Source organism: Remersonia thermophila, chromosome 1, assembly GCF_042764415.1.
Source record: "Remersonia thermophila strain ATCC 22073 chromosome 1, whole genome shotgun sequence".
Taxonomy (NCBI): Eukaryota; Fungi; Ascomycota; class Sordariomycetes; order Sordariales; family Chaetomiaceae; genus Remersonia; species Remersonia thermophila.
The window spans coordinates 836,672-1,321,918 of record NC_092217.1 but is presented as its reverse complement, the minus strand read 5'-3'; the positions used below and the strand labels follow the sequence as shown (position 1 = coordinate 1,321,918).

At 59.3% G+C, this 485,247-nt stretch overlaps 150 protein-coding genes and 2 non-coding genes across 152 annotated transcripts; 69 read left to right on the top strand and 83 right to left on the bottom strand.

Annotated features, from left to right (window-relative positions):
• Positions 1 to 3,611: 3,611 nt before the first annotated feature.
• On the top strand, positions 3,612 to 5,319 carry VTJ83DRAFT_385 (uncharacterized protein; the record flags this gene model as incomplete). Its single annotated transcript, XM_071010273.1, has 2 exons — positions 3,612 to 3,614; positions 3,808 to 5,319. 2 exons carry the CDS (start codon positions 3,612 to 3,614, stop codon positions 5,317 to 5,319), a joined length of 1,515 nt encoding a protein of 504 aa, XP_070869738.1.
• A 5,031-nt stretch (positions 5,320 to 10,350) lies between these two features.
• On the bottom strand, positions 10,351 to 13,371 carry VTJ83DRAFT_384 (uncharacterized protein; the record flags this gene model as incomplete). The annotated part of the gene is made up of 1 exon (XM_071010262.1): positions 10,351 to 13,371. One exon carries the CDS (start codon positions 13,369 to 13,371, stop codon positions 10,351 to 10,353), a length of 3,021 nt encoding a protein of 1,006 aa, XP_070869737.1.
• Positions 13,372 to 14,203: 832 nt separating this feature from the next.
• Positions 14,204 to 16,809, top strand: VTJ83DRAFT_383 (uncharacterized protein; the record flags this gene model as incomplete). The annotated part of the gene is made up of 2 exons (XM_071010251.1): positions 14,204 to 14,243; positions 14,321 to 16,809. 2 exons carry the CDS (start codon positions 14,204 to 14,206, stop codon positions 16,807 to 16,809), a joined length of 2,529 nt encoding a protein of 842 aa, XP_070869736.1.
• A 528-nt stretch (positions 16,810 to 17,337) lies between these two features.
• On the top strand, positions 17,338 to 19,189 carry VTJ83DRAFT_382 (uncharacterized protein; the record flags this gene model as incomplete). The annotated part of the gene is made up of 2 exons (XM_071010240.1): positions 17,338 to 17,380; positions 17,460 to 19,189. The coding sequence occupies 2 exons, from the start codon at positions 17,338 to 17,340 to the stop codon at positions 19,187 to 19,189; spliced, it is 1,773 nt and encodes a 590-aa protein (XP_070869735.1).
• A 287-nt stretch (positions 19,190 to 19,476) lies between these two features.
• VTJ83DRAFT_381 (uncharacterized protein) lies at positions 19,477 to 21,616 on the bottom strand (the record flags this gene model as incomplete). The annotated part of the gene is made up of 3 exons (XM_071010229.1): positions 19,477 to 20,890; positions 20,971 to 21,408; positions 21,480 to 21,616. The coding sequence occupies 3 exons, from the start codon at positions 21,614 to 21,616 to the stop codon at positions 19,477 to 19,479; spliced, it is 1,989 nt and encodes a 662-aa protein (XP_070869734.1).
• An 851-nt stretch (positions 21,617 to 22,467) lies between these two features.
• Positions 22,468 to 23,221, top strand: VTJ83DRAFT_380 (uncharacterized protein; the record flags this gene model as incomplete). Its single annotated transcript, XM_071010218.1, has 3 exons — positions 22,468 to 22,609; positions 22,680 to 22,697; positions 22,869 to 23,221. The coding sequence occupies 3 exons, from the start codon at positions 22,468 to 22,470 to the stop codon at positions 23,219 to 23,221; spliced, it is 513 nt and encodes a 170-aa protein (XP_070869733.1).
• A 749-nt stretch (positions 23,222 to 23,970) lies between these two features.
• On the bottom strand, positions 23,971 to 25,942 carry VTJ83DRAFT_379 (uncharacterized protein; the record flags this gene model as incomplete). The annotated part of the gene is made up of 5 exons (XM_071010206.1): positions 23,971 to 24,125; positions 24,281 to 24,624; positions 24,725 to 25,012; positions 25,096 to 25,695; positions 25,803 to 25,942. 5 exons carry the CDS (start codon positions 25,940 to 25,942, stop codon positions 23,971 to 23,973), a joined length of 1,527 nt encoding a protein of 508 aa, XP_070869732.1.
• Positions 25,943 to 29,655: 3,713 nt separating this feature from the next.
• Positions 29,656 to 32,130, top strand: VTJ83DRAFT_378 (uncharacterized protein; the record flags this gene model as incomplete). The annotated part of the gene is made up of 3 exons (XM_071010195.1): positions 29,656 to 30,181; positions 30,408 to 31,905; positions 31,968 to 32,130. 3 exons carry the CDS (start codon positions 29,656 to 29,658, stop codon positions 32,128 to 32,130), a joined length of 2,187 nt encoding a protein of 728 aa, XP_070869731.1.
• A 983-nt stretch (positions 32,131 to 33,113) lies between these two features.
• On the bottom strand, positions 33,114 to 35,411 carry VTJ83DRAFT_377 (uncharacterized protein; the record flags this gene model as incomplete). Its single annotated transcript, XM_071010184.1, has 5 exons — positions 33,114 to 33,151; positions 33,211 to 34,816; positions 34,873 to 34,951; positions 35,240 to 35,264; positions 35,402 to 35,411. The coding sequence occupies 5 exons, from the start codon at positions 35,409 to 35,411 to the stop codon at positions 33,114 to 33,116; spliced, it is 1,758 nt and encodes a 585-aa protein (XP_070869730.1).
• Positions 35,412 to 37,001: 1,590 nt separating this feature from the next.
• On the top strand, positions 37,002 to 39,492 carry VTJ83DRAFT_376 (uncharacterized protein; the record flags this gene model as incomplete). Its single annotated transcript, XM_071010173.1, has 2 exons — positions 37,002 to 37,946; positions 38,002 to 39,492. The coding sequence occupies 2 exons, from the start codon at positions 37,002 to 37,004 to the stop codon at positions 39,490 to 39,492; spliced, it is 2,436 nt and encodes an 811-aa protein (XP_070869729.1).
• Positions 39,493 to 39,790: 298 nt separating this feature from the next.
• On the bottom strand, positions 39,791 to 42,232 carry VTJ83DRAFT_375 (uncharacterized protein; the record flags this gene model as incomplete). Its single annotated transcript, XM_071010162.1, has 1 exon — positions 39,791 to 42,232. One exon carries the CDS (start codon positions 42,230 to 42,232, stop codon positions 39,791 to 39,793), a length of 2,442 nt encoding a protein of 813 aa, XP_070869728.1.
• Positions 42,233 to 42,812: 580 nt separating this feature from the next.
• VTJ83DRAFT_374 (uncharacterized protein) lies at positions 42,813 to 43,636 on the top strand (the record flags this gene model as incomplete). The annotated part of the gene is made up of 2 exons (XM_071010151.1): positions 42,813 to 43,133; positions 43,214 to 43,636. 2 exons carry the CDS (start codon positions 42,813 to 42,815, stop codon positions 43,634 to 43,636), a joined length of 744 nt encoding a protein of 247 aa, XP_070869727.1.
• A 52-nt stretch (positions 43,637 to 43,688) lies between these two features.
• Positions 43,689 to 45,254, bottom strand: VTJ83DRAFT_373 (uncharacterized protein; the record flags this gene model as incomplete). Its single annotated transcript, XM_071010140.1, has 1 exon — positions 43,689 to 45,254. The coding sequence occupies one exon, from the start codon at positions 45,252 to 45,254 to the stop codon at positions 43,689 to 43,691; it is 1,566 nt and encodes a 521-aa protein (XP_070869726.1).
• Positions 45,255 to 45,966: 712 nt separating this feature from the next.
• On the top strand, positions 45,967 to 50,472 carry VTJ83DRAFT_372 (uncharacterized protein; the record flags this gene model as incomplete). The annotated part of the gene is made up of 1 exon (XM_071010129.1): positions 45,967 to 50,472. One exon carries the CDS (start codon positions 45,967 to 45,969, stop codon positions 50,470 to 50,472), a length of 4,506 nt encoding a protein of 1,501 aa, XP_070869725.1.
• Positions 50,473 to 51,270: 798 nt separating this feature from the next.
• On the bottom strand, positions 51,271 to 53,263 carry VTJ83DRAFT_371 (uncharacterized protein; the record flags this gene model as incomplete). The annotated part of the gene is made up of 2 exons (XM_071010118.1): positions 51,271 to 53,169; positions 53,231 to 53,263. 2 exons carry the CDS (start codon positions 53,261 to 53,263, stop codon positions 51,271 to 51,273), a joined length of 1,932 nt encoding a protein of 643 aa, XP_070869724.1.
• Positions 53,264 to 54,188: 925 nt separating this feature from the next.
• On the top strand, positions 54,189 to 55,307 carry VTJ83DRAFT_370 (uncharacterized protein; the record flags this gene model as incomplete). Its single annotated transcript, XM_071010107.1, has 2 exons — positions 54,189 to 54,760; positions 54,848 to 55,307. The coding sequence occupies 2 exons, from the start codon at positions 54,189 to 54,191 to the stop codon at positions 55,305 to 55,307; spliced, it is 1,032 nt and encodes a 343-aa protein (XP_070869723.1).
• A 439-nt stretch (positions 55,308 to 55,746) lies between these two features.
• On the bottom strand, positions 55,747 to 56,239 carry VTJ83DRAFT_369 (uncharacterized protein; the record flags this gene model as incomplete). The annotated part of the gene is made up of 2 exons (XM_071010095.1): positions 55,747 to 55,956; positions 56,096 to 56,239. The coding sequence occupies 2 exons, from the start codon at positions 56,237 to 56,239 to the stop codon at positions 55,747 to 55,749; spliced, it is 354 nt and encodes a 117-aa protein (XP_070869722.1).
• A 979-nt stretch (positions 56,240 to 57,218) lies between these two features.
• On the top strand, positions 57,219 to 58,382 carry VTJ83DRAFT_368 (uncharacterized protein; the record flags this gene model as incomplete). The annotated part of the gene is made up of 1 exon (XM_071010084.1): positions 57,219 to 58,382. The coding sequence occupies one exon, from the start codon at positions 57,219 to 57,221 to the stop codon at positions 58,380 to 58,382; it is 1,164 nt and encodes a 387-aa protein (XP_070869721.1).
• A 608-nt stretch (positions 58,383 to 58,990) lies between these two features.
• VTJ83DRAFT_367 (uncharacterized protein) lies at positions 58,991 to 60,330 on the bottom strand (the record flags this gene model as incomplete). Its single annotated transcript, XM_071010073.1, has 2 exons — positions 58,991 to 60,217; positions 60,274 to 60,330. 2 exons carry the CDS (start codon positions 60,328 to 60,330, stop codon positions 58,991 to 58,993), a joined length of 1,284 nt encoding a protein of 427 aa, XP_070869720.1.
• A 2,110-nt stretch (positions 60,331 to 62,440) lies between these two features.
• On the bottom strand, positions 62,441 to 63,249 carry VTJ83DRAFT_366 (uncharacterized protein; the record flags this gene model as incomplete). Its single annotated transcript, XM_071010062.1, has 5 exons — positions 62,441 to 62,570; positions 62,659 to 62,729; positions 62,840 to 62,885; positions 62,978 to 63,010; positions 63,074 to 63,249. 5 exons carry the CDS (start codon positions 63,247 to 63,249, stop codon positions 62,441 to 62,443), a joined length of 456 nt encoding a protein of 151 aa, XP_070869719.1.
• A 1,997-nt stretch (positions 63,250 to 65,246) lies between these two features.
• Positions 65,247 to 66,186, bottom strand: VTJ83DRAFT_365 (uncharacterized protein; the record flags this gene model as incomplete). The annotated part of the gene is made up of 2 exons (XM_071010051.1): positions 65,247 to 65,997; positions 66,056 to 66,186. The coding sequence occupies 2 exons, from the start codon at positions 66,184 to 66,186 to the stop codon at positions 65,247 to 65,249; spliced, it is 882 nt and encodes a 293-aa protein (XP_070869718.1).
• A 579-nt stretch (positions 66,187 to 66,765) lies between these two features.
• VTJ83DRAFT_364 (uncharacterized protein) lies at positions 66,766 to 68,665 on the bottom strand (the record flags this gene model as incomplete). The annotated part of the gene is made up of 4 exons (XM_071010040.1): positions 66,766 to 66,895; positions 66,952 to 67,515; positions 67,598 to 67,932; positions 67,997 to 68,665. 4 exons carry the CDS (start codon positions 68,663 to 68,665, stop codon positions 66,766 to 66,768), a joined length of 1,698 nt encoding a protein of 565 aa, XP_070869717.1.
• A 1,661-nt stretch (positions 68,666 to 70,326) lies between these two features.
• Positions 70,327 to 71,301, bottom strand: VTJ83DRAFT_363 (uncharacterized protein; the record flags this gene model as incomplete). Its single annotated transcript, XM_071010029.1, has 2 exons — positions 70,327 to 70,635; positions 70,705 to 71,301. 2 exons carry the CDS (start codon positions 71,299 to 71,301, stop codon positions 70,327 to 70,329), a joined length of 906 nt encoding a protein of 301 aa, XP_070869716.1.
• An 8,261-nt stretch (positions 71,302 to 79,562) lies between these two features.
• On the bottom strand, positions 79,563 to 80,867 carry VTJ83DRAFT_362 (uncharacterized protein; the record flags this gene model as incomplete). The annotated part of the gene is made up of 3 exons (XM_071010018.1): positions 79,563 to 80,045; positions 80,100 to 80,556; positions 80,803 to 80,867. 3 exons carry the CDS (start codon positions 80,865 to 80,867, stop codon positions 79,563 to 79,565), a joined length of 1,005 nt encoding a protein of 334 aa, XP_070869715.1.
• An 854-nt stretch (positions 80,868 to 81,721) lies between these two features.
• On the bottom strand, positions 81,722 to 83,453 carry VTJ83DRAFT_361 (uncharacterized protein; the record flags this gene model as incomplete). Its single annotated transcript, XM_071010007.1, has 5 exons — positions 81,722 to 81,833; positions 81,901 to 83,084; positions 83,136 to 83,212; positions 83,271 to 83,345; positions 83,405 to 83,453. The coding sequence occupies 5 exons, from the start codon at positions 83,451 to 83,453 to the stop codon at positions 81,722 to 81,724; spliced, it is 1,497 nt and encodes a 498-aa protein (XP_070869714.1).
• A 1,124-nt stretch (positions 83,454 to 84,577) lies between these two features.
• VTJ83DRAFT_360 (uncharacterized protein) lies at positions 84,578 to 90,059 on the top strand (the record flags this gene model as incomplete). Its single annotated transcript, XM_071009996.1, has 2 exons — positions 84,578 to 87,511; positions 87,561 to 90,059. The coding sequence occupies 2 exons, from the start codon at positions 84,578 to 84,580 to the stop codon at positions 90,057 to 90,059; spliced, it is 5,433 nt and encodes a 1,810-aa protein (XP_070869713.1).
• A 1,476-nt stretch (positions 90,060 to 91,535) lies between these two features.
• VTJ83DRAFT_359 (uncharacterized protein) lies at positions 91,536 to 92,718 on the top strand (the record flags this gene model as incomplete). Its single annotated transcript, XM_071009984.1, has 3 exons — positions 91,536 to 91,793; positions 91,888 to 92,214; positions 92,344 to 92,718. 3 exons carry the CDS (start codon positions 91,536 to 91,538, stop codon positions 92,716 to 92,718), a joined length of 960 nt encoding a protein of 319 aa, XP_070869712.1.
• A 627-nt stretch (positions 92,719 to 93,345) lies between these two features.
• On the bottom strand, positions 93,346 to 94,911 carry VTJ83DRAFT_358 (uncharacterized protein; the record flags this gene model as incomplete). The annotated part of the gene is made up of 2 exons (XM_071009973.1): positions 93,346 to 94,267; positions 94,382 to 94,911. 2 exons carry the CDS (start codon positions 94,909 to 94,911, stop codon positions 93,346 to 93,348), a joined length of 1,452 nt encoding a protein of 483 aa, XP_070869711.1.
• Positions 94,912 to 95,925: 1,014 nt separating this feature from the next.
• Positions 95,926 to 96,413, top strand: VTJ83DRAFT_357 (uncharacterized protein; the record flags this gene model as incomplete). The annotated part of the gene is made up of 2 exons (XM_071009962.1): positions 95,926 to 96,222; positions 96,309 to 96,413. The coding sequence occupies 2 exons, from the start codon at positions 95,926 to 95,928 to the stop codon at positions 96,411 to 96,413; spliced, it is 402 nt and encodes a 133-aa protein (XP_070869710.1).
• A 723-nt stretch (positions 96,414 to 97,136) lies between these two features.
• VTJ83DRAFT_356 (uncharacterized protein) lies at positions 97,137 to 100,754 on the bottom strand (the record flags this gene model as incomplete). The annotated part of the gene is made up of 2 exons (XM_071009951.1): positions 97,137 to 100,575; positions 100,654 to 100,754. 2 exons carry the CDS (start codon positions 100,752 to 100,754, stop codon positions 97,137 to 97,139), a joined length of 3,540 nt encoding a protein of 1,179 aa, XP_070869709.1.
• A 1,676-nt stretch (positions 100,755 to 102,430) lies between these two features.
• VTJ83DRAFT_355 (uncharacterized protein) lies at positions 102,431 to 103,497 on the top strand (the record flags this gene model as incomplete). The annotated part of the gene is made up of 3 exons (XM_071009940.1): positions 102,431 to 102,463; positions 102,570 to 103,215; positions 103,403 to 103,497. 3 exons carry the CDS (start codon positions 102,431 to 102,433, stop codon positions 103,495 to 103,497), a joined length of 774 nt encoding a protein of 257 aa, XP_070869708.1.
• A 1,113-nt stretch (positions 103,498 to 104,610) lies between these two features.
• VTJ83DRAFT_354 (uncharacterized protein) lies at positions 104,611 to 105,823 on the bottom strand (the record flags this gene model as incomplete). Its single annotated transcript, XM_071009929.1, has 3 exons — positions 104,611 to 104,847; positions 104,914 to 105,580; positions 105,633 to 105,823. 3 exons carry the CDS (start codon positions 105,821 to 105,823, stop codon positions 104,611 to 104,613), a joined length of 1,095 nt encoding a protein of 364 aa, XP_070869707.1.
• Positions 105,824 to 106,742: 919 nt separating this feature from the next.
• Positions 106,743 to 107,351, top strand: VTJ83DRAFT_353 (60S ribosomal protein eL31; the record flags this gene model as incomplete). The annotated part of the gene is made up of 3 exons (XM_071009918.1): positions 106,743 to 106,832; positions 106,900 to 106,974; positions 107,148 to 107,351. 3 exons carry the CDS (start codon positions 106,743 to 106,745, stop codon positions 107,349 to 107,351), a joined length of 369 nt encoding a protein of 122 aa, XP_070869706.1.
• A 567-nt stretch (positions 107,352 to 107,918) lies between these two features.
• Positions 107,919 to 108,616, bottom strand: VTJ83DRAFT_352 (uncharacterized protein; the record flags this gene model as incomplete). Its single annotated transcript, XM_071009907.1, has 3 exons — positions 107,919 to 108,021; positions 108,085 to 108,417; positions 108,504 to 108,616. 3 exons carry the CDS (start codon positions 108,614 to 108,616, stop codon positions 107,919 to 107,921), a joined length of 549 nt encoding a protein of 182 aa, XP_070869705.1.
• A 916-nt stretch (positions 108,617 to 109,532) lies between these two features.
• VTJ83DRAFT_351 (uncharacterized protein) lies at positions 109,533 to 111,369 on the top strand (the record flags this gene model as incomplete). The annotated part of the gene is made up of 2 exons (XM_071009896.1): positions 109,533 to 109,618; positions 109,710 to 111,369. The coding sequence occupies 2 exons, from the start codon at positions 109,533 to 109,535 to the stop codon at positions 111,367 to 111,369; spliced, it is 1,746 nt and encodes a 581-aa protein (XP_070869704.1).
• An 840-nt stretch (positions 111,370 to 112,209) lies between these two features.
• On the bottom strand, positions 112,210 to 113,953 carry VTJ83DRAFT_350 (uncharacterized protein; the record flags this gene model as incomplete). Its single annotated transcript, XM_071009885.1, has 3 exons — positions 112,210 to 112,716; positions 112,831 to 113,644; positions 113,787 to 113,953. 3 exons carry the CDS (start codon positions 113,951 to 113,953, stop codon positions 112,210 to 112,212), a joined length of 1,488 nt encoding a protein of 495 aa, XP_070869703.1.
• A 1,557-nt stretch (positions 113,954 to 115,510) lies between these two features.
• Positions 115,511 to 117,602, bottom strand: VTJ83DRAFT_349 (uncharacterized protein; the record flags this gene model as incomplete). The annotated part of the gene is made up of 3 exons (XM_071009873.1): positions 115,511 to 116,724; positions 116,809 to 117,468; positions 117,551 to 117,602. The coding sequence occupies 3 exons, from the start codon at positions 117,600 to 117,602 to the stop codon at positions 115,511 to 115,513; spliced, it is 1,926 nt and encodes a 641-aa protein (XP_070869702.1).
• Positions 117,603 to 119,408: 1,806 nt separating this feature from the next.
• VTJ83DRAFT_348 (uncharacterized protein) lies at positions 119,409 to 122,554 on the top strand (the record flags this gene model as incomplete). The annotated part of the gene is made up of 2 exons (XM_071009862.1): positions 119,409 to 121,869; positions 121,947 to 122,554. 2 exons carry the CDS (start codon positions 119,409 to 119,411, stop codon positions 122,552 to 122,554), a joined length of 3,069 nt encoding a protein of 1,022 aa, XP_070869701.1.
• A 768-nt stretch (positions 122,555 to 123,322) lies between these two features.
• Positions 123,323 to 125,028, bottom strand: VTJ83DRAFT_347 (uncharacterized protein; the record flags this gene model as incomplete). The annotated part of the gene is made up of 4 exons (XM_071009851.1): positions 123,323 to 123,515; positions 123,585 to 124,201; positions 124,261 to 124,814; positions 124,926 to 125,028. The coding sequence occupies 4 exons, from the start codon at positions 125,026 to 125,028 to the stop codon at positions 123,323 to 123,325; spliced, it is 1,467 nt and encodes a 488-aa protein (XP_070869700.1).
• A 1,408-nt stretch (positions 125,029 to 126,436) lies between these two features.
• On the top strand, positions 126,437 to 129,538 carry VTJ83DRAFT_346 (uncharacterized protein; the record flags this gene model as incomplete). The annotated part of the gene is made up of 6 exons (XM_071009840.1): positions 126,437 to 126,439; positions 126,540 to 126,644; positions 126,749 to 126,934; positions 127,006 to 127,035; positions 127,112 to 127,627; positions 127,682 to 129,538. 6 exons carry the CDS (start codon positions 126,437 to 126,439, stop codon positions 129,536 to 129,538), a joined length of 2,697 nt encoding a protein of 898 aa, XP_070869699.1.
• A 708-nt stretch (positions 129,539 to 130,246) lies between these two features.
• On the bottom strand, positions 130,247 to 135,114 carry VTJ83DRAFT_345 (uncharacterized protein; the record flags this gene model as incomplete). Its single annotated transcript, XM_071009829.1, has 4 exons — positions 130,247 to 131,155; positions 131,215 to 132,140; positions 132,196 to 134,743; positions 134,803 to 135,114. The coding sequence occupies 4 exons, from the start codon at positions 135,112 to 135,114 to the stop codon at positions 130,247 to 130,249; spliced, it is 4,695 nt and encodes a 1,564-aa protein (XP_070869698.1).
• Positions 135,115 to 137,259: 2,145 nt separating this feature from the next.
• On the top strand, positions 137,260 to 139,770 carry VTJ83DRAFT_344 (uncharacterized protein; the record flags this gene model as incomplete). The annotated part of the gene is made up of 5 exons (XM_071009818.1): positions 137,260 to 137,388; positions 137,441 to 137,546; positions 137,613 to 137,846; positions 137,940 to 139,041; positions 139,098 to 139,770. 5 exons carry the CDS (start codon positions 137,260 to 137,262, stop codon positions 139,768 to 139,770), a joined length of 2,244 nt encoding a protein of 747 aa, XP_070869697.1.
• A 1,165-nt stretch (positions 139,771 to 140,935) lies between these two features.
• VTJ83DRAFT_343 (uncharacterized protein) lies at positions 140,936 to 142,850 on the top strand (the record flags this gene model as incomplete). Its single annotated transcript, XM_071009807.1, has 3 exons — positions 140,936 to 140,973; positions 141,066 to 142,482; positions 142,584 to 142,850. 3 exons carry the CDS (start codon positions 140,936 to 140,938, stop codon positions 142,848 to 142,850), a joined length of 1,722 nt encoding a protein of 573 aa, XP_070869696.1.
• A 414-nt stretch (positions 142,851 to 143,264) lies between these two features.
• Positions 143,265 to 144,464, top strand: VTJ83DRAFT_342 (uncharacterized protein; the record flags this gene model as incomplete). Its single annotated transcript, XM_071009796.1, has 4 exons — positions 143,265 to 143,303; positions 143,406 to 143,508; positions 143,613 to 143,756; positions 143,890 to 144,464. 4 exons carry the CDS (start codon positions 143,265 to 143,267, stop codon positions 144,462 to 144,464), a joined length of 861 nt encoding a protein of 286 aa, XP_070869695.1.
• Positions 144,465 to 145,160: 696 nt separating this feature from the next.
• VTJ83DRAFT_341 (uncharacterized protein) lies at positions 145,161 to 146,852 on the top strand (the record flags this gene model as incomplete). The annotated part of the gene is made up of 3 exons (XM_071009785.1): positions 145,161 to 145,193; positions 145,267 to 145,776; positions 145,854 to 146,852. 3 exons carry the CDS (start codon positions 145,161 to 145,163, stop codon positions 146,850 to 146,852), a joined length of 1,542 nt encoding a protein of 513 aa, XP_070869694.1.
• Positions 146,853 to 147,187: 335 nt separating this feature from the next.
• Positions 147,188 to 148,090, bottom strand: VTJ83DRAFT_340 (uncharacterized protein; the record flags this gene model as incomplete). The annotated part of the gene is made up of 1 exon (XM_071009774.1): positions 147,188 to 148,090. The coding sequence occupies one exon, from the start codon at positions 148,088 to 148,090 to the stop codon at positions 147,188 to 147,190; it is 903 nt and encodes a 300-aa protein (XP_070869693.1).
• A 723-nt stretch (positions 148,091 to 148,813) lies between these two features.
• VTJ83DRAFT_339 (uncharacterized protein) lies at positions 148,814 to 150,046 on the top strand (the record flags this gene model as incomplete). The annotated part of the gene is made up of 4 exons (XM_071009762.1): positions 148,814 to 148,846; positions 148,924 to 149,059; positions 149,128 to 149,439; positions 149,517 to 150,046. 4 exons carry the CDS (start codon positions 148,814 to 148,816, stop codon positions 150,044 to 150,046), a joined length of 1,011 nt encoding a protein of 336 aa, XP_070869692.1.
• Positions 150,047 to 151,172: 1,126 nt separating this feature from the next.
• On the top strand, positions 151,173 to 152,330 carry VTJ83DRAFT_338 (uncharacterized protein; the record flags this gene model as incomplete). The annotated part of the gene is made up of 3 exons (XM_071009751.1): positions 151,173 to 151,254; positions 151,373 to 152,191; positions 152,251 to 152,330. The coding sequence occupies 3 exons, from the start codon at positions 151,173 to 151,175 to the stop codon at positions 152,328 to 152,330; spliced, it is 981 nt and encodes a 326-aa protein (XP_070869691.1).
• Positions 152,331 to 153,083: 753 nt separating this feature from the next.
• Positions 153,084 to 153,727, bottom strand: VTJ83DRAFT_337 (uncharacterized protein; the record flags this gene model as incomplete). Its single annotated transcript, XM_071009740.1, has 2 exons — positions 153,084 to 153,502; positions 153,571 to 153,727. The coding sequence occupies 2 exons, from the start codon at positions 153,725 to 153,727 to the stop codon at positions 153,084 to 153,086; spliced, it is 576 nt and encodes a 191-aa protein (XP_070869690.1).
• Positions 153,728 to 154,484: 757 nt separating this feature from the next.
• VTJ83DRAFT_336 (uncharacterized protein) lies at positions 154,485 to 155,641 on the bottom strand (the record flags this gene model as incomplete). Its single annotated transcript, XM_071009729.1, has 2 exons — positions 154,485 to 154,579; positions 154,657 to 155,641. 2 exons carry the CDS (start codon positions 155,639 to 155,641, stop codon positions 154,485 to 154,487), a joined length of 1,080 nt encoding a protein of 359 aa, XP_070869689.1.
• A 381-nt stretch (positions 155,642 to 156,022) lies between these two features.
• Positions 156,023 to 157,950, bottom strand: VTJ83DRAFT_335 (uncharacterized protein; the record flags this gene model as incomplete). Its single annotated transcript, XM_071009718.1, has 5 exons — positions 156,023 to 156,151; positions 156,234 to 156,630; positions 156,727 to 157,159; positions 157,268 to 157,727; positions 157,795 to 157,950. The coding sequence occupies 5 exons, from the start codon at positions 157,948 to 157,950 to the stop codon at positions 156,023 to 156,025; spliced, it is 1,575 nt and encodes a 524-aa protein (XP_070869688.1).
• Positions 157,951 to 159,074: 1,124 nt separating this feature from the next.
• Positions 159,075 to 161,691, bottom strand: VTJ83DRAFT_334 (uncharacterized protein; the record flags this gene model as incomplete). Its single annotated transcript, XM_071009707.1, has 5 exons — positions 159,075 to 159,603; positions 159,684 to 160,948; positions 161,007 to 161,315; positions 161,373 to 161,540; positions 161,599 to 161,691. 5 exons carry the CDS (start codon positions 161,689 to 161,691, stop codon positions 159,075 to 159,077), a joined length of 2,364 nt encoding a protein of 787 aa, XP_070869687.1.
• Positions 161,692 to 163,204: 1,513 nt separating this feature from the next.
• Positions 163,205 to 165,032, bottom strand: VTJ83DRAFT_333 (uncharacterized protein; the record flags this gene model as incomplete). Its single annotated transcript, XM_071009696.1, has 2 exons — positions 163,205 to 164,631; positions 164,945 to 165,032. The coding sequence occupies 2 exons, from the start codon at positions 165,030 to 165,032 to the stop codon at positions 163,205 to 163,207; spliced, it is 1,515 nt and encodes a 504-aa protein (XP_070869686.1).
• Positions 165,033 to 166,498: 1,466 nt separating this feature from the next.
• VTJ83DRAFT_332 (uncharacterized protein) lies at positions 166,499 to 169,269 on the bottom strand (the record flags this gene model as incomplete). The annotated part of the gene is made up of 7 exons (XM_071009685.1): positions 166,499 to 166,623; positions 166,732 to 167,728; positions 167,786 to 168,125; positions 168,176 to 168,382; positions 168,447 to 168,574; positions 168,624 to 168,789; positions 168,914 to 169,269. 7 exons carry the CDS (start codon positions 169,267 to 169,269, stop codon positions 166,499 to 166,501), a joined length of 2,319 nt encoding a protein of 772 aa, XP_070869685.1.
• A 1,099-nt stretch (positions 169,270 to 170,368) lies between these two features.
• Positions 170,369 to 170,764, top strand: VTJ83DRAFT_331 (uncharacterized protein; the record flags this gene model as incomplete). Its single annotated transcript, XM_071009674.1, has 3 exons — positions 170,369 to 170,373; positions 170,447 to 170,574; positions 170,661 to 170,764. The coding sequence occupies 3 exons, from the start codon at positions 170,369 to 170,371 to the stop codon at positions 170,762 to 170,764; spliced, it is 237 nt and encodes a 78-aa protein (XP_070869684.1).
• Positions 170,765 to 171,552: 788 nt separating this feature from the next.
• Positions 171,553 to 173,809, bottom strand: VTJ83DRAFT_330 (uncharacterized protein; the record flags this gene model as incomplete). The annotated part of the gene is made up of 4 exons (XM_071009663.1): positions 171,553 to 172,044; positions 172,108 to 172,594; positions 172,658 to 172,727; positions 172,783 to 173,809. 4 exons carry the CDS (start codon positions 173,807 to 173,809, stop codon positions 171,553 to 171,555), a joined length of 2,076 nt encoding a protein of 691 aa, XP_070869683.1.
• A 791-nt stretch (positions 173,810 to 174,600) lies between these two features.
• On the top strand, positions 174,601 to 176,650 carry VTJ83DRAFT_329 (uncharacterized protein; the record flags this gene model as incomplete). Its single annotated transcript, XM_071009651.1, has 4 exons — positions 174,601 to 174,611; positions 174,675 to 174,741; positions 174,816 to 176,027; positions 176,090 to 176,650. The coding sequence occupies 4 exons, from the start codon at positions 174,601 to 174,603 to the stop codon at positions 176,648 to 176,650; spliced, it is 1,851 nt and encodes a 616-aa protein (XP_070869682.1).
• Positions 176,651 to 177,417: 767 nt separating this feature from the next.
• VTJ83DRAFT_328 (uncharacterized protein) lies at positions 177,418 to 179,343 on the bottom strand (the record flags this gene model as incomplete). The annotated part of the gene is made up of 5 exons (XM_071009640.1): positions 177,418 to 177,896; positions 177,955 to 178,458; positions 178,518 to 178,828; positions 178,895 to 178,953; positions 179,332 to 179,343. The coding sequence occupies 5 exons, from the start codon at positions 179,341 to 179,343 to the stop codon at positions 177,418 to 177,420; spliced, it is 1,365 nt and encodes a 454-aa protein (XP_070869681.1).
• A 1,564-nt stretch (positions 179,344 to 180,907) lies between these two features.
• VTJ83DRAFT_327 (uncharacterized protein) lies at positions 180,908 to 181,730 on the bottom strand (the record flags this gene model as incomplete). The annotated part of the gene is made up of 2 exons (XM_071009629.1): positions 180,908 to 181,437; positions 181,508 to 181,730. The coding sequence occupies 2 exons, from the start codon at positions 181,728 to 181,730 to the stop codon at positions 180,908 to 180,910; spliced, it is 753 nt and encodes a 250-aa protein (XP_070869680.1).
• Positions 181,731 to 185,376: 3,646 nt separating this feature from the next.
• Positions 185,377 to 186,828, top strand: VTJ83DRAFT_326 (uncharacterized protein; the record flags this gene model as incomplete). The annotated part of the gene is made up of 2 exons (XM_071009618.1): positions 185,377 to 185,454; positions 185,506 to 186,828. 2 exons carry the CDS (start codon positions 185,377 to 185,379, stop codon positions 186,826 to 186,828), a joined length of 1,401 nt encoding a protein of 466 aa, XP_070869679.1.
• Positions 186,829 to 187,626: 798 nt separating this feature from the next.
• On the bottom strand, positions 187,627 to 187,944 carry VTJ83DRAFT_325 (uncharacterized protein; the record flags this gene model as incomplete). Its single annotated transcript, XM_071009607.1, has 2 exons — positions 187,627 to 187,719; positions 187,909 to 187,944. The coding sequence occupies 2 exons, from the start codon at positions 187,942 to 187,944 to the stop codon at positions 187,627 to 187,629; spliced, it is 129 nt and encodes a 42-aa protein (XP_070869678.1).
• A 617-nt stretch (positions 187,945 to 188,561) lies between these two features.
• VTJ83DRAFT_324 (uncharacterized protein) lies at positions 188,562 to 189,899 on the top strand (the record flags this gene model as incomplete). Its single annotated transcript, XM_071009596.1, has 1 exon — positions 188,562 to 189,899. One exon carries the CDS (start codon positions 188,562 to 188,564, stop codon positions 189,897 to 189,899), a length of 1,338 nt encoding a protein of 445 aa, XP_070869677.1.
• A 235-nt stretch (positions 189,900 to 190,134) lies between these two features.
• Positions 190,135 to 191,490, top strand: VTJ83DRAFT_323 (uncharacterized protein; the record flags this gene model as incomplete). Its single annotated transcript, XM_071009585.1, has 1 exon — positions 190,135 to 191,490. One exon carries the CDS (start codon positions 190,135 to 190,137, stop codon positions 191,488 to 191,490), a length of 1,356 nt encoding a protein of 451 aa, XP_070869676.1.
• Positions 191,491 to 192,328: 838 nt separating this feature from the next.
• Positions 192,329 to 194,319, bottom strand: VTJ83DRAFT_322 (uncharacterized protein; the record flags this gene model as incomplete). The annotated part of the gene is made up of 3 exons (XM_071009574.1): positions 192,329 to 193,607; positions 193,700 to 194,096; positions 194,148 to 194,319. The coding sequence occupies 3 exons, from the start codon at positions 194,317 to 194,319 to the stop codon at positions 192,329 to 192,331; spliced, it is 1,848 nt and encodes a 615-aa protein (XP_070869675.1).
• A 414-nt stretch (positions 194,320 to 194,733) lies between these two features.
• On the bottom strand, positions 194,734 to 195,743 carry VTJ83DRAFT_321 (uncharacterized protein; the record flags this gene model as incomplete). The annotated part of the gene is made up of 2 exons (XM_071009563.1): positions 194,734 to 195,491; positions 195,575 to 195,743. The coding sequence occupies 2 exons, from the start codon at positions 195,741 to 195,743 to the stop codon at positions 194,734 to 194,736; spliced, it is 927 nt and encodes a 308-aa protein (XP_070869674.1).
• Positions 195,744 to 196,689: 946 nt separating this feature from the next.
• On the bottom strand, positions 196,690 to 198,273 carry VTJ83DRAFT_320 (uncharacterized protein; the record flags this gene model as incomplete). The annotated part of the gene is made up of 1 exon (XM_071009552.1): positions 196,690 to 198,273. The coding sequence occupies one exon, from the start codon at positions 198,271 to 198,273 to the stop codon at positions 196,690 to 196,692; it is 1,584 nt and encodes a 527-aa protein (XP_070869673.1).
• A 1,670-nt stretch (positions 198,274 to 199,943) lies between these two features.
• VTJ83DRAFT_319 (uncharacterized protein) lies at positions 199,944 to 202,210 on the bottom strand (the record flags this gene model as incomplete). Its single annotated transcript, XM_071009540.1, has 2 exons — positions 199,944 to 202,004; positions 202,103 to 202,210. 2 exons carry the CDS (start codon positions 202,208 to 202,210, stop codon positions 199,944 to 199,946), a joined length of 2,169 nt encoding a protein of 722 aa, XP_070869672.1.
• A 709-nt stretch (positions 202,211 to 202,919) lies between these two features.
• VTJ83DRAFT_318 (uncharacterized protein) lies at positions 202,920 to 203,532 on the top strand (the record flags this gene model as incomplete). The annotated part of the gene is made up of 3 exons (XM_071009529.1): positions 202,920 to 202,952; positions 203,203 to 203,392; positions 203,462 to 203,532. The coding sequence occupies 3 exons, from the start codon at positions 202,920 to 202,922 to the stop codon at positions 203,530 to 203,532; spliced, it is 294 nt and encodes a 97-aa protein (XP_070869671.1).
• Positions 203,533 to 204,833: 1,301 nt separating this feature from the next.
• On the bottom strand, positions 204,834 to 205,796 carry VTJ83DRAFT_317 (uncharacterized protein; the record flags this gene model as incomplete). The annotated part of the gene is made up of 1 exon (XM_071009518.1): positions 204,834 to 205,796. One exon carries the CDS (start codon positions 205,794 to 205,796, stop codon positions 204,834 to 204,836), a length of 963 nt encoding a protein of 320 aa, XP_070869670.1.
• Positions 205,797 to 209,550: 3,754 nt separating this feature from the next.
• VTJ83DRAFT_316 (uncharacterized protein) lies at positions 209,551 to 211,988 on the bottom strand (the record flags this gene model as incomplete). The annotated part of the gene is made up of 3 exons (XM_071009507.1): positions 209,551 to 211,592; positions 211,660 to 211,747; positions 211,848 to 211,988. The coding sequence occupies 3 exons, from the start codon at positions 211,986 to 211,988 to the stop codon at positions 209,551 to 209,553; spliced, it is 2,271 nt and encodes a 756-aa protein (XP_070869669.1).
• Positions 211,989 to 213,158: 1,170 nt separating this feature from the next.
• Positions 213,159 to 214,010, bottom strand: VTJ83DRAFT_315 (uncharacterized protein; the record flags this gene model as incomplete). Its single annotated transcript, XM_071009496.1, has 1 exon — positions 213,159 to 214,010. One exon carries the CDS (start codon positions 214,008 to 214,010, stop codon positions 213,159 to 213,161), a length of 852 nt encoding a protein of 283 aa, XP_070869668.1.
• Positions 214,011 to 214,661: 651 nt separating this feature from the next.
• VTJ83DRAFT_314 (60S ribosomal protein eL20) lies at positions 214,662 to 215,693 on the bottom strand (the record flags this gene model as incomplete). The annotated part of the gene is made up of 4 exons (XM_071009485.1): positions 214,662 to 214,820; positions 214,879 to 215,055; positions 215,129 to 215,313; positions 215,690 to 215,693. 4 exons carry the CDS (start codon positions 215,691 to 215,693, stop codon positions 214,662 to 214,664), a joined length of 525 nt encoding a protein of 174 aa, XP_070869667.1.
• A 576-nt stretch (positions 215,694 to 216,269) lies between these two features.
• On the top strand, positions 216,270 to 218,183 carry VTJ83DRAFT_313 (uncharacterized protein; the record flags this gene model as incomplete). The annotated part of the gene is made up of 6 exons (XM_071009477.1): positions 216,270 to 216,572; positions 216,677 to 216,975; positions 217,035 to 217,260; positions 217,318 to 217,379; positions 217,433 to 217,841; positions 218,100 to 218,183. The coding sequence occupies 6 exons, from the start codon at positions 216,270 to 216,272 to the stop codon at positions 218,181 to 218,183; spliced, it is 1,383 nt and encodes a 460-aa protein (XP_070869666.1).
• Positions 218,184 to 221,104: 2,921 nt separating this feature from the next.
• Positions 221,105 to 222,165, bottom strand: VTJ83DRAFT_312 (uncharacterized protein; the record flags this gene model as incomplete). The annotated part of the gene is made up of 4 exons (XM_071009466.1): positions 221,105 to 221,147; positions 221,210 to 221,444; positions 221,506 to 221,909; positions 221,972 to 222,165. The coding sequence occupies 4 exons, from the start codon at positions 222,163 to 222,165 to the stop codon at positions 221,105 to 221,107; spliced, it is 876 nt and encodes a 291-aa protein (XP_070869665.1).
• Positions 222,166 to 223,865: 1,700 nt separating this feature from the next.
• VTJ83DRAFT_311 (uncharacterized protein) lies at positions 223,866 to 225,335 on the bottom strand (the record flags this gene model as incomplete). The annotated part of the gene is made up of 3 exons (XM_071009455.1): positions 223,866 to 224,629; positions 224,687 to 224,958; positions 225,025 to 225,335. 3 exons carry the CDS (start codon positions 225,333 to 225,335, stop codon positions 223,866 to 223,868), a joined length of 1,347 nt encoding a protein of 448 aa, XP_070869664.1.
• A 976-nt stretch (positions 225,336 to 226,311) lies between these two features.
• VTJ83DRAFT_310 (uncharacterized protein) lies at positions 226,312 to 227,605 on the top strand (the record flags this gene model as incomplete). The annotated part of the gene is made up of 3 exons (XM_071009444.1): positions 226,312 to 226,558; positions 226,637 to 227,515; positions 227,589 to 227,605. The coding sequence occupies 3 exons, from the start codon at positions 226,312 to 226,314 to the stop codon at positions 227,603 to 227,605; spliced, it is 1,143 nt and encodes a 380-aa protein (XP_070869663.1).
• Positions 227,606 to 228,701: 1,096 nt separating this feature from the next.
• Positions 228,702 to 230,246, bottom strand: VTJ83DRAFT_309 (uncharacterized protein; the record flags this gene model as incomplete). Its single annotated transcript, XM_071009432.1, has 3 exons — positions 228,702 to 228,737; positions 228,805 to 229,592; positions 230,105 to 230,246. 3 exons carry the CDS (start codon positions 230,244 to 230,246, stop codon positions 228,702 to 228,704), a joined length of 966 nt encoding a protein of 321 aa, XP_070869662.1.
• Positions 230,247 to 232,574: 2,328 nt separating this feature from the next.
• VTJ83DRAFT_308 (uncharacterized protein) lies at positions 232,575 to 233,245 on the top strand (the record flags this gene model as incomplete). Its single annotated transcript, XM_071009421.1, has 4 exons — positions 232,575 to 232,602; positions 232,677 to 232,736; positions 232,892 to 232,999; positions 233,190 to 233,245. The coding sequence occupies 4 exons, from the start codon at positions 232,575 to 232,577 to the stop codon at positions 233,243 to 233,245; spliced, it is 252 nt and encodes an 83-aa protein (XP_070869661.1).
• A 924-nt stretch (positions 233,246 to 234,169) lies between these two features.
• VTJ83DRAFT_307 (uncharacterized protein) lies at positions 234,170 to 237,032 on the bottom strand (the record flags this gene model as incomplete). The annotated part of the gene is made up of 4 exons (XM_071009410.1): positions 234,170 to 236,492; positions 236,605 to 236,618; positions 236,699 to 236,842; positions 236,994 to 237,032. The coding sequence occupies 4 exons, from the start codon at positions 237,030 to 237,032 to the stop codon at positions 234,170 to 234,172; spliced, it is 2,520 nt and encodes an 839-aa protein (XP_070869660.1).
• Positions 237,033 to 241,118: 4,086 nt separating this feature from the next.
• Positions 241,119 to 241,868, bottom strand: VTJ83DRAFT_306 (uncharacterized protein; the record flags this gene model as incomplete). Its single annotated transcript, XM_071009399.1, has 3 exons — positions 241,119 to 241,153; positions 241,252 to 241,567; positions 241,866 to 241,868. The coding sequence occupies 3 exons, from the start codon at positions 241,866 to 241,868 to the stop codon at positions 241,119 to 241,121; spliced, it is 354 nt and encodes a 117-aa protein (XP_070869659.1).
• Positions 241,869 to 243,921: 2,053 nt separating this feature from the next.
• Positions 243,922 to 245,579, bottom strand: VTJ83DRAFT_305 (uncharacterized protein; the record flags this gene model as incomplete). The annotated part of the gene is made up of 4 exons (XM_071009388.1): positions 243,922 to 244,233; positions 244,300 to 244,449; positions 244,533 to 245,305; positions 245,354 to 245,579. 4 exons carry the CDS (start codon positions 245,577 to 245,579, stop codon positions 243,922 to 243,924), a joined length of 1,461 nt encoding a protein of 486 aa, XP_070869658.1.
• A 3,818-nt stretch (positions 245,580 to 249,397) lies between these two features.
• Positions 249,398 to 252,318, top strand: VTJ83DRAFT_304 (uncharacterized protein; the record flags this gene model as incomplete). The annotated part of the gene is made up of 2 exons (XM_071009377.1): positions 249,398 to 251,543; positions 251,618 to 252,318. The coding sequence occupies 2 exons, from the start codon at positions 249,398 to 249,400 to the stop codon at positions 252,316 to 252,318; spliced, it is 2,847 nt and encodes a 948-aa protein (XP_070869657.1).
• A 1,212-nt stretch (positions 252,319 to 253,530) lies between these two features.
• VTJ83DRAFT_303 (uncharacterized protein) lies at positions 253,531 to 260,690 on the bottom strand (the record flags this gene model as incomplete). Its single annotated transcript, XM_071009366.1, has 4 exons — positions 253,531 to 253,878; positions 253,951 to 259,275; positions 259,481 to 260,213; positions 260,449 to 260,690. The coding sequence occupies 4 exons, from the start codon at positions 260,688 to 260,690 to the stop codon at positions 253,531 to 253,533; spliced, it is 6,648 nt and encodes a 2,215-aa protein (XP_070869656.1).
• Positions 260,691 to 264,213: 3,523 nt separating this feature from the next.
• Positions 264,214 to 266,305, bottom strand: VTJ83DRAFT_302 (uncharacterized protein; the record flags this gene model as incomplete). The annotated part of the gene is made up of 2 exons (XM_071009355.1): positions 264,214 to 266,095; positions 266,190 to 266,305. The coding sequence occupies 2 exons, from the start codon at positions 266,303 to 266,305 to the stop codon at positions 264,214 to 264,216; spliced, it is 1,998 nt and encodes a 665-aa protein (XP_070869655.1).
• Positions 266,306 to 266,708: 403 nt separating this feature from the next.
• On the top strand, positions 266,709 to 268,138 carry VTJ83DRAFT_301 (uncharacterized protein; the record flags this gene model as incomplete). The annotated part of the gene is made up of 3 exons (XM_071009344.1): positions 266,709 to 266,744; positions 266,814 to 266,873; positions 266,933 to 268,138. 3 exons carry the CDS (start codon positions 266,709 to 266,711, stop codon positions 268,136 to 268,138), a joined length of 1,302 nt encoding a protein of 433 aa, XP_070869654.1.
• An 868-nt stretch (positions 268,139 to 269,006) lies between these two features.
• On the top strand, positions 269,007 to 272,337 carry VTJ83DRAFT_300 (uncharacterized protein; the record flags this gene model as incomplete). The annotated part of the gene is made up of 4 exons (XM_071009333.1): positions 269,007 to 269,069; positions 269,130 to 270,327; positions 270,386 to 271,705; positions 271,790 to 272,337. The coding sequence occupies 4 exons, from the start codon at positions 269,007 to 269,009 to the stop codon at positions 272,335 to 272,337; spliced, it is 3,129 nt and encodes a 1,042-aa protein (XP_070869653.1).
• Positions 272,338 to 273,891: 1,554 nt separating this feature from the next.
• On the top strand, positions 273,892 to 276,214 carry VTJ83DRAFT_299 (uncharacterized protein; the record flags this gene model as incomplete). Its single annotated transcript, XM_071009320.1, has 3 exons — positions 273,892 to 274,005; positions 274,068 to 274,331; positions 274,388 to 276,214. The coding sequence occupies 3 exons, from the start codon at positions 273,892 to 273,894 to the stop codon at positions 276,212 to 276,214; spliced, it is 2,205 nt and encodes a 734-aa protein (XP_070869652.1).
• Positions 276,215 to 276,753: 539 nt separating this feature from the next.
• VTJ83DRAFT_298 (uncharacterized protein) lies at positions 276,754 to 279,369 on the top strand (the record flags this gene model as incomplete). The annotated part of the gene is made up of 2 exons (XM_071009309.1): positions 276,754 to 278,073; positions 278,131 to 279,369. The coding sequence occupies 2 exons, from the start codon at positions 276,754 to 276,756 to the stop codon at positions 279,367 to 279,369; spliced, it is 2,559 nt and encodes an 852-aa protein (XP_070869651.1).
• A 263-nt stretch (positions 279,370 to 279,632) lies between these two features.
• On the bottom strand, positions 279,633 to 279,926 carry VTJ83DRAFT_297 (uncharacterized protein; the record flags this gene model as incomplete). The annotated part of the gene is made up of 1 exon (XM_071009298.1): positions 279,633 to 279,926. The coding sequence occupies one exon, from the start codon at positions 279,924 to 279,926 to the stop codon at positions 279,633 to 279,635; it is 294 nt and encodes a 97-aa protein (XP_070869650.1).
• A 1,427-nt stretch (positions 279,927 to 281,353) lies between these two features.
• Positions 281,354 to 281,425, top strand: VTJ83DRAFT_t22. Its single transcript has one exon. It is a non-coding gene; the product is annotated as a tRNA-Glu (tRNA).
• Positions 281,426 to 282,548: 1,123 nt separating this feature from the next.
• VTJ83DRAFT_296 (uncharacterized protein) lies at positions 282,549 to 284,567 on the top strand (the record flags this gene model as incomplete). Its single annotated transcript, XM_071009287.1, has 2 exons — positions 282,549 to 282,812; positions 282,870 to 284,567. 2 exons carry the CDS (start codon positions 282,549 to 282,551, stop codon positions 284,565 to 284,567), a joined length of 1,962 nt encoding a protein of 653 aa, XP_070869649.1.
• Positions 284,568 to 285,237: 670 nt separating this feature from the next.
• On the bottom strand, positions 285,238 to 287,699 carry VTJ83DRAFT_295 (uncharacterized protein; the record flags this gene model as incomplete). The annotated part of the gene is made up of 6 exons (XM_071009276.1): positions 285,238 to 285,336; positions 285,410 to 285,526; positions 285,610 to 285,812; positions 285,887 to 287,283; positions 287,334 to 287,539; positions 287,598 to 287,699. 6 exons carry the CDS (start codon positions 287,697 to 287,699, stop codon positions 285,238 to 285,240), a joined length of 2,124 nt encoding a protein of 707 aa, XP_070869648.1.
• An 811-nt stretch (positions 287,700 to 288,510) lies between these two features.
• Positions 288,511 to 289,859, bottom strand: VTJ83DRAFT_294 (uncharacterized protein; the record flags this gene model as incomplete). Its single annotated transcript, XM_071009265.1, has 5 exons — positions 288,511 to 288,670; positions 288,754 to 288,883; positions 288,949 to 289,454; positions 289,532 to 289,575; positions 289,761 to 289,859. The coding sequence occupies 5 exons, from the start codon at positions 289,857 to 289,859 to the stop codon at positions 288,511 to 288,513; spliced, it is 939 nt and encodes a 312-aa protein (XP_070869647.1).
• Positions 289,860 to 292,677: 2,818 nt separating this feature from the next.
• Positions 292,678 to 294,698, top strand: VTJ83DRAFT_293 (uncharacterized protein; the record flags this gene model as incomplete). The annotated part of the gene is made up of 3 exons (XM_071009254.1): positions 292,678 to 292,698; positions 293,214 to 293,336; positions 293,397 to 294,698. The coding sequence occupies 3 exons, from the start codon at positions 292,678 to 292,680 to the stop codon at positions 294,696 to 294,698; spliced, it is 1,446 nt and encodes a 481-aa protein (XP_070869646.1).
• Positions 294,699 to 295,516: 818 nt separating this feature from the next.
• VTJ83DRAFT_292 (uncharacterized protein) lies at positions 295,517 to 296,839 on the bottom strand (the record flags this gene model as incomplete). Its single annotated transcript, XM_071009243.1, has 1 exon — positions 295,517 to 296,839. The coding sequence occupies one exon, from the start codon at positions 296,837 to 296,839 to the stop codon at positions 295,517 to 295,519; it is 1,323 nt and encodes a 440-aa protein (XP_070869645.1).
• Positions 296,840 to 297,591: 752 nt separating this feature from the next.
• VTJ83DRAFT_291 (uncharacterized protein) lies at positions 297,592 to 298,878 on the top strand (the record flags this gene model as incomplete). Its single annotated transcript, XM_071009232.1, has 2 exons — positions 297,592 to 297,682; positions 297,746 to 298,878. 2 exons carry the CDS (start codon positions 297,592 to 297,594, stop codon positions 298,876 to 298,878), a joined length of 1,224 nt encoding a protein of 407 aa, XP_070869644.1.
• A 597-nt stretch (positions 298,879 to 299,475) lies between these two features.
• VTJ83DRAFT_290 (uncharacterized protein) lies at positions 299,476 to 301,545 on the top strand (the record flags this gene model as incomplete). Its single annotated transcript, XM_071009221.1, has 1 exon — positions 299,476 to 301,545. The coding sequence occupies one exon, from the start codon at positions 299,476 to 299,478 to the stop codon at positions 301,543 to 301,545; it is 2,070 nt and encodes a 689-aa protein (XP_070869643.1).
• Positions 301,546 to 302,248: 703 nt separating this feature from the next.
• On the top strand, positions 302,249 to 304,177 carry VTJ83DRAFT_289 (uncharacterized protein; the record flags this gene model as incomplete). Its single annotated transcript, XM_071009209.1, has 5 exons — positions 302,249 to 302,572; positions 302,725 to 302,890; positions 302,973 to 303,023; positions 303,153 to 303,642; positions 303,739 to 304,177. The coding sequence occupies 5 exons, from the start codon at positions 302,249 to 302,251 to the stop codon at positions 304,175 to 304,177; spliced, it is 1,470 nt and encodes a 489-aa protein (XP_070869642.1).
• Positions 304,178 to 304,325: 148 nt separating this feature from the next.
• Positions 304,326 to 305,251, bottom strand: VTJ83DRAFT_288 (uncharacterized protein; the record flags this gene model as incomplete). Its single annotated transcript, XM_071009198.1, has 4 exons — positions 304,326 to 304,443; positions 304,556 to 304,730; positions 304,867 to 305,050; positions 305,153 to 305,251. 4 exons carry the CDS (start codon positions 305,249 to 305,251, stop codon positions 304,326 to 304,328), a joined length of 576 nt encoding a protein of 191 aa, XP_070869641.1.
• Positions 305,252 to 306,042: 791 nt separating this feature from the next.
• Positions 306,043 to 306,760, top strand: VTJ83DRAFT_287 (uncharacterized protein; the record flags this gene model as incomplete). Its single annotated transcript, XM_071009187.1, has 3 exons — positions 306,043 to 306,074; positions 306,136 to 306,211; positions 306,320 to 306,760. 3 exons carry the CDS (start codon positions 306,043 to 306,045, stop codon positions 306,758 to 306,760), a joined length of 549 nt encoding a protein of 182 aa, XP_070869640.1.
• Positions 306,761 to 307,268: 508 nt separating this feature from the next.
• On the bottom strand, positions 307,269 to 308,158 carry VTJ83DRAFT_286 (uncharacterized protein; the record flags this gene model as incomplete). Its single annotated transcript, XM_071009176.1, has 3 exons — positions 307,269 to 307,696; positions 307,797 to 308,008; positions 308,097 to 308,158. The coding sequence occupies 3 exons, from the start codon at positions 308,156 to 308,158 to the stop codon at positions 307,269 to 307,271; spliced, it is 702 nt and encodes a 233-aa protein (XP_070869639.1).
• Positions 308,159 to 309,481: 1,323 nt separating this feature from the next.
• VTJ83DRAFT_285 (uncharacterized protein) lies at positions 309,482 to 310,142 on the top strand (the record flags this gene model as incomplete). The annotated part of the gene is made up of 3 exons (XM_071009165.1): positions 309,482 to 309,538; positions 309,596 to 309,883; positions 309,942 to 310,142. 3 exons carry the CDS (start codon positions 309,482 to 309,484, stop codon positions 310,140 to 310,142), a joined length of 546 nt encoding a protein of 181 aa, XP_070869638.1.
• A 1,127-nt stretch (positions 310,143 to 311,269) lies between these two features.
• Positions 311,270 to 313,104, top strand: VTJ83DRAFT_284 (uncharacterized protein; the record flags this gene model as incomplete). Its single annotated transcript, XM_071009154.1, has 5 exons — positions 311,270 to 311,373; positions 311,453 to 311,543; positions 311,614 to 311,778; positions 311,835 to 312,911; positions 312,988 to 313,104. The coding sequence occupies 5 exons, from the start codon at positions 311,270 to 311,272 to the stop codon at positions 313,102 to 313,104; spliced, it is 1,554 nt and encodes a 517-aa protein (XP_070869637.1).
• Positions 313,105 to 313,659: 555 nt separating this feature from the next.
• On the top strand, positions 313,660 to 314,626 carry VTJ83DRAFT_283 (uncharacterized protein; the record flags this gene model as incomplete). Its single annotated transcript, XM_071009143.1, has 3 exons — positions 313,660 to 313,797; positions 313,941 to 314,141; positions 314,354 to 314,626. 3 exons carry the CDS (start codon positions 313,660 to 313,662, stop codon positions 314,624 to 314,626), a joined length of 612 nt encoding a protein of 203 aa, XP_070869636.1.
• Positions 314,627 to 315,072: 446 nt separating this feature from the next.
• On the bottom strand, positions 315,073 to 318,769 carry VTJ83DRAFT_282 (uncharacterized protein; the record flags this gene model as incomplete). The annotated part of the gene is made up of 2 exons (XM_071009132.1): positions 315,073 to 318,295; positions 318,354 to 318,769. 2 exons carry the CDS (start codon positions 318,767 to 318,769, stop codon positions 315,073 to 315,075), a joined length of 3,639 nt encoding a protein of 1,212 aa, XP_070869635.1.
• A 2,794-nt stretch (positions 318,770 to 321,563) lies between these two features.
• Positions 321,564 to 322,553, top strand: VTJ83DRAFT_281 (uncharacterized protein; the record flags this gene model as incomplete). The annotated part of the gene is made up of 1 exon (XM_071009121.1): positions 321,564 to 322,553. The coding sequence occupies one exon, from the start codon at positions 321,564 to 321,566 to the stop codon at positions 322,551 to 322,553; it is 990 nt and encodes a 329-aa protein (XP_070869634.1).
• Positions 322,554 to 323,063: 510 nt separating this feature from the next.
• Positions 323,064 to 324,422, bottom strand: VTJ83DRAFT_280 (uncharacterized protein; the record flags this gene model as incomplete). Its single annotated transcript, XM_071009110.1, has 1 exon — positions 323,064 to 324,422. One exon carries the CDS (start codon positions 324,420 to 324,422, stop codon positions 323,064 to 323,066), a length of 1,359 nt encoding a protein of 452 aa, XP_070869633.1.
• Positions 324,423 to 324,769: 347 nt separating this feature from the next.
• On the top strand, positions 324,770 to 325,660 carry VTJ83DRAFT_279 (uncharacterized protein; the record flags this gene model as incomplete). Its single annotated transcript, XM_071009098.1, has 3 exons — positions 324,770 to 324,959; positions 325,033 to 325,190; positions 325,253 to 325,660. The coding sequence occupies 3 exons, from the start codon at positions 324,770 to 324,772 to the stop codon at positions 325,658 to 325,660; spliced, it is 756 nt and encodes a 251-aa protein (XP_070869632.1).
• Positions 325,661 to 328,862: 3,202 nt separating this feature from the next.
• Positions 328,863 to 330,851, top strand: VTJ83DRAFT_278 (uncharacterized protein; the record flags this gene model as incomplete). Its single annotated transcript, XM_071009087.1, has 1 exon — positions 328,863 to 330,851. The coding sequence occupies one exon, from the start codon at positions 328,863 to 328,865 to the stop codon at positions 330,849 to 330,851; it is 1,989 nt and encodes a 662-aa protein (XP_070869631.1).
• Positions 330,852 to 332,260: 1,409 nt separating this feature from the next.
• VTJ83DRAFT_277 (uncharacterized protein) lies at positions 332,261 to 334,447 on the bottom strand (the record flags this gene model as incomplete). The annotated part of the gene is made up of 3 exons (XM_071009076.1): positions 332,261 to 333,952; positions 334,033 to 334,147; positions 334,215 to 334,447. The coding sequence occupies 3 exons, from the start codon at positions 334,445 to 334,447 to the stop codon at positions 332,261 to 332,263; spliced, it is 2,040 nt and encodes a 679-aa protein (XP_070869630.1).
• Positions 334,448 to 335,349: 902 nt separating this feature from the next.
• VTJ83DRAFT_276 (uncharacterized protein) lies at positions 335,350 to 335,973 on the bottom strand (the record flags this gene model as incomplete). Its single annotated transcript, XM_071009065.1, has 1 exon — positions 335,350 to 335,973. One exon carries the CDS (start codon positions 335,971 to 335,973, stop codon positions 335,350 to 335,352), a length of 624 nt encoding a protein of 207 aa, XP_070869629.1.
• A 1,369-nt stretch (positions 335,974 to 337,342) lies between these two features.
• Positions 337,343 to 339,676, bottom strand: VTJ83DRAFT_275 (uncharacterized protein; the record flags this gene model as incomplete). The annotated part of the gene is made up of 1 exon (XM_071009054.1): positions 337,343 to 339,676. One exon carries the CDS (start codon positions 339,674 to 339,676, stop codon positions 337,343 to 337,345), a length of 2,334 nt encoding a protein of 777 aa, XP_070869628.1.
• A 1,152-nt stretch (positions 339,677 to 340,828) lies between these two features.
• VTJ83DRAFT_274 (uncharacterized protein) lies at positions 340,829 to 345,463 on the bottom strand (the record flags this gene model as incomplete). Its single annotated transcript, XM_071009043.1, has 4 exons — positions 340,829 to 342,106; positions 342,179 to 344,835; positions 344,913 to 345,213; positions 345,272 to 345,463. The coding sequence occupies 4 exons, from the start codon at positions 345,461 to 345,463 to the stop codon at positions 340,829 to 340,831; spliced, it is 4,428 nt and encodes a 1,475-aa protein (XP_070869627.1).
• A 2,515-nt stretch (positions 345,464 to 347,978) lies between these two features.
• On the top strand, positions 347,979 to 348,605 carry VTJ83DRAFT_273 (uncharacterized protein; the record flags this gene model as incomplete). Its single annotated transcript, XM_071009032.1, has 1 exon — positions 347,979 to 348,605. One exon carries the CDS (start codon positions 347,979 to 347,981, stop codon positions 348,603 to 348,605), a length of 627 nt encoding a protein of 208 aa, XP_070869626.1.
• A 568-nt stretch (positions 348,606 to 349,173) lies between these two features.
• VTJ83DRAFT_272 (uncharacterized protein) lies at positions 349,174 to 352,701 on the bottom strand (the record flags this gene model as incomplete). The annotated part of the gene is made up of 2 exons (XM_071009021.1): positions 349,174 to 349,235; positions 349,314 to 352,701. The coding sequence occupies 2 exons, from the start codon at positions 352,699 to 352,701 to the stop codon at positions 349,174 to 349,176; spliced, it is 3,450 nt and encodes a 1,149-aa protein (XP_070869625.1).
• A 2,726-nt stretch (positions 352,702 to 355,427) lies between these two features.
• VTJ83DRAFT_271 (uncharacterized protein) lies at positions 355,428 to 357,483 on the top strand (the record flags this gene model as incomplete). The annotated part of the gene is made up of 8 exons (XM_071009010.1): positions 355,428 to 355,473; positions 355,637 to 355,708; positions 355,774 to 355,879; positions 355,949 to 356,059; positions 356,124 to 356,402; positions 356,459 to 356,708; positions 356,765 to 357,078; positions 357,144 to 357,483. The coding sequence occupies 8 exons, from the start codon at positions 355,428 to 355,430 to the stop codon at positions 357,481 to 357,483; spliced, it is 1,518 nt and encodes a 505-aa protein (XP_070869624.1).
• Positions 357,484 to 358,202: 719 nt separating this feature from the next.
• VTJ83DRAFT_270 (uncharacterized protein) lies at positions 358,203 to 359,629 on the bottom strand (the record flags this gene model as incomplete). Its single annotated transcript, XM_071008999.1, has 2 exons — positions 358,203 to 359,309; positions 359,381 to 359,629. 2 exons carry the CDS (start codon positions 359,627 to 359,629, stop codon positions 358,203 to 358,205), a joined length of 1,356 nt encoding a protein of 451 aa, XP_070869623.1.
• Positions 359,630 to 361,511: 1,882 nt separating this feature from the next.
• VTJ83DRAFT_269 (uncharacterized protein) lies at positions 361,512 to 363,245 on the bottom strand (the record flags this gene model as incomplete). The annotated part of the gene is made up of 3 exons (XM_071008987.1): positions 361,512 to 362,660; positions 362,791 to 363,116; positions 363,197 to 363,245. 3 exons carry the CDS (start codon positions 363,243 to 363,245, stop codon positions 361,512 to 361,514), a joined length of 1,524 nt encoding a protein of 507 aa, XP_070869622.1.
• Positions 363,246 to 367,306: 4,061 nt separating this feature from the next.
• Positions 367,307 to 369,842, bottom strand: VTJ83DRAFT_268 (uncharacterized protein; the record flags this gene model as incomplete). The annotated part of the gene is made up of 4 exons (XM_071008976.1): positions 367,307 to 368,408; positions 368,482 to 369,233; positions 369,303 to 369,566; positions 369,738 to 369,842. 4 exons carry the CDS (start codon positions 369,840 to 369,842, stop codon positions 367,307 to 367,309), a joined length of 2,223 nt encoding a protein of 740 aa, XP_070869621.1.
• A 775-nt stretch (positions 369,843 to 370,617) lies between these two features.
• Positions 370,618 to 371,865, bottom strand: VTJ83DRAFT_267 (uncharacterized protein; the record flags this gene model as incomplete). The annotated part of the gene is made up of 1 exon (XM_071008965.1): positions 370,618 to 371,865. One exon carries the CDS (start codon positions 371,863 to 371,865, stop codon positions 370,618 to 370,620), a length of 1,248 nt encoding a protein of 415 aa, XP_070869620.1.
• Positions 371,866 to 374,044: 2,179 nt separating this feature from the next.
• Positions 374,045 to 375,909, bottom strand: VTJ83DRAFT_266 (uncharacterized protein; the record flags this gene model as incomplete). The annotated part of the gene is made up of 5 exons (XM_071008954.1): positions 374,045 to 374,310; positions 374,377 to 374,521; positions 374,619 to 375,389; positions 375,462 to 375,709; positions 375,849 to 375,909. 5 exons carry the CDS (start codon positions 375,907 to 375,909, stop codon positions 374,045 to 374,047), a joined length of 1,491 nt encoding a protein of 496 aa, XP_070869619.1.
• A 12,604-nt stretch (positions 375,910 to 388,513) lies between these two features.
• VTJ83DRAFT_265 (uncharacterized protein) lies at positions 388,514 to 389,906 on the bottom strand (the record flags this gene model as incomplete). Its single annotated transcript, XM_071008943.1, has 5 exons — positions 388,514 to 388,958; positions 389,021 to 389,190; positions 389,258 to 389,325; positions 389,380 to 389,610; positions 389,672 to 389,906. 5 exons carry the CDS (start codon positions 389,904 to 389,906, stop codon positions 388,514 to 388,516), a joined length of 1,149 nt encoding a protein of 382 aa, XP_070869618.1.
• Positions 389,907 to 393,156: 3,250 nt separating this feature from the next.
• VTJ83DRAFT_264 (uncharacterized protein) lies at positions 393,157 to 396,223 on the bottom strand (the record flags this gene model as incomplete). Its single annotated transcript, XM_071008932.1, has 7 exons — positions 393,157 to 393,260; positions 393,318 to 393,473; positions 393,552 to 393,594; positions 393,660 to 394,538; positions 394,607 to 395,256; positions 395,328 to 395,913; positions 396,221 to 396,223. The coding sequence occupies 7 exons, from the start codon at positions 396,221 to 396,223 to the stop codon at positions 393,157 to 393,159; spliced, it is 2,421 nt and encodes an 806-aa protein (XP_070869617.1).
• Positions 396,224 to 401,939: 5,716 nt separating this feature from the next.
• On the top strand, positions 401,940 to 403,706 carry VTJ83DRAFT_263 (uncharacterized protein; the record flags this gene model as incomplete). The annotated part of the gene is made up of 1 exon (XM_071008921.1): positions 401,940 to 403,706. The coding sequence occupies one exon, from the start codon at positions 401,940 to 401,942 to the stop codon at positions 403,704 to 403,706; it is 1,767 nt and encodes a 588-aa protein (XP_070869616.1).
• A 254-nt stretch (positions 403,707 to 403,960) lies between these two features.
• Positions 403,961 to 405,839, bottom strand: VTJ83DRAFT_262 (uncharacterized protein; the record flags this gene model as incomplete). The annotated part of the gene is made up of 2 exons (XM_071008910.1): positions 403,961 to 404,946; positions 405,011 to 405,839. The coding sequence occupies 2 exons, from the start codon at positions 405,837 to 405,839 to the stop codon at positions 403,961 to 403,963; spliced, it is 1,815 nt and encodes a 604-aa protein (XP_070869615.1).
• A 417-nt stretch (positions 405,840 to 406,256) lies between these two features.
• VTJ83DRAFT_261 (uncharacterized protein) lies at positions 406,257 to 408,464 on the top strand (the record flags this gene model as incomplete). The annotated part of the gene is made up of 2 exons (XM_071008899.1): positions 406,257 to 407,755; positions 407,831 to 408,464. The coding sequence occupies 2 exons, from the start codon at positions 406,257 to 406,259 to the stop codon at positions 408,462 to 408,464; spliced, it is 2,133 nt and encodes a 710-aa protein (XP_070869614.1).
• Positions 408,465 to 408,757: 293 nt separating this feature from the next.
• Positions 408,758 to 409,178, bottom strand: VTJ83DRAFT_260 (uncharacterized protein; the record flags this gene model as incomplete). Its single annotated transcript, XM_071008888.1, has 2 exons — positions 408,758 to 409,025; positions 409,141 to 409,178. The coding sequence occupies 2 exons, from the start codon at positions 409,176 to 409,178 to the stop codon at positions 408,758 to 408,760; spliced, it is 306 nt and encodes a 101-aa protein (XP_070869613.1).
• Positions 409,179 to 409,890: 712 nt separating this feature from the next.
• On the top strand, positions 409,891 to 412,073 carry VTJ83DRAFT_259 (uncharacterized protein; the record flags this gene model as incomplete). Its single annotated transcript, XM_071008876.1, has 3 exons — positions 409,891 to 409,948; positions 410,137 to 410,439; positions 410,500 to 412,073. 3 exons carry the CDS (start codon positions 409,891 to 409,893, stop codon positions 412,071 to 412,073), a joined length of 1,935 nt encoding a protein of 644 aa, XP_070869612.1.
• A 3,680-nt stretch (positions 412,074 to 415,753) lies between these two features.
• On the top strand, positions 415,754 to 417,403 carry VTJ83DRAFT_258 (uncharacterized protein; the record flags this gene model as incomplete). The annotated part of the gene is made up of 1 exon (XM_071008865.1): positions 415,754 to 417,403. One exon carries the CDS (start codon positions 415,754 to 415,756, stop codon positions 417,401 to 417,403), a length of 1,650 nt encoding a protein of 549 aa, XP_070869611.1.
• A 753-nt stretch (positions 417,404 to 418,156) lies between these two features.
• On the bottom strand, positions 418,157 to 421,058 carry VTJ83DRAFT_257 (uncharacterized protein; the record flags this gene model as incomplete). The annotated part of the gene is made up of 4 exons (XM_071008854.1): positions 418,157 to 419,868; positions 419,964 to 420,507; positions 420,578 to 420,723; positions 420,785 to 421,058. 4 exons carry the CDS (start codon positions 421,056 to 421,058, stop codon positions 418,157 to 418,159), a joined length of 2,676 nt encoding a protein of 891 aa, XP_070869610.1.
• A 3,112-nt stretch (positions 421,059 to 424,170) lies between these two features.
• Positions 424,171 to 425,844, top strand: VTJ83DRAFT_256 (uncharacterized protein; the record flags this gene model as incomplete). The annotated part of the gene is made up of 3 exons (XM_071008843.1): positions 424,171 to 424,725; positions 424,816 to 425,633; positions 425,721 to 425,844. 3 exons carry the CDS (start codon positions 424,171 to 424,173, stop codon positions 425,842 to 425,844), a joined length of 1,497 nt encoding a protein of 498 aa, XP_070869609.1.
• Positions 425,845 to 428,652: 2,808 nt separating this feature from the next.
• On the top strand, positions 428,653 to 429,184 carry VTJ83DRAFT_255 (uncharacterized protein; the record flags this gene model as incomplete). Its single annotated transcript, XM_071008832.1, has 4 exons — positions 428,653 to 428,832; positions 428,895 to 428,930; positions 428,994 to 429,071; positions 429,128 to 429,184. 4 exons carry the CDS (start codon positions 428,653 to 428,655, stop codon positions 429,182 to 429,184), a joined length of 351 nt encoding a protein of 116 aa, XP_070869608.1.
• Positions 429,185 to 429,617: 433 nt separating this feature from the next.
• Positions 429,618 to 431,117, bottom strand: VTJ83DRAFT_254 (uncharacterized protein; the record flags this gene model as incomplete). The annotated part of the gene is made up of 1 exon (XM_071008821.1): positions 429,618 to 431,117. The coding sequence occupies one exon, from the start codon at positions 431,115 to 431,117 to the stop codon at positions 429,618 to 429,620; it is 1,500 nt and encodes a 499-aa protein (XP_070869607.1).
• Positions 431,118 to 431,982: 865 nt separating this feature from the next.
• Positions 431,983 to 432,755, top strand: VTJ83DRAFT_253 (uncharacterized protein; the record flags this gene model as incomplete). Its single annotated transcript, XM_071008810.1, has 3 exons — positions 431,983 to 432,341; positions 432,411 to 432,654; positions 432,714 to 432,755. 3 exons carry the CDS (start codon positions 431,983 to 431,985, stop codon positions 432,753 to 432,755), a joined length of 645 nt encoding a protein of 214 aa, XP_070869606.1.
• Positions 432,756 to 436,707: 3,952 nt separating this feature from the next.
• VTJ83DRAFT_252 (uncharacterized protein) lies at positions 436,708 to 439,040 on the top strand (the record flags this gene model as incomplete). The annotated part of the gene is made up of 4 exons (XM_071008799.1): positions 436,708 to 437,280; positions 437,497 to 437,722; positions 437,833 to 438,391; positions 438,449 to 439,040. 4 exons carry the CDS (start codon positions 436,708 to 436,710, stop codon positions 439,038 to 439,040), a joined length of 1,950 nt encoding a protein of 649 aa, XP_070869605.1.
• Positions 439,041 to 441,785: 2,745 nt separating this feature from the next.
• VTJ83DRAFT_251 (uncharacterized protein) lies at positions 441,786 to 442,728 on the top strand (the record flags this gene model as incomplete). The annotated part of the gene is made up of 3 exons (XM_071008788.1): positions 441,786 to 441,966; positions 442,028 to 442,405; positions 442,517 to 442,728. 3 exons carry the CDS (start codon positions 441,786 to 441,788, stop codon positions 442,726 to 442,728), a joined length of 771 nt encoding a protein of 256 aa, XP_070869604.1.
• Positions 442,729 to 443,338: 610 nt separating this feature from the next.
• Positions 443,339 to 444,945, top strand: VTJ83DRAFT_250 (uncharacterized protein; the record flags this gene model as incomplete). The annotated part of the gene is made up of 4 exons (XM_071008777.1): positions 443,339 to 443,428; positions 443,490 to 443,927; positions 443,990 to 444,677; positions 444,740 to 444,945. 4 exons carry the CDS (start codon positions 443,339 to 443,341, stop codon positions 444,943 to 444,945), a joined length of 1,422 nt encoding a protein of 473 aa, XP_070869603.1.
• A 1,090-nt stretch (positions 444,946 to 446,035) lies between these two features.
• Positions 446,036 to 449,012, top strand: VTJ83DRAFT_249 (uncharacterized protein; the record flags this gene model as incomplete). The annotated part of the gene is made up of 3 exons (XM_071008765.1): positions 446,036 to 446,958; positions 447,041 to 447,325; positions 447,380 to 449,012. 3 exons carry the CDS (start codon positions 446,036 to 446,038, stop codon positions 449,010 to 449,012), a joined length of 2,841 nt encoding a protein of 946 aa, XP_070869602.1.
• Positions 449,013 to 449,390: 378 nt separating this feature from the next.
• On the bottom strand, positions 449,391 to 450,047 carry VTJ83DRAFT_248 (uncharacterized protein; the record flags this gene model as incomplete). The annotated part of the gene is made up of 1 exon (XM_071008754.1): positions 449,391 to 450,047. The coding sequence occupies one exon, from the start codon at positions 450,045 to 450,047 to the stop codon at positions 449,391 to 449,393; it is 657 nt and encodes a 218-aa protein (XP_070869601.1).
• Positions 450,048 to 450,759: 712 nt separating this feature from the next.
• Positions 450,760 to 450,853, top strand: VTJ83DRAFT_t23. The gene has a single exon. It is a non-coding gene; the product is annotated as a tRNA-Arg (tRNA).
• A 491-nt stretch (positions 450,854 to 451,344) lies between these two features.
• Positions 451,345 to 457,890, bottom strand: VTJ83DRAFT_247 (uncharacterized protein; the record flags this gene model as incomplete). The annotated part of the gene is made up of 2 exons (XM_071008743.1): positions 451,345 to 451,612; positions 451,700 to 457,890. 2 exons carry the CDS (start codon positions 457,888 to 457,890, stop codon positions 451,345 to 451,347), a joined length of 6,459 nt encoding a protein of 2,152 aa, XP_070869600.1.
• A 1,071-nt stretch (positions 457,891 to 458,961) lies between these two features.
• VTJ83DRAFT_246 (uncharacterized protein) lies at positions 458,962 to 459,230 on the bottom strand (the record flags this gene model as incomplete). The annotated part of the gene is made up of 3 exons (XM_071008732.1): positions 458,962 to 459,015; positions 459,079 to 459,127; positions 459,190 to 459,230. The coding sequence occupies 3 exons, from the start codon at positions 459,228 to 459,230 to the stop codon at positions 458,962 to 458,964; spliced, it is 144 nt and encodes a 47-aa protein (XP_070869599.1).
• Positions 459,231 to 459,986: 756 nt separating this feature from the next.
• VTJ83DRAFT_245 (uncharacterized protein) lies at positions 459,987 to 460,610 on the top strand (the record flags this gene model as incomplete). The annotated part of the gene is made up of 1 exon (XM_071008721.1): positions 459,987 to 460,610. The coding sequence occupies one exon, from the start codon at positions 459,987 to 459,989 to the stop codon at positions 460,608 to 460,610; it is 624 nt and encodes a 207-aa protein (XP_070869598.1).
• Positions 460,611 to 461,367: 757 nt separating this feature from the next.
• VTJ83DRAFT_244 (uncharacterized protein) lies at positions 461,368 to 462,897 on the bottom strand (the record flags this gene model as incomplete). Its single annotated transcript, XM_071008710.1, has 1 exon — positions 461,368 to 462,897. The coding sequence occupies one exon, from the start codon at positions 462,895 to 462,897 to the stop codon at positions 461,368 to 461,370; it is 1,530 nt and encodes a 509-aa protein (XP_070869597.1).
• A 523-nt stretch (positions 462,898 to 463,420) lies between these two features.
• On the bottom strand, positions 463,421 to 464,098 carry VTJ83DRAFT_243 (mitochondrial 37S ribosomal protein uS11m; the record flags this gene model as incomplete). The annotated part of the gene is made up of 1 exon (XM_071008699.1): positions 463,421 to 464,098. One exon carries the CDS (start codon positions 464,096 to 464,098, stop codon positions 463,421 to 463,423), a length of 678 nt encoding a protein of 225 aa, XP_070869596.1.
• Positions 464,099 to 464,566: 468 nt separating this feature from the next.
• VTJ83DRAFT_242 (uncharacterized protein) lies at positions 464,567 to 466,198 on the top strand (the record flags this gene model as incomplete). Its single annotated transcript, XM_071008688.1, has 2 exons — positions 464,567 to 465,456; positions 465,523 to 466,198. 2 exons carry the CDS (start codon positions 464,567 to 464,569, stop codon positions 466,196 to 466,198), a joined length of 1,566 nt encoding a protein of 521 aa, XP_070869595.1.
• A 532-nt stretch (positions 466,199 to 466,730) lies between these two features.
• Positions 466,731 to 467,453, bottom strand: VTJ83DRAFT_241 (uncharacterized protein; the record flags this gene model as incomplete). The annotated part of the gene is made up of 2 exons (XM_071008677.1): positions 466,731 to 467,175; positions 467,242 to 467,453. The coding sequence occupies 2 exons, from the start codon at positions 467,451 to 467,453 to the stop codon at positions 466,731 to 466,733; spliced, it is 657 nt and encodes a 218-aa protein (XP_070869594.1).
• Positions 467,454 to 469,791: 2,338 nt separating this feature from the next.
• Positions 469,792 to 470,295, top strand: VTJ83DRAFT_240 (uncharacterized protein; the record flags this gene model as incomplete). The annotated part of the gene is made up of 2 exons (XM_071008666.1): positions 469,792 to 470,059; positions 470,114 to 470,295. The coding sequence occupies 2 exons, from the start codon at positions 469,792 to 469,794 to the stop codon at positions 470,293 to 470,295; spliced, it is 450 nt and encodes a 149-aa protein (XP_070869593.1).
• Positions 470,296 to 470,925: 630 nt separating this feature from the next.
• On the top strand, positions 470,926 to 473,936 carry VTJ83DRAFT_239 (uncharacterized protein; the record flags this gene model as incomplete). Its single annotated transcript, XM_071008654.1, has 5 exons — positions 470,926 to 471,768; positions 471,827 to 473,046; positions 473,100 to 473,260; positions 473,317 to 473,518; positions 473,573 to 473,936. 5 exons carry the CDS (start codon positions 470,926 to 470,928, stop codon positions 473,934 to 473,936), a joined length of 2,790 nt encoding a protein of 929 aa, XP_070869592.1.
• Positions 473,937 to 475,395: 1,459 nt separating this feature from the next.
• Positions 475,396 to 477,614, bottom strand: VTJ83DRAFT_238 (uncharacterized protein; the record flags this gene model as incomplete). The annotated part of the gene is made up of 3 exons (XM_071008643.1): positions 475,396 to 476,644; positions 476,711 to 477,370; positions 477,442 to 477,614. 3 exons carry the CDS (start codon positions 477,612 to 477,614, stop codon positions 475,396 to 475,398), a joined length of 2,082 nt encoding a protein of 693 aa, XP_070869591.1.
• Positions 477,615 to 479,161: 1,547 nt separating this feature from the next.
• VTJ83DRAFT_237 (uncharacterized protein) lies at positions 479,162 to 480,536 on the bottom strand (the record flags this gene model as incomplete). The annotated part of the gene is made up of 3 exons (XM_071008632.1): positions 479,162 to 480,005; positions 480,102 to 480,360; positions 480,431 to 480,536. 3 exons carry the CDS (start codon positions 480,534 to 480,536, stop codon positions 479,162 to 479,164), a joined length of 1,209 nt encoding a protein of 402 aa, XP_070869590.1.
• A 1,194-nt stretch (positions 480,537 to 481,730) lies between these two features.
• On the bottom strand, positions 481,731 to 484,583 carry VTJ83DRAFT_236 (uncharacterized protein; the record flags this gene model as incomplete). The annotated part of the gene is made up of 6 exons (XM_071008621.1): positions 481,731 to 483,321; positions 483,372 to 483,462; positions 483,522 to 483,926; positions 483,977 to 484,236; positions 484,312 to 484,436; positions 484,500 to 484,583. 6 exons carry the CDS (start codon positions 484,581 to 484,583, stop codon positions 481,731 to 481,733), a joined length of 2,556 nt encoding a protein of 851 aa, XP_070869589.1.
• Positions 484,584 to 485,247: the final 664 nt, after the last annotated feature.

Sequence of the window (485,247 nt, the reverse complement as noted above, 5' to 3'; positions counted from 1 at the left end):
AGTACCAAAACGGAAATTGCCGTTCGCATCCGTCATCGTATCTCATGGCGGCCCGCCTTTGATGGCTACAGATTTTCCCAGCTACCAGGTATCAGAGAGGCTTTGACGTCGTAGGCGCCAAGTCTCCCAATCCACTGCCTGTACCCAACCTCCACTTGGGCTGTGGCTGATGCTTAGGTGTTTGGCCAACGGGCTCGCAACCACCACACCTTTGGCAACGCGCTGGGGACCTCGTACAACGCCCAAGAGAGAGGACTGCTCCCTACGGATACAGGAACAGCACCCTGAATCGCCGAGCGCGCGTGGCTTATGCTGGCCCAACGCACATGCGACCGCAGAGGCTGGCGAAATGGGCTGCGGCGTATCCCTTCTCTCCATGCGCTCTTGACAGGATTGAGTAAAGCCTTGCGTGGGTTCTGGAAACGAACGGCACACCCAACGCCCCGTCATCAATCAGTTTGAGCGCGGATTGCAGAATGTGGAGCCTTCTACCACGGTCACCCCGGACAGCAAACATGGGGCCCTGTCGTCTGAACGCGCGTTGATGCTCTTTCGGGAGCGAACAAGGCAAGAATTGGAGAGCGAGGGCTGGCGTCCAGGGTCGAGAAGGAGGTGCCACGTGTTTGCATGGACGGCCCTGGATGGAAGCCATGCGAAGAATCTCTTGTAGAAGGGCCGGTGCCGACCGGGCTCTTGTTTGCTGGCGTAAGGAAGATCAGTCGGTGTGCAACAGCGAGCGCCTCTGTCAGTGCCCTGCATGGTTTGTGCATACGACCGGTCTGGTGTGTGGCTTATGAGCATGTTTGAGAGCTGATTTCTTTTCTCACTTCCCTCGGAGCCAGCGCCGGGAGAGACCCATGAAGGGGATGCACGTGGATAAAGACGGCTAGAGAATTTTATGCCTGGGGCGATCTCTGGGGCCTGCTGGCGCAAGGAACGTGAATCGGGCTGCGGGGGGGTTCGAGTCCAAGGAACGTTAGCAAAGAACAACGGTCGTCGGTCAACATGCCCGAATGGCAGCACCCGTTGAACCACCCCAGGCTGGCTTCTAGTTATCTGCTGCCTCGACAGAGATTTGCATCGCGCTTGTTCTGCAAGGCCCCTGCATGTTTCAGTCACAAACCCGTTCTCCAGCATCTGCCGGCTGCCCATTTGAGAGGCTTGATTGTTAGTCGTTGTCGGCACGGCGGTGGAGACACGGGATGGCGGGGCCGACGCGGCCATGCCTACCCACCCCGGGGCAGCTCTCGTCTCGCGCGGCAGTTTTCCATTATTAGCGCCTACGGCTCGCTCTCATACCTCAGAGATGAAGTGGCCGAAGTGGACGGTCTCATCCCACTCCCTCCCACGCGATAAAAACGCACAGTATGTGCGCTAGACCAGAGCGTTGCGCAGGAAAAACAAAAAAGAAACAGCAAGACGCCCCCCGCGACGTTTCTCGGGAAGGTCCCATCCTTGCCGCGCATCGTCTCCCCGTTCCCTGCTAGCGTGGTTTGGGCGGGGCGGTTGGTTGACGAAGTTCGTCAGCAGCTCCAATGGAGCTCCGGAATCCGACGAGGTTTGATTTCTGACGTGGCGGAAAATCCGGGGCGAACGCCTTGATGTAACTGCTGTGGTCTTGCCGCCGGCCGGGATACGGGCCGAGGCTGAGCCCGAGCTTGGGACCGCCAGCGAGGCTTTGATGGCCCCAGACGAAACTGAAGTGCATGTTCTCAGCTACATCCGCCTTCATGGATGTTTTGATAAACGTAGCGCACACAATGGAACGGGGCTGAGCATCGTCTCTTCGCTCGATATCCGACCTGGAATCAGTCATTTTCCTGGCTCCTGGATGTCTCAGGGACTTTTTCCGTCGTCCAGAGCTGATTGTCGTTTCACTGGAGGGACCGACAAGGGACCCTGGCCTGGAGCGAGTAGTTGTCCAATCATCATCGGTACCAGCCCGTTGGTACCACGCGTGATTGGTTGCGGGTTCCGCCAAGAGGCTGTTGGTCGTTGGGAGGAGCAGCGTGTGGAGCCGGTGCGCAACGTCGATAGGCCAGCCCGCGTGCACCATGCGCAAGACGTTTTATTTGCCTGATCGCGTCCTCCCTCGGAAGCGCGATTTTTCTTGCCAGGGTGTCCAGGGCATCCTGCCGTGGGATTGCTTGAGCTCTTGACAAGCGTTAGAGCGTGAATTCCAGCGTTTTCAAGCGCCGAGATAGGGGTGGAAGAGATGGAGAGTAGGTTGGAGCACGTATCTGAGGTCTGTCGTGCCCAAGGAATGCCTAAGGACGGGAATGGGATGGTGACAGCCCGGACCACGTGCACTGCCAAGATTGTGGAATGCAGCAAGCAGCTCCAATGAGGAGTCGCAGGGCTCCATGGATACGGCAAAGGCTCTGACTGACATGCCTGGCTGGTCCGGTTTGTGAAGGATGCAGCGGGGGGAAGCAGGGGGAGGGGGGGTAAGATGCGGTCGGGCATAAACGTCGCAGGCATGAAGGCCAAGACCGGTATCCTTCCGCTCACCCAGGGACCTTGTCGTTCGTCCTGACCCCTCCCTGCCCGAGTCGAGTAGTCGTCCAAGGGTTCGGCCATGTACGGCTCGGATGCTTGCTCCCAGCCGAGTTATGAAGAGATGGGTGGTCATTTGGATGGAGGAAAGATCCGAAGAATGTCGCCCGAGAGGCCTCGGCATCAATCTCATTTCAATAGCCGAAGTTTGGCAACCTTGGATCTGAACAGAGGGCAATGTAGACTGGATGGTGGACGGGATTGTATCGTTGAAGTGCACAGCCTGAAGCCTTGTGCGGGCAAAAAGACGGCAGGCGACCTGACCGGGAGCGATGCTGGACCGCCTGAACAAAAGGGGCCGGGGTTCCATCGTGGCATTCTCGCTCCTGAATTCACCAATCTATCCATTCTTCAGCGTCCGACCTCCGGCCGTGCTCCATTTGCAGCCCGAATTGAAATCAACGGCATATGAACAGCGTCCTTAAGGCTTCCTAGCCAGCCGCAGCACCTCCGTTTTAGCAGGATACCGTTTGGGCCAACACACGCGGACGGATGGGAGAAGGTACCCAGCTAGCTCCGATCTGTATCTGCAAGCATCGTCTACACACCCCCCCTTTCCAAGGCCACACTCCGCCGTGCATCTCAATACCACCCTGGTTTGTGGAAGGACGGGATGCTGAACCTGGCCAGTTACCCGCATATCCTCTCGGTCAGATGACACAATTGGGCGACCCCCCCTCCCCCCCCCCTCTTCTCCCCGGGACTTGTTGATCTCCTTCAACCTTGACGTCTAACGGAACTCTTGCCCAAGATCTTCGGCCTCCGAATCTCTAATAGGGACCAGTTGATTGCTCCCGTTCATCTCGGGCCGCTCTCGCTCTGTGGACCTGCTGTATTTCCGCATAGCCCATCCATCCCACCTTTTCCTGGCTGGGCCCTCCCTGGCATAGCCTGAGACACGGAAGCGCCGCACCTGATAGACGCTGGCTGGACGGTCAGGTCCACCGCGCTAGTTATCTCGAGGGCGCAGCCAACGCTTGCGCAATATCAACCACGCAGCGTTTTGGTCCCGAGAATCTGGAACCGACGACCAACACAAAACATTCCTTTTTCATATGGTGCGTAGAGTTTGTCTCTCCTCTGTCCAGATGAGGACGGCCCGCGGTATAAGAAGTCACAATTCCCCGCCAGCCCAAGAGGCTATGCATCCCGAGCTTCGCCCCTTCAGATGCGCCAGATAAATACCACAAGCCCGCCACCTTTTTTTTTTTTTTTGGACATCTTATCACTGAAACCCTTTCGTACACAGGCTTTCGTCACAGCATTTTAAGAGCAACCGACCTTCAGAGCTCCTCGAGAGGGAGCCTCACCATGGCCTACAACCACAACCCGTACCATCCCGGGGACTGCTACCCTCCGCCCCCGGCATCTACCAGACAGCTGTCCAACGCGCGCCTGTCTCACTCGACTCCAGCATCCTCGGCACCCTATGCATCCACCTACCCAGCGTACCCGGCCACCCACCATGCCATGTACAGCACCGGTCCGGATCAGCAAGTCCTCATCACCCGCACCCTCTCTCCACCATCCGCCACGTTTGGCTCAGCGTCGACCTCGAGCATGATGTACTCGAAGGGCGACTGCCAAGCGCTGGTTCACGAGCTCTCCTATGCGTCCGTGACCCAACCGCTGTCGCTGCCGTCGCAGCTGCTCCAAGCGCAAGCGCACGTCCTCCCGCCACCGTCTCAAAGCCTGGTCCCATGCCCATCGTTGAGGCCTGTCCCTAGGCCAATGGCGTGCGGAGATTACCAAGCCTCTTTATCACAGCAACCTCTGGAGCTGTCCCACAGCACATACGACAGATCACCGTTCTCTTCATCCACCGTCGCCACGTACCAATCCGCCACGGTCTCGTCGCTGCACAAACCGGCGTCCTCTAAGCAACCCGATCGGGGGGGCAAAAGCCGGCCTCGCACCGCCGAGGAAGGCTGGATGAAAAATCAAAGGTTCAACCAAATGATGAGCCGGTTGCCACCCGAAGTGATTCAGAACATCCGGACCAAGCTCGGGTATCGGTCTTGCTGGCCCCTCGTCCTCGCAAGCCGTTGGTTCAACCAGCACTTCAACCCAGACCACCCCGCAGGATACTTCACCAAAGAGGAGAGGTTCGCCGGCTTGCTCGAGATGGAGAAGTGGGGCGTCTACGGCAACCCGGATCCCAACGCCCCGAGAAAACGAAAGGCCAAGGAAGAAGAGCTGTCCTGGCTTGCCTGCTACCACTGCCTGCGGCCTCGGAGCCTCCAATACTTTGAGCGCTACAAGCACACCAACCTGGCCCGCAGGGCCGACGCCGGCGACGACGGAGCCAAGACCAGACGCCGCTTGCCCCCGGCGGCGGCCACGCGCCGGCAGTCGCCCTACTCCCCTCCGACCTCCCGATCCTCCAGCGCCTCGCCCCCGGCCAACCCCCACTACGACCCGAGCCTCACCCGCAGCAGCCTCCAGGCGGCCCGCCACGCCCGCATGCCCAGCCCCGCGGGCAGCAGCAGCAGCGGCGACTCGGAGCAGGGCGAGACGCGGCTCGAGGTGCGGCAGAAGAAGACGTACAGCCTCCGGCGCTTCTGCATCGACTGCGGGCTGCGGCTGGGCATCTACGAGCCGGGCGACCTGGTCGAGGTGCACCGGCCGCCCGAGGACAAGCCCAACGACGCCATCTGGGTCTGCGGGTGTTACGAGCTGAAGCACCGCGCGGACGAGGCGCAGTGCAGGGCGTGCGGGCATAACTGTCCGTTTTCGACCTCGGTGGTGGCGGTGAGGCGGTGATGGAGAAGATGGTATTGGAATATTAATAATTATCGGAAAGCCTCGGGGCGGTTGGAGCGGAAGCGGGACGGTTCAGCCTGGTTTGTGGTTCTTTTGCTGGAGGGTTTACGGTGTTTCTACGGTCATAAAAATCCGGGGTTGTACGGCACATGGTATATGGATGGGGCCTCTATCGTACCGGCTCCAGCCTGATGGTGATGTCCCGCCATCAACGACCTGAGGTTGGGGGTTCTGAGGTTCTCTATTCCATCTTTTCTGTCCTTTTGTCTTGGATGTCGCCAGTGAGTTGTTCACTAAACGTGTGGCCCTAAGGTGTCTACATATAAAAGGAAGAAAACCAATAGTGCGTTTTCCGCAGAGACCTTCGCAACCGAGGCTGGTTTTATGAAGGCTGGCGGTGTGCGCTTTTGTCATGAGGCAAGCCGTACGTAGCCAAGAGCAAAGGATGGTGGCTTTCAACTCGCCGGCAGGGCAGTTTCCCATTTCCCAACTTGAGCTACGAGGGTCATTGTTAGCATGATTACACCTCTATTCATTCGGTGTCACCCTTGGGGATCTGATGGTTATTCTCATGATACGGCAGATGTTCTTTCGGTTAGGTACCTTTGCACCGTCCAAATATGACTTTCACAACTTTGACACGGACAACTAAATAATTTAGTACCCGCGTCTTTCGGCCTTGCGTCCCAGCATATTCGTTTCCCTGACAGGGAGGGGGGGGGGGGGGGGGGGAGGAGGAGGAGGAGGAGGAGGGAGGTTGGAACGGAATGAAAATCCTCGATAAGCATCAACAACCCGGCAATTGCTCCTAACCAGGTTCCTCACAGTGCATGGTTGCGACGAGATAACGGCATGCAATGAGGAAGCGTTCTGGAGGGATTTTGTTGCGAGGTCGCCGAAGGCGAAGCCTGATGACTGGACTGAACGGACCCGGCGGTTTGGAACCGACGCTGTAGGTCGGCAAACCGCGAGGGGCTGTTGGCTCGAAGTCGAGAGGCTGTGACAACGCGCAGGAGCGCGGCTGAGGGGGCATCGTCACTGGCTCGTTTTCCTTTGCTGGTTTGATTTGATTCTGACACGGTACGGCAGGGAGAAGGGACAGAAAAGTCTGGCTGGGAGAAACGAAGCCGTGCTCTTACGCATAAGTTGTTGCCGTTATGGAGATAAACGGACTGCCGTTTTCAGGGAGCGGGGGCTTTGTTGAGGGGGCGTGTATGGTGGATTGGGGGGGTTGTTTGCTTCTTTCTCGGGACTCAGCATACGGAGGCTCCCCGACCTGCGTAGGGGGTTCGACGGATGGAATGGTCGCTATAATACGCCCGACTTGTCTACATTTCGCTTACCTCGTTTGGTGTTCGTGTTGCTTCCAAAGTGGTATTATCAGCACCGAAGCACTCTGCCACATCCCATCTGGCCATCGGCAGCATCCAGCGAAACAAAGCCACGCTGTGAACCGTGATTCTCAGAATGATTATTCCTTCTGAGCTTTGGCCGGGATCGTGAGGAACTCATGACAGCTGGGGCGTGAACGACGGTTTTCCAGTGCCGGACTGGACTCGAAGATGGAGTTGCCCCGGAGGTGGCATTCCGGTGCGCACTGTGACAAGGGGAGTCCTGGTCGCGCGGTTTCATCTTCTTTTTTTGCAGAAACTGTGCATCGCACAGAGTGTGTTGCGCATTTCTGGTAGTCCTAAGGAAGCAAAACAAGGCCGAAGCTCGAGATTAGGGCACACGCTGGTGTCCTCAACCTCCGTAGACAACAACCAATCAAGACATTACATGAACAAGTGACATTCATGGAAACGGCACGTCCGGGGTATAGTGGTTTTCTGTTTGCGGAGCCAGAAGAACTGAAAGGGCTAGCGCCTTGACTGTGGCGCTGTTGTGTTCATGATCCATCAACACGAGGGACCCTTGATCAATAACCGGCCGGGAGTTATACCCGGCCCTACGCCAGCCCGGTATCATCATCAGCTGGTTGGCAAAAAGTCCCGGGTTTCCAGACTAGGGAAGCTGACCAACCTGGGCATTCAGAATCGATGCTCTGGGCCCCCGGCGTTCCGGAACACGAGCAGGGCAGTGCCGGGGAATCACCCATTCCTACACGCCTTTCTTGGATGGCAGACCAAAGATCACCACCGGCTCTTCGTGGCGGTTAGACCCGGCATTGCACGACCTACCGATCACGAAACGAGAGAGGCAAGAGGTGACCAAGACGAAGGCAAGGAAGAGGGAAAGGTAGGGGGGCTCAGACCTCACAGAGCTATTTTGGTCTCCGGTCGGTCCCGACGGGCAAACTGCTTTCGATCCCCGCTTTTCATGACAAGCAGGCAGAGAGAGGAACGGGGCCAACTGCTTGCGGGTGAGATCCGTCACCGAGACCTCTGGGGCCCAACGAATTCAATCCTGGTAAAGTAGGGTACCTGAATTTCGATTCGGTTCGAGTTGGACCGCCCGAAGCTCAGTAGAGAAGTGGTATCGCGCGGAGGGAGGGCCGGTGGTGATGGCCCGCCTGAGCGACCATGTGCTACTTCTGCAGAATACTCCTATAAGTAGTCCGTCCATTGAGTGCGATCTGGGAGTTTGCAAGATGGCCTCTGGAGAACCTAGAAGAGGCTATGAGAAGCGGTGGATCGATGGAAAGGCATCCATCCAACCAACGGGACGATAGGCATGGCGCCATCACTTTGCTAACCTGGCATCACCATGACGAGACACAGTTGTGGCCTTTTCTTTCTCACAGATACCGAGCCATGGAAATGAAAGTACTGTTTGATATCAGCCCGATATAGTGCCGGGTCCCTGGGATATCAATCAACAGGCGTCACTGTGCGTAATCAAAACAAGGTGTTGGGGCCGATCTCCAGCACCTTCGGGACGAATACCCGGTGGCCGTGGCGCATCCGCTGGACCACAGAGCAGGGAATCATCGTGATGGCCTGGAGATCGCACCGGCAAGGACAATCAGAGAAGCAGTTACCGGGATGAACTTTTCACAGAGAAAGTGTTATCATCTCGATGGACGGCCAGGATGTTGGCCACGGGGTGGCAGTGCTGCCGCGGTTGGGCGGTGCGAGGAAACCTCTTTAACGAGCCAATGTTGTCAGGCCACAGTAGGTCCCCGGATTCATCTTAGCATGGATACTGCCTGTTGGGCATCGTATCATGCGTGTGCCGGTGTTACTTTGCTTCCGCATTGAATTCACCCCCCCGAAGACAGACCGGCATTGGTGAGGTAAGTTGGGGTGAAGGGTTTATCCGTACTGTACTTACAGCACGATGGCCTCGTGAACTGTTAGGTGGCTGTTCTGGAAGCTCTGTTGACCCCAGAAGGTGTCCTACCACCGGGCCGTCTTGAGGTCACGGTTTTGGACCCCGCCCCCCTGTGTCCGTGTAACACGTGAGGCCTGTTTTTGACCGTGGTTGTGTCACAAAGTGCCAGAGGTGATAGATCGAGAAGAGGGCTATATTCGTGCTCGAAGGATTCGGGACCTTCTGGCTGTTCACATGGCTCGAGCCGCATCTCTTTCCTGTCTGATTCACCTTTTCCGCCCCCCCAATCCTGTGAACCATGGATATGCTGCGCCCATTTGTCTTCCTTTGCCGACTGCATGACCAACAAGCAAGCGGCCCTGCGTCTCTCCTCCGTCTTCGGCCTCGTCTAGGCTTACCAATGTGTGACAGAGAAGGGGGAGCGAGGTCCCCGTCAACGTGATACGACGCCAGGATATTGATGGACGTACCATGGGCCAACGCGCCTCCGTTTTTCCAGCTCCTAGCCCCCTACCACCCCACACACTGCCGCTCAGCTTTGCCATCAGCACACACTCTACCAATGCTGCCTGCAATGGCACTATTAACTACGGACCTTCTCCGGGCAAACACCTGTACAGACGCGCATTTAACCGTCGTTGGTTCTCCTGGATAGCCAAGGTCCTATCAGGTGAGCCGCCACGGCAGTCATCATTGACGACAAGACGTTTTTCTCTCCCAGACCGGGGCACTCTCCACCTTGACCGATCATAGCATGCGCAGTCCCCTCCTTTCTCTCCTGGTTTCAACCCTCCCCGCAGAGAGATGCCGGATTGGCGAGTCTGGAATTAATTAGTTAGACGGCAAAAAGGCAAGGGGGAAACGAGGCGTGCCGATATCGACTGCAACAATGACATCTCTTTCGTGACAAGGAGGGTTTCATGCGGTCACCATCAGAACAGAAAACGCCAAATCCAACTGCCGCACCCTTCTCGGGAGCATTAGGGACATCTCTGTCGTACGCCCGAGCAGCTCGTTGCCCGTTGCCCGGTGTCGCTTGGGTGGTCCGGTCCGTGCTCCGTTTGTTTACACCCCCTTTCTTGACATCCATTCACCACAACCATGACTACGTCTCCCCATTGTTGTACTGAGAACGGCAGAACTCCAAACTCACCAACATACATGGCAGGTACAAAGCATGATGGAGACGGAAATCAGGTTCGGACCCTACAGTTCCTCGGTACCCCCCCCCCCCCCCCCTTTCCCCACCCCAATACACACAAGGAGACCTTCTTGCGGGAGACATGTGCTAATGATAGTGAAGAAGCTCGGATGTGCTTGACCACGGCGACGTCGCTCTTGGGCTGTAATTAGAAGGCGGAGGTTGAGCGCCGTATAGCTAATAAGGTAGACCGCTTTCCTATGGATGGACCGAGGCCCAATGAGAGCCTCTCTCTCGGGCGTCTGTGAGATCTCGTGGATTGATTGTGGACAGCAAATGGATAGATTTGGACTTGGTATCTTCAACATCGCAACGGGACAGCATAATGCATTGTTATTTTCACCCTCTCTTTCAGCACCCGATGCTGCCCAACCCATGTCGACCTTCGCAATCCCTTCCATCACCCATTTACTCCTCTGAGCTCACAGGCAACACAAGAAAGCGCCAAAACAGCCCCCTCCTTCCCCTTCCCTCACCTCTTCCCAACTCCCACATTCCTCCCCCCTCGCTCAATCCTCTCGGCCCCAATAAAGTACTCCATCCTCCCACCGCCCCTCCTACGTCGACGGGATGCAAAAGTCGATCCACGTCCCCAGGTAATCCAGCCTATTCCCCCTCGCCTCCGCCGCCTTGTAGATGCGCTCAAATTCCGCGTAGTCCAGCCGTCCCCAACCGCCGCGGGCACGTGCCTCTTGCTCTGCAAGGTCGAGCCGTTTCCATGTGACGAGGGTGGAGTGCGGGATGGGGTTGGTCGCGGAGTACTGGTGCTTCCCCGGCCGTCTCTTCTTCTTCTTGTTGAGTTTCACGTCAAGCGAGGAGGCGTTGGTCTTGTCGTCGTTGGCGTCGGGACCTTCTGTGGAGGGAGCGTTGTCGTTGGATGACCGGGACGAAAGACCCGAGGATGGCGAGGCGGCAGATTCGCTTTGTTGGGTCTCGGCAGATGAGGTGTCGGACGGCGCTCGTTGTTGCCCGTTCGACGCCGACATGTCTTGGTCAGAGTTGGGGCGGAACTGCGGCATGGTCGGGTCGCGGTAGACATCGGGTTCCGCGCTCTGAGGAGCAGCCGGCTCGTCAGGGATCGGCGCAGGCAGAGCATCTTCGCTTTCCGCGCTTGCCTCGTTGGTCTCGCCGGCGCCCGTTCCTTTTTCGGCCTCCGGGTCGATCGAATAGCCAGTCTCCGTCAGCAGCTCCTCCAGGGTCTTGTCTTGGGCCGATGTGCCGTCCGTGGGTGTCGCGCGAGCCTTTGCCGGCGGCTCCTGCTCGTTGGGGTCGATGGACTGGAACAGGTGGCGGTACTTGTCGCGCAGCTCCTTTGTCTGGGCAGCTCGGATGGCGAGGTCCTCCTTCTCCTTGAAGAGGGTGTCAAGGATTTCGTTGAAGGCCTGCTGAGCGACCTGGTAGAAGATTTCCTTGCCGGCATCGCGCTCGGCGTCGCGAATCTCCATGCCGCCCCACCGCTCAGGGACGCTGCGGGATGAGGTGGAGGGGTTGGAGCGGATGTCGTAGTCGTCCGTGTCTTGGGCAAACCGCACCTTGGAGGACGAGCGGGAGCGGGCGGACGGCGGAGGCTGCTCTTCCTTGGACTCTGCGTCCTCAAGGCGGGTGAGGACGTCATCGTCGTCGCTCCAGTCCTCTGGAGGCAACATCCCTTCCTCCTCATCCAGATAGAACTGCCTCCGCTGCCAACGGTCAAACAGCTTTCTCCGGGCGTTCACCCGGGCGCGACGGCCTGATGAGACGACGTACGACGGAGATCGTCGCGGGCTGCGGTCGCTCGGCCTGAGACCTTCGCTCTCCAGAGACGGGTTCTCGTCGCGGGCTCCGTGGACGACAGAGCCTCCCGCCGCCCCGGAGCTCGGGCCTTCTCCGTTGGCCTGCGGGTTCTCGGCGCTTCGCAAGGCATCGTCGGCGGGGTCGCCATCCAGCTCCTGCATGTCCTGGACCGTGCTATCGCGATTGTTGAAGACGAGCAAGAAGTCGTTGCCGTCGCGGGTCTCGCCGAGAAGGAGGGTGGGCAGCTCGCGGATGCTGTTGGGAGGATTCAGCAGGCTGTTCAAGTACTCGATGCCGGACCGCTCGCCGTCCTCGTTCTGCTGCTGGCGGGAGATGGGCACGAAGCGGCTCTCGGCAGCGCGGGATTGACGGTTAAAGAGGCCCATGAGGATGGCCTGGCGGTCGGCGGTGTCCGGTGAGTTCTCATTGACAGCACGGTTGCGGCCGTCGATGATGCGTGCATCGCCCGAGCTGAGTACCGCCTTGCCCTGAGGGAGACGATCGGTGTCGGCCTCGGAGAAGCCGCCCTCGCGGCCGAACAGGCTGCTGAGGGGCTGGCGGCCGGTGATGACCTGGTCCACCTCGACGGCGTTCATGGCTTGCTCTTCGAGGCCCTCGAGGATGCCACGGTGCATGTGCTTGAAGACGGCGTAGTAGGCGCGGAAGAGGCGAAGGCAGTCGCGGCGGCTGATGAAGCCGTCGTCATCGATGTCGTAGCCCCGGAAGATCTTGCGCAGGCGGTCCTTGCGCTTCCGATACGCCGTGCCACGCAGGAACTCGGCGAAGCCGATGAGGCCGTCGCGGTTGTCGTCGTAGAAGGCGAACATGCGGTCGTGCAGGAGATTCGGAGCCATGTGATGATAGCCGCCCGAGGGCACAAGGTACCGCTCAAAGGTCTTGCGATCCATGGCGATGCCGAGCTCGTCGGGATCCTCGCGCCACTCGGTGCAGGCCATGAAGGTCCACTGCTCCCAGAGGGCCTCGAGCTCGGGACGCTCGAAGCCCGTCTCGCGGGTCAGCTTGGGCATGAGGTGCTTGGGCAGCAGGCGAAGGCAGTTCTCCGGGTCTCCTGGGTACCACACGGGCTGAAGGGGCCGGGAGCCGAGACGAGGGATGGGCACGCGGATCTTGTAGAAGATGTGGGTCTTTGTGTGCATGCCCTGGGCCTCGCACGTCTCGCAGAGGTCGAAATCCGTGCAGTTGGCGCAGCGGTAGCGGATCCCGCGGATCGGGGTGACGCCGCAGCCGTTGCAGAGGCAGCCCCGATGGACGAATGCATTGCGGCGGGCGTTGTCCTCGGAGACTCGGAAGAGCAAGCTGACGATGTTTTGACCGGCACGCTGGGCAGGGCCGGAGCCGAAGTGGTGGTCGTCATGGTCTTCATGGTCGTACCAGTTGTCATCGCGGACATGGCGCTCCGCTACAGCGTCTCCTGAGGCCGACTCGGCGTCGTGCGGGTCGTGGTGGTGGTGGTCATGGTGGTCGTCGGGGTTATCGTCGTGAAGGTGCAAGTTCTCATCGTGGGACTCGACGGACGTGTACGAAGCCTCGGAGGGCTCGCGGGAATGGCCGCGGTCGCCATTGTTTTGCACGACTTCGGGAAGCGAATGACGGCGGTGGCGGATGGCGTTGCTGCGATGCAGACGGCGGGCGGGCTCGGCGGGGAGAGCGAAGCTGGGGTCCTCGGGGCTGTCGTTGTAGGCGCGGTAGCAGTAGTAGCCCAGCGTCACCGTCGCCGCAAGAGAGGCGGCGGCGACGAGTATTCGCGGGCGCGTCAGCGTCGAGGCCGCGACAGAAGAGTCCATGACGACGCGTATGGCATCGTGGATTACGTCAAACGGAAGTTCCCCCAAGAGTTCCAGCAGTGGAAATCCGGAATCCAACTGGGCCTGGAGAAGATGTCGGAGGTAAAGGGTCCAGAAAGCCAGGGTGATTTCGATGCAACCGCTTCCATCGATGTCGCAGGTTGGCGTTGGCCGTTGGCGTTGGCGTGGATGGTTGGGGAACCCGGACCGAAGTTGAAGCGTGCAAGTTCAGGTCGAAGTGCGCTGATGCTGATGAATTGAGCTTCAGGCGGGAACCCACTTACGGCGCCGTCCCCTCCTCCCCCCTGCCCTGTCTCGCTATCTTATCGGAGCTGCAGGGGCTGGCCGATCGGCGAACCATGTGCTCATGCGCTGAAAGCGCTGCCGACGCTGACGGGGAGCTCTGCGCCAAGCCCGTGGGGAAAGTCAATGTGGGGCCCGGATTCGTATGTAGACCTTACGTCGTCCAGTCCACCTGAAGCTCATCCATCTCCAAAGTCATCCACCACCACCAAAACACACCATCCAACACGGAAATTCGTCCTGAAGAGCAACATCGATGGAGTAAAGTCCCATCTCAAGTACCGCACTTGGGCTCTGTATCTGCATGGTGGAAAGGCTCGGGACAGCCACGTAGGCTGAGTGAGACGCATCCCCCCAAGCTCCACAGGGTCCAGGGATGGACCATCTGTCCGACATCACCACCCCCATCCTCAACAACGGCGCCAACCCCAATGTGACAGCCAGCTCACGGTAAACCCAACACCAACCGACACACCCCTTTCGACACGTTTCCTCCCTGGAGCTTCTGCATGGACGCCGGCAAGACACCATGAACGTCGCATCGGCAGACCCCATGTCGCTCGACTCGGGTACGTGGCCTCTCACCAAGGCTGATGGGATTCTTCGTCTTCGTTCCTCTAACCGTGCCTGCCTGTCCCTCCTTCAGTCGACTACGACCCCGTCGCCCACCTCAACCTTCTCTTCTCCCACCCGTCCACCGTCTCCTCCGTCTCCCGCGTCTCCTCCACCATCCAGAGCCACAAGCATGGCCTCTCCCGTTCCATATCCGCCCAGGAGGCCGCCCAGGCCTACGGCCCCGACTCCTCGCTCGAACGCATGCAGTCCGCCCAAGCCGAGCTGGCCGATCTCTTCCGCCGCATCGAGAGCGTGCGCGCCCGCGCCCTGCAGACCGAGCGCGACATCACGACCATGACCGCCGACATCAAGCGCCTCGACGCCACCAAGCGCAACCTGACCCACAGCATGACGGCCCTCAAGCGCCTGCAGATGCTCACCACCGCCTACGAGCAGCTGCGCGGCCTCGCCCGCTCCCGCCAGTACCGCGAGTGCGCCGGCCTCTTGCAGGCCGTCCTGCAGCTCATGCGCCACTTTCACAGCTACCGCAGCATCGACCAGATCGCCGTCCTCAGCCGCAACGTGAGCGAGCTGCAGCGCGAGCTGCTCGAACAGGTCTGCGAGGACTTTGAGCTGGCCTTTGCCAAGGGCGACGTGGCCGCCCGCCGTCCCGTCCTCGTCGAGGCCTGCCTTGTCATGGACGCCCTAGGGGATCACGCCCGGACCCGCCTCATCACCTGGTACGTCAACACGGAGCTGCGAGAGTACCGCCAGGTCTTTCGCGGCAACGACGAGGCCGCCAGCCTCGACAACATCGGCCGCCGCTACGCCTGGTTCCGCCGCACCCTCAAGGCCCACGAGGAGGACCATGCTGCCATCTTTCCCCCCCACTGGCGCGTCGCCGAGGCCCTCGCCACCGCCTTTTGCGACGGCACCCGCGACGACTTCAAGGGCATCCTCGAGAAGAGCATGCGCCGCGTCGACGGCGCCAAGCTCGACGTCAACCTGCTGCTGAGCTGCCTGCAGGAGACCATGGACTTTGAGCAGTCCCTGGAGCGCCGGTTCGCCACCGAGCCCCGCGCCAGCATAGACACGCTCTCCTCCGCCGACGACCGCATCCAAAACTTCAACGGCTCCATCTCGGTCGCCTTCGAGCCCTACCTGAGCCTGTGGGTCGAGTCCCAAGACCGCGCCCTGGCGGGCATGATCCCCAGGTACAGGACGCAGCCCCTGCTGCCCTCCGACGAGGAATTCTCGCCGCAGGCCGTCATCCCTTCGGCCATCGAGCTCTTCCACTTTTACAAGCTCACCCTCTCGCAATGCGCCAAGCTCTCCACGGGCGATCGCCTCCTCGAGCTCACCCGCACCTTTGCCAAGTACCTCGACGAGTACGCCCAGCTGGTGCTCGTCCACTTCCTGCAACGCGGCGGCGCCGCCCAGGGCCCTCCCCTGGAGCAGATCATCCTCGTCCTCAACACGGCCGACTTCTGGCACACCAACACCAACCAGCTGGAGGAAAGCATCAAGAAGCGCATCGACCCGGACATGGCCGCCAAGGTCGACCTCTCCTCCCAAGCCGACGCCTTCATGGGCGTCGCCTCCGCCGCCGTCATGGCCCTGGTCGCCAAGGTCGAGCTGAGCTGCGACGGCGCCTGGCGCGAGATGCGCAACACCAACTGGGGCCGCATGGAGAGCGTCAGCGACCAGAGCTCCTACGTCGGCGAGCTCCTCCGCCACGTCAACGGCAAGGCCCAAGAGATCCTCCCGCTGGTCGTCAAGCCTCAGTACGCCCGCGCCTTTTGCGACAACGTGGTCGAGCACCTGTCCTCCGCCTTCCTGCACAACGTCGTCCAGTGCCGCCCGGTCGGCGAGGTCGGGGCGGAGCAGATGCTGCTCGACAAGTACGTCCTGACCAAGGCTCTCGAGAACCTCATGTCCTACCACAACCCCTCCTCCTCTTCCTCCTCCTCCTCCGGCCCCCCGCCCGCCGGCTTCGTCAAACGTGTCCACCTCGCCATGGCGCGCGTCGACCCCCTGCTCAAAACCCTCCAGGTCCGCCCTTCGCCTCCCGAAGGGCTCGTCCAGGCCTATCTCATCCACATCGCCGACCGGTCGGACACCAACTTCCGCAAGATCCTGGACCTGAAGGGCGTCAGGAAGCAGGACCAGCCCCACCTGCTCGAGCTGTTCGCCATCCACCGCGAGGGCGCCGCCGCCTCGTCGCTGCAGCTGGTGGCGAGCTCGCCGCTGCTGACCCCGCTCATGGCCGGCGGCACGTCGCTGGTGTCGGCGTCGCCGAGCGGGGGGCTGGGAGGTGCCTCCTCGGCCGCGGCCGGCGCGGGGCTGCAGGGGCGGTTTGACGCCGCCAGCTTGGGGGAGAAGCTGCTGAACGCGGCGAGGGACGGGGTGGAGAGAATGGAAGGGCTGGGAGGGGTGGTCGGGGCCGCCGCGACCGCCGCCGGGGAGGCTGGTGGGGACAAGGCGACGATTAATGAGAATTTGAAGAACATTGGGAAGTTCTTGCGGAGGGATATTGGTGGGTTGGGGGCGAGGTTTGGGAGGGGAGGTGGGGAGGGGTGACATGACGGGGAGGAGGAGGAGGAGGTGATGGTGGTGATGGTGGTGGTGGTGATGAGGGCAGTGGGGGTCGTTTGTGTGCATTGTGAGAATACTAGCCTATGCCATTTTCCTTGCGGTAACGAACTGGTCTGTCAAATCTCTCGATCCTAGAGGATTCCATGGTTGTATATAGAACTGGAACTGGGTAGAGTCTACCGAGGTAGGGTACGCAGCTGGATATTATTATAGAACAACCGTCTTGGAAGTTCCGTGTCGTACAGGGTTAGGGTTGAGAGTAGTCGGCGTCTTCAGTCTTCATGCCAATCTCATCCGCTGAACCTCACCACCTCCTCCCTCACCTTCAACACATTTCACATTGCGCTGTCCTCAACCACGGCCACACCATTACGATGCATACCAGGCTTTAAGACGGCGTGTGTATGAATCGATACGTTGCCTTCAAGAATCCCCTCTCGTCTTCATTTTTCCCTTCCTGTTCTCCTCTCGAGGCGGTAGATAGAATGTGAACACCATTGCTCGGCTCTCACAATGATCCAGGGCATCTTCTACGCCCGCTTCTTCACCGGGCAAGGTTGGATCTCCTCGTCTCGTTTCTTGTCGCATTCAATCTCCCGTCTCAACACCATACTTACATTTTTTCTTTTAAACAGAGGGCACTAGGATAGTGGCCCAGAGCCCGCCGGGCTGCATCGTTCCCGAGCCCGGCTGCTCCAAGGAACCCCTCGTCGACTTCAAACGCTTACAAAACTACATCATCCCAAGCCAAGTCTTTCGCAACCGCTACATCACCGTCACCGATCCGGACGGCAAGTATTGCGTGCTCTGCTTCCCCGTCGAGATCAAAAACGAGGAGCGCTACTTTCGCAACGAGTTCATCTTCAACTTTGGCCTCGTCGTTGAGACGGATGCCGACCAGGTCCCTTACGAACAAGTCGTCCGCCGGCTCGCGGCGACGTTTGCGGAAATGGAGAAGCAAAGCGGGTACCTGAGCAGCCAGGATTCGTACCTACGCAACTTGCTCAAGACGGTGGACGAGAACGAGCAGGGCGGCGGGGATGACACCACGGCCGCTGCTCCTCCTGCTTCTCCTGCTCCTCCTCCTCCCAACATCAAACCCGTCGCCAACACCACCACCACCACTATCACCACCACCGCTGCTGCCGCCGCCGCTACCAGCGGCACCGGCACCGGCACCGGCAGCAATGGAAACGACAGCCACCTTACCCGCCGTCCCATCGCCTCCCTCCTCGAGATCATCCGCGAGGACCTCAACAACTACGGCGAGTGCATGATCCCCGTCGACGACGCCAACGCCATCAACATGAAGCTCTTCCCCCACCACCCGACGCCGCCTCCCGAGGTCAAGGGCTGGCACGTCCCCGTCGCCAAGATGAAGTTCGCCGACGTCGTCGACCCGACCTGGGACCTGACGCTGCAGCGCGTCATCGCCCACATCGACGGCGTCTCGGACGTGCGGCGGATCGCGGCCCGCGCGGACGTGTCGCTCGAGCTCTGCCAGCTCGCCCTCCGACACCTGCTCTACTACGACACCATCCTGCTGCTCGACATGTTCTTCTTCGGCGCGTGCTACGCGCCGCGGCCGGGGATCCACGACTTCGTGGCCAACGTGGGCGGCATGGTGGACGAATGCGCAAACTACGTTTGCATCGGGCCCGGGCCGGGGCGAAGGAGGAGACGAGGCGGCGGTGGTGGTGGTGGCGGCGGGGAGTATGGCCCCGGCGGGGGCGAAAGGGGTCGCGGCTCTGGGAAGTCGGAGTCGGAGTCGGACTCAAACTCGAACTCGAACTCGGACTCGGACGAAGATGACGACGACGACGACGATGATGATGATGATAACGACGACAACAGCACCGATGGCAGCTCCACGCTGCGGCACCACGGCCGACGCAGCGGCGAACACGGCCACCGCGACGCCGGCGCCGAGGACGAACACGGCCCGCACCAGCACCACCAGCACCACCACCACCGCCACCCCCGCGTCTCCAACTACACCCTCATCAAGCTCATGACCACCTTTTGCTACGGCAAGTCGGTGGCCGAGTGGCTGCGGGGCCACATGGAGTCCGGCCTCGACGTGCTGCGCCTGATCGACGTGCGCCGCTTCGTCCAGTTCGGCGTCATCAAGGGATGCCTGTACCGCGTGCACAAGCACGTTGTGTCCAAGCAGTACCTGGCCGCGTTGGCGACCGGCCAGGCGAGGCCGCTCAAGGAGGGCGGCGATCCGCTGCAAAAGTACACCGACGGGATCGCGTCGTTTGATCAGATCATTACGGAGCAGGACCTGACGGACGGGGAGATCATGGAGCGGTTGAAGAGCTTCAAGGCGCCGGCGGGGGATTTGACGGTTTTGTATCGCTAACGTGGCAGGGAGAAAGAGAGAGAGAGAGAAGACAAGGACGATGCGAGGGAGGGCAAAGGGCGGGGTTACTTTGACTTTTTCTTTTTTTTAATTGAAACATGATAGGGAGGTATCTACTGCGTCACGGCGAGATCTATGGGGGAATTTTATTGTACAGCAAGCGGCCTGCGGCAGCTCAAGGGAAAGCCAAAGCGGCGGCCATTGCGTGGTTATACAGTACAAGCACCGGCATCGGACGCGGCATCTTGGCCACCTGGGGTGAGTGAGGACGGTGGTCTCAATCCCCATCAAAACGAAGCCTCTCCCTCCTCCTTGTTCTTGTCCTCCTTGTCCTTGTCCTCCTTGTCCTTGTCCTCCTTGTCCTTGTCCTCCTGGTCCTTGTCCTCCTGGTCCTCGGCCTCCTGGTCCTTGTCCTCCTGGTCCTTGGCCTCCTGGTCCTTGGCCTCCTTCTCGGCCCGGCTCAGCAGCTTCTTGAGCTGCTTCTCCAGCGACGTCACCTCCGGGGACTTCTCCTTGGGGAACAAGATAAAGCCCCCGTTGCGGGACGCCTTCTTCCTCTCCTCCTCTTCCTCCTTCTTCTCCTTTTCCTCCTCCTCCGCCAGGATGCGCTTCACCTCGTCTGGCTTGGTCTTGCCAGACTTGAGCGCCTTGAGCATCTCGCGGAGGACGCGCAGGCGGCCGGTGCCGGGCTGGCCCGGGTACGTGAGCCCGAGCCACGCGTACTCCTCGTCCGAGACCACCTCGATGATGCGCACGTTGTGCTTGCCCCTGCGCAGCAGGAGCAGCCTGTCGTCGATGAGATAGCGCTGCGTCTCCTGCGGGAACCACAGCTTGATGGGCGTCCAGGTGACCTGGGCCGCGTTCATGGACGAGCCGTGCCCGTCGCTGTACACCCCGCCGATGTAGGCCCCCTTCTGGACGGCGATCCGGTGGCCCGCCGTGGCGCTCTCGCACAGCCCCGCCGCGTAGAGGATGCGCCCGATCGACTTCCCAAAGATGAGCGAGCGCGGGAGCTTGATGTCGGGCTTCGGCGCGTTCTGGTGGGTGATCACCGCCGAGACCGGGGTGACGGGCACGTCCGTCTCCGCCGTCGTGGTCTGGGTCGGCGGCGGGATGACGACGGTGGAGTCCTTGTTGTACATCATCTGGTGCTGCTGCTGGGCGTCTTTGGCATCCTTCTCGCTGTGCACCAGGGTCACCACCTCGTAGGCGAGGCGGTGGTGGGCGACGCGCTTGCCAGGATCCTCGGCCTGCTTGGCCATGATGTCGGCGATTTCGGACAACGGGAGGAACGTGAAGAGCTTGAGCAGCTGCTCGACGTCGGCGTCGGGCCGGCGCACAAAGTAGCCGTACAGGTCAAAGCTGGACGTCAAGAACTTGTCGAGCCACACCGCGTTGCCGGCACTCTTGCCGAACTTGGCGCCGGACGAGTCGGTCAACAGCGGCACGGTGAAGCCGACCGGGTCGTCCAGCAGGTTCCTCGGGCCGCGCCGTTTCCTTTCTGCGGGGTCCGGCTCGCTGTCAATGATGGCCTTGATGATGTCGACGCCGGTGACGATGTTGCCGTACTGGTCCGAGCCGCCGATTTGCATCTGGACCTGGCGCTGTCTGAGGAGCTCCCACCAGTCCCAGCCCTGCAGAATGGGGTAGCTAAACTCGGCAAACGACACGCCGTTTCCTTCCGTCATCTTTCGCTTGACGCTGCAAGCGGGACGTCAAGAGTCAGCCGAAGCCGGCGTGAGGGAGCCAAGGGGGGAAAGGGAGGGGGGGATGGTGCTCACGTGTCGCGGGTCATCATTTCGGCGACGCGCAAGCTGCCGGCGCGCTTCAGCACCTCTAGCATGGGCATCTTGTTCCACCACGCATTGTTGTTCACGACGCCTCGCTTCCAGGCCCATTCCTTTTCGTAGCCGAAGCGCCTGGCCTGCTCTTCAACGTTGAGCCAAAGGTTCTTCATCTGGTAATGGATCTTGGTGACGTTCATGGCCAGGTCGGCCTTGTCGATGGGGTCGCGGTCCTTGATGCGGTCCGTGGGGTCCCCGATCTTGACCGTCGAGCCGCCGAGGAGGGTGTAGGCCCCGTAGCCGTGCATGTACATCCAGAACAGGGCCATGAGCGGGAGGAGGTGGCCGACGTGCATCGAGGGAGCGGTAGGGTCCACGCCGACATAGGCGCCGATGCGCCTGGTGCGCAGGATTTCGCGTATGATGTCTCTCGAACTGGCAGCAGTCGTGTCAGAGGTGTCTCCATGGCTCTCTCTGCGCGTGTGGCTCCCCGTGCAGCGACGTACCCCGCCGTGTCCTTGACAAAGCCTCGTTCTTCGAGCAGGTCCCATAGGTTATACCGCTTCCCCTGCAGGATCTCTTCTGCGCGCCTCTCCCACGATGACCTGGCCAATATCTGCTTCGCGACCGACTTTTGCGGCATGCGGCGTTTCTGGGCCAGCTTGACGAGCGTTCTCGGTGATATTTCGTTGAATACATCCGGCGGTATGTTCTTGGCTACGACGACAGACCGTCGTGGAGGCCCCCTCGCGAGGTAATGGTGTGCCATCGCGGCGACCCTGCAGCTTCGGCAGACGGGTCCCCCCCGTCCGACAAGGAGCGCCATGGAGGACGCCATGACGCCTGGGAAATCCTGACGAAGCTATGCTAGGGATGTTGGTTCCCTCGCTGGCATCCTCACATGCAAGTGCAGCCGTGGGCGTTTGGCGGGCTGCCTCTTCGTCGACGTCGTTGCGGTCGTCTTTGTCGAATTGACCCGGTGTTCGCCCGATGTCGGGGCAGGGAGAGGAGCGAGAGGGAGAGGGAGAGGGGGGGGAGGGGGTTCGTCTACGTCGCGGGGATATAATTCGAGATATTAGAGGTTCGGCTTGGTATGGTTTCCAAATTTTCGGGAAACGTTGGAATGCCAAGACACAACCCTGGTCGCAACTAGAACACATGCGCTCCAGCAACAGAAACCCTAACCCTGGGGCATCGGGTTGCCCATGTGGGGGGAGCTCCCCGGAATGGGCTTCTGGCTGACATCCGCTCAACGGTCATTGGCCAGAACCAGCTCCCGATTGCCGAGGAACTCCGTCGCGCCGCTCCGGCACCATTTTCGCCGCCCTCTCCGTTGTGCCATCCTCCGTCCTCCGTCCTTGGTTCGTTGTCCGTTGTCGTTGTCGTAGCCGTCGTTGCCGCCATACGAGCTGTTCCTCCGGAAAGAGAAAAAACAAGGACAACCTTACGCAGCAACCCGAAGCCCGGCCGAACCAATTGACCCCGACCACCGCCATGGCCTCGATTGCCCGTTCCTCCCTGCTGCGCCAGGTCGCCGCGGCCCGGCCGGCGTCCTCCCCGAGCCTCATCGCCAACGCCGCCCGCGCCGCCGCTTTCCACACCACCGCGAAGCGGAGCCTCCTCCCTCCTCTTCCTCGTGCGTCACCCCGTCCCGCTCCCTGGCCGTCGTGCTTGCAGTGCTCGGAAAACTAACCAGCTGTCTACAGAGAAGATTGAGGGCACAGGTACGATGAGCCCTTTTCCAGCGACCTTCGCACCCCTCGCTCGACCCCCCTTCTGCTTCCCTCTCACGCCCGGCTTAGCTCCCACCCCCGTCACCTTTGGCACCCTATGCATAGCCATGCCCTCCAGCAGCACCATGATGCGCTAACCAACCCCCTCTACCCCGCCCGCAGTCAACGACGCCGCCCGCGTGCCTCCTCCCTCGCCGTCCCACGGGTCCTACCACTGGACCTTCGACCGCCTCGTGGCCGCCTCCCTGGTTCCCCTGACCGTCGCCCCCTTCGCGGCCGGCTCGCTCAACCCGACCCTCGACGCGCTGCTGTGCGCCACCATCCTGATCCACTCGCACACGGGCTTCCAGAACATCATTGTCGACTACGTCCCGCAGTACCGCACCCCTCGCGCGCGCAAGGCCTTGATCTGGGGCCTCAACGCCGCCACCGCCATCGTCGGCCTGGCGCTGTACGAGTTTGAGACCAACGACGTGGGCGTTACCGAGGCGATCAAGAGGGTCTGGAAGGCGTGAGCTTGACGCGGAGAGGGGGAAGGAGATGGAGCGAGGAGAGACGGGAAGGGAGGTGAAAAAGACTGTGAGAATAGGCCAAGGCCGTGTCTGTCTACCTAGACGATAAGCTCGTTTTGGGTGTAGGTTGGATGGTTTGCGGGGCGGATTGCATGTGTCGGCTGTCTTGTCTCTTAAGGCTCGAAAAGGGGGGCTAACCCCAGGCACCAAGCACTACACAAAGGGTTTCCGTGTTTTGTGGGATATGAAATGTTGAACTCGGTTTCTGGTGTCTCTCTGCGGGTTGTACTTGACGAATCATGGATGGCTCGGGTCGATGGAGATGGGCCGTTCAACGGCAGTGTTTCATTATTAGCGGTCTTCTTATCCGCAGTTATCGACCAAGGGCCAATGCCCCCCCTTTTTCTCCTCTCCTTGGACCCTCTGCCCCTAACTTGGAGGATCCCCCAAGGTATCAATGCAGAAGAGAGTGGAAAGTGCGTAAAGTCGGAAAAGAAAACCACGTCGCCGTCTCGACATCCATGGGACAGAAACCCACCAACATATCCAAAGAAAAACTGACTGCGTTTTGAGAGCCCTATCTCCCCCCCCCCGAAACGCCATACGTTCCTCGTTCCTCCTGATGCAACGAAAAAAAGAAAAAAGCCCCCTGCCAAACGCCGGTGGTGATTCGTCACCCCCCATATAACACATCAATTCGCAGGCGATTTACCGTGGTGTACACGGCCTGCTATCGTGGTGCCATCGCGACTTCAGGCGCTCGTCCGCCGTGCAAAAGGGTAATTCACCGGGGGGTCAAAGGGGAGCGAAGCCTGGGGCGAGACGGCCGCCGACGACGAAGTAGCCGGCCTCGCGACCTCGCCGTGCTTGTTATCAAGCGCCGTCTGGACGGTTGCGCAGTATCGTTCTGATGTTTCATTACAAAACGTCAGCCTTTTCCATTCTCCCTGCTCCTTGCTCTCTGGGTCCCCAGATCCCATCTCCCATCTCCGATACGGGTACTAAAAGAAAGAAAAAAGACCAAGAAAAAAAGAGAGAGAGAGAGAAAGACGCAAAACGTACCTGCAATCCTCCACCTCTTGGAGACCTTCTCCAGCGCCGCACGCATGCTCGTGACCTTGGCGAGCCACATCGGGTCGAGCAGCGCGCCGTCGGCGTGCGAGAGCAGCAGCTGCGAGGCGTAGCACATGGCGAAGCCCCAGCACGGCTCGAGGGCGCCGCGCTCGAGAAGCAGCCGGGCCTCCGGGCGCTCGATCATCTCGGACGCCTTGGCGTGGACGCGGGCGATGGCGGACGCGATGACGTGCGCGGCGTGGGCCTGGGTGTGGTGGGCGTCCAGGGACCAAGCCGGGGAGCTGAGGTGGATGCTGCCGAGGAGGTCGGCCGAGTTGAGCTTCAGGAGGGCGCTAGAGAGGGGCGAGCGGAAGGGTGCGTTAGGACGCGGAGGAGAACAGGTCGTTCCAAGAGGCCGGGGGCAGGGAGGTGGCGACGGGGTTGGAGACCTACATGATGGCCCCGGCGCCGCCGCTCGGCTGCTGCGCGTGAGGCAGGATCTGCTCCGAGAGAGCTCTCGGGTCGTGCCCGGACAGGGCGGGGTTGGAAAGATACTGGAGCGCGTTGATCAGGGAGAGCGCGGAGCTCGCCTCGGGGAAGGAGACGGCGCCGGCGGGATCTTGGACCCCGTATCGAGACAGATAGTCGTCAAAGGTGGCCGGAAGGGGCACCGCCGGGAAGATGGCGAGGCCCATGGTGTGCATCGGGAGCGTCTGGTCTTGGTATCCAACGTTTAGGAGGCTGCATGGTGAGAAGTCAGCCACCGCGGTGGTCGAGTCAAAAAAAGAAAAAAAAAACAGATTGGGCGTTTTCTTTCTCCGTACCAGTCAACGTATACCAGAGCCCACCAAAGAAGAGAGCAACGCTTCAGCTCTTTGGCCTTGGCAATATCGCCGCCGAGGCACCAGAAGGCTTGCTCGTGCCACCCGAGCACCCTCGTCATGTGGAGGCACCGGCCCACGGACAGGTAGGCGTGCAGCGGCTTGTTCTGGGCAAACTCGTACAGGGCGAGGAGGAGCTCGCTCTGGAGCAGCGGGATCGACAGGGCGACGGTGCTCTGGACGGTGCTGAGCACGCCCTTGACGGTGTGGTACACGGCATCGTGGATGCCCTTGTTCGACTGCGGCGCGGGCGGGCGAGCGATGAGGGTCATGCAGAGAACCAGCACGCTGGTTTCCGCCGGCAGGTTGCCCCAGGATTCTTCGAGCTCCTGTTCCACCCGGGAACGGTCAACGATGGGGAACCAGGCGTGGACGCCAGCAAAGTACTCGGCGACAGCCTCGAGAACGCGCCGGCGGTTGGCGAAGATGTCCAGGAGGGTCCCGATGGCCACCGAGTTGATGTCCTTGGCTCGGAAGACGGGCTCGTACAGGCCGGCGTCGGTGGGGTCCCCCGGGTCTCTATACTTGCAGTGCTTGCCGAATCTGCAACGGAACGAGCAAGGCGGGATAGGTTAGCCCCTTTGGCGCGGTGGCAGGCCGGGCCGAGGTGGAACCAAGCCCCGAGACGGGGAAGACGGAGAGTGACATACTGGACGCATGAACCGCAAGGAAACTTTCTGTCGCATCCTCGCTTGCGACGCTTGCACTCGAGACAGACCCTCGGCTTGGGGGCCTCCTGCTGAGGGGATGCGGGCGGAGACGAGGCTGTTGATGAAGAGAGCCTGCGCATGCTCTTCGCCGGGGAGGGGCCGAGGATGCGGCCCGAAGCTGGAGGTGACCTGGCTGTGAGGGGCCGAGCAGGGTCCGTGGGTAGATCAGGAGCGCTCTGGGCCGCCGAAAGGATGCAAGATAGGTAGAGATCGGGAGGTCAGGCACGGTATCGAGGACAGTGGAGGATAGGTAGCAGCATCCACATAGCCCACCGTCAACCCAGTCCCGCGATGCAATAGCAGGATCACAAATACGCTACCCGATAATAATTACGAGAAACCTTGGCTTCCATAGCGCGACCGGTGGTGGCCTGCATCTTGCGTTTATACTCTGCCCATGGCTCACGCACCCAAGTGAGGGAGCCCTCCGAACATGTCAAACACATGCGTGCATGTCCTGAGTAACCCCGAGGTGCCTGGCAAAAGCATCGCCTCAGGCCTCTGGGGATGGCAGCAGGGGTCAGGGGAGGGAGGGAGGCTTACGGGCTAAACCCATTTCAGCGGGCGGCAGCCCACGCATCCTTGCAGCCCTACGGATCAGCCCGTTGGCCGACGCGCTTGCTGCGCCTATCGTGCTCCTTGATTGGCTGAGCTGCCGCCCTCCCGCTGCATCGCAGCCGACCACGGGTCTTGCGGGAAGAAAGAGGTTCGCGACGGGAACTTGTTGCTTGATGGATCCTGGTCAGCCCAGAACTTTGCAGATCCCCGTGAAACACCTAACAAAACGATGCTCTTTCTTGGGTCCAACAAAGGGTCGCTTGCTATGCGGGGGATGTCTTGTGCTGGCAGGCCGCTGGCTACCCAAGTCCTACGTAGCGCGTCCAGCGTCCTGCCGCGGTGATGGCATGTGGGGCGCGTCTGCTTCCCAAAGCCGTGTCAGGGATCACCAAGCCAATAGGTCATCAAGATCGGACCGGTCGAGCCAACGTACGTACCCTGGGCCAACCAATCAGCCGCGCTCCGTCCAGCCTCCCAAGCCACAACGGTTCCCTCGGCTGGCGGGGCGACCCTCCTGCCTTTGGCCGCCCAGCCCTCCTGAACACGCATGCGGAAGGACAGTTTAGGACCACCCTCGGCGGCCCGACGGGCGGATCCAGTCAGGGCTTGTGTGCGACCCCAAGAGCGTGGCCCTAGCTGCGGCGGTGCGGACCAGGGGCGGAGCGGGGGGGGGGGGGACAGGGAACGGGGAATATGCACCAGCTGAAGGATTTTGAAAAGTCCGGTTGAGGACTCCCATGGGAGGGAGAGCGTCTGACGTCGACTCGTTAGTCGCATCCTGTGCGTGCGGGCAGCAGGCGGGAACCCGGGCCGGGTTTCACATCAGCTTTCGTCGGCTCGTTTCAGCGTCGCCGTCCACCCACCCCCGGCGTGGGAGCCGTCCGGACCGTTCCGTGCGGGTCTCGGAATCCCCCAGCCATCGCTGTGCGCGCCCGCCGTGATGGAGACGAATGAGAAACCAAGCCGGGCATGTAGAGGTGCTGCATCAGAGGATAGGCAGGCACGCACGCACATGCGTTGTCCTTGTCGGCATCTCTTGGATCCCCTTTCCCCTGGCAGGTTGCCAGGTCTGGTCGAGGGCGTGGCCCGCATTCAGGTGCTGTGGTGAGCAGGCTCGATTCCCAATGGTCAACGCTCGCCCGCCGTATGGGCCCTACAGCCTTGTCGACGTGAAACGACAATTCCACGAGGCAGTTGATACGAAGCTGAAAGCCAAATGAATGTCTCAGTCAACGTGACGGAGACCCTCCAGTCGACGAGAGCCAAAAATGCAGGTCAACGTTACAGTCCATGCAAGGGGTGCATGCTACCGTATCTCTGGAAAGGATCGGTCACCTCGAGCCACCGCATGGTGTAGGTAGGCGAGCAACGGTCTGAGACGAACCACAACACGCTCCCGCGCCCGGGAGCGCCGCTCTTCTCCCCGAGTAGGCAGGTTGCTTTCCCCCCCCCCCCCCCCCAAAACCATCGATTTATGTGCTTGTGCGACGTTCCCAGGAGATGCTTGAAACACAGCGACGGGCCTGGGACGGGACGGGATACCGAAGCAAGTTTCGGGCTGGTCGTTGCCAACCCAAAGTCGCGGATCGGGTGACGAACGACGGCGAGGCGGTGAGTTCGACTCTCACTTGTAACACCTACTTGGGGGGGGGGGGGGGGTGGACAGACGTTGACCGTTGCGCTGAGAAATCGCCTTCCCCCCCACCCCCCGACCTTCCCCAACTCAAGGTAGGATAATTTCTCTCCTTTTCGTTTCTTGTTTTCCTTTTTTTCTTTCATTTGTCCGTTAGATGCCCTGTGATTTGTCAAAGATCAAGGACGGTTGCAACCCCTTGGCCAAAGAAGACACCGAGAGAATCTCCAGCCTCTTTCTTGACGTCGACAGCAGTCTCCATCGATATTTCATTCCTGCCAGGCAGAGAAGTTGCTTAACCCTGCGGAACCGATCATCTTGGCCGCCGATAACGGAGCTCAACGGGTGTCTCCGTGTGGAAGCGAGCGGCCGCAGATCGTCGGGCAGAGGGCTCCGGCGCTCTCGGGAGAACACCGTGTTGGAGCAAAGGCAGAAGCAGTAGAGCAGTGGAGCCTCACGAGGTGGGCCGAAATGGGGGCCATTCAGGTCTAGGCCTTGTGGAGGACTGTCTGGCAATGCTGGTCAGGGTGCAGAGGCGGGCGGACCCGTCAAGAGCCAACGGGCGTCATGTCGGGAGGGGGGCGAGCCGGGCAGGACTCCGGTCAGTGAAGGGCGAAACCCGAGATAATAACGTTAGCGCTGTCGTAGTTGGTTGGAGGAGCCAACAAGCTCTGACGCTCCTCAGAGACTGTCGTCATGAGGCCGCTGGCTATTGCTTGAGCAGGGGGCCAACCAGATTGGCTTGGACGGGTCCCCCCTACGGGACACACAGCACGTATGACGCGAGAAGCAACGCTACAGGTGCTCAAGGCACCTACTAGTACTCGACGAGCATAGGAGGGAAGCTCTCGTCAAAAGTAGCCGCTTGATGGGGGCGGCGGAGAGGGCGGAGTTGGTCCTGAGGGTGACCTCGCTGTAAGGTCATTCCATATGACACGAGGTCATACAGAGAGAGAGCCGTGTCGTTTCTCCGCTCGGGAGCTCTATTCTCCTTGTCCCTCTCTTGTCCCCGTCCAACCTCGGGCTTCCTCTGGTCCCCTCTAGCTTGAAGGATTACCATTCTTTCCGTTCCAGAACCTCGAAAACACCAAAAGATGTCCGGAAGCTGGAAGTCATAGGGACACCTCGTGGACGGGCTCCTACCACGAACGCCAAGACCGGCAACCCAATCCGGTTTAGCGGGCTCCCATCCCCGCCATCCCCCGGGCGGGCCCCCGAGGACCTGTTTGTTACACAGTATAGTTTACGCAGTACTGCGTAGTTAGTTAGTATAATACGCAGTAGTAGTGTGGCACGAGGCGGATGCCAAGCCGGACAGGGGGGCGGCCAGTTCTTGGATGTGACCTGACCTGACGTTGATCCACGAGCGGGAAACGGGGCGGCTTGGCTTGGACGATCCAAACTCAACCTCTCAGCTTGGTTCCAACCATCACGCGTCGCATACCAACCAGCGCGCACCAACCCCCGACAGCGAGGACGCGGACACACCCCCTCAGGCATCGCCCGCCGTCGTCGCCGACTCTCGTACCCGCGCGGTTGATCACTCGCGACAACGCGGCGGGGGAGCTGATCCAAGCTCCGTCCCAGGACCGAGCCCCCACGATGGCCCCCGGGTCGAGTCAAAAGGGCACCGGGAAGAAGGGGGGCGCCGCATCCGTTCGCCAGCACGCCCAGCACTCGCTGTCGCCCCAGACGCAGATGCAGCAGCAGCCGTCGCGCAGCCGCAACAACACGCCCGCTCCCGCCGCCCCCTCGGCCAGCCTGCCCCCCTTCGAGACGGTCGAGACGGAGACGGTCGAGCTGCGCTTTGACGTCTTCCGCGACATCGCCTTCGAGGACGTGGTCGACCCGCCCGCCGCCAGCTCCCTGATCCCCGACGCCAAGAGCCTCGACGGCCTGCTCTCCCGCCTGCAGCGTCTCGCCGATGTCATCGACAAGCGAGGCACCTGCTGCGACCGCGGCATGCGCCTGCTCGCCCAGACCCGCCGCCAGCGCCTGGACGAGCTGGCCCTCGAGCGCGGACGCGACGAGGAGCGGAGGCAGCGCGAGGCCGATGACGGCGACAGGAAGGCCAACAAGAAGAAGCGAAAGGGCACAGACTCGCTGGCGCCTCAAGCCGGGAGCACAGGTGAGTCAGCGAGGCGGTCGCGTGGCGCATCGTTGGCGTCGGGGTTCTGTCTTGCTTTGTTGTTTCCGTCGGGCGTGCGCTGGTCGTTGCATCTTGTGCGCTTGACGCGCACCTGGGAACGACCTTGTGCGGCGCCAATCAGCCCGTCGCCGAGAGGCTTCCTTTGGATCAAAGCCGCCCCCCGCTGCGTGCTGACGGCTAACCCCAATCTCTGCTGCACCTCCAGAACGCTCGTCGCCTCTCCGCGACGCCAAATCAAGAAAGCTAGCGCGCGACAACGACACGGCGAGCTCGTCGCTATCCCCCGTCGAACCCCGCTCGCCAAACAACATGGACGCCGACGACAAGGCCAAGGTCGAGGCCAAGGACGAGGACTCGAGCTCCGACGACGACGGCGCCCCGCCGCCGCCCGCCCGCCCGCAGGCCAACACCTTCGGCGACGACCCATCCACCTTCCCCGATCCCACCGTCTACGAGATCCGGCCGGTGACGCCGGGTATGACCGAGGACGAAATCAAAGAGATCTACTCGGTCGCCTGCTACCCAAAGAGCGATCTGGCGCACCTCATCGCCGGCGACCCCCCGGACAAGGACTTCAGCAACTCCAAACCCAACAACCAAATCAGCTTCTCCACCTTTAGCTCTTACATCGAGCCGTATTTCCGCCCGTTCACCGAGGAGGACCTGGCCTTCCTGCGCGAGCGCGGCGATCGCGTGACGCCCTTTGTGATTCCCAGGCGCGGCAAGAAGCACTACACGGAAATCTGGGCCGAGGAGGACGGCGCCATGGCCATCGACTCGTCGCCGCCCGGCCGCGACCGTCTGCCGCCGAACCAGCCGCGCGGCAGCATCGAGAACATGGACGACGAAGTCGCCGAGACCGATAAGCTCTCGGTCGGCCCGCTGCTCTCGCGTCTCCTCCAGGCCATGAGGCCAGAGCACCGCGCTCCCCCCGCCGAAGACGCCAAGTCCGGCGCCAACGGCGCCGCGGGCGACAACGAGGCCGCCGCCTTCGACTTCAGCTTCGGCGACCACCCGCCCTCCCAAACGAACGGCGTGAACGGCACCCACCACGGCACCCCGTCCAACGCGGACCAGCCCGGCTCCGCCCCGCAATCCCTCCCGCCCGCCACCTTTATGCCCGAGTCTAACACCGAAGCCTGGAAAAAGGCCACCCACCCCAAGCTCGACTACCACCAGGTCGACGAGCGCATCAAGCAGGAGCTCCGCCACATCGGCTTCCTGCCTCTCCTCCCGCACCAGGACGCCTCGGCCAACGGAGCCGCCGCCGCCGCCGCCGCCGCCAACGGCGCCGCCACCGCCAACGGGACCGGGCCCTCCTCGGGCAGCTCGCAGGCCAACCCCTCGGCCGCCGCCGCCGCCGCCGCCGCGCCCGCCCTCGGCCCGGACCCCGCCGACTACGACGCCCACGAAGACGACGAGGTCGCCGCCCGCCTCCGCCTCCTCCAGGCCCGCCTGCGCGAGCAGGTCCTCATCAACGGCGCCCGCAAGGCCCGCCTCACGGAGCTCGTCAAGGAGCGCATGGCCTTCCAGGAGTACCAGACCATCCTCGAGGACCTCGACTCCCAGGTCAACGCCGCCTACCTCAAGCGGACCCGCACCATGGGCAAGAAGCCCAAGAAGTCCCGCCCCGGACAAAGCGCCGCCGCGGCCGCCGCAGCCGCCGCCGCCGCGGCCGCCGTGGCCGCGCGGGCGCGGGCGGCGTCGGCCTGGCGAGGCCGGGCATCGGGGACCTGACGAGGACGCTCATGGAGAGGCGGCGCAGGTGGATCGATAGCATCGGCACCGTGTTTGACGATGAAGGCCTGACCAAGTGCCCCCGGGCGAGCGACGAGGGGAGCAGCATCTTTCAGCCGGCCGAGATGGCCGAGCTGATCAAGAAGGAGAAGGAAGCGTGGGAGGAGGAAGAGGTGGAGGAGGAATTGTAAGCTTTTCTTTTTATTATTATTATTATTTCGTCTTTTTTTTTCCAACCCTTCCCTTGGTCTTGAGAAGAGGGAGGGGGGAAACGGTGGTGGATGGTGTGTGTGCGGAGGGGAAGCGAGCGGCCTCGGGCCGGCCAAGGGGGGGGGGGGGGGGGGCAGGAAAGGAGAATCTCTTTCTTTTCGACTTGCTGTTCGTTGTTGTCGCTATTTGGCTCTGTTCGGGTGGTCAGGGAGGGGGGTAGGCTTTGCTCTCCTCTTCTCCTTGCTGGAAGCGGGTGGGGTTGGGGTGGGGGGTTGCTCCTCACGCACAGGGTATGGGACATTCTCGGGAGAGGGGGCCGGGAAGAGGGAGACGGGTTGCTGTTGTGTAATATCACATGGGCTCGGAGGGGACCTTATCGAGGCGTTGGTGGTGTTCTGGCCGTAAAGGGGGCGGGCAAGCCCATGCTTAGCTGGAATGATGATGGCTTCTTCTCAAATGTCCATGTTTCTGAGTCGAGCCGGGCGTGATTTCTTTTTTTTTTTTTTCTTTGTCTTCCTCTCTGCCCTTTTTTCGAGGTTTGCAGTTGAATGATGGGTGCTCGGTTGCGGTTTGGTGAACTTACGCAGTCTTGAGACGGCGGTTGACCAAGGCCACCAGGGCACCTTTCCTCGGGCGTGATGAGGCGTTCAGATGGCTGTAGGCTTCATGAAGTTCCGAGGACTTAGCCGAACGATGTTTGGAGCAGGTGGACAATAATATCGTCAAGTGCTTGGTTTCGACGCCTCTCGTGAGAACCATTATCATTTTTGATTACCTTCGCCGGATATCCCATGCAACCCAATGTCCTAACATCCCAGAATCCAAAGCCTTCGGTAGGGGTATCGTTTGCATTCATAAACGCCAAAGATCCAAAACCCAGCAGCCCCAAACAAGATCTTCCCGGTCCAAATGTGTTGTTCTATCGAAGCAGCGAGGTTCCTGCCGAGACACTCAAGGAGGAAGTTTAAAAGCCTGGAAATACCCTCATTCGTATCCTTTTCCCTAGACATGTTATCAGTCCCTGTGGCTTATTGCTCGAATCAAGGCAAGGCCTGACTTACATCGACTCGTGCCTCCCCGCTCAGATGGAGCGGGCTCAGGTCCGGCGAGCTCAAGCATGCGTTCTCGACGCAGCGCACCTCTCTGTTCTCCGCCTTCTCCATCTTCTCCTTGGATGCCGGATTCTAGGGTCCGTGTCTGGTGGCCTGCAGCTTCAGGTTGCGTTTCTTTCGACTCCGTCAAGGGTGCTGATGGTGGTGGTGACGGCGGCGGCGGCGGCGGCGGCTGTTGGTGTGAATCATGTTTTCTGAAACCACCAAACAGCGCGCTTCTGGCTTGAGGAATCCACCAGGTAAGGGGGGGTTGGGCGTCGCGGCTGTCATTTCCGGGGTTCTTCCCGGTGATTTCATGTCTTCCGTTATTCGTTTCTTCATCATCCGTAATATAGCCAGCCTCCTCATCGTCGACCCTCCCACGGAGCCGGCGAATGGCACGCTCCCGGCGCACCATATCGTTGGTGATCCGCGGGCAGTACCCCGGCGGGAGCATGCTGGCTTTGCAGACGGGGCAGAGCGAGCTGGCCTCGCTGAGGAACGAGTCGATGCACTCTGGGTGGAAGATGTGGCCGCATGGCAGCTCGCGAATGATGGTCTCGCGGTTCACAAAAAGCTCGAGGCAGATCTCGCAGGCTGGTTGGAAGCTGGTGGCGCTGTTGCTGCTGGCCGGGACCGGGTGCGGCTCGGAGAAAGAGGGCCGGCTGTGTAAGGTGTCGCGGCTAGCATTGGCTTCATTCGCCCCGGTGGGTGCGCGGCTGATGCTGTGCCGGCTGGTCCTGGTGGATCGGGGGGACCTTGGTGGCCGTGGCGATCGTGTCAAGCCGCCAGTTTCGGGTTCGTAACAATAGGTAAATAAAGGGAAGGTTCCGATATGGACCATGGGAATGGTGAGGCGTCGGATGCCCATGGCTTCCAGGTTCACGTCGCCGGCGATGACGCGACGGCGCAGGCTGGCACGGCGCCAGGCCTGGACGAGATGCATCAGCCCCGAGGTGGAGGCGACTACGGCGAGAAGCAGGCCTAGGATGATGAGGACGTAAGCCCAGGTGGCGAAGCCGGTGGGTATCGTCCCGATGGTCAGCTCGGTCCATATGCGGACATAGTCCTCCGGGTCGCCAGTCAGCTGCGAGATGATGTTGTCGCCGTAGGGCACGTCGGTAAGGTTCCCCGAGTACAGGCTGGAGTGCTGCATCATGACCTCGCCGACCGCCGCCGAAACGGCAAAGACGGGGAAGGCGGTGCGGGTCATCCAAGCGTTGCTGTCCTGGATATGCCATTGCTCCGAGTGCGCAGGGGGCGGTGCGTTTGCCCGAGTTCCTGGCTGGTAGAACAGAAAGGCGCGCACCGGAGCCGTGCGAGCGGCGTCTAAATAGGCGTTGGAGCATCGGCCGTTCACCCAGGGGGCGAGGGCTATCAGATGGTAGTTGGTGGGGGGCAGGTTGGACTGGCGGGTCACGGTGTGCGGGATGTACGATGCTGTCTCCACGGTGCACGAGTGGCCGTCCGGGAGGTCGGGAACGTAGAGCAGGCCGCTGATGATGCCCTGCGCTGCGTAGCTCGACGATAGCACCGTGGTATTGCTGGAAAACCTTGCCGAGTAGGCCACGTCGCCCTGTCGGCGGTCAGCAGACAAGTCGATGACGGAAGAGTACCGAGCGTGTGGCCTACCGAAAGGGCCGTGATGTTCCTGACGACGGTGCTGGCGACGGTACCCACGCCTTTCCACGATGGGTTGCTGAACAAAAGACTGGGCGCACGATTAGTCGCGGGCACTGAGAATGAAACAATTCATTAAGCCATGGTGGTACAAGTTACGAAAAAGCAGGGAATGAATGCCTGCATGACAAGGGGCAGAGAGGGTTAGAGGGGAAGCTGGATGAGGGGGATTTTGGGGGGAGGGAGAGAGGGGGGTTCGTGGGGTGATCGGCGAGGCACATCACCGTCGACGGAAATCCCCCTTCTCTCAGCGAATCGGGCCAGCAACGGCAGCAGGCAGAAGATGGGAGAAAGCCAGCGGACAATCTTTGGTACATACATGACATTGCGGATCTCATCCAGATCTGTGAGTCGTCAGCGGGGGGTTCAGTCGACCGCGTTTCCCCGGGCTTGGCGCGGAGCTTGGCTCGAGACATCGGGCGGGAACCACGCGACGGGCCGAGAGTTGGCCCCCGGGAGACGGGAGAGCGGGCGGACTCACACAAGGACATTGTCGATGGAGCATACGCCGACCGAGGCCCGTCTAGCGATAGCCCAGGGGCATGGCGCTGGCAGGTGTCACGTCGGGATCCGGCAAGCCGCGAGGGGCCGAAAGGGATTGCGAGATCAAGAGACCTAAGGATGGTGGTGACGGTGCAGAGTGCAGGGTGCAGGGTGGTTGCAGGGGCGCCCGCTAACTTTAACGTTGAGGGACTCGGAGACAGTGGGAACAGAGGCGTGGGGCCTTGTTGGGGGAGGAACTCGGTCTCCGTGCGCCAAGAGGACAGTTCCCGCGAGCTTGGGAGTTGCTCGCGTTGCGTCGTGAAGCTGAAGAAACCGGGCGGGCCACACTGTATCTCTCCATGAAACAGGGCGTCGCGGACGCAACGCCAACATCCCCCGAGGGCGTGCAAGACGGGAAGGGCGTGGTCTCTGCGCAACGGCCCGTCGATGGTGTACGAGGCAAGGCCTTTGATTCTGGTACGCGTCGTGGTAGGACGGCATGGAACATTGGCTTTGTTCCGGGGATGGAAATGGCGAGGACAGTGTAGCACGGTGAAGGAGTATGTGTTCGGATTTGTTCAGCTGAACCTCGCTAAGGCACGGTGGGTGGGTGAGGTACTGAATGGACGGTACCAGGGATTTCATACACGGGCCAGACGGGAAGGCAACCATGACGTTGAACAAGCCTTCCGGTTCCTACCACTTACCGGTAGGTAGGCAGGCACCTGGGGCGGGAATCGTCAAGAGTGCTAGGTCATGGAAGTTACGCTAACATCTGCGTGTCTGCCCAATGGTCAACCTAGAACCCAGTACTGCAGCAACCCGGACCATTGGGGACTAATTAACGTTGAATTGCAGGTGCGATGAAGCGCTCATGACACCAACGATTCCCAAACTGTGGCAAGCTACTTCCATGACCTAATACGCTACCCGCTCTACTGGAAGGTCCGCTGGGTACCTACCAGATGGTATTTCATCCGAGCCGCCCGCATGTGGGGTGAAGAGATCAACCAAAAAGCCTCCCGGCCCAGGTCCTCCAAACACATGGAAACCCGCTCACGGACCTCGGACTCTGTTGCTTCCTTCCTTTAGTTTCAACCCGGAAGAACCTAACCCTCTTACCAGGCAACCACCAAGACATCAACCGCGAGGGAAGGACCTCGCCGAGAAGCCAGGGGAACGTTGATCCAGGAACTGGGCCGCCTGGCTGCAAGTTCTCTGAAAAAGCCCAACACGCTCCCGTCGAAATCTGTTAGTCGGTCCGCTAGGTTGTCTCTCCGCTCCCGCTGTCACCAAGAACTCCTATCCCATCTCTCCACTTGGCGTGCATGTGCATGTGCCTTGGGGTGGTACCTGAGTACAGCCTCATTCTCTTACCAGGTACATTGCCCGCCTTCCAGGTTCTGGCGCTTGCAGTTGCTGCCAACGTACTTCACGATGGAGAAGCCCCCCAATCCATGGTCCCTTGACATTGATAAAAACCCGACCCAGCAGACAGCTCCCGCCATAGACCACCTAAGCGGCACCCGCCATAACCACCAGTACCTAGGTACCTAGCCACCTCCACCTAGCCATCCTCTCAGGCGGCTACCACAACCATGGCGCCCCTCGCGAGTGAACCTCGCCAGGTGCTCGCCGTGCTCAACCCTGCCCGCCGCAGAGCCCTGTACACCCTGCTGGTTGACATCGCCTCCCACATGCGCTCTCGTCTCGAGCTTCACGAGCCCGAAACGACATCGCCTGCTGCTAAATCAGCCCTCTTCATCGACCCCTCCGCCGAAAACAGCATCGTCGTCACCGAGCCAGACATGCTTCTCCAGTCGGACCCGGCCAGAAGGAAGCTCCGTGCTGCCGCCCTCGCCTATTTTGACGCCTGGAGTACCGATGTCCTCGCCAAGTTCAAGGATCTCCTGGCTACTCTTGACAATGTCATGATCGTCGAGGAGCGTCGCAGGCGGACCGCGCGGGTGGCCCAAGCTCAGGGTCGTGACGGTGGCAGCGACAGCGACGAGGCCCGCGAGGCCGTTGCCCTCTTCCAGTCATACTGGCCTCCTGTCCCTACGCGACTCGCAGGCATCCCCGAGCTCGATCGTCGGGAGACCCTGAGCTGCGTTCTTCTGATGCTTCTGTCGACGGGCCACTACTCGGCCCATTCGCGCGCCATGGCTGCGTATCTTGCCTCATCCCTAGAGCTGCCCTTGGCCGTGCTGAACGGCGAGGAGGCCGAGATCGCCGTGTCGCTCATCGAGCGCTCCTCCCAAGCCGCGAGCCAGCAGCAGGCCACCATGTCGGCCGAGGCCGAGGCTCAGAGGCGGAGACAACAAAACCAGGCGAACCGGTTATGGAAGGTCGGCCTGGCCTCGGTGGCAGGCGCCGCTATCATCGGGGTCACGGGGGGTTTGGCCGCCCCCGTCGTGGCCGGTGCCATTGGCGGTCTCATGGGGTCGGTGGGTTTAGGAGGCGTTGCGTCGTTTCTAGGTATCTTCTGGATGAATGGCGCTCTCGTGGGCACCTTGTTTGGTGCCTTGGGCGCCAAGATGACGGTACGCTCTCCATCTCCAGCCCGGCCTAGGCCTTGTTGGCTAACAAAGCATCCAGGGAGAGGTGATCGACCAATACGCCAGGGAGGTGGAGGACTTTGCCTTCATCCCCCTGAAGGATGAATCGGGAACTAGACCGTCCAGAGCCAGCGACAGACGCCTTCGCATCACCATTGGCATCAACGGCTGGCTAGACACCAAAGACGACGTCGCCAAGCCATGGCGCTCTCTGGCTGACGACTCCGAGGTCTTTGCCCTTCAATATGAGACGGACAGCCTCCTGGGCCTTGGCAAGTCGCTGCGAGCCTTGGTCTCGTCGTACGCTTGGAACACCGTCAAAGTGGAAATCCTCAAGCGGACCGTGCTGGCCACGCTTTGGTCCGCCCTCTGGCCCGCCTACCTCCTGTCGATAGCGTCCGTTGTCGACAATCCCTTCAGCCTGGCCAAGAACCGCTCCGAAAAGGCCGGCGAGATCCTCGCCGACGCGCTCATCAACAAGGTCCAGGGCGAGCGCCCGGTAACCCTCGTCGGGTATTCGCTCGGCGCCCGCGTCGTCTACTCATGCCTCCGCTCGCTCGCCGAGCGCCGCGCCTTCGGCTTGGTGGACAATGTCGTCTTCGTCGGCGCTCCCGTGCCGTCCAACCGCCAGCATTGGGAAACCATGCGCGCTGTGGTCTCGGGCAACCTGGTCAACGTCTACTCCGAAAACGACTACCTGCTCGCCTTCCTCTACCGCGCCACCTCGGTCCAGCTCGGCGTTGCTGGGTTGCAGGAAATCCGTGACGTCGACGGCGTCTTCAATCTCAACCTCAGCGACAAAGTTCAGGGCCATATGCGCTACGCCGAGGTGCTGCCGCAGATTCTCGCTCAGTGCGGCATTCCTGTCGCGAAGGGTGCTGATGGGCCGATCCGGCCTGGCGAAGATGGTGAAGACGGTCTTTGCCTGGAAGACTTGGATAACGACAATGGCAGCCTGATTGACTTGGCTGGCCCGGACGTCTCGGGACCGCCGATCGGCGACCGCTCGCAGGCGCTCAAGCAGCCCAAGTCTCAGGTTGGCGGACAGCAGCTGCCAGAACCAGCACTTTCTGCGAAACCCCCCACGACATCGGCCATGCGCTCTCGTCAAGAGGACCTTTTGGGCCTCGACTTGGACATGTCCGCCCTCTCCGTGTCCGAGCCGATCCCGCCATCTTCTTCCCAACCCCAACTCCAACCTCATCGCACAACCCTCGACCAACCACCCAAAGCCGCGCCTGGAGCAAACTCTTGCACAATCCTTCCCATCCCGGCCGACCGGCCCACCGACCCGGCTCGGGACGCAATCCCCTCGGTGACAACACCGGATACATCCAATCCCGTTGCGCCGCAGTCCTTGCGCAACACGGGTGGGTTTGACGATGAATGGGGCCTCTACGACAGCGATGAAGACGCCGTTGGGATCCGGATGGTGGATAACGAGGACGGCGGTGACCTGACGTTCTGTGATCCGACACCAATCGATGAAGATAACGACGACAAGGGGGACAGGCACAGGTATGGATGGTGAGCAGGCAAAGGGTGAAATCAAAGGAAGGGGGGGGGGGGGGGCTATGGTACTATGCTGATAGTTGTCATCCTGTACATGTGCATGCACATGTTGCAGATCACCAAGCGGATGGTTACGGGACAAGTGCATAGAATGATACCCCTGTTTGTTTGTCCTACACAAACCGCGAAGAATGTCCTAAACTCCAAGATGGTCTGTCAACCATGTCTCTGAATTAACAGACGTGGAAACAACCAGGGGATAATACATGAAGCCTGGCAACAAAAGAAAATCCAGACAAAAAAAAGAAGGAGCCTCTCTATTCGCTCTCCTCCTCTTCTTCATCCTCCTCCTCTTCCTCTTCCTCTTCTTCCTCGTCATCCGAGTTGTCGACCCCATCAGCCATCTCCTCGTCCTCATCATCGTCGTCGTCCTCCTCCCCGCTCTCCCCATCATCCTCGCCGTTTTGCAAAGCCTCCTTCTCCTCCTCGCGCCGCTTCCTCTCCTCCTCCCTCCTCGCCTCCTCCACCTGCTTCTTCCTCTCCTCCCGAATCGCGCGCTGCGACACGACGTACGCGCCCAGCGGCGTCTTCTCCCACTCAAAGTCCTTGAGGAACGCGTCGACCTGCGCGCGGTCCTTGGGCGCAAAGTCGACGCGGGCGCGCCGCTCCTCGACGAAGCGCGCGTTGGCCTCGAGCTTCTGGACCAGCAGCGCCAGCGCGGCCGCGAGCTTGCCGTTGCGGCTGCCGCCGTGGGGCCCGCGGCCCTTGGGGTGCTTGCCGTGGGGCTTGTGGCCCTGGCGGGCCTGCTGCTTGCGGCCCTCCTTGAGCCAGCGCTTGATGCGGACGATGGAGGGGAGGGCGAACTCCGGGAAGGCGATGCTGCGCGCCCAGAGGACGAAGAACTCGGAGAGCAGCTCGACGAGCTGTTCTCCGACGCCGTCCTGGTACACGCGCGTGCGCAGGTACGTTTTCGGGGCCTTGTAGGCGACGGCAAAGTCGAGGGGCTTGAGGGTGGACGACTTGGGAGCCTTCTTCATCTCGGCCGAGTCGAGGACCTCCAGCAGCGGGGCGGCGAGCGGGATGTACGTGTCGGTGGCGCGCGAGAGGCGCAGGAGGGAGCGGACGAGGTGGAAGCGGAGAGGGAAGTACAGGGCTGTGGGGATGAGGCGCATGGCGCCTAGCGTGACCTGGACGAGCGGGTAGATGAGGGGCTTCAGGGGGGATTCTTTGCCGGCCTCGGCCTGCTTGAGCGGGCTGCAGTGCTCGGCGAGGACGCACGACCAAAAGTCGAGCGAGTGCACGTATTGCCAGTTGTAGATGGCGCGGAAGGCGTCGTTCTTGTTGTTGACGATGCTGTTGCGCAGGTGGATGGCGAGCTGGCGGATCGAGGTGAAGGCGGTCGTGTAGCCCAGGTTCTGATCCAGACCCCACAGCTCGGCGGCCGAGTTCTTCATGAGGTGGATGCCTTGGATGGTGTTGGCGTTGGTGAGGCGGCTGCCCTGGACGAGGCCCTGGTACGCCGCCTTGAGCACCACCTCGCGCACGCCCTTATCGCCGACCACCACGAGGCGCCGGATGACCAGGAAGGCCGTTATCCTGGTCGAGTCGCTGCTCGCCGACTGGGACCAGAAGGCGACGACCGTCTTGATGAGCATCTTGAGCAGCTTGCGGAAGGACAGGAGGTAGGGGAGGAGCGGCTGAAGCGACGAGAGGGTGAGCTTGAGGGTCGCATCGTCCGACAAGGTGCTGAGCAGGCGGATGACGGACGCGGCGAAGCTCTTGATGAGCATGGACAAGACCTTGAACTTCTTGCCCTCGGTCTGCACGTACACCTTGCCGGCGGCCGACTCCTTGACGGGGACGTGGTGCTGCAGGACCGCGGGGATGCCCTTGAGCGCGGTGACAACGATGTCGTTGAACACCTCGGGGCTCGTGATGGCGTAGCGCTGGGGATTTTCGTCATCGGCCTCGCTGAGGTGGGCGGCGCACCGGAACGCGATGGCGACCTGCCGGGCCGCCCGGAGAGAGTGCGTCTGCTCTATGGACGCCCTCCACCGGGATACCATGGCCTGCGTGAGCTCCCTGTCGTCCGCCTTCTCCTCCTCTTCCTCCTTGGCCGCCTTCTTGTCCTTCTTCTGCTTCTTCTTCTTGGGCTGCTCCTCGTCCTCCTCCTCATCGCTGCCGGCGCTGAGCTCATCCAGCTCGGCAAGATCGGCGTTCTCGTCGAAGTCGAGCGCCTCCGGATCGTTCTCCTTGAGGAACTTGTAGAACTCGGGGTCCTTCTCGGCGAGGGCCTCCATGGCGCTCTTGGACATGCCCAGATCCTCCTCGTCGCTGCTGGCGTCGCCGGCGTCGGGTTCGCTGTCGTCAACAGGCTCATCATTGTCCGAGATGTCAAGGTCGCTGTCGCTCTCTTCCGAGGCTTCGTCCTCGCGTGGCTTGGCCTCGTCCCGCTTGCGCTTCCCCAGCTTCGGGGCCGTCTTGCTGGCCTTGCCGTCGAGGATCTCGAAGCCGCCCTTGAAGAAGTCGTCGACGCTCATCTCGCTGGCCTTGGCGCCAGGCTTCTTCTTGTCATCGTTGCCGTCTCCGGCCGGGCCCTTGTAGAACTCGTCATCTTGGGCGCGCTTGGTCTTTTTCTTCTCCTTGAGCTGCTGGCGCTGCTTGATCTTGGCCACGGATTTTCTCCTTTCGAGGACACCCTTGAGGTGCTTCTTTTCGAATTTCTTGGTCGCCTTGAGGTTCTTCTTTGCGGACCCCATGGTGGCGGTGGTGAGTTGTCGGCCTTTGGTAAGGCAATTGGGGGGTGTGGGGGGGGAGAGGGAGGACCTTGGCTGTTGTTCGAGGACAACCAAGAGGAAGAAGAGCCGCTGGATGTTGACTTTGCTCTGTCCCAAACTTTTTTCCCAGATTTCCTGGGCTTGGATTTCCTTATCGGCCATCTTATCGAACAGGCGCTAATCCGCGTACGGAAGGGTGGGTCCTGGCCCCACGGGCCCCACGGGACCCCTCCAAACGTCACCAAAGCCAAGAACCGGAGGCAGCTCACCATCACCACGTCGTTATCCAGAGCTTGAGCTTGAGTTGAATGTGGGAAGTTTCCTTGGTGCTTGAAGATGCTGTTATCCTCTCCACCACCATGAGATTGATCTTGTTTCGCGTCCGTGGTCCTTGAAGATTTTCTTTCGTTCGTTCACCCGTCTCATCCCATCTTCCGTCTTTCTTGTAAGGGGTTCTGGAGCACAAGAGTCATCGCCTGCTGTTCCCCTTGCTTCATCACCAAGTACAAGTAAAGTAAACAACCCGGAGTACATAAGATACACAAAACGAGCTTCCTCGAAAATGCTCCCCCGCCAGCCCTACGCGCCAACCCCGCACAGCTACGTGCCCGCCTCCAACCTCTCCGCCACCATCAACCTCGATGAGGAGGTCAAGCTTGCCGACACCCGCGCCGAGCGGGACCTGCAGGACTCGCTGGCCGAGATCTTCAGCATCCTGGTCACGCTCGACGAGCTCGAAAAGGCCTTCCTGAAGGATGCCATCCCCGAGGCCGACTACACCGAGATCTGCGAGCGCGCGCTCAAGCAGTACAAGTCGCTGCTGGCCGACGAGACGGTGGCCAAGGCGTTTGGCGGGTTGGAGGAATTCAAGGCCGAGTGGGGGGTACGTTGGCTTGTTCTGTTTGCTTGCTGTTGTTGTTTGTTTGACCAGAACGCTAATCACACAACCGCCCCTCTCCTCAGCTCGAGGTCCCCCGTGCAACAGAGCGCATCCGCGTCGGTATGCCCTCCACAACCATCACCGCCAGCTCCGGCGGCGGCGGCGGCGGCGGCGGCGGTTCCGGGCCTGGATCCGGGGCCGGCGGAGGGTCCGGAGCCCCCAGCGGGGCGCTCATCCTGGAAGCCACCCAAGACTTCATCACGTTCCTGGACGCGCTACGGCTGGGCCTGCTGGCCAAGGACCAGCTGCACCCGCTCCTGACCGATGTGATTCAGAGCGTCAACAAGGTGACGGATCGGGACTTTGAGAACCGGGGCAAGATCGTGCAGTGGTTGATAACGCTGAATCAGATGAAGGCGACGGAGGAGCTGAGCGAGGAGCAAGCGAGAGAGCTCGAGCTGGATATTAACTCGGCGTATCAGGGGTTTAAGGCTACTTTGTCGTAATCGGTACAAATGAATGACCTCTGCCATCCGTTGACAGCCTCGGGTCATGTGCCTAGACCAAAAACGTCCAGAAGCTCGGGTATACAAACTCCTCCTCAAAGATCCTCCGCACCTGCTCCAGCACAAACCTCTCCACCTTGCCGACGTTCTTCAGGCTCTGCTTGCCGCTCTCCCGCTGCCCGATCTCGCTCTCGACCCGAATCTCCTGCAGCAACCCGCCAAACTTTGCCGTGCCCCCGCCCCCTCCCAACGGCCCCTGCCGGCTCGACACGCTCCGTCGATGCCGACTGCCCCCCGTGCCTCTCCCCGTAGCACCGCCGCCCGCCTCATCCCCGCTGCTCCCGTCGCTCTCGTCATCCCCCCCCACGGCCGCCACCGCGTCCTCAGGGCTCAAGAAGCAAAAGTGAACCCGCCGGCGAATCTTGGCCAGCACGCCGACCCCGTCAAACGTCAGGCCCGTGATGCTGAGCTTCACGGGGATCCCGACGAAGCTCGGCATGGGGTAGTCGAGCAGGATGTCGGCCGTGAGCAGCAGCTTGACGTCGCCGGCGTAGCGGATGCGGAACACGGCTTGTATGTCCTCGACCCGGGGCTCGCGGAGGCGCGGGGAGCGGCGGGAGTGGCGGGCTTGGTCATCCTGGGGAGGTTGCGATGGCTGTTGCTTGGATTGTGGCTGTTGATCGGAGGAGGAGGAGGCGGTGGTGGTGGCGGTAGCGGTGCTGTTAGGGTTGGGGCTGGGGCTTGTGTTGGGCTTTTCGGCGGACCAATTCAGGGTTGGTGCCGCGCTGTCACGGTCGCGGGTGGGCGGTCGGGACGGGTCGGCCGAGGTTGGGGCGAGAGTGGAGACGCTGTGTTTCTCTCTCAGAAGGGGGATGGTCAGGCTGTTGGCGGCCTGCTGCGGCGCGGAGAGGTTGGGGTTGGAGCTGCTGGCATCGGGGAGGGAGACTGAGCTCCCCGAGGGGGTGCGGCTGTGTCGCCGCCCTGGTGGGAACCGTCGTGTAGGGCTGTCGTCAAGACCTCCGTCGGCGTCGAAATGGCGCAGGTTGGACATGGACGAGCTATGGCCGTGTCCGTCGAGCCAAGGCACGTTGCCGAGGTGCTGGGCGCCTGCTACAGCTGCGAGGGGTGTCTGAGTCCCTGACAAGCCGCTCGCCAGGTGAGGGTGGAAGTAGTGCAGATTGGAGGTGCCTCCGGGGATTCCTGGCGTTGACACGCGCAGAAAGGGGCTGCTCAGGTCCCCGCTTCGTGCACCAGGGCTGCCGAACACCGAATATGGCGGACCATGGCCAGCATGGCGAGGCTCTCCTGTGCCGCGCCCGCGTCGGTCTGGTGTCTGAGGGGTGCTCTGGCGGACGTTGTCGTCGTCACTGTCCGAGTCGGAGGCGAGGTCGGAATCGACGTTGTCCTCGTAGAAATCGGGCAACGGATCCGTAATGTCCTTGAGTTCTATCTCGGGCGGAATGGTGCCGAACTGAAAGTCATGGACTTTGACGGATTTGATAAAGCGCGGTAACGGCACCGCCTGGAACTTTGTGTGAATGAAGTCTCGGATCTTGTTGGCCAAGGCCTGCCCGTCGGGACCGCCGGTGACGGTCTCCCAGTTGAGGTCGATGGACATGATGAAATCCTAATGAGAAATCATAAAGAGGGTCCAGGTCATGTTGAGAAATGTACCGAGAGTTGGGTTAGAGTTGCGAAGCGAAGGTTGAGTTGAGACCAACCAGCCGATTCTTGAGGCTCGGGGGAAGAGGCTTTTGTATTCACAGCTTGTATGGATTCGGAGGATTGTCACTCAGAGTTGAAGGCACCCAGGTCTATCTTCTGAAAGCTGTAAATCCGTCAATTATGAACGGGGAGATGATTTGGAGTTGTGGTTATTTTTTGATATATCGATGCTCTTTCAATGAGTTCCATTTCCATGATGAAATGTTGCCGCATTGAGGTGCAGGTCGTCAGAGACCCTAACCCTCATCAGTTGGCGCAGACCCACCCTCAACCCACCCTCCACCCGACTCCACATCCGCTGCCAAGGCGGGCCCGTGTCTCCACCCGTCTCCCAGGCAACCGACACGCTGTTTTCCGCGACCAGGGAAATCAACAGCCAATGCTGGTTCCGTAACAAGCGGCATTGACACCGCAATTTCACCCAACCTCCAACCGTTGCAGCGCAAAGAGCGTTTTGTGGATCACACACCGCTCGCTGCACTCTGCATTGAGGAGTTTAGCGATAGCCCTTTCCGTCTTCTCTGTTTGTCTTTTTTTGTTTTCATCCTCTATCTTCCCTTTTCTAATACCTCGCCAAATCGCGCTTGCTCACCAATCCGATTGCAATGGACTCACCGCCGAAAAGGATGACGCGCGCCCGCGCCGCTACCAAGCCGTCGGCTGCTCCCGCCGTCAAGCGCGCGCACATGGCCACGGCTGCGTCCAAGGCGAAGTCGACTAGCCGCACCACCACCGCTGCCACCACCCCCGCGACCGCGGCTACCACTACCTCAAGGACGTCCGTCAAGCGGAAGAGTCCCGCGGACGACGATGAAGAACACGAGATGCAACCGGCCAAGAAGATGACGGCCGTCGAGACAAAGTCCGTCCGCGGCCGTGGCCGCCCGAGAAAGGTTCCCGTCGAGTCACCCGCTCCCGAGCCCGTCACCGAGCCTGCGCCGGCGCCAGCCCCCCGCCCTCGCGGAAGACCCAAGAAGAATGCCGACTCGGCGTCTGCGCCCGCGGAACCTCCGAAGCCCGTCAAGGCAGCCCGCACGACGAAGAAGACGACGGTTCAGGAGACCGCGACGACCGAGGCGGCCCCCGAGCCCGTCAAGAGGCCGCGCGGTCGCCCACCCCTCACCGCCAGTTCGACGACATCGGCTCCGATTGCCAGCGCTCTTGCCAAAAAGCCTGCCGTCAAGAAGACGGTCAAGTTTGAGGAGCCCGAGAAGGAGAACGTTGAGGCCGCTGCCGAGGCGCCCGTGAAGAAGACCACCAAGACAACCACGGCGAGCGGACTGCGCGGAAAGCCTGTTCGCGGCGGAGCATCGACCACCAAGACCCGCCCGCGCACCGCTAAAACGACCACCCATGCGAGCAACGGTTCCGGCAAGCCCATGCCGCTCAGCCCCAAGAAGGTCAACCAGCTCATCCTCAAGTGCGTCGACTCGGACGACGAGCTGGGCATGGACGAGAAGTCCCCTGTCCGCGTCGGACCTGGGCTCAAGAAGCTCCCGATCAAAGCCGCCCTAGTCGGCGCCAAGGCAGCAGCCACGGCCACCACCGCCAAACCCGTCATGCTTGCACCGGCTGTCGGCGAGAACGACGAGAACGCCGCGGTGGCCATCATTCGGCCCGAGCCTACGACCGCCGACGTCAGCATCAACCAACAGCACATGCTCGCCACCCCCGCTAAACGCGTCCCGGCCTCGCCTTGGAAAGGCAGCATCGCGTCGCCCGCGAAGAAGATTGAGGGGACATTGCTCTTCGGTTCTACCCCCGCCGCAGCGCTGAAGCAAGCTGATGACGACCTCGCGACTCAGGCAGCGGCGCCTAGGATGAGCCTGTTGCAATCCCCCGCCAAGAGACAGGTTCGCACGCTGGTCCCGGTCGCAGAGGATAGCACCACTCTCCAGGAAGACCACTCCGCCACCACAAGGTCCTCGCACAGGATGAGCTTGCTCCAGACGCCGGCAAAGAGGAACCCGCGCGTCGCCCTGGCCCCGCTGCCCGAGGATAACACGCTCGCCACCATAAACCTCTCGCCGGTTAAGCTGTCCTTCCTCTCGTCGCCGGCGAAGCGCAGCGTCGTTTCGCCTGTCAAGATGACGATGCCTTCGACGGTGCAAGAGGAGCAGGAGGAGAGCGGGGAGAGGAGTCCGACGCCCAAGGCTACCTTGTTTGCTATCTCGCCGAAGGTCGAGAAGGTCGTCGAGGAGCCTGCCGTGGAGGAGCAGCCTGCTGAAGAGGCTGTTGCGGAGGAGCCTGAGGAGCTGGTGGATGAGGAGATTGCCCTCTCGGGCGAGGAGGGTCCGGCGGAGGCGGCGGCTGCCGAGCAGGAGGAGCCTGCGGTCTGCAAGGAGCAGCACGAAACCGTTGAGGATGCTGAAAAGACCACTCCGGAGCCCGAAGACTCCAAGCCCCTTCAGGAGGAGGTCGAAGAGGTCGTTGATGAGACCGCGGAGCCCGCCGTTCCTGAGCCGCACCCGGAGGTCGTTGACGACCGTGTGGAGGGGGCTGAGGAGATTCAGGAGACGCCTGAGACTGAAGAGAAGGCCGAGGAGATTGAGGTGGCTCTAAAGACTGGAGACAAGACGGAGGAGATTGAGACGGCTCAAGACACCGAAGAGAAGGTTGAGATGCCAGAGTCTCAGCAGATGGCCGCGGAGATTGAAGAGGCCCAAGAGACCGAGGAAATGGTTGAGGTGGCTGAAGAGACCCAAGACGCCGAGGAGAAGGTTGAAGCGACCGAAGAGGAGACTCTGGATGCTGAAGAGAAGGTTGAGGTGGTTGAAGAGAAGACTCCGCATGCCGAAGAGACGATCGAGCAACATGAAGAGGCCGAGCCCATGGAGGTTGATGACAAGGTCGAGGAGAGCGAAAAGACAATGGAGGAGCCTGAACAGTCTCTTCTCGACGCTGCCGATGCTGGCGATACGACCATCGAGGCCGATGATGAGGAATCGACGGTCCCCAAGGCGGTGGAAAACGCATCGACCGAGCCTGCCACCGAGAGCCCTTCCGTCGTCACGAAGCCCGAGTCCCCGCGAAAGCCGGTCAACCCCATGTTTGGACTCCGCCAGAAGGACCTTGCTCCCTACGACCTTAGCGACTCCGACTCCGAAGACGAGTCGCCCACAAAGCCGAAGCCGTTTGCTTCCACGTTCAACACCCTTCCTGCCACGCCTCGGAATGCCGGCCCTCGCCGTTCCAGCATCATGCCGTCGACGGGCCGGAGCACCACGAGGCGCCTGCGGTCCAGCGACAAGATGGGGTTCACGCCTCTTGCTGAGCAGCTCAGCGGGTGGACTGCCGGCCCGAGCCCGGTCAGGCAGAACACCACCCCGGCGTCGCCTATTGCCGAGGCTGCTGTGCCGGATGCCGATGGGCTGCCCGCCATGACCGAAGCCGAAGTGGATTTGACCGCTGCGAAACTGGCCCAGAATGCCTTCTTCGACAACGATACCCCGGCCCAAACCGAGGCCATGGACATTGATGAGGCTGACGAGGACGCCGTGACCGAAATGGGAGACGATGACTACGACCCGGACCGCACCATCGAGGAGGAAGATCTCCAACTTGTTGCCGAGGCCGACAACATGTCACGCATGGAGCAAGACGATGCGCCCGTCGAACATGACGACTCGACCTCCGACGCTAGCCAAGAGTACGGCGATGAGAATAGCATCCCCATCGACCCTACCCTGCTGGCGCTTAGCGCTCCCAACACTCCTGCTCAGGGTCCGCACACCCCTCGCCGCTTTGTGCACCAGCAACGCGAAGTCCACACCGTGTCCAAGGTGCCGCTCAAGCCCGCCGACGAATCGACTCCGCGCCCCAAGACGGCCAGCCGCTGCTATAGCGCCTCTCGCGTCCCTGGAACCCGGTCTTCGGAGCGCATCAGGAACAGGAACGCGGCGGCTGCCGCCTTGGCGCAGTCTCCCAGCACCAGCAGGGGTGCGCCGGCTGCTTCCGCGGAGGAAGAGACGGCTGAGCCTGAGCAGCCTGCTGAGCAGAAGCTCGCGCCCGTCACGCCGCAGAAGACGGACCTCTGGACTGCCGTGGGCACGCCGGCGCGCACGCCGCGCCGCGACCTCAACCCGGCCCTGCTGAAGGGCGCTGTGGTGTTTGTGGATGTGCACACCAGCGAGGGCGCCGATGCGAGCAGCATCTTTGTGGAGCTGTTGACGCAGATGGGCGCGCGGTGCGTGAAGCAATGGGCGTGGAATCCCAACAACGGCGAATCCGGCGCCGACACCCGCGTGGGGATCACCCACGTCGTCTACAAGGACGGCGGCAAGCGCACGCTGGAAAAGGTGCGTCAGGCGGGGGGTCTGGTGCAGTGCGTGGGTGTGAGCTGGGTGCTGGACTGCGAGCGCGAGAACCAATGGCTCGACGAATCCCCGTATCAGATTGACACTTCCATCATCCCCCGGGGCGGAGCTCGTCGGCGCAAGAGCATGGAGCCTCGCGCCGTCGCCAAGAAGAACGGCACTCGGGTGTCGAGCGGAACCTCCCGTGCCTCTCAACCCGCTCCCAGCACGCCTCCCAACAACAGTTCCTCCTCCCGCAGCCGTCGCCGCGAGAGCTCCCTCTGGATGTGGTCCCCGGGCAAGAGCCCCGAAGAAGAAGAAGACGACGGCAGCGGAAACGACCCCGAGTCGCCCTCCAACCACAAGAACGGCAGCAACCACGACGCTGACACCGACATCGACTCCCGCTGGGCCACCTTGACGCCCGTGCCCAAGACTCCCGCCACCCAGGCCGTCGCGCGCTTCGTCGCGGCCATCACGCCGGGATCGCTCACGCCGTCCAGCGTGGGCAGCGACGACGACTCGTACCAGGCCGAGCACGACGACTACGAGCAGCACGAGCAGGGCCTGCGCACCTGCCCGCCGCCGAAGCGGACGGCGTTCATGGAGCCCGGGCTGGATAGCGGGCTGAGGCTGTTCCCGAGCGGGAGCACGTACCAGAGTTACAGCAGCAGCGGCGGGAACGGGGCCCGTGGGAGCGGCGCGACGAGCGCGAATGAGCAGGCCATCATGCTGCGGCTGATGGCGGCGAGGAGGAAGAGCTTGCAGTTTGCGCCCAAGGTGGGGAGTCCGTTGAGCAAGGCTTGGAGGGCCTGAGTCTGTGTTGTTGTTATGGGGTATCCCTTGGAGGATCCGTTTGGGACTCGCTGTTTTAGCGGGGGACTTTTGCTATCCCGTATCACGATTGTAATTGGGTCCCCCGGGTTTGGGATATTATATGCATTCTTTAGATGATGGGATGGACGCATCGGAGTTGGGTTGCGGTAGTATTACATTCATTCTCTCTCGGTCGACACTGGATCACAGCACGTGGAGGGCCCGAAGCGAGTTTACCTATCTGGGGAAGAGAACCGGCTTGGTTGGAGACTGGCGTTGTCGGTTGCATGGCTGCTGTTTGGTTTATGACTATTGCTGTTGTATACATGTCAACAAGCCATGCTGATCATTCAACCTTTTGCGTTCACGCGTGCCTGGTTCCTTGTCAACCAAATAGTTATGACCTGAGAGGTTGTCTCTCTCCGTCCTTCGGTCAGGAGGCCAAACAGACGTTGGCATGACCGATGGAGACGCACGCCTTTATTCCATATCATATTCTGGCACAGCCTGATTCAACACAACAAGATGGCATGCCTGGGCAAACACGGGGAATGGGAACCCAGAAGCGATGCTTCTTTCGATATGCATTACTACTACTACACGAGTAAATCTACTGCCTGCGCTTGTTTTTCGCCAGCCCAGAATCCAAAAACGCCGCGCTACCCAACAAGATGATGACTGTACGTTCCCAGCCGGCCCTAAGCCCGAAGATTTTCGCCATCGTCCTGGTAATCCATGATAGTACAAAAGAATACCGTCACCCGCCCCAACGCCGTTCGTGCAACCCATGTCCAGGCCTCACACCCCGGCGAACGTCTCCCCGACAACCTCGCCCCCGCAGACGGCCGCCCTCTCGCTCTCGCTCAGCGCCCTGCTCCACAGCCTCAGCTCCTCCAGCGTGACGTTCCTCTCCCTGAGGATCAACCGCAGATCCGACGGACGAGGGTCGCTAGGGCGGCCCTCGAGCCTGTCCTTGTCCCTCGACAGCATCGCGAACCGCAGCCCCACCTCGGAGACGGTCACGACGATGCTGATGACGATGAGGATGATGATGATCCAGGTGATGCTGCTCATCTTGGCGTCGGCGTCGCTGTCGGCCAGGATGTCGGCGAGGTCCAAGAACACGCGGCAGCGCTCGTTGAGCACCTTGATGCGCGGGTCGATCTCGAGGTACTCGCGGCTCGCCTCGTAGAGGGGATGCAGCGTGGGCTCCGAGTCCCAGAAGAAGTTGGGCACGTCGAGGATGTTGGAGGAGAGGTTGATGTCGACGCGGCTCTTGAACAGGCGGCCGAGCATCTTGACGATCTCGGTGCGCGTCATGTTCAGCTCGCCCGTCAGCGCCAGGCGCTTGGGGATGTGCTGAGCTTCGAGCATGGTCTGGGACATGCGCTCCTCGAAGAAGCAGAGCTTGGTGCTCTGGGCGATGGCGTGGCTGATGGTGAGCTTGACCATGTGGTCGGAGCGAGGGAGCAGGGTGATCATGTCGTTGAAGATGCGGGGGCGTTTGGCGTCGGCCGAGTACTCAAAGTGGAACTCTTCTGTCTCGAACTCGTCCTCGTTGAGGGGGCGGAAGACGAGCGGGATCCCGGTTTCGTTTTCCGAAAAGGTCAGGTCCGCCAGGATGTCCTTTTCTTGGTACTCGGTGAAGTTCCAAAACACCACGACGCCGTAGGAGAAGACAAACACCTCGCCAAAGTTTTTGGCGTCGGGGACGAGGCGGTTGATGGGCATGACCGTCATGGCGTTGCGGCCGGCGTCGCCGTCGCCGTCCGCGCCGCCGCCGCCGCCGCCGCCGCTGCCGGAAGCATGCACGACGCCTAGCGGGCCGGGGGCACCCGCCTCTGCCGGTTGTAGGAGCGTCGCGGCACCGTCGTGGCTGTTGCCAAACCTCGGCGGGTACGAGTACTCCTCCCAGAAACCCTCGTGCTCGTCCCTGCGCTCGTTGCGCTCGATCTCCAGATCCAGCACCGTCTTCCCCGTGCCGGGCGTCTTCAACACCGGCCGGCTCCGCAGCCGATACCCGTCATGGCCGGGCAGCAGCGGCAAGTGGTACACGACATACAAGCAGTCGTCGTACAGCTTCGTCTTGGCCTCGTGGGTCTTTTTCAAGAACTCGGCCGTCGCCTTGAGCTTGTACGACTGTGCCGTGCAATAAGCCGTCAGCCTCGCCACCTTTTCCCCTCTCTGCACCTTCGGAAGACGCTCGGCGTAGCTCTTGCCGCGAATGCCGCCGCGCTTCTTTAGGACGTCCAGCTCTTCGTCGCGAAGCGGCCTCTCCTCGTCGTCGGCTCTCCGCAGCAGCGAGGCGCGGCGGGCCAGCTCCTCATCGCTCTCGAGCCCTTCCTCGTCCCCCTCGTCGGGCGCCTCGGGGATCAGCACGAGCTTCTCGCTGACCTTTGTCGTTCGGGACGGCACGTTCTGGTGGCCGGTGCGAGCCGAGGCGAGCGTGGGCAGGCCGACGCCGCCTTGCAGGGCGGCACGGCGCATGCCGGCGGCGGCGGCAGCGGTGGCGACGGAGCGCATGGAGCGGAGAAGAGCAGGGTTGCCCCGGGGCTGGCCAGAGGGTATGTCGGACGCGTATTGGAGAACGTTGTCAACGGAGACACGCCGGGGATTCGGTCGCGCGCTGGGCCCGGCGATGGCGGATCGCTGGAGGCCGGGGCCCCGGTGAGGGGGCCGCTCGCGGGCGTCGGTGACCTGTACGGTTGGGAGGTTGTGTCAGCGGCGTCATGGGATGGATGGAACATGAAAGGCGTACCAGGACGGCCGGGCTTCGTTTTGAAGACGCCATGATGGCGACGGGATCAAAAGCGGGCTGCTGAAGCCAAGAAAAGCGCAACTGAAATGAACCAATTGGACAAACAAAAATGCCAATTGCTGTCAGAGGCGCGGTTCCTGGGTGGCTGCCCGGGGTCCAGGGTGCCGTGTGTGGTGTGCAGATGGCTATCGGGATGGCGGTGATCGGGGGGCGGTGGTGGTGTTGCTGTTGATGTGATGGATGGAGGATGTTGGTAGAAAAGCCATCCATCCGCCTTCTGTCCGCTCAAGCCGCTGCATGCGCCAGCTTCCTCAATGGCCCAGACTCGACGTCATCTTGCCGTGGGGCCCACAGTGGAGACCCACGGTAAGAAACGGCCGGGATGGATGCACGGTGAATTACCTACGGTACCGTGGCGTACTATACAGTACGATAACTACCAACCGCGAGGCGATCAAGGGTATTTTTCACATGTCTCGGGCCTTTGAACAACAGCCACAACAGCAACACCTCCCTCCTCCTTCATGGATTTCTCGATTTCTCCAACCAAGAACACACCTCCCATGCCCAAGCTCAAGCTGGAACCTCAGGATGATGTAAGCCAAACGAGCTGGAAGGAAGCTAGGATGCGTACATATAGTATGCACGCTATTACCGAAAGGCACCACCATGCCGTTGGCTCAGGTCGTGGGCTCAGCTGCCCAATCAAGCAATTCCGCACCCCCCGATCCGGATCCACAGGTAGGTCTCCGTCGCTGCAGCCAGCCGACGCAAACGGCGACCCCGCTGAAGAAGGGGAGCATATATGTCCAAGATTTTCTCTCCACCTCGGCGGGCACTCGCTGGAGGGCTGGGTTCACACTCCTTTCAACCGTCTCACTAGACTCCGCTGAAAGACCGCAGCGGTCAAACACCCCTCATCCAGCCTTTGAAGCCCAGGGAGGAAGACGCAGATCCAATGTCCAGCGAGGATCACCATCAACAGCCGGACCCAACCGACGCCCTCTCCGAGGGCCGTCGCATCTACGTCGGCAACCTCCTCTATTCGCTCGGGCCGGGCGACATCGAAAAGGTCCTCCGCGACTCTGGCTTCCCGCACTATGAAAAAATCCACATCTCCATCGACCCCGTGTCCGGCCGGAACCCGGGCTACTGCTTCGTCGAGTTCCACTCCAGCCAGGACGCCGAGGAGGCCCTGAGCCGGCTGGGCGGCGTGCTGGTCCAGGACCGGCCCCTCAAGGTCGGCCCTTGCCATCCCAAGTCCACCCCGCGCTCGGCGCGCCGTCCCTGGGCCGACCGCGGCCAGCTGGCCTTTGACCGCTGGGGCGACTGGACGCCCGAGAAGCGGAGGCCCGCCGAGCCCGAGGAGCAAGGCCCGTACGGCGCCCTCCAGCACCATGCCGTCGAGACGGCCGCTCTGCACGCCGACGGCAGGCACACCCGCCGGCTGTACATCGGTGGCATGGGCAAGATGTACGACCAGGCGCATAACCAGGCCGAGATGAAGGAGATTCTGCGGGGCTTTAACTAGTAACGTGGCCCGTCACCTTTTCCCACCCGTTTTGATAACGCTAATCCCCACTCCTTTTTCCCTTTTCTTGTTGCTCCTGTCTAAAGCGTGGCCATCGGCAAGAGAATCACCCCCAAGCATGGAGGACACCACTACTGCTTCGTCGATTTCCCCACCGCCGAGGAGGCGGAGCGCGTGATACGCGCCTTGAACGGGGTCGAGTGGCAGGGCTGGCCGCTGGTGGTGCAGCACGCCAAGGGTCTGCAGCCGCCCAGGAATGGGCAGCAGGACTCGCAGGATTCCAAGCCAGAGGGCGGCGAGCCGTGGGGTGCCTCCTCGCGAGGCTACGACGACCGCAGGGGCCGGGACCGGGACCAAGGGCAATGGTCGGAGGGCCGGGCTCAAGGCGCGTGGTCATCCAGCCGCAACCAGGGAGACTGGTCGTCTGGCAGGAATGGGCAAGGCGGACGTGGCGGCGCGAAACGCGAGGACCGAGAAGAGCGCGAGGCCAGGCAGCGCGCCATTCTTGCCGCCAACAGCTGGCGTTCGCCGGCTCCCGCTCAGTAGTTTCCAGCGGCGGGTATGTGATGCGGAGTCGGAAACGAAAGAGGACAAAAAAAAAAAAAAACAAGGGCTGGAAGACCGGCCTACCGGCGCGGCGGACCATCGACACAGGAGCATGGTTTGGGGGTTCTGAACCCGCTCCCCCGAGATGCCCTCTTCAAGAGCATCGCCCGAGGCGCAAGCTGCAAAACATTGCATTTCATCGTTTCCGGACTTGTTCTCCTTGATTCTGCCACAGAATAACACAAGTACCGACCCGTCCAAAGATTTCCCAAGAAAAGAAAGAGATTCTCAACGCCAACCAGCGCCGCCCAACCCATTCCTTGTCTGCTTCCCCCGTACCGCAAACCAGCAAACCCCAAATGGCCAAACCAAATCACAAGGAGCGTCCCAAGCAAAAAACACAGATCACCACCGTACCTCCTCCATTCCGTCTCTTCCATTAACCATACCGCATTGGCGCATTCGGCTTCGGCCCTCCCCATCCTGGAGGCGGCGCCCCTGGCGGTCCCCCGGGGGGCGGCACCATAGGCATCTGCCCTGCCTGTCCTCGCAAGGCCTGAACGTCGGGCCGGTGTGTAAGCGGCTGCTGGAAGTTGCAAACGCGACACGTGACTTCTTCGTAGCCCTTGACGGAGAGGGGGACGACGGGCTGCGATGCGACAAAAGAGGTAGGAGGTTAGCAAGCAGGAAGTATGGGTTCTGGAGATCCATGGTGTATGCATATCGATGCATGTAGGAGAAGATGGCATGTCTGGCAAGGCCGGGAGAAGGGAAAAAAAAACACGTACGATGAAGCAAAAGGTGAACCACGGGTTCGATTTGATGACCGAGGCGGAATAGTTGCCACAGTTGTAGCAGCGGCAGACGAGGCCTTGGTAGCCTTCGACCTCGCGGCGGAAGGTGTGCTCACCGCAGGTGAAGACGATGCACATGGTGGGTGGCGGCGGCGGCGGCGGCGGCGGCGGCGGCGGCGATAATAGCAGGAGTCAAGCGGTCGGTTACAGGATGCGCATGCGAGCAGGAAGCCGTTGTCTGGTCTGAATGCCTTGGTCTGCTACGTGTGCGATGCGCCGGGAGATGGCGAGAAGCTGGCTTGGTTCAATGGGTGTCGATGGCGGGGAAGGAAATGGCGTGAAGGGGAAGACAGGGAGCTGGAAGGAAATGGTGGGATACGCAATCCTGCGGCAGACGAGGGAGCCGGCGTTCTTGAACTTCCCGAAGGCCACGGAGCCTTGTCCATGCGACAAACGCATGCCCGCCAAGCGCCCAGGTGAAGCAAAACCAACCGAAGCTCTTCTCCCCCCGCCCGAGATTGGCTTGGCTATGTACCTACTCGGATCTTTTTGTTTGTACAGAGGTCCTTCAAGGCTTGGATTCTTGTCCGAGCCTGGCTTTGGTTGATGCGTACGACAAAAACCCATGCATGCATCGCCACCCGCCGTGACGAAAACACGCGGCGTCAAGGGAACGGGGCAGCATGTAAGAGACCCTAACCCTCGGTCATTACGTCTGACATGTACTGCGTATGTACTGTGTAAGACAGCATGACTAGCAGGAGAGCGGGGCTGCGGTCTGGGACGGATGCTGGACGCTAAGGCACGTTCCTTTTTCTTGGCGATCCCACCAGAGCTCGAGCCGCGATGGGGCCATGCGCGACGATGCAGGAAAAATGTTGGATGCATCTCCGAAAGAGCAGAGGACTCGACCCTCATCACGGAAGAGCAACCACCACCACACCTCACTTTGTCACCTTGTTGATACCCATTTCCTCACAACGCTATTTTGTCTGCCCTGCAAGAAATCAAGGAAGCCCATTGAGACCACCACCGCTTCTCCAAATCCACCAAAAAAAACCTCCCGATTCATCCTCCTCTCCGGCCTGAGAGTTGCGGGCCGCAAACCAAACCTCCAATGCTGTACGACCTCAATCTGGCCTGGTCTCCAGGCACACCTCCCGCCGAGCTCGAGCGCACCCTCCGCTTTGCCAAACACCTAGGCTACGACGTCGTCGCCCTCAACCACATCATCTCCGGCCCGATCCCGACCCAACCGACACCCATTACCAACCCAATTCCTTGCCTCACCCCACCGCACCCCTCCTACCCCGGCGGCAGCAGCAGCAGCAGTAGCAGCAGCAGCATCTCCAAGGCGCCATCATCCACCAAGCCCTCAACATCGGCGACCCCCTCCACAGCCACCCAGCCAACAACAGCCCCGCCGCCGCCGCCATCAACCTCCTCCCCCTCGACCAACCCCCTCCCCACCACCCTCCGCCGCGCCACCCTCGTCATCACCGACCCGAGCACCACCAACTACCGCCTCCCCGACTTCGCCCGCGCCTACGACCTCCTCGCCCTCCGTCCCACCTCGGACAAGTCCTTCGCCTGGGCCTGCACCTCGGCCGCCGCCACCTCGGCCGGCGACCCGCCCGCCATCATCTCCCTCGACCTCGCCTCCCACCTGGGCTGGCACGTGCACCACCGCACCGCCATGGCGGCGGTCGCGCGCGGCATCCGGTTCGAGGTGTGCTACGCCCAAGCCCTCGGGTCCGGACCCGGCGCCGGCGGCGCGGCGGAGAAGCAGCGCGCCCGGGCCAACTTCATCGGCAACGTGCAGTCGCTGGTGCGGGCGACCAAGGGGCGGGGGGTCATCCTCTCGAGCGAGGCGCGCTCGGCGCTCGGGCTCCGGGCCCCCGCGGACGTCGTCAACCTGCTGGCGGTGTGGGGGCTGGGGCCCGAGAAGGGGTTCGCCGCGCTGGGCGAGGCCCCGAGGAGCGTGGTGGTGAACGAGGGGCTCAAGAGGAGAGGGTTTCGCGGCGTGGTGGATATCGTAAAGACGGCGGAGGGCGGGAAGCGGAAGCAGGATGGCGACGAGGAGGGGAAGGAGGGGAAGCAGCAGCAAAAGAAGCAGCAGCAGCAGCAACAACAACAACAACAACAAGGGCAGAAGAGGAAGAATGGAGATGGCGGCGGCGGCGGTGGTACCAGCGGTGCTGGAGGAGGGCAGCAGGGAGAAGGGTTGAGCAAACGGCAGATGAAGAAGATGAAGAAGGAGGCGCAGCAAAAGAAGGCGTGACGGATGGGAGACAGGCCTGACCTGGGCTTCTCTCTCGGAGATGATTTCATAAATCTCTCGTGTCTTCCTGGCATACTAGATTGGAACGGCGCACTCATGATACCCTGGATTAGACTCACCGCGCCAGTCGGTACATATCTACCATACCTTACATAAACACTCTCGAGACATGCTGCTCCGAGCAAAACAAAAAAACAAAAACAATGGGCAGCCATACGGTTTCATGATACGGTCCTTTTTTTTTTCGATTGACAAACAAAAATGTATGCCGCCCGGTTCTACCTGGGTCAACGCCGCATACGCACTATGCTATTTACAATTAGAAGCGAGGTGGAGAAAAAAGAACAGCCAAAAGGAAATCAGAACCTGCCGTCTGACATCGACATGGCCACGCAACACTCAGCGAAGAAAAAAAAAAAAAAAAGAAGGCGCAATCCAAAAGAAAGGGTATAATAAGAGTCTCTCTGTTTCATCCCCTCATCTATCCCATCCATCCATCCCTCCATCCATCTATTCGTTGATCGCCATCCGTTCAACCGCTTAGTTCGCCGCGGCCGGCACGGCGGTCGGCGCCACCAGGTTGCCCAGTTTCAGCTGGCTCGCCAGCGTCAGCGTCGAGAGGTCAATCGACGGGCCGGCCGCGCCGTTGGCGATGGCGGGCGTGGTCGGGGTGGCGATGGCGGCGGCGGCGCGGTCGGGGTCACGTCGGCGGACTCGATGGGGATCAGGCTGACGACGCCGCCGATGGGCCCGACGTCAGCGCCGCTGCCGCTGCCGCTGCCGCTGCCGGGGTTGTTGAGGATGGGCTGGGCGACGGGGGCGCCCGTGTCGGCGGGGGGCAGGACGATGACGCTGGTCAGGGAGCTGGCCAGGCCGGGCAGCTCGGCGAGGGTGGAGGTGGGGGCCTCGGTGGCGGAGGGCTCGCCGGCCGGGTCGGTCGCGCTCGCGGAGTCGGTCGTCGAGGAGGCCTCGTCGGCGGTCGACGAAGTCTCGAGGCCGGGGAGCGGGGCGAGGGAGCTCGCGTCCGGAGCGTCGGTCAGGCCAGGAAGGGGCGCCAGAGACGTCTCGCTCGGGGTATCGGTGAGCCCGGGCAGCTCGGCGAGCGTCGAGGAAGCCGAGTCCGAGGAGGTGACGTCCGGAAGGGGCTCAAGAGGGCTCGCTTCGGGGATGTCGGTGAGCTCGGGGAGGGGGGCGAGGGAGCTCGCGTCGGGGATGTCGGTGAGCTCGGGAAGAGGGGCGAGGGAGCTCGCGTCCGGAGTGTCGGTAAGCCCGGGAAGAGGGGCGAGGGAGCTCGCATCCGGAGTGTCGGTAAGCCCGGGAAGGGGAGCGAGGGAGCTCGCGTCCGGAGTGTCGGTAAGCCCGGGAAGGGGAGCGAGCGTGGAGGAAGCGTCCTCGCTGGAGGTGGCTGACTCGGTGGCCGTCGGCTCGATCGTCGATTCGCTGCTGCTGGAATCGGTCGTGATCGCAGGCGGGTTGGCGACGATGCTGGTCTGCTTCGCCGCCTCCGGGACGGGAATGAGCGTGACGCCAACGCCTCCCGTGCCAATGACCTCCCCGGTCGCTTCGATGGCCCCGTTTGCATTGCCCACAGAGACGGTCACGGTGGACGCGGGCATCGTAACCGTCACCGTGACAGCTCCTGTGCCGTTGACGAAAGCAGCGCCGTCTCCGCCCACGGTAATCGTCTGCCGCACCGTCTCGGTGACGGTGGCGGTGGCACCAACAGCGCCGCCGCCGCCACCGCCCAGCCGGCCGACGAGGCTCATGAGCCCATCGACGAGGTTGACGGGCGGGAGCGAGGTCGCGACTTCCTGGCGCCGGTCGTACGCCGCGGCCTGAGAGATTGTGAGCCTTATGTCTTTTCGCGTTCCATGAGCTGGAGATTTCTTACCTGAGCCATCGAGACCGACCCCAGGAGAACCGCAAGAGACTGAATATTGCGCCTCATCTTGTCCACTTTGACTGAATCCTCTCTCGCACCGTCTGTTCTTTTTTTTTTTTTTCAACTACGGACGAAAAGCCTCCTCCAAAAGAAAACCAGGCTCGCCGTCAACAATGCTGTGGGCTCAGCCCAAATTACTCGTCCAAGACAGTTGCTAAAATCGATGGTCGACCTTCGGGGAGACTGGATAACCGGGTCGGGGGGTTTAGGGTCGAAAAAGGTCGTAAGGACAGACGAAGCTCGTGACGCCGCGGCGATGAACGAGGAGACTGGGAAAAACAAAAGCAGCACTGCTGTCTAGGTATTGAAGCGAAAAGTCACTTGGGGTATCGACGTCGCGACGGCCACCAAGCAGAAGAGAAACGAAAGGCACACCTGGCAAATGAACGTGTGGGTTGGCAAAGCAGAAGAAAGAGGCAAAGAAACGACGGGATCACGGCATTTTGGAGGACGAGATAACCTGACGGGGGGGGACACCTAGAACCCCCCCATCCCTTCTCGGCAACGACTGCTCAAAATGAGAGAACGGCTTGGCTAGAGCGTTTCAAACTATGGAACCTCTCCTTGAGCTCCGACCCTGGCTCGTCGGTTGATCCAGGACATGGGCTGAGAGGTCTAGACGTTTACGCGGCAGTCGACGACGCTAACGTTACCGTCCAGGAGACGGCCTCATGCGGGACGCGGGTAAGGAGGTTCTGGGCTGATTCTTTGCCGAGACCTCGCGGCGGTCCAATGCCGGCGGTGGGTTTCTTTGCTGTGACATCGCCGAAAGTGACGTTGTAGCAAGGTTGAGGCTCTATGGTGGGGCTTGGCAGGGGCTATGAGACGCGACCCCAGACGGCTCTGTGTCAGAACCGTCGAGGCGAAACCCGCCAGCGCCTGAGCGTCACAGGGGCTGCTTGGTTTCTTCCTCCTGAACAAAACCCCACCGGGCCCCGCGATTGGAGAAATCGGCATCAACGTTCGGCTCTCGTTCCGAGGACATGAAGTTGGTGGGTGATACCGTACGTACTATGTACGTGTACGGGCAAGATGGATGTATTATCGCGCTGAAGCTGGCTAGAGACACCTACTGCATATGGTTGGATGGGTATGTTCAGAGCTGCATGTAGACTATGTAGACTCTGAACCCCAAAAATTGCCCATTGTCTCTGCACTGACAGGGACTATCCTAACATAACAAAAAGGCTGGCCAAGGTGGACCTATGAAACGGCGTTCCGGGGGCAAAAGTTGGCGGAGAGCGACCTCTGTGGTGTCTCATCACCCGCTGAACTCCCATCACAGGCCGTCCCACTGCGGCCACCCGGCATGTGATACAGAAGGGAAGAATCACAACGAAAAACAAAACACAAGCATGGGCTTGAAAAACGTGCTTTTGGGATTGGTGAATTTGGGCGCCTGCTGAGGAGCAGACGTCAGGTGCTGGCGTGGACTTTTGAGATTCTTGTCTGGCAGAGCGACCGCTTCAGCAGAGGAGATGCGACCAAGAGTTGCAAAGACACAGCCGTCCATCTGGGCTACTGCCACCGCATGTGAAACATTGTTGATGTCTTGGCACACCGGATTACATAAGAAATGTAACATTACAGGATCTTACCATACGGACTTGTCGGGCTCAACTCCCGTCTTCGTCGGTCTTCGAGGGTGAATCTTTTTTTGGATTTCCAAGCAACGAACCAACTACCGAATCTCCAGGGTTGAACATGGGCGCAGGGTTTCCCCGGGAGAAACATGCCGAAAACATGGAAACTTTTCCTTCTCGATTCGCCTACCCAAGACCTTCCATGCCTCGTGTAAGAAGATGTGAAGCTTGACATGATGATGTTTCTCAGAGGCCTGAGAGACCCCGACGCCTTCCTGGCTTTTCCCCCACCTCCAGCTAAACTATCATGTTCCCGATCCCCCATTGGTTTCAAAAGAATTAGAGAAAAAAAAGAGGAAAAAACACAGGGCCTGACAACTCACCTCTTAGCCTCACCCCCCCAACCGAACCCTCTACCCGTCGGGTATTCCAACAAGATGATAGACCATTGCGCCCAAAGCCTCTCTCCTTCAGATTCATCCCAACACCCCAAGCTTGCCCTTCCTTCTCGATCGTGTGAAGTGAATTCCAAATCACCCAGCCAGTTCTCCAGGCTGATCCAGGGCCTCTCCCTGCGAGTCCTTTTCGGCGTAATCCGTCCGCTCCGAGTACTCGGAGTGCGACTCGGAGCCCTCGGGGATCGGAACCATGGCCGACTTTGTCCTGTTGTTGCGAGACGAGATCTCAGCACCCGCCTCGAGAAACACGACATCGTGAGTTGAAACATTGGCTTGTTTTACTGCGCACGTACCAGAGGTGGATGGCCGTCCTCCAGTCTAGACCCTCAATGCAGCCGCCCTTGACGGAGACGACGTTTTTGCTCTGTCGCAAAGGAGTTAGCTTCGGGAGGGAGCGCTCGCTAGATGGCCGGGCTGAGTGGGCCGAGGGAATGGGGCCCGGGTTCGGGTTGGGGCTCGCGTTCTAGAACTTACAGGTGAGGTGTGAATGAGTCGAGTGCCGCACCGCTTGCAAAAGTAGCTGTCCCGAGTGTCAGCCCCGGACCACGGTACGAGAAGCCAAAGTCCTGCTCTTTTCGGCATGGGACCGGCCCCCCCTTCATTCTCGCTCACCAGTACAGCGTGTCTCCCAGCGAGGTCTGCCTCCTACATCAACCCCATGTCAGCACCATGGCCAATGCACGCAGGAGGTCTGGCGAAAGAACACACGTGTAACAGCTCAGCAATGTAGCATCGGGCAGCTTGAAGCGCGGGAAGATGGCCGACGTCCCAAACGCCGAGCTCGCCTGGCGCTGGCAGTCCTGGCAGTGGCAGATGTACAAGGCCAACGGCTTGGGGGTTGGCGTCTTGAACTTCACGGCGCCGCACTGGCAACTGGCATCCATGGTGGCTGGCCGGAAAGGGAGATGCTCTGAAGCTTGGCGCGGGTCATCCGGTTGCTTGTCAGCAGCACATATCAATGAGCCAGCCGAGATCATGTCGTCTACCTAGGTGATCTTCTTGAAGCTTCTCGTTCTGAAGCCCAGGCCGAGAAGATTCGGGTCAAGGCGGCTTCCGCCGGCAGTCGAATATAGCCTTGAACGTGGGTTGTTTATTGTCTTGGTACGGTGGCTTGTCTCTTGCCCCGACTCCGGAGGTGTGATATTCGAGTCAGACGTACGAGAAGGCGTCGTGGACCAATCGCTTGGTTCGGCCGATGCAAGAGGTCCCGAGAGATTCGGGGTCTTCTGGGCACATCTCTTGATGGACGAAACGAGTTCCTAAGGCTTCAAGACCACAAAGCGTGGAAGCAGTCTTGAAAATATAGCCCCGTACCACCCCTGGCTCGTTGATGACGTTGACTCACATCTCTGAGTTGCCGGGGCATCGTATATGTGTCACTCATCCAACTTGGGAAGTTGATGATTCACACATTCAGTAGGTGACTCCAACCCGTGGAAGCCACATGACCTCTATCCAGAAAAGACCACAAACCGGGTCGTGATGAGTCTGAACGCATCGCTAGTAGATGCATTAGCTATACATCTCTTGAGGTTTCCTTCCATGGGTTCAGCATCCGATCCGATGTTGCACCGACACCTGGCATCGGCCCCGCTCCGGCGCCGGAGACCGGCACTCCCGCCGGAACCCGAGCATGTAAGTCAACAGCCGAGACAAGCCGGCGATACCTGTAAGATATTTTTCTACAATGCATGAATTCATCCGAAGCTCATCCTCAAAGGAAGTATTCTTATCAAATAATGTCCTAGCTTCTCTTCACAGATGCATTTCAGGAAATAATGTCCCGAGGTGCTTATCATCCTTGACAACCACCCTTCCGCGCTGGACCCTTTTCCTGCGAGCTCCAAAGTCCAAAATACGGCATGTCGTTGCTAATAGACATACAAGCAAGAGCTCTCCCTGATCACTAATCACCTGGTTACATTTGTTACATTTCTGCCACCGTATACAAACGCAATATTGGATCTCTACCCCCCTCACCAGACTACAATTGACTATTCACCCCCGTCCAAACCGAGTTTTGTGAGTACGTCTCAAGCAGATTCATAAAATTCAAGATGATTGGGAAAGGGTCCTGCCAACCCCAGGGAAAAAGGAAACAACGTCAAGACGCCCATCAGACAGACGGCCTTGTAATGTAGTCTCTATTTACAAGTTGAGCTGCTGTCATGGCCGAGGTGGCTATCGCCTGCCAAGTAAAACACCGCGTTCTCTCTAGATCGTATGATCACGGTGAGGTCTTGGTCTGAAAGCCCCGTCTAAACCCGCCTTGATGGGCATTTTAACAACATCAGCGTCGCCCTTCTTCTGCCCATACTACTAGCGATGTAGCAGAGCCTGAGCCCAGTAGTTGGACCACCCTGAGCGGGCCGGGGGTCTTTGATCCATCGTCTACCACCCCCTCCATGCGTTCTAGTTTCCCAAATCGTCCCATGTAGGTGTTGAATCCGGCCCCAGCTCCAATGCGCCGTGGGGATGGCCATCTGCGACAAGCTGAGAAGCCAACTTCCCAGGGCCAACATGGCTTCTTCCTTTGAGCCATAACTTCTCATGGTAGCGAGACACCTGAGAACTGACCGACGGACCTTGAGAGGGATAGCTAGGGCACTATGATGATTGCGAACCTGGAACAGTCGTGGAAGTTAGCAGGCTTAATGGAAACCAGGATGTGCTGGGCGAGAAAAGCACCGAATGGCTTACCAGCGGGCACCGATTCTCACGCACAGATGTCAATCGGGCGTCCTTCAGCGACGGACGCTGTTTCGCGTAGACCGCTCAATGAATCACCAGGCCGTACCTGAAAGTCTCACGCCACGGCCAGAGCAGCGGAACGCGACACACACACAAGACTCAAAACAGCACTGCGCACAACCATTGATCATCACCGATGCGGCATAACCTGCCTCGCCGTCACTGCCGCCCTTCCTTTCGCCCAAAACGGAAAGTCGTTGGGCAAGTTCATATCGCCCCTCGCCTCGAGCAGGAGGATATGTTCGGGCTGCAACGCAGGTCTTTGGGCCGCCGCACCCGTGCCGTCGGCGCCGACGCCCTGGCCCGCCTGTGCGGCCGTCTCCTCTTCCTCTTCGTCCTCTTCGTCTTCGTCGTCCTCCTCGTCGCTTTCCTCCAACGTCTGTCTCAGCCCGGTCCGCACGTTCTCGACCCCCATCGCCTGCTCCTCGACTGTGTACTTCTTCTTGCTCTGCACCGTGACGTAGTGCTCCAGATCCCGGTTGAACGCATCCAGCATGTCCCCCCACTGGTCATTAAACGGGTCCGACGGCACCTCGTCGTCGTCGGCGCCGTACGGATCCTCATCTTCATCCTCGTCATCTTCCGGGTCGCCGTAGTCATGCTCCCCCCGCGCGCGGCGGCCACCGCCGTTGGCGGCGAGTTTGGTCGCGTCCAGCCCCGCGGCGCGCGCGGTCTCGCGCGCCTCCTCAACCCATGTTTCGACGTCGGGCTCGAGCTTCTTGCGCAGGAGCTGGAGGAGGATGTGTTCTTGCGTGCGGCCGGGAAAGTTGGTGGACGGGTGGACAGCGAGGCGCTGGAATATGCCGGCGTTTTCGGAGAGGAGCTCTTGGATGGAGCGGATGTTTTGCTGGAGGATGCTGGCGGAGGCTTGGAGGGATTCGCTGGTATGGTGTGAGCGGCAAGGAGTCATCGAACCGGGCAGTTCACGGTGTGGTTTACCGGCTGGGCAAAGGGTTGGAGTTGATCACTTGTCCTCGGAGGCTCGTCAGGCTGCTCGTCAACTGGGCGAAGCGGTTGCGCAGCAGCTCGAGCTGCTTGAGCTCGTCTGGCGTCAGGTTGAGTGACGCCATGGCGATGACTGGTCAGTGCGGGACTGCGATGCAAATAGCTGGGTTCTAAAACGCCAATGAATCGGCTAATCAAGGCGTCAGGACAATGTGCGACGTCGCGGCATGCGGTGGTGGGACAAAGGAGTGGTTCAAGAGAGCGAGAGCTCAAGCTAATGAGAGGTAGGCATTGTTTTGTTGATGGAGGGGCGATTGGAGCTGTCGCCAGGAACACGCCAATCCAACCGCTTCAAACCCTAACCCTCTTTGCATTGGAGCATCTCCGGGGCAGAGGCTCCTCTGCGTTGCATTGGCCTCAATTCCCTCGAACACATCATGTAACTAACGCACGGAGTGTGCCGCTATGCAACATCTCATAGAAGAACCCACTTGGGATTCTACTTGAACACAATCTGCTAAACTTCATAAAATCCTATTAACTAAAAAAATGTGTGACGGCAATGCGTCAATCCTCTGCGCCTCGCTCGCGATGTCCAAGATATCCAAAACCATGTCCCAAGATATAACAATAAAAGAAGCATGAGCCATCAACGAAGAAACCACCAAGATCCGGGACTGCCTGGTTGCACTCAAGCTCTCCAGCTACTCTCCGTGAGAGCCAGCCTGATCAACTAGGATAGCTCCTGACTTGACCTCCCGCCCGAATTCGTCCACCGGAGGATACCGGGCCCTCCGCTCGAGGTCGTCCAGCGGGATGTGCGACCGAATATACCTGGACCAGCGTGTCAGAAATCATCACCCAGCACAAGGAAGGGAATGGAAACTCACTTCTCCCGCCCATCATCCACCGGATCGTAATCCCAGCTCGTAAACTTGCCCTTCGTCAACGCCGCCCACACCAGCCTCCTCTTGCGCTGCGAATGCAGCACTTGGCGCGTAATCTCGTCAAAGTCCCACTTCTCTTGAGCCTCCTTCTCAAAGGCCTCCAGAACCCGTCGGATCTTTTCGTTCTCCTTCGCTCGCCCGCTCCGTACCAGGTCCTCCAGCTCCAGCGGGTCCGCCTCCAGGTCATACAGCTGCGACCCGTCGGCCGGGCAGGTAATGAACTTCCATTTGCCGCGGCGGATCATCATGAGAGGGCGAATCGTGCCCTCGCCCGTGTACTCGGCAAAGACCTCGTCGTGGCCTCCCGGGCGGCCTTCGAGGTGGGGGAGCAGGGATATGCCGTCCATGGGGAGGAGCGGGGAGGGTTGGGTGCCAACCAGGTCGCAGAGGGTTGGGAGGAGGTCGAGGGTTGATACGTTGGCCGTTACGCGGTGCGGAGTGAAGCGTTGCGGGTACGAGACGAGCAAGGGGACTCGGGCGGAGGATTCGAAGTAGTTCATCTTGTACCTGCGCCGGTGTCAGACTCGCTGGTACTGAGAGAGAGAGAAAGAGAGAGGGGAGGGGGACACAAAAGCGACGAAGCACCTACCACAGCCCTCGCTCACCCAGCATATCTCCATGGTCACCGCTAAAGATAACAATCGTATCCTGGTCCAGCTTGAGGCGCTTGAGCGTGTCGAGCAGCTTGCCGACGCAGTCATCCACGTAGCTGACGGCGCCATAGTAGGCACGTCGCGCACGCTTGACCTGCTCGTCGCTGAAGTCCTGGTCCCAAAGGTCGCACACCTTGAGCAGCCGCTTCGAGTGCGGGTCCTGCTCTTCTTTGGGAATCTTCACTTTGGGCAGCTCGATATCCACTCCCTCGTACAGGTCCCAGTACTTCTCCTCGATCGTGTAGGGGTCGTGGGGGTGGGTGAGGGAGACCTGTCGCGCCGTCAGCCTTCGAAAGCCAAAGATCCCAGCTTCCCCGTTGCTCGAGCTCACTCACCGTCAAAGCAAACGGCCTCCTCCCCGGCCCCTCCCTGACATGATCGTACAGAAACTGCGTCGACCGATACATCACCTCCTCGTCGTAATCCAGCTGGTTGCTCCTGACGCACACCCCGGCCTGCAAGATGGAGCTGGCATTGTGATACCACTCCAGCCTCGTATCGGGCTCGTCCCAGTTCACCACCCACCCGAAATCCCCGGGGTAAATATCCGTCGTCAACCGCGTCTCGTATCCATGCAGCTGGTCGCCCACAAAGTGCATCTTGCCCGCCAGCACCGTATGGTACCCCTTGAGCCGCAAGTAGTGGGCATACGTCGGCACGTCGCTGCTGATCTGGGTCGCGTTGTCGAAGGCGCCGATCTTCATGGGCAGCAGGCCCGTGATCATGCTCATGCGCGAAGGAGCGCAGAGCGGAGAGGGGCAGTAGGCCGAGTCGAACTGGACGGAGCGGGCGGCGAGGGCGTCGAGGTTGGGGGTGAGGATTTGAGAGCAAGGGTTGTACATCCTAAGGAGCGGTGCCGCGAGCTGGTCGGCGATGATATAGAGGATGTTGGGCTGCTTCCCAGAGCCAGGAGGTGGGACGGCCGCCGCCGCGCTGCTGCGGGTGAGGTTGGCGGGCTTTCCCGGCGCGGAGGACACGGGGAGAGAGTTGAGATCCGGCGCCATGGTAACGGTTGTGTTGATTCTGGCTCCCACCCCTGGATCTGGCTCGGATGCAGGATCTCCCGCTGCACAACGGTTGTGGCGTTTGATCTAGGCCCGACAGAGGCTGGAGAACGGGAGAGATCTGCAAGATGGGCGCCCTCCCCACGATGATTACACAGTAGATGTGTATGCCAAGAAATGGCAAGTTACCGAGTTAGGAAAAAGTGAGGTGTGTAAGTCGCAAGGCCGAATGCGTAGGCGGATGGTCAAAGGCGCCGAGGCGCTCGCCGGCGAAGAAAACAAAAAGGGGGGGCGTGGAACGAGATGAGTTGGAGACAAAAGAGAAGACACCAGAATCGGACCGCAGCAAAACACCGAGAAAGGGTATATAGGTATCTCGTCCAGCAATCCTGAGAAGCAACTCTGAGAATCAGATAAGATAGCCGCCGACTCCGAGACGTAGGGCCGATCGTCGAAGACGCAACGCTGGGTGAGATCGCGAGGATGGCGCCATCGACAGACGGGATGAGCAACACACCGCTTAAAAGAAAGACGCTTGTGCCGTGGAGAAGTGTCAGGAACATGGTTAATTACTGGGCCGTTTGGCCGCAATGTTACGGAGGTTGGAGCCGGGCACATCCCGGCGAGAAACGCATTCTGCGTGCGGTACCGTCAGGGGCACAACCGTTCGGCAAAGCCACAGGAGGCCAGCAGACACGTGTACTGTGTACAAGCACATGCCAGACGCCCATGCTTCTTCATCCGGCATGGCACAAGGACCGAGAGGCCTCGGAGGGGGTTCCTACGGTGTAGGCGATTCCTCCGCCAAGTTCCCTTCCGCTCCCTCCCTCGGCCACCATGTTGTGTTCCATCACAATACTGAAAAAACGACACCCAACTGGGCTCCATGGTGTGGCCCACGTAGATGCGCATGTTCAGGGAGGAAACCATCCCATCCACCAAAACCGACCAACTGGACCCTGACGGTAACTCTAGCGGGCGGGCTTGTCAGCCTATCTGGGATGGGAACCCTGCTTCTCCGGTTGACATACCGAAGGATCCCGAGCTACTTTGACCATCTCGTTTCGGCCGCCATTGTGGCGAACTGGCATACCCATGGTCCAAGATCTTGGGGTTAAGTGGGGGAGCTCCTTCTCGGATGGAATCCATGAACCCCGCAGCGATGGGGAATCGGACGAGTTGGGGTTGATATGTCGACATTCTCACAGTTGATGACGGGCTTCATTTCACAAATCATGGAGGCGGAAGAGGCAGGCCGGCCGATGTTTTCTTTAGGTAGCTCTGATATCTCGGAAGATGACGTCGGCTGCTAGGATGAGGGCGAGATGTTGTTCGGGGGACCTGGGCAAAAAGATTGAAGTTTGGTGGTCAAGACGATCTAGCGCGCATTCGAGCATCTTCTGTGGATATCGAGCGCCATGATTGATTACGGGCAAAACATTCTGGAAGGGCCTGGAGCAAAGACCATCGCCGAAGGGAACGCCACAACGGCAACAGCGCAGGAAGCCGAGGGCCCCGGTGCGTCAAGCAGTCGCTAAAAAAGAGGCCATCAGACATCACACAACGGACACAGAAAGGCAACCATCTCGCATTAATCAAACAATTAAACAAAATATCGCGGCCTGCGCCTCTTCCAAGTCGGGATATTCCCCCGTCCATCTTTAACCCCGCCGACGCGTCGTCGGCCCCTTGCTCTTCGGGGTCGACGCGCCGCTGCCCGCCGCGGTGCTGCTCGTGACCGCGGCCGAGCTCGTCGTCGCCGACGCCTGGGCCGCCGCAGGAACAGACACCTTCTCCTTCTGCTTGCCCTTGACCTTGGCGCTCGGCGCGTTCCAGTAGTAGACCATCTGCAGCGCCAACACCGCGTTGAGCGTGAACCCGGCGATGAAGCTGTACAGGATGAGCTTGTCGTCCACCTCTTGCAGGGTCGTGAAGATGCGCGTCAGGGAGCCGAGGAGGTAGTTGAAGACCTGCGAGGACAGCAAGTTAGCCAGAGATCATTGGAAACGGCCGGGCTTGGTGGGAATCATCAAGCGTACCGTAAACGCGCTCAGCTGTCCGGTCCCGCCCTCCTGCCAGATCGCCAGGATCTGGGGCACCTTGCTCGCCACGCTGAGCGCACCGGCGCCGGCCTGCAGGTATTGCAGCTTCTGCATGTCGAGGAGCGACTCGCTGAACAGCGTGACGATGCTGACGGCCAGAGCGGCAACGAACAAGGCGGCCACGCTCGCGCGGCCCGAGTAGTTGAGGACGAGGACCGTGATGACGACATTCTGCCCCAGCACGAGCGCCGTCTCGCCGTACGTGCTAAACGGGAAGGCGTTGCGGACGTTGTAGGCCAGCGAGATGAGGTAGCCGCTCGTCTCGAGCAGGTAGGCCAGGAACGAAACGCCGCTGGAGGAGCGCGAGTTGACGAGCTTGAGGATCTGGGGGACCTTGACGATGGATGAGGCGGCAACGATGCCGATGCCGAGGGCCTTGCTGATGGCTAGCTTGAGGCAGGCCGTGTTTTCGAGGTCCACGTCGAGGAGGATAGCCTTGTAGCAGGTGTCGCCGATGATGGCCTCGCCGAGGTCGCGGATCGGGCCCGGCAGGTTGTGCGTGATGGGCGTGATGACGGAGCGGAGGGTGTCCATCTTGCCAATGTCTTGTGCGAAGATTCCCGGACGATGATGGATGGCTAATTGAAGCCCGTCTTGTTTGGGCGATTGGCTCTTTGTTGTGGTTTTGTTGAGCTGTCAACACTGGAAATGTCAATCGCATCAGGTGTCTGGACCCAAAAAAACCACGACCAGGGTGTCATCAAATGGATCCGGGGCCCTGGGATGCCCCACTTCGTTTCCAAGCCACACAGCCAACGTTGCACCGTCTACTCTACTGTTGTGATGGCCCGGACCTGTGAGAGTGTATACGGCGGAAAGGAGTGGTTGGAAGCTGTTGTTTAAAAGAAGAAAACAACTATCTAATATACCTCTCCTAGAGGCTCCTTATATACACGATGGATGCCCAGAATAGCGGTCTAAACAGGCAGAATGCCTACTAGGGTTCAGGACCAGGGCATAAGTCCCTATAGATCCTATTACACACCCCCCAGTTATTCGTGATCAGCGAGCAACTGCTATAACAGGATCCTAAAAATCAAAGAAAAGAGAGAAATACCGTCGTAGCTCTCGCGCCCTTTTTAACAGGGTAGTTAGGAGTTGAATCCCTTTGTAATATACTATAGGCTGTTTTAGACTTCGGGACGGGCCGTATCCGGCAATCCAAAGTCTTTATAATTAATCGACTTTCTAGGCCTTCGAAAGGTCGACTTAAAGGTTAATAAAGGAAATCATTCTTCTTCCGGAAATATTAATAATAATCCGGTCGACTATAATATTTTAAAACTATAATAATAAAAGCGATCTTTCCGATTATTATAACTATAGAAATAGCTTCCCTAAGTATTATATCGATTTCCAGCTCTATTAGTTTTTTTAATACTAAAAGTATATCGTTAAACAGTTTAACGAACTAGGTCGCTAGTTCTCGTCGTTTAAAGTATATTTTCAATCGTTTAAAACTACTCTTCTTACCCCCTAATTATAAAGGAGTAACCGACTAGTTTTCGTTACAATTATCTATAGTTTTCTAATATATTATAACAGTCGTCTAACTTCCTATACCGTTAGGGGCAGTAGAAAACCTATTAATATAGATAATAATACTAGTTTGCTTATAAAGTTACCTTCTAACAGCGCTATAATATCCTTTAACGATAATTAAAATACTATAGTTATACTATATAAAAGTAAAGTCAACCCCGTTAAACTTCTGCTCCTTAAGCTTCTATAAAGGTTTAAAAATAGCTGTAAGGTTCTCGGTTAACGGATTAAGCCCTATATAAATTGTTTTAAATTAGCTTTAAAGTATAGTAACGGCTTATATTTATCGGTTATAGGTTAAACCTACTACTATTATTATAAGACGGCAACGTTTTATAGACTCGGGTAAAACTTCCTTTTTATTATTTTAAAGTTTTAGATAGCTATTATAGTAACTAGTATTATATTCTTAGCTAATCCTTTTAATCGTATATTAAACCCTTTTTACTAGCGTTTATTACTATTTAATATATATAATACAAATAAGCCGGCGCCCTTAAAAACGTAAATTTATTATTTCGGAAACCCGATCTACAGGTTCTAATAAATATATAAATTATCGATCGTACCCGTTACGCGTATAAGGACCTAAAGGCTAGCATCGTTAAAGGTCGGTAGCCGGAGTCTCTTCCGGCTTTAAAGAAAAGTCTAAAGACTCTACTCTTCTATATTACTAATAGCGTTTTAACGCTGCCTACCCTAGCTTAGTCCGGTCCCTCTATACTATCCGATACCTATAAACGTTTTTTAATAATAACTTCCGTTCCTCCTAGCCCGACTAGTAAGAAGAAAAAGAAGGATAAGTCTCCCTTTACTAAAAAGACTAAGGATAAAGGTAAAGGCAAAACGGTAAAGGAAGATAATAATAAAGATAAAGAGGAAAAGCTTTTAAAATATCTTCTAGCTAACGTAAAGGCTAAGGAGGATACTAAAGCGAAAGAGAAGGAGGCGGAGGCTCGGAAAGCGTATTTATACGCTAAGCTAAAGAAATATAGGTTAGATATTTAGGTTATCGGTTTATTATATTGGTTTCTAGTACTCCGCGCTTTTATTATAAAATCTTTAGGAGTAAATCCTATTAATTAACCCTTTGTTTTAAATTACCTTCTAGATCCTGTACCAGCTTAATAGTATTTTAAAGGTTAAGAAGCTTCTGAAAATACTTAAAACGCTATCGTAACAGATTCTTCGTTAATCCGTTAGCTAGTATCTATACCGTTTAAAAGTATTCAATACTAAAAGTACCTTTTTCAACCTATTCTTTTACCTATATATTATAGATATCGACGTACTTTAAAGAGGTATTTATCCGTATTCTATCTTTAACTACTAGTCTAATTATATTAATATTATTATAGTAGATTACTTACGGCTCTCCGAAGTCTAAAGTAATATCCTTAAAAAGGCGTTATAATACTATAGTTTCCTTAGTAATATTTATAAACGCTGTTAGTTCAGCTTCTATAAATAAAGTAGTAACTGTTAACTACTTTACAGCCTTCTATACGATTATACTCCTAAAGAGTATTATTATATAGCCTTAGGTAGACCTTTAAGTATTAAAGTAATCGGTAAATAATACGTCCCTTATAATAAAGAGTATTTATAACTCGGTTTCCTTACTAATATATATAATCTTTAGATACTTTATTCTATACAGGTAATAAACTACCTAATACGCTGTAAAGACGTACTAGCGTAACGGATTTATTAAGAAATAAAATAGCTTTAACGTAGTAAAAGCTACGTTTAAACGAATTATAATAGCTATATAAAATATCGAACTAACAAGCTTTTAGAAAAACTTAATTTCATTGTTTAAAGCGGTCCCTTTATATTTAATAAAATTACCGGAGGGAAGTAGAATATAGGGTACGTAAACCGTAAGGTTAATATTAAACCTTTTAACTACCTTCTCGATATATTAGTTGTAGACTAAGAATACTTAGCGCTTTAGACGGTCCCTAATAATTCTTACGCCTAGAAACCATTTCGCTTCTCCCTTCTTATAAAGCTTGTACTTAACCTTAAAAGCATTTATAATACAGTTTGCTTTATCCGTATAGTCTCGATAGAAGAAGATAAAATAGTTATCGACGTAGAATACAATAGTAACCTTATATTAGTTATTATAGAAAAGGTAAAGCTCTTCTTTAAAGGCTTTAAAGCCTAGTTTATATAAAGTAGAGGAGAACTTTCGGTACTAGAGGAAAGGTAACTTTCGGAGTCTATAAAGGGCCTACAAAAATTAAATATATTTCTCTAGCTACTTATATCCTTCCGGGAGCTTACAATACACCGGCGCTTCCAGAAGAACATTTAAAAATACCTGTTTAACATCGAACTAATAGACTTTAAAGTTAAAGTATATAGCGATCGCTATTATAAAGCGAAATATATAAGCGGCGAGGGTAGTAGTATAAGTCGTTTCAAGGGTACTCTAACGTTATAGATCGCCTTTAATATAAATATATACCTTTGCTTTCTTAATATAACTATATTTATTAAACTTATATATAAATACCTACTTAAGAGGCAAAGGATGTCCTTTAGCCTTTACGCGGCAGATAATACGCTAAGTCTTCCGGTTAACGAGATTCCTAATCTCCTTATTGTAAGCTTCCAGGAACAGGTATTTAAATTTATAGTTCTCGATATCTCGAAAGCACTAAGGTACTTTAGTATTAGCTAGTTCTGAGAAATATATTTTTAGTATTTTAGGAGCAGTACCTAAGCGTTTTATAGACCTTTAGTTTACGGCCGCTACTACTACGTAGTAAATAATACGAGTTTAAAGGCTATTACCTTTATAAATAGAATTATCTAGGAAAAAGGTTATATAAAAGCTTTTCTAATATCTTTAATTCAGTAAATATATATTATCGTCTCGATATATCCCGAGTACGAATCCGATAAGTCTATACTTATCGTTATCGTCTTTACCTTTAAGCCCTTAACCTCTTTACTGTCTACTTTAACGTATAGCAGGCCTATATACCTTCCTAACGTATTTACGTTTAATACGGGCTGGATTAGGGTTTTATCTTTCTATAGTCTATTGTTTTATTATAGTATTTATAGTATAATAAACGCTTTGCAACGGTTTATAAATACCGTTTACTGGTTGTAAAAGCTCCTCTTTAACTATAAAGAGTCCTATAGTATTATTATTATAGGGGCTTAACAGAAGCGTACTAAGCTTTATAATTCTATTAGTAGGATACTAGTCTTTAGCTATTATATTTTTACGATAGGTATCGCTAGTATAAAGTTTAATATTTATAACCCTGCTAAGTCCTATATAAAGCGATAGAGGACTAATAAACGGCTTTAGGGTTAAGAGTTTAGTTATAAGCGATCCTGCTTTTAATAGCTTAATAGAGGTATTTACGAAAAGTATATTCTTTACTTATACTCCTACCCCCGAATTCTAACCCTTTAGCCGGTTAGAACTTATCTCTAGCCTTTTAGAAGATACTAAATATTCTAGACTCTTAGGGTTAACATCGTCGGGCTCTTTTACTATACTAGCGTCCCAATACTTTGTATCGGATTTAAACAGCTCTACAATATCCTTTATAATTTAGAACGGTTATAGGAATATATATTCCTTACTAGGTTTGTAGAAGAGCTTCTTATCGAAGATTATATTCCGCGTAATAATAACCCTTTTAAGCTAAAGAACCTAAATCCGATAGATATTAGTTGCCTAATACCTAACCAGATAACCGATATAGGCTTTCTTAGTTATCTTAAGCAGCTTCCGGTAAATATTCGCTTCTTATCGTTTATCGAATAGATATACCCAGTATCCGTATATATATAGGTTACTAAGGTAAGGCTTTAGATTTTACGTACGATTATCTATAAACTTAGGTTAATACTAACGGAAATATTACTAAAACTACGAATATAGTTTCTCGTTTAATAATTTCCAGTCGTTACGTTATAAAGGTGTAATGTTAATTAGCTAAGCAGCCGCTTTCGTAGCTTCTAGCTATAGATCGTGAAGCAGGCGGGCTCCGAAAAGTATAATAAGCCCTCTTTTAATAATCTTACGTCCTATATACTTAGATCCTCCATTAGCTTCCGAGGTATAGGTTAAAGTAAGTTTAAAATTAATCCCTAGGTTCTAAATCCAAACCTTATAATCCGTATACTCTTTATTACCGATAATACTAGTATCGTTATCCTACCGAATCTTACAGACTTTAAAGCTAAACTATATATTAACCTATAATACAGTATCTTTAATCTGTTTAGCTACGGTATACAGCGACTTAGTTATTAGAGTTTTTATAATTACTTTTCTACTCTACTCGTCTCTGATTATAAGCAGCTATTTTAAACCGTTAAACTTAGGATTAAACTTAAAGAGGTCCTAAATAATCCTCCAGAAGAGTCTTATAATACGGTTTTCAAAGGGTTGGTGTAAAATAACTCGAGTAGTGTATACCCGTATACAACTTTTACACTCCTTTCTTAGAATACTATCTACTTTATACCGAACTCCTTTAGCTACAGAAACGAGTCTTCGCATTACTTCGGGCCCTACGTATCCTATATACAAATACTATAAGCGCTTTATATCCTCTTTCTTAGGAAATAGCTTTTTCGATCGGGCGGCTAAACAAATTTTAATAGCAGCGAAAGATATAATTACAGTATACTTAGGCAAAGGAACCCTTAAGTAAACAGAACGAATATTATATTTAAGGAATACTAAATTATACTTACAGACCAACTATCTTATTACTAGACTACGCTCTATAGGGCTATAACGAAGGGTTCTATCCTACCCGTAATACTAAAGGCCTGCCCGCTTAAAAGCTACCTCTAATATAATATTAACGTAGAACCCGTTAATAAAGACCGTATCTTTCAGAATTAAATCCTTAGTATTAAAACCTCTATTACCGTTCAGTATATTCTTAAGCCTTTATCGCCTACAGGCTTATATTTAGAAAAAGGTTGTACCCGCCCCTATATAGTCGTCTAGGTTATCGACTTTATACTAAGATCCAGGCTTAAATTATAACTTATCGTTAACGATATAGACTGCTTTATAGTTATCTAGAAGAATAGAATTATAAAACGGGTAATAGTTAGTAATAAATATAGTATAGATACCGGAGGGAAGCTGAATTCTTACCTATAAGTCGTAGAGGATTACCGCTTTAACGAGAGGCCCCAAAAGTCTTTATTATTATTAAGTTTTAACTTAACTCCGACCGAACTAGGAAAGGGTTCTTTACTACCCAGTCCTAGTAGTAAGCACAGTACTCCGGGACCAGAGAGTCTTATCCCTTAAACTTATAACTCGTCTCTAAGGTCCGTCTATTAAAGCTTTATAAAGTCGTCGAAGATATATTAGCGTAGGCCCTAGGATATTACACTACCTCTCTCGCTTTTACTAGTTATAATAGCTTTAAAATTAAAACATTTAATCGGTATCTAATAATATTATTCGAGGATTCTGTATAAGCAGTTATAGTAAACCTTTAACGTTCGGTTTACTTTCCTATTTTAATTATTAGACTAGTTATAGCCTCGGTTACTGCCTTTTCTACTATTATTCCCGCTTTTTCCTCGTCTATAGCTACCCCTTAACCTAAAAAGCTTACCTTTACTGTTACCGCCATTTTTCTTATTAAACCCTTATTTTAATAGGTCTTACTAGTCAGATAACTGTCTACGTCCTCCGAAAGTAGCGTAAATATATAGTAAGATACGTACCCCGGCTCCGTTCTAAAAGAGAAATCGGTATAGCTAATCTATATATACTTCTATAGTTTCCTTAGGGTTGCCTTAGATAACTCTGTCGGCTAGGAATATATATTTAGTATAGGCCTATCCTAGAGTAATACGCTTCTAAACAATAGTTAAAAAGCTGTAATAGTTAGAAGATTAATTATATTAGTAACTCCGTTTATAAGTATATCGTAATACTCGTAGCGGAAGTCTATAATCTATTCGAAAGGGTCTATAGCTGTTTCGGCTCTGTTAAGAATGTTAAGGAAGGCTTTACAAAACGCCTCTATCCTTACCGCCTAAATAAGAATAATTTAGGCTTCCAGAATATACAAAACGTTATAATAGATCTATAGCTGTTTTATTAATATAAAAAGGTTAAAAGCGTTTTTAAACAGATCCTTCTAAACGGTATTAAGGATAAAATAATATACTGCGTTATAAACCTTCCTCCAGTTATTCGAGTCGTCTTACAGGGTCTTCAAGAAGTACTAGAGAAGGTTCTGCTCGTATACGTAGTCTATATCGGATTTAAAGGGTTCTCCTGGTTTTTCCGGTTTAAAGCCCCTTTCCTTTAGATTAGTATTCTACTAATCCTAAAGCTCTTACTAGTATTAAATCCTAAGCTACTGCTAGACCTTTAAGTAAACGTTTGTATAAGACGGCTCTTAATTATTATTAAGGATCTTCAGAACCGTCTTAACGTTTACTTCTAATCTATAGATCTGCTATATACCGTAGGTATAAGCTTCGTTTCAGACGTAATCGAACCATCGTCCCTAGTTACGGAAGGTCTCCAACCGTATAACGCTAAAAGTATAATCCTTAAGGACTAAGTCTATCTTACTAAGGAAGGTACTTTAATAGTTAGCAACGGGTTTTAAGAGAGAGAGGAGAAAATAAATAAGCTAAGCGCCTTGAAGATTGATTTAAGGGCTTATAATAAGAAGGGGAGGTTCTCTTTCTACGTAGCAGGAAAGCACCGGGCTTATAACTGTAATAGCCCGGACCTGTAAGAGTATATACGGCGGAAAGAAGTGGTTGGAAGCTGTTGTTCAAAAAAAAAAAACAACTATCTAATATGCCTCTCCTAAAGGCTCCTTATATACACGATAGATGCCCAGAATAGCGGTCTGAACAGGCAGAATGCCTGCTGGGGTTCAGGACCAGGGCATAAGTCCCCATAGATCCTGTCACAACTGTGTATTAGTTACTGAGTACGGTAACTACCAAGACAATTAATTGAGCCAAGGGGTCGGAGAGGAAGGTTGCCCACATGCTTTGGATTACAACGTGCCACTATGTTTGGCAGCATGGTACACCGTACAGCAACGTCAGAACACAGCGATAACCCATCCATCCGTCAACTCCCTCTGCCCTCACTCGATGAGATGAACCACCGACAGATGCCTCGCTAAAACGACCGATAATTAGAGGTGCCGGACCTCCGCAAGCGAAATGCCTAGGACCAAATAAACAACAGGACGAAAGAAACGACGTGATCAAGCCCGACCGGGTCTCCGGCATCCAATGCGCGCGACAGTCTTCCTCGGTGATTTGACGGGCTTGACAACCTTGGCAGCCCCCGGCTTCCTCCCGCGCTTCTTCGGCTCGCCGTTGCCGTTGGTCGTGGTAGAAGCGGCCGCCGCCTTCCGAACCGACACCCTCTTCGCAGCAGCCTCCTTGGCCTCCTTGGCTTCCCTGGCCTTCTTGGCCGCCTCCGCGTCCTCGGCCTTCTTCTTCTCGATATCAAACTTGCGGACCAACTCGAGGGCGCCCGTGAGGTTCTCCTTGGGCTCCCACGTATTGTCGCTCTCCGGGTAGTTCTTCCACTTGACCAGATACATATGCTTCATTGTATCCGCATCAATGGCGGAATCCACGATCGCCTCGACCTCGTACTCGCCTTCTGGGGTCTCTTCCTCGGATTCAGCTTCTTCGGACTTCGGAGAGCGACCGCGCCGGCCTGGGGTCTTCGCAGGAACCTGATAGTCTGCGTTAGAAGAATGTTGGTAATTCACGACATCCGTAGAACTCACAGCGGCGGCACCGCGGCGACGACGGGTCTTGTTCTCGCTCGCAGCAATGCGCTCGCCAGTAACGATAGCAGCTGAACGAGCGGGACGACCACGCTTACGCACCGGCGTGTCCCCTGCCTCCTTATCCTCTTCCCCTTCGGCCGCTAAAGACTTGCGCCTGGCGGAGCCTCTCCCAATGCTCTTTGCTGAGGCTGGCGTCTTTGCACGAGCCTCAGATGCGTTACCGAGCGATGGGCGCCCACGTTTCTTAGCGGAACTAGCAGTGGCGGTGGGGGTGGCGGCAGCAGCAGCGGCGGCGGCCTCTGCAGACTTGATGTCGGCTTCAATTTCCGCTTGGAGATCCATGTCCGCTTCTGGAATGTCGCTTTGGATCTGGTCACCCAGCACGACAACGCTCAGACCCTGCTGGTCTTCAGCGATTTGGTAGTCATCGTCGCCATGGTCCTCCTCCACGCTGCTGTCGGGATTGTGTCAGCCGCTCGCCCCGTCCGAACGATCAAGAGACACAACTCGCGCGCCGAGCAAAAGCAACGCACAAGATGAGCCGTCCGTTGTGATTTCTTCCGTCGCCTCCATGGCCCAGGGCTTCCAGGAAAATAAAGGCAAAGGATCGCATCAAAAAGAAGGCGCAGTGCTCCAGGAAACAGAGCCGTAATGAAAAGAACGAAGTCCATCGGGACGACTGTGACGGGACAAGACTTACTACAAGAGATCGGACTGAATGAGGGGCAGATCGCCCTCAGCAAGAAAATCCTCGGCGAACGGCATACCGAATGCTTGCTGCGTGGTCTTCCAGAGATACTGTATGAACTGTTGCGACGCAAGGGGTCGTGAGTCGCGCCGAGAGGCGCGTGGAGTGAAATGTTGCGACGCCACGGTAAGATTGTTACGAATCTGTCGACGCTGACGATCTGCGCTGCGTTGTTGGAATAGAAAATGATTCGAAGAATACCATAAAAAATGAGAAGGGTATTATGCAGCCTTGCCTTGCGCAACAAACCGAGGTGAGTCGCAGGTTCAGCGACTGGCGCACGTCTGGTGATAAACAATGGCAGGTTGCGTAAAGCCGAAACACCTAACTGGTACACAATGATGTAAGCATCCAGTTTCGTTGCAATGGCCAAAGTTGCGGGTTAAGCTGCGAGGTCAAGAAGGCAGAACATATTGATAGGGTTAGGGTTATATGCCCGTTGGTGAAAACCAGGCACTACCAGACGATGGAGCCGCACTCTGCTGGTCTGGAACACTCGGGTAGTTGCTAAATGTATCACATCAGTCAAGTTCTGGATCCGAGAGATACCTTCCAGTAATACAAGACGTCATCAATCGCAGTGGTCTGGAAACTGGAGCGAGTGCTCACCCTCAATATCGCATCGCACGACATTACATAGAAAGGAGGATCCCAATCATAAAGAACTCGGGTTTTTCGTTGGTGTTAGTAACCTACCGCTGATGAGATGCTACAATTTGACATGAGGATTTAAAACACTCAAGGCTGGCATAGTGGCACTCATAGCATGGGTATATGACACTCAATTCTCATTAGCGGCCATTCACATGCCATGGTATCCCTGACGAAAGCCCAGAGTTCGCAAGTCTTCTGAGTCCCTCCCTCCCCCGGGTTAATCCAAGTCATCGCTGTCACTAGCATCGTCGGGCAACTCCTGAATCCGACCCTCCCGATATGCCTGCGCTACGGGGTTCTCAACATTCACCACGCCGGTCGACCTCAGCCTGGACCATCTCTCGTTAGCAACTTTGCCACCAGACACGCTCACTTCTCGGGCAGGGTGGGACGTACCGTTCAAACAAAACAAACAGCCTCTCCGCCTCCCTCTCCTTCTCCTCGTCCGTCATGTTCGGCAGCTCGGGGAACTTCTCCTCGTCCAAAAACTGACCCGTGATCGGATTGATGGGCCGGCTTGGGCCTTCTGCCGTCGACGAGCCCTCGCCCGCCTTCCGTACCACCTCCTCAGGCATGGCGATGCCTTTATCGAAGAGGAATCCCGAGGCATAGCCGTACCCGACGTTCTCAACAAACTTGCCAGCATCGCCGCCCGACAGGTCGAAGTATAAGTTGCCAACGGCGTTTCGGAACTGAGGCGCCAAGGCATTGGTCCAGTTGCGCAGCAGACGCGAAGGGAGGGTCTCGGTTTTGCCCAGGACCAGCTTGCGGTCCTCGTCGGTAGGGAGGAGTTGGGAGCGGATGGAAGCGCCGACGTCGTTGTCATCGGTGCTCTTCTCGCTGTCGCTGGCATTGTTGTTGGGCGATGGGGCGTTTTTGTAGAGGTTGGACAACGCGCAGAGCAGCGGGCTGACGTTCTGGTCGAGTTGGTCGTCGGTGTAGATCTTCATGGCGAGATCAAGCAGCTGGATGAGGCGGTCTGTGACGCGGGAGGGCGCGGTGGTCGGGTAAAGAGCGGCCTGGGCGGACGGGCGGGATAGGTCCAGGTTCAGGAGGGGGTTGATGAGAAGGTTGAAAGGAGGGTCCAGCGGGGAGCTTGCTGGGGCGGGCGGGTGGTCGAGGAGGATGGCGGCGATATGCGAGAGTGCGCCGTCAAAGGAGGCGAGGTGGGACTTGGCAAAGTTGGTGACATTGAAGACGAGCTTGAGCGTCTCGGCCAGAGCCATGGCCGGCATGGGGTCGGCGGCTGTGGCATTGGCATTTGGCCCTCCGGCTAACCTCTTGGCATGTCGAGATAGGTTCTGAATGATGGAGGCGGCCAGGTCGTGGTTGTCGATGAGTTTCGGTAGGTCCACGGTGGTGCCGTAAGTGGTCAGCAACAGGAGCCTGGAAGCTAGGAATTCATCCTCCGGGCTCTCGCTCTTGAGCTTGGTGCATGCCTTGAGCTCGCATCCGAGGTCGACAAATATCTGCCGAGTCTCGGCTTTGAGGAACAGGGCATTGCAGAGAACGCGCAGGGCGTTCCTCGATGTGGTCTCTGATGGGCTGTCAAAGGCAAACTTGGTGAGTGTCTCAATGCCCTGCGAATGTGTCAGAACTAAACATTTAGAAAGGTGAATATGGGAGCATGCCTCTTTGGTGAAGATGGGATCGGCGAAGCTGGGGTCACGCCCGTAGATCTTGAGTTCCTCAAGAGCAGCATCCCGTTCTGTGTCGACTTAGCCGCCGTGTCCCTCGTCCAACGAACTGCTCGGCTGAGGACGAACCTTGGGACTGAAGGGAGTTGGTTTTGAGATCTTGGTTGAGCTTCTCAAAGAGGGCCTTCACTGCGTCTCGCTTGGCTTGCCAGAGAGTCAGTCATGTCACCAGCCTGGGTATCCGAAACGTGATGCGAGCCTACCTGGCCCCGTGAGGGTTCCGACCAAGGCGAATGAAGGATTGTGGGCCATGGCAACAGCCGGCAATGAAGAATTACAGAGGCCTTTGGAGGTTCCAGATGACGCTTTCTGATTCGGCTGCCTCGATTCTCGCTCTCCGGTGTTCTGGAGGAATGCGATTCAGGGGAAATCTGGTTGATGATGGGAGATGCTTGCGTCAGGTTGATACAAGCCAGCCCCACCAGCCTTCAAGGTGCAACCTCCCAAGACGAGCGGGGTCCGCTGAAGACAGAAGACGGCAGAACAATGCCAGTATGCTTCCCAAGCAGGTATTTAGCACACCCAATACCGAATGGCTGACTATCAAGTTGGACGAAGGCTTGATGCTCCCATAGGTAGGTACAGTGAACTTGGATTTCCCTCATGTCAGGGTCCAAGGGCGACCTTGAGTCTTGTCTTCCATCACGTTGTTTTCGTTCCAACCCCCGTTAATTACTGCATCCATCTCCAGCAAGAGATGAAATGCGGAAATCGATGGCTTCTCCATGGAACTTCCAGCAGAAAGCCCTGTTGAGCGACCGACTTCTCCAGCGGCCGTGCCTCCCCTGGGAGCCTTTCGCTGGCCTCGACCAAACGGGTCGCCTGCCTGGGGCCGGGACCAGGGGTAGGCAAAAGCGGGAGGCTGAAGTGTGGAGCCAACATGTGGGGCTTTGGGCTGCCGATGAAAGGGCAAAGTGGTTGCGCGCGATGCAGACGCGCGTTCCGCGAATTTAAGGTTACGCGACCGCGTCAAAGTGCCTACCGTCGGTAGAGCTTTGACCGCCCCAATAACTGCCTGGGCATCCCAGCAACTTTGCACACCTTGCTGAATCTTCCTCCCCTTCAAGGCTGCCCGCCCCGTTCGCTCGTCCATCGTGGCATCGCACCACGACGGCTAGTTAGAAAGTCAACTCGTCGCTCTCTTGTCTCTGTCGCCTTTCCGTGTTGCGGTGTTGACATACGGCGCTTGGGGTGCCTTCGATCCTTTGTTTTTTCTTGTTCCTTGCCATCCGTTTGTCCTTGCACCCTTCTCGAGCCTCTCGAGATATCCGACCTCGATGCACCTGCGGCCCGACCAACACGTCTGAGACGCGTTCCTTGCTCGAGGGACGCAGCAAGCCTGTGTCTTCTCTCGCCGAATCCATCAGCGCGACAGCATGTCGTCTCCCGTAGTGCTGTCGTGTTTCTTGAGTTCGCTGCCCGAGAGACCACCGACTCCGCCCCGCGAAGCCCAGCATGACGGCACATCCACCACGAGGCCTCCACTCGCTTGCGTCGACGCCGGACTGAACATTCACACCCCTCCCGGATTCCAGTCACCATCCTCCTCCGTCGCCGCATCGACATCCAAACGTCGGAAGAAGGTCGGCTTTTCGGCCCAGGCCGAGTACAAGGAGCCCCCAGTCTACGCCGACGGCGTCCAGCACCCGACCCCAGTGTCTCTTCCCCGGAGCGCATCGAAACCCGTCAAGTCGATCCTCAAACCCACCGTCCACTCCCCCAACATCCTCGCACCGACCGCCGCCAACGGAGATCTCGCCGATTCCCCGGTCAACCTGGCCACCATGTTGGAGTCTACCCTCCAGCAGCTCGCCGGCGGTGACCGCGACTCGAAACTCGATGCGTACCTGATGATGACGAGGGCATGGAAGGCATCCAATAACCTCCCGGACCGCGTCGCTTTGCAAGAGAAGATGAGCCTCTTCACCCAGTTCATGCAGCGGGATATCTTGGCCAAGACGCCCGAAGGCAATGTCGACAGCTCTCTCGTCAACCACGCCCTCACCCTGCTCAACACCTTCCTGCACTTTCCCGCCATCGCCTCAACCATCTCCAACGACTTCGCCGTCTTCATCATCGAGCACTGCATACGCTGTTTTGGGGACCCCACCACCCCCAAGGACACCGCTCGTCGTCTCATGCAGGTCATCTCGCTTCAGAACTTCTCGGCCAAGGTGATGACGTCGGATCGGGTGGGGAGGCTGGTCTCATCGCTGCGCAGCATCGAGGAGCACATCCAGGGCAAGAGCATCGTCCTGTCGCGGGTCCTCATCTACCGCAAGCTCGTCCAGCAATCGAAGCAGCTCATGATCATCCACTCGGACTGGCTCGTCGATCTGTTTACCGACATGCTCAGCCACCTAAAGGACATCCGATCCGCCGCCGTTGCCCTGGGTTTGGAGGCCGCCTACAGCATCGGTCACGAGAAGCAGCTCGCGCGCAAGGTCATGGAGCTTCTCAATACCTCCCACGAGGACCGCCGATACCTGCAATACTACGAAGAGAGGCTCGCGTTCATGACCAAGGACAAGCACGAATCAGCCGTCGTGCCCCAAATCTGGAGCGTCATCACCCTCCTGCTCCGCATTCGCCTCGACAAGTGGGAGCACGCCAGGCCTTGGCTCCAGATCATTCAGAACTGCTTCAACAGCCCCGACTTCCCAACCAAGATCGCCGCCAACCAGGCCTGGGGCCGCCTGGTCTATCTCATGCACTTTGAGGAGCAGGGGTTCCTAAAGAACCTGGCCACGCTGTCGGCGCCTCTCGTCAGTCAGCTTCGGCGGAAAGGCTCCGGCAAGACGTCGGAGGAGCTTCGGCGCGCCGTCCTGGGTGGTATCTGTAACTTCTTCTACTACTCCTTCCGGCCCAATGCTCCTTCAACGCACCTCGACACGTACTGGGATGCCAGCGTTAGGCCGGTCTTTGCGAAGCTGCTGGACCCGGCGGCCGAGACGGCTGAGGACAACCTCCGTCAGGCGAGCACCATCCTGGCAGGCTTGTTGGACTGCACGACCCCTCGGATGTGGAAGGTTGATCGCATCGTGGATCCCGCGTTTGTCAAGCCCGAAGAGCTCCCTGCCGTCGACTCCAAATGGGTCAGGCGCAACGCGGGCCGCGTCTTCAGCGTGATGGAGCCCATCCTCTCACGAGAGTTCGTCGCCCTCTCCCGGCCCGACAGCACAGCTCGTCGCCTCTGGCAATCCTTGGTTTCGAGCGTAGCTTCGGCCGCAGCCAAGGAGATCAAGGTCTCCCGGGATACGACAGTCTTCGTCACGGAGGCTCTCGCCGTTTTGGACAAGCTCTGGAAGCGCGGGTTGGCGGGCGAGGGCAAAGGCGGCGCGACCGACTTCCTTCTCGCGACGCAGGCCTACGTGGACACAATGGTCACCCTGCTCGGCCTTCTACCCTTCACCGAGAAGACTGGCAAACACCAACCCTCAACCAAGGTTCCCCTTTCCACCCTCTTTTCGCTCTTGTCGAATGCTCCACCAGGTGTTCCCGATGACAAGGAGTTTGCCGACTTCTTCGCCCGTGTTTTTGCCCCATTCTTCGCGTCCAAGGGAGCGAAAGCGAAAATAGACCTCGCGCTGGAGCTCATGTCCACCATCCCGATGGAGATTTCGAGGCCCTATGGAATGTGGCTCTTGGTGGCTCAGAACATCTCCGGCTGGCTCGAGCCCGACCAGCATAGCCACCGCTCGACGAGCACGGGAGGCGAAACCCCTATCGGGCATGAGTACCGTGACATCGTCAAGGTCCTTGAGCGCGGCATCAGGTCGACGCCGAATCTCCCGCCGAAGCACTGGGAATCCCTGTTCTATGCGACGTTTGAACGCGTTCGCGAAGAGACGGGAGACGCGGGGGTGGCGATTGTCATCATCGAGCCCCTGGCCAAGGTGTTGGCTGACCTGTTCGCGGCTTCAGGGTCCGTGGAGGCATCCGCGGCCTGCGTCAAGTATGTGACGGAACTCGTTTCGGTAGCAACGCAGCCGCGCGACCGGCAAGCCGTGGACGCGGCTCGGAAGCGGCTCTGGGGTACCAGCCTGGCCGGCTCCCGTTCTGCCTCGTTTGACACGTTCGACAATCTTTACAAGGCCGTTAACGAGGTTCTGGCGCATCTCTACGCTCACTCGGACCCGATCGACTCCGACTCGGCGGTTCAGCTGTTCAAGGAGATCGGGGGCTTCTTCGATCGATGCAACCGCCAGCTCTTTTTGAGGGCCATGATGTCTCTCCAAGATGGACTTTTGGTTTGGTTCCAAGACGGCAATCGCTTGCTTGGTGGCCAGACGCCCTCCGTCCTCGCGGCTGTAAGTGGATCGTGTTCCCCTCTCGCCCTACCGATGCTAACAAGAGCAGATGAAACTCGTCTGGGATAAGCTCTCCAACCTTGTTTCCGACATGGAGCACCCCGAACAGCAGCTACAGAGCCTCGAACGCTTCTTCTGCGCCTCCCTCGCCTCGTGCCACCGGAGCATCGTTAACTCGGCCATCTCTCTGTGGAACAGGCTTGCTGCGAGCGTCGATCATCTGGAGTACCCAGAGGAGCTTAAGGCTGCTCTGATGCAGATGCAGGCTCATGCAGACATCATGCTCCCAGGTCTGGACGCGTCCAGCGTTGAGTGTGCTGGGCAGCAGCTGTCATTCGTGGACTCCTTTGACGACCTGAGCTTGCCAATGCCGCCCTTGCACTCCAGCAGCCGGAGAGCAACCCCCGTGCCGGCCCTTGCGAGCCGGCCGGGAACTGGACATGGGGAGAAACCGTCGGGAGACCAGATCGTCTCATTCAACCAGCGAAGCACACGTTCTCGTGCCAGGCATGACGACTCCCAGATCCAGTTTCAGCCCATCGAACCGTCGGTCCCGAGCAGCCCTCTCGAGTCACAGGTCTTGACGGAGCACCAAAAGGAAGTCCGGGATCGCCAGCGCGAAAACTCTCTTCTCTTTCCTGAGATCGGCTCAAGCCCTGGGCCGAAGGGAACTCGGCAGAACGCCCCCGTGGGCCCTCGAACCAGACAGGCCACGACACCTGAACGACAAAGACGGTTTGACGACTACATCTCATCGACGCCAACCCCTCGCCGCGGCCAGGTGACGGTTATGACGGAGAACGACCTGACGGATCCTCCTTCATCGCCGCCGGAGGTCCGGGGGAACCCGCTCGCAGCCGAGATAAGGTCGAGGTCTGTTAGTCATAGCATCCTCGATGAGTGGCAGTTTTCGTCGTCGCCAGTCTCTGGCTCGCCCAATCCGAGTCGCCAACAGGCTGTCGTTCCAGACCCGACGAGCCGCCGCGGCTGGATCAGCGTCGTCCACTTGCCAGAAGTTGTGGATGAGGCTGAAGTACCCAGCAGTCCTATGAACGCAGGAGAGACGACCCTGCCAGAGCCGGCCGTGGATGAGGTGATTGAGGATAGCATGATCCTTGGTGCTGCTCAAGAGCCGCAACCCGCAGCCATCATGGCGCCTCGGCAGCAGCCTGCCAGATCCGTTGCTCCGGGACCAACCACGCCTCGGCGCTCGGCGCGGATTTCGCAGATGCAGGCCCAAGAGACCCCGACTTCAAAGTCCGACGGCGAAGAGTTTGTGGATGCCCCGACGAGCCCGTTGCCCAAGACGCCGACGCGGCAGAACGAGGCGGCCCGAAACTCGACGACCCTGGCGGATCCTCCGCTAGCTCAACCGCCTGCGTACCCGATTCCGACGGACAGTACGACATCGTTTGATGGGGGCATCAACGACTCGGCGCTCCTGGAGCTTATGGGCGAGATGGACGCCAACGGACCCGAGGGCGCCGACCATCCCCCGGTCTCGGCCTCCGCATCTCCCGAAAAACGCGAGGTATCACCCGTTGCGGAATGCATTGTTGTCAAGGAAAGCCCGTCGAAAAAGAAGAAGCAGCCTGCTCCTGTCCTGTCGCGCAAGACCAGGAGCAGCTCGGCGGCTGCATCCCCGGTGAAGTCTCCAGTCAAGCTCGCTGCCGAACCGGTGGTGCCGTTCCGCGTAACCAGGAGCAGCTCGATGGCGTCTCCGTTGAAGGCCATCGCCGAGCCGCCCGCGGAGGAGCTGCCGTCGGCACCGAGCTCTCAACGAAGGACTCGAGGAGGACGGGGTCAGAAGCGCAAGCGAACCACGTCCAAGGCCCAGGAGAGCAGCCCGAAGAGACTGTGCCGCAACGACAGTCAAATCAGCAACGCGACAGCAGACCGTCAAGAGCTGCCGTCACAGACTGGGGATGTCGAAGTGGCCGATTCAGGCGAGATGAAGTTCGCGTTCGCCCCGGAGAATCTCGACGGGGAGTCGCCCGAGGAGCGGATCCCCAGCTCGTCGGCAGAGCTGGCTGCGCCGCAGAGCACCGGGGAGGGTGCGTCCCAAGAAGTTGCAGCCGCCGGTGATGACACAGCGATGGAGGTGGAAAGCGACCACGACGTGCAGTCGCAGATTGCGCTCGAGTTCAGCCACAGCTGCCGTCAGGATATTACCGGGGAGGATCCAGCATCGCAATCCTCTGTTGAAGAGGCCATGGCGGTGGATCTTCCGGCAGATGTTGCTCAAACCACCACCAATGATCCCGAGGACAAGGAGCAGTCCCAGCCCGCTCTTGTCACCGCAGACGTGGTGGGTGAGATGACGACCACAATTGTTGAAGACACGACGACGACGACGCCGTCGCCGCCGCCGCCGGCATCGGCCGAGGCGAGCCAGGCGCAAAAGATTCTGGACCTGTTCCGGAGCGGCCTGGACGAGCTCCGAACGGCACGGTTGTCAAGGGAGGACGTGTACAAGATTGAAGATGTGTTTATGGACTTGAGGAAGGAGTTGATTGAAGCGGAGCGGCGCGCAAGGGCGTCGATGTAACGCGGGGGTTGGCTTGTACTATTGAGTGAGCACTTGGTTGATTGTGGGAGTTTAACATTGCATGCTCGTCATGTTAATCATGGTCATTGTTGGTGGCGTTCAGGTTGGGTTGGGTTGGTTGTACAGGGAGTAACCATTGGTCGTAGACTCACGGATGGTATGGAGTTTGGGCTTGGTATTTTTTGAGAGCACAGCAAACAACAAAACATGGGCATTTGGAGATTTTGTTAGACGGAATACCTGCACCGAGGGCACCCAGAGAAGACTCAGGTTATAATGATAATAGTACAACGAATGATGGCGGCCGAACAAAAGCTACTTGAGACGCGGCACGACGATCTGTTCCGGCGAGGCTGGGTGCGAAGAGGATGAGAGGCTCTGGCTCCCGTGGAACGGTCAAAACCAATTTGAGCGTTCCAGGTGAACAGCGACCTGAAGCAGACGGTGACGCATCCAGCTGAGATGCTAGGTAACTACCTAGGTAGCTGAGGTAGAGCGTCGTGTTTCAGGTGATGGTTGTTTCTGCACGTGTAGGTATGGTTCTTGTCCCCGCTGCCTACCGACCTACGGTGCCACCCTTTCTTCGCTTATAGCGGTAGTACTGTGTAGGCACCTGGGTACCTTGACGTTGTACTCTGTACCACCTCGGAGACAAGGAGGGGCGGGGGCGGGGAATGGAAGCCTCGGAATGTTCCATGCCTTGCGATGGAAGCTCAGCCCCGCTCTGAACCTGTATCTTCATCCTTGGGCTGTGACTGGACTTCTGCGACGCCCAGACTACGCAGTAGAAGCTAATGTGCCTAGGGATCCAGTAGCGCCCGACTTCTTCCACCTGAAGCTGATGGATGGTTTGGTCTGCTTTCGCAGAGACAACCTTCATGTTGCTTGCTGCCTCTCCCGGGTTGGAGAAAAAGCCTTACGTGTGTAGACGTCAACAGATGCTACCCTCCTTTTTCTTTTGTTGTTGTACTCTTTGGAACAACCCCCCCCCTCCCCTTCCCCCTCCCCACCCCCCAAGCCTAAGCCTAAGCTCCTCCCCTCCACACTCCTGAAAGTGAAACACACTACCCCGCAGTGGCCGACGACCTTCAACCATCCCTGCGTCAAGTCCCGCACTTGATGACTTGATGACCCCCCCCCCCCCCCCCTTTTCTCGCACTGACGTGACACTCTACCAACCAAACCACCACCACAGCACAATACACCTAGCCTGGAGCCTCACTTGGATCGCTGTCGCCTGGAGGAAGCGACCCGCATATATATTCTCCTTTTGTGCTCTGTCCACCTGCTAGAAAACCTTGTATCAAATCACCGCTCCCCCTCGGTGAATTCTCCCCCGCACCTCGTCCTTGACCACGAACCCCTGAAGATCAGAGCACCGGCTCTCCAAGCAACCCCAACCGCTGCGCACACCAAGCCATCCGCAGCGGCACAACCACCACAGGATCCTCCAGACTCCTCAAGCTCCCCCCAAAAATGGTTGAACGCGCCAACAAGCCCAAGACCCTAGTCTCGACGCCGGGGTTCGCGCCCCAGGCCACCGTCACCTTCTCCGAGGACAACTCGCGCGTGCGCGCCGAGCTCCCTACGGGCGAGAGCGTCGAGGTGCTGCTCCACGGCGCGACCGTCATCAGCTGGAAGGACGCGGCGGGCGACGAGAAGCTGTGGCTTAGCGACGCGGCCAAGCTGGACGGGAGCAAGGCCGTGAGGGGAGGCATTCCGCTCGTTTTCCCCGTACGTTTCCTCCCCGCCCCCCTCCCTGGATGCCCTCGATGGGGGTTGAGCTCCGTTCCGTGCTGACCACCAACCCCCGTTGTGTGCTCGCCAGGTCTTTGGCACCGCCCCCGACCACGAACAGACCAAGACGCTCCCGCAGCACGGCTTCGCGCGCACGTCTCGCTGGGAGTTCCTCGGCAAGTCGACGTCGGAGGACTCGTTCTCCCTGTCGTCGGCCTCGGTCAAGCTCGACTTTGGCCTCAGCTCGGCCGCCGCGGGGCTGGACCCGCTGGCCCGCGAGCGCTGGCCGTACGCCTTCAACCTCATCTACAGCGTCACGCTCACCCGCGACAGCCTGAGCACGGGCCTCGTGGTGACCAACGACGGGGAGAAGCCGTTTGACTGCCAGGTGCTCTTCCACACCTATCTCCGCGTCAAGGTTCGTACGAGGGAAACAGAGACACGCCGGTTTCCTCCCCCCCCCCCCCCCCTGGCCCGAGGTCGATCGCTTGCGCCGGGGCGCTCGCTCACATCAAGGCTTTTTTTTTTTTTTTTTTTTTTTGGACAGGACATCAACGAGGTGGCCATCGCCGGCCTCGCCTCGACCCCGTACGTCGACAAGGTCTCCCCCGCCGCCTCGGCCCCGCACGACGACCCCCTCGCCATCGCCGCCGAGACGGACCGCGTCTACACGCCGGCCTCGGCCTCGGCCGCCGTCACCGTCTCCGAGTCGGGCGAGCCCAAGTTCCGCATCACCCGCGACAACCTCAGCGACGTGGTCGTCTGGAACCCGTGGACCGACAAGGCCGCCGGCATGGCCGACTTTGAGCCCAAGGACGGGTTCCGCCAGATGCTGTGCATCGAGCCGGGCAGCGTGAGCGGCTGGCAGGTGCTGGAGCAAGGGGATGCGTTTGAGGGCGCGCAGACCATTACCCTGGCGTAGCTCGCCGCCGTGAGGAGGAGCGACGAGAAAGGGGGAGGAGGAGGAGGAAAGGAAAGGAGCGTTTTGTGAAATGGGAAGGGAGAGAGAGAGAGAGAGAGAGAGGTGCGAAGAGAGGATGGGAAGACGGGGTTTTTTGAAGGAGCCTGGAGTTTGAACTTTATACCATCATTATCATCATCATCATCATCATCATACCATGGATGGTTAGTAGAACCGAACGTCTGTTGAAATCCGACGCATCGCGGCAATGTTGATCGACAGACTGAAATTGGTTTGATTGGAATAATGCCAACGACTCAAGAAATCACTTATGCAAACCGTGGTTGAATCAGAGACAGCCCCTCCCCTCCAAAAAACAAAAAAAGACTAAAAAATTGCTTTGTTGTTTACCACCATGACGTCGAGTTTTTCCGTGGCGCTGTGCTGCTAGTGAAGCCTTCTCTAAGGTGCCTATACATGATACATGTATCCAAAAACGAGATGATCCAAGCCATCAAGATAACATCAAACCAAGCGAAAGGAGCCAACATTGGCGGGAAAAAAAAAAAAAAAAAAACCAAAGCAACCCCCCAACTCCAGCCACCCAAAGGCGCCCTTCCCCCCCTTTAACCCCCCGGCCGCCGCCGCTCAGTCGCAGCAGCAGTCTTCCCGCTCGCTCCGGTAGTGATCCGCAATCAAAAAGGCCAGCTCGAGGGCCTGCTTCTCGTTGAGGCGGGGGTCGCAGAAGCTGGTGTAGTTGGTGGACAGGTCGTCCTCGGCCAGGCCTTCGCTGCCGCCGAGGCACTCGGTGACGGCGTCGCCCGTCAGCTCGAGGTGGACGCCGCCGAGGTAGCTGCCCTGCTCCTTGTGGATGCGCAGCGTCTGCTGCAGCTCGCTAAAGATGTCGCTGAACTGGCGCGTCTTGATGCCCGAGCCGACGGATTTGGTGTTGCCGTGCATGGGGTCGCACTGCCAGACGACCGTGTGGGCGTACTCGGAGTCCTCGACGGCGCGGATGTGGGCGGGCAGCAGCGACGCCACCTTGTCGGCGCCGTAGCGGGTGATGAGCGTCACCTTGCCCGGCTCGCGGGCCGGGTTGAGGGTGCGCAGCAGGCCCAGCAGGTCGCCGGGCGGGGTGGTGGGGCCGATCTTGACGCCCAGCGGGTTGGCGATGCCGCGAAAGTACTCGACGTGGGCGTGGTCGAGCTGGCGGGTGCGGTCGCCGATCCAGAGGAAGTGGGCCGACGTGTTGTACCACTCCTTGCGGGGGTGGGCGGGCGGGGAGCGAGGATCGTCAAGGAGGCGAGTCAGGGCCTCCTCGTACTCGAGCAGCAGGCCCTCGTGGCTGGTGAAGAGGTCGACCGTGTGGAACTTTTCGTTCTCGGCGCCGATGGTGTGCATAAAGTTGCGCATGTCCTTGAGAAAGCTCACGGCCTTTTCGTACTTGGCCTTGAGCTCGGGGTCGCGCACGTGGCCGAGGCCCCAGTCCAGGGGGCGGTTCAGGTCGGCGATGCCGTTGGAGATGGCGGCGCGGACGTAGTTGAGGGTGGCCGAAGAGTGGTGGTAGGCTCTGGTGGGATGGGGAAGAGAGGAGGGGGTGTGTCAGCCATGCGCGCGCGCGGTCCTCGCTCCCCTCGCGGGGCTTTCCCAACGTTTCGTCGGTCCGTCCTGGAAGCATGCTCACCTGACCATCCTGTCCGGGTCGAGCTCGCGCTCGTCGAGGGCGAAGCCGTTGAGGATGTCGCCGCGGAACGACGGCACCTGGCGGCCATCGACCGTCTCGTGCGGGCTCGACCGCGGCTTGGCGTACTGGCCGGCCAGGCGGCCGATGCGGACGACGCGCTTGTTGGCGCCCCAGAGCAGGACCAAGCTCATCTGCAGCAGCAGCTTGATCTTGGACTCGATGGCGTCCTGGCGGCAGTAGTCAAACAGCTCGGCGCAGTCGCCGCCCTGCAGCAGGAAGGCCTTGCCCTGGGCGACATCGCGGAGGTGCTGGCGCAGCTGGACAATCTCGCGCGGGTGCACGATGGGGGGCAGCTGGCGCAGGGTGGCCGTGGCCTTGGTCAGGGCCGCCTTGTCCGGGTACTCGGGGCACTGCTTGATGGGCTTGGAGCGCCACGAGTCCGGAGCCCAGTCGCGGGCCTGCCAGGGGTAGTTTCCGGTGCCTGAAATCGCCTCGCCCATCTTGACGACTTCGATTTTTGTCTGGAACATGGCGGGCTTCCTCGTGGCGGGCGGCGCCGGGAACGCAGGGCAGTTATAGGACGGACGACGACGGGCGAGACGGGGGTGACGGAGTCGGGATCCAGCAAGGCAGGGCCGGAACACGGTGAGCATACGGGGATGCACGCCGTAGATGCAGTGAGAGCAGCGGTGCAATGTCGGCCAGTTAATTGTTCACCCGGTCTTACGGCGAGAGAGTGGTTCAAGCTCAGACTCAGCCTGCTTCATGGTGGTGCGCAGAACGGGCGGGCTCCTTTGTGAGTCAAACCAAACCGCCTTGCATGTCGAGGCGGAGGGAACCTGGGCCAAAACGGCCCCAAAACGGCCTTGACTCTGTGTGACCCATGGGCCCGCGGATTGGCCAATGGCTTTGCTTACCCGCTCGGTGCCTTGCCCGCTTACTAAAAGGGGATCTTCCAGACCCCGCCCACGCCGGGCGTACGCAGTACGCAGTACATACTATACACAGTAGGCAGGTATACTGCGTAGTACGTACCTCCCCTAGCGCTCACCGAGCCCCACACCTCTCGAGCCCCACCTTTTTTTTCCTCTTCGGACCCTTTCCCACTTGCCTCAGAGGATTGGCCTGCCGCGGGGCAGCAGCCGCCGCCTTGCGCGCATCAGCGATCCCCATTGCATTTGCATTGCATCCCGTTGGGTCAGGTTCTCGTCGACTGCGCCCCCAGGCTCGACATCGAATCCCTCTTGACAATTCCCCCCCCCTGCAGAGTAATCCCAGGTACGACATGCGTCCTTGACCTGCATCTCCGAACCCCTCCCCCCCCGGCGCCGTCGACAGTCTGACGCTCCAGACCGCCGCGATGCTGACCACCTACCACGCATTCCTCCTTCCAGGTTCTCCCGCCTCGACAGCCCCCGCCCCGGCCGAGAACACCGAGCATTCTTTGGTGCAACGGAGCGCAGATCGCCATCAGCGGACAGAATACCACCTCAGCGCCTCTCCCTCCCCGCGGAACCCTCCAAGAAGAAAAAAGAAGAAGCAACATGGCTGCCGAAGATCGCCAACCCACCACCACCACCACCGCCGCCGCCGCCGACCTCGAGGATGAGGCTGCCGCTACCACGGCCAAGTCGGCCGAGGACCGCAAGGCTGCCGCCGCGCTGTCCAAGCTTGACGCCCGCGGGGACGACGACGAGGCTGCCACCAATGTCGACCAGGAGGCTGTCAAGAACGCCATGAGCGCTTTGAGCAGCGGCGGTGCTGCCGGCGCCGCCGCAGGTGGGGCGGCGAAGAAGGAGGTGAAGAATGTGAAGGTGGATGCGGCCGATGTGAAGCTGCTGGTGAGTACCTTTTTTTTCTTTCTTTCTCTGTTTCTTCATGACATGGAGCCGGTGTTCTGACGTTTCGTGCTCAAAAAAATCCCTAGGCCGACGAGCTCGAGCTCTCCAAGCCCAAGGCCACCGAGCTGCTCAAGGCGCACGACGGTGACGCCATCAAGGCCATCAAGGCTTACCTGCAACCTGCCTTTTAGATGCAACCGTCGGCCCTCAGGACGAGGAGGAAAAGGAGGAGGGTACACCCCTGTCTGGGGAGCCTCGTGCTTACTATGACGGAACCAAGGCACCAACCCGACATCCCCGCCGCCATGGGCCATGGTCCCGAGTGAGAAAGGACGAACGAAGCGGAAGCCTCCCGCTCAGAGATGAGACGCGGAGGATTCACGCTGCATCGAGGAGACGAAGGCTCGTTCATACCAACGAAGCCGGATGGCACCATACAACGTGATGTACCTACGACGAAAGAGGTGCTATTGGTTAGACAAAAAAAAAGGAAGCGAGAAGATACCCTCATTGACATCATTCGAACAACCTGCCATCATGACCTAAGCATGACAACACGCCGGGGGGGAACCAAGATCTTGTTCATCATCCTGGACGACAACAACAACCACAATGACCAACACTAAGACGCCCAGTAAGATACACCACATGATGGGATGATAGTCAGATGGTGAGACGATCATAAGCGTTCCCAGTAACGTCATGCAAAGAGATACAATATGGAGAGGTAGGTATATGCGCTAGTCAACCAAACAAAGCATCCACCAACAACAAGATGCCCAACAAAAGTCCGCTATTCCAACCGGAAAGCAAACTAACCACCCCCTCCCCCCCCCCCCCCCCCCTCCCCCCCTCTCTTAGAAAAAAAAAAAGAAAAAAAAAGGAAAAAAACTCCATGGTGGCGCTCGTCTTCGTTACACCCCTTGCTCCCCCTCCAACGTCGCCAACGGCACATACCCTTCGCCCTTCTTCCTCCTGTCGCCAAACACCTCCCTGACCGCATCCAAAACCCACCCCACCCCCCACCAGGACGCCCTCCTGGCCACCGCCTGGCCCGTCGCCTGGGCCTCGAGCTCGTCCATCCACGCCGGCCTCTTCCACAGCTTCAGGAACAGGCTGCTCGTCACCACGCTTACGCTGCTCGCCGCCATGGCCGCGCCCGCCATCATGGGGTGCATGTGCCACCCCAGGGGCAAGAAGAGGCCCATGGCGAAGGGCAGGCCCACCGCGTTGTAGACGCACGCCCAGAGGAGGTTGAGCTTGATGCGCCGGAAGATGCACCGGGCGAGGTCGAGCGCGGCGGCCACGTCCATGAGGTGGTTGGGGCGCATGAGGACCACGTCCGCCGCCTCCATGGCCACGTCGGTGCCCGAGCTCATGGCGATGCCCACGTTGGCGGTGGCGAGGGCGGGGGAGTCGTTGATGCCGTCGCCCACCATGGCCACCACGGCCCGGCGCCCCCGGCTGTTGCCGTCTTCCTGCATCTGGCGGATGATGGCCTGCTTCTGATCGGGCGACACGCCGGCGTACACGTCGTCGTGGTGGATGCCGACGGCCGAGGCCACGGCCAGGGCGGTGCTGCGCTGGTCGCCCGTCACCATGGCGGTGTGGACGCCCATGCGGTGCAGGGCCTGGATGGCCGCCGCCGCGCCCTCCTTGATGGTGTCGGAAAGGCAGAGGTGGCCGGCGTAGGCCGAGTTGATGGCGATGAAGATGTTGGTGGTGCCGGCGGCGGCGGATTTGGTGGCCGTGGCGGCGGTGGAGTGGGCCGCGTTGACCCGCTCCGAGGCCTCGATGGCCGAAGGCGGCACGGCGACGCCGTTTTGCTCGAGGAAGGCGACGTTGCCGACCAGCACCGTGTAGCGCACCCGCTCCGCCGAGGTGGCGGGCTCGACGCGGGCGCTGATGCCCTTGCCCACGGCGGCCGAGAAGTCGCCCACGCTGCCCTCCAGCGTGGCCTCGGGTGGGAGACCGACCTCGGCCTTGGCCGCGCCGAGGATGGCCTTGCCGATGGGATGCTCGCTGCCCATCTCGGCCAAGCCCACGATCGTCCACCACAGGCGGCGGCGCCAGTCGGTGTCCTGCCAGGGCGAGGCCAGGGTCGCCTTGGCGACGCTCATCTTGCCGTACGTCAGCGTGCCCGTCTTGTCCAGCACCACGTGCGTGATCTTGGTCGTCGCCTCGAGCGCTGCGCCGCCCTTGACCAGGATGCCGTTCTCGGCGCCGACGCCGGTGCCCACCATGACGGCGGTCGGGGTGGCCAGGCCGAGGGCGCACGGGCACGCAAAGACGATGACGGAGATGCACAGCTTGACGCACACCATGATCTTGCCGCCGCTGGTGTCCTCGAGAAAGATCTGGGGAGGGTGGGGGAGCACGTGGCTGAGGATCATCCACACCAGGAAGGTCAAAAGGCCGAGGCACAGGATCACCGGGACGAAGTACCCCGCCAAAAGATCCGCCAGGCGCTGGATCGGGGCGCGGTTCGTCTGGGCCTCCTGGACGAGCTTGACGATCTGGCTGAGCTGCGTGTCGCGGCCGGCGCGGGTGACGCGGAAGTCAACGCGGCCGTGGCCGTTGACGGTGCCGCCGATCAGGAAGCTGCCCTTGGTCTTTTGCACCGGCATGGCCTCGCCCGTCACCATGCTCTCGTCGACGTACGTCTCTCCTCGCACTAGCACGCCGTCGGCCGGGATCTTGTCTCCCGGGCGGATGATGACAATGTCTCCGACCTGGATGAGCTCCGTCGGGATGACCCGCTCCTCGGCTGCGTTGCCCTCCACCGCCTGCTTTTGCTCGTCCACGGCGGCGCCGCTCTCCCACCCCTCGGCCGCCTTCTCCGCCGCGATGGGATCGGCGTAGATGGTCGCCATCGACGGGGCAAGCGACATGAGCCGCGACAGCGCCTTCGATGTCTGGCCCTTGGCGCGGTTCTCGAGGAAGCGGCCGAGGGAGATGAAGCCGATGAGCATGGAGCTCGTGTCGAAGATGGTGCTCGGACGCGTGTGCGGCGGGAACAGGACGGAGACGCCCATGGCCATGAAGCTGAAGAAGAAGGCGCACGAGGTGCCCAGGACCACGAGCACGTCCATGGTCGGGGAGCCATGCTTCAGCGACTTCCAGGCCGACACGTAGAAGCGCTTTCCGATGCCAAACTGGACCGGGATCGTAAGGGCCAAGCAGATCACGTCGCCGACGTACAGGCCGGGGATGAGTCGGATCGCGCCGAAGTCGAGCGCCGGGAAGCACATGGGGATGAGCATGCTGATGACAAAGACGGGCACGGCAAAGGCGGCCGTAATTTGGAAGGCCCGCCGCCACTCGTTGATCTCGCGCGTCTTGGCCAGGGACTCGATCTGGGCCGTGTTGTCGTCGCCGTCGGCCACAAGAGCGTTGACACCCTCGGCCTCGACGGCCTCGACGATGCCTCGCAGCCCTGTGACGTGAGGCAAGTGCACCACGGTGAGCCGCGACGTGCTGAGCGAGAGCCTGGCGCTCTTGACGCCCGGGAGCGAGGTCAGCATGTCCTCGAGCTTCTTCGCGCCGGCGGCGTCGAGCACTCCGTAGATCTTGAACTGCGCTGTCGAAGTGCCTGTGGCGTGATCGAGAGAGTCAAACACCGTGGACAGAACCTTGGCATCGAAGCCCCGGTCCTCGATGATCTCGGCGATCTTCTCGGCCGAGAGCTTTGCTGGATCGTGGGTGATGACGGCCCGCTCCGCCAGCAGGCTGATGTTGAAGCGGAGAACTCCGTCGACGTTCTTGAATCCTTGTTCCACGGCCGAGGTGCAAGCGCCGCATGTCATGCCGTCGATGGCTACGGTGGTCGTCGCGGTCGAGGCGGCCTTGGCTTTGTCCGTCGCGAAGCCAGGCTCCGCAGCCTTCTCGCTGCTCTCGATCACCTCGGCGTCGAACCCCCTGTCCTCGATGATCTCGCAGATGGCCGCAGCGGTCAAGAGCGCGGGGTCGTGCTCGATGACGGCGCGCTCCGACAGCAGCGATATGCTAAAATGCTTCACCCCCGCCACGTCCTTGAACCCGCCCTCGACCGCCGAGGTGCATGCGCCGCATGTCATACCCTGGATCCCCACCGTGGTCACCATCGTCCGGGGGCCGTCGTCGGTGGGGAAGGAGCCGAAGGATTTCCGGGGCGCCACGGGCGAGGGCAGGTCTGTTGACAAGACTTCGGCATCGAACCCGCGATCCTCGATGATTTCTCGTATCCTGTCGGCGGATATCCGCTGGGGGTCGTGCATGACCACGGCGCGCTCCATGACCAAGCTGACGGACACGCTGCCGACGCCATCGACGCCCTTGAAGCCTGCTTCAACGGCCGAGGTGCATGCGCCGCAACTGCGAGACAGAAAGAGAGCCAGAGAGTCAGAGGACAAACCGTACGGTGCGCGACAGGAGTCCCCTCGAGCGACTTACGTCATTCCCTCCACCTTGAGCGTCGTGGTCGCCATGTGCGCGGTCGGCGCGGCGAGCGATGCTTTGTCCCGCGGCGAGACTGAGATGCTTGGAGGAGCCATCTTGGGTTTTCTTTCCCCCAACGAAACTCTACCGATGCTTTGCTTCCCCTATCCGGCGTTCTTGGACCCTGGCGCGAACCCCAGCACAGCGGGCGCACGAGAGCAGGGCGGAACACTCGACTTGGCTCGGTCGTGGTAAAGCTGTTGCTATAACATTGGGCGAAGCGTGTCTGTTTGTGTGTTTTAAGAGCAACGGTCGAAGAGAAAAAAAGAAGAGAAGAAGCCACCTCCCAGCGATGGCGGTCAGTCCTGCTGTGTACACGTACGTGGGCAACAGGACAATTTGGGGTTAAGGGAAAACGCCTAGAGGCACTAGCGCAATTGCAAAAGAAGGGAAGCCGGGCCAGCTTGATTTCTGGGGACGATGCGAAACACAAGACCTTGGCACGCGGGAGCCACTCAACTACTACATAGGTTTGTCATCAGCCCCTTTCGGCAAGCGGATGACCCGGAGGCGTCGTGTCCACCGTAGGTGCTGAAGACCCCCGTGGACCAGAGAACCTGAAAGTGGATTGGCTTACACCGTGCGTGTACGGTGGTCTCACTTGATTCAAGCGACCTACCGCTTACACTTCTGCCACACGATAACTAACCTAGCCACGGCTCTCGCAACTCCCGTGGGTTGTCCTCTTTGCGCCAGGCGCCTTGGGAAAAAAAGGGGGGGGGGAGTTTACGGTTTTCATGTTGAGCTTGTTTTTTTTTTCTCTTTTCTTTCTTTCAACCCCCTCCCGTATGTAGGTATCTCTCTTGGTAGGCGTGATCCTCCTGCAGTGTTTTAACCCGCCCATTAGCGCTCTCTCACTGCCGAAGTGCCCTCTGCTAGCAATCTATTTCGGAAGATCCCAATCGCCGTGTGCCCGCCCGGAGTGTGGAGGGTTGCACGAATTCAATAGTGACTTCGCTGCGTGTCCTTCCGTCTTGGCCAGTCGCCTTCTCGCAGCAATAATGACGCACAATCTGGGTGTTCTCCCAAATGGAGACGGCTGCGACTTCATGAACGACTCCACGACCAGCCCGGAATCCATGTCGGCCCAGAGGGGTCCTGGGTCATTTCAGAGTCTGTGCGACATTCGAGCGTCGTTTCTCTTCGGCACCCCCGGCCACGAAACATGGCGGCCGCTGTCGAGGACCTGTAGCCGGCCAAAAATTGAAGCGACCCCAAACGTTTCTGAATCATTTCCGTCTTGGGAGACATCAGATGAAATCATCAATGCGATGGCAATGTATGTGGGCGTCTTTGACTGCGGGGCGGAGGGGCGCAGCCCGAACCTGAACGGATTTAGAAGCCTTCTTCCCGTGACTCCCCAGCCACGGGGCAAACTACTGCGTACAGTTTCTAGCCGATGAGCCGCACTGTATGTACAATACCGTATCTTACCTACTTACGTACAAGTATCCCTTGCGTGCAAGCCAAGGTGCTTGGCCTGCTGGAATGTCTACCGCAACCAATCCGACGCGTCCTTGTCGTTTGGGCTTCAGCCTTGCCCCAGCTTCCAAAGCTCCCGCCTCTTGTCTCTTGCCCCACCACTCCACGCAAGGCTGCACCTAGCAATCCAGAACATCACCCAACATAGGTACGCTCTACAACTAGACGGTCGAGCTCGACGACGGGAGTAAGGCACAGAACTCCAGTGCGCCGACCCTCTTCCATAGACAACCCGATAAGCCCTGCAAAGATGGAAGAGATTAAAGCTCTAAATGCTCTCGAGGTGCGTCCAACAACCAACCCCCCCCCTTATGGCTTGCCCCGCCGTTGTTGAGCTCCGCTCTAGCGCTCCGACTCTGGGAACATTCGATCTCTAATACCTCCCTCAGCCGTTTCTGGCCCTCACCAAGTCGGCTACCTCGCCTCGGGCCGCCGCTGACCTAGTCACCCGCGCGACCTCGGCCCCCAATACCTACATCTTCACCGAGCTTCTCCAGGCGCCCCAGATCCAGGCTCTCGCCTCGTCCGAGTTCGCCCCGTACCTGACCCTCCTCGAGATCTTCAGCCATGGCACCTACTCGACCTACACCTCGACGTCCGGCCTCCCCGAGCTCAACGACGCCCAGCGCCTCAAGCTCCGCCAGCTCTCCCTGTTAACCCTGGCCAAGACCTCGAGCGACAACGCCGCCCCGGCCCTGGACTACGCCTCCCTCCAAACCGCCCTCGACCTACCCACCCCCCAGGCCCTCGAGGAGCTGGTCATCGGCGCCGTCTATGCGGGCCTGCTCAAGGCGCAGCTCGATCCCAAGGCGTCGCGCGTGCGCGTTAACAGCGTCGCCCCGCTGCGGGACGTGGCTCCCCACGCCATCGGCAGCCTCCTCTCGAGCCTGCAGGCCTGGGCGGGGCGCTGCGAGGCCACGCTGGCGTCGCTCTCGTGCCAGATGACGCAGCTCCGCGCCGATGCCGACCGTCGCGCCGCCCGCGCGGCGGCAAGAGCGCAGGAGACGCACAGGCTGATGGAGGAGGAGAAGAAGGGTGGGAAGCCCCTTGCGAATCACGGCAAGACCGTCGTTGCTGCCGGTGCTGCTGCTCGTGACAAGGCCGCCGGCGCGGCCGCATGCTCGAGCGCCTCCCTCTCCACCACCACCACCACCACCACCATTACTACTACCACCACCAACCCGAACGAGATAAGCAGCATGCTGATGGTTGGCGTCGGCAGCAGTTCCCTCGTCGCACCACCACCCGTCGGTGATATTAACCGCGACAGCATCGCCGACGCAGGGCCCTCCACAGGGGCGGCGGACCTCCAAGTAAAGCACCCAGGAACCACGACCGTCGACGGAGAGGACATGGACATGGACGTAGACCCGGATGGGGTGGGGGATCGAGCAACCGACGGGACGCAGCCGCGGTCAAATAAACGCAAGCTGGATCCTTAGGCGGCGGGGTTACGAGGGTTGTTTGCTTGGGCCTGTGACAAACGCCTGTGGGAGGATGTTTCATGCTGCGTACGGATGTAGAGCAGAGGGGGAGAACGGATGCTCGGGACATACCGCATGGCATGGATACATAGCATAGAGAGCCGCGGGGTGAATCATGAGTTTGATGATGAATGACACATTGCCCACCAGTTTCCTTGTATCGCTTCCAGTGCGAGTGGTGACTAACGTACCTCGACATCATCAAGGCGGGTGAGACGCACGGAGGCAAAATCACTCTCCTAAGTCACACCACCTTTCGCAACAGAAAAGCGCAAAGCTGCTGGGCATTGAGTATCACAATTGTACATACATACAAAAGAAAAAGGAGAAGGGGGATAAACAGGAAAACCACAAGATAAACCATGCTATCCGCAAAACAGGCCCTGTAGGCTAAGGCACCTATAAGGTACCTAGGTAAAGTATGTGTCCTGGGACTGGTTCCCTCAACATACTTTGCAAGCTCAACAGAATCGACCTGGTTTCTCGGGCTGCTACAACCCCCTATCCACAACAAAAAAAAAATAAAAAAATTAGAGCTTGGAGTTGCCCACCAACTGACCGAGAAGAAGAAACGCAATGAGAAATCCAGCCTGCCGTTACCTCAAACACCCAACGCGCCCTGCCCCTCTATCCTATTCCCTGCCCGTAGAAATACCCGATGCGAAGCCCCTCAGCCACCCTCGCGAGTTGGCAAAGAAAAGAAAAAAGTTATGACAATTGCCTTTCTCTTGGTCGTGACGGTCGTGATTAATTATCCCTTTTTCAGTCGCTTGATGCTCTCCTCCTGACGTGCTTTTTGATCCTCGCTGAACATTGATAAGTCTGGAGGAACCGATCCCACCGATGACAACCCCGGAAGAGCAACGCCCGCTGACCAACGGTCATCGGGCCAAGGAAGAACGCCGCATGGCCCAGAATCACCAGGCCGGGCGGCTTTCCCACCCCATCAGAGCCGTTTTCCGGGCACAAGGATAAAAAGCACGCAGAGAGCAGCGTCGACAAGGACCGTCACGGCCAGGACCACGAACGCGCGGCGGATAAGGAGCTTGCGCACATAGGGTTCGCGGACGCGAAGAAAGTTGAAGGGCGTGTACTCGCTCAACCCGACAAGGGCGAGGACCGGGTCGAGGCAGTACTGGTAGGACGCAAGACAGTAGACGCCAACCGTGAAGGGGAGAATGAGCTGCAAACCAGGTTAGATGGTGCTTTCGGGGGGGAAAGATCAAGGGGAGAACGGTGGGAAACATACCCAAAGCCTGGTCATCCTGTCCTCGTTGAGGAAAATCAAGACAAACGCGGCCCAAAACCCGCCAAACATGGCCACCAGCCCCACGATGAGGCGGAGCACCATCGTGGGCGGGATGAGGTTCCCAAACGCCTTCATCCGCAGGAACCCAGGGAAGGCGTCGCGCTCCATGGCCTGAAAGACGTAGTCCTTAGCCACGTCAAACACCTCCGGATCGTCGCGGCCAAGCTCCTCGATCGCCGTCGTTACGTCTTGGGTGATGGACCCCGGCAGCGTGATCTCGCGCTCGGCGCCCGGAAGAAGGAAGGTGTACAGAATCTTCTCGGCCGAAGCCCGGATGTCCTGGCGCGCGACCGTGTGGGGAGGAGAGATGGAATCGGCGTTGGCGCCGCGCGGGGTGCCGAGGTTCGGGGTGCGGCGGCCGGACGAGCTGACAAGCTCGCCCCGGTCCTCGCGCAAAAAGGCCGACATCTGGGCGTCCTGGTCTCGTTCCTTTTCGGTCTGGTACATCGACGGGCCGGCCACGGGGTGAGTCATGTCGCCCAGGGCTTCGAGGATGCCGGACGAATGCCTCGAGCTGCGCTCGGCGTCGGGGGTGCCAATGAGGACGGACCGCCGAAGCTCGCGGACGTAGTGCCGGCAGAGGGACATGTGCTGGGCAACATCGAGCCTAGATTGGGTTAGCCATGCGCACGGGACGGAGCTCGAGCTCGGAGACTGACCAGAAATCAAGGTAGTCGACCGATCGTTGCTGGTCGCGCATGTAAATGTAGAAGGAAAACAGGTCGACGGGCGGCAGCGTTCGCCGGCTGAGAACCTCGAAGAGCGTCGGCAGGCGATTGCGAGTGTAGTCGGGCTGGGGTGTCGGGCTCGACGTTGGCGGCGTCGCCACCCTCGGTGCTGAGGCGGCCATGTTTGACGGTGGATTGGAGAAGATAACCCAAGCTTCAATGGAGAAAAGTCGATGGAAAATTCAGCGATTGAATATCGATGGCTGGTAGGGAATGACTGTTGAATGTCCCCGGAGCAGCCGGAGCAGCCGGAGCAGCGATCGGCGTATTCGGTCGGTCAATGAACCGCGGTCGGTATCACGGAGAGGCTGTGAAACGATCGGTGTCGCTTCTGGGAGGCTGGCGGTGTGTTGTTGTCGAAGGAAGGGAATGTCGATGGGCGCGCAGCGCACAAAAAAAAAAAAGAACGTTATCTCGGAAAGGCTGGCGGTTATTGAAGTCTTGGTGGTGGTCAGCTTGGAGGAGCTTGATTGAACCCGGGTCAAAGGTGAGAAAGATCCCCGGCGAGAGAGCGCGGTCGCTCCCCCCTGCTGCGAGACAAACGTGTGATGAGCAACCAAGCAGCGGGTGGGTCTGGAGGTTTCCCCGAAATTGGATCGGGTCACTGCCTGGCTGCTTGAGCGTTTGCATGACGCGCCAAATTAGGACAGTTGCCGAGGTGGGGGTTGACAGTTGGCTGCCAGTGCTTGCCCCGCCACAGGCTCACCAGCCACAGCCCGCCCTCCAAAAGGCAGGCCAAGCCCACACCGCCATACCGCTTTAGGGCAGTTACGCGAGGCTTGCAAGCCCAGGCCCGCACTTTCGCAGAAATCGCGGAAAAACCAAGCAAAATTGCTGGGAGGAGGTTGACAAACCCCAGAGCAAATCCGACGACTCCCTCGACAACCACTCAGCCGACTCCGAGTGTACGAGATCCAGACGTCGCCAAAGTACGTACTTGCGCCCTTCCGTCTTTCGAATTCGATCCATCTCGAACCCTTCACGGCCTACTGTCCGATCCAACGGCTTCGAGAACAACGCCGGCTAACGGAGCTCATCAGAATGTCGTCCACCAAGAAGTCCGGGAAGGCCCAGCGCTCGGCCATTGCCGACGTTGTGGCCCGCGAGTACACCATCCACCTGCACAAGCGCGTATGTTTTCCGGAGGAGCAGCTGGCGGGGAGGAGAAGGACGCTGGAATGCTGATTCGGGTTGGCAGCTGCACGGTGTTACCTTCAAGAAGAGGGCGCCGCGCGCGATCAAGGAGATCAAGGCGTTCGCTACCAAGGCCATGGTATGTTCGACTGCACGCACGCACGCACGCACACACACACACGCACGCTCCCTCCCCCTCCGAGCCCGACGGACGCCGACCGACGAAAGGCCACGGAACCTTCTCAGATGACCAAGAGCGCTCTGGAGACATTGAGGATCTTGAGATGAGGTACTAACGCTGGACGTTCGCAGGGCACGACCGACGTCCGCCTCGACCCCCAGCTGAACAAGAAGGTCTGGGAGCAGGGTGTCAAGGGCGTCCCTTACAGGCTCCGCATCCGCATCTCGCGGAGGCGTAACGACGAGGAGGGTGCCAAGGAGAAGCTGTACAGCTACGTTCAGGCCGTCAACGTCAAGAACCCCAAGGGCCTGCACACCGTCGTTGTTGAGGAGTAAAGGGTGCGGATGGAAAAACAAACTTGGGTCGTGGAGTCGATACGGGCCGTGGTTCGGGTTCAGGGCGGCATTGGGCTTTATACCGGAGTTACGCATGGCATCTAGCTTCCAACTACGAATACAGGGGTTCGTAAAGGCAACGGCACCTTTTTTCGGCATTCCTCGGCCCGTCGTCCCTCGAACGCGAAGCAATCACGGCGCAGGCAGTGCTGAGGGCTAGTTGATCGGTGGGAAAGCTAGCAAAAGTGAAGACAACGCTGGGATTCTCTCTCTCGGTGTGCGGTGCGCTCGTGGACACGCAAGCAGCATGTCCATTGGGAGGGGAGCCAATGCTCGAAATGTACATCGACCCTGCACCACTAGTACATAAGGAAGGGGATATCCATGACAACCAAATCCATCCGCCCCGGCAATGCAAATCCCAACCAGGCACAGTTACTCCGGAAACAAACTCCATGCCCCGTGACACCCAGGAAAAAAAATTCATCCGTGAAGTCCAGACATCCCAACACACATCATCCGTGCCCACTCAATTCGCTCACTCGCTCACACAGACACGCATGCCGTTCAGTCGTCCTCGATGTCCTTGTGACGGTCCAGAACCTTGGTCTTAAACAGCGCAGGGTCCTTGTCCCACAGCTCGGCGGCTTCGCCGTTTAACGGAGATGAGCTGAAATAGCGTTAGCCCAAGCCCGACAACGTAGGGAGAGCAAGAAGCAACAGGAGGACGTACTTGTTCGGCTCGCCCAACAGCGACTGCAAACTCAGCAGGACCGTCTGAGTATTGTACGCGGCGGTCCACTTGTCCTTGAGAATATCAAGGCAGATGCGGCCCGAGAAGTCGACATTCGGGTGGTAGATTGGGGTGCGGAAGAGCACGGTCGGCGGGGCATACGGGTAGTTGGATGGGAACTCGAAGCTGAGCTTAAAGGTGAGGCCCGCATACGGGGTGTCGACGGGACCCTCGATGGTCGCACGCCACGAGAGAAGGTTGCCGTCGGCGGAAGGGAACGCAGACACGCCCGGCGCAGGGGACGTCATGAGCTGCATAAGCTCAGTCTGCAGCCTGTGGTGTTGGGAGGGGGACGTAGTTAGCTCTCATTGCACGGCTCCATTGGCATTGTGTGAGGCCCATCGAGCCCAGAAACTCACCTCTTGACAGCATTCTGGCCCGGTTCGACGGGTTTCCGGGTCCCGCCCAGCTTGTTGTTGTTGGATTGCAGGCTTCCGGAAGCGGTGCCTTGGCTGCCCTCAGCGAAAGACATGGTGTGGGTGGGCTGTACGTTGATCGTGGTTGACCGCGGGCGCAAGGAGCAAAATGGAGTCGAGACGCAATCAAGAGAATGTCTAAAAGCAAGATGCTTTTTGACGGATACTGATTCAGGAAGAAGCGAGGTCAATATCAATTCCAAGACCTTTTAGGTTTCGACAAAGACTTGAGAGAAGAGATTGTGGGTTGCCGGCGGAAAGATGACTGACTCACGTACCTGGAACAAAAGTCCGCACCCTAAGTTGGTCGGTTCTTTCTACGTATGCAGTAATGAAACCGATGCCTTTTGTGAGACACTCTCTGGCAAGAGGAGCAGATAGGTAACCGAACGTAGACTTTGGCTCTGGAAAGAAGATTCGGGCGGCGATTGTTTACAGCAACACCCAACTTGGGCGGCCCCACACGGTCACTGGGTGACAGCTGGAGCCCCTCCTGGAGGTAGAAGGCGCCGAGCCAGCCAATAAGCGTCGAGGTTGCCTGCTGCCTGTTGCGTCTTTGTTTGTGCCCCTGGCGCAGCGCCAAAACCTCGGATTTTCGCGCGGAGCCGGAGGCGATTGGGAAATTGGAACGCGGTTTAAACGCGTCTCACCCACCACTCGCGTCAGTCCATCATGGCAAACGCTTGGTTCTTTCGCATGCACCCATTGTTCTGGCTGCAAGGCTGCAACGAATTGGTCTCTTCATAGCCGTAAAGGCAATTCTTTTTTTTTTTTTTTGGCCAATTTATTTTGGCCGTTTTTTGGTTCTTTCTCAACTACTATAACCACAAAGGACCAAGTCCAATTCGCTGCCACACTCGGGCTGGATCATCGCCCTGGACAACCTCGTCGATGTGTTTACTTTGCGCCCCACGTCTTCGCCATCCCTGTTGAAGCTAGCGACGGCGCAGGACGCCTCAGAGCCCTGGAAAGATGCAACAATCGCAACTTGATCCTCTGCCTAAAGATCTCCCCTTTCGAATAATCTCCAACACCATCGGGAGAGGCGCATATGCATCGTGAGAAGCCCCGAGCCGTCCCGGTCACCCTCATCCCATCGGGCCGCATATAAGTCGTCAAGCAAAACGCCCCACACTGACACATCTCCAGCATTAAGAAGGCCATTCCCTTGCACGAGTCGTCCCCTGTCTTTGCTGTCAAGCTCATCCACAAGAACTATGCCGTGCGACAGGGACGCATATCGGCAAAGCAGATCGCCATGGAGGTCTCGCTCCACGCCCACGTAGGCCAGCACCCACATATCATCGAGTGGTTTGCCACGGGCGAGGACGACGTCTGGCGATGGATTGCCATGGAGTTCGCCGAGGGCGGCGACCTCTTCGACAAGATTGAGGCCGACGTCGGCGTCCAGGAGGACATCGCCCATCTCTACTTCTTGCAGCTGATCGCCGGCGTCAGCTTCATGCACTCCAAAGGCGTCGCCCACCGCGACCTCAAGCCCGAGAACATCCTGCTCTCCGAGAGCGGCAATCTCAAGATCGCCGACTTTGGCATGGCCACCATGTTCGAGTACAAAGGCGCCCGCAAGCAGAGCAGCACCATGTGCGGCAGCCCGCCCTACATCGCCCCGGAGGTGCTGCGGTGCGCACGCCAGGATAGGAAACCGTCCGAGGTGTCCAAGTACTCGGCAGATCTCGTCGACATCTGGTCGTGTGGCGTCATCCTGTTCGTGCTCCTGGTCGGCAACACCCCCTGGGACGAGCCCACCGAAGGCAGCTGGGAGTTCCAGGAATACGTCCGCACCAACGGCCGAAGCACCGACTCGCTCTGGTCCCGCATTCCTCCGGATGCCCTGTCGCTTCTCCGGGGCATGATGAATATCGAAGCCAGCAAGCGCTTCACCTTTGCCCAGATCCGCCAACACCCCTGGTACACGCGCCGCAACCCCCTCCTCACCAACGACGGCAAGGTTTCCGACCCCATCGCCCTCGCCACCAAGATGCTCGAGAACCTGCGCATCGACCTCAACGCCGCAGCGCCCATCGCGTCCCCCCAGCGCCAGTCCCAGCCCGATGCTATGGACCTCGACCCCCAATTCCAACCGGACTTCGCCGCCCGCCTCTCGGCCACCCAGCCCGAAGCGCCGATCAGCGATGCCCTCTTCGACTGGGAGCACCCCGTGCGACGCAACGTGCAAGACATCGACAGCCTCGGGGCGTCCTTCTCTGGCGTCTCGGCGACGCAGCCCGTTGCGCGCTCCCCCGCCCGGGCCGGCCACCCGGGGCATGGGTTCTCAGCCGCGGCGCTCGAGGCGCTTGCGGACGACCCCACGATGAGCCAGTTCTCGCAGACCCCCGGCGTGCCGCTCTCTCTGACGCAGCATGCCCGCCAGTTCCGCGACATCGTCCCGGGCTACTCGCTCACGCGCTTCTTCTCGCGCGTGCCGCCGGCGCTGCTGGTGCAGATGCTCAGCGACGCGCTGCACCAGCTCAACGTGCCGCTGCCCGTGGCGAGGCCCGGCCCGGCCGGCGCGGGCGCCAGCGGCGTCGACGGGGAGGGCGCCGGCGCGGGGGAGCACATCGCTACGCTGAAGGTTCGCGCGCTGGATGGGAGGAGGCAGGCGCTCCACGGCGAGGTGCTGGTGGGGAGGTATCCCGTGCCGGAGCTGAGCGACGTGTTGGAGGTGAGGTTTGTCAAGGTGAAGGGGGATCCGTTGGAGTGGAGAAGGTTTTTCAAAAAGGTTGCGTTGCTGTGTAGGGATGCTGTGTATAGTCCGGATAGTGGAGGGGATGGCGTTTCGGCGGCATAGGATGCCGCGAGGGACATACGAGGCGATGGAAGAGAGACGAAGGCGAATGATGATGGCGGTGAACGAATGATCTGATGTTTGTGGTCTTTTTTTATTTTCCTGTCTTTCCCTTTTTTTCCACGAGCTCAGAAGGGATGCGATGTGTGGCTGGGACCACGGGTCATGTTGGATGATGGCTGGCAGGCGTAATGCATGGGACTGGGTGTAATGGAATGGGCTGGCGGGTGGCTTGTGTGTTGGATTGATGTTCTTAGTTTAGAGATAATAACGAGGCCGTGGGTCGAGGGAGGATTGCCGTGATAGAGAGTACATCCTGCGTTTCCCTAGACCTTGCGTTCCCCGCGGCCCATCGTTGCCCGGATTCTAACAAACGTCAAGGAACCTTGTGAAATCAGAACTCCGGATATCGGGATTAAAAAACTCGGGTACAGAGAGCTCCTTCGCCACCAGAAGGGGAGACAGGTTGTTGAATTGTACCACAATTCAACATTTGGGCCAACCTTGCTAAGGTGGCGGCCCTCGCTGATATTGTACCTTCCAGGACTGGGTTCATCTGTTCCCAACGCCGGCACTTATATCTCCCCCCGTTTCTTTTTAATTTTTTTCTTTTTTTGACTGCACAGTCACAACACCAAGAATTACTATGGCAGAAGTGCCTCTTTCATATTTTTCTCCAAAACTCCGTGCGTCTAGAAGCCTGATGCTCTTTAACATCGTCGATACCAAATTCTATGCGCCTGAGAGAAGCCAAGCGAAAAGGGAAAAAAAAAAAAAAAGGGAACAAAAAGCCGCCGCCACCAGCACCTCCACCACCAGTATGCTCGCATTATGCTTTCTTCATTACGGCCTCTGGCCGAGATACACGTACGGCTGAACAGCTGCTCTCTGGGCGCCCTGGTAGACGGATGACAGGGGAGATGACGGGGGTGGGAATGGGGAGTAAACAGATGAAAAGGGGGAGGGCGCAGACAAGGCTGGCGGTTGTGGCGGCGGCCGGACGACCGGGCGGCGGTAGTGGGATTTCACGCGCCAGGCGGGGCTGCGGCTCCGGCTGCGGCTGCGGCTCCGGCTCCGGCTCCGGAGGGGACCGCCGCTCTTGGTCCGGACCACGGGATCGCTGGGGTAAGCGTGAGCGCGGTGGTTCTGGCCAGGGTGGTGTTTGTAGTACGACTGCGCCGCGGCAGCGTCGTGGAGGTTGTTGTCGCCGGCCGGCACAGCGCCAAGACCGGGGATGGGGCCGGGCCCGGGAGGCAATATCTCGGAGCCGGCGCCGGGGTCCAAGCCGGGCCGTCCGCTGTAGGCCGAATCCGGGTTGAAGAGGCGTACCTGATGGGTAGGGTAGAGGTTCTGAGCGGGATGAAGAGGAGGGTTTGGATGGTCACGATACTCGTCGTGTTCGTGCCCGGCATTCCCGGAGCAGGTGTAACAAGAGGCTGGCGCGCTCTCACCACCAACACCTACGCCGCCAACGCCAACGCCGCGGCGCCCCCTCCAACTCCAGGGCTCCTCCTTCACCGTCCATGCTTTTCGTGGTTGTTGCTTTTGCGGTGGTTCCTCGACCATCCGTCCTTCCCTCCCGCGATCCACCAGAAACAGCTCCAAATCGGCCTCGACCCTCGTCAGATGCAACCCCCCTCCCCCCTCCCCGATCCACCCATCAATGACCGCCGCAATGTCCCTGAACCCGGGCGTATGGCCCCCGCATCCTCTTGCCCGAAACCCGCAGCAGATGAACAGATAACAATGAATCAGCTCGTGCAAGAAGGTGCTGATGAGCAACCGCCGGCTGTACCTCGGATCCCGCAGGATCGGCGACGACAGCACGATCAGCGTCTCAAACCCCCTCGTCTTGGCCGCCGCGAGGCGCAGGGCCGTCGTGCCGATGACGCGGCGGTCGAACCGCTCCGCCGACGCGTGCGACCAGTCCCAGGCGACGCGCTGGCTCAGGCGGCCGTTGAAGAAGATCTCGTTGGCGGCCGAGAAGATGGACTCGAGCGCGGCGTTGTCGACGGGGTAGGCCGCCTCGTCGTCCTCGCGCGCCGACCGCCGCGGGAAGATGATGTTGCGCAGGATGCGCTCGTGCTTGGAGTCGGGGTTGCGGCGGAGGAAGTGGGCGAGGTGGTCTCGCACGCGCTGGGCCGCCTCGTGGTCTTCCAGCAGCTCGGTCGAGGCGCACATCTCGGTGGCGTCCGGGAGGATGGAGTGGCCCGAGGCGGTGCGCTCCATGACCGGGGCGGGGCCGGGGCGGGGCCGGGGCCATGGCGGATGCGGTGGGCTCCGGGGGCGGAAGAGCCGGCAGCGGCGGGGGAAAGGGGCGGTGGTGTTTCAGGGGGGGGATCGGGTGATGAGAAAAGACCGGCGGGGACTGGACCCGCAAGGGTGAGGTGACGGCTCGGAAGGCAACGGGGCCGTCATACCGCGACCGTTTCTGCGGGAAGCCGTGGTAGTCGTTGCCGATGTCGTCGCCGCCGGCGTGGATGGCCTCGGCCGGACGCCGCTTGATCTGCTCATGGTACGTAGGGGCGGCGCTCCAGGGCCGAAAGGGCGGGTAGTTGTGGCACCCGCCGGTCATCGGCTGTGCCATTGGACATGCTCGGAAGATGGCGGCGGCGTTGTGGGTAGGTACGATGTCCCATGTACGCAGCGAGCTCGGCGGGGGGAATGCCGTCTCTTGTCGACGGCAACAGAGAACGTCGGCAAGAGGAGGAGAGACTCATGGGCTTCTGGGAGGAGGAGGAGGATGTTGTTGCTGGGAGGGGAACGGGCGCGTAGGCATGCCGTATCGTATCCGCCGCCAGGGAAGAGCCTCGAGATGCTGTTGGACGATTATGGCCCAAACAGACTTGAGAGTAAAAGCAACCAAGGTCCCGGGAAGGATCCTAGTGGAACGTTTCTCAATCCGCCTCGCCAACACGGGTCAATCGTCAATGTGTGGCCCTGTTGGACTGGCTAGGCACCCGACACGTAGATCCAAACCCAATCAAGGAGAGTGTTATGCGGGAAAGAGAGTGGCTGTACGCAGCAAGGGAGGACGTTGGGTTCAACAACGCCGTTGGGGGGGGGGGCTCAAATCGGTTTTTGTGTGTCGAGCACCTCAGCTTCTCAGCGGAAAAAGCGTGCTCCGGGAGTTGGCCACAAGCCACTGAATGATATGACGGGCCTGCCACATCCCACCCTGCTTCGATGGGCTTCTTGTCTCAGAGATATCGCCTCTGCCATACAAAGCACCGCTTACTGACCTGGGAACAGGCGGTCTGGAGGAGCCCGAGACGAGACGTCTCAGGGGGGGAGGACGGCCAAGGACTGGGAAAGCCGGGGTCTGCCAAGACGAACCTAATAGAGGCATGGGCTAGGCGGTGAGTTGTCGCCTTGAGCAAAGTTCTCAGCATGCACAGAGGGTTGAGCGCGAGCTAATAGAGTGGATAGACGCCTGCCGCTATGCAGCATTGCAGCGTTGTGTGCGCCATTGAATTTTGGGATGGTTGGGTCAGGCGGTTGGGGTCGGGTCGTATGTAATGAGTGTTTGGCTGGCTAACTACCTACCTAGGTACCTATCTACACCAAGGTACCTAACTATTACTGCGTAACATCAGCCCGTACGAGGCACATACAGTACGTATGGATGCCCAGTGGACGGCCGCGGTTGGAATGTTGGGGCGGGCTTGAGTGGATTTTGGGATGGCCCACGTGCTCCACCTCCCATGGCTTTGCTGTGGCGTGGTTCAGGTACCTGTTCTGGAAGTTCTCTTGCAGAGAAAAAAAAAAAAAAAAACAGGGCCTGTCACGGGAGCATTGGAAGAGCTGCAAACAAATTCATTTTGCCGTTCGTGTTGTACAAAAGTGCAGAAACCGGTTCGTGTGTTGTTGGCCTCTTACGCAGTCGCCGACTTGCATGCAAAAGAGCCTGAGGCGCCCTATTTCAAGCTGCCAGCCCAGCCTCGTGGCGATTGGCGCTGGATGGTTTGGGACTCGCTCCCATTGGCCGCCTCAAAAAGCACTTCCGGAGAAGGTTCCGAAAAAAAGCAAAACCCCACGTTCCCGTCGGTGGGTGGGTGATTATCTTGACCCTGCATGCGAGGAGCAGAACGACTCTCTCGAGGCTGGAGCTGGACGGCAGGCAAGGAGTTGAAGAAGCCTCGGTTTACATGTCCAACCCCAGGCTCCCCATGAACCGCACCTCGTCAGCCTGCCTCTCAAGCGCCCGCCGCATCCGGTCGCTGTATTCGCGGCGCTCGCGCTCTTGGGCCCGTTTGTGCTCATCCTCCTCGTCTTCCTCAAAGTCTTCGGAGTGGAACCCCGGCCGCGCCGAAAAGGTCACAAGCCCAAGCCTCTCGCCTGTCCAGAACACCAAGTCGTTATTGGCGGCGCGGTGTTGCCCGCCATCGCGATCGCCACCCGCTGTTGCGGCCGCGCCAGCGGCCGGCCGGGTGGGAAGCAGCTTGCGTGCCAGCTCGTGGGAATCATCGGGCGTGGAGGCGAAGACGAACGTTCCCTCCTCCTGCTCATTCTCCCCCTGGCTAGCGTTGCGACGGTTGCTGCTCCCGATTTGGCAGCGCCGCACCTCCGTAAACCCATCCCGCTCAAACCAGCGGATGTACCCGGATCCATCCGAAAGAGCAATGCGCGCGCCGTGGCACGCCACCGACAGGACCTTGGATGGCGAGCAGGTCTGGCGGTTCTTCAGCGTTGACTTTTGGAGCCTCCCCCGTATGTCCCACGCATCGCTGTCCGATTCGCCGGCCAGGCCGTACAGCTCCAGCGAGCCCTTGGTGTTGTACTCGCCGCCCGCGATGAGGGTGCGTCCCTCGCCAAGCTTGGATGTCTCAACCTCCTCCAGGGAAAGCTCGCCGCGGCGGCGCAGCTCGCTGTCCACCGTCGAAAAGGGATACGGGAGTGACGTCATGGTGCACAGGCGCGCCCCCGAGTGGATCGACCCTCGCGGCGCGGGGAACTTGCGGCGGTCGTAGTGCAGGATGCTGGAGAAGCGGCCTGCAACGTAAATGTCGTCCGACAGGTCCGCCTCGCAGCCTGCTTGTTGTAGATGCACGATGCTCAGCGGGACGTCTCCCGACAGGCGAGCGCACTGCTTCAGCTTTCCAACGTTCATGTCGCGGTTGCTTCGGCGGAGACGATGCTTCTCGAAGTCCTTGGTCCTCGTAGAATCATAGGTTTCCACCACCTCGCGGCTGTCGTCTCTGGGCGGTGCGGACGACCGGGGGTCGTAAAGGTGGATGCCATATCGTTCCCCGACGGTGAGCGGAACGGCCGGGCTCGCGGGCGAGATGACCGTGAGGGTCATCGGAAACGACGCGTCACCCACGACGGCCAGGCGCCGTAGGTCGACCTCGACGAGGACTGTGCAGAGAGTTAGTTTGCTCGCCCGCAGATTCCACGCACGAAAGCTGCCTCTCTTTGAGAAGCATCGTTGCAAGCACTTACATCGTTCCACCGCGAAGTACGCCCGATGCAGCTGGCTGTCAACGCTGACGCACTCCACCGCTTCGGTCTCAATCCACCTGGGATGGCTGCCATCAAACCCCATGGTCCCCTCCACATCCAATAACCCCGGCTTGCTGCGCGCGACAATGGCGCCCCTCTTGCCCCAGGTGCCGGCCACATCCCACAAACACACGCTCCCATCAAGCAGCGGCGCCACGGCCAACACAGATCCCCCTAGCTCACCATCTGGGTAGTACAAAGCGAGACCGCACACCTCCGTGGGGACAGCGTCGGGCGTCTTCCGTCGGTTCGTCCCGTCGCCATCGCCGTCGCCATCGCCGCCGTCGTTGCCGTCGTCGTGATGCGGATAGGGCAGCTGGAACCAGCTCACCGCTATGGGACCATGTCGCTGCACGTACTCCTCATACCACGGCACGCGTTCCCCGGGGAAGCTGGGGTCCCAGTTGGCCATGATGCGGATGCGCTCCCGCTCGGTGGGCCGCGGCGGTCCATCTCCCAGGATGCCGCGGCGGCGGTCGAGGGTTGCCAAGAAGGAGGACTCCTCCAGGCAGCGAAAGCGCCAGAGGTTGTCATCGCGTACAAGATTGAGGAGGCGTCGAGAGACGAGCTGGAGGGCAGTGAGGGAGGGGGGATCAAGGTCTGGGAAGGGAGGAGAAAAGGGAGTTAGCAGGGCCCTTTTTTTTTTCCCACGGCGGTGGGGTGAAGGAGGGCGTGTTCTTACATGAAAAGATATAGAGCAAGATCTCCTGCGGGAGAGCAAACAAGCCGGTCATCGCAGCGACCTAGGGACTGCTCTTTGGGGATGAAGCTGGTGTTGGGGTTGGTGTGGGTGCTAAGGGGGCTGAGTGTTTGATGGGTCTTCTGTCACTCCTTGATGGCGTTCCAAAAAAAAAAAAGAAAGAAAGAAAAAAGAAGTGCTTCTCAAAGGGAACTCGTCCTTGTGTCACCGCATCCTAGGTCCTTTCACCCTCCTTGCTTTCAGTAACAGTAGATGGGGGATAGGGGCCTGAGCAAGGCACTACGGGCGGCCACACAGCGGGTTGGTTCCCCCGATAATCTCACGGTTCCTTTGGGTTCTTGGTGGGTAACTATAAGGTAGCCAGATCTTGATGCACAGCATCAGTACCTAACAACCTGGCCCAGAAGCGTGATGCGGCACAGTCACTGAGCTTCTTCTCTTCGACCCTGGTGCCTGTTTCCAGGGGGAACCTGCTCGAACCTCGCTGATTGTCCTACCGTCCGTTCCCCTCACGCACCAGCCTTCTGCCAGCGGGGCTAGCGCGGTTCTGGCAGGGACACGCACGATAGCAGGCCGACTGGGGGGTCCCGCAGAAGTGGGTCTATATGACTTATCGATAAGCTTCTTGTGACGACGTCCCATCACACCCTTGACCGAGGCGGGGAGCGACTTACACATGAATAGCGACTTAACTACGAATGATGCACGAATGCTTTCGATCGCAGATGTGAGCATGCGTTGTGTAGGGGGCAGGCAAGGGAAATTTACACTACTATTCTTGCTCTGAGCGATCAGGCATCGGGAAACACCTGAACCGCTGGCCGAACCGAAGCCCGCTCTCCCCGCCACTTTTGACTGGTAATCCGGGCCCTGGAGGAGGCCTGGCGTAGCCTTGAAAATTCACGTGCGTTTGGCAAAGAGGCATTGTTGGAATGACGGAAATTTCCCAATCCTTCCATTTCGCAAGGTTCTGGTTATGACAGCAGTAAGAGGAGCCAAAGTGGGCTTCGTTCCATCCATCCTTGGGGACATGGATTGCTTCAAGACTCCAAACCATCATACCCTCTGACCTCCTCAACGAGCCAGAAAACACCGAGACTTATACCTCAGACTCGTGCCTCATAGATTGGTCCTGATGGCTGCACAGCTGTGGTAACGGGAAAGAGAAAGGTAAGATCCAGCTGGGCAGGTGACAAGAAGCATCTCCAGTTTCAACATCATTCCACGTTATCTTTAATGCAGTGGAAACCTTGTCAACGTGATATAGCCAGCGTGTTCGACTTTCTGCATATCACAGGCTGCATTTCAGACCAAATGCGCTGGATAGGTGCCTGGGGCTTGAGGCGCTCGTTCCCAGAAGTCAGCTGCCTCTGAAGATGCCTCCGAAGTAAACAAGCCGCCTCAGTACCTGCCTCTCTGCTCTTCACCAAAATTGCCATCCCACACTCCTTCTTTTTCTTCCTTTTCCTAAACCCTCTCGTTCTTTACAAAATCACGATACCATTCCCCTTCCATTCTCGTATTGCATTTCACCAGTCACCCTCGTTTCTGAAAGTGTTCTTCAAATCCAATCCCAACGGCATTCTACCATCCAAGAAGGCCCACGTGGGACTTGCTTCGACTTCTGTTTTCAACAACTACTGCGCTGGTGCTTTTCTTCTTCCAAGTTGTCGCCTCCATGCCAACCCCGCGATGAGCAGAAAGCTCTTCATCGCCTGAAAAGAACCATCTCAGACCCAGACCATTCGTCACGGTGGCTCGAACGAGAGACCTTTGAAGCAATATCAACTTGCGTTCAAGACCTTCAAGGTATGTTATTCCATCGATAAACAAATAAAAAATGTCTCTGGCTAGACGGCGTCGCGAGCACGGCTCTGGATCGGTTGAGTTAGCTTTTAACTTAATTGTTAACGATCGTTTGAGACAGCCAGCAGCCATGGCCGGCCACAGCGATAGAGAGGCTGAGTTCCTTCAAGGGGCTGCAAGAAATACAGAGGGCAAGGACAAGAATCCTACCGCCAGCATCAGGTCTCCGCGGTGCTTTACCCACAAGACCCTCTTCACGAACCTGGATGAGGCTCATCAAGCCATCACATCCAAGACGGCCCCGCCTTCAACTGGCGATCAACATCACGATGCCTCCACTGCTCCTTCTTCATCACTTCCTTCGTCGCTTCATGTCTGTGGCCTGAGCGACCAGGTCGAAACTTCGACCGACAGCCTGAGTCGGGATGTTCAGATTTCAGCCTCAGAGAGACTCCAGTCTGCGTTGCGTCATGGGCAAGGCTCCGATACGCTGGCCGGCACCCATACGGCAAATGCTGTGATGGTCCGGCGACAGCCTACTTCCCCGATTCATTGCGCTGTATCGAGCCCTCAACTCTACAGTTCTCAGAACGCCAATCCTATCGAAGGCAGCTTTGAACTTCGCTATCCCGACGAGGTGCGACTCCAGTCTAGGCCATCGGCGGCGAACAAAAACCCCCAGTCCCTCCAGCCCTCTACAACTACCCAACATCTGAATGACGCCTACGATGAGAGTCTTGTCAACTTCAGTTACCCTACGCACTCAAGCCGCTCGGTCAGGAGCTCTCGGGAGCCATCGGCCTCGAGCCAGCATGACAACAGCCAATCTGACCATGGCCGACATGGAAGTACAGTGTGCTCCCCCGCCTACAACTCGGGGTCCGCCTCTGCCACCTACGGATACAATTCCTTGACCACCTCTGCCACCTGCACCAATCCCACTGAGTCGGCTAATGATAGCACAACCTCCGAAGTTGTTGCCTCTGGTCAGCCGACCCCCCCACTGGAAAGCAAAGTTCCTGCAGACCGCGCATTCAAGGGCAGTCCGATCAGCTGCACGAACATATATGTGGTGGACAACGCGTCCGACTCGGACGAAGACCCCTTCTACTACGACCGCAGCCCAGTCTCTGGCTATCCCCTGCCTGCGAGAGAGAGAGAGGTCAGCGCGGCCCTCCACTCGTTTTGCGTTGACAGCACGTCTTCCCCAGCTCCCTCTCTTCACCAGCTGCAGGGCACGACGAGCCCTCGTCGTATTATTCCAGGTGATGGTTCCTTCAGCTCAGACCTTTACCACCTCCCCGAGAGGGTGAACCCTCCCTGTGCCGATGACGATTGGGACGAGCAAGAAGATGGAAGGGGCATCAGGATTACGGTGGTACGCCCGCTGGCCGCTACCGTTCCGTCTTCAGAGATAAGAAAGGAGAACCTCGGCATTGGTGACCGTCGCAATGAGCAGAACCAACGCCTCAGAGACCAGACCATTACTCTTACGAGCGACTGGGAGACGGTCAACAGCATTCCCAACTTTGACAGCACACAGGCCATTGCCTCCTCCTCGAGACTGAGCGACAGCCAGCAGATCAATTACGCTGGAAGCAGCATCGCTGACGTCTCGGACACCAGCAGCTTCCACGTTCCTCGGTTTGAAGAGGCAACATCCAAGGACCGCATCATCCCTGGTTTCTCGACAACTTGTAACCAGACTTACCCTCGTCATCCGGCTACGCTGAAGCGCACCGACGGCCCGGTGTTTCTGCCCAAGCCGCGCATACATCGTGTCAATGGATATCTGCAGAACTCGAACCGCTTGTTTACCGACACGAGCAACTCCAGCAGCCACCAGTCATTCCGGAGCACCTTTGTTGATAAGATCACCAGCAGCATCCGGGAGCGGTTTGCAAAGAAGCGTGCTCAGCGCCAGGGCGAGTTCTCTGGCGAGCAGACCTGGCGCGGGTCGAAACTTGGGTCGGTGGATTCCTTTATTCATTCTCCCAATACGAAGGAAGTGAGGGTGGTTCAAACCAACAACGGGCATGGCGGTCATTACATTGCTCCGCTCAGTCAAAACGACCACGAGCCGGCAGACTCTGATGATGGTGGTCGCGATCGCCAGCAAAGCTACATGTCCGGGCCAGGACCTCGGATATCGCTGACGCTGCGGGCACCACCTCCTGCGCACTTGAAGGAGAATACGCAGCTCACAGGTCCCGTTTCCATGGTCTCTGGCACCGCTGCATCCCCGACCCTGTTCAGCTTTCCTCTCATCAGCCTGGAAGAGGCAAAAAAGCGCGAGGCCCTGAGGAAGCAGCTGGATAGCGACTACCCGAACATCCACACCAGCCGGACCCGCAACAACTCAACGGTGAAGGCCCCCATGCCGGTCGCTCAGGGATACTGCCCTCCAACTCCCATGAGTGCGGTCCGCCGCAGCTCGCTCAGCATCTTTGGCATCCCCTGCAGCGACCAGGCTGATCATGAAGAGCCCGTGAACGGTACGAACGCATCCCCGCTTACAATTCCAGTCATTCTGCCTGGAAGCATGCACTAATAACCTTTGAAAAACCTTTAGCCTATCCAACCGGTCGGTCCCGTGGCATCTCGTCCACCACATCTCGCTGGCCCGGCGAGACGCAGTCCATACTTTCCCGCTCTTTCTGCACCCCGATGCGTGTCAGCACCACCGGCCACGCCTCCATGAGGACAACCGTCTTCTCTACCCCACCCCGCCTCGTCCCGCGTGACGACATGCGCCGGCGCCGGATGATTCACCCCTCTGTTGCCGGTGGCATCCCCATTCACTCCGTCCGCAACACGTCCTTTCTCCGTGACGGACTCACCGTTGCCGAACCCTTCACCATTACTGCCCCACTAACCAGCACCACTGCCCCTGCCAATGCTCACCTCTCCTGGCAAGCCCGCCGTCGTCGGGACATGTGCCTCCGCATGATCTACCTGGCGGCGATCGTGCCGTTTTGCTCCCTCGCGGCGTACTGCGGGGGGTGTGATTGGGCCCTCGACAAGGCTACACATGGCGAGGTGAGCCGATTGAGCCGCACGCAGCGGCGGCGGGCGGGGATCATTGGGTTGGTGAGCTGTCTTGTGGTGGTGTTCGTGGGGACGGTGCTGGTGGTGGCGTGGGCGGTGGCCAATGGACGGGCCAAGGGCCTTGGGATGTGAGCGGCCTCTGGCGGCGTTGGGTTTGCCGTTGTGCATGAGTTTGGAGGAGCTTTGCGAGGTGGCCTTTGCCGTGCAGGCCTATGTTGGAGTTTCCCGTACCTGGGTGCATTCTTTCCTCCCCTTGTCCTGTTTTCTTTCTCCTTTTTCCACGCGTTTTCTATGCTGACGTTGCTTCTCGGCTGCACCTTGATATCCTCGCCGCAGGATCCCGAAGGGAGTGTCACCCATGGAAGGAAGCATGAACGATGGCGATATGGAATGTAGGGATACTTTTTCTCACGGTGGTTTTCATATGGTTCTTTGTTTATGTTTGCTCGGATGGGACCATGACGAGTTGCTGGGGCGTAAACTGGCACTCCATCTCCAGAAGTTGACGTACTGGGCATTCGATTCCCCGGTTAAATTGTGTCGATGCCTAGGAACCTATCTCAACTTTGTATCGCTGACTATTTTTGTGTTGCCGTGTGTCACCGGACTCGCGATCTCTTATATATGACCTTCCGACCCCTTAAAATGCCTGGAGCGTCCTACCTTGGCAGCCAGATCCTCCTCTGTCCACACCCCGCTGGATGAGCCTCTCCGTCTGGCGAAGGCATGATGGGGGGTTGCGTCTCGGGTACTCTGGAGAGGGGTGTCGTCAGCACCGCTCACCTACCGCCGCCGCCGCCGCCACCACCACCACCGCCATTACCACCATTCGAAGCCAGACGATGGCTTGGGGGAGCAGATCAATTCCGTGCCATTCTTCAGCGACGGCGACGACTACCTTTATGCCCGCTGCTGCCCAGGCACACACTGCTGCTTTGCTTTCGACCGCAGCCATGCTTCCTTGACCATGTGCGGAATCTGACCCGGCGCTGGCCGGCCCGCCTCGACCCACTTCCGGAACCCAAACGCGACGAGTGCGACGGCGAACGTGATGGGGAGGGCAACCTGCCAAAGCGTTTGATAGAGCGGGCTCCTGTAAACGGTGGTCTCCACTCCTGCGTCGTCGGGGAGGGGGTCGTACTCGGTCTGGTATATCTGCGACCCGATCACGGTTGCCACGCTGACCGTCGGGAGGAAGATGACGGTGACGAAGGAGATGACCGTCATGGAGGCGGAGTCGCGGATCATGAGGCGCGAGTCTTGCTGGGTCACCAGGTTGAAGGCGAGCTGGGTGATGTTGGCGACGCGCTGCTGGAGGCTGCTGAGGCGCAGGCGGATGGAGCAGAAGAGGCTGCGGCGGTAGAGGAGGGATTCGCGGACCTGCCGGTGAGGGGTGACGGAGCTTGTAGGGCCGGGAATGGCCCGGGCTTGCTGTTGGTAGTCGCGTTGTTGTTGTTGTTGTTGTTGTTGTTGTTGTTGCTGTCGCCCCTTCTCGTCCTTGTCCTCGATTTCTTTCTGTGTCACCCCCTGGGCCTCCGGCTTCTTCTTCCTCTTCCTCTTCTTCGGCTGCTGTCGTCGCTCCTGGATCTTTCTTCGCGCCTCTCTGTCCTTTTCCTGCCGGTCTATGGTAGCCAACACACCGTCCACCAACAAAAGGCATGAGTCGGTCACCTCTCCCAGGTTGATGAGTTGCTTGGTCCACTCATGAAACGTGGAAAAGTCAATGCGCTCTGCCACCCGTTGGTGGTTTCGCGCGCCGCTGGGGGCTTGAAGAACTCGCTGGCAGCAGGCTGTCAGAAAGGGTCCCTCCAGTATCCACCGTGTGCTCAAACACGCACCTCTTCGAGCTTGTTGATGACCTCAAGCATGTGCCACACCACCTCATCCGTCTGTCCAAACAGGCCGTCAAGAACAAGGTCGAACAAGGCGAGCGGCTCCACGAGCACATCGCTCCAGCACCTTTTCTCGGCGAAGGCCTTGATGCGATCCGTCACAGGTTTCAACCCCCCGAATATGACCAGCGTAACGCCGCCGCCCTCCTCCTCGGCGTGTTGCCGCAGGAAGAAGCCGCACTTGTACCATCCAGAGCGGGTGGCGACGTTGGGGTTCACGTTCTTGCAGAGGTAGTGGAACCAGGCGGCGAACCCGCCGCTGCGGCCGTCGTCGCCGTCCGGTTCGGTGCGCGTGCCGAAGCTGTGGGAGACGCTCCGAGCGCGCTCGGCGAGGAACTCGTGCGGGATGTTGAGCGCCTTGCACAGCATAATCTGACCCGGCATAAAGTCTGGGTCGTACACGGTGTCTACCGGTGCGGTGATGATACGCAGCTTTGCGGGTTGCTCAAGATGGCTCTCCTCCAAACCTATGTTCTCCATGTTGCGCCCGTCGGGATGTTCTGGCGTTGAGAAGAACAAAGAGTCCCGGGTCAGCATGGAGCTCGTTTCTTCGCAGCGGAGCCCTGTGCCGACTGCTACCGGCGTGCCTCAAGAGAACCAGGGTCGCCTACCTTTCGTCACCTCCCATATGGTGACGGGGTAATGGGGACGTAGAGGAGGTGGCCGGGTGCCGCGCAGGGCGAGTGCTTCGAATTGCGGCCAAGGGTCCAGCATCTGTGTCCACGACATTTTCCCCTCTACGGTTTCGGCGCACAGAAACGCAAACAGAGCGACAGGCGGGTACAAGAGGTTTGGGAGAGCGAGCGAGGCTCAGGCTTCCTTCTTTCTGTCCACGAGTCACCAGCTCAGCGTCCCGTCTGCGCCCCGAAAGGAGTCCAAACTGACGGGCGGGCTCACAAGGCTCCCGGGACGGCCGTGCATGGGGCTAGGGGTCCAGCGCTGGATGGCATGCGGCTGCGCCCAGGTACACACGCAGCTGAGCAAGCCATGTTTTGCCGCCCCTCTGTTACACAGTACTCTCTGTACTCTGTACTCGGTACTCTGTACTCCGAGTACATACTTCGTACACTACCTGTTGTCCACAAGCACCACCAAGATGGCCCTTCTTCTGAGATGCGACATGGAGCATCGGGCACCAAGAACGAAACTTCTCCGTCCCTTTGGGGCAGTCGGGTCTGGACCCTTGATAGCCAAAGTTCAGCTTGTGTTAACGTTGCATCGCCGGGACCGGGCAGACGATAAAGTCTTTTTTTACCGTGATATTGGTTCCACTTTATTTTGGGTAGCTGAGGGCCTGGCGCAACGCCATCGCCGGGTTACAACCAATGGGACCGGGGCTTCGCTGATGCGTGAGGCTCGATGCGTATGTACATGCACGCCGAGCATCATGCTGCATACCCCGCCGCGCAGGGCTGAATGTTTCAACGAGGGGTTTTTCCGAATCCTTGTATGCTCGTCATTAGTCACATAGTCACAAGGCGTGTGTACATAGAGCCTTGCGGGGACCGAGCAACAACACGAGTCGCCCCCCTTGTTCTGCGCCATGCGCGGCTTCTCCCGAGATTACCAGGCTCTACCCGTGAACCGGATAAGCGTCCTTGATAGTTCAATTGGCCCGCCATGCCATGCAGTGTCACCCACCTGAGACCTCACCCAGCCCTCCTCCAGCGGCCCAAATAGGTCTAGCCGTGATGCTGCGCAGCGATAGTCTACCAGGCCCCGCGGGCATGCGGTTCTGCCTCTCCCCGGCCCGCCGCGGGGAGGGCGGGGGGCCAAGGGTGTTCCAGTCGACGGTGTGAGATGCGAGAGCCCGCAGCGCTGCCGTGGATGGCCAGATAGAGGCGTAGCGTACCGTGTACGGTACTTTGTGATGTGCATGGGTGCATGGGGCGGGTCCCGTTCTGCTGGAACCGACGGAGCACATACCAGCATGTATAGTACATAGGTACATAGATACTTGTACCGGGCGCTACCGTGGGATTCACATTGTACGATTGTTCTTAGAGAAGTAGAAAAGACAAGCCCCCTAGACTGTGCCCCGAGGCACTGGACTTTCTGTCTTGCCGTTCCCATTCCCCAAGCGATTCTCGAGAACCAGACCGAGTTACCCTCGAAGCTAGGCATGGTAAACAAGTCCTCATCACACACCACGCACCACGCACCACACCAGCGGGGGTGAAGCATCCTTTCAGCAGCAGCAATCTAACTTGTGCCTCGGTGGCTAGCCCTACTACAGTTCTCAGGGCAACTCGCATCGGGAGCCTCACGCCAGCGCCATTGACCCGGCGACCGGCCAGCCTCTGGCTCCCAACGCTACCGGACCCCTTCCGGTCGGTGATCCCTAGAGCTTCCTGGACACCGTCGCAAGCCTCCCGTCACACCTGGGCCCTTCTTTCCAACGTCAGAGCTCTGACTTGTTGTGCTCGGTATCCAGTCCTGCTACAACCGACAGCCTCACGCGTGCCCCGTCGAGCCAGCGACGGGTCAGCCGACTGCTTCGAGCGCTCAGGCCCCCCTGGAGAACCGCGAACCGCACGCTCCCTGGCAGCCATCGCAGGGCTACCAGCCTCCCGCCCCGCCGCAGGCCACATCTCAGGCGACGCCGCCCTGGGCGCCCCAGGTAAGAAACCGCCCGACCCTTACGTCTAGAGGCTCCTCGGCACACCTCGGGATGCTAACACGACGGAACAGCCCGCGGCCAACGTCCAGCCCAAGACCAGGGTAAGGATCCTCAAGTGTCTCTGCTGTGCGGGCGATTAAAGCCGAAACCATGGCCGAGGTCCAACCCGCTTCGCAGACCCCGGCGGGCGTCCAGCATGTCATGGTTGCCGGCGGAACCGGGCAGCAGGAGAGGATGGAGAAGGAAAGCGACAAAGCCGCTGCCAAGGCCGCCGCGAGCGCCAACAAGGAGCTCCCCATCCACCTCACCGCATGGCTGCACATCTTCAAGCAGCCATTGTCGTTCCGGTGGACGTACGTCCACTATTACAAGAAACCAGGCTGGGTGTACGAGGACCCGTACATCTACCGGCACCGCGACTATGCCGGCCGCGTCGTCAAGAAGCCCAAAAGCGACCGCTACCTGCATCACCAGGATGGCCGCCTCCGCAACCTCATCGTCCAATGCACCGACGAGATCTTCGAGGCCCCGCACAACGCGACGTGGCAGCGCACCTACATCCGCACCGTGTCTCCGCTCAAGAGCCGCATCGCCACCTGGGTCGTGGACTTCACCTACGACCCGGATGGCTGGGGCGACTGGGGCATCATGGTCCTGCGGGCCGTCCCCGCCACCTTGGCCATGTCTTTCTTGGTGCGTCCGTCTCCTTCCGCCCGCAAGACAACCTGCAGCTAACGCGCCGCCCAGTTTATGAGCTTCACCAGCGGCCGGACAGAGAACCAAGGCTACTATGCGCCCGTCCCCTACGCGTTCCACGGCGACGCCAAGGTCTGGGGCAACCCGATCGAGAACGTTCACAACCAGGGGCTCCGCCCTACCCTGGCCACCAACAACCACGTGTACCGGCTGCTCAAGCCGCGGCACCTGTGCTTCCTGGTCAACCCCTACGACAGCGAGATGTACGGCATGCGGGTGCGCGCCGTCAGCGAGTGGGAGCAAGAGGCGGCCGCGCGGGGCAAGGCCAACCTCGACTACCTCTTCGTCGCCTGGTCGACGCGCCAGTTCAACATCCAGTCGCCCGGGGACATGGCCGCCCTGCTGCACCTGGCCGAGCGCGCGTGCCGCGACGCCAAGCTGCCGGCCTTTTGGATCAGCTCCCACTGCATGGCCGACCCCAACGAGCTCGAGGCGGACGTGTACCGCATCTCGGACGTTCTGCGCGGCGCGCAAAAGATGGTCATCGTCGTCGGGCCGCCGTCGGCCGCCGGCGATCCGACCGTGCCCCCCACCGCCGACACCGACGAGCTCCTCAGGCAGTGGGGGAATCGCCTGTGGACGTTCCCCGAGATCCTCCTCAGCCCCGGCAACAGCGTCGCCGTGTACAACCGCGCCTCGGACCCCTCCGCGCCCCTGGTCATCACCAAGAATCAATTCGCCGGCCGCGTCTGGGCCGACCACGACGCCACCGTCTCGGGCCAGCTCCTCGACCACTACGCCGGCACCCTGGAGATGTCGCGCCTGGAGCTCTCGGTGACGCTCCTCAAATGCCTCTTCTCGCGCCACACCCAAACGTGGCTCCCCGGCGACCAGTCCTACGCCCTGATGGGCCTCTTGCACCTCCGCCCCAAGATCGACGCCACCGACTCGGCCTTCCAAGCCTTCGCGCGCATCTCCCTCAGCAACGACTCGGACCAGCTCCTCGAGCGCGCCATCTCCCTCCTCCCCGCCAACGGCCCCGCCCAGCCCTGGCACGACTTCGCCGACGCCTACGGCTCCCAGCTCTGGGACATCGCCCCCAGCTGCCAGGTGGCCGGCATCTGCGGCGACGACACGGTCATCATCGACGGCGCCCACGGCGCCAGCATCCGCTGGAAGTCCTTCTACCACGTCGCCTCCTCGACCAACGAGTCCTGGAAGCGCCTCGGCGCCCGCCTGCTCGTCGAGTACCAGTTCCTCTTGTTCGTCGCCGCCGTGACCACCTTTGGCGTCGGCGTCTGGCCCCTCGGCCTCCTCTTCCTGGCCGTCTGGATCTACGCGTGGCTCATGACGCCCAACCTCGTCCGCATCTGCCTCGGCGGCAAGCTCGTCGACGTGCAGGCCGCCCTGTTCGGGTTCGAGGGCTACATCAACGCCCCGACCGTCGAGCGCGCCATCTTTGGCGGCAACTTCAGCCGCCTGGGGTGGTCCGTCAACGGCTCGCCCCTGAGCCGGAGCTACGTCAACGAGTTTGGCGAGCGCGTCGCCGTCGACCCGACCCGCGACGTCGCCGTCCGCGAGAGGGTCGAGCGCGCCAAGCGCGCCGCCGCGCCCGGCGAGACGCGCATCTTCACCCTCGTCGACACGTACAACATGCAGATGACGCTCTTCGAGGCCGAGCGGCCGCCCGTCTGCGTCTTCCTGTGCGGCGCCGAGGGCGGCATGCAGCGCGCCGTCGCGTGCTCGTACGACTTCACCACGCAGACGTTCCACCGCGAGACGGTGCTGAGGATGCCCACCTCGAGCCTGAACCGCATGGATAGGACGCCCCGGTTCAGGTTCGGCATGAGGAGGCCGCCGGAGCGGTTCACCGCGAGGCCCCGGGGTGGCGATGCTGCTGCTGTGTAGTGTCTGCTTCGTGTGCCTCCCTTGCCTAGGTGCGCCGGGCTGGACGTCGTTGACTTGACGACTGATCCGACGTTTGGTGGTTCTCTCGGCTCTTTCTGTTTCGTTTCCTTTTGTGAATGGATTACAATGGCTTGCTTTTCTTCGTTCTTCCGGGGTTTGTTTTTTTTTTTTTTCCTTTGAATATTTCAACGGCTCCAGACCAGACCTCTGGGATGTTTGTTGTCACGGAGTGGAGATGTAGTTTAATGACAGGACATGCGGGCTGACGCTGCTCGCATCATGAGGCATGAGGGAACTTGGATGGCTGGTTTATGCTCGGGCAGATCTGCAATTCATCTAGCTTATCTACCTTACATTTCCATTGAAGCCATTTCTCTGTCAGATTTCAACTCTCTCTTCCGCCTCTGTTGTGGCGACGGCAACAAGCCGGCCATGGAGCGGACACCAACTCCGATTCGCCGGCTTGGCTCAGACCCACATGCTGTATTTGGAAGCCAAGACCGGCCCCATCCCGGAACTCGCCGGAGCTCTGCCGGATGTGGATCGCAGCCGGTCTCCCCGGGGGGGAGGGGGCGTCTCGGTAACTCTCCGCGGCTCACAGTTTTGCTCCGATTTTGGTGTCCTAGTGTCTATAATGAAGTCACTCCTATCCATCCTCCTGGCTTTCTTCTTGCCAATCGCCCGAACCGAGAATCAACTCTCCCCCACTTAGTGCCCCTCACCAAAAATAACCCCCCTCAACTTCTCCCTCTCGCCGCTCTCCTCGCACATCCCCCTGAAAATACCCCCCTCGCCCATCTCCCACAGCTCCCTCGGCGTGCCAAACTCCGCCACCTGCCCATCCAGCAGCACCAGCACCCTGTCAAAGTCCGCGATGGTACTCAGCCGGTGCGCGATCACAATCAGCGTCGAGTCGGTGAACTCCTCGCGGATGCTCCTCTGAATGAGCGCGTCCGTGTGCATGTCCACAGCCGACGTCGCCTCATCGAGCACCATGACGCGGGGCCGCGAGACAATCGCCCGAGCCAGGCACAGCAGCTGGCGCTGGCCCTGCGACAGGTTAAGCCCGCCCTCGGAGACGGGCGACTGCAGATCGCGGAAAGGGTTCGCGTTTCTCTTAACCGCCGTCGCCGCCGTGGAGTCCGAGCCGGCGGGCGTGGCGGTGCCGGAGGATTCTTCTGCCGATTCATCGCCGGTGATGAGGTGGACGCGCTCAAGGCAGTCGCGCAGCTCCGCGTCCGTGTGGTGATCGAAAGGGTCGAGGTTGGAGCGGATGGTGCCCGAAAAGAGGACGGGGTCCTGAGGGATGATGGCGAGGCGCGAGCGCAGGTCGTGGAGCTTGATGGTGGAGATGTCGATGCCGTCGATGTGAATGCTGCCGGAACGCGCTTCCAGGAAGCGGAAGAGAGCGAGGGTGAGGGATGACTTGCCCGCGCCGGTGCGGCCGACAACGCCGATTCGTTCCCTGCTGTTGACGCTGAACGTGAGACCCTTCAGGACCGGTGGCAGGTCGGGAGCGTAGCTAACCACCAGGTCGTGCACCTCGATCCGGCCGGCGGTAGGCCACGCGGCGGGCGGGCTTCTTCCGCCGAGATCCTCGGTGGGCAGCTCGGTGTACTGGTGATGAGTTAGCTCCAGGTGCATCGGCACGGAGAGAATGTCGTGGGAGCACGAACCTCAATGATACGTTCAGCCGAGTTCATGTTAAGCTCCATGTTTGCATAGTAGCGAATCGTCCACATGACCGAGCTCGAAAACTCCAATGCAAACGACAGCGCGAAACCCGCAAGGGCCGAGTCGATGCCGGGAATGAGCAAAATCACGATCGACGCGAAGCTCGAAAAGAAGGACCCAACGAGCGACATGCGCCAACCCATCCAGCGGTTAAACAACCACAAATGCCACGTCGCGGCCGAGTAGTCGTCAATCTTGCGGTGCATGCGCTCCACATAGACCTGCGACTTTCCAAACCCACGAATGGTCGTGACGCCGGTGAGCGCCGACCCGAACTGCTCAAACACGGGCGACTTGGTCGTGCTCTCCAGGCGCTTGACAGGCCGGGCGCCGTTGAGGTACCGAATGGCGTAATAGAGGCAGATGACGAGGAGCACAACAGCCATGAGGACAATATACGGCGACACGAAGAGGCCAGACACCACCACCCCCATCAAGCCGAGGAACGAATTCACCCCAAAGCCCACCGAGTACGCCATCTGCGTGTCGATCGTGTTGAAGTCTGCCGTGTAGCGGTTCAGGATGCGGCCGACCGGAACTGTGTCGAGCCACCGGATGGGCGTTCGGAGAATGGTAAAGTTTAGCTTGGCAAAGAGCTTGCGGCTGGCACGGATCGAGCCGAAGTAGATGTACAGGTACTTGAGAGTGCCGATGAGGGATGAAATGATGGAAAGGGCGACATAGATGCCGAGGTAGAAGGCGAGCGTGCCGTGGACGGCGGTTGCGGGAGCAGAAAAGACATGTATCGACGACTGGCGGACGCCTTCGGAATAGGTGTAGCCGAATCCTCCAGAAACATTGGGCAAGCCTTGAGGCATGATTTCCTGCTCGCGGTCGCTCGTCCAGATCTTCAGCCACCATGACTGACCTACAAAACCCGTTAGTTGATTCAAAATGAAGCGACAGAATGGGCCGCCACTCACCAATCGTGAAACCCTGCCTGACCACGTAAATGACGACGGCGATGGACCAGAACAGGAACCCGCCGCTGTCCCTGAGATACGTGAGATAGATGTGCTTCCTCACGGCGCCCTGCTCACGAGCCTCTTCCTCAACAAACTTGCGGGGTGCCTGCGTTTTGGAGGGGACCTTTTGAAGAGCGGCATCCCCGTTGGCCCCGCCGCCACCGAGCTGCTCCTCAGCCGAAGAATGGTCCGAGTTCACCGCAGTAGCCAGCTCATCCGCCTCGATCTCTTCGAGGATCTGCTCATGCGTCTTGATCCTCTCGAGCGCACCCTCCTCTCGCAGCTCCGACAGGAGGCCGGCGTGAAGGACGCCGCCGTCACCAAGCTCCACGAGGTACTTGGTCTTGGGCTCGCAGAGCGCGACGTGATGGGTGACGAGGATCCTCGTCCTGCCAGCCGCCAGCTCGCCGTTGAGACACTTCTCAAAGATGTGGCGGCCGACGTGGGCATCGACGGCGCTGAAGATGTCGTCGAGAACAAGGATGCCGGCTCGGGAGTAGATGGCGCGGGCGAGGGTGATGCGCCACTTCTGGCCGCCGCTGAGGTTAATTCCGTTGGCGCCGATCTCGGTATCCTCGCCATCGCTAAGCATCTCCAGGTCCTTCTTCAAAGCGCACACCTCGAGGGTCTTCTTGTAGCGCTCCTCGTCGTGCGGCAGCCCGAAGAGGATGTTGTCCTTGATGCTGGCGTTCTCGATCCAGGGGATCTGAGCAACATACGCGATCGCCTTGGGGATGATCCAGTTGCTCTTGGTGGCCTTATCATCGTGGCGCTCCGCGAGAGGCGGCGCCCTGGGCACATACAGAGTCCCGCCCAGAAGATCCACTTCGCCGAGAATCGCGGCAAGCATCAAGCTCTTGCCGGTGCCCGTCTTGCCGGATATGACGGAGAGCTCTCCCCTGGGGAAGGTGACGTTAATGCTGCGGAGGACGAACCTCTCGGCCTCGTCGGTCGCCTCGTCCGCAGGCCAAGCAATGGAGGCGTTGTCGAATGAAACCTCGTCCGAATCCTTGCAGATGTCTTCCACCTCGGGAGACTTTAGGTATTGCTCGATTCTCTCGACCGACACCCAGGCATCCAGGAGATCTGTAGTGAGCTCCGGGACCACGGACAGGGTCACCTCGAGTGATTTGAAGACCCCAAGACTGACAAATGCCACCGATGGGGCAAGCGACCCGTGGATCGCAGCATAGACGGCCAAAGATATGGTGGCGAGCATGATGGGGCTGGTCACCCAGCAGCCGATCAGCATGGTGTCGTTCAAGAAGACACTCCAGACGGCGCCGAGCTCGCGCTCCCGGACCGCGCCGATCTTGGCCTCCCACTCGGGCTCCAGAGCGGAAAATTTGATCTGCCGGATGCCCTGCAGGGCTTCGTTGACAACCTCCATTTTCTGGTCTCGGACCTTCATCAGGCGGTCTTGCGCATCGGAATACCTCTTGGAGAAGTAGATGTTGACGGGCATGATGGCTACCATGGCCGAGAAGCCGCCGAGGAGAGGCTTCCAGCCCAGGAGCTTGATCAGGAAGGCGAGCGACACGACAAGCTTAAACAAGCTCCCCGGGAACAGAGTCTGGAAGGCGAAAAAATCGGACACCCGCTTGCCATCCACGCCAATCAGATTGACCGTGCTCTGCTTGCTCTTTTTGAGCTCCTCCGAGTCATCCTCATCGGCGTCGGCGCGTTGAGGGGATGCAGGTTCCGCAGAACCCGCTTCGCCAGCCTTTTTGGACTTGCCGGTGCCCTTGGCATCCTTCTTGCGCATCGACTTCTCAAAGATGAGAGCAGACAGCTGAGCGCGAACAGGGATGCTGAGGTCGGAATAGGCTTGCCACCAGAGCATGGCTTCGAACCACGACTGGGCGATGATGACAATGGCTAGCCAAACCACCCACATCCAAGCCTCCAGAGACTGATCTCCGGGCTGGCGTCGCTCGAAGAATCTCAAGAGCTGCAAGATCACCCACTGCGGGGCGAAGTTCAAGATAGAGGCGCATAGGGTGAGGAACCAGTTCACGGCGAAGGCCGTCTTGTGCGCCAGAAACAAGCCCAGCCAGAGCGGGACGTCGGCGGTCGGTTTCGCCTTCCAGTCTGCCGACACCGATGCGGCGCGGACGGACCCGCCAGGCCGGGGCAAGTCATCCAGGTCAAGATTTCGCTTCTTGGTGGCCAACTTGAGCAGGCCGGACGCCCAGCGCCAGGTGAAGCGGCTGAGTGCTGATACGGTGTACATGCGGTCCACTGGCTCGCCGTCGAAAAAGACATCGGGCCTCCGGGGGATGCAGAGAGAGGATACGGCAAGCGAGATGCCGCACGCGATCTCCGCCACGCGGAGCGCAAATGCCACAGGAGATCGGTGGAGGAGCGGCTCGGCAATCGTTGTGCCTCGGGCGAGGAGCACGCCAGCATGGGCGGCTGCCGACAGAAAGGCGTAGATGCCGAGATGGGAAGCACGCACCGAGCTCCTGTTCGACGCGATGGCGACAGCCTGGAACAGCAGCAGCCCCTGCTATCGTGTCAGCCGATCCAGGAGGCGTTGGAAGCGTCGGGATACGCCAAACATACCCAGGCCGCGGTGTCCAAGCTGTCCGTCCAGAGCCCGTGCCGGCCGAGCGGTTCGATGACCAACAGGCAAATGGAGACAGCAAGGCCGGCGGCCGCCGAAATCAAGATCAAGGACTTTGGCGCTCCGGCCGAGTAGGCCTTGACAGACTCGGGCGTCGCCTTGCCGTCGCCATCCTCGTACGTGTCTGACTTTGCATCTCGTTTCCGAAGGCGGGTGACGAAGTCACTCGAAGCTGGTACAGAGCAGAGTCCTATGAAAGCGGTCCCGGCCCCAATGGCGTTCAACATGAATTCCGAGTCATCCACAAGCATGGTATGCCCCGTTGAGAGTCGCGCCTCTGGCTAGGCAAACGGTCTCGAGGCTCGTCGGCGTTGTGATGGTTATCTCCGAGGCGCGCGGCTTGGCAACCGCTATGAAGAAAACGGTTGGGGATGCTAGCAAGGTAGACGATGGCCAAGTTGAATCCAAGGTCGTGGGGCGTGATCAATTGGAAGGATGAGGCAAGAAAAGAAAACCCACCAGGCCGCTTCCTGCTAGGCCGTTTTGTTTGTTTGCCGGTTGTTTTCGTGGTGGACCCCGTGGCAGGGGATAAAAGGTGGTGACGGAGGCACGACAAGGCAGCGCGTTTCGGCGTCTGTGCCTTGTCCGTGCAGTTTGATTCCGAGGAAGATCTTCTCGTTCTCTTTCTCTCCTGCAGCGCCAGGGTGATCCGGATGGTGTGCTACGGCATCTTGAGTCCGGACCAAACTCAAGAATGGCCAAGAAATGCAGGACGGATGCAGATGCCGAGCAGAACATCTCCCCATGCACGCAGGGTGTCGAAACGGACTTTGACTCATACGGTGAAGAGGCGCCTTTTCACGGGGCGCTGTGTAAGTGAGACAGCACTTGCAGAGAGAGAAAAAACTGCAGGGCCACCTGCTAAGCTGTGTGGGGAACGTCAAGAAGAAGGGAAGTGTGGGTGTGTGGCGGTCGTTTATTAGCACCTTCCCAACCTGGCATTCGCGGGGAAGAAGTCTGACATGGAGGAAGGAGCCCATGGAGCGGCGATAGTGTAGCGTAGAACACGGAAAACGATAGAGACAAGTTCGATGGCATGGATTCGTTTGGTTGGTAAAGTAGGGTACGGTACGTGCGCTAATGAGTGATTTGCTGGTAGAAACCTCAACATTTCTGCCGTGGTCAGGCTCCAGTACAGAGAGGCGGAGGCGGACTGGCGAGGTGGCTTGGATTCCGTCTGTGAGATGCAAGTCATATCAAAGTCATCACAATGATAGGGCTGCATGAGGCCCGTCAACTACCGGGTCCTGGCCTGTCCGTCAGCAACGGCGAGTGCCAGTCCCGAAGGCCCCGTCGTGAGCTTGACCTGGCGGCCTTTGGGCTACGTGTACTGTGGTAGATAGAGGAGCTGCACCGCGAGGCACCTAGGTAGGTAGGTCAGATAGTATGACAAATGGCAGCGAGGCTAGAATGTTCCTCGATCTCAAGGCCCATCATGGGGTGAACAGGAAACACAAGATGCCTCGGTATCAAGCGATGGGCTTGTCGAGGCTCGGATAGGGCCCTGATGCTTGTGCTGTGATAGGTGAGAAGCCCGCATGGAACAAGACGCGAAGACAACGCGAAGAATTCGACATCGGGATGATGAACCCTCACTGGGCTCGCGCGTGGTTGGCTCCAACGCCGGGGGCGGGCGCGAATGTGGGGCACGAGATGTGGAGCGGTGGGGATGAAAGCTTCCGTTGTGCTGCGTGCTGCGTGCTGGACGCGCAGACAGGCAGACAAGACAGCAGCCAGGCCAGAGCGGTGACTTTGACAAAGCCGTCGTTTCGTAGGTAGAGGATAGCAATGTCTTGGGCAATTCATGTCAAACTGCGCTGCAGATTTCAGATTCCGGGTTTCAGACCTGCTCTTCCGCGAACATTGAAGCCATTGGTTGTGATTTGTGCAACTTCCGGTCTCTTGCATGCCTGCCAAAACCGCCAGCGATGAAGTAGCCAGCCGATCCTCGCCCACCGAAAGAGAGCCGGGAGCCCTGGTCTCGTCCCGTCCGTGTGTGACCGCGTCCTGGGCGAGTTTCACAAGCCGACGCCTGCTGCCAGCTTTGGAACTGAAGGGCTGTTGGCCGCAACCTCCAACCACCAGATTACCTTAGGTTGTTTGATTCCGCACAACGACAACCTCTCTTCTTCCAAACCCACTTCTTCCAATTCGCCTCTGCTGCGTTGTCATTTCCTCCGACCTTAATAGAGATCTCCTCCAAACACGCTCATCAAACGCCGGCCGACATTTCCCTTCGCCCTCGTCCGCCATTATCAACATTCATTGCGGAAACCCCTCGATCTCTCCAACGTCAAGCTGCGATTGCCCACGAGACGCATCCCCCTCTCGCACCGCCGGCCACGCACAGCAGCTCAGAGAGCTCTATGGCATCTCTGTGATTGCCCATCTTCAAGATGAAGGCGACCCCGTTGATCATTAATTGGCATCACGACAACAACAACCCATACCCCATCTACTCGGCGCATTTCGAGCCGGGCGGAAAGGGTCGTCTGGCCACGGGCGCAGGTGACAACAATGTCCGGGTACGTCGCGTGTCTGCTTGCTTTCCGGTAACCTGCGTCTAATAGCAGCCAGCTATGGAAGTTGGAGGACGACGGCGATGGCGGCCAGAGGGTCGACTACCTAGCCACCTTGGCAAAGCACACGCAGGCCGTCAATGTTGTTCGCTGGGCCCCCAAAGGTACGTCCATGGGCGAAACGCCTCATCTGGCCGTTGCGCCGCTGGATGCTGATTCAGGCTGTGCAGGTGAGGTCCTTGCCTCCGCTGGCGACGACGGAAACGTGATCCTCTGGGTGCGGTCCGAGACGCACCATCCCACGTTCGGTTCCGAGGGTTTGGACGACAAGGAGACGTGGCGGCCAAAACATATGTGTCGGTCCCTGGGGACCGAGATCTACGACCTTGCCTGGTCCCCGGATGCGTCCTTCTTTATCATCGGCAGCATGGACAACGTCGCCCGCATTTATAACGCCGGCACCGGTAAGCTATGCCCTCTCCTTGTCTTTCGCTCTCTCTCTCTCTCTCCACGGTTCGGTCCGTGTCCGTCAGCTAACCAAATCGATGCGCATCCAGGCACCCTCGTCCGCCAGATCGCAGAGCACAGCCATTACGTCCAGGGCGTGGCTTGGGACCCAATGAACGAGTATATCGCAACGCAGTCATCCGACCGGTCCGTCCACATCTACTCGCTCAAGACCAAGGATGGCCACTACGTCCTCCACGGCCCCGATGACAAGCCGCCCAAGCTGGCCAGCCACACAAAGGCAGATCTCCCGCCGCGCCGGATATCCTCGAGCAGCCCGGCACCGCCAGAGATGGGATATCGCTCGGTGCTAGCTGCCGTGGACTCTGTGCTCGGGGCGACCGCAGGCTCGCCTGTTCCCTCGGCACCGGGAACGCCTACGTCGTTTGCGCTGCCAATGAACCCCCCCAGCATCATCGCTCACAGTCGGAGATCCTCCTTTTCGTCCTCCAGGCGGTCGGTGTCGCCGGCGCCCTCGATGCCCCTGCCCGCCGTGATGCCCATCGAAGCGTCCCCGAAACCCTACATCAACAGCTCGAGCCTTGGCATGAAGAACGCCAATCTATACGCCAACGAGACGCTGACCTCGTTCTTCCGGAGGTTGACGTTCACGCCCGATGGGAGCCTCCTTCTGACGCCGGCGGGGCAGTATCAGACCCAGCACCTGGGGGAGGGTGGCAAAACCACGTACGAGGTGACCAACACGGTCTACATTTACACGCGGGGCGGCATCAACAAGCCGCCGATTGCGCACCTGCCCGGCCACAAGAAGCCTTCCGTGGCTGTGCGGTGTTCGCCGATCGTCTACACTCTGCGGCAGTCCCCTCCGACGACCAAGCACATCACGATCGACACGTCGTCGGCCGAAGAGCCTATCCCGTCGCTGCCAGAGCCGCTGTCAAAACCGTACTCGGCACCAGCGGCCATGGATCCTCCGCCGCCGCCGAATCAGGCGGACGGGTCCGCGGTGACGATGGACAATGCGGAGAACAACGTACAAGGTCAGGGGCCAAAGTCCGTGTTCGCGTTGCCGTACCGGATGATCTACGCCGTGGCAACCCAGGATTCGGTCCTGCTGTACGACACGCAACAACACACCCCCATCTGCATCGTCAGCAACCTGCATTGCGCAACCTTTACGGACCTGACTTGGTAAGCTCTTAGGACGCTGCTCGGCCCGGTGGCGTTGCAAAACTAACACAGCACAGGTCGAGCGACGGTCAAACCCTGTTGATCTCGTCATCGGACGGGTTCTGCTCTACCCTGACCTTCGCCCCCGGCGAGCTCGGAACCGTGTACACAGGCGAGCTCGGCCCGCCAAAGCTAGGCGCGGCTGCTGCCGCGGCGGCGGCGGCAGCTTCATCTACCCAAAACACCCCCATACCGACGCCCACATCCCTCTTCGCGCCGCCATCCCCGTTTCCCAACGGACACCGGCACCGCGACTCGCAGAGCTCCCTCGCCGCCCCGTCGCCGCCGACCGCTCCCGCTTCGTTCGTCTCTAGCGTTCCGCAAGCGGCATCGCCGGCGCGGTCGAACTCCAACTCGTCGGCATCGCAGGCCGCCGTGCTCAGCAACCCCCCGCTTATTGCAGGGCAAGTGCCCAGCATTACCGCCACCAACTCGGGAGTGGTCGCGGGCGTGCCCATCACGACGCCGCCTGAGACACCGAGGGGTTCGTTCACAGCGCCGCCGCCTGTCACGGGCAACAAGCGGGAGACAGCCGAGGGCGAGACGGCCGAGACCGAGGCGAACAGCCAGCCGAAGCGCCGGAGGCTGGCGCCGACGTTGGTGAGCGGACCGACGAGCGTGACGGGGAGCGGGGCGACAAACGGGACCGGGCCGTCCGGTAGCAGCGCGGGAGACGCTTCAAAACCCTAAACATGGCTGTCCGCGAGCCAATGTGTTGCAAGGGTGAGGTCGGAAAGCGGGAAGCGCATAAGGGCTCATCACCGGAGAGAGAAAACAGCGGTACAGTGGGCACTTTGGCCCCGTTCAGCGGATGGATGCGGTGGGATGGTTTTGTTTTCGCGAGAGTTAATGTGTCCCACAAGCAATGCTCAGGGACGGTGCTTGGGATGGGCTTCGGCATGGATGGAAAAGCGGAGCTTGGCATGAATCTCGGAATGGAGGTTGGCGCGAGACGGACGCTGCTTTGGGCTTGTTCCTGGGACGAGATCTCTTGACGCCTGGCTCTGTATGATGATGTAGACTCGAAGAGAGTCCAAAGGCGAGCTCCGAGATGCACAGAAATTCGTTGTAATGTCGGTCTAGCATCCATGTACTTCAGTACATAACCACCTAGCCCGAGGTCAGTACCATGCCCGACGAAGTCAACGACGGCTTGGCTCGGGGCATGCGGCGCTAAGAGTTCGGCTCCCGGCGGCTCAAGGACCGCTCCAACCAGCAGGTCAGGGAGGTCAGCAAAGCTTCCCTCTCAGAACTGGTCAAGGGCGGCGGAGCCGTCCAGGCCAACACGCCATTCAGCATGCGGGGAAGTGCTGTGCTGCCGGCCGACTCCGCCCCCCCCCCACAGATCACCTGCCCTTGGCCCTCCCCTCCTATCTTATCACTTACACGGCCCGACCCGAGAGATATGTACGGCCCAAACAAGACCCGAACCGAAATCCATCTCACCGCGACGTCCCTCTTCATCTTGATTTCTTTGCGCAGTTGTTGACACACGAGACTTTGGGAACCAGGGACGGACGGTATACAGCCCGTTCCTGCGTCGAGCTTGGGCAACTCTTGGTTCTTCCCCAACCTTTCCCCCCGCCTTGAACCTGGCGCGAGCCATCGTCGGGTGCTAAAGTGGAGGCCACGGCCTCTCAGGTCCGCATCGTTGAGACTACATACTCCGCACTCGCTCTGCTTTGTTCCTGGGCCTTCAACCTCGAGAACCGCCGGTCATTCTATAAGGATCCGAAAATTGCCTTTCTTTGTAGAAGTCTGACAAGTCACCTTGACCTTCGGAACTTTTCCTTCTTTTTTTTTTTCTGTCCTCATCAGCCGCCGCCTTGACCAAGAGCACCTGCCCTCGAGCATCATGTTCCTCCTCGACTATCTACAACACCGGCGCGATTGGTAAACACGGCCCGCTATTCTCTCGTTACCTCCCCCTGGAATGGAACGCAAAGGCGTTCAAGAAAGTCATGTTAACCGCCCGCCCTCTCCAGCCGCCTCAAACAAGCCGAGCGTGCTCGCCTCGTCGGCTCGCTCACCGACTACCACGGCCCCCTGACCGCCGCCGACAAGGCGATCCTCACCGAGCCTATCGAGTCGCTTGTCGCCTCGGTCCACGCCGGCACCACGGCGCCGCTCTCGATCCTCCGCACCTACGGCAAGGTCGCGCTCAAAGCCCACGCCCGCACCAACTGCCTCACCGAGATCCTCCTGCCCTCGGCCGAGGAATGGCTCGCCCGCTCCGGTCCCGAGGGCGGCGAGATCAACCTGCGCGGACCCCTGGCCGGCATCCCCGTGTCGCTCAAGGACACCATCGTCGTGGGCGGGTACGACGCGACGGTCGGCTACTCGTCCCTGTCGCACCGGCCGGCGGCCGAGGACGGGCCCATGGTCCGGCTCCTCAAGGACGCCGGCGCGGTCCCCTACGTCAAGACCAACGTGCCCATCACGCTGCTCAGCTTCGAGAGCGCCAACGACGTGTGGGGGCGGTGCGCCAACCCTCACCACGGGGCCTACTCGCCCGGCGGCAGCACGGGCGGGGAGTCGGCGCTGCTGGCCCTGGGCGGGCGGATCGGCGTCGGCAGCGACGTGGCCGGCAGCGTGCGCGTGCCGGCGCACTTTGCCGGGTGCTACGCCCTGCGCTGCTCGACGGGGCGGTGGCCCAAGGCGGGCATCGCGACGAGCATGCCGGGCCAGGAGGGGGTGCCGAGCGTCTACAGCCCGATGGCGCGGACGCTCGGCGACCTGGCCTACTTTCTGCGGGCCGTCCTGGGCGACATGAGGCCCTGGGAGTACGACCACTCGGTGCACCCGATCCCGTGGCGGCGCGAGGCGGAGGAGGCGTGGTCCGGCCGGCCGCGGGCGGACGCGGTCCGCGTCGGCGTGCTGCGGACGGACGGCGTCGTGGACCCCAGCCCGGCGTGCCTGCGGGCGCTCGACGCGGCGGCCGACGCGCTGCGCGCGCAGGGCTGCGAGGTGGTGGACGTGACGGGCACCGCGCCGGACCTGTACGAGGCCCTGCGGCTGGCGGCGCTGCTGCTCAACTCGGACGGGTGCCAGATGTACGAGTCGTTCCGGCGGCCCGGCGAGCGGCTCGACGCGGGCGCCGCGCAGATGCGGAGGCTCGCGGGGCTGTGGGCGCCCTTGCGGTACCTGTACTACCTCTGGGTGCGGTACGTGCGCCGGGACCCCGTCTGGGCCGGGCTCGTGAGGAGCTGGGGGCCCCAGTCGGCGTTTGAGCAGTGGAAGCTGGTCGCCCAGCGCGAGGCGTACCGCGCCCGGTGGTTCGCGTGGTGGAAGGAGCAGGGCGTCGACGTGATCCTGACGCCGCCGAACGCGACGCCCGCGGTGCCGCACGACGGCATGCGGGATGCCGTGAGCAGCTGCGGGTATACGTTCTTGTTCAACCTGGTGAGTCCCCGAGCCCAGCGTGGCCCCTCCGCCCCCTCCCTCCCTCCCTCTCCGCTGGGATGACAGGGCCGGCTGACATGGGCGATGCGCCCGAACAACAGCTGGACTACTCGGCCGGCGTCCTGCCCGTCACCAAGGTCGACAAGGAGCTGGACAAGCTCCCTTCCACCTTCAACATCAAGAAGCTCAACGGAGTGGCCCGCGGGGCCTACAAGCACTACGATGCCGAAAAGATGCATGGCCTCCCTGTCGGCGTGCAGGTCGTGGGCCGGCGGCTGGAGGAGGAGAAGGTGATGGGGATCATGAGGCGGATAGACGAGGGGCTCAAGGACAAGTACCAGCATCTGAGCCTGGATGATTTGGACTGAAGCAATAGCCATGGCGCCGAGGGCCTGTCTGTCTGTCTGTCTGAAGCGATGCTGAGGTTAGAGCGGGGCTCCTAGGAGCACGACGGAAGTCGGACCACGAAATAGGCGCCCAGCGCCGATGTACGGGCCTACAAGCCATCCGACGATACCATTGTTGCTGTGCCGTCATTGGAACGGCGGTTTGTCAAAACCCATTGCATCTGTCATGGCTGTTGGAGGGAGGGAGGCTGAGGCTGATGCGCCGACATCGGCCTCTGGAAGACATACACGCCCTATGGGCCTTTGGCGTCAGAGCAGCCCATATAAGACATGACTTTTGTCGTTGATTGACGTTGATTGACTCTGTTGTACCCTCTGGCAAGACGCAGGACGTGATTGCTCGTCTCTACCAACGACAATACGAACGCTGACTAGATGGCGACGGAGCCAACGGGTGATCATTGGACCTCCGAGGTGTGTTCATCAGGCCCGCCCTCCCCCCTTCCTGCATGCCATCTTGGATGGATCGATCACATTGTGATGCATGTGCAAAACGGCTCATTGCCTCCCAACCAGGCCTACCAAAACGCGGCTGCGTTCGTGCCCAAGCTGGCCAGCAAGGTCCTGCAGTGGCTGGACGTGCAAAAGGATGATGTGATCCTCGACGTGGGCTGCGGTGGTACGTGTCGCTCCCTGGCATTCCTACGCCCGTCTAGGACGGTTTCCATGGTTTCCGTTGAAGCTTACCGGGGGCGGTTTCACAACGGCCAATGCCTACTCTAGACGGCGTCCTCGACGTAGAGATGGCCAAGGTGCTCGCCCGGGGCGCCGGCCGCGTCCACGGCATCGACAGCTCCGCGGCCATGATCTCCGCCGCGCAGGAAGCCGCCCGCAAGGCCGGCCTCGCAGACCGGTGCAGCTTTCAAGGTACGCACCACCGGCGTCCCCTCTCTCCACTTCCTCCCTGCCTGTCCCAATCCACCTCCGACGCGTCTCTCCAGGCCTCCCTCTCCCCAACCCGGAGCCAGCAGGCCATCCGATCCCAGCTGACAAGGCACAGTCCTCGACGCCGCCCGCCTCCCTCGAGCGTCCGCTCTTCAGAGCGGCGCATTCACCAAGGCCTTCTCCAACGCGGCGCTCCACTGGATCCTGCGGCCGCCTCCCGACCCGGCCGGGTCCTGGGCGGCCGTCTTCGACGGGGTGCGCGGCGCCCTCGCCCCCGGCGGGACCTTCGTCTTCGAGATGGGCGGGCTGGGCAACATCGCCGAGATCCGGGCGGCCCTCCTCGCGGCCGTGGCCCGGCGGCTGCCGGGGGGCGTGGCGCAGGCCCGGGAGGCCGACCCGTGGTTCTTCCCCGACGAGAGGTGGGTGCGGGAGACGATGGAGGAGAGGGTGGGCGGGTGGAAGGTGGAGAGGGTGGAGAGGGAGTGGAGGCCTACCGAGGCGGAGAGGGCGGGAGGGGTGGAAGGATGGGTGAGGCTGATGGGGAAGAAGTGGTTTGAGGCGTTGCCCGAAGAGGAACAGGAGGCGTGCGTGAAAGAGGTGGTGGAGGTGCTGGAGGAGGTTTGTCGACAGCCCGGGGGTGGGTGGATGTTGGGCTATGTGAGGTTGAGGGCTGTGGCGAGGAAGATTTGAGAGAGACGTGGAACGTACCACGGTACCTACCTGGGTAGGTACCTACCTCCTGGGATAGGCACCTGGGATAGGCACCTAGGAGAGGTACCTGGGTACCTACGCAGTAATAACCGAGGTGCATCAATGCTGTGTAGGTAGGTTGGGCTTCAATCATGGATGCTACGATAGGTAATACCAGGTGATTATGCTCGGGTTCATGTTCCGATGTGGGCGGTTTTGGAGGGGACGAGCCGTCCACCACCAACCTATGGTAGGTAGAGGCGGATGGCCAGGACGCCAAGGTGCCAAGTTCTGCAGCCATGGCCAATCGCCCCCGGGGCCCCCCCTGGACCTCGCTGGACCTCGTCCACTGACGTGCATGACGTTTTGTTGCCCGGCCCTGCTTAGGTCGTTTTGGCAGGTGGGCGTCCCACCGATAAGCTGCAGCAGCGACCCAGCGACCCAGCGACCCAGCGACCCAGCGACCCAGCGGCCCTAGGGAGAAAATCAGAGCCCGAGGCCCGATAAAGACTTCTTACATGGAACGTTCCACATCTCGGGTTTCCCACCCATCCTCATTGTCTGCACCGTCCAACACTGAACAAGACAAGAACAAAAATAAAGAGACAGCATTTCAAACCCACGGCTCTGCACGCACGTCACGTTGGATCGTTCAATGTGTGAAACCCCCAGGATTCCGCCTCCATCGTCGTCATAATGTCCGCCGACGACCAGGCCTTTCTCGACGTGGTATGGCGTGCTGCCCCGCGTCCGTCTTGACGCAAAAGCCAGGACCCCCTCACTGACGGCCGTTGATGCCCAGCTCTCGTCGCTCCCCGTCAGCCTCCAAAGGTACTCCAACGACATCGCCGACTATGTCGACAAGCACGTCGAGCAGCTAGCAGAGACGCTCCGGGACACCCTGGCCAACGCATCGTGGGTGCCGGAGCAGTTCCGCCCGCAGCCGCCCCCGCCGCCCCCCATCCTCGCCGTCCCCGCGTCGGCCCTCGACAAGCTTCAGAGCTGGCTCTCGAGGAACAAGTATCTGATCGGCTTCGTCGTCGTCACGGGCGGCTACGCGGCCTACAAGACGTACCAGAGCACGGCGCGATGGCGTAAGCCCCGCCGCGCGAGGCGTGCCCGCAACGGCGGCCGCGTCGACGTGGTCGTCATCGCCGGCTCCCCGGCCCTGCCCCTGACGCGGTCGCTCTCCCTCGACCTCGAGAGGAAGGGCTTCATCGTGTTCATCGTTGCCAACAGCCACGAGGATGAGATCATGGTGCAGAACCTGGCCCGGCCCGACATTCGGCCCCTGGGCATGGACATCACCGACGTAGGCTCGCTCCTCCGCCCCTCGTGATCCCTGGCCGTTGCCTTGTTGCGCAGTCGCTGACGACATGTCGTGCTCAGGCCGTCAACGCCGGCAACTCGATCGACGCCTTCGCGCGCTACCTTCAGTCCCCGCACGCCTCCGTGCCCAACGGCCGGCGGCACCACCTCTCCCTCCAAGCCGTCATCCTCATCCCCTCTCTGAACTACCAGACGTCTCCCATCGCCACCATTCCTCCGTCCAGCTTCGCCGACCTCTTCAACACCCACCTCCTCCGGCCCATCCTCACCATCCAGGCCTTCCTTCCGCTGCTGACGGCCCGCCTTGGCCCGCCGTCGGCCGAAAGGAGCCGGCCGTCCTTGCTGTCGTCGAGCCCCAACGCTTCCCCCAAGGTCCTCGTCTTCACCCCGTCCATCATCTCCTCCATCAACCCTCCCTTCCACGCTCCCGAAGCCACCGTCTGCTCCGCCCTGTCGGCCTTCACCGAGGTCCTCGCCGCCGAGCTTCGCCCGCTCGGCATCCCCGTGACGCACATGCAGCTCGGCACGTTCGACTTTGCGGGCTTCACCCCCGCGGCGCGGTCGCGGCTGGTTCACCAGCCGGGGCTAGGCGACAACGGCGCCGATGCGCAGTCCTGGCCCGACGCGGCGCGGAGGGCCTACGGCCGCAACTTTGCCACGCAGTCCGCCTCGCCCATCAGCACGGGCCGCATCATGCCCGGCCTGCGGGGCAGCTCGCTCAAGGAGCTGCACAACGCCGTGTTCGACGTGATCGACGGGTCCGTCACGAGCGGCACCGTGCGGGTCGGCCTCGGAGCGAGCGTGTATGGGTTCGTCGGCCGCTGGTTCCCCCGCGGGCTGGTCTCGTGGATGATGGGCATTCGCAAGGTCGACGACCTGGCGACCTGGCAGGGGAACAAGGGAAGCTCGGCGTACGGGAGCCCCAGGAGCCCCAGGAGCCCCAGGGACCACCTGTCGCCGGCCGGCAGCGACAAGGAAAAGGAGGCGGGGTCGGACTCGTTCGTGGCGGTCCCGCCGCTGGAGCAGGTGCAGGACTCGGACGTTTGGAAGGAGCATTAGCGTGGGAAACGATAGAAAGGGGAAAACGGCCATGTAGGGAGATGAGGAGGACGGGTTGGGTTTGGATGGAAAAAGAAACCATGAACCGCCGTGCGGACAGACTGTTCCCAGTCAGGACAATCACACGCAGATGCCCTCAAGAGGATGAATAGACTTGCCACGTTCACATGATGGCTGACCAGGAACTGAGAATGAACATGTGGGCGCATCCGGCCACGATGGTATGACGGACCATTCGATCAAGATTGCCACGGGAAACACAAACGGCCCGCAAAGCCATTCGTCGAGCCATGCTTCCGATCCATCGTCTTCCTCTCCCCTTCCCCTTCCCTTTCTCAATGCCTCCCTCGGAACCGGCCGCCCTTCCCCCTCCACCGGCCTCCTTTCCCCCACCCGCCGCGATCCTTGTGCCTCCCGCCGCCCTCGTGGCCTCGATCCCTATCTCTGTCCCCGTCCCTCTCGCGATCCCGCCCGCGCAGCTCCAGCTCCCGCTCCCTCGGCTGCTGCTGAGCCGGCTGCCCGCCCTCGTCCGCCTTCTCCGCCTCGGCCTCGTCCTTGGCGCGGGGCTTCTCGAGGTCCTTGTCGGGCACCCACCGCGGGTGCGCGCCCTCGCGGCACAGCCTGCCGTCCGGGCAGAACCCGGCCAGGTAGTAGGGGCACATGCGCCGGCGGACGTGGCGCTTGTCGCAGCGGGGGCCGAGGGGGCAGAACCCCCGCTCGTAGTGCGGGCAGGGGGGCAGGCGCGACGACGGGTCGACGTGCAGGTACAGGCACTCGTCGCCGTTGCTGCAGTAGCCGTTGCGCACGAAAAAGTTGCACTCGGGCATCTTGCGCAGGTTGTACTCGTGCAGGAACTCGCACGTCTCGCCCTTCTTGCAGAGGCCGCGCAGCCAGTGCTTGCAGACGAGGGAGCCGAAGCCGGAGCCCGAGCCGGAGCCTTGGTTGGGGTTGGACGGGTCGTTGCCGGCGTTGTTGTTGTTGTTGTTGCTGGCGGAGGAGGAAAAAAAGGAGAAGGCGTTGGCGGTGCCGTTTTTGGCGGCGTTGTTCGCGCTGCTGCCATTGCTGTTGTCGTCGCCGCCGGGTCGGTCCGAGGCGAGGCTGTGGCGGTAGGTGCGCTGGAGGAAGGGCGTGAAGGAAAAGGTGTAGCGTGGGGAGGCGTGGGTGAGGAGGCGGGAAGCAAGGTGGGCGGTTGGGTCGGAAGGCCCAGCGGGCTGGGCGGGCGCCGTAACGGTCGCCATGATGGCGGTGGTGGTGGTGGCAGCGGCGGTGGTGTTTGCCTTTCGATCGGGTCTCTTGATGGTTTGTGGTGTTCGCTGACGCTGGCCGGGGGGGATCTTGATGGCTTGGGCTTGATAGCTTGGGCCTGATAGCTTGGGAGCTTTGGGGAGCTTGCAACGGTTCGGTGGTCGAGAGGTCGATCAGAGATGCCAGCAAACGAGATTTGCCTTCAGGATAGGTGGGGTGAATGAAAAGCACCAGGGATGGATGGGGAGAGAGATGGCTGGTGGGTGAGTGGGCAAGCGTAGAGCTTGGACGGCGAGAACAAAGATGGCGACTTGGTTTCTTTCTGGCCGGTCGCGTTCTGTCGTTCTGTCGGTCGGGTGGATTGTGCAAGATCGCGTCGCCCCGCCAAGACCCGGGGAAAACGATCGTCGCTCGGCTGGGGCTCCGCGAGTGGGTCCCACGCATCCCCGGTCTGCCACCAATCAGCCCGATGCCTCGGCTCGGGAAACCTCCCCCGCCATCTCGGCCCTCTTACACAGGGTCATGGCGTATAAGACGAACCCTCCCGCTGGACATCTCGTGCGTTCTTGATCCGTTTCTTGTTGTCGTACCATTCTAGTGACTTCTCCTGCGGCGGACAACCTCATCGGGCTTGTCGGGTTCTTTGTTCAGTCGCATCCTCATCCTCATCCTCGGTGTCTTCCTTCCCATCCTGTTCAGAGTAATACGCCGTCATCATGAGAGGTATCCAGCTCGCCGAATACGTCAAGGTAAATCAATGCAGCTTGCCATACCCCCACGCGCCGCCGAATGCGCCGCCAGCTCACCTCCATTGACGCTCATCTAGGGCCCCCATGAGCTCAAAGTGACGGACCTGCCGGATCCCGTCCCGGCTCCCGATGAGTATCTCATCGAGGTCCACGCTGCCGCCACCAACTTCTTTGATATCCTGCAGATCCAGGGCAAATACCAGCACCAGCCGCGTACGTCCTCGCCGGCCTGGCATTGAAGAGAGAACAACGGGCCATGGCTCGGCTAACACTCCTCGCAGCGTTCCCCTGGGTCTCGGGCGCCGAGTTCGCCGGCATCGTGCTGGCCACGCCTGCCAGCTCCAAGAACCCCAAGTTCCCCGTCGGCTCGCGCGTGTTTGGCGCCACCCAGGGCGCCTATGCCACCAAGGCGGTGGCCAAGGAGGTCAGCATGCTGGCCGTCCCTGAGGGCTGGAGCTTCAAGGAGGCCGCGGGCCTCTTCGTGACGGCGCCCACGAGCTACGGCGCTCTGGTCGTCCGCGCCGGCATCAAGGCCGGCGACTACGTCCTGGTGCATGCCGCGGCGGGCGGCGTGGGTCTTGCTGCCGTTCAGAGTTCGTTTTTTTCCCCTCCCCCCGACCTTCATCTTGCTCTCCTCGAGCACGACGGGGCTAACCTAGGGCCTCTGCAGTTGCCAAGGCGTTCGGCGCCACCGTCATCGCCACGGCGGGCACCAAGCGCAAGCTCGAGGTCGCCAAGGCGTTCGGGGCGGACCACGTCATCGACTACCGCGACGAGAAGTGGCCCGAGCTGGTCAAGAAGCTGACGCCCAAGAACCGGGGCGTCGACATTGTCTACGACCCCGTCGGCCTCGTCGACAAGAGCACCAAGTGCACGGCATGGAACGGGCGCATCCTCGTCATCGGCTTCGCGGGGGGCACCATCGAAAAGGTGGCCATGAACAAGGTGCTGCTCAAGAACATCAGCCTCGTGGGCACGCACTGGGGCCAGTACGCCAACTTTGAGAAGGAGACGGTGGTGACGGTGTGGGAGGGCATCATGAAGCTGGTCAAGGAGGGCAAGTTCCGGGGCACCGAGTTCACCGACCAGGAGTTTGTCGGCCTCGAGAAGGTGCCCGATGCCCTGGCGGCGCTCGGGGGCAGGGAAACGTGGGGCAAGGTCGTGGTGACGGTTCCGCAAGAGGGACGGAGCAAGATTTGATTGGCGGCTTGGTCCCAAAGATGTTGGGAGAGCTACTCTACCGTATTACCTATGGGAAGGGGAGGGTGAGGGGTGGCAACGAGAACCGCTAGTCCCGCGGGGATGCATGGCGCGGCATCACCCAAGGCATGCACGTCGGGAGGAGGTGGATGGGTGGGTGTCTGCAAGGTGGAAGTTTGACGGTGCCAGGCCAGGTTCCATACAAGAAAGGTTGACACACATACTGTATACTACTATACACCCACACCCGTGGACACCCCCGACACACACACACACAAAGAGAGAGAGAGAAGGCAGCGGGGGATGACTTCTAGGTTGAGGATTCCCACCCACCCTTCTTCCAGGTCCCCATAGAGCGCAACCAACCCTAACCCTGACCGGCCCCTGCCGATCGTGCATGCGATGTATCCGCAGTAACATTTGTGTAGTACGCAGTAGTTACAGCGTAACTAGCTGGTAGTTACCCCTCGATGAAATGTCCCCTCCGTCGTCCCCGGAAATTTTGATTTTTCTTTGGGAATCTCGAACATGGAAACCCATTGAAACCCCACCACCCACGCTTCGCCCCGCCGCATGCACCCAGCGCATCCATTCATTCACTTGGGTTTAGTCAAAACCACGTTCTTCGCCTTGGGGGAAAACCGAGTGCCACCACGCGATCGCAGCATTCCGATATCTAAGCAACCCCAACCAATCTTCCCCGGTTGACATACACAGTAGACAATACAACAACAAAAAAAAAGACATAAGGAGCCGAAAAGAACGGACTGGAACCCCCCCCCCCCCGGCCCCCGATCTCGCTCCACCTGGCCCGTCTCGCCGCCCCGCGCATTCTTCTTCACACACCCCACCCCTCGCCAAATCAATAGCCTCTCTACTCATACCGGACCGGTCACCCACCCTCAACCCATACAACCTTCTCCCCCCTTTCCCGCGTTCCCCGAGCCGAATACCCCTCTCTTCCCACGGGTCCCCCTCGTGAGCTCTCAAGCTGTTTTCGTCGTACTTGAGGCGCTCCCTCCGCTCCAGCGCTACCGGTCTCTCCGTAGCGGCTGCCGCGACGCTCTCCAGGAAAACGGCTTCGCCGACCACCCCGAGCGAACTCCAGACAATCACCAAGCGGAGGATGCATAACAAGGTTGTCATCATCGGCTCCGGGCCCGCCGCCCACACGGCCGCCATCTACCTGGCCCGTGCCGAGCTGAAGCGTGAGTGCCTGGGCGAACCCTAGCGAGCGCGTGGAAAGACAGGACAGGACAAGAAAGACCTTGTGCGTTGCTGACCAGAGAAACCCGGGGTTGGGGGTCGGTCGGGGGGGGAACACAGCCGTCCTCTACGAAGGCTTCATGGCCAACGGCATCGCCGCCGGCGGCCAGCTCACGACCACCACCGAGGTCGAAAACTTCCCCGGCTTCCCCGAGGCCGTGACGGGCCAGGACCTGATGGACAAGATGCGCGCGCAATCCGAGCGCTTCGGCACCGTCATCATCAGCGAGACGGTGGCCAAGCTCGACCTGTCCAAGAGGCCGTTCGAGTACGCCACCGAATGGAGCCCCGACGAGGTGCACACGGCCGACGCCATCATCCTGGCCACGGGCGCCTCGGCCCGCCGCCTCGGCCTCCCCGGCGAGGACAAGTACTGGCAAAGCGGCATCTCGGCGTGCGCCGTGTGCGACGGCGCCGTGCCCATCTTCCGCAACAAGCCGCTCGTCGTCATCGGCGGCGGCGACTCGGCCGCCGAGGAGGCCCTGTTCCTGACAAAGTACGGCAGCCACGTCACGGTGCTGGTCCGCCGCGACAAGCTCCGCGCGAGCAGCATCATGGCCAAGCGCCTGCTCGGCAGCAAGAAGGTGACGGTCCGCTTCAACACGGTCGGCGTCGAGGTCAAGGGCGACGACAAGGGCCTCATGAGCCACCTCGTCGTCCGCGACGTGCGCACCGGCCAGGAGGAGACCCTCGAGGCCAACGGCCTCTTTTACGCCATCGGCCACGACCCGGCGACCGCCCTGGTCAAGGGCCAGCTCGAGACCGACGAGGACGGCTACGTCGTTACCAAGCCGGGCACGACCCTGACGAGCGTCAAGGGCGTGTTTGCCGCGGGTGATGTCCAGGACAAGAGGTACCGGCAAGCCATCACCAGCGCAGGTATGTTTGCGGCCCCTCTCCCCTTGGTCATTCCATACCAGGCTGACGGACATGTCCAGGCACGGGCTGTATGGCGGCGCTGGACGCGGAAAAGTATTTGGCGGAGCTGGAGGAGGACCAGGCGGACGGCAAGTTGTAGGGCACATCGGCATGGTTGATTGCTTGGCTGGCTGGCTGGCTTCCTGAATAGACGTTGAGGGCGGGCGGATATGCGCCGCCGCCCCTCCCCCCCGGATGATGATAGAAGATATACCCTAGACTTGCATTGTTATCTGGACGGTCGTGTGGGGGCGTTATCCGTCAACTGCTGTGATACGAGTTCCATACACAGTATCAATACTCTTTGGGCTTGGTCTCCGTCGTCACCCCACGTGGAGAACGGAGGGAATAGGAACGAGGCTCCCCTTGGCAGCAGTCGCTCATCACGGGAGTCGGATGCTATCATGCTCCCCTCCTCCAGCAGCTCGACGAACGTTCGGCATCTCTCTCTTTGTCTCTCTCTCGGCAACAGGGCAACCACTAACTGGCCACTGCGCTTGCGACTACGGCAGCGGATCCAACTTGTATTATCTTTATTCCAACCTGTAACTCTGTTCTATCCTCTTTTCCCCCTCCCTTCTCACCTTCTCATTGCCTCTTGAAGCGCCGAGAAAGCACCTCATCATGCTGCTTCGCAAAAGAAATGGTGATCATGACCTTTGCATTGGCTTTTTTTTGTTTGTTTGTTTTCTTTCCTGACATGGTTGGTAGCTTTGGCCTGCCTTGACGAATCAATCTCGCTTCCTCTTCCTTTCCCCCTTCTCCCAAGCGTTCATCGTTGCCCCTTCAAAACCCAGACGACCACACCACTCCCCACCAGCCTTCCCTCTTCCCTCCGTCTGCCCTGCTGCCTCTAGATCGTCGCCGCCAGCCCGCAAACCGACCCCGCCAACAACAGCCCCGCCCTCCCCAGATTCAACACGCCCCACCAATCCACCAGCCCCTTGGCGCTCCTCTCCCGCTGCGCCTCAACCTCCGCCTCGGCCGCCGCGTCCGCCGCGTCCGCGGCCTTGCCCTCCAGGCTCGCGGCGGCGAGCCCCGCGCTCTCCTCGAGCTTCAGGAGCCGCCCGTTGGTCCCGGCCATGAAGAGCTTGGTGTAGGGCACGATGCCGAGCGTGAGGGCCGCCGCGGCGAGGTAGGCGCGGGCCTGGCCGAGGGTCAGGAGGTGGGGGTGCAAGTAGCGGTTGCCGAGGCCGAGGTAGAGGTAGCTCGCGGCGGCGGCCAGGGAGGCGAGCGGCACGGCGCGCTTCCCGCGGGCGTAGGTGCGGATCCCTACGGGGGTCCTGGTTGGTAAGGCTTGTCCTTGCAGAGGGGTGCGGCGCGGGGAAGGGGCTGCGTACATTGCTTGAGCATGAGGGGGGTGGGCGATTCAAGGAGGCGCGGGACGAGGAAGAAGGAAAGGGACAGCGAGGTGCCCGCGGCGACGGAGGAGAGGAGAATGGCGGTGCCCTGGGCGAGGCGCACGGCGGTGGAGGGGGAGGGGGCGGCGGGGGACATGGTGGTGTGGTGGTAATAACGATGGCGAGGGGTCTTTGGCGGGATGCTGCAAACGGCAGCGGTGATGGTTTGCAGTTGGGGAGATGAAGTACGGGCTGATGATGATGATGATGATGATGATGTGCGGAGATGATATGGATATGAGCTTTGGAGCTCGGGTCTCATTGGCATATGCGCAGCGGGTGGCCACTAATAAATAACATGCACACTCCAACCCAATCACTTCGTCATCGCTCGCAGCGTTGCATGGGGTACCTTACCAGCTAACTAGTAAGTTAGCCTCTAACTTTAACAGCTTCCCCAGTCGTGCCGAGCTCGCCTTACCCGGACAACCGCAAGGAAACATGGGCTCAACGGCTCAACGCCAACGCTGCCCTTGTTTTGTAGATACCGCTTGGTATTCTGGCACGGGTTCTACATACAGGACGGCAGCAAAGTTATCTTTCCGGGCTGTGGTCATCGCTGCGCACCGCCGAGTACCGCCTCTCAACTCTGTTCCAGCCGTCCAAAGAAATGCACCAGGAGCGTAATCCATCATTCTCTTGGTCCCGTCAACGGCATATTCATTAGTAAACCGACTAGCCCGCCCCTTACCGGCCCAAACAGAAACGGTCCCCTGCGATCCTAAAATACATCTTTTCGTATACATCTTCCAGATGTTAGCAATATTACAATTGATTGAATTGTTGCAATTCGTCGTATGGTCATGTTTGCACAAAGCCGCTTCGCTCTGGCCCTTCCGGCTTGTTGACGGCCATCAAAACACCACCAGCTCGGCGCTCGCAAACTCGTCGGGCCTCCCGTACGTATTGATGGTCCCGGTCCCGTTCTTGAGATAGCAATACTCGCCCGCTGGTATATCCTCCAGTCAGCCAAACCGATCCTCTTGCAGCACAGCCGCCGTCGCCGTTGCAACCAAGGAGACTTACACCGCTTTACCACGGTCACGGCCCGGCACAAGCCCGCCGCCGTCTCTCCAAACCCCTCGGCCAGGTTCGCTTCGTACTTTTGGTTATACACGGCGCACGCATCCATGCACGCCTCCAGGCTCGGCAGGTACAGCTTCATGATGTCCTGGATGCCCGGGTTTCCAAACTTGGCCCCCGACGGCCAATTTGTATCGCAGCGCACCACAAACCTCTGCGCTCGCCCGCCCAGCGCCTTCAGCGGCGCGGCCTTGCCGAACGCGTCCCTTGGCTGGTAGGTGCTCTCGTCGATGTCTGGGCAGCCGTCGTCGGTCGGGGCGGGGGAGGCTCCGCCGCGGACCGAGGAGGCAGTTCGGCTCGGGGAGGGGGAGGGGTCGGCGGCGGCGGAGTTGGTGTCGATGGTGGGTGATGGCGACAACGTCGAGCCAGAGGTTTGGACGGTGGCGGGTTGGGATTCGGACGGAGGGTCGTCTCCCGCAGCAGCGTCGGACGCGGCCGCGGAGACGGACGGGCCCGATTTTCCCTGCGCCGCCATCCCGCCGGCAACCCCGCCAGCGATGCCCGCGGCCAGGATCAGGACAAGAAGGAACACCGCAATCCAGAACCTCCGCACCGTCAGGCCCAAAACCCTCCGCTCCTCCGGCCCGCGCACAACCTCGAGCCCCGGCTGAGGGTCGCCATGGGGATACGCCGGTCCTGTCGTCGCCGTCGGCACCGCGCCCGGAGGCAGGTCCGATGTCGCCGACCACGGGCCCGGGCTGCCGTAAATGTCTTTGGGCAGGCCAGACGGAGACGCCTGGAGCGGGTACGACCACTGCGGGTGACTCGTTGGCTCCAGCTCGGACAGGGGCGCAGGCTCGAGGCTGGAGTAGGGCTCCGACTTGGCCGACTCCATCACGGGCGGCGACGCAGGGTGCTCGGATGCGGATGGGTGGGCGGGTACAACCTCCGGGTCGGACGACATGCCGCCATCGTGAGGCCTGCTCATGGCGATGACGATGGCGACGGGTCGGAAGCGCTACGAAGGCCTGCCCGCGGTCGACCGGGGAAACGACAGCGATTGAAGAAGAGAATAAACGAGGGGGAAAAAACAGGCGACAGAGAGAAGGAGGATGAGGAGGAGGAGGAGGAGGAGGAGGAGGAGGAGGATGAGAAGCAGGAGGAATGGGTTCCCGGCACATGATCCGACATTGAGGGCCATTGCATGCCGGTGAGCTTTGCTGGCTGCTGCGCCTCATGCCTGCGGTGCGAAGCAACGCCGCGCCAATCGATCTTGTCCCTGAACCTGGTTGCCGAGAGCCTGGAAACTCCGCCCCCTGTCCATCCATATTGACCTTCTCCCATCCCGTTGAAACCATGAGCATGGTCCTTATAATGCCGCCTTCCCCCTCGACTCAAACGGCAGCAAGAGGACCAGGACTCCGGCGGCGATGAAGAGCGCGCCACTGGTGTACACCGGGGCTGCCGTCTGCAGATCGGCGAACATGGCAATGATGGGCTGCCGTCCGGTCAGTTGAGCCACCAAAGCGAGGCCACGGCGCAGCAGCGCCAGGAGGGAAGAAACGAATGGGAAAAAATACCGCCATGACGCCAAAAATTCGATTGGACGTCGCCGTCAGGGCATTCCCGGTTCCCCTCTGGGGAGTCGGGAACAGCTCCGGCGTGAAGCCGTACAGCACGGCGTACATGATGTTGCTGGTGAAACTGTAGGCGCAGTTCCAGCCCAGGAGCGACGCCGAGTTGAGCGCCGTCGTCGAAGCGTACAAGAAGACGCCGGTTGACGCTGCCGAGAGCGCCAGCGTGCCTCTCCTCCCGAACCAAGGATGTTCCACCAGCAGCCCACCGATCAGGGCCCCCGGAACCCCGAGGGCGGCGATGATCAGCGAGTTCCGGTACGTCAGGTAGGTCGAGCCATCGCCAAAGTCGGCGCCTCGCGTTGCTTGGATGTACGGCAGGAAGGAATTGTATAGCGGATACCTATGGTACCATCGGTCAGCTCTCCAGCCCTGCCGCCTATCACGTCTTCAACGCTCTCGCGGCCGTGTAAGCAAGATGATCGACGGTTCCACGCACCCCAGCCCAATGAACGCCCACACGGCCATGATCAAGCTCGTCGATCGCGCGAGCCTGCGAGTCCGAAACAGCGCCTTGACCCTGTCGAGTTTGACATCCTCCAGCTTTCTCTTGATGGCGTTGGCTACCGTGCTTTCGTGGTGCGCAAAGCCCTCGGGCTCGCAGGCGCGGAGCGACTCGACGGTGATCCACGTCGGCTTCCCGTTGCGCCGCGCCACCTCGTGGACGATTCGGACCGCCTCCTCATCACGGCCCTTGCCCACCAGATACTTGGGCGACTCGTAGATGGTGAAGAAGCAGAAGCGCGTCACGAACATCAGCACCGTCAGCCCGCCCATGGCGATCAGGAACCACCGCCATCCCATGTTCTCCTCCCGCCGGCACGGGGTCGCGTCGTCGTCCTCGACGCACGTCAGCCGGCTCAGCAGCGGCCCTGTGTTGGTATGCACGTCAGTTACTTCCCCCCTGGGGGGGGGGGGGTTATCAGCCAGAACCAAAAGCCAACAAAGAAGAAAAAAAGAGTTAACACAACATCACTCACAAGCCACCAGAGTCGCAACGACCTGCGCAATAGCCCACACCACCGACAAGACCGTCAACAAATACTGATGCGAAGCCGGCAGAAACTCCAAATAAATCGCCGAGTCCACAGGCAGGTTCCCTCCCACCCCAAACGACCACAGCGCCACGAAGATGCCCACGGCCGCAAACGAGGGTGCCCCCGCGGCAGCCATGCCGAACACGGCCGTCACCCCCAGCGTCAGGTTGAACGCCAAGCTGCGGCCAAAGATATCGCAGCCGAACCCCCAGAACAGGGCGCCCGCGAGCAGGCCGAGGCTCTGCGCAAGAACCAAGAGCGGCGCGTGCTCCGGGCGGAACTCGTTCTTGACCGGCGCGAAGATGAGCGAGGTCACGATGGGCCAGAGGTTGTCCGAGGCCCAGCCAAAGGCGATGACGGCCGTGAGCTGGTATTGGTAAGCGCCCATGCCGATGTCCCGGATCTGAAGCGAGGGTTGTTAGTCGCCCCGAGGCCAAAGAAGGGGGCGCCGTGATGAGGTAGGAGCGTACGGCGCGGTTGAGGAGCTTGGCTTTCTTCTCGTACACCGGGTCGACGTGGCCGGCGGGGAGGATGACGATGTCGCTGGCATCAAAAGCAGCCGCGTCTGTCAAGCAGTCGCCCTCGGCGGCTGAGGGGGGCTGGGGGTGCTTGGTGACGTCGGCCATGTCTGAAAGAGGGATCGGAGGAGCGTCGCCCTCGACAAGGTCAGCATCCCAGGGGAGTTGGGGAATTGGGGTGTATGAAGCACCGGGCATGCTGTACTCTGGTGTATACACAGTAATACGTGCTGGCCAATGATGCAATAAGTAGCCCCCGCGTATGCAAGGCAACCCAAACCCTGGCCGGATGCAGTGCTGCTGGTAACGGGATGGTTGGCAAGGGTGCCAGAAGACGCTCGCCGAGGGCAGTCACTTTGGCAGTCGTTGTCAAATCGATGATAGACCCAAGAAGGAAGCGGGAGCAAAGCACCAGCGGCAACCAAACGAGGCTTCTTTCCAACAAACGCTTTCTGGCACTCGGGCAGCGGTCAATGCCCGCCGATGCCTTGCATGGGCTGTCTTACTTGATACGCCCATGCTTGACGTCCAAATGCCACCCTGGCCCGCGACTGTTTTGTTTATTGGCCACGCCGTGCTGCGTACATACTGTAGTATCCTCTAGATTTCCCACGGATGAGCAGTGGTGACAGGGCAAGAAGGTCGATGACGGCATCTTCTATCACGCCCACATTTCCGTGGTCGCTGCCACGGCATGGCAGGGCCCGGGTCGCCGGACCATAGAAACAACGCTGCTGACGGCCATCGATCGAGCATCGAGCGTCCTCTTGCCTCGGCCTCGGAAAACCCAGCCTTGTTCTGTCTAGCTCAGCAACATGGAAGCCTTTATGAAGGCATGCTTGATGTGCTGTTGTCACCCCTTTTGTTGATGTTGCAGTCTTGGCATGATAGCCCCTGAGCCGCGATGCCACAAATGACCACAAGCCATCTAACTAACTACTGTGTAGTTGGTGAGTTTATCTGGGTAGCTACTTGAACAGCCAATATGCTGGTACTCCCACAGCACCACGAAGGTGTGAATTTCCATACACATCAGCCCAAACCATCATAGACACATGCCCTACAATCCACCACCTGGCATCTCACTAACGCCAACAGAAGAAGATCAAGACGGCCAATCAGATGGCTACCAAACAAACCGGCGCTAACGTCCCTTCAAGGCATCCTTCCACCACGCTTGCCTCTCTGCTCCTCCCATCTGAAGGTAGCCACACAACAGCACTGGACACTCTCTAACGCCGACCAATCCCCACAGGGCCGCGCGCCCCGTCATTATGCCTGACGGCTTTTGAGTAACGTTCCGACCGCAGTCCATTATCCTCCGCCCCGCCAACACGATCCATCTTCCTCAAAGTCTCCAGCGCCGGACGATACAGGCTTTGAACAAGCCCCTGCCCAACCAGGTCGTCGGCTCTCCACGGCGCCACACCACCCAGCCTTAGCCTCGCGTTCTGCTCGACGAAAATCTTGTCCAACTCCAACGACACAACGGCTGCCTCGTACCACCTTGTCGGCTGGCCGATGGCAGCGTGGGTGTCCTCCAAAGATTTCGAACGATCGCGGGCGACCATGCGCGGGGCGTTATTCCAGTGGTACGGCGGTTCCTCTTCTCCGATGATGTCCAGCTCCACAACCTCGGTGATCTCAAGGGCGCTCTTCCCGTCGAGGCTATGGTAGAGCCACTTGATGAGGATGCGGACGCCGGTGATGTTGACAACATTCGGAGCAAACTTGATTTCCATTGCATCCTGCTTGTCGGAGCTTTTGAGGTGTTGGTGGGGAACTTGACGCAAAGCGAGGGGAACTTAACGCAAAGCCAGATGTGCTAGGAAGAAACTTACTACACGGAGACCGAGCTCGTCAACTCCCTGGCCAAGGCTCCGTACTTTTGCTCCATCGTCTTGACGTCGACATGACGTGTCACAATGCGCAGATCCCAATTCCGCCAGATCCCATGAACATAGACCAGCCTCTGAGCAGCCTCGTCCAGCGCGTTCTCGTCGGGCCGGATCAAATAGGTCACCTCCACGCTGTTCTTCCTATAGGGGTCATCCACAACGTCGATGATGAACCGATCTGAGCCATCATCGGTGCCAGAACAGTGGAAGGAGTAGGTCGTCCACTGGCGGCTCGGAAAGTCTTTCCACAGGCGCGTCCCGGAGACTCTGGCGTTTATCATTTCTTGGATGTCGCAGCCATGGGTCGAGAGGATCTTGGTGAAATGGATGTTTTGACCTTTGTCGTACTCGCGGTTCAGCCTCTCAATCAGCTCGCTTTTCTTCCATCCATTGCTGGGCGTGTTGGTGTTGTTGAACGCGACCCCGGTTTTAGCGACCATCTCCAGGACCACACGGCCCAGCTCAGCCCTGACAGAAAACAGGCCGCACCGAAGAGGTCCGTACGTGAGAAGCCATTTCATGGCATTCTCAATTTCGTCGGTGAAGCTCGGGGTAACGACTTGTTTGTAGGGTTCCTCCACTTCGGTCTCGCCCTGGGCTGTCTGGGTTTTCCTAGCGCCCACTTTCTTCCTGGTCTTTGAAGAAACCAGTGCTGCCTTCACGGCAGTCGTTTGGGTCCCCTCCTTGCCCTGAGGGGAAGTGACAGAAGGTTTCATCTGAACCCAGGCTTCATCGTTTTCAAGGCCGAGGTTTGATAGCTGAGCCGTTAGATCCCAACCACTCGGCATGGTACCTTGAGAGGGACCCTGGACGGTCGAAGGGGCAGTTTCGGTCTTGCTCTCGGAATCAGAACTGCGAACTATCAGGAGGGTGTGGTCAGGCCGCGGGGTCAGCTTGGATTTTGTTCTGGGTCGCGTGTCAATCCTTGGCCCCAACAAGGGGAAGTGGGCGTTCCGGAAGCTGTCCCAAGGGCAAATACGGATGGATGATGCCTCCTGGTGTATCTTCTTGTAGAGTTCGTCCAAATTGTCGACCCTGAGTCGATCCAGGAGGGTCGAGCGAGGCAGATTCATGTCGATGTTGAACAAGTACCGAATGTCGGCCGTGAACTCACAGTCATGGTCGTCCTCTGGGCGTGCCCTGTCCGGATCGGTGTAGTGCTCGGTGTACACAACGTGCTTCACCCTCCGTCCCTCTGCTGCCACAAGCTGTATTTCTTGATGAGGATGTGCATCGAGCGATACATGTTTACCGTCAAGTACTCACCCAGATGGTCAGCAGCGTGTCAAGCCTTTTCTTTGCTTGGTAGATGGCCTCCTCGTTGTCGGCTCCAATGTAGACCAATCTCTCCGACAGATTGATGTGCACGTCGATACCGAGCTCCGCCTTGAGCCTCTCGAGCTGTTCGGCGGCGATGAAGTTCTTGACCTTGTATCTGGTAGGATTTCGATCGAGGCCGTCCCAGGTTCCAACGCACAGGCAGTATGCCAGGTTGCTAGGGACACGATACGGCCGGCCCGGACCGTCGGGCTTGTCTTCGAGACCCCGGTAGATGAATTCATTGTTGAAGGATGGCTATTCGACGTCACTCTCTGCTATTCCACATGCGTGAGAACGAGGCGAAAGGCGCACCTGGAGCTTCGTGCCATCAAGGATTTCATCTGTATAGAGCTCAAAAGCGTCCGCCTCGATCTCGTGGGTGATTTCGGCAAAGTGGTGTCGTATGTCTGCCTCCAGTTCCTCTGGGCAAGTGACCAGGAACCATTCGTACTCGTCATCGTAGATGAACGTTGCCCCATCCTGCAACCCAAACGTCAGAAACCCGCCTTATCTTGACAGCCAGAAGGATATTGCCTACAAAAGTCTGGGACAACTCATCAATCACCTTCTCCACCACCTCAGCCTTGAACAGCCACAGGGTGGTTAGGTAGAACTCGGTCAGGCCAGACATGGTGATACATTAGGAGTGGTCGGTGCTGTCGACGTGGGTTGAGACAGCTGATCCTTCCGAGATATTAGCAGGGTGGTTTTAAGGCGTCTTGTGGAGGAAAGCTTGGGTTCATCGGATAGGAAATGTCAACAAAGACAGGCAACAGCCTGGAAACCGACCTTGACAGCCCGGCGGGAGGCTACACCGGTACCCAGGCGGCGTCAAACAGGGCAGCCCAAGGGGAAAACGAAGAAAAAAAAGACTGCGACTTACCCACTGCGAATCACTGCATTACAGACTTTCTCCGGATAACCGTTGTGGGGAATTGTAGGAAGAGCAGATCAAGGTTGGCGTCGTGGGGGGATGGAAGATGAAAGTGAGAAAGGAAGAGAGAGAGAGAACCTCCAAAATATTTCCAAGGTTGGTGGGATGAAAGTCCAAAGAGGACAAAAAAGGAACCTTGATTAGGGTCTTCGGGTTTCTGCAGCCCGAGGAAGCAAAAGGGTTCCGTCAAGAAAGCACCCCAAAGAAGGGACCACGGTGAGCGAAATGTCCTAGTTCCCTCCGTTTGTTTGGCAACCGCAAAGCTTCAACATCAACGTCTTAGTCTGACGGCCTCACGAGGGAAGAGTTGTACTGAGCTGACAACATTGACCTACCTGCCCTGCCTAGCCTAGCTTCAGGAAACAAACACGCCCCCCGTTGCATCACACCAGACCAAGCCGGCCTCCGCCTCCCTCATGCTCAAGGAAACAAGATATCATTCGGGCACCTGAAAGTCCCAACTATGAAAACAAAGCAAGTCGGCCGGCATGGAACGCCGTAGCCCACGAGCCGGGTATGCTCGAGATACCTTCTACTCGCGTGTTGTGCTGGAGTTGCACCCAATTTCGCTGTAGATCTCCCTTCGATCCCATCCTGATGTGACACCCCTTTCTCCTAACCCGTCCTATTTCAACAACGCCTCAACTCCATCCCATGAGCCTTCCAGGCGTGGTGCCGTGCATGAAACGAGAAGAACAGAAACAAAGAACAGAGAAAGAGGCGGGCCGCCCTCGGCCTTCGCTGCCGGTTGTCTGTTGTAAGCTTTTTCTTTTTCTTTTTCTTTTTCGCCTTCCATCGTGCGCTTGTGTTGGTGTCTCTGTCCATCTCCGGTCCTCAGAGGCCGTGTTGCCCACCCAGAAGCAAGTCGAAGGAAAGAAAAGGCCCGCTCCCCGGCTCGGAATGTTGACAGGCATCGTCATTAGAAAAGTCGTGAGAAGGAGATCGCGAGAGAAGAAAAGAAAATAAGAAAAAGGAATAGAAAAGAGAACCACCCGTCAAGAAACAAAAGAAAAGAAAGCCAGAAACATCACCCCGCTCTCTTCCAAGACGGGAGAAGGGTCGATCCCACCCATGCCTCTTGAGGAGCACGGCCTCGCCTTGTCGTCCCTCTCTGGGGACAAGGGGATCTTTTTCCATGCCATTGTCGAGACAGCAAAATGTCGAATCCATGTGCTGCTGCCGAGCACAGCTTCGTGTCGGATACCCTCCTTCACTGCGCCCACGGTATCTTCTCCTTGACGTTCAACGCCCAGCGCAGCTTATCCAACGCGTCCCTCGCCTCCTTCAGCGTCTTTTCCTGCTCCCTCTCCCTCTCATCCGCCCGCCTCTTAATCTCCTTCAACCCTTCCTCCTGTTCCTTCTTATACCTTTCAAACTGGCGCTCGATCTCCTCCTTCTGCCTCCTCAGCTCCCTCAGGTTCCCGTCCTGCTGATCGCACAGCTCCCTCAGCGTCTCGATCTTTTCGTCGTCCTTCTTCCTCTCTTCCACCAGCTCCTCCACCTCCTTCCTCATCCTCGCCATCGCCCTCTTGACCTCCTCGCCCTGCTCCTTCCAGTGGCTGCTTATCGCGTTATACCGCCCCTCGCACAGCGCCGCGTACTGCGTCGCCTCGTCCACCTTCCTCTTGGCCTCGTCCCTTGCCATCTCCATCTCGTCCTTCCACTGCCTCTCCCTCGCCCCGGCGTCGGCGGCCCGCTTCCGCTCCAGCTCCACCGCGTCTTGCAGGCTCTCCACCTGCCGCTCCTTGCGCGCCAGCAGGGTCTTGGTTACGTTCGCCTCGAGCAGGCGCGATTCGTAGTCCGAGATGACGCGCTCGAGCTTATCCTCGAGCAGGCGGGCGGCCTGGCGAGACTCCTCGGCGCGGAGGCGCTCGATCTGGAGCTCTCGTTTCAGGGCTTCGTTGTCGGACACGAGGCGGTTGATGACGCGGCCCGTCTTGCCCAGCCCGGCCTTGCCGACGGCGCTGTCCCACCCGCCCGCGCCGCCATCGGCGGGGTCCGGGAGGTTGGTGGTGGTTGCGGCGCTGAGGCTGCTTTCCCGCTCGGGGATTTCGATCCGTCCCGCCCTAGGGGCCGTGCCGTCGACGCCGTTGCTTCCGCCGTCCGGCATTGTGCTTGTTGCGGTGAGTTTTAGCTTGTTGTAGGACGGCTTTCTCGGTATCCCGTTCGTCGGCACTGCGGCGGCCGCCGCTGTCGTCAGCAGGGTGCTTGACGGCGCCGAGTTGGATGACGATGACGCCGCGCTGGCGGTGCTGTTGAGGGAGCTGGAAAATCCAGAGTCCCGCGAGGTGGTGGAATGGGACTGCGTTCCGTCGGTGCTGGAGTCCTCCTCCGAGTATCGTGGCCTGTCGTCGAAGCTCGTCACGGTTCGGATCGTCGAGTTCATGCGGTTCGGGGGTCGCGCGGAGGACGAGGAGGATGCGGCCGCTGGCGAGACCGTTGTTATGGTAGCTCCGGGTGCGCTGGTCGCGGTTCGTGACATGGCAGAGTTGAGGGCGCCCTTGGACGTCGTGGGGGGAGTCGATTGGGATTCGGAGCGGTCATGCGATGCTGTCGACGGGGCAGAGGTCGGCGCCGGCTTTCGGGGCGTCTCCGCAGAAGCCCGTTCCGCGGGGACGACGGTCACGGCTGGAGGGTCTTCAGAACGCACTTTCGGTTAGCGGCCGAGTTTCCAAGTCTGTTCACAACGTCCAAGGTCCGAGCCCGTGAGGCAGCAGCCACCCGGACGGCACCCCCCTCCAGCCTAAGCTCCCGCTCAACGATCGAAGCGTCAGTCTGCTGTCCTCCCGAAAGCCCGGGAGAGGCGTCCACGACGGGCAACGAGTAAGACAGGTGGGTCAGGCTGAGGCGCGGAGGCCGTAGACACGGGATGCAGGCGTGCGTTACAGCAGAGAGAGAGAGAGAGAGAGAAAGAGAACGGGGGTCGAGGGTGCGAGAGGAGGGAACATACTGGATTGTTTGTCGTCCTGGCGGGTGGAGGAAACGGAGGGTGATTTTTGGCCGGAATGCGGTCGGGATTTGAGGAGTCTGTTGCGCATATCTCAGGGTGCGTCGGGCTGGAACACAAGGAACAAGTCGACAGGCACACACAGGGTCCGGCAGCGCCAGGGGTTGCTGGTATAATGAAGGAATGAATGGATATGAGCGTGTCCACCTCAAATCGGGGCGGGTTCCGGGCGAGCGGACAGGCTGGGATGTGGCTGTATGTTTCAAACGGCGCTGGCTGTCGACGCTGGGGACGATTGACGTTGGCCCGGCGCGGTGCTCAGGGGAGCGCTGGCCGGCTCCAAGACACAGGAGTCCAGGGACTGTTGATCATGCGATGGCAGATGTTCGACCGATGTTTGCTTTCTTTGGGCCTTGGCACAGAGCAGTCAAGACGGTACGGCTGGGTGGAAGCTTGCCCTGGCTCAGAACACGCTGCTCAACGGGCCGCAGAAAAAAAGGAAAAGAGAGGAGGGGGTGATGGTGTTGATGTTGTTGACAAAGGCAAAGTGGGAGGAGGACCTGCACCACCGTCCATGTCAGATGCACGTTTGTTGCTTGTGCCTGGGCTGGTTCTGCGGTGCTTTCCCCATCCTTCGGCTGTCGATCCCATCTGGGCTCCCTGATCCTCGTCCAATCCGGCCTGGACCACTCATGTTTGCGCAGCGCTGACACTGCCCCAGCAACCATGAGCAAGCCATCCACAGCCCAAGTGGGGTCCCGCTTCTGCATCCACAGTGGCTGCTACGGTTTTTGTGTACCGTGAGATGGGATGCTTCCTTGTGTCCACATCCGCCACCACTGGACCTGGGCTGACAGTTTCCAGTGTATCGTACATGCTATACTTCCGTAACTCCTCCGCAACTCGGACGGGAATCCAAAACAGGGGGTCTGCATGGCTGGTCTGTGTCGTGCAGGTTGCAGCCGTCCATGCCTCTTGTCTTCTTGTCTTGAATGGCCGGATGAAAAAGCCATCCCCCAAACACACGGGACGATTTGCCAGAGCACCGGCAAAAAACAACGGCGTCTGGAAATGGGCCTCATTTCCGAATGCCGCTAGCTATGTCCCAATACAATGGATGAGCCTGGCCGCCAAGCCCCGTCAAATTTCACGGCTTCAATGCTAGCATTGAAAATGTTCACACGTCATCCGACAAGGTCCCGTCCTGGCGTGCCGCGTCTACATACCCTATCTTGGATGGTGCTGAGCCGGACGACAGTGTGAAGCCGACAAAATGACAAAATGGCTGGCTCTCCCCGAGAATGGACGGGAACCCATCACGTTACCGTGTGCTGTCCAGTGTCCGTTTCTTGCGAAATGCGTCTCTTTTTGTTTTACCCATACAAGGCTGTACACCACCATGCCGCCATGCTCATTACAATGATGGTACGAAGTACAAACCCCCGCTTCCTCCGCCCTGGTTTCTCCTGCGTCCTCGGGGCGGACCATGAGAGGGAAACCCTCCCTGCCACAGCTTCTCTTGGCTGTCTCCCACGTTCCCGAGCCTCCCCCCCCCCCTCATGTTGCAACCGCCATGGCGTTAGCAGGCAGCGCACCGCTCTCCAAAGCCCGAGCCTGCGACTCAATGAACCCAGGCCGCCACTTTGCCAGATACTTCGCCGCCAGGGGCCTCGCGTCCTCAACTGTAGTGCATAACCCACCATCAGCATTGATCCACGCAGATCAACAATGACACGGAAAAAAGGCAAAAAAAAAATAAAAAAAATAAAAAAAGAACAAGAAAAACTCACACTCGGTCCAGATCTCCCCCACCACGTCCAGCGCCGCCTCCCTCACCGGCGGCCGCATCATGACCAAATACAGCAAGCTCGTCAGCGCGAGCTGCACCGTGGTCGGGTCGGCACACAAGCCCTTCAGCCGGCTGAGCATGGCCCGGTTCAGCTCCGGGATCTCGGCCAGGAACCGCGTGAGCACCTTGTCCTGCGCCGTGACGTAGCTGAGCAGGCCGTCCACGACGCGCAGCGCCCACTTTTCGTAGTGCAGCGTCACGTCGCCCGCCGAGGCCGAAGAGCGGCGGCGGCGCTTGGCAACCTGATCGCAATACCACTCCTCGCACAGCCACGCGACGGCGACGTCGATCCGCCGACGCCAATCCTCAAGGATGTAGTTGTAGAGCATCTCGCGGATGGCGTCGCCAAGGGACGGCCCGCGGAGGCGCCCAAGGGACGTGGTTGTGCCTTCCTCGGCCTTGATGCGGGCCTCGCCGCCGTCGTCGCCATCCTCGTCCTCCTCATCGTCAAGCCCCGCCGTGCTCCGCGTCGCCAGCCGCGTAATAACCGTCAGCCAGGAGTCGCGATCGAAACTTGCCGCGGCAAGGCGGTTGATACCCGCCTTAGGCCGCCGCACCGCTGCCGCACCACCACCGCTGCTGCTGGCGCCATCCTTAAGCGATGCTAGCGGCGCAAACACGCGCGAGGCGGCAGCTTGGCTGAGCTGAGCGGCTGTGTCGGGATCGAGAGCGGGAGGAGGAGGGAGCTTGAACGGCCCGAGCGCTGCCAAGGTCGCCCCGCCATCGAGAGCGTGGCCGACTGGCTCCTCAGGGGGCGCGTTGTCGAGCTTGTTAAGGATTTGTTCCGTATCTTCGGCTGGGGTAAGGTCGGGCTCGTAGTCGTCGTCGTCTTCGTCCACGCCCAGAGGCGCCGTGGCAGCGTTGAGCACAGCAGGCGGCTCTGCGCTGGGGGCGGCCGTCGCTGCGGCAGAGAGAGTAGCCAGACGGTCTCGGACTCCCTGCAGGATGTTAGCACCTTCTTCCTTCCAAAGCAGGCATCGCTGAGGAGCGCTCACATTGACAGCAAAGTCCAGAACCCGCTGATCCATGCCCTCCAGCGTCCGGACGGCAATCTTAGCCGCCAGTTCTGCTGGCAGCTGGGTGACATCAAAGCCTTGAAGGCCGAGGTTATCGGTGAGGGTAAAGATTTTTGCGAGCGTATGCGGTCCGGGTCCCAAAGGCGGGATCGTGAGCGGGGCGGCGCCGTCCATTCTCTGTCGCTTTGCGTCGGCAGCGGCGCTCAAAACTTGGTCCGCCGGCCTCTTGCGGTTGGCTTCATCGTACAGCTCGGCTCGTTGCCGCATCAATTTCTCGAGATATTGCTGGATGCGGCCAGCCATGGGATGATTGGGCTCCCTGACAGAATCAGCGATATGCGAATCGCCTGGGGGCCGCGGATCACATACCGCCTCAAAAGATGAGCCAGAAACATGCGTGTTGTCTTCTCCAGGGAGCGCACCAGGACTTTGGTCTTGGGTGTCATGGGGCTGCTGGTGGCGAGTCGGAGCGGGTTGAAGTTGAGAACCGCGTTGAGAATGCGGTTGGTTGTGCCTGGCCGAGTCCGCGCGAGAATCGAGAGGCAATTGATGGTGGCATCCACGAGCAGAACATCGCTGTGTGGCTGTCAGCGAACGGCCGGTCGCCCGAAGATTTTTCCAAATCCGAAGAGCTGCTCACCTGCTGTTGTCCTGCAATATCCCCAGCGTCCGGTCTAGGAGCCCAATCGCCTCGGCCTCCAGTTGCCTCCGGTCCAGACAGGAATGGTTCTCCGGGATCATGTTGAGCGAGACGTCCAGTCCATTGTGCTGCATGCCGTTAGATGCCGTTCTCTGTCAAACACGCGGGGTGTCCCACCTTGTGCTCCATCCCATTTGACACTGTCTGAGCGAGGACAACCCGTTGGGCGAACTTGATGCAGCAGATCTTCACTGGTGCAAGCGCCCCATCCCAGATACGTAATATCCTCGATTTGATGGCTGACATGTTCTCCCAGCTCTCTTTGTTCCAGGCGTTGTTGATTCTGCAAGAACTCCGTGTTAGCATGTCACCATACGTTCCCTCAGCTAGATAGCTGCGAACCCAGACAGGCCAACAGGTAGCAGGGCAGCCATGACCCTCCGCAAGCACCAAGAGAAAGCACTCACATCCACCGCACCACGACCGGATACGCGCTCGCCGCCGCCGCGATGGACGCCTTCAGCACGATAGCATCCTCGCTCGGGGCCTCGATCAAATGACGAAGCGTCTCGAGCACAGTAACGGCAATGCCTTCTTTCTCGCCCATGGACAGGACCGGGGTGGCCAGCGACTCAGCGAGGAACTCGGCGCCCCAACGGCGCAGCTCGACGGGCGCCTGGGGCCCGATGATGGGCAGCACGCCCTTGACGATCTGGGCATAGTAGGTCGAGTTCTCAAGCACCAGCTTGCGCGCCGCGTTGAGCTGCTCGAGCTGCTCGGCAACCGAGAGCGCGCTCGACGAGGACGTGCCGTCGGCCGCCATGGTGTGCTTTCTCCTCCTCTTGGGTGGCTCTTGGATGCTTGTATGTGGCACTCCTTCCTCCTCCAGCTCGGCGATGGGTGGTCGCTGGGCGGTATTAAGCGGGGGCGCCTGCAGGATGGGATAGGCGGCTCGATAGTACGGCGAAGGATGTCGGGTGGTAGTAGGGGCAGCGATGGATTTACAGAGCGCGCAACCCGGTCCTCTCGATGCGCAATTGGGGGCACGGAGGCACACAGCTCACGTCGACGTCTCCCTAACCGACCGAGGCGCGGAAGCCTTTTCCACCAGCGATGTGTAGCTTGCGCCAATGGCTCCAGGCCACCTCGTCAAGAATTGACAGCACGACGACCGTGAAGAGCTTCGCGATGTTTGCAGGTAGGTATCGGTATCAGGGCACCCCACAGCTAGGCTTCCAGTGGCAATCTCGGAAGCGCCAAGAGGACGCGGTTCATACTGCTGGGCGCGCGATGGTGGACAGAGGTGGAGCAGCTGCGAAAAGTTCCAAGTTCCGGGAGCCGTTGGATGGTTGCGCAGATGGCATCGATCGTGCATCAAAGCCAACCTCCCAGAACTTGGTTTGAGGAGCCGATTGACGGTTGCCAACAAGAAACCCTCCCTTGAGATGGCTGGCGCATTCGCTGACAGACCTGCAAAAAGGTTGCGCAAGCTGTCGGGGTTGTCCGGTTGCAGGCGTGAATTGGAAGAAGGCTGGTCTTTCGTTTCCGGGCTGGTTTGGTTTGGTTTGCTTTGCTTTGCTTTGCTTTGGCTTTCCGCTTCCTCTGCACGACGCGCCTCTCTTGAAAGAAACCTTGCAGCCAAAGAAAGCCAGTGACGTGAACAAACCTGCCAGGGGACATGTCAGACGCACGGGCCATCTCCGCGGTTAGCGCTTCTTGCCAAGTCCGATAAGAGCCTTATCGCTGCAACAGCCCACCGGCAAACATCCATGCGGCGCATTGGTAGATCTCGGCCGATTTTCCGGTCCGGCAGCGTGAAATCACGAGATCGCCAGTAGCCAACAGGTCCCAGGCAAGAAAGGGGAGTAAGTAACAGCAGCAGTACTAGCAGCAGCAGCAGCAGCTCGTCCACACAGCCAGCCATGGCGTATGTTCTAAGTTGCCAGCCCCTCGTACAGGAAACAACAACAGCCGTGCTGACCTCCCGTCTCACGATCCAGGTTACCTCGCTCGACCTACTACGACGCCCGCAACCGCCAGACGCCGGCCCTGATCCGGGCACGCCGGCCATACCTGGTCAAGAACGCCGTGACCGGTCTGGCCATCACCGGCTTTGCCGTCGCTATCTGTGCGATACCTTAACCCCCCGCCCACCACCACCATGCACCCACCTGCATGACCGGTCGACTAACACATGGCCCCGCAAATGTCTAGATGCCTACACTATCCACGCCATCGGCCAAGACGATTTCGAAGACGTCAAGGTTCCCGACGTGCCGGCGAAGCCGTCCGCGTTTACCGAGACCGTGAAGAAATAAGGGGCTGAAACGACAAGAGAGGAAGGGCTTCGTTATATCGACAGCATGATAATGTAACATACGACCTGGTCTGGGCCTACCCTACCATGGGATTTTTACTCTGACGCGTAGGGATCAGTCCATGTCAAAGGAGAGAGGCATTCATGTGTATTAGATCTGCAGCTACGCCGTGTACCATTCCACTGAACCAAGAGACACAGAAACGAGTTGGGGTAATCGAGCTTTGAATGAAGGGAGCAAGCTGGAGAAAGCTGTTCGGCCGCTTCGCATGATATCCCTGTCTGGCTTCAATGAAAGGAAAGGCACAAGAACCAGCAATTGGCTGGCACCCGCCGAGCCGCCCATAGACAAATACATATGCCTCACTGCATCCAAGCCGGAATCCCGATTTTCACAGACCATCCCTCCATCTGCTGCAGCGAACCAGACCTGGATCGTATACACTCCCCGACGGTATGCCATACAGACCTCGTGTATCCTACATGGACATGAACAAGCCACAGAAATCCCCGGTCAGGCATCTGCCGTCATTTCCTACCCTTCACTTGAACACATCGTTGACATACAAGACCCAAAAAAACACAGAGAACTGAGCCCAAAACACCAATACCAAGTAAACGCTGAGCCGCCATGGTGTGCCCGTGCCTGTGCAGCGCCATGAGTATGCCGACCAATGCCCACCGCCGTAACTCCGACAAGCCGAACAAATGAGGCCAGTGTTGGCCTTCTAGGAACAAGGATAGACAGATACCAAAGAGAAAGAGTTTGAATAGAAAGTAGAGGAGGGGCTAGGATGCATGGACTGGAGCCTCCCTCCGTAACCCCTCCTGCACCAGTTTGCCCTTCAACGAGGGCTCGGGCGCGGCCGGTGTTGAGGAGTGCGTTGGTTTCTGCGCCATCTGCGTAACAGCAACGGATGTAGAGTCGCCGTTCAGGCTAGTAACGGTAGTGGGTGGCGGTGCTCCCTGGGCGTACAACCCCGCCGGTGCGTGCTGGCCGTTGTTGTACTGCCGTTTTTGCGCCGCAGCCGAAGCCGACGGCGCTGCCGCCACTGTCGAGCTCCCAGCATAGGTCGGCTGGAAGGTCCTGTCGCGGAACGCCTGCTGGCGCTGCATGTGGTGAGAGGGGTGGTTTGGATTGGCCCAAGGCGTTTGCTCAATGAACTGCTGTTCTGCGGGGCCAAGGCCTTGGTGGGCGAACGAGGAAATGCCCGCCGGGTAGTCCGGGCGGAAGGGCGGCAGCTGGTGGGTATGTGGCCGAGGCAACGATTCACGGAGCGCCTGGGTCCCAGGTTAGCCCCAACGGCCTGTTCGATGTGCAGGTGGTTGAGATGACGGACTTACTTGGATAGCCTCGAGGTCTGCCTCCAGCTGGTCTTCCGTGGCGCCGTTAATGGCAGGCGCCGCAGGAAATCCAACGTGTTTGGCAAACCCGGAGAGTATCGAAACTTCCCTGTTGTAGGATACGGCGTTGCGGATCGCCTGTGGCCTTGACGCGGGGAACCGCAGCCCGTAGTCTGGAATCGTGTTTGCCGCGCGCCGCCGTTCGTGTTGGATCTGATACCACTCTTGGCCGAGCTCGGCCACCGCCTCGTCCCTCGACTCGCGGACGGCCTGGTAGAACTGAGACATAATCTGCGCCCGCTCGGCCACGGCGCGATGACGGAGGACCGAGAGTTTTAGCTGCAGCTCGACGTCGCTCCTCCGTATCTTCTCGTCCCGCCGTTCCTGAAGGCATTGCAGCATGGCGAGGTAGACCGGGTGTGTCGGGTTGTCGCCTGTCAGCATCGCTTCTTCGCGGTTGAGCTGGTCGAGACGTTCCTGGTAAAGGCTGCCCGGTTCCGTTAGCGGTCGAACGGCAAAGGCCAGGTTGTTCGTGCGCTTGCTTGCTTACCGCTCCCTAAAGCTGCTGAACTGCTTCTCTATCGCCACTAGCTCCTCCCAGGCCGCCTTTTTCCGTTCCACTGCTCAAGTTAGCCATGGGAACGCCCAGGACAGGGTTTTTGCGGAGACACATACTCTCTTCCTCGTTTCGGTGTGCTGCCTCGGCCTCCTCGTCGATCTCGTCGGCGTGGTCTTCCTCCACAATCTGGGGCGTGGGCACCTCCACGCTGTTTGTGTCCACATCCTCAGGAGGTTCGTCTGGTGCCTCATCCTTCGTGCTGGTTTCCTCGGGACTTTGGCTCTTTCGCTTCTTTGGCAGATTCCGCTGGCCTTTCCGCGACCTGCTTGGTACCGCGACATCCTCTTCGACGGCATCGGCAAGCTCCTCCTTGGCATCGGTCGGCTCTTCAGCGTCGTCTTCGGCGTTGTTGTCGCCTCGTTGTGCATCGACCGAGGCTTCGTCGTCTTCGGCCATGACGACGTCGCCGGTGGAGTCGCGGTCGGCCGTGGCAACCGAACTGGGCCGCTTCTTGAGCGGCTCTTCGGCTTCCGAGTTATCCGCAGCTACAGAGCGCTTCCGCTTCCGCGAGTCGATCGAGTTCTTTTTCGGGTGAGAGGTGGGTGTCTCCTTCGAAGGGGCAGTGGATCCCTTCTTGGTCGAAAGTCGAGGCTCAACGTTTCGGTCGAGATCCGCGTCGCTGGACGGCAATGAGCCGTTATCGTCGTCCGCTTCATCCTTCTCAAAGACGGACGTGCGGTCGCTGGCCCCATCGTCCGCCTCTATGTCGGCGCGTAGTTGTTGCTGGAGCTTGCTTGGGCTTCGCTCGAAGACACGGTGGGGGCGATCGGTAAATCGCCGGGCTCCGACGCCATCGCGCGTCGCGCCATTCTTTGGAGGGGTGTTGTAGAGCCTTTCCGTTTCGGCCTCAGAATCATCGACATCCACGTCGGACAGCTTGCTGTCGTCCGAGTCGGAGGCGGCGTCGGAGTCATGACCAGCTCGGCCATTCTGATTCGGCGTCCCGTTCGCGTCGCTTGGGTCGCGAATATCGAGATCGGGTTCGTCGCCGTATCCGTCCTTGTCTTCGGGCTCGCTGAGGGGGCTCGAGAGGTTGCTAGGGCTGTTGTCCCGCACGGCCGGGGGAGGGCTCGACGGTGCCATGGGGGGCAAGGTATCACCTGTGGCCATCGTAGACCATGCGACTATGGCTTGATGAGCCTATAATATGTTGCTCAATGGCGTCGCCGACGAGTGTGGTCCCAACGCGCGGGTCGCGCAAAATTGGACTCGACGGTTCCGGGAGCGGAAGGGTTGTGATTGGGGACGAGAATGAATGCTGGCTGCGACGGGAACGGCGGCGACGAGAGGGGAAGGGGTGGAGGGAGAATGCGACGGAGATATGCTGATAGAAAGTAAAAAACGTGCCCGTAGTCGCTGGTTCCGCGTTACGAAGGGTGCATCCAAGGCGTGGACGGCAAGATTCGAGCTCGGTGGTGGGAAGAAAGACGGGGAGCTGGCGGCGCCTGCAAATGCGAGAGGGAACACAACTGGCGGGAAAGCGACCTGGGTCGGGTTCCTTCCTCGCCGACCCGCCTTGCTAGCTTGACCGCCCGGCAGAATCCGATAAGAAGCGATAAGGCGAATTTTCGGCGCATTGATCCACACCTTGAAGCGATTGCGCCTAGGACACCTGCAGGAGATTCTGCTTCTGAAAGACAAACCAAACATCAACCCTCGAAGCTTGGGGTAAAACTCGGGCTTGTCTGAGCGTTGGTTTGCCCAAACGAGCTGCCGCGGGCTACGAAAAGCTCCCCAATTTGGTCACAATCGACCATCTGCCATTGAGGCGGGGTTGCGTTGCTCTCCTCCCAACCCCAACCCCAGGGAACCGATTCAGCTCTGTCAATCTCGACCTCAATTGAGCTTGCTCTTTCAGCACAAACGCACAAACAATGGCGAAAGGGTACGAAATCACAAACCCTCTGGGTCTCCCTGGATCATTGGCTGACAACAGCTTTGCTTGCAGCACGCTGAGCGTGGTGGCTTCGTCCAAGGCCATCGACCCCAGCCTAGATGCCTTGTTCTCTCAGAGTGTAAGCAGCCAGCTGCCATGAATGGTTTTTTGAACGATACAGGAACTAACTCTCTTTCTCTCTGTGTCTCGTAGGCTGGACCGGCCAAGCCACATCCGAAGTCGCGCTACGAGGAGCCCCTTCCCCCGAAGTCGAGGAAAGCCGCCGAGGACGACAAAGATAACGAAGACGACGAGAGCGACGAGGACCACGAGGAGTCGTCAGAACATGACAACGACGAATCAGAAGCTGGGTCGGGAGACGACGATGCTGCTGAGTCAGACCCTGAGGCTTCAGGAGAAGGCGATGAGGGTGAAGAGGCGAGCGCGGACGAAATGGAGGTCGATGCGGCTAGCGATGCCGGGAGCGACGCCTCCAGCGCTTCGAGCGAGGATGACGAGACGCAGGCTGCGCGCGTGATTGAACGTGCCGTCACACAAGGGAAGTCTGCAGAGGACGGGGCCCGGAAGCGGAAGAGGAAACGCAAGAACGATGACGAGGAGCTGGAAGCTGCCTACCTCGAACGCTTGGCTGCAGAAGACGAGCCATCCGGGAAGCGGCGCAAGTCGAAGGACAACAAGGCAGAGAATGCCGAACAAAACGGCGAAAAGGCAGCGTCCAAAGAAGATGATGAGAGCGGTGACGAATCAGGGGACGAACCGCCTGTCCATGAATCGCTGACGGCCGCTCCCGCGATGTCCGAGCTCGAAAAGGCAAACCGCACCGTCTTCCTCAGCAACGTCTCAGTCGAGGCCATCACCTCACGCAAGGCCAAGAAGACACTCCTCCGCCATCTCTCTTCTGTGCTGGACAGGAACGCCGACCCACCGCAGAAGATCGAGTCCATCAGGTTCCGCTCAACTGCCTTCGAGTCCGCAGGAATTCCCAAGCGTGCCGCTTACATCAAGAAGGAGGTCATGGCGGCGACAACCAAATCCACCAACGCCTATGTCGTCTACAGCACGCAGGCGGCGGCGCGGATTGCCGTCTCTAAACTCAACGGCACCATCGTTCTGGACCGACACCTCCGCGTCGACAGCGTCGCCCATCCCGCGCCGGTTGATCATCGCCGCTGCGTCTTCGTTGGCAACCTCGGCTTCGTCGACGATGAGTCCGTCTACACCACCCAGGTCGACGAGGAAGGCAAGGAGGTCACCACAAAGCGCAAGCGGACCAAGGAACCGGCGGACGTTGAAGAAGGCCTTTGGCGTGTCTTTGGCGAGAAGGCCGGCAAGGTCGAGAACGTCCGCGTCGTCAGAGACCCGGCCACTCGCGTCGGCAAGGGCTTTGCCTATGTCCAGTTCTATGTGAGCATCTCCACCGCTGTCCCATCCCCACCGCTTTCATCCATCTAACATCTCACCCACAGGACGGAAACTCCGTCGAAGCCGCGATCCTCCTGAACGGCAAGAAGTTCCCGCCCATGCTCCCGCGCGAGCTGCGCGTCACGCGCTGCAAGGCGCCCCAAAAGACGGCGCGCGCTATGGAATCCCGTCTGAACCGCTCCGCGCCTGCCGATGACAACTCTCGCGGCAAGAAGCGCAAGCGCGGCGACTCTGGGTACGTCCCCAAGCCGACTGCCGAGCTTCAAACTCTTGCTGGTCGCGCAAGCAAGCTCCTCGGGCGGTTCGGCGCTGCCAAGCTCACGGACCAACTCCCCGGTGTCGGCGGAAAGGACTCGAAGAAAACGAAGGGGAAGAAGGATGATGACAGGTTCCGCAAGCCCGTTGCTGCTGCCAAGGGTGAAAAGCAACCGAATGGAGAGATCAAGGGTCCCGAGCAGTTCGTCTTCGAGGGCCGTCGTGCCAGCGCCAGGGACGGCAAGCCCAAGGATCTCAAGTTCAAGGTCAAGAACAAGAGCAAGAAGAAGGACCCGCATCTGGCTCTGAAGAAGAAAAAGAAGACGGCTGGCAAAGCTGGGAAGAAATGAGAGGACTCGATCAATCGTTGGACTTTTCACCCAGACCCTCGTTAGCTAGGCAGATTCTCCTAGTCCAATGTCATAGACTTGTAGGACAGTCGAATCCATTCACCGAAACACATGCCAATGGCACATATCCCAGTGAAGACGCCGAGGCTGGACGAACATATACTCCGTGGAAGTAAGACACGAGGGACAATCAGATTGTATGTACACAACACCCAAGTCCTATGTGTCCGAGATGGACCATGTGATGTTAATTCCATAATGGGTCCACGGTTGAGGACAACCACCTGATACCGCACACAAGAACTGCAACAGATCCAACACACACCAGCAAGGAACAACATCCGAACAAACCTGCAACACCACGCCATGAGACCCTCTATCCACATTTTGCTATCTCGCTCAAAACGGACAGTAGGCTAGGTAGTGTACCGTGTAGTAAGTAAGGAAGAAGTAAAGAATAAAGGCTTGCTGGTAGGGGGGAATATTATCTTTCATCGTGGCCACAAAATATAAAAACGTCGCGAAGAATATCTCATCCGTCAATCACCTCGCTCGTATTGTCTCCTCCATCTCACCACCTCCTGCCCCCCGAAGAGACTCTCGCCCTACGCTCCATACACACAAGGCCGTCTGCCGTACGGGCAAGAAACATTCATCCCTCACCCGTCTGCGCAAACCAGCCAAGGGGTTTGTACTCAGCGAGGCCCGTTTCCCCACTCTATAGTCACAGGCAAAGAGCCGTGACCATGGGGAACAGAGCCGTCCGCTTAGTACTCGCCCTCGCCCTCACCCTCATCGAAGCTCTCAGCAGCAACCTCCTCGTAGTCCTTCTCCAGAGCAGCAAGATCCTCGCGAGCCTCGCTGAACTCGCCTTCCTCCATACCCTCACCAACATACCAGTGGACGAAGGCACGCTTGCTGTACATGAGGTCGAACTTGTGGTCGAGGCGGGACCAGGCCTCGGCGATGGCGGTCGTGTTGGACAGCATCGAGACGGAGCGGTCGACAGCGGCCAGGCCACCGTCCTGGGGCGAAGCAGGAACGGCCACGGGCTTCTGGTAGTTGATGCCGATCTTGAAACCGGTAGGGCACCACTCGACCAGGTTGAACGAGGCCTTGGCCTTGAGCTGGGCCACGGCGGCGCTGCAGTCGCGGTGCACGACGTCGCCACGGTACAGGAGCGCGACGGCCATGTACTTGCCCTTGCGAGGGTCGCAGACGACCATCTGGTTGTTGGGCTCAAAGCCTGGGAAGAGTTAGCGGTGGTAGGGGTCTGAGAGCAAGAGGCGAAAGGGGTTACCGACATTGGAAGGTCAGGTCCGAGACCTTGAAGCTCTCGTGGGCACTCTTGGCAGCCGAGATGACCGGGGCGTAGCTGATCAGCGGGTAGTGGATACGAGGATACGGGACCAGGTTGGTCTGGAACTCGTTGAGATCGACATTCAGAGCGCCGTCGAACCGCAGGGACGAGGTGATGGAGGAGACGACCTGGGCGATCAGGCGGTTGAGGTGCTCGTAGCTCGGCCGGGGAATGTCCAGATTCCGGCGGCAGATGTCATACACGGCCTCGTTATCGACCAGGAAAGTGCAGTCCGAGTTCTCGATGGTGCTGTGCGTCGACAGGACGGCGTTGTAGGGCTCGACAACGGCCGAGGAGAGACGCGGGGCGGGGTACACGGTGAACTCGAGCTTGCACTTCTTGCCGTAGTCGGTGGCGAGGCGCTCAAGGAGCAGGGCGCCGAAGCCAGAGCCAGTACCGCCACCGAACGAGTGGAACACGAGGAAGCCCTGGAGGGAGTGGCAGTTGTCTATCATGCCGGGTCAGCCATGGTCCGCCATCCAACATTCTCCAGCACACCCGACTCACCGGTGACACGGCGGATGCGGTCGATGACGTTGTCAATCATCTCCTTGCCAATGGTGTAGTGGCCACGGGCATAGTTGTTGGCAGCATCTTCCTTTCCGCTGATGAGGAGCTCGGGGTGGAAGAGCTGGCGATAGGTGCCGGTCCGGATCTCGTCGATCGGCGAGGGATCGAGGTCGACGAAGATGGAGCGAGGGACATATTTGCCACTGCTCGTCTCGGTGAAGAAGGTGTCGAAAGAGCCACCCTCGGCGAGGTCCTTGATGTTGGGGTCGGGACGACCGTCGGGGCCGAGACCGTGCTCAAGGAGGTACCTGATAACGACATGTTAGCTGCTGGCGACGGGGCGTATGGCTATGGGAAGGGTGGTGATGACTCACAGCTCCCAGGCGCTGTTACCCAGTTGGGCACCAGCCTGACCCAAATGGACGTGAAGAACCTATTGTCGGCGGTGTCAGTGTCGGCCTCGACTTGGTGCATCGCGACACACGTCTCTTGTCGCTGATGGCGGACGGGGCTCTGAAAAGGTGGCTTGAGATCCACCACGAGCGCCGGGGTCGGGAGATATCGCGATGGCATGGCCACGTCGTCGAACGATGGACCGAAATCATCACAAGCGCATCGCCATGGACACCGAGCTGCGAGAAGCCATCACGGCGGCACCGCCAGCAGCATCCAGGCAGGGCGGGCGATGGGATGCTGTTGGGCTCGGCCGACATCCTCGGTTTGTGGTGGAAACCCCCAGATCCTTGAGCTGTGGGACGTGGCTGGGGTGCATCCTAGTTGAGACAAGAGTAGGGCAACAGTGAAGTCTTACCTCGCCTCGCATCTTGACGGATTATTACACTTTGAAAAACAGAAGTTGGTGATGTATTTGGAGGTATGAAGCGGAGCAGCAAGCGCACAGCGCGATCAGGCGGAGAGCAGGTTAGTAAACGGAAGGGGGAGGAAAGCAGGCGCCTGTGAAATTGCGGAGAGGAGAGCTTGGGACGAGAATATTTGTGGGTCCAGAGTGGAGATTGTGAGGGGCAGCTGTTTCGCGGGGTTCCTCACCGCCTGGTCTTCCCTGGTGTGCTGTCAACCAAAATGCAAGCCCACGCCACTATCAAATCTTCAACGGGCAATGCTGGAAGATGAAAGGCCATTTGCAATCCTAAGCCAGGCTCAAGAATAAAAACGGGCAAAAGCCAGACCAAACAAGCCGGGTTATACTACTATATGGATATATGGATATATATATATATATATATTTCTCTCCATGAAGACCTTCCCCTTTACATTTCCTTCCCTGGTGACACCGCAACTCCGATGTTGTCCTTCTCATCACATTGTTGCCATGTCACCAAGTCCCAACGGCAGAAGTGCCTGTTGCGACATTTGACTGTGGCAGTATGCACCCTAAGGGTTGCAGGACTCTGGTGAAAATACACCCCCAGCTCAGCTGGTAGCCCCAATATGTGGAGTGGCGTCAATGGTACAATGTCAATCAATCTGAATGGTCTGAATAATCTAACAAGAAGGAAATGGACAAGCCGTTCCTCAACTATCCTACGCAGTACAAGATATACTACTGCTGTTTGGCGTCGCCAAGGCGACTCCCAAATGGCAGGTACATTTGGCTAACATCAGCAGAGTTTACTGAAAGCGTGCCTTGCATGATGTGTTGTCTGGCTTCGGAACTCGAGGTAGACAGCGGGGGGCCTGTCCTGACTCTTTCAAAATTCGAAGAGCAACGAAATCATTCAGGCCTCTACGTGTACTCTCATTGCAAACGCAAAGCTTTCATCAGTGTTGGGGTAATGTGACACCCGACACGGCATCCAAAGCGCGACAGTGGCACATGTAGGAGATTCACGTCCGACAAACCCAAGAACAACACCGCGGCAAGATGCGGCAGCATCTGGTGGCCGGCGACATGCAAGCTGATCGACAGGAACCTGTCTTGAGATCTCGATTCATTCATAATTGGCAAGCGGCTCCATGCTGTGCAACTCAAAATTCGCAGGCTGAAGCGCCCTGCTTACGAAAACACAGTCACCTCGACAACAAGTCAACCAATGGGATGTAAAACAATCATGAACTCGAGGGTATCTTCATTCCGCAGCATCCCATGGCCTCGGACCAAAAACAAGTTCCAACACAGAAACGTGGGGGAAGTTGTCTCACTCCGGTCATGTGAAGGTGCCAAACAAGAATGGTAAATACTCTCCCTCCCGCCCGCTCCCCCTTCTTCTGCTAGTGCGATTGGTATCCATTATCCAGCGCATCACACCACTAGATACTAAGCAAAGTCTAACCCAAAACGTCGCAGAACCAAGAAAGCTTGAAACATGCATCACCAGGCAAAAAAGATGAAGTCAAATCATGGCCAGGTGAGCCCATAGAAGAGAAACTTAGAAAGCCAGGGCAGCAACAGCCAGACCGCCGAGGAGGGCCATGCCACGGGCAGCCAGGGGGGCAGCAGCGTTGGTGACAACGGGGCTGGTGCTGGACGGGGCGGCTTCGGTCGGGGTGACAACGACAACGCTGGTGAAGGTGGTGCTCGGGGCGACGCTGGTCGACTCCGTCGAGCTCGAGGTCAAGAAGCTCGAGGGCACGGCGGAGGGGGTGGAGGACGTCGACGAGGACGACTCGGTGGTGCTGGTAGAGGCCTCGGTGGTGCTGGTAGAGGCCTCGGTGGTGCTGCTGGCGACCGAGGAGGAGCTGGCGGTGGTGGTGGTGGTGGGGGCGGCGGCGGAGGTGGTGGACTCGTCGTCGGTGTTGCTGTCGGTCTCGTCGCCGACGGCAGCAATCTTGAAGGGGAAGCCGTACTGGAACACGGTGGTGTCCGACGCGAGCGAGATCTTGATGCCGTAGGTGGCCAGGTCACCCAGGCTCGCGGGGACCGACCAGCTGTACTTGCCAGCGGAGCCGGCAACACCAGCTGTTGAAAACCAATGTCAGTCTTGCACTTCCAAAATCTCCACAGAGCGGCGCATGAAGGGGCATCTTACTGGCAATGGTGCCGACAATGTTCAGGGTGCTCGGGGTAGCGCCACCCAGGAGCTCAATGGTGATCTCGCCGGGGTGAGTGTTGTCGGGCAGCCAAACGATCTCATACGTGGACCCAGCTTGGACCTCCTCGCCTTGGACGGGCTTGGTGATGGGGTGGAAGCCGGTGGTCTGGGCCAGGGTGGCGGCCGCGAAAGCGACAACGGAGGCAATGGAGAAACGCATATTGACGGTTGCTTAGGAAGGGAGAAAACGTCTGATGAAGACAAACTGAAAATGGGCGGCGAGGAAGAATAAATATAAGGAGCGACAAGAGTCGGTGAGGTAGAGAGCGGATGCCCGAGGGCTTAAAGGAGTGGACTGGTTAAAAAGAGAATGGCCTGCGGCTGAGAACAGCACCGATGGCTTGGAACGCAGAAGAGACGCGATGGTGGTAAAAAAAAAAAAAGAGGAAAGGTGAGGACCGAGAATCGACGGGGACTGGTGGTTTTCACTGCTGCCCAGAGCTGCGCCCCCGTCCCGTCCTCCGTCCCCCAGTCTCTCCCCACTGTGTGACTGCGACGGGGGATGGCCATGGCTGGCATGCTGCTGCGCCTGCGGGTGGGAAATGACACACGGGACCTCCACGGCTCGCAGACATGGACATTTCCGGCTCTCAACGTCTGCCTGCTGCCCTAACAGGCCAAGCTCATTGGCGGGTGGGAAGCGACCGGGACTAGGGGTTCTTGTGCGGCCCTTGGCGGGAGAAATGAAGGCACCATTCCCGCCTGGCGGTTCGGTGGATCCATAAGGCTTTGGCCGTCGAATCCTACACCGGCATGCGGCTTCCCTTTGGGGCAAGCATTGTTGTCGAAATATCAGGGGTTGTCCAATCCTGCAACGCATTTTCAAGCTCCACCGTCGGTGGTTCCACCCTCTCCGCCTAAAGCCGGGGGCTAAGCTTGGGGATCAGAGGGTGCCCGGGCCGGGCACAAAACCTCGATGAGACGCAAATCCCATCTCACAAACGGTGAGAGTTTTTTTTTTTTTTTTTTTTAAAAAAAAAAAAAAAACGCCGTTCCTTCTGGAGGGTTGAGGATCATGCGTGCTGAAGGTGCACAGGGCAACAATGCATCCTCAGGTTTGCCCAGAAATGGCCAGCATGGAAGAAGCTGAAAGTTCAAAATCCAAACCCAAAAAACCCCAACACAACAAGCAACAAAACCTGGACGTCACGTCATGCAGCTCGTCGGCATCTCGGCCCATGCCATTCGCCAGAGCGAGTGCTACCCCTGGGCGACACAGGTCAAACCCAGATCCAGCAACCCACAATTGACCTCAGCCGCAGGCATAACCTCCGTTGATTCGCCCAGGCAAGGCTTTCAGGCTTTGGCTGTCGCACGCGAGCGCGTCGATTCAGGTTCCAGATTGTGTTCACGTTGTGATGGATCAATAGACTCGGGGTCTATCATCGACGGGAAACACTCGATTTCTTCTTTGACACGTCACTCATTGATCGGCACTCAACATGTCGACCTACATATAATTAGTATGGACGGACGGCCGCCTGCACGACTGGGAGGCTGGCTGAACACCCACCAGCCTGGGAAGACTCTTGTCCAACCTGGAGGATCCTCAGCTCCCCAGCATGCCATCCTCCGGCCCTATGAGGAAATGCAATGCAGCCGAGAACAGGACCAGCCGTCGGAGGGCCAAGGGAACACAGCGCGACAAGAATGCGCATGAAAATGCAACGGGGAGCTTCGCAACGTTGCTTGGAGCCTGTTTGATGCTCTGGTTTGTTGGTGGTCATCACGGCTCGTTGGCTGACTCGGAAGCAGTTTACGATTTCCGTTTGGTCGCTTGCCGAACATCCGCCTTTCATCGGGCAGCACGCAGGAACGACACAAGTTCTTTGCAGATCTCCAGGCCTTTTGGAACAGCACGCAAAACCACGGGACAAAAAATTCATTTGCCCGTCTGACATGCAGCATTCCAGTTGCGCTAGGTCCAACGTCTCGTAGCCCGCAATGCGACCGAACGCCTGCGGGCATGGCCCCCAAGAGCAGGAGCTTCTTGGCTCTAATCCTCCGGGCTCCAGGAACGAACGGGAACGTTGTTCTCATTGATGCGTCGCGTGCGACCGGGAAGGGATGGCGTTGGCTGTGTGAGCGCTCGCTGTCCTGGCGCATTCCCAATTCCCGCAGGTAGCGTTGGACCAACGTTGAACTGCCGTTCAAGTTGAACCACAGCCAACCCCCGAGCTGTTCCTTGACCTCCACCGTTGGAGCAAGTCTCTGGAATTGCCGCCCCATCCCAGGGTTGGCAACCTACTGCGGAGAGCTCGCTGCGCCGCCCGAAGGCGAGGTAACCCAGCCATTTCCTAGCGCCAGCGCCGACGTGATGGCATGCCTCCAACGGCGGTCAATCATCGTCGAACACGCGCCTGTGGCCTTCGTATACACTCTCCTTGGCGCATAACATCTTCACAAGACCTGCGGAGGGCGGCTGGTCCGTGGACCAAGTCCGAAAGGCGCAGCGACCATGTGTCTCCCAGCGCGAAGCTACGGTACCTCGTTATTGCGACAATGTGCCAGCCGCACCGGAGTCGGTCAAGTAGGTAGATACCGGGAATCATCCAAGCCATGTATTTTGTTCACCGTATTGGCAAGCTGTATGACGCTGGCTTAAGCTTCACCAAAGACGATTCACTAGCCATTGCCCTCCGGAATGTTGGTCAAGCCGCTCTCACGGAGGCGGTTCGTCGGTAAGGTTTGCCGCCCCGTACGCCGCTCCGAAGCTAAACGTCGGGACGGAACGATTCGCATCGATGTGCCACCCCGCCCGCATTCTGTTCCTGCGTCTTAGTGGTGTGGTGGATAGAGTACCTTAGACATCCAATGAAACAGAGAGCCATCGTAGGAGGTCCGGCGTGGGGAATGAGAACTCGAGATGAATGCCCATACCGACATGTTTCCTTTTTCCCCGTTGCAAAGAGACCTCAAGGCCCACTCTTGAGCCTCACACATCTATGTAGGTGAAATAGTTATTGTCGATGCTAGGTCTTCGCTGTTATATTCATCCCATTGCACAACGGATGCACCGGGCACAAAAAGACTCCACCCGAGGATTCGGGTCTCAGGATGCAAGCTTCAGCTCCCAAAGTGTTGTTTGAGTCCTGGCATATACTGCGTAGTGTACAACTCCAAGGAGCTCACAAAAATGACTGAATCCCGTCAATTTCCTAGCTCATTTCCGAGACGAGATTGAGTTTGCAGGCCGATATATTTTCTCGCCTTGAAGATCCAGGAACCCGAGGAAGCGGGGGCAGCTTGCCCCTTTGTGAGCTAAGTGACGTGGGGATAGCATCACCAGGCGAAGGAGGTCAGAACCGAGAACACCGGTGGAGCAAAACGTTACCAAACCGAGAGCGCAAGTTAATAACTACATACTAGTTATACACAATTTGTTCCATTCACAGGAGATGGAATTGCTGCGCTTGTTGAAGCAACTTCATGGTCTTGATAGCCTCCTTGATGACCATGACACACCGCCAGGAAATTCAACAGACTCAGTTCCCAAATGGAATTGGCGTGTCTCTCCAGCCAATCTTATGAACCTTGACATGCTAATTGTTTTGTTGTTTCACATCGCTTTTTTTTTTTTTTTTTTTTTTGCCACCCAGCCTCCAATACCTAGCCGGCTGCACATCGTGGCGCTTCTTGGCCTAACGCTGGGCGCCGACCAAGCTTGAGGAACGCAGGCCTCACACTTGCATGAGATCACCAAGTTTGTTTGCCTGTTTATTCAGCTCGTTAGACTTGCCTTTCTTGCTCAGAGACGTCGAGCTATTGCACAGCTTCATCGGCATCGTCAACTCGGACACTTCACCATGGCGGATACCACCATGCTCACTATCCGAAACTTGACGATCACTCCTCTGACGCTCGTGCTGGCTGAGCGCCTCAACGTTTGTCCGAACCCCAGCTTGAACCTGCTTAATGGGCTAACCAAGCTCAAGTCCTGCCTGGGTGGCTCACAGTCATCAACGGAGAGGCGCGAGGGCCCAGAAAGACAAGACCTCTCCGACGTGGTCCTCGAGCCCTTCTCCGAGACTCAACCACCCATCCAACCTCCCCGCCCCGAGGACCAAAATGTCCGCCTCCGCCTCACATTCGAGGATCCCAGCACCGGCCACCGTTACAGCTGCGAGATCCCCCCTGCTTCCCGCCGGAGCCTCGTCCTTCAACCCCACCACCAGGAAGACGCCCCCCCAAAGGAGGCCAAAGAGCTCACTGCCATCTACCTCCCCCACCACTCCTACCTCACCCTCTTCTCCTCCGCCAACCTCTCCTGCTGGATGTCCACCCTCTCCTCCTCCCTCCCCCTATCCGCCCTCTCCATCCCTGGCACCCACAACTCCCCCACCTGCCACGTCGCCCTCCCCTCCGTCCGCTGCCAGGCCGTTCCCGTTCTCGACCAGCTCAACAACGGCGTGCGCTTCCTCGACGTGCGCGTCTCCTGCCCGCCCTTCAACGGCGGCGGCGTCAGCAGCAACCAAAGCCCCAACACCCCCTTCCCCGAGCTCAACCTCGGCCTGGTCCACTCCGCCTTCCCCGTGGCCCTCTTCGGACGCAAGCGCCTCTCCTCGCTGCTGTCCACCCTCTACGGCTTCCTGTCTGCCCACCCCACCGAAACCATCCTCCTCTCCCTCAAGCGCGAGGGAACCGGCAAGGGCACCGACGCGGACCTCGCGCGCTTTGTCCACAGCCACTCCAGCGCAGCCGGGCCCGAGCGGTGGTACACGTCCCCGCGGATCCCCACGCTAGGCGAATGCCGCGGTCGCGTCGTCCTCGTCCGCCGATACGGCCTGCACGACTCCTCCGTCCCGCACGACGAGGCGGGCATTGACGGGTCGGCGTGGCCCGACAACGTGGCCGATGGGATGTGCGGGAGCGGCCGGATTCGGATCCAGGACTACTACGGCGTGGGGAGTCGGGCCGAGATCCAGACCAAGATCCGGTTCGCACAGGAGGGGTTGGAAAGGGCGGCGCAGCATGTGCACGCGCCGGGGCCGACGTTGCCGCTGTTTATCAACTTTTTGAGTGCCAGCAACTTTTTCAACGCCAGCTGCTGGCCGGACAGGATCGCGGTTAAGATCAACCCGTCCATGATCGAATATTTGTGTATGAACCACGGGGCGCCGCAAAAGGGACCGGGCAAGTTAGACGTCGGCGACTCGGCGACGGGAATTGTCGTCACGGACTGGGTCGGCCATCGCGGAGACTGGGACCTCATCAGGTGTATCGTGGGATGGAATGCCAGGTTACAGCTACAGCAATAGAGAGCTCGGCTGGGCCAGCATTTCTGTCTCACGGGCACAGAGGGAGCTGGAAAACAAAGTCGAGGAATACGTATCAACTGTGAGGAGGAATCCATCAATTTCTGCCTAGACCAGGAAACTATACCAAACTCGACCATGTCCACCACCAATGCGCCTCAGGTAGCCAGTCGAACCTGGGACTGATGCGAGTTAGCAAAGTCCACAACCAGCGTCATGAAATGACTCGACCGTGATGAACCTCATCAGTTCTCCAAGGTGAAATTTGTGTCTCATCAGGACGAACTCAGAAAAAGTAGGTCTCAAGAGTGGTCATCCGAGAGGTGTGAGGCGAGAAGTAGGGTATTGCTCACCTTCCTATGTGTAAAGGCGACAGCAAAGTGTTTACAGCATTACCTATCGTGATGGTCAGCAAATGCCCATCAGACATGCTTTCAAGCATCATGCAAATGCGTTGAGGTCAAGTCAAGCTACACCAGCTGTTAGCTCAAGCTCTCGGGAACGCAGCAGTAGGGAAAACCATGCAACGTACCTCATTAAATCAGATTTTGTGTTTATGTTCATCTCCAACCCATTGGGCGGATCAAACAGTGTGAATAACGAATCATCATTTAACCAGAAGCTAGGCTGTCACATTGACATGTCGGAAAGAAGCATTACCTGGGACGGCGCGTCAGTCAGCAATCCAGTCCTCTCTTCTCAGAGCATTGCATGCGCTGAAAACAATGGCACGATCAGATGACGAGTTCTCAGCAAGAATTTCTCTCCGGCCCACTCCCACAGGGTGTACAGCCCTGCGTTTTACGGGAGGGGCGGAAAGGCTTCGCTTATGTCCGCCCGTTCGTTCAAAGTTTCGTCATGTGCTGGAGTTGGGTGCGAGCATCTCCGGCATACCTGCAGTTGCCTGTTAGCCAACTGGTTGCGGACAGAAAAAGTTCAACAACAGAGCATTGTGACAATCCACTCAGACAAGGCTGAAACTATTTTGATTCCACATCGTATATTCGGCATGAGGAATTCCCTATAATTTATGTTTGTTCATCACAGGATGGAGGGGGGAGAAAAGAAAAAGGATTGACCAACCTTATGAAATGGTCGTGGTTCAGAGCACCGAGCCATGGCAGCTCTGAACCACGCAAAGAAATCGAAGGGAGCGCGAAGCTCTCGAATTGGTCGGTCAACACTGGAGAGTCGGTGTTAGCAGCGGTCCGAAGTCCGAGTGCAGCGGAAGAAACCGGCTCGTCGATGTGCTTCTCAGGGTAATTCTAGAGTAAATTGGAGTCCCCACGGGCTAGGTCGGAGTTGGATTGATCGATTCCTCATCATAGGAGCGTGGGATGCAAGAAAAAAAGATGGTTGCTTACCTTGTTGACCGACCTGATTTTGTTGGTCGTGATGTTTGGGAAGAGGAAGTGAAATGGAAAGCTGTGTGAGCTCGAGAAAATTTGGAGCTTGAGAGCAAAAAAAAAGGCGACGGGGTGTGGGGTCATTACGATAAGATAAAGTTCAGCTCCTGGTTAAAAGCATCACGACCCCAGTTTATGCAACTATCTACTTTGTCGAATCTTGGAATGGATCTAGCCGTGGCGATAAGCTTATCCGATAAGATCCGAGGCGGCCTCCCGCTTCGTCATCAACCCTCCCTCCTCCTTCTCCCCTTTTCTCCAACCTCAGCCGTCCAACAAACCTTCAGCGCCGAGCACGGCTCTGAGTTTACGGATCGCTGACCCGTCACCATGTCTCCCATACGGGGGATGGCGCCCGTCTTGGTGCGTGCACTACGTGCGCACCTACGACTGGCCACCGACATGCTCAGGTCCAAAGTCGCCTCTGCCACCCGCCAAGTCAACAGCGAGCTCCAACCTATCCTGGTCCGCACCGGCCATGCCAAACAACCCATCCACCCCGCTGCCTGGCTGCGCCAGCAGAAGCGTGCCGGTAGCAAGAGATGGTTCTCATCGGCCAATCTCTCCTCCACCGTCCGGCGCTTCATCAGCTCCGTTGGCCATGCCAACCCGCAGCACGGCGCCCGCTTTGACCGCTCCAAGCTCCCGTCGTCGACCATCTCGCGTGCCGTTTCTCGGCTGACCGGGCGCGCCCCATTCGCCTCGACCCTCCGACCGAATCTCACAGGCGGCACCCTCGGCCGCACCGCCGGCGGCTATGCCATGCCCGGCTGCGGCCGCATTGGCGGGGCTCGCCACTTCTCTCACACCCCGGCCTCCCCGGCCCAGGTGATTCAGAATGTCAGCCAGGCGATGCGGGCCTTCTGGCTCTCGGGCCAGCGCGCTCACTTCGACGGGTTCGGCCCCAACGGCGAGAAGCGGTACCGTGCCGTCAGCGCCAAGCACGAGGCTGCCCGCCTCGCCATGGCCAAGACCATGATGATTCACCGCTCTGCTCCGGGCGCCTTTGTTGACTTCAAGGTCAGCCCCACCGTCACGGCGCTCAGCCCTCTCGGCGCTGCCATCCCGTTCGCTACCGCTGAGGCGGCCGCCACCCCGTCCCTCCACACCGAGGGCTTCCTCGACGTCCTCTCGGTCGACTTTGCCCGGGCGCTCAAGGACCTGGCTGCTGTCATGACTGACCTCAAGACCCTTTCCGCATTGGGAGACTTGCCCGTCAGCATGATAGGGAGCAACATTCTCCGTGTCCGGTTTCCAGGAATGGATGCCGACACGGTCGAGAGGCTCTGCCGCGACGTGGGCGTGAAGCGTGGGGTGGTCGGTCAGGATCCGGACTTTGACACGAGCCCGGCCGTTGACATGGCCCTCCGCTTCCCGTTCGCGCCGGATGCGAGCCCTTGCGACGAGGAGACCCTGACCTCGCCAGGTGGTTCGCTGAGGTCGCACGGGTCTGCGCCGTCGTCGGACATTGAAGAGATGTTTATTGTCGACGAGTACGACGATAACCCGTGGATCCTCTCGTCCGGGTCGGAGCCAGAGGGATACGGTAGCATGTCACCATCAGCTCTGGGCAGTGCAGGGCCGGCCCGGTCCGAGGATTTCGAAGGCCTCCAGGGCATATACCGGTTCCTTGAGGAGTGCGATCGCGCTAGGTCACACTTTCGCTAAGGATTATGCGGAGACGACTGATGAGGTTGGGTTGGATTGGCGTCTTAGGGGGAGGGTATGGGTAAACTTTGGGTTTGGCATGATGCGAAGGCCGTCGCTCCTTTTTCTCTTTCCTATGTCTGATTTTTGAGACAGTACTTGCTTTTCCCAGCTCGAGCTGATGCTCACTCGGCATGCATTCAACCACGAACATCACAGATAGCTCAACAGTTTGATAGTTTCGGTTTGGAATACAATGCATTTCACGAAAGCAACGAAACCCGAATCCAAAATGCCATCGATTCCTGCTCGCAACGCCATGCTGCCATATCTCCTGTTTTTTACCATCGGCTGCCCAACTCCTCGGTCCTCATCATCAAACATCAACCAGCTTCACCACCTGATCCGCAACGATGACGGCTCGCTCGCTCTGAACAATGCGGTTTCTCTCTTCCATTTCTGCGGCCCCCACATCCTTCCCCATGCCCTGGGCATCAATCAACCCGTAGAAGCCATTCCTCGTTGCTTTGTTATCACAAACATCGACGGGGTATGCGGGTGCAGGGACTTGAACGCGGGCTGCTGGCATCGAAGCAAGGACAGGAGCGACAGGATGGTCATGGCCCGCCTCCGCCACAACCACTTGCTGTTGCTTCTGATTTTGCTTCTCCCGCGACATCACCTTGTGCCCACCATCTGCGGCCTGGCCCTTCGACTTCTCCGTCGCTCGCGCCCTCCCCGTCCTGCTCCTCCTGTTCCCGGTGCTCGAACCTGTCCCGCGTTCGTACCTCTGCATGCATCCGCCGCCGCCGCCGCCGCCGCCGCCGCCGCCAACAGCGGTCGCCCTAGGAGCACCGGCGGCGCTCTGCGGCGGGCTCACAACGAACCCCATCTCCCCGAGCAGCCGGACCGCCTTCTTGATCTGCTTCTTCTTGACAAACCGACGGGTGAGAGCGGTGGGCTTTCCTTTTCCGTGTATGTTCCCACGCGCGTTTCCCGGGGCTGCGGGGTCGGGATTGCGACTGGCTCCTCGCGTAACTTTGTCGGTGCTGAGTTGATCATTCTGCAGCGCGGGTTGGGGAGAAGAAGAACCGGCTCCTCCGGGTGTGGTGGGGCGCGAAGCCGGGGTCGACGGCTTAGCCTGAGGACCGGACGTTGTGGGGGGACTCTGCGAAAGGCTGGCAAGGGACGAAAGGGTCTGGCTTCTGCATGTGTAATCAGAGCCGGCGCCGTCTTGCGTGGGAGTTTCTGGGGAGCGAAGGGCGTTTGGGGTTCCGGGTTCGCCCTGTTCTCTGGCATCGAAGTCTTCACCTCCCTCAACCGCGGCCGTTCTTCGGACTTGGTCGGCCGGGTCGTTGCCGGTGTCTACCAAGCTTTCATCGGACTGGAGAGTGTGGCTCTGCTCTATGCTGTCGCCATCGGGGGCTGCGAGTCCGGCGCCAGGGCTGGGCTGCTTAGAAGCGGTCATCGATGTCCACCCTGCCATTGCATCGATGTTAGCCGGTGTGGTTCAACAGCGCTGTCACGCTCCTTACAAGCAGGAGTGCCGCGTAGGCCGACGCTCATAAGGCCCGCGGCGGTCGTGGGCATGTCATCTGCGAGAGGGGGTTGAGCAGTGTCAGCCTGCGGACTCGAGGGCTATGTCGTGCTCGCTGAGCAACTGTGTCTCGACCTTGGTGGGCAGGGTAGTGGTTATCTACAAAGCATCCTCTGCTATAGTCCCAGGAGGAAAGAGATGAGGCAAACATACGTAGGTATCGGCATTGACTTTCCCATTTGCAAGCTCCACGACGGCACCAAGCGCGGCAGTACGCAGGCGGCGGGGTCTTCGTTTCGGCGGCAGGAGTTGTGAACCTCTGAGAAGCACCCGGCTCGCCATGTTCCTTTGGATCAGAGTCCCTGGTTCCGGTGGACGGGTTACAAACGATAGGAGGATCGGCGGTGTTGATCTTGATGGAATATGTCCCTCGGGGCGTGGATGGGCCCTTCTGGCTGTACTTGCTGACGGTGCCGAGGTTTTGGAGGCCGTGTGTTTGCTCCGGAGAGAGCTCGCGGGGCACGCCGACAAGTTCGAGCCATTCTGGGAGGTCGTCCACGGGGATCACCGGTACCGATTGGCCCTGTGGCCGAACCAGGAAGAAGCGAAGCCCTGGGGAGAGAACGACGGACATGGCGTGGTTAGGTTGGGCTGAGTGCTTAGGAGATCAGAGACGCTGCCCGCGGAGGAGAGGTCCGAGCTAGCGATTTGAGAGGTTGGATATCATGATCAACACAAGAAATCTGGGGCCCCAAGACCGACTTTAATACGCCTTCTTTGGCATGGAAGATGAACCATTTATGCAGCTTCCCATCCACAATCATGACAAATCATCTTTGCCAGCCACCAAAGCAGCTACCACGTTTGCCGCAAACGACAATCGGCCTCTTGCGTAACCACGGGGACGTATCCCCTATTTTCTCTCCACCCGAATCTTGGCCTCCATCCCGTCCACGCAATACCCAAACTGTCTCGGCCCGTCCCTCAGCTCAACCTCTCTCTTCACCCACCTCCCGCCCTTCGCCTCCAGCTCCGGCGCCGCGGCCTCCTTGGGCGGGCCTTGTTCCGCCCGTCTCTCCCACTCCGCCTCCAAATCCTCATCCTCGCTCTCCCCCTCGGCCTCGTCAAACCCGGCCACGGGATCCCACTCCCCCGTCTCCCAGACCAACCTCACCTTCAGCGGGTCCAGCCCAAACACCCTCCCCACGAGCCCCTTGACGGCATAGATGTCAAACGACTTGGGGACCTGCACCGTCTTCTTCCTCGCCTCCTCGCCTTCCTCCTCGCCGCCGCCGCCGCCAACGACGTGAAAATCAACCGTCACCAACCTCGCCTCCAGGAACCCCGGATCCACCTCCCCCCTCCTCACGACCGCCGGCTCGCCGTACGCCTCGCACAGGTCTTTCCACCGCGGGTGGCGCGCCAGGATCTGCCCCTCGGCATCGACCGGCGCGGCGGCCAACTGCCGTGCGATGCGCGAGAGGTAAAACATTTCGGCGTCGGCGCGGTCGGCGGCAGTAATCGAGCTGAAGTTGAGGACGCGGAGAGACGGGAGGCGGGCGATGGTCAGCATGAAGGCCTCGTCGGATTTGGAGACGCCCTTGCTTCCTTCGCCGGCCGGCTGTCCGGGGGTTGGGACGCTGCCGTTTGTGGTGGTGGCGGCGGTGCTGTTGTTGTTGGTGTCATCGATGTCCGGGTCGGAGTACAACGGGTTGTGGGTGAGGCGTAGTGAGGCGAGGCCGGGAAATGCGGCCGGAAGGCCGTCGACGAAGGACCAACGGGTAATAGCGTTGTAGGAGAGGTCGAGATACTGCAGGTTAGGGCCGAAGATAGGCAGTTCTGCGGAGGAAGGGGGCGTGATGGCGGAGATGCGGTTGCCTTTGAGGAAGAGATTGCGCAGCGCCGAGAGGGAGGCGAGGGGTGCGAGATCGGCGAGGGAGGTGAAATCGTTGAACTCAAGGTGGAGGGAGACCAGGGTGGAGGCGAAAGGCACCGGAGGTGTCGGGGTGAGAGAAGATAGCTGGTTCGAGCCGGCGTGGAGGGCGGTGAGGGAGGGGAGCCTGGAGGCGACGTGGACGACCTCGTCCCATGACAGCAGCGTATCTTCGAGGGCGAGCTCGGTGATGCCATCCAAGGCTCCGTTTATCGTGTTCAGGGCGTCATCATGAAGGACGTCTTGGAAACGGTTTCCGCTGTCGCATCGTTAGCGTCCTTTGACAAGCCGGTGGCCCGACGAGCGGCTTGGGAGCCCTGTCGCAAAGACAAGGCCCGGCGCTACACTCACTTGGCTCTCAAGCTCCTCAGCGCCTTCAGCTCGGCGCAGATGTCCACGACCGGCCCGAACTTGACAAACAGGTTTCTGCTCACATCCAGCTCCTTGATCTTGGGACAGGTCTGAGCAATGGGCGGCTCGCTCCCGTCCGGCAGCGAAGCGCGGTCGATCTGCAGGCCGTCGAGCATGACGTACTGCAGCTCGTCCAGCTGGGCCTGCTTGCGGCGGATCTTGTCGAAGCCAACCTCCTCGGCAACCTTGCCCGAGAAGACGATCTGGACGGGCGGCTTCTTGTCCTCGTCCGGGTCGCCGGCATACTTGTGATGCAGCGCGGCGAGGAAGGTCTGGGGCGCATCCGGGGTGCGCGTCGGGCGGACAAAGGAGGCGGCGGTGGGGGATTTGGATCTGCCTGAGATTGGTGTGAGCTTTGGGGAAGCCAAGGGGGCGATGCATTGCATACATGTGAAATAACGGACGCCCTTGTGCTGGCCGTCGTGTTTTCCTCTAGAGGGGTCATCCCATTCAACCCCGAGCCAGGAGCCCGATGTGCCGGCCACCTCGCCCACGTAGCGCACGGTGCAGAGGGCGCCGTCGTACGAGCGACGCTCGCCGATCCGGGCATCTGGCGGCATTTTTGAGCGGGGATGACGACGGCGGGAGCAAATGCTTTGAGATTCTGTCCTTGTTATTTATTTATTTAGTGCTTTGTTTTATTTGTTTATGTAAACGGGTTGTGTTTGGTGAACGGGTCAACTTCAGGCAGCAAAGATTGGGGGGGGGAGGAGGAATGTGGAGGTTTCTCTCGTCGTCTGCATCCAAACAGGTAAATAGGGTCCGTCACATTTTCACTCCGTTGTTGGACGGCTGATATTTTCATCACAACACCAACACACTCATAAGCATGTCGAAGAAGGGAATGGATCATGTCGTTTCACATCAAATCGAAAAAGTTATGACCCAGCAAAAATAAATCATAGCCATTAAATCATTATTTTTACAGCCCGTCTTCACGGGTAACTGGGGGGTAAGAGATGGCCCCCTCCGCCTCAGAGCTTGCCCTTGGCAGCAACCTCGACCTTCATCAGAGCGCGGCCGTTGCTCAGGCACACCTTGTCGCCGTTCTTGACCTCGAACCTGACCTCCTCCCACTCGCCCTCCTTGTTGCCCGTCCTCCACGCCGACGCGACCAGCTTATCCCCCGGCCGGACCGGGCTGGCAAACCTCGCCTGGTACTCCTTGATGTTGGCCGGGTTGCTGCCGCCGAGGTGCTCGAGCAGGCCGTGCGCGGCCCAGTTCCAGCTGTACAGGCCGTGGATGATGACGCCGCCGAAGCCCATCTTCTTGCCGGGCTCCGGGTCCGCGTGCAGCGGGTTGTAGTCGCCGTTGAGGCGGTACAGCAGCGCCGTCTCGGCGCTCGTCTGCGTCTCCCAGGTCGCGTCGGGGGCGCGCTCCCGCGGAGGCGGGTAGCTGGGCGTGGCCGGGCCCTTGGGGCCGCCCCAGTTGCCCTGGGCCACGTAGAAGGACGACGAGATGACGCGCGTGTAGACCTCGCCGGTGGCGGCGTCGACGAGGTCCGTCTGCGTGTCCACGACGGAGCCCGGGCGGCCCTTGTCCCACACGCCGATGACCTTGGTGCGCACCTCAAACTTGCGGCCCGCCGACGTCACGGGGAGCGGCTTGAGCACCTGGAGCAGGCGCTGGCCGTCGACCACGCGCTTGGGGTCGAACTCGGGCACGCCGGGGATGGGCACCGCCTTCTGCTCGGCGTAGAAGTCGGTGACTTCTTGGTTGGTGCCCTTGAAGGCTGAAGGGTTGGGGGGGGGGAGGAAATGCATGTTAGCAAAGCCGTCCATGAACGAGATTCGCCGAGGAGGGCGTGGCGCTTACTGAGAATGATGGGGTAGGTCGGGAAGACGGCGAAGTTGGGGTGAAGCTCGTAGAGGAAGTGAAGCTCCTTGGAAGTGGCGCCGATGGAGTTGGCGAAGAGCAGCGCATCGCGCTTGGTCCAGGAGACCTCCTTAACGGGGTACTCGAAACCGACGCCGGGGCCAGACATGGTGATGATGGTGATGATGATGTGTTTGGTGGGTGACAAAGAGGTGAGTGAGAAGACAAGAAGAACCAAGAAAAAGAGGATGGGTGTCGGGTTTCAAGTCAATTCGCTTAGATTGGGATGTTGATGCCAACAGAGCCGCCCTATATACGTTTCGTCTCTTACCCCGGATTTTGGTCCGGGAAGGGAGGGGGGGAGCCTATTCCCCCGGCTAGCTCGCCGCCCTGTACTTCGTTCGGCGGGGGTATCCCGATGCCGATGCCGCGAGCCGAGGTTCCTGGGGCCTTGCTGGGTGGAGCAGGAGTCCAGCCTCCCCCCGGAGCTGGGTGTCAGGGGCACATACAGCCAGACCTTTTCCCTTTTGCCGCCGGCCCCGGCCCTGTCCTACCCTAACCCTGGATTGGTCGTAGCGTATGAGTAGTTGGTGATTTCTTCTGGATTCGTGTTCCCTCACCCACCATCTCGATGGCGTCATGCTTGAAAGCGGCACTCTCAACTCTTCCGTTCCATTTGTCAGATCTGGGAGCTACGTACGGTGCACCTAACAGTACTTGACATCAACGTAGTATGGAATCCAAGACATTCAAATGCTCGTGGCGTTGGCGCAATGCGTCTTGAATGGGTGGGGTAGGCAGCTCATGCCAGCGCGTGCTGAGCTGAGAAGGGGTCACATACACCACAAGGACCATCTCACCAGATGGCTTCTCTTTTGACCAAGTGTCACCCGCTGGACATAGGAGGAGGATGTTGGTAGCTGACAGGGTATCTCTCTCTCTTCATTTCTTTTCCATGTAACTCATACCTGGATGCACCAGGTGAAGCGGCGGGCCTAGCTCTCTTGCACGCTTCCCGCTCAAACACATGGAAATCATTACGAGTCCCAGCCGGGCACTGTTCACCGTCACGCTTCACAACTCGGGAGTGCTGCGCTCAGCCCCTTGTCCAACTGCTACCCTCGCCTCTTGAACTTCTTCGCCAGCATCCCTTGGGGGTCGTACCCGCCCTGCCTATGCTTCTGCCCGCCCTCCCTGCCATGCATCTGGCCTCGAGCGTTCGTCAACCCTTTCTTGTCCCCGTGCCTGCCGCCGTTCGCCGCCGGGTTCGAGTCACGCATAGGCGACTGCTTCCCGCCATGTATCAAAGCCTTTTCCTTGCCCTTGAGGCTCTCAACCTTGTCCTCCAGCTTGCGCTTGTGCGCACGGAGCTGTGCCTCCTTGGCAAGGCTCTGAGCCTTCGTCTTTCGCGGCATATCCTTGGCGTCCTTGCCCCTGCCCTTGCCGCTCTTGGTGTTGTCGTCATCGTCGTCCCCGGCGGGTCCGATCGCGCCCCTCATCTCCAGCGGCGGAGGCGGCTGCGTCTGGCGGTTGCGAAACCGCGCAAAGCTCCGCGCCACGTGTGCCGGCTTGGGCTTGCGACTGTCATAGACGAAGTCGTCAAAGCCCAGCGGGTCCGTCAGCATGGAGTGGACCACGCGCTCGTGGTAATCCATCTTGTCTAGCGACTTGTTGCTGCTGCTGCTGCTGGGAGCAGGAACAGCCGCGGACATGACGGGGCCGCGAGGCGAGGGCTTGCTGGCGGTGCTGGCGGCGACGGTGGGTGACGGGGCGGCGGCGCGGCGGGTCCCGGGCTCCTCGGCCCGCTTCTCAGCCTTTTTGGCCTTCTTCTGCGCCATGGGCGCGGACTCTGTCTTCGCCGCGGGGCCCGGGACCGGCTGCTTCACGGCTGCGGGGGCGGGGACCTTGCGCTCCTCAGGGAGCTCCTTCTTCGCCGCGGGCTCAGGGCCCTTGGCCTTCTTGGAGGGCCGGGGGTCCTCCTCCTCGGCGGGTGCCTTTGTGGCGGCGGCAACAGAGGCAGCGACATCCTCGCTGTCTGGCGAGGGACGCTTCCTCTTGCCCTCTTGCCCCTTGGCGGCAACCTTGGGCTGTGCGACGGCGGCAGAGGCGGTGGTGACGGGGGTCTCGCCACCAGGGGTGGACGAGCGAGAGCGGCGGAGCGGAACGCCGGCGCAAAGAGCTGTCAGGATGAGGCCTGACTCCTCATCCGACGACGACTCGTCGGCCTGGATCCTCCGGAGGTTGGCGATCCAATCCATGTTGGGGAATGGCCGTCGCGATTTCCTCCAGAGGTGTCGGCGCAGGAAAAAGAGGGCAAGCGCACGCTCAAGGTTCCGATGACGCTTGAAGAGCTTGGCAAGCTGGGCTGGTGACGCCTGCTTGCTGAGAAGGCGGGAGACGAGGGAAGAATTGGTGAGGTCGACGGGGGATTGAGCTCTCCGCGAGGAGGCAAGAAGGCGGTAGATGTGCGAGACGCCGAGTTGGGAGTTGCTCAACGCCTTTTCGAGACGGCTTGCGACGATTTTGGGATCAGCTTCTGGCGATACCGAAGTTCGAAGTCCTCGCCGCCGTTGTTCGAGGTAGAGTTCGAGAGCAGAAGCCTTGGTTAACGGGGGCCTTTTGTGCGGGTTTGGGCTTGAGCGGCGAGCAGTGCCCGCAGCACAGGCACTGCTGCGCTCGGTGCTATTGTCTGAATACATCTTGAATAGCACGAGGTGATGTCAAACACTCGTACAATCGCCCAACAATAAGAGAGGGCCAGGTGGGAAAGGGCCAGAGATGAAACGAGACGAGGCTCAATGAGCGAGAAACTCAATTAGGTCCTCAAAAAATCGGGTCCTCATCACTATTCATAGGTACCAGAGGGAAAAAAAAAATAGCGTACACAATAGTGCAGCTCAGGAGAATGCGAGTTGGTGAATACCCAACTTATAACCTCAACCAGCGAGGTCAACAATGGTAATGGTTCATGACAAACGGAACATGTGGAAGGTTGGAAGTTTTTTTTGGGGAGTCCCAAGAGTTTGTCCTGACGTTGGAGATCGGCGCTTGGCGCCGGGGGTCCCGTTCCGCCGCTGCAAAAGTGTCTTGGTACCTGAGGTAATGTTACAGGTAACAGTTACAGAAATTTTGTATCGGGGATGTCCGATTCTTCCACCACGAACATCTCTGTCGTGTGTGGCCAAAACCCGCAGCCTTGGCCATGCCATGTTCTGCTTGTTCATTGTCGGATTCCAATTTCCGTGCGTTTGGTTACCAGATGGTCCATGTTTCGGGGCCGTTTGCTGCATGCCATGCCCAGCCAACAGAAGATCACCAAGTCGCGTCGACATCACCTGGCCGTGCCCATCTTGGACAGCTCATTACACGGCTGGCAGCTTCAAGGCAAGCCCTCGGGCGGCAGGTTGCAGGTCGGGCATGATCCAGCCGTTCAAAAGCTGGGGATCTAGGTGTTTTCGGGCTCCCGGCTTGGGCCAGCCTGGCCGAGCACCGATTCACCGGGAAGGGATCAAACTGCATCCAAACAGAAGAGAGCGGGAGAGGGCGCAGGAGCGGGAGCGGGAGCGGGAACGATGGAACGTTTTTGTATTGTGAACTGAACTGAGGGCATAGGGAGTGTAGGATGCACCAAAAGAACCCCGAAAATGGCTTCCTGTCCGCGGGAGGGCCTGGGCCGTCAAGGTCAGACGGGGTCCAGACACCTTTGACCTGTCGAAGCGATCCAGGCTCCGAGCTGCTGCTCCTCCCAACTCGTCTATCGCAGGCGCCCTAGATAATTTCTTGTGCTGTCAGCTTCCTGTCCGGTTCACGGTCCAATCGGGAGGAAACAAGAAACAATGAAGTATGTGTTGCGTTGGCCGTCAGTCGCATGTGATGATGTCCACAACGAGCCCCCCCGGTGAAGAGAAGGCGCTTGAGAATTGCAGAATTCATGAGATAGCTCATCACTGGCCGCTTGAATCTAGATGCCTGAGATGCTGGAAAGCAAACCATAAACTTACCAAAACTGCCACACGCACCAAGTGTGGGTGGGTATTGTTGGCTGCTTCATGCAGCAACGCCAACGAGGTTTCTGGTGAGAAAAAGAGAAAGGGAAGAAATTTGAAGCGTGAGTGCAGGGGTATGTTCATGTGTGCATGTACGCAGCATGTGGGGGGTATACAAAATCAAGGGTTAGGGTAAGCTTTTACAAGTCTCCTGTACTCACAACAACAAGCCCCCCCCCCCCCCCAACTCAAACTGCCAACATCGACACCCACAACGCCCTCTGTACCTGAAGCAGAATGCATTTGGCTCAACATTCATCTCCGCCGTCAGAACAAGTAGAGACACCCTGACCCTGACTCACCACGCAGCATCATCCCAGGCTTCACACCACCGCCCCATCCCCCGCTCCCACCACCTCCAACCGATTCACCAGCTTCTTCACGCTCGCCCACTCCTCATTCTTCAGCTCCTCCTTGCCTCCCAGCTGCGTCCCGACCTCAAACACCGTCACCGCCCCGTCAATCCCGCCGGCGGCCAGCCTCTTCCCTTCGCTCTGCTCCCACGCCACCTTGTTGAGACTCTTGCTCAGCATGGTCCTGCCGTCCTTCCGCGGGCTCGGCGAGATGCGCGCCACGGGCTCCTCCGTCTCGACCGTCACGTCCCACAGCTCGAGCCAGCCCGCACCGTCCACCAGGGCGAAGACGCCCGGCTTGACGGGCGACCAGGCCGCGTCGTAGACCACGTCCTCGCGGACGATGTCGAGGAGGGGGGCGACGGCGCCGGCGTCGAGATGGGAGGCGCCCCCGCTGGCGCTGGCGCTGGCTGTAGCAGCAGCCGTGGCGGCGGCGGCCGCCGCCGCCGCTGCGGCAGCCGCCGCGGCGCTCGAGTTGGCGCCCGCACCGGCGACGCCGACGGAGGGCGCGCCGGCCACCACGGTCGACGTGGCCGCCGGGGCGCGCACCTTCCACAGCTTGACGCTCCAGTCCAGGCTCGACGAAAGCACCAGGTCCCCGAGGTCGACGGGCCCGCGGGCCGGGTGGAACGAGACGGACATGACCGGCGCGGCGTGCCCGCGGTACGAAACGCGGGTGTCGACGCCGGCCTTGGCTCCCGCGCGGTCGTAGCGGTGGCACGGGTAGATGGTGCCCTCCTCGGTGCCCACCAAGAAAAACGTCGGGTCAGCCTGGGGGAAGGCAATGCACGTCGGCGACAGGTCGTCGTACTTTGCCGGCAGCGGTGCCGACAGGGTCAGGGCTTCTTGGGGCTGCGCGAGCATGTCGACGGCCCAGCTGCAGACGACGCCGTCGGTGGAGCACGAGATGATGTTGTTGGCGTTTTGCGTGCCGACGATGTCGATGCAGTAGACGGGGTGGGTGTGGCCGGAGCCGGTGAGCGGGGTCTTTTGCACGGGGGCCGAGCGGGCGCGCGTGTCCCAGAGGAGGACCTGGCCGCTGTACGCGCCGCCGATGACGAGGTTGGGGTGGAAGGGAGAGAACTTGGCCGTGAGGATGTCGGATTGGGCGTGGAAGACAAACTCGGGGCGGTCGCGCAGGTGCATGTTCCAGACCTGGACGATGCCGTCGGGCTCGTGGGGCGCGGTGGGGTTCTTGGTGTACGAGGCGAGGAGGAGCTCGGGGAACTTGGGCGAGAAGTCGATGGAGCTGACCATGCGCTTCTTGGACCACCTGTCGTCGAAGAACTGGGCGATCTCCTTGACCTTCCTGCGGCCGCGGCCGCCCGTGTTGCCCGTCGGCTCGTCGTCGTCATCGGCGTCGCGGACCTGGAGCGTGTAGTCGGTGAGGATGTCGTACTCCTGGTCGAGCGCCTTCTCGATGACCTTGGTGGACCTGTCGATGAAGTCCATGAACTCTTCGGACTGCGTGACGGCCCGCAGCTCGTCCGCGGTCAGGGTCCGCGCGGGGAAGTTTGCCGTGGTCGGCTTGAGCACGCCGTCCGTCATCAGCTCCTTGGCCGCCTGGAGCTCCTCCTCGATCTCCTTGCGAATCTTCTCGCGCAGCTCTTCCTCGCGCTCGCGCTCTCGCCTGCTTGGCCGCTTGCTCGGCGACGAGGTGGCGGGCGGCTCGTCGTCCTCCGACACGGACATGGCGCGCGACCTCCTCGGGCTCGGCCATTCTTCGGTCGTCTGCACGCCTTTGCTGTACGAGTACACCTCCTTCACCGGCGACGGCGGGCATTCGTAGACGGTCTTGGAAGGGATCGTGGAGAGGACCTGAGGCTGCTGAGAGGCGGGCTCGGCGAACTCGGAGGCGTTCTCGTTGCTGAGCTCTCCGGCGCTGAGAACGCTGTTCGGCCGGCTGCCGTAGCGGGCTGGCGTGTTGGCGCCGGTGGAGACGGACACGGGGCGGCTCTCGCGTACCAGGCTTTCGATCAAGGACTCTATCTCTCGCCGGTTCTCTGCGCGATTTGGCGTCGGTGATAGTATCTAGGACAGTCAGCCCGTCAGCCTCGGCGCGGCGGCGCGGCGGCGCGGCGGCGCGGCGCAAAGCAGGCGGGAAGAGCGCGGGGCCTAAGGGAACGGACATCACTGTTGATGCTGGGCCGAGGCTGGCTTTGCCGCAGCTCTCTCTGGCGCTTGAGCTCTGCCAGCCTCGCCTTCTTTGCGAGGATCTCATCGCGGCGATTCTGCATCTTCTCGGATGCTTAGCCCATGCCAGGGCGGTCGGGTGGTGGGACTGGCGGGAGCGAGCCGTCTCGAAGCTCTCGTGGTGTGAAGGGGGGGGGAGGAAGACGGGAGGGGCGTTGTTGCCGGTCGACTTGGGCGGAGTCGGGGCCTTTTGGAAAAAAGAAATGCGGCGTTGTCCGACAGTCGGAGAGCAAACTCGAGCGGAGGCCGTCCAGGAGAAAGCGATGTCGTCGTCGTCGTCGTCGTCTTTGTCGGTTTCCCAAGTCGGTCGGTTCCTGGAGGCGCGTCGCGATGCGCCCGAAATCCAACGACAGGGGTGGTTCATCGCTTGTGCCTGTGTAAGTGCCCCACTTTGGTGTTTCTCGTCACCTGACTGGCGCTTGGCAAGCCTCCTCTTTGGGGGAGGGGGGCCGGGACTGGACTTGGACGGGGAGCTTCCCACAGCGGAGACGAGGCAGAGCGGGCGCACTGTGGCACTGTGGCAGTCGGCGAGCGAGTGTGAATCAGGTGGGTCCCAAGGTTCAACCGCGAGAATTTCCGAGCTGCCCAAAACTTGCCTCCATCTCTGATCCCCAAACCCACCGACGAGCCGATCCCATCGACGACGACAAGCCCCCCTCAGGACCCATTGACGCCATCAATTGACCGCCCCAGCACCCGGCGAGTCCATTTCCACCCAGTCCGAGATCGACCCTCCCCGTATCATCAGTCGCGATGTCGTCGGCGCCGTCCAAGTCCGGAGTGAACGTAAGTGCCGCGCCAGCACTGCCCGATGCGATCGCCCGCCTGCTCCCGGTCCCTGCCGCTCTCCCTGTGGTTTTGAACATGGGGGATTTGTGCCTCGGGGCCTAGAGTCTTCTAGAGCCTGCTTGGGGGAAAAGGGAGAGCGCGAAGGCGGGGCAGGGACCGGACGAGAAGGCAGTCCCCTACGAGCACACGCACAGCCCAGCCCGCCTGGAGAATGAGACCCGAGTCGGCTAACGCGGTTCCAAAAAAGGTCCTCCGGTACACCGCCCTCGGCCTGGGCGTCCTCTACGGCTTCTCCCACCAGCGGAGCATCACTGCCGCGCAGAAGGCGGCGGCGGCGCAGCGCGAGTACGAGCACAAGCAGCAGTTAATAAACCAGGCCAAGGCGGCCTACGCCAAGACGAAGCAGCCCGCTGCTGCCAGCACTGCCGGCCAGGAGGGTAAGTTCTTTATCGCCTAACCTTGGAGGCCCCCCCTTGGGGAGAGCATGTGATACTGAGACTTGGCAGTCGTCACCGATCTGACATCACCCAACTTCGACCTCGAGGCCCTGATCGAGCACTTCATGAAGCAAAAATAAACGGATACTTTTGCTGGTGAGGGGAGCGGAGCTTGGGAGCCGAGTGGAGGAGGCGTGGTGGGCAAGATTTAGAGCGGGGTGGGCACGACAATGACACCGGCCGAAGAGAAGCGGGGATGGGGAGGGCGACGAACGAGCCCGGCTCAACCACCACCGCCGCCATCGACTCGATAGAAGCCTGGGAGAAAACGGGGTTGCGTTGGCGGGGGAGCGGTCGAGGAAAGAAGAAAAAAAGACATGCGGTGCGTCTGCGAGCTACGGCCATCGGGACAGATGGCCGAAGACTGCTGCAGGCGAGCCAGGCATGGTGTACTATTGCGTATCTCCGTCGCACACCACGACATAGATTTTCTTTTGTTTTGTTGTTGATATCGTTCCGATGTAGGGTCATGCGGGCTGCGTGTGAATCGTGTACGTTACCAAAATTTGAGGCAGGTTGGCATGCGTGAAAAGCAAGGTCTCTCTGATTTTGCTCATCCGGCAACACGCCATGGGACAATATCCCAACCTCCACTTCGACAAGATGGATGACGTCTTTCCACCCCCCCCCCCCCGGGAGACCTCCCCCCTTGCCATGCCGGCATCCGCGGAGATTCATCCACGGTGCTCCTCCCTTCGTCACATCCTCCTGAAACAAGCTTGGATGGGTGACGTGGTTTGTCAACGTGCTTCGGGCCTCAGGGCAGTTGTTGGGTATCGAGAGGGTGGGGATCACATGGCAGGCAAGCGTTTCTGAAAATGGCGTGCGACCAACTTCCACCCCGCAACATGACCGAACGCTGAGCCTACCGAGAGGCAGAGCAAGCATTGAGTCAACTGGAATGCATAACAAATCCGGCCGATGCAGTCACACAAGAATCTTGGTAGCAACAGCAGCAGCAGCAGCAGCAGTAGTAGCAGCAGTAGCGTTGGCAACTATCAACAAAAACTCCTCCCATATCCCATTCAATGGTATCCTCCCTGTTCCAGACCCTAGGTAGATGCTGTAGGAACAACAAAGTCTTTGAGTAATAAAATGTTAAGCTTAAGTATGTTGGTGTACTCTTCTCCTTCTGCCATCCTGTCCCTTCGAGCCGCCCCCTCCCTCCGGCACAAGCACCGGCAATAGGAAGCAAAGCAAAGCAAAGCACCGCCGTTTTCCGCCCTCAAAACTCCTGTGTCCCTCTCTCCCTCCCGATCCCAACAGCGAAAAAGACCCCGGATATCGGAAGAGCAAATGCGAAGGCGAGCCGAACTCGCGATCGGGTTGCCAAGACAAGAAATTAGCTTCGTTAAGGTATTACAATCGCATTCCGGCCCCCCTACTGCGCCGCGCTGCTCGACGGCCCGGCAGCCTGCGGGGCCCTCAAAACGTCGGCGTACCGAATCTGCGGCCGGGAGGCGCCCGAGGCGGTCGGGGGCCTCGCGAGGGCGCTGCGGATGATGTCTCGCAAAAACTCGGGAATCTCGTCCCATCGCCCGGCCCGAGCGGCGGCCATCATGCGGGCCGGGAAGAGGTCGTCGGCGGTGAGGGGCGCCGAGTGCGGCCTCGCCCCCAGGGGGAATCGCGCGATCTGGTCGGCCACGGGCGGCAGCTCTCCCGACTCGATGGCGTACTTGATCCAGTTCTCCCAGTCTTCGAACGGCATCGAGCCGATCCCCGACATGTTGCGCAGGGCGATGTGCTGGCGTAGACGCTCGTTGTTGAGCCGGCCGCGGGAGCTTTGGATGGGCTCGTCGCTGTCTTCTTCCTCGTCCTCCTCGTCCTCCTGCTCTTCCTCCTCGTCCTCGTCGTCTTCCTCTTGGGCGTTCTCGTCGTCCTCCGGTATCGCGTCCTCCTCCGTCTCCTGTGACGCGGCACGCTGCAGGGCCTGGGCCGAGTAGGGATCGCTCGGGTCGGCGTAGTTGGGGAACCCGTCGGCGGTGGTGTCGCGGATGCGGATGCCCTGGTCGCGCTCGAAGCGCTCCTTGGCCCACTTGGTGCCCTCCCACTTGGTCAGGTTGGAGATCTCGGCATGGGTCAGGCGAAGGCCGTCAAAAGCGCGGAAGAGGCGACGATGCCAGGGCCAGCGGCTGAGGCGGATGCGGTGGATCGGATGTGTGTAGTCGAGGCCCGGGTACTTGGCCTCGGGGGTGTCGAGGTGGCCGTAGAAGGAGTGTGTCTCTTGCCGGACCTCGAGGATAAGATAGCGTTGCAGCAAGGCATGGAAGTTTTGCGGGTCCGACTGCCGCGGCTTGGGGAACATGTACTCATAAATGAGCTCTTCTACCGGGCGGCCCTTCATCTTGGCAGTGTCCCTATTATTATAAAAGCCGGCAAGCGGTGTTGTTCCGGGGCGCTGAGCGGGAGACACGGCGTTTGATAAAGAGGGAAAAACGAAAAAAAAAAGGAGGCGTGTTCGACCACGAAGTGCCGGTACCAAGAAGATAAAGGAAAGAGAGGCGTCGTTGGGCTGGGCAGAGCAGTGAGATGGCGGTGTGCGTTGGTCAAAGAGGTTGCTCGCCGGGTGGTTTGTCGCTGTCGCCCGGTGGAGTGGACGCTCCGAATCAGTCCCACACGGCCCCGGGTCAGGCTGGGGCACGCTGAAGTGGCAGGCAGGCAACCTGGAAGACACAGTCGATCTGGAACGGGGTCGGCCGTGAAAGAGAGAAAGATCGCCTCTTCGATTCCAAGCAAAGCAGGGAGCGAGAGACCCAAAAGTTGGTCGGCAGGACAAGTACCTAGGTACGGCGAAGGGCAGAGAACCGGGAAGAGGAGGAACCGTCTCGGCGGACCCCGGGGGCGTCTTATGCTTTTGGCTTGGACGGGCAGGAAGCTTACGGGGTGTGCGGGCTCTGCCCCGTAATGGGCCAGGGGGTGTCCAGGTCGCTGGGTCGGCTGTCGGGTCGCGGAGGTGGGGGGGCTTTGGCAGGCCACCAGGATGGATGCGAAAGCGGGTGGTGGGTAGGTGGTTAGGTAACTATTGCAGTGCGGAATCGAGCTTGATAAACACTTGGAACACCAGGCCCAGCAAAGAATACCTCATGTAGTACCTGCTTCAGGTCATCTCGCATGGACAAGGAGGAACCTGATCGAAACGGGTGGGCGCAAGGCTCATGGGCTGGAAATACGTAGTTACACGGCACACAGCGCTGGATGATCGGTCAGCTGAACTCAGCTCGGAGCGATCCTGACGAGACGTTCCGTCACCCCATCCAAACCCCCCCCCCCCCCCCCAGACTCCCACAGACCCCATGGTCATGGTGCAGCCGACCACCACGGAGCAATGCATCTCAACCAAAACTTGCGAGCTCGGGTGAGCCAGAGACGGCTGCCCGCAAGGCGGCCAGAGCCAGGGATGGTGCTGGCCACCTCCGAGATTAGGTGTTCTCATGCCATGATGAACTCGGCGCTGCGCTGCGAGATGCATGTCCCAGATCTGCCGCCAACCTACGGTACCTACGACACAGCAGAAGATGCTCGGCCTGGCTCACGCAGGCCCCGGTGCATTTGTGCCTGACCCTACTGGTACCACTCAACACCGAGAAGGGAGGGGACGGCCACACTTGTAAGGCCACGACAGCGCCGCCAAACGCCTAGATGACATTGGAGAAGCGATCGGGCAGGACAAGATGTCATGCCACGAGGACCGGGGTCCACATTCCAAGGTCGCTGGGGACTCCCCCCGCCCCCCGCGCCGCGAATCACATGGTTACAAGGCACCCACTGTGGAAGGGGACCCGTGGATGATACCTCTCCGGTCCGGTTCGCCTCCATCAATTGTTCCGCTGACTGACAAAAGGTCGGGTCCGCCCTGGTTCGGGACTCCTGTCGCCATCCGAGACGTTGCATTTTGAAGACTCAACCCCCGGCCAGGATGACTGTATGCTTCAACGTCAGCCAACCAAGCTGTAGCAACGTTCATGGCGACACCAAACATCTAGGACTACGTATCTCGGTTCCAACGAAGAAGCTACGGGACCCGACCGGCCGGCCGGCTGGCTGGCTGCTGGACGCCATCCTTCCTCTGCGCGGTGGGCTACGCTTTCAGGCCCGCCTCGCCTCGTCCTCCCCCAATCTTCACCTCCCAGCCTACAAACGCGCAGTCGAGCATCTCGGACAGGCCGGACAAGACGGCCTCCTCGGGCGGCGTGCATGGGCGCCTACCCCGCCGACCATCCAATCAGCACGTCACGGCACCGTTTGGGCAAGCCGGCGCCAAGGGGTCGACCTTGCGGCGGCCTGCTCTCCACCGCCGGCAGCGACAAGGAGGGAGGGAATAAAAAAGAGACGGCATCGACGATGATGCGGTCGTTGGTGGCGAGATCGAGAGCGATGCTCAGGCGAGATGAGGGAAAACCAAAGCTTGAGTTGCGGACGTATGCCTCTTCTCGCCCTCGCCCGCCGTCTCTAAAGCATAATACACAGTGATACAGTAACCCGTTCTATTCTCGTAAGCCGCCCACTGGCGCCACCGTGCCAGAAAATCGCATGGAAACGCCTCCCTGCCGTTTGCTCCCACAGCCATGGGAAAGATGCACATCATACTAGTACATGGCCATCACTTCCAGAGAAAAAAAAAGCAAACCCCTGGATGGGACGGGATCTTGGGGAGGCGGATAGGATCTCCTGTGCCACCGCCGCGGCGCGCCGTTCCTCTGGGTCACCGCACTCTGGACCACCAATGTCAGCGTCGGCGACAGTGCGGGCTTTCTTGGTTCCGACGACCCGCCACCTGCAGCATGCTGGACCTGCTATCGAACAGCTTTTACTGAGCAAAGCAGGCTCACCATAACCGTCAACGAGATCCGGCCTACCTAGACCGGCCGGACGAGGTGCCTGGGCCCAGAGCCCCTTTTTTGATTCCGAGCCCCGACATCGCTAACCCGGACGCGGCCGGCCGCGCACAGCGAACCCATCTCGCTGGCTGCAACGCCGCCCAACCCCGACCTAGGTCCGTCGGCAGCCCGCCGTACCGGGCCTCGTGCTACGTTGCAATTTTATCTCCCCGCCTCTCTTCCCTTCTCCTCTCGACGGTGTAGAGGATCCCATCTCCGCTGCAGCGGTTATCGCCGGTGAGATGCAACGGAACTGCCAAGCACGAGGTGATTTCAGTTCCCTACCTAGCAGGCCAGGCCGCCCATCTGGCCGCCTTGCATGTTACCCGCAGCGACGGCGGCGGCGGCGGCGGCGGTGGTGGCGGCAGCAGCGTCCGACAGCATGCGGTCGGTTGCACCAGCAGAAAAGAAAAAAAAATCAAGGCTTCATTCACCGCCCATTCCGACCATGGCCCGCCGCGCCCGCCCGGGCCGGACGTCCGTCCGCGAGCGGTTGCAGGAGGAAGCAGGACGAAGAAAAGTCTCGCCATCCACCCGGCCTTGCCCCGGCCTACCAAGATGACCTGCCTACAGTACATGCTGTCTTGCCTGCCAATCCAAACTCTCAACTCGCCCTCTTCCCCGCAACGAGGCCAGCTTGAGCGGCCCCGGTGGTTTTTTCCACCGCCAAAAGCGGAAGAAAAAAAACCTTCCCTCGGCCAGATAGGACTCGCCCTCTGGTGTCTCATACAGTTCAGCAGACCAGGTCAGGCGATGATCCTATTTGTCCTATCCAAAGGTCGTATATCTTTGCGTTGCCTCCTCCATACCACCATGACAACCCGATCTGATATGGACCATTATCCCCTGCATGACACCCGGCATAGTACCACGGACAGCCTTGACCCCAGAGGTTCAAGTCCGCGCAGGGAACGGGAGGGCAGCAAGGTTGCGTGGGTATTTCCTGTTGGGAAAAGGAAGGTCGAAAAGCGAGCTGGTTCACGAGAAAGGCGTGTAATGCTCCAACGAACCCAACCATCCCATACACCGGCCATCCTCTACGCACCACCCTTAGTATACAAACCTCTACAGAAGCGAAAACTGACCAAGCAAGATCCCTTCCCTCCTCCTATCCACCGCCATCCCGTTGTGCTGTTGTCCCGTTGTCATCTCCCATAGGGTCACAGAGCCAAGAACCAAGTATACGAATAGCACAAAAGAGCCATGACCTCAACCGCCCCCTCAATCCCTCGACCAGGCAATATCAGGGTACTTCCTCCCACCAACCCCCGTCACACTCGACCCGGAGATAGACGGGCTCGGCATCCTATCCCTCTCCCTGTCCCTGTCCCTGTCCCTGTCCCTGTCTCTGTCTCTGTCTCTGTCCCTGTCCCTGTCCCGATCTCTCTCCCGATCCCTCTCCCCCCTTTCTCTCGATAGCCTCTCCTCTCTCGCCCACCGCTCGTCACGCAACCGGTCGCGCTCCTTCAACAGCTCCCGCTCCCTGTCGGCGGAGCGGTGGTCCCGGTCTCGCTCCCGGTCCCGTTCCCGTTCCCGCTCCCGCTCCCAATCCCGCCGCCTTGGGTCGAGCCGATCAATGTCCGCGTGGCTGCTCGTGCGCCGTTGGTTTCCGCCCTCGCCGGCGCCCGAGAGGTGCGCCGCGCGATCGAAACGGCGTTGGGAAGCAAGATCCTCGTCCGAGATGCCGCGGCGGCGGCTGTCGCGGTGGAGGGCGGCCGAGGCTGCTGAAGCGGCGGGGCTGGGGATGGGACGTTCCCTGTCCCTCTCCCGCAACCGATCCCGCTCTCGCTCACGATCGCGCCTCTCGCCATCGCTGTATGCGCCGTCACGCTTCCTGAGCACCGTTCGGTGGTTTTCTCGGCCGCGGTCGCGCTCCCGCTCGCGCTCCCGTTCCCTCTCGCGTGCTGATAAATCTCGCTCCCGTTCGCGTTCGCGCTCACGTTCGCGCTCACGTTCCCGCTCACGTTCCCGCTCTCGTTCCCGCTCTCGTTCCCGGTCCCGGTCCCGGTCCCGGTCCCGATCCCGATCGCGAGCAGGCTCTTTGCTCTCCCGAGAGCGTCTCCTGTCGCCAAGCCGCCTCCGCTCGCCCTCCGACTCATCGTAGTCCGTGTCGATATCGGACCATGACTGGCTCAACCTCGAATTGGGCAAGACGTCCTCTCTTGAACCTCGGCCGGATCCGAGACCGTCTCGCCTGGCGCGGGACCTGCTCGTGCTCCGTGCCCTCTCCTGAGCGCCGCCGCCCGGATTGATAAAACTTGAGATCTTCTGCGTCAAGTCGGACAGCGTGGTGCGGCGCTTGGCATCGTTGGGACTGGATGCCCCGCGGCCGCTGCTGGGCGGACGAGGGGAGTGCATGCGCGACGGTCCGAGCGGCGGGGGCATGGTGGTACGGATCACACGCGGCGATTCCTCGGAACTGGCGGTGTACACGCGGTGGATGGTGATCGGAGGGGGTTCGTTGGACCGCTGGGTGCGCCGCGGACTTCCCCGAGTGCCCGAATGTGGCGTGTCCGACTCCGACTCGCTGCTGTAGTGCTGCGACTGGCTGTGGCCGCGACGCAGGTGAGTCCGATCCGGGACGACGTGAGACACGCGAACGGAGCGCGGGCCGTGCGGCGAGGATGGGTAGTCGGAGAAGCTCCGCCGGCGGCGAGACGACTCCTCAGATGAGGGAGTTCGGTGGCGGGAAAACCGGTCTCGTTCGCGATCGCGATCGCGATCCCGCCCACGTTCGGGCGACCGGCGGGTCGGGGTTGCGCGCGGTGACGGGACGTGGACGTAGGCAACGTTGATCGGCCGCGCGCCGAAATAGTCTGAGGCTGGCGATGCCGTCTTGATGTTGACGTGGCTGTAGTTCACTTTGCGCTCGGTGAACTCGGGCTTGGGGTTCCCCTTCGATGTTTCTGCTGCCTCCTCTTCGGCCGCCTTCATACGCGCCTTGTGCACGCATTCCTTGTACCAACGGTCTGTGTCCGTATCGGTGCTGGAGGGCAAAGACGCCTTGGGGAGGTCCGCAGGGAAAGGAGTGCTGGTGTCTGGGTGCTTCAACGCCCAGTTCGCCACGGCGAACTGCAGCACTGGCACTTGGACCTCGGGCTCCAGCAATGTCTGGACCGTCTGCCAGTGCACAAACCCCTTCACCGTGAGGGCCGGAACGGATGGCGGCGCAAAGTCATCACCGCTCGGCAACAACATGTGCTGGCAGCCGAGACCTTGGTAGACGGTGGAGATGCCCGGATGGGGCATTTCAACGAAGAAGGCTACACGAGAGCTGTCGTCAGTACCGCGGGCAGAGGGGTGGTGCGTCAAAGGGCGATGGTAGCTTACAATCCCAGTCATGGCCGCCAGCCTTATAGAAGGCGGCGAGCTTCGCGGGTGTCAAGTATGGCTCGCTCTTGTCTCCCGTGTCGTGAGCCTAGAGAAAAACGGTGAGCAAACGGGCATGGATGGCTTCTCGTGCGCGAGCGGCGGTGCTCAGGGGGGCGGGGGAGAAGGGGGGAACCGAAGGGGCGTACAATATGGAGCGCGATGGCTCGAAGGAGAGCATCGAATACAGGCGTTGGAGCAGGGATCGGTTTGGCCTCGGTGAACAGATAGCCGTAGAAGGTCTTGCCATCCTTCGCCTCGGCCCTCGCTTCTTTGGATGAGGTCGCCATGGTTGTAGCAGAGGCTCAAGCTGGCCTGGCAGATGTCAAAAGAGGATGGCCGCGGCCAGGGGACATGATCGTGTGTCGATGTGGGCAAGCAGTCGGGGCGTGTAACACAACCAAGGGAAGAGGTGTTTTGCAGATGCGGGATGGTCCCACAGCATATATGACTTGGGTTGTAGATCGCCAGCAGCTAGCCGATGGAGTTCCGAGGCCGCTGCCCAGTTCTCAGGCCGTGTTGACGAAGACTAGGCAGATTTGGGTCGCTTGAGAGGTCCTCGATGTGTGGAGGTTGCAGGGAGGACGGGATAAATCTCGCTGATCTTGGTCTTGCGGCAACGAGAGCGGCACCGCGCAGGGAAGCCAACCAACCAACATGTTTGATGCATGGACTGACCGTGCCGCTTGATTTTTGTGTGCATGACGGGCTACCGAGGGGCTTGGAAAGGCTTGGATGGGGGGGGAGGGGGGCAATGGGTTGACACGTGCTGAATGCAGCAGCCGGCGCCTGTTTCGTCAGCCCACGGCGTGGCTTGATTTGCAGGCGTGCAGGCGTGCAGGCGTGCAGGCGTGCAGGCGTGCAGGCGTGCAGGCTTCATTGGAGACCTCAGATGCCAAACGTCGTGGTGGAAGCATCTCGCCGAAAGGTAGGTACCGTACATTAGGTCAAGGGATAGACCTTGGCTTACCTCTAGGTGTTGTGCCTTAGTCATTCCCCGGTGAGCAATCATTTACGATGAACCTCGGAGGACTGGAAACCTGAGGGCAGCTCGGCAGAAGATGGAATCCCACATTAGCACAAGGCTCCCGGCCCTCGTACAGCTCCTGCCTTGAATCATGGGGGTGGGGGGGACTTAAAGGCTGCCAGGCAACCATGGTGCAGGGCCAACAACAGGCAAAAGAGCCGTCTTTCGCCAAGGGTTAGGGTTCAATATATTACCGAAGGCTACCTACCGCTTGATATGTCAAAAGGGGTGGGTGAGATCATGGCCCACAGAGAGCGAGGAAGCTAATCGGCCAGAAATGCAGTTAAGGTATCACAAAGGACCAGCTCGATGCTTGGGCAGATCTCTAGGTAACCTCGGTACGGTTACACAATCCATTCAGCGCCCGTCTTTCAAGAGCATCAGTCCCCATTCTACCCATCTAGCGGGCAACATGCCAAAGATTTCTCTGTCTCTACCTTGGCTCAGGAAACCGCCGATACGTCGGCAGCTCGACCATCTTCTTCTCCCCTTCCCCCTGGGGCTGCGTCAAATCATCCTCAAGCCACGTCGTAAACCACTCAAAGCCGCACTTCTCCAGCACCCGTTGGCTTTTGTCGTTCCCCCCTGCTGTGATCGCCACGAGCTGCTCTCTCACCTTCGCCGCGCCAACCCCGTCCTCTTCCCCCTTCCAGCTCCCCCCCTTCACGAGGCCTGAAATCGTCCGCTCATCCACCTCAATCTCAACCTCTTCCCTCTCCAACCCATCCCACGCCTTCAGCCACCCCTCAAGAAACTCCGTCGCCAACCCCTTGCCCCAACCCTCCCGCCGGATCATGTACCCCACCTCAGGCCACCCAAACTTGCCCTTCCACCGATGGCACCCGCCGATGCCAATCACGTCCCCTCCCTCTTCCTTTTCTACCGTGTCGTCCGTTGTACCATCTTCATCCTCCCCTTTCCTGAGGCAGATAGCAAAGTTAAACGAAGGAAGCCGCTCCGTCTCTGCCTTTTCCTCAGGAGAGGGAGGCAGCCAGTTCTTCATCCAAGCCTTCGTCTCCTCGAGATCCCGATCCGGCCTCCCCGTGGCTGTCCAGCGCATCACCTCGGCCTGGGTGCGCAGGGCATGAAGAGCTGACAGGTCGCGCTCCGCGACCGGGCGCAAGACGAGGCGGCCTGTGAGGATGCGGTGGGCGGGTATCGGCGGTAGGGCGCCGAGACGCGGGAGGGTAGTGCGGATGCGGATGAAGCTGGCTGGATCCGGCGCCGGGGTAGCATTTGGACGGGCTTGGCTTGAGGATTCTATGGCCACTGTTGTCAGTGCCATGGTGTTGCTTGCGGTAGTGGGAAAGGGTGGTTATGGTGGTGGTGGTGGTGGTGGTAGCGGCGGCGGTGGTGGTGGAGGTCTGGTGGCCGGGAGAGGCGGCACGGGCAGGTGTAGGATGGAGGGATATGCTCTGTGACGCCTGGAGTGATGAACCTAGGGGGCAATAAGAGGAAGGAGGGAGGGAGGACGTCGACCCGATGGCTTCAGAGGCTGGATCAACGTCGTATTAAAAGGCTCAGCCCCTCTCTACCGAGCTTCTTACGCAGCTTCCGTATTTGGAGTGAGAGAATGCAAGCTTACCCTAGTTCTCAAATGCTCAAGAGCCTGGATCGCATTTTCTTTTTTCCAACAAGAATCGTAGTAGGATATGATCGGCCTCTCAGCTCAGAGAAACGGGCAAGGATGATAGGTGTTCCGGTTGGTTTATTCCTGATGGGCGGCATCGGCCACAGGTTGGCGCCGCCCAGTTCGATACGGGTGAGCCACACAGTCGGAGCCGACAGGAGAGGAAGCTTGTTCACAAACGCAAACCCGTGCTTGGCCATTGAAGTCATTTCATGCTCGTCCTACGGAGCAAAAGCAGGATATCCCATTTTCCTAATGAACACCTGAAGAACCTGCCAACCCCAACCACAACCATGAAAGACCCCTTCAAGCAATGGTAGACGGGCGCGTCGCGCTGAACAGCTTGGCGTTGCTGATCTTGGGAACACGGTGGGGCAGAGGGAACGAGAGGTCCTTGGTGACGAGTTGCTTGATGTAGGGGCGCTTGATGTCATCGGTCTTCTCGATCTCGACAACGCGCAGGATCTGCAGGGGCTGTTAGCAACCTCAAGGGCGGGGCGGGGTGTGAATGCGGCGCTCGTACGTGGATCGACCTGAACCGGGCACGGTGGCGGGCGGCCATGTCGGCATACAGGGCCTCGACGGCAGCGGCCCTCGAGGTCTCGCGGTACTCCTTGTACATGTTGTGGGTGCCTGACCGCGAGTCGTAGCGGATCCAGATGCCGAAGTTCTTGACCTTCAGGGGGTGCTTCTCCGAGATCTGATAGAGAAGCTGTGAGCATCTTTCCCGAGGGCCTGTGCCCGTGATCGTCCGAGTGGGGTCGTCTACATACCACATTGACGGAGACGATCTCACCCGTGGCCTTCTTGACCTTGCGGAGACCGCGAAGGAAGTACCAGAAGCGGGACTTGGCGACGACCTCGTTCGGCGCAAAGATGCGCATGCGGTAGAGGGCGGGAGTCGGGTTGGACTCCGTGGGCAGATGGCGCCCAATCACCTGGTATTCCTGAAGGCGACCTGAGCCGGATGTCAGCGTCCCGATTCTCCAACAATCTCAGAAGAGCGCTGCAAAATCCCAGGCTGTCGATTGCAGCGCCGTTGCGACGTCCGAGAGTCGTTGAGGTTTCCGAGTCGAAACGTTCGATCGGTCAATGTTCGTGTCGTTTTTGCGCATGGCCCAGGCAAAGGCGAATCCAGACCATAAATCCCAAACTTTCTAATTTCACACCACCAAGCTGCCAAGCACCATTCTCCTCCTGTTTTGCAATTCGTGGCTCTGAGGGCTCGTTGTTCGTCGAGTTCCAGGGTTGCGTTTGGTGTTCGAGAATCGGGACTCCCGGACGTCGTCGCGGCGATGCAATCAAAGGCGATCAAGTCAAGAAAATATGCTTACCCATCTGTCGAGACGTTAGAATAATCTTACGAGTATTCCCAGCAAATTGGCAAGGACTTACTGTGAATATTTTCCCCCGGCGGTTCAGGATGTCGTTAGGTGAGCTGGTCGGAGTCGTAAATTAGCGATCGCGAAAGGCGGAAAAAAATGGGTGCGCCTGGTTTAGGGCTCGTAGCGCATGGGCCAGCTCGAAAATGCCAAGCCTGAAAAGTGGGCCGTGGCGGTGCAACGGTCCTGCGCCGCATTGTGGGGCCCTCAACCGCCCCAGCAAACAAGCTCCCGTCAAAGACAGCATCCACCCAATGGGGAGCATTACTGTGTACACTCATTGAATCTCGGGCTCAACTCACATCAACACCGCCCAGGGTCGGGACTTGAGGTAGTGCCGCCAGCAAATCTTAATCACAAACTCAACGGCACAACAGTATCTTGGCACACCGAGCAACCCAGCACAAGATCAAGCGGTCTCTTCACACACCTCAATCATCGGCCAAGACTTCCGCTTCGGCTCGAAAGGGGCTGCCGGATCTGCTGCGGGGCGTTCCTTGTTCAGTGCACCCTGGTGCCGAGCCTCAACATCATGACCTTCGACTCCGCCTTCTTCAACGGATTCTCCTACGCGTGGTCTAGTAGGGATGGCTACCGACTCGCACAGACCCTTTCGCCAGAGGTGTCCACGGAAGAACTGAAAGCAACCTACAACAGCACCAACTCCCATGATATAAAGATCTCCGTGAGGCGGGGCCTCCAAGGCAACGCGGCGCTCGTCGGCGGGATCGACCAGGATGGGATCAAGGGCTGGGTCGAGGTGTATGCCTCATACTGGAATGCTACGGGAGCTTTGGTGGCTGCGAGGGAATCGGATACCGACAACGGCGGCGAGGTCAGTAAAGGAATCTCCACACTGGGCGATCGCCTTGGTCCCGTTTTGGGTTGTCCTGGGCTATCTCCCTTTTGGCTCCATGTCAAGCACTGACCTGTATGCAGTCATCACAGTTGGTATGGACGAAGGTCTTTGAGGTCTGGACAGATGTGTTGAACCAGCTCCTTCGGGGCTACCAAAACTACGGGTTTGAGGCGTGGACGATTCCCTGCCTGTACGTCGTATGCAGGAATTTGCGCGCCTTTGCCATCAAGGCCGATGACGAGCGCAACAGGAGCTCGGTGGAAGACATCACGACCAACAATCTCCAAGATGACTTTGACCCAGACTCCAGCAAGAACCAGAAGTTGGAGGAGTGTGCGAGGACACTGTCCAGAGTCTTCATGATCTGTCAAACAGACAGGTGGGTATTGCTTTTTTTTTTGGGATCGATTCAGAGACCGCCAGCTCACACTCCATCAGGGCGCCCATCGAGGAGTCGCGGAAATGGGGAAGCTACTACATCGCAAACCTCCTTCTCAAGACCTATTTCAAGCTCAACTCGGCCTCCTTGTCCAAGAACATTCTCAATAGCTTACGCGCCAGCGGGAAGGATATGCCGGACTTCTCGGCATTCCCCAAGTCCCAGCGGGTGACCTTCAAGTATCACGAAGGAGTCCTCGCGTTCCTGGAGGAGAACTATGTTCAGGTAATGAGCTGCAGCGGTTCTAGCTGTTATTCCTCGATGCTGACCAACAGCCCACAGGCCGAGACCTGCTTGACGGAAGCATGGAATCTCTGTCACAAGGACGCATTGAGGAACAAGGAGTGAGCCCATTCAAGGTTGGCTTGACTTGGACGCGCGCTGACCAAGCGTCCAGGCGAATCTTGACATACCTCATCCCCTGCCACCTCATCAACAACCACACCCTCCCAACAAAGAGGCTGCTCGAGCCGTATCCAAGGCTCCAGCAGCTCTTCCTACCGCTCTGCCAATGCATCAAGCGGGGCGAGCTCCACAAGTTCGATCTTGCTCTCCAAGAGGGCGAGGACGAGTTTGTCAAGCGGCGCATCTACCTCACCCTGGAGCGTGGCCGCGACATTGCGCTCCGCAACCTGCTGCGGAAGGTCTTCATCGCCCGAGGCTTCGAAGAGGCCAAACCAGGTGAAAATCCGGTGCGGCGCACTCGCGTGCCTGTCGCCGAGTTTGCCGCTGCGATCAGCCTGGGCAGCGAGGAAAAGATCGACAATGACGAGGTAGAGTGCCTGCTGGCGAACATGATTTACAAGGTGAGTAGACATCTTGATATCGTCCACCGTTGCATCTCTGAGCCCTCCGTTTCGACCTCAAACGGAACGGAATGGTGCCTTGAGACGCTATCACCACATGCATGCCTGAGCCCCGCTTGCGAGGCTGTCAGGCAGCAGACGGTCTACCTGCACTCCCAAGACGGAGGCGCCCCTCATCGCGGCACAAACATGCCGATTGGTGCCGGCTGTTGTTGTCCTGGAAATGAGTCATTGCTGACTGTGGCTTGCCGTGACCAGGGCCATATGAAAGGCTACATCTCCCGCCAGCACGGCATGGTGGTGCTGAGCAAATCCGGGGCATTCCCAGGGACGGGTGTGTGAGGCGTTGGACTTGTGCAGGGACCCGGTCAGGACTCTGTCTTGCCGATTGGTCAATTCCGCCTGGGGTCCTGAAGATAAAGTCGACATCGACACCCACGTTTCGGTCAGCGGCGCAGTCGATGTGATGGAGTCGTGAAAGACGGGAGGGGTGTCCAAGGTTTGAGCCGCAGCAAGATCTGAAGCGGCGTGAGTCTGGTGCGCGGACTGCATGTTGCATGCATATTATCCCGATTTTTGAGGCCGGGGTACCGCAGCGATCAACCACCCGCCGTCGAACTGAGGACAGCGGTGTGTGTGTCATTGGTAGTCCAGGTGGTTCGTAGCACACGTCGCAAACATCGCAAGGCAGACTGCGCCTCTGCCTGAAGACTGGCCAACTGACCGGTTCCAACGAGTCCGATGCTCGTCAAGAGTTATCCGCGTAGTCTCTCACATCATCGCTTGATGAATCGTGCCCGCTACCTACTGTGTATGTATTGTATATCGCGATGCACCGCCTGGGTGCCGCTGTCGGTTGTCAGCCGGAAGCTGCAGGGTTGCTCTGGGAACGGCCCAATGAGGCAACAGAAACCAAACATAACCTCCTTTTCCGGCTCTCCGCATCGAGCGTTTGCCTTGCAAGCGGACCAGCGAACCAACCTTGAGAGCCCACCCATCAGAACAGCTCATCTCGCATTCGCTCAGGGATTGACCAGGCGAGCCAGAAGGAAGCATCCCGCCGTCAGATCTCACCCCATCTCGCACAATCATGGAACGGGATGTTATCACGCATCTCGAACAGCCTTGATCTGGCTTCCCCGCAGCTTTTCCCCTTTCCGTCGCATTTTCAGGACAAACAAGCTGCGGGATCCCGGCTCCTGCCTACCTACTGTGTAGGTCCCCCACCTGATAACGCAAGGATCAGGGAGAGGTAACGTTGGGACATCAAATAACTAGCAAGGGGGTCGCGTCGCAAGACGCGGCAGAGTGGGGCTGTGAGGCCCGCGTGCTAAAGTGGCTGGCTCACGTACTCACGTGTTCACGCGGCATCACACGCCACGGGCCTCCTGACCTTGCATCCAGGGGTGTTCAAGTTTTTTTTTTCTTTCTTTTCTCGCAGCCGCTCCGTCCAGAACAACGCCGGCCCGGCATCCCACGCCCGTGATTTGTTGGGATTCTTTTCCTGAGTGGCCAGTTTCCCGAGGAATCGTGAGACGGCGGCCGCTTGATAGTCTCGAGATCTAGAGCCGTGACGAGTTCAGCTGTGAGTCCGTTCCGGCTAGAAGAGATGCTGTGCAACAGCGAAGTCCCCCTCGGCAATGGATGGGTTGTATGTACTGCGTATGGGATCTGATCGCCGACCGCCTTTGGGCTCGGCAGAGGGACTATTTGCTCCAAGGCCAGCACCAACGCACGCCCACCATCCGCACTTTGTCTGGTTGGAGGTCCAGAGTCCCTGGCCAGAAGTGCTGGGCAAGGATAAGGTGAATCAAGCAAACTGCAGGATGCCTGCCATTTGTTCGCACTTCCAGAATAGTTACAATCCTCCTTTGGAGTAGTTAGTTCTTCAGCCTCCTTCCTCCCACGTCGCTCACTTCGCGGAACCTGATAAGCGAGGATCCTACGCATCCATTCTCCAACTTCCGCCAAAGTTCTCTCCCTTTCCAACCATCCAGCCCAGGATCATTATGGAATCGCTTCCATCCAAAACGGAATGTCAAAGCCAAGAAGTTTTTTTTTTTTTTTCACACATACATACGCAGTATACCCCCCCCCCAACCCCTTGACCCTGACTTGCCCCAGTCCGGACAGGCCGGTGGGCAATTTCGCACATCGGCCGCACCATCCAGGACACCCCTGACGCGGGTCCCGGTCCCGGTCCGACGGTTCGAGTGGATCACCACCACCGTTAGCGCCGCCGAGCCATGCGCAGCGAAAACGAACTTGTGAAAAGCGAACCGTCAGGATGGGACGTCCAGTGGATCCGTGAATGCAAGTGATGGATCTGCTCGGAAACTTCCCGTGGCGAGGAAGCAAATTCTTGCGTGCGTCGGCGGTCGTGGTGACCAGAAAGGAAGAAGATATGATCATCACATTAAGAACGCCGCCAGCATCACTACGGTTGTGACATGTCCATTTGTACAGGTTTGGCTGGTTTATTGAACGAGTGAATGAACAAACCTGTTCTTTTTTTCTGGTTCGCCTTCTGCTCGGGGCGCAGTCTCGGACTTGAGACTCGCCTCCAAAACCCCTGGCACGAAACGAGTCTTGAACGAGAGCAAGGAAGAGAAGATCCCCCTAACGTTATTCCAATCTCAATCTCGAGTCTCCCACAAAAGAAAAAAAAACAAACTTCGTCATCCAAAACGAAACATCCGGACGAGATTTCCACCAAAACAGGAAACTATCCCGTGCCGTGGCAAGCAAAGCCACGTAGTACTAGAGAAAATAGAAACATCAAGGCAGGCCGGAGTAATAACGCATCATCCTGCTCAAACATCCCGCGAGAAAAAGAAACTGCCAAATCCTGACTATCCTCCGCCGCCCAAGCTCTTCATGTCATGAGGGTATTTGAGGGGTATGCTGTTGTACAAGGTGATGAGAGTTTTGTGATAGGAAACAGAAAGACCAGCTTCAATGCAAGCAGACGGACTGTAAAGAAATAAAAGCCAACAAACCCATCCTGATGCGCCGGAAAAAAACATCATGAAGCAATGATGGAAACGTCTATGCCCATAACAAACCCCAAAGTATTAAATAGGTAGGAAATAAGCGGCGCGTGCCGGGGATGTAGAGAAGCGGTAGACATGGTGGGGTCTCGAGGCATCTTCCATCACAGAGTTGAGAATGCCTGGTATCATTGCGTTTGGAAAAGGTGCCGAAAAGTGTTGGGTATCAATCGTCGTGCGCAACAAGGCGGCGAAATCGAGCGGAGGGAGGGCCTACAATGGGCGGCCGCCGCGAGAAGTGCGAGGCGAAGCAGCACTAATCAAGCAGGACGTATTAGCCAACCGAAGAGCAACCTGGACGGAGAGGATATGACTCACGCAGCAGCGTTCGAGATGTCGTCCACGTGGTTGCACAAGGCGACAAACAGGTCGAAGAAGAGCTGGGTGCCGCCGTTGAACATCTCGAGCTGCATGGTGCCGCTGCGCTTGAAAGTGCTCCGGCTGCGAATGATGAGGGCGAGGTAGTGGGCGCGAAGCTTCGAGTCCGTATCGGGAGTGTTGGCGTAGGCGTAACGGGCCGAGGCCAGGATGGTGCTTGCTTGAATCCCAGACTCTGTTCCATCAAGTTAGAGAGACGCCGCGAGGAAAGGAGCGGGGTGGGACGCTGAACTTACGAAGACCCTGCTTACGCAAGGCGATACGCTTCAGCTCCTCGAGCCCGTACTTCTCCGCCGCGCAATAGATGGCCGTGTCCTTCAGAAGCTCGCCCTCGACGCTGTGGTGATAGATGGTGGCCTCGGAACGCCCGTCTTCGCCGGCCTCCTCCAGCTCCCACGTGTTCCGCTTCTTGTTGTGCACCAGGCGGGGGTAGTAGTCGCCCTTGTAGAGGTACTCGAGAATGGACGAGAAGACCTCGGGCTCCTCATCTGGCAGCGAGATCTTCTTGGTCGGGGCGTCCATCATCTGGCTCTGGAGGACGCTCTGGAAGAACGGGGACGCGGAGAGCACATTCTCGTGAGCGGCGAAGATCCTTTGCTCCTGACCGACGATCAGGGTGACGATGGGCGAGACGGGACCGCTTCAGCAGGGCAGCACGTCAGCACATGGGCTTGCAACAGGGGGGGCCTGGAGGAGACTTACCCAAGGGGGGTCTCAGATGCAGCAGCAGAGCTAGAGACGGTGCCGGCACGGCGACGTCCTGACTCGGAAGGCCTCTTGGTGATGCCGGCCTCCTTGGAGAAGGAGGAGCTCGCCCTCCTGTGCCTCCCAGAGAACGACGACTTGGAGAAGCTCTTGCTGCTGTTGGGCGGTTGCTCGAAGCGCCGGGAAAACATTTTTGATCCACTACAGCCGTTGACGGCTTGCCCTGACCCTTGCAGGAACCCGACAGATATTGACCCGGAGGTGTGACGACGTCGATAGTTCGGCCCGGGAGGATGAGGAGGCCGCTGCTCAAGTTGACAGAATTCGATGGATGCTTGATACGATGGTACACTGGGTATGAACTCCAAGGGAACCGAAACAGGAAATGAAATGATACCACAACAAAAAAGGGACAGGAAAGACGTCGTCGCAACAGATGGAGGAGGGTTCGAGGGGCGGTTGGTCGAGGGGCGACGGCCGGCCTACTTGGGTGTGAGAAAAATTCGAAGCATCTTCATTACGGGATGCGTGATGGACGGGCTTGATATTTAAAGCTCCAGAAGGCGACCATGGATGCAAAGCTGCCTGGCCATCAGAGGTGGGCACGGGCTTGTGTCGCATAGGTCTCGGCGCTCGGAAAAGGCCGTGACGGAGGGAGCTGGAGCCAAAAGAGGCATCCACCGTGACCCGACCTGGGCAGACGCGAAACGGAATCCGGGGAAGAGCGCCAAGACCCCAGGGTACGACACGGAATCACGTGACCACTATACCATTCCGAGCCGGCGATTCATGGTATGTCCAGGGACGAAACCCCGGAACCCCTGCGTTGCTGGCCCGAAGGTGGCTCCAGGATGACCAGCCAGGGGCGGAAAAGCAACCCGCTGCCCACTCGGACAGTCGCATGGACGGTTGACGGTGCGACGTCAGGGGTGTGTCGTGGGAGTCATCAAACGGAATTCTGCCCATGTCACCCACGGATGTGCAACAAATCCATCGAGCCGTCTGGCGCACACATGGTAGGCGAGGCCGGAGGGACCTATTCTGCGGCACCAGTACACAGTAACTATAGCACACCGGCGTCCAGGGGTTCCCTAGGTACAAAAGGCTGAGGCCGTCTAGGGTTGCACTGCTGCAAGGCTACTTGAGGCCGGTTCGCTGCCCGCGTGAACTTTTTGCCAGGGAAGAAGCCCCAACGAGGCAACAGCAGGCTGCAGCCGCGCCAAAGGCAAATCTTGCTGAGATCGCCTCGTTGTCGCCTCGAAAAAGAAAGGCACATGTGCTTGCGGAAAAATAAAGCAGGGGAACTGATGCTACTCTCGAGGTCTCGAACATTGGCCCGCGCCTCGAGAGATCTCTTGTTTGAGGCATTGACAGCGAAGGTTGAGGATGAAGCCTGTCATTCTTGGCGATGAGGAGGTGGATCGCCTTGGATTAAGATTAACTAACACCCGCCGGAGGCCCGATTCTCGAAGCAACATCGGCGCCCATTCGATTGACCGGGCTTGCACCCCCTGAACGGCAGGAGACAAAAAAGGATAGAGCAAACGCCGCCCATCCACCTGCGGTGTGTACATACATACATAGTGCGAGTCCATCTTCACATGGATTTCACGAAATGGCTTTTCTGGGCGCACGCACCGAGAGGTGTGTGCTATACTATACGGTGCGTGCTATATCACAGGTCCCTGCTTCACCCTCCCTGGGTTCCGTGGACTTCACCCCTGAACGTTCGTCAAACGTCAACGTCAACGTCAACATGCGTAGCCGACGTCCTGGCTTAGCGTTCCCTTCGGCTGGGTCGGTCCCGACAAACAGGGGTTGCTCCAAGGTACGAGCTTGCCACTCGAAAATCTCTGACAACGCAGAATTCGAGAGAAGCAACAATGCGATGTCAAGTGTTGTTGCTGCTGCTGCTGCTGCTGCTGCTGCTGTCCAGTGCGTTCTGGGCCAATGTTAGGATCGCGTGGGCCGCCAATTTCTTCCCATCCCCCCTCGCGATGGCCTGCTGATGGAACGCAACGGGCACAATGCCCTTCTCGACAGGGATCCCTACCTCCTGGCACCTCTGGTACAGACTCTCGCTCTGTTCCTTGGGCACCAGCTCGTCCCTCTCAGCCTCCAGGATGTACACCATGGGGGCTGAGCCACCCTTGTCCCGAGCGGCTTGGGCCATCAGGCCCAGGTTTGTCCAGCTATCCAGGTGGTTCCGAAGGAAGACGCCGAGATGGCGATAGGGCAGCCACTTCTGGGGATACAGCGTCTGCAGCATGGCCTTGATGGACACGAACGGCGTCTCAAGGAGAAGCCCGCTGACGGGCATGCTCCGAGGGACCCGCCCGGTGGCAGCCAGGTTCGTGGCAACCCCGGATCCGATGCTCTGACCCCATACCAGCAGGACGGGCCTGGTTTGGGTGGCGCCGTCCTTGCCAAACGTCTGCTTGTGCCGCTCCGCGATCCACCGCACGCCCGCTTCCGCATCGAGCCGGAGGCCCGGCTCCGATGGGCGGCCCCGAGACGTCCAATAGCCCCTGTAACTCAGACAGACAAACGTCAGCTGCCGCGCGTGGGCGGACAGATCGTGCGTCCTGCTGTCGCTGACGGCACGCAGGACCCAGGAGATATCGGGCAGGCGCGGTGGGATGGATCCGGCATTCCCTAGGACACCCATGTCAGCCTCGGCGGCCATGGAGGGGACGTCACGCATTCACCCACCCTGAAAGTAGAGGATGTAGATGTGCGCCCTTGGGGGCTTGTTCGTCGTCTGCGTCGACGCTGCGGATGCTTGCTGTCGTCCCTTCGGCAAGGGCACGGTCGCCACGGCAAGAGCCAGCTTCTTACCGTCCGCAGACAACGTCTTCTCCTTGACCCACTTGATACCACCGCACATGCCCTCCCAGTTCTCGATCGTCTCACTGCGGGAGGTCGGAGGGAAGAAAGGCATGTAGATGATCTTGTTTTGGAACACCACCATCATGAAGCACTTCCTAGCCAGCCAATCGTATCAGCCATGCGGGTCATGGTGAAAGTGAGGGACGCCGACGACGCCATACCATGTCCACAAGGCCATGAGCAATCCCGCAAAGACCAAGGGAGGGAGGAGGAACGTCGGGATGTGGATGCTCCGACGGTCCCTCCTAGACGACAGGACCTGGCACGAGATCTGGTGCGCCAATGGGTCATGGCGCCTCACAGATCTCCTCCACGGCTGCGTCGATAGCAGACGCGCTTGAGGATGACTCCTCTGCGACGGCCAGCATCGCCGCGGCACCAGCTGCCGCCATGGGATATGCCATCCGGATGCCTGCGCTCGGGTGGGAGCCAGCACGGCCGACGGGCCCAACCGTTGCCAGTATGCGGCCATTGGGCAAGCATCCAGCCTGGGGAGGGGGGCGACGGGCCGAGAGCTGGCGAGCCTTGGAGATCGACAATGTCACCTTCTAAGAAACAACGATGCTGTTCCGGTCCCCGATAGGCCATTTCCTCGTCAATGTGTCTGCATGCCACTCGTCGGAATCATGACACGATGCTGCATGCATATCATTTCCCCTGGCTCAACCTATCTGCAGCAGTCCATGGGATCGCGGTTGGGTTCGACCGATTGGATGGGCCGTGCCGGTTGGGCGGAAGTCGGATGCGACAGAGGGGCTGCCTGGCTGATCCGATGGTTTGATGAGGCGTAGTTTGTCGGGCGATGGGATCCCTGATGATAACGACTGGAGAGAGGTTGGTTGACAAACTTTGGGTGTGGAACTGTCAAGAGTTCAGACTAGAAAGAACAAGTCCCAAGAGCCAAGAGTCTGGTAGGAAAGACAAGAAGAGCATGTGGCACAACACAGAAGAAAAAAAAAATCAAGGTTTACTCCATGCAATGCCACATCGGACCGCAAGTTTGGGGAGTGTGAAAGAGACTCATGATGCGTAGCTTCACGTGTCTGGGAGACAGATGTGCAGTGGTGGGGGCGGGAAAGAGGGTGGGCGGTTGCTGCCCTGCGGTGGGCTGTTGAGGTTGGAACTGCCCCACGATGGCGTTCCATGACCGCCTGCACCTTTCTGGCCGCATGAATGGCACTGCGGTCCGCGAGCATCGCCCTCGTTTCCGTGAGCCAGTTTTCGTCATCCGTCACGCCAACACTCCGCTTTCGTATAAACAAAAACCTAGTCCGACCTCCGGGCGACCACTTCTTGGCCAGCATTCAACCCCACGTTTGGACCCGACCATTGTAACGACGCAACGATTCCAGCCGGACCCCCAAACCAACCGCCAAAAAGACGGGGACCCATCTGCGCGCATGAGCATCGAGTCGACCCCGAGTCAACCCACCGACCCATCCTCTGCCATGGCACCTCCCGAGGAAGAAGGAGCCCGGTCGCCAGGCCACCACCACATCGAGCTCGTCGAAGACAGCCACTCTACCCACCGCCATGACGGCGAGGCCAGCCCGGGGCCGAGGGACAGCAAGGGCTGGGACGGGAAGCTGCGCGTGCCAAAGAACACGACGCTCGCGAACCCCGAGGCGCTTTCGGATCCAGAATACTCAGACGAGGACAACGTGGTCCCCGGCGAGGAGATTGCGGCAGACGAAGGTAGGCCGGCTGAAACCTGCGTCTCCCCACCGGCCGTGACGGCATCCTGCTAACCCTGCGCGCGCCCTTGCGATACAGACCTGCTGGACGGCGAGGACCCGGAAACGGACGAGATCATCCTTACGCACTGCCGGATCAAATCAGTACCCGCGCTGCGCCTCGAGCGCTTCAACAGCGTCGCCCGCATCTGCCTGCGCCAGAACCTGATCCAGGACATCGAAGGCCTATCCTGCCTCGCGGCAACCCTCAAAGACCTCGACCTCTACGACAACCTCATCTCGCACGTGCGCGGGCTCGACGAGCTGACCAATCTCACCTCCCTCGACCTCTCCTTCAACAAGATCAAGCACATCAAGCACGTCTCCCACCTGACCAACCTCACCGACCTCTACTTTGTCGCCAACAAAATCTCCAAGATTGACGGCCTCACCGGCCTCACCAAACTCCGCAACCTTGAGCTCGGCTCCAACCGCATCCGCCAGATCGAGAATCTCGAGGGCCTCGCCTCCCTCGAGGAACTCTGGGTTGCAAAGAACAAAATCACCACCCTCACCGGCCTCTCCGGGCTCCCCAACCTGCGCCTCCTCTCCATCCAGTCCAACCGCATCCGCGATCTGGCCCCGCTGCGCGACATCCCCCAGCTCGAAGAGCTCTACATCTCGCATAACGCGATCGAGTCGCTCGAGGGCATCGAGACGAACACGCGCCTGCGCGTGCTCGAGGTGTCCAACAATCGCATCGCGTCGCTCAAGGGGCTCGGCCCCCTGACCGAGCTGGAGGAGTTCTGGGCCAGCTACAACCAGATCGCGGATTTCGCCGAGGTCGAGCGCGAGCTGGGTGACAAGAAGAAGCTCAACACGGTGTACTTTGAAGGCAACCCGCTCCAGCTGCGCGCGCCGGCGCTTTATAGGAACAAGGTCCGCCTGGCGCTGCCGCAGGTGAAGCAGATTGATGCCAGTAAGTGTTCCCGGTGCCTCCCCTTGAAGTGCTGGATACCGGATCAGGATAGGCGCTGACCGCGACAAAATAGCTTTTGTACGATCATGATATACCATCCATCCACGGGTGCAGGCGTTTCTTGGGAGGCTATGTTGCTCTTGTCGTTCGCGTGTTCACGGGTCGGGTCGTTGCTTTCTATTCGAACGTCCATGTTGCAAGCCCAAGTCAGAGAGGTATTGTAGGTATGGTCGAGGTTTCTTCTCTAGGCGGTACTCTGGAGGTCGGGATGGAACAACAAGGCTGGACGAAAGCGGGAAGAGGAGGAGGAGGAGGAGGAGGAGAGGTTTCTTCATGCTCGGAATGCCCATGGTTATGAGATGGACACATCAAGGCGTTGGCAGTTCTTCGTTCGTCACATTCAGGGAGGCGAGGCGCAAAGAGAGAAAACAACAAAACATATCAAGGCGGCAACGCGCAAGAATACCCCCCCCCTAAGACAAGCAGCTGGCTGGCAGGGACTTGAAGATACAATGGGCAGTCCTCTTTACACCTTGCACCACCTAGCCGAGGACAGCGGAACATGTGGCCAGCACTGGCTCTGGTTATCGGTCCCTTGGTGAGGATCGAGGTAGGGAGGTCATGGTCATGTGGGCAAAAGCACCTTGCACCAGGAAACCCCTCATTTCCGCCCCACGAAGACGTCCAAAGACAGCAGAGGCCCACAAGAGCTTCAGGTCCTTCGGGGACTTTTCCCACATCACTCTGGATCACTCACAATCATGGCCAACCGAGAGAAAGAGAAAGGTACAGCAGAAACCAAACCGCTAAAATATACCATTTGACATCGATCTATCCAAAACAAACTCCTCCCAGCTCACTCCCTACCCTACAACCCCCGGGATATATACTGCATACCACACCGTAGGGTCTGGTCCCTTTGTTTTCTTTTTTTTTTTTTCCCTTCCCTTTCCGTTCATGTCCGGTTCATGAAAAGGCCTGCATGCTGAGAGGATGGAGGGACACACTGTCCCCACCACCGGCGGCCGCTCCCCGAGACACCTTGAGGCTGGAGAGCACAGGGCAAGATGGCGTCAGACACAGGGCCAGGGCCTGCGTCCGACATAGGTATGGCCCGCAGAGACGGACCAGGGCGGGGTTGCGCCCGCCCGCCGCATGGTCTTTTGACGCCCACAAAGGGAGCCGCTTAACCGAAGATCCAGAGAAGGTCGGTGGGGAAGTACTGGTCCACGGTTAGCATGGGTGGAAAAGGCAACGCCAAGCGTCTCGGACGAGGAGGCAAGACTTACGTTGGAGGGCTGGTTGAAGCGGAGGTTGCGGTCGAAGGCGGTGATGGTGGCAATGTCCTCCTCGGTGAGGTCGAAGTCGACGCTCTGCAGGTTGGAGACCATGAGCTCGGTGCGGGTGGTCTTGGGGATGATGGCGAGGCCGCGCTGCGTGGCCCAGCGGAGCAGGACCTGCGAGGGCGTGCGGCCGTGCTTGTTGGCGATGGCCTTGATGGTGTCGTTCTCGATGAGCGGCGTCAGGGCGACGGCGTGCTTCATGTTGAACTCGAGGAAGCTGGCCGGGCCGAAGGAGCTGTAGGCCGTGACGGCGATGCCCTCGCGCTTGGCCAGGTTGAGGAGCTCCTGCTGGACGAGGTAGGGGTGGTGCTCGATCTGGAGGGTGGCCGGGCGGATCCGGGCGTAGCGCAGGAGGTCGTAGATCAGCTGGGCCTGGAAGTTGGAGACGCCGATGCTCCGGGAGAGGCCCTTGTCGACGAGGGACTCCATGGCGGTCCAGGTCTCCTGGATGGTGGCCTTGCCGGGGCGGATCTCATCGCCCTGGTAGTGCCAGCCGGGAGGGTAGCGGACCGAGGGGTCGACATACTCGAGGGCGACGGGGAAGTGGATGAGGTAGAGGTCGAAGTAGTCAATGCCCCAGTCGGCGAGCTGCTTGCGGACGATGGGCTCGACCTTGTCGCCGTCGTGGAAGGTGTTCCAGAGCTTGGACACGATGAAGAGCTCCTCGCGCTTCACGATGCCCTCGGCGATGGCACGGGCAACACCCTTGCCGCACTCGACCTCATTGCCGTAGTCTGTGGTTTGCTATTGTCAGCCATTGCCCTTCCTAGATGCAACGCCGCTTGATTCCCAAGATGTGTTTGTCCGGGTCGCCCCACGTGAACCGCCCTCCTCCCCCCCCCCCCCCAATCGTTAGTCCCGGGTCCCTGGGTGCATACATGCATGCATGCATGCAAGCAAGCAAGCAAGCAAGCAAGCAAGCACGGAGGGAGGGTACAAGCGATGGTTGTGAGCTCGCCGGTCTGACAGGGGGGGTCCGGCAGAATTGGACCTCTGCAATGCGGCCGAAGAGGTTACAGGTGGAGATCGGCAGAGGAACAGGCGGGGTTATTGTTGTTCCCACGACAACCCCTCACCCTCTCTGCCCCTCCTCTCCTCCCGTCCCCCGTCCCCCCTCCCCTCCCCCCACTACCACCTGCAAAGCATTTGTACACCATGGGTGTCATAGCACAGCTCTCGGAGCTGGCCAATGACGTGCGACCCGGTGGGATGTGACGACGAGAGCTGAGGAAGAACGGCGACTTACCGCAGGCGCCATCGAACAGGCGGTAGCCGGCCTTGATGGCGTTGTAGACGACATCGGCGGCAACCGCATTGTCGACCTTCCAGAGGCCGAAGCCCACCTGGGGCATGTCATAGCCGCTGTTGAGCTTGATGACGGGAGCCATTGCTGCGAATTTGGGTTTGCCTGTTACGTGCGGAGACGAGTCTGTGGGCCGACCCGGGTCAGCGATCGGACGATGGGAGCAAGCAAAGACACGGGTCAGAAGGTCGCCGGGGCTAGCTACTCACAAGAGGCTTGAGGACGAGAGGCGAAGGTGGTATGTGAGTCGAGAAGAGATCAACCGGGCAGATGCCGTGGAGGTCGAGGGGTCGCGGCGGTTACTTTATAGCACCCTACCCCCCCCTCCCCCCTCCACTCTGCTCCCGGGTGACGGAGGGGAAGAGTGGGCACCGGGACACAGCAGCATGATGGTGCCGCTCTGTGCGAGTCGCGCGTCGGCCTCATCTCGATGGAATGCCGGACGAACAGGGTCTTGGCCGTTCCGTGTGCGGCGGGTATCTCGAGCAACCCAGGCGTGACCCCCCTCTCCTCTCCCTCTCCCTTCTCCCTCTCCCCCTCATCTCCTCCACATCAGACCCGCACCATCGTCATACGGCGCGGGATCTCAAGGCTGAATGAACGCGAGAGGCCAGTCTCGGAGCCGGCAACCCGCCAAGCTCGCAACCGCCCTCGCTCTCCATGTCGCCTGAGGTGCCGTGGATAGGCGGCATGCAAAGCAGCCATGTCGGCGGTTCTGCTGCAGATCGAGGCTCGCGATGGCCTTGCAGAGTGGCTTTTCGCCGGCTCAGCCTGCCAGCCGGCGTGGGTCCCTCAAACAAAAAATAGACAGCATTGTCTCCCTGTCTGTGGAACTCCCCCCCTTAGGGGCCGATCCTTGGAGTTTCCCATTCGCGGCTGAAACGGGTAGGCTTGACTACTGCGTAGCTAGAGGAGCCAGGGACCAGGTGCGCTGTGTGTCTGGCCTCCCCGGGTGGCTTGGTGGACTTGGGGGACTTGTGTGTCCATGGCCACTATAGCAGATCATGACACTCGAACTAGCCGCTGTTCACATGCCAAGTGCTGACAATGTACGAGGGAAAAGCGCTCAAATGTCCCCGATCCGGTCCAAAGTGTGCTTGCCATCCATCCATCCATCCCGAGCCGGCTGCCGGCCAAAGGCGGCCGAGATGTGTGTCGTGGAATATAGGGAACGGCTCCGAACGTGACCATCACGTTTCTGCAGCCCACGAGTTTGAGATGTTGACTTGACCCGGTATCCGGCCGTGCCTAGAATTTAGCCTGTTGAAGACCCGCACCAACCAGGACCGGGCTGCCGGGTAATTGGGAGAGGAATGGAGAAGAATGGGGACGAGCTTGTGGGATGCCCGCATCAGCCTTCCCCACCACATTTGGCATGTCCGAGTTTGATGCTCACCTGACCTAGACCGACGGTGAGGACCACCAGCGCTAGCGTCCCTGCCAGCCGCTGGCCAAAACGGTGGCCATGCTGGCTCCTCGGGATCCCTCAGGATCTCCATGGCCGCTTCCCAGCTCCCCCCCAGGCACGTAGCAGACTGACTGACTGCCCTGTCCAGGTTCTCTCTCCCTGGTTGACACTTGACCTACGGTCCCGTCTGCCGTCTGCTATTTCATGTGGGGGGAGGGGGGGTGAGAGGCAGGGGAGCTGGCGCCATCAACCACTTGGTGATGGGGACTTCCTGGAGGCTTCATGACGAAGAGGAATCGAATTAAACACTCCATGGCCCAATGTTCTACTGTTTTCTTAGGAGAACGTGAAAGATTCTGGAGAAACTCAAGGCTTTTTCCAGATCTCCCTGCAACCAACAATTTGGCGGATCCATTACAGCAGATATAACAGCCTCGTGTCAACATCCTTCGATCGCCTCGAGAACAATTCGAAAGTTTGAGCAGAGAAGCCGGGCTGGTGAATGCGATCTCTCAGAGAAGGTCGGGGCGTTGTACGCTACGTCGATGTGGACACCACACAGTACGCAGTCCATACGCAGTAACTACACAGTAAACCCCTGTGCTCTGTGGCAATCCTCTTGGCCAGAGCCTCAATGGCGGGTCGTGCACACCGCCTTCCACCTTGGGATTAGCGTCCTATGACGGCGCAGCTTGCCTGCCAGCTTTCAACATCACCTTCGAACGACGACTTGGCATTGGCGTAGTGTACCATGGTTCCATGATAGCGACAACAACAGCGACGACACGGCGGCGACCTCGAAGACGAGTCGATTCACGGCGTGCCTTTCCCTAACATAGCGACCAAACAAACGCAACACGGTCTACCAGACAACCGGAAAAAAAAACCGAGGGAGACAGCGCACGTAAACAAGACAAGCCAGCTCGGGCACTCTCCTTTTGACACCCGCTCCCTCTCCTTGCGAACAACGTCATATAGCCCCGCCAACCGAGCCGCCCCGTCGCCATGTCCATCCTCGGGAAACTCCTCTACAGTAATGCCCTCCGTCCCCAGCGACCCCGGGCCGCCAAAACGTCCCGACTAACCGCCCCATCCCTTGCCGCACAGTTACCGTCCTCCTCCTGAATGCCATCTGCATCCCCTCCGAAGACCGCTTCCTGGCGCGCGGTATGTCTTTTCCCCCTGCTCCTCGCCCCTACAGCCCTTCGGCAGGCCGTTTCATGCATGGCCCTCGGCCCGCGCACACAACGGGGCCCGGGCCTGACCCGACCGAGAGCCGATCGAATGCTGACGGACCGCCGCGCCGTGTCGCGTCCCCGCAGTCGGCCTCTCCCCAACGACATACCAGCGTGGCTTCGGCCAAGACCTCGACAGCAGCGTCAAGTACAGAGTCGTACAGCTGATCGCCAGCGTACGGACCGTCATGAGGGGTGAGTCGAGATGCGCATCCCCTCCTCTTCGCTCTCCAGAGATGGATGGATACCGCCGAAAGCAGAGGGGGAACAATGCCTCATGAGTGTGTTTCCGCACCACGGCACACCGGCATCCCTCCCCCTGCCTGATTGTGCGTTTCTTTCGACCGACAGTTGGCTGACCGCGTTTTTCTGTCCCGACAAATAGTACCTCTAATCATAATCAACACCCTGATCATAGTCTACGAGCTGATCCTCGGTTAAGCGAGCTGGGATGGAAGGGGAGGGGGGGGAAGGAGGAGGGCAGTGCAGAGGACACATAAACTGATTGACGCGGCTGCAAGGTCCGGTCTTTCATGACGCCTCCGCTCGCATTCTTGTTGGTGGCATAATGAATGTAACAACGATCTTTGTCTTTGACTTTTTTCGTCTAGCCGGCCGTGTATGGCAGGATTGGCTTTGAGGGGAGCGGTTATGGCGTGTTGTAATTCCCGGGTCAAATGTAGCTGATAGAGAGGATCTGCTTCTCTTTCAAACATCCACCAGTGCAGGGACATGAATGACTAACAAGATACGTATGCCTCCGTGTGTGCTATGTACTACTACTCCCTGAAGACTTCTTTCAACTAGCCCTGATACGGCTTTGTACAGCCAACAACCCTCCAGGCAATCCCGAGACGTTTCCGCATCGAACGTCGTCGCCTTGTCTTTGTCATCCCGAAGAGACATTTCTATTCTATAATGAGTCACCACCATGTTTGTGACAAGAAAAATCACAGCGTGCGAAACGGAGCAACCCAGGACAAGGGAGGGAGAAGGTTACAAAACGACGAGCAGTGGCTCAAAACAGAACCGGAGCGACGCCCATCGGACAGAGACTACCACCCAACCCCGGAACCAGCAACTGTATGTGTATGGGTATCCAAACCGCATAAGCAAGAAGCACAAAACGCCCGAGGAGACCCCTAGCTGGCTCTGACACAGACGCCTTTGTGTAGAACAGCAATATTACCTCTTGCTCGCGTACAACCGAGCTCGAGCTCACCCAACCTACTTCCTTCGCGAAGGAGGATGATGATGAGGAGGAGGAGGAGGCATCCCCTGGTCTCCATCGCCATACGATTCCAGAGGGCCCCAACCCTCGTCGCCCTCAGCAGAGCAGAACAAACACCTTCTCGCCGCGCCCGCCTAGGACTGCGTCGTCGTCGGAGTCGTAGGGCTGGTCTTCAAGAACTTGCTGCTCTTTTTCCGCACCAGGCCGCGGCCGAAGGTGAAGCGTTCCTTGAGCGCCGGTTTGTCTTTGTCCTTGTCTTTCTCCTTGTCATGTTGTTGAAGGGCGCCCGGTGCGGTATCGGACCGTTGCACGCTCGACAAGAACGGCAACAGGTGGTGGCCGTGTTTGCTGTTCCCGTTCGGCTGCTGCTTCTGGGGCGTGGTGGGAGCTCCAGTTTCTGCGGCGGGGGTTGCGTCGCCATCCGCCTTGTCATCGCTCATCTCGCTAAGGTCCGTCTTCTCGCCCGTCGACTCGACGGCAGCTTTGTCCTTTCCTTTGTCCTTTTCCTCCTCTCTATTGCCGCCGAGGTGCAAGAAGGCGAAGCTCTTGCGGGTCATCGTCTTGCGCGAAACGGTTTTTGATCGGCCAGCAAGGCCCAAGAAGCCGTTCCGAGGAGCATGCTCATCGCCGACCCCCGCCTCGGATGACGTCGCCGTGTCCGTGGCTGCTGCAAGCTCCCTCTTGTTCCGCTTCTCCTCTTCGGCCGCCGTCTTCTTGCTCTCTTCAATGGCCTGCTGCATTTGTTCCCGCTCCAGCCGCACGGCGTCGCGCGCCCGCTGTAGAGACTCCTGGCGCTCCTTCGCCGCGAGCCGCGCCTGCTCCTTCTCGGCGGCCTTTCGGGCCTTCTCCTCTGCCTTTTCACGAGCCTTGAGCTCCTTCTTTTCCTTGGCGAGCTCTGCCTTGGTTTTGGTCGGCGACTGGGCAGCTCGGTCCGCTTCTGTCAAGGCCGTGGGCGTAGAGGGTGCGTGGCCATTGGGAGCAGCGTCTGGCTTGGTCGGTTTGCCGTTTAAGACGGCAGCGTCCCCGTCGACCGGGGCCGATTTCGTGTGATCAAGCGCCACGAGCGCTTCGTTCTCATCGACTGGAGGCAGTGGTTGGGTGTTGAGCCTGGATAATGGTGTGGTGATCCCGTTCACCGGCTCTGACGTCGTCGCAGGCGCTGTTGTCTCGTCGGCGATCTGAAACTCGTCCACGCCCTCGTTTTCGAGCTCCTCCCGAACCTTCTCGAACGTCGTCTCCTGGTAGAACAGCACGTAGGCACACGCCATTCCGGGCTTGTCCCCAAAGAAGTTCTGGACAAAGGTCTTGTCCACGGGCTCCACCATCTCGTCGTCGAAAAGCAGCCACCCACGATCCTTGGTCTTGATGACGGCGACGTAATGTCCGTGGTACGCGTTCCCTCCGATGTGCACAACCACGGCATACAGCTCGTACATTCGGTCGGGATCCTCGGCGTCATCGGTGGTGTTGAACAGGCGGAGGTGGTAGGGGTAGACGACGCGGTGGAAGAGTTTTTGCAGGCGGCTGTAATCCTCCGTGTACTTGAACCGCTTCAGGTGCAAGGCCAGAATCTTGGGCAGCTTCTTGAGCTTCATGCGCTTTTCCGCCTCTTGCAAGCCACCGCAGTGGTCGCAGTGGAACTTGTTCTTCTCGCACAGCATTTCCTCGGCCGAGAAGCTCTGCAAACATGACGTAACCGACGAATGCTCTTCTAGGTCGATGGACAGGTCCAGGAAGGTCTCGTCGCGTTTCGATGCTGTCTCGCAAGTCAGGCACCGGGTTTCCGAGGTCAAGACGCCCTCGAAGATGTCGTGCACCCAGCCGGTCCCCGGTACACCGTAAACGACATCCGTCTTGGATGGCGCCGAGCTTGTCGCCTGGGATGTCGCTCCGTTGGGGCTCTTTTCCGCCAGCTCCTCTATCCGTTTCGTGTTTGTCTCTATGTTGGCGATCACATCGTTGAGCACGATATTGTAAAACTCGTGGGCATCCTGGTGCATCGAGTTGCGGAACGATTCGTTGTTGCGCTTAAATATGTCGAGAAACCTCTGTGGGCTAAGCACGCCGGTCCTGGACTGGCTCTCGATGAGCGTGGTGAAGATGTCTCGGAGGCCCGTGAAGGTGCATTCCTCCATGCCGTATGGACCAGCGCTCTCCTGCGACAACTCTAGCACGGGGCCCTTTATCATAGCCTGCTTCTTCTTGTATTCCGGCGTGCCTGGCTTGTCCTCGGGTCGCACCGCCGTCATGGAGGGACCCAACTGCCCCCCGCTCGCGCTCTGGCGCGACTTGTTCGGCGAAGCATTTCCGTTGGGGAGCTGTGGAGGCCGTACCGTAACGTTGACTTTCCTCTCGGGCCCGTTTGCTGCGACTCCGCGTGGTGGTGGGGGATATTTGACGACGTTTTCTCGAAAGTAATTGGAATGATATAACGCCTGGACAATCGAATTGCAATAGCTGCAGTGGTGTGATTAGCAACCGGCATCCGTCTCCTGTTGTTGTTGTTGTTGTTGTTGTTCTTGTTGTTGTTTTTTGTTTGTCCGCGTATATGCGTCTCGGTGTCACGTACCATGTATTTCCAAACTATCATCAGGATCGTGGTTAGCACCGTGCTTGCCTACGCAAGGCATTGTGTTTTGTTTTGTCTCTTTTGGTGATCTTACGTTCTCTAATCCGAAGAACTTGTCGCTGCCATCTTCCCTGATGGGGCCCGCATTGTATAACAGCTTCTCGACCGGCGTCAACTCGCTTGGCGGCTCGTCTTTCTTGCTTTTCGCGGGCACAGTGCCATCGGTTTTGGCGGCACCCTGGCAACGAATCGATTAGTCTCGTCGGGTGTTCCGCGTCGACAGGAGGCGATGGAATTGGAGGAGGACGCAACGGTGACGCGGTGCGCCGCATGGGTGGTGTCGCGGTGCCGGTGTCCCGCAACACACGGGCACCGGAGGGCCGACTTACAGATCCGGCCCCTTTGAGCTTTTGTAAAAAGCCCGACATGGCGAGCGCCGAGGAGACCTGGCGCTCGGCGTGTCACGGGGCAGATGGGGGCGGCGGTCGTTGATCCGATCTCGCCGACGATGCGAGACAGGGTTCGAAGAGGAGGTCCACAACGGGTCGAGGTCGAGCACCGCCGCGGCGACCATCCGGGCGAGGGCTCGAGGAGGACGCCACCGAACGTGGCACGAGGGGCGGCTCCGGTACCTGGGATTGATTACGCGGACTCGAAAGAACGGGGTGCGCGCATAATGGTGGAAGACGATCCAAAAGATGCGAGATGCCGTCGGGGGGAGCGAGATGTGCGGGCCGGCCGGCCGTCTTGATGTGTCGTCGTTGGCGTTGTGTTGTTCCGGACAAGGGGGTTGCGAAAGAAAACACGCAGTACGAAGCCCGTTGTCGAACAAGGGCCAATCCCGGTATGCCTGGCTGTCAATCTGTTTTTGGGCAACAGAGAAAAGAACAAGGCGCAGAGGACGAGGATCGGGTCAGGGCTTGTCTGGCGTCAAGGCCTGCATTACCGACAGGACCGCTGCGGCGAAGGGACAGCAGAGTGCGCAAGCGAGAAGCCGCGGATGGACGTTGGAAGCAAACGATGGGATGCACACACACACGCACGCACGCACGAACGCACGAACGCACGAACGCACGCACACACACGGTTGACCGCACCCTGGACAAGGCCGCCGCCCACCGTGGTCTGGCTGGCTGCAGGTTGAGCCCGCTGCGGGAAAGCCAGGGTCGGTTCCTATCCTGCCCTTTTGACATCCTTGCTCGGCCGCCATTGCCAAGGAGGACCGGCCCCCGTCACCCAATTGGAAAGTCGGCTCGTTTCCAGAAGAGTTCCCGGCGGGGCTGTGGGGCTGAGGAGCAGAGACCCCACCGCGAATTCAACGTTTCCAGTTCAAACCTGGGTTAGGTCCAACGCTCTCGCATTCAGGCTCCTCCTTTCCGCCGGGTCAGTTGACACGATCTCGAGCCGTTCCGTTCCCTTTGCCACGGCCATGGTCTCGTTGGTACTGGGTATGTCAGCTTCAGAAATCAGGAGGTGTGGAAGGACATCTTCGTCAAGAGGGTGTGCAGGCAGGTTTCTGTACTATAGGACTTCCGTTCCAGGTGGACGCCCAAGGGGAGGAGGAGAGCGAGCAGTCAGTCACCTGGAAACAGCAGCAAACAGCAGCTCCGGGCCGTCGAGGTACGGTACAGATCCTACACGGCCAAAAGAAACTGCCGCAGTCGAATGCTTTTTTTTCGCATCTCCCCACTTGAAAGATGGGGCAAATGCAGGACTTTGGATGTCGCCGGCCCAACTGGACGGGTGGCCTGTCGCACAGCGTCGACGCTCTCGCCATAGTCTCCCCGGTTTTAACCCGGCACCTAAGCTTGGCCATGACGATGGTTCGTGAGCACCACCTGATGGAAACCATGCGCTTGAACACGAACCACGGAGCCCGAGGCACACGACTGCTTCGGCCCGTCAAGCTTTGTGGCGGCCTGTCCGCGAAAGCCACAGGCTTCAACTTTGGGGATGGACTGGCCTTTTTCCACGAGCTCGAGGTTGCAACGGACGGCCGGTGGGGGTTGCAGCACATTGGGGATCCCGCATCCAAGCGCCCGCACCAAGGAGATGGACTCACCAGCAGCTGGGTGGTTCGGAGCCTGTCATTCGTCGTACCCAGGCACTTTCGGCCGGCGGATGCCACCTTGCTGGCGGGAAGGAAGTCCACGAGTCCGGATTTGTGGGGTATGTAGGTTGCCCGGAGCTTGGGTTTCCCCGCTAGGGCGCCCCGGATAGACGACCAGGTTCTGTTGAGCTGGACGATTCGGTGCGCCAACATTGTTTGCTTGACGATGTCTGATCTGCCGGGCCATGGTGGAAGGCTCCTGAGCAAGCATGCTGCGAACAAAGTAACTATACGAGAGATATGCTTTCCACGCCCAACAGCACCCAAGTTGGGGGTCGTACTTGAGCCGGAACCAACAGTTTCTGCACCGCGACGCAGGGCCGGTGTTCCCCGATGGGAATGCATGCCGGGCCAAAGCGTTGGTACAGCCCACGCCCGCTCAAGAGATCGGCCCCCCATGTGCTCGAAAAAAAAAAGCATGCCTCCCACACATAGGCGGACGACATCATCCAGCAGGTACCTAGCACCCACGGGTTATGTAACGCATCGTCTTGTTCGCATAATCACGTGGTGGTTCCCCTCCTGCTGCCCAATCGCGGCCACGGGCTGTCGCGTCGACCTCGTCGACGAGACACCTGAAGCGGCAATTAGCACCGACACATGCCCGCGGAGAACGTATCAGCTTCCCTCTAAGGACTGGCGTCCGTTACTAAGTGACAAGCACCCCCTGGGCCTTGACCTAATCTTTACGTCGTCTTGTAGCATGCAAACGACCCTCCCGCAGCTTTGCTATTCTGATATCTCTGTCGGTCTCGCTGTGCCCCCTCACGCCCCCGCCGGCAAGGTAGGGCAGTTCTCAGCAAGCGTTTGTACAGCACGACCCTAAATCTCCGTGGTACTTTTTCTGACCATGGAAAATCGCGTTCAAACGTTACTCAACAAAATCAGTTCAAGCCAAATCACCAGATGCAGCTGATATACCGGATAAAATGCCCTCGAGTGCCCCCAGGATTGCACTCGCCACCAACCAACATCCCTTGTCGCGCGATAGGCCGAGAAAAGGCCCGGTAGTGTGTTTTTTGCATCCAGCTGTGACATCTATTTGTTGAAGGTCATTGGACTGTACCCGGGACTGCGTAGTAGTAGCACACCCATCTTGGGTTGGGTCAAGATCATCCTTCGAAAGGCTTACTTGCCATTTACCACATGACTCCGCAAGCTTTGAACGCTCGGAAGGATTAAGCTATTTTACCTTGCTACCTGGACATGGTAAGGCTACCACCTCCTGCGTGTGTTGGAAGCAGGGCTATAAACATCAGCATCTTCTCCACCTCTAGGGCTTCACCAGAGACAGTTGAGCTTCTGGGTTTCCGGCGATGCTGTCACGCGCCTCCATCAGCCGAGGACGTGGGCAGAGAGAATGAAACCATGCCAAAACCCACGGCTCTGGGCAACAGACAAGCCGGAAGGCGGCACGGTCATGTGCCGGTTCATCCCGAGAACTCTCCCAGCTGAACGATGCCGGGAGAGTAGCCTTCGATTTGGATCCGTCACGGATAGGTTACAGATACTGTACGGCTCAGTTCAGCTCCTTGGAGGAAGTCCGTTCTTCTCTCAGACATGATGAGGAGCTGGAATGTCTCAGGACACACCTGTCCTATATCTCCAAAAAAAGAAAAAAAAAAAAAAGGAGGGGGGGGGGGGGAGGCGTTGTTGAAACGGTTGACCCAACTGGCCATGATCATGAGCACTTGACAATGCGTACCGGTATACAGAGGGGACTCTGACCCCTCAGGAAGGTCAAATTTGGTCTTGGCGGCTCACTTAACTATTTCCCAGGCTCCAGGGTGGTGGTGATCCTTGTGAAATCGTACAAAAACGACTCGACTCGATGCGATGCGTGGATGGGACTCTAGCGCCAGTCATCGCCGCGAACGTCAGCCTTCAGACAACGTCCACCGATGACATCCGGCGTACACATCACCACTGGAGGGAACACAGAGCAAGAAAAAGGAGAAAGCGTTGCACCGACGTCTCTATCCATGTCTTTTTGGTAAAGATTTGCCTCCAATTCGCAACCCCGGACCCATTAACACGTATATCGTACAACAATTGAGCCAGAATCCCGCCGAGCAGCAAGATCTTGTCGTTATGGTTTTTGTCGTACCGCCCACCCCTCTCACCCATCCATATCGCCATCCCCAGGTATCAACCCCCCCAACTACATATATATCTAGCGCTTCTCCCTCTCTCTCCCCCTCTTCTTCATGGTGACGAAGGGGCACCTGGGTACGGTCTTATACCGCAGCCACGGCGTGCCACTTCGTCCGCGTCCATGTATCCAACCTCCTTTCTCCAGCACGCGCGCGATCTTCCCAGGCAGACCATTGCGGCAACCGATACGCCAGCGACTCCCCCGCCTTGTGTCTCAATTTCGTCTTCTCCCACGGTCGCCGTGGGCCATTTAGCTCGAGAACTTGCGCGTGATCTTGGCAATGACTGCGTGCGGATCACATCGTCAGCATCTTGTCATCCCTTACAACTCAACTCTCTCCTCCCCCTCCTCCAAAAGTTGAAAAGCAAAAGGAAGCACTTACTATGCAGAGCCACGACGCTAAAGATGAACACCAACGCCAGCACCAACACCACCACCGGGTCCACCTTCAGGCCGGGCGACTCGTCCGTGTAGAGGCGGAGCATGGTGCTGCTCGAGCCGCCGGCGCCCGCCGCGCGCGTGCTGTTGGGCCGGGCATTGGCGATCTTCTCCTTCTGATCCTGGGCGGCGCGGCGGCGGATGGCGGTGCGCGGGCCTCCCGGCGGAGGCGGGGAGGAAGGGCGGAGGGGGGCCGGCGAGGCGCCCGTGGCGGAGGCGCTGCCGCTGGCGGGCTTGGGGGACTCGGCGCGGGGAGAGGACTGGTTTGAGGGGAGGGGGGTTTGCCTCGGTCAGCGGAAAGCTCGTCTTGGCTTCCCTCTCTCGAAGGGATCGATGGGCTGTCTTTGGGCATGCATGCTTGTTCAAGGAGCGCTGGGCTGGACAGGACAGCTTGGCAACGTGTTGATTCCACTGCCGTTGCCCTCGCCGCTGCCGCTGCGGCTGCCGCCGCCACCGCTACCACCAGCAACACGGTAGCCCGCCATGCAAGAGATGGCTCAATGGAGCGATTGGAGGTGGACGGTGTCCGGGGGAGAGAGCTGGCTCGTCGTCACTCACCATTGTGTATTAGAAAGGAGTACGGCTGGGAATCGAGAAGAACGCGTCGGCTGGGCGAGGTCGAAAGTCGTGAGAATTCAGGGCAAGGCAATTCCCCGTTGAAGAAGAGAAAAGGAGAAAAAAAAGAAAGGAACGGAAACGGGCTGATGTCGTCGGGTGGTGGTCGACGGTGATAGGGTTGGGAGCGGTTGATGATGTGTGGACAAAGATGCGACTTGGAGGTTTCGCGCCCCTAATTGTTGGCAGGTGATCCGTGCTCTCGACTTGAGGCCACGAAGTCCACAGCAGCTTTGTCCCCTGTTCAACTCGGGCCCGGCGATTGATTGAATCAGGCGTTGGTGTCGCAACGTTGATTCGCCCGGGGGTGGCCTGGGTGGGTCCGGCCCGCTTCAGGTCCGCCTTCCCAGCTGGGGCCGGAGCACGTGCGGCCAAGGGAGCGTGGCATCTTGAACAGGAAACCGAACGTTTACAACCCGACTGACGTCGTGCAAAGCTTCAGAGGAAACCAAGCCAAGAGCATGGACGCTGCTCGAGTACGCATGCCACAAGTGGCGAAGGAGACGACACGGGGCAAGCAATGCTGGTGCATGTCATGGTCTTAGAACCCGAACATGTCTGACGTGGTCAGCCATCCACGCACATGCCTGCCCGATGCTCTCATCCTTGATGTTGAATCTCAGGTCTACTGCTCGTCATGCTGGGAACTCAGGTCTGTGCTTGACCACGCCAAAGACAGAGAGAACTCGCTGTCACACAAGAGACGCCGAGAAGCAAGTTTTCGATGTGAATTGCTCTCCAAAACAGTAGTAGCCCGTAGTTGAGCAGCAGCCAGTCTCAACCAACACCACGAGGGACCGGCCCTCGCAGCATCAAAGGAACAGGGAGCGGGTATGGGGAAGAGGTACCGGTGTTTCCGCCCTCGTATGCATCCTTGAATTAAGATGCCCCCTCTGTTGAAGACACGGTGCGGTGCTACAGTATCAAGCATGTATTTTTGAGTATTTTCCATCCACTAGGTGCCTAGCATACGACTCGAGATTGCAACAGGAAAGAAACATGAACTACAAACATCAAAACCCGGTAACCGAACACAACGACAAGGTGCTGATGGGGTATGGGGTAAACTAGGGAAACAAAGACACAAAGTATAAAGGGAAGCCCGCCAAGGGGTATACATGATCGATGGCAGATTGTGATCAGGAGGTATCGTAGGGGAAAAAGGGAAGAGGGGGGAATACTAGGTATGGATTCACGGTTCAGGGGCGTATGAACCTCAACCTGCCAAGGGGCGGGCAAGGAGTAGAAGCCCTTTTGTAGGGGTTTAGAAGATCTCTCCGAGTTTGATACATGAGAAGAAAAAAAGGGGAAAGAAAAAGAAAAAAAAAAGAAAAACGAAAGAGGGAATCGACAAGACAGTGAAGTGATATCTGACAATGATGATGGTCCACCCTTTGCCGTCCCCATACCACCGCCTGCCCATCCGACCGCTGCTTCAAGCCCGGCGTGGAGATATAGATGGGTGAGGGGAAGGGTGGAAACAAAACCAGTAGGGGCGAACAGACAAGGGAAAAAAAGGAAATGGAAAAGAAAGACCCGTCGCCCGGACATTATACCAAACTCCTCCCAAGAAACACGCATCCCGCGATGAAATATCTCCTTTCGATTTTAAACTGAACCCGGCCCTACCTCCAGCCTCTTCCTGCCGCCGGACACTGCGAGAAGTCCTCAGCAGGCGTGGCTGCATCCGCCCCGAAGAGAGACCCTGACGCCAAAGCAGGCCTCTCATGTGATCGTTCCTCACCTTCCCTGGTGCATCTTAGCGTTGGACGCGGCCAAGGTGCCATCCAACGAGCGGCACGAGCAAGGCACCGAAACCTTGCTCGCATGATTATAGGACGGACAATGGCACGGAGGCGACCGTTTTCACCCCGGGGAATCGGGTGTCGATATATACCCGTCTCGTGTCCCCGGCGGTTCGACGATTGACGCGGCGAATCCGGCTGAATGAAGACCGGATCGGATGTGAGAAACCAAAACATCAAACCGGAAAGAAAAGTTAAAGAGCGACGTCCAGAACCAGGCTAACGTCCCTGACATTAGGGCCAGCCAGGTCCTCAAGGACGGGAATCAGGTCGAGGAGCTCGTTATCGTGTGCGTCCGAGAACCAGCTGCTAATTGGGACCGCGTGTTGCGGGTGGAAAATGTACGACGTGGGCGAGTTGTCAATGATGATGGTGTCCTTCAAATCGCGGCCGACCTGCGACAGATCCTTGACGTAGTTGCCCTGGTGGTTGTAGCAGCTCTCGCGGAAGAGCCGGTGGTGCACCACCTTGTGGATGTCCAGCTGGTCGAGGAGCGGGTCGCCATACTGCAGCGGATCCAAGTCAGAACGGACCCCATATCGTCGGGCTGAATGGTGCATCAAGAAACGTACCTTGGACACCGAGGCGGTGAAGACGACGACTTCGTAGAGCTCGCCGACTCGCTTCATGAATTGGTCCACTCCCGGTCGCTTGATAACGTACACGTTGTGATAGTTACCCTCGATCTCCACGGGTATTGTGAAGTCGGCCTGGTGGAGAATCTGGAGGAGGGGACGCAGGTTAGCGACGCACCGGCCAATGTCGAGACACGGAGGGTTTGATCCGCCCATAATCGCGTACGCACCTTGAACGAGCTATGAACCAGGGTTTCGTCCAGGTCCAGGACGAGGCACTTGCGGCCCCTGTGCTCAGGGGCCTGCGGAGGAAGGAGGAAGCGTTGCCGGGGTGCTTCGGGAGCAAAGGCGGACGGGCCGCTGTGGACCAAGGCGTTGTTGCTCTTCCCGCTCTCGTTCTCTGTCGCCGGCACCGGCACCGGGGGCGGGGAGGGGGCATGGGGAAGGGGTTGGCTGGGGGCATTGATGGTCCCCATGTTCTCGTCCTGTCGCGTGTCGACATCTGGCATGGGGGTATCGCCCTCGGGGTCCGTTCCTTGGACAACCTCGTCCTGCTCGACAGGCGCTTTTGCGGACTTGGGCGGCTCCACGGAGATGACGGGGTTGCCGGGGCCAACGATCGTTGTCTGCTTGGAGTCATTGTCCCGTTCCCCCCCGACGGTAGACTGGTCCTGAGTGCTGGTCGCGGAAACCCTCTTGCCGTTCTTGGGCGGTCCTTGCAGCAGCGATGTCTGCTGGCTGGGTTCCTTCTCCGAGAGATGCGTCTTGCTCCCGGATGCCTGCACCGAAGGGGTTGGTGTCGGACGGCTCGCTGTGGCTGGCCGCTCCGGGATCTTCTCGAGCTTGTGGTTCGGCACCGGGGCCTCCCCGTCCAGTCCGGATTCCGGCACGCCGCAGCATCCAAAGAGGGCGAGAAGCCCGCCCTTCTTCTTCCTGGGAGGTGGTACCACCGGCGTGTTCGGCTCCGAGTTTCCTGGTGTCGCGGTGGGTCCTGTTCCGGCGCCTGTACGGTTACTAGATGCGTTCGCCGTGCGGTTCGATCGTGACATACTGGCTCTAGACTCCTTGGACCGGCCGTCAACGCTGTCGCGTGGGTTCCCGGCCGTCGCGCCGCTCAATCCCGACATGGTCGGCGATGTCTGCCTCTGAGAGGATGACCTGGACGGAACTGGCAAAAGCCCCCGGCCCTTTTTTGTCGACCCCTCATCGAGCGTCGGCAGCCTCTCCTTGGAACTCGAGGCCGCTGCCTGCAGCCTTTCCTCCGCGCCGCGAGCCATTTCGGTTCGTTTGCGCGATGTATTACGACGGTGTCGCGATGGGTGAGCTCTGCTGTGATGACGTTAGACTGAGCTGTTGGTTGCTTGTGCGGCTGGCGATGCAGGCGCCAGGGGTTAGTGGAGTGCGATGCGCGACAGGACGCGGTGAGCACGGAGGCTGGACGGCCAGCAATTACGACCCGGCAAGCGACGCGATATCGCTCTCGAGCTTCTCGTTCGCAATGTGCAGCTGCCGCAGCCACCGTGCAAAGCTGCGCCCTCGCGCGCTGCCGCTCAGGGGACGTGAGCCTGGGGTGCGAGCTATCGAACCCACCTCGATGGATCCAGGCGTCCAGCGAAGCCCCAACTGCTGCTCCTGGGCCTGCGACGGATGTAGAAAAGCGAAAATTGCCGTTTTCAATGGCCGGCTGGATCGATGGTTGGTTGAGTGATGGTATCAAGAGTCCGTTCGCGGAACGTTGGGAGGTGAAAAAGGGATACTCGGTCGCAAAACGAATAGGGTCGGGCTGTCGAAGCAACAAGCGGTCGGGGCAGCGTGCGCGGGAAATTGGCGTGCACGGTGATGGTGGACCTGGGATCGGGGGGAGCAGACCCAGAGCTTGGACGGACCCAGTGTTGGTGTCTGTGCCTGTCTCTGCAGAAGCCCGACCGCGGAGAAATCGGCAGGATAAAAAAAAAATGAAAAGAAACAAACAAATGGCAGAAACCGCGCCGATAGAAGGATGGGCAATCCGATGATGCAACCGACAACGGAGAGGACGAAGAATGAGAAACACAGGGCCTTAAGCTGTCGGCGGCTGAGAAGAAGAGCGCGGTCGTGAGAACAAGCGAGATGATTGACCTAAAAGGGTGTTGGGGTCGGTCAGGTACTGGGATTGCTCAAGGCACAGGGCCTTCAGTGGACAAGACGGCGCCGGGGTTGGTTGGTTGAGGACTGGGGAAGGCAAGGCCCAGCAGGGATTAGCGCATTCCCACGCTCCTGCCCAGAACCGGGGATGCAACCTTCAACGAAGAAGAAAGGGGGGCGGCTTCCGGGTTGTCTTGGCCGATCTCAAGGTCATTTTTTTTCTTCACCAGAGACTGCTGTGTAGGTACATTACACTGCTTGGTAAGTTGGATGGTGACATATTTTGTATCGTGTCCTGGTATGGCCTTTTTTCCCCAAAGTCATTGCTGCACGGGCAGGTCGAGCCTGGAACGTCTGGTGGTGTTTCTCTCAGCGCGCAGCAGCAGGTGAGGTCGATCTGTCTCCCATCATCAAAGTCCCCACACCGCATGGAAATGCGCCCGGCACCTACACGTACACTACTTGTACACCCTTCATGTGCGGGATGGCCGAACCAGGGCGAGCAAGCCGCTAGCCATAGAAGAGAGGTGTTGCATTGTTTTTACAAATCCCAGGAGCCCCTCATCGATGAAGCGCGAGGAGGTTGGCGATCACGGAGCGGTTCATGCCCGCTGCCGTTGGCACTTGACACTCAGGCTAGCAACGCCAGCGCCAGCGGTTTGAGCGCCGAACAATGTCGTCACGTCAGGAGGCACAGGCGGTTCCATGACCCGTTCCGCTTGTAGATGCTCTGCTTCCTGTCAACGTTAGTCGCATTTGTTTGCAGCCTTGGGACTTTGCCGTGGGGTACTGGCAACACATTCGATTTGTCGCCCAGTGCTCACACGACAAACCTCGCAAGCAACCTCGTCCAATGGCACACGGGAGCCCTGGCATGGATCTAGCTAGGCCATTCCTAACCTCTGAGGACACCTTGGTGGCACAAAAGAAATCCGGTTTGGGTCCATGGGATGTGCTGCTGCCCAAGCCGACGGGAACCCGATGCTGCTTTCGTTGAATCCCCTTCTCTTCCGAAGGCGTGCCAGTCGTTGAGCGCTCCCGCACGGTTGGAACCCCGGGGAGGCGGCGGACGCACGCACGCAGACAACCACGCTGCCGATGCGGCGACCCCAGGCCTGGCCACGCGGCCGACGCCCAGTCGTGTCGATGCGTGCACCACCTCATGGGATGAACAAACAGACAACGTCTGCCGAGCGAGCGAGCAATTGTCACCTCCAGACGACATGGGGGGGGGGGGGGGGGTGAGCGGCTCGTCATCATTCACCCTCCGCCCTCCGACCCATCTGCATCTGCAGAGGTGACAGCAGAGCGGGCAGACATGAGACGGTCTGGGCAGGTCCAGAGCACAGCACAGCATTCACCCGTCCTCTTGATGCGAACAAGTCGGCAGGGGATGCTGCAGGCTCCGGGCGAGAGGTATGATTGGCCGGGTTACCGCCCGGCACAGTGACCAGAGCAGCCTGGGAACATGAGGGACACGGGCGACGTTGCCTGTAGCCACTGAGGGCTTTTTTTCCGTGAATCGACAGTGATGCGATGCATTGATTGCGATGGGGCCCGGGGCCAAAAACTCGGCCCAGACACCAATGAGGGAGAGAGCCAACGCGTTGGAGAATGCCGTCTTGCTGCCCCCGAGATCCCGGAGCCGAAGCGGCTCTTTTGCACGGCGATGTGACGGGGGCACCCCCGCGCCGTTGGTTACTGGTTCAGGAAGCTGGCCCTCTGTTCGGGGCGCTGGGCCAGGGTAAGAGGCAGGAACGGCAATGCGTGTTTCTCGAGAATCTCGGATCGAAAGCTTTGTCCAGAGCGGATGTCTTGACTTTTTTTTTTTTTTTTTTTTTTTGGGGGGGGGGGGGGGGGGGAATGGGTGTCATGGGTGTTACCTACGCAGTAGGTAGCCCAGCAATCTTACTGCGCAGTAAGCTGAGCATCAGATTTGTCCGCCCTGAACGCCATTTCAAGGAACCATCCATGATGCTGTATGTCTCAGGTACCCCGTTGCGCCCTGTTTGATCTTTAAATAACAGTGCATTTTTCACGTATGGAATTCCAACGTTTCTGCCGCCTACGCAGTACATAGACCGTGGTGGTCGCAGGTTGGCGAGCCCAGTTGGCGAGAGCTCGGGTCCAGACTCCGGTCAGCTGGGGCGCATCTTTCCTTGAAGAACGGGCACCTGCCTCCAAGCTCTTGGGCTCGGCCAAGGGGCGCGATCAGGGTGAGCGGACCGCCAAGACGTCGATGTCGAGTGCTCTGCCCCCATCGCGTCTCCATGGTCGCCCCACCAGCGTCTGCGGGGGACCGCTGCTGATTGGCGAAGCCTCAACAGCCTCCGGGGAAGGTGGCTGTGGAGCATGACGTTGAGCGGTGGATTTGTGGCTGCGGGTCTTCACATGCCATCCATCGGCATCTCTTCCCCAGAGCTCGGATTGTCGCACCCGGCACTAGCCATTCACGCGACATGCTGAGACGGATCCCCGATCCCACCACAGTAGAAGAAGCGAAGGCTTTCGCAGGCATTCACCGCAAAGGCCTCGGGTCCACGTGTCCACGGACGCATCTCGTGTCCATCATAAACAAACCACCGGCTTGCATTTGAAAGCATCCCGCCTCTTCACCCCCCCTCTCTTCCCCAACAACAAACAGCAAAACCACGAGGACGTCTTCCTCGGGGTTGCTCCCCCCTTCGCTCTCCACCGTCGACTCCCGTCCATCGCTCGGGCCCGGAGCTCGAATCCCTCTCGGCAGCCAGCAACTCGTCCGCTTCGCTCCCGGTCCAGACGCGTCGCTGCGAAGGGCTGCTCCTGTGGGATCTTGTCCAGCCGAGCCACGCTGATGGGACAGAGGACCCCGAGATAGCCCCCGACCGTCGGGAAACATCACGGCGCTCGCGCCTCGGCTTCATTCTGGTGGCAATTGGCCTCCGTCCGGGACATCCGCGCGGTACAAACAGGCGGGGGAACGTCGGCGACCATGGCCGCCCAGTCGACGCTGCGGCACTCGGCCGCCGAACAAGTCATTCTTGCATTCGTGGACAAATACACAAAAATGATCCGCACCAAGCTGCGGAGTACTTCGCGCACCGCCCGCCTCCTCGCCACCCTCGCCTTGGCCACGTCCATCATCCTTGCCGGCGCAGGTGCTCGTCGCCGGTGGAAGCGGAAACGCGCTGAGCGCGAGCAGGGCCGGAAGCTGGTGCGCACCAACTCGTGGCTTCAGCACAAGGATGGCTCCCGCACCATTTACGTGCCCTACCAGGGCCGCGGTGGCCTCGCCAAGGTGGACATACGCACGACCAAGCCCCTTACCTTCGAGGCGCACCGTCGCCTCTTCCTTAACCCTCCCAGGGTTTCGGGCCTCGGCGACGGCCACGTCCCGTCCGCCCAGACGAAGCCAGGCCTTAACCTGGCCTTTCTGCACCAATTTCTCAGCCTCCTGAGCATCATGGTGCCTCGCTGGAACAGCAAGGAGGCCGGCTTGCTCGTGAGCCATGGCGCCTTCCTGATGCTGCGCACGTACATGTCGCTGCTCGTGGCCCGTCTCGACGGTGCCATCGTGCGCGACCTCGTCGCTGGCAATGGCAAGCAGTTCCTGTGGGGTCTGGTGAAGTGGCTCAGCTTTGGCGGCTTCGCCTCGTACACCAACGCCATGATCAAGTATCTCGAGGCCAAGGTGTCCATCGCCTTCCGCACCCGTCTGACCCGCTACATCCACGACCTCTACCTCAACGACAACCTCAACTACTACAAGATCCACAACCTCGACGGCGGCCTGCAGTCGGGCGCCGACCAGTTCATCACGCAGGACCTGACCCAGTTCTGCAACGCCGCAGCGAGCCTCTACTCGTCCCTGGGGAAGCCCTTTATCGACATCTGCGTCTTCAACTACCAGCTGTATCGTGCCCTGGGGCCCATCGCCTTCCTGGGCCTGGTGACGAACTACTCCGTCACCGCCAGCCTGCTCCGCCACTTGTCGCCTCCGTTCGGCAGGCTCAAGGCCATCGAGGGCAAGAAAGAGGGCGACTTCCGCAGCCTGCACTCCCGCCTGATCGCCAACGCCGAAGAGATCGCCTTCTACAATGGAGCCGAGACCGAAAAGACGTTCCTCAACAAGGAGTTCACGGAGCTCAGGAGCTGGATGGAGTACATCCACGGGCTCAAGATCCGTTACAACATGCTCGAGGATTTCATTCTCAAGTACAGCTGGAGCGCCTACGGCTACCTTTTGTCGTCGGTCCCCGTCTTCCTGCCCGCTTGGGGTGGCCTCGTCGGCAAGAGCGAGCAGGCCGAGCAAACCATCAAGGACGGCCGCGAGCGCTCCCGCATGAAGGCCTTCATCACCAACAAGCGCCTGATGCTCTCGCTCGCCGACGCCGGCGGCCGCATGATGTACTCGATGAAGGACCTCTCGGAGCTGGCCGGCTACACCAGCCGCGTCTACCAGCTCATCTCCGCCCTGCACCGCGTCCACGCGCAGGCCTACCACGCCAAGGGCTCCGAGTTTGAGCTGTACTCGCTGGCCGACGTCCAGGGCACCACGCAGCTGGGCTTCGACGGCGTGCGGCTCGAGAACGTGCCCATCGTGGCCCCCGGCCTGTGGCCGCAGGGCGGCGACGAGCTGATCGACTCGCTCTCGCTGATCGTCCGTCGCGGCGACCACCTGCTCATCTCGGGCCCCAACGGCGTCGGAAAGAGCGCCATCGCCCGCGTCATCGCGGGGCTGTGGCCCGTCTACCGCGGCCTGGTGAGCCGTCCCAAGGCGATCGGCGAGGACGGCATCATGTTCCTGCCCCAGCGGCCCTACCTCAGCATCGGCACGCTCCGCGATCAGGTCATCTACCCGGACGGCGAGGCCGACATGCGCGCCAAAAACCGCCGCGACCGCGACCTGCAGCGCGCCCTCGACGCTTCCCGCCTGGGATACCTCCCCGAGCGCGAGGGCGGTTGGGACACGCGCAAGGAGTGGAAGGACATCCTCAGCGGCGGTGAGAAGCAGCGCCTTGCCATCGCGAGGCTGCTGTACCACGAGCCCCGCTATGCCTTCATCGACGAGGGCACCAGCGCTGTGTCGAGCGATGTTGAGGGCCTGCTATACGAGACGTGCAAGCAAAAGGGAATCAGTGAGTGTTTCCCCCCGGTTCCCCCTTCCCCTCCTCCCGTATGCTAACGAGCCGTTTTCTCTCCCTCCGTCTAGCGCTCATCACCATCTCCACCCGCGCCTCCCTCAAGAAGTACCACACCTACAACCTTGTCCTCGCCCAGGGCGACGACGGCGACCGCTGGGAGCTGCAGCGCATCGGCACCGAGACGGAGAAGATGCACGCCCGTCGCGAGCTCGAGGAGCTGCGCGAGAAGCTCGCCCAGGTAGACAAGTGGCGCGCCCGCCACGCCGAGATCGAGGCCGAGCTCAACAAGGTGTGGGTGCACGCCGACGACGACGAGGCCAGCAGCGAGAGCAAGGAGATGGCTCCGCCGGAGTACTTGGCCGAGACCCCCGCCGTCGCCGCCCCCGCCCCCGCCCCTGTCTCCGCCCCTGCTGCCCCTGCTGCCCCTGCTGCCCCTGCTGCCCCTGTCGCCGCTGCCGAGGAGAAGGTTGAGGAGAAGGTTGAGGCTCAAGTTGAACCCCAGCCCGAAGCTGAAGCCGAGCCCGAGCCCGAAGCCGAGGTCCAAACGCAGACGCAGGAGCAGACCAAGGCCGAAGTGGTGCCGGAGCAGCAGGAAGAAGACCAGCAGGCGGAGGAGTCAAAGGCGTCTCAGCAGGAAGAGGAGGATGACACGCAGACGGAGTGCGGCGAGCCCGTGCCTGTCACGGCAACGGCGAGCCGGGCCGAGACCGAGGCGGACGAAACGCACGATGAGTACGAGGAGGCGAAGGAGGAGATGGAGGAGGAATAAGGAAGCCTGGCACAGGGGGTGAGGGAGAGGTGTGAATTTTCCACCTTTTGGTGGATTGGTTGATGCAGATGAGCTGTGCGAAGCCTGGGTAAGGCGGGGGGTTGAATATCAAGTATTGTCTAAGTTTAAGTTTTTTTGCTAAGGGGGGCGGTGGTCTGTACATCTACGTTTCTAGACCATTAGAGGCGGTGACAGAGAGCGCGACTGCTTGTGAGGATGATTGGTTTCTGGGTATTATTGTATTTTGGTTCCCTGATACACTCGTATAGCCAAGTCCAACCAAAGAAACACTCGGCAGAGTTATTAATCGGGTGTTGGTGCCTGTCCGAAGACGTCACGTCAATGAACCTGCAAAGGGTCACAAACCGAAGCAAGACCAGAAACGAGATCCTCAAGCAACCGAATAATTTAGACACCCAGATGTCACCAGGCACAACAACCCATACAGGAACCTCACGTAGCTCCCCAAGGTAGGGTAGGAGAGAGGTAGGTATTTGGATGCCAGTCACAGTTATCGCCGCCAGATCGCCGAGGGTGCTCACCTTCGCCTGTTCCCCTGTCTCTCCAAAAAAAAAAAAAAAAAACAACATCGGCCGTGCCCAACAAGGTAATGGCGCAGACTATCGCAGCACATTCAGCTTCTCTACATACCCCAACCCTTGGAGAAAACAAGCACATTAAGCCCATGAGGTGGTCGGTCTATCCAACAATTAGTTATCCAAAACAAAGTCCTTACACCAATGCCATAAGCGCCGCCTCTTCCCTTCAGAACCCCCGGATAATCCAACCAGGCTTGATCCAACCTCGGCTCCTCAACCAATTCTCTCTCAAGCCATAGACAGCAAAGGTAACTAAGTCAACATGAATGGGCAAAAAATGTCCAAACCCAACCCGCGAACCATGGCTTGCCTGCCTGCCCCCCCTGCACGCCCCTGGGTCAAGTATATAAAAACATGAACGATGATGATGATGTAAATTATCTTTCCTCACCTCCGCCAAAAATAAAAACCAAGCCAACCAAAGGATTGTCGGGTATCTCGTCATCGCCACCAGTGATTTTCAACCAAAAGATAAAACAGTGGAGAAATCGAAGCAAACCCAGATCCAAAACCAAATCACCAACCGGGACTCGACCAGGCAACGCCGCTGTGGCCCTCGATCCCATCCAAGCGCCACAGATGGCAGGGTACCATCATCGATGAGCCGTCACCATCAATATGGCGTCGATTCAGGCGTACCGGCCCCGGATTCCGACCTCTCATCATCACCGTCACCGCCGCCCGGCGTGGCGGTCGTGGGCTGCGACGTGTGTGTGATGACGCCATTAACCCTGGGCGCCGGGGTGCGAACAATCGGCACCGACGACACCGTTGGCGTTGTCGGCGACCTCTCTCCATGGTCATCAAGTGGGCCAAAGCGGGCCTCATACTGCTTCAGCAGCGCAAGCTTCTCGGCAAGGGAATCCAGCACTTCCGCCATCGGGGCGCGAATGTCGTTGGGGGGCCGCGTGGGGTCCTCAGACAGGACGAGGTGGCGAACAGCAAGTGTTGATGCGCACGTCTGTTGGTTCTTCTGGTCAGTCCTGATGGGATGGTGCTTGCGAGTCGAGGGAGGGGAAAGCAAAGAACGTACCTCAATCCGGCTCACTTGATGCTCCAGGAAGTTCAGAAAGAACTGTTCCGACACCTCACCACCGTGCTGCTTAATCTTCTCAAGAAGCCCCGTTTCGGGAGACTTTAGACCGCGCCCACTGACGTCCTCAAGCATGCTGCACAGCATCTCGAGCCGCAGCGCCACGCGCCACAGGCCCCAAACATCATCCGGATCGATCGAAAGCTGGCTGTCAGGGCTCAGGCTGGCCGGCTTCGTCTCGGTTGACTGCGCAGACGGTTCCTGGAGGTTATGCTGATCTATTCTCCCCACCAGCGCGTGCGGGTACAGCGAGTAGATGAACTCCGGATTTTCAAGGCCCTTGAGTTTCTTCTCACCCATGTCCTTGACCTCGAAGCCTTGGCTGATGAGCGAGCGCAGGTCATTGCGGATGGCACGGGCGAAGACGTCGTCGTCAAAGTTGTCCTCGGCTCCTTCGCGGTACGTTTCGAGACAGCGCTGGATCTCCATGATGAAGTCGGACGACACCGTGATTTGACCGCCATCGGCGCACGCCGAGACGCGGCTCGCCTTGTTGACCATGGGGCCGTAGTAGTCCATGCGGCGCGTGACCGGGTCGGGCTCCGCGAGCGGCTCGCCCCAATGGATGCCCATGCGAACCGATAAACCGCGGAAGATGAGCTTGTTGTCTCTGTCAAACATCGGCTGGCAGCCGGCCGAGTTGAGCATCTCGGTCGGCCAGTTGACCGTCAGCAGCTGCATCTGGACCGCAAAGCACCACAGCAGCGCCGACGTGGCGGTTGGGAAGGACACCATGAAGGCGTCGCCTTCCGTCTTCACTTCGAACCCGCCGATGCGCCTGAGCTGCCGCCGCATCACCTCGTTGTGGAGCTTGATGGCCGACCTCATGGCCTCGGGGTACGTCTCCCACAGCTGAGTCGAGTTCTTGATGTCCGTGAAGACGATGGCGATCATGCCCGTCGGCGCCGGCACCTCGGCCTCAAGACGCTGGAGCGTCGAGTCGAGCGGACCATCGGCCTTGGCCTTCCTGCCCTTGCGGGTCGCGACCGGCAGGCTCGGGTCGTCGTGGGGGAAGTTGAACCAGGACATGCTCTGGCCGCGATGCATGCGCGAGCGCTCGCGCCGATCCTTGAGATTCGCCACGCTGAGCATCATGACCATAATCTTGTCCTTGGAGCCGTACGCCATGGCGAGGTCGCGGATCTTCTGTGCGGCACGCATCAGATCGTTCCGGACCGAACGCACAACGTCGACGACGAGCTCTGGCGTTAGGTACTCCCACACCTCCCTGGTGGCGACGAGGATCGTCTCGTCCTGGTCCTCGATCTTGTGGTGCTTGATATGCGGCGCCGCTTGCACCGACGGCATCAGCTCGGTGTAGCCAAAGGCCCGCGAGACGGGGAGCGTATCGTTCATGCGCCCTTGGCGAGACACCCAGCCGCCAGCTTCCCGAATCCTTGCGCGTTCCACGGGGTCCGCGGGGTCGTGCTTCTTGGTCAGCATCTTGGCCTGACCGTCCGTCTGGATGAGCATCGCCTGAATGTCGCCCACGTTGGCGACGTAGAGGTCCTCATCATCGAGGTAGACGACCGTTGCGACACCGCCGGAGCTCAGGTCTTCCTTGCTCAACACAAGAGAGCTTTGAGACCCTCGGTGTGCCAAGAGGGAGCGGTCCTCGGTGTGCTGGAGCGCGGCTGTCACCAGCTCCTTGTTGAGGGCCAAAAAGGCGCGCCTCAGTGCATCCTCGGGCGTCTCGCCCAGTTTTTTCTTCAGCTCCCTGAGCTCATGAGAAAAGATGTTGCAGAAGTTCTCGTGGAGATACTTGGCGATCTTGGAGCCACCGCTGCTTGATGCCTGCCCGTCGAACAAGCCGAGGAGCGTCTCCGAATCGGTCGAGTTGAAACGAGGCACCACGAGGTCAATCGTCGAGAGATGCTCATTTTTGCCCAGGGTGTCAGCCATGCCGTACGGCAGGTACCCGGCGAGGGAGCTCGACGTCCGGACGCGGCGGTCCTCGCTCTGGTCGGGGATGCTGGGCTGGATGAGGGTCACATCGATCAGGCCCAAGACGCGGAGACTGGCGAGGCGACTGAAATCGGTGTACTGTTCGCGGTGCTGGCCCACGATGAGGCCGGCGGGGTGGCTTTCCTTGATCTCCAACCGCCGGTTGCCCGAGAGGTTGAGGTACCTCAGATTGGGGTTCAGGTTCCAGTTCCAGTCGTACGGGACGTTGGCGATGTTGTACTTGAGCGAGTTGCTGCCGCAGTCCAGGACGGCCAGCTTGCGCGCCCGCGAGATGTCCGCTGGGAGGTTGGTGAACTTGTTGTTGTTAATGTGCAGCGTCTGCAACGGAGACGAGTCCACCAGATCGTCGGCCGGCAGACTTGTGAGCTCGTTGCCCGACAGATACAGCTCGGCCAGCAAGGGCCAGCTCCTGATACAGCGCTGCGGCATGTCGGATATTTCGTTGTACGACAGGTTGAGGATGCGGAGCTCCTGAAGCAGCGTGATCTGCTCGAACACGTCGTCGTCCAGCTGGTTGTCGGCAAGATACAAATTACGCAGCGAGCCGGCAAAGGTGTTGGTCATGACGGCCGCGAAGCCCGAGTCCTTCCGGAGCGTGGTGATCGTCGGGGCGGAGCTGTTCTGGGTGCTGCGCGAGACCACAGACGTCTTCCGCCCCCCCTTCCCGTACAAGGAGACCATGGAGCCTTTCCGATCCGGACCCCCGGGGACCGGAGAAGGACCGACGCTGAGGAGCGTGCTCGATGCCTGGCTCGGGCGCCGGGACGAATCGCCGTTGAGCTCCTCCACGCTCGGCATTGGCGAAAGCGCGCGGGATGATGGGAGCTTGCTGCCGAGCGAGCTGGTGGAGCTTCCGTCAGGCGGCTGCGGCGCGCGGGATGCGGGCTTGGGGAAGTGGTCGAGAATGTTGGACGACGCGTTGAGCGTCTCGAGGCTTTTGGCCCACCACAGCTCCATCGGCAGCTTGCGGATGTTGTTCCCATGGACGTCCAGCACCTTCAGCTCGGTGAGGCAGCCAATCTCCGGCGGCAGCTTGCCTACCGAGTTGTGCGCGATGCTAAAGTGCTCCAGCTTCCTGAGGTTGCCCAATTGGCTCGGCAGAGAAACGAAGTAATTCCTGTCGAGAACCAGACGCTCCAGGGACAGCATGTTGTTGAATGACTCGTCGATGCTTGCCAGCTGGGCGTGCGAAAGGTTCAACAGCTTGAGCGTCGGAACCGGAGATTTAAGCTCAAACTTGGTGAGAGGGTTGTGGTTCAGCTTCAAGCTGCGCAGCCTCTCAAACGAACCGACAAACTGGGAGATGCTGTTGTGATCCGCGGTGAGGATCTCCAGCTTCGGGAGCTGCGCGATCACATCGATGCTCGTGATCATGTTGAATTTGATATCCAGCTCCCGGAGGCTTCTCAGGTCCTTGAACGAGCTGGGCAGCTTGCCAGCCAGCCGGTTGTTGGTGGCGACCAGTTTTTCGAGGTTCTTTAGTTGTCCGATCTCGTCAGGCAAGTCGCCGATGAGATTGAAGCTGATGTCGAGGTCGACGAGGCTCTCAAGGTTGCAGAGGAAGGAGGGGAACTTCTCCAAGAAATTGGAGGCGAGGTTGAGCGTGCGCAACATCGAATAGGCCCCGAGGTAGCTGGGCAGGCGGGTGAGGCGGTTATTTGCAAGGTTGAGCTTGAGGAGGCCGGTGATGCTGCCGAGGTCGGCATGGTCAAGCTGATCGAGGCGGTTGGCGGACACGTCCAGGAAGGTCAGCTTGTGAGCCCAGCTCAGGCTGGGCGGTAGCCGGCGGGCCTCGTTGCACGTGTACTTGATGTCGCGCAGGCTGGTGCAAGACTGGATGAAGTCCCGGGGCACATCCAGCGAGAGGTTCCTGGACAGGTTGAGGGAGATGATCTCGTTGGCCTTGGGGTAGAGGATGACGGGGATGGTGGTCAGGTTGCGGGCCGACATGTCGACATGGCTGTACTTTTGCATCCGGCCGAAGCCCACGTCGTGAGCGACGGCGTGGTAGTCGCACTCGCGCACCGACAAGAACATGAACCGGCACAGGTAGCTATTGTCCTCGCGCCCAATTTCCTCGATCCTGTCGCGCTCTTCGTACCCGATCTGCTGCAGGAGGCGCTTCTGGATAAGCAGCGGGCGCTCGTACGGACTCAGTATCCTCGTGAGGTCGTGCTTCTTCAAAACGATATTGTAGTTCTCGACGGCATCGAGAACGTACGACTTCCTGACGATCTGGGAGATGACGTCGGTGACGGTTGCGTCGAGCGCCATCTGCAGCGTGGAGAAGGTGCCATCTGCCCGGAACACGCGAATGCAATAGTTGGTCAGCTTTTCCTCGGGACGGGGCGGGCTGGCAAGGTCGTCCATCTCGGACAAATCGCTAGCGGATCCGTCGGCTCCACGGCGGACGCCCCAGCTATCGGGTGCGTTCCAGGCCCCGCTGGGATCGGCGGGCTTGATGGGCAGCTTGTCGAAGTCAAGGTCGCGCATGAGGGTGTCCGGGTCCATGGGCGTCAAAGGCAACGGCCGACTGAGGATCCCTTCCATGTCGTTGAGGTTGGTATCGAGGTGGAAGACGGTGCCGCCGCTCTCTTGCTTGTCGGTCGGGCCAATGCTTTCGTCCAGGTCATCCTGCTGCTTCGTTGCGCTCCTCTTCTTGGAAGAAAAGGGGAACTTGTTGTTGAAGGTCGCTCCGCGGGGGTAGCCAGCGCGTGCCGACGCGAGGGCGTCGCGTGGGTCAGGCGAGCCTGGCCATTCGGACGTCGGGGCGGCGGCGGCGGCGGCGGCGGAGGGCTCGGCGGCGTTGAAGTCGGATTTGCTCGGACGGGACAGGAGGGAATGCGAGGACGAGGGAAGCTTTTTGAGATCGGTGCCGTCATCCTTCTCCTTTTTGCCCCGCAGGCGGCCGAGGAACCGGCGTTTTGTGTGGTGTCCTGGGGAGGTTTGCCCATCGCTGGGGGCGGTCTTGGAGCTCCAGTAGCTGCTGTTGCCGCTAGGCGCGGGGCTCTGGGCGCGCGACCGGGTGCTGTACATGGTTGCGCCCGAGCCACTGCGTTCCTTGAAGGGCGGGGCTGACATGGAATCCTCACGGCTGAGCGACGGCCGTAGCGCCCTCTGGTCCTCGTTGCTCTTGTTGTGCCTGTGGTGGCCGGGCAGGTGCACGATGGAATGGCCCGACCGGCCGGATCCCGAGGTCTTGGGGGGGTTCTGCGACGACGCCTCGCTGTTGATGTACCGTTCGCGGTCCGGCCCGCTCAGGATGTCTCGGACGGGTGCTTCCCCGTATCGCGCGATGTCCTGGACAATCGCATATGAAGTCAGCAGGAGGAGCGCAACGCTGGGCGCGGACAAAGACCGCGCTAGGAGGGTTTACGGGGGAAACACGCTTGGTTGCATTCTGCACAGGCCCGGAAAAGAGCCAAGAACAGAAAAGGCTGGTACGGGGCGGGAATAGTCCACCGGGTTTATTCCGGCAGCACCAATGTGGGGTCACAGCACGTACATCGGCTTCCTGATACAAGAAAGGCACCACTTCGGGAGCAGGAACCGGAGTGCGCGGCCTCGAGGCCGGAGAGGCGTCGCGAGCGTGGTCGGTGGCGTTGGAGTGGTTGCGTTCTCTGTGCGGGCGGTTGTGGCTGTACGAGTGGGAGCGATGCTCCCTCACGGTGCCGTGGTGCGGAAGGCTGATCTCGGAGGAGTCGCGACCCGGGAATTCCTCGCCGAAAAACCTCTGGAGCTTGCGTATTTCTCCTCGCGGACCGCTGGCCCTGGACCCCTGGCTGCTCGCCGTCGTTGTGATGCTCGCGACGGACGGGCGTCTCTCGTCGGTGAAGTAGGCGGCGTCGGGGGAATCGGTGCTGCCGCCGGGGGTGGCACGGCTGATGGATGTCCGAATCCCTGGAGAAACCTGCGAGCCGAGAGAGAGATCGTCGGCCGAGTCGTTGAAGAAGGTCGTCGGGATGGGATCCAGGGTGGGTGCCGAGGCGGTCGCGCTATTGGCAGCGGAGGCCCACGGTGCGGAGTGGCCAAGGGAGCCCGACGAGGGGTTGTTGTGCGGGTTCCGGGATGACGACCGGCCGCCCGCGGGGTCAAGGATGGCGAGGTCGCGACGGTAGTCGAGAAGCTCGCTCATGTTATGCTCTCGAAGCGGAAGGTTGGGTTTGACGGAACTCGGCATGGCGTATCGTGCACCATTGGAGGTGGGTGAGACTTGGCCGTCGGAGTCCTTGCGACCGCTGGGGCAACGAATGCGCCGACACGGCGGTGAGGTTAGCCATTCTGGGTGATACGCAAGAAGGGGGGAAAAAAGCAACACGGGAGACGAGGCAGGGAAATGAAGAAGCTCCCGACGCCGGCGGCATCCAGCTAGCTAGCTAGCTAGCTAGCCAACCAACCAGCCAGCCAGCCAGCCAGCCAGCCACCAACCCAGGGCTAACGGATGCAGACCATGAGAGACAGCAGCATACTTACCGGGCAAAAGAGCTCGCACTCTCGTCGGTCCTAACGCGTGATGGCGGGCCCCGGCGCGTGGTGTACGGGGCGAACCTGGACGATGCATTGTTGGACGAACCGGTGTGCTGGAGGGGCAGCGTCGGAGAAGTTGGCGAGGTGGGTATCGCGGGGAGCGGCTTGACAGTGATGTTGGAGCTCGCGCTGTCGGTGCTGGAGCCCGTCATGGAGCTGAAGCGGGAGGTGTTGTCGGGTCGAGGCATTGTCACGGCCTGCAGGGCAAGCAGCAGCCGGCTCGATAACAAAGGGAGTTCGGCTTCAGAGGGCGAGGTGCCATTCCATGTATCGTGCGGCGTTCATCTAGGCATTCTCCTGCGGTGTGGCTTGGCGACGCTCGTGTCTCTTTGTTGTCGTCTTACGGTGGTCGTGGCCCCCGGCGCGATGGAAGTCGTTGAATGGGATGGCCCTGGTGGATGGGGAAATGCCGGTCGATCGAAAACGGTCGGGGCGGGAACTGCTTGGACGGAGGTGGAGGTGGATGATGAGGTGTGAGGCGGGCAGCTGGAGATGGTGGTGGACGCTCTTTCTCACGCAGCAAAGTACCTACGGTACCTATCCAGCAGTCACCAAGCGGGCACCACCCACAAGCGCCTGCGAGGCCAGCCCAGGTGCGGGAAGTTTGCGGGCTTGTGGATCTGTGGGTCGGTGGATCCCTGCGGCGCCCGCTCTCGGGATTTGGGGAGAGGGGAGGGGGGGGGCTGATGTGGAGTTGCACCGCAAACAACCCTCTCCATGCAGCCCCGGACAGCCGCACCGACCTCCTCGCCGTCATTGGGATGCCCCGAATCACACCTGCCAACCAGGCTATTAAGCGAGTCCGACAACGTCACACGAAGGCTGGTGGTTACCAGGAGGACGATGAGCACCGAGCGAGGCGTGTTTGTCGGGCGATGGTCGGGGCAGGGAAGCCGGGGAGGCTCGAAGGAGAGATTAGATCAAGTCGCTATAATCAACAGCCCCGCTTGGAGGGGATCGGCTGGGACGCACCAGCTACAACCGGGACGGCGATCCATTGGCCCGCTGGCTTTGTTAGCCCGCTTCTCGAGGCAGTTGTGCAACAGCAGCCTGACATGTTCTGGAGTCTTTGGGTCTGAACGTTGAAAACACCCAATGACCGGGCTTCCATCCTGGGCCCCTCAAAGCACCTGAGGTATCATCCTAAATCGTGGGAGCCGGGATGGGAGCCCTACGCAGTACAGGACCCTCTTCGATCGTGAAGGTCTCCAATAGACCGAGCCCACTCCACCTGGAAATGGATGTTGAGGGATGGCCCAGACGGAACGCTGCCCGTCGGTCTTATGCCCGACTCGAACACCGGACGGGCTCCTCTTGAATTTTCTCATGATGGCAAGGAAGCCCTGAGAAAACACACGTGTTCTCATGGGTACCTAAGCAGACTAACCGAAGAGCCCGGCTAAGCTTCTGCCCTGCTCTCATCTAATAGTACCTAGGGACTGTGCTGGTACAAGTCCTCATGTCCATCCTGCACCATGGAAAGAAAACACGCCAGGTCGCCTCCAACCCAAGTATAGCCACCGACTGCACGCTGGCTTGATATTCCCGTCATTTTTCCAACCTGGACTTTTGGATTGAAGCTGCTGTCGACTGTCTTCTGGGGTGACCGGGCCGGCGGTAGTAGAATCCCACGGGACGGGAGATGGAATAGAGCCCGCACCTAGTCGAGCAAGTGGGGTGCTGGCCTGGCCCGGCTCGGCGTCCGGTGTCAACACAGTGAATGTGGAGCCTTGCCGGAGGTTCGGGCATTACACAGTACAGTGACCGACCGTTCTCCATCTCTCTTTTCCCCACCAAGCCCAGCCTGTCAGAATTTCCATCCATCGTGATAAACTGAAATTGCATCACACATGCCCGAATAGTGGAAACCCGGTTTACTCGGTTGCCAATTTGCCACAGCGATGTATTGTATTCAGACAGCAAAAAAAAAAAAAAAAAAAAAAAAAATTGTAAGAGAAAAAATCTTGCTCCGGAGTTTCTGTCCCGAGGTCAACGTTGCGTCACTAAGTACGTAGGAGCCACAACCGTCTTTTGACTTTGAACGCGTGCCGGTAAACACATCGGATGCACGGTACATTGCGGGGATGGACGGTACTGTACTGTCCCTCAGTTCTCATGGAATCCAAACTCGATGGCAAGCCTCTCGTTTCCCGCTCTCCAAGATAAGCAACCCGTTGCCCATCGGCACCCCGTTCCAAACCACGAGGCAGTCTCCAACAACAAAGTTGGAACCCCACAGGGCTGCCCTCGCTGTCAACCTACGGAGCGGACAGCCATCACGACATCCTTACTTCTCCGTCAAGGCACATGCTTCCAAAGAAGCCGAGCGTTGCCTCGGGCTTGTTGCGTTTTTCCTGTTCCTTGTCGACCTGATTGTTGACCCTCTCAAGGATCAAGGTTTGGTCTGGACCCCGAGCCGTTTATCGTTTCTTTCAACTGCCCGAGGATATCCACAACGTCGCTCATGCAAGGTACAGCACAGCGCCTTTGAGCCAGCAGTCGGGGAGTGGGAGATATGATAACGGCTGCCCTTGTCAGGCGGGTAAAACAGAATCTGTCCTCTGTCGGCTGTCCCATGTCACATCCATGTTGTGGTGCAGAGAGAAAGAGAGTGAGAGAGCGCCGATAGGTATGAAGGATTACAATGCATAGCCGGCGCTCTCTGCAACCCTCGCCCAACAACCAAAATCTCTCTTGCCCAGTGCATGCAACACCCAAGGTGCTCGGATCGGATGCTGCACGCACGCAAGGTTGCCATCGCTTCTCGATCTTGCAGGTCCCGCCCACCACAGCATTTACCCGAACCGCCGCTTTCGTCTGCCTGCGCGCTGCCACGGTTCCATCGCGTCGGCCTCTCAACGGGCCTTTGTCTGGCCGCTTGTACTTTGTACTTGCAGTATATGCCAAGTGTAGCACTCAAGGGGGCGTGATCTGCTCGTGCGAGGGAATCGGACCGGAGGCAAGGCTCAAAAAAAACAAGAACCCCGAAGAGGAAGTCCCTGAACAACAAAGCCCGAGGCAGAAAGACAGAGAGACAAGTTCAGGTGGCCGGCCGGATAGGCACCGGAATTGTGGCGCCGCATCCGAGGCCCGCACCTCTTCTGCATGTGCTCCCATGTGTACACAGTATCCAAACATTTCACGCCTCGAATGCTGTTCCCTTCAGGTTGCCTTCGGACGTCCGTAAGGTATTGCTAGGCTATGACGATCCTCCCAGCTACGAAGCCAGGGTCATCCCGGTCTAGACGCGCGTATCCCCGTGGTCATTGTAACCTTCTCCGGATTACGGGATTGTGATCGTGCTGATAATACTATAAAAGCATCGCGATCCTCTTGGGACCCGAACTCCGTCTCCACGTAAGCCGCAGGCAAATCATGCGGGGCATCGGAGCGCAACCGTAAGGTACTGTGTGATATGTACTACGTCCGAACGGGGTCAAGTCAACCCTTTGTTACGCCCAGGAGTTGACGCGGGCGAAGAGACCTGTACATACACAGGCCCCGTAGCCCGTCGCTTCCACAAAGACCATGCCAAACGGAAGATGGCCCATCCCTTTCAGTGACATGATCCCCAACACCCGTCCGTCCGCCCGAGCCAAGCGTTATTCCCGAACCAACTATGGCCAAAGCCAAGCCAGATGCGGGATGTCCATCCCCTGGCAATGCCCCCATTGTGCAAGTTCGCCCGTGAACACATGAATCAACGCCCAGTTACTTCGTAGCATGCCCATCCTCCTCCTCTTCGCTCGACGAATCCTCCAACACCACATCCGCAATCTCATCGTTCAACAGCTCCCCAACCTTGCTACTCTCCGCCAGTATCGTCCTCGCTTCCTTGGCATCGACGCTCATGTCCTCCATGATCAACCTTACCGCCAGCTCCGGCACCAGCACCGACTGCAGGTACGTCGTGTACCCCCTGGCCGAAACCAGCCTATCCCTGGGGGCCCTCTCGCGCAGCAGCGGCGCGAACTCGGTGATCAGGTTCTCCGTCATGGCCCTCAGCCCGCGCAGGCCGTAGTACCCAGGCGTCAGGTTGGCGTCGGAGGTGAGCAGCGTGCGATTCCGACCCTGGCACACCGACTCCTCGAACCGGCGGCGGTAGTGCGAGGGTTCCTCGTCCGCGAGGATCTTGCGCAGGACGGGGTAGTGCCGCGCGATGCGCCCGTCGAGCTCGTCCCACTGGATGTCCGGGTAGCCCTTGGCGACCCAGGTGCTCCGGGCCGTGCGCCGCTGGTGCTGCTCGCAGAAACGACGCATGGCAGAGACGGTCACGTGGCTGCTGCGTTGCTTCAGGTTGAATTCTTGGAGGAGGGCCTTGTCAACCTCCTTTCGGCAGAGCGGGCAGATGCTCGGCGCGGGGTCCGGCTCGGGGGAGCTGAGGGGGGAGGACGAGTCGGCGCGCTTCAGCAGCGAAGTGGCGTAGGCGATGGCCGCGGAGGCGTCTGGGAGATCTGGACGGCCGCCATGTTTCTCGCCAAAGGGCGATGGGATAGCGGCGGGTATCACAAAGCCTCGGCGCTGGGACTCTTCGTCGATGCTGTTGCGTCCTGGAAGCAAACGGGGAGGTCTGAGCTCGATTCTTCGGATCGGAGAAGCTTCCTCGGGCGAGTCGAGGTTGGATATGTCCTTGAAGTTGTGAGGCGGGGGCGAGGAATCTTCATCAGCACTGGGAAGCGGCGGAGGCAGTTTGAAGTCCAGCAGGCCGGGGGATGGCTCTCGCTTGGGCGACGGTGGTTTCCGCTTGGCTTTTGTGGGTTTCGAAGATTCCGTGCCCGAGCTCTGTGGACGAACAGGGCGAATCTTTTGTTTGCCGTATGTGTACTTGCTCCCGGAGTCTTTGGATGCGGTCTTTTTGGTGAAACCGGGGAACAGGTCGCTCGACGGCTGCTCGTCCTGCTCCTCCTTGTCTTGGGAGCTCTTGAGCTTCTTCGAAACAGGCGAGCTGGCCGCGTCTTCGGCCGTTTCCGCCTCTGGCTGCTTCGTTGCATTGTTGCCAACAAGATTTTCTCTAGAGCTCACAGCCGGGCGGGCGGATGTCCGAGAACGCTTGAGGCCTTCTCGAGCGTTCGAATTTTTCGCACTCGACAAGTCTTGTTTCCCTCCCGCTCTTTTCGTGCCAAACTTTGTGGGCTTGATGTCTCCTCGCCTCGAAACCGGATCGTCCTCTTCATCGCTGCTGCTGATCGGAGGGGCATCGACGGCTACGTCCGGCATTTTGCTGGGCATACCCGCCCTCTTGCTGGTGAGACCTGCCTTGTTGCTCTCCACATCTGCTTCCTCGGTGGCCTGACGACGACGAACGGATTTCAGCAGCCCGCCGACGGATGGGTCCTTTCTGAGGCCACACCTCCTCTCAAGCCTAACGGCCGGTGCCGGAGGCATGGTGACGTGCGTCCGAAGGAGAGCCGAGGTTGGTTGCGGTGCGATCAATCCGTCAGCCGAACGAATGGCAACGTTAAATTTGAGGTTATTCTCTTTGACTGAAGTATGGGAGGGCAGGTTCTGGGAAACCGTTATCCGCTTCAAGATATTTTGAGGCAGGCAGGAAGCCAATGAGCAATGCTCAGGGCGTTGTTGAAATTGGCATCGGCTGACATACAGTGTCAGAAAACGAATCACCAGCCATTGTGTGTGGAACAATAATAAGAAGGTAAATAGGTATACAAGAGGAAGCTCTCCAACCTGTATGTGGCACACTTGGACTTGGGATTGAGCCCAAGCTATTGAGTTGGGGAGTCTTATTGTTGAATCGATGCTGAGCATATGCCGGGCTGAGCATCCAACATGGTATGGGGCTCATCTAGTTAGGGCAAGTGCTGGTCTGCAATTCGCCAAGGACTCAGAAAGGCCCTCGTGGCCTTCTCAAGCCCTTGAGGTGATGTAGAGGGAGCTTCGACGCCTGATTGAAAACGACATCTTGCGGTCGTCGTTCCGTCCCGGCAGCGAAACGCGTTTGGGGGTCGCGATGAGGTGGATCAAGATCAAATGTGGGGCCAAGCTCTCCCTGCGCCTCCCCCCCTTGTCACACACGCGGGCCCGGCTCCGCTCGAGACCGCTTCGTTTCGTTTGCGGACCGTGCTGAAGACTACAAGGTACCGCCCACCAACGACCGGACATCGCAACAACTGGACACGACGGCCCAACTCCAAAGCCGGATCTGGTGACACAGCCCTTGGTGGAGGAGTATTGTACAGAACAGCACAATGGCATCAAGGAAATATGCCGGGCTGCCAGATCTGGTAGGCCTTCTGGCGGCGGCGGCTGGGAGCCTGGTTCCGTGCAAGCCGTGCTAACTCGGAAACCCTTAGGACTCTGCCCCAGATATCTACGAAACGCCCGAGCTTACCGATGACCAGTCGACAGTTCCGGTCAGTACCCTCGTCTCTGCAGGCGGAATCGCAGCCAGGCTCATGATTGTCCCCTCCAGCCCACGACCGTGCGTTCGCCCTCCGACAACGAGTATGACGACGGCGACGACGAAGCCACGGGCATCTCGCGGGCGCGTCTGAGCATAGACAAGGCGCGGTCGCGCTTCATGCCCGCGTCCGTGGATGCCACCGACGTCGACTTTTCCGACCGCCTCGACACCAAGCGCAAGTCCTACAAGACAGCCACCCGGCGGCGTCGGGTTCTCGAAGACGGGACCGAGGAGATTGGCGATCTCAGCGACGAGGATGACGCTGCGAACCTCACGCGGAAGGTTGCCCGGTTGAGGCGCGAGATTGAGGAGGCCAAGGCCGAGTATGCGAAGCAGAAGGCCGCCTCGGGAGACCAGCCTGCCGAGGATGACGCCGGCGAAGGGGAGCTCGACAAGCTCAGCAGGCTGCTCGCGGAGCTGTCCGGGGTCGGGGCCCCGCGAGCGCCGCCTGCCGCCGCGGCGCCCGCACCGCCGGCGACCCGGACCGACGCAGCCGCCCCCCGAGGATCGGCAGACGCCATCACCTACTCGATAACCTATGCCCCCACCTACGAAGAGACCCATGCCCTCGCCAAGGCAGCCGAGTTTGAGAGCCGGCTCGTCATGCTCGAGCGAGCTCTCGGCGTCGGCTCGACCGCAAGCCCCGAGTTTGACTCGACCGGCCTTCCACGCGCCGTCATACCCACCCTCGAGGACCTCCAAAAGAAGATCTCGACCCTGTCCGAAGCCTCGGTCCCGTCGCTGGACAAGATTGGCCGCCAGGTGCGCCAGCTCGCGCAGGAGGCTGAGAACCTGGAAAAGGCGCGGCGCAACGCCAAAGCGGCCCACGACGCCCTGGTGGCAGCCGGCGCGGCGCCGCCCACGGGGGCGGAGGGCGCCGCTGCCGCGGCCGAGGACTCGGAGCAGACGGCCAAGATCAATGCTCTCTACGGCATCCTCCCGACCATCGAGAAGCTTTCGCCGCTCATGCCCCCGCTGCTGGACCGGTTGCGCTCGCTGCGGGCGTTGCATTCCGAGGCCGCCACGGCGGCGGAGACGCTGTCGAGGCTGGAGAAGAAGCAGGCCGAGATGGCGGGCGAGATCCAGCAGTGGAGGCAAGGCCTGGAGAAGGTCGAGGGTGCGGTTCAGAAGGGAACGACGACCATGGCGGGGAACGTGGATGTGATAAACGGCTGGGTGAAGGATTTGGAGGAGAGGATGGCGAAGTTGTCGTGAGGGTGACATGCCGGACAGTGATACCCAATATGAGTGATCTAGCACGTACGACCTAGTATCTAATGGCGATTGCATCTCTTGGAAGAGGCCTGGGATCCTGAACTCGCCACCACCTCCCAGACGGACGGACGGGAGTTGAAGGAGCAGCGTACACTACCTAGGTAGGTACCTACGGCTACCTGGCGTGCGCTACATTGGTAGGTACTTGGTACCTAGGTACCTATATACTATACCTTACCTTACTTGGTACCATTTCTCGTACATGATGCGCTGTACTACGTTGTCTGGGCGCCGTATTGATACCGCCGACAGGGGTCCCCACCAGCCCCACTGCCCTGTCAAACCCCTGTGCCTGCAGCGGGCCCCAACAGCGGCGACCAGGAATAAAACACGTTCCACGTTGGAGCAGCCGTCACTTGATCGCCAGCACAGTCTCAAGACATCTTTTCGTGGTCCAACTCGCTCCGCGGCGCCCCCCATTGACCACCCAAGCCCGCCTGGCCGGCAATGGTGTTTCTTCGTTTCGAATGTATTAATTACCAAGATTTCGATCTCATCAGGCTTTTCTTTCTTCCCCCCACCGCCACGGCGACTTCAGCCTCCCCCACACACTCTCTCACCCTTACCCCCCCCCCCCCCCCCTCCTCTCCCCTAGCCTGCTGCCCGGCCGCAGTCGTGGATGACCATCCCTGGGCCAGTCTTATCCCCAGAGGGGTGCCTCTCGCCGATATCTAGCCCTTAACGCTCCCCACCCCCCCTCTCTCTCTCGACCTGCGATATGGATCGGTTCAGGCGAAGCGTCGACGGCGATGCTTTGCCGCTCTACCAGTTGGGCCGGGAGCCGCGCTCGCCAACCGCACCCCCAGACATGAAGAGGTCATGGTCCGCATCCCCGCGGATGGGCCCGCGGACAACGCCGGCCCAGTCAAGAGTACAGTTCCCAGGCGCGGGCGGAGGAGTCTCGGCGGAGGACTAACAAGCCATGGCATAGAGCGTCGCCGAGGAGTACTCGTACCTCACCCCTACCGAAGCTGCCTCCCGACTGAAAACCTCCTTGACGCATGGCCTCACGCCCGCCGAGGCCCTCGTTAGGTTACGCGACTACGGCCCCAACGAGATCCCCCACGAAGAGCCCGAGCCAATATGGCTACGCTTCCTCAAGCAGTTCCAGGAACCGTTGATAGTGTTGCTCCTGGTCTCTGCCGGCGCATCCGTGCTGGTGGGGAACATGGACGACGCCGTCAGCATCACGGTCGCCGTGACCATCGTGGTCAGCGTGGGCTTCATACAAGAATACCGCTCCGAGAAGTCGATCGAGGCGCTCAACCACCTCGTCCCGAACCATGCTCATCTGGTGCGGAAGCAGCCCCCCGGCACCCCGGGCTCGCGCTCCCCCAATTGGCCCGGGCCCGGTGACAAGTCGCCCGGGTTACCGGGAGAGGCCGATGGTGTCGCTCCGGAAGAGGAGATGTTGGAGGCGACGTCATCCAAGGTCATGGCATCCCAGCTGGTGCCTGGCGATCTCGTGCTGTTCACTACCGGCGATCGCATCCCTGCCGACATCCGCGTGACCAAGGCCGCCGACCTGACGATTGACGCGTCGAACTTGACCGGCGAGAACGAGCCTGTTCGCGTCACCGCAAACACCCGGCCTCGCCGTGCGCACGGCATCCCTGGCTACGGCAACTCCACCCTGCAGCTGCCGCAGCCCTCGTTTTCCGGGACGGGCGGCGGACAATCGGCAAGCCACAAGGAGGACTACGACGGGCCGCAAAACATTGCCTACATGGGGACGCTGGTGAAGTCGGGTCATGGGCAGGGCATTGTGTTCGCGACCGGCGGGGACACGCACTTTGGCACCATCGCCACGAGCGTTTCGGGAACCGAGAGCCCCCGCTCCCCGCTGCAGATCTCGATGGACGATCTTGGGTCTCAGCTGAGCAAGGCGTCCTTTGTTATCATCGGGCTCATCTCGCTCATCGGGTGGTTCCAGGGGAAGAAGCTGCTGGAGATCTTCACCATTTCCATCTCCCTGGCCGTGGCTGCGATCCCGGAGGGCTTGCCCATTATTGTCACGGTGACCCTCGCCCTGGGCGTTCACCGGATGGCGAAGCACAACGCCATCGTGCGCAAGATGCCCAAGGTCGAGACGCTGGGGTCTGTCAACGTGGTCTGCACCGACAAGACAGGTAAGCCGCGCCGCCGCCTCCGCGCCAGGCCCGTGTGCTAACGCTTTTCCCTCCCCAGGCACGCTGACGATGAACCACATGACGACGGCCAAGATGTGGTTCTACGGATCCGACAAGCCCTTTGACGTTGAGTCGGACGACGACGCGGGCGAGACCAAACTGGACCCTGCCACCCTGAGGATCATGCGCATCGGGAACATCGCTAATAATGCGCGCCTTGCCCACAAGCACACGGAGAACGGCGCCGCCGCGGTGGCCGTCCTGTCGTCGACTCGGGACGGGGGCCAAGCGACCAACTACACCCGCTGGGTGGGACAGCCCACCGACGTCGCCATGCTCGACCTCCTCGACCGCTTTAAGGAGCACGATGTTCGAGACGCCATCGGGCCGCGCGTGAGCGAGACGCCTTTCAGCTCCGAGCGCAAGTGGATGGGCGTCATCATCGGCAGCGAAGGGGGCAAGGGCGAGAAAGAGTTCGCGTACATGAAGGGCGCCATCGACAAGGTGCTGGAAGCGTGCGACACCTACGTCACGAAGGATGGGCGGGAGATGGTTCTGGACACGACCCGGCGGAAGGAGGCGCTCGAGGCGGCCGATCAGATGGCCTCGCAGGGCCTTCGGGTGCTGGCCTTCGCCAGCGGGCCCGTCACCAGGTCCAAGAGCAGCAGGGCTGCCGGGCGAAGCAACAGCCCCGATATCTCAGCTCACCACAGCGGAGATGAGCAATACTACAAGGGCCTCGTTTTCGCGGGCTTGGTCGGCATGAGCGATCCGCCCCGGCCGGGCGTTGGCCGCTCCATCCGTAAGCTGATGCGCGGCCGCGTCAAGGTCATGATGATTACAGGCGACTCCGAGACCACCGCCCTCGCCATCGGCAAGCAGCTGGGCATGGCCATCGCGACCCCCACGGCCCACACGTCGAACCAGGTCATGGTGAAGCCGGTCCTCACGGGCCACGAGATCGACGCCATGTCGGACGAGGATCTCGCGAGAGCCATGGACCACACCACCATCTTTGCACGCACCAACCCCGACCACAAGCTCAAGATCATCAGGGCGCTCCAGTCCCGCGGCGATATTGTCGCCATGACGGGAGACGGCGTCAACGACGCGCCCGCGCTCAAGAAGGCCGACATCGGCATCGCCATGGGCAAGCACGGCACCGACGTCGCCAAGGAGGCCGCCGACATGATCCTGACGGATGATGATTTCTCGACGATCCTGCATGCCATCGAGGAGGGCAAGGGGATCTTCAACAATATCCAAAACTTCCTCACCTTCCAACTCTCCACCAGCGCCGCTGGCTTGTCTCTTGTCCTGATCTGCACGGCGTTGGGCTTCAAATCCCCGCTTAACGCGATGCAGATCCTCTGGATCAGTAAGCCCACCCCGCCACCGCGCTCCCCCCCTCCCCCCCTCTTCACCTTGACTCGCGGCGGCGTATCAACTAACCCTGGACCAGACATCATCATGGACGGACCGCCGGCTCAATCCCTCGGCGTCGAGGCCGTCGACAAGGACGTCATGAACCGCCCGCCCCGCCGGCGCGGCGACATCATCCTCACCCGGTCCCTCCTCACCCGCGTCCTCACCCAGGCCGCCATCATCATGGCCGGCACCATGCTCGTCTACACGCACGAGATGCTCGAAGACGGCGTGGTGACACGCCGCGACACCACCATGACGTTCACGTGCTTCGTCTTGTTCGACATGTTCAACGCGCTGACCTGCCGGTCCGAGAGCAAGAGCGTGCTGCGGGGAGAGGTGGGGCTGTGGAGCAACGTGCTGTTCAACTGGGCGGTGGCGGGGAGCCTGATGGGGCAGCTGGCGGTGGTGTACTTCCCTTGGCTGCAGGAGGTGTTTCAGACGGAGGCGCTGGGGTTGAAGGATCTGTTGGGCTTGGTGCTGCTATGCAGCAGCGTGTTTTGGGTGGATGAGGCGAGGAAGTGGTGGAGGTACGGGAAGGGGAGGAGAGTGATCATAAGCGGTGGGTATAGTCAGGCTGTATGATGCGGGGGAGTTTTATGATCAAAAGAGAGGGGGCGGGGGGGTGGCTATGACGATGGATGAATGCTGGTTATTCTGAAGCGATAATAGAAGCGGATTTTGCATGGACCGGTTGGTGGGTTGGAAAGGCGTCGCCAAACCGGAGGTATCTGATGATGAGGGCGGGTTTTGGTGTGTTCTGTATTCTGACTTGGGGCTGTGTTGCTGGTAGATATCAATGTCTCTTATACGGAGTATAGTAGACTCTGGGCTTTTCTCTATCGTTGCTGTTTGCTGCGTAAGCATCCACGTATACCGAGCACTTCCTCTCCTTCAGCTCTTGCGATTTCAGGGAGGGGGACGGATGCCGCAGATGGGATTTCCCGGCTGCCCTGATGACTGCTTTCCCCGAACAACCTTGATAGATTTGTTGCTTTTGCCGCTCCATGATTTTCCTGAGCCTTGACGTGTGACTCGGTGGCATATCCTCGTTTGCCATCCTGCAGCCGCGCGCCTTGGGGCCGGCCAACAGAGCGGCCGCTCGGCTCGGCTGTGCGGGCCTGCATTCGGCAGCCCGCGGCCCGTTTCATGCATCCCGTGGTAGGCCTCATCTATGGTACAACTAGGACAGGAATAGATGCCGTGATTCACTTGGTCGGCGGGTTTCTTGACAAGAACTAGGTACAGGTATCGGCCAAACGCACAAGAGGCGAAACCTGGAAAGCGACCAACGGCGGAGCTCGGCAAGGCTGCCCGCCTGAACCAACGCTCTACACAGTACTCGCTTCAAGGGTGCCTATCCATCGCGCCCTGCAGCCAGGCGGAGTGCTGGAAGGCCTCACCACAATCACGTCGACATGCAGGTAGGATTGCCAGCTCCTGGCCTGGCGACCCAAGGGCCCCGGCCCAGCGTTGGATCTATAGTATACCACGAAGCCATGAGCGTTGATGTTGAGAAACGCGTGCCAGGATGACCTGTTATCGTTCTGTCGAAACTGGCAGCCGAAGCGGATGTGTTGGCGGAGAGAGGAGGGAGACAGGGAGAACCAGATGGCTAACCAGGACCATCTGCTTGTCCAAGGCTGCGCGTTTACAGTCTTGCAAACGCTCAAATACACCGCAAGAGCGGCAAGACCCAGGTTCTACATATGCAGTGGCGCAGCGGGCCGTGCTGAGACCAACCACAGCCGCTCATGCCAACGGCAGAAAACATGCTTCATGGCAAAGCAGCCGTGCTCCAACATCATGGGCGCCTCTTTGCGAACTGGGTGGATGAGCGGTTGGCTGCAGCGGTTACCTGGACATGGGGTGTTGTGTTGGGCTTGTCATGATCAGCCTCGAGCTGAAGGGGGTGAGGTTGGCGAGGACGATGGCGTAGGGCATAGCTGAGTGACGTCCGGGCTTGCGGGTGCTCGGGGAAGATGTTATAAGAAGACGATGATACGGCTTTGATGTAGACGAGGAATGATCCTCGCAGATCATCTCGCCATCTCTGCGAAGAAGATTCCAACACCGAACTTGACGACATCCTAGTTACCATTTCACCTACCCTTTGCGCGCCCTTCTGCTTCATTCACCATGACCGACACGAAGCACCGCATCAAGGATGACCATCTGGTCAGCGCCTCCCTCCTGGAGAAGATCGATAAGCTCCGCGAGAAGAATGTCGGCCAGCACATCCCGCTGCCTCAGGTACGGCTGTCCAAAGCGCAAAGGAGTGCCTAGCATGCCGACTAACTCCTGCTGCCGCGCAGCTCGTGGTCGTCGGTGACCAAAGCTCTGGCAAATCGTCTCTGCTCGAGAGCCTGACCGGCATACCTTTCCCGCGGGATGTCGAGCTCTGTACACGCTACGCGACTCAGATCACGCAGCAGCGCGACGAGGTGTCGAGCGTGACGGTCAGCATCACCGCTGGCCCATTCGCCACCGACAAGCACAAGGCCTGGGTCGAGGGGTACCAAACCGATCCGCTCTCCCCGGAGGATTTCCGAGCGCGGTTCCCGAAGATTCTGCGCGAGGTAAGCAAACATGGAGGGCTTGCTAGCGCGTCTCTAGCTAACGCTCCTCCCTGCAGGTTAACTCTCGCATGGGCATCCGCATGGGAGGCGAGCCTGAGTCTGGATACTCATCGGATGAAGGCGAGGGGTTCTTCGGCCTGCTGGCCAAAGACGGAACCGGCAATAGGGTGTTCAGCGACGACGTGCTCAAGATCGAAATCCGCGGCCCGTCGGTCGACTACCTCACCGTGATCGATGTGCCCGGCATCTTTCGAACCCCGACCGAGGGCATAACCACCATGGACGATATGAGTCTGGTGCGGGACATGGTGACGCGATACATCAAGGACAAGCGCACCATCATCCTCGCCGTGCTCCCGTGCAACATTGACATTTCGAACCAGGAGATCCTGACGCTTGCGGCGAATTACGACCCGAGCGGCGAGCGCACGCTGGGTATCCTGACCAAGCCAGACTTGGTGACGGAACCGAGCGGGCAAGCGGCGGTCTGCAACATTGTTTTGGGCAAGCGGAAGCAGCTCACGCTGGGCTATTACGTGGTGCGGAGTCGCGGCGCGGACCAGGATGACAAAGACTTCGCCCGGCGCGAGGAAATGTTCAACAAGGCGCCGTGGAACACGCTGCCGCGGGAGCGCGTCGGCGTCCGCGCCCTCAAGGAGCGGCTCGCCGAGCTCCTGAGCGACATCACGGGAAGCGCGTTTCCCGAGATACGCAACGAGATTGACGAACAGCTCCGGCAAGCCAGGCGCCAGCTTGAGCAGCTCGGCCCATCGCGCCAGGACGATCACGAACAGCGCAAGTACCTGAGCGGCATCGCCGGGCGGTTCCAGGCCATGGTGCGGCAGGCCCTCGAGGCGCAGTATTCCGGCAATGATGCGTTCGGCAAGAACAAGCTACGCCTTGTGACGCAGGTTGTTAGCCTCGCGCATGTCTTTGATGAGAACTTTCGGGAAAACGGCCTGGCTCGGCGCTTCGAGCTCGACCCAGATGCCCAAACCGAGCACGCGCTTCCCAAACAGGCCAACATGGTGGCCGAGAAGATGCAATGCATGAACCTAGAAAAGGAGGTTGAGGATCTAAAAGACATCGTCTGCAGCGGATACAGTGCCAGCGGCCCGCAGGACGGCATCATGGAGTGGCTAAAAGAACTGCACCTGGGATATCGCGGCATGAATCTGGGAAGCTCCAGCAGCTCGGTCTGGGAGAGTGCGTGGACGGAGCAGTCGTGCAAGTGGCCGGACATGAGCCGGGAGTTTGTGAGCCGTGTCGTCCTGGCCATCCACGGCTTCATCAGGGAGGCACTGGACCACGTGTGCGCTGACCGGCGAGTGAGGAACCAGCTGTGGTCAACGGTACGCTCGGAGCTCCTGGAGCGCTATCGAGCCGCCATGAGGGCGGCCGAGCAGCTTGTGGCGGCCGAACGCGAGGGGAAGCCGTACACCCTGGATCACCGCTTCAACGAGAGCAGGCAGCGGGCGCGGGGAGAGCGCATGGCGCGACGGCTGAAGGAACTCGGGGGCCACGATGCCCGCATCGACATCAAACCGGCCGCTTTCAGCATCGCGCAGGTGCGTAACGTGACGGTAAACAAGTCCAACCTCGACGATGTAGTAGAGGCGCTGCACGACGACCTGCACGCCTACTACGACATCGCTCGCAAGCGCTTCGTCGACAGCTTGGTGACCCAGGTCGTCAACTACCACCTGCTGTTCGGTCCGCCCGAGGTGACGCCGCTGGGCGTTTTCAGCCAGGACTGGGTCATCGGCCTCAAGCCGCATCAGCTGGAAGCCATTGCTGGCGAGAAGCCCAGCACCCGCGACACTCGACAGGCGCTGGGGAGGAAGATTGCCGATCTGACGGCAGCGAGGGAGATTGTGCAGTAATGGGAGACGGAGGAGTGCTTGTGTGTGTGCGTGTGTGTGTGTGCGTGCGTTTTCTTGCCTCTTTCATCTCGTATTTCGGGTGTATCTGGCAATTCTCCTTGGTTGGCAAGCTGCTTTGTAGTGATAGCCATACTGTGGTCGAGAATTTATTTGTTTTCAGGTTTCAGGAGGGAAAAAAGGAGACCAGTTGAGCAGTGCAGGTGATGGATCCTGGTCTTTGGGTATGAAGACATGAGCCGCGTAACGTACAAACAGTACCTGTAGTTACCTTGTGTATGGCGTAACGTTACCTGCCCACCTCAATTACACAGCACGCCCGACAATTGCTCTCTCCCTTGGCGGTCCCGCATTCTCGTCATCCGTCCGTTACGGAGATCCGTATTACAAGACAACTCGGCATCCAGACACCTTAACCCCACCGTTTCTTGTCCATCCCAACACCGGATCACCAACCAACCCCACGACAGCTCGGTGCCGTCGTCTTGCACCTCCGAAGACAGCAGGGGAAATGCCCCGCCATTGTAGCGACGGCAGAATCAATGTCAGCTCTCCCCAATGGCGCCGCCAGCACCGCAACGGCCAAGCTGCCTGCCCTCGCTAGCAGCAGCGGCACCTCGAGCAAGCCTGGCGCCGTGCCCTCGTCATCCGCCGCAGCCCCAATGACCTCGAAACCGCCATCCCAGAACCCCTCCGACCCGACCGCCGCCCTCCGCACCGCCGCAACCGTCTCCGACGTCCGCACCGCCCTCTCTGCCCTCCATGCCCGCGAATCGTCCCTCGAATCCCGCCTCTCGTCCCTCCTCTCGACCCATGCCGACCTGACCCGCTCCCTGGCCCGCCTGGACAACCTGCGCGCGGGGCTCGGCGCCCAGGTGCTCGCGGCGCGCAGCATCTCTAACACCATGCTCGCGCCCGCGGCCGAGACGGCGGCGCAGCTGTCAGGCCGCGTGCGAGCCCTGGACCTCGAGACCCAGCGCGTCGACGACACCCTGCGCGTCGTCGAGCAGGTTGCCGAGCTCAAGGCCTGCGTGGCCGGCGTGGTGGGCAGCATGGGCGCCCCGCAGGACTGGGAGGCCGCTGCCGGCTACATCGCTCGCGCCTCGAGGATCCCAGACGACATTGTGCGCGGCGGGTTTGCGGCAGCCGTGGTGCCGACGGTGGAGGTGCCTGACCCGCCGTGGGTCACGCTCGAGCAGGCCCGGGAGAGCTTGTGCGGGCTGTTCCTGAGGGAGTTCAAGAAGGCCGCCTCCGAGAACGACGCCGCCAAGGTGACACGCTTCTTCAAGCTCTTTCCGCTGATCGGCCGCGGCGACGTCGGCCTGGATGTCTACGGCCAGTACGTCTGCCAGGGCGTGGCGGGCGAGGCGCGCAACTGGCTGAGAGAAGGGATCGGCTCCGGCGCGGCAAAGGCACGCAAAGACGGCGTCTTCTTTGCCAACGCCTTGACGAGGCTGTTTGACCACATCGCACGCATCGTGGAGGCGCACGGCGGTCTTGTCGAGAGGCACTACGGGACCGGGAAGATGGTCAAGGTCATCGAGAGGCTCCAGATGGAGGCCGACGTTCAAGGCGGCATTGTTTTGGACTCTTGGAGCGACGACCGCTCCGTGGACCGGCGGCTCACCGACGTCAAGAGCTACCCCTTTTCCTTCTTGGTGCAGAGCTTTCTGCCGCAGCAGCGGGGCTTCGGAGGGGTCCAGCGGGTGAACTCGCCGGCGGTCGGCGGCGGCGCCAACGATCCGCGCAACAGCGAGGACGAAGGGGTCAACATGAAAGAGGTGGACGCGCTGCTGGTTGAGATTGCTGTCATGCTTGAGAAGTGGTCCGCCTACTCTCGCTTCCTCGCCGGGAAGTGCAAGGTACGTCGGGTTCGCGCTCTTCATGCCCGCCTGTTTCTGCAGCTAACAAGCCTCCAGGAGCCTGATTCCCCCGACGATGCGCCCCTCGTCATGCCCGACCTCCTTACCAACTCCAACTTGAACCGGAAGGTCGCGGGCAAGCTTGTGAGCCCATACAACGCGCTCACCACCTTCTTCTTCCGGCGGTCCGTCGAGAAGGCGTTCCAGATGGACGAGTTCCCTCCGGGCTTGTCCTTGAACATGAGCAAGCCAATCGACAGCAACCCTCCTTTTACCATCTTAGCGGTGGACGACGTTATGTACATCGTCAACACCGTCATCCGCAGGTCCCTCTCCACCTCCCAAAAAGCCGTCATCGACTCCGTCCTCCCCACCATCTCGAGCCTTCTCGGCTCCGACTTCATCGGCATGATTCAGCGCAAGATGCGCGACGAGTGCTACCCCCGAGCCAGCGTTCAAGGCAACCTGCCGCCCGAAGATAAGATCGTCTCCTTCATCGTCCTAATCAACAGCCTCGACATGGCCAACGAGTATCTCGGTCGCATCGTCACCAACATCCTCAACCCCCCCGAGCAGAAGCACCTCCAACAACAACCCAACGGCGCAGCGCCCGGGGACTCTCTCAAGAACGCCTTCCCGTTCAAGAACGAGTCCGCCGATGTGGCCACCCGCCTCAACAACCTCAACGCCTCCTTCTCCGCCAAGGCCACCGAGCTGCTCAGCGAGGGCATCAAGGTCCTCTTCAGCCAGGTCGTCAAGCCGCGGCTGCGCCCGGTCCTCACCGACACGTTCCGCGACGCCGACTACGGCCTCACCGAGGACGAGCTGATGGAGCTCACCGAACAGCTCATCTCCCAAGGCGGCGGCGCCGACGCCGCCGACGTGGACGACATCATCGAGCGCGCCCCGCGCGTATTTGAGCGGGGCTGGGATGCGCTGATGCGGCCGATATGTCGCCTGATGACCCCGCGCACGTACGCGACGCTGCTCGAGCTGTCGGCCGACTACCTCGCGCGCGTGCTCGAGAAGCGGGTTTGGGCCTACGCAGGCGGGAGGGCGAGCGCGTACGGCGCCATTCGCATGGAGCGGGATTTTGGCGCCATCGTTGGTGCGGTCAGCAAGGGCGGGCATTATGCCGTGCGCGAGGTGTTTGGGCGCACGGCTCAGGTGTTGATGGTGGCGAACATGGAGGAGGACGAGTGGGATGAGCTGGTGGCGGCCGGGGATGAGGGCGGGATGGAATGGGTGCTGAGCGAAGAGGAGAGGAGGAAGGCGAGGACGATTGTGAGGAGTTAGGGGGGCCAAACCCCAGGCTGGAGAGGGCTAGCAGCATGCTGAATGGTAGCATCACACCCAAGGCATCACCAACAAACGAGGCATCAACAATCGAAACCCGAGTCATACATGGCGCGTTTGAAAGCAATCTAGCACTCGGAACGGATTAACAGAACGCTTTAGTACAGAACCGTGCCACGGGGGAACAACAAAAGGCAAGTTCAAGTAACTTTGCGGTTCGGCATTCCATTGGATATCTCTACGAAAAGTCCGCCAAGAGAAAATCACCCCGAGCTCACAGGTGGTATGACCGCCACCTCGTCTCCCTCCTGTATCACAACACGCTCCCCCTCCGGCGCCTCCTCGTCAGCCTGGATATCCACATACTCCAGGTTGACGGTCACCAGGCTGTGGTCAAGCACGCTCGCGCGGATGCCGCTGTAGCGCCGCTCGAGCTCGTCGAACAGGTCGCGCAGCGGCAGCGGCGCTGGCAGAGGCTCGAGGCTCTTTCCCGTGTGCTGCGCGGCAGCAGCGAAATAGAGTATGTGGAAGTGGCCGGGGGGTGGTGCAGGAGCCATGTTGGGCCTTCTAGATTCTTCACTCTGGCCTGCGGCTCGCCCACCGTATCCAGGGGGGAGGATAGAGACGGGCGTGAGCGTGACGTCTGGCTCGCTGGTTCAGCTGTTTGGTGGTTAGCAGATCGGTTACTGATAAGGGAAGCTGCCAACAGAAAACGCGCAGAGAGAGGAGGGTTGTCAGAGATCTTGGTGATTTTGAGAACCATCAAAGTGATTTTCAGATAATACATGCTATTGATGCATCATTCAACCCGCAGAACGAAAAGAGAGTGCAACGTAAACGTTGTGGACATACCTTTGGAGATGGAGGAGGGGTTGGAGAGAAAGTCGAAACTCGATATCTCTCCACGAAAATGACTCCGCCACAAGAGTTCCAGGCCTCCGCGGAAGCTTCCAACAGCTCTCCGCAAAGGCAGAATCACTTCACGTGCGCCCGATGAAACAGCTCAAGACATGTTGATGCTGTATCTCGGGGTGCAGGCCGTCTCTCTACCAGCCGGCATCGGCATTGGGTTGGACTTGCAGAGGGAATGCTGACAAGTCTTTTCAACCCATTCTGGGATGCTTGGTGTTGGAAGAAGAATGAAAAGTTTCGAGGTGGTAGCTGGACGCTTTTTTTTTGCGCTGGGAATTTATCGTCTGGTACTGGACCTAGCCAAGGCCCCGCCGGCAGCCGAACTTCCAGTCTTGGCCAATCCCCGACCCCACTGGGCCGGGCCGACACTTTTGGCGGCGGTCCGGCAAAAATCGTCTCGGGCAACGAAAGGTCAACAAACCCCACCCTGACCTGGAGCGCAACTCCTGAACCAGCTCCATCGTCATCACACATGCGGCCCTTCTTTTCGGGCAGTCAGACTCTGGACCATGCAGAGCCCCAACTCTCTCGGCTAGGCCCCAATGTTCACCAAACCCACCCTGCTTCTGCCAGGGATGCATCTGTGACCTGAAAAGCCAACAGGGTGAAGGCCAACACCTAGCTTACATGAGAAGAGGAGAGGACGCGGCCCTCATACCTTGTCCTGCTTGAGCATTTTCTCCAAGGGCTCCGAAACGTGATAGAAAAGTGTCGGGGGCATCCAACTAAGGTAGTTGATCTCGAGGGAGATGAACGCCTTTCGTAATTTGATGAAGCCTTCATATGGCCCGAGGTTGCGAGGGAGCACTTCGCCAGTTGCCTTCTCAGCTTCGTATCTGGGACTTTGGCTCCAATGTCCTCTGGTGGAGGGTCTGCCGTTGGGTTGGCTGGATCCTCGCGAGGGAAGACGTCCGTGGGCCGGAGCGCAAGACGGAACTGGCCGATGGTAAGTCTCCCTGGGTATGAGGGGGCATGGGCAATCGTGAAGCAGAAGACGCCCGGTTTCTCCGTGTCCGTTCCTTCGAGGTAAACCCAGTCTGTGGGATTGTTTGAATCGTGACAGCATCGGACATCCGGTATAGTGTAACGGTTAACATATCGCGTTTTCACCGCGAAGCTCGGGGTTCGATTCCCCGTACCGGAGGGGTACAGCTTCCAAGTTGGTTTCCCTTTTTTGCACATCTCTTTTTTATCAGGGCAATGGGGTACGCGCCCATCCCTCCCTTTTGGAGCCCCCCTCCCCTTAAAAAAAAAAAAAAAAAAAAAAAAAAAAAAAAAAAAAAAAAAAAAAAAAAACATGGTACGATGCGGCCTAGGTGAGCCTGGAAGAGTCCGAGTAGATGGAATGAACTGCTGTTGCGACATAAGATGAGCTAGGCGGCGGCGAGGTTCAGCAGGCAGCGTTGCTGTGGGCCCGAGGGATCCTCCTGTGGAAGAGGGACGTGTCAGGAGAGATGCGTCAGGGATGATTGGCCAGAGAGCCCAAGCTCTGACAATACCAAAGAACCCACTTCCGCGCTGAAACTACCTACGGTACTTACCATGTACCTGACTGAGTCTCTAACAAGCAGAGAGGATTGAAGATTCAGCCTTTTGGTTTGGTCAGTGTCCAATCCCGTTCTTGATCACCTGCAACAATTGACATAAAAGATGGCAAAGATGCAAAGTTCAACCTAAACTATGGGTGACGTGAAGCTCTTGGTTGCCACCGTCGATCACGAAACACCAAGGCACGTGACCTCAAGCTTTCTCCAAAGTCGTCCGACTGCCTGGCCCGACGACGGGGAGTGGGGCCACCCCCCCCAGCCTCTCGCATTTTGGGGGGTTTCTGAATTTGAGCTGCAGCAACGGCACATTCCTCATCTCCCGCTCCCGAACCTGGCGAATCCATCCCCCCCCTCCATCCATCATCATCAAACCCAAACCCGTAGCAAAACCCTGCATCGCTCCCACCTTCGCTTTGCTTGCTTGCGACCGCATCTGCCCTGATGCTTATCGCACGATCCAGAGCTTTTGTTGTCTGTGACTCCAACGGGTTTTCCGACTGAAGCGCGTTTCGAACCGTCTCTCTCTTTTTTGAACGCGCCATCTTCAACCTTACTCGCGTTTGTTGTTTACTCGCATCGCTGTCGCCGCGCCGTCGCGTCCTCGTGGCCTTGCGCCAGCGCCTCATCGACTTTTTCACTCAATTTTTTTCGCTGTACCATTGCCGACTGCCATTAAGGTGACGCGCCTGCATCGCCTTTGTCGCCTTCCCCGTCGTCGCCATGTTCTGGTCCGGGACACTCCTTAGTGCCACCGGCCCGCTGGCCAAGGCATGGCTCTCCGCCAACCAGGAGCGCAAGATTTCCAAGGTCCAGATTTTGCAGCACAACTTGCAGGACAGCGTCGACGCCATCATCGCTCCCAATGAGGCCCCTCTTGCCCTCCGCCTGAGCGGCCAGCTGCTGCTTGGCGTCGTCCGCATCTACAGCCGCAAGGCGCGTTATCTTCTGGATGACTGCAATGAGGCCCTCATCAAGCTCAAAATGGTAGGATATCCTGACGCGAGACGCGTGCGAACAAGCTCTGCTAACCCGCACCCCTAGGCTTTCCGCTCCACGGGGAGCAACGACATCCCGACGAACCTGCAGGCCACGACCAAGGAGGCCCTCATGCTCCCCGACACCATCACCCCTTACGATAACCTCGATCTGCTTCCCCCGCCAAGCACTGACTTCCTTGCGTCGCAACTCGAAGATGTGACCGCCACTCCGGTGAGCAGCCGGAAGGCCGCCATCCGCCAGAGTCACCGCGACATCAACCTTCAGGAGGATTTCAACAACAGCCAGTTTTTGCAGGACAATCTTGGGGAAGATGAGGAGCTTGGCCTTGCCAATGTGGACGACCTCGACCTCGAGCTCGACTTCGGTACCGACATTGACGATCGCCTGACGAAGCTCATGGACAAGAGCGTCGAAGTGGGTCGAGATGCGCCTGCTGCCCGTCCGGTCGAGGAGGACATGTTTAGCGAGCTGGACATGGGAGGCCCGAGCAAGGATCAGCGCATGCGCGAGGAGTCTCTCGGTCTTGATCTCGACTTTGGCGACGGAGTCCAGATCGCCGATGCCGATGGCGACATCCAGATGGGCGATGACCTGCAGTTCAACGTTGACGAGTCGGCCATGCCTGGCGCGGCCGGTCCGGATATGAGCCGTGCGCGTATCTCGGAGTCGCCCCTGTCCGACATCGACGAGGATTTCGCCAAGGAGGTCGAGATGGAGTACAGCCGGCACATGAACACGGACATGTACGAGCCCAACGATGACACGACGGCGGCGACCGTCGTGGTGCCTCAGCGGCAGAAGAAGAAGAAGCTCTTGCAGCCCGACGACCAGACCATGCTGTCCAACGCTCAGATCAAGGAGCAGCAGTCAAAACGCGACAACATCCTCAAGCCCAAGACCGTCCTTGCCCAGGACCCTGCGGCGTTGGATCTGGTGGTCCTTCAGAAGCAAGGCGGCTTTGGAAAGAACATTGTGTTTGGGAGGCGCGGCGGCGATTCCGCCCTGGAGCTGAAGGGCCTGCTGTCTCTCACCTCGTTCCGGTTTAACGAGCTGAAGCGGAAGCGCGACAGCGGTGTCGCCGACGTAGACAGCGAGGACGAGCACGCGTCCAAGTCCCCTCGCCTCGACCTCCCCGAAGACGAAACCATGCATGCCGTGGACGGCACCATCGTCGGCAACCAGAGCATGGCCGCGGACGGCACCATGATCGACATTCCCGGCGACGACACGGCCATGTTCCACGGCGGCGACGACACCATGCAGTCCGGCGCCCGGGGCGACGAGCACGAGCCCGGCAGCCCCATGCCCGCCTTCGACGACACCACCATGCCCATCGTGCACCCGGCCGACAGCGGACCCGTCTCCATCAGCACCACGCACGCCGTGCACATCCTCCGCGACCTCTTCGGCCCGGAGGCGGCGACCAATGCTGAGAAGCGCAGGCGCACCGCCGTCGTCTTCCAGGACTTGTTGCCTGAGGAGAAGACCACCAAGGCTGACGCGACCAAGATGTTCTTTGAGTGCCTCGTGCTTGCTACCAAGGATGCCATCAAGGTCGAGCAGGCCGAGGATACCCTCGGCGGCCCCATCCGTGTGCGCGGAAAGCGTGGCCTGTGGGGAGAGTGGGCCGAGCGCGAGGCTGGCGGTGAGCTCGCCCGCGACCAGCAGCAGCAGCAGCAGGAGACGAGCCAAACTGGACATGCTCTCCAGACGTCGTCTGCCGTGGCCGTTGGCGCTTAGGCTGCTTCTTGCAACGGCCTCGGCTGCCCTAGCGCCATGTGATTGCGTGCTTTTCATGTTCTTTTTTTTTGTCAAGGCCGGCTTCGGTTACCTGTACCGCATACTCCCAAGGTCTTGTATTGTCGGTTTGCTGCATGCTGGAGTTCAGGAGTTGGGAAACGGGAAGGGTGGATCTTTGGGTGTTTTCCGGTTGGTTCTTGATACTTTCGGCCGTCAAGACGACCGAGTGGCGTTTTGGCGCACCGGAAATGGGTCTGGGTGGGAGATACCATTCATCTGTGGGGCTCGGGCTCTGGGCTCAAGAGGTTGGCCTTGTTGGGCGATCCGATTCATATTGAAGTGTGGGGAGGACCTGAGAGAAGGAAGCGGAGGCTCATATGGAGCCTCGGGGGTTGGCGGTACATCATTTGGCAAATCATTCTGTGTTTGGACAAGGGAAAGGCATAGTTGGTGTTGGGACTGACTGGGTGGCAGGTCGCACTTTGCTTTGTGCTTCAGCGCCCGTTGTAGGATATCAATGCTGACCTTGTTGGGCCGATGTGGTAGGTTAGATAGAAAGCAAGCGAGAATCAAATTCTTGTGAACATTCTTGGAGATGATCGTTGCATGAGGTGCGCATGTGCTGGTGTGCAGATTCTCTATGTGGCAACCTAGTGTCGGCCATTTGCCTCTAGTTGCTCTTCTGCTCCTCCTCGATCCCCGAGTACTTGTTGATCCAGCCCAGAACTTCCCGGTGCCAGACGAGCGAGTTCTCGGGCTTCAGAACCCACTGTTGACAATCCGTTAGCCGCCGTTCGTCGCAAACGGGAAGCACAAAAACAAAAAGAGGAGGGAAATCTTACGTGGTTCTCATCCGGGAACACGAGCAGCTTGCTCGGCACCTTCTTCGCCTGCAGCACATTGAAGGCGGCGAGGCCCTCGGTCACCGGGAGGCGGTAGTCCAGCTCGCTGTGGATGATCTGCATAGGTCGTGCCGTTGTAAGCACCGCACGACAAGCTCTGCCGGCTGGGACGATAGGGGTGGAGGGAGGGAGCGTCTTACAAGGTGCGGCGTTGCCCATTCGTTGGCGAACCTCGCGGGATCCCACTTCTCATAGGCCGCCCGGTTCTCGTACAGCGTGCCCTCGAAGTCGTGGATCGGGAAGAAGAGCTCCTCGGTGGCCCACTGATTGAGGGTGCTGAAGACGCCGTCGTGGCAGACGAGGGCCTTGAACCTGCGGCCGAGGGGCTGGCCTTGGATCCAGTCTTTGCTGCGTGTCAGCGCCGTCGCAAACGACGGAGACCACCCGAGAACGGTAAAAGCAAGGGGGTCTACGTACTGATCATGAACCCGCCGTAGCTCGCCCCCAATGCCACGGCGCGATCCGTGTCCACCTCGGGCATGTTCTTCTCGATCCACTCGAAGCAGCGGACGAGGTCCTGGTAGGGACGCCCGCCCCAGTTGCCGGCGATCGCGTCCTCAAAGTCCTGGCCGTAACCGGTGCTGCCGGTCGGGTTGGGGCAGACGACGACGTACCCTTGCTCGGCGAAGACGGCCGGGTTCCAGCGCGTGGACCAGGCGTCGTTCCACGCGTTCTGGGGCCCCCCGTGGATGAGCATGGCGAGCGGGTACTTCTTCGCCGCGTCCTTGGAGAAGGTGGACGGGCGCACGACCAGGGCGTGCACGTCGTAGTCGCCGGCGCCGGGGAACCAGATGGAGTCGACCTGCGAGCGGGAGAGGCCGAACGACTTGCCCTCCTTCGAGACCGAGGAGACGACGCGGCAGGAGAGGGTGTCTGGGTGCGTGATGGAGTAGCACGAGTTGTCGACCAGGGAGGTGGAGCTCACAAAGAGAGAATCGGCCGCGGCGGTGGCGGTTTCGGCGCCAGGGCGGGGCAAAACCGAGAAGCTGACGACGCTGCCCTGGGGGGTCTCGACGGGCTTGGGAAGCTCGGTGGCTTGGGAAGGGTTCGAGGGGAGCTCGAAAAGCGCCCTGCGGCCGCGGTGCTCGGCGGAGACGTAGAGGCGAGAGTCGTCCAGGCTCCAGGCAATGGCGTCCGGCCGGCTGTCCCACCCGCCAACGCCGTCCTCGGTGGCGTAGAACTCCTCCGTCGCATCCGGGTTGTTGATGTCGGGCACCAGGATGAGGCGTGTCTTGTCGGACTCGTACTGCTTGCTGCGCATGCGGGTAAAGGCAACCTTGGTGCCGCCGTGGGAGAAGACCGGGGTCTGGGAGTAGCCCTCGAGCCCGGGAGTCTTGACGATGCGCGGGGAGGGGGCTTGCGGTTCGGTGAACGTCTTCAGGGGGATGAAGTACAGGTCCGTCTTGGTGTAGATGGCAGGGTCAAGCTCGGGGTCCTTGGCCACGAACACCAGCCCCGACGCGCCGATATCGAAGTCGGCAGAATCTCCGAACGGAGGAACCGGAGAGGAAAGGCTGCTCCCGGCCAAGGCGTTGGTGAGAGAGTTTCCGAGGAGGACGAGCCTGCCATTCTCTTCGCCCAGCGCGCCGTAGAAGATGGAGCGTCTCCTCTCCGAGTTCCAAGCATCCCAGTGGCGGACAAAGAGGCTGCTGTACACCTTGGCGCTGGAGAGCGGCTTCTTGTCCGTCTCCGGATTGACGAGCTTGCCATCGGGGCTCACCAGCGCGGAGCAGGCCAGCGCAAAGTTGCCACCGGGGAGCTTCTTGACCTTGAGGTCGGAGAGGGGCGCGTTGATCTTGCCGATGTCGTGTTCCCTGGCGCTCTGTTAGTGGGGCTGACGGCGCAAGCTCCGAGGCAGACTGACTCTGGTTCAGGGCCCCTGACGCTGCGCACCAGGAACGTGGTGTGGCCGCGACTGTCGGTCTTGAGATACAGAACCTTGTCCTCGGCAACCCAGACCGGAGAGCTGGCCTCGGGATCCTCGATGAGCAGCTCCGAGTTGCCTGATTCGATGTCGAAGACACGGATCTGGGAGGTTTTCTTGCGATCCGCGAACGAGTATGCCGAGACCTGGATTTGGTCAGCCGAGCTGAAGCCTGGATTTCCCAGGCGCCATCCTAGGACGGACCGTGTACAGAACGAGTTTCCCTGAGGGGTTCGGCACTCCCGGTGACCTCCGAGGGGCCGACAGCATCACCTCGGGGGTGAACTTGGTGGCGGTGACAGTCATGATGGTGGGATGCTGGAGAGACAAGCCCGAGCGTTGAAGAGCCTACGCAGTACTCACCCAGGGTGAGCTTGATGAAGTTCAAGTGTAAAGGGGCTCCGCCAGGAGATCAAAAACATACAACATTCCAAGACACAAGCTGTTCAGGAGATTTGTTGGAGTAACAGGCGGGCCCGTGAGGGGCTCATGCGTCCGTAACCCCCGGCGGGGCCCCGCACCCGGCTCGGGAAGCTCCCTGGAGGTAAACATCCAGAATAGGCAGGAGACCAAACAACTCGGCGCGGTGGGATGCCTCTTTCAACCCTCCAAGAACCGGGGACCAGACAAAAACGCGGCGCTCGATCTTGGGTCGGGTTGGAATGTGATCCCAAACGCTTGGTGTTGTGGCCAACTTTGTTGGAAGCTCCAGCGACCTTGAGCATGATCATCATCTTTCGGGTCGTTGGAGGCAGCACATGCACGGCACCTCAACAAGACCCCTGACTCAGACATTTGGTGGCGAGGAAGTCGCACAAATCAGATCTGGAGCTCTCGCTCCGAGAACTCCGAGGGGATCGTTGAAGGTGTCATCGGTGATATCGTATTTCATGGCTCGACCAGTATCAAGCCCTCCTCCCTCCCCCGCCCTTCTCTCTTACTGCGTATACAGTATGGAAACCTGGGTATCAAGTGCATCTCGGCAAAAATACCTCCCCTTCCTCATGAGCTCCTGGCTCCCCCTCGCAACGCGAGACAGGATCTGGCGTAACTATCGCCTGGCGGGCGGCCCCGCCAATAAGTTTGAGACAGTGTCTCGGAAAAGGGACGGCAAATATTACTGTTTCTCGTCCGCCGTGATCCCCTGTAGGAACTCGGCAATGGCTTCAAAGTAGCCCTCTTCGATCACGCTCGAGTTGTGGTCACCGCCCGGCAACGGCTTCCAGACCTTGACGGGGGCTTTGCACAGTTCGTAGAGGCGTTTCATGTGGATCGGACTGGGAAGGACACGGTCGAGTCTGTCAGCACCTGCACGACCTGCACGGGTCCGTGGCGTTTTCGGCGGCGTGTTGGCACGTACGGGACGATCTCGTCTTGCAGCCCGCTGAGGAACAGCGTGGGCACCTTGATGGTCGGGATGAGGGTATCGCTCGGCCAGACCTGGTGGCACAGGCAGGCAAGATACTTGGCGGGCGGCATGACTTGGGGGACTGCGGCGAGGCCTGGCGTCAGTCTTCCCACCCCGGTTCGCAGGACAAGGCGGCGGCCGACGTACTGAGTTTGCGCATGCTCAAAAAAGTGTTCTCGAGGATCAGCCCGCTGATCGCCCCCGAGGCCTGGTTCTTCGCAACGAGGCGGATGCCCACGGCGCCGCCCAGGCTCTGGCCGTACACGACAATCTTGTGGTCCCTCGTCTCGGCGCGGTCGCGCAAGTAGTCCAGCGCGGTCTGGGCGTCGATGTTCAGACCAGCCTCGTCCGGCGTGCCCGTCGAGATGCCGTAGCCGCGGTACTCGAGCATAAAGACGTTGCAGCCCGTGGCGGCGATGAGCATGCGGGCGATGGGCAGGCGGTGGCCGATGTTCCCCGCGTTGCCGTGGAACATGAGGACCGTTAGCTTGGAGTTGTCGCCGCCGCGGGGCCCGCGGATGTAGAAGGCCGACAGCTTCTCGCCGTCCTGGGTCGGGATGATGAGCTCCTCATAGTCCTTAAAGTTGAACTGGGACGGGCGGGGAACGTCGCTGCGTGCGTTGGCGGGGATGTGGGATGGGTAGATGAGGGTTCTGCGGAAGAGGAGGGTTGTTAGAGAGGGCCGGAGGCAGGCTTCCACAAGTTGGGCCGGTGCGCAAAGCAGGCGTACTTTTGCTTGAAGTAGAGGAGGGCGGTCAAGACGGCGACGATCCCCTGGAAGCGAGCGGCGAAGCGGTCAGCTCAAACGTCCTGTCTCTCTGATGACCCGCGCCTCGCAGCTCGGGTGCAAGGAACAAAGAGAGCGGCCAAACTTGCCCCCTGAACGAGCCGGCGAGGTTGGCGACGCAGCCACTCAGGCAGTGGGTGGGAGGATGGTACGCAAAGGTGTCGGGGCATACAGTTGAAGCTATCGCAGGCAAGCGCAAGAAGCTTGCTGCGCTGCTCATCAGCGAGACAGTCCGCTCCAGGAGAGGATGAGAAGCCGACGAGTCCGGCATGGCGATGGAGAAGAAGGGAAAGAAGGAAAGAGAGCAAGAGGCGGTATACGCGGAGGTCTGGCGTGGCCGTAAGGGTGGATGACGGCCAGGGATACGGACGACTATGGAGAAACAAGAAACGACCGACAAGAGACGGGGTGCGTTGGCGGAGCGCCGACAGACAGGGGACGTGATCTCCCCGAACAAGGAGATTCGCTGGTGTCAGTCTGGCGGGGAGCCCAGAGCACGCGTTAACTTTAGTGCGGAGCCCCCGGCGACCTTGAGGCCATGTACATATGGTCGGCGGCGTGGGGGGGGGGGGGGTGGGAAACACGCCGAGAGAGGAGGAACGCTAGGTTACCATCCAGATCTGAGCAATTCCGGTTCGAGTTCAACCCATTGCACTCTATTTCACACGCGCTACGATCTTGAAATTGGCAATATGCGTGCATTGGTGAAGGGCCATCAAGCTTGTTGGGACCAACATCAATGATGTAATTTCACACCAATCTGGACATTGGGTGGATTTCATCGGCCCGTTCGTCGGCGGAGCTCGTGCGCTGGTCCAGACCACCCGCATGGCATCAGAGAGCCCGTCATGCATGGCAAGGCCGGGTTGATGGAGACCGATGCGCGCACATCGGCCGAGCTGCAAGACGTCCAGCGTGCCTACCTTATAAAACGACGGAGGCATCCTACGCCTCGTGATAAGCACGTCCGGGCAGTCTACCAAGTTACGTATGACGTGCTGCCTTCAGGGCAGCATCTGCGAATGGCTGGAAGGAAGGGGTCGCCTCATCCGCCGTTGGGCCAGACTCGCGGCCCTGTCAGGTACCGACTGAGGTGGCCCGGCCAGACGCGGCCTTTGGCATCCAGCGGCGTTTAAGACCAACAGGAGGATGACTGCCCGTCATGCTCCGAGTCGGGCCTCCCCTCGGCCGAGCAAGCAGTTTTTTTACCCCGTTGGTTCACCGGCGACAAATCGCGAGCCACATGGGATCTCGGCATTGGATGGCTCAATAAAGCCCACCGACCGCATTGCCCGGAGCGATCCAGCCTATGTACGGAGAGGTGGTCTGCCAATGCGTGCGAGCCGAGCGGCTGGAGACGTGCTGTAAGCCCCCCCCCCCAAAGAAGGGAATGCTGTGAAACAGGAGGTGGAATGGAAGCAGCCCAGTTGAGACAGCTGGACGGAGTCAGCGTGCCAGCATGGGCTCCCCCCGAGAGCGCAGCGAATGGGGTTGCGACAAGCCTGTTGCAATGCGCGGCAACGAGGGTGATGAGCCTCCTGAAACGCTCTGGAAGCTCTGAGCCCGCCCTGATTCGCCGTCGTCTTGCATAAGGCCTGGCCCCCCCAGGCGGCGCGTTCCTGAGCTAGCGCTCAACAAACCCAAGCAGCAGGGCGCATCCGAGGCATGCAACGTATGGCTATCGTACAGCATGCAGTACGCAATAGATGCGGCGCCCCGATGATGGATTCCCCTCTGTCCTTGCGTTGATGGAACCTGGAACCCGACGCATGGGCCTGTTTTGCGCTCCGCTAGTCGTTGCCTGCAGTCAAGGCCATGGACCTGACCTCACGGACGATAGAGGATGATCCGAACCTGCATGCCGCCCACCCCGCGCTCAAGCCATCCTCTGTGCGTCGTCGCACAGTAGCATTCCGTCAAGACAAGATGCAACCACGGCAAACGTACAGTATGTACTAGTACATAGCACCATGCCGGCATTGGTCTTAAATTGGAATCGAGGGAGGGGGGGGAGGGGGGGACGCGCGCGCTCGCTTGAATGGTCCCGAAGGATGGTAGCCAACGAGGAGCGCGCCTCAGTCGAGTTTCGTGTCAAGGATGGCGGACCAGGCGGATGGACATGCCACAGCACCCCACCATCAAGGCGCAGCAGCAGGTCCCACCTCGGTGGCTCGCTCATTGGCCGCGGCTCCCATCAGCTCATCCTGCCCGCTGCCTTGTTGCCCCGAGTGGCCTTGGTCTGATGTCCGAATCGGGACGACGGGTCGCACCGTCGTCCCCATTCTGGCGGGTTGTCGTGGGTTGCCAGGGGAGGAAGGCGGGGCTGAAGGAGTGTGTTATGGTTGTGGATTGTGGACCCTTCCCAACCTGCATCAGCGCCCAAAAAATGTCCAACCAAAAAACATCGTCAAAGTCGACTTTTTCTCATGGCCGCACCCACCTAAAAAAATTTCTGCAGGTCACCACAAATCTTGCGCATCCTAACCACCTGATCGGTTTCCCCCACCGGGACCAGACCCGAAGTCGGCAAACTAGCGCAGTGCGATTTTGCGCGGTGCGCTGAGGTCCCCACGCCAAACCGGCTGCCCGCGTCCTTCTTTTGCTCGTCAGTTCCTCCAGCTCCCATTCGTGCCCAAAGGCGCAGCATCACATCAGCAGCCCTGCCCGCCTGCTCGGCTCCCGGTTCCGTTCCCACTTCTCTTTTGACGCCGGCTTGGACCCAGCCTGGTTTACCCACACCAGCCTCTCTCTCTCTCTCTCTCTCTGTCTCCGTCTCGGCCTCTCGGTCCCGCCTCTCTCTGGCTCTCTATCTTCCGAACAACAAAACACCACGAGCCCACCCCACCACTCTCACCACCTTCAAGTCAGCCAGCCAGCCAGCCACAGGCAACGCAACGCACGGCATTCGACCAACGCCGACCATCGAGGGTCCTAACCTTGCCAAAGAGATCGGGCCATCATCACAGCCTTCCCCGGTCGATTGAGTCGGAAGCAGAGCGCTCCGGCCGCCTCTTGGCAATCTTTGGTTGAACAGGAGCATACCCAATTGGGACGAACCGGGAGGTTGAACCTCCCGTCCTGTCGCCATCATGGTGTCCTTTTCGTGTGAGGTGAGCAATGTTTCTCTTTTGCTGCGTCATGCTTCTCGAGAGAGAGAGAGAGAGAGGGGGGGGGGGGGGGCTTCTATGGCCAAAGACAGCCACATTCTTTGGGGGGGTAATACATACCCACCAGATCCAAAGCCTTCCAACCCCCCCCGCCGTCGCCTTGCTTGCCCGGCACCACCCCTCCCATGACCAGCTCGGTCGGAGGGCAATTTCACCTGACATCACACGCGCCCACCCACCCACCACTTACACGGGACACGGTCCCAGCGGGTCACACACCCTGGCACTTCACCCCTCCGTCCCGCACACACACATACACACACACACACCCCTCCGTGTCCGACCAAGGCGATCCTCCCTTCGCCCTGTTTCCCGTCCATCACACCTCCCTCTCTCCATCGTCTTCCCTTGCCACGGATACCCGCTTCACCATTTCTTCTCGCCCGTCGCGGAAATCAGCTTGTGCAGTGTCTTGAATAATAGCATCGTCTGACTCTTATCTCTTCCTCTCCATCCAGGCGTGCGGCGACGTCTTGACCAAGAAAAAGCTCGACCCGCACCGAAATCGCTGTTACGGGGCTACCTTCACCTGCATCGATTGCATGACGTATTTCCCCGGCACTCAGTACCGCGCGCATACGGTAGGCGGCTCTGCTTGGTCGGACCTCCTTTGAGCGACGACTCCGCTGACAAGGTCCCAGAGCTGCATTTCTGAAGCCCAGAAGTACCAAGGCGCTCTCTACCGCGAGAAGAAGCCCAAGGGCCAGCAGGCTCCCGCGCAGAATCAAAACAACCAGCCGGCTCCCGCGAAGAACCAGAACCGCCAGCCGCAGAATCAGAACCACCAACCGGCCCCGGACGCCATGGCCCACACGGCATACGTCGAGGACGCTCAGGACGAAGACAGGCACGACTGGCGTCGGTACCGGGAGCGCAACGATAGCGATGACGACGACGACCAGTCCTTCAAGTCTTTCAACCGCATGCCCGAGGCCCCAAGCCCCCCGCCCGCCGTCCCCGACGAGTCTTCGCTCAACGTCTTTGACTTCCTCGTCAACAACCCGACGCCGACCGCGTCGCACGTCTCGCTGCCGGCCACGGCGCAGGCCCCGCCTCAGCCGAGCGAGAACAATCAGCTTGTCCGATTCGAACCTGAGGAAAACGACATGACGGACGTACCGGAGGACGACCAGGCGCTGATGCGGTGGGGCTCCGGCTCCGGATCCGCGCCAAACGGGTTTGAAACGCCCGCGCCCAAGGAAGCCCGGAGGAAGATGAAGGACGTTGAGAAGGAGAGCAGCAGCAAGAAGGACAAGAAACGGAAACGGCTACACATCGATGTCACCGACCATCCCATGACGGATGCCCCACCGACCCTGCACACGGGACTCACGGGCGGGCTGAGCCGGATGATGTCGAAATCCGCCATGTTCCCTCTCCCGCCGTCGCCGGCGTCGTACGAATCCGGCGACGCCGAGGGGCCCGCCAGCCCGCTGAAGAAGTCCAAGTCCAAGCATCATCGGTCCAGCCGCGGCAATGATACGCTCGGCATGAGCCTGATGACCATGCTCGCCGGCGGCAGCAAGCCGAAATCGGCGTCGTCATCCAAGAAGCGCGCCAAGACCAAGTCCAGCTCGACGCCTTCCAAGACGAAAAAGAAGAAGCGCAGCAGCACCAGCGGCACCAAGGCCATCGATGCGCCCAAGGAGCCGAAGCTGCTCGAGTTTCGGCCCGTGTCCAAGGACGGCAAGGGCGAGGGCGACGAGTCGAGCGCGCTGATCATCTACAAGCCCCCGGCCGAGCACTTCCTCAGCTTTGTTAACAAGGGCCCCGACAGCATCAAGGGCTGCAGCGTCAACAAGGCGCTCAAGCGCTACCACCGCGAGCGGAGCGCTTCTGGAGCCAGCTCTAGCAAGCTGGACGAGGAGAAGGAGCTGTGGAGGTCGTTGAGGATGAAGAGGAATGAGAGGGGTGAGATTGTTTTGTTTTCTCTCGATTCCTAAGAGGTGGGCCATGGTTGGGGTGCATTGGGGGTAAAAAGCCGGCATCTGGGGGATCAGCATGGCATTGGGTTGGGGTCGGGGGTTGGGGGGTAATGATGGCATGTGTAGCATGTGGCATGTTTTCTTTATTTTCCCTCTTGATGATACCTCTTTGCTATGTTTTGGGATTTAGGTTTGAAGGATTTCTCTTTGACCAAGTCCTTTTCTTCTTGTTCCTTTACTTCTCTTTTCCTTTGGTCCAGGGCGCAAGGCCTGGTGAGAGAGAGGTCCTCTCTTTGTCTTCATTCTGTGCGAGACTTTCTTGATTCTTTCTTTCCTTCACCTGTCTAACTTTCTATCTTACCTTGGTGGAACGGGGAAGAGCCTATTTTCTTTCTTTTGTCCTTGTCCTTGTATCGTTCTTCTGTTTTTATTGTTACCGGGGATGATAAACTGGGTAAGGGGGAAGTGGGCTGGCTCCTCCTCTCCTTGACGGCGGGTGCCAGAACCCCCCCCAACCTCCCCCCGCGTACAATTTTGTTGGAGAGGGGCGGATGTTCTCGTTGTTGTTATGATTGGGGGATATGTAGTGTATGATTGTTGTTGTCTGCCACGAAAACCTTCATTTAGTGTACGATATGGGTTGCCAGAGTATAGTTGTAATACACCGGCTACCTAATTTAGTTGCTCGTTTGGCCACCGAGTCCAACGACTCGCACGCTGCAGCGACATGCTGATGATGCCCAACAATGGCAGATTGAGTGATGACATTAATCGTTACTTTGGATACACATGACTTGCTTAAAAAAAAAACCCTGCTGATAGGTACAGTGACCGACTCAAACCGATCTCAGCGGCAGGATATGCTGCGCCATGACCCCTCTCCTGCACAGAGGACACTCGGGCTTCTCCCTCACCCAATCTCCGATGCAAGCCCAGCAAAAGACATGGCCACACTGCGCCGCCGCAGGATCCTTCATCTCCTCGAGGCACAAGGTGCACGTCCTCTGCTGAGCGCCCTTGATCCACCCCATGACCTCGGAGCCCACCGCCATGTCGTACCTCGGCCTCCCGCCCTTGGGGACCGGCGTGTGCGCCATGGCACCAATCTCGGCCAAGCTCCTCTGCGACGACCCGGGCCCGCCCGCGCCGTCCAGCAGCTCGTTGTTGCTGGTGTAGGCGTTCTCGTCCAGGCTGACGTCGACCGCCAGGCCAAACATGCCGCCGGCCCTTTCGTGAAGCCCGTCCTCGTCGTCGTCGTCGTCGTGGCCGGCCACCAGCACCCCGGCCCTTGCCACCGCCAGCTCGCGCTTGACGTGCATCCACCCCCGCACCAGCATCTGCACGACCAGCAGCACGCCCAGGACCTCGTAGCCGGCGCGGGCGCCGACGCCGTTGCCGGCGGGGCCGTCGACGGGGCGGCGCGTGGTGAAGACGTAGCGCAGGCCCCACAGGCGCTTGCTCAGCTCGTAGTAGGCGCCCGTGAAGTAAAAGACGGCGAGGGCGACGGCGCGGACGTGAGCGCCGCTCGTGAGGGCGCTCAGGTGCGTGAGCAGGTAGCGCAACACGCGGTACTCGGCGCTGGGGCGGCCGGACTTGTCGCGCGCCTCGTCGCGGCCGGCGGCGGTGAGGGCGGCGAGGCGGGCGCGCAGGACCCGCCGGACGTAGGAACGGACGGAGGGGAGGGTGCGGGTGCCGAGGTAGGGGAGGAGCACCGAGGTGAGAATGTAGCCGGCGCGGCGGTGGATGGTGGGGAGGAACGGGCCGTCGTGGTTGGGGGGGTTTGGGTCGGCTGCTGTGGTGGTTGCGGCGGTGGTGGTGGCGGCGGCGGCTGGTTGGGGTTTGGTGGGAGGGAAGAGAGGATGGGACGGCGCCTCGACCTGGATGAGGTCGCAGTATTCTTCGCCGAGGGTGCGGTTGCCGATGAGGGTGGTGAGGCAGAGGTAGAGGGCGTCGGCGAAGGTGCGCGTTTCGGTGGCCCAGGTGTGGGCGGAGCGTGCGCCGCGTAGGCGCCGGTGCAGGTCGCTGAGCTGGTTGGTGAGGACTCCTTGAAAGTAGGCGTCTTTCTGATGAGCGCGGATAATGTCGGGGGCGGTCGCGAAGGGGTAGGGAGAGGAGGTGAGTGGCGGAGGCGGTTTGGAGGGGGGCGGTTGGGACGGCATGGTGGTGGTGGTGAAGGAGGAGGAGGAGGAGGAGGAGGAGGAGGATGATGGGTATTGCGTGTCAATCAGCGATGGAATTGTATTTGCTGTTGTTGTTATCGTCAATGTTTCCCTCGCTGTCGTCGTCGTTGTTGCTATCGCATGCCGCCTGTTGCCTGTCGCCTGTCGCTATCGCTCGTCGCGATTGTTGGATGTTTGGGGGGTGAAGCTCTCTCGGTTCGGCAAAGCAGCTGCAAGCACATGCGGTCTGGACCTCGGATCAAGCGCAGCAGGGATGCAGGGGTTCAGGGAACCGCTGCCCGCTGAGCGGGTGGGCCTCCCCCCCCCCCCACCAAGCAGCCTGGGCACCCAGCGTGGACCTGCCGGACGGGACGCGGATTCTCCAATGTTCCAGTTCCAAGGTTGCCTGGCGGTACGGACAACCTGAATTAGGTAACTGGTAGTGAACTACCGTACCGCCCCTTACCCACGCAGCAGTTACTGCGTAGGTATCTTAGTTACACGGTACAGGGGTAAGATACCAGCCAGGGCTCGATTTACCATTTCCTCCAGGGGGGGCCACTTTTTTTTTGGACAACCTACCACCAAGCAAGCAACTTCGTCTCTTTTGCATCATCCCGGATGCGTTGGGTTCCAACAGAGAACGGTGCTTTTGCACATCTTTCCCTTCCGGTTGTCTAAACCAGCTTTCGACTCCTCCGCCCACCTCCAAGCATTCTCGATGCCGTCGGCCGGCGCACACAACAGGCACAATGGACGGTGACCCTGCGGTCGAGCACCAGCTCGATTCGTTCAGCCTTACCTTTCCGCTTCCCTACAGGGTGGCCTTCATCGTCATCTTGGGTGGGTTTCTTGGACGTGGCAACGCGGCAACCAGCTAGAAAGCATCGTCGCTAACCTTCGTAGCGGTCTGGGGCTGGGGCATCAACCTTCACTTCCTGCACATCCGCCGAATCGACGTTCCCGCGCTGATCCGCTATCCCGGCCGGTCCAGCTCGTCGCAGCTCTCCCACCACCACTCCACCTACCGCCTTGCGTCGTTCCTCTCCCTCGCCTCGGGCGCCTCCATCCTCATCTTCTGGCTCGTCACCCGCCGCGACCCCGTCCGCGTCATCGACTACGACTGGATCCCCATGACCAACCTGGCCGCGCTCGCCTTTCTCTTCGCCCTCCCCCTCCGCCGCTTCTCCGTCTCCCACACAGGCCGCAGCCGCCTGCTCTGGACCCTGCGCCGCATCAGCGTCGGCGGCCTGGCCGAGCCCAAGGATGGCAAGTTCGGCGACATCCTGCTGGCCGACGTGCTGACGAGCTACGCCAAGATCCTGGCCGACCTGTTTGTGTGCATCTGCATGTTCCTCTTCGACGGCCGCGACGGCTCCGCCACCGCCCGCCCGGACCGCGGCTGCGGCGGCGCCGTCATCGTCCCCCTGATCATGGCCATCCCGAGCACCATCCGCCTGCGCCAGTGCCTGATCGAGTTCGTGCGGGTCCGCCGCGCCCCGTACCGCGAGGCCACGGGCTGGGGAGGGCAGCACCTGGCCAACGCGGCCAAGTACGCCACGGCGTTCCCCGTCGTCACGCTCGGCGCCATGCTGAGGGGCCAAAAGGACGGATCGCCGGGCTTGTTCCGCGCCTGGGTCGCGGCCTGCCTGCTCAATTCGCTCTACAGCTTCTACTGGGACGTGACCAAGGATTGGGACCTGACCCTCTTCACCAAGGACCGCGACGCGCCGGACCAGCCGTTCGGCCTGCGCAGGACGCTGCTGATACACAAGCCCGGGGTGTACTACGCCGTCATCGCCATGGACCTGGTGCTGCGCTGCACCTGGACGATCAAGCTGAGCCCCCGCATGGATCGCATCGGCGACTTTGAAAGCTCCATCTTTTTGATTCAGTTCTTGGAGGTGTTTCGGCGCTGGGTCTGGATCTTTTTCCGCGTCGAGACGGAATGGATCCGCAACTCGGCCTTGGGCATGGGCTTGAATGACCTGGTTCTCCTGGGAGACCTACAAGGAAACAAATATCAGGACGAAGACTGAGCGGGACTCAACGGGGCGTTCGTGGTGGGCCTGGGAGGGGGGGCGGGCGCATGTGTCTCATTCCGACTTTGTCTATCGGTTACATCTTGCATAAGTGGCGCTTGGAACAAAAGGAACGGGCAGAGAGGCATGAGCATGTTTTGACAAGACGGCAGACCGGATATAGACTAATTGGATGCTATCGACACCGCCGGCGTCGTTTCTCTTGATGTTCCGAGATGGCGACGTCGGACCATTCTCACTCGTCCCAGCCCTAACAGTCAAACGATTGCGTGAAGTAGAAAGGTTGGCTTCCAACGTACGGGTCTCTTTGCTGGCTCTTCCGATGGGCGGCGACGGTTCAAAGGCGGGCATGCCTCTGACCGCTGGTGGGAGAAAGAAACCCCATCGCCCCGTGATTGGAGTCGTTTGTCATGGAGGGCGGAGACAAAGCGAGGATTCGGACCGCCTCGTCATCGAGATGTCTTTGTTTCGCCCCTGACCCGACAGACAGGTTGACCGTCCGTTTTAGGATGGCCAGCAGCCCTCGGGCCGAATAACTTCTTTGAGGGTTCATCTTCAAATGCCTTCTATCAGCATGGCGGTCGCCGGGGTTCGATGGTCATGATCACGACGTCGCAGCCCAACCTCGCCATGACCTGTTCCCAGAGTCCCGACGCCTCCACCTCGACTCTGTGCGAAGTTCGCACGAGGTCTGCTCCGCCCTACGACTCCCTCTCGCCGCCGCCTCGCAGGCGCCTGGAGAATCTTAGACAAGAATTCCTGCCTCCATCATCTCTCCGACGAAACCCCGGCGTCATCGCCTTCGGCCAGGAGGTGGACGCCGCCTTGGCTACCCCTGAACCGGCCATGTCGGCTGACGAGGCCAGCATCCTGCTGATGTTTCGCCTTGAGGGGCCGGCCGAGAGCCACCAGGACAAGCCCAACCCTGCCGAATCCGAGCACGCCACAGGCAAGCATCTCAAGAGGAAGAAGAAAACGCCGGACCTGAGGCTACGCTCCGCAGATGGGGCCCAAGAACCGCTCGACGCTGCCTTGCCACCGCAGGCCCAACCGCCCATCTACACGGTGTACGAGGTCACGGGCATGCAGCATGTTCCGTCCGTCCGGGAGACCACGCCGACCGGCCACCGCTCGGAAAAGAAGATCCACAAAATCACGGGCCTGGAGGTCGCTTCCGAACGGCCCGGGCAGAGGCACGGGGGGCACAAGGAACCGCTCGACAGCGAGGTCTCCTCGGGCAGCGAGCACGGCGATGAACAAGGCTCAGGATACCGCAATGCCGACCGCCACGTCCGGCGCAGCTTCGACTCGTCGGCCATGCCCAGCCCCCTGCGCATTGCGAAGCATCCTCCACGACCACCCGGCCGAAGCCCTGAGCGACCCGTCTCGTGCTCCCCCCGATACTCTAGGGAGCTGACCCGATCCCCTCTTTCGCCGCGATTTGAGAGGTTCAGCCTCGGGTTCGGTCGAGACACGCCCGGGATCGAGTCGGCTCCTGACCTGTATCACGAGGCTGCCCAAGAGCTGGCACGACAAGACCCGCTGACCGCTCAACAATCCAAGCCCGACGCGACGATTCGCCTGGCCGCAGAGATGCTCTTGCGCCCGGTTTCTGCGCCCGGCATCGACGACCGCTACCCACGAAGCCCCCCAGCCTTTTGGCAGCAAGAGCCGCGTCGGTCCCTGGGAGCCAGGACCTTGGGAAGCCTCCCCGACCGCCTGCGCAGCAGGCTCTCGGTCTCGCCGTCTCCGTCGCGCAATCCAAGCCAGCGCCGTTGGGGACGCAGCGGCAACCACGACGAGATCGGCACCCCCGAGACGGGCGGCTCCGTACCCCTCTCCCTCCCGAGCGACATCAGCACCCCAACCTCGAGCCTACCCGACGGCGCCCCCTCTCCGCGCCGCACCAGCCGCGGCAGCTCTCTCGTGGCCAAGGTGTTTCGGCGGTCCGTCCCCTCCCCGAGCAGCCCCGTGCCGCCTATCGGCAGCACGCCTTTCAACTCGCCCGTGTCCCCCCGGGCGCAACCAGCCGACAGCTTTGCCAACCCCATGCGCCGCTCTCCTCCCTCGCAACACAGCCACGGACAGCCATCCCTTCTCCCTCCTTCCCACGACCGCCGCCATCCCATGCATCGGGATTCTCCCGCCGCCACGGCCGCGGCTAGCCCGGCCTCCGCGCCGATCGCCAAAGAGCCCGAGGCACCCCGATCCCTCATCAACCAGCACCTTTCCTCCCTCGCAGCCAGGACGAACAACCTCGCCGCCGCCGTCGCCACCGCCGCCGCCGGGCTGCTCAACAAGGGCGCCACCGGCTTGAGCAGCCTCGCGGCGGGCGGGGAAGGCAGGCGCCGCCGCGAGCAGCTGAAGAGCAGCATCCGGGTGATGCCGGATGGGCGGCGGGTTGGGCCCGAGGCGGCTGGCGACGCGGCTGAGGACGTGGAGGGGAGCGGAGGGTGGTCGAGGGTGGTGTTTGGCGTTGGGTTCGGGTCGGAGGAGAGGTTGGCGATCGCGAGTTCGGTTCCTGTTGCTCCGCCGCCGCCACCGCCGCAGCCGCCACCGCTGCTGCCTCCACCACCTCTTTTTCCTTCAGCTGCCGCTACTGCTCACGATGCTCATGGCGCTGCTGGTGGTGGTGCTGGCGTGGATGTGAATCGGAGGGTTTGAGTCAAAGCTAAAAGGTGGAAGTTCAACGGCTGGAAGGACACCCGAGGCACATCCTACCTTGGGTAAGGCATCTCGATCTGTACTAGGTGTGATTTTCCTTAGCTTACTTTGTACTTTGTATAAACCGTTTGGACAAAACTTGCTTGTCCGGAGACCTGCGTGGGTTCTCAAAGCTTTTGCCCTCGAGTGCGAGCTCGCTTCCGTGCTGTGTAAGTAGTAACTACTGCGTACCTAGGTATAAACGTTCTAGCATGTTTCTACGGGTCCACCCCCCGAAAAATGTCGGTTGCATCCTTCACTCTGATATGTTCTCGAGTCCGTCGTCATGCGTCCAATACTTTTGGGTGACACGTCATTTTGCAGAGCGGGAGAGCCCAACAACCTACCTAGACCACCCACCCCCCACCGCGCTACCTTACGACAAGGCGTCCAGCCCGGCATTTGGCCCTGACAGCTACCCCCCCCCCCCCCCCCCCACTTACACCACCTCAATTGAATCCACTTGATCGGGACGGTTCCCGGGGTCTGTTATCCGAACATTGGCCCGACCCAACTGAACGGTCGTCGGCTTTTCGGTCAACCTGAACATGGTAGGTAGCACATGACCCGGATTTACCTAGGTACATGTAACGGCCCAGCCAGGCACGTATAAGCGGTGTTTTGCATCTCACACCGCCGTGCCAGCCCTCACGACGAGAGAACCATGACTTCGGCCCCCGCCGTCTCCGAGCAGCAGCCCCTGGCGCAGGCACAAGAAGTTGCTGGCGTGGCGTCGCGGGATCCAGGAGCCCTTCAATCCGTCATCCAGGGTCTCCAAGGCCAGCCCCAGCCCCTGGTTGACACCGCTCTTCCGCTCCACCAGCCCGACCAAGAGCCACAAGAAGACGGCGACCGCGCCGAGTGCCCCCAGCCCGAAGAAGAGCCCGAGCCCGACTCCGACTCCGAGTCCGTCTCTGCCGAAGATCCCAACGTCGAGTGCTCGTACTGGGATGTCCACGCCATGGCTCCTCTAAACGCCGCATCTGCGGTAAGTAACCATCATGCACGCACACACACACACACACACACACACTCCCTCTCCCTCTCCCTCCCTCTCTCTCTCTCTATCTCTTTCTTGCCTCCCCCGTCCCAGAAAATGCGTGTGCTCCCCAACCGCATGCTGACCTCTTTCTGGCAAAGGCCGCCATCTCCCGGCTGCGCGCCTACAAGCCGCCACCCTTCCCGCTATGGGACCGGCTCCCGCTGAGCCGCCGCGCCGCCGTGCTGCTGCTCTTGTATGCCGACCGCCGCGGCGACCTGCGTGTTGTCATCACCATGCGCGCCGCCAGCCTGCGCAGTTTCTCGGGTGCGTTCTTTGCTGGCTACGGCACCAGGACAGGTGCTTGCTGACGGTAGTGGGGGTGACCGGTGCTGACTCGCCGATTCAGGGCATGCTGCGCTTCCGGGAGGCAAGGCTGATAGCCTGGATGAGACGCCTTGTATGTGTCCCTCCCCCGCCCACTTGGCAGCTAGCCTGCGCCATCTGCCCGTGGCCCCTCGGAGCCGTCCACATGGGGCCCCTGCTCTGCCATCCCCTTCAACGACGCACAGCTAACTCTCCGCCGCAGACCAAATCGCCCGGCGCGAAGCCTACGAAGAGATCGGCTTGCCCCTGGACGACGGCAAGCTGCCTCCTCCCTTCCGGATCGAGCACCTGTGCTACCTGCCCATGAACCTGGCACGCACCGAGATAGTGGTGCGGCCGTGTGTCGCCCTGCTGCACACGGGTGACGGCCGAGCGCCGTCTCCCTTAGCGTCGCCCTCGCCGGCGCGGCAACAGCAGCCGAGGCAACAATCACCACCTCTAACGACCGAGGACCAATCATCGCCACCATCGCCGTCACCATATTCATCGCCATCATCACCATCATCATCATCACCATCACCATCCACCTCACGGACGCCAAAAACCGGGGTGTCATTGATACCGCGCCTCGACGCCAAAGAAGTTGCGGCGGTGTTTTCGGCGCCTTTTCACAACTTCCTCAGGGAGTCCGACGAGATTCCGCCGGCCGGGGCTAAGGCGCTGCCGCCGGGGAAGTGGTACGAAGGGAACTGGTACGTTTTCTTTTTTTTTTTTTCTCTCTCTCTCCCATACCGCTGCCTGCCTAGGTACTGCCTCGCTTTCCCTTTCAACTAATCCTCGTCTTGAAGGACGACATGGAACGATCATTCCTGGCGCATGCATTTCTTTTACGTGCCCGTCAACAACCAAAAGGTCGTCAAGCCCCACGTTAGCAAGGCCGATAGGCTTGCGACCCTCTCTTCCTCGTCGGAAAACGGCAATCCCGCTCCCGCCCAGGAGCAGAACGGGGCGGACGGGGACGACGAGGAGACGCGGTACAAGGTGTGGGGCATGACCGCGAGGATACTGGTCGACGCCGCCACCATCGCGTACGGCGAGCAGCCCGAGTTTGAGCACAACACGCACTTTGGCGACGAGGAGATCATTGAGATGCTGGCCAAGATGGGGAGGCTGGAGGAGAAGAAGAGGCCCGGAGGCGCGTTGGCGGCGGAGGATGCCAAGAGGGCGAAGGAGGTCACGGACGAAGAAAAGCGCGCGAGGAGGAAGGCGGAGGAGAGCAAGATGTAGACGGGGGACCGGTAGATGGGCGGCCTCTCCCGTGGGGAGCCGCTGGCTATCATATTATCAATCAGGTACACTGCGGTGGAGGTTTGGGTGCTCTTGGACCTGGGGATCTTCTGTCCCCGGCATGATGCTTCCGCCGTGGCCATCCGGCTTAGTGACAGGCCGTCTCCTTCGTGACGGCCGTGCTGCCGCCAAACACCAGGTACCCAAGCCCCGCGCCAAACGACACAGCGAGCATGACCCAGCCGTTGTAGGTCATGAAGATGAGCCTGTTCCCCCCCTCCCCGTTAGCGTTATCCTCTGGCTGGCGAGTCTCGCCCTTTCCCGAGCGAAGGAGCGGCGAGAGAGGGAGGAGAGGAGAGGAGTGGAGAGGAGACTCACATGATCATGAAGGCGTAAAAGTTCTGAATGCCATACAGCACCGCCTTGGTGACGTGGGCGCGCTGGGTGAGGCGCGTCCGAGTCTGACCTGTGGGCGGCGCGAGCAGCGAAAGGGGTGTCTCAGCAACAGACTCATCATCAGAGTAGTGAGGTTCGTACGGCCGGGATTGAGAGACTCGGTAACGACCGGGGAGGTTTCTTAGCGAGGAAGTCCGCCGATAGGTACAGAGCATTCGGGGAGTTTCGCATCAAAGGGAGGGGGGGGAGGGACAGTGGCATGGCAGCAGGAAACAAAACAAGTCCACACTTACGCGGCGCGGTCTCGACCCTCTTCGCCAGAGCAGCCTCGTACCGCCGTATTCCCTCACGCAGCGCCTCGTAGCCGGCACAGATGAGCACGACTGCGACCAGCGAGGCCACGAGGCTTAGGTTGGAGGAGATGTGCCACTGGCGGAACACGATGCACAGGTTGGTCGTGTCCCACGTGAAGAGCATCTAGAGCGAGCGGCCATCAGCATTGTTACGCCTGAACTTTGGGATGCCATGGAAGAAAAGGCTTCCAGAAGGAAAAAAAAAAAAAAAAAAAGAACAACCGACATTCATGCTGCACTGGTTGCCGCCCATATCGCCGTGGCCGGAATGATCAGAGTGATCCATCATCATGTGGTGATGGTGGTCATGCGAGGAGTGATCCATGATGCGAAGGAGTGAAGAAAGGGCTTGGAACGATGGTAAGAAGAAGCCCGACAACGCTGAGGAATTACGGAATACGGATGGCAAGCCAGCTTTATACGGAATTGCAACCAAGATAGAGGCAGATGCTGAAACAACGATGGGCAATCAGAAATACAGTGGTGGCGCTTGTCATATACCAGGTACCACGTCCACGTAGGTATTTGGTTTGGGAAAGAGGCCGGGTGTCCTGACGGGACCTGAGGCGCGGCCCGAATACATGCCAAGACCCGAAACGGCCAGGTCCTTGAGCTGGGCCCACCGAATGTCGTTACCGTAGTCTTGGCATTGGAGGGGGCCGGTTGCGTCAGAGCTTCAGATCACCCAGTTCCTTTGCGACATGCCGACAACGGTGACAAGGTCTACTGTGTATAGTACAGGCGCATGAAATGGATGAGGAGAGCGACGTGTGGCTCGAGAGATTTGATGGCGCCAACAAATTTACCAGAGCTTCGCTCATGTGCAGTTTCCAAGAGGCCGAGGTGCCACCATTGACCTCCTGGACCCTTACGCGCGCCCCGTGGTTCGATGCCTTCCCGACCGAGACCGAGTTCCGTCCGATTGCGGGGAGGATGTCATCGAGAAAAGAGTCAACCGGCTGTTGTAATCCGCTCATGGCTTTCAATGCAACTCACTCTCGAGACAACACCACTAGCGAACCATCATTGAAACCTTTCTTGCCCTGTCAAACCTTGTGTAGTATCTTCACCTCCAAAACTTCCATCTGCGCGGCTTGAGCCCCTTGGCCCTCCAACATGCTTGCCCCGCCTGTGAACCTGCCCAAGTGGTATGACAGACCTAGATGACAAGCTCGGTCTCTTCAAGGCCATCAAACTCACAAGCAGCAGGCTGGAGGAGAATTCTCACCTTCTGAAGCCCCCCATCAACAACTATTGCGTCTACAATGAGGACTTCACCGTCATGGTACTCGCCTTCCCCTCCCCCCCACCCCCCTGTCTTGTCTCTCGGCATCCGATGTCTCTCGTCTTCCCACCCAAGAAGAAGAGCTGCTAACCCCAGCCACCCCCCAAGATCGTCGGCGGCCCCAACGCCCGCACCGACTACCACATCAACCAAACCCCCGAGTGGTTCTACCAGCACAAGGGCGCCATGCTCCTCAAGGTCGTCGACGACGGCCAATTCCGCGACATCATCATCCGCGAAGGGGACATGTTCCTCCTGCCGGGCAACACGCCGCACAATCCGGTGCGCTTCGCCAACACGGTGGGCATCGTGCTGGAGCAGCGCCGGCCTGAGGGCACCCTGGACCGCATGCGCTGGTACTGCGCGCGCGAGGACTGCCGGGCGATTGTTCACGAGGCGGCGTTCCACTGCACCGATTTGGGAACGCAGATCAAGGAAGCCGTGGAGAAGTTTCGGGCGGACGAGGAGGCGAGGAGGTGCAAGAAGTGCGGCGAGGTGGCGGATTGGTGTCCGAAGCCGGGATCGATTCAAGATCCGAATCTGGCGTGATGGAGGGACGGAAGAAAGCATGAGGGGAAGGAAGGGGTAAGGGCTCTCTGAGAAGACTGAGAAGTTGGGAGTGTGAAGAGCACCGAGAGGATGTTTTGGGGCCTCTCACCGGTGCGATGATTGTATCATGCCATCTAGCAGCACGCTGCAGGTGAGCCTCGCACGAAATGTAAGAAAATGAGATACGAACAAAAATGAGACCAAAAACTAAAGTCCACCACCCAGCTCTCCTCCCACGCCGGTTGAGGAGCACGTACGGCAACGAACCCATGCTAAACGTCTCTCTCCTCAATAGTACTTGGCCGTCACGCAACTCATGGCACTCTGGAGAGAAGGAGGCTGATTCTCAGCCACGCAAAACAGAGATGGATATGCGCTTAGATATGTGCGTGTGTATATATACCAACAACGGCAGGATTCACTCAACCAGGGAAGCCGTTGCCGCGAGCAGACACAAAACGGCGCCGTCCATGGGACGTTCGCTTCGGAAACCGCAGCGCGGCAGAGCTCACGTCTCCCGATACTCATACGAGCTGGCCGACTCCTCGACCTTCACCTCCAGCCTCGCCTCCTCGAGCTCCTTCCCGTCCACGCGAATGCCCGCGCGCATCACGTCGCCCGGCACGACGGGGCCGACGCCCTTGGGCGTGCCCGTCAGGACGATGTCGCCCGGCTCGAGGGTCATGACCTTGGAGATGTCTCCCAGGATCCTCGGGATGCGGAACAGCATCAGCTGCGTCGAGTCCTGCTGCTGCACCTTGCCGTTGACCGTCAGGTACAGCTCGATGTTGTGCGGGTCCGGGATGGCCGCCTTGCCGATGGGGCTGCTCAGGGGCAGGAAGGTGTCGAAGCCCTTGCTGATGTCCCACGGGAGACCCTTCTTCTTGGCCTCGTTCTGGATGTTGCGCGCGGTGAGGTCGATGCTGAGGGCGTAGCCTGGATTACGGTTGTTTCCCACCCTGTAAGCTCACCGAGACGCCCGTGGACATGGAGTCGCGGAAGGGAGAGAGAGAGGGAAAAAAAAAAAAAGGCTCACTCTCGATGGCGTCTAGCGCCGCCTGCTCATCCTGCGGGTTGAAGTCGCGCACCCGCTTGCCCAGGATCAGGGCCAGCTCGACTTCGTAGTGCAGGTCGACGCCCTTGGGCCGGAGGACCGGGCCTTCGCCGGGCAGCAGGATGGATGAGGTGGGCTTCTGGAAGAAGAAGGGCTGCTTGGGCCGGGCGCTGTTGAGCTCGGCGATGTGGTCGCTGGAGGGAGGGGCGGGTTAGCAGCCGGCCGTCGCGCATGCCGGAACAGGCCGACGGAATCCAAGGGGGGAGCAAGGGGTTCACAGACGCATAGTTGCGGCCGATGCAGACAACCTTGCCGGCCCTCTTGAGCGACGCCAGGGTCGCCATGCCTCGTCGGAACATCAACATGCCGGATGGTTTCTCCGCGCTGGCGGGCAGCTATGAAGAACTCTTGGTGCCTATTGGAGTTGGCTTTTGTCCTAAGCACACGGAATGCGGCTCTCCACCGATGCTTGGGCCGCCGTTGAGCTGGGGATGGCTACAGTGCGGCGTGGTGTACCTATGTAATCCTGACAACAGGGAAGGTTGCGAACTTCGGCAGCGGATGCCCGGCTCGGCCCAACATTTCGGGCCAGGGAAACGTGGGCCCCGCCGGAACCTGCGCCAGGGGTGGTTGGCAAGGGCATGCTTTTCCGGCGTGAATCTGGAGAAGTGGAGAGAGAGAGAGGCCCGAGAGAGAGTGTGTGTGTGTGTGAGTGAGAGAGAGCTTCTACATGCAATTCCTCAACACTTGTGCCGAGTAGGGAAATGGACGTAGTTCAACTCGAGAACCTTGTACATAGCACAAGGTACAGAGTGGTCATGTGGATCTGCATTGCTCTGTGTCTTCTTTTCTTTTCTTGTTTTTTTCTTCTCTTGTAGGTGGTCGTACAGGGTGTGCGACAAAGTACTGTGTACTACACGGACAAGTACGGTATGCTGGCTTTCTTGGCCTGCTTTGACGCTGACTTCGAAACGGCCGAGCCGCTGATTCGTGTCAGCGGAATGAACGACACACCTACCGCTGGTGCCGCTGACGCCTTTTAGGATCCAATCCCAGGGTCCGAATCTCAGACCCTCGAGCCCCCGGGCCTGGGCTCAGGTTGACGACCACAACTCGAGACGCATCCCGTACACAGTAATCCATTTGTCGTCCTTTTCCTCGAATGTTCCGGGTCTTACACAGTACAGCGCCCGACCCGCATGCCAAGCATCCCGAGCAGGGATTCCCATCCGCATGGCCTGGCTCCGTCGGTACCCCACTGAACGAACAAAGGCCAGCATATCACTGTCCGTGATTTTGGCCTACGTTGATGCAAGCTCACCCGCGTCTGTACGCCATGGGGCACCGACTGTGCGAGTGCGCGACATCTTTGATTGGATCGCCGTGATTTCAAAAAGCCATGCTTGCGATTTGACTTTTGCCTCACCGCATCAAAGCACGCTGCGTAAATCCTACCGGGGCCAAAGAGCATTTCCTCGACGGACTCCGCCAGCTGTTCACAAGCCATTCCACCGGGTTGCTCTCGGTCACCAGCCGACGGCGTCGCGAACCCGCCATAGCTTCGCAGCATTATTGATCATCGTCAAGCTTGACGACTTCATCGTCCTCCCCTGGATGACGGCAGAACCACCGCACGGCGGGCCCTTTTTCCAGAGACAAGAGCCAGCATGGAGAGCATTCAGCTTGCGCAGATGCTCGCTGACCTGAGCGATCTGGATGCGGCTGTAGGTTGCCTGGCTGTCCCATTCCTGGCAGACTTCCAAACTCACCACGGCCACCAGCAGGATTCCCGCGCAGCCTCTGCCTTGGTCAGCGCCAACCGGCGTCACACGGCGCCGAACCTGGGCGACCACGAGAAGGCCTCGGATCACATCTCCACGCGGCCCGGCCTTCAGCAGCACCGGAGAGCATCCGATGCCTCGGCCGTCTCGATGGGGTCGTCCTTCTTCTCAAGAACCGGCACGCCGGCCAGGTTCGACAAGCTCGGTCGGAGGATCCTGACCCCTCCCAACACCCAGTCGAACTCGGCCCATGGATCCATCCCGGGAACGCCGAGACGGGAGCTCGAGGTGAGCAGCGCATCGCCCTCGTGCCGTTCTCCTATGCTAAACGCCGGCAACCAAACAGGGAGACGATGACGACGTTGACCGTGCCAACACCCTCATGTCGCTCTACGACCTCCGCGCCAAGCTGAAAGACCAAGACTACGGCCGGAACCTGAGCAAGCTGCGCGAGAAAATCGACGCCCTGCATGCGCGGCAACAGCTGAGCGAGAGGAAGGACTCTGTCGATGGAAGATCCAAATATATCTACCCCAAGAATGCTTAAGCGAGGAGCAGCGCTTTGCTGCCGCCTTCGGCTGGACGTTGAGGAGGCGCACGGGACGCCGGGAGAGGGCGGGCGGGAACTTGGCATGGTCTCGGTTTACGGTGGGCGAACCTGGGGTCTCGGGACACCGCGGCGGTGTGTTGGGTTATTGCTGGGATACAATGTGGATAGGAAAAACTGGCGTTCTGGGAGCGTTGGAGTACTGGAACTGCGGGATACATCTGGCTCATCATCACCTGGGTTTTGTCGAGTCTGTTCACGGGGGGGCACTAGGATATTGCCAAAGATAACTGTGGTTACTCGACGACGGCGGCGGCGGCGACGACGACGGGCCCTTCGTAGACGAGCCATCTCAAACCGCTCGGTGCTCCTTGTGTCTCTCCGAGCGTTGCTAAAAAACGAGAGCGGAAGCTCCTTGCTGACACAACAAGGTTGGAGTTTCGTACCTAGAATAGATCCCCAAGGCCTCCGTCGTTACTTGCTATGCGAGAGGTCACGAGGGGGAAAATGCCTCATGACTCGCAGGCTGTAGGCCGTATAGGGATGCGAGGTGCAGATAGTACTGGTGTGCCACACCAAATATCCATATCTCCAAGGATGTTGGTAAGAGTGCAAGTTGGCTCCATACACAGTACCTAGGTCGAGGTCCCGCCCCTAGGGGGGGTGGCGGGGGTCGGGGGACGGGACCCTGTGCTTACCGCAGGTTGTATGTACGCTGGCCCCCCCCCCCCCCCCCCCCCCCCCCGCCTGTCCGCCACCCCACGCCTGCGCTGCAACTCTTGATGGCGGGGCGCAAAAGCATGCGACCGCCCGAAACGCAGCGGCAGGACCCACATATTCGTCACTGGCCAAAGGGGCCCACATTTCAGCCTGGACCTCGTTCCGTCCCTGTCGGTGTCGGCGCGTCAATCGCTTTTCCGCCAAGAGCGCCTTTCGACGATTTCCAAAGGCGTTCCAGGGCACCAACTTCGATCCGACAACCACCGTCGCCGAGCTACCGCGCCGGTATCACGTTTGCCCGCAACCCCTCGAGGCTCGCAGAACCAGACCACAGATACAATACAGCGCCCTCGATTCGGCCGGCCCGTCGCAAGCCAACGCATTGACTTCGGCAAAACCCGCCAAAGATGGCCACCGGAGTCGACGCGAAGCTCCTCAAGAGCACTCGGTTTCCTCCCGAGTTCAACCAGAAGGTGGACATGCAAAAGGTCAATGTTCAGGTGATGAAAAAGTCAGTCCTGCCGCACGAGATCAACCCTAAGCCTGCTGCTTGGATGGTGAGCCATGGCGGCTAACGGCGGCTGGAGCAGATGGATCGCGAACCGCATCACGGAACTCCTGGGCGGCGAGGATGACGTCGTCATCGAGATGCTCTTCGACCTCATCGAGGGCAGTCGTTTTGTCGGTTCTCCCCCCAACCAACCTCCATCATCGCCTCGACCGCCGTATGCTGACAGCCCGGATGATGCAGCCCGATATCAAGTCCATCCAGATCCAGCTCACGGGTTTCCTCGACAAAGACACCCCGGCGTTCTGCAAGGAGCTGTGGAAGCTCCTCTTGAGCGCACAGAACAGCCCGCAGGGCGTGCCAAAGGAGCTGCTTGAGGCCAAGAAGCTGGAGCTGATGCAGGAAAAGGTGCGTGGTTGATTCTCGGGAAGCCTCGCGGCCACCCTCGGCTGACGCAGCAGCAGCTCGAAGCAGATAAAGCCGCCGAAGAAGCTCGCCAGCGACGAGAGGAACTTGAGCGCCAGCGGGGCAGGGGCGGTCGCGGCGGCGGGCCCGTGCGAGGCGACTCGTGGCGCGGAGGGCGCGATGACAGAGATCACGGCGGGCTTGGGCGCGGGCGGTCCCGTTCGCCGCCGCGTTTCCGCGACCGAGGCCGCGGTGGCGTCCGCGGCGGGGGAGGCTGGACCCGGGACATCTACGTTCCCCGCGGCAGCTCACCTCGGCGAGGCGGCGGAGGAGCAGGACGACGCGACGACAGAGGGCGCCGTCGCTCACCTTCCCGGTCCCGGTCCCGATCCCGATCTCGTACCCGCTCCGTCTCTTCAAGGTCGTTGTCGCGGTCGCGGTCACGCACCCGCAGCCCTAGCGTGGATGGAAGCCGTCGGTCCATGACGCGATCCCCCAGCCCGCCGCGCAGGAGACGCGGCCGGTCCCGGTCTCGCACCCCGGTGTCCCGACGGGACGCAGGCAAGCGTCGGCGGTCACGCCGCAGCCCTTCTCGCTCGGTGTCATCGGACCGAAGCTCCCGCTCGCCGAAGCGCCGTCGCTATTCGAGGTCGCGGAGCCGCAGCCGCGGCCGCGGCGGCCGCAGCACGAGCTCCAGCAGCAGCCGCAGCCGATCCAGGACCCCGCCTCGCCGCTACAGCCGATCCGTGTCCATGTCGTCATCCCGGCACTCGCGGTCGCGCAGCCGCACGCCTCCGCCGCGGCGGTCGAGACGTGACAGCAGGAGCGCCTCGCGCGGGTCGGACAGGCGTCGGAGCAGGACCAGGAGTAGGAGCAGGGGCCGCAGCGCGAGCCCTGCCAGCTCGTATGACAGCCGGCGTCGGTCCTCATCGTCACGCAGCCGGTCTCGGTCTCTCCAACGGCGACGAAGCCCTCGCCGTGCCCGGGGCGGGAAGCCCAGGAGCGGATCCAGGGGCCGACGGGGCTCTTCTGAATCTTCGTACTCTACTGGACGGAACAGATCGGCTGATGGTGCAGGCGCTCAAGACAGACCGAGATCTTCCCGTGACAACCCGGCCGCTTCGAACCAGAAACAGGTACGTTTTTCACATGGAGTTCCCGTCGGTTGCCATCACGACAGAGCCCGTTGGCTGACTGGTTAGCTGGTAACAGGATGATGGTGATGCGAAATCCGCCATGCAACTCCGCGAGAAGGAGCTCAAAGAGACAATCAAGAAGATGAGATCCTCGAAGAGCGGAGACACCCACATTGAGGCTAACTCGGCTTGAAGCTCGGCTCGGCTCTTCTCTGCTGCCATCCGGTGGACGACAATTTTCGTTACATGGCTCATTGACAAGAACCACGGGTTGGCGGGCGCGCCGCGTTGGGGTCGGGAGATTTCTGAAGCTCTCGCCGCCATTCTTACCTTCCGGGCTTTGCAAGTTGCCGAGCTTCGCGTACAGGTTGCAAGCCTCCTCTAGCTGTACAAAAAGAAAAAAGAGAGAGAAATTGTGTGCACCTCTAGTAATTGATTTCTTCTAGCAATGTCTCTCTGACTCCTCACCTGCATTGAATCGTGACAGTGCAACGAAGCCAGGATTCTGCTTCTTTTCTGGTCTTGTCGAGATGGTTGGAGAATATAATACACAGTAGACGGGGGGGCATCATCGGCATTCTGAGCCGGCCCGGATGGAAGGCCGGCCGCCGTATCTTGGCGCTCTTGGCGGGGCGTCCGGGGACGCGGTCGCCGCGTCGCCCATTTTCCATCTTTCAACTTGCATCCGACGAGCTGGAACGACAAAGCATACAACCCAGCACCGCCGCCAACGCAACCAAACCCCAGGATGACAGAAGCGACGCCTGCAAATGCCTCCAGCGGCGACACGGCCGCCTCCTCGGCGGCAGGAATCCCCTTTTACGAAAAGCAACGACACCTCCTGAAGGAACTCATCTTCAAGCGGAAGCAAGCGGAAAAGAAGCTGGTGCGTACGGCGGCTAGCGGCAATCCCCCCCAAACCACCCAATTCTTTGTTCCGGCCAGGATATGGAGAGAGAGAGAGAGAGAGAGAGAGAGAGAAGCACCGCGGCTAACCAACGCGCGCGCTTGTTCGCGACGACCCCGCAGGCCAACATCGAAGAGTTCATCCTCGCCAAAGAGTCCGAGTACCTCGAGTCGACGCCCACCGGCAACATCATCACGGGCTTCGACAACTACATCAAGGGAGGGACGGCCGCCGCTGCGGCGCAGCGCCGCAAGGCCAGCATGACGGATCAGAACCGCGTCTTTTCGAGGAGCTCCGTGTCGTATAACCCCGCCGCGGCTGCGGTACGTTTCGCCTTTCTGTTTTTTTTTCCCTTGTTCTCCCAATCTACCTTACCTTGCCTACCTGGCTGCGCGCATGCGCGCGCGCGCGCGCCAACACACATACACACACACATCTAGACGCCTACACGCCTACATGCAAGCACAACGCACCATCATAAAGAAAGATAGATGGAGATGTATGCTGACGGGGAACCCGCGGACGCACCAAGCAGGACGCGCAAACCCCGGCCTCCACCCCAGCCTCGCACGCCCCGACGCCCGTGTCCAGCAGCTTCGGCGGCGGCGAGGGCAGGGCGGGCAGGGACGGGCCGTCCGGGGCGCCGACGCCGAACAGCACCGCGACAGGGGGAGGGGGTGGTGGCGGCGGCGGCGGCAGAGGAGGAGCGTCCAAGAAGGGCAAGAAGCACCTCGCCGGGGCCGAGGACAGCGAGACGGACGGGCGGGAGGCCAAGAAGGCGAGGACGAACTTTGGGGCGAGGAAGTGACTCAGGTCTCGGGACGTACACGTCGGGCGCGTGATGATGAATGCTCTTGCATCGGGGAGGCTTCTTTCTTGTATTTCTCTTTGCGGTCTGTGGCGTTTTGGGGTGGGGTTGGGGGCTTGGGACGGGCGTTAGAATGGGTGGCGTCTGAGGTTGGGGCATCTGCTAAATAATACCTACAAGACGCGCACGGAACAACATACTACCAAGTTCGTGTAGGTAGTGGACGGTTGTACAAACACTTGGTCTTGAATGGGGATGGGGGTTTCTGTCTACCTTGAAGCACATAGGGCATGGACTTCTTTGGAGGTCGATTTACAGAATTGCAAAACGAATACCCCACGGCATCTAGGGTAGTGGATGAGGTGGTCAGGACTTGCAACACTTTATGGCCTCCCTCTATGTGGGAGGAGTGTGTATTTCTATTTCCTGCCCCCGCTGATCTAACGCTAAGCAGCAGCATGGGCAGCTTCAGGGTCAGTGGCACCCGAATCCGGAGCTGCATTGGACTCGTCGACACCATTCATGTCATCTCTCCCAGCAGTTTCCCCTAATTCATCCTTCTTTCCCTCCTCACTATCCTGTGCTGCCGTTCCGCCCTCCTCCCTTTCAACAGCAGTAAGCCAGTCCTCCTCCACCTCCTCTTTCTCCTTTTCTGTTTCCTTCCCCTTCCCCTTCACCACAGCAGTAGTAGGAGCAGAAGCAGCGGCGGCAGCAGCAGCTGTGGTGGTGGTGGTGGTGGTGGTGGTGGTGGTGGTGGTAGTGGTGGTGGCCGCCGCCGCTTTCTTCTCGCCCAACTTCCTCAGCGCCACAAACGCACCGCCCGCCCGCTGCTGTGCTGGGGCCGCAGCCGTTCCAGGCTTGCTGTTCATCGTCGCCTTGCGCCACGAGCCCCGGCTCGCGACCGCGCTCCATCCGTTGCTCGACGGGTCCGCTTCCCTCCGGGTGATGACGTTGGCGGGCCCGTCAATGTGGCACAGCGTGACCGAGCCAGCTAGGCCAAGGCGGGAGACGGTCTTCGCAATGCCGGGCTTGGCATTTGCCAGAACCTTCTCGATCCCTTCCGGGGTGGGGGCAAGGGATGTGGCGATAGCCGCAGCCGTCACGGCCCCCGGAACGGCTTTGATGATGACTTCTTCCGACGGGAGGAAGCTGGTGGCAAAGGTCACTGCCGGGCCGGAGCGGGAGGCGGTCGCTAGGTCGGTGGCCAGTGCGGCGTCGAGCTCGTCAATGGTCAGCCCGAAGCGTGGGTTGCTCAGCAGGATGGCGTTGAAGGGTTGAAGCTGTGGTTGTTTAGGTGCTGCAGGTTTGATCGCAGATGCGCCCGTCCCGAGGTTGGCCGCGGCCTGGGCGATGCGGACGCATTGAGCGAGGGTCTTGGGCGGTGCTGAGACGAATCTAGGGGTCTTGAACACGCACACATGGCGGTGAGGTTCTGGATCCATGCTCTCCGTGTCGAAGCCGAAGTCGGCGGCGAGGTTATGTAGAAACGCTCGCTGGTGCGCAGGCATGGGTTTGAAACGAATGCGCTTCTCCTCCGGCGTAGCAGCAAAGACGCGGAGCTCGCGCTCTTGCTCTTGCGCCCAGGCCATGTTTTCGCGAAACAGCTTGAGCGTGGCGTCGGAATAGGGGATGTGGTCATCGGTATGGGTGTTCGGGTCGATGTCTAGAGCCTCGGCAAGCTTCCGATTCCGTTGAAGGCGCAGGCACTCGTCGTCGCACTTGAGAGGCTCTCTCGCAGGCGGCGGCCCGAGCCTCGAAGCCAGGCATCGAACCTCCTGCTTGCGGCGCTGGCAAGGGCAGGTGAGAAATGTTTTCGACTGGCATGGCTTGTCCTCCTTGCAAGGGAAGGGTGCGTGGCACTCGTCAACGCAGGGATGCTCGCATGACTTTCGAATCTTGTCACAAGGCTGCGAGCAGTGAGAACCAGAGGCATTGGCGTCTTCGCACTCTCCAGGCTTGTGGCATGGCTTCCTGCATTCATGGGCACCGCACTTTAGTTTCTTTCCGCACGGAAGACCGCACCTCCCTTCCCCGAACCAACAGGGCTGGTTCATGAGCTTCTTCTTGCCGCAGATGCACATTCTCTCCACCAGGAACGGACACTTGGGACAAGCCACGTCGTCCGGGTGACATTGGTGTTCGATGGCTGGGTGGCCGCAGGAGCGCGGCCTCGTGCAAGGGAACCGGCACTCTGGAGGCCGGGTTCCGCATGGCTGTGGTGGCTGCAATACCGTCCGGCCGCAGGCGCAGCTGACTTCGTCGAAGACGGCCTCGAGACATGATAGACACGGTCCTTTATGGCAGAGCTGCTGGCAGGTGTGTTTCCCGCACTTGAGCGGCCGACCGCACAACTGCAGGCAAATGTGCTCCGATTCGAAATGCTCCGTGGCGCTCCGCTTCTGCTTTCGCCGCTCTGCCGCCTTCTTCTCTCCGGGGCAGCACCGTTCGCCACACTCGTGTCTGCCGCAGTTCTTCTGGGTCCTGCAAATGCGGAAGCATTCAGGGTGAGCAACTTCGCCTTGGTGGCATGCCGACTCGGCCGTCGTCTTGCCACATCTGCACGACACCTGCATGCGCTGAGCACAAGGAGCACAGGTACCGGTATGGCATTTGTCGGTGCACAGATGACCGCAAGCCAGAACCTTATTGCATGGCTTGTCGCAGCGCGGGACCGGGTCTTGACATGACTGTCTCTGCTCCAGGCCCATCGATGCCAGTGACGTCTTGCCGCATGGGCAGTGCGTGACAACATCGGGCGAGAGGGGGCAGTGAGCGACAGCCTCGTCCTGAGCGTGGCATGGCTTCTGGCAGACATGAACCCCGCAATCAAACGGCCGTCCGCAGATGGCGCCGCAGGAAAACGAGCCTTCAAACCATTCCGAGCTGTTCTCGGCAGCATTTTCTGTCAACGACGCTTTCCGTTGCCCGTAGTTGAAGGATTCCTGGATCTCGCCGCGCTGGCTGCAGGGCATCACCCGCTGCTCCTTGCCACAGTAGCAGGCCGCCGACACCAAATTCTCGCAGGAACCGCACAGCCCTGCATGGCAAGGCTGAGTGCAGAAATGTTCTCCGCAGGGAAGCATGTCGCCGCAAGGTTCCTGGCAGCTCCATCCTTTCCCATAGTCGGTCTCGCTGCATCGCTTGGTGGACGTGTTCTTGCCGCAGAAGCAGGGCTGGCTCGGTCCCATCAGCGTGCATGGCGGGCAGGGCCCGGCATGGCACATCAAAGGACACTGGTGCGGGCATGTTGGCCGAGGTTTGGAGCACGTCTGCCCGCATGTGTGGGGAGGAAGGCCGGGGATAGGCTTGGGGTCGACATCTTTGCCACACCAGCAGCGGTACGGCCCGGGATCCTCCGTCAGGTTTGAGTTGCAGCCGGGACATCGCCAACCGTCAGGCTGGGTCGGGTTGGGGTTTTCTTCCCGCGCTTTCTTCTGGTTAATGTGCCATTTCTTGACACAGTGAAGGTGCGTGACGGTCCAGCAAATCGAGCACGACCACACCTTGGAGTTCCGCAGGACCTCGTTGGTGCAGATGACGCACTCGTACTGCTGGCGGTCGATATCCTCGTGGATGCGAGTGGGGAGATCCGCCGCCGTGGACTTCGGCTGAGGAGCTGAAGCAGGGCTGGGCCGCTGTCGTGGTGGCGCCCCTGCAGGTGGCTCGGTGCTATGGGATGCATGAGTCCACGGTCTCGCAACCCCAGAGATTATTGAGAAGGACATACCTAGGTGGCGGAGCTGGTTGGCCCGGAACGAACTCGGGTGCAGCCGCCCTCAATCCGGAAGCTGACGAGCTGCCCTCGCTGTCGAGGTTTGGCGGGGCTCTCCGTCCCCCTCGATGCGAGACCACGATCGAGCGTTGGCCAGTGCCACGTCTCCCAACACCACGCCTCCCCCTTTCTCCTCGTCCCCTCCCTGAGCGGGGCTGCTCGGACGTTGCCTGTCCAGCGTCGACCGTTGAAGCAGTTGCCGGTTCAGGATTGTTCGACGCAGGTGCCGGCTGCGATGGTTGGGCTGCATCGGATGTCTGGTTTGACTGCCTGGGTCTTCGTGGACGGCCTCTGTGAAATCCACCTCTACGAGGGCCTCTCGCTCGCTGAGAGCCTCTCTGAGTTGGCCCTGCTGATTGAGGCTCGGTCATGATGTGTGCCAATATCAGAGTTCACTGTCGTGTGAAACCGGAGCCTAGGATGTCCAAAACTTGAATTGCCCAGACTCAACAAGGCCCCAGGTTTGGAATTTTTTTTGGTGAAACTCGAAGGCTTCGAGTTTGTCCAGTTAAAAATAGCAATGAAGAGTGATCAATAGAAGGAACGTTGAAAACAACCCTTGGTCTTATCACAGGGCGACAAGAAAAAAAACGTTGCGTGAAGGCAAACAAAACTATTCTGAGGTTTTCGAGGCTGATGGCAAATGCGATTACCAACCAGGAAGGCAGTAATTACTGTGGCCAGTCTGGTTACCGAATGAGTAACACAGTGCTGACACTGGGTGGATTGCCCTCCAAACGCATGGAAAGAGCGACATTCGCACTGTTAACCTGATGAATCATCTTATACTCATCGCCTCTCATCAGAGCTCAAGGTGACAAGATCACACTCCCAGGACGCAATGAGCATTTTGGGAAACCTTTCATTATTCCACGAGCCGTTTTGAGGCTTCCTGAGCAGGCTGTGCCTTATGAAGTAGTTGATCGGGGTGCCGGTAGGTGCGTTCTGAGACGGATAGAAGCAGCATCTCGCAGGATTTAGAAGGAATTCCAGCAAACGACGTGCCTTATATCTACAGGACCTTGGAACTTTGCTGGTTCATCAGGACGCTTAGGTTGGCGGTGTCGTTACGTTGTGGCTGTCGTCAGAGACATTTTTTTTCATCTTGTGATCATGCTTGCAGCCATGGCTTCCCCGGCGTTGAGGTGGGCCGCGCCTGGCGCCGGGGCCCGCCGAGGCAGCGGGTTCCCAGCACGACGGTTTGGCATTGATGCAAACTTCGTGACCGGGACCAAGTTGCGAGGTCCTAGCTGTTCTCCAAGCCGTGGTTGTTGGGGTGATGGTGGAGCTGGTGATTGACCCTACAGGCCCTTGTAACGTTAACTGTGGTTGTATTTTGATGCGCCTCACGATGGGGGCGCATGTTATGCCCCCTCAGGTGTCTGCTATTTGCATCATGCAACCCGTGCGTCTCGCTCGATGTTATACGGGAGCCTTCCGTTTTAGGTTCCTGCTGAGGTGTTGGCGTTCCAGGTTGCCTTCTCATAACAAACGTGAAGACCGTCCGGTGCAGCTAGGTTCGCCGGTTGGACACATTGAGGCTCTCACGTCCCGACCAGACGTTGCCGCACAGCGCCATTCTGCCAACCATCTACTTCAGCTTCGTGCATCCGCGGTCTCTGGTGTTGCACAAGCCGCTATGGAGACGAGAGCATGGGCCGTTTGTTGGTCAGCGAAGGCGTGACACCGGAAGCATGAAGTCAGCTGGAGGCACTCCACGACCGCCGCCCCCTTGCTTGAACGAGACCAGCTTCCGCAGGGCGCCTGCGTGCTTATACTCGTACGTAGGTAGGTTGCGGGAAGATTCACATTGATGACTCTTGCGGGATGGAAAGACGAAGACGCCGCTATGGATGTCTGCCCCGTGTCTCAGGTCTTAGTGTACGCAGTACAGACCTGTGGGCCCCAACTCGTCAACGCCGAAACCGAATGCCTTGGCAAACCATGCGATCAAAACAGGGGTTCTCCTGTCGAGTTGCAGACATCAGACGGCTGTCCTAAAGAGAATGGGATGAAGAAGGTAAGCCGGCGGGAATTCGGATCACTGCGTTCTCCAATCTTCGCTGCGGGTTCCAAGTGCGCTTGGCAACACCCCGTTTGCAACAGATGGATCGTCGAAACCGACGGTGTGGCGAAGGGGTTCGTGTTTGTTGTTTTAGCTATTGGGGTACTCGGACGGACGTTCCGAAGGCCCAGGTTGCCGAGAGAAGGAGAGGCATTAAAATAGGCAGCGGGCATTTCTGCCGTGATCGATGTTCCCGGTCAGCACGCGGAGTTGGCGGAGGATCAAACTTTGTGCAACTTGTTTTTTTGGGACGCCACTCGGCGCGTCAATATCGGGGCCAATTTGAGCAAAACAGGATAGAAGTGCCCGTTTGGTGTTTTTTTCTCTTTTTTTTTTTTTTTTTTCTGATCCCAGACAACCTTTCTTGACGACATTTCGCCGGGACTCGTGACAGACTCTCGAGGCGTCAGCGCAAGCAGCATCGTTTTGCCAACAGCGGTTTGGCGCCCTTGACGCCGTGAACCAAGAGGGTCACTGTGGCTACGCATTTTTGACAGGCCCCCCAACCGGACCCTGGCTCCCCGCAAGTCGCTCCCGTCGCTGCGTCTGCGTGCTCTTGCAGCATCGACACGATTGGCGCTTGTCTGCCGACAACAGACCCCGCCCTTGGTCATCCCCTGCATTCCGGAACCGAGCCCGCGACGGGGAGTCCACTGGCCGCCAACCACGGTAAGTCTCCTGGTCATCAGTCAGGAGCGCCTGCCTGAGGGATGTCTCCCATCCACACGCTCGACAACCAAAACCCAAACTCACCGTCTTTTTCGATCCTCCCAGAACCTTCGGTTTCCCACCGACAACCCGCCCGGGCCATGCTACCGTCGACCACCTACTAAGGCTACATTCGGTTGGGGCCTGCTCGTCTGCCACGCCGGCTTTCCAACCGAGTCGCGCCCCGGGGCCCGCTGCCACCTCAACTCCAGGCACCGAAATACTACTGTCTGTCGTCCGACTGCAAACGGAAGCACGACCGGCTGCTGCAACGCCCTCCCTCCCCCGACATTCACCATAACAAGGCCACTCCGCCGCCGTTCCGCTCTACATGCGAACGACACCCCATTGACAAACCGGCCTCCCGAGTGCAGCTCCAACCTCGGCCAACCATGGAGCCGGTCCCCGAAACAAAGAGGATGGAGGAGTTTCGACCCTCACCCCTCCCGAATCTCAAGCTTCCGCCGACGGGAAGCCCGGGCCCTTCGAACTCTTCCGACTCGGAAACCCCCAAGAAACCACCCGCCATGATCCGTCGATCGACGGATCCTGCCCCATCCTCTCCCATCTCGCCGTCCTGGATGTCGCCCGCCGCTCTCCCCTACCGACCGCGCGCTTCGTCACCCTTGTCTAGCCACCACGTGAGGTCCCGGTCGGCGGCGAGCCTGGTGCCACCTCCCATCACCCGCACCCAGTCCATGCCCGGCACGAACGCCACGGGCTACCTTCTCTTTTCTCCCCATATCCGCCCGCAGAGCCCCTCGGGATCGCCCAGCCGGATCCGCGGCCCCCGCAAGCCCGTTGACGAGTCGTTTCCCACGTCCCCGACCCGGGTTTCGGTCCTCGACCCCGAGCGGAGGGCATCGGAGCGACACAGCTCGCCGAACCTGGCCATGGGCATTACGCCGCTTGCGTCGGTCCCCAAGCTGCGCAGGCCCTCGTCCCCGCTTTGCCACGTCTCCAGCGCCGCCAGCGGACCCACGAGCGCGCCCTCTTACTTTTCGACCTCTCCGGCGTATCGATCGTGCGATTCCATGCCCGGAGCGCATGCATACTACAACTACGCATCATACCCATCCTCATCGGTCCCGTCGACCCCCACGTCCGCGAGATCCAGGAGCCCTAGCATTTCCAGCCTTGAGACGATTCCGGACTCGCCAGATGCCGAAGAGGCGGCCTTGGAAGCCGAGAGGATCGCCCAGTTGAAGGCCGCCGCAGACGCCGCGGATGGCGGCGAATCCAAGAGCAGGAGTGTCATGGATATGCCCATCCGCGGCCGGACGCTGGGCGGATTCAGCTCTCGGGACAAGCGGAAACGGTGGAGCGTGTGCGGCGCCGAGCGGCGTCAGGACCTGGATCTGGAAACGATCTGGGAAGATTGAACAGAACGACCATATGACCGGCATACCTATTTGGACGACAGCATCGTCCCACGAGGCTTTTGAGAGGGCATCCGCCGGAGCAGCCCTGCCGGCCTCCCCGCGAGGCCGGTCGATTCTCAGCCCATCGGCCTGGCACCCGGCTCTTTTTTCCCACTTATTTCGCCGATTCATTCTTCTCATCACGGCATTCTGGCAGACAGTGTCAACATTGGTGGGCGTTCAGCGGGGGAACTCTGTATTTTGATACCCTTCTTCTCTCTCTATTCGGCATTCATCGGAAGTTCGGGGTTTGTTGTGTATTGTGCCTGGGAGCGTTCGGTCTGGAGGGTTGGTTACTGTATAGCATCATCATCATCATCGTCATACTCGTCATCGTATCTGTGAGCATAGCATTCTTGGGAGTTGAGCTGGACCGGTTTGTTTGTTGTTTTTGTTTTGTGGTTTCCCCAGGGCCTCAACACGGCCCACGTAGCGTCTAGGTAGTTCGTTTATCAAACACGAATCCATTGATCAATCAAACGGGATTCTCCTCAGCTGTCCTCCCACGCCTCGTTTCTTCATCTCCTCTGCCGCGGCGATGCTGCTCGGCACCTTGATCCCGCAGCAATCCCCCCATCCGCTGTTCTGATGGACGTGCCTCACTCCGGCCTTGTCGTCGAACACCTCAACCTCACCAGCCTCGTCATCGTCATCCTCGTCGCCCCTCACCCCCGGCTCTCGGGCATCGCTCATGCCCTCCGCCGCGGGTATCAGCGTCCCAAACAGAAAGTGCTGCATCACAGGCAGCTTCCCCAACACCTCGTTCACAAACATCCTCCGCATCCCCGCCTCCACCTTGGCCCAGTTCTTGGCGCCGCTGATGTCATCCAGCATCGGACTGTGCCACCGCAGCCCCTTGACCGTCTTGGTGCTGTTGACAAACGCCACCTGGCCCAGGTACAGGTACTCCTCGCCAAACTCCTCGAGCGTCAGCTCGCTGTGGATCGACCGGGGCGTGATGAAGGGGTGGTGGACCAGCTGGCTGGCGCCAAAGAGGAAGGGCAGGAACTGGTAGTCGTCCAGCCCCCACACGCCGTGCGAGCCCGCGGGCTCAAGGTAGTAGGCGGACTGCACGCGGCGCATCACGGCCAGGTAGCGCGGGAAGACGCGCAGGGCCAGCGCGGGGAAGTCGGGCCGGTCCAGGAGGCGCAGCTGGTGGAGGCACAGCAGCCACATGAAGAAGTTCAGCTCGTGGCCCGAGCCGTAGTCGATGCGGCGGCGGTTGCCAAAGGCGTGGTGCAGGTAGGTGGAGACCTCCGCCTCCGCCGCCTTGCGGGCCGGCAAGGCGGCGGGGAGAAGGGCGGCGTGCCATGCCGGGGAGCGGTCCTTGACCTTGTCGAGGAAGACGCGGAAGGTCTTGTTGCCGAAGCGCGAGCCGCCTTGGTCGTCCGGGGGCGTGTCGCGGCAGAGGGCGTCGGCCTCGTCGAGGATGGTGAGGATGGCGCGGACGGCGGGGGAGAGGTCGGCGTCCTTGACGGAGGAGATGGGCCTGTCTTGGACGGAGTCGGTGATGCCGAAGACGAAGGCGAGGATGAGGGCGTAGGTGGGGGAGCTGAGGAAGCGTTGATGGTCATCGGGCGACAGGATCCGGCGGACGGGGACCTGGAAGGCGAGCGTGGCCGGGTCCGGACGGGGTGGGGCCTCCGGAGTCACCGGGACCGGAATCGGGTTTGCCGGCTCAGCTTTCCGGCGCCGGGGCTCCAGTTTGGGAATGCGGTCTTTGAGGTTCGGGATAGCGGCCCCGCTTGGTGACGCCGGCTGGGGCCGGGGCGCCGGGGCCTGCATCTTGCCCGGCTCTGCGGCAGGAGGTACAGGTGATGGCGATGCCATGTTTCAGCGGGTTCTTGGAGTTTGGATGCCAGGAGTCAAATCGTTCGATGAACCGTTCGAGGGGTTGATGGAAGGAGGTTGAGATCTTGGGACATGCTGCGCTTCGGTTGGCTGCAGCACCCTTGCAAGCGCAGCCGTTTGGCCTGGGCACGTCAAAAGTGTGGGGCGGCCGCAGGCAAATCAGCCCACCCAGCGCCGTCTGAGGCTGCAAACTCTCTTCGGCTGCGGTTGCGCTTCGACAAATCGACCCAAGGGAGCGGCTCCATCCCACCCGACAGCAGAACGACGAAAAAAAAAAGGTGATATAAACGCTGAATAGCTCCCCTCGACTCAGAGCGCCTGGAAGAATGACGGTCTCATCGGCACCCGAGGTGGCGTTTGGCGTCCTCCCGCGCGCAGACGGCTCGGCCAGATACTCGCACGCCGGCTACACAGTTTTGGCGTCGGTGAACGGGCCCATCGAGGCTCAGCGGAGGGATGAGCACGCCTATGAAGCGCACGTCGATGTGATCGTACGACCAGCCGCAGGGGTCGGAGGTGAGATGCTACTAAAGACCACACCCTGCTTCCTGGGCGCATCGCTCACCTAGGTGATCTCACTGCTATATAGGAACCCGAGAACGGCACCTCGAGGCCATCCTGCAGTCCTCGCTCTCTCAGCTCATCCTCATCAAGAACTTCCCTCGTTGCCTCATCCAGATCGTGCTCCAGGTTGAGAGCTCGCCCGAGAACGACTATGTGAACACAAAGCTGGTCCAGGCCAGCCTGGTGAGTTTTGCCAGCGAGAGAGATGCTGCGCGTGGATTCAGAGTGCTGATCGGCCCCGATAGAACTTTGCCCTCATGCCGACGCTCATGCAGACGGCCATTCTGGCTCTGCTGTCGGCCGGCGTTCCTATGCGGGCAACAGCCACGGCCACGGCCATCGCGGTCTCGCACGACAAGACCGTCGTCGACCCCAGCCCGAGGGACGTTGAGACGGCCCGGTCAGTCCACGTCCTCGCCTTCACGTCGCAAGACGATCTGCTTCTGGCCGAGAGCGAGGGCGACTTCACCGTCAAGGAATGGGACGACATCTACGAAGCCGCCAAGAAGATCTGCTGCCGTCCGGCGCCTGACGGGGCCTCCATGCAGCTCGACGACGACGACTCCTCTCCCGCGGCCGTCGGCCCGGACCTTCGGCAGTTCCTTCGGTCGACCATGGAATCCAAGGTGGCGGCAGATCTCCATTGGAAGTGACGTGTCCCCATTGGGACGAGTTCAACGTTGGCTTCACACGAAAGGGGTCGTACACGCCGAGCGATCCCACGGCGGGCTCGCGTCGCGAGAATGGGTTAGCGGGAGCGAAGGGGTCTGCTTACCCCCCTCCCAACCTCTATGCGGACCGCCCCTCGCATCACGAACGCCGCGACAAACACGACGGGCGTTGCGCCGTGTTGTGTCAGAACAGGGAGGCGGGCTCGGATCAAGCAGGGGAGATAGCGTCTCCCCCACAGGGAGGGAACACAAGCTCGGAGCTTGGACCTACGAAAGCGAGGTCACGGATTCGGATGGACCTTGCGGCGTTCTCTCCCCAGCAGCAGCAAACACCCAATCAATGCTCCTCGCTGGGCCATTTGGCGACTCCGCGTCAATCTTTCCGCGTATTTTACCCTCGGATCGCCGCCACAACAGGTACCAGAGTGTCACCATGGAGCATCTCAAACGCAAGTGGGTCACTGGGCGGCCGTGTTTGGGATGGACCCCGTCAGCGGGCCGCCTGGCTTGTTTCATCTCAGTTCCGTTCCTTTCGCATCCAATCTGTAACGCTGTCTTTTCCGAGATTGTAAACAGGTACCAGATTTTTCGGCTTTTTCGGGGGTTGAGGGTAAAGGTTTGTCATTTTCCAGAGAGGTGTTTTATTTTTTTTTTTCCTTACTTGGGCGGTTGGGCTGGTTCACAAGCAGGGCAGTCAGCAGAAGGCCTGTTCGCCGTGCCATCCCGTCCGCTGGTGGCCCAAGCAGCTAGCTGCAGAATGCAACCAACCCTGCTTGATTGATGACCGCCAGAATGGCGCCCCGTCTTTTCGTGCAACGAGGCGCCCCTCGCATCCGCCACAAAAGCTTCCATGATCCCTCCCGGGATCGCGGCAGAGCGCCTGGGTCGTCATGCAAACACCGGGCTTGGGGTTGCAAGCTGATCCCGCAGCGCTGTCGCGGTGGCTGGTCCAAGCCGAAGATTGGCGGGGCTTCGGCTTGCACCGCATGAGCGGGGGGAACCCTGGCCGCAGGATGGCTGCCACGGTTCGTCTTCAGACCCTAGCCTAAGGGGAGCAAGGTGAGACTCATATCTCCAAACGCCCAGACTGCGGCGTTCCAACGGGGACCAGACACACTGCTGGCGGCCCACTGCCGATGTTTTGTTGATGTTGCTTTGCGTAGACAGCGCCAGTCGACGCTCCAAGCTAGCGCTGCAGGGGGGAAACATCCAAGCTGCGTCGCCAGCGGAACTCCTCCAATTTGGATCCGGTTGAAGCTGCTGTCACCCGGGAGGGGGAGAACCTGTTTGGGCTCGCCCTCTGCCGGCTCCCAAGCCCGGATTGGACAGCAAGCAAGCATGGAAAACCGTTGGTAGTTGATGTACTCACTGTGCCAACCTTGGAACACATTGCCGGCATGTGATGGAGAACACCAATGATAAGGTACATCCGTCCAGCCTGCTGCGAAGGACTTCCGGATTTGTAAATAGCAACTTTCCACACATGCACGCACGCGCACACACACACACACACACACACACACACACACAAGGTGAATAACTCATGCCACCATGTCTACTACACTACACTGCCTAGTTAGCTTCCATCCTCCATTTTGGCCCATGCAACGTGCGATTGGAGGCCCCGGGGGGCGGTGTTAGCGCCAGGAACCCCCCGAGTTTGGACCTCAGGTCCTGAGCGAAGGCCCCGCAACCATGGGGTCCCTGGAGCATAACACCCTTGTCGAACAGCATCAGAAGCTGCCGGGTCCCCATCTCGACGACTCCTCAACCACCCCCCCACCCCTGAATCTCCAGGTGGGATACCCGCCGCGGCTCATCTGGTATTAAACCTCCAGAGCGTTTGCCATCATGCCTTTCTGCTAGCCCAGGCTCGCCTCGTCATCCCAATCCGCACGCTCTCTTTGACGTTTCTCTCTCCTTTCTCTTTTTTTTGTTTGTTTCCTTCTTCGGCTCCGGGAGCACGTTGAGAAGCAGACGGGAGCTCTGGCAGTTCTCTCAACTCTACCGACCTCTCTGCCTCGTCTTCGTTCTTTGTCCATACTATCATCTTTGGCTTTGGCCTATATTTTAACTTTTAATACTTCGGCTCCCGGCGTGCTTCTTTTTTTTTTCTTTGCTCTCACTATTTATCTTGCTATTTGGCTTGGGTTCGACTTTCACCAAACCGCCGTCCAATTGCTGTCGCTGTCACCTCGTCACCCCGACACGACGTGCATAAGCCTCGCTGCAGGGCAGTCCAGATATCCCACCAAGAGCGCTTGAGTGGTCACATCTCGGCGTCCGTCCTCCCTCGACCACACCTCCGCGACAAGACCATCCATCACTTGCCGCCGTGACACAGATCGACTAGTTCAGCCACGTGAAGAGCGGGCTGCACCAGGATCACACACCCAGTTTACTTGCGTCTCGGCCGGCGGCAATTGCTCGACTCGGACGCCCGTTCCGTTCAGCCCCACCGAAGCCCGCCAAAGAGCTCCGGAGTGAAAAGGTCGTCGCCGAACCTCTCTAAGACCTTGCGCAGATCCTTTGGGCTGTTTGCAGGTCGATCAACGGAGTGTGTTGTGTTCTGTACATACACCATCCTCTTTGAGGTGAGCATCATTGTCTCTGTTTCCCCTATATTGTTGCTTGTTTTCGAGGCTGCGGCGAGATGGCTGCCAAGAGGCGACCGTCACAGACTGGCCTGGCGGCGACACTGTCCCGGGCATGAAACGGGCAAGTCGTTGCCTCGGCCTCTGGATGCTTCGTCAGCCTGCCCGCGACGATCGGTGTTGCATTTTCTCTCGCTTTTTTTTCCCCTTCAGCATGGAGAGGTGCTGACACGCTACGGCTTTCCCACAGTTCGCAGGAGCTGCTTATTCTCACCAGGCCGAGAGCTGAATAATTCATCCTCTTGACCTTTTGTACGAAAACGATCCTGCCCCTGCTGCTGCTGTCCCTTGCAGGCGCTCTGAGGGTACCGTACACTTCTGCAAAAGGGTGTGGTGGACCAAACCCTTGGCTGGACCAGGACCTGAACATTACGCACGGCGCCCAAGAGTAAGACAAGGGTGCAGGATCCGACATCCGTCCGCCGCTAAAAAAGCACGGATCAACAAAGGCCAAGCGGAGCCGAAAAGAAAACCACACACCCCACCTGACTAGCGACTCACCCACGAGGGGCCACTGCGCAGAATCCACCATGGCCGGCTCTTTCCACCCTGCCGTTCTCCCCGCAGCTCGTCCGCTTCCGCTGCGGCAAGAGCGCTGCGACCTAAACGGGAATATTAAGAGCACGTCCTCCTCCGCCACTTCCGACTCGGTCGTCCACCCCCAGCAGCAGCTGCTCCTGTCTCCTTCCTGCCTGCCGCCGCTTCCCGAGTCGCCTGCCATCTTCTCCCCGCCGGCAACCGCGACCCCAACCCCGACAGCGACGTCTTCGTCAATTGTCAACGCCGCTTCTGCGACGGCTCCCGCCGGACCCGCCGCGCCCCTCACCACCGCCGCCGCCACCGAGGATCGCCATCATGATTCCGTAGCCGAGCCGCCACAGCCCGCTCTGCCTGCAGTAGGCAGCTCTTCCGTCGCTCCTCTTGCTTCCCCCGCTCCCTTCGGCCTGGCCGCTCCGCCCCGCGGCCACCGCAAGAACGCGCCGTCCGTCGAGTCCATCCCGAGGCAGACCATCATCAAGGCCCTCGCGTCGGTCGCCCGCAACAACAAGCCCGAGGCCCTATCGCTGTCCGGCATGCTGTCCGCGTCTTCGGCCGCGGCCGACAACGGGCCCGGGTCGTCGTCGTCGTCGTCGCAACAGCTCGCCGACGCCCTCCACGGCATCGCCCAGGCCCAGAGCTCCCGCAGCCTCGCCGCGGTTACCCCGACCGCCGCCTACCCCTCGCTGCAGTCGCCCTGCTTCTACCACACCCGCTTCGAGGACGCCGTCAACATCGACAAGGTCCTCGAAGAGATCAAGAACGACGAGTGGATGTCGCACTCGCGCCTGGTCCAGACCGCCACGGGCGTGCGCGAGGTGTCCAAGCAGCTCCAGCGCCGGCCCATCAAGCGCGCCGTCAGGAACGTCATGATCGTCACCAAGGCCCGCGACAACCAGCTGGTCGTGCTCACCCGCGAGCTCGCCCTCTGGCTGCTGCAGACGCCCCGGTACGGCTCCGACCTCGGCGTCAACGTGTACGTGGACGCCAAGCTGCGCCACTCGAAGCGCTTCAACGCCCGCGGCATCCTCGACACGAACCCCCGCTTCCACGACATGCTCCGGTACTGGACGCCCGACCTGTGCTGGAGCCAGCCCGAAAAGTTCGACCTGGTCCTGACCCTCGGCGGCGACGGCACCGTGCTCTTCACCTCGTGGCTGTTCCAGCGCATCGTCCCGCCCGTCCTCTCCTTCAGCCTCGGCAGCCTCGGCTTCCTGACCAGCTTCGAGTTTGAGCGGTACAAGGACCACCTGAACCGCATCATGGGCGACGAGGGCATGCGCGTCAACCTCCGCATGCGCTTCACGTGCACCGTGTACCGCAACACCCCCAACGGCCACGAGATGGAGGAGGGCGAGCAGTTCGAGGTGCTCAACGAGCTCGTCATCGACCGGGGCCCGTCCCCGTACGTCTCGAACCTGGAGCTGTACGGCGACGACGAGCTCCTGACGGTGGTCCAGGCCGACGGCTGCATCTTCTCGACCCCGACCGGGTCCACCGCCTACTCCCTCTCGGCCGGCGGCTCCCTCGTCCACCCGGACATCCCCGCCATCCTGCTGACCCCGATCTGCCCGCACACGCTGTCGTTCCGGCCCATGGTCCTGTCCGACACGATGCTCCTCCGCGTCTCCGTCCCGCACAACAGCCGCGCCACGGCCTACTGCGCCTTCGACGGCAAGGGCCGCGTCGAGCTCAAGCAGGGCGACCACGTCACCATCACGGCCTCGCAGTACCCGTTCCCGACCGTCGTCAGGACCGACACCGAGTGGTTCGACAGCGTGTCGAGGACGCTCAGGTGGAACACGCGCGCGGCCACCCAGAAGGCCTTCGACGCCGGCGCCGTGGCCAAGGAGAACGGGTCGGCGGAGAGCGACGAGGATGAGGGCTGGGATATCGACACCGACTCGGCCTGCTACGCGAGCGAGGAGAGTAGCATCGCTGCGAGCCCGCTGAGGAGGCAGATGAGCATTCTGGGGATGTAAAGGGGGGGAGCGCTTTCTTTTTCTTTTTGATTCTTTCTTGGTGGTCGTTTAGGATTTTCTTGTGGGTGTTGAGAAGGGGTTTCTGGTTCGGAATTGGTGCCTAGGTATCGCGAGGCATGGTTCTGATGGGATAAAGTCACTTGAGTAGCCGAGTAGCAATCGAATGAATGCAAAGAAAGGGGGAAGGAGTCGGGAAAGTCGGAATTCCGGTCTCCATCGAAGACGACTTGTGTTCCGTGGCATGATTAAACCTCCCTACTTACCACACATAGACACACTTGCACACCTCGTATGGTCTCTTGACATCATTAGTCTTTCGTCAGCTCGAAAAAGAGAAACAGAAACTCTCGTTTGAAACGTCGAAAATGCGAAGGGGGCTTGGAAGTCCACCAGGTCTTCATCGTTGGATGCAAACGGCAACCCCCTGCCTGGTCTAGTTCTGTGGGCAAACAGAGAGAAGATGAAGACGAACACTGCCTTGTTTGACTGGACGGAAGTTTGGTTGGGAACTACGAAGGCTTTTGGTTCTAACCCCTCCTCTCCCTCTCTCTCTCTCTCTCTGTGTGTGTGTGTGTGTCTGGTTATTCGCCCCCTGGTCGGTCGCCTGATGTCATGAGCCCAGCATCGACCTATAATTTTTCTCTGTTAAGCGCGGCCCGGTTGCTGAACCCAGCAAGCCGAGAGTTACTACACAGTACATACGAACAGCACTTCCCAGCGTCACCACCACCACCACCACCACCCCCACCACAACGGGGCCTAGCCTTGTGGCGTCGTCCTGTTTACCCCGCAGCTGCCCGGTCGTCAACCGCAAGCACCCCCGCCACCGAATGGATGCCGTCAAATCCACCTTATCGTGTAAGCCTCCCCTCTCTCTCTCTCTCGGATGGCAGAAGTCTACTATGCCGTTTGCTTTCGCTCTCAACACCAACATGCATCCATCCTCCCCGTCGGCACATACGCTGGATGTGACGTCTCGTTCAAGGAGTTTGTTTGTTTGTTGCCTACGTTATGTATTTCTCTACTCCAGACATAAGATATGAAACGTGCAAACGAGCGACTAGGCCTGACGCCTCCCCATTCCCTTGGACTCCGACGTTCCAGACATCCCAAACCCAACATGATCGTCCGTACATAGGTATTCCTCCCGTTTCCTTTGGCGGCGCCCTTGTGCAAGCGATAAGCCTCCCTCCCATAGATACAAAAGCCGCCCTGTCATGTCGTTATGGCTTCCGTGCCAGATTAAACCATCACATGCAACCAACCCCCCCAACCCCCATCCCATATATACTTGTTGTACCTAACTCCCTTACCAGAGTCCGTCCCGGGAACTGACCGTGCCGACAATTAGCACCAACGCCTTCCAACCCCCACCTCGAGGCTCTCGGCGTCGGCACACAAACAGGCCATTACCGCCCCCACTTAAGCGAAAGCAACCCTGTCGCCGCCGCCACGTCCTTTTCCTTGCTGGGGCTAATGCTCCCAACATCGCCGATGGAGGAGAGCAGCTCCTTGGGATCCGGGCGGCTGTCGTCGCCGCTTCCGTCCCGCGGCGGCTTGTGGCTTCCCTCTTCTTCTTCGTTGTCGTCGTCGTTGTCGCTATCCTCGTAAATCTCCAGCGCGGATTGCGACCTCGACGGCAGCGAGGGCCTCGCCCGGTAGCGCCGGGCGTACCTGGACCAGCCGCCCGGCGAGGTGCTGCCACGCAAGAGCGACGGAGCGGCGCGGGGCGAGTCGTAGCCGGACGTCCGGCGCGGGTTGCGGTAGCCGTCTTTGAAAGACGACGGGGCCGCCGAGGGGAGGGGCCGCCGGCCCGAGGCGAACGATGATGTCGTGTACCGAGGACGAGGGACGCCGTCCTCGTCGGGGCTCCAGTTCTCCTTGTCGGAATCGTTGGCGTACAGGTCGGCGGCCGTGCTGCTGCCCTTGGCGGGCCCGGAAGCCTGGGCATTGGCGACGGAACGCTTCTCGCCCGGCCCAAAGACGGCATCGACGCCCCGCATGCGGCTGCTCCCCATGGACGTAAGGTCCGACTTGTGCCGCTTGGCCGACCCCGGCTGGAGCGAGGTGCGGCGCTTGGCATTGGCGCTCCTCTGCTTCAGGATGCTGCTGGTGCTGAGAGCGCTCGTCGACCGGACCAGGTTGATGGCGGCGACGGCGGAGCCGCTGCTCTCGTGCTTGGCCTGCTGGATCAGGGGGTCTTCAAGATTCTGCGAGGTCGCGCAGGCTTCCCAGGCGTGGACGTCACTCGACCGGCAGCGGCGGAGCGAGGGGGACCGGCCGATGGGGTCGAGAACGTATTTGAGGGAGCTGCGAGGGTCGCGCGGAACCGACATGCTCCGGGATAAGATGCTGTCGAGAGAAGACATCGAAGGCAGGCTTCGACGAGGATGCTTGGATGCTGAGGCGGCGTCGGGGAACAGCTGCAGCGGCGGCAGACGGACCGAGCTGGGCGGCGTGATAGCATCGGCGCCCTCGGGGCGCGTCGGACGGGGGCGCGGCGGCGAGATGGTTGACTCGGTGATCTCGGCCCTGCCGTCGAGAGAGAGCGAGAGACAGAGCCGTGCCGGCTGGGAGCTAGGGCGCAGCTCGGCGGGCTCGGCAGCGGCGCCGGAAGAGGCAGGGTTGGGACAGCTGGACGGGAACGGCTCGGACCGGAAGGAGCTCTGGCTTTGCGACGGCGCCAGCAGGCTGCTCAGGTTTCTCCGGTTGGCCAGATACCCCGTGGTGGTGGCCGAGAAAGACCTTGTGAGCGACGGTCGGGCGACCGCCGAAGCGTCCGGAAGGGCCGGCGAGGAAGACCAAACCGACGACCCTTGGCTGCTATGAGGGCCTGGTGTTTCCTGCGCGGGCCCCGAGCTTGCCGCCGCGGGGCAGACAGGGGCATTGAGACCAGGGGTCGAGCTTGAAGGGAGCATGGGTTGGGGCACGTCGACGGGCGGGGCGGCCACGGCAAGGTTGTCCAGCTCGAACGACTTGTTCTTCTGGACGACCATGTTCGGAGAGAGCACTTGGATGCGGCCGTGGGTGAAGGCTTCCACCTTTGAGGGGACGGGTTCGGATTTCCTCCGGTCAATTTGTCGCCGGTTCTGGAACCAAATCTGGAGGCGCAGGTCGTCTGTGTCAGTGCGCCATTATCACCAAAAGCGCGTCCAGGCGCGGGGCGCGTGTCGGGACCCACCTGAATCCTCGCCTCGCTCATGTCGATGCACCTTCTCACGAGCTCCCGGCGCGCCGCCTTGTCCGGCGTGGGGTTTTGCTCATAGGCGGCTTCGAGAATTGCCTTGTCCTCGGGCCTACGGGTGGGGTGGGACGCGTCAGTGCGGAGCGGTCAACGGGCCGGTAAGGTGAAGGAGGACGCACAGGGTCTTTTTCCTCCTCGCCTTTGGCGGCGTCTTGCCCTTGACGATGCCATTCTCGAGAGCCAGCCGCGGCGGGGAGTGCAGCTTGTGTCGTGGTGATTGCCGGAGCGTGGGGGAGGTTCTGTGTTGGGCCGGGCTCCGGGGCGGCGTGCCCGGCGAGGAGCTCAGCGACGTGCCGGGCGACGAGGAGCTGCAAGACAAGGCCGGCGGTTCGGCCTGAGGTTGGGAATCCATGGTGCCGGTGCGTATGAGGGATTGGGGTGAAAAGGAACGAAGCTGCACGCGTACGGTGCCGCGTGGACGTGGCCGTGAAGGCGTGCTCGGTGGAAACACGACGCAGAGGAGCAGAGCCTGCGGGTAGAAAATGGACGCTGGAGAAAGCAAGAGATGGTTATGCCATGATGCAGGCGTGGTCAAGGCGTGCAGTGAGTGTGGTGCAAACCAGGCAAACACGGACGAGGCGTCCAAAATGTTCAAGAGGAAGAGATGGGACAGCGTTGCAGGTGGTTGAAGTATCAAACACCACATGCGCGACTGCCGGGGGGGGGGGAGGCAGGCCCTTTTGCCGGGCAGAACGTGCACTAATAACGTTAAACGAGAAGACCCACCGTCGTCGCGCGTTCCGCGACGGCGCGCGTCAGCGTTGGCGAATCATAACTGTAGCAACCATCCAAAAGAGGAAACTAGGTCAACACAGGGGATCAAACAAAAGCTACTCCAACGTAGCGTTCTTTTCGTGGATAGTAAACAATTGTCGCTGCGAAAAAAAAATTGTTTAGACAGGTTGCCACTCAGGATGGGTAAACCACGTTTGTGGACGATGCACCGATCGTGGCATGTTGCAGGTGTACGGAGCAAGAAAGGCAACACATCTCGGCGATCTTCCTACCAGTATCAATGGGGCCCAAAGCTCTCAGCCATGCATGGGTGGCCACAGCAAGCGTTGATCTCAGAGGCAATGACGGTATATTGGCCATGAGACACCTGGAGAGAGGGGGATAGCCTCGAGGTTCTATGCTATGAATCTACCCGAAACGCCATGCCTCAAACGCCCTCCGACACATCCTTGACCCGACCCGAAAGAAAGAAAAAAAACTCCTCCCATGCAAAGCAAACGAGCCATTGCCGCCCGCCCTTTAGTTGACGCTCTCGTCGTCGTCAAACTCCCAGTCGTATTCGTCTTCGACCTCGGCCTCAGCCTGAGCCTTGATCATGGTAGCCGTGCCCGTGCCCGTGCCAGCGCCAGTGCCAGCACCAGTGCCCCTACCCTGCGACAGGGTCAAAAGCTGGCCCGCCGCCTTGGCGGCCGCCTGGCGGAGCGCGTGCTGCTCCTCCTCGAGCTCGGCCACGCGGGCCCGCAGCTGCCTGACCTCGCCGCGCAGGTGGTTGCGGCCCTGCTCGACGCCCCGGGCGCGCCGGGCGTGGTTGTTGAGCATGGTGCGCAGCGCCTCCCGCTTCTGCGGGGCGAGGAGCTCTCCCTGCAGCAGACCCAGGACCGAGATGGTGATCTCCTCGTCGTCGTCGATGCCGTCGCCGATGTAGCCGGGCGTCGGGGTGAAGGGGCTCGAGAATGCGTTGCGAGTCCGCGAGGGGGTCGGAGTGACTTGGAAGGCCGGCGCTGCGGCGTTCTTGCGTGTCATGCTTGCCTCGGAGCCGCTCTTGCGGGCCCAAGGGGTGGAGGGACCGCTCAGACCGGTGCGGCGGGCCGTGGTTTCGTAGCCCTTGCGACCGATCGGGGTAGACGGGTCGTTTGCAGCCATGATTTCTTGATGAGCTTGGGTGGAAAGACCTTCGTCGCTGGGGTTGTCGTAGTCGACGCTCGCGGAGGAATTGTTGTTGTTGTTGCCAAAGTCGGCGGTTGCGAATTGAATTGTGCTCAGCAGGTTATCCTCCTCATGGATCCGCTTTTCCTTCGACGAATCAGAAACCTCCTCCGGCTTCTGCTCGAACAGCCGGCGGCGGACCGGTAGCAGGATGGTGTAGGCCCGCTTGCTGTCACCGTCAGAGCTCGACGGGTCCGCCTCGTGAGGAATCCCCCGAAAGATTCGCTGCCCGGGGGCTGACTGCGAAGTGTCCGCCATGCTGCTCGTCGCAGAAAAAGAGGGCGAGTCAGGTGACCAAGTGGTGAACCAGGACGTCAGTGCTTCACGACGATGGTCGGGAGAATGAATGGTTTTGGCGGAGCTACAAAGTTGCGTGCTCCGTTTCTTGTAGTGACGGGTTGAAAGTTTGGACGGCCCCCAGGTATTGGGAGGCAGTAGGACCTGGGGACTGGGAAGCAAAGTTGTCTCCTCACGTGAGATTTCGTCCGAAACTCTCTCGACTTTCTTTTCAGCGTCCTGGACCTAAAAGAAAAGCCCACAATACATTATCTGTCTTTTGCTACGATTCTCCCTCCAGACTGTGAGAAGCATCATCCCATATGAACAATGTTCACCCTCTGGTGCCATGTAGGCAGAGACTCCGACTTCTATTGAAACGAGAGTGGGCATGCAACAATAGACAGTAGCATATTGGGACTTGGACGTTGAGTATAGACGCTTGCCTGCCAGCGGTCACGGCCGACTGAAATGCGTGTTGAATTCTCGAACGTTCATCTTCAAGCTGGGCTTGCTTTGCCCAGACAGAGCCAACGGTTCCTTGAGGGCAAGAGTCCTTGTGTCTATGTTCTAACTTTGCAGAATTCAACGTTGAGGTTTCTATTCGAAGCGCAAGATCTTGAATGGCGTCCTTTGTCAGCTATTTCCAGCAAGGGCACGCCCTAAAAGCACCTCCAAACCCCCATCTCCGCACCATTGAAGAGCCCATGGGCTAACCGTGCACCTACAAGGTCTTGATGAACCATCCACTGTGTAATCGACTGATGTACATGAACACTATCAACTGGAAGGCAAAGGGCAAACAACACACCGAGAAAAAAAGGAGAGGTGGCGGGGGGGAGATGCTAGAACACAAGGGGGTATACGCGGTAATAGGTGAAGATCGAAAGCCACTATAGAGGGTATCCACGACAAAAAACAAAGTCAACCACAAAAGCAACAACCATGGACAGTTCAACGCAAGACAAAAAAAAAGCAAGACAGAGAATTCCACCCCCTTCCTCCTCGCCATTCCCCCTTCCCCCCGCCATCAAATCTCATAATAATAATCCTCATCCAACCCCTCCCGGCTGGGAACCACTCCCACGCCACCGCCGCACGCCTCCCCGGCCCCCGGCCCGTCATACATATGCTCCAGGCGCACGTTAAGCAGCCGGATCTTGAGCCCGTACTCGCTGACGAGCGTCACGAGCTTGTTGGTCTCGGCCGTGATGGGCGCCTGGTTGAGCAGCATGAGCAGGCCGTCCAGCCACTCCGAGGCCAGGCTGTGGTTGGGCGGATACAGCGTCAGGATGGGCTGCTCCTTGGGGTCGCCGCTCCGGCTCGCGTTGCTGCTGCTGGCGGTGGTGGTGGCGCCGCCGCCGCCGGGTGTAGTGGCGGACGCGTCGGGGCCGGCGGCTGCGGTGCTGAGGCCTTCGTCGGCAAAGCTGTAGATGGTGATCTTGGTGGTGGGCTTGTTCGAGATGGCGGCGCCGTTATGGCGGCTTGCCAGGGTGTGCGTGCTGGCGTTCGGGTTGCTGTCGGCGTCCGTCAGGTCGGCCGGGACGTCCGGCTCCGGAGGGTTCGTCGAAACGTTGGACACGACGGAGCTGATGGTGCCCAGGTCGATCTTCTCGGTAAGCGCCTCCAAGCCGGGGTCGTAAGGGAGCTTCTCGGGGAAGTCGGCGTAGTGCAGGTAGCGCCGGTTGTGGGAGAGCTTGGCGTACCGCCAGGGCTGGTACAGCCGGCGCTTGTTGTAGCTCTCCTGCTGGCGCGCCTGCGGCATCGGCTTGGTGAACCAGCTCCCCGCGAGCAGGCAGCGGACCCGCTGCTCCTTGACGAACTGGAGGGCCTCGTGCTTGAGCTCCTCCCGCACTTGGGAGAGGTGGGACCCCCACTGGTCCTCGAACGACAGCTCTAGCAAGCCCATCTGGATCTCTCTCAAGCGCGCCGCGTCGTACTCCTGCAGCTCCTCCTCGACCTCGAACACGTCCTTGGTGCGGTTGGCTTGGCCCACCACCTGCTCGATGAGCACCCTGACCAGCTCAGCCACCTTGTCGAAGTCGTCGCGGTGCGCGCCCGTGGCCTTCCACAGGCGGAAGAAGGCGTGCAGGCCGGCGGTGTGCAACCGCGACCACTGCAGCAACAGCGGCCGGAACAGCTTGTCCTGGGCCTTGGGGTCGTCCAGGGCCAGATACGCCCGGATGTCGTCGAAATCCGTCTTGTCCACTTCGAAGTGGTCGTAGAGGATCATGGTGACGGCCAGGCTCGCCCTCGCCACGGGGCAGCGCTCGTGCAGCGGCCTCGTCGAGTGCTCCAGAAGCAGCTTCTGGAACCCGTCCTCGTTCTTCCTTACGTAGTCGGTCAGGTCCATCATGCCCAGGAAGCCTGCCGTCTCGAACTCGCTGGCGGGGGACTCGGTCTCGAACCCCAGCCGGCGCCACTTCTCCGGGTTGTGCTTCCGGCTGCCCTTCTTGGCCGCATCCCCATCGTCCGCCCCGGCGGGCACGCCGTTGATGTGCCGCCTCTCGGGCGCGCTCGCGAGGTGCAGCCCCTTCAGGGCGCGCCTATGCTCCGGCCGCTCCAGGTCGACCCGAACCTCCCTCCATTTCCGCAGCAGCACCTTGGTCAGCGACTGAAACTCGAGCAGCGGCTGCGCGAGGTCCTGCAGCGCAGAGCTCTGCAGCAGGTTGTACACGGCGCGGATCAGGCCCAGGTCCTGCAGGCGTTTGATAAACTTGCTCCACTCCTCGCCGGTGCCGGTGCCGTAGCCGCCGCTGGCGTCGGACGAGATGGCGTCGCGGATCAGCGCGTTGATGAGCATCAGCGCGTTGGCGCACAGCGCGTGATCGGCGCTCTGCAGCTGCTGGATCACCAGCTCAAAGAACTGCGGGTAGACGGCGACGGCGGGCTTGAGCGCGCGGAAACCGTACGCCCCCGGCGCGCGAGAGCCGGCGCTCCCTCCAAGGGCCTCCGGAGGCGAACCAAGTCCGAGTCCGGGTCCGGGTCCGGTTGACGACTGCGACCTCCCGACGAGGGCCACCAGGATCGACATGGCACCGCGCAGAATGTTGACGAGCGGGTTCGTGACGATCAGCTCGACGATGCGCTCGACCAGCTCGCCGGCGGTGGGGCCGTCGAAGATATCCCAGCCCATGTCGACCTCGAGCAGGCGCGTCAGGCTTTGCAGCGAGTAGGCCAGGGTATTGCCGGCCGTGGTCATGATGAGGCGGCGCAGGATGACGAGGCCGCCGGACGAGATGAAGACGTCGGCAAAGGCCGGGTCGTTGATGGAGGATTGGAGCTTGAAGACGGCCATCTTGCGCGCCGCATCCTCGTCCGAGGCCAGCCGCGACAAGAGCGCGGGTATGTCAGCTTGATCCATGGCCGCCGTTGGAATCGGCCGTGCGACTGCGAGACCCACTGGGAGGCACGACAGAATTGATGTAGATAGCGGAGGTTCGTGTGCCTGGTCTCCGGTCGGCTCGGTGTTGGGGACGGGCTCGATCGACGACGACCTAACGGCTGGTTGGGGGAGGGCTCGCGAAGTTTATAGTAGGGGCGCTCAGCCCTGACGTCGTTCTTAATCGACAGGTCGGGAAAGCGGCGTGCGGGATTCCAGGGGCTCGGCGTGTCGTAGGATCGATGCGATCCAGGCGTCCCGGTGTCAAGTTTCGCGATGTTGGGAAAGTCGACCGACGCCCTTCCGTCAAAGTCCCCGCGCCGTCCAGCAACCCTGTCAGGGGTGGTTGTCGCTGATGAATGAACTTGGGGAGCTTGGAGCTGCGGGCTGGCGGAGATGAACAGGGGGGTAGCGCTGAAGGTGGGGCCGAGCGCCATGAGATCGACTCTTCTGATTGGCCAATGGGGCCCAAGGGAAGCCGTCGGGTGGGACCCGCTCAGGAACATAATCCTACGTAACTGCGTAGGTAGTGCGCACACTACGTACTGCCCCTACTACACTAGCTGCTCCGTGCCCCAGAGCGAAGGAATGGCTTCATGTTTTCTTCTTTGGGGATGCATCCTGACGATGGGGTCGAGAGCCCATTCCACATTCTGCTCACAGTTCCCATTTTGGCCAGCACTCAGCAAGACACTGCATAAGGCTTCGGATGAAGGGTCCTCAAGGGAAACGATGGTTGGAACTGTTCGTGCCGTCAACTCGCCAGTAGCAATCTGCCCCGGGGCCCTTCGATCCCTACCTCGCCATTGTGGATTCTCATACAGACAGACATCCATCCACATGGGCGGACCAGACACCGCCACATCACCGGCTCAAACTCCTTGGCAATCCCCAAGTCGTCTTTCTCGTCCTTCAAACTCAACCTGAATGCACTGACAGACATGAACAACACCAAAGAAACCAGGCAGGTACATATGAGGCAAACAAACCCAATGTTTTCCAACTAATAGGGCACAAAATTAGAGGTGCAGACTGAGACCAAAAAAGAAAAAAAACCTGACTCTATATGACTGCCTTTCCTTTTCCTCCGGGGCCTCCTTCCATACGCCGCCGACTTATGCTCCTGTCCTTCCACTAAGAGGACGATGACCCATCCCGGCTGGGCACCCTCAGTTCCTTCGCCTTGCCCAAGAAGCTCTTCCTCCCAGACTTGGTCGACCTGGGGCTGTCGGGAGTCTTCTTCCCGCTCTCCTCGGACGGCGTGAACCAGCTCTTGATCACCACCATGCCGCCGCCCACGGCCAGAGGCTTCTCGGCGCCCGACCCGGACTCGTCCACAAAATAGAACATCTCGCCCAGCACCGGATCGCTGCCCAGCCTGTGGCGCTCCTTGACCTCCACCTTGAACTGCGCGTCGGGCGTGCACTGGATCCGGAACGTCTCGTCGAACTGCGCGGCCCCGCTGGACTGCTTGCGGTGCTTGGTCTTACCGACCGCCTTTGTCTTGCCATCGCGCACCTGCGTGACCGTGACGTAGACATCCGACGACGTGGCGTAGCCCGAGGCCGAGACGATGGTGAAGGACGCCGTGCCCGACGCGGCGCCGGGGATGATGGCGCTGTGGACCGACGAGGCGCTGATGCTCTTGGTGCGGTTGTGCCCGGTCGAGCCGCCGTTGACAGCCGTGCTGCTGCTCTCGGGCGCCTCCGTGGTGATTTGAGGAATCTCCATGGAGCCCGCGGCCGACTCGTCGCTGCTGTCGTCATCCTTCTTGCCGCGCAGGTTGCGGATGAGGAACGAAGCCCCCTTGCCGACGCCGTGGCCAATGGCCGCGCCACCCTTGAGCGGCACGCCGGCAACACCGGTAACGATCCGGCCGGGCACCGAGAACGTTCCCGTCAGGGTCGACGTTCCCTGCCTCGTGCGAGTGACATAGTCAGGGGTGAACAGCAAGCGGATGCGGAGCACACCCGACTTGCCGTCCAGCGGAAGCCGGAGCTCCTGCGCCCGGAATGGCTCGAGCTGGTCGAGCCGGATGTCCGTGCCGCCCAGGAAGTCGGGCTTGTCGGCAAAGTCCCAGTCCCACACCGAGGCCCGGAACTTGGCGGCCGTCCTGGACGGGACGGTGACGTTGAAGAACTCGTTCCATGAGGGGTTGAGCGTCTTCTTCACCGTCTTCGTCTTGAAGACCTCTTGCCCGTTGAGCTCCAGCTTGACGTAAGGGTCGCTCTTGCCGTTCGAGTCGGCCGCAGGGAGGTCTTGGGCATCCAGGACATCGACGCGGAGGTTGCCCATGTTGTTGATGCTCTCGCTGGGGTCGAGCGTCATCTTGACGGGGACGTACTTGAGGCTGACCTTGATCGAGTACACGCCGCCGTCGTCGTCCTTCAGCTTGAGCGTCGTCGGGTTGTTCTGGTCTCTGTTAGCTTGCAGCCACGCGGCGGCAAGAAAGGCCTACGCAGCCCAGGGAAATCCATTGCTCACCAGGCATTGCTTCAGTGTGTCGAGCGTGTTGCCCGACAGACGGGCCAGCGTCTTCTGCTTGTTGTCTTCGCCCTGCTTGTCGCTCTTCTCCGAGACCTTGATGGTCAACTTGGAGAATTCCAGCTCGCGGATGAAGCAGTCACCAATCTCATCAAACTTGTGCTGGCGCGACTTGGACGTTGAAGAGGTATAGGACGGGAAGGCCATGTCGTCGACAAACACCTCGATGCGCGATTGGCTCTTGGGCAGATCCGCCTCCATAAGCCGGAAAACGATCAAGCCGGATTCGTACCGGAGCAGCTCCTGAGGTGTAAGGTACACCTTGGGCGGCTCGAGGTTGTCGCGCAACTTCCTCGGCGTGGAGGGGGTGGCCGGGGTCAATGGCGTCAGGGGCGTGCCAGGCTCCTTGCCTTCGTTGGGCCTCACGTCGAGAGACGGCCGAGTCGAAGGAGGCTTGGACGGTTCGCCCGACAGCGACTTGTCCTTGTCGCTGTCCGCATCGCCGGCCGCCTCCTTTTCCTTTTCCTTCTCCTCCTCCTCAGGATCGGCGACGTTGAGGGTGGGGTAAAAGGCCACAGTGTACGTGAGAGTGCCCTTGGCGGTGCCCTTTCCGTGCAGACGCAAACCTTCCTGCCGCTCCGCCTTCTCGTCGTGGACCAACCACTCGCCCGTCTCGGCATCCTGCGACATGAAGTCGCCAGCATGGATCTCTGTGAGACCAAGGCTGCGGTCCTTGCCGACGTTCTCGGAATCCATCACCTCCAGCTGCAAGCGCTCCCTGGGCGAATGCACAGGCACGTAGAGGACCTCGTCCCAATCCGGGTTGAGATTGTTCTTGAACGTGACCGTGCGGGCGCGCTCGATGCCCGACAGGACGATTCTCGCATACGGATCTGACTTGCCCAGAGCCTCCAGGTTGCGCAGGTTCCTGGCGTTCTTGAAGTGGATGCGCAGAACGCCGACGGGTGTTTGATAGCCGCCAGTGCCCGCCGCGATACCGCTAATTTCCACCGGGCGCCACTGAGCCATCATCTTGACGCGGCCCGTCTTTGCGCCGACAAGATTGTACCAATCCTTGCCCTTGGACGTGAGCTCCAGGAGGTCCTCCAGCCTAATCTGGTACGTGCCCAGGAGCTGATCGCCCGTAAGGTCGCGGTCATCCTTGATGGCAACGCCGAGCTTGGCGTTCTTCCTGTCCGTGATCAGGATCTCCTTGGATCCGTTGTCCCAGATGGGGTTGTTGGTGCGCTTAAGCTTCTTGGTCGTGTGCACCTCCCTCCCGTTCAACAGAAGCATCGCGTATGGGTTGAGGGCGCCAACGATGCTCTTGGAGCCATCGAGCTCCTTGGCTTGCTCAACGGTAAAACGCAGGATGCCCTGGTTGGATTCGGGAGGGGGCTCGATGCTTCCGTCCTCGAGCGTCTGGGGCTCCAGGACGGGGAAGAAACGCACATCGCACATCAGCATGCCCCTGGCCTTGCCCTCGATGGTAAGCTCCAACCTCTCATTCTCGTGCTCGTAGACCTCCTCGAGGTTCTCCAGGAGGAAAGAGGCGGACCCGAGCTTCTTGTCCTTCCTGATGTCGTTGTAATCGTAAACGTCAATGTCAAGAGAGTCGTTGAACGAGGTGATGAGGACATAGTGGGTCTCGTTCCAACGAGGATTGGCGTTTTCCTTGACCACCTTGGTCTGCGCGAGCGGTTGCCTCCTGTTAATGGACACAACGGCATACGGATCCGGAGTCCCCGAGAACTTGTCTGGGTTCTTCAGGCCTTGAGCGCCGTGTAGGGTAATGGCAACGACGCCGATGGCTTGGTCGACGGGGGTGCCGGCCAGCATCTTGGCAACCTCGATGGGGAAGACGTTGGGCGCGTACATCATGGGCGCCAGGGTGCCGTGGATCTGCTCCATGATGAAGCTCTCGAGGCCGGGGATGAAGTTGATATCGAAACCAAAAGTCTCGCCACCCAAGGGCTTGCACACGTAATCGATCGTCGGCCGCTCCAGGAAGGACATCTCGACCTTCTCGACGTGCGGGAAGGGGATCTGCAGCTTGATCTTGAGGCGCACCAGGCCAACAAAGGCCATGTCCTCGACGATGACATCCAGGCCCTTGCTGATCATGGCCTTGCCGACTCGGATCTCGAGGACAACCTTGGGGTTGATCTTGTCCTTGAGCTGACGGTACGTCATGTCGGTGGTGTCGTTGGGCGTGAAGCTGAACTTCCAATCCATGATGACGACATCGTCCTCGGCCTTGGGGTACGTCTTGACATGCTCCACCCGGGGGGGCTTGCTGCCCAGCGTGAAGGTCTTGAGCTTCAAGCTGTCCAGGAATGCCGGAGTAGAGTTGCTAAGAACTTGGTCGACCGTGTTGATGACGGTCTGGGCCAGCACGGGCTGGTAGATGGGCCAGAACTTGACCAAGAACGAGTTGATCCACTCGACCGTCTCGTTGTCGGTCTCGAGCTTCTTGAGCGCCAGCTCCCGGGTGAGGTCGTCCCGGAAGTTGCGGCGCACCCGACGGATGGAGGTGCGGTAGTACGTTGAGCATACCGCCATGACGATGAAGACCCAGGCGAGGCCGCCGCCGAGCAACGCCACCAGCCATGAGGCAAGGCAGGCAAAGGCAATGATGGCGGCGTTATGGTACCAGTCTGTTTGTCGCAGCGGTCAGTCTGGCTGCGCTTCCATGGCTCGAGACGGGCCGAACCCAACACGGAGACAGGCCTACCTCCATAAAACTGCTCTGGGAGCTGGGATTCGACCCATGTCTGATGATCCAGCATGCTTTCTCCCTCTTGGACGGATTCGCTAGGCCACCCGAACCTCGGCTTCCATCCCGTCTTGCTCCAGTCCTCCTCCTCCTCGCCGGCCGCTCCCTCCTTGGAGGGCTTCCCGTCTGCATCTTGGGCTTCCTCGACGACGCCGGCTTTGCTTGGGCTCGGGAGATCGAGATCAACCTTGTTGCCGCCGTCCATGTCGGTCGCCATCGCTACGCCTTTCGGCCTGTGGTGGAGGCCCGGGGGAACGGCCTGGGGAGGTTAGCACGGTGGGTATGGCGGGCGGGCAAAGACCGAGAAAGCAACGTACAGCTCGGGCCTGGGCCTTCTTCTCCTCTATGCTCGCATTGGGGTCAAAGTGGAAGGCCACCACGCCGGCTTGCCGGCTCTCCTCGACGATTTTGCGTTGAGCATCGTCGGCAGAGACGTCGCTGCCCGGGATGCGGGCTGCTTCGAGGGCGCCCTGCTGCTTGAGCTCGCTGGCCTCGCGTGCCGTCGCCATGCTGGGCTGGGCTGGGCTGCGTTCACGGCCGAGGCTGCGTGGGCGGGCTTCTGGGTCCCTTGGTTGCGTCAATGGCAGTTTTCTATAGTTGCCGGTGGTGGGGAGGTTCTGTTGGCGGTAGCAATTGGGTTCAGGCCGGGCGATCGGGCCAGCCGGAGCCGGGTCTGGAACTCGGCAGATGCGGCGTGGGTGCGGCACAAACGGCCACGAGAGCTCGAGAGCTCGAGGCAAGTCGAATGCGCAAGGGAGACGTAGATCTGAGATGAACACCAATGAGACACGTGTAGCTCGGCGATGGGCAGGTAGCTATCCCCGGAACGAGACAGCTGGAACGCAGCGACCAGGGCTGTCGTGCATTTGAAAATCCAAGTGAGAAAGAGGGGAAGGTTGGGGGGACCGAGGAGCAAAAAAGGTCGTGTCACTCCTGGGAGGACGACTGGGAGGAACCCAGCTTTCAGGTTACGGGAATGCTGGCGTGCTTGGCGTGGACCCATCCAGCGCGCAGGTTCAGCTGAGACGGCAGATCAGCGTGAGGCGATCGGTTCAGAGGCTACGTCACGGGCCCCCGAGAGCGGGGCCCTGGCCAGGGCAGAGCTTCCACCTCAGGGCTGCTTGCTCCAACTACCACCGGCCAGGAAAGGTACGGTGCCTCCCTGAGCCACTTGCAGGATGTGACGCTGTGCTGTCTGACCTCATCGCTGCACAAAGGCCCAACCCGTCCTCCCCTCTGAGATCGACGGTCTCGTCTCGGTCGTGGCTGGTCCATCACAAATGCCGCAGCCACCGTTTTGCAACAACCAGTCCAGCTGGACGGCCGTGGAGAGCCGATCGATGTCGTCGGCCTATCCCGGGATGGCTGGCCTCGCAGATGCGCTAAACCGAACACTCGCATGGCTGGACGGCAGGCATGGCCGCCCGCGCCGGAGTGCAGCAAACTCCTTGCGAGTCTGCACGCTCGCCCCAAGTCCCCCCCGCAAATGCTCGGGGAGAGATTGGGCGGCCTTCGACTCCCGCCCGGGGGTCTTGTCGGACACGCACAACCGTCGACAAATTTGGAAACACAGACAGCCTAGCCTCCGAGGACGAAATTGCCAGACACATGACAATGGCCCGACGTGAGCGAAAGAGGCGAGCATGGGAGGCCGCACCCCAAGATCTGGACAGATGGAGATTTGCCAAGGTGGCCATCCCTGCCGGGGCGCCCCGTAGCGGCGGAACCAGCTGCAGGGTTTGGTAAAGCCAGCTTGCAGCCAATTGCGGTCTGGACAGCATCCCACTCGAGTTCAGGATCTCCGCTGCGCAAGCCGCGACGACGGGCGGGGAAGACAAGAAGCTAAGCGCCAGGAAACGCACGTCGACGGCATGTGCTAGTATAGTACTATAGTGGGGGAACAAGAGTTGGGCTTCGGCGGTTGTGTGCGTCAAAAGCACCTGCTCACCAGCCCCCCCCCCCCCCCCTTTCACGACACTTCCATACCCTAGGTACCAACCATATAGGGGTCGAGCGTCTGGCCTGCCCTGTCGCCCGATTTATGAGGTCGCTTGCTGTAAATTACACTTCAGTCCCACGCACCACGCGAGCGAGATGGCCATGCCATTTCCCCCCCTGCGCAAGTGAGCCCCGTCCCGAACCGGATGCAACATCAAGGGGTATCAAAACATGTACATACTATACACCTCCTGAATGTTGCTGCGTGTCCTCGTGTCGAGCTGGCGTCAGGAGTCCTTTGACAATGAACACAAAACAAAGCTAGTTATTCATTCTTCCATGGCTCGGCAAGCACCTCCGTGGGCCCTGTGTCCTGCGTTGCAGCAGCATGCCCCACCACAAACAACTTCTCAGAAGGCCGCTGGCCCCAAAGAAGAAAACAAATCGGCCAGTTAGCCATGATTGGCACTGGAGGTGATGAAAGCACAGGCTGCAGGGCGCTCTTGTTTGTTGTTCCCCAGGACTCTGGCTTCTTTCTCCCTTGGACAGTCCGACTCATGAGTCCGTATGCTGGCTAGGTACCGCCTGCGTATGCGGTAGAGATGCTCTGAGCTTCGAGGCGTTTGCTTCGCCGTTTTGAACGTCAGACTCGACCGGATGTTGTTCGTTCGTACACTGCTTACTGTGCAGGTGCGCAGTCATGCCAAGTACGACCCGAAAACTCCACGTTGCTTTGGTGCAATTCTGGAAGCTTCAGCCACACCTGGACAGTTCAGCCTTGTCCAACTTGGGGGGCCGTCAGCCAATGGGCAGTTGTCCATCAGCCACATCGACGGGTGGATCCCTGTGGCAAACTCCAGCCGATTCTTTGCCTCGCCATCGCCTATTGCAAAGCCAAAGTCGGACCGCGTTTTCGCATCACCATCATCCATCCAACGTCAACCGCCATCTCGCGAGTCTCAAACGCCTAGACAACCTCGCAGCCAACACATCCTCTGCCTCCAGCGATTAGGCCAGCCCGGACTAAATCCACCGACCCCAACGTCCTGACCTCTCCGCCGTCCCGACCGCATATCCCCCCTCAAGATGGCCAACTTCCTCGCCTCCATCTTCGGCACCGAGCAAGACAAGGTCAACTGCTCCTTCTACTACAAGATCGGCGCGTGCCGGCACGGCGACCGGTGCAGCCGCAAGCACGTCAAGCCGTCCTACTCGCAAACCATCCTCATGCCCAACCTGTACCAGAACCCGGCCCACGACCCCAAGAACCGCATGAACGCGTCGCAGCTCCAGAACCACTTTGACGCCTTTTACGAGGACGTCTGGTGCGAGATGTGCAAGTACGGCGAGCTCGAGGAGCTCGTCGTCTGCGACAACAACAACGACCACCTCATCGGCAACGTCTACGCCCGCTTCAAGTACGAGGACAGCGCGCAAAAGGCGTGCGACGATCTCAACAGCCGCTGGTACGCCGCGCGGCCCGTCTACTGCGAGCTGAGCCCCGTCACCGACTTCCGCGAGGCCTGCTGCCGCCTCAACTCGGGCGAAGGGTGCGCCCGCGGCGGGTTCTGCAACTTTATCCACCGCAAAAACCCCAGCCCGGAGCTGGAGCGCGAGCTGGAGCTGGCGACCAAGAAGTGGCTCAAGATGAAGCCGCGGTCGCGCAGCCCGACCCGGTCCCCGAGCCCCGAGCCCACGAGGCGGCGGTATTAGAAGGGCGGGCGATGGGGGATTGACGGCATGGCACTCGGCAAAAAAACTCGAGACAACAGAAACGATGTGGTCGATGCGTTGGGACGTAATTGGGCGGTCCATGTCATTCTGCAATTTCTCTGCTGTGGCAATCATGGGCCAGACACGGAACGGGAGAAGGGGAGGGAGGGAGTTTCGGCGTTTTCTCAGGCGAAGCTTTTTAGGACCAACAAGGAACAAGCGACATAGCATCATCTACGTATAATGAATGTACTTGAACTGTTCTCTGTCGGACTTGATGTGGTTTCGCATGTGCCTTGCTGCGATCCAACCAAACAACAACCGTCGAATGTGATTCAATGTTTCTAGCCCCATGACGCCCAACACACCAATGCCCGCATCTACGCAATACCAGTGCTATGCCAAAGTTCATAGTGAACATCGCACCAAGCTATCCACGAACGGCCTCTTAAACGCGCCACAGCAGAACCAGGTCCTCACACGCGTGGTGTTTGCCCGCAGCCCTCATGGTCACATCACGTCATCCTCTCTCTCCACACGGCCATCATCCCCCTTCGTGTGATGCCTTTCATCTTAAGCCTCGATGTCCCTTGACCGGCGCCGGGAGGCATGCTATGAGCCTGTCGCGCTCTGTGTGAAAAAAAGCACCATTAGCCGAGCTCCTTGTGACAACAAACGTGATTCGCTCTGCGGGCGCGAGGTACTCACCAGCTTCACTATCAAACAAGATAGTAATGTCATCATGCTCCCCGGGCAGTTCCGGCAGGTCCAAACACAAAAACGCCGCATCGGCCGCCTGCTGTGCACCGTCCCCATCGGACGGGAGCGTCTTGGGCAGGGGGAACTTTGCGTCATCGATCTTGAGGCCCGCCTTGCCGCTCCTGCTGATTGCCTCGAACACATCCGTCCCCTTGAGGTGGAAGCCCATGCACTGGCCATGGCTGAAATCCTCAAAGAAGGCCAGCATCTGTGCCACGCCGTCCTGCTGCACCACCTGGATCCGCGTCGCGCCCGCCTCCCACTTTTTGTGAATCGGCACGACCATGCGGCGCCGCGAGATGGCAAAGGCGCAGGCTGTCCCGTCGAACAGCACGTTAAACCCGGTAATGGCCGTCTCGAAGGTGTGCAGGTCGCCGAGGCTGGGGAACAAGAAAGTACGGATGGTCGGCTTCTGCTTGAGGCTGTCGAGGGCCTGGGAGAGGCCGGCGGCGAGGGCGGGAGAGGCGTTGGCTTCGGTGATGGCCAAGGTGACGTCGTTTTGCGGCTGGCGGAACAGCATCAGGCAGTTGGGGTTTTGCACGTCCAGGCGGAGCTTCAGCTCGCCTGGAGCCACGTTGATGCGGTCGGTGAGGGTGCCTTCTTTGAACTTGTACACCACCCTCAGACGGTCGGCCAGGACGCAGTTGGGTTTGTCGCCGTCGTTGTCGTGATTGATGACGCGAAGCTTGTTCCATTCCAGCGTGGAGAGGACCTGCAGACCCTTATCGCGAGCATCGCCGTACCTCTCGGAGAACCAGGCGCCTTTCACCTGGGCCTCGCCGAAAACGGCCTCGCCGCGGTCAAGCGCGGTGCCGATGAGCAGGCTGTGCATCTGCAGCCTTTCGTTTTCGTCCGCGAACGACAAGACCATATTGCCCTTGAACCGGCCGTTGTCAAACTTGAGGGAAAGCGCCGGGTCGTTGGTCTCGCTGCGCAGGAACCCAAACTGGATGGGCATGTCAGGATTGTAGGTTTGGTTGACTCCGCTCAGCGTCTTTGTCCGCGGCCCCGTGACCACGGCGATTCGGAATCCCCTATGATACGTGCGTGGGCCCGTCGCAGCCCCCTCCCTAAAGAGACGCTCAAACAGCGCAACTTCGCAACTGGGAGTGGATTCTTTGGGGAACTGCCGCGCCTGAGGGTCGTTGTCGAAGTATTGGAACGCCCGCAACGTGGAACGGAAAACGCACACCTCGTCTTGCCTGGGATACAGGCTGGAGCGGACCTTTGCCGTGAACTCGTACATGCTCCGGAGGGTGCCGAAAGCCTGCTGCGGGCACTGCACAAAGAGGAGGAACCCACGAGGCAGCTTCACCTCGAGGCTGCACTTATCGGTCTGCCACCGCACATCCTCCCACACCGGACCGTTGTTCTTGTTCCCGGAGATGCGGAGCTGGACCGCCCCGTTCTGGCTGGCAAGGATGAAGATGATGTCGGACTGGGTTTGCGGTCGGACGGTGGTCAAGAAGCACGGCAGGTAGAGCCGTTGAGACTCCCGCCCCTGTTCCATCAGGAATGCATCCACCTTGAAACGGGCGAAGCAGAACGTGGATGTGGAATCGCCCACGGGCAGCGACTCCAGGATGGTCATGCCCGACGAGACGTGGGTCTGGGCCAGGGCCGAGTTGGCGCCCCAGAGCAGAGATTTGATGTCTTGCGACAGCGGGGGATACTCGAGCCAGATGGTCCTGTCGACCGTTTGAGGGAGGAAAGCCTCCTCGGGCGGCAGAAACCCGTTTCTTTTCATGGAGACGGTAAGCTTCCGAAGGCTTGAGAAGAGCGAGGATCGCACGTTCTCGGCCTCGTTGTCAACCGGGCTCCGGCCGCTGTTGACAACTTCAGGCATGGCCTCCTCCATCAGCCAGTAGCCCTTGGCCAGGTCGGTGTAAGCCTGCTGCTTCATCATCTCGTTCTTCCGCTGGGATTCGGGCGTCGAGGGACGATCCCGGATGGCCATCTCCAGCGCCGAGCGCCCTGTCAGGAACCACCACAAGGCGGCTCGGGCAAGGTCGTGCGGCTGCGAAGAGAGGATTGGCCGCACAGCCTCGGCGTGCAGACGGAAAAGCTCGAACAAGTGACGCGTGCGAGCAACGAACGAGGCCATGGCATCGTCCGAGGCTGCGGCCACTACATCCGAAAAGCCCGGACCGCCCCGCAGCGAGCCGCCGGGATGGTAGTCCTTGTCAGAGTCTCTGGTCCCCTGCCTTGACGGAGAAAAGAGCTGGTATCCGGCGCTCTGGGACTGCATCGACAGGGCGCTGGCGTTTGACCCCTGCAACGAAAGGGATGGCGGCTTCGAGGGCGAGCCCTGGGATTGTGACGACGACTTGATGCTGTCGAGAGTCTGGCTCCTCTGCAGCCTCTCCGGGGAGTTTGTGTATTGATTGGTTGATGTATAGTTGGTTTGTGACGGGGTTGCTTGTCGCTGCTCTGTGTGGAGCGGCGGACGCGGAGATGGGCGTGGGTTGTGGAGGGGACTCTTCGCGGGGATCGGCGGAGGGTAGTTGGAGGGCTGGACGGAACGCTGGAGGTGGGGGTTGTGGATGGAGTCGGGCGAGGCGGTCATGGCAGGTTCCTTCTCCCCGTCATACGGGGGCGGAGAGACGATCCGGCGCTGAGAATGGTCCCCCGAGGCGCTCCGCACTGCGTTTGCAAAGGCCCGTCCTTCGGCCTCCCTCATCTCGAGATAGGATCTGCGCTTCTCTTCGTTCTTTGCACTCGGCATGCCCAGATAGCGGCCAGGGGCGTTCATTGCCGGCGAGAGCCTCGATTCCGGAGCCCCTGGGCTGAGAAGCCCAGGCTCAGCACGACGAATCCTCGGGCTGGCCAGTGCTTCATTCGCACGGGGGTTCTGCGAGCTCTCCCCGAAGTGGGACGGAGAGTTGGGCGGGAGGCCAGGGCTCGGCTGGGGCGGCCTTTGTTTCTTTCGCCTCGACACCTCGACGACGGGGGTGTCGCACTCGTCGCCGCCCTCTCCGATGATGTCGGGGTACGTCTCGACGAACCTCACGGCGAGGCCCTTCTTCGCCTTCCGGGATGGATTGCGGGAGCGGATCGGGTACTCTTGCGTCGGGGGCTCACCGCCCGAGTTGATATCAAGGGCGTTCGGATATCGGGGGGCCGACCTCGTGTCGATCTTGGTGAGGGGGGGCGGGCCTGCGTGGCTGACTTGCAGCTTGTCGCCCGGGCCGTGGAGGAAGTCGTTCAGGTCGTTCCCATCGTCGGCCGAGGCCTTTCGGTCGCGGTCGCGGCCGAAGAGCTTGCCCATGATGCGGTTTCGCCTCGTCGGCCGGCCATCGTCGTGAACAGCGAGCGAGGGGGGTTCGTTCTCGGTCATTTCGGTCAATTCCTGCAGTCGCTGACAGTCAAAGGCTTCATGGGATCTTGTGGCCCCTCAACGCCGGTTCGACACGAGCGTGAGGGAAGATGGCTCTCCGACGACCAAAAAGGAAAACAGGCATGTGCCTGTGGCCGTGGTCGCTCTCCGCCTCCTCGAAACCCGACAAATTGACTGCAGAGATGCTAAACAGCCCCCTTCGCGCTTGAACTCTCCCGTGTGTCGCATGTGACCCGGCCGAGGTTGTGGAGAGGCGATTCGCAGAGTCGGAAGACTGTCGCGACGAGGTGGCTGGTTTGGTCAAGGTTGTTTTGGCGGTCCGTTGATGGAGGAGAAAGATGCGGATGTGCGCCTGCCTCGGTGCAGCGCAACGTTGTTGGCAGGGGGGAGTCAACTGTCGAACGGTCGTGTTTCGGCGGGGCAAGGCGAGGGATCCTTCCTAAACTGGGTTCGAGGCGGCGCGGTTCGACATTGGTATTGGACGCCCAGAGAAATCCCCCTCGCGGTCGTAACCCAGTCCGCTTTGGGCAGAAACGATGCGCGAGGCCAGATAAGTTATCGAACGTTGCACGTATGGTTACCCCTTTTTTTTTTTCTACTCTGTTTCTCTCTTTCTCTTTGGCGGCCGAGGAGTCGAGGCGGAAAGGTACCTAGGTCATTTGGTTCAGCACCCCGAGGTCACGGACGGATGTTGTTTATGTTTTCAAGGCCGAGCGCTCGGCTCGCGTTACATCCTAGACACCCATGGGAGACCTGGCAAGGCCAGTGTGTTTCCCCACATTATGTGCTCTCAGGATGGGCTGGCCTGGCACCACGTCAACACACTACTGACATAATACCCCCCGTGAATGATTTCGCTTGGTGTGCGACTTCACGAGATCCGTCTAGGGGTGAGATGTTTTTTTTTTTTTTTTTTTTTTTAAAAAAAAAAAAAAACCACTCTATCTACTCTTGGTCCGCCTCCTTCCGATGCGATACAAACTCGCTGGTGGTTTGCTTGCAATCATCATTAATTTCCCTAGGGGCGCCCGGTGCTAGCGAAGGTAAAAAGGGGATATCCTGCCCTTGCCCGCCCGGCGGCCGAAACAGTGCTCATTTGGCGATGGAATCTGAAACCGTCCAGGGATCCATCCCTCCATTAGATCAACGGGGCTCTCGAGTGTTACAGCTCTGGCTCTGTTACACACACAGCTACATACGGAGCACACATGTCAAGTCAATCATTTTGGTTATTGACATGGCCAGGTCGGTCAGTCTCTCACAAAATTGTACAACACAAGGCTCTCAGCCCAATACAGCCCAGATTGCGCGGGCATTTTCCCACCTAGCTATCCACGACGTCAAACACGAGGACGATCCCCCCCCCCCACTCTCTTGATGCTCGGAGATATGTCCAGGATCCTTGGTTGCATCTTCCAGATGTACGCAGTAATGGAAAACAGCAAGCTCCGACGAATGACGTGTCTGGCGTATCCAACCCAGGCCCCGAAGGACAGCCGCAGGAACAGCCACCATGAAAGCGCGCAACAGCCTCCTCCAACTTGATCACTACGTCAACGTCTTTCAGAGAGCAGTTTCAGGAGGCACACCGGCAATCGGCAACGTAGCGCAACAAGCCAACGGCGCACAGCAATCACGTGACGGGTAATGAGACAACAGCATATAGGTGGTAGTAGTATATATGCTCCGAGTATGTTTGTTATCTTTCGCATTCCATTTTGTCCCCAGTTGGTTATTCTTTGCTCTCGGGTCATTTCTCCTTTTTTTTTTTTTTTTTTTTTTTTTTGCTCCCGCTGTACAAAAGTCCATCGAGAGCTGCCGAGCCGGCGGGGATGACCAAGCCAAGCCAAGACCTGGAAGCTCGTGTGGGCGGGATCCGCCTTGCCCCTCCTTCCCTTCACCTGACCTAGCGTGGGGTTCCAGCTTTGCTTCCATGACACGGATTTCATGGCCCCCCATGGATTTTGCCAACGGCTACACAGAAATGTGTAGAAAATCCCCAGGGAGGGGCTACGGTCCTTTTTTTTACGTGACCACGCCGGCTCTGGCAGGTAAAAAAGAGAGTGAACTGCTCACATTTGGCACGCCAGTGGGCACCCGGCTAACCCCCTCCACAATCCACGTTGATGGCATTTCTCAGGAGTGATTGCATAGGCTTCCTCGTTTGATTTGGCCTCCTTTCCGCTGTTGCTTGCTATTCCCCGTAGCCACGTTCTGTCGATCCCCCATCGAGGCATGGCGGACGGATAGGCATGCCTGTTCGGTGTCAATTGTTGGTGTGGAAGGGCCCTGAGACCCACGTCATCGATCCCGAACTGCCCACACCCCTCCACGCCCCGCCCAGCTACTTTGTGGCTTGCAGCTGAGCAGACGGCTTGTCGTCGACCGTCGACATCGGTAGAATATTTCTTCTCTTTTGAGGTGCTGCCTGCAAAACTCACACTCCTGCCTACCCGTGACTCGCCAACCAGAGTTGTAGGTGCCTTGCCTAGGTTCCTCCGAGATCCTGCGGCGATTCAATTGCAATTGCTCCTCATCCTCATGGCAAGCCGGGTGACGCAAGCTTCAAGGGTCCAGCTTTGAACTCTTACAGCTCCCAACAATAATACCCTGCTTCTCGTTGACTTTTCTCCACTTTTTTTCGCCTTTTTTCAGCATCTCCTCCCATCGCTGGGGTTGCAAGGCTGAATATTGTTGTTGCTCTTGAGAATATCGTTTGTTGCAAGATGAAGTCACTCGTCCCCGTCCGCCAACGGGCGGTCTCCAATGCCAGTGAGTCCAAGTTTGCAACATGCTATGCTCCCTCTCACTCCTGTGGAAGACGACTGGTCCAAGCCCGCTGGTCCAAGACGCGAGGCAAGAGCCTGGAACATGCTCTCCCTCTCGTTTCCTCTCCGTAGCGCTGGGAACGGGGCTAACAAACAGACTTGCCTAGGCAGCCAATCTTCCACCGAAGTTGCGGAGCTAGAGGATGACACCTTGGTGGTTGAGCCTGACCAGGGAAATGGTTTGTCTGCATCATCATCACCTTACAAGCGCCCGTCATGGGTTCAGCGTCTGACGTTGGCGTAGTCTTGTCACACCTCATCGCCCAGCTGAGGCCGGGTGCCGACCTCAGCAAAGTGACTCTGCCGACCTTCATCCTGGAACCTCGAAGCATGCTGGAACGGATCACAAAGTACGGCCCAGGTCTAACGGCATAGGCTCCTGTGAGAAAGGTTCATTCTGGCTGACGAGACGCGATCAGCTTTATGTGCCACCCGGAGATGCTGCTGCCGATACCGGAAATTGACGACCCTGTTGAGAGATTCGTCGCCGTTGTGCAGTTTTACTTGAGCGGTTGGCATCTGCGCCCTCCGTGAGTTAACCCCCCCCCCCCCCCCCCCTCCTGATGAGCTGTTTTTGTTGCTGAACGTCTCTAGGGGAGTCAAGAAGCCCCTGAACCCAGTTCTTGGTGAGATCTTTACCTGCTCCTGGGAGTTTCCTGACAACACCCGCGGCTACTACATCTCGGAGCAAACCTCGCACCATCCGCCAAAGTCGAGTTATTTCTATATGGTCCCGGGTCACAACATCCGTGTCGACGGGACCCTCAAGCCGAGGAGCCGGTTTCTGGGCAACTCTGCAGCTAGCATGATGGAAGGAACTGCCATCTTATCCATTCTTAACAGGGGCAAGAACCCTTCCAAAGGAGAACAATAGTGAGCATTTGCCCCCCAGGAACGGACCTCTGGCGGTGCTGACACCTCCGGATCAGCTATCTCACGCAGCCTAATATGTACGCGCGGGGTCTTCTCTTTGGCAAGATGAAGTACGAGCTCGGCGATCACAGCTACGTACGCTGTCCCGAGACTGGCCTCTCGGCCGACATCGAGTTCAAGGTCAAGGGCTGGGTCAGCGGCACTTACAATGCTATCGGGGGCTTCATCAAGAACGACCAAACTGGCGAGGTGCTCTACGAACTCTCGGGGCTGTGGAGCGAGGAGATGTACATCAGGGACGTGAAGGTAAAATTCCCAGCCCTCGAGCAGCGCGCACTGCGGTGGTCTAACGGCCATGAAAGACGGGCCAGAAGGAGATGTTTTTCAACGCCTTGAAGGCTAAGCCTAGCCCTCCCATCTGCCGTCCCATCGAAGAACAAGAAGAGCGAGAATCCCAGCGTCTATGGGCCAAGACGATTCAGGCGATCAAAGATCGCGACCACGAGCTCGCAACCGAGGAGAAAACAAAGATTGAAGAGATCCAGCGCGAGGAGGCGGCAAAGCGGGCTCAAGACGGAGTGGAGTGGCACCCCAGGCTGTTCAGGAGAGTCAGGGGCGGACCCGGTGGCTCAGAGGAAGGCGAAGAAGACCTTGAGTGGATCATCAACGCGACAATGTTGGACCCCCTTCCCTCGAAGAACAAACCAGAAGCCGAGCGCGCGCTAATTAGTTTTACGACAGAGACGGCTCGACCCCCGAGAAGCAAGCAGCACAGATCATGGCCATCTACCCCATCATCAAGGGCCAAAAGCACAGCCAGAAGAACGTTATCCCTCCCAGGTCCTCCTTCTGCCACCCCGATGCGCGGCCCAAGGTCATTCATGAGGATACCAGTGGCGACCCGATAGCTATCTCCGACGACCATCCTCTCACCAATGGGCACTCTACCAAGAAGACGGCCAAGGACGAGGGACCCCTGAACGGCTTTCACGATGACATGAAAAGGGACCTGCCAGCCGGCGACACGAAGAAAACCGACTCGATCGAGTCGGACGACGAGTTTGTTGACGCGCAGGCATAGCATGGCGCACCTGCATCGTGATTATTTTGAGTACATTTGAGAGCAAAGGCAAACTAAAACGGCAGGAGTTGGGGGGGCAGATATGGGATTGATTCATCATCGTCATCATCATCATCAAGGTTATTGGGTACCGGGTGTACCTGTGTGTATGCTTTAACAGCATAACCCAAGGGGAGGGGCGGGAAGGTTGTGTTTTAGCATTGAGCGTTGATACCTTGTGGTGAGCTACACACCCCGTTCTGTCTATGCTTCTACCTCTGATTTCTGTGGGCTGTTGGTTTTTTTTTTTTTTTTCTGAATACACCCATCTCTCCTCTCGAACAGATACTGTATGTACATATTGAGTGCACCGGGTCTTGTTTTATTAGAGTGCATAGCACCACCACCACTCGGACAAACCTGGAAAACCTAGAAAGTTGTTTTGCATTGCTTCGGTATTTATGGTTGGCCAGGAGGTGAATCGATCGTTTTCCGTATTCCTTGTCCACGCTGCCCTCTTCAGACCGGCGCCGTCTCATGATATCACACCGCCAGCCTTTTTATATACGCCGACGACACTTACAATGTCTTTTCCTCCTCTACCCCCTTTCGTTTTGACCCTTCCCGGGGCCCTGCCCACCAAGACCTCACGATGGCCGGCATGCCCACTCGCGCGGACGGGTGATTGGGCACACACGCCGCAAGATGAGCTCGCGGAACCCGACTCTCGCAAGCGCGCCTCACTCCCATCCCCAGGCCTCATACATCGCCCTCAGCGTCTCCTGAGCATGCGACATGGGGAAATCGTGCCCGCCCCCGCGGATCACCCGCCAGCGCACATGCTCCTTCCCACCGAGGAGCGGGAGCGCGTCCTGCTCGTACTCGTCGAGGTCGATCAGGTCGTCCTCGCTGCCCAGGATGACGGCCGTCGTTCCCGGGGCCCGCACCGCCGCCAGCCGCGCCCATGCCGCGTGCTCGCTCAGCAGCGGGCCGTGCCGGATGCAGGACAGGAAGGCGGGGACGAATCCCGGGTGGTGGTCGAGTTGCCAGTGGACGGCGCGGGAGACTTGCTGTTGGAGGGTGACGGCGGGGGTGCCGCTCTCGTATGGAACGGGGTGGCCGTTGGGGGCGCCGTTCACGATGCCGTTGGGCTTTCCGTTGGCATAGCCGTTGACGTAACCGTTGAGGTGACCGTTGGCGTGGCCTTTGACGTTGCCGTTGGCATGGCTATTCGCGTTGCCGTTGGGGTGGCCGTTCATCCTGCCGATGATATGAACGACAGGTTGCGAATGGGATGTTGGGGTAGGCGCAGAGGCTGGGGCGGCATTGCCCGTGCTGTTGACGCGCCGTCTGCCGTCGGCCTGGATCGGCTGCCTAAGTTTCCGGCTGGCAAGGCGTTCCAGAAGCGGGGGCGGGACGAGCCCAGAGGTGAAGATGGCGCGGGTGAGTCTGCCAAACGACTCCGGCCGGATGAGCCCCGCGGGGGCAAGCAGGACAAGCGATGAGATGAGATGCGGGAAGGCAGCGGCGAAATGAACCGCGATGCCGCCTCCTAAGGAGTAGCCGACCAGCTTGAAGGCCTGAGGGCCCACCCACGAGAGGTGCGGAGATGAGGCCAGCGCCATGAGAATCTGCGTGGTGTAAAGCCGGGCGTCGTGCGGCAGATCGGACGGGTTATCCGAGAAGCCACGGCCAAAGAGATCGAAGATGAGGACGCGGCACCCCTTTTCCTCCACGAGCGAGTAGGCAAGCTTGGAGAGGGTCATGCACGGCGTGCTGATGCCGTGGATAAGTACGACCTTCTCTCCCGTCAAGGGGCCCCATTCGTAAACGCGTATCGAGCCGTACTTGCGTGAACTGTCAGCGTCGGAAGAAGAAGGAGGGACGTCTGGGAGCAAGATAATAGAAGTTTGCTCACCGGAGTCTCGACATCTCGCGCGCCGGGAAAGCTGCTGGGTCCATACGGAAGCCCGGTAATCTCATGCTTTGAGAGCCTAGGCAGGGTGGTCCGAAGAGGTGATCGGACGAGCTTGGGAGGAACCGGCCACAAGACGGCCCGGAGAACGGCGAGGGTCGCAACGGTGGCGACGGCCGTGCCGGCTACCGTGAGGTACAAGCTGCTGGTCTCGGTCAGTGACGCCAGACCGAAGCAGGTGTCGGTGCTCATTCTGTCAGGGCCTAGATGTGACGGTGGCCAGCGTTAGATGCAAGTCAAGCACTGAGGCATGAGCCGGGGCATCGATCACCATGGGGTCCAGCAACAGCAGGACAAATGGGCCCAAACGGACAGTAACGAGCCCGGGGCGAAGGACTCGAGCCATTGTTCTTTCTATGATACAACCTTCTCTACCAGTCAGTGAAGCCAAGTGGGAAATTGAGGTGACACCAACAAACGTGCTAGGCGGCGGCAGCGGCACCGGCGGTGGTGAGGGGGAAGGGCAGCAGGCGGTGGAAGACAAGCAATCACAGAACGACGAATGAGATGAACGGTAAACACGCAGAAAGGATCATGAGCTGAGAGCGGGCGTCTGGTGATTCATAAAGGAGTGTGGGTAGCCCTCAAGCCACAGCCAGGCCATCGCACCATCTACGTTTGTGAATGGTGGCACAAAGTCGACGGAAATGGCAAGAGAGGAGGCTCCTTTTAACACCAAATGTCTTGCATACTTTCATACAGGGACGTCCGTTTTGCTCTGCCAGCGCCTGTGCTCGCATCAGCAACAGGTGGGGGGTATACTGTCTGTCCTGCCAATCGCATAGGAGGTATCTTGCTATAGAAGTTGCTAGAAAGGTGACCTGTGGCCCGGGTGTTTCGCCGATATGAGGCAACCGGAGGAAATGGTTTGTCAGACAAACTTCCCCAAACGGGTTAGGGTTAATCATCTTGATGTGACGGCATGTCACTCCTCCGGAGCCAACAAGCCACGAAAATCGAATTCCTGACAAAGCTGTCGTGAGGGAGTCTACTATATGTACTATATATGGGTTGGCTGTCGTTGGCAACGGTGCGACGCGCCACGTTAAGGATGAGCCAGGGAACGCCTTGGACAACCATCACTGGCCTCGCCTCTCGCCTATTGAATCTAGCGGCATTCGTCACCGGATGCAAGGAACAAAAGGAACTGTGGCCAATCTTGTTTAAGCCAGCATCGAGACGCCACTGGATATCCAGATGTTTGCTGCTCTAATGAAACGTACCGTTGCCCGTGACAACTGATTCCCGCGGATGTGTCTCAACACCCGGGCATCCGTGCGACGCCCGTCTTGGCAGGCACCGGGAGGAGTGCTCCACTCGGCCGGGCCGGCCGCCCGAGCCAAACGCCGGGCCGGTATCGTGACTCGAGGGTTGACGGCCGGACGCATGGAAAACAGCGATGTAAAGTTGCCAAATCATAGATAAAGGTGTCCAGACATCAATGCTGGCCTTAATTCTGTAGCCCTGACGCCCCAGCGACTCAGATGGAACAAACTGACTCGGCGCGGAACGTTCGGATACAACATCGTCTGGCATTCAAAGACCACGATGATACTGGTTATGCACTCCCGACTAAGTAGAACGTGCTAAAACAGCTTCTTCACGATTCGGACTCTTCCCATTAATAAGCTTCGAAAGACTGTCGCCTCGAATACAACTCCAAGAGAGCGTGAAAAAAAAAAGCAAAGCCAAGGGGGGCAGTTGGAATATATGTATTTTAATCCAGGGGTATTATACAACTAGTTGCCGCGGAGATAACGAAAAAAGGTATAAACAAGATATAGGAACACAACAAGGCAAGAAACCCAAGCCTCTTTGGCTGACATGCGGCGGGCGGTGCCCAGAAGGACCCGGGAATCAAAACCATCTCCAGGACATCCCGCATCCAAACAAACCCGTATCACCGCTCTCTCCCGCCACAGTAACATGGAGGATCAACTCTTCACAAAAGAAAAAACACCCGCATTCCCGATGTTCCCAAAATCCCAAACCCAGGTTCTCCCAAAGCCACGCTCATACCGGCACAAGGAACGAAATTCAAAAAACCCACAAAAACACAACTCTATCCCCTCCTTCACTGCGAGGGCGGCACACCAGCAATCTTCTCAACCTGCTCATTGGGCGGCGTGGCGGGCGCGCTGTTGCCCGAGCTGCTCCCTCCGCGGAGCTGGCTGTTGTTGGCCAGGTCCTGATGACCCTCAATGCCGTGCTGAGGAATGATGACCACCCCGTTCTCCTTGGGGTCCTTCTCTGCGGGGGTCCAGGCAAGGTAGTCGCGGCGGACCTCGACATAGTCGTAAGCGAACTCGCCGTGCTGGTCGTCGTCCATACCGAGGAGCTCGGCCTCGGAGGAGGCACGAAGGTGGAGGCCGGGGATGAGGTCGATGAGCTTGGCGATGATGGCCGACACAACGAACGCATAGGCGCTGCAGGCAACGATGAAGGCGATCTGGACGTAAATAAGGCGCCATTCGCGGTTGAGGAAGCCACCGGGGACACCCATGTTGACACCGTCGAGGCCAATGACCTCATCGGTAGCGAAGAAGGCGTTGAAAATGAGACCGACAATGCCGCCGATAGCGTGCTCAGCGAACACATCGAGGGCGTCGTCAATGCCAATCATGAACTTGACCTTGGTGCCAAAGTTGCAAGCGACGCCCGCGACAACGCCAAGGGCGATGCTGGCCCAGGGGGTGATGAGACCGGACGCCGGGGTGGCGGCGACGAGACCCGAGATGGTGCCCGAGCACCAGCCGACGAGCGACCACTTCTTGGCAAGGCGGAAATCGAGCAGGCACCAAGTCATGGCGGCAAACATGGCCGTCAGGCAGGTGTTCCAGCAAGCCATGGCAGCGCGGAGGTTGGCACCGAACGCCGAGCCGCCGTTGAAGCCGAGCCAGCCAAACCAGAGCAGAATCGTGCCGAGGGTGATGAGCGAGATGTTGTGCGGGCGGAAGTTGAGCATCATCTTCTCGTTGCGGCGGCCAAGGACCCACGAGTATGCCAGCGCCGAAAGACCCGAACCGATCTCGACCGGACCGCCGCCGGCATAGTCGAGAACGCCGTACTGGAACGCCCATCCGTTGGCGCCCCAGGTCCAATAAGCGATCGGGCAGTAGACGAGCGTGGCCCAGAAGAAGACGAAAACCATGCCGGGAATGACACGGCCGCGCTCAGCCGTGGCACCGATGACGAGGGCAGCGGTGACAGCGCAGAATTGCATCTAAACCACAAGGAGCCAAGGTCAGCCGTATTCCGTCTCTGGTTGTCCATCCTGCCATCCTTCTCCTTTTCCCTCAATTCACGCCTTCGCCTCTTCGAGGCAAAACTTCCCGATAGGGATTGAGCCATACCTGATAAAACGAGTAGAGCAGCTCTGGAATGAGCGGGGATCCGGGGCTCTGCTCGCCGAGAGTGTGACGGAGGCCGAACCTGTCGAGGTTGCCGATGAAGCCGTTGGTGGCGGTCGGGCTGAGGGCGAGCGAGTAGCCCCAGAAGTACCATTGGAAGACGACGACGCTGAACGACATCATGACGACCCAGATCTGCGACAGGGCGGATTTCCGGCGGGCGAGACCCGAGTAGAGGAAGGCGATACCGGGCACCATCATGAGCACCATGGCAGCGGAGATGAGGATGTAGGCCTGGTCGCCGGCGTTGAACTGCGCGTTGAGATTGACTGGTTTATTTTGGCAGAGCTCGTCAACACTCGGAGGTTCCCATCGTTTCAGGCCTAGGTGCTTGTGGGGGCAGCCTCACCAGGCCCGGTGGCATCGCCAGCGGCGCTGCTATCGTCGGTTGTCGACATGGTGGGCAGCGGGAATCCTCCGGGGGAGGGCGATAGGGTAGCGGGATCCGAGGTGAGACAGGAAAATTTGACGGTGAGAGTCAGAGCTATGCAACGATCCCAGAACTCAGGGCGACTAAGGATGGATGGGTTGAGGCCAAATGGGTGCCGTTGGGAGCTGGAAGGCCGGCACTGGCAAAGCAAAGTCAAGCAAGATGGAGAGACTGAGGAAGAGGGAGCACCGTGAACGACGGTGGGACAGGATAGGAAGTATATATGAAAGACCGGGCGACAGGGCTGCCGCGTTCTCGCCTATGATGGCACCCTGTCAATCCATGAATGGCCTATCTATCCCGAGGGTGGGGAGCTACCCGGGCATTGTCTGATGTCGGAGGTACGTACTGCGTACAACAAACACCATGCAGGGATTGGGGACCGAAGAAAAAAAAGAGGACTCGAGAAGTCGGCCACCCCATGCAGCCCCCCCGGCCATCCCATCGGGGGTGTGGGTGCATGCGATCCCGGCCGGGCTCCCTCCCCCAGCTTGGCCCAGGTTGGGGGGCCTACCGTACCCGAGGTGGGATTGGCCTTGGGCCACGCGTGGGTTCCTCCTGTGTCGCTGCCATCCATCCATCCCGAAGCAGAGGTGATTGCATCTGGCTTCGATGCATGCGGTAAGGTCCCTCTGTCTCGTTTCATCCAGAAATGAACGTGGGGATTGAAACGCGGCAAAAAAAGAAGGTCATCGCGCAGAGGCGCGCTTCGCATTGGAAAGCATCTGACGATGCATTTGGCAGGTTCCAAAGCGCGTGGGCAGCACCAACCCCCCCTCTCCCCTTCCCCGGCCGGCCCGGCAACCAATCTTCAGCTCCTGGCTCATCCTGCGTGGGCTGAGAGCGTGGAGAGCCCGTCCGCATCGTCGAAGCATGATCATGTGGAATTAGACAACACCAAAGGGAGGAAAGACCCCCACCCTCTCGTTGGAGACGACCGACTCGCGCGGCTCGAGGGCAGCGGGAAGGAGGGAGGACGCCAAAGGCATTGCTCGAGACCGCGATATCTCCCTTAGCGAAACTGTTCACTTGAGAATGTGTCAAACCATGGACAACATGATCTGGCATGCATCATCCGGTATGGGGACTTGGGTGTAGGTGGGGGGTCTGGATGGGGAGTTGATGTCATTCGACAGATGGATCAACCGCACCAGCGAACGGAGCGTGGCATCCGGAAGACGGTACAAGTACAAATGTACATACATACGTCGTTCAAGTCACGACTACATTGGTGTGCTGCCGGGCCTTCTCGCAGATTACCGCATTCGATGTGAAAGAGATCGATGGATGGGATAGACAAGACCAAACTCCCCACCCCTCCCATCCGACCGGGGGGCTTGGCGATCGGCTCTTTGCTGCAGGGTCCGCGAGACGATTCGCCTCACCACACCCTTGGCGCTCCTCTCAGCTGAAGGGCTCGGGGGATGGCGTGGCTTGCCCGGTATCGACAGCGCTGCCCTGCCTGCATCCCAATTCTCACCCCCCAACATGCCACGATGGTCCCCACTGCTCCTCGATATCGGCACCGTCGACACGGCTGTCAGAGGGGTCGGCGCGAAGAACGCGTCTCGGGTGCTGACGGACAAGAGTTCACGGTGAGGCTGGAACAGGGCCGCTCAGCAGGCGCCACCCGTCAACGGGCCAAGCCGGGATGCGTGGGGCCAAGAGTTTTTGTTACGAAATGGTTTGTGATGAGGCTCAGTTTACCGGCAGGGCAGAACCAGGCCCAGGGAACCGGGCAGCCAATCAGACCGCGGGATCTTTCTTATCTCCTTGGGCCCGCTTATTTCTTTAAAGATGTTTCCACACACCGTTTCATGCCCGAACCAGGCCCTTGACATGAACGGAAAGCTTATCAGTCGGACGTCATCTTGTTGCTCGAGTCCTCCCCGAGAGGGAATTTCTTGAATCACCGCGCTGACTGACGGTTTTGGTGAGCGGTTTTCACAAAGAGCGACGACTCCCACCTCCGTCCAGTTGGCCGCACCTGGCAACTGCGGTGCCTGCCATGGACGGATGTTTGTGGAGCAATGCTGTGCTGCCCGCGGTTTCTGAGGGGTTTTCTTATCGCCTGCCCTGAATCTGAGCCTGAATTGCCCCGAGTGCACATCGTTCTGTTCTGCAGTTTGCGCGGCACATACACCCATTCACAGTCACACACACACACACACACTCTCTCTTCTTCTCACAGCACCCACCCACCCACCCACAACAGCAACGCCTTAAACGCGAACGAAAATGTTCACCACCACGAACTGGATGCAATCCTTTGCTGCAAGTTCGGGAACCATGTGGAACCCCACCTAGGCTTCTGCCAATGGGACCGAGCAGCGGATGAGGATATGTGGCGGAGAGCGCAACGGATCCATGCGATCTGCACGGGCAGGCCGGGGACGGCCTTGGGACCATGCACCCAACTCCCCTGGCGAGCGGATGTCACCTCACCCCCAGCCAGGGCGCCTTATCTGGGCCCAAAAGGCCAATGAGAGGACGCGGGTTGAGGAAGATGCAAAATGTCAAAGGGGTCGGCTTCACTACGTAAAAAGTCCAGCGTTTCCGTCGCGGATCTGTTTTCTACTTTGAGATGGCATGACGCGCGCGAGCCTCCTTCGGGTAAGGGAGTTGCGAAATTCAAATTTCCACGAGACGTGTTCGTGTTCCAGGAGAGAGAGAGAGAGAGAGAGAAAAGAGCCCAACGTCGGCTCATGCTTTCCAATTGTCCTCAGGAATGGCTTCGGGCAATTCAAGCAAGGCTGTGTGCTCCCTTCGCAACGCGACTCGCAGCCATGCTCCGATTACCCTGCTTCATGCCACAAGTTGGGGGGAAAGGGGGGCGGGGAGGAGAGATACGGATCATTCCGAGCTTCCCACACTTTTGTGGCAAAGGGAAACCCCCGTTTGCCACATGCACCTCCATCCTGTGAAGGAAGGGCGCTGCCGAAACCAGCCGAGTCCCCCGGCCCTGACAATGAGATTTCTGGTCGTCCTTGGGGGTACCCGGCAGAGTGGTCTCCGTTGGGACCGGAACAGTCTCGGGGCTGCGCGGTTCCACGCGTTTGTGGATCGCCTCGCTCCGCAGGCCCGTGTGGATCAAGCCCCAGTTGTAACGGTTGCCTTTCTCCCCATTTCGTACACAGTAGTGTAGCAATGTAGATGCTTCTTCGGTTCGGGAAGGCGGAGACGGACATACAGGGTATGGACATCTGTTTGGATCTGGCCCGATCTTGAGGCGACTCTCCGGCATCGCAAGCTTGATATCTCGATGCCACCCGGAGCCCCTCCTTGGGGATACGGGGTGCCGACGCCGCAATCGCAGATATCCTGCATCGTCCGCAGGGTTCACCATGGACGGGACAGCAAGACCAGAGTGGGAACAGTTGCGATCTCCAGTGTCATGGGGCAAAATAAGGATCTCGTCCTTGATATGACCGAGCGAGGGATCCGTGTTCGCCAGGATTCAACAGCGACAACAACACGAGGGGTAACGCTCGGCGTACCATGTACTGTTGACAAGATAGGCGTCTCTTTAAACACGAAGTGCCGCATCGATGGGGCACTGCTACGGACCCAAACACACAAACCCATTGACTTCGTCTTTTGGACGCACGCTGACGCAGACACTTCTAGGCATGAAATGATAGCGACCTGGTGCCTACCTGGGAGAAGCTCGTCTCTCATCAACATCCTCCCCCCTCTGATCCGTACTCCATAAAGCCTCCTTCGTTGACGCCGTGCCTAAATGCCCCCCTCATCATGAACGATTCGATTACCTGCCCCGTCCTTCCGCCAGCCCTACTCCCAACCTGAACCAAGAACCAAGAACACCGCGGAAAAGGGGACCGTGCCAGGAAGCGAATGCAATGCATCCCCAGACAGAAAGCCCCTCAACCCATAAACACAGCCGTGCAACGCCCTCCCCAACCTAACCCACCGCAAGCACGTCATCGCCTGCCGGACACCTAGCTGGCCACGGCAGACCCGGCGATACGAAAAGTATGCTCCTGGATGCTGGGATGCTGCACCTCATCCCTAACAAACCAGCAACTCCTCGCTGTCTTCCCCCCTCGAGAACTCATACTGCAGGATCGTGTGATCTTTGTAGTGCATAATCAGCCTATACATCGCCGGCGCCGACGACGACCGACCCCGTCTTGCCCTACCGGGACGCAGCCTGAGATCCCTCCCCGGGCGGCACGGGACCGGCGAGACGGCGATGCCGATCAGCGTGCACCGGGGCCGTATCTTCTCCTCTGACTTGCGGGGCAGGATGCGTTCGATGCGGAATCCGCACTTCAAAGGTTCCCCGCGCCAAAGTTTGTCCGTTCTCGTCAGCGTGATGAGCGCGACGTGTCCGGAGGGGGAGCCCATCGCAACCAGGCTCAGTTCGGGGACGTGAATCAGCATGCTGAGGCGCTCCGAGAAGGTCGGGTTCATGTCCCATGGTTGATCAGCCCTTATCTCGGCCGTGAGCACCATCTTACATTCAACGCCGTAGAGGTTGCGGTCGAAGGGCACTAGCTCGACATTGGTCTTTGACGTGCGGAGAATGCAGAAGTTGCTGACAAGATGGGCCGGAAGCTTGGCCTCGTCATCGCTATGCTCGATGTGCGTGACCTTTTCCGCCCGCCCTTCTGGTCCATCTGGCTTGGAGAACTGCACGTAGTCGGCCATGCTATGGAGCTGAGGAGCCTCGCCCAGCGCGGGAATGACGCACTGGCTGCATGGGATGCTGCCCTCGAGCGTGGGTAGCAGCCCTTGTACCGGAATGTCCAAGGATGACGCGCCGGGCTTTGGCACAGATGGTGGGGTAGCCGCATCGGACGCTTCGTCTTCCGAGTCGTCCTCATCCTCGTCGGCGTCGGAGAGCTCCACATCGGGCCGGCTTGCGGCTCCCGCGTGCTGAAGAGTATATTGGACCCGGTTGATGCGCGAAGTGAACACCCTCCCAAGATCTGCGGCGAGCTCCTTTACGTAAAACAGGCCACATGTGATGTCCAGGAGCAGCCTGGGGGGGTTGCCGGGTACGGCGCCGCGCTCCACCTCGTTTCCTGGGACGCCTAGCGCTCCTTGCACCGTCTTGGCCGTTTTGAAGGTTCGAAACGGGAGAACGAGCACGCCCCAGCCATCGCCACTTGATCATCTTGTTAACACGCTCGACCTGCAAGGCTACATGGCTGCACATTGAGAGGGAAAAAGTGACATACCCGGGCCTGAAAGGATCGCTACCTGGACGGCCCTTCCACTGCATCGGTGGTGAGCGGGTCCAGATATCCAGAATCCAGAGGCTACCGCAGACGTCAATGGCGGCAATCTTGTCCGCGTCTCCCCTTTCGTCGTCGATAAACGTGAGGTTGGGTATGTTTGAGCCGTAGCGACCAAGCGGGAGAACAATCCTCCAGGTTATCGTCCGTGTTGGAAACCGCCGCTCCTTCTCTAGACCTTCGTTGTCCGGCAGGGCTGAGGCGTTGTCGGCAGCAGGGAAGTTCGTGCCGGGCTTGGCGCTGAGGGCAAACGCGAAGACGGTGACTTCATGTAGGTTGGAGCCGACGGCGATGATGCGTGACTGCGAGTGAATGGCAAGGCCCCATGCCGACTTGAGCACGTTCTCGTGGAAGAACAGGGGCGGCTGTACCGGGCCCCTCGATGTCTGGCTGCCGTTGCGTGTGGCCATGTGCATGGCGCTTGCCCGGATGCAGCGCGCAATCGAGTGTGTGTAATAGGCCGCCACATCTCCGTCGTCGTACGCAAACAAGACAATCTCCAAATCCCCCAGGTTCCCCACGATTATGTGGTTGATCTGGTGAGGGAAGTGGAAGTCCATCGCGGCCGCGTCGAGCTTCTCGGCTATCTTGGAGGGTCGCGGTTGGAGAATGAGCGATGGCGAAGGAAGGATCTGTGGACCGCATCTTTGGGGTTGGTAGACGTAGATCCTGTCCTGGTATGCAGCGAAGTAAAGCTAAAGAACCGCTCGGAAGTTAGCCATGAGCTTAGAGCGCCGATGGGATATGGAGGGGCCGGTCCGCACGTTGTACCGCTGGGACAGGGCCGTCAAGTTATTCCTCGTCAGGCCGATCCTCGGAAACCCTTGCGGGGAGTGGTGGTCATGAGGAGCATCTCCGTCACCAAGCATGTTGAGGACAAAGCCCGGGTCTATATCGTCCATAAACTCGTCAAACTCCTCGTCGTCCTCGTCCTCATCTTCGGCAAAATCGTCCTCGACCACCACGGCTTGGCTGCCCGGCATTGCATAGACAAACGCTCTCAGATCTTCGCGGATCCCCTGACCGAACTGCCCGGTTCGCAAGACATTAGCAGAAGGATCTTGAGAGAACGGTCGATACGCAAACAAACAGGAACGGGGAGGATCAATGCAATAGCAGGAATGCACAGCCTGGGTGCTGCCAAACGCAGACGGAACATGGCCTGGCCGTCGGATCGTCCGGCAGCCAAGGATGCTTACCCTTTGCTCGGCAGCCTGGACGCAGGGCTTCTTGCTGATATAAAGCTCATCGTGAGAGTCAGAGGACACAAAAGTCCTGATATTGGTCTCGGGATCCGTATCCATCCTCAGCTCTACCGTTTGATCAAAGAGCCTACAAGCAGTGCAGAAGTCATGGCAGGAGGATGACGCAAGGGCCAAAGGGATGCGGGGCGACAGCAAACGGAGGCGTGAATCCGGGCAAGCGCCCCGACTCTATTGTGACGTCGCGATGACGAACGTTTCTTGGGTAGGGATTAGTTTGCGTGTCTCAAAGGTGTTCAGAAGGATCCCTTCTTTGGCATAGGTCCCTTGAGAGGGGGGGAAAAAGAAAGGTTGGATCATCGTTCGGAACTGAGCTCAGACGGAGCTGCCCCGAGCTGCCCTATCGATAACCAACGTCCAGGCCACAGAGTGGGGCTGCGCGGGTACCTCGCTGGCCAAGTCCACAACCAGCGGGGAAAACCCCTCCAACGACGCTGCCATTGCCATGACATGCAGATCTACCTACTGGTAGGTACCTTGGGTATCTTGGGGTTTCTTGGTCAAGGTCCCGGTATTCCATTATATGGCGAATGCGTGCAGTTCACCGCTGCAAGTACTTTTCGAATCTCATGGAACACCTTGGCTCAGGTGTCCTATGCCGCTCCAGGAGCGGTATCCAAATTCTCTACCCAGGATTCCATGTCCCAGCTGCGCCCTCTTTACTCCCAGATATCCAACCAAAACGCCTCAACCTAGCCACTTGAGCGTGAGGCCCGTACTATGACCCAACGCAGGATATATCATCATGAGAGAGGAAAAAAATGAGCAAGAAAAAAGAGAGAGAGAGAACCAAAAATCCCCACATGCAGACTTTCCCTTAGTCTCGACCGGCCCGAATCAACTCGGTCAGGTCCTTCATACGGTAGTCCAACACCGGCGTGACCCAGTCATCCTTGACGAGGGAATACCCCTCTTTTTCATTGTCTTTTGGCTTGCGGGGGTTGATTGCCCAGTACCCAAAGTCCGCGTCAATGACCTTGAGGTAGCGCAGCAGGTTCTTCCAGTAATTGAAATCGCCTTGGCCGGGGTGGGCGGGCGAGCCAAACTCTCCAACCCACACGGGCGCGATGTTCTGCTCGACGAGGTAGGCCCAGTTCTTGCGCATCGACTGGACGAAGCTCGGGTAGGTCCGCTTGGCGTAGCGGCCGCCTAGGCTGCCCCAGCCGCTCCACGAGTAGACGTGCGCCGAGTACACGACGCGGTCGGGTACGTTGAGCACGATGGGTCGGCGGGCAACACCCGTCAGGTCGTTCTGCGACTCCGTGCCGCCCACGATGATGAGCCAGTTCGGGTTCATGCGGAGCAGCCGATTGCCGGCCCGCTCGGCAGCGGAGGCCCAGCGCTCCCACGGCATGGTGCCCCACATCCCTCGCACCTCGTTGCGCAGATCGGCCCCGATCACCAGCGGGTTGCGAGTGAACCTCGTCATCACCTCTTCCCAATGCTCGATCCACTCCTCCTCGGTCTGCCGCACGCGGCAAAGCATCGGGGGGAGGTGGTCGTTGGCCCAGCCGCTGTCGCAGGGGTCGGCACCGCAGCACCAGGTCGCGCTCGTGATGTGGTTGTTCACAATGACGGCGATGCCGTGTGCCGTGAGGGCTTCGACAACGGCCTCGAACACGTCCAGGGCGCGGCGGCCAACCAGGTCCGGATTCGCGTCGAGAAGATGCGGGGCAACCACGGGGTTGGTCATGACGAGCTCGTCCGAGTAGGGCATGCGTACGGTGTTGAAGCCCAGGCGGCGGATGGTGCGCGCGATGTCGTTACGGTGCCGCACGTCCAGGCCGCCCGGCACGAAGAGCTCATCGGAAGCCCCGTACCAGTTGACGGCGGCCAGCTTGAAGCGCCGGCCATTGGCATCGACGATGTCGCGGCCCTTGGTGCGGAGCGGGAGCGAGAAATTGGGCGAGGAGAGGAACGTGTCATCGAGCGGCGGCGGGAGCGGGCGCTGGGCGAATTGACGAGATTCAGCATCCGGGACCCAGGGGATGTGGAGCTGAGACTCGGATCGGTAGAGGTAATACAGCACCGCCCCAACTACGGCGGCGGCGAGGAGGAGGTACATTGGGAATCGGCGCCGACGGGTCGACCGGAAGCCGAACTGCCTGTGGTTCGCATGTGGTGGCGATGGTGGTGGTGGTGGTGATGATGATGATGCAGGCGGTGTGATAGGCAGGGCAATTTTCTTGTCCCTGCGCGGTGGTAGACAGAGCAGCATCTTTGGTATCCAGCAGCCCCGGTAAGGCTGAGGTGGCAGCTGAGGTGGGGCTGGCGGGGGCTTGGCGTCGGCCAACGGCTGGAGACAGATTGGATCGGATCGGGGCAGCGCTGCAACCAGGTTCTTGGGTCTGCTTCAGGACTGCGTGTCTCAGGCGGTTTCGAAAGACAAGATGCGCTGGACGAGAAGCCCTGCAACGGCTCTGGGGTTGTGTTAAAGGGTGTGCAAAGGCAGGCATCCACGAGGATCGCATCGGCCAACACTGGATGAGACCGGGCGGCCCTCGGGCTCCTGTCAGCCGGGAGTGAGGCGGTCGGGAGTTTCACCTGGGAAGAGCGACAGCGGCCCAGCCCAAGCCAACGCCGCAATCGACGTCCGTCCTGGACACGCAGGTTGGAGGTCGATGTTATATCAGATGAACGTGGCTCGGGACGACCGGATATGTCGGTAACCTACGGCTACATCGAGAACCCACCAGGCTCAGAGTCTCGCACCGTGGAAGACGCCACCCAAACTCTCCGGCCGGGTGGAAGGGGCTTGACGACAAGAACGAAATGCTGCGAACCGAGCCCTACAAGTGAGGAATGACGTCGTTTCCAGCGACTGCTGACACCAAGCTCCTACCTGGCGGGTCGGGCAGTCCAAGAGCGCCATGTCTCGGATCACACCCTCAGATCTCCAGGGTTCCCGATCCATCGAGGCTGGTATCTGCAAAGGTCGGCAGCATCGGCTTCATTCAAGGCTGGCGCATCTCCCCAGGCTGCTGTAGTGCGGCTCTCCGCCTGGTTGGATGCAGGCCCCGGGAGCTGAGAAAACGCCGCCCCCGGTTCTGTTGGATGGCACACAGGCATCTGCTTAGTTCTCTCGGGTGTGGCACATGCAACAACGAACACGAGCTAAAAATATCCGTCGTGGACGAGGGAGCAAAGGCAGGGATGTGTTTGTTGAGCAACGAAGCTTGAAATGGACCGGAGGGTATCGCAAATGCACTCGAGCCACGTCTACCCACCAACTGTCGAGGTATCAACGAGTCTAGTATGTACAGTACAAGACGGGAATGGAATCTTAAAAAGCAATCAACTCCGCCAAACGCCAATCGTCAGTCAAACCACCGCCATGCGCGACTCGTTCGGACGGCTCCTTTGTCCATAAACGCCCAATCACCTCTTGTGTTGTTTGTGTAACCGCAACGCTATGCAGCGCCCTTGCGCGAAATATCTGACGCGACCCTCCTAGGCTGACCACCGCCGCCGCCATCCTTCACAGAACCTCTTCCTCCTCCGTTGGCTTTCTTTTTGCTTGCTGAACCCGGTCAGCGTTGTACACCCCAACCCCAGGGTCGGGAGTCACGATGCACATCATCAAATCTCCGAGAGTGCAAGGTCAAGGATTCGTCCGGCGAGTAGATCTGCAGCGGTTGTTGTCGTTGACGAGCCGCAGAAGAAACCGGTCGGTATGGTTCGTGGGGCGGGGTGATACCAGAGATAACCGGGCCCCCGCTTCCGGACCTACCGATTCCCGGCCGTCCCGAGCCGTCCGGCTCACCCGGCCGCTCAACCACTCTTGGTGTTATAAACTGATGAGAAATGCGAAATATGGCGTGCTCTGTTCGATAACCCTCTCCATCCAGTCGCTCTATGCCCGCTGGGTTTCGCCAAGTTCTTGATGACCGGTGGGCCTGCTGTTTGTGCCGCTGGCGCTGCTGCCTTCCATCGACTGCCCCGAAACCCATTCACGGACTCTGCCGTGGCGCGGTATCATCATGGTCCGTGCAACCTGATAGGCAGGTGGGTGGTGGCTGGTCTCCGAGGTTGTCGACGTCCCGAGGCCGCGAGAAAGCCCGGAATTGAAACACCATCGCAGATGTGGCTGGCGACAGGCACTTCCGATGGACAGGAACGTCATTCGTGGCGGGTCGTTGCCGTAGAATGAGTCTATTATTATCGAAAGAGAAACGAAAAGAAATTCCAGCTGGCCCATGTTTTCCCCCTTTTCCCCTTGTTTCCGTGTCTCGTCGTAACAGTCATCATAACCGGTTCATCCCAAGCGGGTTGACGTATCGATCCTCTCCGTAGGGCGAGGTCGACCGGGCGAGCGTGTCTCGCGCGTCCCATCTGACGGCTTGCTGCGGCGGGCGTGGGCTCGAGAAAGACCGCGCGGGGGTCTGATAGCGCGCCGTGGTGCCAAAGTAGTCCGGGGTCCGGCGCCCCTCATTGCTAGGCATTTGCACGTAGTCATGGCCCTCCGGGCTGCTCAGCGGGGACCGAGCGTGCGTAGGGGAGACGGAAGTCACTACGGAGGGTGTTACTGAAGTGTCCATAGTCTTCCCGGTGTCCCGGGACAGCATCTCGTACGAACGTGTATCTTTCTTGAGATCGTCCAACCGAGCATCAACCGAGACAAACTCCCGCTTGCCCCGGTTGGTGAGGGACGCAAACAGCTCGCCCCAGCCAGAGAGCATGGACCAGCGGCCGAGGAGGAGCAGGAGCCAGATGCCGTTCATCTGGAAAATCAAGACTGTTAGTTTACCAAGGTCCAGGGGGTTTCTTCCCGCATTTGGCTCGCCGCCTCAGGATAGGCGGCGAAGCGAGTCCACATACCGCAAGGAGGAACAAAACTGCGCCAACGGTGGGCATGTTGATAGCGAGCTTGCCGGCCTCTTCCAGGCACGGAAGCTTGTCTCCACGATTCAAGGCCAGGCAGACAATCCAAGGCTGAGCGAGCTCCTTGTTTTGCATGACTTCCTGCACCGCGGCGTCCTGGAACACGAAGATGATGGAGAAAAAGATGACGTCGGCGACGATAATGAGGACGATGGCGATGCCTCTCCACTGGAGAGCAATGACGCGGCGGACGCGGCGGTAGGCCTGCTTCGGGGTCATGGTTCGGATGCTGTTGGTGTACGAGGGCATGCCGGAGCCCTCGGTCGACGGGCCGTTGTCGGCGAGCGAGGCGAGGTAGACCTTGATGCAGTAGCCGAACGTGGCAAACTGGATGATGATGGTCACGCCCGCGAAGATGAGCAGCGGGATCCAGAGGTCGGCCAGGCTGTTCTTGTGGTTGATGTGGCACGTCTGCCCGAACCGGAACGACACGCCGCTGAAGACGAGGGCGAGCGAGACGCCGATGACGGGAATGCCCCAGCCCGAGATCTGGGACACCCACATAAAGTTGCGGCCGACAACGACCTGCCAGCAGATCTGCAGGTGCAGCGACACGGCGCGCAGGAAAACCCACATGACGCCGGACCAGCCACCCACGAGGAGGAAGAAGCCGGACGCGGCGCACAGCGAGTGTGTCTTCATCGAGTGCGGCGTGATGTCGTCGTAGCACTCCTGCGGGTTCCCGGCGAGCGGAATGACAAAGCCAAGCTAAAGGAAGAGCGGTTAGCGTTTTCTTTCCCGAGGGTCTGCCGCAAGAGAACGAGCGACCCAGAAACGTACGTTCATCAAAGCAACCGCCACGGTCAGACTGATGCTAAGGTAATGCCTGAACGTCTTCTCGACGGGCAAGATAGCCCAGGAGAGGAGCAAGAACACGCAGCATATTGTGCCGGCGACTGAAATCCAGTTGGCCGCCTTCTCCATCGTGTGGAAGCTGTCAGGGTAGACCCAATCGGTCAACGGGCATGGCAGACAGCAAGTCATATTCTTGTTCAGGGGATTCTCCTGGCAGAATCGCCCTTCGACGACTGGAGCGCGTGAGAGTCAGCAGGGGTCGCATAGACCGGGCCCCCAAGACGGCCCTTCCCCTCCTCCTCCTCCTCCTCCTCCTCCTCCTCCTCCTCCTTCTCCTTCTCCTCCCCCAAAGTTCCCTGCGAGGTCACTTACAGCCGCCATCTGTGTAGTCCGCCGCGTCAAGAAACGGCGCCGGGCACCCGAAGTTCGCCATCTCGAGTGTCGTCGATTGTCGTCTTTTTGTTCCCGCTCAGTGTTGATTCCTCCCGATATTCTCTCCTATCCTTGTCGATACGGGCTGCCTCGTTGAGGTCCCCAAACGCTTGGTTTCGAATCCAATTCTCTCGCGTCCCGCCTCTGCGTCGTTCCTCGAATTCCAGCTCCAAGGGATCGTTTCGGCTCGGCCCGCAGGTTGGGGGTTGGTCGTCGGTGTGACCGGGAACCGGCTGTGTATCAGAAGTGCGCCCACACGCGGAGCTTTACGCGCCCATCGGGCCTTCGGTTGCCGGCTGTTTTGCGTGCGCTTGTTGTTCTGCTAGATGCCGCAGACGCGTCGAATCGAGGGTGCAGTTGCCGATCTGCTGTCCTCTCAGAGTCCGTATTGGAGGCGTTCCCTCCAGCGTGTGCTCCAACAAGATGTTGCGGAAAACGATGGGGCGTTCGGAAGTAATGTAGCAATACGGCGCGGCCGGGCTTCAAACAAGGAGCGAACTCGCGGCTACGTACATGGACATGAGAAGTGAAAAAAAAACGTGGAAGAGGGGAGTTCCCAAGAAAAAAAGCATCAAAACGTAGGGCCGGGAAGAGACCCGAAGGGCATTCGGGGGGGTGTGGCAACATATGTAGCATCCGGGGACGCATGGAGCGACGATGGATGCGCTCTGTCTGTTCTGTTACACTCGGTGCCCCCCGGAAGCCCTGCCCAGGCGAGGGTGCCGGGGGTAGGGGCGTGGAGGGGTCAGAGTCGCATCCATGGCAACGCAGCAGTAACGTTAGCAGCATGGTAGCGCACCGCAACGGACGGGACAGACATTTCGCCAGTCGGGTGGACCGAGCCGAACCAGGCAGGAGGCCAACCTGAGAGAGTAGCTACTGCGTAGGCACGCGGGAGGCCCTGGCAAGCCTGGTTCGCTCGACCCTGTCGCCCTGCCCGGCCGCGCTTCTGGCCGAAAGTTGCATCTGTCCCGAAGTTGGATTCGTAACGGCGGCGTCTCATTGGGAGGGACACGCCCCCGTTGATGGAGAACGAGGCCTGCCAAGGGTTGGCGAGACTCGACGGGCGGGGCGAACGCCCTGAGGAAGGCCAAGAAGGCGCAGGAAGGGCCGAGCAAAAAGCCACCCCCGCTAGGGCCCCTGACACCCATTTCGTGCAGCGGTCCCGGGAGCGCAACCTTCGGTCTCCGCTCCCTCCCATCCGTCGTTCTTCGACACCCAGCCGTCGCGCACTGTGTGGGCGAAGACTACTGCGTACACGTACCGTCAAGTACTTGTATGACACACACGATCTGTCACGGCGCGGTGTTCTCTGCGACGGAGAAGTTTTTTTTTGTGCGTGTTTCTGTTGTTGTTCGTTCTTGCGGAGGGATGTAGGCGCGTCAGTTACTTTCTGCAAACCGCAGATCAAGCCGTGCCCAGAGGGGAATTCCGAGAAGCCGATCATTTGCAGCAAGGCTTCCTCAGCGGGCTTCCCGAGGTGGTCAAGGGCGGCGCTGGCAGCCTTGTGGCCGAAAAGCATGGCGGTTTCTGTGTCACTGCCTAGGGTAGGGACTCCGATCCGGACTTGCGATCATGGCGCAGCCGTCGTGGAACAGGACGAAGGCTGTGCAACCTCTGATTTCTGTTCATGGTGTGTGCGCCCCCGATGGGTGAATATCGCCCCAGAGAGCAAAAGAGACGGCCGGCGCACACTGCCTGCGAGAATGTGTCATGGGGACCGTTGACAGTTAAAATTATGGACGGATCAGACAACTCCAGTCAAGTGGAGGACCCCCATCTTTTCCGTGTTTGCTAGGCCTTTGTGGGAGCCTCCGCGGTGTCGAATGCCAAACAGGCGGCTTCGACTTCGCCAAGGTCCACGTTAACGTTAGTTAGCGCAGTTCCAAAAATGTGTTAGGATAGCCCTGGGGCGCCCGTTTATTGTCTCAAAGCTTGAGGGCAGGATATCCTTGTCGGCCGTTGGAGGACGCCATGGACGCTTCGGGGAGGTTGACCACGGAGCTCCGAGAAGGCCATGCCCGCCTTTGAGACCCGGCCCCAACAGGCTGAGCTAGTGAGCCCTCCCTCCGATATCCAGCCGGAGCATGATCTTGGCTCGAAGCACATAATCAACGAGTCTCATGCTGTGCAAGGTAAGCAATTGATGAAGCATGACACAAAAACGCCGGCGAGGTGATTTGTTGAGATACAGAGCTGACGCACGGTCTCGCGCCGCCAATCCTTCCATCAAGCAAGCTCTCCGACAGCGGCCTCTATGAATTTCAGGATCCCCAAGATGACCGAGAGGATGTATGGGTGGATTAGTGTTCAAGGAGAAACTGATGTTGGCATTTCAGGTCATCGGCGGAGTCTGGGATATCCTTGCTGCCCAACCGAGACAAAAAGACTCCGCTTTTCCCCTTGATGAATCGGTCAAGTCTTCAAGGAATCATTAGATCTGGCGAAACACGAGTCGTGGAGAATGTCATCGGCCGAACAAGAGCAGCAGGGTTGACTACCAACTGTCACGGAGCACGCCGTACAGTATGCCCAGTTTGGATTTCGCACGTTCTCTTCAACCGAGCCTGGCCAACCGGCGCCATCCCCACCACCAATCTCTGCGTCGGCCTGGATGGACTGATCTTGCGCGACCGAGCGTCTAAGACCGCGGGGCGAACCAGGGGCAGCCATCCCTGAGCTGTGACTGGCCAGTTCGCCGTGACCTTCATCCAGAGAGCTCACCAGTCATCGTGTCGTTCAGTTGTTTGCCAAGTTGATGTGATTTCCCCAACCGGCGGTATTATTGGACTCGGCACGCGTTCATGCCTCGATGGCAGAGAGCAGATTTCACCTCTCGCAGCGCGATGCGGTTCAATGAACCACCGCGGGAGGCAAGGGAGCCGCACGACGCTGCAGCAGAAAGACCGACGCCTAACGTGAGGTCAGAAGCCTGTTGACTCGCCTCGCCCCCGAGGATGGTCGGCGGTGAGAGATGATTGGTGTGTTCGTCGGCTTCCCTTTCGGGTGGCCCATGCCCTGCTTGACATCATAGTGTCGGCAACAAGTTGGCTCGATTGCTGCATGCAGCAAGCGAGCCGTCCAATGACTTGTCTACGTTACGCTAATGCGGTGACGAGATAGGGTTTGTGTCATCAGTGCTTGATTTTGACGAGCACTTTGGCATCGAATGCGGGGTCCACGGCAGCTAAACCTCCAAGATATGGTCGGTGTGAGCTCTGATCTGCGACTAGTGATGCTGCGAAGGTCAGCTGCCAGAAGCCATATGTTTCAGCCCCTCAACAATCAGGCTTGACTTCTGCACGACATGCCGTGAAGACTAAGAAGGTCGACAGTGTATTCTTGGATTGGCAGCCTCAAGATTGACAGGCCAGCGGCGGTGCATGATACGTTGTTTTCCCCGGATTCTCCACCAACCGGCCGCAGACTGGCTGGCTATGCAGTCCAGAAAGATACAAGGCTGACTGCACCAACTGCGGACTTTGGTAGATATGGGCAGTTCCTAACGTTCCACTGGCGTGTCGAGAGGAAGCAACAGCCTTGCTTTCTTTCAGGGAGCCACGTTTCTCTTATCATACGCAATCGGGCCGCATGCAGAGCACTACTTACGACACAAGGGCCGGTGGCATACCTGAGCAGCGCGTCGTGAGCATCCCACCGGATGTCTGGGCTGCTATCAAAGTTGTCATCAGGGTCAGTGGTGACGGCGCAACCAGAGGAAACCAGAGCAGAGGCGACGGACCACGCACGGACGATGAAGGCTCTGGGTGTTGACACTGCTAAAGCCGACGAGGTCGACACAAAGTTTGACAGCCATGTCGCTGTCTCTCGGCAGTTGTGATCAGAATCCTCCAGCAAACCAGCACTGTAGATCCTAGTCTCTTTGGTCTGTGGCTTTCTGCATCTCAGCTCGCCTCGATCGTTGACCCCACGCCCGTTCATGATGGCGTCGTTAGCGGACACACACCAACACATGCATTGCCTTTGCCGCATTTTCTACGCATGTACCGTGTATATACGCTAACGCAGTGTCAACAGCCATACACTAGTCACAAAAAGCAAACAGACAACAATACAAAGCAACTGAGAACATGGGGATGTCGATCCGGCCAGATCCGAGCGCACGGTCTTGAAGGTGACGGACGGAGAAAAAACAAACCTCGTGGCGGCCAAGCCCGTCGGCCGCTTGCCGAGGACGCCACATTCTCGAAGGCGCAAGGAACGTTAAAGGTGGTAGGCTCGGCAGTGAGCTCTGAGACGTAGCGTTCACCTAGGCCTCTTTGAGAGCATAACGACCTGCGCCCGGCTCCTTAACGTTCCCAGAAACGTAGCCTCGCTTACAATCGGGCAGTCTGCTGGCATGGTGAGAAATGCGCTAAAGTTGGCGTACACGTTTTTTCCCCTCAGGTGGCTTGCGTTGGTCTCGCTCTTGTCGCCACACAGGCCCCCGGCGTGCAGGTTTTCATCGTCTGTAACGGTGGTTGGTAGCTAATCATTATGGAAAATGTGTTGGGGACTACGGACAAGCGCTGCCAAAGGCGGGGCCTTGACGTCTGTGAGCGAATAAACGTCTGAGCAGATGCAACACCAACAACCAGCACAATCAACATCATACCAGGGTGAGAAAGGAAAATATTGATCGGCAGCAACTCTCCCTGGGGCTCGGTAGTAACGGAGGACCCACCGCCAGGTCGGCCCGTCTGCAATCGTTGGTGTTCTGCCTGGGCCAGAATCTGGACTGCTGGAGGATCACATCCATGTTGTGTAGGGCATGCAGGGAAAAATCCTACACAGCGATCCACGACGGACAAAATTGTCAAGCTAGGCAACATCTCCAGAATGACTATGGGGTACGCTCCCGGTCGTCCGGGACAGAAGCCTGTGGTTTCCATACTGTGTACAGTACAGACGTGACCCTCGTGGCCGGGGCATGTACATATGTAAGCTGTCAACAGCAGAACACATTGGGTTCCCCCGGATAACTACTTGCTGGGTGGGAAATTGGACTCTTTTCCAAAACAAGATGCGCGCATGAAGCTGTGGCGCGTTCTATGGAAAAATGCTGTGTATCGATTTCCCCGGGGGGACGCAGCGTTGCAGCGCACGTTGTTCCTGCAGATGGGATCATTGTTAGCTCGGCCCTAGCTCGTGTCCCTCGCGTCGCTTCCATGCATTGCGGAGATTGCGCTCTCACAGGCCGGCCGCGGTTGTGCGGATGAAGCTCACATCAGCGCGACGACGGTGACGGAGGAGAGTGTGCGTCAATCATGGCGGTTCTGACAAACGTCACGTAGGCTACTATAGGGATCATAAGAGATTCTCGCCAACGCACGAGGTTGAAACCATTCTGACACATCTTCTCCCATGGCTGCGGCGGCTTCGATCCATCCGAACCTTCCTTGAGCAAGGACAGCACAAACCCGGTTCGGCTCTGGGACAATGCAGCAAAATCTGACTTGTCAATGCGATAGTTATTGTGCCGTCGAAAATCTCCGACGATGCTGTCATGTCGCCGTCGCCGCCGGGAGAACAGAAGCAAAGAAGTTTCCTGGAGGGTGTGAGCCAGTAACCGTCCAAACCTGGGGATGCGCTAACGGATTCCGGGTACACCTCCGACGCAAGCCAGGGGTGGCCTGGAGCGAGAGCAAAAGACTCCACCGCGCGGGGGGAGGTGTGACAGTTTTCCCAGGAGACGCCATTCCCGATTTCGTCGAGCAGATCCACCGACGGTTGTTTCACGCCAAGCCGGCTCCGTTGTGCTTCCTTTCCCCTTGTGGTCTTCGCGGCGTTTCGAGCTCTTCCCCTGGTCGCCTCGTGGATATTGCGGAGACCCGGCCGGACACGGAGGGCCCTGCTGCGGACTCGACTGCTTCTTCAGACTTGGTAGTCGGCCGGAGGAAGGGTTGACAGCTCCGCCATGATGTCTTGTCGTGCGAGCGACGGCCCTCTCTCCCGCATGCAATGAAGAGAAGTCTTGGGTACGGGTTCCGGGCTCCTTGCCTACACAGTACACAGTATGCTTCCCCTTTTCGCGTTCAAGATTCCCCGCCTCTGGTGTAACCTTACACAGAATCATCATGAGAGGCTCATTTGTATCGAACAGGGCCAAGGCGCAAAACCCAACAAATGCGGTCCTTGGCCACAAAGGAGCATTTTCCCTTTAAGGAAGCCGGCCTCTATCTCATTGGCGCGCCTTCCGCCCAGTCGACCGGGCGACCGGAAACAACCTCCGCAGAATCCAGCGGCACGAGTTCCCATGACCTCGTCCCGGCCAACACATCTGTCACGTTGAGAAGCCAAGAGTGCGAGGCAAGTCCATCAGCCTGTGGTGTATTGAGAGGGCTCGGCGCTCTCTGCTCTCTGTCATGGATCGATATCAGGTGAAACGCAGACGGCGCGACCGAGGCGGCATGGAGGCACGGAGGTCAGCTCTTGTCGACAAAAAAACGTCTCAAATGCATCGCTTGGCGTCGGATTGTTTTTGAGACGGGCCGGCGCGGCAGCCGTGTGGCGACCAGCGAGCGGACTAGTGTACCTGGGCACTGTCGGTGGTGCAGCCCAGCTTTGATGACCAACTGGACTGGCTTCTATTCATGGGATGACTATTTCGAACGCGGTTCCCGAAGCAAGGATAGAGATGTCTGGCCCTCACTGCCAGCCTTGTTCAACCAAAGGGGAATGCACAGCGCAGTGGAAGATGCGAATCCATGGACCCGGATTGCGCCTCGATGCTGCCCAACGGAGAACCGGGCGGCAGACCCGAGTTCCAGGTTTGCTGGTACCGGTCGTGGCCAAAGGATGTCCGAACCACGGGACACTCGCCCAGTGCTATCCCACGTGCGAGGCCTTGCCATCAGAATCATTGGGTCAGTGCGCATGATATTTCGCCGGGTCGGCTGTGAAAAAGCCGGTGGCAACCGGAAACACGCTGGAACATGTTGCCGCCTTCTACGCACCCCGGGACGACGGTTCAAACGCAACGCCGCGGTGAGAATGCCAATGTCTTTGCCGTGGACGCGAGCCCCAGTATCCGTTACGTACCGTGGTAGCATCTGGAATCCCCTCCTATCGAATCCCGGTATGACCATGGCAAGTAAGCTGCGGATGGTTCTAGGAGATTTTGAGCATCGCCTGGTTTCATGAGTTACCCAGCGGGTGAGGGAAAAATGCGTTCTTCTCTGCACGCCTTCAAGCAACGGAAGGTTATGGTCCTGAAACTTCTGTGAACTGAAGTCCAGAGGAAGGGATGTAAGTGTCGAACTTGCATGGCACGACGAAAGCAAGATGGGACGCACTTATTGGCCATCGGGCTGAAGGCACGCTCAGCATCTACAAGACAAGTTCGAGGCAGGAAACAGTGCCTCAGATGATGAGCGAGCATTTGACTAGCCTCTTCGTAATGATAGGTGCCGGCATTGCGGGTTTGGAAATGCAGGGGCGGTTCTGTCCATCGGTCGAACCAGGTAGTTACTTGGTTTGGTCATCGTGATCCGGCCTCTGGTTGCCCCCTACCTGACGTCACGAAGCTTGGGCCAGATGCGATATAGGAAAGTGCTCACAACTACAGCAGCAGGTGTTCGGAGGCTCAAGGATCGGCACAAAAGACCGATGTCCTGCTCCTGCAACCCTCCTGGGCCCGCCGTAGGTCAATGCCGGGTTGATCGTGCGTATTTCGTCTGTGTAGTCGAGCGGCGAGAGACGTAGATGACTATCAACGGAGTGCTTTGGAAGCCGGGAGGCCTGCTTCGTCACACATCTGCATGTCAGGGATGTATCACCCATTTGTTAGCAATATGATAAAGCCCATGTCCAAATTCAAGCAGACTAAGAAACAATAACGGGCATCAGCGGAAAAGCAGTACATGAGAGTGTGACATTTCTGCCACAGCTTATAGAACAATACTCAGTGCGGACGACGCTCTTCGAAGCCTGATGTCATGGAATTCAGCCGCTTGATAAAACGGCAGCATTTTAACGGGGGGCACAACTGGATGTTTCGAGCGCGTCATGGGGTGTTTGGGGGCTTCATAGGGGAACCGCCAGCGCGCAAAACCTTCAATGAGTGGCCGAGGTGAGATGCCTTTGACGATAGTCCGGTTGTCTTGTGGTCGAGGCGAGATGGTATACTCCAGGGGGCGCCAGGCCCTCGCTCCCCCACTCTTCGTCGCTTGCTTACCTCTCATATAACACACTTATTCAAGGAAATAGGTGAATGGGCGAAGAAAAAGCTGACATATCAGCACCGCCTGTATGTGCAAGAACGAACGCTGTGCTGGTCCAAGTATTGCGCGCCTCTGGGCCTCCGGGTGTTGGCGTCACGTATCTGAACGTCGAGCCTTGCTATCAAAACCTCCGCACAGGCTTGGATGGGGAAGGTAAAACATACACAATGCTCAGGGAGGAGTTTCCACCAATGCTGCATCTGCCTGGTTCGAAGTCTGCATTATCCTCGAGCAGTGTATGAACAGTGGTGGAGTGGTTATTTCCCGTCTCATTTACCTTGACGGGGAGCAGATGGACACAGTCGTACGTGGGAAGGGATCGTTTTTTCCCATCCCCCCTTTTCCTCCTTTTTCCTCCTCTTCGTCCTCCTCCTCCTTTTCCTTGTCTTCTCCCTAAACACCCCTCTTTGCTTTCAGGCTCGTCCGATTCCGCGGGACCACGTGGCGCGAATCGATATTCTATCGATGTCTGCGTCCTTTGATGACGCCGATGGACCATTGCTCATCTGAACTGTTCGCTGATATTATCTACATGCTGCTATGTAGCACTGAGAGCTTACACTGACGCCGGAATCTCCGGGAGAGAAAAGTTGTATGGATGACAACAGCAGTCGAGATCGGAGATTCGAGATTTTTCGTCCGCCTGTCTCCTGCGCTGCCAACCACACAACTCCAGGCATAACCACGTTCGGCGAAAATCACTTCTTGAGCACAGTGGGTGTTTGTTTCTTTACCAGGTTGTCTGTTCAAGCTCCAAGTGCTACCTATGCGCTGGCACGCTCCATAGATTCCAGCAATCATGCCTGACCTGAAAGGGTTATATACCTTAGCATCTACAGTTCCACTGGAGAGTCACAGCCCAATTTAGACACCACAAAAGCCGCACCCCTTCCAAAAGGGATGAACTTTGGAGCATGGTCGAGTCGCCATCTGTGCGCTTGGCTCCGCAGGTGTAAGTGGGCATGGAAAAGGTGGTTCCGAGGCCGGATCTATTCTCCCTACGCCCGACGAGCCCAGGAAGCTCTAGCCATGGGGATCACCCGGATATCGTGGGATTCGATAAGGCTCACTTCTGGTCCAGCCAACATGTTCTTCCTCTGCTTCTTTTCGGCTGCCTGCTTCCCTTTCTCCTAATCGCACCCAGGAGATGCTCGTTCTCAAAAGATGAAACTTAATAATGGGTTCCCACATGGGTCGCTATCCATGTGGCTTCCAGGTTGGATGGGGGGAATGCCATGTGCATGTCGCTGCAGTCAGGACCTGCAACTCATGCCGGCGCAATCATTACACTCATTGCATTTTGTGACACATCTATTGGGTAATGAGCATGTAGACAACACACATAACGTTCACACTCACGGCATCCCTCTTTCTCCTGACAATCAAGAGGGGCATGGCGAGGTTCACTCACCATCCCCTCCACGCAAATACCCTGGCCCCCACTGATTCCAAGGGTTCACATGCATATCCCACCTAATCATCCCTCGAAGGTGATGAGGCTACCGGAGAAAAGGAACAATTAACACGCCATTTTCTTTCACTAACGACCAAGCCTGCGGACTTCGTCGAGGGAAGAAGCAGTGGCATGCGTGGTATTTGGCGGGCAGAGCCTCACCTCCTCTCGACGCGACAAAATAAACCCTCGTAATATGCACAGCGAATATCTGTATATTAGGTTGCAATGCTCTTTGTAGCTAAATTTTAATAGGAAATGTATAGACTAACTACGTAGTCGTGTAAACTACGCCAGCCTCAGCGCCAATATTGCTGAGAAAAAGCGTAACTATTTACGACGGATGACAGTGCATTTACGGGGGTCGCTCACGCGAGGCAGAAGTGACGTGTGTGACCATGGCTGCAGGATGCGCTGATGGTGACAGCCAACGGGGCGGCCGCAGGTTGTCGGGCTGGGTTGAATGGAACATACCTCTCGATGTTGAAGCGGGCGATGGACATGCTATTGTTCCTCTTCTCTGCGGAATCTAGAGAGGGTGCGCACTGGCGGTGATGCCCGCCGGTTGACCGACATGAAGGAAGAAGAAGGAGTTGCGCGCAGAGGCGACTGACGTATACCGCATGTCTCATCCAACCAACTGCATACCGGCTACGGCCAACCACGTCACTTGGCTTGCCATTTGCTCTCGGACAAGACCGAGAGTCAAAGTTGACCTGGCCTCCTGCCACAAACCGAATCCAGATCGACATGACAGTCCTCCCCGCCCTTCGTGCCTCCTGGCGGCCGCCTGGCTGGTTGCGAGGAGGGCTTTGACGAGCCAAAGATGCAGGCTGCTTACAGAAAATTTGCCACCCTCGTGATGATCCACGATCCAGAACCCGATGGCATCAAACCAGGGACCCAGGATGGAAAAAACAAGCTTACGAACCAGAAATTAAGCCCCTGGACTTTCAGCCCTCTGCACTCCCAACCAGCCGGACACCCAATGAGAGAAGCGCCAGCGGCGCGGCGGGATCACGGCAATTGAGATAGGGTTGCATCAGCGGCACCGGATCGTGCTCGCTGACGACCGGGGCAGGGTGGATGGGAGCGGAAAGAAGGCCAAGAAACAAGGGAAAAGAAAAAAAGCAACAAAACAACGCCAGCGCATCCCAGGCGGCCTCCCTGTCACGGCACAGGGCTCGTCAAAGCGGTGTGATGGTGAGCGGCTTGCGCGGGATGCGATCGCAAATATGCAACCATGATGCTGTTACCGGGAAAAGTGGCACCATAGAGATGGCCCCTCAAGGGGCCGCAATCTTCGACTTGAGGGCTTATTTTGTGTCGTGGGCGCTGCGCGGTGATTTCCATCATCGGCACGTGACAAGTTGGTCGCGCAAGAAATCAGGGATTCGGATTCCAGCATGGCGTTCAGTCCATGGACCAGGGGCTCGGTGACGTTCCTGGTTGGTGTTGATTCTGCTCTGGTTGGGTAACCCGGCGGGATCTGACTGGATGGATGCAGTGTTGTGTCCCGAGCTAGTGTACTCCATCCTCTTCATACACCGGCGGACTGGATAGTCATGGCCTGAACGAGAAGGTTGCCAGTGGTGTCTCGGCGGGGGCCGTGACGTGACAACCTTGTCGATGAGGAAGCGCACAGCCCCTCCCTCCCCCCTCCCTCCCCACCTAATCGGCGACGACACCAACGCGGGTGACTGACAGGGTGGTTGACATATGGCGGTTGTGGTGGCCGAGAAGTTTGAGTTTTATCTTACGTTTTTTTTTTTTTTTTTTTTTTTTTTGGTACGAAAAAAAGTTATACGCGCGAAAGCGGGTATTATCAGGATCATCAGGGGAGGAATCGTCGTACCTTAGACACTTTGTGGCAGTAACGTCGAAAAGACGAAGCGTACGTAAGCCACCTGCAGTCAAGCGTGGGGCCAAGCATGCGGCCAAACCTAACAGAAGATCGCAGCGCGGGTCCTAAGAAAGTGGGTCGCCCGATCCTCCTCCGATCCGATCGGCCGCTGATGTAACCTAATTCAACAACATGCATCCATCTAGCCGAACCTTCCAGCATCGCAGACCTCTTACCACCCAGGGGCACGGCGGCCAATGCCATCACCAGCGCACTCTGTATGTAGGTAGTATGGTTGCCGTGCATACAGGTCGTGCGGGTGTTTACAGATGCGAGAAGTTCCCAGACTCGTTCGTATTTGTCCGAGTTTGGCAACTTCCCTGCAGATGTGCATCAAACTATGTGTTACAGCAAAAACGGATCCGCTGATGCTGCCATCAGCTAGTGCACCATATATACCTGCTACTGCAACACTATGACATTCGTCTTCAAGCTAACGTTGACTTGGGCGACATTCCCATGAACCCATGATGCACTCTGGGACCAGCTTTGCATTAGCCCCAGACGCCGACGATCGGATCAGGGCTTAGCGCCAACGTTATTTTCCAGGTTGTTACCGGGGCCCTCTGGCCCGACATAACCAGCCCCTCGCTCCTTATGCAGATGTGATCTGGTTTTATTTCTTGTGTTATTTTTTTTCTTTGATTATGCTATTTACTTCCCTTTTTCCGCGCAGATGCTTGGGTGACGATCCGACAATCTATAGAATCCCTTAATACAATAACCTTGTTGATTCACCCGAATCAACCTTTTGGAAAAGGAAAAGTAATCTATAGACCCTCAATTACAACAAGAGCAACGAAAGACCGTTGTTATTATAAGAACGGAGATTAGTAATGAAAACCCACAAAGACATACCGGACCAAACGCCTCGCCTTCTGAGCCCCCAAGTCTCTTACCGATGGTCTAATACACCCCCTTTTATGTTTGATAACGCCCCGAATGCAAGGGAAAGAAAAGAAAAAGAGGCGAACAACAGTGAACAGAGCCAATGGGCCAGAGTGGATGGGATACGGACCGAGCTGTCCTAGTTTGGGTACAGCCGCATGGGGAAGAAGTAGAGGGGCATAGGCTCCACGTGCCAGTGCTTGACGCCGGTCTCGCCAAATGCCTCCTCCCAGTCTGGCTGCAGCTCACGAGGGATGCGCCAACCATGCGTGGCGCTACGGAGGCGCATACGCACCAGGTGGCGTTTTTCATGGGGTGCCTGGCCATTGGCGAAGCCCTCGCGGCGGTGGAGGACAGCCAGGTTGTTGATGAAATGCATATCGCCTGCCTGCGTCTGGATCTCGAGTTGAGTCGCCTTCGCAACGGCTTCGATAGCGTCCAGTGCCTCGATTTGACGGGGCGTGAGAGATGGTAGGTGCTTCGGCCTGGGGTGAGCCTTGTTGCCGAGAAGTGAGGCACGGCCAAAGTTCATGACGAGCCTCGAGTCCTCGTAGAATATAACGGGACGGCAATGGAAACGCGGCCTGGAACGTCCCTTTGGTTAGACGCGGGCTCTACTTCGAACACGAGCAACCAAGAAACTCACATGGCAAAAGGCCAGTCAGACCGTGCCAGAGTCCGGATCACATCCGGGCGAGTGGCTGCCAGGACGTTGTACACAGTGTAGGCCGATGCGATAATGCACTTGCCTCCCGTGGCGGCGGTGCTGCGCGTTAGCCAGCCCACAACATCGCCGGTTTCCTCGTTGTGAAACGTCTGAGACGCGGGAGAAGTGTCAGTTTTAGTCACGCAAATCCCAATGACAGACAAAGGGTGAACTCACGATCGCCTTGGTCGAGTGGCGGTGGTGCTCGGCTGCCTGCTTGGTGCTATTGTCGGCAACGATGTGGACTGTTCCATCGTCAATAACTGCTGTTGTCACAATCCGGAACTGCAGCTACTTACTCAACATATTCCCACGCCTGTCTTGACGGCCGCGCTGCTCGGCAATGTACGATTGCACTCCGAGATAAACCAGCGTCAAGTCCTCAACGGTGTAGTCGGCAGGGTTGATGCCTCGGATCAGGCAGAACCCCTTGCCGTTGTGGACATTGCGGCTCAGCTCCTCGAGCTTGGGGCCCAGTGTTGGCAGGCGAAAATTCGCGGGTTCAATGAGATCACCGTCCTGACCAAGGGCTATCTCCGGCGGTCAGAAGTGTGTGGGATGAGGGGTGGCAGAAAACTTGGCATGGCTCACCTTTGTAATCCTCCAATGCTGTCTTGATTTCAGCGAGGTGGGTCTCATCCAAGACAAAGATGTGGTCAGACTTGTTGTCAAAGTCAGACCCCGTCCAGGCCAGCCTGTCTGGGAGATGAGACGGGAAGCCCGCCGGGAGGGTTGGAACGTCGGTCTTGCTGTGTAGGGACAGAGCCGGAGCTACAACGGCCGAGGTGGCTGCGGCGAGAACAGGTCCAGCTCCAGAAATCGACATTGTTGATGTGTTTTCTGGCGACAGAGTGAGCATTTCGACAAAGGCGTCCGATGTGGTTGCACCGCGGGCGTGGATCTGATAATCTCAGAAGTCAAGCACTAATAGACTTACCTCGACAAGGTTACCAGTGCGCTAAGGAATGTGCGAGGAGTCTCTTGCGCTGGAACGATCGAACGTTGAAATGGACAGAAAACAGCTAGAGATGGAAAAGAGTGGCTGATTATGCGTGAAGAAGACAAAGGCTCGACGTTTCATGTCCGAGCGAAAAAAAAAGTGGTGGAAGAAGGTGTGCTTATGTACTTAGGCCATTCCCTCTGTCGAAGCCTGGTAACTCGAGTCACACTGAGAAGGTGTGAGGGACGGCTCAATCACCCGGTCCCAGTTGTTGAACAAGCAAGGAATTGTTCGTTTCTGTCTGCTGGCTGCCGCTTCGAGGTGAAACTGCAGCAGTTGCAGCACGCCACAAACTCAGGCGTGCAGGGTCCTAGGTCGAAGGCTTGCCGTACCTACGAACGGACGGTCAGGAAAGCGCCGTAGAATGACGATGAGCTTGAAGAGAACAAAATCCTTGCGGCAGGTACCCGGGAAGATCCGAGGCTGTCTCGGAAAACCCTTCAGATGCATGTCAAGGTACTGATGGAGGCGGCCGCCGGCTCCATCCACCGCCGTTTCTAGCCTGTGTGACGATAACGGATGATCTGCCCTGTCGGCTCAGGTCCGAATATGGGAGGAGATTTTGAGGCTCAGACTGGGTGGCGCTCGCCAGGACTGGCGTGAAGAGCCCTGCGTTTGGAGGACAGCGGAAGATATGAGTGGGCGGGGAGGGGGGTTCGAGGATTGGGGCATGGGGCCGTACGAGTAATGGACGCACCTCCCACCCTAGATGAGCTGAACATCTTGAGCCATTTGCTTCTATGGACACCTACCGGAAATTCGCTGGCAATTGCCGGTGAAGTTCCAGTGAACGCTATGAAAGGAGAGGCTGAAAACGCCACAAGGCACCGGGAGGAGCCCAAAAGCAAGCATCGAGCGAAAAGGCGGGGCATAAGAGTCAGGGGGTTGCGCGCCGGCGCCCTTAAGCCAGCAGGATTGCTATGCTAAAAAATGTCGGGGGATCTGGAAGCCGCCCAAGAAAAGCGGAGGCCTTTCCAGACCTTTTCGGGGCTCGGTTCCTAGGCTCACATTTGCCCAGCTTCGCTGAGTGATGGGAGGGGTACCAGAAGAGGTACGGATATTGAAGGATATAGACAGCAAGTAGGTTGGACAGGGGAGATGCAACTCCTCGCTTAACGGCCAGCTTGTATCCGTCACTTCATACCTACCCGGGCCGTGCACAATCTGCATGCATTCTGGCGAGAAAAAAAAATACAACACAACGAAAACAACAAACGCAGCAAGGCGTGAACCGGGGTGTTGGGTTGGGAGGAAACTGGCCAGAACATGGAAGCGTGCAATCTTTGCTGTTGCCCTTTACGAACCCTTGGGGACACTGTGTGAGCCTCACCAGACATGCATGGTGTCGTTGACTGGCGGTAAGAAGGGTTAGTCTCGAGAGACGATGTGTTGCACACGAATATCAAGAATCTGGACCACGTCAGTTTCGGCTGCGAAAGGGCCGGTGCCCTGCTGTGCCACGCAGACTGTCTCTGAAACTCGAGGAACAGGAAAGAAGCCCTAGGGAACGAAGTTTCGGTCTACACCGTACCCGTGAGGCTTGCAGTGGCCGTTCCGCGCCAGGGGCTGTCCGCTTGTGACACCGCCGGGCCACCGTGCCGGGGTGGACGGCGTTTGCCGTGGGGTATGACGAGGCGCTTTGCATCCCAGCTTCGAAGTGGCAACCAGTTGAAATGAAGATGGGGGCTCACATGAATGGATTGTGAGACGTGCAACGGGAGGGTTGACGAGGAGGCTGCAGAAGATATTGTTAGGAGATGATGGAGTTGACAACGGGAGTCAAAACAACCCTCGGAGGCCCCCGATGCGCAATCCAGCGGCTACTGTACAGGGTAGTACAGAGAACCTCAACCCTCCCCTCTGCGCAATCTCTCTCGTCCATTGCATAACCAGGCTCCGCAGGGCATACACAGTACGTGGCCATCCGACGGAAGAGTGTCAGTGATGAATGAGAGCGAGAGCACGAAGGCTGACGGAATCCATCTCCATCGGACTGGTGGTGCCCTGCTGCGTGTGTCCGCCAAGCATCGCAAGATGGTATGGTATCCGCTCGTCTGCTGCTGCTCCATCTGCGGGAGGACGACAAGTGAACCTGAGCGGCCGCTTACCAGCACCAATCATAGGCGATGCCTAGACCGGTCTGGCACTCGACATGCGCGTGGCTAGGCCGGTGAGCGGCGATGCGAACAAGAGCCAGAGAAAACAGAAAAAGAAAAAGAAAAAGAACCCATGCTCTCGGGAAAGGAAACCGAGATCCTCAAGCACGAGGTCGGGTACCTGGGCAGCCAGGGCATGGGCTTGCTGCATCGAATCGCTCGGGTCGAGGTCCCGAAGGTGCTCGGGTTCTTGCTTGCAGTACCAACCGAAGCACGAGACCGATCGGACGAGAGAGATCTCCGATCTCTTGTGTCACCTGCCATGCATTCCCTGCCATGCACCCCTGCCATGCATCCCCGCCGATCAGCTCTCTGGGGCCGCATCGAAGAGACAGAGATTGAAGTGTCAACAAGTCCGTTCCAGCCCGGCGAGGTGATTCGGTGTAGGCGAGAGCAAGCCAGGAAGACGATTTGCGGCGGGAGGTTTGTATTGGCTGGCAGCGAACCTCTGTAGCTGCATGTGGCCTAAAAATCTGCAAGGAACCTGCAGGTTGCAGGTTCCGGTGTGTGCGATCTCGCGCGTACTTCCCAATCTAGATTGTTCGGCCATGGGACAACAAGAAGTTCCAGGGTCAATGTACGAAGAGAGACGGGAACATGGCTCTGGACTCCTATTTCCTCCTCTGAGAAGATGGATGCGGGTTGTCGACACCCGCTCCAAGACTTTGGTATCTAACCCACTGAAATTTGCACATAAAAGCGTAGATTCATCCGTCATTAAGACTTCTTTTTTCCCGCCGCATTCACCTTCAGACGCCAGAAAAGACCCTGAGGAGCCCCCGAATGTGGCGTATCTGCATATCATGGACGAGCGAAACGCCCGCCTTTGCCCCCCTTTAGTTCGCTCCCATCATCCATCATCTTTGGATCGTAGCGGTATGGGCCACAAGCAAGCTGAATCTCCCACCACAGCGGACGGCCTAGGCCATAGTCCGGGGCTGCCAGTTTCTTTCATAGAGCTGGCTGACATAGTAGTACTCGTTCTCGTAGTCTTCAGAGGTCCAAACCTCTTGCCACTCCTTCTCTGCGGCGATTGTCAGCAGGCCGCCAAGTCGCCAGGGATGCGTCAGGGTCTCCTCACGATGAGCAGCAACAAGTTTTCGTGTGGTATGGACGAACGCGACACCTTCATCGTCTAGCTCGGCCAGGGTCTGCAGGTCCTGGTCTTTGCAGTCTTCTGAGAAGGGGTACACTGCTTTGTTGCAATAGTGGAAGTAGGCCAAGAGCGTGTTTGCACCTGTTTCCAGGTCAGTAGAGTCCGTGACGGTACCTAAAGTCCCTTTGTTGTGTACTTTGTGTATTGTTGTGTACTTACCCCAGTTGTACTCCTTAACGTTCGCTTCTCTTGCCCACCGCGTCTGTTGGGGGAATCCATCAGCTCGGCGCTTCGGCCTTGACATGCACTGTAGGATAGTCGGCTTACCTTCATCCCATGCTTCCGTGCATAGTCTGCATCGTGCTTGGTGATGAGGGCAATGTTGTGCAACAGAATGAACGTGACGAGGTATGTGGTGAGCCAGGTCTTCTGCTTCTTCTCCTGCGTCATCTTCTGCAGCTGCTCGAGCGCCTTCCGGCGGAGCCGGGGCTGAATCTGGTGGATGATAACCGAATCGATCTGCGCCCCCATCACTGGCGGGAGTGGGATCTTGCCGTGCAGCGGGTTGTCCTTGTCCTCAATGATGTTCTGAGGCATGTCCAGCGTGTCCGGGCCGACAATCTCAAAAGACTTGGTGGTCAGGCGGACCGACATCCAGAGGTCAAGTGTCGCGACGAGAAGGCTCTTCTCCGACGGGGCCGTCGAAGGGTTCTTCGCCAACTTTATGGCGGCGTTGTAGGTCTGCCAAAGGAGCCCTCGCTGCGGGCCCAGAAAGTTTTGACAACAGTTGATCAAACCATCCTTGATATAGTGGTCAAACTTGGCCTTTGCCTCGTCCAGGTTGACGATGGCAAACGCAGGGATGTCCACCTCGTGCCTGCGGCCATCCTTCGACACCCACGACCTCTTGAGCTTGTCGCCATCCTGAGGTCGGAACCGGCGAACCTGCAGCTCAACCGATTGGCCTGTGTAGCCCTCGGTGACACGGATTGTGCGGATCTGTGACGACTCCCAGTTGCCAATGTCATCCATGACGCTGTCTCGCCAGCGATTCGTCCATTCTTGCCCCTTGACTTGGCCGGGTTTAAAGAGCTTGACGTCGGTGATCTTGAGGCGCAAGCAGTTCAGTCGGTACATCTTGGCACTGCTCGCAATCTTTTTGCAAGACAGACAAGGTCCCTTTTCATTCTCCGGGTCGAGGTTGCACTGGTGAAAACAAGCATCAGCAATGGTTCTCTCTGTTGCCACAACATCCCGAGAAGCTCAAGCCTTACTCGGATTCTCTGCATCCGACAGCGAATACAGCTTCCCATCTTCCTCGTCAGGGCCGTTTTCTCGCGAGAATCCTGGTCCTTGAACGGGCCGCGTTTTGCAGGTGTGGTTTTATGGGTTGGCGTGTAATCCAGAGACGCTGAGGCTGCTGACTCCTCCCGTGTACCGGCAGCCTCCGTTCCCGGCATGAGACCAAAGCCACCAGGCTGAGGGAAATGGGAGGAGAGTGTCACCACAGTGCCATGGCCATCATATGGTTGGGGTTCGCTCCCAGCGGCGTATGGCCCTGGCACGATGCCACCTTGTGCAGATGTCTCCCCCAAATAGGGCGGGAGCTGCAACACACCGTGAGGACTCCCCGCTGCAGCTTCTGTTTTGGAAGCCGCGACATCCGGGTAGACCATCGCTTCCCTACCGATGACCGGCTGGAAGGACATGACCCGTTCTGGCTGCAGCGGTGGATACTCGGACATGTACTGAGCCACAAGGGTAGGATCATCGCAGACGAAGAGAAGATCAGAGTTTGGTGTGGTGGGCGATGGGACGAGAGAGCTGTGAGATTGCGGTTGCACGGAGACCACCGTGGTGCTCACGGAGGGGAGCTGGGGGTTGTCGTAGTCATAGGACCCGGGCGCGAGGAGCGGCGAGTACGCTGGGAAAACCCGTCAGCGTCTGATGTTAGGACATCCGTGGTCACACTTGATGCTGTGAACAGAAACATACATGATTGCGACTCAAACGGCGAGCACACGGAAGGCGAGCAGACAGAAAAGCTCGCGAGACACTCGGACAACCTCGCGCCCGTCCACCCTGAACAGAGGCTACTCCTCTGAGGATGAAACCCATGAGGCCTGCAGTCGGATTCGGTCGTGGAGCTGGCTTGGCTGCTGAGAGGCGCTTTCTCTTGGACACCCGGCCCGAGAAGGCCGTCATCGTATGATGGTGCCATCTGACTCTCTGGGCTGAGCCGTAGCTTCTTGTGTACCGGACGGTGGTCGTCGACGTCTAGAGGTCGTGGATAATTGCTGTGCAAAGAGAGGTATTGGTTGTTGAAATCCAGGTTGCTAACGGCCGGGTTCAGGAGCAGGGCTGCCTGCTGTAGAACATAGTGCTGGTTCTCGGGGCGAGTGAGATCCAGACCTACGGAAGGTGGCGACGAGTAGAGAGGGCCCTGGTCTAGTATATATTGTTGGGCAGGTGACCACGACGAGAGCCCGAGGCCCGAGGGTGGGTACGACAAGCTGGCAAAGACGAGATCCGGGTTGACCTCGTCGAAGCCGTAGACCCGCCGCTTTCTGATATTGGCGTTCTGGACAAGCGTCGTCAACTCACCGCACATTCGGTTATGAAATAAGATGAAAGGATTTGGGAGGAAGATGGGCCGCAAACCGGCGAGGCATTTGATGATATGGCAAGGAAGGGGCAGGGACCAGAGCAAGCTGGGGAGGCGACAGTGTAAGTGACACGGGGGAGGAGAGTGAAGAGTAGCACCACACCATGGGTGGCAGAAACGACAGCGAGGAAGACATGATCGGAAGCAAGCCACGAAGACGGCTGGCAATCCCCAGCCCATGCACCATGCCGCACAGCCTTGGATGAAAGACGGAAATTCTTACCATGGTGAAGACGGGGGGCGGGGGGAGGGGGGGGGGGGGCTTGTTTTGCTGGCCAAGTCCAAGAGGAGAGTGATGGCCCCGGGTTGTATGGCCTCGGCGGAGCTGTACCTAGTCTGCAAGGGGGTAGACGAGAAGTCGCATCACCAGTGGCGGAAAACGTCTAGAAACGACCAAGATGGTAAGCCGCTTCACAATTTTGACGGGCTTGTGTGTGTGTGAAAGTGGTAGGGGACAGGGTAGATGCCCGGCTCCTGAATGTCTCACGGATGCGCCATCATCTCCAGCGCGCTGAGAAAGGTGGAGAGCGCTGCAGTCGCACCAAGAATGGCTCCCGCTGCAACTGCAGACGGCAACAGTGGAAAGCCGCACGAAAGCAGACTGGGGTCGGGTCCGAGGGGTGGTGAGGGGTGGGGGGGCCTGAGAAGGCAGGGGTGTCGGCCTGAGGAGGCAGGGGTGTTGGCGCAAGCCTCCGGAGAAAGGAGAGAGGAAAAAGCGCGAGAGGGGGAGAACGAGAGAGAAGGGGGGCTCTGGCAGAGAGACGGTCGCACAAGATTGCCACTTTTGCCCGGGTCAAGCTTGACCCGAGGCCAAATGAAAGTGAGGGGGTTTCGCTCTGGCCAGCGGATGCTGGCCTTGGGGTTTGCGATGCCGAACAGAGACGGTTGCCGACGTGGACTAGGTCGGTCGAAATCGCCGAGATGTCGCTGCCGGTCACAAGCTCAGGCTACCTTGGGTGCTCTGCCGAAGTTGCGGACCTGGTTCTGGCAGGCAGTGTCTCTCGGCCCGGATTGCGCTTTGTCTGCGCTTTGGTTGCCCCGACAAGTTGGAACTCTGTCGGTGGTGAAGTGAGGGTGGTAGAGCTGCCCGGCGACGCGTGCTGCCCAATCGTGGTAAGGTCCGCGCGGGCGCTTTGCGACCCAGAGAGGAGACGCTGGCAGGACCCGGGCACGTTGACGTCTCACGGTGCAGGCCGAGATGAAACCGTGAGTATGATGGTGGAGTCGGGAATGCGGCCGGTGAAGAATGCAATTGTCCCGTTTGCGGTGCCAGGAAAGAATCGGTGAGAGTTGGAGGCAGATGATATGAAGGAGAAAGATTCACCGGTCGCGGGGAAGGCGCGGCTTGACCCAATTCTGCCTTCAAACCCTTGCCTGTCCCTGGTCCAGGAGACGCCTGGGCGGCCAGTGAGCAGGTGCGATCTGGACAGGGGAGAGCAAGCCATGGCGGGCAATCCGCATCCGTTCATTCGTCATCCACCCAACACGCCTCTCAAGTAACAATCGCTTTCTTCCGTTGTATTCCCATTACGGATGGAACGTCGGATGTCCTGGCGTTTGGTGGGTGTGCTCGGCTCTCATCCCCCGTCGCTTCCATCACACTGCCTCTCCAGGACGGGGCCCGACCTCTCGTGTCCCTTCCATCGTCATCCGACGACACGTGCCCACCCGCGAGACTCGAACCGACGCCATTGTGACCCTCCCGAGCATCCTTGCAACCATGGTTTCCCGCCGGTCCCCCACTCCAAGCCGGGCACCTCATCCTCGACGGACCGCCAAGCCCAGTCGGCTTGCAAGGCTGGGTTAAATGCAGCATCGATCGGCTTCAGGCCTCGAGCACGTTCGTGGCCAGAGCGTGAAACGGAGAAATGGCACCCCACTTCCCCCCCCCTAGTCATTCCGAACTCCGCGCCAGGCCCGGGGGTCTCCGCGTGCGTGCGGAGCATGCGTTCGCTAACCCGGCAGGCCGGGGCAACAGAGCCAATGGCATGGTCTCAGAATCCTCAGCGAAACTTCTGGCGGCCCGGCTCGCTAGGCCTAGCGCACTTGGCAAATCCCCATCCCTGACCCTAGATGAATAGGCCTTGATCAGACAGTTCCCTACGCTACCTACCTAGCACGTCGCGTCCATTAGTCTAGTGCAGGCAAGAATTTACAAACAACGCCGCGTTCTCTCAACTATATAGTATGCACTGTAGGTTAAAGGGCGGCGCAGGATGACGTGTGAGCCTGTGTTCATGCAGAGACCTCGGGTCACCTCCAGCATCACCCCCACCAAAGGCCGGTTCCCCGGACCAGGCCGGCACCCAACCATAATATCGAAGATGGCCTGCAGCCTGCTTACATCGGAACAAAAGGAGCTAACCAAGGGGCCTCGGTTGCACTCGCCCTCTACGCTAACCCAACGGCTCCTGGTAACGCCAGGATGGTGCCGTTTCGCAGACAGATCATCCGTGGGGATAGCATGAGGTAGCGAGCTACTCTGATCCAAGAGGAGAGGGGGAGCTTTACCGGCTCCGCGGGAATGATTTCACGGCACAGTGGGTTGCCTCATGGAATCCCAATCGAGAGCCTCATTCCCCCATCTTCTAACTTTCCGGTACACATACCGTATATGCTGCGATACACCAGCTTAGGTGCAGTGGCTTTTGCTTCGGACGGGAACCCTTCCGACAAGGTAGCCCCGTCCACGTATCCAGTACAGTAGACCGGCCAGACCCGGACCCCGGCAGCCTGACGTCCCTACGCTACAGAACCTTGGGAACGTGGGACGGTGGGGCACCCAACAGATCCGCCCCAGCTCATGGCAGAGGTCGTCTTGTAAGGAACCGTGAGTACCTGACCTCAAATCAGCATCACCTGCCGGATCTATAGGTGCATAGGAGCCACCGAGAAGCATGAAATGTGGTGGTTCTAACAACTAGGAGTTGTCGATTTGAAAGCCTGCCCGGAGAGGCTTTTCGATGAACTCAAGATTGGAGGCAAGTGGCTGGAGCATGGGGAAAGTGTTGCTGCGCGGTTCGCACATTTATGCTGGTGTCTCTGTACTGTGTATGTATCCCGCTCAAAAGGGCGCACCAGTTTGAAGTGCGTGGGTAGGAGATGGGCGTTGGATCGAGGGGAACCAGGGAGGAAGTCTTCTGGAACCCACCTCAAACACGACCACTGCCGTACTCCGTACACAGCATGTACTGCGTACTGCGTATATACATCCACTCGTGAACATAATAACAGGAAGCCTAGCAGCTGGGCACTTGATGAATCAAGCCGAGTTCGGTCAGCACTTGTTCGCTTTCGAGCTCCCAGGCTTACAACCTGATGGTTAGTTCGATGCTGGTCAGGATGTGGCGTTTTGCAATTACGAGCCAATCATCGCTGCCCTCGTTGGGTCCACCACGATGGCTCAGGTGCCTTGGTGCCCTGTCCGGCTGAAAATGGGGAGGGAGTGACCCGACGCACGTGGCTGATGTGGCGCACCATTAGCGCCCAAATCACACTGCCCAACCCCGGAACCTGTAAATTAGTCACCCAAATTAAGAAATCCCCTTCTGTCCTTGATGGAGATCTTGGTCAGCATCTCCGTTCCTCAAACACAGGGGCACGCCAAGATCCCTGCTCACCGGTCAATTTTGGTCTGCATCGGAGTCGGGTCTTGGCAAGGAGACGAGAAGTCTGCTCGGATGACACACTTCACTCCAGGTCCCACGGCCGGCCACACCGAACGTCATAGATTCATGAACAGCAATCGCGCCCAGGGTCGAAACAAAGAAAAAAAAATCATTCTCTGTTTCGCCTGTCTGGCTGGAAACGACCCCCGATGGCTTACGTATTCCGGGCGGACTGGTCCTTGGTGAGAAAGCATCCGACACCAGCATGTCAGCGCAGGCCAATCTGCCGTGTGACCGCTGCGCTGGTCACGAGGTGCTCTTCTGTTCTGGAGGCTCGCAGCGTGCATCGGGCGGCCCTGATGGTGCTGCATACGTTGGTCCAGAAAACGGCTTCTGCTACAGCTTGGTGATGCCACGGGCTAATAACGTCACTCGCAGCCTTGGGGGTCTCTTTTTGGGTCTTATCATTCTGAGTATGTCACTCATATCACTCCCAGGCCACGGCAAAGCTATCCGAAAGCAGCATGCGTGTCCTTGGACGAGAATCACCACGGTGTCAAATAACCAAGCGTAGTCTTGATGAACTGAGCCATCCGTTCCATGCACAACGGATGCGGGCTGCACGAAGATGGAGGAGGGAGCGCCGTACATACGCATGTTCGGCTACCTGATTGCCGCAAGCACGCATCCGGACCGCATACTGGTTGACAATGGATAAAGTGCAGTAGAGTCACACAAGCAATTTGATCAAGAATCGACCCCCTCCCACCTTGTGGGGGATGGTTGATGGAAAATACTTGAAGGCCTCAAGTGCCTCATTCGACACGAGCTTCCCGTCCCGTCCCGTCCCCGGGGTAGACGGAGCCGGGCATCAACGTTCAGGGGCAACGTGGAGGTCCAGTCAAGGATAATAATGCCTACGATCCATCAGTTCGTTGTTGGCAGACGCCCTTCCTTGGTAGTCAGGTCTGTCGCCCTTGGGCTTTGAGACGGCGCGCCGCACAACCCACGAAACAAAGGGACGCCACAAGGACATACGCGGATTTACATACGCAGTACGCCATTAGGTCCAACCGGCTTGTCGTCGGCCTCGTTCTCTGAAACAGGCTTCCCCAAGCCATGTCGTTGCCCCGTCTTCCGTTCGCTTTGCTCCCTGAAAAGCCAGCTTGGCTATGGCCAGCACGAGCCTCTGGCATTGCTGGCATGGATTCTTTTTGCGGTGTTCGGCAACACGAGGTGAATTATTATTGACCGAGCCACTGTGTAACCCACAAAGCCAGCTCTGAGGATTTTCCCCAACTTGAAGGCCGACCCGGCCCCCAACCCGAAGGTATCCTGTACTGCGTAAACAACGAGAGGCAGCAATGCGAGCAGAAGAATTGAATGCATCAATTCTGGTTCGCGCGCCACCAGAAGATGATCGGCCTAGGAACACGCGTGCGCCAACGGCCACAACCACCATGATGCATTCTTTTCTTGAATGGACACCTTACATTCGCTTCCGGGCCGAGAGCTTCGTCCACGTACCGGAACAGTCCCGAAGACCAGTTTGGTCTTGTCACAGCCAATCAAAGACTTTGAACCTGGTGCTTGCACCTCTGGAGGCCGCTTTTTTTGTTGCCCAAGCGTTGTCCTTCGAGTGGCGTCTGCAGGAGCTCATCTTCAAAATGGCCCAACCCCGTTTCTCGACCGGAGCTGCAGCATCGGACTGCATGAGGCCGCACAGATTTTCTTTTCTTTTTTTTTTTTTTTTTCAGATGGTAACCGCGGCCCAGAGCTCCAACCTCGCGCCGGTCCGTGTGGATGTTCGGAGAAGCCGCGTCCCAACCACTGGAACCCCGAGTCCGGTGTAGCACCAACGCCGGCATGGGCGTCACAACGGAAACCTACCGCCGGTGAGAGCCAAAGCAAAGAACCAGCTCGTTTCAGAGCGTGGCAGGCGGCAACTAGGATGTCAATGGCCCGAAGCAGTGCATCCCAGGCCACAGCTTCCCCGATGCTTTAGCAGCCGTGGGGTCCGGGAAGGGTTGTCCCATGTCTCTCTTATTGTCCAGGTCGTCTGGACCGGTCGGCCTGCTCCGCATATCGCTATTCCGCTTCAAGTCCTGTTCCCCATCTCAGGGCATACCGTTTTGAGGTGTTGCGGACGATACCACGCCATCTCCGGCAGCAACATCAGCAGGGTGACTCCTCTCCTCACCGGTGCTGGCCTTCTTTTGCCTGGTTGTCACTGGCCGGTGTCTGTCTGGAAATACCCTCCCCCTCCTCTCCCATCTTTCTCCCTTTCCTTGGTTTTCAGAGGCGACAAGTCCCTGCGAAGTCCTGCTTGGTACCATGGAACTCGGCTCAGCGGCAATCCACCATGTCATCCACCCCACGGCCGCGTTCGCTCGGGACACGCCGTCGACCACGACCCTCATATCGGCAGCATCCAGGGATGTCCCATGGGACGAGTCCCAGCTCAACCCGAAGAACCGGATCGACAGCCTCGAGCTTCCTCAGAATCCCCTGTGGCGAGTGGATGGGTGTACTGGCTTGGGAACCCAGTACTACGTCGTCCCTCTCTTCGTGCCCGACGCCGCTCCACTCCGCTTCGACGTCTTCATCCCCGGAGCCGCCATCACCTCGCCGACTCTGCGCACACTGCTGGATATAAACGCCGCCTTCCACACGAAAGATGCCACGCGGCTGCGGCGGCTTGGCATTTCCAGCTACATTGTGCGCGTGCTGCAGGTCTGGACTGAACAAAACGGGCGCGATACATACGTCAATCTCACCAAGACGCTCCCGTTCGGTTCCCGCATTATCTTCGAGTCTCTTCACTTCGACATACGCCAAACAAAGGTGTCAGCCGTGCCGACATACTATGTGGAGAGACAGCTCATCGGGGCTACGAGGCTCAGCCAGGTTCTCGACGTCGCCTCCGAGCTCATCCCCAAGACCGTTGACATCTGGGACTTGCGCATTGTCCAAGAATCGCACGACAGTGTGTGTTTGGTACGCATGCGAGACGATAAGAAGGGGGCCCACGCTGGCAAGCTCTGGGTTATGAAGGCCATGACCAGCAGCACCAAGTACCTCTTTGTCGAACTGCGTAACCTGCTGCAAATGGAGCCGCACGCCAACATCATCGGGCGACCTGAATATCTGGTCACCAAGCGCTGTCTCTTCGGCGGAAAAATGGGCGTCGTCGGTTTCCTGCTTCCCTATCATGAGACCGGATGCATCCGGGATAGGCTGCCGCTGATGAGGCTCTGTGACCAGCTCCGCTTGGAGCAGCAGTTAAACTGGGCCATCCAGCTCACCTCGGCCACCCTTCATCTCAGGGAGCGCTGCGATATGTTTTACCCAGATATGCGACTCGACAATGTGGTCCTGACAAACTCTCAAGAGGTTGTCATGGTCGACTTTGAACAACGCGGCGTCTGGTGCGAGTTCGCTGCCCCCGAGGTGAATGCGATCGACTACGTGCGGATCCTGGCCAGCGAGGAGCCGGACGATGCGAACCCCCCAATTCCGGACCAGACCCGCGCCGAGTTTGTTTCGATCCTTGACGCGGTTTGCCCTGGATGGGCGGATTTGCAGGCCGCGGATAATTACGAGTCTCCCCGGCCGCACGAATACCCCAATTACAACATCCCCTGGCTCGCCCTGGACAAGGTAGAGCAGGAAGCCGCCATGGTGTACATGTTGGGAAGAGTTTTGTGGTGTATTTTCGAGGGCCAGAGCGCGCCGCAGACGGCTGTGTGGCAGTCTTATTGCTACGAGCCGGACATTGGGTTCCCCATGTACCGCCTGACACCGCCTGATGTGAGGGATCTCATCGAACGATGCACAAGGGGCAGACGACCGGAGCTGTCTAGTCTAATTACGAGACGCGGCAGCAAGCTGGTGCTTCGGGACCACGAAGATAGCAGCGCGGAAGAAGTGATCAAGGTCGCTCGGGAATGGTGGCAGGCCGAGGTCACGGTTGCCAAGGACTATCTCGCAAGGCGCCAACAACACAAGGCGAACGGGACTTGGGATGGGAATCATTGGGAGAGACCTACGCTGACGGAGGTTCTGGCCGAGCTGGAGAAACTTAAAGAAGCCCACCTGTAGCATTCCGCCAGGCCCCTTCGACCTGGATGGAGCAAGATGAAACGAGGGGATATACAATGCATATGATGATGATCTCTGTCGAGTGTGTTTCTACCCCGTACGCTACTAGTATCAATGTATGTTCTTTCTTGCAAGGCCTACGGTCGCTGGCATTCCCACAAACCAGCCAGATTCAGACATTATTCCGCCTCCCACCGATGAGTGACCGCAACTACAAACATGACGACATTATGTCTCTCCAAGGAACATGACAATCAATCCCATTCCGAACGCCCATGCACATCCCCCGCCACGCCGTCGACAACATCATCAAGAACCCCCCCGCCACCAAACATGACGCTCTTCGCGTTTCTTACCTCCCACTCAAACTCGCGCAGCGCCCTCAGCTCGGAGCGGAAGAAGAGCAGCGCCAACAGGCCGTCCACGATTCCCGCGGCCAGGTTCAGCGTGCTCACCAGCACCAGCACGAATGATATGTAGGGCATGTCGCCCGGCACAAACCACACGCCCACAAGGCAGCCGGCGGTGATAAAGAGCGAGGCGAAGAAGTGGAGGGCGCGCCAGCGGCGCTGGCGATCCTCACTGGCAGAGCGGGCGCGGATGAGGGCAAGGAGGGAGTCGTAGGCGGCCGGGGCCAGGCTGGTGCCGAGGCGGCTGGGGGAGCGGGAGGCGGAGTCGTCGTGAGCCGGCGAAGCTCCTTTTTCGTTGGGCCAGGCGGCGTCGAGGTAGGCGGCGAGCTGGGCTTGGTAGGACGCGGAGCGGGCGGCGTCGTCGGGCTCGTCCTCGGCGTCCGCGCCGCCGGCTTCCGAGCCCTCTTGGTGGATGCTCGGGGCGGGCGTTTGGAGCTGGAGGAAGGCGCCGTTCTCGAGGGCCGAGTCGGTTCGGGCGTTGTCGAGCTCGGAGGGGGTCGATCCGCTGGAAGGTTTGGTGGAAGTGGCGGCGGCTGCGGCGACGGAGGTGGACGCAGCGGGGGTGAGCCCCCGGTTCGAGGCCGGGTGGGAGCCGGGGAGGGCGAGTTGCGGGGAGGATGACAGCGGCGACTGAGGTTGGGTGTGGGATTGAGGGAGAGGATGGAAGGCGAGGGTGGCCTCCATGGAGAAGTGGTCGCTCAGGGAGCAGCCGTACTTGGGATGGCGCATCATCATGCCCAGGCTGGCTCGCTTCACGACCCAGCCGCCGCCGAGGGCGCGGATGTCGCCGGGGTTGGCGAAAATATAGTCTAACCGCTTCCCGAGAGGATCTTGGTGAGAATGTCAGCAAGGTGCCTGGCCTGGGCGGGGGCCGCAGGGTAAGCAAACACTCACCTGGAGTGTCTGGAGAGACTGGCAGATGGGGCTTCCCGGGTCCCAGACGCTTCTGCTTGGACTTGGGCCAGCGCCATGTGTTGTAGGGCCCGTTGGAGGTGGCGCCGTTTTTCCGAATGTTGAACTCGGCGCTGGGGATCGGTCGCCGGCGGGCCTCCTCTGCGGGGTGATACGACGCACCGAGAGAGCTGTCCGGGTGCAGGACGCGCCAGACATCCCGAACCGGGGAGAGACCCGTGATCAGTTGGTACTCTGGCGACATGGGAATCATGTTGAAGTCGCCCATGGCCAGCACCACGTGACCGCGCTCGGCGGCGCCGCGCAGCAGCTTGGCCAGCTCCCACGACTGGGCCATGAGGGTCAGGAGGTGCGTGTCGTTTGGCTTGCCATTCTCGTACTTGGCGTGGGTGTGCGTGTTGAAGACCTCGACGACCTGCTTCGCGGCCGGCCCGTAGCGGATCTTTGCCCATGCGACACCCTTGCCGGCATACCAATCGCCGAGCCAAAACTCGGTCGGGCGGCCGTTGAGGGGGTAGCGGTACAAGGCGCTGTCCTCGATGGGCCAGCGGGAGAGGATGGCAAGGCCGGCGCCGATGACGCCGCTAAAGTAAAACTTGCCATAGGGCAGGATGAAGCGGGTCTGGCGGCGGATGGTCTGGTAATCCTCCTGGCTGAAGCACTCCTGGAGGGCGACAATGTGCGGCTGGGGGTCCGCGACGGCGAGCTGGCGCCCAATCTCGGCGAGACGCTCCCGGCGTAGCTTGGAGACATACTTGAGTCCCCAGCAGTTTAATGTGACGAGGTTGAGCTCGTCGGGTGGGCTCGGCATTCTGAGCAGCTGGCGGCGAGGGTAGTGTGGCAGATGCCGTTGAGGTTGAGGCAGCGCTAGAATGAACAACTCTACTCGTCAGACCCTGGGATGGTTCGGCAGTGTGGCACCTGGAGATAGGAGATGAATACTGTGTACACAGTAGTGAGATGGCGTCGGGGGAGAGGTCGGCCTGGCTCAGGACGAGCGAGTATTTGGCACGTTGACGCCGGGAATATATGTAGGCATCGGAAACTCTCTCACAGTGACAGGTGCCACAAAATTTCTTCAGAGGAGAGCTGCTCCGTCACAAACGAGCACGCAAGGCTTCTTCAACCCCGTCCCCTCATCAGCTGAGTTGCTGAGGTTTCGGCTAGGGCGGGAGGTCCGGCGCTGGCAGCCTCTGGTTCATTGGAACTCGAGGCAACCTGCGCGCCCATGGGCTCGGCTGAAATGGATCCGCCTCTGCTTGGATGTCGGATTGGCCAATCACGGAGCTTCATCTTGCCGGGGGTCTCCCCGAGCAGCGGCAGGGGTGAGCAGCGTAAGCCAAGCCTGGGGACCCGCCAAATTGCGTCTCAAACGTTCCGCAGAAACCAACGTTCGCATCGCACGGCATCGCGGCAGCCGATCGCGACGCCCCAACCACATCGAACCAGACGCCCAGGCGCGGTCAACTTCGTCAAGTCACCTCAACAACCTCAGCTGGTAGGCAGGCCCGGTACGGCCTGGCGTGGCACAATGTCTGCATCGAACTCGGTACCAGAAATACCCATGACAGAGCCGCCAACGAAGCGACGCCGAGTCCACGATGGCAGCCTCGATTCGACGCCGCGTTCCAGCTCTCCAGACGGCGCACCGCGCAGCCCCCGTCCCGAAACCTCCCGCCTTCCCGACCAGAGCCTCTCGATTCGGCGCGGCCCTCCAAGCAGCCGATCCAGAAGCCGGAGCCGAGACAGGAGGTCCGCAGTCGATGATGAGGCCGGCAGGAGACGGTACCGCTCCTCGCCCTCCAGGTCCCGGTCGCGGTCTCGCTCTCGACCAGCCGCTCGTTCCGAAGCCAGGTCGAGATCGCGTTCACGCTCCCGGAGCCCGTCCTATTCTCGGTCTCGTTCACGGTCGCGTTCTCGGTCCCGATCTCGATCTCGCTCTCGATCCCGCACACGTTCACGTTCACGTTCACGTTCACGGTCACGGTCACGCTCACGATCCCGCTCTCTTTCCCGGTCGCGCTCGCGCTCCATCTCCCGCAGCCGCAGCACCAGCCGTTCTCCCTCACGCCTCCCACCCTCCGCTCACGAAAAGCCGCCTCTCCGTCCCAACTACGAACCCCACCTCGTCCTACAAGGGCACACCCGCGCCGTGTCCCAGGTCCGCATATCTCCCGACGGCCGTTGGATCGCCTCTGCCTCGGCCGACGGTACGGCCAAGATTTGGGATGCAGCTACTGGCGCCCACCTCGAGACCCTCGTCGGCCACATGGCCGGCGTGTCCTGCCTGGCCTGGTCGCCCGACAGCAACACGCTCGCCACGGGGTCCGATGACAAATCGATCCGGCTCTGGGACCGCGTGACGGGAAGCCCGGCCCACGCCGTTGCGCACCGCGAGGACGCCGCGGCGGCCGCAATCATGGCCATGAAGGGAGCGGCGGCGAAGAGAGGAAGGAGACCGCGGGTGGGCGTTCCGGATGAAGGAGTGAGAGGAGGCAAGACGGGGAGGGGCCCTCTCCTGGGACATCACAACTATGTGTACTGCCTGGCGTTCTCGCCCAAGGGGAACATCCTCGCGAGCGGGAGCTACGACGAAGCGGTCTTCCTATGGGACGTGAGGGCGGGACGGCTGATGCGTAGCTTGCCGGCACATAGCGATCCCGTGAGCGGGGTGGACTTTTGCCGGGATGGGACGCTGGTGGTCAGCTGCTCTACCGACGGACTGATGTACGTGCGATGCCCGTCCGCTCCGCTGCCGTCTCGCCTGTTTATGGGTTCCTAGCTAACTGCCTGCTTACACAGCCGCATTTGGGACACGCTCTCCGGTCAGTGCCTTCGCACCTTGGTCCACGAGGACAACCCCGCCGTCACCAACGTCTGCTTCAGTCCGAACGGTCGGTTTGTTCTCGCCTACAGCCTCGACAGTTCGATTCGGCTGTGGGACTACGTCTCGGGCTCCGTCAAAAAGACATACCAAGGACACACCAACAAGGGTTTCTCCATCGGTGGTTGCTTTGCGGTCATCTCTGACGTCGACGACGGTCTTGAGGACGAAGACGCCAGCGAGGACGACATCCGCCGGCATGCCTTTGTCACATCGGCGAGCGAAGACGGAGACATCATCTTGTGGGACGTAAAGAGCAAGGAAGTAGTACAGAGGATAAGCGGAGCACACGATGGAGTGTGTTTCTGGGTCGACGTTCACGGAAGCACCATGGTCAGCGCCGGCCAGGACATGTTGATCAAGCTGTTTCGACACCGGCCGAGGCACGCTCCCGTCAAGCGAGAGTACGACGGCTTGAGGGGAGCAAACGGCGTGAATGACCATGATCTTGACTATCTTCCCGATGCGGCAGCTGCCGACGAGGAGCTGCAACGGACGATCGAGGCAGACGCGGAGTCTCCTGGCCCGCAGGTGAAGGCGGAACAGATGTGACGAAGCGGCCGCGGTGCAATGAGGGTTGGGCCAGGAGCTATTTCAGCGCAAGTTATAGGAACTCTTCCGTCAGGATCCCACGGCCAGAAACGGTCCCGCGTCAGCCCAGGCGTGAGGGCGCCACTCCTGCTTTCTAAGCCATTGCTATTCTCAAGATGCCCCCTATACCCACAGCTCAACAAGCCGCTTTTTGTTGCGACGCCGGTGACATGGTTATTGCTCCGATGGTGCTCGTTGATGGGCCGCCCAGAACGTTGTGCGAGGGTAAGGCGTCAACCGCTCCCAGCGCTCCTTCACCGCGCTTGCAGCACATCGACGTCCAGCTCTTGTTGCACTTCCAGGACCAGCGCGACGCTCTCAAGGAACGAGTTGACAGCGACGCGCAGCATGCGGTTCGTCGCAGCCTGGTACTGCACTCGGAGGACCGTGGAGTCTGCGGAACCCTCGGGGGCGGTAACGGAGAGGTCGCGCTTGACCAGAGGCGAGAGCTCCTTGTCAACCCTCAAGGCCTGAAGCGCCACCGAGGCGAGGCGGGCATCGGGGAACGGGATGTCGAGGGTCCTGTTGAGGATGGTGGTGTCAGCGGGGCAGGGAGAAAGGCCAGGCCCATCGTTTTTCTTTCGACGCAGCGATCTTTGTCAGACGACCAAGTAGTTCTTATCCGAAGTGAACATACAGAGCACAGGGAAATTCGACGGCCGAGTCTGTCGCCATAGCTGCCGAGGCGCCAAGGGGTCGTTGTCCCTGACAAAAATAGCGATGTTATGACGAGGGGTCGTCGTTGTGGTGATGCGGCGCAAATGCCAAAGCACCGCTGGTGGTGGGGCAACGGATGGGGCTGGCTGCGATAAGATAAAGAGCAAGGAGAGATCCAGGGTTACGGACCAGACCCCTGGCAGATGTGGATCCTCTGAGCTGGGTTGCCGTGGCGACCTTCCCCAGGTCGCAGAATGCGCCATTTTGATTGGACATGGGTCCTCGTTCGCTGAAGACCGCCCGGGGGTTGGGCCAAAACAACAACGAGCGCCAAAAACATCAGCCTGCCAATCCCTCTCACATCCCATCGTTTATTACAGCCCTTGGACCTCGGATCATCGCCTGGCTGCCTTTCTCCCTTCCCAATTGCACCTTCTGTGTTGCGGATCGCCAGACCACAGCATTATCCTTACAACATCACTGTTGTGACGGAGTGGTCATTTGTTGACATTCTTCCTTCCTTGACACGCCACCTCTGCGCGTCTCACACCGGTTCGCCTGCCCTCCGCCGCTGTTGCTCTCTCTCTCTCTCTCTCCCAGCTAGGCAAACGTTGTCGCATCGGCGCGGCCAATCACCCAAGAGCCCGTCCGGACGGTAAAAGCCCAGGACGCGCGCTCCAATCCTCCCTTCCCATCTCGCCTTGCCACACCGCCGCCGAACCCCGACAAGATGGCACCTTCTCGCCGCTACCCCAGCAATCTGGGGCAGGTGATCGAGTATATTCCAGGTATGATGCTGTTTTTTTTGGTATCTTCGGCACGCCAAAACCGGCCTTGGACGTACCTCGTGGATTGGTTTTGGGCCTCTGGTTCGGTCCGAGATGAATGATGAAACGCAATCGATGGCACCTGGCGACGGTCCTTCCGATTTGGCATGGCTTTCAGGCGGTATCACGACGCTAACAATTCATTGCAGATCGTTTGTACCTCGCCTCGTATGTCGAGGCTCCGGATGAGACCACGGTCTTCCCTTATCCTGATTCGACTCCGCGGTCGCCCAGCAAGAGGTCGCACCGGTCCGCCGCGCCCACCCCGAGCCACAAGCAACCCTACTACTTCACCGTCGATGATACCCTCCTCTACAACGCCTTCCACCATGACTTTGGTCCGCTCCACATTGGCCACCTCTACCGCTTTGCGCTCCAGTTCCACGAGATCCTGGGCGCCAAGGAGAACAAGGACAGGCCGATTGTCTTTTGGAGCCGGGCGGACGCACGCAGTATGTGATGCCCCTGGAGCACAGCATTTGTTCGAGCAACGTTTTCTGACATCGGACCAGGTCGCGCCAATGCCTCTTGCCTGCTCGCCTGCTACATGGTTCTGATCCAGTCGTGGCCTCCCCACCTCGCCCTCGCCCCGATCGCCCAGGTTGACCCGCCCCTGATGCCGTTCCGGGATGCCGGTTATAGCCAAGCAGACTACGGTCTCACCGTGCAGGACGTCGTGTACGGCGTGTGGAAGGCCAAGGAGGAGGGCTGCTGCGTCCTCGAGACGTTCGACCTCGACGAGTACGAGCGCTTCGAGCGGGTCGAGCAAGGTGACTTCAACTGGATCACTCCCCACTTCCTCGCCTTCGCCTCGCCCCAGAGCAACCCCTCTTCTCGTACCGTCGAGGGCACCGAGGCTTGGAACGCTCTGCCCAAGACCGTGGACGAGGTGGAGGTCCACCCGACCCTGTCGGAGCCCTTCAAGAACGTTCTCACCCACTTCTCGGAGAGGAACATCGGCCTTGTTGTCCGCCTGAACTCGGTCCTCTACGACGCCGGGTACTTTGAGGCGCTGGGAATCCAGCACGTCGACATGATCTTTGACGACGGCACCTGCCCGCCGCTGTCCATGGTGCGCAAGTTCATCCGCATGGCGCACGAGATGATCACGGTCAGGAAGAAGGGCATCGCCGTGCACTGCAAGGCGGGTCTCGGCCGCACCGGCTGCCTGATTGGTGCCTACCTGATCTATCGCCACGGCTTCACGGCCAACGAGGTGATCTCGTACATGCGCTTCATGCGTCCGGGCATGGTCGTCGGCCCTCAGCAGCACTGGCTCCATCTGAACCAGGGGACCTTCCGGGAATGGTGGGTCGAGGAGCGTATCGAGCGCAAGCTGCGCAAGGAGGCTGCCCTCGCCGCCGCCGCTGCCGGCCAGACCGGCAGCGCCCACCCCCCTTCTACTCCCGTCCGCGCGATGCAAAAATCCCACATCAGCCGGAGCTCGAGCAAGAATGGCACGTCGACCCCGCCGAACAGGAGCTCCCGGACGCCGCTCGGCGAGATCGACCAGGACCAGACCCGCGACAACAGCATTGGCGTGCAGGAGGACTACCTCCCGGCGCCCACGCCCGGCCAGCCGAGGAAGACGCACCGTGGTGTTGTCGACCGCCACCATCCCTACAACCGCAGCACTGCCAATGTCCCGACGGTGGAGGAAGAGGTGCTGCACGACGAAACCGAGACGCAGGCCGCTTCGGCACACAGGGCCCAGGAGTCCGACGAGGAGTGGAACGCGCGTGTGCGCTCCCACCGCAAGGTCTCCGGCTCGGTCTCTCCCGAGCGCCGCGAACGGTCCGTCAGCGCCTACCAGCCGGTCATCGACAACGACGCCACCAACGACATCGAGAACATCGGCGTGGCCACCCCGAGGACAAAGTCGTACGAAGGCAAGGTGCAGCAGCGTTCCACGTCGGCGTCGGGCGTCCTTCCCAAGGTCCGCGGGTCCAGCAGCTCACCCAAGCGGCCCGCCGCGGCTGGCGGCGTCAGGGAGGCAGGCGTCCGCAAAACAAGCGGACGCGTCGGCAGCGTCGGCAGCGCCTCGCCGACGGCGGTCGCTGCCCGGAAGGTCAGCGGTGTGCACTAAAGGACCATCGCTCTCCCCCGAGGCACAGCGGCACCTGCCGTTGACGAGTTACGACGATTACGACCCTTGGCCTGTTCTTTGATGGCTTTTCCGGATTCTTGGCTCATGTTGTTGTTGGGGCATTCTTCCTCTTTCCTGTTGCATTCTTGGGTCGCATCACCTGGCGTTGCGGAGTGAGCGTTCATTATATCCTATATAATGCATGCATCTTTCTGGCAGGGCCTATGTCCTCTCATGCATACGACCATCAGGCCGGGATTTCGTTTCGATTGTGCTATCTTTATTGGACAACCCCTCGCCTTCTTCTCCCCTTGACGATATCCGTCATCATCGTCGGGCCCGGGACCCAGCTGAATGCTGGGCGGTTGCACGACGACTTTTCCTCCCCCCGACACAGGCTGCTCGCACCCCCAGCGGTGATGCGCAGTGCGGTGCGCGCGGGAGAGCTCTGGAGGGGAATGGGAAAGCTTCTTGTGGCTCCGGACTGGCCGGGAAAGGAGGAAAGGGAAAGGAGAGGGGTGTGCATTTTTGTCATGATATTTTGGAGTTGGATGGGATCGCTGGCGTCATGGATTTCTCGCTATCGTGGATTCTATTGGAAGGAAGCGTGCGTGAGATGCGAAAGGGATACGGTTTGTCTCATCGAGCCGCTTGAACTTTCTGGATGGTGCGTGAGGGACGAAGACTTGGGTGTTTTTGTTTGAGAGTACACTGTAGCAATTGGGTCTAGCTATACAATACGATGGGTATGGTCAGCTAAGCCGCGGCAGGTCGTTGGCATGTTGTCGTTGTCGTTGTCGTTGTCGTCATCGTCGCCGTGTACTCTGTGGAACCGTCAGTGATCATGTGCTACCGCCGTAGGTTTGGTGATTCTATTCTTGTGAGCTGAACGGAAAGGTAAGTAACCCGTGGCGTTGTCTCGATCTCTTCTCATCTGTCCGCCCCGTCGGCTGCGTGGCCCATGCCGCGGTGTTGGTATCATCCATGGGCTGGAATGCCCCCGATTTTTCTCCAGGTTGCTGCGATTGTCGAATGGCACCAGGGGACCGGGAGAGGCGCAACAGGCACAGCCTCGTGTTGTCCACGCCAACACCATGCAAAGCACAAACATCGTACCATCCGCCAGCGGCGTCAAAGGAGCCGGAGGGAATCCGGGTCGAGGGTTGCACCGCCGCCTGCGCGGCTCTTCGGCTCGAGTTTTGCGGCCCGAGCCTGTGGCGGGTGCCTATGGGAAACGGTCTTCTCAAAACAGAAGGGCAGCGGGGCTAGCTGCGAGGCTGAAGAGGAACTCGCCGGCACCGTTTGAGCAGCAGCCCCCGATGTCTGAAATAGGCTTGACGTCATCGTTTCCGCAGCGCCGTCGAAACTTGGGGCGAAAGAACAGGGCGGTTCGGTCACTCATACGAACGCCGCAAGACTACAGACTATGTTGTCGTGGCAGGGTTGGTGTGACACTGGAACACGACCAAGATTCACGCCCAGCGCCGGCCAGGAGATCTCGCCTGTGTCAAAATGGAAACACGCGCTGCTGTTGCCCCCTACTTCCCGGCCTCGATCAAGGTTGACTTTCTGTAGCATTCGTTTCTCTTTCATCATGGCGCTCTAGTGAAAAGGGGGGGGGGGGGGGGGGGCTAGTCCATGAGGATACGGTCGTGCCTGTTGTTGGCACCGAGGATGGAGCTCCTCGGCGAGCTGCAAGTCGTCGGCGAATGGTTGGCAGTTGATGGTGGATGACAGGGGAGCGGCGTGGGACCAAGTTTGTCCCCAAGGTGGTGGCTGGCTCTTGGACCAGCCTGGCTGGCTGGATTTGCGGCGAGTTCTGCCTCAAGCCAGCGCTGGTTCGGTGGGATAAGGTGATCATGATGATGATGATGGGTCATGTACACCACTGCACCCGGATCTGCGCGATTCCATGCCGTCGGGCAGGACGCCGTCAGGATGTTATCCATCTGTCCCATCTGTCCATGCCCGGGTCAGTGAAGCCTGTGGGACAATGTTGTACTAGAGGTGTATCTTTACGACAAAAGATACGTCCACGGCTTGATTCTACCGTTCGGTTTGGAACCAGTCAATGCCCCTCCACAGGCCGAGCGGATTTGATCACTTGACCTCAGAGTCCTGCACGGCGACAGAGGTCCAAGATTTAATTATGGCATGTCACTGCCACGATGGCCGGCCTCCTGGAAGACCGGATGCCTGCGGGAGCCGGCGGGCTGGCGGGTTAGCGGGATGGGGCGTTGGGATAGGCAGGAGGAAGGTCCAGCATGTGGATCAGGAGACAGAGAGAAGAGGGTCGTGAAAACAGGCCGCATATGCCCCTTATACTCGCCAGTCCAGTAGACAGGTCGGAGCAAAGGTGTCAGCGCAAGGCTCACTGGCCTTGTGCATGGCAAGGCGGAGACAGAAGAACGAGCGTAGTTGAGACTGCAGACGAGGTGGAAGCGTTGAGCAATGTCGCATCGCAGCCAATCCTGAGGGAGCTTGGTTGGCGGCTTCATCGTGGCGGAGTGCCCCACGTCTGCCGGTTGTGGGGCCTTGGGCCCCGAGAAGAGGCCTGGCTGAGGACGCGAGGGTGCCTTCCAAGCCGCATTTTCGCCAAAGACAGCAACAGGCAGCAGAGGGAACCCAAGAGCCCCAAGAACAACAACACCACCACCACCACCACCACCACCACCACCAACAACACCAACAACCGACGGGTAGGAAACATCACCAGGTGACGCTAGCTCGGACCAAAAATTTACCCAACCCTCCGGATAATTTCCATGGCCTAGCGTAGGCATGGTGGTGGATATGGCGACGAAGACACCTGAGATTTGTCTTCCAAATCAATCGGCGTGCCCCTGGCCGCCAAGGGTTGGTTGGATGAGTCGTCGTCCATTGACGCCGGCCTTGACAAATGCATGCCATGCTCCTCCGTTCCCATCCTCTTCACCATCAACAAGCGCGCACGCAACCCGGGTCCGGGATATTCGGTCCTTTGCCAATTGTGACATAGGCTGAGCCCAGAATATCAAGATCCTTCCCCCATGCCGCTAGGCTTCAGACGTCACAAGAGCCGGCGACGTGGTATCGGGTTATCACGCTCTGCCTCTCTTTTGGACCATGTACACTACATCGGCCGGCGACCCAAGGCCACCACCGCCTGGCTGCCTGGGTCATTCCGCCCCCCCCCCCCCCCTTTCTCACACCCCCCTCCTTTTGGATGACTCTGCATCGCGGGCACCTTGGACCAGGAAAAGGGGCACGGATTCAGCAAGATCACGGCGTAGATTTGTGGAACGCGTCGACCATTACTTTTATCTTACCCTATTTTTCCCCCATTGACCCTCCTGTTCACACCATGGTAGGATGTACCAAACCAAGCGGACGGGTACACTGCCTGACGAGACCCGACTGTATGTCCTTTCAGAGCCCCCCTTACCGGCCAAGACGCAAGCCAACCAACAGACCAGTGTCCCTTGCTTGCATCCAAACTTCGCCCAACCCATTGGCCCGGCCAGGGTTTTTCGTCTGCTTGCCATAGCTCTTCCCAGGGCAACTAGCCTGGCGTCAGAACCATTATAAGGACCCTTGACGGGAGAGTCACCTTGCGCCGTCCTCACTCGGGGGGCCGGAGAACACCTGCTTCTTCTCGATCATCACCGTCCGCCGCCATCCACCGACTGCCTGGGCGTCTAATGTGCCTCTCCCCGACGATCAAAATGAGCAGGCTTTCCCTGAACTGCACCTCAACTCGACCATCTGATAGACCCCCAAGAGCGTCTCGACGCACCAGCCCAGCCATGCCCGAGCCTGGCACTCGGCCTGAGCCTCCCGCGGAGCCGAGTGACTGGGAGGTGGACGAGGAAGATGACGACGATGACACCGAGGAGAGCGATATTGTGACGTCGCCGGCAGGACTGAGGTACAACCTCTCGCGACTCTCGCCGAGGACCCGGCAGGTCGCGAAGGGCCTCTTTAACCAGCGATCTCCCCACGACCAACCACAGATATCCTTGGAACTATGCGCAATTCGGGAGGACGAGGCTGGGGGCGACGTCTTTTATGCGTTCCAGATGCACGAGGTCGTGCCATGCTCCGTCCGCATCGGGGCCCGGGACAGCGGGAGGTTCTCGACGCCTCGCTGCGAGTGTCCCGATGCCAGGTACCGGCGCCTGCGACCCTGTAAGCACCTCATTTGGCTCTTCGATAAGATCTCAAAGCACGCCTTGTTCGACCACGACCCCGATGCGGAGCTCACCTTGACAGAGCTCGGCTACCCCGAAGAGCTCGGCGACCCGTTTGATCGGATATCGCAGATTCGACTCGACGTGCTCGCCGACGACCTTCACTGCGACACCTCAGAACCCGACAGCGACACGGTCTGTCCCAGCCCAGCCCGCGTCAGGGAGGCACGCGAGATGGTGGCTGCCGTGGCCGGCATTCAACCCCACGAGGTCGACGGCTACCGGCGCGACCTCGAGGCTTCTCACGACCAAGGGCCCCTGATCCGCCGGGGGGATCTTGGAGCAACGCTGTTCTCGCTTCTCCTCGCCTCTCACTCCCTCGCCGAGTGGGTTCGATCGGAGCTGAGCCCCTCCGACCCAGCCGTCGACCCCTTCCGAAGCGCCCAGCATCGCGTGTTTCGCATCATCGAGGAGCTCAAGACCTACTCGGCGTCGGAACAAGATCCCTCAGCCTCCGATTCGTACCGGCGGCGGGGGAAGCACGCCGAGGGCCCGCGCGATCTGAACTGGGCCGCCGAGCAGATCCGACGCTGCGTGGGGAGCATCGACAAGCTCGTCTCGCGCGGCTCCAGCCCGCTCTCCGAGTCGGCACGATCCTCGGCCGCGCGCGCCCTCGTCGTCATCCTCAAGATGGTCACGGACCACCGGGGCTTGTACCAGCGCCTGGTCGGGGACCACGACACGGGCTTTGTCTTTTCCACGCTCGACATCCTGGCCGACCAGAGCCAGTACGTCGACGCCCTCGACGACATCATGGACAAGATGGGCGTCTACGGCGCGCCGCCCTCCTACGTGGCCAACATGCGGAGCCTCGTCGCTCGCATGCGAAGCCACAAACCCGCCGATGGCGTCGCCGCTGCCGCCGTCGCAACAGGGAGCGGTGCCGAGCGGCGCGGCAACACGCCCCTGCCGCCGGATCTCGCCGTCCAAAGCCCCGCTCCTGCCGACCGATCGCCCAGCGCCCAAGCCGTTGTCCCAGGCGTGCCGGCCGGCCCTGCGACCCGCGGGAGCCAGGCAAGAAGAGGCCGTGCCAGGACATCGAAATGGTCCAGCCCTCAAGACAGCGCTCGCGGCTCGAGGAAGAGGCTCCGCCGGGGGTGACCCTGACGGACGCTTCCACGGCTTGAGAATGCATCCTTCGCTTCTGTGTTCACCTTCGGAAATACCCTTCTTCTGCATTACCAGCCGCTTGATGCACAGCCGGGCCTGTGCATTCTTTAATTTTAGACGCGTCTCCGGTCAGGCCTTTCGGGCTGGCCGGCGGCAACGGGTCCGGTACCTGATTTGGGAAACGGCGCTGTTGAATGGGGATTTGCTAGCTTCGTCGGATACCTACACCTATCATCCTTCTCTTGCATGCTTCACTGGCTGGCCAGCGACATTTCGTAGTACCACAAGAGAGAAAAAAGCAAAAGTTAAAGAGTACTGCTCGTTGCACCGAAGAATATACAATTACACAGTACGCTGTCTTATTGACTCTTCCAAGCAAAACGTCTGTATGCTTAGCCAAGTCGTTACTCTAAAGAAGAGGCGTTGTTTTTCCCTTATTCTACCCCGTTTATCAACACCCCCCTTTCCCTTTTTTAAACTTTTCCCAAACCAGCGCGCCCATGGGTATTTAGGTGTGGTATCAAACCATGATGATTCCCTGATGCTCCATCATGCACTAGGCCCAGTGAGCCCATGCATCCCTTGAATGAAACGCCATGCCATGCATTCCCGAAGTGTTGTTGATGATGATGATGATGACACACCAAAAGAAAACAAAATAGCCACAGACATCTATATGTAACGTGATGCCTCCCTCCATTACCCAAAAAGAGCAAAGAAGAGAAAGAAACAAGAGGCCACTGCTTAGTGCAGGGTCCCATCCGTTAGGCTCCCGTCCACCTCCTCCCTATGATGCTGCGGCGCGGTGGGGGAATACACCTCATTCCTCGCCTCCACGTTCGCAATGGCGCTCTGCAACGCGCTCGTCAGATCCACGTGGAACAGCGGCCTGTTGATGCCATGCACCGCCACCACTGTCCGGCCGGCGTTGAGGCGCGGCTGGCGCCCGCTGCCGCGCGGCCTCGTCCCCGTGCTGATGACAACGTTGTTCGCGGCCTCGACGCTGGGCTTGTTCGCTTCGAGATCATCCGCGACCGCCGCCTTGATCGCATCATCCTGGGACGAGCCGCTCCTCCGCAGCCCGCCGGCGCCTCCAAGCCCGGACGACTCCATCTCCTTCTCGTTGTCCTCAAACTCGGCCGCCGCCGCGGCGCTGGAGGAACCGCCAATCTCAGCCACGCTGAAGATGCTCTTCCAGCGGCGATGGGGCATGTCGGGACGCGCAGTCGGGTAGCCGAAGCCGGCCGCCGCCAGGGCGCGCTTGGCCCAGCGGTTGCTGATGCAGGCGATGTGCCAGTCGACCGTGTCCGGGGCGGCATAGCGGTCGAGCTGGTTGCGCACGTCAATGAGCTGTTGGATGGAGGTGATGTCGACGTGGTTGACGGAGGAGAAGTCGAGGATGATGGCCTTGAGGGTGGGCTTTTCGGACTCGGAAGCGTTCAAGGGGCCGCCTGCGGAGTGTTTGTTGCCGGTGGCGGTGTCGGAATTCGCGGTGGGGGCGGCAGCGGCGGCGGCGGCGGCGGCGGCGCGCTTGAGCTGGCGACGAGACGGGCCAGGGTCGTTCCAGGGGCGGTCGCCGGGACGGTCAAAGGAGACGGGGTTGGTACGGCGCGTGTTGGCAAAGACGTAGTCGGTCATGTAGCCAAGGGTGTGGCTGGCGTTGGTGTAGTTGAAGCCTTCGGTGAAGCGGTAAATGAAGATGCCCGGATACGGGTTGTCGAGCTCAACCTCCGGGTTGGAGCCGTCAGCGTGGGTGATAGGCAGGAAGACGCTACGGAAGGGCTCTTCGGCGGAACCTGTAAAGGTGCCATACTGCGAGCCCCTCCGCGGGTCAGAACCGTTGCCAACGACGTGGTCGTCAAGGACCGAGGCCACGCGCACGCGGCCCAGGAAGCGGCCCCTGGAACGCAGGATGCGGTAGAGGAGCATGGCAGCAGAGAGGCAGACCGTGCTGTAAATGCCGTTCTCAATGGAGCTGAAGATGGTAACGAAGACGCCGACGAAGAAAATGACCACCTCGATGGGCGAAACCAGCCAGAACTGATAGACCGTCTTTGGCGGGGTGATGAGGTCGCCGACGGCATGGATAATGACAGCAGCAAGCGAGGCGTTCGGGATGTAATAGAACATGGCGGGAAGTGCGTAGATGGCGAGCAGCACCACGACACCGGTAATGACGCCGGCGAACGGGGTGCGGACGCCGGCTTTCGACTTGATGGCGGTGCGGCTGAAGGAGCCAGTCGCGGCATATCCGCCCAGGAAGGGACCGAGCACGTTGGTGACACCGATGGCCACCATCTCTTGGGACGGATTGATGGTGTAGTTGTTGACCCGGCCGAACGACTTGGAGATGGCAATGTGCTCAATCAACAAGACGATGACGGTGGCGGGGAGGTAGCCGGCGAGGTTGCTGGCGAGGCGCTGGTCAAGAACGGGGACCGCCACGTTTTGGAAACCTGGGATACGAGTTAATAACAAGGAACAAGGTGACTATTGGTCATACGAAACGAAAAAAAATAAGAAAAAAAGAAAAAAAAAAAAAAGGACTCACCTCTCGGAACGTCCAACAAAATCTTGAACTTGACCTCATCCTTGGGGAGGCCGCGATTGACAAGCCAACTGATCATGGTGTAGAGCAGGATGACAAACACGGTCCTCAGTGTCGAGAGGAAGAAGAACATCTTCTGATGCTGGGGATACCTCTTGGCTGCGTATGAGCAGACCGCGCGGATCAAGTACAGCATAGCCAAGGCGGTCAAGCCCATGGCAGCGTCCAGAGTGGTGCGGGGAAGGCCCTGCAGGGTGTGGATAAACACCAGATAGGTCGCGTCCCTCGTCGAAAACCCGGTGATGCCCATCATAGACGGGATCTGACCGACGAGAATGCTGATGGCCGACCCGGTCATGAAGGCTGAGAGAGCGGTGAGCGAAATGACATCAACAATCCATCCGCAACGGATCAGGCCGATGCCAAGGACGATGGAGCCGGCGAGGACGGAAAGAGCCGAGGCGACGGCATGAGCGGGGACGTCGGGCAGGGTGGTGGCCAGGTCGGCGACGATGCCGCCGGTCAGCTGAGACATGACGGCAACCGGCTACGCGAGAGCTGTTAGCGCGTGTCCCGTCCGTTTCAACACTTGCCAGGCTTATGTCGTCAGGACGTACCCCAATGGTGATGTCCTTCGAGGTGGCGAAGAACCAGTAGATGATGACGCCCATGAAGGACGAGTACAGGCCGAATTGGACTTCAAGGTTGGCGAGTTTGGCGTAGGCCATGCCCTGGGGCACGACGACAGCGCCGACCGTGATGCCTGGGAGCTTGTCAGCGATGAAACTCGGGGGGGAATGGGGGAGTGGGGGATGAGTATGTACCAGCAACAAGATCGCCAATTAGCCACTGGAGATTGTAGTGGCCGATCCATGACAAGAAAGGAAATAGCGAGAGAACGTAGTCGTACACCTGGCCTCGGGAGGGCTTCAGCTCCTGAAGGTATTCGGTAATCTTGGGGGGTTCTTCAACGAATGTGTGGCCGCTCTTGCTAGAGAATGTCGAGGCCCCAGGCTGCTCAACGTGTTGAAAAGGGTCATTGGGTTGGAGCTTGATGCCCAGCGCCTTGGCTGCGACGTGTCCAACCGTGGAAGCCATTTTGTCTGAATCTCAAGCCGTTTCTTTGCGACTCATATGATGGCTCCCAGATGATTGGAATGGTGTTGTTTGGTGGCGTTGGGTGGGAGTAAGGCTGGGCAACCCGTGAGGGGCGTACGGGGGTGACGATGTAGGCCTGTTATCCGTCGTCGTTGTCGTCGTCGTCGTCGTCGTCGTCGTCGTTGTTGTTGTTGTCAACGACGTCAGAGCGTGCCAAACCTTGACTCGGCAAGCCTCCAGACCAGTTCAAGAGTGCGTGGCCTCTGTTGCTAGCTCCCGGAGCAGCCAATGCTGGGGTGCCGAGGGCTGTTCGTTCTCTGAGGATCGACGCCGGGCGGCGTGGATGATGTAAGTCAAGGACCCCGGAGTCCGTGCTTGGAGCGTGCGAGAACTTCGCACTTGCAGAATCTATGCCGACATCAACTACGCATAAGACATGTGTGGCAGAATGCACGCGGGAAGGCTTCAGGTTTTATTCAAGACGTCATCCGATATACGGGAGAAAACCAGAAGTCAGAAGTCCGATGGTATCGAGAGCGGATCATAGTGGATGCGGAGAGCGGGCACCGGAGTGATGGCGCAATCGATGACCTTGCCTATCACAGCTAGCAGCGGGTAGTCAAGTGGGAGCGACCTCCGGGTACGCAGCGAGCGACTGACAGGATCCGCTAGGACCGGGGTGGGTTTTATGATCCCCGCCGGGGGTGAGGAGGGTCAGGAAGTGTGATTGATGTTGGGAAGAGAGCGGCGTGATGCTCATTCGCTGGTGCCTCGAGATCAAGAACCGCCAACCCCAGCTCAAAGGCCTCCGCGAAATCCAGGGCTGAAGACATCTCGGGGGGTAGTCAGGCCTCTCTCCTGCGCAGGCTGGCGCCCGACCTCTGCATACCGTGGCCCTGAGTCATTCCAACATGTAAAACTGGCAGCAAACAAAAACGAGGTTGGTAGTCATGCCCCTCATGGGACATAAACAAGATCCATTTCGGGTGTGTGGCGATCCCGCGGAACTGGCGGTCACTCGGCCATTTCACTGTCTCGCCCGCGTCATCGGACGGCAGCAGCTGAACGCGTGGATCGTGGATTGAGGATGGATGTGGTTGCAACGAACCTGGGATGGTGGGCAGAAACGTGTGGGGTGCAGTGGTACAGACTGCCAGAGAAATTCTCCACCCGCGATGATGCAATCGGGCGCCAGGATTTGCTAACCCCAGTAGCATCAAAGCTTGGCCTCCTCCCGCGCCCCGTTGTGCCACAGCGCTGAGCCGCTGCGCATCGACGATTTTAGCTTGGTTCATCCCTCTCCGCTGGAGGCGCGGCCGTTGAAGGTTGAAGATGGGGTTCGCTAGCAGCCGGTAGCATTCCACTTCGCTTGGTTGGATGGGCACCGGTTCCGTGACGCAAGTCGGGATGCTGACAGAACGACATCACCATCTCGAGCAGCTACCGTGCAACAACCCGGACCTGACGACCGTCGCCAGGCGAATTCTTCAGAGGAGGTCCATTGATAACTTTTACCCCATTGCGAATGGCACCGAAGTCCGATCGGAGCTTCGTGTGGATACATTATCCAATAGGTAGCAACGAGAAATCTTCAATTTTTCACCGGAATGCGCGATTTTGAGATTTCACTGGGGGAATCTTTGTGAGCCCGGCGATTTCGGTCTCGAGACCTGTTCAAAGCATCTCGGACCCGGCGACGAAAAGGGACTTGCCAAGGCGATTGAGAGTCTACTGTGTATGTACTTACGCCTCTCCCGCAAATGCCAGAGACAATGAGGCGTGTCATGGCGGGTTGCTTCGAGGTTGCCTGAGACCAAGATGGTTGACATCACCAGCCCTGTGGGGAAAAGGATCAACCAATCCCGATTCTCGAAGCCTCCCATTTAGGAAACTGGGAGGAGCCTTGAGACGCGAGAGCCCCCCGGGCCTCTGCGACCGATTTTTCCTGTTTTCCATGATTTTGTCCCAATACGCTAGAGAGGTACTCCTTGTTTACATACTGTGTACATGCTTGCAATATATGAAGTGGATACTCTGTCCAGCATGGCAACAGCACACAGGAACCCGTCTCATCGCCATCCCGTACATACGCAGTAGGTGCTGTGTAGTGCTCGGTAATCACCAAGGTTTCTCGGTCACGTTCTGCCCGCGGAAGGCCCAGCGCAGCGCAGGGAAGACTGTTGGACGAGAGAAGGCTTTGGCGATCAATGCCACCGTCCACCTACGCTTCGGGTAATCTTGGCCATGTCGGACACCTCTCACACCTCAACAGTCTTCCTCGTTACCGAGATCGCCTCGGGCTCGCCGCGCCGCTTGACGAGATTGGTGAACACAGCACGGGTGGCCATGAGCCGGAAAATGCCGTTGCATTGAAAGTTTGGCATTTTTCTTGCCATGGGACTTTTGGAAACGCTTGGCTGAGAGCCAGCCTTGTCGTGGCGTGGATCCATGTTTTCCCGATCCGGTTGCCCGGGGTGCGTCTCCACTCTTGGTTTCAAGAGCCCGTTCATGAAACCGTGTATCAGATCGAAGGACAAAACAACCCCGCAACCGACATCGCGAAGAAGGTCCAACAAAAAAAAAGAGAGAACAGCTACAGTTGGGATTTTTTTTCTGGCCATGTTATGCTCTGTCCAGAACCAGGCGTGGATGGATATGCACATGCAGTAGGGGCCCATGGTCCATCAAGCTCAGCGCACCCGATGGCTGCCGAATCATTTGGACCCGTGTTTCTTTTCATGCCGTGCGTCTTGGGACTCGGCTGGAAACTCATTGGCCCGAAATAGACGCGCTGTCACGAGCTCGACACGAGGCGCATGCCCGCCGCACCGCATGGGATTCGGTAAATGGGCTCCTCTGCAGCTTTGCAGCTCCAGCCTCCCGGTGCTGCGGGATCCCGGGGCCAACCATGAGGTGGATACGTTGAGCGTGTCCGGTCCTGACTTAGGTTGCTCGCGCAAAACCTGACTCTTGCGATTTGCATCAACACGCCGTTTGTCTCCTCTGTCAACCCAGCCGTTTCCAACCCCGTGGTCCAACTGCCTTCGGCTCTCGGAAGCAGCGCGAAACTCGGCTGCGACGACAAGGCCACGAGCCCGAAACTGCAACCACGATGCCGGGTCTCAACAAGGAGACGCCGTTCGCGCTAATCCCTCCTTCGGGAGCAACCCAGCTCCACCCGCCTGCCTCACCGGGGAACACTCACCGAGGCCTCAGGAGATTGCAGTCGGCCCATAGCCTGGGAGCAAAGGCTGCCGACCCGTCGTCTCTCATTTCGCAGCAGCGGCTGCTTCACGTCCAACACCAACACCAACCGCTGCCGCCTCTGCAGAGCCGGAACCCGCGCCCTCTCCCCTCCCACCCACCCCCGGCCTCGGCGACGCGAAGACATGCGAGCATCAACCGTTCGGCCCAGAGAGCACGCTCAAACAGCGACGCGCCACCTCTTCCAGACCCATCGCAGTTCAACCCCGCAGCCATGACCGCCATCGCCGCCGCCGCCACGGCCAAGCGCTCCGTCCTGAGCAAGCGCTCCCTCGCCGCCGACGCCATGTCCCTCGAGAAGCTCATCCGCGAAGGCCCGCCCAACGGCGACGTCGAGGGCGCCCTCGAGAGCGCGCGCCTCAAGATCCTCGACCAGGGCATCCGCTCCGACAGCGACGGCATGGTGAGTAGTTCAGACGCGCTGCCCCGTGCTCTACGCTGCATGGCTCCTCGCGCTGACAGGGCTCTCGCACGCTCCCGCATGCTCCCGCAGTCCTCCCTCCGCATCTACGTGTGGCTCATCCTGCTCAACGCGCCCATGCTCGACACCGACAGCTACCTGGCCCTGATCCACCGCGGCGCGTCGCCCGCCTACTCCAAGATCCGCAACGACACCTTCCGCACCCTGTCCACCGACCCGCTCTTCCGCCGACGCGTCAGCGAGGCCAGCCTGATCCGCCTGCTCAACGCCTTCGCCTGGACCCTGCACGACGCCCGCGAGGAGGAACGCGGCCGCGACACCGCCAGCATCGCCAGCAGCTCCCACTACTCGCGGGACCAGTCCTCCAGCCGCCCGGGCACGGGCTACGGCGGCAGCGACTACGGCAGCCCGGCCTCGTCCCCGGCCGCCAAGCGGGCGCGGGCGCGGACCCTGACCACCGAGGGCTCCGTCACCAGCGTGGCCGCCGCCGAAACCGCCACCTACGTCCAGGGCATGAACGTGCTGGCGGCTCCGTTCCTGTACGCCGCGCGCAGCGAGGCCGAGGCCTACGTCGCTTTCCACCAGCTTCTGACCAGGGAGCTGCCGGGCTACATCCGCGGCGCCATGGACGGCGTGCACAAGGGCTTGGCGCTGGTCGACAAGGTCCTGGCCATCGTCGATCCCAAGCTCGCCATGTACTTGCTGAGCAAGAACCTGACGGCCGAGATCTACGCCTTCCCGTCCGTCCTGACCCTCTGCGCCTGCACGCCCCCTCTGCCCGAGGTGTTGCGCCTCTGGGACTTCCTCTTTGCGTACGGGCCGCACCTCAATATCCTGTGCATTGTCGCGCAGCTGGTCATGATCCGCACCAAGATTATGGATTCGCCTAGGTATGCCAATCCCCCGCGCAAGAAAACGCAGCGTGCCGATCCCGGCCGGGAACAAACAACCCATGACTAACAAACCTCCTGCGCCAGCCCGAACAAGCTGCTTCGCTCATTCCCGTCTCTGCAGGCCGACCAGATCAAGCGAACCACCCTCGCCATCATCAAGATGATCCCCGACGACGTTTACGCCGAAATCGTTGCCCACGCACGGTAAACAAGGAGTGCGATTCTGGATACGATGTGCGAGGGGAATTGGCAGGCCGTGATCATCCACGGTGGTCCACGCCAGCCACACGATCGTCGCCCTGCCCTTGATCGTGCGTTATGGCTATCGCCACGGCGGAACGGCCAGCAGGATTGGGCATCTCAAAAACGCCGCGTCGCGGAAGCCGTGAAGGACGGACCGACAAGACCTTGTTGTCCTTCCCGACGGTTTCGAGGACCGCGCCATCTTTCTCTGCCAGCCTCGCCTCGTGCAATCCCGGTGGCGGGATGGTAGAGGTGACAAAGGGGGGCAAGGGGTTGCGGATTGCGCATTATGCTCCCGCACCTGCATGCTTTCTCGGCATGGCGTCAATTACGGTGTGGAACGAGGCGAGAATCGTCGGTCCCCCCTACCGGGTCCCGTTTTGATTCCCGCACCCGGCTTGCGAGTTCTCTCGCGCTGTGCTCCATGCTAGAGAGCAGACTCCTCCCGATCGACTCGGGAAATTGGAACCGACTCTTCTTTTCTGGCATGTTGGAGGATAGTAAGAGGGGCTAAGCCCACCCCGGTCCCACCAGCTCAGGCGCCGGCCACTCCTGTGCCGTCATTCTCAATCTCACCGGGACTTGAGGCACATGGCGGCACTACCGAGCATGAGGATGCGGCGGTGGCAGTGGCGGAAGCACGCCGAAGGAGCCGGCGTTGACGCAGGTTCCCCGTGCTGATGGAGCACCACTCCGGCGGTGTGGTTTTGCGGCATCCGTGGTGATTGGGTGCAGGCCGCGTTGGATGGGTTTGGGGCAGCTTCTCGGTATGGTGTACGCTGAGGATCCTGTACAGTATTACGGCTCGGTGTGGACGGCGCTGGGAACGGTCGGCAAAAAAAGGATGGATTCTGTGTTTTCCTTTTGTACATGTTGGAGTACGAGGCGTCAAAACACCCTGGGGCTGGCTTCTGTTTGTTTGTTTATTAGAGGTTTATGTCTGGTCTGGCGACCTAGCGAGAATGAATGATGAGCGACTGAACTCCCCACCAAGTGTTCCCTCGACCCCGGCGTGCGATGGATGAGCTGTGTGGTTTCTGCGTCTTTTTTCTCGGTGGCAAATTGCCAAACGCATTGAACTGCGTGGTACGAGTAGTTTTGTCCCCCGAGTCATCATTTCCCTTTTGGCCCGGCATCTTGGTGTTGCTCTGGCTGCTTCGCTGTCGTGTCGGCACATTCAAACGAGCGTTAGGTTGGGCGCTGTGCCCTTCAACGTTACCACAAGGACTCTGCTCGATCACCCATCACCCGTAAACTCCTTGCATACGTTGTGTTTCCTGCCGAGTAACCATTGCTTCTGCCAGGTGGGATGAAGCAAAAAAGCGTTGATCATCTCCTATTTATCGTAGACAGGGTGACCCCATCATCATCTCGCCGTCACCGAAACCCCGACACCTACCGTCCCAAGTGCCGTCATTGATCGTTGCAAGCGCCGTTGATCCTCCAGGCGATATCTGTGGGCTTAACGATGTTTTATGTCCACCGGTGGGTGGGAGGCCATGCTCTGCCGCATCCGCCGGACCCTCGCAGCATTCCGTCCGTCTTGTGTTTGCACCTCGTCGCATTCACGATCGCCCTCGGCGCCCCTATTGTGTGCCGCGCAAAACCTCAAGAGACGTACGCTCAAGCGATTCATATGTGGCGGTGGCGAGTTGCGTCGCTGGGTCACTGGGGCCACTAAGGGAACGAAGGTAAGGGCGGGGAAGAAGAGACGTTTGGGTTCCGAAGGGTGTTGTTGTCCTCTGCGGGGCACCAAGGCAGGGGGCGGAGGAAACAAGGTCCGAGAATGAATTGAAAAGACTTGGGGAACCCCGAAACCACCCAATGGGGACTCAAGAATCGTTCAGCTACAGTTGCAGCTGCAAAAGCAAACCCATAGGCCGGAGGCTGCATGTGCTCACCTTTCCTTGGATCTCCCCAGACTGGCCGTTGTTTATGGCCGCGTGAGGTGTAAGAAAATATGCAGCGCTTGCGGGGCCATGGCTCGGCGGCAATGCTGTGTCGCTGATGATTGGGGTCCGGAGCTTCGATGTTGAACTGAGAACCCGCCCGAACGGAGCTCGACTGCCCGGCGGCGCGCCTAGCCCCGATTCTAGCGGCGCTCGGATGCCTTCATGAGGCGCTTGAAACGTGCGGCGCAGGGGGAAAGAAGGGCGATCGTCCTGGCAGACCCCTGATCTTTTGGCATTCCCATGGTTCTTTCTGCCCGTGTGAGGAACAAAAGGTTGCCCGGCTGTTGGGTAACGTGTAGGTATTTGCTACCAACCATGCGCCACCGTCTCGTCGTCTTGAATCGACGCATCACCACTTGACCACATGCCCCACCCCGCAACCTCATGCTAGGACAATTACCCGGTGGTAGTCTAGCAACATTAATATATTAAACCAGCCGGACCCCTGAAAGGTCAGACCGGACTTCTTTTGGACGTCTAACTAATAAGGTACTTCTATTGTTAATACATCGTCTCCTCATCTCTACTTGGGACCATAACCTTTATCATTAACCCCCTAACCCCGACCTCTCGGCTTCATACCTAGCCATCCTCTCTGTTCTACCGCCACTGCGTAACCCGGAAACCGTCATCCCGTACTCCAAAGGATCTGCATATAATCGACAACGGTGTTGTCCCGGTTGGTACTGTTGCTTCTGTCGCTCGCTCGCCGAACATACCCACCAGAACCTTCAGGCAACAACGGCGGCGACGACGCTTGACCGAGCCGAGAAGAAAGCGGCAGAACTGTTTCCCACCAGGAGAAGCCCGCTGCTTCCGAAATGCACTGCTCACCAATGTCCTTGTTGGTAGCCACGACCGGTGTGCTCGTAGCGGCAGTCCCGGTCGCGGAGGGGTCGCAGAAGCCGCTTGCGTCCCTCCCAACGGTATCCAACATGACAAGACATGACCTGACATGTGCCGAAGCATACGGCGCTGGCTGGATACAATGCGGCGAAGTCGTATGTTGCGGGTGCGAGCCTGATGAAAGAGGAGCATAGTCGTTGCTGACGAGTTGACATAGACGAGCAATAAGTGCTACAACCCTGAACTCGGCCATGTAAGTCAATCCCCCTCACCAGCAGCGCGTGAAGCCGCCCCGTTCTGACTGACCACCATCTAGTCATGTTGTAGCGTCGATAACAGCTACTGCCTCCAAGGCACCTGGTGCGCACCCGTGGCTGGGTTCTGCTGTTTGAACGTGAGATATGGCGTCTTGCCCAGACAGGAGTTGAACAGTGCTGATAAGCCAAACAGAGCGAAAGCCTGGAAGCATGCGCGAAGAATGCAGGCTTTAAAGTGCCGGGCAAATGAACCACACGGCCCCGTCGACACCAACTCGTCCGTTGCTAAACAACCGAAGCCGCAGCCGCGCCGATGAGAGTTGTCTTTGTGCAGCAGCAACGCCGCGGCCTGGGAACAGCGGGACGACGCCGGAACACACAGCTGCGGGCGTTCAGCGCCCGAGCCCTGTGTCAAGACACGACGGCGGCCATCGAGCCGGTCTCGAGGATGAAGCCGTGTTGGACAAGGCTTGGTGGGATGGGGAGAAGCGGGCCGTTCATCGTTTGCTGTGTGAGCGAGGTCCGATGAAGTCCTTCGCTCCAATGACATAGAACGGATGCATCCCCCAGAAAGGATGGGCAGGTCTTCTTGGTCGGTGATGGCCCGCGCGAAGGTTCTTGAGCGTAGCTGGATATTGTATCGTCTATCTGCCAAAATCGGACCAACCAACCGGTCCCCATTTTTAAAACGCACTGCATCCGTCCTGTGCGAGCCTGAAGGCGTGGGAAAAGAAGTCCTGCATCGCCGTATAGTGGAAGAGGATTCCACCGAGCACAGCGACGTGCCAGAGATTGTGGCTTCCTCCAATGTAGTCAAACATACCCGGGTACCACCTCTCGGGAACTTTGCTGGCGTAAACCAGAGCACCGAGCAGATAAACAAGAAGCGATTTGGTGATCGGGGTGTAGAAAGACAAGACGTCCTCGAAGCTCCGCGTCAGGGAGAGCTGCAGGATGGGCAGAAAACCCGTCGCCGAGAGCGCCACGTAAAAACCGACCCTCACCCATGCCATGTCCTGTCCGTTAAATCGCGGATGCCATGGGAGGATCACGCCGCCGACGCCCAGGAAAGCCGTGGCAATCATGTAGACCCAGCGGCTCACAGGCTCGCAGTAGAAGGCGGTATATTCAGTCGTCATGATGGATGCGGCGATCAGCAAGGAGATGCCGGTATAGTCGACGCAGGCGAACATCGAGATGAGGCCGACATCGGCCACCGAGTTCATCGTGTGCCAGATGACGCTGCAGACCAAGCACTGGCAGGCGGCGAAGAAGAAGACAGCGGCAATGAAAATATCGGCCCCGGAGCTCATCGAGAAGTTGGCGCTCGTCGGGTAGAAGTAAAAGGCGACGGCCAAGACGAGGACGAGGCCGATGGCGTGGGACCAGATGTTGACGAGCTCATTGGAGAAGCCAAATGCCGACTTGACGCAGGCCAGCTTAGTCTCGGAAAAGCGATACCCCCCGTGGATGTGAGGGTTGATCCTCCAGGGCATCGGAAGGTCCTCGTAGCGAATGAGGCCATGCTCGCGGGCACGGGCAATGGCGCGTTGGACGTGTTCCTCGAGGGATTCGGCGGCACGGATAGCCCTCTCGATGCCTTCGTCGACAACGCGATGCGCCTCTCCCATGATGCTCTCGGCGGCATTTGCGGCGTTGGCCAGGCCCTTCTCCCTGAGCTTGGCCGCCTGCTCCTCCATCTCCTCAAGCATGTCATCCAGCAGCTCGATCCCCACCTTGGCCTTCTCGTTCAACGATTCCGCGGTGGCCATGGCCTCCTGGTATTTTGACTCAAGCGTCTCAACCATGACGTGCAGCCTCCTGCGCCCAGCACCCATGAACTCTTCCGACACCTGCGAGCACCGTATGCGGACGGCCTGCAAGGTGTTGAAAGCGGCCGAGATGCTCGAGTCCAAGGTGATCTCTCCATAGCTTTCCCATTGCTCAAACCGTCTCTCGAGGTCGGTCAGAAACAGGTCCAGCTTCAGGAGCAAGCCCTCTTCGCCATCCATGATCTGGTTTACGATGGATTTCCTCCGCTGCTGTATGAAATGGGAGTGCCGCCGCCGACGGACTGCGGGACGATTCGAGGGCTCATGGCCGGAAGACAATGCGCTGTTGGAGCTGTCGCAGGCGCTGAAGGTGAACGGGGTGGGACACCCCACGTTGGACGAGACGTCCATGGCGGGCCACGAGAAGCCGAAATGACGGACTAGAGCGTCGTAGGGGGACGCTGTGCAACCAAAACGGGGCCGAGCACTGGGTCCGATGCGACGAGATGGACGAAATAGGTCGATTGAGGTAAATTCGAGGCGGTTTGTTTTGGTTAGGTCGTCGAATGGGCGAAACCCGCAGGGGGATATGAATGGGGAATGGTAGGAGATCGAAAGATCTAAAAATACAAAGACTTGACAGTATTGTAAAGAACACCGGAACCCCAGTCTTTCGCCCACGGGCCATATGTACAATGGGTCGAAGGACGATGGGTTCCGGTGGGCAAGCAGGAAATATGTGGGAAGACGTGGTGGACTCCGGGCGGCCACTCCGTGCAAGCCGGTTGCAGGCTAGAAAGGGAGGGGAAGACGAAAGCGCCCGCGTTCATGCAGCAGAGTGGATCAGAGTTTTCCCATTGGTGCAGTTGCGGACCCAGCGCCCCACTTAAAAACATCATCAGCGGGCTCCAGTTCCAACATCTTCTGCATTCCAATCCTCGTGAAAGCGCTTTTCGCCGAGGCAAAGGCGTCAGTCAATCGTCAATGCCCCTCCGGAAGCTGAAACATATCGGGGAAATGGTTGCATCGCACACTAATCTGGTCTACCGATTGACGTTATCAACGATCTGAACATACCTGGTGAGATCCGAACACGAAGTGTTGGGAATTTGGGGGTCATCTCTCGACTTGGTACCGTTGCCGGCCAGCTCTGTTTACATCACAAATCCCGTCACCGACTACGGCGACCCACAATCCCGATCCCCACAACCCGGCGATCCGATTGACCGACGAACCCGACTAGACGTGTCGCCTCCCAAACATACCGGCCGTCATCATGACTACAGAGGCGCGCATCACGGACCCGTCGTTGGCCGCGGTCATCGAAACGTCACGGGCTGCCCGGGAGCAGGCCCAGGCGCTGGTCGACCTGATCGCGCAGGCCACCGCCGTCGACAACAACGCACCGATCCCTGGCGACGTTCTGACCGAGATCTCGAGGCAACAAAAGCTGCTTATTACCAGCATCGCGCATCTTCGTGGGCTTCACCGGGCCGCCCATTTCCGCGCGCGCGACACCAAAAGCAAGACCGCCGAGGCCCGGCATGAGGTGGATGTGCTGCACTTGCAACTACAGAACCTGTATTACGAGCAACGGCACCTGGAGGGAGAGATTGCCGCCTGCGAGGGCTTCGAGTGCGTTTCAGCCAACGCTGCGTCGTACCATTTGAGCAAACCCGCTAACGCCTCTCGTCCCGTTTCCAGGCACACATACCAGCAGCTTCCGCTGATCCCTGTCGAGGACTTTCTCGCACAGCACCCTGAGCACGCCGAGGACGACGAGAACGCACTTATGGTGGCGCGAATCAACCACGAGCGGGCCGAGCGGGAGGCTCTCGAGCAACAGCGGCTGGAGCTGCAGAAGCGGAAGCAGAAGCTGATTGCCGAGAACAAGAAGCGGCGGGATGATCTGGCAAATCTGGACAAGGACCTTGAGAAATTTATTGACGTGAGTTGGCGATGGACCTACGTTGCGTGGACGTCAAGCATTAACAATCACACACTCAGGCTGCCAAACCCATTCAAAAGATGTTCGAAAAGGTGGTGTGAGGGACCACAGCTGCCGGACTTTCGCTACCCACGAGCACGAACTCGCCGCGAATCATAAAGCGACGCCGAGCCAAGAAAGGAACAATCTTGCTATGGATTACAGTTCACACATAAGACCAAAGCCTTCCGGATGGAACCTGGCTGTCCAGAGGCCACTTCCGAAGGCATATGGGTTCGACCGGGTCTTCCCTGAAGACACCACCGGGACCATGACTTGGATCACGGGCGGATCCACGTGATGAGTCGGCTGGGGAGTCGCCAGATCACTCTCAACTGTGGTGGCTTCTGAAAGGATCGAGAAGACAGCACCTCAATGTGACCCCCGACTGCCCGGTGCGCAGCGGGAACGCTCCGTGGCACCGAAGCGCGATCTCTCGTCTGGTGGGCGGCATCAACCTTGTCGGGGATGGATTGTACTACTCCTGGCTTCGCGGAACGGTTACGCTTCCATCGGCCACTTGCGTTGCTAATCACGGTTGGCTGCCAGGGCTGACTTCGCCTGGAAATTGCCGGCTTCAGGACACACTTGCAAGATTGATAGACATTCAGAGAAGAGGGGTGTTTGCTTTCACCACGCACACCAACCAAGGACAAAACATAACATGATGACGAATGTCTGGTCGCAAGTTTCCATTTGTGATAACATTCTTCGGGCCCCGCTGTACTACTTCGCATTGCATGTTTCGTTCTGTCCCGCTTGGCATACAGTTCACAGGCCTCGTCACAAACCGATATTCCCGGATCAAGATAACTGTCCCTGCCACTTACTTCCCAGTTCTGCGTCCCAGAGTGGTGAGCCCCAACGCTCCGTTCACCAGGCCCGCACGCTGGGCTCTCATTCTCAGACCATTGGGACGAATGGAAAGCTCGCCGAACCGCCTGGCTGGATGTCGAGTCCCAGCGGTTTCAGCCTTTCGTTCTCAACCAACCCGCGTCAAGACATTGTGTTCCCAGATGGAAGCGAAATGACTCCTGAGGAGATTGAACAAATCAAGCCAACCAAGGCTGATGAAATGCAGGCTCGAAAAGAAAAAGCGACAAGTGAACATGTTTGGTCTGCGAGGGGATCACGGAACCATCCAATGAGACGCCTGGCAAGCCGTCAAATGAAATGAAGCCGAGGATCATGCAGGGCGGGCTACCGAGACGCCACCGTTTGCGTTTCGAGGGGAGGCCTCTCCATGGGGATGAGCCGCACACCGTGCCTCATACGCAGTACGTACATGCTTACTGCGTACTATACATGCTCACGCACGTCAGGTACGGTTACAACCGGACCTGTGACGACTTTACTTGTATGTACACTCATCGTTCCAAGAAAAATGCTCGAATTTTGATCCAAACCAGGGGCTTTGACGAAAGGCTCCAAGAGAGTACTGCGTAACTAGTTATCTTGCAGTGGGGATTCAGGTGCTCCGTCTCTCCAGCCTGATAGGTCCAGCAAAATTTGGAAGGCTGGGAATCTCGACGCCATCCCGCAATCCTGGCCTCGTCTGGTCGTAATCGTAATGGCCTATGGCGGGGCGTTACGATGGCTAGGAACCTTGCTAGGTAACTACGCAGTATGCGGCCACACTTCATCTGTAGCTAGCGCGGCATGGTCCTGGCCAACGACGGATGAGAACGAGAGGCGCATCCCCCAGCACACAAACCGACATTTCCCACAGAGCTGTGTCACCTCATCGGCCCACAACCTTGGCAGTGAATAGTTTCTGCGGATGGAGCAAGGCGAACGTTATCGTTATCAGTAACTAACCATCGTCAAACCAGGATGGGAGCAAAAAGTTTGTTCTGAGTGCGATGTAACACGCCACGGGGGCGTCGATCGAAGGCGCCAAGCTGGTCCAAGCCGGAGAAGTCCATCACAGTGCCTGCAACGTGCGGTAACGAGTTTCCCAATGTTCGCATGTGAGATCTTGAGGAAAAGTGATACAATACAAAGAAACACGGATGCATAGTCAGCAAGGTAGATATGAGACATTGCGGTGGGCTGGGTGAAGCCAGACCGCACCGGTGTGTGGCGCAGGGACACGCAGGCTGACACGACGCGGGTCATCTCCCGTCCCCAGGAGATGCAGCTGTTGCGACCAAGATTCCCCCAGTCCAACTGGCCGGCCCGACGGACGGAACCTGGACGAAAAGGTCGCTGGGCCGCAGTCCCAGCTCGTGGACATGAACGCCTCAGAGGTAAGCGCCTTGCTCAGCGTCCGTCAGCTGGCCGAGCTACTGCGTACTACACAGTAGGCATTGCAAACCTGATGGAAAAATTTTGCTGTTGTTCGGATTGCCTACTACCAGAGTGTACTGTGTGTACAAGTAGTCCCGAACAAGAGAAGTTGTGGAGCGGAGTTGGTTGCCATGGAGCCATTTCAACCGCAGGTTGTGGTTGGGGAAAAAATCACCACGAATGGCAAGCCGCCCTCTGCCCATTCCATTCCCTTCCGCCCTCTGGATGGACGTCAGGTCCAAGGTTGCAACGCGGACGGTGTAAATCTTAAATAACGCACACTGTCGGTAACGAGAACGTACGAGCGCGCCAGCAGGAATAGCCGTTGCTTGGCAGTGGGCTAAACCCAATTCAGCTATAGCTCCTGCGTTGTGTTACCCGGCATGTTCCTGCCTTGAACCACCCGCGGCAGGGCTTCACGGCCGCGCCCTCGGCCACAGTGTTTTGTGAGCAGATGAAACCGATCGATGAGCAGATCGACGGGACCAAGCAACGCTTCTCCAAAGCACAGCTGGCTAACGTTAGGTATCTGCCGGAAAGAGTTCATTTCGAGCAGATTTCATCCCAAAAACTGAGCAAGGTTGCCACAACAGACAACGGCCGCCTGACGTTTACTTGATGTCACCGCCTCTTCCAAGCCTCGAGGGCATCGACGGACCAGGAGCCGCCTCACCCGACATTGAACTGGCAGAAGGCAATCAATGGGCCGGAAGAGACGATCCCCGCAATGTATCCTGTCATTGGGAAGAGTCTAACACAGTCCCGCGACACAATGTCTGTCTTCCAAATCTGTCTGGCCAGCATTGCTGCCGCTGCAGCCCTCGGTCGCAATAACCACAGCCGTCAGACAAACTCAGGTAGACCACGGAAAACCCACGGACCTTCATCCATTCAGCCTTGGCCCTAGCCAGAACGTGTGTGCCCAAACCTGACGAAAGTTCGGAACGCTTGAACACGACCGGCAAGGGGTCGTGTCGTACCGTACGGCACTGTGCTGTAACCTGAGGGAACGGACGCCGTCTCTCTCCGTGTCGGTCGCTGGACCGAGAGTTTGCACCGCACCCCCCCCCCCCCCCCAGTTTGCATTGGTTTGTCACAGGCTCGTTCTGGACTGTACTGTGTATGCGCTGACGGGGGTCCCCCTTTTTTTTTCTGCACTCGACTGGTCTGGGGTCGTGGGGTTCCATCGCATCAACAGCTAAGGTACCCTCAGCTCCCCGACTTCGCCTCTCTACCTACCCACCCCCAGCGCACCGCCAGTCCCACGGCTGCACCGCTTTCCAGCCGGCATTGCGCCCTGACAGTTTCTTCTTCTTCTCTTCCTCTTCCCTCTCACCTCCCGCACCTCCCTCCTTCCCCTCTTCCTCCCCTCTTCCTCCCCTCTTCCCTCTTCCTTCTTCCTCCCCCTCCGTCTCCCGTCGCCAGGCCTGCTGCGCCAGTGGACCTGTGCAAGTATCGCGTCGAGTGCACACCGACTCGCGTCCCTCCTGTGTCCACACGGGGCCCAATCGACGTGTTCCCGTCGACTCTCTCGTCTTTGCGGCCGAAGCTCCTTCGACCTCGTGTCGCGCCGCCTCTCCGCAAGCCAAGTCCTAGCCTGCCTGTCTCTGGGGCACCTCATCCCCCCGAGGAGAAACAGCAGGCCGAATCGCCCGCTCTTAATCAGACGCCTCAACCGTCAAAGTTTTATTTCGGCTCCGTAATTATCCTCGCGCAGTCACGACCATGTCCAGCGTATTAGCATGGTGCAGCCGCCGCGCTGGCGGCCTCGCCATGCTGAGCACCATTGCGCTCTCGTACCTGGCTATTTCGAGCGAGCTCGAGGCTCAACGGCATGACTACAAGTATCAGTCAACAGGCAGCCCTAGCACGCCGCCGGCCTACAACGCCAGGACCGCCCGCGCCTGGGTCAAGTTGTTCGCCTGGTACTGCCTGTTCATCCACTTCCTCGTCTTCGTCTTCCCACTCCGCTCGTGCTGGGCCGTCTTCTCGATCACCCGGTCGCTTCGCCAGTCCCAGCGTTCCAAGGCCCTGAGGGAGCTCAAGTTCGGTCACCGCCGCCGCGGTTCGTCCACCTCTCTCTCCAGCTCCGAGACCCTGACCTCGTCGCGCGACGTCAGCTCCACCTCGAGCAGCGAAGCCGGTGACTTGGATATCGAGCGCTATGCCGACGGCGACATCGCGCTGGATCGCGTCATCCACGCCATTGTCATCCCGAATTACAAGGAGGAAGTTGAGACCCTGAGGGAGACGCTGGAGGTCCTGGCTTCGCACGCTCAGGCTCGCAACACGTACGATGTGAGTTGCACCCCTACTCTTTATTATCCTTTTTCTCCACCTTCGCGTCCCCACGCCAGCTTGGGAAACCTTGTCCCCGCGATCACCCTGCGCACCTCATTGGCGTTCGGGGTGGCGACGAGTGGATAATTCGATCTTCAAGACAGCCCGTTGCCTTGAATGTTTTCCGGCACTCCCATGCCTTTGGCCGAATGTTGACCATCGACTGCGTTTCAGGTGTACCTTGCTATGGAGGAACGGGAGCAAACCGCGGTGACCAAGGCGACCGGCTTGATCAATGAGTTCGCCAAGAAATTCCGCTCGATTGATTTCACTGTGCACCCGCCCGACCTCCCTGGCGAGCTCGCCGGCAAGGGCAGCAACATGGCGTGGGCCGCTCGGAAGCTCAGCGAAAAGTACAGCCTCGCTCAGCGGAAGGACGTGATTGTCACGGGCATTGATGGTATGTACCCCCACCGCCGGGCCTAGACGCGCCTATCTTGGCTTGCATTGGCCCCGTTGAGGCCGCATCTGCACATCAGGACCCCGCTAACCAAGTTTGTTCGCCTGCAGCCGACAGCCACCTCTCGTCAAGCTACTTTGCCAATATCACCTCGATGCACATCGCCCACCCTGAGACGGCCAATACGACTCTGTACTCGGTGCCTATCATCTTCGACCGGAACGCTCACAATGTCCCCGCTGTTGTCCGCGTCGCCGACGTCCTGTGGTCCGCGGCTGGCATGTCTGGCCTGTACCAGCGCTCGACAATTGCTCCGCCCACCTCGGTGTACTCGGTCCCCCTGGAGCTTGTTGATCGCGTCGGCGGCTGGGACTGCGACTCGGAGGCCATTGGAGAGGATTTGCACATGTATCTCAAGTGCTTTTTCGCTCTGAACGGCAACCTGACGGTCCGCACGGTCCTGAGTCCTGTCAGCCAGACCAACGTCACGGGCGGCGGCTTCGGCAAGGGTCTTCCCGGTCTCATTATGGACGTGCGCGCGCGGTACAAGCAGGCTCTCCGTCACATGTGGGGTGCTCTGGACACTGGTTATGCCCTGAGGAAGGTTGTCGAGGTGTGGAAGGAGAGGAAGCACACTTCCAGGGCGTTCCGGCCTCTGCACACGTCTCTGTAAGTCATGTCCCACGTCTCGTTGGTTTCACAAGCTTGGTGCTAATGTGGTATCAGGAACGATGACTCGGACAGCTACGTTCCTCAGTCGCAGCTCGACGGCACCGGCTCGGAGACGGCTTCCGAGAGCGGTATTTTTTCGGATGTTGTGTCCGACACGATCAAGGAGCCCGATTGGAAGCGGATTGTCTACCTGTTCCACCGCCTCTTTGAAGCCCACTTCCTCCCGGTGCAGATGACCATCCTCGTGGTCGCGTCCACCCTCTTCATGTGGGTGATGGACGGCGCCCCCGATATCCACGGTATCAACTGGATCTTCACCGTCTGCAACGTCCTCCGCACCCTGGGCTTCATGGAGGTCGCCTTCTACCTCTTCCTCTACGAGGGCTTCCACAAGATCTGCGTCGAGACCCGCGAGAAGGAAATGAGCGACGCTGGCCTCATCAAGGGCATGCACTTTTCCCACAGGAGGCTGAAGACGAACTTCATCGACTACATCATGGTCCCGCTGGTCGCGCCGATCTTTGGCTCGATCCCCTGTGCGCAAGCGCAAATATACCACTTCTGGACTCTGGATTTGGTATACACGGTCAGCAAGAAAGTGACGCGGAGGAGATCGAAATCACTCACAGGCGACGCGCTGGTATAATGGCCCGCCTGTGTGTGCGTTTTTCACGACATGAACGTTTTCCTTTTCAGCAACGTTTTTTTCTCACGCCTCCTCTGATCACTTGCTTCGCGCACACTCGGTATCATCGTTCCCGCCTGGGACCTGACCAACCCTAACAACAACTGGCGGCATGATGCTCACCCCCCAAGCATCACTTGCCGCCCTCTCCCCCCACCCGAGTGGCCCCAGCCCGTTAATCTTCACTTCTTTCTTGAGAAATGGTTACGCCTCGGCTTCGGGCGACAACCGTGCCGACGTTTCTCGGCCGTGTCGTCCTTCGCGCTTCTACCAACACGGGCCCGAATGCGCAAGTGTGTAATCAAGAGGACATGATGTTGATATTCACGGCATGGCATCAGCATTTTGGCATCTAGATATGGGGGCTCTCGGTTAATTTCTTTTTTTCTTTTCATCTTTCCTGTTTCCCGCTTGCGTTTTTAATGAGTGGGTCATCGGAGTTTCGGAGCGGGATAGGAGAGGAACCACATTGATACCGGCAGGAGTTTTGGGGGGAACGGGACATCAAACACGGACGATATCCCGCCTGCTGGCGCCATTCGTTCAGGCACACATGGAAGACGCGAAGGAAGGGCAACATGGGAAAGCGGCAACGCAGGCGCGCATTCAGCATCTTTGACGACGAGGGGCTGGGTCGATGGTTCGGTTTGATCGATCGCCACGACACAGAGTTGACGAAAGAGTAAGCCTGCAAAGAGCTCGACATCTTTCGCCCTTGCTGCTCGGAAGATGAGAAGAAACACCACGAGAAGAGGAGATGAAGATGGCGGACGCGGGCGCTCTGCGATTCGTGGCTTGGGGGGGACCAAGATGGGATCCATCCCCCAGTGAGCACCCGACATAATACCCAAAGGTCCGCCATTTTGAAGGTCTAATATTTAATCATTACTTATGTACATAGCACGACATGCGAAGGAGGACGGCATAGCTGGCGGGTACGAAAACGAGGAAAGGGAGAGGGAGGACAGGAGGCATCAACGGCATTCGTCGTGTTCAGGCGAATGGGGGTGTTGGTGACCTACCTCCTCCCCTAATTACCTACCTCTTGGGTGGACCTGGCCGGGCAATGCGCGTGGGAGTAGCAGGGGTGCCTAGGGAGCCATGATAGAACTTGACCATTCTTCACGGGCCACCCTGATGTTTTGGGCATGCTCTTGGAGAGTAGGAGATGATAATGAAATACATCCACACGCTCGCTTTTCGGCCTGCGCAATACACACTACGGTTCCGTACTTTTGGGACTACGATGAAGTTTTTCTTCCGTCTTTGTGACTGCATTGAGGCCCGGAGACCGGGACAAACATGCCAAATCTATTGACCTGTTGGCCGGACATAAGGCCCTGCCGTAGACCGCCGCACTTGTGCTCAGGAGGGCTTTCTGGGATATATTAGATGGGAGTCAGATGGGCCGGGAGGGATCGATCCCAAGTTACACAGCCTCGCTGACTCGGGATTCCCCCGTGTACCGTAGGTCCGATGGAGCCGGGCACTGTACGTAAGGCAAGGCCCAGATAGCTGTGTCTTGTACCGTACTGCATACCAAGCTCAGGCATCCAAACATTCCCGTTTGATATATTGTCTCGTCAAGCGACCATGGCCTCCGCGTATGTGCCGGGACCGGCGGAGAATGGAATAGTAGCGGCGAGGCGCTGCCTGGGACAGGGAACGGTTACACTCGTCCCTTGTATCCGACAGTTCCGGGCAAGCTGGAGGTTCCGCCTGGCCCCGGTACATCAATCGTGTCGTGGCAGTGAGGGTGTGTGGTGAGGAGGAAGGGTGCCGGTCGAAGAGGGGAAGCAAAGACGGCTGACGTGTCTGAGAGGCGAAGGATGGAAGCAAGGCTTGGCCTTGGACTTGTGATCGTGGCTATGTTTTCTGGGCGGATGCTGTGTGCTCGAGACCAATGGTTTCCATGGCGTGTTCAAGGGATTCTGGACCCGTTCTCCATATGCACAGTGGTGAGGCGGACAGGGCCGGACTGTCCAGGGAATCCTGCGAGTTCGGCGCCCAACTTGAGTCTCTTGCGGAGGTGATTTCCTGCAGCTAGACAAAAGGTCCCGGCCTTAATCTTCCAGATCTGAGCGACGGGGCGTGTCGTAGCAGGGCCAACCCGAGCCGTCCAAAAAAAACACGCCGGACCCTCGGCAGTGAACAGTGCAGAGGGTGTCGCAGCTCGATGTTCTTTGCGGGACGCAATCCGAGAGATCAGCCCGCTGTGGCTGTGTTGTTTTCTTCACTGCACCATAGACCCCCACGCCAAGAACGCGCTCACGTCAACTGCCTGAGGTATCGACAACGCTTTCCTGGGTGATTAACGGATCATCGGGGTATGGATTATCGCCATGTCCGGAGCTTACCGCTTGTGAGACACGTGAGGCTGGTTACAGGCGCCGGTCAGGAACTCGCGCTAAGCGCCGAAGCCTCTCGGATGTTGGCCAAGAAACGACCAATCAGCCTCCGAACCGGGTTGCCGGGCCCCACCCCGGCGCCGGATGGGGGCTGTTGGCCATGGGTACCGGGCCCGGAGCGCCGGAGCGTTTCGGAGCATCGCCGTCAAGGACGCGCGTTGCGAGAGAGAAAGAAGCATGAAAGTCCGGCAAGATATTAAGGGGATGTCCGGTCCCGCCTACCATCTCAGAGCACACTTCCAGTGCTGCTCATCCGGTACATCCAGCGCCATTGTCGTTCTTCCCCGTTTTACTCACCATGACGGCCGCCGAGTCCCGCAAGACGATACGTGTCGGGGTCTTCACCCTACCAGACACCCAACTTCTCGATGTGGCCTGCGTCGACGTGCTGGCGAGCATGAGCTACGAGTACTTCACGCTGATTGGGGATTTCATTCCCCCCTCGTTGCTCGCCCTCGCGCCCAGCATGCAAATCTTTTGTACCCACGCCCTCCCCTTCTTCCATCCATGTCTGCTGCGTACTAACAGCACGTTTCAAAGACATATCCACCATACAGCCGGGCTCCTTCATCCAGCTCACCGCGCAAGTCAAGCTCCCCTGCACCCATCACTTTTCCGATCCGGCCGTCGCCCCCGGCCAACTCGACGTCATCCTCCTTCCAGGACCGGATCCCGCCATGGACTTCAATGCCATCAAGAATGCGACAGGCTGGTTGGCCGCCCATGCGGCTCGCCCTGAGACCGACATCCTGAGCATCTGCACCGGGATCCTTGTCGCTGGCGAGGCGGGCATCCTGAAGGGGAAGAAGGCGTGCGGGCCCAGGGGGGTCCAGGGCGAGCTGGCCAAGAAGTTCAAAGAGACGGAGTGGGTGGGCGAGGAGCTGCGGTGGGTGAGGGATGGGAATATTTGGAGCAGCGGTAAGTTGTATTATCCCATGGGCCTTGAAAGCCAGGGAGGTTCCTGCCTATGGAACTTGACCGTGTTTTTGCGGTCGTGATCGCTCGGCTGACCAGAGGAACCTGCCGTAGGCGGCGTCACCAACGGAAATGATCTGGTTGGGGCGTATGCCAGGTTGAGTGGCAGAATCCCGGGGCCTGTGGCCGAGGCGGCCTTGAGCTTGACCGAAACGGGGGACAGGCCTCAAAGGTATGAGACAGGCAAGATGGTGTGGACGCTGGGGATTGTCTGGCAGATGCTGAAGGCTACGTTCATGGGGCTGGGGAAGAAGACGACAGCCTAAGGGCAGGGAAAAATGCCGTTTGACAGAAGTAAATGTGACAAGACGATGGTGCATGGTACCCTTTGACTGTTCAGTTACATCCACGGAGGGGTGGGGTGTGAAACAGCTTTATCAATTGACTCAATCCGTGAAAGGAACAAAGCAGAGACACCAGTTCCTCCTCTAGCGTCTGGAATCTTATCGTCTCTGATCAGAGATCGAAGTGCTAGAGTACATACTATAGTAGTAGAGCTGACGTTCAAGTCAAGGTTCCTGTCAAACCGGAAGCGATGGAGAGAGGGTTGCATCCTCCAAAAAAGAGTGGAGAGCGCTAAGCTGGGTTCGGCAGGCGGTCAGCACACATGCGGGGACTGGCCCGGTTGGCCGGGCAGCAGGTGGAGCGATAAGGCCTTATCTGGCTGTCTCCAAATTTTTCTGGCTTCAAGAGTCCCGTTTGAAGAAATTCAGCAGAATCGACCATCCAAGGCGGCAGTCAAGTTTTCTTCCAGTTTCGCAATCCAACCTTTTTCCAACTTCCTCTATCAGCCGCGGGATACCTCATCCTGTTTTCTGTTCATTGATTGACTGCACCCGCCTCCTACCTTTCTTCCCGATTCACATACCATTCAAGATGTCGTCGCTTCTGCCTGTCGCCGTGTACGGCCTGGAGGTCCCTCCCGGCGAGATCATGGTTCCCGCCGAGATTGAGTTCCCGGCGACGGTATGCCATCAAGCATTCTTAAAGCCCCCTCCTGCCATGGTTTGCTGACTCAATCGTCCAGATCCGGATTACCATGGCCGCCATTGACCCCACGGCAGAGCCCCAGACCGATGGCCAAGGCAACGTCCCCTCAGTTCCCCGCTCGACCCTCAAGATCTACAAGGCCAGCGTCGATGACGAGGACGAGGAGGACGATGAGTATCTCCAGCAGCTCCTTGGCGGCGCCGATGACGAGTCTTCGGACGACGACGAGGAGGTCAACGGTGGCCCCAGCGACCCCTCCAAGTCCAAGAAGGCGCGTCGTGATGCTGCCATCAAGAAGCTGATGGAGGCTACCAAGGAGGACTCGGATGCTGAGATGGAGGATGCCGAGAAGCCCAACGGCAAGAACAAGGGCAAGGCGAAGGCCAGCGATGAGGATGATGAGAGCTCCGACGAGGAGGAGGAGGCCGACTTCCACATGGACGAGTTCGTGGTTTGCACTCTCGACACCGAGCGGGTACGTGGCTTCTTGCTGCAGTTAGGAGAGCTTTGGACATGCCGGCTAACTTGCTCCTGCAGACCTATCAGCAGCCCATCGACATCACCGTGGGCGAGGGCGAGAAGATCTTCTTCAGCGTCAAGGGCACCCACACCGTCTACCTCACCGGCAACTACGTCGTTCCGCAAGACGAGGAGGAGGACGACGAGGACGAGGACGAGGATGAGTACTCCGATGACGACCTGGAGTACGACCTCCCTCCTGGTCTCGAGGATGAGGATTCGGACGAGATGAGCGACGAGCTGGACCACATCGACGGGGCGACTCGTGTTGAGGAGATCGATACCGACGACGAGGAGGCGCCCAAGCTGGTCGAGGCCAAGAAGGGCAAGAAGCGTCCTGCCGAGGAAAACGCCGAGAACCTGGACGATATGATGGCCAAGGACGACAAGAAGCTCAGCAAGAAGCAGCAGAAGAAGCTCAAGAACAACCAGGGCGAGGCTGTTGCTGCTGCTGCGGACAAGAAGGAGGCGAAGAGCGACAAGAAGGTCCAGTTCGCCAAGAACCTGGAGCAGGGTCCTACGGGCCCCGCCAAGGACAAGCTTGAGAACAAGGCCGACAAGGGTGACAAGAAGGGCCTCGGCGTCAAGGTCGTCCAGGGCGTCACGGTTGACGACCGCAAGGTGGGTACCGGTCGCACGGCCAAGGCGGGCGACAGGGTCAGCATGCGGTACATCGGCAAGCTTGAGAACGGCAAGGTGTTTGATGGTAAGTTCCAACAAAAGAGGGGCATGTTTGTGTAGAAGCAGAGGCTGACTCATCGCGTTTAGCCAACAAGAAGGGCGCGCCGTTCTCCTTCAAGCTCGGCAAGGGTGAGGTCATCAAGGGCTGGGACATCGGCATCGTCGGCATGGCCGTCGGTGGCGAGCGCCGTCTCACCATTCCTGCCCACCTCGCCTACGGCAGCCGGTCTATGCCCGGGATCCCGGCGAACAGCAAGCTCATCTTTGATGTCAAGCTCCTTGAGATCAAGTAAATGAGGCATCAGAGCGCAGAAAGGCGCATCCGCGCGTGCCTTTCGCTGGGTTACATGAGCGTGGCGTCGGTCGTGTGGGATTAGATGTGTTGGTTATGAGGTGGGGGGGTTGATCTCGTCTATATTCTGAACCCGTCAAGCTGGCTGCTGCGGCCGGTCCCATGGCGGGCTAATACATAGCAGCGCGGAGGCTCCTGACCTGGCGCGGTCTACAGAGACCCCTTGTCCTGGCAGAGAACCGACAGGGCGATGGCAATGTGGGAGAGCGAGGCGGCCTACATTGCATCTGGGTTGGTGGGCTCAAAAACTCGAATGATTTTTCTTTTGTGTTCGATTTACATCATGTCAATAGTCGTCAAATGGGACTCTGTACATCCAATTTTGTGCGGGACATCTTCTCTTGCTCTTGCCTACCTAGGTAGGAACCTAGGTATTGATCTTGCTGGGTTGGTGACCATCCAGAACTCCACCACAAGGTCACTCTTAACCCCCGGGCATCATGAACGACAGACAGAAGTTGCGGGATCAAGGTCTTCTTGCAAGCGTTAATAGTTCTCCTTCGGTTCGGATTTCTGGAAAGGAGGAGGTTCCTCGATGTCCTCTTCGTCCAAGCCGCAGGTTTTCATCGACTCTAGCCTTCGTCGGCTTGACATTGTCACATCTCAGCACGACTTTCATTCATTACCACTTAAACTTTCGTTAGATTTCCATATGAACCACGCTGTTTACATCGGGTTCCATGGACTCGCCCAGTCGACATGAACGATCGTTCTGTCCAGAATCAAGGCCAGATCGGTGACCGGTGCCTCGAGCGCGAGTCACCGGGGGACTCGGCCGCCAGCAGCGGCTCTCTTTCACCGTCCCTCTCCGGCTCCGCGCTGTCAGCCAAACTCCGCCAGCGTGGAACTAAAGTTGTCACAGCTTTAAAGTCCTTGGCCAACACATGTGGGTCGTTCTCTATGACGGGTTCAGGAGTTCTTGTTCTGACTTCTACCTTTAACCAGCTTCTGAACTGTCACCCGCCGCAGAAGATCATAACCTCCCGACGCGTCCCAAGACCAAGCCCGCCTTTTCACTAGGCATACATAAAATGTCGATCGCATTCTTTCGCTCCCCAGCGGAACCAACCGTGGTTCGGCGGACATGCCCAAAATATCGTCTCCCGCTGCACGGCGCGTTCATGGACATGAGTTCGTTGCCTGGATCAGCCAGCTCTAACATCCCGGGTGCGACGAGCTCCTCGAGGGGTGGCATATCGCGAAGGGTTCCCAATACGATGACGAAAAAGTTTCCAAGTCCGCGAAGCTTCAAGAGACAACCCAAACAAGCCATGGAGGACCAGTCAATGCCAACACTACAAAGTCCCTCCCAGCGAACTTGCCGCGGGCCCGGCCCGAACGCCAGCCAAGAGCTCCCCTCCTCTCCGACCAGCGAGGTTAGCACGTTTGATCTGCTTCACCCCCCTGGCGGCTGTCTACCTGGCATCGTCACGGCGGAGCGCGCCGCTGCCGCCAGGATTTATCTCGAGAAGTACTTCAACGAACTGCTGGCGCCTGGACCGTTGGGTCGGCAGGTACGACAGCAGCTACTCGAGACGGAAATGTTCAATCGTGCACGTGAGCGTGGTGTGCCCCTGACGACAGCCGAGGTGGCGGAGGCGCGTGCCCGCTTCTACCAGCGCGAGACAGAGCATCTGCGGGCGCTGCGTGTGACGCGAGCCAAGGGGCTCCGGGCACTCATGGGTGCGCCCGACGCAGCTGATGGCAGCGACGGCAGTAGCAACGCCGGGATGCGAGGCTCCGGCTCCTGCGGACACTCCGCCGAGGACTACGAGACGGTCCAAGTCCTGGGCAAGGGGAGCTTCGGTGTGGTCAGGCTGGTGAGGGACCGCACGAGTGGCGGTCGCGTTTACGCGATGAAAGTGATTCGCAAGAGCAAGATGCTCCGGTCGAACCAGGAGGGACATCTAAGAGCTGAGAGAGACTTGCTCGTAGCCAGCGAGGGGTCGAGATGGTGGGTGCAAGTCTCCTTCGTAGCGCCGACCTCAACGCCGTGATTGCTGATGGTTTAACAGGATCGTGCCCCTCGTGGCCAGTTTTCAAGATGTTTCGAATCTGTACCTCGTCATGGAGTACATGCCTGGTGGCGACTTTCTGAACTACCTGATCCGTGAGAACGTCCTAGCCGAGCCAGTGGCGCGGTTCTACATCGCAGAGATTATTCTCTGTGTCGAGGCGGCGCATAACCTCAAATGCATCCATCGCGACATCAAACCAGACAACTTTTTGGTGTCGGCTTCGGGCCACCTCAAAATCAGCGACTTCGGTCTGGCCTTCGACGGGCACTGGTCTCACGACGCATCGTACTACAGCAGCAACCGGTAGAGCCTAGTGAGGAAGCTGGGCCTCAGCGTCAATGGCGATGAGGAAGACAGGACCTGTAACGACAACCCGGACAAGAAGAAACGGTCAAACGGTATTGGTGCTTGCATCCAGAAGCATGAAAGAAAGGACCTGCACGATGGTGAGCTTCTGCTGAACTGGCGAAACCGCTGCGGGATGCGCCGGTCTGCCCGCAGCGTCGTGGGAACAAGCCAGTACATGGCTCCGGAGGTGATCGAGGGCAAGAGATACGACGGGCGGTGTGACTGGTGGAGCGTTGGTGTGATCCTGTTTGAGTGCATTTATGGCCATACCCCCTTTCTGTCCGAGGAGGGTCGTCAGCAGACCAAGGAGAACATCCTTCGACACCACGAGACATTCTACTTCCCGGCCAGGCCGACCGTGTCCCGCCGGTGCCAACATCTCATGCTCTCGTTGATCACGGATAAGGAATACCGGCTATGCTCGGAGCGTTATCGCATGAAGGACCTCGTCATGGCATCGACGGGGTTGACATCCAACGCGGGCTCGCGCATGCAAGACTTTGCTGGCCATTACGTGTTCTCGTATAACGCCGAGGACATTAAAGCGCACAAGTGGTTTCGCAGTATCCCATGGGACCGGCTGCACCAACTTGATCCTCCGCTTATTCCCAAGCTTCGGAGCGTCGATGACACACAGTACTTTGACGACGGGGGTTCTGTGAGCGACGTGAGCGAGAGCGAGCCGGAGATGGTAGAGGAGGGCGCCGATGGTGAAGGCCAGCCGGCCATGCCGATTGCCCAGAACGGTAGAGCTACCAACTCCGGACGAGACATGCTCTTCTCTCCGGCATCATGCTCTCCACTGGCACCGGTGCCGGGGACTGGCTGGTCGCCTGCCGCGTACGCTGCGCCGAATTTTCAACACCCACCCCCAGGGCCCTTAGGGTGCGACAGCCCAAGCTCTAGCAAGCCGGCCAACGCCAAGACCAACAACAATTATCAGAACTATACTCCAACTTTGCCCGTGCCATCCCCAGGGGCCGCATCATTCCTGTCGGCATATCCATCTGGTCCTGATCCTCTTTCGTACCATCCAGCCGGCCCCCTGACGCCTGAACAACTTGCTTTTCTTTATCCACTTCGTTACCCGCTTCAAACGCTTGCCGTGGCCGTATTGACGTCGACACCTAACGACAACATCCAGGGCAAGCTGCGGGCACTCGATGCGTACCTGGAACAACTCCCGGATGCAACAGAAGCCGAGCGTGTTAATTTGCGCGAGTTCGTTTGGCGGTTTGGCCGCGCCTGCGTGGGCGCGGGCGCGGGCGGTGAAGCTAGAGGACGGCGCGGGCGAGCACCAAAGAGGCCGCGAGATCGGCTGCTGCGTGATGAGGGAACGAGGAGAGTGGCCATGGATGTTCGAAAAAGGACCGCGTTTCTGGGGTATGAGTGGACGAGGATAATCACCGAGGAAGAGAAGAATGGGACGGGCAAGAATGGGAAGGATGATGGAAATGAGAATCGGGGACCTGAGCGAGAGAGCTTGGAGAGAGACAGAGACTCTGACGGCTGCGGTGGCGGACTAGATGAGGAGAATGATATGGGCAGCGGTGGACATCCAGGCAGTAGGAGTCCTCTCCGCGTGGCCCAGCAAGATACTCCCGGGGCACAGCAGAAGCAGCAGCGCTGCCAACAACAATAGCCGCAACGGAGAGGGCTTCAGGGGTGGGGAGACGATGTTGCAGCTGTGCGAGCTATGTAGAGCGGCCCGTGGAGTCTGCGGTAATGGGACACTCGCGGAGGGTGAGCTCTTCCCAGCCACACCAAATGCCACGTCTGGTGAGGATAGCAACAGAGAGGAGGCATGGATACAAAGCAGATAATAGCGAGCAGTTGGCTAGTCGGTAGAATGAGCAGTAGGATTAGACAGCATCAACAAGCCAGAAGACATCGGTACCGCTCAGTTGTCGGCTGTGAGTGATAATTCGTATCCCAACACGTGGGACTCAGCAGCTTCCGCGCCCTACCGCCCATGAGCTCTCCCGAGAGAGCCGATCTGCTTCTCCAGCAGCAGCTTCATTCACTGGGTTGTTTTACCATCCACTGCCGCAGTCGTAACACCATGTTCCTCAAGAAGCACTTCCCTCAACCTCGCCAACGCCTCCAGCACCGTGGCCTCCCTGACCCTGTCTCTCGACCCCGGAAACATAAACGGCCCGAACGCTCTGCTCCCCGACCTGGACGCAACCCCAATATACACGGTGCCCACGGGCTTCCCATCCTGCATGTCCGGCCCCGCCACCCCCGTCGTGCCAACCCCCCAATCCGCCTCGCCCCCTTCCCCTACGATGCTCGCCGCCTTCCTGGCCCCCGCGGCCATCTGCGCGGCCACGTCGGCGTGGATCACGCCTTCGCGGGCGATCAGGTCGCGGTCGACGCCGAGCAGCGAGGCCTTGAGCGGGGTGGCGTAGGAGACGACCCCGCCGCGGAAGGCCGAGCTCGCGCCGGGCACGCCGGTGATGGTCGCCATGACGAGGCCGGCCGTCAGGGACTCGGCCACGGCGAGGGTTTGCTCGCGGGCGCGGAGGTGCGAGATGACGGAGGCGGCTATGTCGTAGGGGGTTTCGGCGCGGCGGGGGGTGTGCCCTGGCGAAGGGAGGGTGGTGGCTGTGGTGGTCGCGGTGGAGGGAGAGGAGGACGGGAAGGAGGAGGAGGAGAAGGAGGCCGAGGAGGACATGGTGGAGGTTGTTCCTAGGAGGGTTGAGATGTATATACGTAGGTGCTCTGGGTACGAGCCACCGATGGATGAGAACCAGGACTGTGTGAACTTTGGCTCTGGTGATCGGTCTTTGGCAGGACAGGGATGAGGTTGTTTGGCGGCTTGTGTTTCTCATCAGGGCCACGTTGGACTGGGAACCGCGACCGGCAGTCCACATCCTCCCTCTGCTTATATATCTGTGTATTACCAAAGTGTTTGGGCAGAGCCTTGTCATCAACGCGTTGTCTGCTGCGCGACGGAATCACGGCCATGCAGGACGATTCGCTGCCATTTCATGAAACGACTCCGTTAGTGACATTTGGTCTGCTTAAATGCTGACGGCTCGCAGGTCAGCAGCTGCTGATGCTGCGGTTGCGCATCCGAGTGGATCGCTGATGCATCGGTAGGCTCTTGGCCAAAGGAAAACCTTGTGCTGGCGGAGAGCCTTGCCAGGCGCTTATTCAGGTGTGGAGATAGGGGTCAACGAGGCGGTCTGCAAGGTCAGCATCTCTACACTATATCAAATTGGCGTGAAATGTTGACGACGGGTCGTTGAAGAGTTTGAAGGCAACAGGCATGAAGATTCGATGACGTCGACGGCCAAGTATGCGAGTGAAGCTAGAGGTGGGGATTCAAGGTGGGGCCATCCGATTCTCATAGGGTGACACTCCGCTCGGGTACAACAACAAATGGTCCGCTGGCTCAATGGCAGAGCGTCTGACTACGGCAGCATCCTTCGGGATCTGGTTATCAGGAGGTTCCAGGTTCGACCCCTGGGTGGATCGTTTTTTCTGACATATCTGCTCGATTTTTTGGGGTTGTGCACTTTGTCTCTTCCACCGCTGTTCCTGTTTTTTTTTCCCTTCGTCGACATAATCCTGGGTCAAAGTTTGATTGATGCTTGCCGTCTCCTCACCAGCAGCATGGCGATACGGGGAGGATGGGACAAGATGCACCATAAAGCAAAACCAGCTCAGGACAACAAGTATCGTGACCATCTAGCCATATATCATTCTTCCAACATTTTGCTTCCAAGGAATCCGAATCGCAGCATCCCTGCTTAGCCCTTTGCACGCTTTCAAATGCACCAGCCTGTAACAAGTCCCAAGCCCAGTTCTTCCTTAAGTCCCAACTTAACCTCCCATGAAATTCTTTCATGCACAATCCGATGGCTCTCCACAACAGAGGAAACCATGCTCCTTCCATCTCTACTGTGTACACCCCACGTTCCAGCCCTCGAGGCTCCTCCATCTTTCCTGCCCATCAGAGTGGAGTTTCACACGGTATCCCACCCCCCATTGTTAATATCCGCCTCCAACTTCCGCGCAATGAATGTAGGCACGCCGTGGCTTAGCCACAGGTTCCTCAACGTCGAGTCGTAGCGCTTCTGGTTGAGGAAGAGCTGCCGGCCAAAACGCAGACCCATGTCCATCTCGCCGTAGCGGTCAATGTAGGGCGCGTGGCTGAACGAGCCCGAGAGCCGTGACAGGTAGATGATGTAGCACCTGCGGATGTTGAGGAAGAGACCGATGTTCTTTTGGCACCTGAAAGCGGGTAAAAAAAAGACCATGTTAGTGTGTGTGTGTGTGTGTGTGTGTATGTGTGTGTGTGGGAACAAAAAGAAAACTTACGTCTGCATATGCTGCTGGGCACCACCGATCTTCAGCGTCCTCCCCCTGCCTTGCTTGATCTCCTTCGCGCAGCAGACGACCTGGCCGCAGAAGATCTCGCCGCAGAACAAGCACATGGTCGGATCCGCAACGTCTCCTCCTTTCGTCTTGCACTGGCGGTGCGTGCATTCATCAATCAACCTATCGTAATTCTTGGGCAGGCCGATCAGCTCAAAGATGCCCGGGTGGCTGAGCACCGCCGACTGCGGCAGCCCTTCGTCGGTGCCGTTGTACGGCCAAATGGATTGGTGACGAATCCAGCCCGACACGAGACGCTGCGTCTCGGCGGGGGCCCAGCCGTTCTGGGCGCCGCGCTCCGGGCTCAGCGCCGTGAGCATCTCGTCCAGCGAGGGCACGCGCAGCGCCTCGGTCAGCCTTTCGAGCTCGCGCTGCTCCGGGCAAGGGGAGACGCGGCTGTTGAAATCGACGCCGTACTTGACGTGCAGCAGCACGACGCACTTGCGCAGGAACACGAGCGCGTACTTGCGCAACAAGGCGTACCACGCCTCCCACGAGTCCAGACCGGGCTGCTGGAAGGCCTGGTTCTCCCACGCCTGCCGTTCGGCAACGCTCTTGGAGTCGCCCGCGTACTCCATCGCGCACTCCATGTCGAAACGGGAGAGCCGGTCGCAGAATTCGACAAACGCGGCTGTTGATGGGTCCAGCTCCTCGCGCCGCTGCAAGTACTGGAACCACATGGACGCTGGGATGTTGCGGGCGAGGTGGTAGGCGACCTTTGTGATCTCGGCGAGGTAGCAGAGCCGCACCATGTGGGAGATCTCGTATCCTTGTGCGGGGATGACGCCAAACACGCACTCGCACAGGAAGATGAATAGGTCCTGGCTGAAGAGCGGCGGGTACTGGCTGGCTGGGACGCGCGCGTTATCCGTCTCCTCGCCCATGTACTGAGCGACGAACAGCTGGCAGTGCTGCCGCTCGCAGTCCTTGCGGAACTCGGTGTCGATGCGGTTCTCGCCCGACTCACGCTGCCCTCCCACAGCGATGTACGATGTGACCGTCTCGGAGAGGATGCGGAGTTGGGTGAGGACCTGGGTCGGTATCCGCTCAAGGAACGTCATGCCGTACTCGGCCTCAACACCGCGCTGCTGGATCTCGACGGCCGAGATGGAAAAGCCCACGGAGCGCGCCAGCGCGTCGCTGCCAAGCAGGTAGCTCCCATCATATCCGGGCAGCTCGACCTCGTGACGAGACGTAATCTCATTCTTGAGCATGGTGTCCTTCAGCCGAACGTAGACCTTGACGAGCTCCTTCATGGCGCTGCTGGGATCCTGGGTGCGGCCTTGGGAAGCCTGGCTCTGCGCAGAGACGAACGAAGGCGCATCTCCAAAGGACGCCTCGACGGCAGTGGCTGGGGGTCCGCGGTCCACCCAGGCCTCTGTGAGCAGCTGCGACGACTGTTCTGCAAGGGTTCCGATCAAGCTCTGGGACGTATACGATGCGAACGAATCCTGCGTCTGGTCCGGCGGCCGCATCGCTCCCAGCGTGTAGTAAGCCGAGCGCATCTGATTTTCGAGAAAAGACGAGAAGGCCGTCGACGGCACCAGCGGACCGGGGTATGACTCCTCTTTGCCCTTCCAGATGATGGGCAGGAACGCGTTGCCGAGGGCCTTGCACAGCGGGCAGATGAACTCCAGCCTCGCAGGCTTCTCCGGGGCGTGCCGGGCGATCTGCTGCTGGTGCCGCCGTAACGTGGCGTCAAAGTAGGCTTCGAAGCAGTGGAAGTGCATGATGTGACCGCAGCCGACAGCGACCGGACCCGATCGCGACAGCTTGGACGGGAATCCCTTGCCGATGTGATAACGCTCCGTCTCAAACCTCTCCCCATGCTGGTTGACCTTGCAGATCTTCTCCACATTCTCGTGCGCGACGCCAAACGGCCGGATCGACTCGGCGGACCGGTCCAGGTTCTCGGGCGTGTGGAACGCCTCCCTGACAAAGTCGGGGTCTTGGAAGTCCGTCTGCCGCAGGATCGTGCTTTCGGTGAGGTAGGCAAAGGTGCCGTATAGCCGACGGTCATCGGTTTCTTCCTGACACAGGATGCAGGTGCCAGATGGATACTTCCAGAAATTCCTATGCTCCTCCATGGGGGGGATGTCATCGTCTTCCAGATCCTCCATTTCTCCCCAGTCGATGTCGCCCTGTTTCTCCATGAAGCTCTTCTGCTGTGCCTGGAACTGCGCCATAACCCGGGCCTGGCGCTCGAGCGCGGCCTTCTTCTTGCGCTCCCGCTCCTCGTCGATGCCGCCGGCTGCGGGAGAGGCGGTTCCCATGCCGTCCACCGACAGGCCGAGGCGCTCGTAGCTCGAGTCGAAGGCCTTGGGCCGCTTCTGCCGCATCCTCCGGAGGATCAGGTTGACCTTGGGGTGGCACGCCTTGAACTCGTCCTTGGACGCGATGAGGTTGAGCAAGGCGACGATGGTCTTCGCCTGCGGCGCATTCGGCAGCCAGTTGCTGCGAGCTTGTCGGGTAAGCGCAATGGCGATGAAGGATGCCTGCTCCTCGCATTCGTCCGACTTGTCTTCGGCAATGGCGACGAGGATGAGATGCAGCACGACAGAGAGGAACGTCTCGACGCGCGTCGACGGGACCTGCGGCGTCAAGGCCGAGTAGACGAGGGGGTAGAGGAGCGAGTAGTAGACGATCTGGGCGAACATTCCGGTGCTCGTGAACGCGCTGAGCCCGGCGAATACACCCGAAGGGATGGGCCGCAGGTTGGGCTCGTAGACGACGTCTTCGACAGCCTGCCCTGTCTTCTTGGCCACGCACTTCCTCCAGGCCAGCTCGGCCTCGTCGCGCTGGTTCTTGTTGTAGTGCGCCATGTAAGGGTCGACAGCCTCGATGTACTGAGGCTTCAGCTCGAACGTCCCGACGTCCGACACGCCCTCGGGATACTTGAAGATGGTCATCTCCTCCAGGATCTTGTGGAAGTCCTCCTGCTCTTGGAACTTATCTGGGAGCTTGAGGCAGATATCGGAGAAGGACAGAGGCTTGAAGCATAGCACGTGGGCGAGGTCCCGGCGCATGGAGGCGAAGTGGGGAGGCTCGGTGTTGTCGGTGGCGGGGATCAGTGAGCTCCGATCGCTCAAGAGAACGATGAGCAAGTGAATCATGTCCTCGACGACATCGAGGTGCTGGATGTCATCCTGGGCCCTCGCCTTCTGCTCAAAGATGCCCTTGACCCACTTCTCCATGCCGAAGCGGTCAACGATGGACGCGAGCACGCGGCTTGGATCGCAGACCACCAGGGCCGTCTGCAGCAGGAAGATGTCCCGATGGTGCGTGAGGTCCCGCTGGGCGACTCCGCGATAGGTGCCGGCCTGGTGGCGCAAGCTCATGCCATTCCGGACCCACATGCCCGCCTTCATCTGGGCGAGCCAGGCGCACACGCGGAGCGGGAAGTCAAAGACGGCCATCATGTAGTCTTCGGGCCCGTAGTTACCGTGGCGCGGCATCTGCTTCTTGCCCATGGACCGCGGCCTCGTCAGGAGGTCCTGGGTCGTGAAGCTCAGCAGTGCCCTGAGCTGCTCGACGGGCATCGCCTTGCCGCACTCGATCAACCACGACAGGAAGTAGTGCAGGCCGTGGTGGAAGCTGATGGGTTCTTCTTCGACGACGAACTTGACGACGCTAATCTGGCGGCCTTCAGGCTCGAACTCAAAGTCATACAGCGTCTTGAAGGCGATTTCATCCTTGATCTCGCACTGGCTGAACCTGCCGCGTTCGGCACCGATCGAGTTGATCACGGCCGTCTTGGCCGCGAGCCTGATGGCGCGCGATAGGCAGAGCGAGTCTTGCTCCTTGAGGTTCCGGAACGCCTCGCCGTACTGCCGGCACAGCCGGTTGATCTCGCGATTCACGAGGGAGGCGCTGATCCAAGTATCGGTTTCGTACTCGACATGCTCCACCACGGCTCGCACGTTAGGACAGACGCCCTGGTGCAGCTTGACGAGGTCCATAAACTGGAGCAGGTACCGCTCTTCGGATCGGAGCCGCTCCTGGACGTGGGGCGAGCTGAACAGGTATTTGAGGTCAAGGAAGAAGTGATACATCCGCCGGTTCGTCGCGCTCCCCGTTTCAAAAGACAGCACGGCGTTTGACGCCACGTCCCAGGGGTGCCCGACCTGCCGGGTGGTCAGGAAGGTGTACAGGATAGCCATCAGGTTGGTCAGGAAGTTGCCGCGCTCGACAATCTCAGCCGTGATGGACGGGGTGGTGAGCATCTGCAGCGAGAGGTTGATGATGGAGTGGTCCGGCTCGCGGTCCCCGATGAGGTAAAGCTGGGCGAGGGTTGTATAAAGCCCGGCGAACCTCAAGCCGAGAATGCGCTTAAACTCGGGGATCGTCACCACCGTGGAGATGTAGAGGGACCGCAGGTCGTTGCGGACCTTCTTCCACATCCGAAGGTCGAAGAGGATCAGCCAATCCAAGCGGACCCGCTCAAACAGATCTTCGGCAATGGGGATGCCGTCTTGCTCGACGTAGCCGGCGGGCGTGGCGAGCCAGTAACGACCAGGGTTGGGGGGCGGCGGGGCCGGATCTCCAGGCTGGGCGGGCGTTTTAGGTATCTCGAGGGGCGGCTTTGCGAAGGCGGTGGGAGCGATGAGAGGCTCTGCCGTGTCCGAGTCGGAGGGCGTGAGCTCGCGCTCCCGGGCGGTCCGGCGAGGGATGGGCGGGGGCGGAGGTGGCGGCGGGTAGGCGGCCGCGGCAGCATCGTCGTCTTCTCCGGTCACGCCTGGGCGCCAGTCTTGCATGGCCATGTCGCCTTCCTCGCGGGCGTCGAGCATCATGACGTCGTCGTCGTCCTCGTCGCCAACCGCCTCATCCATGTCGCTCCCGCCAAGATTGTCGTCGCCTTCTTCGTCCTCGTCCTCGTCGTCGTCATCGTTGCCCTCGCCTGCCCCGGCCTCCTGGCGGGCCGCCCGAGCCGCCGCGCGCGCCTGGAGAAGGATCCGCGTCTGCTGCAGGAAGATGGCGTTGGCCTGCTCCTCCTTCTGCTCGATGAGCTCCTCGTCGTCGATCCCGTCCTTGCCGACGATGGCGTGGGTGGCTGGGCTTCCTCTGCGCCACGGCTTGAGCATCTCTTCGCACACAAGCTGACGCAGGGTGTCGTGATCATCGCCGACGCTGGCGCTCGTGATGTCTCGCAGCCACTCGACCATGGTGCCGCACATCTGCTCCCGGAAGGTGTCGCGCGACGAGCGGATGGTGATCGTGACGCGTATCTTCTCCAGCATGTCGGCGACCTCGAGGAGCTTCTCGATGCTTGTGTCGTACATGAGAATGCTCCGGCCGATGCTGTCCGTTTCATGGGCCTTGGCGAGCCCGACGGCCATGGTCGTCTTGCAGGCGCGGGCAACCTGGTCCCTGACGTCGGTGACGGTGTGCTTTTCATCGTTCCAAAGAAGCACCGCCCACTCACCCGGAGACTCGGTGTCTCCGCCGCAGTAGGAAGACGACAGCCGGGACGTCCTCTCGTCCTGCTGGATCGAGTCGACCGTCTTGACCTGGCGCAGCTGCTCCGGCGAGCACGATATCACATCGCAGAGGAAGTCAAGAACGCGGCCGATGGTCATGCGGGTGTTGGCAACGAGGTCGTCGGGGAGGCCCGGCGCCTGCTTCCCCTTGCCCTTGCCCTTGCCCTCGCCGTCCAGGATGGAGTGGATGGTGCAGATGACCGGCCTGTTCCACGCCTCGGGATCTCCGCAGTCGCAGCACCCGCTGTTCCCAGGCGAGATGCCAATCCGAACCATGTGGCCGGTGTGGTCGGTCGCCTCGAAGCATTTGCTGCAGAGGCAGCATGTGTCGTCGGTGCTACATGTCCTGCACGAATACGAGGGCTCTCCGTTCTTGAAGATGTGACCGCACGCCCTGCCGCGAGCGGCTTCGGTATACTCGGCGCCGTTTTCCCGGTTCTGGGCCTCGCGGAGCTTCAGGGTGCCGTTGGGCCTCAGGGGCCCGCCCGTCGGAAAGAAGAGGTGCATGTAGGAGGATTTGCCGGCGGCCATGCACCAGAAGAGGGCGGTGAGCAGCTCGCGTTCGGCGTCGTCGGTGTAGCGGTAGTCGTGGCGGGCAGGCATCTCCAGCAGGAGCTGGCAGAGCTGCTGCTCCGCCGTCGACATGGTCGTCTCCATCGTGGCAAGCCTGGGGTCGTCAGGGAAGCCGCGCCGATGTCATGGGTACGGAGCCCCGGGAGAAAAGGAAGTGAAAAGAAGAACAGCTCGCGAGCCGGGACAAACTTTGGAGGGCTGAGGCAAAAGTCTTTGGTCAATCAACGGAGGTTGCAGTGTTCGGCGGCGGCGGGGTTACCAAGGTTTCGGAAGGCGGAATGATGCAGACGGATGGGATGAATGGTGTCTGGACGATGATGGTGGTGTTGGTTTATCGGAGCTATCGAGGTTCAAGTGTTGCCCCACCTTCCTGGATCCCCCGTGGGGCAAAGCAGTCTCAGCTTTCGTCAAACCACAAGGAGCACCTGCAATGGCCACAAACGGCGTGCCACGGGTTGGCCCAGTCGCTGCAGCGTTTTGGGAGGGGTTTGCGGCTGGAATCTTGTCGTGCGTGGTTGGTTTCCAAGGTTGAATCGAATCAAGCACAAAAGAACACCAACAAGAACATATCACCTCATCGACGGGGAGACACACCAACACAGAAACATGCGTTGGTGGGATGTAAAGGGTCTTCTGTCCTACCCTTTGCTGGTCCGTTGCCTGTGCGTTTGGCGTGTTGCATGACCGTCAGACGATTCGAGCTATCATGACTTCCCGGCGCGGAGAGAAGCCACCTGAGAATGCAAGAAAGGCTTCGTCGTCTCTCTGGGGTCTTGGGGGGGGTATTTACACTGGTTCACCGTGGTCAGAACCAGTTCTTGGACTCGGGACATGGCAACGGATGTCACATAAAGCCAAGAGCATGCCGCCATGCCACCATGCCGCCAGCACGCCCATGGGTTTGGATAGAACGTACTTGTGTACAGCTGCGTGGATTTCGAGGTATGCTTGGTCTTCTCGCCCGGGGAGCATGCAGCATCGTTGGGCACCGCCCGGGTGCGCATCCCTTGGAGAGATAGGCGCCGTGCTTGTCCACAGCCCAAGCTCTATTGCCCCAACACCTGCTCTAGAAACCGAATGTACACGGTCAAGAAGTCCTCCGATCAGGACCGACCCAACTCCTCCATCCTTTTTGCGCCGTCACCCATATCCTGCTCATTCCTCATCCCCACCCTCAACATACTTGTGCCGAATGTCCTTCCATTGGCGCTGTTTCACCCGGTCAGCAGTGCCGTCGACAGAAAGCGATCGTGTTGAATGGAATATCCATACCCCCCGGTTGTGGTTGTCCCAGACCCTGTCCATGACGCCGTTGAAGCTCCTAGATTCTGGATTCAGCCTCGCTTTCTCCCGATTCCCGTGGTTTGCTGGTGTGGCACATACAGCTCGAAGGCGAAGGCGCCGGCAAAGACGGCGGCGAGCATGGTGTAGTTCCTCCGGAAGAGGGCGCTGGAAGCGGGTGTCAGTCCGGGTCGTCGATGAGCGGAATGTGTCGACGTCGAGAGAGGGGAGGAGGAGGGGGGGAAACTTGCTTGTAGACTGCGGTGGCCTGCGATGTTCTTGTCAGCTCCAAAGCCTCACCGGTTTCCGTGCCATGGCTTGATGTTCGCTTACCATCTTGACAGTGTTATGAGCCCAATTGGCGACGCGTGGCGGGAGCTGACGTCGTGAGAAATGAACGTGCTTAGGATGTTTGCTCGGGCAATGGAGCAAAAACGGACCACTTGCGCGACGCCGGAAAGACCTCACGGAAGTAACCGGGGGTTCCGTGATTGGCCCAAGCTCTTGTCTGCGCCAGGATGCTTGGCACTTGGCATCAGAGTGGGTCCATTGGGTTTGGGGTTGCCGCCCCGTCCATCGGGTCCGCACCTCGGCCCCGCCATCCACCCGCAGGCTGGACGTGAACTTTTGATGCTGGTTGAGATTGTTGACACCCAGACCCGACCTCCGATCCGATCCATTGCGCGACCAACAAACGTCGAGCTGCAACGAAAGGAAAAACCCCCTTTAGCTTTTCTTCTGTCGACGCACACCCCCCCTCAAGGTCGGCGTTCACGATCGAAGCAGACCAGAGGCGCCCCGGGCATCCCCCCACCTCCGTCTAGGACGTATCTTCCCTGCAGAGCTCAGGCTACTACTACCTTTCCTCACTCGGTTTTTTTTTCTTTTCATTTTTTATCATGCCCTCACAACCGACCGCCTCTGGCATCGTGACAGACGAGTCCGGGAATCGGCACATCCCAGAATCCAAACGCGCCGACGGGAGCACCCGGAAAGCCATCAAGATCCGCCCCGGCTACTGCCCGCCCGAAGATGTCGAAGTCTACAAGAACCGCCATGCCGAAAACTTTCGCAATCGCAACCGAGGACCCATCCCGGGAGCTGAGGGCTTGAAGGACGAGCCTCCCGCCCAAACATCATCTACATCGGCCAACAAGAACGCCAAGCGGCGCGAGGCACGAAGGAAGGCCAAGGCGGCCGCCGAGGAGGCGCCGGCGCAGGATTCGCCGGCGCCGGCAAACGAGCCTACAAAGGAGGACGCGAAGAAGTCGGAGGAGCCGGATCCCGAAGCCGAGAAGGAAAAGAAAGTCCGTACCCTGAAGAAGAAGCTCAGGCAGGCGAGAGAGCTCAAGGAGAAGAAGGAGGGAGGCGGCACCCTGCTGCCCGAGCAGATCGCCAAGGTGATCAAGATCAACGAGCTAATCCGCGAGTTGGACGCGCTGGGGTTCGATGCGGACGGGGAGCCGAAGGGCGAAGAGAAGGGTGAGGTCAAGGACAAAGAGGCTCAGCCGCCCTCGACTTGAACCGCGAACCGTCTGTTCGAGGACGCAGATCTGTTCAAGCCTGGCCGCTCAGCGACATCTTGGAACCGACGCATCGATGACGATCACCAGCCACCGTCTTGACCGGCATTCACGTGAGCCCGAGGTTCAGCGACCACAGGGCCGAGGACGACTCACCTGTCGACTCTTGGCCGGGGCGAAGGGGGAGGTGAGCTTTTTGGAACTCTAAAACTCCCACTGCAGCATTTCTCCCACGCAGGGTCGTGATGCTGCCGGTATTGCCAAGCTCCACGTTCAAGCCGTGAGAGTGGACTTTGCAGAGAGTGGGCAAACGGGTTCGTCGGGACAAGACGGGGAGGAACAAACGTTGGAACAAGAGGAGAGTCCGAGTCACCGCTCACGAAGAGGGTTCTGCCAAGACTGTACCATTGTACCATGTTATGTGCCTTCGGCCTGCGTCAGATGTCACTGGACGATGGGCATGGAGAATGTAAGCAGCCGCTGGTTGCAAATAGCTTTCGGCAATGCATTGGCATGCTTGGCCAGGCAGTCTCTGGCGACGCCCGTTATGGGCCGCCGCCGCTGCCGCCACAAGGCCCGACGTCCAAGCCTTTGAACACCGCGGTTCGCTTTCAGAGCGTGCGATAGCGATCGGCCATCAGAAAGGCACCATCGGTGGGTATCAAATGCTCTATACTCGTCTATCTGTACACGCCGTATCCTACATGCGCTGTTCTATACAACCATCATCCATATCCGCAATGCCTGCCTGTCTCACTCACGCCGGAGACTTGATCGCGCCCTCCACCGGCATCTGCTCGGCCTCAAACGTCCTCGGGATCAAGGCGTCGGCGTTCTTAATGGCGCCCTCCATGTCTCCCTTGTGGAACTGGAACAGCCCCTGGATCGCAGCCGTCGAGGTATGCCGCTTGGGCACCTCTGGGTTCTTCTCATCCCCGCCAAACAAGCCCAGCTCGTCCAGCCGCTTCAAGAAGCGCTCGCGGCCGGAATGGTCCTCATCGATGTCACCATAGTAGCGGTCCCACATCTGCCCGGCCTGGTACCGCGTGGCCTCGCCGATTCGCACCATCATGTCGACTCTCCCGGGCCGGATCAGCGCCGGGTCCAGCCGGTCGATGTGGTTGGTGGTGAGGAACGTGATGCGGTCCTCGCCCGCGGCCAGGCCGTCGAGGGCGTTGAGCAAGCCCGACGCCGTCACGGTCGGGCCCGTGTACCCATCCGGGTCGCGCTGCCGGCGGTTCGCCAGCGCCGCGTCCACGTCCTCGAGCAGCAGGATGCTCTTCTCGGGCAGCTGCGTCAGGAGCTGCGCCAGCAGGTCGTCCGTCATGCCCACCTCGCTCAGGTTGATCATGGCCACGCTGTAGTCCAGCTCGCCCGCGAGCGCCTGGATGAAGGACGTCTTGCCCGTCCCCGGCGGGCCGTACAGCAGGTACCCCCGGCGGTACGGAACGCCGCGGTCCGTGTACCACTGCTGCGCCGCCAAAAAGTCCTTGACGTCCTTGACCAGCGCCTCCTTGACCCCCTCGTCGAGGATCACGCTCCCCAGCGGGCGCTTCAGCCGCGGCTTGCCCAGCACCGCCCACTCCATCCGCCGCGCCGTGTACACGACCGTCTTGCCCTCCTGGAAGCTCTGCGCCAGCGCGTGCGCCTGCGTGAACACGTCGGCCAGCACGTGCCGGTGCATCCACAGCATGGTCAGCGTCAGCGTTTCGTGCGGCTCGCCCGTCGCCGTCGTGGCCGTGCCCGCCTTTTCGCGGTTCACGGCAATGTAGACCCCGGGGGCGTGCCGGACGACGTGCCGTCCGAACCCCGGCTGGACGCGGAAGTCGGCGTGGATCTTGCCCCCTCCGCTCTCCCCCTCCGCCATCGCCGGGCGAGGGCTGAGCGACTTGGTGGTGGTGACGATGGAGAGGTTGCGCAGGCGGGTCAGGCGGCTGGCCAGGAAGCCCCGGTTGTCGCGCGGCTGGGCGAGCCAGGCGAGAACCCAATTGTAGGAGGGGTCCCGCTTGCTGATCTCGATGTTGACGAGGAGCTGGCGGCGGAGGAGGCCGGCCCCGGCGATCAGGGCGCGGCGGCCGAATGCGGCGGCGGCGCCGAGCCCGGCGAGGCCAATGCCGCCGGCGAAGACGGGGTTGTTGAAGAGGGCATCGAGGCCAAAGATGGATGGCGTTGGCGGGGGCGCAGAGGCCGTGGGAAGGGCCGTCGTCTGCGGTGGGATGGCTGGCGTGGATGGAAACGGGAAGGCAGGCTGCGGCTGGGCGCCCGTGGTTGGGATGGTTGGTGGCATTTTCTCGGTATGCTACATGGTCTTTTTTTTTTCCTGCTATGTGAGCTGCGAAACCACACAAGGTGGCGGGTTCAGCCGTTGGATATGGCGGACCGGATGGCTGAGGGTGGTGGCCCGTGTCTGAAGATGTTTGCGCTGCGGGAGCTTCCAAGGGTTATTAATTATCGATCGATCGCCCGTTCCGCACCGATTGAGATTTTAGTGGGTCCCGGCGCATCCCGGCCGCCCGCATCGGCCCCTCCATCAATCGCTCCGGAACAGGAGGCTTGACTGCGGGTTTGGGGCGGGGTGAGTTTCCGAGGATGCCTCGACCACGGACGGGATCTCCACGCATTGCTTCCGACACTGCAACAAAGACCCGTACGATGCTGCATGGGTGTTATCTGGAATACAATACACAGGTGATGTACATGAGAGTCATCTCGCAAACCCCCCGAACACCGCCATACCTAACCCCCGCCCACCCCGGACACCCAACCACACATATGCACAACCCTCCCCATCCCACCGTCCCAGATACCTTTTAACCCAACCTCCTCTTCTTCGGGCTGCGAGTACCGCCGAACTTGAGCCTCGTGGCATCCGACACGCGCACAATCTTGGGCCTCAGAAGTTTGCCCTCGTTCCCCATCAGCACCTTGACCACGGCCTCTCTACCGTTGCCGAATCCGCGCAGCACAATCTCGAGCTTGTGAATCTGCTTGACCAAGCCTTTCTGGTGCATCTTGTCTATTACGTAGGCGCCGAGCTGGTAGGCCGCGTCGTAGGTCCCGCGCTGGGCCTTACGGAACCCCAGGTTGCCGCACGACAGCGAGATGAGGGCGTCCCGGTTCGGCTTGGTGACCGTGATGTGTGTGTTGTGCTTGTGGCTGTAGATGTGGAAGTGGTAGGGCTCCGGGCCCAGATCGTCGTCGTTCATCCCCAGGGAGTCGGTGAGCGAGTCTGTTGCCGCCGCCGCGGGGTTCGCTCCGGCCTGGAAGACGTTGCGGATGCGGTCCATGGCCGAGCCATTGGCGTCCGAGGCGGTCGTCTGTTGTTGAAGGGGCGTCTGGGTAAACGTGGGCGGGATGTTGCGCGCGGCGCGGGTGTGGGAAAAGAGTCGCGCCCATTGCGGGATCGCCGCCGTCGTCGGGCAAGCGGCCTTCGAGAGCGGCCGAGCGAGCTCGGGCCCGAGAAGGCGGGTGAGGGCAAACCGGTTCATGGCCGGCGGAAAACGGGCTTCGAAGCCGCCTCGATGGCTGTGAGAGAGCGTCTGTTGTGGGCCGAAAGCCGGGACAGCGAAGGAGGGGCTTCGGTGCGCGGAGGAGGGTGCTGGCCACGGCGGCTTCTCAAGATGCAAGCCGATCTGATGAAACCGGAGCCGCGAGCTCTGGAAATTTTGGGCCGGAACTTACCGCCGTCCGTTCCAGGAAGCAACAAAGGCGGCGCCGATGTGGGGCTGGGTGGGTGGCCACCGGGATCCCCAGGCCCCAGGCCCAGGAATTTATCGGTTCTTGGCAAAGATTCTTGAGGTCGGCTTTTGCTGCTGCAGTTTGCCATCGCCCGCAACAAAACCCTCCCCAGACATTTCTCTCCAGGCCACCGGCCCTTCTCGGCATCATCCATCTTTCACCCCCTCTCCAGAGCCTGCCGAGGTCTTAAAGGTCGAAAACGACCGCACGGAGCAATCATGAACTCAGCACGTCGTATCCAGAGGCTCTCGCCCGTCGTCCCGCCCCTGCGAAGCTCCCGCTCTACCCCTCCTTCGCAGTACCGGTTCCTTTCCTCCAGGGCAGCGTCGCGGTCGGCGCTCCTCGACAATGCGGCATGCTCCGAATGCGCGGCGCTCCATCGCCAGCCACGCTTCCCCTCGACGCTTCCCGCTAGCGCTGTGAGGCTAAGCGGCCTCTCGCCGAATACCGCGCGCCAGTTCCACATCTCGGCCCGCACACGGCAAAAGGAGTCCGAAAAGGAGGCCAAGGCCTCGCCAGAGGAAAAGACGAACGAGGAGGCCAAGGAAAAGACGGAAGAGGAGACCGACGAGAACAAGAGGCAAAAGGAGAAGAAGGAAGACCTTCCCCCGCCGCCGCCCCATGGCGACAAGACGCCGTGGCAGGTCTTCATGGAAACCATGCAGAAGGAGCTGAAGGAGTCCAAGGAGTGGAACGAGTCGACCAAGGCTATTGCCGCGTCCGCCAACGAGTTTGTCGAGAGCGAATCGGTCCGCAAGGCCCGCCAGGCCTACGAGGCCACCTCGGGCGCCGTCTCGTCGACCGCCGCCAAGGCCGTCAAGACGACGGCCGACGTCATCGGCAAGGGTGCTGTGTGGACGTGGGAAACGCCCGTCATGAAGGGCGTGCGCAAGGGTGCCGTTAAGACGACCGAGGTGCTCGACAAGGCGACCAAGCCCATCCGGGAAACCGAGGCGTACAAGAACGTCAAGGAGGTGATTGACGACGGCAGCAGTTCTCGGTATGGTGGCTGGATCGACAAGGAGGAGCGCCGGAGGCGGAGGGAGCAGTGGCTGAAGAGGGACATGGAGAGCGGCGTGTCCCAGCCGATCTACGAGGAGAATCCCGAGTGAGTACCCCCGGAGCCACGAGAGGCGAGCCGTTGAAGCGCAGCTCTTGCTGACATCGCTTGCAGCGCCGGAACGAGCGTTACCGTTCACAAGGACGCCGCGTGGAAGGAAGCCTGGAGGGACTTCCGGGACTCGAACAAGTTTGTCCAGGGCTTGTTCGGCATGAAGTCGGTTTACCAAGAGTCGGAAAACCCTCTCATCTCGACCGCTCGGAGCATCACTGACAAGGTGGCCGGTTTCTTCGCCGAGAACGAGACGGCCATGGTCATCAAGAAGCTGCGGACCATGGACCCGTCCTTCAAGCTGGAGCCTTTCCTGCGCGAGCTCCGCGAGTACATCCTTCCCGAGGTGCTCGACGCCTACGTCAAAGGCGACGTCGAGACGCTCAAGCTGTGGCTGTCGGAGGCCCAGTACTCTGTCTACGAGGCTCTGACCAAGCAGTACCTGCAGGCCGGCCTCAAGTCGGACGGCAAGATCCTCGATATCCGCGGCGTCGACATCCTGCGCGCGCGCATGCTCGAGCCGGGCGACATCCCCGTCTTTATCGTTACCTGCAGGACCCAGGAGGTTCACGTCTACCGCAACGCAAAGACGAACCAGCTGGCGGCGGGCATGGAGGACAAGGTTCAGCTTGTCACCTATGCCATTGGCATTACTCGTATTCCTGAGGACGTCAACAACCCGGAGACGAGGGGTTGGCGGTTGATCGAGATGCAAAAGAGCGGCCGCGACTACATCTGAGCGGGCAGGGCACCGAGCTGATTCCATTCTCACCTGGGCGCCTTCGAGTGCGGGGCACATCCGGCGCCGTCTGGCCTCAGTGTGTTATTTGTTTCTTTTTTTTTTCGAGTGTCACAAAAAGACATGTATGATACGGCATCCGGGAGATTTGGCCGCCTGGGGTTGCGCGGAGTTTTGGGTTTTGTGATGGTATAGAGCATCATGCGGGAGGGCGCCATGCGATGCATTTTCATCTCCAACACCACTCTGTTTGGCTCGCTGAGACGGGCATGTCACGAACAAAAGTTGTATCTTGTAACATAGGGAAAGGGGGTTGGGGGGTTAGGGAAGATATGTAAGAGGTATCAAGAAATCGTCTGCAATAGCCCATCAACAAATACGAGCACGTCTATAATGCCATCAGGCTTCTTCCATCGACGCTCGAGTGTGGGCGTGACTCCTGTACGTGTCCTTTCGTGTCATGTCGGATAATAAATGAGATCCTCACCAGGCCCTTTGCATCAAGCTGTCCCGTCCCGTCCTGGCCGTTTTCTCACTCCTCCGCATCACCGCCCTTCTTTTCCTGCCCCCTTAACTCCGCCCTGACCTCTATCAACGCCTTGCCCAGCAAGTTCAGCCCCCATCGCTCCCTCGCTCCCTCCGCCTCCTCCTCCACGAACCCGATCCCCCAAATCTTATCGTACGGGCTCGCCTCGACAATGACCCTGTCTCCCGTCTCGAGAAGCAGCTCCCGCAAGTTCTTCCCGCCCGCGGCCGCCACCGTCCACTTCCCATCCCCGGGGTTGGCGGGGCGCGTGAACTTGAGGAGGTTCCCCTTGCGCACGATCTCCTCGCGGCGCGCATTCCATGTCTCCTCGTCAAAGTTGGCGACTTTGCGGCCGAGCTCTTTGACCTTGCGCGGGTGCTTGCCGCCGGCCATGATCTCCTGGGCGACGGCGGTGTCGGAGAAGAGGAGGGCCTTGTGGTACATCATGTAACTTTTTTTTTGGACTTGGGTTAGGTTTCTTGGGGTTCTCAGCGCGGTACGGTCCTGGGAGCCTTACTGCTCCGCCGTGCGGTAGACGATGGACGGGTCCTCATCGTCGGTGAATGCGCATGGGTACCATTGGGAGAGGTAGCCCGTCAAAGGGTCCGTGTCTCGCCAGAAGTAGACTGGCGATGAGGAAGATCCCGAAGCCTGGGTTGGAATCTTGGGTTTGGTTGGCTTTTGTTTGGACACGCGAAAGCGTCTCTTGGATGAGGTTCGGGAGGCCATGCTCGCTGTGATGGAGGTCTAAGTCGGTGTGCTGAAAATGAGCAGAGTTTTACATGAAGCAGAGAACACGATCGAACTTAAATGCCGTTCCAGATCAAATATGTAATACTGGTATCCCTATGGTTCCATCTTGCCCAATCATGCACTTTGCCCTGATGTTTTACTATGGTAATGTTGGCACAGCCCCAACCTTTCAGCCTCAGGGGGGTTGTTGTGGCGGCGAGGTCGGCGAAGCATATTGGGTTAGCCTGATGCCTAGCGGCCGGTGACTCAACCCCGAGACCCCGGGGTTAAAGATCAATTCAATGAGTTGGAGAAACTGGGCAATCAAATAACTACCTAGTGATGATTCTGTGAAGGGAAATTTGCTAACGGCAGGGGCAGTGTTGTTGCACGAGCCCTCAGTTTCCATTGGAGGCCCCGCCGCATGTGAGCCCCGGGTTGTTCAAGACCAGATGTTTCACGGTTCTCGTTAGAATGAAGCCTTGGGTGCCCTGACACACGTACGGAGTGCTACAAAGGAAACAAGATCTGGGGAAGGGTAGGTACCGTAACAGGGATTGGGAGAAATACTCGAGTTTCCTAAGGTCCAGACGGGCTTGCTCTGGTTAGCTCCGAGTTTCCAGGACGTGTCCGGCGAACGCGGGGGCTGGAGCCGCAACGGTAGACCCCTTCCAAGCTGTCTGCGTTGACGCAGTATGTAAGTACGTACTGCGTACATACGCAGTAGATCCCAAGAGGGAATCTCAAAGTGAACCGAATCGCTTGTGTCAAGGCGCCTTACTGGGCCATGGCAAAGCGTCATCTCTTGCCCGGTCCCGTCGTTGGTCGCATCGAAGCGAGCCCGACAATGGCTTCCTTCAACCCGTCAATAAAGAAGGCTCCGTTCCAGCATCTTGTTCTGCTGTCTGTTTAACGATGGATGCTTCAGAACAGGTCGGCCCTAGGCACCGATAAGACTTTCCATCTCGCTGAGACCCCGAGCAGCCTTCCGCTGCGCCGCCAGCATCGTACACACAGCCCAGAAAGCCCTGGGGTTGGTTGGGAAGCTTTATTCCGGCTGCGAGTCTGGATCTTGTAAGCAACCAGACGTGGCGAAATATGGCGCACACAAACGCCAGACAGGACGTGGTTCGCGTGGGAGGCGATCGAGTTGCAGCGCTCGGTACTTCGGCTCTTATGGTCGCTAGCTTGATCCAGTCACGACGCCGAAGAGCTGCATACTGCGTACTCGTTGAGCGAGGCTGGTCTGGGAAGTGCCGGAGCAACAGCAGCATGCTTGCTGGCAGGCAGCCCTTCGCATGTCCGCACAGACGACATGAAACTTTCTGACGCCCCGGAACTTTCATGTTCGTCCGGTTGGCGAGCTATCATGGCGTGCAGAGCCAACCAAAAGCTCTCGAGTTTCTCGGTTAATAGTTACCTGAATGGTTTGCTCTGCTTTGGCGTGACCTGTCGCTTTCTTCCCATCGCCACGCTTGATCTGGTAATTACACAAACGACTCTGCCCTGATCTGATCCCTAGTTAGGTACTATAGGAAAATTTCCTGTTGGGGAAAGCATGGCAACAACCCACGGCGGCGGAACCAAATCACATTTGCACCCTGGGACGGGTCATCTGTCTACATGCGGCATGTTCCAGCACGGAATCCAATGTGCCAGCCCGCGCAACTTGCTCTTGCAGCAGGGATCTGCGTCTTGACCGCCACGCAATGCCAACGAAAAGCGCGGTAATTTGTTGGCGAGAGCGGCCTGCTTCTTGATGGGAGCGTGTGCGATTTCCACCCGGACCATGACAAGGGTTTGTGAGCCGGGCTCATTGATCTTCGGCTCTTGGCACGACCCCAGAGACACTTTGATGATGGCGACGGTCAGGCCAAAAGGCAGCTCGCCACCGTCTGAGTGGGCTCCTAGCGCCTTTGGGCTGCTAGCGCGTTGTTTGGCATGGTAGCGTACAGACACACACATGCCTTGGTCCAGCACTTGTACACCGTCTCTTTGCGAGACTCGCTTGACCCCACGAGGGGCCGGCAAGGCCTTTGCTGCGCTGTGCCCCATCGAGGAGGATATCCCAAACTACAACTCTTGCCCATCCTCTCCGTCAGCGTGCCGTTTTAAGATAACACGCCGGACAACATTCCTTGCGGGTCCCCTGGTGCTGACGCCGGCTGCTGAACCGCATTGGCCAGCATTCGCTTTGCGGCGGGAGTCTCACGCAAGGTTCAACACAAAGACGGCGGCGGCGCGGCGGCGCGGCGGCGTGGCCCTGTGAAACACGCACCACAGACCCATCGGTCGGAACGCCGGAACGGTGATTTGTTCGGACCCGGAGCTTTCCATGCTGGGCAGATACGTGTATGTATACGACGGATCGCCAACACCTCGCTCGCTACGGACAGTTGAGGAACCGCCTCATTCCCGAGCATTGCGTGCTCTCTCGCCTCGGCCCGAACCCGTGCGCCGAGCGACCCAACATCAAAGACATAGTGACAGCCCAGCTGCTGAACTTCTCTCTGGTTTGACGGCTGTGCCTTACCCGCATCGTGGTCCGAAGCATCTATCCTGGCCGCCTGTCGTACCCTCGGGCTGGACGAATAACGTGAAAGGTGACCCTCGCCACATGAATCCCACATCCTGTTTTCCAGCTGACTTGCGGCCAGACCAAAAGTGCTTTTGTGAACAAGGCGGTGGGGGCATCATTTCCTTCTCTTCGCTCGACTTTAAACAGTCTGGTCCTCGGCCAGTCCAGCTTGTCGTTAGTAGTCCAGCTGAGTGGAAGGTCGTGGCAAGGAGGACCTCTAAAGACACCCAACATTTGTTCAAAGTTGCACTCCTTTCTTGAGTGACAGCGTGGAAGAGTCCCGAGCGAAAGAAAGCCCCTATCCTCGGTGTTTATTCCTTTGGCTGGTTGAGCCAGGTGGCTGTCAACGTCGGGTGGTCACGACGACTAGATTCTGTCGGACTGACGCGGGAAACGACCAACACAGAGGAGCGACCTGTCCAACTTAGCTCAGATACCTCCCAGCGGTTGCCTGGTGCTGTGCCAACTCAGCTGTTGCTCCTGCCTCTTGATCAAACACGGTTGTTTGGGGTCCCGGAGCTGCTCAGAACGCCAGGGGAAAGAACACACCGCGGCTGGTAAGACCACTTGGCACCGTTGGATACGCTTCACGTTCACGTGAAGATACTGAAAGGGAGCCCGTCTTACTTGGAAAGTGTTATCTAGGTACACAGGCGTTTTAGTTGCACCGTTCTCAACCGGGCTCTACCTAACGAAGAGGGATCTCTCCCCGATCCCCGAGTAGTCGAAAGGTCCAAGAAGGCACCAACGTCTGCAACCTGGAACCTCGATCTCGGGACGCCGAGCCAGCAATCTCGATACCCGACGGTTGAGTTTTGACCGGCCGATTCTGAAGCTCATCTGGAGGAAAGGCTGCCATCATCTCCGAGAGACGCATCACAGAACTACGCCATGGCCGACCCATCCGAAACTGACTGGGCCGAGGAGATGGCGGTCAGGTCCACCCTACGCGGTCTCCTGGCAATCCTGCACTACTCCTATCCGACAGCCGTCTTCCTTTACTACATGGCCTCGTCTGCGGTGGCTATATGCACGCTACAGACGAGGTCCTCGGACCATTCTCATCCCCGCCGGCGCTTCATTCTCTGGTCCCTGATGCTCGTCATTCTCACCTACTTTGCGCAGCTCCTTGCCCTTGCCATCCAAGCCACCGTCCGCAATGTCTTCCCCCTGGCCGACCAGGACACCGTCATCGGCCTCATGTCCTGCGCCCTTGCCTTTGGTGTCGTGTTCACCGGCTTATCAGGGGCTCCCAACCCGGTCTGGCATCCTTATATTGGGTCGTTCGGGCTGGCGCTTCTGTTTGAGCCGGTCATTGGAGTTCTGGCCTTTCTGGTGCGACCTGTCGAGTCTCACAACTTCACCGACGTGTTCGACGTCGTGGCTCTGGCCGTCCGCTATCTTGCTGTCGTCCTGGCCGTGGCGTTCTACTTCGAGGGACGGTACACTGTGCGCCAGCGGGATAAGGGAACCGACGCAGAACGCCAGAGCCTGCTCAAGCCCAATGGCAACGGCCATGCCGGTCATCACGACTCCGACTCAGAAGATCAGGGAGACGGGAATCGGCAGCAAAACGGTTACGGCGCGACCTCGGACTCGTCTAGCGATTCCAACCAATCTTCGGACGCCGACGATGAAAATCCCTACGAAAGGCGCCAGCGGCAAGCCAGCGAGCAAATGGAGAAGCGGCTCAGGGAGAAGGGAAACTGGTTCACGTATGCCAAGAGCTTCCAGGTATGCGGTCAGCCAGGCACCTGACATCAAGACGCCGAACTGACGGTACTTTGTCCAGTTGTTCTTCCCATACATTTGGCCCGTCAAGCGCCGCGGCCTCCAGTTGCGCATCGTGCTTGTGGGCTGTTGCCTGCTTGCCATGAACTTCATCAACGTCCTGATCCCGCGCCAGCTGGGTATCATCATGGACAGCCTGTCCGGCGTTAACGGCAAGAATCCGTGGAATGAGGTTCTGATCTTTGCTGGTCTCAAGCTGGTAGCGTCCGAGGCTGGGCTTTCGCTCCTGCGTCAGTGGCTCTGGATCCCCGTGGAGTATTACTCCTTTGGGGCCATCAGCACAGCAGCATACTCTCACGTTCTGAACCTGTCGTCGGATTTCCACGACTCCAAGAGCTCTTCTGACATCATGATGGCCATCTCGTGTGGACAGAGCATCTCCAACATTCTGGAGTCGATTTGCTTCCGCGCCGTTCCGATGTTGATCGACATGACCGTCGCCTTCGCGTATCTTTCGGCCACCTTTGGGCCGTACGAAGGGTTCATCACTGTCGCCACAGCCTCCGTGTTTATGTTCATCGCCACCCACATGATTGCGAAGCTTAAGGGGGCGCGCAAGAACGAGGTTGGCGCTTGGTACAAGGAGCACTACGTCCGTCAGGCGGGCATCCAAGGCTGGTCAACAGTGACCAGCTTCAACCAGGTCGGGCACGAGGAGGATCGATATTCTGCGGCCGTCCAAGACCGCGTGGCCAAGACGCAAAAGGTCTACTTCGGCTACGTCCTCGCCTATGCGTTCCAGTTCTTGGTTCTGCTATCCGGGCTCCTCGCCGGAGCGTTCCTGGCCGTGTACCAAGTCACCAATGGAGACGCAACACCGGGAGATTTCATTATGCTGCTCACGTACTGGGCCCAGCTGGTGGCTCCCCTGAACTTTTTTGCCAGCCTGGGCAAGAGTATCTCCAAGGACCTTCTCCAAGCCGAACAGCTCCTCGAGATCATGCAGACGAAGCCGTCTATCGTGAGCAAGGAGAATGCGCCGCCCTTGCAGCTTGCGGGTGGCGAGGTCCGTTTCGACGGTGTCTACTTCTCGTATGACAAGAAGAAGGATATTCTGAAGGATATCAACTTTACGGCCAAGCCAGGGACGACGGTTGCATTTGTTGGGGCTACCGGCGCCGGCAAGTCCACTATCCTGAAGCTCCTGGACCGGTTCTACGATGTGACCAGGGGGTCCATTACCATTGACAACCAGGATATCCGGGACGTTGATCTCTACAGGTATGCCACGTTGCCTCCCGAAATGCCTGCATCATGTTGTTGACAAGCCGCAGCCTCCGAGCTCAGATTGGCGTGGTGCCGCAGGCTCCAATCCTGTTTGACGATACCATCATGAACAATGTGCGGTATGCCAAGCTCACGGCGACGGATGAGGAAGTCTACGAGGCATGCAAGGCCGCTTGCATCCATGAGCAGATCCTTGGATTCACTGATGGTAAGCCGCTTTGAGTGATTGTGCTACTGGAGAGGGGTGTTGCTGACATTTGGCAGGTTACCAAACGAGGGTAGGGGAGCGCGGCGTCAAGCTCTCGGGTGGCGAGTTGCAACGAGTGGCTATCGCCCGCGCCATTCTAAAGCAGCCCTCGATTGTCCTGCTTGACGAGGCAACAAGCGCCGTCGATACCGAGACAGAGCAGAAGATCCAGGGGGCACTGCGTACACTGTGCGAGGGCCGCACGACGTTCGTTGTCGCGTATGTACATTAACTTGTGTTGTTGTCGGATGGACGTCCGCTAACAGCTCGCAGGCACCGGCTGTCAACCATAGTGAACGCGGACCGCATTATCGTCATTACTGGCGGAGAGATCGTCGAGCAAGGCAGCCATGACGAGCTGATAGGAGCAGGCGGAAGGTACGCCGAGCTCTGGTCGAAGCAAATCTTTGTCAAGCCCAAGGACAAGAGGCCAGACGACGACGATAGCAAACCATCCAGGAAGAAGGCCAAAGCACCCACCATTGTCAACGATCTGAGCGCCGAGGCCACCAGTTCCGAGCTGGCCAAGGTCAAGTCGGCTCCTTCAACAACTTGCAGTGGCCAGACCAAGAATACCGACAAAGACGCCAACACCAAGCCAGGACCAACGACCTCGGGCCACGGAAAAGAGGTATGAACCTGCTAGAAACCCGTCAAAGTATTGCTATATCATGCATGGACTATCACCCTATATCTGGAAACACACCTCTATGCATACATATATCTTTGCTTTGACCCGTTTCTGGCGGCGCCGCCTCATCTCTGACACCCGCAGGGCTCTCGCTCCCATCTGAACCCAGACGCTCCCGCCTTCACACCGCACTTGTTCACCGCTGGCAGCAGATATCGGTTCGGTGATGATGCAGCCACTGTGGCGGCATCCTTGGCATTGCCTAGCCAAGCCCGGCGTGCCAATGCACCAGCCCTCAATAACCCTTTGGATGGGATGGCAGATCGCCCATCGGCCAGCCCATCGTCAGCGTCCGTCTCCGTCACACCCCACGTCATGTCATACCAGCATTCTCATTACTATGCCGCCGCTGCTGCTGGTGGACAGCCGTCCGTAGTGATGGTACCAACAGCGTACGCGCCTGTGTTTCAAGCGGCGTGGCCCATGATCCATCCGCTGGTACAGCAACAACCGCCGCCGCCGCCGCCGCCGCCGCAGCAGCAGCAGCAGCAAACCACATCTGGTCCTGCGTTTTCTACACTGAATATGCCCGGTGGTGGAAAAGGGCCAAGTTTCTTCCGAGCAAATGAAAACAATGCCGGGAGAGTGACGACCAGGAGGCAAGAAGGGTCCAAAACGTTCGGCCGGACAGACGTGTCCGGGGGTTTAAGAGAGTCGACCGACGAGGTTGGCGACGATGACGATAATGAGGAGAATGGTGATGAGGGAAATGATGGCCTGGGCTGCAGTGGGTTGAGGTATCCTCGGTACTCGAGAAAGGTGCAGTCAAAGAGCGAGCCCGGCGTTTTCGGTGTCTGGACAACGGTGGGTTCAGATTCGGCTTAGTCCTGGGCACACTGGACGTGTTTCTTGGTCTGCCTTTGTCTGGTGCGTTTTCCTTTATTATATTCGTTTTGTATTCTCTCCTCATCTTCATGTTGGGGACGTGGAGATGGGCATGGTGCTGGGCATGCTATGTTACGATGCCGGCTATGCTTTTTCACTTCTGTATTTCTTTTTTTTTTTTTTTTTTTCGTGAATACCTACGAGTCGCCCCTGGAGGCATGAGAGGCTTTTTGTGTCGGTTTCGAGCCAGGATACAAGGTGCAAAGAAGGTTAGACGTGAGCTTTCCAGGGAATGAAAAGCAGGGAGGCGGCAATACGGAAAATAGATTGATTAGACGGTTGTGGGAAGGGAGTGTCATAAAAAGCACGTAGGAGTAGTCATAATGTCGAGTTTAAAGAAAATGATGAGGGTAAGACATCTCTTAGGTATCATGATCCATTACTTTAGTTTGGTGCATATCGCCCGCCTGTCTCCATCCGCCGTGGTTGGGATGTTAAACTCGACACCGGTGACCGCACCCTCTCCCAATTACCAGCACCGCATGATCATCTTCCTCATCCAGCCGCTTCACCTAGCTGCTCAGCTCGCCCGCCGGCTCAGCTTCTGTTCCAAATCCCTTTTCTCAGCAATCGCCCTCTTCTTGTGCCCAAACATCTTGGTGAACTGTGCATCCCTTGCAGACAGCTCGACAGCGCGGCGACCGAAGTCGATGCTGCGCTTCTCCTGTTCGGGATGCGTGACCACCGCCGTGATGTTGCCGCAATCGGGCCTCTTGAGGCGGGTGCCAAACGTGTCCGCCGCCCAAATGAGAACGCCATTGGTCCACCCGAAGCCCTCCACCACCTCATACTCGCCGCCGCCTCCGGCCACGTTGATAGCGTTGTCGGAGTACTTCTCAAACATGGTCCCGGTCGCGCCCGGCGTGACGCCCTCGAGCTGCGGCATGTCGCTCGTCGATCCGCCCGTGGCGTACCAGGTGCAGAAGGTCGAGTCGAGGTAGCGCTGGGCAAGCTGCAGCGCGAGGTTCTGGACGGAGAGGTAGGCCGGATCCGACTCGCCGAACGTGGGCGGCGTGTTGAGCAGGCCTTTCATAAGGATGTGCTGCAGCGGGGGCCAGACATTGGGCTGGTCCCATTGCTGGCCCGAGCGAAAGTTGGTGGCGGGGATGGCGCCGGGGCGGACCTTGAGCATCTCCTCGACACGGGCGTAGGCGAGCTTCACGGCCAAGGGGTTCGCCTTGAGGCTGGCTGGGGCCGCGCCGGTCCAGAAGGGGTAGAGCTGGGCCACGTCGAAGAGAACCTGGTAGCCCTCGGGGGCTTGGCCCTTCTCGCCCGCGGTGGCATCGGGGTCGACGGGCACGTAGACGCGCTGCGAGCTGCTGGTCAGGTTGTAGTCAAAGTACGACCAGTGTGTGGCGTTCCACATGAGGTCGAACATGGCCTCGCTCCGCTTCTGGGCTGCCGCCACGAACGTAGCAGCACCGCTGGAATTGCCCGTCTTCTCCAGGAGCTCAGCGATGATAACCTCGTTCTGGTAGAGGATAGCGTTGAGGTCGACAGGGACGAGGCTGGTGACGTCAATCGAGCGAAGGGGGAAATAGACGTCATTCGCCGCGTCGTTCGGTGTCCGAAGCCACCTGGAGCTGTAGTCCCAGCCAGACTCGGCACCGCTGGCCAGGTTGGCGTAGACATTGGCGATCTCGGTCTCGTTGAGGGGGTTCTTCACGGGGTAAATTATGCCGGACTCGGCATAATAGGACTGGTTGGTGGCTGTGATGTAGTCCTCCCGGTACGACTCGGGACGCGGCTGGTTGTTGTTCACAGCATACCTGGCGTGATGAGCATTGTCAGTATCATGCTGAGGGAGAAAAAAAGAAGAAGCGCAGCGGCGTTACCTGTTGAGGGTATACTGCTTTCCGTTGGGAGCCGTGATGGACACGCTGCGGTTGTTGGTCCAGAAATCGTGCTCCTTGATCAGAAGCGGCAGGGCCCGGTCCAAGATGCTGGTGTCATTCGTGTACTCAATGTAGGTCTTGACCATGAGCGTCAAGAGCGGCGGTTGCGACCGGTTCAGGTAGTAGATGCGGGCGCCGTTGGGCACGAATCCGATGGTGTCTACAAAGTCAAGGAAATTCTCGATGATGTTCTTGGAGATTTCGATAAAGGAGCCACCGGTTCGCAAAAGACCCTCAAGAATCCAGTACGAATCCCAGTAGTAGGGCTCGCGGAACCGGCCGCCAGCTACCACGAACGAACGGTTCACGGGGATGAAGCTGTCGGCGCACTCAGAGCAGCTGCTGGAGCCGGCATACCGCCGGGTGAGATCGGGCCAGATATCAATGACCTTTGCAACGAACTCTTTGATGGTGGTGTCCTGGAGCTTGTCGAGGAACTTTGCGTCGACCGTCAATTCCTCCTCAGGCACATCCTCAAGCTCACCGCCAGCGGGGGCGAAATTCTCGACGAGGAAGGCATTCAGCTCCGAGTTGTTGGAAATAGGACGTGATAGCCGGTTGAAGGCTGCGATTACTTCAGCCAGCGGCTTGATAGTAGGCCTTAAGAAGTTTCCATTAGCCCTCAACTCAGCTTTCCGAAGAACACGCTAGCGATAGAAACGTCAACCTACATATCCACGAAGGTCTTGGAATCCGAGAAAGGCCGCGCGAGCTCGATGGCCTTGAGAACCTCGCCATGACAGTACAACGGCGAGTCGCAGGGAGCTGTCACGCTGCCATTGATGTAGAGGCACGACGCCAGTTGGCCGCCCAGGGCGGCCGCCACCAAGGCTCGTGGCAACATAACGGCGTGTATGGTCACGGTAGCTTGGGGTGAGGGGGAGGTTGTTGGTGAGAGGCTCTGCAGCGTACCGGCACGGAGCGTTCAGGCGTTGTTAGTAAGTCTGGCATCGGCAGTTTTTGTTAGTGATCCCTTCGTACCCTTTATACGCACAAAACAAGAATTCGTGGGATTGTGTGAAACCAGGAAAGCATGCTCTTCGATGGTGCCAACTTCCAGGCCTAGTCGCGTGTGACCTTTTGCCTTGCTCGCCTCAACTCACCACAAGCGCACACCTCCTTGTCGTCTTCAACAAGGGCACCACCAGAGAAAAAAAACACGTCGAACAGTCCCGTGTGACAAGGACGAATGGATCAAGGTGGAATTCCGTGGCGAGCAGCCAAGAGAAAGGTCGTCATCCCTACCTATCCAGTTCCTTGGTCTTGGAAGGTTCATGCCATCCCGAAGGGCGGGCCGCCGTTTTTAGTTGTCCGCGACGGATGTACGGGGGCTCTCCCAAGCAATAAGATGGAACCATCTAAGACACAGGGCACGCAGGAAGGCGGAAAGGCAGGCACGGCCGCATGGCCTGCCTGAAAAGCGCGTCCTGCATCGGGCCCTCTAATTCCAGGGTCGCATGCTTACTCCCGTGATCACCACCGCTGTCGGCATGGAAAGCATTCGCATGGGAAGGTGGTAGTAGTTGGAGACGCAGGTCAACAACAACCTCTGGGGATTTGTTGACCGAATCCCATCAGCAGCCCGGCATAGCTCCGAACCCGAACGCTGCCCGCGCTCTGATTCGCTGTGGCTAAAGTGACGTCAGGTCCGGTGGGGCCTGCGCCGGGCAGATCAACGCCTCCCATTGCCGACCGGGCGACGACCATCTCCACTCAGGCACCGGCCCCGGACCCGCCCGGGGTCCCCAAGTTTGCGAGCCCTCCAAACTTGTAAGTCATGGCTCGGGCTTGAGGCTGGCATCGTAAGTGGCGTCAAGCTAGTTAATTCTCTTGGTCTCGTGATGTTTCCAAGTTTCGCTGGGTGTCGTACGAGGGGCGAGCCTCCCCCAGGATTTCTCGTTTCCGCCATCCAAGACAAGACAACCCAACCCCGCCCTTCAATGCAAATGCCTTGTTATCAACCTTCTTCCTCGCCTGGCCTCAAGCGGGGCTCAACGACCGCCGCGTCTCGGCACATATCCGTATTCTCGGCCCTTTTTACAGCCTGGTCCGGGGGGACTTGCGGATGCGCCAGCGATGTAACGGCTCACCGAGAACAGATCCAGGGATGGGCGCATCCCGGCTTGAAGGAGTGTAACGTGAACCGCAAAATGTTGATCCGTCGGCGATCCTTTCGGCGTCTCCCTTTCTTTGTGCCTACGTATAGGCACGATCCGTGAATTGACAGAATTTTCCCCACAACACGACACTTCAGAAGCTGAACGCAACTGCAAGGGGCAAGTCCTTCACTAAAACCAGGCATACCGTAACGACGGGACGCAGGGATTCACTCGGCCGAGCCGTCTCCCAACAACCAAACCCCGCAGTCCATTCTACATGTCTCTCGCATAGCTACTGCGAAGTGCGATACATGGAAGCCTCCCCGACTCTTTGCTGGGAAGCGCCAGCACTGCCCTCCACAGCCCTCTTCTTGTCCTCAAAAACCGTCGTGAAGATGCTCTGAAGCTTTGGCAGAAGGGAGGTGCGGTTCTGGTAAATCTGGTAGTGAATGACCAGCCTGTTGCCCATGAGCTTGATGCCATGCTCCCTGCCGAGCTCCTCAAACCGCTCCGGTGAACAGCGCGCATCGTCCAGGTCGATCCAGACCATGTTCGTATGCACCGGGTAGGCCAGCTTGCCGCCCGCGGCCGTCCACATCTCGGCTACTTCTTTGGCGAGGGCGTGCGCCGTGCGCAGCAGGCCACCCTCGCCGTTGGGCCCGGTCCCAAATGTCTCGTCCACGGCAATGCGGGCTGCGGCCGTGACGACACCCGCCTGGCGCAGTCCGCCGCCGATGGACTTTCGTATCCATCTGGCATGCTTGATCACTTCGTTGCCGCCCACCACGATGCTTCCGATCGGAGCACCAAGACCCTTGGAGAAGCACATGCTCACCGTGTCAAAGCAGGCAGCGTAGTCCACCAGGCTGCCGGCGCCCGACGCTGCCGCCTCCCAGAGCCGCGCGCCGTCGCAGTGCATCTTGATTCCGTGCTCGCGGGCAAAAGCCGAGATGCGCCGCGCCTCTGCCAGGGGCATCACCATACCGTCGAGCGTGTTTTCCAGGCTGATGACGCGTGTGGGACACGAATGCACGTCGTCGTCTAGCACCACTTTGTCCCGGATGTCCTCGAGGGTGAGATACATGCCGTTGCTTGGCACGACCGTCTTGACAAGAGCTCCCGTCATGGCAGCGACGCTTGAGGAAGAGGTCAGCAGCGCGGCGCCGAGGGATGATTTCTTAAAAAAAATAAAAAAAAAGAGAAAAGAAAAAGAACGCTGATGAAACTCTCACCCTCCAGCTTCGTAATTGAAGATATGGGAGCGATGATCGCACAGCACACTATGCGGAGGCTGGGTGAGCAAGGACCTCAAAGCAACCTGGTTGCCCATGGTGCCGGACAGGACGAACAGCCCCGCCTCCTTGCCGGTCAGGGCAGCACAATGACGCTCCAGGTCCGCTGTCGTGGCATCTTCGCGGAAGACGTCGTCGTACAGAGAGCATGCCTGGATGGCGGCAAGCATGGACGGCGTTGGCGTGGTCATGACATCGCCTGGTTGGCTGTCAGCTGGGCTGGCGTGTCTCCGAAACGGATATGGCATGGTTTGCTCCACGAGACTAACTCCTGAGATCCAATCCACCAGCTCCTGCGCTCCCAATCCAGGAGCCGGGCCCGGGCGAGGGCCGGGCGGATCCGGACTCGCTCGCGGCGTTGGCGGTTGCTGACATGCTGGAAGTCCACCGTGCTGTCCGGACTACGGTCGAATGGATTGGATTTCGACTTGGGAGATGCCCGGTTCGTTGCAAGGCTCTTTTCAAGCACAGTCCCCGTGGTCCATTCAACACCATGTATCGTGACAGGGCGTGCATCGTGGAGTCTGGCCGGGATGACTCTAGGCCGAGGATGTGGTGCGCTCCAATCGATGAAGAGTCGAGGTGGGACGGTGCCTTGGTCGTGCCGATTGGGGAAACTGCAAATCAATACCTGGCCAAACTTCCGCGGTAGTTGCCCCCTGAGTCGCAACGCAGCCAAATTGTCTGATACCACCCGTGCTGCTCTTGCCGTCTTGATGGACGTGCCACATGAAGATGGAAGGTGTGACCCACCCCTCCCCCCCCCCAGGGTCGAGACGAGAAACTTGGTTCTCCACTCTCCAAAGGGTTTGGTACTTGGCCAAGGTAAGGTAAGGTAATAACTACTCCATGGTTTCGACCTTACCTATCTCAAGGGCACGCAGTGGTCTCGGGTCTTTCATCATCACCTGCTTATGTCTTTGCGAATCGAGTCAGATCCGCTTGACATCAAGAGGGGGCTTAGGGAGGTCCCTCCACTGTCCCATTGGCCGGATGTGATAAATCCATCAGCTCGACAACGAATGCCGTGCTCGACCCGAAAGAGCACGGCTCCCTCCAACGACATCAACCCCCGAAACCCTTCGGAGGATTGTAAGTTGGAAACTTCCCCGCAGGAACTTGCAGTGCATAAGCCGTGTTCGTTTCGTGGGACACAAGGACGCAGCATATAAGATGTCGACTCGACCTACTGATCCGCCTTTGGCGGTTGGGCATCCTTCCGTTGTTTTGTCCGTTGGCAGCAATTTCGGATCTGTACTGTGGGGGATGGCACACCCCCGATCGCACTCGAGCATCAGGCCGGGCATCTCGGACAAAGTCCGCACATTCCTAGGAAACAAGTCGAACAGTCTTTATCCTCGATAACTACCTTTTACACCCCGTTTCATCCCATCCGGTATCCATACGAAGATCTCCCATTAATAACCGAAACGGAGCGCCGCCCTCCGAAGAGTCTGCAGCTAACGCACAAGTGAGGCATCCACAACACCCGGAGCCTCTTACACCCTCGTTTCACCAAACATCTTCATGGTATGTCGAGACACAGCCCGAGAAGAAGCGAGTCGTTGCTCACCGACTTTGGTCGGTACAGCTGCTTGCCCCGCAGTCGTACGAAACCGTCCGACTGCTGAAGTCTCCAGGCTGTTCGACGATGCGGGACAGCCCATCACCACCAGCGGGCCCCTGGTAACCCCAAGAGGCAGGACTGCCCATGCCCAGGGTTTGCCATCCCCAGTAATCGAGAAGCTCTGGGTGATGATGATGATGATGATGAGGGAGGTGGTGGTGGTTGAGCCCATCAGTTTGGTACCCAGCTGGACCGCCTCCCGGCTCACACAAGGAAACCGACGCCGGCTGCCATCCGGGCTCGCTGAAGGGGATCGCGCCGACCGGTTCCGAAGCCGCAGCCGGAATGTAATGGAACGAAGCGCCCGAGACGAAGTCAGCTGATGGAGAATACCCGCCTGACGCCATGATTACGGAGGCAGAGACGGGCCCATCGGTTGTCGGCAAGAACCCGCTCGACGAGGCCGAGTACCCCGGAGAAACCAAAGCCGAGGCCAAGAAGATCTCGGATGGGGCGGAATGGTCGGCTGGCGGCGCCGCATTGGACGGGATGACGGGCGGGACGGCCCGTGCTTGAGCCACCGATACCGCATGGCTCCTTGAGGTTCGGCAGCTCCCCGACATGGACGAGGGACTCGCTGTGCTGCGCGGCTGGCGACTGCTTGAGTCCAGCGCGATGTCGCTACCAGAGCTTGGAGTGCTCGATCGGCTCTCTGGGCTTTGGTTGGGCCGACGTGCCACGGGTGGAGTCGCTTTTGTCGAGCGCTTCTCCTGGGTCACCACGAAGGCCGCCTCGTCAGAGCTTGACGAACTGCATCTCATGCCCTTTGTCCTCTTGGTCACGCCGATCAGCGCCTGCTCCCTGACGCTCAGGGGCAGCTTGTTGAGGAGCCCTCGAAGGATGCGATGGAGCGTCCCGGTCGTCTTGGATCGGGAGGCCCCCTCGGCGAGCATCTCCAAGCCCTTGGAGAGGGCCTCGAGCACTCCTTCTCGGCGCGGAAGGGTTCGAGCTTCGTCCTGGAGGAACCCCGAACATAGCACGGTCGCCACGTCGAAGATGCAGAAGATGCCATAATGGAACTTGGCTCCCGCCGAGACCATGGTCTCAAACAACAGCCACGCCACCTCCATGAGGCTTAGGGCGGCGTCAACCCCGCGCTCTCGGAGCGCCGACTCGAGATCGGACATGGGCTTTCCAGAATTCCGCAGGATGAACGGCCGGAGCTGAGTGTAGAGGCTCAAGTATCCGATCAGGTGCAGATACCGGCGCTGGAACACGACCCATTCAAACTCGTCGTCCCAGCAGGTATCCGGGGGCGTCTTGGCCGCATACTCGGCTGGGAGCCTGTCGAACCACGCCTCCACCGTGTCCACCATGCGCTTGGCAGTTTGTGCATTGTCGTCATCCGAACCTGAGCCCTTGCTCATCTGCGCCACCATCTCGATGCAGAGCTGGCAATGCAAAATCATGTGTCGGAATGGCGACGGTTGATTGGGCCGCAAGGGGTTGTTCTCGAGGGTCAAGGTAGGCATGACGATGGTGCAGTCATCGTGGTTGATGATGAGCGGGCGGGAGAGCGTGGCGCCCAAGGCACTTTCAAGCTGTCAGCTGGATGTCTTGCCGGCTGGAGAAGGTTAACCTACAAGTCCCACAGATACAATATCACCCACACACGCCTCCGCATTTCGCGGTCAAACTCCGACATGCCTTCGGAGAACGAGTCTTGATGGAGACCTGAAGGATGATCAGCATGATCGCTCAAGGCCTCGGAGCGCTCGACGCTACCGACATACCAATCTCATTTGCGGCCCGGATAGCTCTGCTCAAGGCGTGCCAAGAATCCGTCCACTTTTCGGCCGACTTATACCAAAAGGCCGTCAGGAACAGCTGCTGGACATGAGCGAGCCCGCCCTTTCCCGGGGGAATGCTGGCGCTAATCTTTTCGGCTGCGGCGTGCATGCGGCTTGCCAGGCTCAGCACGTCCGTGTTGAGCTCGCTTTCCAGCCTAACCCGCACCGAATCTTCAATGATGAAGTGCAGGGAACACGCGCAGACGCGCAGGATCAGGCTTGTGAGTTCAGGAGACACCTTGTTTCGCGGGGTCGCCCACCAGCCGTCATACTGGGTCCTGAACTCGGGAGGGTATAGGGCATAATATTGATGGTTGGCGCCGTTCAGCCAGTTGTCGACCAGGCAGTCTGTTCCTAGTTAGAGGTCCGGAAGCGGGTTTGTTCAGCGAGACACGTACCGGTATACCGCTTCTCAGGCACCACATGGAGCATCGACTTGAGCTCTTCAGACTGTTCGCCATCGCTATCCTCCACGAGATCTCTGACAGCCTTCGGGCCTGGGCCGTGACCGAGCACTCGATGGTGGTGGTAGGGAAGGTAGCCGAGATTGTTCAAGGCGCCGCTCACGTCTCCGTCTGAGTCGTTGTCGTCGTCGGTGTTCGGGCTCCGGTTATCAGAATCTTTGTCAGAATCGCCGCGGCCACGCTTCTGGGAGGCTCTGTTGGCGAGGAGAGGCTGGTCAGCTCAAGCACGTGCGGGGACGAGGGCGGGTATTCAGGATGAGGGGTCGCACCTCGACCGGCCGTCCTGCGATCGCTGCTCTCTGGGGAGCTTCGCAGCACTGGTTTTTGACACAAACCGGCACAGGTGAGACACGCCTCGCTTGAGGCAGTGGTTACAGGGAAACTCGCGATTGCACTGTCGCATTGTCAGCGAAGGAGCGCCTTCGGTGGTGAGAGGGCGATGCCGGGGATCGGGAACCTTCTGCTTACGGCGCTGGCACTCCATGCAAGAGATGCCAGGCGCGACGGCCGTCGCGGCGCTTGGGGTCGCAAGGTCGCCCATGGTGATCGGTGCCCTGCTCGTCGTCGTGGGGAAAAGGGTGGACGACACGCCGTGACGGTTTGATCGAGCCCGGGCTATTGACGACGTTATCATGCGGGCTTGATCACAGCAGCACAGCTCGAAGCGCTTCTGAGGCCGTAAGGTTTGGGACGGAGCAACAGCGTTGTGGTTGTGTTGATAACAAAAGTGAGTGTGATCCTGTGCGCGGGCAAAACCACATCGACGAGTTATTCTTAATTCTCGGGCCCAGGCACGAATCTATTCATCACCTGATGTCCCGGCAACATAGAACTACGATTCCAGGATTCAGTTCCACCGATCCTCGAGGATATACAGATCCTAATGAGTTTCCAAGGATGTGTTGAGAGCTGCCCAGGCGCTTGCAGTGGCTGCATGCAACCCTGTGCAGCGCAATGCCTGGTGCGATTCTGGACTCTCAAGACCAGGCCAGGACGTAACACCAACGGCAGATTGACTCAGATGACGAGTCCTTGTCAGCCCCAACGTTGCCCATTCTCAAACACCATTCGGCACTTCTTAGCCCGCGGAATCCGCAATCCTCCCGGCTCGTTGGCTGCTTCCCGTTCTGGACGACCTTCCCGACACGAGGAGCACAGAACCATGTTCTGGCGGCCGGGGGGTGGAGGGCGGCGTGCATACGGAC